The sequence below is a fragment of the Mixophyes fleayi genome, chromosome 1 (assembly GCF_038048845.1).
Source record: "Mixophyes fleayi isolate aMixFle1 chromosome 1, aMixFle1.hap1, whole genome shotgun sequence".
Lineage (NCBI taxonomy): Eukaryota > Metazoa > Chordata > Amphibia > Anura > Limnodynastidae > Mixophyes > Mixophyes fleayi.
In genome coordinates, this window is record NC_134402.1 from 332,085,764 (window position 1) to 332,611,865 (window position 526,102).

At 39.9% G+C, this 526,102-nt stretch overlaps 1 protein-coding gene across 3 annotated transcripts; it reads right to left on the reverse strand.

The window, feature by feature from the left end:
• Positions 1 to 3,229: 3,229 nt before the first annotated feature.
• Positions 3,230 to 482,289, reverse strand: TTC28 (tetratricopeptide repeat domain 28). Of its 3 annotated transcripts, XM_075214609.1 has the most exons (23): positions 481,954 to 482,289; positions 414,254 to 414,532; positions 259,106 to 259,253; positions 242,969 to 243,241; positions 237,060 to 237,190; positions 187,973 to 188,480; positions 127,339 to 128,680; positions 124,559 to 125,082; positions 122,264 to 122,373; positions 118,930 to 119,059; positions 116,251 to 116,469; positions 115,973 to 116,138; positions 84,166 to 84,306; positions 48,936 to 49,080; positions 24,610 to 24,789; positions 23,105 to 23,825; positions 18,521 to 18,645; positions 17,938 to 18,169; positions 16,012 to 16,088; positions 14,445 to 14,468; positions 13,503 to 13,629; positions 12,486 to 12,593; positions 3,230 to 10,037 (listed from the first exon to the last, which is right to left on the reverse strand). In XM_075214609.1, exons 1-23 carry the CDS (start codon positions 481,984 to 481,986, stop codon positions 8,455 to 8,457), a joined length of 7,326 nt encoding a protein of 2,441 aa, XP_075070710.1. In that variant the 5' UTR covers positions 481,987 to 482,289; the 3' UTR covers positions 3,230 to 8,454. The 3 variants fall into 3 exon arrangements, with proteins under 3 accessions (XP_075070710.1, XP_075070718.1, XP_075070727.1); XM_075214617.1 differs by lacking the exon at positions 14,445 to 14,468; XM_075214626.1 differs by lacking the exons at positions 414,254 to 414,532; positions 481,954 to 482,289 and adding an exon at positions 366,146 to 366,824.
• Between the last annotated feature and the right edge of the window lie 43,813 nt (positions 482,290 to 526,102).

The following is a 526,102-nucleotide window of genomic DNA, read 5'->3' on the forward strand; positions in this document are numbered from 1 at the left end:
ATGATCACTAGCACCTCCATCTAGTGTGCAATGGTCCTTATAAGGAGCCCTTCAACCTATAAACATCATGCCTATTGTCTGCTGTGTCTTGTGTCCAACAGAAAAGAGTTTACATTCTAATCCATTCACTGGCTGTTCTGTGTTTTACCCAGCATCTCTGTGTTAATGCTCTGGCCACTACCCAGCATTCATGATCCATAGCAAGTGATCAGGAGGCACCAGTCAGCCCACAGCAAAGAGGGGCTGCAGCAGCTATATCAGCTACCCAGAAGTAAGCGGTTCTAGACACCATTGAAGGACCCTAGTGGTGGCAGTGGTATTTTCCTACAACTATTGCGCAGTTGGCATTCGCAAGTCGGCGAGTGTCTGGTTGCAGGTGACATCAGTAGGAGTAGGAGTGGTCAGTAAGTTAGTTACTGGTGGTAAGAAAGCAACCCAGACAAACTGTGTAACATCCCTTCATTCTTCTCCCCCTTACAGACTGGGTGGCAAAGTAAGGCTGCAAGTCAATATCCAGATTTTTGTTTCAACTTGGTAATGATACTATATGCTGGAGCAGTAGAAAACAAACAGCAGTAGTACTTTCAGCTGAATACAAGCTCAAGCTTGACAAAAAACAATCTGGTTATGTCAACTCTTGTTGGACTTGGGATGGACATGCATGAAACAATCCCTATCCTGGAAGGATGTATAAAGGTGTTACAAGCCGAGAAAATGCACCCATATATGAAACACTGGCATGAAGTACCTCCTCTTCAGGCAATGAAAGACAAAGGCACTATAGTACTGCAATGCTGTCCAAATCAGACTCTGATTATGGATGCATTGACAAAGCCACAATTCAGAAAGCTTCATGATAAATACATGAAAAAGTTGAATGTTGTGGAATAATCTACATACCTTTGAGTTGTTATAGTTTCAGAAGACAGTGATTATTCCACTGTGTGTTAACCCTTACCTGTTCTGGCTTATCTCTCTCTTGTTCTGGCTTCATTGACATTGACAAATAGGTCCTGAAACTTCTTGTGCTGAGTGTAGACGTGAACATCTCAAGCATTGCAATGCCTACGGTCAGCCATGTGTGTGCATATACCCTTGACATCTGGCAGGAAATGTCTCCACTGATAGGATGCAGGCACTATATAAAATCAAAACTGACACTTTGCCAGATTATTGAGCTTTGTTCCCGTGTTCCTATGCTCCTGTGTTCATCACACTGGTCTGTTAGCTGAACTGGCTTCTGGATTGCCATTGAATCCTGCTACTAGTTACCCTTGATTCCTGACATCCAAACTGACCTTGGCCTGGCTGATCATGCTTCTGACTTCTAGACGTAATCTTAAATCAAGATTCCACTGCTGCTATTCCAGCTTCCAGTATTTGAATCCTTCCCACCATTGAATTTTCTGCTAAAACCAGTAATTCCCTTACACACAGGACCTAAAATGTTAATAGTTAAATATAACTCACTAGTCCAGGGAGGAGTAAATGGTTGGTAGACAATGTGAGTTCAAAGTTTTACCTGTGTCCATGTACTTTCTTCTTCATCTTCCTGTATTATGCGTACTTGCTGTTCCTCTGCTAAGATGTATTATACAAAAAAGTAATGCTTTTATGTATTATGTGTACACTGTAAATGAGGACAGATGGCCATACTTTGGGAACATGGACTCACCTGTATTCCGAGAATTTTAACTTACAGGTCTGTATCCTACTAGAATATAGAAGGAACATATGACAGTCAGCCCTATGGTTGTGCTGACAGTCAGACCAAAAGGAAGAGGCAAACCCCTGGCACACCCAACTGAAGAGGAAAACCAGGTACTTCCATTAAATAAGTTCACCACCCCTAAATTGGAGAGCTAAAATACCTAGAATGGCGACACTGAGGTTTTCTATGATCCTCATATTCTCCTGTCTGCACCTTTGTCTACCTCAAATGTACTTGTTATGTTTAAGTTGTATTTTGTGATTTTCATGTTTTTGTGTTTAATTTGTACTTATGGAATTTGTACTTGTATATTTGCTGTTTATAATTGTACTTTGTGTACATGTAATTTGTACTTGTATGATTTGTATGCTGACTTTTCCAACACTATATAATTTGTTTTTGCATGAACACTTTAACATACTTGCAGATGCCACCAGTTGGGGCCCGATAATCTACTGGGTATATTTGGTAGGTACGAGACCCTGCAAAAGCATAATGTGCAGGATATCTATCAAATACATCCTGCTTTTAGATACCTATGACAATTTAGCTAAATGCAATGCAATTAAACGAAAGACAAAAATGCTGAAAACACTACTTATGTAGAGAAGTCTCTGCTGTACAGCATGTTTTTCAATGTTTAAACACTGATTTTGTTGGAGGTACCAATAAATATAAGCTTCATTTTATCGATAATTTACACTTTTATCCTGTGAGTGGTTGTGCAGGTAGGGGCCCCAGTGCACTGCTTTGCCTGGGGGCCCATAATGCTGTTAAGATAGCCCTGGTCCCCAGTGCACTGCTTTGCCAGGGGGTCTATACTGCTGTTAAAATGGCCCTGCTTACTGTACATGGTCTGCATAAGTCCCTCCATCCCCCTTCTGCCCCTCAAGTCATAGGCAGTTGTGTCATTTGTGTTCGGACATGAATTGCATGCAATTACCTTTATTGGCGTAATGTCCGTTTCTGGGCATAGAGCTGTTTGACACAAGATGCGTTACGCAACTGGCCAGATTCTAATCTAAACTCTAATCTAATTTTTGTGTATTCTTGGGAATTCTTTCAAATTACATTTTCTGTCTTTGTGTTCCATTTGATTGTGTTATAAAACTGTTCTATTTTTGCTCATATTTTATAAAGCTCATTAACATTTCCAAAGTTAAGCTGTTTCCCCTGGGAATTTCCTGAACAAGTGTAATAGCAAGAAATGATGTCCATATGTAGGGAATTGTGAAATTGTGATATGTATATATTATATATATATATATATATATATATATATGTATTTATATCAGAGTGTGCACTGTAAATGATAAGAATATTAGCAATCACAGAAGTGGACCACATAACTTATGAGACTGGAGATAGAAAGCTTTTATTCGGGTTATGGAACTCCTTGATGAAAGGTGAAGGTGGAACCTCCCCCACCAATATGAGAATTGTATATTTACCCCTATCTAGAATTCTGATTGGATTGCAAAATTGTCTGTGTTAAAGGTTTAATTATGAATAATAAGATAGCATTTTCTAATTGCTTTATTTGGATCTTGATAATTACTTCATACTGCCAGGTAGGGAAACCGCAGCACCGTAGAAAAAAGACAATTATGGCTTCAACAATGTTTTGCATTGTATCCGGTACATGACACATCATATATAGTTTCATGCTTTAATAAACACAGATCACAAAGAAATAGGCCAAATGCCTGTAGTTTCAATAAAAAATATGAAATATTTTTTACAAGGTAAATTTTTATACTATATAAAAAGTTTAGTGCTGCGTGGGAAAAAAAAACATTGTTTAATTTACAAAATCAAAGTAGATCAGACAGACAGATACAGGGAAAGTTCTGAGAACAACAAGTTGTTAGGGATATCCTGCAGTCTTTTTTTTTTGTTTTCTATGAGTGAACAGTTTTCCTTACCGAAAGTAAAGATCATCTAGACTGTTTTCTCTATCAAACCCACCGATACACAAACACAGATGTATTTCAAGGGCTCAGTTCACAAAACATGCATGCAGCTTTTTTTAAACAAGATTCTATTTACATGTCCTTGAATTCCACTTAAGCATGGAAATATCTGCAAACATTTCTATCGACAGCCCAGTTATTCAAAGGGAATCAAACGTTTTGCATAGGGATATGTGAATACAACAACAGTGTTAAGCTTGTAGCTACAAAGTACAAATACAAAAGTGGTATTGTAAACTGATCAGTGGTTAAAATATTTCAGGGAAGCAGGGTTCTGCTGTTTAGAATTCTGTGATCCTAAGGCAGGGTTAAGCAACCTGTGGTTCTCCAATTGTTGTGGAACTACAAGACTCAGCATGTCTTGCCAAAGTCTTCTGTATTTCCACAATAGCTGCTGGGTCGCAGGCTGCCTACCTCTGTTCTAAGGCTTACACAAAAGGTAATTAGCATATTTTTTAAAGTTTACAACAACTTTTAATGGAAAAAATGAGAATTACCATATAGAATATTTTAACGTTATGAAATATTAATCTTTGAGTGTGTGAAAGGTACAATTTCCAGAATTATTCCAGACACAAGTTCTAGACTGTATTCTATGTTGTGGTGATACTACTGACTACTATAATATAAAGTGCATGATTCAAAGTCTCTAGCCGAAGTAAAAGTAAGACATCCTTTTCCATATCCAACCTGCGATATAATTGCAGATTATTTGTGTGACCATAAATTAAGCTGCATTTTGTAATGCTTGACATGCACAGTTACCGGACAGGGATTATATATTTCAGGAGCACTTAGATTATAACAGCTGTTTGATAATATCAGTGCGGGATTACATCAAACTGTGCTTATACAAAGCATGCTGCAATCAAGCTAACCCTACATCATTGCTAACACCAGTTCATTTAATGTACTAAATTATGATGTTCTGACCTTGTCCTAGATGTCATGTAGTCTGACTGATGCCATTCAATGACACACATTCTGTGACACACACAGATACAATAGCTGCTCCCGTTGCTTTAAATATTTGCTTCATTTAAATAGACAAAAATATTTCACCAAAGTTGTGTCCCTAAAGCTGGATGCACCTACTAAAATCCTGTCTTTCAGTGTAATGGCCGGACGAATTGTATGTGGCCAAATTGGAACCATCTTGTAATTTGACGGGTGCACAACCAGATCACATGGTGCCCAATGGGAGCAGTTAGTTGATGACTGAGCACACACACACACACACACATACACAGAAATTGTTCTCATCAATGGTGGAAGCCCACACACCTACGGCAATTTAATGTCATCATATGTGGCCAACGTTACAGATCAAAATTATACCTGAGAAAATCCCTTTCCTTCCTTCTTTCCACAATGTCACTTTACAGAGTCTAACAAATAGATCTCCTACATGTCTCATTATATTTTCTCTCTGCATTCAACATGAACCTGTCTCCTATATAAATCTTAGCAGTATATTTACTAAGCGGTGTTTCGCACAACCCCCAGATTCTTGACGGTTTGCCAGTATTTTCTTAAAACTAAATTAAATTTTATTAAAGTCAAAATCAGATGGGCTTGGTCTTTAATAAAATTGTAATTTCACAAAATGATGGATGGCCGACCGTTGGAACCGTTGCTTAGTAAATATACCCCATTGTGTGTTGTGGTACATGATGCTGTTTATATTAAATAGTATTTTTTTAATTGTCCCTCAAAAGTATGCAGTTTGAAATGTAGCATGTATTCTGTCTGCATATCTCCACTTTATAAGCTATTTTAATGAGGCCAAATAAGGGACAACAAATCTTTTTTCCCAGCAAGTGGTTTATGCCATGATTAGACACAGTCGCCCTACTTTAATCCATATGAGGTAAGAATTCATGTGTTCTCTTGTTAACCACAATCATATGAAACACACACTTACATTGTAATTACCCCATCACTTCAGTGGCATTAGTGTTTTGATTTGAATTAACATCCAATCAAAAAATGCAAGTGTTAATGGTCTCTGCATTGTTATTTTGCCGTAAAAACTGGTAAACGCTATGCTGATTATCATATCTGCAATTATTAATCATTTGTGATTACAGAGGCAATCATTTGATTCATCTTGACATCAGTCAGAATTAAACATTTGTCTCAATTGTCAGATTTGTTTCATTAATAGAACACTCTTCAGGGTGTTTTGACATGTGTATAAATAAATAGAATACTTTGGTTCACAATAGCTGAATCATACAAAATGCATCTTGTTTATTCCCAGAATGGCACTTGAAATTAATTACTGTTGCTACCTACGGTAACTTAAGATTTCACTCATCAATAACCATGATAAAATGGATGCTCCTAAATTGCACATTTCCAATGCAAACAACTTTAACTTGTTGTATTTACAGTATAATCAAAGGAAGGCTGAATTTGTATTTAAGAAAGATAACATCTATTTTATATTTCAACTTCCAAATAAGACCTTATTTAAGTCAACTTGAAAATGTAAGGGTATAACTACGGGTAGTGGCAAGATAGCGGTTTCTACGCCCCATGTACATCAGCCACAGGAACATGATTATATGTACCCAGTTAGCCTGTACTTTGCAAAAATGCCGATTTCTTATTACACAAGCTCCTTGAACATTGCCGGCTTCTCAGACACTTACCAGCCAATCATGGATATAGCGTGAGCTTTGTAAGCACACTGAAGGGGATTTACGAAAGTGCAAAACATCCGGGTAAGCAAAGCTTTTATTATGCACAAACCTGCCTGTTTATAAATACAGGTATTTGCACACCCACGTTTTGGAAACTGCACCCAGAAAATGAATCTGTGTCTACATTTGCAGGACTGCAGGTCCCACTGAAAATGTGCATGGAGGAAAGAGTGAGAATGTAACTGGCAGTCCATAGGACCACTTCATTCATTTACCCTTTTCTCCTAAAATACTGCTTGGTTTAGTTTAATTTGTCTTAAATGAATCATGACAGTGAAGGGACATTGGACCTGTCTTTATTACATCTGTCACTTTTGTGTTATTTTTACATTGATTTTAATTGCAGCTAGAAATGCGGTTTATAAATTGTGCATGGAAGGTGTCTGAGGGTAAAATTCTCTGATCTCCAAGAACATGTAAAAAAAGTACATTTGCGGGGTGAAAGTCCGTGGCTCCCAACTACAGACAATGTGTCCCTCATAAATACACCCTGTCAACCCCTTCAACCTCTGTTAAATAATTCATCTTGTAAAATGAAATCTTGTTTTGCCTGTGGGTGCATAAATAGCGCATTCATGTGTCTAGCCCACACTCAGTAAAGAATTGCCCGATCAGTCCCATTTTTCACACTAGTCTCAAATGCCAGATCTATGCAAATGGCGTTGGCACTGCTGGTGGCACGGTTTTGCAGTTTTGTAAACCTTTGTGGTAGCGCTGGTCATCATGTGAGGCCCTGGTAGAACTTCCCTGGCTCCTCTTTTTCTCCAGAACAGTCACATTTTATCTTGTTCTTTAAACTTGGTAAAAAAAATAAACACTGATCCCTGTTTTACTGCACTTGATGCACAAATCATTGTGTTGCAATTATAGGCTTAGGAAACTTCATGTTACATGTGATTCACAAAAAGAAGGGCCTAGTCATAGTCAGCCAAACCAGGAAAAGCAGCTGTAATGAGACATATATGTTGTTTTTATGTGATTATATGTGCGATCCAACTGAGCAACCAATGATCCTATGTGAGAGCACGGATAAATGTGCACACTATACATACAATTGGATGAACTGCAATTTATAAATATATTAGGATAGCTAGTGTTACACTAAGTCAGAGGGCCTAAGGGCAAGATGTTTGTGCGGTAGAGCTAGTGATACGCTAAGGAGGCTGCTCTCCTGACCATGCAGTGAGCTGGCACAACCACAGTGGAGTCTTATATGGGCATTCAGATGACTTTAGAAGAGCAGAGTTGGGGCCTCCCTAGTATATGGACCAGCATAGCTGACCACTCCTCACCGCTGCACCGCTCCAGCAGTAGTTTTGCCATTGGCTACTGCCATGCCCTTTATATTTTTTGCCCGTAAGCCACTCTATTTCTGCATCACTGATTTCTGAATATTTACGTGTCAGCCTTTTCAGGCTACGCATTGCTCAATATGCATTCCAAGAATGACACGGGATCTCACCTATAAACTGTGAGCTGTAAAAAAAAGTGAACTATTCTTCCTGCAGGTAGGATCATGTCACAGCACTGGCTTGTGCCATGCTCTAAGTGCCCAGTGGTTAAAGCGCAGACTAAAAATGCTGGTATGTAAATGGCATGCTCAGAAACAGGAGCTAGGTTAAAAAAATTCCTAGCATATAAAATTTGATGGTAGCACCTTTCATAGCCTTAGCTGTGACACATGTACAAAAATACATGCAAGAATAAAGTGATTTTGAAGTTTTCCACGTCTGAAACATTTACAAATAAAATCGCACACAGTACAAACTGCTCACTAGTGATAATAAATAAAATAAATGATTAGATATCATTATAGAAATACAGCCCAATTTTAGAGCCGAGTGTACCTCATTGCCCTTGTACTGTTTCATATACAAACGGATTGGAATTATAATCTTGGTAATTTCTCATTAAAATCTTCTTCCTATGACTGAATGATTGTTATATATCTGTTATAACCACTGCTTCACATGTAATATTTTAGTCTTTCACTTATGAAGGCAATCGGACATAAACAATTTACAAATGGCAATACAGGCTTAAAAGTTGTATAAAAGACATTTTAACACTTTGAAGAAGGAAAAAATCTCCCAGGTGAAAGGAACTTGTACCCATTTCCAGATGACAGTTTTAAACTGCGTATAGAACCAGACATGTTAATAGATGATGCTGACTGAGTTATGTTTGCTACATTTATGTTTTCCACGTGTTTATGACCATTTGGAGGATTTTGCTGTGCGGCTTCAGCATGCTTCTTCTGAACAGACAATTCTTTTAGTTCAAGATTATCCACAGCTTCTTCTTTCTTGCTATGTCGTGGAGACAGGTTCAATAAACTAAGAACGTCTTTCTTTGAAGTCATTGTTCCTGGAGCTCCACGTAATATTTTGATTGGACCTGATGTATGTTGAGGGCCACTTGTCCAGAACATCTTCAGATTATGGATAGCTTTCACCTTTTCATCAATTGCAGCAAGTTTTAATTTATCTATATCCGGGGCATCAGCAGGGCTGGACCGAGCAGATCCAGCAGAAGAGTATGAAAGCGCTGGAGATGAGGTACTTCCTGCTGGAGATTGATGACCTGAGCTTGGAGATATGTCTCGAGGAGATCTTGAAATGTGGGAACTGTAAGGAGAGCTAGGATATTTCAGTTTGAAGTGAGGCGAATCTGAACTTGGAGAAGGTTGGTTACTGTGAGGGTTTGTACCTTCCTTTAGGGATGTTTCAGAGTTCGCTGGGCTATTATAGCCTGAGCTCACCTTCTGAAGAGAAGAGCTTCTAGTTGGAGGCTTTGGTTTCACAGTAATGGGAGAAGGCATTCCTTTCTGAACAGGTTTGCTAAAAGCACTTGTTTCTGATGACCTGAACATAGAACTGCCATTTGGAGTGGAAGCACCATCAGGTGAATGACTTGTATTATTGAAACTGCCACTTCTTTGAAGACGTTCAACGGCAATCAGATGGCTTTGAGTCTCCTCTAAAATTTTCTGCGCAAGCTCTTCAGGATTAAGCTTGGGGTTGCTCTCTTCTTGAGATTTCACTGTACTATCTGTTTCTGTACTAGACTGGTCTGATTCCCCAGTATCAGAGCTTACAAGTTTTCCAACTTTCTGGAAAGGTGAATTTGGACTTGGAATCAGAGCTAGTTTAACTGGTGAATTTGGTGTGCTTATGCTGCCTTTAGAGTTTACAGACACTTTAATTGTTTCCTGAACATTATCTTGTCTGAGGTTAGAATCAAGGGTTTCTGTGTATGATAGAAGGGGTTCATTGCTTATTATAGAAAACCCGTCATATTCTTCCTGTTCTTCTTTCCCTAATGACATCTGGGTTTGTGGGGAAGACTGGCCTCTTGCTGAGCTTCTGAGGGAATAAATATTTTTTGGTCGGTCATGGTCCTGACGCATCTTATGTTCTCCTTCGGCTAAACAATCCGCTTTAGAGACAAAACTCATTGATGATGCAATTGAACTCAAACTGTATACTGAGATAGCATCTGAAGCCATGCCATCTGGACATGTTGGGGAGAACGGATGACCAGGATACCCGTGAGGCATTGGGTTAGAAACAGACTGTGCAGATGCCAGTGATTCAAGTGATGAAGAACTGTCAAGACTAAGGCGTTTTGGAAGCTCAGTAGAATCTTGAAAAAAAATGTATACAAAGAGGTGGTTAGTACTTTAAAATACAGCCCACATGTATGAAAGTCTGTAATATTCTAATGTATAAATGTATGGTAATACATCTGGCATAAATTCACCTATATATATTTATTATTATATTTTAAAGAAATGTTTTTACATTGAAAAGGTTTACAATAACCCCCACTACCATTAACTGTGAAAATCCCACCTCTGGTATCTCCAAGCTCAGCATTTTAGGGTCCTTCACAAATATAGTACCTACATGGGAGGGCCTGATGTGAAATAGGATCCAAGCTGAGCCATACGTGGGCTTTGCCTCTGTCCTATGGTCTAAACATTCAGGACCCAAAAGCAACTGTGACCATGCTGGACCATGGCATTGATGGGCTAAAGTGGAGAGTGATGATGGGAGAAGAATGTGGAGCCAACATATTCCACATTTTTAGGGAACCCTACAGCACAGGAGGTAGGGATCACAGAGGAGGGCATTTCACAGTTCAGATAATATTAAGCAAGGTGGTAGTGGTTGCTTCTTTTTTAAATTCACTCTAAGGGTGGAACTGTCCTTTTGAGTGAATGAGCTCTTTACTATGGAACAAACCTATGATCACCAAAATCTGAACTTGATGTGCAATGAGCTGAGTTATTTAAATTTCTGTGAACTGAAGTGGCAAACAAATAGGAATATGTTTTGTTCACTTTATATAGAGTTGAACAAGGAAGTTGTTTAGTATACTATAGCGCTTTAATTGATTATGTACATATTGCAGAAAATGGTAAAGACTGTGTGATTCAGCCTTCTTCAGAGAAGTTCTGGTTTATCTCCATGACTTTTGCTTAATGTTCACAGGTAACTTTCAGTACTGGGAGTCTCTCAGCAGTTACTACTGCACTGCTGCATCTTGTCAGTCATAACTTCTACTCCCTACAATTTGGTTGAGAAATCTTATTGTCTTATTTATTTATCTAAGGACATATTAAAAGGTAATCTATAACTGTATTTGTTTTGCAGGGCTTTTCTTATGTTCTGGAAAGGTGTTACTAAAGCAGCTCATACATAGTCCACTATGGCCATTTTGCCTGATTGGCTTTGTTTGTGCACAAATTACACAGTTTGGGTTGCGCAAGTGTGCGCTGAGCAGTGTATTGTAGTCAATTTGGTTTGAAGTGCCGAAATTGGCATCAGAATTGCTGAGTGCATGGACAGTTTAAATCCACTCGCAGAGATTACCTTGTACCATACAGACATTGTTTCTTATAATCCCACTGTCTCCTCCAAAAACCACTCCTTACAATCTTAATCATGTATAATAATTCTATCATGGTGTGGTGAGTATGGGCAATGGACCAAAAATTAGTTGGTAAGGTTCAGACAGACACAACCACTCATATTGTTTATAGCATATAAAGAAAGATAACATGAAGCTATAACAAACATATGTGCTAGGCACAGTCAAACATTTTATTGTGGTTGGAGTACCTTTAATTTCATGCAGTACTTCCACATTTAGGGCCTGTAGAGTCGGGGACAAGTCCAACTCATGAGTGCAAAAAGCTCTATAAGCTAAGGATATGTCCCAGTTTGCACTCCGACTGAGACAGATCTCCCCCTTGCACCTCTCTGCGCTTTGAGAGGTGTAACGGGGAAGGTGGTGGGCAAGCCTAGAAATGTAAAGGCGTGTTCATGCACTTTACATGCTATGCTGAGTTGAAAGCAGCTGCAGATAGGTCTCTAGGAGACGTATCTCTTGCGGGTGCTATCTACTGGTGCAACAAACCTTGCTGTGTTAAAAAAAGAAGTAAAAAAATAATTATATTTTAAAAAAAGGTTGTGCACCCCCTCCCAAACCGCTTAATCAACCTTAGTGCTGTTTGGGGGGAAGTTGCACAATTTTTTTCTTTTACATTAATTTATTTATTCATCTATCTGCTTCACAGGACTGCTGTGAGTGATACACTTATGTGTAACATGCACACCGGCCCATAAGGCAGATAAAGAGGTGTGTTTGTGCAATTTGCACAGTATTGTGAGTCGTATGGATCTAAAGAATCGTGTGACTTGGAATACTGTGTAAGTTACGGGATGCAATTTACACTTACGATTTCAGTCTAAATTGCATCCAACTCTAAATCAGGCCCTTAGTGGTTTATAGAAATAGATTTATTACATTTTCATGCACCAAAAACTAGATTCATTGGGGGAGATTCAATTCAGAGTCAGGTGTCTTTTGAATGTCCGCAGAGAAACCACGCGGCGGTGTTATGGTTGTTATGGAGGAAAAATGAGAGGAGCTTCCTACCATAATTGCCTGCAATGTAGGTAGTGTGATGTCCGCACCTCACTACGCCGGCAATTGAATCTCCCCCATAATGTATTGTTAATTTTCCTTATATAAGTTCACGACCGAAAATCACATATACACAACTGTATTTGCAAAATAACATACCAAAGAGAGCTAGGAGTGACTGTAAAGCAAACTGCATTGTCCTTTTGTTGGCTTGTTTGCCAGTTTTCAAGATGACTTCCTCTTGGCCTACTTCACACAGGTCAAAACCTAAAGCAACAGCAAAAAACAAAAAGTTGTTTCTCTATAACATTCCATCCTTTCTGGAGTAACTAATTTGGCAAAACACACTAGAAATTGTAATTTAACACCAGCCGACATAGTACAAACTGCGCAAGACTGACTTAAAGTGTTCTTCGTCATACACAATGCTATATTCAAACCAATGTGCCTTTAAATACACTGCTATGTTATTTACTATATACACTGCTGTCTTTAACTACTCAAACTGATGCTATTGTGTCCACAAACTAACACATACACAACCTAAAGACTTCACTGACACAATTTGCAAACATAAACTGTGATTCCACACCTATGTACAAGCTCTGAACTCAGTAAATTACTTTGTTGGGCTATTTGTATTTTAAAGCAGTAATCCCACATAAAATATATTTTTTCTTTAAAAAGTATGTTAAGTACATTTTAAGTATGCCTCTAATATTAATTTATTTTAGTTGTCCTTCTACAAATCGTTGTCTCCTTTAGAAGTTCTAGAACCTCTCTAGAAGTTACAAAATATGGCTGTCAGTTGCAGAGACACAGGCTCACAGCTCTCAGCATGTTTTGTGAAGAAAGAGGGAAGAGAAGGATGGCGAGGATTTTACATTACAGAGCATACAGCTCAGAGGAGAGTTCTATGTCCGCATCATGTGCCATGTGACTGTGGTTGTCATGGTAGTCCACGACACTGTTCAAAATTATAAATAATTAATATCAGCCTAAAGAAATAAACCAAGAAAATGGCACATACCAATATTCTTGTTATCAGCTGCCACAGTAATTTATGTTAAAAACCACATATCATTTTTTCATGAGATTGGTGCTTTAACTAGCAACACAAAAAAGAGAGGTAGATTAAGTTAATTTTTTGTGGGTTAACTAAAACATTTCATATACCTAAAGCTGCTAAAAATTCATGGCATCCGGGCAACCTCCATAGTTGAACGCTGATAGACACTTGGATTGGTGCTGATGAGAAATCATGTTCTTTGTCTGTCTGCAGCTGAACGAGGACCTGATGAAGCTGAAGCGAAAAAAAGACAACATTTACCATAAAGTAATAGTCAGAGGCACATTATATCACAGATTAAGAAATAAGCATCTTAGAAATCCATATCGCTCTAAAGATGGCTAACAGACCTGAAAGGAGACATTTCCGTGTCACCTTCTTATACCATTATATATGGTACCAGCTGCTTGGCAACAAGCCCGCACTTTGTATATCCCATATTGTATGTGGTACCAGCTGCATGGCAATATAAATGCCCATATATGTATACAAAACAGAAAGAAAGTTGTCAGCGCTTATCCTTTAAACTGCATATCTGTATGTGTCTAGCAAAATGAAAACATGAGGTATTAGTTCATATTTTGATTAAAAGACTTAAGCCTGCATCCCACGTCAAGGGTACCTCATTTTATGCAGGTCCTACACTGACCTATATGCTTTAAACACTATTAAAATGCAGTTAAAATCAGATGCACTCACCTCCCAGGTATAGGGGTTTACATCTAGCAAAGGCTGGCTTGTGAGCCACACCTAAATGTGCCTTAAATAGGCTTGATGGAGAGCTGCTATGACAAAAAGGCAATATTTTGAAACAAAACCAGAGAAAAATAAGCCCGCGCTCAGTCACATTTGGGTGTGGCTCACAAGCCAGCCTTTGCTAGATGTAAACCCCTATACCTGGGAGGTGAGTGCATCTGATTTTAACTGCATTTTAATAGTGCTTACCCTAACCCCAATAATAGGTTTTTCTATCACTATAAAGACAAATTGAATGGGGTAATAGTGGCACATATTGCAAACTGAGTCAATCCAATTCTGTGTGTACTTACCATTCCAACCATATTTTTAACAGCCTTCAGAAGCCAGCAGATTACAAGCAGAAAAATAAAGTTTAGCGCAGGAAAAAGAAAAGAGAAAGAGAGCCTTAAAACTCTAGCAAAAGTTACAGTGCAATATTATCAATCATTTGTGAACATGCTAAGCAAGGTGGTGTTAGCGTCACTATAGACATGCAAAATATGTTTCTGCAGGGAGTACTCATCTTTGACCACTACCAATTCCCCACTCCATACAGTGTAGATATCCCCATGTAAATCGGCATTTGAGAATAGGCAAATATGGCAAAAGGACAAAAGTCCATTATTAGTCTATACTTATACTGACTAAGTGTATTGCTCCAAAGGAAGGCAGAATAAAACCCCATCAAGCAGCTGTCAATTTATACTCACTCTCTGAAAAACAAAATTCCTTCTTGACTCCTTATATGGCAATAGGAATAAATCCCTGGATCAACTATCCCAGTTTCCAGTAACCCACTGCAACCAATCAGCAGTTAGCTTTCATCTAATGCAATGTAAGCAATACAATCAAATGTTTGATTGGTTGCTATAACTTGTGCACACTGTTAGCAACTAGCTCCCAATGGACACATTAATGGAGAACTCAATGTAGTCCCCTATCTCCTTAAAGAGAATCTGTCACCAGCTTCTACATTGGTGTTTTATTTGCTTATTACAAAGTGCCTTGTGTATGTATGTGACTATAAAAAATAGACTTGTTTGCACAGGCTTTGCAGAGGGAAGCGACCTATACATCCGTAGTCCCAAGCGTAGTAGCTCCACAAACACAATGTTTAGAATAGCATGCATGTAAGACCAGCAGTTCAAGCTGTAAATCTGGTCCCAGTAGTTTGTTTATACATTCATAGCATTCTTGAATCACGACTGCTTTTACTTTGGGATCACGCATGCAAGCTCATAGCACAGATCAACTTAAATCAAATGTGATTGATGGCTGTAGACTATTTCAAGCCTATGATGCATAAGTATAGATTGTTTATTTAAACATTTATATTGATCACTCTGCTCTCAACCATGCAGCTTCCCATGCACTAATGATATTGGCTTCAAGGGTGTTAGTATGAGATATAGCGGATTGATAAGTCACATATATATTGCAATATACTATAGATGCCAACAAATATAAAACGGAGAGGGCCTCGTTTAAGGACAGCTAAATGGTGCAAAATTGCACCTGGACAAACCATGTTACAATGCAAAGGGTGTAAATGTAATTTATGTTTTGCCTGCTTTTGCAGGAAGCACACAAGTACTGGGCATCTTTATTTTAACACTGCGATTTAGAGTTGAGCTAGGAGGAGCCCCTCATTCCAACTCATATTTTAAACGTAGCCCTTCCTGCAGCACAACATGGTTTTGCCAAGGTGCAAAATTGCTCCTCCAAGCTGGATTTAGTGTCTGGATGACATATACGAACCCCATTAGACAAACATTATTTTCCTATGATTTGCAATGAAAGCATTTTATTAAGATATTAATTTTCCCATTTGTTGCAAAATTGTATTTAAATAATATGTTTTGCCCGAACCACACTTACCCGATTAATCAGCTGTTCTCCAGTCTCTGAAGCAGTGATGAGTTTACAAAGAGCCTGAAGTGCTGAGTGAGGCAAACCTAAAACAAATAATATATTCCTCTCCATGAATTATCAAACACCATATAAATAATGAAAAACTATTTTATTAAGCTTTTTCAATGCTAAAGTTTACAAATTAATGGTAACTTTGTGGGAGAAAAAAAGCCATCAAACCATGAATTATATATTACATAGCTAACAGGCTGCTACATGGTGGATATGTATGCACTGCATAGTATACAATGTATGTAAACAGAGCTCCTGCCAAACTAGGCATGTGTCTAGGGCAGCAATGTTTAATGGGCAGCCTACAAATTATTTATTTTTCCCCCCACTTTTGGTTTTTACCAACTATCTATATTTCCCAGTAAATAAAACGAAGGTTGAACTGTTGGATTTGGGGCATAAGCATTTCATAAATAAGTGGCTAGACATTCACTAATGCTCTTTTGTATCGTCACCCTTTTATTAGTGCGCACATGTACCCAGATTTAAAGGTAAGAGCGTGGATTTGTAGGCTAAGATGGCAACGTCTGTAATAGTTTGCACATTTCGATGGGAGAAGTGGGGACAATTAGTTGCGTTCCTTACTTTTACCAATAAGACACCTGAGGGAGTCTATTTATCATATTTCTAACATTCAGGCTAGTTATTGGATGCCTCCCAGCCTTTTCATTTCCGGAATCTTGACAACATACACACACTGATGCATCGCAGCCCCCTTAATAAACTCCTTCCATACCACTGATACCTGCCACTTGTACATGCCGCGTTGAAGGACCATTTGTCAGTGTGACATACTGATTGCAACAAAACATCTGATCCGATGGGATAGCCCCATATAAAGTCTGGGGGTCTAGTTAATGCATTTTGTATAACTATTTTCAGTTTTGTGTAGTGTGTTAAATTCTGGAGACTGGAGATATATACTTTAGTTAAATGGATTGTATTACATAAGTATTTTATCAATGAATAATTTTTCAGGAGCCAAAACAGCCATGTGTGCAAGGATAAAACAAACAACCAACTAAATGTCGCAACACAAAATTAGGCGGAAGGGAATCTGGAGGCCGATGACGGATATATTACTGCACTACTACAGTATTCTATCATTTATATTTATCTCATGCCTATTTTATACACTGCAATTGTGAAACATATTTTAAAGGTATTTCAGATTTGGACTATAATTTGGCTAATTCTATGGGGCCCTGTAGCATTGTGGTCCAGGCCCCAAAGCAACACACTGTGGTTTGTCTTTATTCTTATTTTACAGATACTGTATAGAATAAATACAATATGCAGTATATTGTTAATTTGTAATGAATGCATTAGAATACTGAGTATTGTTTATAGATGATGGTGATGGAGCGGCGTTTGATAGTCAATTTTGAGGCACAGTGATCCCTTCAAAATGTCATGATGCATGAAAGCTGCCATGTCTATATTCTTGCTCACATCCCTCAATAAAATATAAATATCCTTGCTCCAAAATAGAGGCTATAACTCTTAACTGTGCCCTTTGTGGAGCTAAAGCTATAACTATTTTAATATTGCACTATTCAAGTTACAGCTCTTGTTAAATAAAATACAGGCAAACTTCCCCTTTAATGAAGGCAGTTTTGCATGACAATGACAACAAATCACAGGCACATCATGGTTCCTGATTCACTTGCGCTGCTCCTAGTAATAATTCCATCTAAGTTTTATACTTCTCTGGTTGTCACTTATTTTTACAATACAGAACCTGGCATTGTCTTACATTGGTTATGCATCCTTAATTAAGATGCAGTAGACTATATCTAGCCATCTGTTTATTCTTTTCTTGAATTCAGATGGTATCCTACTTACAGCTGTGTAAAAGACACACACTATAAATAAAGTTACCTAAGAGAGATTGTATGGTTGTACTGCACTGTTGTAGACGATCGCCAGGGTCAGATGTCGGGAAAAACACCGCTGCAGGAAGGCCGCTGGCCGGGGGGTCAAGCCGGAATCCTACAGCTGTTAACAGTGACTGCCAGCCTTGTATTCCCCCAACTTTATTCTCCACACTCTGTTGGGAAGTGTACATAGAATTGCGTTGTCCATTCTGAATCCTCTGTAGAGACTTTTCAACCTGTAGAACAATAAAAACTCATGGTTTGTTTGTAGAAGGTAATCAATATGTTCAGGGAAGTAGCAGAATGACTATAAAAACTGACAGTTGGCAGTCTGTAAGGATATTAGAAGTCACAAAGCAGGACCAAGAGCTTATATGAACGTCAATGTATGTAGCATAGGTTATGTTATTCCTTGTAATAAACATATTCTCCTAATAATACTGGGATCATCACTAAGCACCTATACAAGTTACTATTTCAGTAATCAGAGGGTTTGTAATAACAAGGTTTTTCCGAAATCGAATTATTTTCCTGTATTAAACCTTACAATATTTAATATATAAAAAGTAGCATGTTAACAATCTTACCAGATGTAATAAAACCCTTAGAGCATCTCTTGCTCGCTCAGGGTTCTGGAGAATCTCAGATAAGGCTTGACCAATCAGTGATGACGGACTGTTGAGTTTCACATCGTTTCCAATGAGCATGAATCCTGCGTAGTAAGTTTAGGCGGACAGTTAAAGATATGAACGCAGCAATGCAAAAAGTCTGTTAAACTTTCTATTTCAGGTGCGGACAAAATAACATAGAAATCAGGAGACAGTCAGTCAAATCTAAGAACCAACAGGATCTTTTAAGGATCCAGGCAACACGTACACGAACTGGGATAAGCAGAAATAAGTGAAGCAAGGTAGGCACCAACATAAGTCTTTTTTAGGTGTGTTGGCTAACTGACTCCTAGGACTTGTCCTGCCTTGTTTGATTATTTTTGAAATTCAAGTGAAGCACAATAATGCACTTCTCTTTCTGTCTATTTATGGGTATACATATGTGTATACGTATATAATAGATATCAGGCCCTGGTCTACTTGCGGACAAACCATGTATCCTAGGGTAAGTAAGGTTTAAGCAACTTTACCAATGTGTGTTTATTTAAATGATCATTTGTATTATGATTCAATAAATCAGGGTAGTAAGGGAACAAAGACAATAAAGGCCTATTGTTATACAAAAGAACCCGCTAATTTGTAATAAATTACCCCCAGTGGAAACACTACAAATATCTGAAATGACGTCATAATAATTAGTATCTGTCCAGGGCTCTTGCTATACCCTTCAGTAAGCATCTGTTTGCTATTACTGATATTTATAGATGCTAATAAACAAAGTCACAGTTTTTAGCTCACTAAATATACCATGTTCAAAACAATATAAGAAAATAAATGATATTTATAAACAAGGAAGTCAGGGCAAAAACTGAAACAATAGTTGTTCTAGAACAATGTACTGATTGGTATTCTATTGGCTGATGGTTGACGGGCACCTGTCACCTACATATATATAATGGAGGCATTCATTTTGTGGAATGAACCAATATGTATGAGACTGCAGTCTATGTATTCACAATAAACTTGTGACATTATTGAGGCACTTCATAACCAAATATTCACAAGGAAATGGTTCCAAGTGAATTGTTAAACTGCATTCTCAAATATATTTGTTCAGCTCAGACGGAAAGTGCACTTTAATTGGCCATTAAAAATAAAGAGTGGAATCATTTGTACCCTTTAAATTTGCAGAATATCACTTTAACACAATATAAAAATAAACACACTTAGGGGTATATTTACTAAACTGCAGGTTTGAAAAAGTGGAGATGTTGCCTATAGCAACCAATCAGATTCTAGCTTTCATTTATTTAATACATTCTACAAAATGACAGCTAGAATCTGATTGGTTGCTATAGGCAACATCTCCACATTTTCAAACCCGCAGTTTAGTAAATATACCTCCTAGTGTGACTTTTTCCTTTTACAAGAGGTAGTATACATCAGTCGTCTTAATTCTCCAACTTGCTGTGGTAATAAATAGCACTAAAAATTTATGTTGGTCAGAGCAATGTGGACCTGAGTACTTTGTTAAACTGGCAACATATAAAGGGATGGAAAAGTGCTGACTTTAGGTCACCCCTTTCTAAAATCTGCTGCATTTTTAGCAGAATAAAATTTATTTTCACTGTAAAGGATATTAAAAGCTACTTGCTGTACCCTAGAGGTCTGCATTTATTGCCCACCAGTGGCAAATTCATTGTTCAGAGTATGAATAATTAAAACTGATCAAAATTAAGCAATCAATTCTCTTCTCCAGTAAAGGCTGTAAAAGCTCACTAGCCAATACGCTTCATACCGTACTACTCATGGGAGATGTGTTTTATAATGCTCGATTACATATTTCTGTGTTATTACCATTAATTAATCATTACAAAATAGAAAGTCTAACTAGTAAACTTGATTTTTTTAATGTTCTTGGTGTGTGATCTTTCATTTAATTTTTAACTTAATAAACTTGTTATACTGAAATATTGATTATAACCTTTTCAGCCTCATTATGTTTCAGTTAACATATGAGAGGCAATAAACAAGAATTTCACAGCTCTAAAGCATACGGATCAATAATTTAATTGTCTGAACTTTCTGGTTTGCTGTACAGTCAGGTTAGTTACTGCGGCATATGGAGAATTGTAACAGTGCTACTGTATCACTTCACACACAATATGCACCACCAGTCTTACTATTTCTGTCCAATTTGTAACATGAGAGGGAGAGGCATTTACTATTATTATTACAAAAGTGCACAAATGCAATAACCTGAATCAACCAATCAGCAATTAGCTTCAGTATAGCACAGAGTAATGTAAATAACTCTATAACTGATACTAAAGGTAACTGCACTTGTGTACCCATGTAAGTAAATCACCCTTAGGGGGAGACTTACTAAAGTGTGGTTTAGTGAAACTGCTGTTTTTTCTGCTATTTTTTGGTAGTTTACAAACCCCCAGATTTACTAAAGGTCAAACTGCTCAAAAAACGCTGTTTTCAAATTGTCACATTAGACAATTCTGATTTTTTTAACTTGGTGAGAATGCAAAGTGTGAAATTTATCAAACTGCGGTTTGACAAATTGTCAGAAAAACTGCCAGAAAAAATAGAGGTGGTTGTGAGAGGTCAGATTGCCTACACAGCATGTTTGAGCTATTTAGCCATTCAATACACAGATCAAGGCGCAATATATTTATTAGTTAGGAGAACGATCTTTATTTATTGATTAAGGGGGCAAATTGATATATAATTATATTACAAATGCAATATTATTTTATAATTATATTATGGGGGCAAAAGTATTATACCCAAAGGGGCAGTTTTATAGAAGAGCCACGGGTGTATGATTGGAATTTACCATCCCATCATCACTTCACTATGCACTTTTACATCATATAGTGGTGGTGGATTTTGTTCCCATTTGCCGTTTAACGTTATTACGCTATGTTTCTCTTTTTGTTTTTTTGGTTTTTTATGTATCCATGTATCCCATATGAGAGTGTGATCAAGAAATGCACAAAGAGTAAGCTCCTCCATGATTAAGGGATCATTCACATGATCAACTTATAGTCAATAACGGAAGCGCAAGTGTATGTACCATTCTGATTTTTATATTGGGGGCAAAAGTATTTGTCAACGGAGGCAGTAATAAATTGTTTATAACGGGAGCAACACTTATTATTTCATGATGTCGGCGCCAGTTACAGTGTACACTTGTGCCAGCATGCACATTGGAATAGATGCTACAGAAAATGACATTAATATCTAAGCAAGTCATTAATATCTACTGTAAGTAAGACAACCAACATTCACGGTGACTTGATATGTGGTCATGTAATATGTAAACAAGTGTATATAAGACGTCAGCTCTCAGATTTACTTTATCAATGGAAACAATGGAATGTTTTATAATCTCCTCTCTCCTCCCACTCATCATGCCAGTTCCTGAGCTTTCCCACATATCTGCCCGCTCTTGGTCATTTTGTGGGGGCGCTGCTCCCTTCCCTCCTCCGTGCTCCAAAATCTTCTGCCACCTCAGGTTTTTGGAGCAGAACGGTGCTTTATGTAAGAAACAATTTCTAACTGTATACTTTAAAAATAGAGCACTGCGTTGGCTCTACACTACTACACAGAGCCCTTAGTTTGGAAGCCTGCACACAGGAGAGGCAGTTATTTTGTGTGTGGAGACAATAATCATGAAATGCAGCCTATCATTTTACTAGGAACCAGTATCTCATAAATATTAGTCACGGTGCGACTTGTCATTGGTCACTAGAATGTCTGCCTCAAATATGTGCAGTCAACAGAGACTAAGGGGTATATTTACTAAACTGCGAGTTTGAAAAAGTGGAGATGTTGCCTATGGCAACCAATGAGATTCTAGCTGTCATTTTGTAGAATGTACTAAATAAATGATAACTAGAATCTGATTGGTTGCTATAGGAAACATCTCCACATTTTTCACCCCCACAGTTTAGTAAATATACCCCTTACTATCTGCTACTGTGGATTTCATAAGGCCTGTAGCAGTTTTGGTATTAGTTTAATGTCACAGCATAGTCTTGTGCAGAGTGTTATCGCAATGTGAATCATTAATACCAACGAAGACCTCACAGCTGCTACATTTTCACCTAATCAAACAGTCTTGCACATTAATGTCCTGCCAGGCATAAATCCTTCTATCTGTCTGAACGGAGATGTTTTCATTCATGAAAAACAGACCAACTCATGGTGAAAAGAACCAATTTCGTCAGCTGAAGAGTACAGATGATGATGTCTGAATAATTACCTAGGTGTGTTAGGGCAATAAGAACAGAACAGGTTTGAGACAAAGAAAGCTTTCGAGTTTTCTAGAGCTGACTGTAAAGCCATACATTCTCAGATCATAATAAGATTCTGTCAAAGATATTCAACTCTTAAGTTTTTCAATGTAACAAGTGACAACAAGTGATGACAATTGAAGATATACTGCAAATGTAATGTCAAGTACTGAGACACTGTTACAAATGATATGGTTAACAGCTGCATCCAATAAAAATGATGTACAATGTGGACACAAAGTAATTATCATACCTGCCCAGTTTGATGGATGCGAGTATTGCTTACTGCTCTGTACTGTTTTCATTGCTTCTGAGAGAGATGCACTGGCTTTCATTCCATTTAGCAGCGACGAGTAAAAAGCATGAACAAACATTTTTGAAGCTGCCACAGGAACAGGCCAGAGAGAAACGAGCACACATTGTGCCCCGGCAGCCAAGAAAGCTCGTGTTAAGCCAATAACGCCATCTGCTGTAACTTTGTTGCTGGATTCCTGGTAAGATCCTAGAACTACTAATTTAACAGGGAGCCGAAGATCCAGGACATCTGCCGCAGTCAAGAGAAATTCTTGGAGGGGCGGACAGTCTGATATGCTTTCAACGTCACTGGCATCGTCTTGCATTTGTAAAGACTCGGGGATGGTATAGGTATTTCCAAAGGTGCTTTTATTTGTTCCAGAGCTATTCTCACTGTTTGGGGTTAGTATTAAAGCTGCAAGTTTCCAGGAGATGTGGGTGGCAAAGTGGACGCATTCAGCTTGTGTCAGTGCGCTCATGACCTTGTCTTTTGTAGCTAAATTGCCAACAAGTGGTTGACATCCCAGCAGTTCAGACACCATGTAGGCTTCTTCTTCTGCTGATGGCATTGGACCCCACAGCCATCTATCCATCACTGATGGTGGAAGTTTAGGGTTTCCTATGACCGCTGCCATCGAGGTAGAACTTGAATATAACAGTGTGTTCTTCCGCAAGTGAGCCTATAAAATAAGTATACACCATTATGGTCATAAACATATTACACAACTAATAAACTTCACTTATTCTCAATATATTAAACAATTTCTACATATTGAGGTCCTTCTATCTGATACTATCACTTACAGCAAGAATGGGCAACATTCCTGTAGATGTGGTACAACTTTCCAATAATTAACAATCAGTCAATGATAAGAGATGTTGTAGAGCAACTACTGTGGTGTTGACAGTATCTCATCCCTGAGTTACTGTAGAAAACTGGTTTAGCTTCAGCACTATTGGCTGAATTCATGAAAATGGGGGCAATACAATACTATAGCCCACAACAATCACACACTTGCTTTTCTTTTGTACACATTTGTAGAAAGATTACAGAATGTAATAAATTGCCATGGGTTACAGCGCCCGTTCACAGTGCACTAGTTTTCCCAATGAATGGACCCTTATAAATGGACTTTTACCGATGTGCTAGAGCACATACATATATTTGACTCAGTGTTTTAGTTCACATGATAAATATTACTTAAATCACTGAGTAACGGATATCAAATTATTATGTATGTGTATATATATATATATATATATATATATATATATATATATATATATAAAATAAATGCAACATATCAAAGCCATACAGTTGTATTTGGCACGTGGAAAGAGTGTGAATATCCCTTCACTTTTATCCTTGAAAGAAAATGATAGTAATCAGGAGAAAGGCATCTAAAGAAACAGACATCTGTACTTTGAAATGAACCGAGGTGAAATAATTTACTTCACTCTTACCTTGGAATTTATGTTCAGAGATCGGATGGAGGGAACAGCAATCAGACTGAAGCGTTCATAAAGATACTCATTTGATGAGCTTCCTTTTAAGAGAGCAAATGGAATGAGGTACAGTTCTCCCTCTAATACCAGCACCAGCTGCCGGTGTCTACCCACAGGGCCACTGGAATGCATAAGTCCCTGAAGAGAAAAGATTTGAAAATATTAGTTGATTTTTTTATCGAACAGATGCTGTTCACATATCATGAAATGGAGTGGTTTGAATATCTGCTAAATTACATTGAAACCTGCCCTTGGGAACATTTTGGGGTAACTAATAAAGTGGAGTCATGGAAAACTGCAGTAAGAATTGTTATTTGTGAATTTAATAACTGTCACTGAGAACTTCTCAAATAAGTTTTTTGCTTTGCTAAAGTTTTCTTTATGCAAGTCCATTTATATTGGCATGTGACATTCATATGAACCATAATGAGGGTGCTCACTCCTTTCATATGACCAATTGTCTTTATTTTCTAGGTGTTAAAGAGTTGTCCCACCAAACTGAATTGTGATCCCTGGAAAAAAACCTTATGTACAATTTATCTACATCAGTATATACTGTGAGCCTATAATGCGTTTATTTCTTGGCTGCTAAGTACGCTGCTAGGTAAGAATACTTTTATAAAAATAAACGCAATATAACTTACCGTTAACTTAATGCATTATTGTACAGATGAAAAATGGGTGTGATGCATTTTGAAACCAATGTAAACGTGACCTTGAAGCCGCGAGGAGGCAGGATGCACCATATATAACAAAGACATAACATGCATAGGGCAGTACAGAAGAAGAATATTTGCCTACATAGAATGCACAGGCGTTAAGCTTTATTTAAAGCATCTGGGAAACAACAATCCTTATTCATGTAGTGTGTTGCATTTGCAAACTATCTCTATCTATGGTAATGTGTATCTTATATCTACAGTAATGTGTTTGATATTTTAAACAAACTGCAAGGTGAGATTCACTAACATATACTGTAATACATAAGCATGGCATGATAGTCTAACACATCATGTTTAGTGCAGTGCTGATGCTTTGCCAAGAATTGTGCATAATTTACTGGGAGCTCCTACTTGTGCTCATTTCGCATCTTGAGCTCACATCAGTGTATGTGCTAGAGAGCGAGATTTAGGGTCAGCCATGCTGACATTAAGCTGCCTCAGGAGACTTCATCAGAAACCTCTTCACTCCATTCTGACAAATTGTTTACAAAAACCAATGATTCCTTTAGGGAAGCGTCCACAGACCAAAGCCCATGGTGAACTTGCTTGCATTCTCCGCAGCTAAATTTACCAGCATTTCCTTTCCCTGCACAGTGTGAGCTGACAAGAAGTATCTTCCTACTACTGGGAAGTGTTCTCCAGAAATATTTTCCTTCTATATTACGTTTGACTTAGTGCTCTCAAAGCATTAGCTCCAGGTAACTTTTAGCAGCTACTGTAAGTCATAGTGACAAGTGACTACCCACAGTTCCAATTTAGTAGAAACCCCTGAGGTTTGGTCTTATGGTTTATAGAAGCCGCATGCAAGAGGAGTGCAAATGAAATAAATATAACATTTGCATTTTCATTCTATTTACAGTCATTAAGTAAAATAGAATCCTGAAAGCAAAGGCTGTACAAATATATTAATATTAATGATGAGGGAGAAAAATACGTGCTCGCTGTGTACAAATTATATAAATTCTATTATAGTGTTACAATATGCATGTGAGCTGATAAAGGAAACATATATATCATTATATGAATGCTATACTGTTTATTACTATATCCTTCTACAAAAAGAAGATACTGATAATGAAGGTACAGTAATATGTATTATCCTTGGAGCATCAGGATTATTGTAACAATTATCCGACTGAATTTTATTGTGCAGGACCTGATTCATTAAGGATCTTAACTTAAGAAACTTCTTATTTCAGTCTCCTGGACAAAACCATGTTACAATGCAAGGGGTGCAAATTAGTATTCTGTTTTGCACATAAGTTACACTGAAATTTAAAGTTGATATTTGTGTGCTACATGAAAAAACAGTCAGTATTTAACTTATGTGCAAAACAGAATACTAATTTGCACCCCTTGCATTGTAACATGGTTTTGTCCAGGAGATTGAAATAAGAAATTTATTAAGTTAAGATCCTTAATGAATCAGGCCCTTGGTGAGGGGAGGGGGCAAACACGGTGCAATGTTGGGTCAGCTTGGTTAAAAACAACCAAATTGGCTGAACAGCACTGGACATGTGTGACTGAGCCAACGCTAGCTGTTCACAGCAGAATTTTACTATGCAAGTTTATTTTTTATATTATTACCAATTTAATCACACAAAATTACAGTGGCTTTCACCAGGATACCGAATAGTTAAAATATCATTATAACTGAATTGCTTCAGTTACTGTATTAATTTAACCTAGTATTGTACATTTTTCTCTAATTTCCACCAAACTTGTAATTTTAGAAAGTTGTCTGCATCCTACATTGTCCTTGTGAATTATTCAACAACTAATTAATTCCTACAAGGGATATTTTGCTGACTGAAGTATGTGAAATTCTAGTCTTCGATGTGTCATTGAGTTCTTTTTGAACATCAACCGTTCTATGCTTGAATCTTTATCATGAGAATATTTTTAAAAGAAGTGTTGTAAGGTTATAACATTTGGGGGGCTTATCTTCATAAAATGTATTTATCATGGTTTCATTAGACAGGCAACCTTGACTAAAAATTAAGATGTAAATAAGAAATGTGTTTCTTAAAATTGAAATTCAATAAGAACACTGTTCAGCAGAGCTTAACAGCCACAATTTCAAGGAGAAATTTCAGAGAGGGAGTGTGATGTCTAGGGTATAGTGAAACAGTAGTGCTTAGTGTCATGGCTAACCAATTATTATTATTATCATTTATTTAGTAGGAGCCACAAAGGTCTGCAGCACCATACAACAGGTAGTAGAATAAAATAAGGACAAAATAAACAATGAACAACATAATGTAGGCAGACACTGATAAGAAGGGGGCATCTTAGCATACAGTAAGACTGTACTCGGGAACGTGGGCAAAACAAATGGACTTGAGACGCAGAAGGAGGTGCAATAGTGACCAGGCAGTAAGTTACCTGTTAAGAGGTGCAGAGGAGGACAGGGTAGGGGAAGGCAGAAATCAAGAGAAAAGAGGGCACTCCCTGTGAAAGCTTACACTCTAGAGGGGTGGGCAGACACAAAAGAGGGTAACACAGTGGATGAAGAGGAAATGTAGTGGGATGAGTTAGTTGGCAGCGTCTGAAGCCCTGGAGTCTAGTGGATAATCTGATTGGATGCGGGAGTGAGTTCCAAAGGTGGGGAGAGGCACAGGTGAAGTCTTGTAGGCGAGAATGAGATGAAGTAATCAATGGGGAGGTGAGGCGGCGCTGTTGTCAATCCGGAGATGTTGGGAGGGAACAAGGATGGCGGTGAAGTTGAAGATGGAGTTGCTGAGGGCTTTATTGGTGAGGTTGAGGAGTTTGAACTAAATTCTGTAGGGGACAAATAGCCAGTGTAACAACTTACAGAAAGTGGAGGCAGAAGCAGAGTGGAGAGAGTGGAAAATAGGTTGTGCAGCGGCATTGAGGATGGAGTGAAGTGGGAAGAGGTGGGAGAGAAGGAGGTCAGAGAGGAGAAGGTTGCAACAGTCTAAGTGAGAGATAAGGAGAGAGCGGATAAGAGTTTTGGTTGCATCTATAGTGAAGAAAGCTGTAATCCTGGAGATGTTGAAGGTGGAAGCAGGATTGGCAGAAGGACTGAATGTGGGGAATGAAGGAGATAAAGGAATCAAAGATTAGGCAGCAGACTTGAGGAACAGAGGTGAGGGTAGTAATGTCAACAAAGAGGGAGATGGCGGTACGGGGACCCTGGAGGGAGGGAGGACAATGAGTACCGTTTTGGACATACTGAGTTTGAGAAAGCATAGGGACATCCAAGACGATATGGCAGATAGACAGCTAGACACACAAGAGCATAGGGGAGAGGAGAGATCAGAGGAGTAAGTAAATTTGGGTATCATTGGCATATGGGTGGTACTGGAGGCTGAAGGAGCTGATAAGTTCACCAAGAGAGGAGTAGTATAGAGAGAAGAGAAGGGAGCAGAGGACAGATTATTGGGGGATAGCGACAGGAAGAGGGAGAGGAGAAGTCATAGGTAGAAACAAAGAAGGAGCAGTTGGAAAGGTAAGAAGTAACCCAGCAGAAAACGGTGTCACAGGGTTGTCCACAGTGTATAAAGAAGCTGAGGGTTTCAAAAGGATGAGCAAGGAGATATTACCTTTAGATTTGTCAAAAAGAATGTCACTTGTGACATTGGTAAGGGCAGTTTCAGTGGATGTTGCAAATAAGAGAGGAGAGAAAGCTGGTGAGGCAGTTGTAGAAAAGTTGCTCAAGAACCTTGGAGGAGGAGAGGAGGAGAGAACTCGGGCACTATTTAGAGAGAGACAGGGTCAAGGGAGGGTCTTTTGAGAATGAGTGAGACAGGAGCATGTTAAAATGAGGAGGGCAAAAATGTTAGAAAAGAGGAACAGGTTGAAGAGGTGGGCAAGTTTGGGACAGGCATCAGGAGAGAGGGAGCAGAGGAGGTGTGAGGGCATATCATCGAGGTGACAGGTGGAGGGCTAAGGAGATGCTGATTTTGCCTCTAGAGATGGGGGAGAAGGAGCACATGGTAAGTAAGCTAGGGGTAAGGGGCATGAAGAGAGATTTCTTGATGGATGTAAACGATTTAGGAGGTGAAATGGGTGTCAAAGTCAATGACGGGGAGGAATGAGGGGCATAAGAGGGCATTGAATTGGGTGAAGACACATTATGGAATCACATTCTCCTCTTTCAACTTTAAAAATCTACTGGGATTGCACAACCAAGATAGTGCAATAATGCCAACTTGTAATTTTCCTATAAACTATATATTTTCAAGTGTGCTTAGCCACAGTCAAGAATGAACTGTCTGTATATACCCAATAACTCCCAAAACTCCACGATATTTGCATTTCATTGTGAAACGGATGCACAACAGAATAAGGACAGGTGGAAGTCTTAAACTCAAGGTGATAGTGACTAAATGGGGTACCTTCCATAGTCCCTCCACCCATTTGAATTTCCTTTGGGAGCACAATTCATATGCAAATATAATTTGTTACGGAAGATTTTGTTACATGAATAATTTTACAAGTTAGGGGAAGGGAGGTTTGTGAATTTTAAATATGGTTGACATCTTGAATTCCAGTCCATCAGATCCCATATACAGTGTTGAAGTAAGTATAATACAAAATAGCAAGATAGAAAAATCTCTGAGCTTTGTCCAAAGGTGGATGAAAAGGAGTATAGGAAATACATTTGTTTGGAATTATTTTTTTTTTAACAAATAAAACATTGCATTCAAAGAGAAGGGGGTCTGTAGTGCATGTTATCAGAGAAAATCATTTATGTACATAGAGCAACAACTTTCTAAAATGAAATAACAATACATTTTTTCTAGTATTTCCTTAAAGTACACTGGTTACCAAAACTGCAAGGAGACAGCGTGTAATTGGCTCCCAGTGAGTAGTGGCTACATTCGCATACATATTGGCTCAGCCCATAAAACTTATGCCCCCACTGGGTATAACATTATTTTACCTTACCTTATTCATTTATTTATGTTATGTCTTTGCTCTATTACTGCTTCTTGGTTTGCTATACAGCTGATTTTGTTTCTCAATCTGGTTTAAACCCCCAGACATAATTTGATCCTGGGACCTCAGCTATATGCAGGGAAGTCTTATGCCTATCAGAAGTACAGTTGAATTGGCAGACGCTGCTTTTCTATGTCTTTGAGAAACCCTAAACATGATCTGTTTATATCCCAAACGAAAAACAATATGACCAGCTCAACAGTTTTAGAGAATTAAAGAAATTACTGTTTGGCAATAAGCTAAACTCAGATGGACTCAGTCAGAGCCTGGGGCACGGTCTCTGCATAATACAGAAATTTATTGTAAGAATTATGTAGAATCCTTGACTTGCATTGTCTTAATTTGTTTTTCTTTGTTTCTTTTATAACCACATGAGACATAAATAATTTTTCAGCTCATATCCTACAGACAAACGTATATGTTTTTTTTTCCTTAGATGTGGTAAGCTTTACAAATAAAGCTCTGTATGCTTGAGGGATGAAAAGCGATTTGATTTAATTTTTGGTGATGTTCCATGTTGTATGCTGTGCGCTTCTTAAAGACACAGTCATTGAAAGTGTTGCTTTGTTTATGACAGCAAAGGACACAGAGCTTTGAGGAGCCACAGCTTAGATATCACCCAAGGCAAAAATAAAATCAAATACTGTTATAATGCCAAGGGTACAATTCCATTTTTAATGTTCAGCGTTAGTGGATTAAAGCTGATAACAATTTCAGTTTAAGTAATATTAACACTAATATTTTATTCTTTTGTACTACAAACAGCCAGAACTTCAAATGTCAGGATGTTTTACATCTTTAATCTAGCTGAATGTAATTGCGTAATTTGAAGATACTGATCTTTTGGCTTCTTTCTTTAAATGTTCGAACAATGAAGAGGAACACTATCTAGTTTTGATCATAACCTCAACTAAAACAAAGACACCATAGGCAAAATACATGCCCATTTTGCAGGGGAGAGCTGGCAAATTTTAGCCCGGGAGCCAAGACTTGACTGAGCAGACTATTAGGAACATTTTAAAGGAGAAAAAATGCAGGTGGCCCAGTGACCCAGCTCATGGTAGCCCACTATGAGACCAGCCAGAGGGGCAGATGCCCCCCAGCCCAGTCACCCTCTGCCATTGTGGCTATAAGGCACTGAAAGTAGTGTGATAATAATTACACTACATGAATGGAAAACTTAATATATGTTATCAGTAAGTAGTATTGTGTAGAACAATCAGTATTACATTATACTTAAAGGGGCAAACGCAGGATTTGTAGAGAGGGGTTTCCACGCCACACCACCAGCGGGCGTGGCCAGCTTGCATGGGGGCGTGGCTACAATGTTAGACAGTGCTTCGCTGCTCACTACCTCTTCCTCTCCCCATGAAATACAAGAGCAATGCTGCATTACTGTTAGGTGCACGCAGCTCTCCTTTTTCGAGAAGAGTCGTGTGAACAGGGTCAGTGACGAACATAGCAGGAGAGTGCGGGGCGGTGACACACAGCAGGGGAGAGAGGGGCGGGGACACACAGCAGAGGAGAGAGGGGCGGGGACACACAGCAGGGGAGAGAGGGGCGGGGACACACAGCAGGGGAGAGAGGGGCGGGGACACACAGCAGGGGAGAGAGGGGCGGGGACACACAGCAGGGGAGAGAGGGGCGGGGACATACAGCAGAGGAGAGAGGGGCGGGGACACACAGCAGAGGAGAGAGGGGCGGGGACACACCGCAGGGGAAAGAGGGGCGGGGACACACAGCAGAGGAGAGGGGCGGGGACACACAGCAGAGGAGAGGGGCGGGGACACACCGGAGGGGAGAGAGGGGCGGGGACACGCAGCAGAGGAGAGAGGGGCGGGGACACACAGCAGAGGAGAGAGGGGCGGGGACACACTGCAGAGGAGAGAGGGGCGGGACACACAGCAGGGGAGAGAGGGGCGGGGACACACAGCAGGGGAGAGAGGGGCGGGGACACACAGCAGAGGAGAGAGGGGCGGGGACACACAGCAGAGGAGAGAGGGGCGGAGACACACAGCAGGGGAGAGAGGGGCGGAGACACACAGCAGGGGAGAGAGGGGCGGAGACACACAGCAGGGGAGAGAGGGGCGGGGACACACAGCAGAGGAGAGAGGGGCGGGGACACACAGCAGGGGAGAAAGAGGCGGGGACACAGCAGAGGAGAGAGGGGCGGGGATACACAGCAGGGGAGAGAGGGGCGGGGACACACAGCAGAGGAGAGAGGGGCGTGGACACACTGCAGAGGAGAGAGAGGCGGGGACACACAGCAGGGGAGAGAGGGGCGGGGACACGCAGCAGGGGAGAGAGGGGCGGGGACACAGCAGAGGAGAGAGGGGCGGGGACACACCGCAGAGGAGAGAGGGGCGGGGACACACCGCAGAGGAGAGAGGGGCGGGGACACACCGCAGAGGAGAGAGGGCTGTGAACAGTACAAACAGAAACAATCTGCACACAAGCTGCAAAGTGGCTGGTCCCAGGCTGGGGGGGATTACAGGCTTTTTTAAACTCCCCCTGGGTTTGCCTATGACTAGTCATCCATTATCAGATTCAACATTCTTAAAGAGGATTAATAAAAAGGAGATTAATTAAAAGGGGATGAAATCTATGTTTAACATTTTGGAAAAAAAAAAGTCTCTTCATATACAAGGTTCTGAATTTTTTCCAGAATAATTGCATCTTTAAATAATTTCGGTAATATTTATCCAATAAATGGGTCAGAGTATTCCAGTAGTAGTTTTTCTTTCCTTGTTTCTATTTCAAATGCAGTTCTAGCTGGTGATGCTGGTGGGGACAGCAGACTGCAGTCACATATGTGACAATGATTGTGACAATAGACTACACCTTATTGACTTTCTTGCAAAAAAACAAATTAATAGTAGTACTAAACAGTATCTGCCTCTCATCTTTGACCTCCTCACCAAGCTGCCTGGTTGCACCAGCTAGTGTTGGAATCTTGCACAGCTGGAAAGCTGTAGATAAGGAAATACAAAATGGAGTTTGAAGTGGGAGGGAGCAAGATGGCCAGTCACAAAGCTGCTACAATGTTAGACAGTGCTTCGCTGCTCACTACCTCTTCCTCTCCCCATGAAATACAAGAGCAATGCTGCATTACTGTTAGGTGCACGCAGCTCTCCTTTTTCGAGAAGAGTCGTGTGAACAGGGTCAGTGACGAACATAGCAGGAGAGTGCGGGGCGGTGACACACAGCAGGGGAGAGAGGGGCGGGGACACACAGCAGAGGAGAGAGGGGCGGGGACACACAGCAGGGGAGAGAGGGGCGGGGACACACAGCAGGGGAGAGAGGGGCGGGGACACGCAGCAGGGGAGAGAGGGGCGGGGACACACAGCAGGGGAGAGAGGGGCGGGGACACACAGCAGGGGAGAGAGGGGCGGGGACATACAGCAGAGGAGAGAGGGGCGGGGACACACAGCAGAGGAGAGAGGGGCGGGGACACACCGCAGGGGAAAGAGGGGCGGGGACACACAGCAGAGGAGAGGGGCGGGGACACACAGCAGAGGAGAGGGGCGGGGACACACCGGAGGGGAGAGAGGGGCGGGGACACGCAGCAGAGGAGAGAGGGGCGGGGACACACAGCAGAGGAGAGAGGGGCGGGGACACACTGCAGAGGAGAGAGGGGCGGGACACACAGCAGGGGAGAGAGGGGCGGGGACACACAGCAGGGGAGAGAGGGGCGGGGACACACAGCAGAGGAGAGAGGGGCGGGGACACACAGCAGAGGAGAGAGGGGCGGAGACACACAGCAGGGGAGAGAGGGGCGGAGACACACAGCAGGGGAGAGAGGGGCGGGGACACACAGCAGAGGAGAGAGGGGCGGGGACACACAGCAGGGGAGAAAGAGGCGGGGACACAGCAGAGGAGAGAGGGGCGGGGATACACAGCAGGGGAGAGAGGGGCGGGGACACACAGCAGAGGAGAGAGGGGCGTGGACACACTGCAGAGGAGAGAGAGGCGGGGACACACAGCAGGGGAGAGAGGGGCGGGGACACGCAGCAGGGGAGAGAGGGGCGGGGACACAGCAGAGGAGAGAGGGGCGGGGACACACCGCAGAGGAGAGAGGGGCGGGGACACACCGCAGAGGAGAGAGGGGCGGGGACACACCGCAGAGGAGAGAGGGCTGTGAACAGTACAAACAGAAACAATCTGCACACAAGCTGCAAAGTGGCTGGTCCCAGGCTGGGGGGGATTACAGGCTTTTTTAAACTCCCCCTGGGTTTGCCTATGACTAGTCATCCATTATCAGATTCAACATTCTTAAAGAGGATTAATAAAAAGGAGATTAATTAAAAGGGGATGAAATCTATGTTTAACATTTTGGAAAAAAAAAAGTCTCTTCATATACAAGGTTCTGAATTTTTTCCAGAATAATTGCATCTTTAAATAATTTCGGTAATATTTATCCAATAAATGGGTCAGAGTATTCCAGTAGTAGTTTTTCTTTCCTTGTTTCTATTTCAAATGCAGTTCTAGCTGGTGATGCTGGTGGGGACAGCAGACTGCAGTCACATATGTGACAATGATTGTGACAATAGACTACACCTTATTGACTTTCTTGCAAAAAAACAAATTAATAGTAGTACTAAACAGTATCTGCCTCTCATCTTTGACCTCCTCACCAAGCTGCCTGGTTGCACCAGCTAGTGTTGGAATCTTGCACAGCTGGAAAGCTGTAGATAAGGAAATACAAAATGGAGTTTGAAGTGGGAGGGAGCAAGATGGCCAGTCACAAAGCTGCATAGCTGTGTCTGTTACCCAGAGCAACCAATAATATATTTATTAATAGTTATTTATATAGCACCTGCATATTACGCAACACTTTACAGAGAATATTTGACCATTCACATCAGTCCATGCTCCAGTGACCTTTGTAATCTATATTGTATACCACACAGACACACTAGGGTTAATTTCATCAGAAGACAATGAACCTACCAGTGTGTCTTTGGAGTGTAGAAGGAAACAGGGAGAACATACAAACTCCACACAGATAGGGCCCTTTTTGGAATCAAACCAATAACCCGAGTGCTGTGAGGTAGCAATGCTAACCAACTGCACCACCAAGTCAAACACAATTAAGCAAGCAATATTATTCCACAGGAAGCCAAGCATTGCTGTATCTTCTAAAATAAAGCTTACCAGTACTATACTGGCAAATATGTATGTTTAGGCCCAGTATATGTAATAGAAGCCACTTGTTTCAATGTGGAATTATCATTTAATGAGAACTTAGGTGAAATGCATAACTCACATAATAGAGTGATGTCATAGGCAGGTTTATATAACTTTACTGCAAATTACGCATTCACGCTTGATTGCATGAAATAACATTACAGCTTTCAGGACATATAGTCCCCTTTTTCAGGCAGGACTACCTGAAGAACTGTCTTGTCTGCTCCATGTGTGTAGATTAAAATAATGCAGTCAGAAAACACGAACAACTGAATGATGTTACTGCTGTTTTCATAGGAAAAAATTATTTTGCAAAAAAAAAAGTATTTGCCTTTGTCAAGTGTTATTCTAGTGAGAGCTGAAAGGAAAAGAGACATTACGCGTGCTGTGCACAAAAGAGAAGATACTTTACTTGCCAAACTGTCTGTTACTCGGTAATAAGACTCGCTTTTAATGCTACCGACCTAATACATCATTTTCAATCAAGTCATAAAGCCGGGTGGAATGAAATAAGGTGTATTCTTCCATAAAGCACTGTGGATCACTCCTCTGAGTACTGCTTTTAGTATCAAGAATAGAAAACTAATTCCAGCATAATATTATACAACTTCAAATGCTTCCCCATAAAGCTGAAATATATTTTAAAAGCTTTCTCATCTCAAGCATATGGTAAAGTAACCTTGTACAAAAAGTGCTGTAAACATATGTAGCTATAATTTAAGTGATATGAATCTGATGTGCAGTATATTTTGTATTTTAAAAAAAAAAGAAAGAAATAAATATTTCAAAGTGACTTCCGAGCTTGTGGTCAATGCAATAAAAGGCAGGCAAGAAACTGTCATGGTAATTTATGATTACTGTAAAGATATACACCGGTGATATTGACGCAGAGGGGTAAAAGGGAAGCTCACCGGATGCACAGTACGTCTTTTAAGCCGGCTAAATGGAGCTACACATGTAGCATTGAGCAGTATGGCAGATTTTGGCCACAAGATTTCAAGACACAATTTATATCTCTACACTTTGAATCATTGTGGGATATTGATCCAGGTGGATATCACAAATATTGGATGTGGGAAGTAATCTGTTTTCTTTCCCTTGTGAAACATAAAAGGTAAAAGTTACACACTAAGGTCTTTTCTTTTCTATATCACAATCAATGCAAACATCTAACCAAGGACAGTTTTAAGCAAACAGTAATAGAGGAATACAACAGAGCTGGTATAGCATACAGCTAATTCATTTTAATGAAATCCATTGATACTGAAAATCCATAGACGCTCCATCAGAAAACAGGCAGAGAAACCTTTGTGGGGGAAAAAATGTTTCCCATTATCTGCCAGCTTACACATTCATGGTTATACTGAAACCATAAAGCAGCGGGAACACGGTACTACTGCAGGACGTGTGTGTGACCCTGGTGGGTGTGAGACATCTTGCAGGCTACTTCATAACCACATGTGAGGCTCTGGGGGGGGGGGGGATTTAATTCTGAGTTAGGTGTCCGCGATGTGTCTCTGGAACAGACCATGGAGACACACTCTGGCCGCGCAGAGCCGTAACTTAGAATTCTAGCGCCTGGGGCGAGAAAGACAAATGCCGCCCCCCTAGCCCTCAATTTTAACCAAATGAACCTAAAATATTCCTAAATTGCGCCCCCCTTCAGCTTTGCACCCTGGGCGGTCGACTCTGTCGCACAGCCCTAGTTCCGGCCCTGCTGTGGCGTACTATTTACTCAAATCTCCATTCATCGTCCCACAGAGATGTAAGGAGCAAATGAGTGGAGGTTCTGTACCATATTAGCCGGCAATGTGCGCACTGCGGTGATGTCCAGTGACACATTGCGGCCAAGTGAATACGCCCCCTAAACATGACATGGCAGAGAAGGGGAAAGCACTGTTTCACCATATAGATCTCTATGACCAGTACTGCATTGTTTTCAAAGCAAATGAGTGGTTAGTACTATAGCAGATATGTACTGGCTAAACACTCTTTAAACTAACATTTTACTAATAAATGCCTTTTCATGCTAATACAAGGGTACTAACAGGTATTTTTCTCTGATATAAGGTTATACAAACATTTTGATGTTTTTCTTAATAGTATGGTCACTTAGATTACACCTGAATTGGGCGATATTTTAGTTTGCCCCAGTCGAACAGCTGATACAGCTGCCCCTCTCATATTAATAAATGAAAGAAAGTGATGGCTATATTAGTTTTGCCTCATGGTGTGGTGCTACTTTCTCTGTCTACAAAAAATATATAAAAATTATAAATAGGGCCCTCCTCCATTAATATAATAAGTTCTAGTGCCAATGTCAAAGATCAAATAAGAAGATCTTATTGTCAGATCTTGTTTAACAAGGTTATAACACATTGAATGTATTTTCACCATGCTTTCTGGTCTATTACTTTTACTAAACAAATATATAACACAATGTGTTGCTTTAAAGTCTTGTTTCCTTTTGATAGCTTAAGAAATGTGAAAGTGTATTTTATCTTCATATAGAATATACTGATATTGAATTTGCTGACAAATGATTTTAGACAGAAGAATGTGGTAGTTAATAATGTATTACATCCCTATGTAACCACATCTACAAAAAGAAGAATAAATGAATGCAAATGATGAAATAAGGGATAAATTAAAGTACTAATTGCTTAAAGTCATCCCTCAAGCCGTACATGCTTATTGTTCTTCCAGCATGGCACAAGAATAGATAATACTTCTGGGGTGAGAACAATGAAAGACTGTTGCTGTGCTGCCCCCTGCTTACTGGATTGTGGAAGTTTTACAGAGTAGCTTATGCTGCTAAGGAGAGATCTCCGAGTGGATTTATAATAAGAGGGTAATAAATCTTGCGTTCGACCTCCTGCTTCCTTAGAACAATCTAGTTCTATTTTCTCTGTCTCGGAAGGAGGTACACGGTGGACTAAGAGGAAAACCACAGATGCTGTATATGTGCCAGTTTATACACTACATATCCTTTGTATATTTTTGCAAGAAAAAGATGTCAGTTTTTAGATTTGTGTTTTGAAGAATCCATGATTAGAAAGAACCTTATTCCCCATTGCAATTAGCATTTTTTTTCCCAATACATTTTATTTGCATTTTCAAATAAAAAAAAAGAAAAACCATAGTATTCAATATATATTTTCCTTTTCAAATAGCGACATATGTCACAGACATATATACATACACATATCCACACACAAATGTCAGATAATCACATAGTGGTGAAAAATAAAAAGTGGTAGACTTAAATTGAGTGAATTAAGTGAAGATCCACTCACTAACAAACATAACTTTGCATACTCAGAATCAAACTCAGAGCATCAGGTAATCATTTGTTCTTCTCCAATACTTGTACTGCATTCTACATACTGCAAACATTTTGGCGTTTCGTTTTGTCTATTTCATACTGTGTGTTCCTTATTGGAAATTGAATATTGGCGGAAGGGGAGGAAGAATGATAGACGGGAAGTAAAGAGATGATGATACATAAACTAAATTACCCAAAACAGTAAGTTGTACAAGTTATGTATAAAGAACCAGAGAAAATGTTTAGTACAAGAAAACAAAAACAAACCATTAATCATCTGAAACTAGACGCCTATATAAGGACCATTTAGTAGATTCAAATACTAGAAGAATGTCATCCTGCTGGGATTTTGGCAACGACTCCACATAAGGATCCCACGTAGAATAGGATTTAAGTACTCCCTTTTCAATGTCTGGAAAAGCTGCACTTCTATCAAAGAAGAGACGTTCTAATAATTCCAGTTGTACATCTTTTAAGAATGGAGGAGAAGTGGAGGTCTAATTGCACAAGATTACTTTTTATGCCACTGTCAAAACTACTGTTAGAATTGGAATAATATTAAAAAGAAGTCAAGCTATCCTTCCAGCTGTCAAAGTTACATAACAGTAATGGAATGGGATCCCTATATAGTGTGATCTTAAAAATAGAGTTCGGGAAAGCTAGTATTTTGTTCCAAAACCAAGATATTTTTCTGCATTTCCAAAAATGATGGTAAAAGGTAGCCAGTGTTTGCTTACATTTTGGGCATAAACCTCTCTCTTCTGGTATGAAATGTTTTCTTTGTGATTGTGATATATAAGCTCTGTGTATCACTGTGATATGTACCTCTTGTAGTTTCGCTGAAGTTAAACATTTCAATATTTTATCTTGATACTTCATCAAAGTATCCAGGTTTGTTACTGAAGGGATATCGCGACTCCAACCTTGTAGTGTGTTATTCCAGAGTCTAGAATTATCACAATACAAGAGGTCCTGGTACAAATATCGGATTCTAAATTTTATGGTCTTGAGAAAATGTAATAAACTTTTCTAACTTGTCAGATTCTGGGTATCTGGTTTTATTGAGGGTCATGGTCATAATAAAATGGCGAACTTGTAGAACTGTTTATTATCTAATGAGTGTTCTGAGAGAATTGTTGTAATGAGTAGTAAGATCCTCCAGTATTGAACACATCTCTAATAGAGGAAATCCCTTTATCCTTCCACTTCAAGAAATTTTTGTTGGTTATTCCAGGTTCAAAAGTGGGATTTTATGCGCGATACTTGTGCCAGAATAAAACGCTATTTGCTATCTGAGGAGGAAGAAGACGTGGGGGTGTGTGTAATAGGGCTGCTAAAGAATAAGGAGCAAAAAGTTTGTTTTCTAGTCTAGATTAACAAAAAAGGACTGTTGTAATAACCAGCCAGAGGCATAACTAAACAAAGCGGATAGTGAGAAGGCCACCACATCCGGGAAGCCAATACCACCTCTCTGTCTATCCAGATATAATTTAAGAAACTTGAAGAACAATTTAGTGCAATGTGCGGTGTCTGCTGCACTTAATCCCATAGTGAGTATTTGTAAAGGATAAGTGAGTTTGGGGAACAATACATTCTTAATGATCGCATTTCTGCCCAACATAGAAAGACTCCAAGGGCTAGATTTACTAAGCTGCAGGTTTGAAAAAGAAGGGATGTTGTCTATAGCAACCAATCAGATTCTAGCTGTCATTTATTTAGTACCTTCTACAAAATAACAGCTAGAATCTGATTGGTTGCTATAGGCAACATCCCCACTTTTTCAAACCCGCAGCTTAGTAAATCTAGCCCCAAGAGTTCAGTTTGTTTGAAATTGCTTTGATTATATGTGGGTAGTTATATTTATACAGGTTTCGAAGTTGAGCAGGCATATATATATATATATATACCTAAATATTTTAATTTATCTATTACTATTTTAAATTTAGACAATGCATCACAAATCTCAAGATCAGATGTATGATTAGTAAGGAATAATGCCTCTGACTTGTCTATATTAACTTTGTAACCAGCGAAGGAACCAAACACACCATATAGACGGTATAGATCATCTAGGATCTGAAACTAATAGTAGTAAATCATCAGCAAATAATGCTACTTTGTTATCTGTTTTGCCAACTTTAATACCCTGATAGCATTTGCTCTTAAGGCAATCGCCAAGAGTTCCAATGCCAGGGCAAACAATAATGGAGACAATGGACACCACTGGTGCGAGAGAAAACCTTTAGTTAAAAGTTGGGTCATCGGTATTGTATATAATGTCTGTATGTTCTTTATGAAAACATCAGGGAACCCAAACCGACGCAACGTTTCAAATAAATGGTCCCATGTGACTAAATCAAAAGCCTTTTCTGTGTCGAGTGATGAGACGATGCTTGGGTCTGAGCCCCCCGATGACAGCAGGTGTTGAATCCCTGCTAGGACTTTTCTCACATTGGTCACAGAATGTCTACCCCAAATGAAACCTGTTTGGTCGGGATGTATTATACTGGGCAGGCGCGGGCTGGGAGAGGCATGGCCGGGGGGCACACAGGCGGCCGCATCTCATGAAAAGGGATGCGGCCGCGTCATTGATGATGCGGCCGCATCCCCTGTCATGTGATGCGGCCGCCTGTGATGTCATCAGATGCGGCCGCGGGGGAAAGTATTGTATTTTGCATCCGGGGGGGCGGCCGGCCGGCCTATCCCCTGGCCCTAATAGTGGCCTGACCGCCCCTGATATTGGGTAATATCAATTTTGGGTAATATCAAATAATTTTGTGAAAATTTTGTAATCAACATTAAGCTAAGGTATGGGGCGATATGAGGGTGGTTTTTCTGAGTCTCGCCCTGGTTTGGGTAATAGTTTTATCAGGGCTGAATTAAAATGAGTGGGCAAGAGATTTCGTTCTACTATCATTAAAAATGTCTCGTGAACCATCAGCGATAGGGCCTTGTAGGATTTTATAAAATTCCCCAGACATACCATCAGGTCTGAGAGATTTCAACATTTTTAGGGATTTAACAACTTGTTGTACTTCAATCAAAGTGAAGGGGGCTGGAAGTGACTCTGCCTGTTGTTCTGTGATCTGAGGTAATGAAATACCCTACCAGATTTTTTGTTTATTAGCGAGGTTTAGGGAATCTTGAGAATAAAGGTCTGATTAAAAATTCCTTAATAATTGTGTGATCCCCTTAAATTTTAGCACAGCAACAGTGGATTGTAATGTTCCTTACACAACAAGACAAAGGCTTCCTCGCACCCTGTATATGATCCTTAATTAGATGCCATGTTAACCAGTGTGCCAACATACATCTCTGGCTGGTCATTGATGTTCCTTGGATCACTACCTGCTTTCTCTGTGTCTGTTTATAGCCATGCTTAGCCAGTTCCTGCTTCCTTGTACAGCATTAATCACCTGTATCTCTACTGGAGAAGTCATCCTATGCATTACATATTAAAAAGACTTCCTGGGGATTTCATTAAGTGCCAGTCTGTGACCCTCTAAACACTGAGCGGAGTATTCCACTATTCTGAAGGGGAAATTCAATTCTATTCTGACTCATGAAAAGATCAGCTACACCTGCAGATAAGCCTAAAAGATATTTTATCTGGTACGCATATTGATATGGTGTTGGTATTCCAGAATATCTCTCCTCCTTTTTATCCTACTGATTCACCCATAGTATCTGAGTGTCTATACCCACTTGGTGATTAAAACTCTGGCTTGTGGTACACCGCTCTGTATTTTTACATACAGTATTATACTATGTGGCGCCCCCTCCCATTTATTTTGTTTTAGATTATTCCAGTCCACCATCTGGTTTTGTGGGAACTTGGCAGCCGCCTGAACATAGGATATCCATTTGCCCAAAAGGACATTATTTGTATTTATTTGTCTTTTCAGAGTTACGCGCTGTATTATCTATTGTTTTTGCTTACTTATAAGATACACTTGCAATATATATGAATTGCACCACTTCCATGAGTTGCCTGATTTCAAGTCGAACACATTCGTTTAGTAAATGACTATATCTGGGCTAAACAACATAGTGGTATGCAAATCATGTTATCGTTCTTTTTCAGAACCATTATGTGAAATATAACTCTATAACTATAACTCTTTCAGTCCCGTAATATTTCACAAAAGGATAACATGTATCTGTTTTGTTATATTCCACCTGATAGGATACTTATCGTTAAATAAAACAAATAGATTGTGACAATCCCCTAAAGTATATGTTCTATATGTGATTGGTGTTTGCGCTCAGACACAATGGCACAGCTAGCAAACTGAGGAAATCATCTCAATGGTTTCAGCTGTTCCTTTTCTGTGCAAGACAGAAAATGAAAATGTGAAGCAGTCTCTCTTGGTCAGTGATGCTGTGACAAATCATTAAAGTGGTTAATGATACAGAAATGGCTGCCAAACCGCTGCTGGAAAACATGGTTTCATCAATGAGTTACAAGACACATGAATGCCAAACACCTCATCCAACACGGCCTGGAGGAATTCATGTTGTACTGGGTATATGGGTAAACAGGTTCTAAAATGAGATTCTTTGATTCCAAAGCATTTGTATAAATCCTTTTCTCGGCTTACATGTTGTAGATGTGTAAATGCAATTTAACATTTCTCGGGTGAGGAAAATAATGCCTTACCCAATGAACTCTCCCTTGTAGTAGATCTATGTAATGTGTTTTGCAGATTGGGCTAGCTGGCACTGTCACTATCCTGAATACAAGCTGAACAAATCTCTTCATGGTCTGAGCCATCTGTTGTAACCAGCAAAATAGCAAAAAAGCCACAAGCAAGCAGACATATAAAATGTAACCTACACAAAATAATAACAAATCTCATGCTCCTTAAGTTTATGGGAAAGCTACCAAATGTTATTTTTCTTTAAACCTGTGGTTATTTATTATCATTTACTACTGTAGCAATGAATAAGGCAGAGCGATGGCAGCCAAATTCTGCATCAACTCTGCATAACACATAACGGAGGAGGAGGGAGTGCAGTATGCTCTCATTCCTTCTTCAGTGCTGTCCTTTGGAGGGTTGGTGGGCCAAAGATGCCGAGCCGTTTCCAATCAAGTGCAGGCCTTCCTATATCTACCAACAGTCCCTATTTTTGCCCGTCAATATGTCTTGGTGTTCAAATGGATGAGAGGAGTCTCAGGGCATCATTGCCTGCAAAAGGCAATAATGTTCTCAGTCTGTTCTTAAGGAGTGCTGGATCTCAGGAGATACCTGCCAAATTGCAGGTGGTATTAAAAAAACTATTAAAAAGCGGACATTCACTTTAAGTATATTATGGGTTTCAACAAGATTCAGGAAGGTTGTGATAACTTTCAGAGCAAGGTGGGGGAGTAAGGGATAGGGTTCCGACACCAGGTGCTGACAGAGTTGTCCGCTTGTGCTCAACTGTCCTGAGTTAGCTCCTTCCCCTACTGTGGAAGAGGGAGACACAGGTTCTGATGTAGAGTGACAATGTACTCGTTTGCATAGTATATCTTGCATGAAATCGTTGTGCACATGTCCAGAAATTGGGCACACGCTTATGCGTCTATACTGACTGATTCTGACACAACTCCTACCTGTTTCTGGAGGCGCGGGACATAGGAGGGAATGGACATTCTAATGTTTGCTGATTAAAATAAAGGCGTATGCTTTGTATCTGCTATAGGCAAGCTGCAATTACTTGTTGTTGCTTATGACTTATCATAAGCCAGACACATATGGTGCTGATGCAGTGGCAGAAGCATATCGAGATAAGTACGCCTCTGCCTGTGGGCGGAATACTCTCATTTACGTGTCCTTTTTTTTTAAAAGCGAGTCACTCCCATTTAGTGGCCAACCCTGCATTGGTCCCACAGTGTTAACAAAGATATACTAGATGATACTTAATACTATCATTGCAAGAAGGAAGAGAATATTGGAAAATTCTACCTCCAGCGGTACATGAAATATATATATATATATATATATATATATATATATATACACACACACATAAAAAAGAAGTCACAGAGGAGTTCTGTGCCCATATAAATGTATGGTTGCTTTCACATAAGGTTTGGACCTCCAATGTAACTTCTAATATCTTCAGAATGCTGCATGCCGGAGCGACCTGGTGCATGGCCTAGTGTGGGCAGTGTAATCTCTGGCTGAGGTAAATTTGATGGAGGAAGAAAAGAATGAAGCAGAGAAGCAATAGGTATTGGTCAAACATAGTACAACTGTGAAGTATGATCTTTTTCACTCTCTGGCATGGATGAGGTAAGCCCTAATATGGCCACTTCTGTAAAACATATAGTTATCTTTGATGACTAGTGGTATCAAAGAGGAAGAAAGACAAACTAGAAGGATATTTTTCAGTGCTGTGTATACATTATTCATACCACTCATATACCATCTAATATTTGTGTAGTGCTAACAGTGGTGGATTATAATAGGACAATTAGGATGGTAGCCAAGGGTCAATGTCTCTGTAGTGCTGAAAGGATGTACTTGCTGGAATTCTGTTCCTGCAAGATATGAAACCTACTTAGAGGCAAAGCACATTCATGGCTGAAGTGGACTGAGAGGCTGACTGTGCCAGAGTGCTGTTATTTTAAAGGGTTTATTTATGGTGTAGATTAGCAGAATAGACCTCCATACTAGATGCTACCTGCTCCTGCGTGATCTATACCGATACTAAGTAAAACAACAATACAGCAACAGTGTATGATATCATTAATATTTATTTATATAGTGCCGGCATAGTCTGCAGTGCTGTACAACTGACGCTGTTGGAGCGTTCGGTGGGAGACACCATTCTAAGAGTACTGCCCAGGGCACAAGATCATTTTAATTTTCTATTTGACTTCTAGTTATTTATTTGAGATTTAACATAGTATTACCTTGGTGCATTTGTAATGTCAGACATTGCCTTTTGGTATGTATGTATTGTAACCTGTGCTGTTTATTTTACATCCCTGCTGGAATCCTGTCCAATGTAGTTGGATTTTAAATATATCATACAGTGGCAGAACTGCAAAGAGTGGCACCCTGTCCCCCTCTGAGCCCCCGCTCCCCCCTTGTCCTGCGAGAGCTGAGGATTCTTCTGAGCCGGCGAATGAACGGACCGCGTATGCTCAGGAGAAGTCCCCCCACTACTCTTTTGACAGCAGAGTGGTGGGGGGATAAAAGTGACATCTCCGGGACCCCCACCGGGACCATCAGAGTAATCTTAATTATATACCAAATCGTTGCCTATGTTAGGCCATAGAATCTAAACAAATATACACCAGAAACAGCACAATAGATGAAACAATATCTGTTCTATTCTTAAAATAACCTTATGTACCTTAACAATTTAATAGACCACACAAAAGAAAACTTTTATATTTATCCAAATGCTTGCAATGTTAGTAAACAGGGTGAGTGACACAGACTGATACAGTGAGTGTGTGAGCAAGCTGTACTTAAAGGTTTGTTACCTCCATTCTAAACATCTGTAATTTAACATTCCACCTCCTGCTGTAAAAGTTACATGTAAAATTCTTTTTGGCACTTTTATATAAAAGTCTTGTCCAGAAGCCAGAAATCACACAGGGAATCATAACTCTAAAAACAGCACAGCCAAGGGGCGGTGTGCATTATATTGAGTCATATTTAAACTATCTAAATAATACTTCACAACTTCATAGTTACAAACAAGGCTGTCACAGGTTAATCTGGCACAGTATAACATAGTAACAAGACAACATGTAGAATATTGTGCACCATTCAGCATGCATAAATATAATACATCTTTGTAAAGTTTAATCGTCCTGCTTAAAGGAAAACTTTGTTTGGGGGTTTATAGGCTGAAAAAGAGAGAGTATTACAAATGTCTCATAAGGGAATGGCATGTACTATTCTGCGGACAAGAGATGCATGGAATAAAATCTGTTACTTTATGCTGGGATAAGTCAGACACAAGATGCAAGGGGGATATATATACTGGAGTTAAAAAGTGGGATTAACATGTACTCTGTGCAAAATGCAGGCATATTTTCTTAACAAAAAGAATGGCTGGAAAACTGTGCAAACTGCCAAAATCAACAAGTGAGGCACTGTAAGTAGTAAAAAAATATATATTCATGGGAGATGGAAACATTTTTGCAAAATGAGAGAATGTGAAATAGAAAAAAAAATACAATGTGCAGCCACAAGCTAAAATTTTGTGGTTGGGTTAATGAGAAGTACAGACTGATAACCAGAAAATGTCATTGAAAACTCTGTATGAAATGGATGACATGTACTCTATATTAGTTTCATATAATGGCTTTGTACAATTTACCTGCAATGTATATTAAAATAAAAATGGAAATCATCATTTCATCATTAAATGGTCACTTTTTAAAAGATAACATTATAAATATTATTTATTATATTTGACAGGTTTTTACCCATTGGTTGAAGTATGCATAATTTAATTGTTTAAGCATAAACTGTCCAAATACGAGTTTATTTAAGGAATGCTTTACATTCTTACAACACTGTTACTATTTCGCTCTAATGAAACTTTTATTCAGAACTATTATTAACTATTTATTATCTTCCTGACAACAATAGTTCAGATGAGGCTCGTCAACCGGAGCGGAGCAGTGCACTGCTGGGCCCCGTAGCAAAATCTAAATAGGGACTTGGGATGCCATTCTCAGCTCCTGCCCCCCCCCCCCCCCCCCCCCCACTATGCTCTCAATATAGCACAGTAGGGAGCCACATCTGAGCATGTGTGGTCCGGCACATGCGTCCAATGTGCCTGCACCGCTCAGAAGAGGTCTCCTCTCTGCCAGGCCCCCCGCAACTCTGGCCCCTGTAGCTGCTGTATCCCCTATCCCCTGAGTGTGAACGGGTTCCCTCTGCTAATTCCTGGGTCTCACCAAAATCTATTGAAAACATAAAAAAAGAGAAAAACTTACATCCCAAAGGAACCAATCTAAGCTCCTTTTGTGATGTTGCCATGGAGACCCGAGCAGACCCGGGAATTTGCCAGGGCAGGAGGCTCTGTTCCCCGGCAATATAACGGGTTCATATACCCGGGATATTGCTGGGGCGGCAGTGTGAAAGTGGTATAAGCGTTTTATCCCGCTCATTCCATTATGGTCAATGAATGCGATTAATTGACTGAAGAACAAGATTAAATTGCAGAATTTCCCAAACAATGGCACTAGTCATGACACACGGTGATAACTGCTTGTGTAGAGGGGTCAACAGGAAACACCCGTGATCATGTACTTTATCCCTTACAGATCACCTTTTACTTATTTTGAAACGGTGCAATCTGTAATTTATAATTGTAAAAGATCACTTAATCATTTACTTACAATGAACTTCTAAGAATCGTGTAATTTAATACTTTTTTTTATTTAAAATCTGTTGTATTGTGTTGTAGTTTGTAGAAATAACTTGGTCTCTATAATCCGTAATCTTTAAACTCGCCTCAGTATTAATGTAATAAACACCATAGTTATAAACAAATGCGATGCAAACTCAGATCCTGTGAATGACTGAGAAACATTGTGACTATTGACAAAATCTATTCCATTTTTTCCACAGACATGAACACATCTTTGTTAAATTCCATTATTTGTAACACATTCTGTATGTGGAGTAACAGACTATTTTATTCCTGATAAATAATTTAGTTGCTTAGCTCCCTCTAGAGTTCATTAAATGCAAAACTGAAATACATCAGGTTTTACAAATAGTCTGAATGTGTGTAATTAATTCAGCTGCAACACAGCATACTAATGAACACACTGCATTCTGTATTTATCATCATAAAGAATATATTAGTTCTTAATAAACCCATAGAATGCATTCTCATGTACATCCAATCCTACATCCTAGCAAGTTCTAAGTCTGCATTGTCATGAATACTGGAGTAGGCTACAAAATGGCTGCCTCACCCATGTGCAAACAATGGCTGCTCTTTAAAATTCTCTCCAAAGAATCGAAATCATTTAAAGTGATATGTCAATTAATATATTGTATTTTTAGACATCTGCAACAGAAAACTGCATTCAAAAACCTTAATCACTTAATTCCCCTTACCCCTTCCATTGGTGCCAGTAGCAAGTCATAGAGGGCCCGTAGAGGTGGCTTGTTAATAGAGCTTTGTTTTCGAGGCAGAGAAGAGGTGTTGTCCTTCACAGGTGACATCGTGTTACTGAATAGGCTTGTCATACTTTGACAACTTCTGCAAAACAAACAGAGAAAGAACAAGAACTTGTGAATATAATCACCTCTGCAAGTTAACTGAATTATATAACCGGGTAATTATATCACTTAAAAATGACATAAAGGATCAAGGGCACCTCATCATCATCATTTATTTATATAGCCCCACTGATTCCGCAGCGCTGTACAGAGAACCCATTCACATCGGTCCCTGCCCCATTGGAGCTTACAGTCTAAATTCCCTAACACACACAGACACACACATACACAGGGAGAGAGACTAGGGTCAATTTTGATAGCAGCCAATTAACCTACTAGTATGTTTTTGGAGTGTGGGAGGAAACCAGAGCACCCAGAGGAAAGACACGCAAACACGGGGAGAACGTACAAACTCCACACAGATAAGGCCATGGTTGGGAATTGAACTCATGACCCCAGCACTGTGAGGCAGAAGTGCTAACCACTTAGCCACTGTGCTGCCCCATATACAAATGTTTAAAGTGCTATATTACAAGTGGTCACAAGTTATGGTTTAAAGTGATATTTTGTCATTAAGTGAATTATGAAAATGAGATTAGTGGTCATAGACCAGGACTTGTCAATATTGTGTCAGGTTGGGGCTCTATGTCCTTTTTAAATACTGTTATAGCAAGTGTCCTTTGGTACCCTATATATATAAAGAAATACCTTTTCGTTCTATCAGTCTGAGGTAATATTTACCTCCCAAAAAACCCAAAGCAGTAGACCACCTCGTTCTGTCTTCAGAAACAAGGGGACTGATTTGAAGGTGATTTAGGGGTTAATAACTAGGGTACTTTCAGTATGCAGAGCAGCCAAGGCAGTGTTTATAGAAAGGCCACGTTCTGATGACAGAATTTGGGCAGGAGGCAGTACGGCAGTAATTGTGAGCACAAAGACAAACATCATTACAACAAGCCCACTTGAAAGAAGAACGAAAAGGAGAGTCTCAATTACTGGACATGATTGTGTCTTTTATGTCACGGTGACATTCTTCTGTCCAACCACTTGGGGGCCAGGAATGACCAAATAGACAAGACCAGTTCTGAGAGCAGTGTCAGCCCTGCAGCTCATGAGGTATAAAATACTGTAATAAACCCTCTTTAGTGCTCCTTTTGTCTCCACACGTCTTGAAGCAAAGTCAATACTTATTTAAATGTTTTTCTCCTAGTGATGTCTATACTCAGGTGTAATGAGGACATTAGCTGCTGCAGTTTAAGACGGTGCTACAAAATACAAATACATTATAAAATAATTACCCTTTAAGTATCCTTCTGAACAGTGTCTGTAATAAAGCTCATAGTCCTCTCTATTTTTTAATTTCCCTCAATGTAATCCTGAATATTTTTTATGGGTGGTTTCAATTATGAACATTATGAGACTCTTTTCCGAATTCTCCTGCTAGCAAGACTGTAAATTTTACAGGAAGACTCCAGCGATTGCCGGTTGCTATGACAATCTGGAGAGGACACGGCAGAACTGCAGTAAAATGAAGAATGATACAGGCATGTTTTCCTATCTTTGCACTTTCAAAAGTTCATTATTGAAATATGGCCTACTATGTTACGCCATTACCTGTATAGTTCGTTGATACAAAGTCAGAGTTAATTATAATTTAACATTTTATTTATTAGCTAATGTCAATCTGGACACCGATAATATTTTTAAGGAGCAAAGATGTACTTGAAGAAGCTGTAAGGATCCATATGGAATGTCCCTATTTAATATTAGCTGAAATAGTCCAGTAGAAGCAATGCATTTTATTGTATGCTAAGCATGCTATCAATATATGTAATCATTATATATCTATCATTTTTGGTGGTTCACTGATAATTTGGACAGCAGCACATTGCACCCAAAAATAAGAAAGTGACATCATGATTTAGTATTTGTGGACTGTAAACATAAATTTTGGGTGCTCTTTGCCCATTTGCCCACTTACTATTTATCAAATATTACAGCTTCAAAAATCAGGTGTTTTTTTTTAAATATTAAAGAATATTGAAAATGAATTTGGCCAGGAAGCAGTGCTGTGTGGTGATGTCTTCACTACTCCAGCGATGCTCACAAAAAAGTGCTATTACCTAGGATTTTCCACAACACGCTTAAACAGATAAATATGGCATGGGTTGTACACCTATGTATAAACAGAGCTGGGAGTGATAGCGATTTTATCATATGCCACAGAGATTTATAGTGGCTGGCATCACACCTTCACCAGGGTATCATAATATAAGTCAAAGTTAATGGTTACCCATCCATCTATATGTAACTGCACTAACTACATTTATCTAGAGTATTACATTATTTACAGCTTCCTAGCAATGCGTTCTTTGTCCTGTCTTTGTTTATACGACAGCTCTTCTTATGTATGTGTTTCATCCCATTTATGTTTCGGGTTTTTTGCATTATGTTCATGTATTTTTCATTATTGGTCCAACAATTTTTAATTTCTGGGTGCTCTTCTTTAATGAATTTCCATCTTTTGCTGTTAATATATCACCTTGCATTAGCACCCATCCATGATGTATAATTCAAAGTTACAGCTGAAATATAAACTTATACACACACATATTATATATATATATATATATATATATATATATATATATATATATATATATATATATATATATATATATATATACACATACATACAGTTTCTAACAAACACATATACACACACCTTCTACTTTCTGGAACTGCCTCCATACCATATAGCCAATACAGCAGGAACAACTTCCTGACATGAGTACCAAAAAAAATTGACATTTATCTTTGCTACAACATGCTTGGCAAATCCTAATCTATAGCTAAGCGACTACTAAAGTCTCCATAATCGTATGCGAATAATTCGCAAACCTCTAATTACTAGTTCGGGTGTTCGTCACCATCATCATCATTGTCATCTGCTACTTTCACCTGCATATAAAACAACATTTTTTCCCTTTTTACTTTCTGAATCCGTATGCAATTGCTTGAACATTATTATTATTATTATTATTATCGTAGATTTGTAAGGCACCACAGCGTTCCTCAGCGCTGCACAATAGGAAAAACAGGACATACATAAAACGACCCTGTTGATTACTGAAAACTGCAAATCACCTATTATTATTATTAGTATTATTATCATAGATTTGTAAGTCGCCACAGTGTTCCGCAGCACCGTACAGTAGGGAAAACTGTACATACATAAAACATGGACATACAAGGTAGGCAAAATAAATGTAGACATGAAAACAAAGGTAATGGAGAACCCTGCTCATTCTAGAGCTTACATTCTAAATGGAAGAGGGCACAACTGAAACAAGAGGAGCAAATGTGGCTTAGAGTGGAGATTGGGACAGATGTGAGGACAGTGGCGGAACTACCTTTGGTGCAACGGGGCCCATAGAGATAATGAGGCCCGCTGCATGGCAGATGCAGAGGGCCGGGGGCCTTAGTTCCCTCCTCCCCGCCTCCCTGACAGGGGCCCACAGCTCACTAGTTCCGCCTCTGTGTGAGGGTACTTTAGTGTGAACAGTATTACTGGGGATAAGGTAAGCTCTAAAAAAAAGATGGGTTTTAGAGAATGTCTAAAGATTTGAAGGCTGTGGGAAAGCCTAATTGAGCATGGTAGGGCATTCCATAAGTGGGGAGCAGCACGGGAGAAGTCTTGAAGGTGGGAGTAAGAGCTGGTTACCAGAGATGAGATAAGAAGCAGGTTAGAGGTAGATCTAGGAGAGCAGGAGGGAGAGTATTCTGATATGAGATTTGAGATGTATGAAGTGGTGGGGTTGTTGAGGGCTTTGTAGGTCAGGGTGATTAATTTGAATTGTATTCTGGAGGAAACATGGAGCCAGTGTAGGGATTTGCAAAGTGGTGCAGCAGATGTGGAGCGGTGAAAGAGGAAGATCTTGCAGCAGTATTTAAGATGAATTGCAGTGTGGATACATGGGTACTGGGAATGCCATGTCCTTACTGTACTTTGCTTACGTTACAAAACCCCTTCCCTCCATTGTCACGTCTCTTCAGGCATAAGGAGTCATAAGTGTAGAAAAGTCGTAGGTCTGAATAGCCGCAGGTGCAGTTCACCGCAGAGACATGCTACGTAAACAGGCCTACGTCTCACTCTGAATGAGGTCCTCTGTGTACCAGTTAAGAGACCTGTAGAGGTCTGTGAGTGGAGCGCACATACTGAAAACAAGTCAAACTGTTATTATCAACTTATGAATGAAAGATAGCAATAATAGTAGTAATATTCACTGCTGCACCAATGATGTTTCTTTCAATTTAGATTACACTTATAAAACTGTATATACAATTTTCTGGCATTCTGTTTTTAGTTAACAACAAATATGACCATCCTGTGTCCTCTCTCCCTAAGTATATGACTAATCTCCAGATAAATATCCTGTGTAATATAATGGCAGAGTGGTGAATACCTTTATAGACAAACATTTAACACAATATTATGACTGGATAGCTTTCTCCGTAAGTGAGGAAAAGACCTATTCTTTTTCTTATCTCAATAAAAAGTGTTCTGGGATAAGTAATGGTTTCTTTTATCTTGCCTTACTGATGCTGATGCAGCATCTTCTTTGTCTCTATAGTCAAGTACACTTTTCTGAAACAACTATTGATTTTCCTGCACAAACCAAGAAGTGGCTAAGTGAGTCTATTTTCCACTTCTCAAAGGTAAACAAAAATGACAACTCAGAAACGATGAATAAAGGAGGGTTTTAAAAAATGTATTCGTATGATACAAACTTTTCAAAAGTTGAAGCTTGGCGAAAATGGACTCAGCTGGATATTTACGCTTTCAGTAAATTGTAGAAAGCATCATCATCACCATTTATTTATATAGCGCCACTGATTCCGCAGCGCTGTACAGAGAACTCATTCACATCAGTCCCTGCCCCATTGGAGCTTGCAGTCTAAATTCCCTAATATACATACAGACAGAGACAGAGAGAGAGATACTAGGGTCAATTTGATAGCAGCCAAATAACCTACCAGTATGTTTTTGGAGTGTGGGAGGAAACCGGAGCACCCGGAGGAAACCCACGCAAGCACGGGGAGAACATACAAACTCCACACAGATAAGGCCATGGTCGGGAATTGAACTCATGACCCCAGTGCTGTGAGGCAGAAGTGCTAACCACTTAGCCACTGTGCTTGCAGGGCTCCCTTACCGTCTGTTTCAGTGGTGTAAGGAGAGCCAGGTTCAGAAGTGCATAAACTTGTGTGAGGGCAACACATAGGGGGGCACACAAAAAAAGTAACAAGTTGTTGCATCTCCCCTCGTATAAGTGTTATAGTCCTCTACAACTCCATTTCATGGTCTTCTCTAACATCTGCCAGTCTAATTTCATCTTGATATCAGAATACAGCCGAGTTTTGTCAGGATAGAAACCCTTATAGTAGTAATATAGGAACTATCGCCTACTATATAGTCTTCCTCTTATTAGCCTGATGTTAGGTTCTCACCTGGAACAGGGCTCAGTAGAAAGAAATGGTTCCCTCAGCCACCTTAGCAACACTTGTATCCGTTGCCAACACACTGTCATTCTGTGGAGATGGTGTTAGGACCATGTTTTCCCCTTGAAAATGTGTTTTGTACTGCTTGGACGGATGGAGTAACATCTGTGCATGAATGGTGACATCTTTCTTCACACTGTGTACTCCTTAGGAAGCAGTACTGTAGTTTACTCTGTGTGGATTGCCTACTCCAATGCATCATCATCATCATCACCATTTATTTATATAGCGCCACTGATTCCGCAGCGCTGTACAGAGAACTCACTCACATCAGTCCCCTTAACACACACACACACACACACAGACTTGGGTCAATTTGTCAGCAGCCAATTAACCTACCAGTATGTTTTTGGAGTGTGGGAGGAAACCGGAGAACCCAGAGGAAAGACACGCAAACACGGGGAGAACATACAAACTCCTCACAGATAAGACCATGGTCGGAAATTGAACTCATGACCCCAGTGCAATATAATCACCTCTGCAAGTTAACTGAATTATATAATCAGGTAATTATATCACTTAAAAATGACACAAATGATCAAGGGCACCGCATCATCATCATCATCATTTATTTATTTATATAGCGTCACTGATTCCGCAGCGCTGTACAGAGAACCCATTCACATCAGTCCCTGCCCCATTGGAGCTTACAGTCTAAATTTCCTAACATACACACACAGACAGACAGACAGAGATTAGGGTCAATTTTGATAGCAGCCAATTTACCTACTAGTATGTTTTTGGAGTGTGAGAGGAAACCGGAGCACCCGGAGGAAACCCACGCAAACACAGGGAGAACATACAAACTCCTCACAGATAAGGCCATGGTCGGAAATTGAACTCATGACCCCAGTGATGTAAGGCAGAAGTGCTAACCACTTAGCCACTGTGCTGCCCAATGCATTATGTCTTCTTCTACTATGTCCATGGCAACCTGGCCTGGCTCTACGCACAAACCTAAAACTCAATTATTATACTGAACGCCACATTTTTCCATTATTACAAAAGATGTATAACGTTTGTATATATTTTTTTTATTTCTCTTTAATTTACCATCCATACACATACTGTTAATTGAGAAAATGTACATGAGTGATTACAACCCGATACTTTCTCTCCTTTAGCTAGTACAAAATAATTTTCTGTACCATCCTCTACCCGTGTGCATAATCTCATATTAAAAGACGCTGTGAGCTGCATATTAATAAAAGAAGCAAAACATTTTGCTGAAATGCATTTCTGCTTTATAGATCACATTTCACCGTTAGTAAATGTTTCTAGAAGTATATAAACTTTATATTAGTATATGATTCTCATGTTTACTGCTTGTACTTGTATATACTTTGTATATCCATAAATGTGTATATCTATACCATATATGAATAAAAAAACATATGCATATAGCAAGATGTATGCTTATATTATATATAAACTATATATGACACTGACCTCTTATCTGAAAAATTATCTTATTGAACATTAAACAAAAGGTAGTAAAAGCAATATATATTTGAGCGCTAGAAATAAACTTGAAGAGTAAAATGGTTCATATACTACTTACATCCCCAGCACTTTTTAATGTCTCACAACCAGACTTTGATGTGCTCTAAAATGCATCTGTAGCACCAGTGGGATAATATCCCATCAATGTAATCAACTTTAAAACCACTATAAAATATATAACCATCCTAATTCCAAGAGTCAAAGGAGGTAGGAAGAAGGTTTATCATAAATTGTAGTAATTACTGTATGGTGCTGAAAGCGTTTTAAATCATGTTATCTTCCAGAAGATGGCACTGCTCAGCTGAATACTGGCCATTAAATAATTAAAGCAAAGCCATCTATTACAGCAGAATTGATACACCTAATCAGTAGAGATTGTTTCATTTTAAAAGAGATGATCACATCATTGTATCCCTGCATTTATCAGTTTGCCTCACCAAGGATGTTCTTTTATTACTATAAATATAGAAGACCAATGTAAATCATCATCTAGCTCTCAAACTGTCTGAGTCTCTGAATAGGGAGGCAGGGGGGGGGGGAATAATCACATGTGGCGTATTTACATGTGTAACTGGTGCACTAATGATGCTGTACAGCTACTGCATGTTAGTAAAAAGTAAATCAGGTCATGTTACATGTGTCCCCTATACAATATGTATAAGGTTAAATTATAATGACTGAAAATTGCATAATGCAGTGCATTTTGTTTGTGTGAATGTGTCTGTTAGACACTGGCAGGGCCACCAAGAGGAATTTCGGCAAAATCTTGGGACTCCTCCCATAGCCGCCGAAGGAGGTGTGACCACACCGGGTTGGTGGCTCCTCCCACTATACAGGCAGGCCAGGTCCCCCAGGTAGGCACGGGCCCAGGTACTTTGTACCAGCTTCCCCCTCTCACAGCGGCCCTGGCCACCAGGTGCATACACTGTTGTATGCCCCTATTCAGTTTTGCTCAGATGATTTGCACATACATCACAACTGTCCCTATTTAGACGGGACATGTCGATTCGTGGACCACAAAGGGCTTAACATGAAAGTGGGTGGAGTTTTAGCCTAATATGACTGTTTGTGGCGGAGTTTATCAGATCAGGGATCACAAACTAAATGATTCTAACTTCTAAATGTTGGGAGGTATGTTTGCATCATAAGCAAAAGTTTGCTTCCTTCACAATAGAAAATATGTTGACACGCTTACACATGGCGATAAACACAGCTATGCCCAAAAATAGGCGCTCAACATCACATGAAAAAGCAAACAAAGCAATGTAAAGATACAGTCAGACCCAGACAGGGAATCTGGTGATTCTGGCATTTACCAGAATTAATGTTATGCCTAAGAGTATGAGTATTGGTTTGGCCTTTGAATCTCTTGTCAAACTGAGATGCTTAGTCTCAATCAACTTTCCAGACCTGCCTATAGAAAATTAAAAAAAATCACATTTTCCTGCCACTCTCCAAGTACAGCACTAATACAGACACAATTGTGAATTGCCCAATCGGTGATGGTGCTTCCTGTGACATCATAAGGTTGAGTAAAATGTTAAAGGTTTCGGTTTTCTTTTACATCAGTGTTTTATAACTCCAGTGTTCACGCACTGCCAACAGCTCATGTCTGGAGGATTTCTATCTGTGGAAATACGCAGGATTACTACTGACCCAGCCAAGTAGACTAAGTTACCTGTGCATGGTTAAAGAAATCCTGAAAACATGAACTGTTGGAGGTGCGAGAGGACTGGAGGTAAGAAACCCTGATTCAGATGAATGGCGTCATTAAATCTAGTCATTGTAGCTTTGGTCATAGATAACCCGACCCTGATGCCACTGAAGAAGAATGTAGTGGGTGGTTTTAATGTTATATGAACCTGCGCGCTGACCTTGCTTCAGGGACGCCAGATCGTGCCATTAATCTAAAAGTAACATGTTCCATCTGTATAAGTACATGCGCTGCTTTGCTGTGTATGCAAATGTTGCTGTTTAGTCCCGATTGTGTACCTTTGGGTTCAAGGCTCCGGTGAATCTCTCAAATGTGCTTTTTAAGAGGCCGACACACAATGCTTCCATAGGAAAACTTAATAAAAAAAATAATGACATTTAAAGGTAACCAAAAAATTAAAGATGTCACTACCAAATGTGTACAGTTATAAAGGACATGGGGTGAGCAAAACAGATGGGCACTATAGCCTATATCATTAGTGATATAGACAGGCAGCACATGTAACACTGTATTCTGCTAGTATTTCTTCCAGATTCCAGTAGCCGTTTAGTCTGGACAGTTTGAAGAAATATCAGTTTAAGAGTCTGATGACTATGCCCTGTAAGCAGTCTCCAAGCTGACATCACTCTCATTCTATTGCTCTCATAAGGATACTCACCTGAAGTCCATTTCACACACACATATCCATATTACTGCAGCCTGTACCCAATAAATCAAGTCTGTCTTGTTTGGAAGCCAATCTTTTTCACCAATGCCATTTATTTAAAAAAACAAACAAAAAAAACACATAATTTACATTTTACTTTAGTAAATATTTAAATGAAATCTTTAGCTGTTTGAAAATATTTTGCAGAGTCTTGAGACACAAGGAAAAAGTTACTCTCAGTAGCGGTAAGGAAAATTGTCATTGATCTGTGTCATGATAAGTCTTAGAGCAGATTTCTTCTAAGATAATACGCATGAAGGGCTGAGAGAGTAATATACTCAGTGGCAAGGTATTTCTCCAGAGTAACATATTGACAAACACTGAGCAGGTTATTTTCTGTAGAGCTGACATCACTTGAGATAGATTCAGCTTACAAAAGTCAAATTTTAAGACTATGTCAGAGTCTGCAATAGCAAAGACACTGTGTGTGCCCCTGCGCAGAACACATTCCATTGTAAATACAGATGAAGCATGTTGTTTTTAGACAAACTGCTTCAACTCAGCATAAGGTCCACCGAGAATGCGACATACCAGGCTTGCGCTTGCTAAAGTGCATCTAGGCCCTACACCAAGTGTATCCATTGTGTTATTAGAACAACTGCAGTAATACACATGGACAGCAGATGGCGCATCACATTACTTGATGATAAGAGATTATTTTTATTATTATTAGCCTATATTTATAGATTATCTTCCAAGTGTTATGGACTCTCCACAAAGCCAGATGATGGTTACATAGACAATACAGTAAAAAAAAAAGAAACAGACACAGATCCACCAAGTTAAATCTTTCAATTACACAGGTCTGCAATGAAAAAGCTTTTTTAACGAATTTATGTGATACTTATAGATTTTTGGCTTCTGAACACGAAAATGACTCCCGATTTTGCATATCACATCATGTTTTTCTGCAAAACGTGTATTTATGAATAAGTAATTTTTTTCATATTCTTTAAAATAATAAATGTATTCTGCCTACATTTATTATAAAACATTGTCTTAAATGAATTCAGTCGGTAGTATAGAACGTTGCAATTCAGTTCTCGCTATAAAACTTTCCCCCGCCCAGTGCCAGATTAAGGTCCACATGGGCCTGGAGCTGAAATTTACAAAGGGCCTTAGCCCCATACTGTCTAAAGCAGGGTTGTCCCAGTGGCCCAGCACGCCTGTAAATGTTGCCCAGAAGGAGTTTTGGTTGTGGCAAGGGGCAGCACTATTAATGGAAAAAAAAAATCCTGCAAAAAAAAGAAAAGAAAATACTTAACTTGCGGTCACGTCAGCTGGTACTCCGGCTCCCTCCGTGCGGTGCTCGCAGTGAATGTCGGGCGTGATGTCATCACGCCCAACATCCATTGCGGAGCGCAGCACAGAGAAGTCACCCGCGCGAGAAGAACAATCAGCAGCACAGAATTGGAGAAAAGAAGAGAAGAGGACAGGGGATTTTTTTTATTATTTCAAGGGACGCTGACCAGTGAATAAAAGTCACCTGGTCCTGGAGCATCATGGACCTTATTTCCCTGCTACATACTTCTACTTGTAATACTAATGGGGCATTATATATTATTCTCTTTGGCCCATTATAAGTTGTTATCCGTTAACTAACATAGTGGTGTAATTAGCAAAACAGGTCACAGTTTGGGGTCACAGTGATGTATATGTCAGGTACCGCAGGCCTGGTCAGGGCACCCTGATATACAATGCCTGGCTTAAATGCACTTTATTGATATTGCATCGAAACAATACAAAAAGTGATTATAGTATAAGAACTAGAGAGGATTTTTTGAACAGGGCGATTGAAAGGTAAGTATAGGGGGGTTTGAAAAAAAAGTGATATATATATATATATATATATATATATATATATATATATATATAAAATCACTTTTTTTCTCATATATATATATATATATATATATGTTAACTATGTTTTCTATGGTTTTTTGGATGATCAGCTATCGTTATTGTTAGTGTATCTTATGTGCGGCCCAAACCAACTCGTTGTCTTCCAATGTGGCCCAGGGAAGCTAAAAGGTTGGACACCCCTGGTCTAAAGGAACATTGCACACACACAACAACTACAACTACAAGGTGAGCTGGCGAAGGTGGAACCAAATACAACAGATTCAACACAGTTTTGCTCATTTTAACCCCTGCCTACCACCACATACACACACACACACACACACACAGTACACATACATTCATAGATTTTTCAAACAGAAGTTTAAAAGCTGTTATTGCACAATGGCAACACATATGCGTCAATACCATTAGCACATTCAGTCTATCTTAAAGAAACATATGAAAATTTGAAAACTGTTTTGGAACTAATTGGATATGTAAGACACAACTGGTTAATATGTGGAGATCTTAGAATGTTATGCATGGTACTTGGCCAGCAACAAGATTACACCAAATTCCCATGTTTTCTCTGTGAATGGAATAGCAGAGCTAAAATTTACATTGGCAAAAAGAAACAATTGGCCAGCTCGAAAAAGTTTAGAAATTGGAAAAAATAATGTCATCAAAATAAAGTTTAGTAGATCCAAATAAAGTTTTACTTCCACCTCTACATATAAAATTAGGACTGATGAAACAATTTGTAAAAGCACTGCCTAAAGATGGAGAAACATATCAAATATCTTTGCACCAAATTCCCTAACATATCCGATGCTAAACTGAAGGAAGGCATATTTACAGGCCCTGACATTAGAAAGTTAATAAAAGATGAACATTTCAGGCGTGTAATGAATATTGTGGAACTTTTGGTGTGGACTATGTTCAAGCAAGTGATTTAAATTTTTTTAGACAATGTCAAGGATCCAAACTACAAAGAAATTGTCAGGGAAATGCTTAATAGTTACAGAAACTTTGGCTGCAATATGAGTTTAAAGGTACATTTTTTGAATTTCCATATTGAGCATTTCCTAAATAATCTCAGAGACTACAGTGAAGAACAGGGTGAACGGTTCCACCAAGACGTTAAAGGTGTAGAAAGACGATACCAAGGTCGTTGGGACGTCAGCATGATATCTGACTACAGCTGGATGATACACAGAGACGACACAGAAAAAATTTATAAGCAAAAAGCGACATAACGAAGTTTGAAGACAAAAAAATTATGGTTTCTTTTTTTGTTTGATTTTATTGTTATTTTATTATGTAATTAAGACAAAAATAGTGATATCATCTACACTTCTTTGTATTTCAAATAAATATATCAAAAACAATTAAACTTCATGTTTTTTCTTAAAAATATATGTAACCCCCTTATAGGCAAATGTGATGTGGTAATTTTTTTTATATACTATTTCTTAATGTACACAGGAGTATAATTAAGAATATAAAAGTATTATTAAAAAGGCTTTCAAAAACTTATATTTCGCAGACCTGCGTTATTAATATCTCAAATTAGCATTAGTACTGTGTAAAAGTTAAAATGTAAAAAGTTGTTCTAGAATTGTTTTTATTTCTGGAACAGTGTATAATACGATAATAATCTATTGTTTATAAATGGTGGCTAAGTGGTTAGCACTTCTGCCTCACAGCGCTGGGGTCATGAGTTCAATTCCCGACCATGGCCTTATCTGTGTGGAGTTTGTATGTTCTCCCCTTGTTTGCGTGGGTTTCCTCCGGGTGCTCCGGTTCCCTCCCACACTCCAAAAACATACTGGTAGGTTAATTGAAAGCTAACAAAATTGACCCTAGTCTCTGTCTGTCTGTGTCTGTCTGTCTGTATGTTAGGGAATTTAGACTGTAAGCTCCAATGGGGCAGGGACTGATGTGAATTAGTTCTCTGTACAGCACTGCGGAACCAGTGGCGCTATATAAATAAATGGTGATGATGATGATGATAATCAAGTGCAATAGAAAATGTATTGTTGTATGGTGGTATTCCAGTCTATTCCAGTGAAACACCCTCTCCCTATTTATCAAAAGGTGATATTGCTGGCAGTGGCCCCCACCAGATAAAATATTCCCGTAGTTTTTCCGATGAAAGTTTTGGGGGGGGGGGGGGGTTAGTTTAAAGCATTTTTTCACATGGTAATAATATTAACATTTTTTCTATTATTTTATCTTAGTTTTTATCAAGTGGGACTGAAATCCCAAATCCAAGCTTTCAGTTCAGTAAACCGACTAGCTCAATGCAGACTGGCCCGGCAGAGCGGTAAGTTAACCGCTTACCACTCCCGGCCAGTACCGCAGAGGCAGCTGAGGATCACTCAGGTTTTAATGGTAGATGATAGCAATAGGAGTTTTACTATCACTGCATGAAGCAGCGATAGAAAATTAACGCTATATTGTTAATAAATGTTAAGTGCATATGGCAGCATTCAACAAAGCGCCAGTAAGTACAGTTTATTGTTTGTACTGGAGAAAGATAGTTCTGTCCAGGAAAAGATCATTGTTAAATAGCTGAAAATATGTTGTATATTCTGAACACTCTGCTACTGCTGCAGTAATCTGACATCCCAGTTAAAATAATCTGCCATGCAATTTCCATTAATCACAATCACATGGAGTGCTTTGGAGGACAATTATTTTTCTGTTGACCTTTACAAGATTAAAATGAAAAGAAAGGTAACAGGAAGACGCTGTGTTCCGTGGGAGTGTCCTGCTAATTTATTATGTTAAAGCAGCAATCCCACATAATTTTTTTCTCCTTTAAATAGCAAGATAAGAACCTGTTTGTTAGCTACCCTCCTGCAAATCATCATCTCCTTTTCAAAAGCTCTCTGGTTGACAAACATAAATGGCTGCCAGACACAGAAACAGCAATACTGCTACACAGACACTGGCTCTCAGCAGGTCATGTGATAGCGGAGGGGTGAAAAGGAAGATGCCACAGTGCAGGCAGAGCCCAGATGTATGGGATCATGGGATTGCTGCTTTAAAGTCAAACTTGTTGGCTTAATCTTCTTTACACAGAAACTGTACATAGAAGAAGATCTTGTAGTGAAATGATATAACTAAAAGAATATAGGGCCTTATGTAGGGTTGAACGCAATTTCCCACAGACAGAAAAAAATACACTTTACACAGGTATGTTGAGCTGGACGAATCTAAGCTGATCGTCGTCTCTATTAGTTTGTAATATACACTAGTGATTGAGCACCCGCAAGTTTCACGTCTCTTGACAGGCACATATGCATCTGAGTCTCAGTCTACATAAGTCACATTTGCTCCAATATGCCTTTACATGCCCCCTCCTTCCTCCAGTTCCGCCTCTTCAATCGTAAGGGGCCGCAAGTTGCCATAATCGCAAGATGCGACTCAGTGCATATGACTGTAACTAGTGCTTTGTGGGTATACACAGAAGATAGTGCATTATAAGCACAAAATGTTATTTGCACCGAACTCTACATGAGACCCATATTTGTCTACAAGTTGGAAATATAAGTGAAGTTTAGATTGTATTCAAGCGGCTACTATGTTTAATTAGTCCTCATAGAGGAAATATCTGGTATAAAGTTGAATGTTTGCATAGCTCTATTAAGAATTCCTAGGATCGTGTTTCTAATTCTGTATGTGCCTGGTCGGAGTGGAAATGCTGAGGTTGTATTAGTGGGTTACATGTGAATACTTCTTGATTTAAGATATTTATTTACATAATCTTTTCTATTACCATGTTTGTGTATGTTTTCCACTGTCTATCTGCAAACAGTAGTTCGTTTTCTGAGCTTCAGGTTTTCCATTGGTTCATTACTTACTTTGGTTAAATGAAAAATATGAAACCAAAATAAATAATGCACCAGCATACACCTAGCCATTACAAAATCAGTAGTTCTCCATATAACCAGGAACTAACAAGGCATACAAATTATCTTCTTTTCCACTTATTTTAGCTTTATTTCTTTGACGATTGTACAGACACAACATGCTGTTATAAAAATGGATACTGGATGCTACAAGACGCCATTCAGAGCAATAATCTCAACTTGTATACAGCTCATTTTATTAGAGTTTTCACATTAAACCAGAATAATGCTTATCTAGGGGTCCAGAGTTCCACCCGATTCTGGCAGGTCCCCCAATGTTTCCTATAATCTAGCTCTGTTTCCTAATCTCCTGTGGTAAGCATGTTGGCCATGGACAACATGTTGGCTGTCTGAAAATAGCAGGTGTCAGCAGGAGAATCCCCCCGATGTTTGCTGTGGTTTGCCGTGATACAGTGATGCTCTCCTTGCTCCTGGAGAGACAGACTTTTTTCATACAGGCACTGTATTATCCATCAGGTTTTCAGATGTGGGTCGAACTAGCCTTCAATGAACGTAGCTTGTAGCTTTCTTCAACTTCTAGTGTGAGAGATTTGAAATAAAGGGTAGTACGTCGCTCTATGGCTCAGGAGACATACATTGAGCTACATCGAACAACACTTCAGAAACATTTAACATAAATGGACTTAATAAGTAATTTAATAAGTACTGTAATTCACATTACCAACCAAGTTCTTTACAGAACATAATGCGTCAGCAGAGTTTAGTTACAACATCAATCCATAACCAGTCTCCTGTTACCAGTTTTGTTCTGATGAAGGTCATATGTTGGATGAACAAATTTGCTGCAATGATCTTATCTTGCCGTTGTAGCAATAAATTAGCATTTACTGTTTTAACAAAAAGAACATGTCATTGAAAAAAATTATAAAATCATGGGGCAATTTTAGTAAAAAGACCTGACTTGTAAATTGACCCTGTGACCTGCAACATGGTTGGTTTGGATAAGAAATGGTCTATGAGCTGATAGATGATGGAGAATAAAAGTGTTAGCACATTGTAGATAAATTCTCTGTATAATATTGAGCTGTGGCAGGAACCAAATTTATTACCCAGAAAGTTGTAAAAGGTTTTTGTTGTCGCCCACTGAAGCAAACAGTTTATTCTGGTAATTGTCTAGCAGACATCCTAACAAATCACTAAACTATCACAAAACCACACAAGGCAAAATAAAGCAAAATATTATTCAATTAAATAATTATGGGGCAATCATTCTGGTTGCTGACTGTTGGAGATCATTTGATTAAATCTTAATAGTGGACTCCCTCCATGTACAACAAAGCAAGCTGGCCATATGTTATACGAGCCAACAAATCTGACAGAGGCCAGTGTCAAGGGACAGTCAGAAGGGAAGAATAGAGATACTTACTGTCACAAATGGACAACTGCACGAAATGTACACACTCACCATATTACACTAATCTAAGCTGTAAGGTCATCTCAATGCACCTTTAGCCTGGAATTTACGCATTATTTTTTAATGAGGCCCATGCAATGTGTACTTATGCCCAGAAAATGGAACACATATTCAGGTAGTGAAGAAATAATACTATTTAAATATAACGTTTTATCTGTCAGACTCCGGAGAAGTAAGATATGTGCAACCATCTGACAGCAGTGTGAAAGTGGTCAGGGGTCAGGGATCGCGACCTCACACCTCCACCACAATCCATCATTAGATTCAAACAAGAAGACCCCCACAACGGTTTCCTCTGCGGAAGGTATGTCTTGTTCATTGTAACCAGTAAATTAGAAATCCTGTGTGGCTGATAAAACACAGTTCAAAATACTTGACGAAAAAAAACTGCAACCTTCACATTTTTAACATAGTTGGTAAATCTTAAGAAAACACACAGTTCGTTCAAGATTATCTTTTTATAAATTCTAATTGTGTTGGTTCAAAAGGAAAAACACTAAACCCTGTGTGGTAATTGCCCGTTCAGCCTGAAAATGGAATAAACCTCCTTCTGGACCCCAACAACTGCAATCAGAAAAATTCCCTGTTCAATCAAGTCCACAATGTTCACTACTCATTAGTTAAAGATTCCACTTCTATAAGAGAAGCACCCAATCCAAGGTAACTTCAGGTAGTGAATTTGCAATAAGAACCTATTCCTATGTTTATGGTGAAACCTTCTTTCTGCTATCTAAAACTGATAACCCATAGTCCCCCTTTGTACACATCCTAGGATGCTTATTGTGCATTATAAATAATTGGAATCCTTATGTTGATACTATCCAGACAATCTTAGATTAGCTAGTCATAGTTGAATAATTTTCAGTATAATACAAGATGAGGATATCTTCACTACATTATGTCTTGGGACATACCTCCCAACTGCCCACAAGTACGGCCAGCAGAACAGTCCCCTCACATCCCGCCTACATTGGGACAATTTGGAGGACTGTTTAATGATTAAGTAGGAGAATTACTACCACAGCCTAGGCGCAGAATCCTATATTTATCTACATTAAATTGCATCTGTCTTTTCGTGGCTATTTGCCATCTTAACTCAATATTTCTGTAACAAGTTACTATCCTGCTCAGTTAATAATTCTACACAGCTTAGTGTCATCAGCACATATGGAAATCATACTTTCTAGGCCCATCTGCAATAAATGAACACTGTAGTTTACAACATTTGTGTTACATATGCACACTGAGTCAGCCATTGTGTGGACAGATCCCATTATCATAAGGAAGCAGCCTATCAGGACTAGCCATGTGTGATTTGTGGGTCAGTGAATTCCATAGCTTGTATATTCAATTATGAAAATTTGAAGGTGCATTCCTAGTAAATTAATAGGTTGTATTTCTTCAGCCCCAAACTGACTACATTCGCTTTATGTAGGTAACTGGTACGCATTATAAATGTTTTATTTCTAAAGAAATAGGCGGTAAGGCATAAAGCCTCCTATATTCTACATATATGACTATATTTCCCTGCATACCGGCATTTATATTTATGGAATGGAATTCAAGTGAACCAAGAGACTGTCAGGAGATGGCACAGATTCTTCACTTACCCATTGAAATAAGCACAGTTCCATCTTTAGTAATAAGAATGCAAGTTGACATAGTGATTGCTCTACAAGGGTAAAATTAGGTTCACCTATAGATTATATGGGGCAGCGCCACCAAATTATCAATAAAAATAACTAAGAGGCAGGTATGTATTGTTTTGTGAACTGTATCTGTTCTGCATGGGAGTAGTACTAGTGTGTGTGTGTGTGTGTGTGTATTAAGCCAGTAAATACTAGGAAATAGCACAGCATATATATATGTGCTTCATGTTTGGAAACTGTCAAAACAAAGGTTATTTTGGAGGATACTTGTGGTACTAGACACAATATGTTATGTATGGAAACCACATGAATTATATTAATATAGGTCCTCGCAAAGGATCAGGACATATTATCTTCAAATCAATTACATTAAATGCAATGCAATGAGGTTTTGAAAGCCAAAGTCATTTATACATTATACTGTCTGTGTATGTATGTTAGGGAATTTAGGGAATTTAGACTGTATGGGGCAGGGATTGATGTGAATGAGTTCTCTGTACAGCGCTGCGGAATCAGTGGCGCTATATAAATAAATGGTGATGATGATGATGATACATTATGATGAGAGCAACATCCATCTATTTCAGACAAAGACAAAGTTGCCTATACCCAATGTATGACCTAAACTTAAATTCTTAATTAAAATTGTTGTTTAGATATAAATGTAATATATTATTTTAGGTTAAATTTGATCACTATGCTTGTAGCCACTTTAAAGAGAAGCAATTAAGGAGAATTTAATAATAAAATGTACCCTCCACTAACTTATATCCAACTGAGCTGCTGACTCTTCATTGTACAACAAATACTGTACTACTTGGAAATCTTGCAATGCTAACACAAGGTAAGCATAAAATCCTGCATTTAAAGAGGAACTAAACCACTGTTCCATTTAACGGATATCTTCTCAGTCCTCACCTTATGCTCTCAATACTCGCCTATAATAATGAGAAGCTTAGAACATCTTAATTGATTAGTTGTTCCTCATAAGTACGTAAGCGTGGTTTACTTCCTACTTTCTCATTTTGCACAGCTATACGTATTCAAATTATAGACATGTTTACCCAATCCTGAAAGCAAACACAATGTAACTTTGCTGTTTTGAACATAGAGCTCAGCAAGCAGCACCTCTTACATGCATAACTGTGACATTAACATTAATATCATTGCACAACTGTATAAAAGCTCTATACATAGCACAAAGGATCAGTTTGGGTGACATACTACAACTTATAATCCATCTACAAAGTTAACAGAGAGGGTTCTCCTTGCACAAGTGTCGGCAGGTCACCAGACATCCAGTAGCTCTCCTCTCTCCTGCCAACCTGGTCCTGTTTCAGAAAGACCACCAATACGCAGCCTGCGGGAGTGTGAAGGGTTCATGTAGTTGGGGGACTGACCAACCCTCATGAACGATGAGCCCCAGTTAAATAAACTTTGGGCAGGGCCGGTGCTGGGAGCTCTGGCGCTCTGCTGCACGGAGTTGGTGCTTGCGCCAAAAAGTCCCTTTTGAACACTACAACATGTGTGGAAGTGGCTTCACTGCACATTCGCTATGTCCCCCTCCCTCCATACCCCCAAGCTTGTTCCGATACCTGCTCTGTTATGAACAGAATTTAAAGTGGTATGTCAGCCGCAGTAAAAAAAAATATTAGCGCAGGAGGGCTGGCAAGGTGCAGTTACAGGGCTTACTGTGTTCTCCTGGACCTGATTTTGGGGATGGGTTTAAATTTTGAATTTCCATCCAAAACTAAATTTTCAGTTTATGGTGGAGTTAGTCTATAAATTGTACAATATTATAGTAAATTGGCTAATCATTACATTTCTTAGCAAGGATTCCTAGCAAAACTACACCTAAAAATAAAGACTTTCTGCTGCGAATGATAGCTTATAACATAAAAGTATACATTTTCACAAACAAATGTTTCTCTTCATGTAGCAAAGCAAAAATGGGAAATGTAAATGACTAGTGTCATCTGCACAGTATTATTATTTTAAGTTTCAGCCTTTCAGGTTTCATTTATTTATACCCGTTCTGCATGATTAACACACTTAAAATGAATACAAGGTTTTCTTATTCTGCAAACTGATTTATAGCAGGACAAGAACAATTCATTTTCTATGGTAAGCCCTTAGCTTGCATCTATATTGTTCTGGAGACATGTCACCCAGTAGCGTCACATGGTTAGGCCATTAAACATTGTATTCGCTGATGCGTCAAGTTGGAAGTCACATTATTAAAAAGTAACCAACAAACACAGATGCAATGTCTCTCTTGTCAGGATTGCTATAACACTGAAGTCTTTGTACCAGTTACTTTAATTAGCTCTGTTTTTAAATGCTACAAAGACCACCAACTGATTAAACAATATTCTGGTGCATATGTCAAACCATTAGGGGAAAATCAAACTTTCAAAGTGATATAAAAAGTGCTCTACAAGGACACATTGTCTTGCCCAATAAACCAAGAAGGGACGTGTTACTAATTAAAAGAACAATCTGTTTTAAAACAACAATTTTTGAAGGCAGAACCAAAAAAAACACCAAAGACACAAACAATAATAATTATCCCCCAAAAAATTCATAACGTTTTTAAAAAAATGGGAAAGTGGCATAACAAAGTATTCAAACAAATAATGCATGTCTCTTGCAGCAAATTATTTACTTTACACGTAAAGACTATGGGGTAAATTTATCAAGCTGGAGATGTTGCCTATAGCAACCAATCAGATTCTAGCTGTCATTTTGTAGAATGTATTAAATAAATAATAACTAGCGTCTGGTTGGTTGCTATAAGCAACATCTCCACTTTTTCAAACCCACAGCTTGATAAAGTTACCCCCATATGTTATCATTCGGCGCACATAAAATGTAATAAGTTCAAACAAGTGCACTTCACAAAAGGAGGATACACCCAGCCAGATGGGGTTGGAAGCTTTGATTGCTTTTGACCAAAATGGTCAGACATACTACTTTTGTAGCTCCACAGTCAATCTATGTGGATGATAAAAATTCAATAATAATTGATTGGACAGGAGGGAAAAGAGGTTGGGTGATGGCCTCACTGGCATCTGTTTGAGTTGATGGAAGTGGTAAGTACCTTACTTTGATACATTGGTATGTTGTATGCATGTGTGTAGCCATATGACTCAGATACAATCTTTTAGACTTTTCGGCATTGTATAGAGCAGTGATGGCTAACCTGTGACACTCTAGGTGTTGTGAAACTACAAACCCCCAGCATGCTTTGTCAGCTATCAGCTAGTTATCTACTGGCAAAGCATGCTGGGACTTGTAGTTTCACAACACCTGGAGTGTCACAGGTTAGCCATCACTGGTATAGAGTGTGGGTAGCTTTAAATCTAAAGATAGATTTAATAAAAAATACAATTTAACAAATTCTAAATATGTAGTTTTACTACTAGTTTGTTATGATGGCCTATTCAGCATAATTTTAGAGGACTTTATTATGCTCTGCACTTTAATTGCCACCCATATAAAATGTCTAACAGATGACCATAAGCAACATGACCAGACGTGATATTAATGAGAAAGTACAGCATTTATTTTATAATACACATACAGCATAGCTACTGTACATGTTTGTAAAAGTAATATTACAGCTTTGAATGTATGTTTAGCTTTTCACATGATTTTCAGAAGCAGAAGTTATTTCTCCCATATTTATGGAAATTTGAGAACCTTGGCCCTGTATTTGAGTAGTAAGTTAAAGACTTTTTGGGGGGACTTGAGTCAAATGGTCAGTTTTGCAAATATATTTTCTGTCCTATCTCTTATCATTTGTTAAATACTAATAGAGGTTATCTAGCACTTCTTTGTACTGCAGCTTTTGCCAATCTTGGGGGACGAGCATATGCCGTATCACAAACCCGACGACACCGGTTTTTAACGGAGTAGTGCTAATTAGTTGAAACTGCTGATGTTCGCACAATGACATAGAGGTGGTGGTCAATTGTAGGAAGAGGACTGTATACACTTGACCCTTGAATTCGGCAAAAGCTGCAGGACTTGTAAGCATTAGATACACTCTATTAGAAAGTGTATCTACCAAATTGTTACATATAGGTAGGACGGCAACGGTAATGTATGTACAGTTAACAGATCCAACTTACTCAGAATACAATGTATGTATTCCAAGTAATGCTAACAGAAGCAATCAAGCAGAATTTAGTCATATAAATACCAATAATGTAAACGACATGTGAAAAATGGGAAGACATTTGTGAAATATGCCTCTTATTCTCCAAAGTCAGATTAGCTTCGCTCTACTGCCCATAGCTTTCCAGAGTCACACATGGCTGGATACCAAGGGACACACATACATCATTGGTCATCCACTGTTGACTGATGACATCTGGCTGTATGGACTGTTTAATTTATGTCTTTAATGCCTTGTTACAAGAATATACGTGTGGTTGGGTTGCACTGACCTGTGCTGTTGAATATGTCTTTGGTTTCTGCATCCACCATTGCCTCAGCCGTTATTACTGCAGCAGTTGTTTTTCTAGAATAGTGCAGTGATTGTCTGGTCCTTTCTTAGAGTATAATAAAAGGCAAATCTATAAATATTATTATTTACCAGTATCCATTGGAGGTGATACCTTTTCAGCCACATCCCTATATTGAGAGCTTTACTGGGTAGTTTGATTATGAAAGCTGTTCCTGTTACTGTATAGTGTTTCTTATAGGCAGATTATGGATCAATATGTTTGCAACATATAAAGCTCAGATAGCTAAGGAAATATGGAAGAACTTCCTACCCTGAAGAGTTTGCCGTCCAATCACATAGAGACATACAGAAACATAAAGTGATAAAAGAGGTGATAGTACAATAAGTGCAGTCGTGTTTGAGCTTTGCAACAATCTAGACGTAGGATTACAGTTTAGCTATGAAGTCATATAATGACAGAGTATGACGTAGGTCAAGAAGGATGACGTTCCAGAGGTGAGGAGCAATCACAAAGAAAGATTTAAGGTTTGTGAGAAAGAGCAGTGGGAGTGGATGGTACAGAAGAGCGTTAATTTGGAGAACAGTGAAGGGGAAGTATTGGGGTATATGGCAGTGGTCGAAGTAGGGGGAGTATATGGTGGTATGCCATACCGCCTCTTCTCCTCCTTCATTTCAAATTCTGTTCACTTACATTTCCATATATTTTCCATACAGCCACGTCTAAATTTCCACTTCAACCACTGTGTATACTGAAGATATGAAGGTATAAGGAATGTTATATAGGAAAGTGAATATTGTGAATTGTAGCATCTAGGTGCTGTTGCTATGGGCCCAGAGGTGAGGGGTCACAGTGAGCAGTAGGCTAGAGCAACAAAGCTGGGCCCTAACCAAGTTTGACTATGGAGCCCAATGATGCACTGTCCCGCCCCTACAGACAGGGTTATAAGAAAAAGAAGCAAAGTAACTGAAATTCAGTAGCTTGAGACTGAATTTACCAACTGTGCTAATATGCAGGGCCATCTTAACAACATTATGGGCCCCCGGGCAAAGCAGTGCATCGGGGGCCCCTAGATATAGATATATAGATGTATACAGATACAGATATAGATATAGATATAGATATAGATATATAGAGATAGAGATAGATAGATGTACTTGCTCAGTGACCCTTGAAGGTTTTTTTGCAGGTATTTTTCTTTTGCAGGATTATTTATTCTCATTAAGAGCCGTGGCTATGGGGCCCCCTTGCCCGTGGGGCCCTCGGGCAGCTGCCCATCATGCCCAATGGAAAAGATGGCCCTGCTAATATGAAGTGAAGAGAAAAAAGGCCACCCCTAAGAAAATGAAATAGTCCACAGGTATAACTATGTCAATGATGCTCTCAAAATGAACAAAGTGACTTATATTTTGAATTTTATACTGCAGATCCTAAAATAGCGACATAAATGACATCAGTGCCTCACAAGAAAAAGTACAAAGAAGGCATGCAGCGCAAGTCAAATAAAAACCTTGTGCTTCAATAAACGAAAAAAAGAAACCGTATTGTGTCTTTCTTCAAATACCCAATAGTTCAGGGTAGGCTGCTGCTCTGTCAGCAAGAATAGATACAAAAAGTTCACTGAACCATAAAGTGACAGCAGTAAATACAATTGTTCATTAGTTGTAATCCATAGGTTGTTAAAGAAAAAAATGCTTTGCTATCAATAGTTATAAACCCGCAGAATTTGAGTTTGCTCATGCTACTAACAAAGACTTGTAATCTTAGTATTGGGGGTATATTTACTAAGCTGCTGGTTTTAAAAAGTGGAGATGTTGCCTATAGCAACCAATTAGATTCTAGTTCTCATTTATTTAGTACATTCTACAAAGTGATAGCTAGAAACTGATTGGTTGCTATAGGCAATATCTCCATTTTTCAAACCCACAGTTTAGTAAATATACCCCTTGGAGTTCTTACTCACTGGTTGTATTACATAAAGTAACTGTATAAATGAAAGTAAATGTAAAATTCTACATTCCCAAAACATGACATACCACTATTTCATTATTTTTGCACCATTTTATGCAACTTATGTGTTGTCAGCCTTGTGAAACCACAAAGGGGAACATGGCCTTATCTGTGTGGAGTTTGTATGTTCTCCCCGTGTTTGCGTGGGTTTCCTCCGGGTTCTCCGGTTTCCTCCCACACTCCAAAAACATACTGCTAGGTTAATTGGCTGCTATCAAAATTGACCCTAGTCTCTGTCTGTGTGTGTGTCTATGTTAGGAAATTTAGACTGTAAGCTCCAATGGGCTGCGGAATTAGTGGCGCTATATAAATAACTGATGATGATGATGATGAAAGGGGACCAAGGACTCAATCTGGCTGGCCCACCAAAGATGGCAGGAGCTCCTAGAGAGATACATGTTATATACAATCTACTAGAGAGTATATATATAAAAACCACTTAGAGATTGGAGAGGTGTTAAATAGACCCTATGGGCCTGATTCATTAAGGACAGCAAAGCAAACATTATGTGCGTCTTCTTTTAAATGCATGTAAAGCGGGTATACGCACATACGTATTAAACAAGGAGCAGATGTAAAGATACATCTGGTAATGAATATGGATCTAGGTCCGCTCTGCTCTACTCGACAGGACACTGTAGGATACATCCAATACATATATGGAATATAATCTCACAAAAGAACACACAGACAAACAAAAACTATTCAATTTATGTCACCTGTTAATAATATAGTCATTAATGACAAAACATTAATAAAATATATATACTATTTTTTTCCCCATGAAATATATTTATTAAGCTGTAATTAATGTCTACTGTACATAAAATATATTTTTACAGTTGCTCCTGATTACAAACACACACACTAGCTTGCATACTCATCACTAGTAATCAGTACTTAGACTAGACCTCTAGCTGGAGCAAGAGATACGGCTGAAAAACATGTACCTTAGAGATGCCTAGACCATGAATCGGATGCTGCTGAGTGTGCTCGAGATTGGCATGTTCTTACTGTACAATCAATATATGTATGCTCCTATTTCTTTCCCTATTCCGCCCATGAAAATGTAGCCTGTAGTAAGGGTCCTTTGCACTCGCAGATGAGTTGGACGTTTCTGCTTCTATGGCGTATGGTTCGGTTATGGGCATGTGCAGAGTACTTGTGTACATTATAGCACACAAATTGCCAGTTACGCTCCTTAATGAATCAGGCCCTATGTATCTATATAACAGTTGGGGAGGATACCCCATTTTGTTTGCGCAAGATATGCATTTCTGTCCTGAACCTGCACATCAAAAATGCTTATGGACAGTTTTGCAAACCGTAGTCTTGAGTCCCCCTTACACTTGGAGGTGTAACTAATGAATTTCCAGATACACCTTTTACGATGATCATCTATAGCAGTATTTAGCTTCTGATTGGCTCTCCAGCCCTTAATTAATTATATAATTGAGTATATTTGGACTACTGCAGAAAAGAAGATTGCCATTGGAGGTATTTGTATTTAATTGCATTTCATATGGAAAATGTGACTTTCAAACTTATTAATAACAATTAAAACACTATTCTCTCTTGTGTATATGACACTTCATTACTTTTTTTTATATTGTGTACAAATACAGTATTGTGACTAGCATTTACTAATAAGATTGTCAAGCCGCATTTATGTGCTATCACTAGGAATAAGCATTCACATTTCAGATGCATATTTAGGGGTTGTTTTTCATAGCCCAAACACTTGGCCACACTTGAATCATAATTGGTCTGTGGATTACAATGAAAAAAAAGCTCCTAGGAATCTCACAATTAGTGCCTGCATTGAATAAACTGGAAAACTTTGTCAGCCATATAAGACTCATTTTAATAAACTTTGGTTTAAATAAAATGAGCACCATTATTATTCTTACTTCTGTTTGGCTCTAGTGTTTATATACACAGGTGGTGGGTCGGATGAGGTCACAGCAGCTCAACTGACTGTCTCAGAATTGTATCTCCATCATATCCCATTCAGACAGTGTCCTAAGCTAATGTTCTATTAAACTTTACATTTTAAAACAGCTCAGTAGAATGTTAGATTAACAGTGAACAAAGAACATATCTGGGATGTTTACAAAACACAGCAGAACTATGCAGCAGATAGTACATAGCTGAGGTGAAGATAATGTGTTTGCTTAGGAATTCCATGTCCAAGCATTTGAAAACCTGTAATACAGAAAACAGGAGAACAGAGATAGAAGCTTTATTAATAGACTGTTCGTGGAAATAAATCTGAACTACCTGTCAAAAAAGAAGAAATTTATGCATTTGGAAATAGTCAGAAAGTAGAAATAGAGCCCACAGTTGATGTAAATCTTGGTTCTTTGGAAATAGCACTGCATTTAAGAAGCAATGCACTTAAAAGTAGGTAACGAGGATAGAAAAATGATAAGCACAACAGTCTGCAAATCCACTTTTCCATTTAAAAGAGAGTAAGTCTTAGCAGCTCCTTGAAAACATATTTTTAAACAATCATATGCATTCAGCTGACTACAAGGTAGCCATCCTTAGCGAGAATATTTATGCTACAGACACAATATGAACTCACGCTAAGAAAATATATCACTTTTTGACAGATGGAATAATCCTATTTCAACAAAAAAAATGTATTACATTTTATAAATGAGTGTCTATATTGCTGCTGGATGGTATTCATAACATTGTTCTTATTTCCCCCAGTGAGTCATCCCCAAATATTGAGGTCAGTGGTGTCCATTAACAACACTAGAAAGCTATGCAGTCCACCACATTTTATTTTGCGCAATGTGCCTCTTTCTCAAGTGTGCCCCATGAATTCATAAACTATGTGATTGACACATTAATATATTATACTACTCATGTCATAAGGGGACATCGTTTACATTGGTTTGTCTGTGCTTAACTTACAAAATGAGTTTAGACCATGCAAAAAGCATCCAAATGAAACAAATGACTGAATACCAGTTACTGCCACTGCCGAGCTGATAATATTATATTATAATATTACTGTAATATTTTGTGGGACTATAGTTGCCCTCAGAACTTGGCGCACCTGTATCTACCCTATGTAGCTCATGACATATTCCCTCTCACAATACAAAATCTCACTGAGCATTTGACATATAACCAAAAGCATTTTAGCTCATATCCTACATTCCATATGTTACTCCCATGATAACCAATTTGCTGATTCTACATTCAACACCATATTCTTGTGCTGATGTGCAATAATAAAGTAAACTATTATGAAACTGACAAAACATATATTTAAAAAAGGGGTGAGGTACCAGTAAAGCATTGTGTGATTCTAAATAACAGTATGACAAGTGAGGCCATAAGCCGAAAACACTTAAAATCATGTGCTTATGTGATCGTCGAGCCATTCGGGGTTAAGATTCTATGCATAGCCAGCCAATAAGAATCCGCTGAGAGGTGTTCTAGTCCTCACTATAAATTATAATCCCAAAGGAGGCTGGGAGATATATTAACTAAACTGCGGGTTTGATAAAGTGGAGATGTTGCCTATAGCAACCAGATTCTAGCTGTCATTTTGTAGAATGTACCAAATAAATGATACCTAGAATCTGATTGGTTGCTATAGGCAACATCTCCCCTTTATCAAACCCGTAGTTTAGTAAATCTAGCCCTGGGTCTCTTGGTTCCTGCTTCTTTAAGATCCCCCCCCCCCCCACCCCACCCTGCTAATCAGATAGGTTCCTGACTGTTTAACCATTTTCCTTTCTTTGTCACAGGGGAGGCGCAGTGAGCGGTGCAGTCGGCGACTAATCAAATGATGCTATTGCTGATTGGCCGCACGTCACTGGCCCTTTCAAAGTAACAAGACTCTTGGTGCTTTTGTGTGGAGGATCCCTTGACCTGCTTTGTGTGGGCACATCAATGATGAGTCCAGGAAGGAAGCAGTCACGCTGACACCAGAATTAGCACTTGCCAATAGTAAAGATTTATTCTTGGCACAGTGGTAAGAGCACTTTTCATGTAGCACACAAATATCAACTTTAAATTTCAGTGTACAAATAAGCTATCAAGTATTTGTGTGCTACATGAAAAAACAGTCAGTATTTAACTTATGTGCAAAACAGAATACTAATTTGCACCCCTTGCATTGTAACATGATTTTGTCCAGGAGACTGAAATAAGAAGTTTCTTAAGTTAAGATCCTTAATGAATCAGGCCTGATATTCAGACCAAAGACTGCTGCGGCTCATACCCATAGTTGCCAACTCTCCTAGTATGTTGGGAAGACACCAATGACATGGTGAGACTATCTGAACCTTGAAGAGAGCTGCCAGTTCCAGACAGGTGTTGGAAGGTGGGCGGAGCCTGCCACAATGATGCAAATTGCGTCATCAAATCTGACAACTGAGTGGGCAGAGGCGCTGTTGCGCAATCAGCACTTTCAACACTTGATGAGGAAAATCTTTTCATTCCTCTCCTCCACAACTCCCAGAAAAGTAGGGAACTATGGATTCATGTGATGTGTAATTTATTAGCATGACTGGGCTGTTGGATTTTTACTAATCTCTAACTGACTAAAATGTGAATTACAGTATTTTTTCCTGATTCATGTGATCTCATAATCCTGCTGCTGGAATATACATTTTTCACTGTCATTTATCTGTTTAACGCTGTATGCAAGAAAACCATTGCTTTGCCTTTTATATTCCATCCAACTCTTACACAATTTGACTTTCTAAATAGGAAGCAGGATATTAATGTGTAATTGCTCAGCGTGTATTAAGTGAAGGTTTTCATAAGGAGAAGAGTGATAACAGCACTTTTCATTTTTTTCTACAAATTAAGTGATTAAATAATTATGTGTGAAATATCTTCATGAAAATGTTCACATAACGATGAAAGAGCCAGAGATAGGAGCGCCGTGCGACACCTGGCTTCCCTCCAGCTAATCTAGTTGTTAGATTCATCAGGAAAATCTGGTCTTCATGGACATAAACAGCAGATGTTTGCCAGATGACGTCCAGATACTGTAATTGAATAAACACGGATACTGATTTATCCTAAGAATTGCAAGCATAATGTTTGCTCCCATATCTGCCCGGCAATGTAGAAACACTGGAACAAAGCTCCGTGTGGACTATTCTCAAACCTCAGCTCACTGTGGTGCAGCTGTGCTAAGAGGGGATTACTGTCTATATCCAAAATGAAAATACAGTACAGAACGTACTTGGATCGTTGATAAATATGGATAAAATCAAGTGTGTGTTCCCATGTCCAAGGTCATTCTCATATTATGCAGTTGAATGTTATAAAGGTTTTAATTTTACAACATATCCACTTCAGAGCAGTTTAGTGTTACTCCTGTACAAAGCAATTAGTTTTGGTCCTTAACCTTATTACACACTAGGAATACCAATTTGCATTCCTCAAGGGGGAAAAGAGTTGGACAGAGACCATCAAGGGAATAATCAACACAAGTCTTCTAGAAGCCCTTACGCTCCCTTGAGCAGGGCCATCTCTCCTCCTGTTTCCTACACTTCTAACTCTACTCTCCAGCTACCTTTCCCCCCACCCCCCTGGGGGTCTCCCCGTCATCCGCGCCCTTCCTCTTTGGCTCCAGCGCTTGCTGGTCTTCCCTCCCCCTCTCTCTAGCTGTGCTTCTGAGCTTACTGAGTTACTGTGCTTACTTTTTACTGTACTGTGCCGTCCCACCTTGTATTGTACTTGTTTGTCCCTGTACGGCGCTACGGACACCTAGTGGCGCCCTATAAATAAAAATTAATAATAATAATAATAATAATAATAGAAGCGAGCAAATAATGTACTGTTATCATTTTCCTTCCTGCATAACTTCTACCAATCAGTCTGTTCCAGCCTTTGCCTCTGTGGATGTGATTGGCTGGGAACTATGCTACACACCTGGTGGATGTGCCTCAAAGAATGTCCATTTTGTATCATAGAACATGATATAGTGGATTTGGTGCTCCAAGTCAGGTTGGTAAGATCCTTGTGGAAGGACATAGGACTATCCATCATCTCCCCAGGCATCACCCATGCCATAGTTCTTTTAGATCCCTTCAAGAGTAAACTCAACTGGATAATGATGGATGAGAAGTGAACAAAGATTTTGAAAAGGCTTTTGAAAGGTAAAGAAATTTATTTTTGGATGGAATTAAGTGAGCTGAAAGAAAATAAAATGTTTTACTTAATTTCACTCTGAAGATTCTGTGACTCAACCAATGTAATGTACTGCAGCCTGAGCTGGTGTACATTAACGTGAACAGGTTTAGATTTTAGTTAAACTGCGGAATATAGCAATCCCCATAGACATCTATGAGGACTGTTTTGCAGTTCGAAGTAAAATTCGGAGTAAAATGCAAAGCAGCAGAGATCTACGTTATCTCCTGCGATGCACTCTTAATAGATGTCAATGTTACTTGAACATCCGTTTTCGGGGGGTTTCATGAACAAAACGATTCATAAATAAGCCCCTTAGTGTTTTCTACTAAAGTCACAAATTGTACTTTTCTATGCACATGGCTTCCCCTTTTCCTATATCTTTGTATAACAATGACACATTACCTGTACAAAGATAAAAAAAAACTGGCTAGAGGAACACAACATGAAGCCACATGCACAACTGATTATTTTTTATATATATATGGAAATACACAACACTAAATCAATAAACTTCAGTTTGATTGATATCAGACACAAGATGAAAAAAAATTACTAGCGACTTCAAAACAGATCTGTCAGCCAAGATTTATCAATGGAGGGATAACTAAAGAAAAAACAATAAAAGGACTGTGTTGAAGTGTAATCCAATGCTACATATAGAAGAAGAAAAAACACTGTAGGCATACTATGCGGAAAAATAAATAAATAACTAAAACCTAAACATAATAACTAAAACCAATAAAGTGCTGCTTAAAAAATACATCTGATAGCAGGGGCAGGCTGGCCTGGGGGGTAGGGGGGCATCTGCCCTCCAGCAGGTACAAAAGATATGCCCCTTACCTGCGTGTTTCTGCAGGCCTGCTTGAGACACATTTGTGTGAACACACCTTTAGTGTACTCAGCTAAGTTTACACGCCGCTTCCCTCTCCTGTCCCATATGCGCACATGTGTACGCCCACTTTCTGGGTATGCACTATGTCACTAAAGATACAATGGTGTGTGAATCTGTTAGTATTCAGCATGGTGATTTTGCTACTTTTCTGATACTAATGGGCTTATTTATTAATTTGAAAAAAGCCGTAAACACTTGTTTTCAGTTGCGATGGGGCTTTTCCATATCTATCATACGCTCTTTGTTGGTGATGGCTTTGCCCGGGTATTGCCGGCAATCGCGTTTGCCATGTCTCTGCTGAGAAAGCTTCACATGGGGAAGCCAATTTCTCTATGATAGTGCTGGTACATGTACCACTGCTGTCCTTTCACTATCGCCATCTCGGGATGGCAATAACAGCAGTAAATAATAGGAAAAATGATTTATCTATTTATTTAAATAAAACATTTTTCCCAATAGGGAACATTTTGAAATTATTATTTTTTTTTAAACATATTTTATTTTTGACAATTTTTTCCAAGTCAAGGCTTCCAGTTCCACTGCACATGTGTGAGCTGGAGTAGTAGGACTGCACAACCAATGAGATCCATCCTATCACAAACAAGCAACACTATGACTGCTGGTTTGGCAAACAGGTATTTATACACCCTCTATTAAAAATCAATCCTCTAAACCAGCCATGAAAATTAATGAACCAACCAGAGTTCACCCACATAGACGCACAGCTGAAAACCTCTGACTCACTGCTAAGCTAACTTGTACTTGAAAAGGTACATAGCACAAATGATAACAGAGAAACCCCAACTATCCTATAAACATTACCGAATTCATATACAAATTAATGAGCCTCACATTCTAGAGGAACAATAGTTAATTAGCTAATTAGTTGCCTTGACGACACAACTCAAGCAGTCTGGTACCCTTTTGAAAAAGAGACGGAAATATTTGGATGATAACTTGTAAGGCAAATTAGATCTGATCATAAAGATAAAGGAGCCCACATATATCTAATACTGTCTACGGAAGTAGTCATTAATTTGTATTTGGTTTATAATGACATTTATGATTATAAACGCAATCAAATGCAAATTTTTATGGAAAGAATATGTTTAGGACTTTAAATAAAATATACCTTATTGGTAATAATATGGTAATAAATGTCATTCTCATTAGACATACAGTTTGAAAACTAGCAATGCTGATTGATATTCTAAACAAACCATCTTTGCTTGTTGATGTCTTCACAGTAAGGAAAGTGTATTTTCATGAACATAAATGTCTGCATTCTGAAAACTACATGCAATGTTGTTCTTTACTGAACCTTCTACACAATATATGATTTCAATGATGAAATGTATTTCATAAAAGTAAAGAATACACCATACTAATTCCTACGTGATTTGCTTTCACCGGTTGCATGCTTGATGTGCTTTAGCCTTTACACAGACAAGGTTTAGGGTCATGGAAGACCATTACTGGTCCTGGTGATAAATGAGGCCACCAGATGCCTATAAAATCAGTGGCATGGTGAACAGAAGTAGAGATAAGTCAATCTCCTAATTCATGTTTTATTGGGATCCAAATGTATAGTGCCCCCAGAAATTAGACAGCCCATGACATTAACACTTGAAAAAGCCCATAACAAAATGCATGCAGGCTTTCATTTATCGTGCAGCCCAAGCAATGTTCTACATGCTCATTACACTCTTGGGTTATATATACACAGAGGTTATCCATGAGTAACAGAAAAGGAGGTTTAAATTAATAAATGAATGTTTCTTTGCATAAATAACATAAATAATATATTAGTGAAATAAAGGAAGAACGTTAATGTGTCTTTTGCTGAGGACAAAGTCATCACTCTGATTTGAAATATTTAAATGTTTATACAAGGTTTATTTAAATGTTTATACATTCTGCTTTAATATTTTGTTTGCTCATTTTTATGCATCGTGACTTTTTTCAAGCACATTGTACCTGAAGAAGCAAATAGTTGAAATGATACACTATGTGATGCATGACCAGGAGCAGACCTGGGGGTATATTTAATAAACTGCAGGTTTGGAAAAGTAGAGATGTTGCCTGTAGCAACCAATCAGATTCTAGTTATCATTTATTTAGTACATTCTACAAAATGACAGCTAGAATCTGATTGGTTGCTATGGGCAACATATCCACTTTTCAAACCCACAATTTAGTAAATATACCCGGTAGACTTTTGTATAGGGGGGTGTGGAGATATTTAGCATAACCACAACCCCTCCATCATTCTGGTTGGCCCCGCCCCAACCTCCTCTTTGATTGGACCTCTCGGTTGCAAATCAAAAGTATGTAAATATCATCCTGAATTGTGTGTTCTGCTATAGAAGGTCATTAAACAATGCCACACACAGCTCTGTAATAGAGGACACTATGGACTCCTGCTTCAATGGGAACACCTTGAAATTATAGGCGTAACTTGACGTTTGTGGGCCCCATAACAAGTTTTGCAAGGGCCCCATGTACCGTCCAGTGGTGAAAATCTCACCTATACACATAGAAGGTGGCCTCCCTTAGCTGTACAGCAGTTACAACCTTTGCACCCATGGTATTTACGCCAAGTTTAAAATATGTACATTGTGTTAATCTCATTATAATATTGTTGCAAAATGTAAACCTTTTTTTGGAATATGTCTACATAATCCACTGAGTCAGTGCATCTACCCCATACTCCATATCTATCCACCCGAGCCACAATGGACAAATTAATTTTTGTGTGCAGTCCTGGGAGAAAAATTCCCCCCATTGTGTTGCCGCCCACCTTGTCTGTATTTATTCTATTTAAGTTGCAATTTTATTAATAGCATAAAACAAGTACCGATCCTGTAGATTCACAAGTAGCCAGGAAAGTATGGTCCCTTACCCATCGTAATGTGAAATATGACAGAGCAGAACAGATTGCTGCTCTATGGATAATTAGATCTGCTCAAAGAAGCCAATTATGTTTCACCGTGAGTTATGTAGGACTCTCATAATAGTTGAGATAAAGAACAATTTCATAATAATAACATTTGCATTTTATAGAGTGTCGTTCCTCTGCAGCTGCAGAAGTGTCTCCACTAATTGACTAGCATTAAAAGTCGTATCAGGGGGATAGAAGGAACAAAGCTGACGGAAATCAGCCACTGAATTACAGTGCACTTTTCACACTGCAGCAATGCCACAAAAATATAATTTACTATTTAATATTAACCCCTTTGCAGCGCCCCCTACCTGTTGAAGGTGTTATTTCTGCTAACCATCCTGAGGAATCCAGTTGGGTCTGTTACAGAAGTAATTTTGTTGTTCAGGTCATCATATTGCTGGTCCATATAATCTCCAGCCTCACTTTCAGTTTCGCTGCTCGCACAAGTCCTAGAGATAAAACAGACATTACATATTAAAACATGCTTCACAGGATTTAATTTGCTTTTTTTTAAAGACACGCTTATAGGAAATAATATCACTCTGAGCAGTAAAGTCAGAAAGATGTTACAAAAATTATAGAGTACCTAATAAACAGACTACAGCTGAGTAAGCTGTGTGTGTGCACAGCACAAGAACACAGCATTATGTGATGCTACTGCAAGTCAGAGCTGTATGTGTAAAATCATACAATAAAATAAAAGGATATTGGGAGTCTGGGATGAAATAGAGTGAATTAGCCAGTAATATATGATGGTCACTGCTCATCTCTAGCTGGATCCAGTTGGAACTCGCACTTATTATGAGTACGAGATTATGTAAAATTTAGAATATTGCAGCAATTATTTAATGCCAGTTTTTGTAACAAGCTTGTGCAGTACTGCATGTATACCTACTGGGGGCACTGTGTACATGATTACTTTGGGTATATGTAGTGCCCTGTACTAGCAGATGTCAAGGCTCCTACATTCTAATTACTCTTATCTACAGCTACACAGGTTTCTCACCTGCTGTGTTTATACGCTCAAGTTTGCAAACCTTCCTTGCTGGATGATTTTCGCACCTTCCAGACAAGTCTTTGCCATCCTGCTATGATCTTCCAGCTTTGCCCACTGTTCCTACACTGTACTGCCTCTATACCGAATTCTGTTTGAGTTCCTCAATCCTGTTTAGTTGCCTAATCTGTTATGCACTTAGTTCATTACCATTTGTTTCCTGGATTATGTCTGTCCTGTGCTTCTGGTCCCAATATCCCTTCCTATCTGCCTTGTCCTGTTTGTCTCGCCGGTCGGCTGTTCTGCCCTGGTTATTATCTCTTCTGGTTTGCCTCTGATGATTCCTTTTTTTTTTTTCTTTCTGTTGTTCATTTGTGCTTCTGGCGTTTTATTATGTTCATTAAAGTGCTTGTGTCCCGTTGTTTACGGCTTTAGTGCTAGCGCACCAAGGGTTTTGGTATTTTGCTGACAATTCATAACTTGGATTGTGATAGTTTTACATTAGATTTGCACTACATACATTAGGCTCTCATAGTTTGGAAACAGAAAACTGGGACATTTCTGTCACTTGAAGCATATCATAAATAAAGACAAACGGGGAGAAAATTGGGCACAACTAGGACCCATAAACTGTGCCACCAATTCCCGTGGCCTCAAACCCAACAGGCCACAACCTGTCCACCACGGTAGATTGGTAGGAGGCTATTGTCATGCCTTGGCATATAACAAAAAAATCCACCTCTTATGTGTGGAATTATGTTTACACAAATCCTGCCAACAGTTGTCTTGCCATTTGTAGCATTGTAAAGCCATGGTCAGTAGAGGTAGGAACCTTAACCATCTAGGAACCTCATCCATGTTATGCTATTTGAGCGAGTTCATGGAAAGCTCTTGAGAAAATCAGAAAATTATGCTAAAATATCTCCCCCCTACCCTGGTACTGCAGGGTAGGGGGGAGATATGCTTGAAGTGTAAGTCATGGATCTTTTCTAAGTGCCACATGCATTTACACTAATATAGATGCCTCAGCAAGGGCACTGGTTCTTAGTGCAATAAATAATGGTTCATCCCACAATATGACTGTATCCACTATGTGTTATTTAGATAATTATATATTCCTACTTCTGTATTTATGTTTGATACTCCTTATTTCATTTAGTTGGCAGACCTTCCCTAAAGCTAATGTTCAAAAACTTCCGATTTAAGGATTTTTAGCTCCAATATCCTAAATAACCCATATGCTAACCCAAGCTCTAGTCCAAATTCTAAATATACCCCAGTAAGTTTACATAGTACCCTGTGTCTTATGTATGACCTAAAAACTACAGAGTCCACAAATGCTTCGTCTCTCAGGAAGAAAGGATGAAACATCTTCTTGCACTATATGCAAATATCATCTGTGGAGGTGGACACATGCTAGCTCCCCGGTGACTGTACAAACAGATCGTTTTATTTTTGCCATGTAGTTGCAATAGGTGTTGTGTGTGTGCCTGTGCGTGTGCCTGTGCGTGTGCATGTGCGTGTGCCTGTGCGTGTGTGTATGTTTTGTTGCCAAGGTTCCAATAACTATATCTGTGCAGCTCTGAGGTTTCAGAAGTTATATGAACACTTTAAATGCAACTGTTGTGGGCAATATAATTAAGAATGAAGACTACATATGATCAAGAGACCATTGTCTCATGAATATAAGTTATAGCACATTCTATTTTGGTGGCAAACATTCCCTAAAACCAATGTTCATTTACCTAGAGGGTGATGCTATAATGCCTACTGTTCCATAACTGCAATATAATCAGGACAGCAATCACTGTTCCCATGGAGCAAGACTCCAGGCTGATGAGACTGGCTCCTCGTGCAGAGAACAACACAATTAAGTAATTATTGCATGAGTTATCTCTGTGGATTTCAACCTGAGAGTCGAGACGTGACGCAAATGTGACAAGTTTCTCATGCCATGTGTATACTTCTTACTGCTGATGTTTCTCAGCGATCTCATAAATGCTTTAAAATGTATGAAGTGTACTAAATTATGCATGTAAACAAAAAATTATCCTACATGCGGCTGCATTATAAATTTCATTGGTGGTACACTGAACTATGATTTGTAACCATTTATGTAACTTAAGCTATGAAGTGCTAGAAAGGAATTCCATTGCACTGATTCTCCAGTTCTAACATAAAATGCTGGTATTATTATCAAAGCTTAGTTTTAACTCTAGCAAAATTCAGACGATACATACATTTAATTATGTTTGTGAATAGATTTAGGCAACATGATTTATTTCTGGGTAATCATATGCGGTCATTGTTCGTACAAGGGAGTCACTCACAATCTTTGAAATCAAATGACCAGGATCTCATTCAATGGACCCCTATGATAGGTGTGACCAGTTCAATTAGTAGTGATTTATAATTAAACGTCTATGTGTGCCCTGGCAACTGAAATATTTAACTCAAATGTTTATTTTTCAAACATTCAGGACTGGGCAGGTGTGTACTTGGGGAGGGGGGGTTCCAGTTGCCCTGAAACCCTCCACTTTGCCACTGCAGATCTACAGATATGTTCCACCCCTTCTACAACCTCTGTCCCCCCCTCTCCTGCACTGTACAGACTAACACATGTGGGACACGCCCATGTCCCAAAGAAGAGCATGCCCCGGAAGGTAAGTGTGCAGAGGGGGGCTATTACTGTGATGGAGGTGGAGGGTGGGTATTAATTTATTGAAGAGGGTGGATGATAAACATTTCATAGTGTGTGGGAAATATTAATTTGCATTCTGGGGAAGATTTATTTGATGATGGGGACTATTTAATTTGATAGTGGGGTCATAGTAGTAACTATTAATTTGAAGGTGGGTTGATGACATGATTTAATTAATGCTGCAGTTGTTTTTTTGGCTATTAATTGAAAAGAGGGCTGTGTTTGGGGAGAAAGAGGGCTATTTATCAAATGAGAATATTTTTTAATTAATGTTGGGTCAGTTATTAAATGTGAATACTAATTATTTAATATTGGGCTTGTTTGGGGGGAAAAATAGATGCATTTATTGAATTTAAGTACTATTAATGCAGTGCGGGGGCTGGTAGGGATAAACAGATATACTAATTAAATGTGAGTGCTGTTAATTTAATGTCAGGCTGTTTTCACGTAGGAAGGGCTAATTTTTAAACGTCGGGGCTTTTGATTTCACATCAGGGCTCTTTGGTGAGGGAGACCTAAATGGTTCACTCGCTGCCAGACTTTCTACATTTAATGTACCTATCCTTTTTTTCCAAACAGGACCCCAACATTTTAGGATCCAGACAAGTAGCAATAGAGCTCAAGACATGGGAAGCAACAGATAGTGGAAACCTCAAGAACAGGCAGGAGAAACCAGTACAGTCTGTCAATTGTCCTGCATGCAATGATAGTTGGTTAGTTAGTTCATCTATCCTAGACGTACTGCACTATACCATATATTCACACTGTACTGCTCGTTAAGGGGAAGCTGTATGCACTACAGTTAGATGCAAGCAGTTTGAACTTGATAAGCAGTACAGTGAAAAGCAGGACATATCTCTTAACTATCTTTGCAGTTGGAACCAAGTCCTACCTAAGCGGGACATTCACACAAAATTGGGACTGCCCTCCCGGAATAAGGACAGTTGGCTACAATTGCCCGTATATTTGAAGGGAATGGGAAGAGTTGGAGAGCACTCTAGAATGGTCTCAAATGACAGTCACACGCACGCCACTCTGGAGGCAAGCCTTGGAAACCCCTTTATTGAAATCCTGCCACTGGTGGGGTACTTTCAAATATCTGTTTTACTGCATTTGGCACCCAAAAAAAAGCAATGGATGGCATGGGTGTCTACGTTTTTCAATGTAAAAACGAATTATGATTGACTGGCAATTACTCAAACAAAATTATGGATTAACTTCTGTGTGTTGTATAAATGCACTGTGCTGATACATTTGCGTCACTAGACAAATGGCATATAATAGAGAAGACACACAAGTGAACTGCCCATTAGCTTATACGGTACATACTAAAATTAAGAATTACAGGTGAAAATGTACCAAATAGGCATACATATGATGCACTTTGTTTTACAGACCCATTTCAGATAGTGGTGGTTGCTTTAGAAGGAATGAGTGCCTAGGGCACTCTTGTTCAGGCCCAGTGTCCAGTTGACCCTCATAAAAGCAAAGGTCAGGATTCACAGAACTGTCTGGAATTCTGGTAGCAGTCCGAAGCTGTGTGTCCAGTGAGACCGACTAAGAATCAGGAGAAGAGAAACAAAGTATCCACCGCAACAGGCAATCACTCACCATGTATGTTATATATAATATATAATTAAATTAAAAAATAACAGCAATCACTTGGGTGGTGCTCCCCTACTATATATAGCTCATAGAAATTAACAAAAGAAAAAGAAAGAAAGCATGGAATGTAAATAGGGGCACTCTTTGAGTGATGGAGTAATATTTAAAAAAAAAAAAAAAAAAACGTTATTGGATATATATTCAAATTAAATTTTAATATATTAATTAATCATTAATAATCATTTTAAAATATATCAAATTAAGTTTTTTTATTTTTAAATATTACTCCATCACTCAAAGAGTGCCCCTATTTACATTCCATGCTTTCTTTCTTTTTCTTTTGTTAATTTCTAAGAATCATGAGAGCCACACTTTTATAAAGGAACATTTAAATACTACAAGACGTGGTAACCAATCACAGCTGCTCACAAGTTACAGTCAAAGCAATTTTGAACCATACACTAGATTCCTGACTTCCCACCCCACGCCCAGCATAGGTACCTCTCTTAAAGCCCATGGAAGTGCTATCTACATAAATAAATAAATAAACAAATATATTTTTCTATTAGGAAATACAAAAGCAATTTTAAGGAATGTTTTCATTCATTTATCTTCTTCCCTAAAGGATCCAGAGAAGTGTGTTCTATTCTATGGAGACCACTGTGTCTAAGGGACAGATTTCTGACCTACAATATTTTGTTTAATACGTCCTTAAACATTTATTACATTTCAAAAAAAAAATCATTCTTATTCTCTGTGCAACATGTTCACATGTTTATGTTAATTACTTTTATTAGTATACCTTTTTTTGTTTTGCATTCCTTTAGACAATTAAACAAGTCATTATGGGCAGCACGGTGGCTAAGTGGTTAGCACTTCTGCCTCACAGCGCTAGGGTCATGAGTTCAATTCCCGACCATGGCCTTATTTGTGTGGAGTTTGTATGTTCTCCCTGTGTTTGCCTGTGTTTCCTCCAGGTGCTCCGGTTTCCTCCCACACTCCAAAAACATACTAGTAGGTTAATTGGTTGCTATCAAAATTGACCCTAGTCTCTCTCTCTCTGTCTGTGTGTAAGTTAGGGAATGTAGACTGTAAGCTCCAATGGGGCAGGGACTGATGTGAATGAGTTCTCTGTATATCGCTGCGCTTATTAGTTAGTGGCACTATATAAATAAATGGTGATGATGATATATGACTACTTTATAAAGAATTACTAACTAGAAGGCAGGGCGGCTCAATCAGTGGACCAAGGAGTATGTGTTCCATTTCTTGTGTATATATAAAGATTTTACCAGCAACATTAAAAAAAATCCAAATCAGCATGCTGATTCATGTGTACACACTATACAAGCTTTACCTTCAGAACTGAGCTTTTCATCTGTCATAACCATTGGCTGAAAAGATCATGATTCTGTAAACTCTATGGAGATCCTCATTGAGAGTGCACACATACTGCTAAATTGGAACAACATAGCTCCATTGTTGAGTGAGATTTTCAAGTCAGTTTGAAAGCCTCAATCAATGATTTCATGTGCTTTGGAACAACAATCGTTCATCATTTTAGTGTACATACTAATGCAATATCGGGCAGAACGGTTCTTTAACGTCCGATTGACCCAATAATCGTCTGAAAACACTGTAGTGTGTACCCAGCCTTAGTGACTGTCATCTAATTAATATAATCTGCAGATTACTGAACAAATCATTGGTTTGATGGGAAACAACTTCCACAATAGGAGACTGTGAAGCCAGCACATGGAAGTCACTGATCTTCAACAGCAAGGGAGTTAAAGATATAAATGAACTAGATACAGATGTATTCTTGTAAATGAAAAAGTTTATGGTGAAAAGAAAGAAAATATTTAGAGCTGTATCACTCATGCTGTCAAATTAGTATTACTATTTACAATGTGTCTAGTACAATTTTGCTTTCTTTTTATTTGTCTCAGTGGACATCCCTGGAAGTACTCAGGCTCAGAGGTAGGGAGCATAACAACCAGATTACTAAATGGGCTGAGAAAACCGAAGTTCAAGAATCCACTCCAAAAAAAATAAATAAAACTAAACCAAATTATTTTAATGTAGTTTTTTCCTATACAAAAATAACGAATAAAACATTTTATTTTAATGAAATGTACTAGAGATTTTGCAAGTACATTTTCATACACGTGAACTCCTATTGTATTCAGTTTGTTGTTATTGATATGCGTGTGAAGTCAAATCTGAGCCATGTGCTTCCATTCAGGCAACTGAAGCAGCCCTGCCAAATACATCAAAAAAGCATAAAAAGGCAAAAAGTGCTTGATAGTGTTTGTGAAATAGCAACTAAATACATATCCAAAATGTAACTCTATAGAAGACAAATATTATACAACCTCATAACTTAAAAATACATTGAAAAAAATCATGCTTATTAATCAGGAGTTTTTCACAGTTATTTGTTTCTCAATAAAAGTGGCTGGCAAAGCATTCTGGGTATTCAGCTGTAAAGAAGTGGTTATTTAGTGGAATACCACTTAAATTGCTCTCTGCAACCATGTCCGTGAACTAGTGCTACCGCTAGGAAACTGAACTCTCAAAGCAAGACAGCTCGAAATATAAATCAAAAGGTCAAATGAATCTTGCAGAATTCTGTAAAGCGGAGTTTCCACCTGATTACCTATAAAAATGAACATTGCTCCTGTATCCTACAAAATACATCAACCCTGAAATAAATCTTGTTAGTAATTGTCACCACTTCCCAAATAGACTGAAATAGAAAAATGTAATCTGACCTATTACTACCTTTCGAGTCCGGCTCAACTGACTGGATGGCTTTGTTCTTGAAAAGCTATGAAATGCACATTTTTGATCGTCTTGGTTTTTTTCACCGCTTCAATTCCCTTTGCAGCTATATACACTTTGCCTTATGTGATAGCGTTGGCAGAACATTAAAATGTTAAACAGAATCTGGGAGTAGGTGTAGATGAAACCATGTCATCTGGTAAACTGTACCGCTAAAAGCAGGCAGACAAACAATTTGATTACAGGTCAGTTGCTACAACAGAAATCGAAAACGAATGGCAATGTTTAATTAATTTGCAGTCTCCACAATACAAAGAAAGGGTCAGCCGAGCATTGCCAGCCACAGCTGAGCATGAAGATTAACTGCATCAAAATGACACATCATTAAAATATCATTTATCCCTGCCAAAAGATAAGGAAGAGTTTATTAAGTGCACGCAACCGACATATGTTAGCCATCAGCATTTATTATTACTACTCAGTAGTGTAAGAGCTGACTGGTGAATTGGTTTTAATCATGTTCACTTTGGAATGGTCAATGATCAATGAAAATGAAAACTACATATACAAGAAATATTATTTGCATATCTACAAGCAGATGCATAAATAAGACAGTTGATGTATTTTCTTAACCAAAATAGGAACATCAGCAGGACCAAGTAAGGAAAGAAACGCATTTTGCATATATTCACTTACATTTATTATGACAACTTGAGGTCTACAATTAATGTAATCATTTGCTCTTGTTTCTGAAATAAGCATGCAAGCCAGTGCTGGGTTTGTGAATTGAACGCATGTAAATTATTTGCAAGCATCAATCACACAGCTGCATATCACAGAAAATACCATTGTTATTTGGACTCAAAAGGGACTTGGGATAGGGAGGTTGACATCTAGCATCTTAAGCATCTGCAGTATTTCCAGAACAGCTCTTAATGTGCCCTAGTGAGTTTCAGTTTTGGACTGGTGAACCAGAAAAGCTTATGTTTATATAGGGAAACTGTATAGAGGAATGGAACTGCAGATAAGATACTAAAGCCTCACAAGCTCATGATTTTCTTAATTGCTATATAAATATTCACAAGTTTCTGAGGCCAAAGAAAAAATCTTCTTATCCACAGACATTCATAAACAAGTATTCTGCATATCATAGTGACACGATTAAATATGTAAATACAAACCAGAGGATAAGCCACACTTAATATTGTTTTACCATATGCTCAAATGATATGGGCACCAGTGAGTGACAGCTCAGAGCTAGGCTTCAGTTCTAATAATGAAAAAATAAAAAAATAAAAAAAGTTTAAAAACATAATTTTTACATATTATTGAATGAGAATAAAGCACTTTTTTAAAATTAATTTGATCTCTGTTCGATAACAGAAGAGATATACTGACACTTGTTAAAGCCTTCACTGCCGCTAGGGTTATTACTGGCGACAATACTGCTTTCACCGGCAGCAACCCTTGTCATATATTGGGAGATGTGATAACAAGCCTTGTGGCCGGTAATAATCCACCTGTTTGGCCGGCAATAGGGCTTTTAACACACTGATAAATATGCCCTATAATGTCATATTTTGTGGTAAATTGCAATGGGCATGCTCAGAAAAGGATTACACGCCAGTAAATGCAAGTACATCCCATTCATCTTTGAATGCAAAGGACACTTCTAGGCAACGATTTCAGGGGCGAAACAGTGGAGGAAGGGGCTGTATGTGCTTAGTCAGTGTACAGTAAGGGCGTGCCAAGGACGAGTGCATGCAGCAGCGTCCAATTCAAGCTTTGGGCAACTCCAAGGTACATGTATTTCTGTCATATCACTTGCACAAGCTACAGATCTGGAGTAAGTGCCAACTGATAGTGATGACAGTCGCATATTTTTTTAATATGTTTTTTCATTAATGACCATATGTCGCGACCACGCTCCCAGCTTCCGTGACTTTGGGTGTTTACTGAATGAGGTAACACGCGATTCCAGCACTCAAGTCTCTCTCTACCTATCACACAGGTTATAGACCTGCTGAATCGCCCCATAATAGCGCTCACACCCCCACACACTTTAAGCTTGCCACCACCTATTGAATACGGGCAATAGGACCCCGATATACTGTCCCACACTGGCACACAAAGCTGTTGGCTATCCACAGGTTAGCAAGTCCCACCCCAGCAATCAAAGGGTTAACTCATCACACCTCCAGACTGGTACACAAATGTAAATGCAAGCACACACTAGGCTTGTTAGTGAAATGTGTTAACAAATCACACAACGGCATTCAAAGGATTAACTTGGTTGAGCTATATTCTTCTTAACAGGCTAATGGCTTTGTTAGAGAATCAATTACGCCACTTATTAAATTAGAGATTTAATATACGAAGGTACAGGGCATTCAGATAAAAAAAAACAATAAATAAACAATTGACATAACATACACAAGCAAAACAGTTTAAAATAAAAGAGATTACATTCAGAGTATAATTTACATGAGTTGTATAATCTGAGCCATGGGAAATTGGCTTGGAAGATGGACATCTTATTAATGTGGATTGATTTTCTCAAAAGACCAACAATTTGCTCCTTCCCAACACAGGTTTTATAAGCAAAATTAAATGAGACGGCCTTCATAGGGGCAGTGTTGATGCTAATAGGGGGGCAGGGATGTCCCATGGGTGTCACTATAGTTTGCTCACAAATATTGAACTTTGGTAACTCTCCACAGATATATCCCAGAGACATAACTCCCCCATCAATAAACCGGTCATAATCTCCCACACATTTAAATACCAAACATGATGGAATTATGACAATGTGACATACCTTTCCCAAAGACATGTGATTATGGCTGTTCCCGGATACCCCCAGCATCTGTCATTCACAACCCTGGCGTGATTTCTGCCCCTCAGTATAGAGTGGAACCCAGATTTCCCAAAATATGAACTATGAAGACATTTTCCTTTGAATTTCATATTTCTATATACCTGTGTAGGCAGCCTTCAAATGCTGACTTTGTCTGCAAGGATGTCAAGCTGTGAGCAGCCCAACAAAATCTATTCAGGTGTCCAAAAAACTAACTTGTGCCAGGATATAGCTCACCGCAGGGGCCTTTGAAGCTTCTAACACTGGGATGTGCAGAGTCACTGAATACACATACAACAGACTTTCTGACTTCACATTTTACACTTTAGTAGCTATAATTTATCAATGGATTCATTTGATATATCATATTTACACCGCAGTTATGACTTAGGCCTTATTCCTCACAATTATGTGATGGGCTAACCCTTATAACTGTAAGTTCTCTATGTTCACGACACCATATTATTAACATGTGACAATAAATTAATACTTTTTGTCCTGAGTTCTGCTGGGACTTTATATTGCACATATGAATTGTGCGTATCCTGCAGTGTGTTGTGTCTGTCTCAATACAGAAAGTGTACCTAGACCCGTATTCACCAAACACATTTCTCCAGATCTGCTTCTAGATGAATATGGAGGTTCATATGCCCAAATGACATACATTTTTGTTTTTAAAAAGAAGAAACACATCAATCTATTGTTGTTTTGAGAAATGACAGCTATTCCATGCATCAGATTACCAAGAAACTGAAGATTTCATACAAAGGTGTCCACTACAGTCTTCTGAGAAAAGGTTAAATTGGATCTAACCAGGACTGAAAAAGAAGCGTCAGGCCCATATGCACAACTGCAAAAGAAGATAAGTATATCAGTCTGCAGTTTGAGATACAGACGCCTTCCAAGTCCTGAGCTGGGAGCTTCCTTAAATAGTACACCCCAAAAACCATGGGCAAGAGTAAAAAGACGACTCCAGGATGCTACTAGCATTATAGGTAGAGTTGCAAATAAAAAGTCATATTTTAAACTGGCAAGTAGGAAAAAAAGGTTCAAATGGGCAAAAGATCATATACATTGATGGAAAATAGTATTATGGATGGATGAGTCTATGTTTAAGGCATTTGGCTTAAAGAGAACATATCAATGAAAGAATGTTAGAGGAGTGCTTGATGGCTTATGTCAAGCATGGCGGAGGAAATGTTATGTTATGGGGCTGTTTTTGGTGCTGCTAAGGTGAGATTTACACAGAGCGTAAGGCAATGGTCAAAGTGGACATTTAGAAGTGGAAGTATGGAAAATGTAAGTGAATGGAATTTGATAGATTTACAATGAAGACTGTAGAAGTGGCAGTATGACATTCCACCATGTACCAGCCCATTTCAACCACTGGTGTAAGAAATAATGATCCAGAAAGGTTACCACTTTTTAACAACATCACGCCATCCCCTGTGATTAGCTTGACTGTTGGAAATTTCAGCATGCAGTGATTCTAAGCATACTTCTAAGCTATGCAAGAAGTATTTGGTGAAGAAACGCGACCGGAGTATTGTCTTTAATGGACTGGCCGTCACAATCCCCAGATCTCAACCCTATTTATCTCTTGTAGGATGAGCTGGACCAAAAAGGTCAGAGAAAAACCAGTCGCACCTCTGGACAGAGCTATAGAAGTTGTGGGTACAAATTTTTCCCTGAATACTTTCAAAAATGGCAAACATCTACAAAGCTGTGATTGCTGCAAATGGAGGATTCTTTGATGAATGTAAAATTTAATTGTGCCATGACAAAAAATAAAGAATTGTATAAATTCTTTTAAAAACCAAGAAATTTTTTAGTGACTCCATATGTTTGCATGCTAGTGTGTGTGTGTGTGTTTCTATGTATATATGTATATATATATATATATATATATAAATATATATATATATATATATATATATATATACACACATATATATATATATATATATATATATATATATATACACACCAAGAAACTTGTACTAAATGGAATATATAAAGTTAACATTTCTGCGAGACAAAAAGATTACTTGGAAGACCAAAATGTTAACATGTCTGACATAACTGGGAGGCTACACAAGAGAAGCAATGTTTACTGTGTTATATGCTATATACTCCTACAGTTTCCGGCTATGAAAGCACTAAAATATGATTGTAACATTGATTACGGTGCACTGTTACCAGCCTAGGATAACTCTGCACCTTCTATTATCTTTTGTATTCATAAACAACTCTGAAGTGTTGATAGTGACACAGAATCAATGTCTCCTGATGTTATCATTTTAAAAAGTGATGTTAATTTAGCAAAACACGATATTATCATGTGAAGATGATTCTACTACAGGAAGTGATGGAGCTATCAGATTAAGTGCACATATTAAAAAACAAGGAAATGGTGATGTTTATTACATAATAGTGAAGATAATAAAATGAAGCTTTGCAGGAGAGCCAATATTAAAGTCGCTGTGTAATTTATGAAGAAAGGGTGAGACTGAGCCGATAGGATAACCAGTCAGTACTGATGTCTCATATTTACTTTGGCACTCAGCATCATATGAGAAAAGCATTAAAATTAAACACACAATTCATAAATTAGTTGATGTATTTGACAGCTAAAGGGACCCGCATCTTTCTGGTTACTAAAATTAAACCACTCTCTCATACTCTGTATGACGCCCTTTAATATTTGTCAAACCTTATGTGGCCAGTCTCATCATACCCAGATGTGTTTAAACAAAGGACCAGCTGTGCATCAAGTGTAGAATGTATAACTGTATTTTAAATGTATTTGTGGCCGTGTCCTTTGTTCCCCACCACCATAGTTATCCCTGGCACTGCAGCAGTGGAAGAGTTAATATCTTGTGCCGCAGCCATGAAATGGTCAATGTCCCAGCCCAGCATGCCTAAATGCAGAAATATAAGACGTATAAAGTTAATGTGTTTAATTTAAAAATATACATTTAAGTAAAATAAACGTCTTCAACTTACCCTGGAGGTCCATTGGGGATTGGAGCTCCTTAGCGGGGTTTAACTTTTGCTCTGGTTTCCGTTTGCAGAGAACATCCCCCCACCTTTCCCTGCCACTGAGAGCTATGTACAAATGTGTGAAAACCTACAGGCTGATTCAGATGCAGAATCTGGGAATCAGCCTGGGCTGGTTGAAGGGTCAGGGGGTTGGATTACCCCCTGCTAACCTATGTGTAAAAACTGTATAAAAAGAAAAGTAGAGCCCCAAGTAACTTGTGTACTCTGGTTTTCCATGTGGGTGTATCATCACTACCACATAGTGATGGTTAACGGTCCTTTTAAGGGACACATATGAGCAATAAATACAACTCTTCCTACAAGATCCTGCACAACGCATATTATCTACTGTATTCTCGTCATAAGAGCTACAGATAATAGTCAATCAGGACCTGATTAAAGATTCAGGCCGCCCTAGGATAATACACTTGTAGTGCCCCCTGGCCTTCCATGCCAGGCTAAACTACGGTAGTTAACAACCAACTCATCTTTCATTTAGAAACCGGCGTCTTTCACCATCCCAACCAATGTTTATGTTCCTGTGTTTGTTAAACTCAGCTCCACTTGGCTTTTTAAAAAGGGTCATGACAATCTTTGCCACCCATTTATTTCTGATTAAAATCAGAACTGTATAGCAGGATGGAGGCATGAATGAGCACTACTGAGGGAGAAGATGTGAAGGTGGAGGGGGTCATCACACTGTGCCTTTCATTCTCCTTGTCTCTCCTACCCGCATATACTCAAACACCTGCCCAAGGATGACTCATTGTATTCAGCCTTTACAATGGGAATAAGTCAAGATTAAAACCTTATTACATTTTTTTTCTTTATTTTCACTTTACTTTGAAGTACAACTGTTCTCTTATATTTTTTAATTAATTTCAGTTTATACCTCTGCCTATCACAATTCTGCTGCCCTAAAAATTTCTCCACCCCCCACCCCTCTTAGAAGTCTAACGCCCTAGGCTGCAGCCTAGTTAGCCTATTAGAAAATCAGGCCCTGGATCTAATAATGTGCCCCCTGACTGTTGTGTGTTGAATCCAACATTCTTAAGTAACTAGCAAAGTGGTGCTAAAGCAACTACATAACACCCAGTAAGCTGTTCTAGATGCCAGTGAAGGATCTTGTTGGTGGCAGCAACTACTCTCCTACAACTGGTGCGCAGTTGGCACTTGCAGTTAGTGAGTGTCTGGTGGTGGAGTAACCCTAGAAGGGAGCATGCTGTAACAGCAGGTCACTGGCAGTAAGGGAACTTCAAGAACAATCATTACAACCATCTATAAACAACAGAAGGAAATAGTGGCAGATTAAGCTCATCCTGTCATACCTTATGTGACTGTTGGGGAGGGCTCTAGGTTGCCGATTCAACTTGTTGCTATGGTACAATAAATAACTTAGTCGCACCACTAATGTTATTTTAAAACTAGGCGTAGCGACTTTTATTTTAAAAGTGCAATTAAAACTATATTTAATGATATATTCATTACAAAGACATATGAGAATGTTGCCATGGTCTTGCAGGAAAGGGCCATGGTATGGACAGACAGTGGACGTGGCCTAAATCCATCCAGTGTTTCAATGAGCAATGTTGGTATGCTAATGGGTGAGGTGCCATCAGTTGGTCCAGGCGTTGGCTAAAATCTTACAGTTCACCCAGTCACTGCACATAAAGAGGATTCTTTGAAACAACAAAAAAAGTTGTTCCATTTTTACCAACTCCTTCCAAAACCATGTTTCGCAGATAAATTTTTTCACTTGGAAACAATCACAATTCATATAGCAAACAAAACAAAATCTTCCATAGGGTTTTGTGACCAGAATATCAGAGCTCAGACAACAACAAAGTCCAAATACAATGTAAATTGATATGGGATGATGACTGCCTCAATATAACGTGTACAGAAGGCCCTGGTATGCTCTCTGGAGCATGGTACAATAATTTAACCTCAATCTTATCACAAGGTTCTGTACTGCTGATAAGAGAAAACTCATATTATATGACTGTCTGAAGGGTTCCTCACTCTCTGATAAGCTGCAGCCCCAGAGGATACTAAAATAATTCTGTTCAATCCAGTGACAATGGACATAAAGAGGGGTGTGTACGCTGTCAGGATTTCTCTGTTTATAGGGAAGGATCCTTGCAGATGGCAGTGACATTAAGACTGACATTTAGGAGGGGTGTGTAAGCACAACGACATGATCAATAACACAATGCAACAACTAGGATATGTCAAAAAGCCGAACTCTGTATGTGGATAACAAAACAATTAAGAATAATTTGCATGATAAAGCTGTTTCTGTATCGGCAAAGAAACATGATATCATTATATCTTCTCACTAAACAGCAAGAAAGCAAATGACAAAACAAAACTGGAGACAAGCAAGCAGAAAGCTGGGATGAATATAGATAGTGTTAGCGGCAAGAGATGAGAGGTGCTGATGGCTCCTTATAGATCAAATGTAAAGACTACAGGTACAAACGTCTACAGATCAACTGCATGTTTTAAAAAAAATAAAAATGAAAAAATACAGATGGAAAACTAAACACACATAGAACAAAGTGCTTTTAATGCCAGAGAAACTTACATTTTACTTTGAATTGATGTCACATCTGCCTGTGCCTGTCTGGTGACACTTCACAAATAGATAAACAGTCTTCTTTTATACACATGTATATAATCCTTAAACCCATAAAATGTTTAACAGCCTAAGAGTGTCTTTTCTGTAGGACTATTCTCTGCTATTAAAATGATGTATTCCCACTAATTTCCCCGAGCACTGGATGTTACAAACAGTAAAAGCAATTGAAAGCCTAATGAAACGTTCCTGATGGTAACAGTAATGCCTGTTTTACACTAAAACTCTGAGTCTTGAATTTAAAGAAAAGAGTGGTGTCAAATGTTACTTGAAATTAAACTAGGACTCTAGAGGGAAGCAAGTACAGAGTAATATCAATATGTGCATTATTTCTACATTATACTTATGCAAGTCTCTACCAAAGGTGGAATGTATTCTGCAGTTAGCTTGGTTAACAATTAATTAAATCAAATTAATGTTACAATATTTGGTCTAGGTTTACATCAATTTTCTCTCAAACATCTAGCAAATAGTGTTCCATCCATTTCATGGATGGACAGAGCAGTAACTTAGAATTCTAGCGCCCTGGGCGAGAAAGACAAATGCCGCTCCCCTAGCCCTCAATTTTAACCGAATTAACCTAAAATATTACTAAATTGCGCCCCCCTTCACCGTTGCGCCCTGGGCGGTCGCCCCTGTCGCACAGCCCTAGTTACGGCCCTGTGGATGGAGTCACTTGAGTTACATTTTGCTGTTCCATCTACTATAGAGAACTGAATATGGCGGAATCAGGGGTGGCCTATGCATTATTCATTAATGTTGGGAGGAATGCCACTAAACCTATTTTGCAGACAAGAAATGGCCCTTGTGAAAGGGTCCTACATGTTCATAGGTGTAGGCTTAGAATCTCAGAATAATGATAACAGATAAACACTGGTTTGTCCATCTAGTTTTGCTAACCCGTGCTGTAGGTAGGTTGCTGATAAGAAGGTATGACAGCAGTCATCAGACTAAAATAGTTCCTTTATAATACACATTGCCATAATAATAGAAAAAGTATGTCAATTATTTTAATCTTCCTACAACATTTACTGGAAACTATATATCCTGATTGAAGCTTGTATTTCAGAAAAAAGATGTTCCCCCTCAGTGTAATTTAATTATTTGTAGTAAACATCAGGAACCTGATTCATTAAGGATCTTAACTTGAGAAACTTCTTATTTCAGTCTCCTGGACAAAACCATGTTACAATGCAAGGGGTGCAAATTTGTATTCTGTTTTGCACATAAGTTAAATACTGACTGTTTTTTCATGTAGCACACAAATATCAACTTTAAATTTCAGTGTACAAATAAGCTATCAAGCATTTGTGTGGTACATGAAAAAACAGTCAGTATTTAACTTATGTGCAAAACAGAATATTAATTTTCACCCCTTGCATTGTAACATGGTTTTGTCCAGGAGACTGAAATAAGAAGTTTCTTAAGTTAAGATCCTTAATGAATCAGGCCCCAGATGACTAAAGGTGCATATGAACCAGAAACCGAGAGCAAGGTCACAATTAAAATGACAGGGCCAATAGCAAAATTTTGAAGGGGCTTCTTAAGCTCTAGTCCAATGTCTAATGGACATCTGCTCACTCACCACCATATTAAAGACACCTGAACTGCACATATCTTTCCTTTCAGAGGCTGCCTGGGTAAAGCAAAAGGTAACCAGACTGACAAGGCCGCTGGAGGCCATGTTTTGCTAGGTCCCCTCTATGCACCTGAGCCCCATAACGGAGGACTTATCTGTTTTGTCTTTAATTATACTCTTGAACAAGAATAATTACCCTAACATATTGTATTAAATTAAAAGGAAGCTTGGACATTTTTCCAAGCTTGGAGCTTGGAACACATAACAGAAAGTGGCAAGAGTCCCTCTAGTCCCCAGAGAAGGAGATAAAAAGCAGGATTTGTGCAAATATGTCAACACTCATTGACTTCCTTTTGTATTATTTATTTGAACTCAGTGAGCAGTAAAATAGTCACAGTGCAGGGGCAGCAGACAGCAAATAACAGGAACTCATCTCCTCTATGGCTCTTGCAAGATGCTAGAAGACAGACGATTTTGGGAGAAAAAAACATCTTTCCCTCCTCCAGTTTGTAATGTACAGAGAAATGTATTTCCTCATGTAACCAGACATGCACTGACTGAATGGGAAAGAGTAAGAAGTAGAAATACAGTGTCATGCACAGGTTTTTATGGTGGGTTAGACTAGGGAGAGTCGTCTGTCTTTACAACGTCCCAAACAATATATGCCGAATCATAAACATTATATCTGTATATACTATACAGAGGTAATGGAGATCGCGCAATGTTACAAATGGCTGCTTGACCAAAGGTTCACCTCTAGGTCAATAGGAAGAGTCAGCAGGGACTCTTTCTATTAAAAGCTTTATTAACACAGCAGCCTCAAACACAAAACTAATAAAATCACAGCAACATGACGCATCACAATAGATGCTTTATCAAGCTTTATCAGTATTCACAAACACTTCAATACATTTAAACATTCGTCACAAAGCAATGATTTCATGTCACCAATACATGAAGGTATATGGAAGGTACTGCAGTTACTTTACTCACAAAGCACTACGTCCAAAGCAAGCACTATCCTTATTACATTTAAAATTACAATAAATAGTCCATAGGTGGCTTTAAGAAATTCCTTAAAGTTACTATTAAAGAAACAGAATATTTCCAGTAAAAAATAAAAGTAATAAACTATTGCTGAAGGGCTTCCAATTTCCTCATCCAAAATGCTTCCTTCATTTCTAGTTTTTGTAATTTGTTACCACCCCTCCTGGAAATGTATATGTCCGCAATAACTCGGAATTGGCTGACAGAATGAATATACTGAGCATTATGCATAGCTGCAGGGGAAGTTGGGACTCTCTATCTAATTGAAGACGTGTGTGATGATATTTGGTCCTTGATTTTACATATTTTTCTGCTATAAACATTTTTATACAGGGTTAAATAATACCATCAACAACAAATAAAATGTGACTGTTAGCTTGTGCAGGGTAACCATTTGTCAGATGGCAAAAGCTCTTTCCTTTCCTTGCACATATAAGTCACTGAAAGGTGCCATATTGGGAAAAACTAGTAACCTTTCTGTAGATTTTCTTGATTGTAATTTGCTCTAACTAACTTAGGGCCTGATTCATTAAGGATCTTAACTGAATAAACTACTTATTTAAGTCTCCTGGACAAAATCATGTTACAATGCAAGGGGTGCAAATTAGCATTCTGTTTTGCACATAAGTTAAATACTGACTGTTTTTTCATGTAGCACACAAATATCAACTTTAAATTTCAGTGTACAAATAAGCTATTGTGTGCTACATGAAAAAATAGTCAGTATTTAACTTATGTGCAAAACAGAATGCTAATTTGCATCCCTTGCATTGTAACATGGTTTTGTCCAGGAGACTTAAATAAGAAGTTTCTTAAGTTAAGATCCTTAATGAATCAGACCCTTATAATTTAAATCAATAAATTTGCCAATGTTTTTTTTTGGCTAGTGGATTACTTGCTGTATTGTATGTACTGATAAATACCTGTCTCTGAAGTCATTTATTAGCCTTCTTTTCTTTCGGTGCTACAAAATAGCTCCTGTCTTTATTTGGATATTTGTTCTTGCACATCACCGATCAACTTCACAGGGTATATACTCTCCAAATTTTCTAGCCATCTCAGTGCACCGTATATATTCCATCTCCAGTGTTGATACAATGCGTTTTACCCTAGTAAGCTGACTTTTGGAAGAGATTGCTTCAAGTGAGGGGGATGAAAACTAGAGTAAAGGAGAAGAGAGTTTCTAGCTGTTTCCTTACATAAGATATCAGTGCGTAACAATTATCCATACCATATATATTTTGGTGAAAGAAAGTTCACGCACTGTTAATGTAACTTTGAAAAAGAAAAAAAAGAACATCAATGATCAAATGTGGCTCTGCTTGTATCTCAAATATCTTGTTGATATATAGTTAGCAGGATATCACACCTGGCTGGTACAAAGCATGAGAAAAGTGAATTTATCTATATATTAATAGCATAAGTATGACTATTATGAGTGACCTATTTCTATGATACTGTTGTCTGAGCAGGGCGCATCGTATACCAAATTAAAGGTCTTGGTCTGTAGATTTGCAGAAAAATATTCACATTGTAATCGGTTGCAACTTTTCAAAGTTATTTCACAAAAAGTTCGTCCACCATTTACAACAATGTATTTCCATTGCTCTCTGGAAAATGTGACAGATGGCAATACATCTGTGCACCTGCTGGTTGCTCTGGAAACTGTAACAGTTAGTGAACTCTCCCTGTGCACCTGCTCGGTGACCTGGAACATGTGACCTGCTGGGTGGTCTAGAAACTGTGACAGTTATTTGCAGCCCTACTGGGTGACCTGGAACATGTGACCTGCTGGGTAGTCTAGAAATTGTGACAGTTATTTGCCGTCACATATATCAGCGCATCTTGCGGGGACCATGCTCACCAATGTAACTTTGATAGAAGAAGTTATACATTTATTGTAGTGGATAAAGAAATTCTTTAGTTTCTTTAATATAGTGATTGATAATATAGTTATTTATTCATTATACTCTGTTGTTAAAATTTCTACATGTAATGTAGTGTATAAAAAAGTTATTGAATTCTACTAATAAAGTAATTTAGTCATTACATTTTCATTTAATTGTTTTAGGTGGTTATTGCCTGGTTTCTCTAGTTGTCCTTTAATATTACAGCATTGTCCATATTGTACATTACTATGGTTTAATTGTATAAAACATATATCTGCATAAAATATATTATTTCCTTGGGGGTGATGGGACCCCTCCCCCCTGGTATCAAGGTGATTCTCTCCCCTACATCCCACGCAGGTGGAATTTTCCTAGGGTACCGGACACTCTTAACTCCCATTGACAATCGGGTTTTACCGATTCAAGCTGTCTGGGAATCTGACCTAAATATCACTATTTCAGAAGAGGTATGGGGGAGAGTCTTCCTAAACATATATAAGATGTCAAAGTGTATTAACCATTCGGAAATGTTGACTAAAATTGTTCACAGGTTATATCTTACTCCAGATAAGCTGCATAAAATCTGGCCATCAGAATCTAAATATTGTTGGAGGAATTGTGGTGAAATTGGTACACTTATGCACATCTTTTGGTCTTGCTCGAAACTTCAACCATTGTGGACCGAAATCTTTCATTTAATCTCTCAGGTCTCCAAAAATAATATCTCTCCTTCCCCAGATATGGCTTTACTTCATCTGTATCCTAAACATCTCCAGCGACACAATCATTATGTCACTGGACATATTCTTATTGCAGCATAAGCTGCAATAGCCCAGAACTGGAAATCACCTCTAATTCCAGCACTCCCTAAAATTATTAACAAGATCCAACATAGCTACAAAATGGAAATCATAGGTTTTAATCTGTCTACAGGGGCTTCCTCCCCGCTTGTTAAGTGGTTTATATGGTTTGAGTACTTTACGAATCACAGCTCAATCTTTGATCCGTGAGTACTGTGGAATGGTTTTTGAGTTAAGTTGGGTACTTGGGCTAGACCCACAGGTACACTTTCTATAACCGGATAGTCTCTTGTCTTGTCTTGTCTCCCCCTTTATCTGTCTGTTTTTCTTGTCTGTTCTCTTTGCCGTCTTCGGCTTATGTATACTGGGTCATAAGATGTGTTGTTGTCTGTACCAATATTTTTCCTCATTTTTATTTACTTGTTTGATTGTTTATCTAAGCAGTGTGGATTGTTCAATATAACTGATCTGCTGTATGTACTTTGCAACCACTGCTATGTTTGTAATATGCTTTTCTAAAAAATTCAATAAAAACCTTTTGAGTTAAAAATATATATATATTATTTCCAAGTAAGTCTACAGTTAGCCCTTGCAACCGAATTTATTGGTGGCCCCTACATACCCCAGTCCAACACCATCAATTGTCCATAAGAGAAACAGCAGCATGTGCTCCTTTTTACGCAACTTTAGAAGCATTTTGTTTTTCTGAAACCTACCTAGGGGAGATTTCAGATATGTGTAATCCCCGCCTCAAAAGTGGGAAAGGCATGCAAAAGACAAAGAGATCAAAAAAAGAATATATAGGTAGCTATATATATATATATATATATATATATATATAGAAAAGACAAAAAAAGAGAAGCGCCACGCATAGTGTATTAAATGACCAACAATTAGTCTTCTCAATGTGGCAAACAAGTGAATTGGCCTCGTACCAAAAGACAAATAATAAACAGCTTATCTGTAATTAGATTCCCGACATCCTATATAGACTCCTTGATGTCCAGTCCTTATGGTTCCAGAAGTTCAGATCACTATGGACTCAGAGCAAAACTATTATGGTGTAGTATGCCAAATAAGGCTACCAACAATTCCTCAAAGCTGGGTACCAACACAAGCTCATAACATTATGATCCATAAAAGTGTTTTATTACAAAGATAAAATCCTTAATATATATAAAATGCGCCCGTACATCATATAAAACAAATATAGGCTTATCTGCAGTCTTTCCTGATGGTAATCACGGATCTCTCAAAACCACCTGGCCGGGGTAGATGTGGTGATCCACGGAAAACAACACACAGAAAACGCCTTATCCCCCTCAACGCGTTTCGTCACTCGACTTTTTCAAGAGGATTCTGGGTATGTAGTATGTACTACATACCCAGAATCCATTTGAAAAAGTCGAGTGACGAAACGCGTTGAGGGGGATAAGGCGTTTTCTGTGTGTTGTTTTCCGTGGATCACCACATCTACCCCGGCCAGGTGGTTTTGAGAGATCCGTGATTACCATCAGGAAAGACTGCAGATAAGCCTATATTTGTTTTATATGATGTACGGGCGCATTTTATATATATTAAGGATTTTATCTTTGTAATAAAACACTTTTATGGATCATAATGTTATGAGCTTGTGTTGGTACCCAGCTTTGAGGAATTGTTGGTAGCCTTATTTGGCATACTACACCATAATAGTTTTGCTCTGAGTCCATAGTGATCTGAACTTCTGGAACCATAAGGACTGGACATCAAGGAGTCTATATAGGATGTCGGGAATCTAATTACAGATAAGCTGTTTATTATTTGTCTTTTGGTACGAGGCCAATTCACTTGTTTGCCACATTGAGAAGACTAATTGTTGGTCATTTAATACACTATGCGTGGCGCTTCTCTTTTTTTGTCTTTTAGAATTATTTGAGCACTTGCAAATGAGTGCTTGTTTTTGAGGAGCTGCCTGTTGCGTAAATTTGTATGTTTTTTATATTTATATGGTGTATGAGGTACACACATATATATGTAAATTATTGTCACACATTTTGGTGTTTTTCTAATACTGCACTAAGCGCCTTTTGCTTATTATCTTTCTATATATATATATATATATATATATATATGTATATATGTATATATATATACACACACACACATATATATATATATATATATGCATTATGTGTACCTATACATTTAAAACTATGATTTCTATTGATGTTTGTGGATTTATAGCATGACATTAGGGAAAGGTACTAAGACCCCCACACCTGGCATCTCTATTTCTGTGAGTAACACTACCATCACTTCTAAACCACTGGCTCACTGTTGAGGATATATATGATTCTGACCTGTTTTTCACTCCCCACATTCAATCACCTTCACCTCAAACATGTCTGCCGCATTTGCCCAAAATTCTGGCTTACAAGGCCTACACAATGGTGAACCTTCCTACATGTCTTCTCTTATCTGTTTACCACCAAATACATGCTCCAATGATTTACAGCTGTCATCCATCATAACACTTCCCACTCCCATCTCAAAGATTTCTTCCACCTTCACTCTGCAAGGCACTACCTTGGACAATCAGACTCCAGCCTTTAAAGCTTTAAGCATGCACTGAAAAACATCTCTTCATGGATGCTATTCACAATTCCTAAATACCTTGGTATTAAATCATTAAGTTTAGTTGTAAATAATCTAAGTACATGTGCTCTCTACTCCCCAGTTCCTGCTTCTCAACGCACTGTATTTCTATGATTGCATAAAAATGGTTCATAGAGCATTATTTTGAACTGTGAACCCATGTGGCTGGCCAATCACTGTCTCCAAGCCCTCTCATACGTGTTTCAGTGTTTGGTACAGGATTTGTCCGTCATTGTATGTTCAATTAATTTTCCTCCTGATTGTACAGCGCTGCAGAATATGTTGGTGCTATACAAATAAAGTAAAGAATAAAATAGTTGTGCGATATTAGCCCAATTTTAGTAGGTTTTTAAGAGCTTCACTCTCATCCTCAGGTAAAGCAGTACTGATATTACAAAGGTTAAAAGAACAATGTACACACAATGTGGCTAAACATAAAATAAGAATGGCCAAGGGCTCCAACAACCAAGGACCAAATCTGTGATTGTACAGATCTGTTTGTTTGGGTTGATACCAATTAGTGTACCAAACTGTGTTTGACTCATCACTGCATACACACATAAATGTCATCCTCAGCTGACCCATTTTCCAGCCAAGCCCACTCACAAACTGATCAGCTGTGTTTTGCTTTTGTTCAGGCACAATTATTGTTTCTCTCCCACATGGTGTGCAACGTCAGGCTAATTCTACATCAAAATCATACAGAATGTCTTGGGTGTCCATTAACAATATATGAATTATTAGTGTAGTGAAAAACATACCTATTGGTGTGTTGCTGGATTCTCATAATGCAAATAGGGTGTTTATTCCCAGCTAGTACCATCACCACATGTAATTTTTCTAAAAATGGTTGATGGGAATGTACAGAACACATTTCACGAGTCTTTGCAGTGAACGGACTCTATGTGAATGGGTATACAAGTCTTATTTAATTCTCAGTAACAAAATAATATAAGCTCACTTTAGGAAAACCATAAATTGAGGTATTTTTACACTGCAAGCACAGCTTGAGCAGCCAGGAACGGACTTATATCTTTGGCACTCGAGAGGCAGTTGATGGTTTTGGCACACATTGATAAGTGTAGTAGTAGACACAGGTTCACAGGAAATCCAGACAGTCTGTTTTTCCTAGCACAATGAGCCAAGACGTTTAGAAGCTTTTTACATACTGAGTAACTGGTGGCGGCACTGTAGGTTGAAGGTAGAAAATTCCTTATGATCACTTCATCAATTGCATTTTTAGGATAAATTATAATGGAAGGTCTAAAATGCACATTGGGGAATGTGTAAACAGGATGAGAGAAATAATAAATGTAGTTATAGAACAGACTCAGTTTTGTGGTGCAAAACCAGGGCTGGATATAAGCAAAGGCAGTGTAAGCCTAGGGCAGGCAGGGCTTTAAGGGCAGTATGTGGGCTCCTACCACCCACCTCCCACTGGCTGCTAGTACAATGTGGGTAAATAGATGCTGGAACAATATGGGGAACTAGCTGTTGATTTGATGTAGGGAACTGACTGCTGGCATAAAGAGGGTAACCTCTGGAACAATGTGTTGGAAGAAAGTAGAGGTACAATGTGAGGAAACTTGCTGCTGGTATAATGTCACAGTGTTGGGTGAGTATCATCATCGTTTATTTATAAGGCACCACAAATTATACAGTGTCGGACAGTCAGTATACAGATACATGAATACAACACTATAACGACATGGATATACATACACGGAGTGTCTCAGTGACTTCAAATTCCCTTATGTATCACAGTAGGCAGCGCATTACTCCAAGTACATTTTATTGTGCTTTCAGTAACAATATGTAACTAAAAAGTATAGCTCAGATTTTGAGCATTTACAGCTAGAAAATTTAAATACCTTTTTTCTAATAGATAGCTGGTTATCAAAAGACGTAAGTTTAATTCTTTTATTATGCCACTCTCGCTTTCTTGCCTAATAGCAACATAAATAGTTGTACATTACAGTCTATGATGGCTATAGGTAGGTCAGATGTAAGCTGGCCACACGCAGGCTGATCCTGTCATGCAGAAGCCAACAGGCCATTTAACGGACATGTCTGATAACGGCCCTCTCATTCATGGGTATTGGGCTTATTTCTGAAAGTGCACAACAATATTGGTGCATATGTGGCTATAATTAGCCTTTTTAGAGGGGTGGGGGGGTTCAGAACAAATAGTCCAGTGGAAAGAAATCAATTAAGCATTAATCTGCTTGTACTACAGTAATAGCATGTAGTACAGTGTATATTGTTCATATCAAGCATAATGCATAGAGTGTGTCTGTTTCGCTTGTTTTGTTTGTAGATTGTTGTGAGATTAGAATATTGTCCCCAGGGCATCATCTTACATGTCGTCTTACTGCTGACTGTAATATATGCCCAGCTCACATCCATCTAGCAAACGCATCGTATGTGAATCTGGCACAGTCTCAACAATATAAAAATGTAAATCAGCAGTACCATGGTTTTGTCTTTTGACAAGCACCAAATGTTCTAGCCTGGGCACTAGGTAAACCTTCTCTTTGATAATGAGGAACATTGTTTATTTTGAACCTAATAGATAGAAAATACAATAAAAGCAGTATAAAAATGTTCAGGAATCGCTAGCAGACAGCGATCCTGCCTACATCTGCGTGAGATGACAGTAAAAGTGCTGGGCTGGTGTCATTAAATATAATAGTGCTTGTGTGCAAAGGGCCTTTGTCAGATATCTCTTTTAGATCCATGTGGATATCTCTTTCCTTGATAAAAATCCCCTGGAGGAACGGCTCAGACAGAAGATGTACCGGCTGTCAGGCTGAAACAGCAAATTATGCAGTTTTTTACTGACTTTCCATGTATGCTGCCTGGTTGCCAGATATATTTTGTTTCTGTTTACATTATAAAAGGCCTCATCCTGCACTTTGCATTGATGCTGTTGACTTGAAACAGGTCACACTGTATTCACAAGTATTAAGAGCTGGAAATGAAGCCACTCTGAGAACTATTAAAGTAAGATGAGATCTCCTCTGTGGCGAGTCAGCACATTGCAAAAGACAGCACCTCTAGTACGTCCCATGACATAAGTGGATCTTCGCTTACTTGGTTAAAGCAGATGCCAATGTTTGATCTGGCAACTGCAAGCAATTATATGATTTTAGAGACAAGGTGGAGAGCAACTAAAATATATGTAATGTACTATGTATATTTGTAGCGCATATAAAGCCAATATATAGGGTCTCACAAAGGGGTCTATGTATTATTGAGCAGAATTGTATCACTGTAAATTGTAGCAATCCTCCTCCATGAAGGCTTTTTACTTGCTCAAGGCTTTGAGGAAACGCTCTGCGCATACGCGGCTAACATCCGCGGATATATATAGTGATCTGGCAGTAGATTCACGCAGAGCCTTTCTTCCCTTCCCTGGACCCCAGACACAAGGTACACTAATGCCATTCTGAGGTTGTGTTAGTTTGCAGTGGAAAGCAAAGCATTTTGCTGCTTAGTAAATTACTCACATTGCAGTCCCCATAGAGGTCTATGGGGACTATGGTAACCAATGAAAAGTAGGTTAACGCAGAAAAAAAAATCACCATTATTCCTTGTGTCAACCCCATGATAAATTAAGAGAAGGCCTGCAATAGACATTCTTGGTTTTGATAAATAGACCCCTTAGACTTAAGAGCAAATCAGCTAAAGGGTGGACATACCATGTGGCGATACAAAGGGGCAAACACATTTTTTGTGCACGCAGAGTAAATACAGCCTGCTTTTACATAAAGCACAAAAGTACTGTGAGTCAGAGATCCATACCTCCCAACATTTATGATTTTCAAATTAGGACTCTGCCATGGTCCCTGAAAAGGGAGCCACGTGAACGAGCCACTGTAGGGACGTGGTCACAAAGGGCATGGTCATGCTCTTGAGGACTTCTGAAGCACTGGGCTGTCCCCTAAATCACCCATCAACTGCTGTGAAACCCATAATGTTTTCAAATAAATGCACACTGAGAAAAAGACATTTCCCTAAAGAACGTGATATGTACAATTTACATTAAAATACGTTATCATTAGAATGTGTGGTTAAGGCCTTAATGCGGGAGACCTTCTTCTTGAATGACAACATGTAGGATGGTGACAATGAAATGCCACCAGCAAGTAACAAAACCATAGGTGGTGCATGAAGAAAATGGGGCAATTTATCAAACATTTGGAGAGTAACAGAATCTGACAGAATATGAGAAACAAAGTTATAAGCAATACAAAACGGTGGAGAGGTTTGCATCCAGGCCCTGGCATTACTGTACTTAAATGTGTTCTCATATGTCACAAATTGCTTTTCCTCTAACTGTTATGACATACGGCATCAAGAGCACAGAAATATTCTGTGTTAATGAATGAAGAAGCTGCTGCAGATTTATTTGCTGTCACACACACAATAGGTTGTGTAAACACTGGAAGGTAGGAGGCTCCATACATCATTCTGCATAGATGAGCCCCAGTGAGATTAGACTATTGTGTCTAAAACATACAGAACATTCTTCATGAAACAGTAACTACAATTCCCACTTTCTGTCCCTGCACCACGGCCCAACACTGTACCGTGAATTACACTTTCTCAAGCATCCGAATTAGATGAGTATATGGCTTCTGTGTGGGAGTGTGCCTCTGGCAGCTGTAATAGGAATACATGTTATGGAATATTGGTTGTGCTCTCTGTATGTAGGATCCAGGGGCCTGATTCGTTAAGGATCTTAAATGAAGAGGACCATGTTACATTGCAAGGGGTGCAAATGAGTGTTCTGTTTTGCACATAAGTTAAATACTGCCTGTTTTTACATGTAGCACACAAATATCAACTTTAAATTTCAGTGTGCAAATAAGCTATCAAGTATTTGTGTGCTACATGAAAATACAGGCAGTATTTAACTTATGTGCAAAACAGAACACTCATTTGCACCCCTTGCAATGTAACATGGTTTTGTCCAGGAGACTGAAATAAGAATCCTCTTCATTTAAGATCCTTAATGAATCAGGCCCCAGGTCTAATGGTACCCGGCCAATGTGATGGAAGCTCACAATATGTATGGGACACACAGACTGCTGCAATATGTCTAAGGGGCACTCCAGCTGGTGCATTATGAGTGAGGAACTAGTGAAAGGGTATGGTGAGCATCGCATCCTATATCAAGTTAATTGCAAGTATCATTACTAATAAATAAATATGTATAATCAACATACATGCTTATTCCTTATTGTAATTGCTACAGGAGCTTGTATATAATAGTGCGGTGTGGGTACAGACGGATGCAACACTGGTGAGGATACAGCATACTTTCCAACTCTCCTGGAAAGTCTAGAAGACTCACGAAATTCGGGTCAGTCTCCCAGACTCCAGGGAGAGCTGGCATTTCTCCCACATCCCGCAATTCCCTTGTTAAAATGACGCGATTCACAGAGAATCGCGTCATTTTGGCCCCGTCCCCCGCGACAAAACGGGGCCAAAATGATGCGATTCGATGTGCCCAGCCCTCTAGTCACACCCCTCTCCCGGACGTCGCCTACTGGAAGTAGGCAAGTATGGGATACAGACTGGTACAAAAGTACTGTGGGGCCCCAGCCTGGGGCAATAGTGTGATGGAGTCTCATACTGATATAGTAGTGTAGTGGAGGTACAGAGTGTCATATTTGCCAATTGTCCCTAATTTCCAGGGACAGACCCAAGTGTTAAAGATTCATTCCTGGAAATGTCCCATTTTTCAGTATATAATAAAATGTGGCTGTCACTGAATGCTATATCATCATCATCAACAATTATTTATATAGTGCCAGCAAATTCCCTAGCGCTTTACAATTGGGAAGAAACATAGTAATAAAACAAGACTGGGTATTACAGAGACACAGAGAGGTACGAGGGCTATATGCTATATGCAATTCTTACAAGCTATTATTATTCTCTGGGCTTTATATGTTGCAATTTATTGAAGAGAAGTATACAAAATGCAATAAAAGTATATTATAGTCAAACATGATTGTGACTGTAGTACTCCAAGGTCCTCTGAGCAGTACCACATGTGACCTGCTTAGATGCATCTGCGCTGTATCACTGGTAGGTATCAAATGTTGGCACCTATGGACTGCTATAGTGTGGTGGGGGAACAAAATGGTATAATTGTGTTGTAGATGCAGAGTATAATATATTTGAATATAGTTGACTATCTTTATGCTTTGTCCCTAACTTGATTGTCCATTTACAGTGCCTTTAGCTTGTAAATCAGTGAGGGTCAACGCGAAACAGCATGTGTGGTCCTCCAGCTTTCAAAGGGGCCACAGAGAGGAAGGAGGGAGAGCACAGTACAATCCCTCCTCCTCCCGGTATGCCGCGTGACCTCCCTGCACTGTGCAAAGGAGGTCATGTGATGTGGAAGTCAGCTGCCCCCATTCTGTTAAGATCCGGCGCACCCAGCCGGGGAGCTGAAGGCAAAGGCTCGGTGGGCCGCTGCCCATCGCTGCTGTAAATCCTATTTGAGCACTTGACAGAGTCATTTTGTTTAACAGTGGTTGCTGTATGATGGATGTCTGACAAAGAAGCAGTGATATAATGAGGATATAAGTTATTCAGAGCAGAAAACCAATCTGCAATCTGTATTCACAGAACAATACACCCAGATTATTGCAATGGGATAAAGAGGTGGAGACAGTGCATTTTCAAAAAAGTTCCCTGCTGTATAGAAGGGCACACAGCCATTCCACCCCACATATGCACTTGAATTTTGCATCAACTCAGAGCTGGCAGTCTTCCAGTCTTATACTATACTTTTTATGGGACCCATTTTGTGCCTCCATGTTTCCACATTTCTAAACACACTAAATGTAATACAAACACTTCACACATGCAATAAAGACAGTCCCAATGTCCCCTCACTCTCATAATTAAGTTACGTCATAAATGAGGCTAAACCAAGCAGTAATTTAGGAGAAGAACGTTTTATTGTTAAGGTACTACAGTGATAGGAGGTTGGACTGTGAATGTGCCGTTTATGCACCTTTGGAGATGTGTCTCCCTCTCCACACTTGTAGTTTGTGGAACCATCTCCTGAAAGCCCAAATTTGTGCAACAAGTGTATTTCGTAAACGAGGGCCACAGTCAGCAATAGTTTGGTGAGGACACAAGTTGTGATAGGTGCAAAACCTTGTGTGATAATATGCTGGAGGCAAAGGCTTGGGTAATATGTTCTTTATATAGGCTTTGTAATATATAATAACAGAGATGTCATTGTTGTTTATTATTGGTTAAGTATGATGTGCCATGTTTGTATGCTGAACTACCATAGCCACACCTGCTAATTTGCACACCCCACCCCTAACCATTTTATACGCAGCTCATACACTTTATGTAAAAAAAAAAAAATCCCTGCAGCCTAATTTTTGGCGCTTACACTTTGGAGACATTTGTTTAGTCCTTATATATGATATAACAGAACAAAGTTAAGCAATGAAGACAGTGACATGTACTTGATGAAAAGACTAGAAAGTACAGTATATAGCATACCTTGTGTAGTAAGAATCCACCCCCAAGGTCTCCCGGACATTTGCAATGTACTGCTCTAGTACTGAACTATTTAACCCTTGAAAACTCATGCTTCCAGCTTCGGTGAAATCACTGGCATTTTCCAATGACGTATCTCCCAAATAGTGTTCATGAAACTTTAAGATCCCTGCAAATAAAAAAGATGTAAAAAATACAAAATGCTACAACAATAAAAATATCTGCATGATTTTGGTAACAATATCATTTTTTCTTAAGGTATAAAATAACTGCAGTCTTACCTGAACCAGGAGCAAGTAACCAGCTGTACAGGTATCCAGCAGCTAATGAGTAGTAGAGTACCAGTCCTCTTTGACTGTTTATAGTCTCAAGAATTTGATCAATTGTCACAGGCGAGTAGGGGTCAGATTCTTGCTGTCCAGTTTGCCGTTCTACAAGGAGATCGGCAAAAGCCCTCGTTCTTCCTCTTTCTGCAACTGCTAAAGCTTCATCATGATGTCCTGTAATTTATGCACAAACATAACTATATTAAGAACACAGGAGATGATTTGTTACATCAATTTTTTTAGAAGATATAAAATTATGTCAGCTTTGTAAACATAATGTCCATGGATTTTGTCAAAGTTGAAATGCAAGGAAATCACAGGTCCAAGGTCTCAAGATTCAGACATTATTGCTATTAGGAATCTTCCCTATGAAGAATATACACACTTTGCTCTTTTAGCACTAAATACCCCAGTCCCTTTTTTGAGACGTGTGTCTATCTATAGGGATAAACAATATTCATTGACTGTGAGAATTGTCTGTCTGGCTCCTTACATAATAGCATCCATTCCAGGTATTAAAATGCATTTTAGTGCTTTGTGGTGTTTGTTGCTGTGTTTATTAAATGTTCTCACTTTTATTATTTGTATCAGAAAGTCTGCTGCGGTGCATCTATTTATGTTATGTACAAATTGTCACTGTTCTTCTGCCCATTATAAATGCTGATAGGAGATGTCTATATATCAGTTGCTTAGCTTAATAATGTATCTAATATTAGTGCTTATACATAATTAATATCTCCAATCACAAAGTAAATATTTAAACATAATCATATATGTATATAAAAATGTGTGCAAGTAGATCCATATATCTTGCACAGATCTAATTACGCTTATGAGCATTTTCTGATTGAGTCTATTATCCCAGGTAGTGGTAGTTATTGGTAGTAAGTATTTGTCAAAATGTAGCGTGCCATCCGCTTTGTAACATCATTACACACTAAAGTTTAGTGCAAGGTGAAGAACTAAATCACCCACATAGCAGAGAGGGTTCTTACAGCGCTGGTACAGCTCAGTAATCTTATGTTGGAATGGAATAACCATTAGAAAGGATGACCCATCACTAGAAGGAAGGAAGAAAGTTGCCTTTCTTCGGTCCATATAGTCTAAAAGGGTCGCTGTACTAGGACAATGGAACATGGTAAGTTATGAAGACTAAGGAAAATGCTATTGGTAATTTTAAAAAAAAAAAGTATATAAGCATTTAAACTTAATCCAGCTGTCTGTCCCATTCATTTCCTGACAGCTTATCTACTCTGCACAGTATGAAAAAGTCCATATTCTATTTGCAGACTTGCCGTTTTCTACATAACAATTGTTCATTATAGTCTGGTGGACTTGCACCATGTGGTCTGACATGCTCTGGAAAGAGCTTACATAATTGCTGTGTGTTTCCTCACAAAAGTACGTAATGGACTTAAGTCTTTGAGAATAGGCAGATCAAAGGTCTGGAATTTTTGACACTGTTAAGTAATCGTAGTCAACCATGGCAAAAGATATTAACATTCAGATGCTGTATGTCTTTATATATCTATATATATTATGACAAAGGAGTGGTCTGCCACAGGCAAAAAGAGGAGTTAGGTATTTAGCTGGCAATCTGCAGAGAAAGGCTGCAAACAGAGTTAGACATTTGTACAGTAGTGCACGTAAGTTAAAGAGATACAGGAGGAGGACATATGTGTGACAAAATAATAGTAAAGAGTCTGATGTAATTTACATTTTGAAGTGGTTTAAATTGTTTACCCTCCTCCCACAGTCCTAACTTGTTGGCCAGATGACACTCCCACCTTGCCTTGAAAAAGGAGTTCTCTGCAGGTGCTCTGTTTGTTTGCAGACACACCCTGTCAGCTGGCTGCTAGCTGCGGAAACTTCAAATTGAAGTTAAGTCAGACTCTTAACTATTATGCTGTCGCACATATGTTCTCCACCTGTATCTCTTCAACTTAGGTGCACTACTGTACATATGTGTATCTCTGTTTGCAGCCTTTCTCTGCAGATTGCAAGCTAAATACCTAACTCCTCTTTTAGAAGTCTGTGGCAAACCAGCCCCTTTGTAACAATATATACAGTGGTCAAAGTGGAAATTTAGAAGTGGTGGTATGTAAATTAGAATTGAAATAAGGAAAATGTAAGTGAATTGTATTTGATAGTTTTACAATGAAGACAGTAGGAGAAGTGGCAATATGGCATTCCACTGTATACATTCCACAATGACCACTGACTAGAGAGATAGATAGATAGATAGATAGATAGATAGATAGAAAGATAGATAATATATGTGTGCAGTTGTCTATACATGCACACACATATATATGATGAATCTTGTTTGTTCCAGAAGTGCTCATTACTTTAGTTATTCACTTGTTTTCCATCTGTCTAATGCCAGTGACTTATATATACAAAGATGTAGAAACAGCTGTATTCTAGCAGTTTAACAAGAAAAATAGCCCCTTCCAGTGTGATTTAGGGACAGGTTAGAACAACACTTTCTTCCCGTTGCTGTTAACAGTATCTACTGCAGATAAATCCTTATTTGATGATTAAAGACAGCGATGTGTTATGTGGATGGCAGGTCCACTTTAAGTGTCATGACAATAGCCCTTCTCTGTGACCAAAGGATGCAGCTATTCTTACCTAGACTGATGAGCACGCGCTGCAGAGCCTGGTATGACGATGTTTGCAGATCAAAGAGCGAGAGCTTATAATCAGTGCTGAGCTGGGCTTCGTGTCTTATTGTTTCAAATAACGCTGAAGCTCTGTAAAGCTGAAACCAGAGAAAACACTTTGCTCATTAAATATCTGACAACCTGTCTTGTAATGTAAGCTTCCTAAAGGGATTGCTGCTATTTTGGTCATTTCATACCATTGTAATTAAATTGGAATTATGCGAGCCACGCTAAAGAAAGAGCAGATGCTGTGGTGTATTTATTTACAGTAAGCAGTATGTTTTCATTTTATGTATATTGATTATGCTACATTTCTGAAACATGAACCCACTGCAGCAACAAAATGCAGGAATGTTAAAGGGAAATTATGCTCTATTTATAGCTGGATTCTTTCCACTACATGTTTATAAAAAGTTTCAGTAGGAAATTTGGGCATGTTACAAAGAAACCTATATTTCAGGCATTTATACATGTTAGTGAGTAATGCTATATTGTTTGCTATTTTACAATAACATGAAATATTATCCAAAGACAGTAACCAAATCGTACATCCAAATATTGGGCCTGATTCATTAAGGATCTTAACTTGAGAAACTTCTTATTTCAGTCTCCTGGACAAAACCATGTTACAACGCAAGGGGTGCAAATTAGTATTCTGTTTTGCACATAAGTTTAAAACTGACTGTTTTTTCATGTAGCACACAAATATCAACTTTAAATTTCAGTGTACAAATAAGCTATCAATTATTTGTGTGTTACATGAAAAAACATTCAGTATTTAACTTATGTGCAAAACAGAATTCTAATTTGCACCCCTTGCATTGTAACATGGTTTTGTCCATTAGACTGAAATAAGAAGTTTCTCAAGTTAAGATCCTTAATGAATCAGGCCCATTGTGACAAACAGTTGACATTCGTACATCCAAATATTGTGACAAACAGTTGACATTAATGAACAATAAGTTTTGAAAATGGAAATCTTTTAGATGGAAATGGGGATCATTTACAAAGCAAATAAATGTCACCTACAAAGCTGATGTTGTCCCTGCTGTGATGTATGTGACTGCTTTTGTATAGGTCACAGTATTTTATTTCCAATGTTTTGTACTGGAAGATGGGGCAAATCACAACATAACCATCTGGTCAAAATTATAAGCTACCTATTTGCCTAAATCCCTAAAACAAGTCTGAAGTCCCTTTATGATCACAAATGAATGCCCTTAATGTACAATGACTACACCCATTCCTCTCCCCACTCCACCCATGAAATCGTAGGCTGCCATAAGGGTCCTTTGCACTTGAAAAAGAACTGGATGTTGCTCACTGGCGTATTGTCCGGTTCTGGGTATGTGCAGTGCGATTGTACGCAAAATACAGCATGTATCTGCATTTGCGTTTTTTAATGAATCAGGTCCCAAATGTGCAAACAGGTTTTACAGCCCACAAGGTGCAATGAGTGCACAAAACTGTCTGAGATGCCAGGAAAATGTGCTGCGTGGTCTAAATTGTACAAATATAGGTGCAACAGCGCTAAACGACACATTGGTTTGTACTTTATTGCCCAGTTGTAGTGATCCACATTGCTTTTTAAATAAAAGTACCTTTTTCAGTGCAATGTCCCTTTATTAATGAATAAGAGCATGGGAAATAATAATAATAATAATAATAATAATAATAATAAAAATGTATAATGTCAGTACAATAAAACATTATCCAGTATTGTCACCAGTTTGGGCTTGTGGTGTTTCCCTTTTAATATTGAACATTTTTTTCTCTATCAAGCTGACTGTGCGCCATGTTTAATAATACTGGTTACATGTGTGCATACTGTGATGCGCTGTATTAATATGAATAGAATGGATTATTTATTGTTTTAATTTTTTATTGCTTTGTGAGATTTAATAAGTTAAGGATCTCTAATTACAAGTGAGGGCTCGCCATATAACAAAAATATAATTGTGTACAAGAAAAATAAATAAAGCCAAGCATTTAGATGTGAAGAAGTGTTTAGTTTGGATCCCCAAATGAATGATTTAATATGAGAGATATTTCATCATTTAGGCAAAGCTTTGTTTTAAACAGACCCATCAGATGGGAAACAAAGGCACAAGTATGTGCTTGGATGTAATACATGTGTAATGGACACATAGGAGGGAATTCAGTTGCCTGTGTGATGTGCCGTAGAGTTCCTCCGTAGTGACCATGAAGGCATTACGCGATAAAGTAACCTCACTGCTGTTTCTTTACACCCTACAGAGATGCGCAGAAAAACAGTGTTCAGGTAGCCTAATATGAGCACAGATGTGAGCGCAACACAGATATGTGCGCAACCATATCTGTTATGTATGGCGGCTCATCGCAGTGAATTGCATTCTCCATATGGTCTATTTTATCTTTAATCAACAAAATTTGGCTGTTTGGACAGCACCGCTGAAAAAAGTGGCTGTCCCGGCAAAGCGTTATCCCCACATGTGTTCTGCTGCTAGTCTAACTCAGCAGAGAAAGACCTTGATAAATTGACTGATGTCACCATCCACAATCTATGGGGATGGTGGTATTCAGGGATAACTGGATTAACGCCGGAGAGATCTGTGATTTCTCCAGGATTAGCTATTTGATAAATTGAAAGCAAAATTACTGCCAAAAAAGTAGCCGTTTTCAGCGGTATTAAGACTTAAAAGCCATTGATAACTAGGCTCCTATATTTGCCTGGCTTGAACTTCATAGCACCTACATTGTCCATTAATATGGCACTACTGATTTGTAGACAAAACCATCCATGAGCCCAGAAAACATGTCAGCTATCAGTGGAGAGGGGTCTCCAACATAAAAATCATAATAAGCAAATAATGACATACATTAAAAAATCTGCACTTATTATACAGTGGTTATTGCAGGTTAGGTTTTTATGATAGTATAATTTGTGCTATGAAGTCACGTCTCTGTCCAATGTCAGGCAACCTCAGAAAGTGCTGAGTATATTCAAAACTTTCCAGCTTGGACAATCATTGGATGTGATGGCTGAAACTGTGGGGGTCTTAGACATACTACCCCAGTGGTTGTAATGATTCTGCATAGGGTGGATAAGGGTAAAAATATATATTGTTCTGGGCGTTATTCTTGAAGGGAAGAGTAAATGAATGGAGCACAAATAGAGATTAACATTCAAACTGCTGTTATTTCAATGTGTTTGTACAAAATATATGTACACTGTTTTTTAGGCATGTGCGTTTAAACAGTGAAATAATATCCATATTCCTCTCTAACATATCTAGTATTTTGTGTGTGATACAAGCACTGACCTGGTGTTGAGCTTCTTCCAAGTTTCCACTTGCCCAAAGCGAAAGTCCAAGGCGGTGTCTAATTTTTGCTTCATCCTCTCTGCGGGCCAGCTGTTCTGCTAACCTCAAGCCTTTGTACAAGACAAACAAGCAGAATGTAAGATAATGCACAAATGACCATTTCCCTCATTGACACATAACAGAGGGCTCCCAGAGAGATCATCTTTCACTTGTAACATAGAGCCAACTTTTCATGTTTACTTAAATGCTGTGGTCAAAAGTGAGCTGAAAATACTCAAACTACATAATTATTCCAAATACGTTAATTATACAATGTTCAGTGGAGTTTAAAGCAGAACCAGGACCATCATAGCATATCAATGTTAATTAAATCATATTAGGATGTAAGCACAGCTTACCATTATTATTAGCTTTTAGTTATAGGGAGCCACAAAGTTCTGTAGCGACATGCATGGAGGTCGTACAAACAAAGTAGACATAAAAAAAATTAAAGTTCCCAAAAATGTACACAGCACAAATAGAACGGAAAATTGTAGGTAACAAATACAAGAAGTAATACAAGAAGGGTAACATAAATCAAGTCATATAACAAGGAGTAATTCCCGGGCAGTTACAAGGATGGCAAGGGTAACCGAAGGTGATAAGGGTGGGTAAGAAGCAAGTGGGGAAGAAGGGAAGAGAGGAAACAAGAGGAAGGAGAGCCCTGCTCGTGACATTGTGTAATTTAAAGGATTATTGCTCAGACTTTTTGGGATTTTTTTTTCCAAAAGTGATTTCTTTTAATAATAGATATAACATCTATAATAAATTGAAGTTTTTGCACTTTTCATTTTTAAAACAAGTGGATGACACTTTGTCAGTGTTTTTTAATTATGTTTCAACGGAACATTGGTGCTGTACCACAGTGTTCTGCAAGAATAAACAGATGTAGTAAGGCTCTCTAATCTTGAGCTGGTTGGTTGAGTATAAAGTGTGTTAGCTGATTGGTATTTTCTTCAGTTGAATGCATGGAGTTGTGGGTAATTTGGACAAAAGCAGAAATGCAATTTAATCTAGTAGTAAGCTTTAGTCACTTGATACTAGAAACCAGTGAATCTGCAGTGATGGGGCTCTGAATTTGTTGGATTTGCCATAGCCAGGTGGCAGTCCTGAAGTACTGGTATAAATGGCTTACAAATCATTACAAATCCCCTGGAGAACAATCCAGGGTTTTGTTTATGATGCTTTTAAAGCACTACCACTGCAAACAAAATGCCAATATACACTACCTAAAACAATTAAAGTAACAATTTTTAGTACCCTTCTTGGTATGTCTGCAACCATCCACTATATATAGAACAATATAAAAATATACAACATCTCATTTTTATATCAGATGAACTATTCACACACAAATATACAAAGTATAAAGAACTAGAAGGCCTATCTGACGATTGTTGGTCACCGAGGAAGAGTTTCAGGGAACAGTCTGCAGAGACACATCACTTTGGAGTTTATACTAAAATCTCTGCCCATTTTCCCTCAGGTCCCATTGACATGCGAGGGAAAATGGGCAGATAATTCTGCACTGTATTAACTGGCAAGGTGCACAGGTGGACAGCGAGGCTCCACCTCGTGTCTAATTGAATCTACCCTAAAGTATCCTAGTCAAGAGTCTGTTCCTTTACATCAATTTGTAAAGAAAGGGATGTCAACTTTTATTCTGCTGGGCTAGCCACAAATATGTGGCTCCTAGTACAGCATTGTGTACAGCTGGCAACATTGGGACTGTGAGTAAATCAAGTGAGCAATTCATGGTACAGCAATCTAAGGTGTCCCTGGGAGTGTGCAGACAATATTTAACATGTGCATCTAACACAGGCCTATGACACAGCAGATCAGTGTCAAGAAGGGCAAATGTGCCCTGTAGGCCAAACTTACTTATGTTCCCTCACCCAGCACTGCAGAGCTCCATTGCACTAACCTCTGTCATCTACTGTGTAAAAGAATTAAACTTATTCTATACCAACATTTTAAATGGGCATCATTTTTAATGCTGTCCCAACACACCTGGCCCTGCACTCATGGTATTACAATATAAATAAACAAGAGGACAACCTTCTCCCGCTGTAGCTGTGACACCCTAAGAAAGCCTCATCCTACTATCTGTGCCAACTCTCAACTGTAAAACAAAAGCTGATGGGGGGGGCAAACACCCTCCAATCATTTATGTCAGTGCTAATCTTGGTGTCACATCATTATATTGATGATGAAAAACAGTCTGGGGCAACATTTCCAACAATGACTTTAACTTACCTTCTTGTAAGTACATTACTGCTTGTGAGTAGTTCTGTAAAGCATGGTGAGTTCTTCCTAAGCTACTGTAAGCTATCGTCTTTGCCACCAGGTCATTCATTTCTGCTGCAATGCTAAGGTGCTGCTCCTGGTAAACCACAGCTCGCTCAAAGTTATCCAGAGATTCATAGGTTAGTCCCAGATTTCCATAGGCTCGAGCTTGGCAAGACGGATTGTTAGTTTCTTCTGCTATCTGCAAGTCCAGTTGATGGTACTCTAATGCTGTGTCAAATTCTCCCATCTGCTGATACACTCCACCAAGACCACAGGCCGCATCACTCTCCAGTATCTGGTCTTTCATTTCTCTGGCAATATTTAGTTGACGTTCTAGACAGGATATCGCTTGCTCATAATTTCCCAGCTGACTGTGCAAATTACCCAGTTCTCCATATGCCTGGGCTTTGTTTGATGTTTCACCAAGTTCATGAGCAACCACAAGTCTCTTTTCAAAGCATACAAGTGACTGTTGTAAATTTCCCATGGACCTAGATTAAAAAAAAAGAAAACAAAACAAAGAAAAGTGTTTATAGTTTCAATATGATACAGATGACCTAATTTCCCATAATTAACATATTGATTTTACTGCTTATTTTTAATGTTTTAAAGATCTATATTGATAAGCTATCATATTGCTTCAAATACACAATCAGTTAATATTGAAGACAGTGTATATTAATCTTCTCTATTCATTGCCCAAACAGTATTACAAAATAAAAAAAAGAATCACACATATAGAGTACTTATATAGATGCTACATACACAAAAATGTGCCACTGTGCCATGGACCATGTATAACATTTTAAGAGCTATAGCGAAGGTACAATGAATGATGCAGGCTTACTGAATTTATTTAAAATCATTACCTGTATGAAAACAATGTTACCATTTCAAATACCTAATATACACAAATTCGGTTAAGGCTGTGTGAGTCCTGACCAGATGTCTTTATACACAGACACACACGCAGACACACACACACACACAGACACACACACAGACACTAACATATTTGATTTTAAATTTTCTCTGCTGATGTTTCACTTCAATGTCTGCACAGCATTTACACTGTGTAAAATGCCAATGCAGTAACTTCCAGGCAACTGCGCATGGAAAGAAAATCTGTAGCAGAGGGTGTCTGGCATATCCTGACTCCCATGCGGCAGTGTGACAGAGAGGGAGCACATCATTAAATATAGGGTACAGGAGATAGCAGACTAGTGGTGGGCAATGGACAGTGTTAGTGTATCACGTGTGTTTGTTCTGCACAGCAGTAATTTTCCCTTTGTTGGCTATTTTCCTGTCCAGCATGTACTAGAAGGTCATTTTAATTTTGATATTTTCAAAAAGTTTAGAGTTAATGGGAATACAAGAGATAACTAGCGAGGCCACAACCTCTTCGATATAGGAGTATGCACACAGGACACCACTCCACATTTACAGATACACGCTATATGTACTCGTTAAATGATAGGAAATGTTTCTTCAAAGAGCTGTGTTACCCTGATCTTTATTTCACAAGTAAGATTTACAAGATAGATAAGATTTACAAGATAGAAAAGAAAAATGACCATGCTCGGCCTCATCAACATCTTTAAGGGGACCAGCTGCATGGTATAATAAATGTACTTTATGAATACAAAACAACAAGTTATTATTAGTGCTAGTGCAATACAAATCTCAATACATCTAGCACAATATAAATATGAAGTATGGGTTCACATCTGTTCTTTATAAATTCATATAGTACATTTAAATTGTCACCCAGCTGACAACCTTACAAATGTAGATGAGACCAAGCGCATGCATACTTTATCTCTATTTTGCTTGCAAATAATGCCTAATGTTGCCCTGGCTTCTGCCCGGACAGCCTATAAATGGTTAAGTGTTGTTTAAAAGCCAACCTTCTTGTCACATTTTAGCCTCCTGAGTAGTAAGGTGTGTTCACATGATTTAAACTGCAGTTCAGAGATATCTGAAGCATAGATCTGCCATTGAGTTATGAGCGTAAAAGGTCTATTTACTAAGCTGGAAGGAGCCAAAAATCAGGAGAAAACAGATGTTTTCTCCAGATAATGGCCATGGCAGCTCTTCTTTTCATTTATCATGGGGTTAAAGCAGGAGAAATTAGAGATCTCTCCTGCCTTAACCCTGGTCACTGCTCTACCCATAGACTTCTATGGGGACTGCAAAGTGACCCAACTTAAGAGCCCTTAAAAACTAATACCATTTCAATCAAGTCCTATGGACTCCATTGCTGCAGGAGAAGACACCACTAATCCGTCGTTGGGTTCTGTCACTATGGGCATGCGCGACCTTAGCCCAGCATGCACAATAACCACTCGGGTGTCAGATCCTCCAATCGTCGGCAGCGTTAGTTTAATTTTTCTTAGGAGTTTAGAGTTAGTTTGGAAGGTGGGATTGGTCAGGGTTCACCAATGAGCCCCGACGAGGTATAACCATGCGGAAGTACATTTTGTATCACTGCAGTATGCAACAATACAAAATTATACTTACTGCCGCCCATTTTCCACCAATGATAAATAGACCCCTAAATGTTTCAAAATGTGAACCAATGCATTATTATTTGTATTGTGCTACATATATTCAGATTTGTACTGGCAAGGCCAGACACCAACAATAAAGATTTACTAGAGCCAATGTTAATTTGCAAGTGTGATTACTGCAGCATTACTACTGAACAACACAGAACAAATACTATTCATTTAACAATGCTTTCTCACCTGTGTCCATTTCCAAGTCCCCTATATGCTTTGGATTGATCTTGTAGGCGATTTAGGCTCTGAGCTACAGATAAATACTGCTCATAATATTTTATTGCTTCTTCATAATCTCCAAGTGCATCATAACAGTCCCCCAAGTTTCCATATGCGCGGCCTCTGTCCAGTATGGAGTCATTTCCGCTTAACTGCTGCAACATCGCTAACTGTTGTTCAAAATAGCCAATGGCCTCCTCCATGACATTCATGTTCATTTTGGTGATTCCCATATTGCCATATACCTGAGCTTCTATTGCAGGGTCTTTAAGCTTTTGCCCCAGCTCAAGTTGTTCCTCGTAGCACTTAAAGGCCATGGTGTACTTCTCAAGGGACATATATACTGCAGCAAGGTGCCCGTGAGCTCTACATTCTCCAGGTAACTCATTTAATTCTTGAAAGACCTCAAGCTCTTGTGTATGATATCCCAAAGCTTTGTCATATTTTTGTATCATCCTGTAAGCACTACCTAAAGCAGCATAAGCGCTAGCCTCTAGCCGTCTGTCTTTGACTTGATGGGCTAAACTGAGTTGCTGCTCGTAAAACTTTATTGCACCATTTATATCTTTCTTAGCAACAAAAATATCACCAAGGTTCCCAAGAGCACGGAACTTTGCTTGAGAATTATTCAAAGACTGTGCCAAAGACAAAAGGTATTTCTGGCAATCTTCTGCTTTATTATAGTTCATTAATGCCTTAAACGCAAGGCCCAAGTTACAGTATGCCTTGGCCTGGCTTAGTTTGTCGTGGAGATCCTTTGCTAACGCCAGATCCTGTTCATAGTATTTGACAGCTTCCTGGTAATTCCCTAGGCAATAATGGGCATAACCAAGATTGTGGCACACTTTGCCTTCTCCTTCCATGTCCTGCAGCTCAGGCGATAGTCTCAAATACTGTTCATAGAAGGGTACAGCCTGCATGTATTCACCCCGAGAGCAATGGAAATTCCCAAGATTGCCTAGAGCTCGAGCTTCACTTTGAATATCTCTTAGTTCTCGAGCAATATTAAGATGGTTTTGGTAGTGCTGCAAAGCTCTGTCATGAGCACCTAAAGCCTGGTATGCCACCGCTAAATTCCCATGAGTGGACGCTTGAGAGGCTCGGTCGTTGACCTCCATCGATATCTGAAGTTCTTGTCGATGGTATTTGACAGCTTGGTCAAACATCCCAAGGGCATTATATGCATTTCCCATGTTGCCGTACGCCCTACCCTGGGCTGCATAATCATTTAATTCCTGGGCGATTGAAAGGTGAGTTTTATGTAATTTTAGTGCAGTATCAAATTCTCCTTTCATCTGATGAATTATTCCTGCAATGCAAAGTAACAAAACATTATTAACTTAGCATATTTAATTACAAGAGAAATCATTTGTGACATCGTTTTTATATGCAAGAAAAATGTGTAAATGATTCTTTTATGGCTCCCCTGAAACACATTCTGAAAGAACCATTTGTCTTACTCTGACCTGCTTTGTCTAGATGTTTACATTTTTTTCTACATTTCAATTCAATATATTTCATATTTGCACATTTTATTTATTCAACATGCTCATGACCTGCACAGTACTGTCTCTGCTATGGGAACGGCTGCAATAATGCATTTATCTGCCCTAAAAAATTAAAAGTCTGTTATAACAGGTTTACATTAGAATACCTTTATTATTAATGAAAATGGATAATTGTCAGCTTTAAATCAATGTTATTCATATTTGGCCAGCACGGTGGCTCAGTGGTTAGCATATCTGCGTCACAGCACTAGGCTCATGAGTTTGATTGACAACAAGGGCATGTCTGTTCTCCCCATGTTTACGTGGGTTTCCTTCAGGTGCTCTGGTTTCCTCCCAAACTCCAAAAACATACTGGTAGGTTAACTGGCTGCTGACAAAATGAACACTAGTCTGGCTCTGTGTGCAGAATTAGGGAATTTAGACTGTAAGCTCCAATGGGGCAGGGACTGATGTGAATGTCAAATATTCTCTGTACAGCGCTGCAGAATTGTTGGTGCTCTATAAATAAATGGCGATGATGATATACAAGAATGATATTTGGGTCACTATAATTCATACATTCTGCAGAGTTCACAGATAACAACGCATATTAACATAAACTAGTTTAAGCAAGCATTAATTCCAGCTATGCAGAGGGACTTTCTCCATTGGCACGTTCAGCAGACGTTGAGACCTTGTTGCCGTTTTCTCATGTCCTGATCAGACAGCTTGCGGTAACAAGATATTTGGGTAGCCCACTACTTACGCTTGCCTACTACTAAGTCACTTACATTGTTAGGCTGACTGTATAACCTTACTACACTGTTTAGACCCATTGCACAAGCTCATCAAAAACACATATTTATCCTAATTCCAGTGTTATAAATATGCGAATATCCATGATGAACATGTGAATGTGTTAATGTACATATTTAAAGTGATACACGCATTTTTTTAAACTATTAAGGCAAGTGCCTGAATCCTAATTTTAGGGGGATGCTAGGTTAAACACCAACGTTTTACATTACATTGTCAGCTACCTGTGTACCATTTACAATGTGCATATTTATTTCTTATTTAGTACCTATTGCTAGTGTACAGTACACTACCAAGAAAACAGTCTACTGCCCAAGACCTACTGTGTCTATTCCAAATGGGTATAGTGATAACATGATAACACTATTACTTATTGTATCCTCGTGAGTAATCACTTAACACAATGGTCTTTATTTCTGTCATATATCAAAGAAACTAAACAATAGTGTTTGTATGTGGTAATCATACCAACATCATTGTTACCTATTATTTATCATGTCTTTAATAACTGCTCATTTTTCTCATATGAAAAAAGACAATTGCAGATTTAAATGTATAATTAAATTTGTTAATTAGTTAACAGTTGTTCTCATCACTGAATTATTTAGATTTTTTTCAGCCAAAACCTGAAAATGTGGACTTTCTCTGCATCCTAGTTTAGTCAGCATATTGCTCTGCTATTAATGCCTTTATAGTGTCTCAGTACCTGTGATCATTTAATATGCAGTGTGTAAGGTAAGATGTAAGAATATCACATTATGTTTTAAAGGATTTGAACTTCATTTTGATTAGAGATAATCCATCCACTCACATGGGAAATATGTAATTAGAAATAAATTAAAAACACTTAAAAGAAATATAGATAAGTAGGAACACTAATTATACTATGTTAATTAATCTTCCCTAGTATTTCACTGAATTTCATGAATTTTTGTTACAAATGTTCTTAGGAAGTTAACGATGTTTGGAAGTCTTAACAATTCTCAACAGTCTTGTGTAGTATTTATTTATATGCTCAAATATGCAACATTTGGTATACTGCTATTGTGAAACGACTGGCGTACCATCATAACTGTTTTATTATATAACATTTATTAAACACGCATGCTTTTCGCATGTAACGCATACATTGCTGGTGCAACGTAATACAGGCTCCATTTAGCAGTTCATTGCAATAGAAAAACTGTCATTGGCAAAATGCTGTGAGTTTGGTTTGTCTAATGTGGGTGAGCTTTTACACAGCCAATAAAACGTATGGAAATATGTAATGACTGATCATGCTATAATCAGATACAACACAACCTCATCTGATTTTGAAATCAGTGTAAAACATATTTTAGAGACCTCTATACAATGCAGAGATCAATCTAATGACCGCTATACAATACTATGATTTCTGGTGATTTCTATACAATACAGAAAGCATCCTAGTCATCAATATGCAAGACAGTGACCCTCTTAGTGACCGATAGACAGGGCCGGATTAACCCTAGGGCTAACTGGGCTACAGCCCAGGGGCCTTGGGCATCCAGGGGGCCCTTGAAAGTGCTCAGCAGCAGTATTGATTTGGCAGGGGCACCCCTGGTGCGATCAATGCTGCTGAGCACTTTCACTACGGTCCTTCCCCGGCGCGCTGTAGTCTCCTTACTGAGGAGATCTCGTGAGTCTCACTCTCACGAGATCTCCTCAGTAAAGAGCTTACAGCGCGCTGGGGAATGACTGCAATGCCAGCAGAAGAAGGTAAGTAGGTATGTGCCTTGGGGGCGGCTCGGTTCACCGGGGGGTGGGGGGGGGGGCGGCTCGGCTCTCTGGGGGGCGGGGGGTTGGTGGTTGGCTCGGATCACGTGCGGGTGGGGGACCCTCATGGAGGAGTGGAGGCCCCCTTAGCCCAGGGGCCTCCATTCCCTTAATCCGGCCCTGCCGATAGACAATACAAAGGGCATTTTACTTACTAGAAATGCTTAAAAATTTCTTACTAATTCAAAATTTCACTGGTTCGATGGCAACAAACATGTTCGCAGTACATTCACAAATTCACACTTATTCAAATTTATAGTTCAAAACTCGCAACTCTGTTTTGCTGTTTGTGTTCAAACTTAGCGGTTTGCATTAAAATTAGTGTCTTACAAAATTTTTTATTTTTAAACACTGCTTAAAAATAGGTGTTTTTTTAAAGAAAAAAATACTTAAAATGTTTTCCATTGTGTCTCAAATGTGCTGTTCACTGTTCACAATTAAAGCTTGTAAACAAGTATATTCTCCATCATGTTTGAACTGGATCACCCATGCGCGAACCAGCTTGAATATGGTCACGACAGGCTTGATCATGGTGGAACCAGCTCAAATCTCAAATTTAGCTCCATTTTTTAAATGATCAAAAAAAAAATGCCAGTGAATTTTTCAATTTCTGAACCAATTTGGTTAACCGGAGTAAGAAAGGACACACAATCACTATTAATGACTGATATCAAACACAGAATGGAGTCTAATAACTGATATTCAATACCATCCTTGCCTACTCTTACAGAATGTGCAGGAGGCTCCTGAATTCAGGGGCGGATCTAGGCAACTTTAGGGGCGGGGGGGGGGGATTTAGGCCGCGCCCCCTTTCTAATTTCTAAAGCTGCTCATGGCTGCACAGTATGTGCAGGTCCGTTCAGCATTGGCAGTGTGCTGTCCCGCTGCTCTGATTGTGTTTAAAACACAATCAGAGCAGCTGGGCAGCATACTGTCAATGCTGAACGGACCTGCACAGTGTGCAGCCGTCAGCAGCAAGCCCTGCTAGGGGGGGCGATCGCCCCGATCGCCCCCCCCCCCCCTGGATCCGCCACTGCCTGAATTTCAGGGAGTCCTGCCAGACACCTGGAAGAGCAGGTGCTCTCTCGGATCCTGGTCACAGGTGGGGCTTAATGATACTATTCACGACCAAGGGCGGAGCTACGAGGACGCAATGGCATCCCACACTTGCCAGCTGACCTCACCTAGGGGCAGGGCCGGATTAACCCGAGGTCTAACAGGGGCCTTGGGCATCCAGGAGGCATTTGAAAGTGCTCAGCAGCATTATTGATCGGTTGGGGGCGGGGGTGCCCCCGGCCCGATCAATGCTGCTGAGCACTTTCACTGCGGTCCTTCCCCGGCGCGCTGTAGTCTCCTTACTGAGGAGATCTCATGAGCCTGACTCTCACGAGATCTCCTCAGTAAGGAGCGTACAGTGCGCTGGGGAAGGACTGCAAAGCCAGGAGAAGCAGGTAAGTGCCTTGGGGGCAGGGGGCGGCTCGGCTCTCAGGGAGGGGGCCTCACTGTGGGGGGAGGGCTCACGGGGAAATGGAGGCCCCCTTAGACAAGGGGCCTCCATTCCCTTAATCCGACCCTGCCTAGGGGAGACAGCAAAGGTTGTCAATTATGTTCAATACAGGGAGCATTCTAGTAACATATAAACCAGTGGTTCCCAAACTGTGCGCCATGGCTCCCTGGGGTGCCAAGGTAGGGGACTACTTGGCAACTATTTTGGCTTAGGGGTGCCTTGAAAAAATTATGGAGACCCTAAGGGTGCCTCGAACTGAGAAAGCTTGGGATCCACTGATATAAACAATATTTAGTGTTGGTATGCAATAATAGTGATTGGTATGCAATGCAAAGAGAATTCTAATGACCTCCCTACACTGACTGGTGAATGGCAGGCACTATCCATCAGAGTGTTGGACCGGCCATTATTGGAAAGGAGAGATTAGCCTGCAATAGTCATTATAATGTGGCAATTCAATTCACTAAGAATGACTGGGACAAGAGACAAATCACACAATCGTTCAAAACCAACACAGGGCAGCTCCAGCAGAAGTGCAACAAATTGCTAGTGGTGATACATTTTGTTTTCTACATGCTGTTCAGGAAAGGGTCATATTTGCTCTTTACAATGTTGTCTGCACACGTCAGAATCCAGAGTTTTCATAAATGTCACCCAGCATAAGCAACTACACATCCTTTGCTCTTCTTTCATTTTTACTTTACAGAGCCAATGGATCAATTTGTCTTTTAGATTGTGTGACAGTTTCTATAGATTTTTAAACAAAGAATTAAACAAAATAAAAAAAAGGGTTATGATGGCAATAATATCCTTGAAGGAATTGACTGGTATTGTTTATGACTTGAAGCTGCCATATTCTCTCCTGCTGGCAGATATATAAATACTGCAATCATCACACAATAAGACTAGCTCCAGAAAACGGCAATGAAGAATTTCTTGATCAATAAACCATCTATCGAAGAAGCTGCTTTGAATATCACACAATTACCTTTTGTTTCCAATTAGAGAGTGGACATCTTCTCTGTGCTATATATAGTAAGTCTCCACTTAGTGTACCTAACCCTCCTCTACATTCAGGTTTATTGTTTTCCCTTTGTGCTGGATTGTAAATACTTCTCTTCAGATAAAAGATCTTTTTTTACTGCTCACTATGCTGTTCCAGTGCAAGTTTCATGTCACTTAAATTGGCTATTAAAAGCATTCATTAGCTATTAAAGCTGCAGTAACCCCCTTCGCTAAGCTTGAAGATTAATTGCGGCGATCTGACCTTAACTGTGACCATCACCTCTACATTTTACAGACAAACCTTTGAAACAATAACAAGAAACAAAATGGCTGCTGTTGCAAGTCAATACATCTCTGCAAAGCTATGATTCTTCTCTGATTAAATTAGAACACAGCCAAGGAAATCCAATATATTTATATTGAATTCAGCTTTGGTTTCTGAATTACAAAGATACCTATCTTTTTTTTTTCTGTCCATAAAATTCTAATCATGTATTTGTGTATAAAGAGAACCTTTTTTTTTACATTATGTACAGATAAATATTTATATTTTCAGAAGTCTACTAGGAACTCAGTATTATTTAAACTCTTGCAGATATTTAAATATTTATATAGCTTAATATCAATTTATCAATTATGTGTCTCTTTTATATATAATTAGCCTATTTGTGAAAGCATTTTGTGCAGCAACTTCAATCAGCTGCTCTAGTGTTCAGGGGTAGGTCATATGCAAACACACAAAAATATGAAAAGCATTTATTTTTGTTCTTACAGGGAGTAAACATAAACATGCTATATTTGCCTACTCTCCTGGAATGTTTGGGAGACTTCCTTATTTTGGGCAGTTCTCTCACCCCCAGGACAGCTGACCTTTCTGCCAAATCCTGTCCATTTCCTCCTGAAGTGGGTGGGACGCCAGCCTCAATACGATTGGTAGCGAATTGCATTATTTTGGCCCTGCCCCTGCAGCACAATGACGCAATTGCAGTGCGATGAGTGGGACCAAAATGATGCGTTTTGACGTGCCACGCCCCCCTGTACATGTCATTTGCCCAGAGGGGCAAGTTACAAAGTTGTCAAGTGTGAAACATGCGTTGTTTGATATGTTTTAGCAGTGACTGAACTCCTCTATTTTGTTCTTCCTTGGCAGTCAGACAACTTTGTTTATACTGAAAAAAGTTGTTTCTCGCTGCTGTATTTCTGTGGCAGCCCATCTCATATCCTATGCTATTGTGTGTGGTCCAAGTGAGCTGGTATACGGTGGTATGCCATACCGCCACTTCATCTACTACCTTTATTGTAACAATATCAAGTTCCATTCACTTAAATTTTTTAAATAAAAACAAGATAATGAATGACATACAAATAATAAATGCAATATAGTTATAAAAACAAATGGGATGAAATTACAGAGAATAAAATTATGTATATAAATCTTTATGCTTGGGGCAGACAGAATGAGATGGACAGTCCATTAATTAGATTGAGACCCCAATAGCTGACTATCCATTTATGAATTGTCCGAAAATAATCCGAAAGTTTTGACCTTCCATAACTTTTCTCAGACATATCCCAGAGACATAACTCTCCCATCAATAAACCAGTCATAACCTCCCGCACATTTACATGTCAAATAAGATAGAATTACAACAATACGCCTAGTGGTTACTTTGTTTTTACCCTGCCTTATTAGACAGTCTCCTCTAAAAAGAAAATGGCATACAGGATCAAAGGTAATGCATGGCTGTGATCTGCATATGTTGTTTTCTAGTGAGTTTCTAGAAAGACTGTCTCAGCTTGACCTAATTACCTGGGCTCACTTACCAGATGTTTTTTAAAAAAAACTTTTAAATGAGGGGAAGTCATGTACATTTCAATGATCAGTTTAATATTTATTTGGGGACCTGACATCTAATATTTACTTTAGGCCCTTACCGTGACAACTCTCAACAGGTTTTTATTTAAGAGTGTAAATATTGACATACCGATAATTTCAGCATGGGTGTTGTATTTTGCAGTACATTAATATAGATCGCTGTAAACGAGGGGGTTGGCGATAGTGATCATTGCGGAGGTAGATGGGTGAAAGTGATTTCCTATTGGTCACAATCCTCCTAGGCTGCATACACAGCGCCAGCTTGTACTGAAGCTGCATGCAAACTCCCAAGGAAGGGGGCATGTGATTACACAGCTATAGGCTGCATGTGCAACCTAGGCTGGACCCCAAGAAAGGATTACTCAGCGTCATGGTTATGGTGCAGAGAGACAGGCAGAGCCCTCCCCATCTCAAAAGCAGACTCATAGGGGCATATTCAATTAGCTTTTCTTTCCGCGATGACACGGCTGCGTGTGTAAAGTGACATTACAGTACCGCAACATCATGGATTTCCCTTTGCAACCCTATGGGGTACACGCAGAAATCTGCGATGTTGCCGTATCGGGACTCGTGCAGCCGCGTGTAATCGCGGACAGAAAAACAAATTGAATATGCCCCATTGAGTGTTTTAGGTGCCCCCCTAACAATTTGTGCCCTAATGGTATAGCCATGGGATGGAACTTGAGTGAAGCTGTTTGGTCTTTTATTATACCTATATCTAATCCTTAGTTTCCATTAAAAAACAGTTATTACTGTATGAGCTATCAGAACTATCAGTATTTTAAAATAATATATTTAAATATACTTTTGAGATGGTTTGCTAAACATTAATATGCTGACATATAAACTGCACATCCACTGGACAGCGTACAACTACAATCCATTGTATTTACTGTTGGCTTTGCCGTATCCAAGATTTCTTTGGCCCAGTTTTTTGGTTAGCTTCGCACTTCCTCTGTTTCAACACACTGCCCATTGTCAAATGAGACCTGATATGGCAGTGGCTTAAGTTCTTTCATAAAAGGAAAGCATACATCACAAAAACAAAAAAAAAGATACTTACGGAAAACATCAGCACTCTTTCCATTAATTATTTGATATTTGCATGTACAACACAAAAGCACATTGTTAAATTGCAATGCGCTAATGAACAGCAGATACTCACTAACAATTTCGGAGAATCTAAATAAGAACCAGTTATCACAGACACGCGTGGAACATCTAATGAGAATAGCTCTCAGTGCATAGCCTGCAGCCAAGTACACCAGCTGTTTATTAAAACTTCTGCTGCTTTAATGCATTCCCCAATACATATCTCCCAGCATTTCAAAATTGGCCCTGCCCCTAAAGCATCACAATTAAGCACAATCTTGCCTCCTTTCTGGCAGGCCATTGCCTCCTCTAAGCCCTGAAAATATGGACGGCCCTGCCAAAAATGGAAGGGGGAGGAGGGGATGTGGCAGTGTGCCAACACAGACAAAGCCATTTATCTCAACATATTTTTCATTCTAACAAATAGCTTCTTTATTACTTGTACACAGGATATTTAAAAAATAATACCTGTACAGAGGCAAACAAAAGGATTTTTAAAGGGGGGTTTCCTCCCCCCCCCCCAAAAAAAATAGAGAGAGCGAGAGAGCTGCTGCGCATGCGGCCGCGCATGAGCAGCAGCTCCATTTTGGCGATGCTGTACCGTACAGCAGCCGCGGCGCTGTCAAAGAAGCGTCCGCGGCAGTGCTGTATTGTAGTACAATACACAATACAGCCCCGCTTTGGACACTTCTGTGACAGCGCCGTGGCTGCTGTACAGTGCTGCTGTGAAGGGGCAATGTTTAGTGCCTGTTCGTTCGCGGAGGGGAGGGGTTTCTGGAGATCCGGAAACCCCCCCTGCGTGTGCCCCTGCTGTAGAAAGCATGGATAAAACCTTGTACTTTGAGTGTAATTGACGTGTTATAGATCTTCCTGCAGCACAGTGTACTATGTACTTAGTAAGCATTGCCATAGAGATACATTATATTGTACCAAATGTTAACAGGCAAAGGCAAAGCTGAAAATGAAGCAAAGTAAACATTTGTCAGAAACTGTGTGTGTATAAAAGTCTATCTGTTTCTGTAATAAAGTAGTTGAACGCACCCTATTAACGTTTATGAGCCCTTAATGGGCCCACCTTATGTAGACCAAATTCATGCACCTAACAACATGTAAAGTGAATTTTTATTAAAACTGCAATTAAAGCTAAAATAATTCCACATATTTTGCAGGATACAATTATTTTTAATATCACATACTCTTCCCATACACTGTGGTATCACTGTTGCTATTAATGAACAACTTCTCCAGAGAACAAAGCTTCTCTTTCCCAAGAACAAAAGCGATATTATAATGTCCACAGGCCATGCAAATTTTCTCTACGACAAACTAAAAATATACAAAGGACATATAAATTATGCATCTCCCAACAATGATTTAATTAGCTGTGTTTTAATTAACAGGTAGAGCCTTACTACATACACAATGGAAAACATATCCAGGGTGTGAAAAGGCCTGGGTTTGCCTTTTAAATAACACACATACCTCTACGATGCTAATATTTCTACGATGCTAATATTTTAGGTATTAGAAACGCAATATTATTCATAAGAAAGCATCAGTATTTGAAACTTTGCAGAAATAAGTGCTCCTATCTGATAGTAGGCCACGTCGTATTGTTTACTGACCACATCCTAGTGTAGCAAGCCACACCTATTTCAGCCACAGAAATCATTACTGTTTCAAGAAAAACAGGACTAGTGGAGGCATGCACTGCAACATAGCCCCAAACCTCCCATCGTTTTATAAACATGGCTGTGTTCTGAGCTGGCGCTGCCGTAGGCATTGTGAGTTAATATCCCCTTCATTAGTAATCAAGCCCCCAACGTATGCACTCCACATGCTTGTGTCCGTAAGTCCAACACACCCTTTTCCATTTTTTATGTGAGAATGTAAGTGGTTGGTAAATAACAAGCAGTAAAGTAAATACATGGGAAAAAGTAAATGATATTAACATGAAACCTTGTAATATCTGTGGTCCCCTGAACAGTGCTGCCTTACACATGTGGCTAGATGACCTATACTATAAATACAGACTTGCTCATGCTCAGCCATCACTCATATCCAGTAATGAGGCTATGCCATAATGCCTAGAGTCCAAATGATCTCATTAAAACTGTATTTCATTGTGTCTATAGTGTCTGAAAATCAATTTGGGGAAATGCTGGACCTATGCCAGATTCGGCCATTGGTTTCAAAACACTGGACTGTGACCAGGATCATACATCTGCTTTGCCTTTTGAAATATACAGATGAAAAACTATGATCCAAACGTATAAATGTTTAGATATTAGGAATGTTTGTGTTTGCAGTCTATGTTGGTAGTAAAAGTCATAGGTATATTCTATTACATTTTACAGCCTATTTGTCAGCATTCTAACTTGCTTCTTGCACATGATCTTAGTATGATAAAACACATCATTTTCCTACTCTTATTGATGCCTAAAATCCTAACCAGAAAATAAACTGATACTTTAGAATGTAAGTAATAATCTGCTTTTATGAACAGTTACTGCTGTAGTTTTTGTACGTCTAAAAAACTGTTTTGAATGAAGCATTTAAACAAGACTGCACAGATGGAAAATTAAATCATCTGCCTGTTTGAACAAATCAATGAAGATTATCAGTGTTCAGGAGTATGTGGCTCATGAAAAAGAGGTCGATTATACAGCTGGCAAGAAACCTCAGTGGCAAATTCTTCAGTCATGCAAATTTCGGAACTCTCAATTTAAAAGAGAATTTATTTATCTCCACATTTTAAAATACTTTTCCATATAGAGCTTTGTTATTCCAAATACATTTCTAGAAGTGATACATTTTTTTTATTTTTTTTTACAAATGTAAATCTTTATTATTCTACTTTAGATGCAAGCATTTGAAATATATGACTACAAAAAGATTATAGCTGTGGTGTCTGGCCAGACGCTCTATCTAAGTCAGTGATCGGCAAACAAACGCGTTGGGCAATGTATGGTGCGGCCCCCTAACCTTCTACAGGACCTCACATAACTCTTAATCTCAGTAATAAGTTAAAACAAAACATTTAGGCAAATAAAGAGACGCCTATCCGTTACAACATATCCACATGCATTTTAGAAGCTATAACAAACACATTTGACAATAAACCAGAACGGAGCTGGGAGCCGCAGGTGAAGGCTCCGAGGGCTGCATGTTGCCCATCACTGAGCTTGGGACTTAGAGGCTTAAACTGTAGATAAGGATTACTGTGGATGGAAGAGAAGTGTTAGACCTGTACATTGGGGTAAAACACAAAGGTCAACAGATTTGGAGAGAAAACAATTACATGAAATCTTTAGTGCCTTTTTAACTCATTTGACTCAGTATAAGTCCTCATAGCAACTAGTATTATATTTGTGTGTTGTACTAGCACATTTAACACTAGCTCTATGCATATTACCAGGTCTAAAATGGGGTACTTGCGATGTCACCAACATTCAGGTGCATTGTAGCAGTGTTGCATTTTTTTAAATGCTGCCTGCTCTATTCACTTGCACTTACCAAAATTAATGTATTGGGAAGCCTAGGTGACCAATACAACCACCTTCTCACCATAAGTAAAACTGCTATTAGCGACTAATCGCATTTGCATTTGACATTCCCTTTCACTGCCATTTGTACCTGTGTTTTTTAACACAAAGACCCGTGGGTACGAGGCCAAAAGCTTACGACCATGGGTCTGTCTGCATTATTATTATTATTTTTTATTTAAAGGGTGCCACTAGCTATCCGTAGCGCCGTACAGGGACAGACAGAAACACGATACAGGGTGAGACAGCACGGTACAGTTAACAAAAAGCACAGTAACTCCGAAGCTCAATGTACAGCTAGATGAGAGGTGAGAGCCCCAAGCGGGGTAGAGAGAGGGGAAGAAGGGCAGGAGGACCTCGTGGAAGAGACAAGGAGCTGAAGAGCAGAGTTAAGGTGGTGGAGAACAGAAGGAGAAGAGGCCCAGCTCGAAGGAGCGTACAATCTAAGGGGAGGGTAGGACGGACAGAGACGCAATGGTAGGAAGAGGGAATGGGGAGAACAGAGGCAGAGACGGAGAGGGGGGAAGAGGAGAATGAACAGGAGGGAGGGCAGGAGTGGTAGGGGGGTAGGGGGAGACTACGAGGAGGTCAATTAGGTGGGGGACTGGAGGGCTTTAAGGAAGAGGTAGGTTTTTAAGGCCCGTTTGAAACTAGACAGGTTGGGGGAAGTTCTGATGGAGCGGGGGAGCTAGTTCCAGTGGAGGGGGGCAGCGCGGGAGAAGTCTTGGATGCGAGCATGGGAGGAGGTAACCAGAGGGGAAGAGAGGCGGCAGTCGTTAGCCGAGCGCAAAGGGCGGGATGGAGCGTGAATGGAGATTAGGTTGGAGATGTAGGGAGCAGTGGAGTTGGAGAGGGCCTTGAAAGTAAGAGTGAGGAGCTTGAACACGATTCTGCAGGGGATGGGGAGCCAGAGGAGGGATTGATAGAGGGGGGAGACAGAAGAGGAGCGGCGAGAAAAGAAAATGAACCGAGCGGCAGAATTGAGTACGGAGCGAAGGGGAGCGAGATGAGAGCGGGGGAGGCCAGTAAGGAGGAGGTTACAGTAGTCCAAGCGGGAGATAATAAGAGAGAGGACAAGAGCTTTAGTGGCATCTTGGGAGAGGAAGGGCCGAATGCGTGCGATGTTGCGCAGCTGGAAGCGGCAGGATTTAGCGAGAGAGAGAATATGAGGGGCAAAGGAGAGAGAGGAGTCAAGGGTGACACCGAGGCAGCGAAGTTGAGGAACAGGGGAAATAGAGGAGTTGAGAACGGTGATAGAAAGGTTGGAAGGGGAGGGGGAATGAGCAGGGGGAAAGTCAATAAGTTCGGTTTTAGCGAGATTAAGTTTGAGGAATCTAGAGGACATCCAGGAGGAGATGGCGGAGAGGCAGGCGGACATCCTGGAGAGGAGGGAGAGAGAGAGATCGGGAGAGGAAAGGTAGAGTTGGGTGTCATCCGCATAAAGGTGGTACTTGAGACCAAAGGAGCTGATGAGTTCACCCAGGGAAGAGGTGTAAAGAGAGAACAGAGCCTTGGGGGACCCCTACTGGAAGGGAGGAGGGGGGGAGATAGATCCAGAGGTGGAGACGGAGAAGGTACGGTAAGCAAGGTAAGAGGTGAACCAGGACAGGGCGGAGCCGGAGAGGCCAAAGGATTGAAGGGTGTGGAGCAAGAGTGGGTGGGAGATCCAAGAGAATGAGAAGGGAGAAGTGGCCCCTAGCTTTAGCAGAGAGGAGATCGTTGGTGACTATGGTCAGGGCAGTTTTTTAGTGGAGTGGAGGGGGCAGAAGTCGGATTGGAGAGGATTGAGGAGGGAGTGATCAGAGAGGTAGGTGGAGAGGCGGCTGCAGTTGAGCCTCTCAAGTATTTTGGAGGCAAAGGGGAGAAGAGAGATGGGGCGATAGTTGGAGAGAGAGGTGGGGTCAAGTTGAGGTTTCTTAAGAATAGGTGATACAAGAGCGTGTTTGAAGGAGGAGGGGAAGATGCCGGTGGAGAGGGAGAGGTTGAAGAGGTGGGCGAGGTGGGAGCAGGTGGCGGGGGAAAGGGAGCGAAGAAGGTGGGAGGGGATGGGGTCCAGGGGACAGGAAGATGGGGGAGAGGATGAAATGAGAGAGTGGACTTCTTCTCCCGTAGTGGGGCGGAAGGAGAAGAGGGAGTGGTGGCTAGAAGGAGAGGGAGGGAGGGGAGGAGGAGATTTCGAGTCGGATGGCCTCGATTTTAGAGGCGAAGAAGGAGGCAAAGTCAGTGGCGGTCAGGGAGGAGGGGAGAGGAGGGGCGGGGGGACAGGAGGGTGTTGAAGGTAGCGAAGAGGCGGCGGGGGTTGGAATACTGGGAGGAGATAAGGGATTTAAAGAATTGTTTGGCGAGAGAGAGAGCGGAGCTATAGGAAGAGTGGATGAACTTGAAGTGGAGAAAATCAGCCAGGGAGCGGGATTTTCTCTAGTGTCGTTCAGCCGTACGGGAGCATTTTTGGAGGAAGCGGGTGAATTTGGAGTGCCAAGGTTGGGGTTTGGAGCAACGGGGTTTGACAGAGTGGGCCGGGGCGATGCCATCAAGAGCAGAGGTGAGGGTGACCGCCAGGTTGGGGCAGGCCTGGAGGAAAGGGGAGAAAGGAGAGTGTCAAGAGTAGAGGACAGAGTAGCAGGATCGAGAGAGTCAAGGTTGCGCCTGGAGTGGGCGTGGGGAGGGGAGCGGGAGAGGAGGAGAGAGAGAAAGAGAGAAGGTGGTGGTTGGATAGAGGAATGGGAGAGATGGAGAAGTCAGAGAGAATACAGAGGAAGGAGAAGACTAGGTCGAGGGAGTGACCAAGGTAGTGGGTAGAGGAGGAGGTCGATTGTGTGAGGCCAAGGAAGGAGGAGTGGGTGAGCAATTTAATGGACGCAGGGTCAGTGGGGTTGTCGATAGGGAAGTTAAAGTCGCCGAGGATGATGGAAGGGAGGTCAGAGGAGAGGTAGTGAGGAAGCCAGGCGGCAAAGTTGTCGATGAAGAGGGAGGTGGGACCAGGGGGGCTGTAGATGACAGTGACACGGAGGTGGATGGGGTAGAAGAGACGGATAGAGTGGGCTTCAAAAGAGGAGAAGGAAAGGGAGGGTTCAGGGGGGATGACATGAAAAGTACAGGCGGGGGAGAGAAGAGGAAGCCCACACCACCGCCTGGACGGGCTCCGGGTCTGGCGGAGTGGGTGAAGGAGAGGCCGCCATAGGAGAGGGCGGCGGGGGAGGCAGTATATTTTGTATTTTATATTTTTATATATTCTGCATCATATTTTGATTAAAATATATCTAAATTATATATTTATAGTAAATAGAATGTAAGTATATAGAGACCTAACTCTTCATTAGGATGACTTGTCTATAGGCTTGACTCAAATTATGCCACAATATGATGGTATTATTGATGTATTCATGTCACAGTGCATTATAGAAGTTTATGGTAACTAACACCACACATTCTTTATCTATTCCTCGCAATCTCCAATCTATAGAAAGATACAGCTTTCCTCAGTGGTGGAATACCATTTATAACCCCAAGTAGCAAAATCATTTATCATATATCCCCTCCCCCTCTGTCCCGCCTTCCCTCTCCGCTTCTGACTTCGCCACTTTCTTCTCTTGCAAAATTGAGGCCATCAGACTGAACATCTCCTCCTCCCCTTCTCCCGCCACCCTCATCACTTCACCTCCCCCCATCAACCAACTCTGGTGCTCCTTCAGCCCTACAACCGGTGAAGAAGTTCGCTCCCTTATTCTTTCCTCTCCACCCTCTACCTGCCCTCTCGATCCCATCCCCTCCCACCTCCTTCGCTCTCTCTCTCCAACGGCCTTCTCTTACCTAGCACACCTTTTCAACCTATCACTCTCCTCTGGTGTAGTACCCTCCTCTTTTAAACACTCTCTTATCTCTCCTATCCTCAAAAAACCCAATCTTGACCCCACCTCTCTTGCTAATTATCGCCCTTTCTCTCTTCTCCCCTATGCCTCCAAATTACTTGAGCGGATTGTCTGCAGCCGCCTAACCAGGCACCTCGTGAACAATTCCCTACTTGACCCTCTCCAATCTGGCTACCGCGCCCTCCATTCTACCGAAACTGCCCTGGCCAAGGTTACTAATGATCTCCTATCAGCCAAATCCAAGGGTCACTTCTCCATACTCATCCTCCTTGAACTCTCTGCAGCCTTTGACACCGTGGACCACCCCTCCTGCTGCAAACTCCTCTCTCTCTCTGCCTCTCTGGTTCTGTCCATGCTTGGTTCGCCTCATACCTCGCTAATCGCTCCTTCTCTGTATCCACGTCTGGTTCTTCCTCCTCCCCCTACCCTCTCCCCGTAGGAGTCCCGCAGGGCTCTGTTCTTGGCCCTCTACTCTTTTCGCTCTACACTTCCTCCCTTGGTGCTCTCATCTCCTCCTTCGGTCTTCAGTATGACCTTTATGCTGACGACATTCAACTCTATATCTCCTCTCCTGATCGTTCCTCCACCCTCCTCGCTCGGGTATCCGACTGCCTCTCCACCATCTCCTCCTGGATGTCCGAGCGCATTCTCAAAATCAATATCTCTAAAACTGAACTCATTGTCTTTCCTCCGCCCAGACACCCATCCCACGATGACCTTTCTATTGTCGTCAACAACACCACCATCTCCTCTGTCACCCAACTTCGCTGCCTGGGTGTCACCCTCGACTCCTCTCTCTCTTTTGCCCCCCACATTCATTCCCTTGCCCAAGCCTGTCGCTTCCAACTGAGCAACATCGCCGGCATCCGTCCTTTTCTCTCTCAGGATGCCACCAAAACTATCATCCACGCACTCATCATCTCCCGCCATGATTATTGTAACCTCCTCCTCACTGGCCTCCCCCACTCCCGTCTCTCCCCCCTCCGCTCTTTACTCAATGCGGCCGCAAGACTCATCTTCCTCTCACGCCGCTTCTCCTCTGCCTCCCCTCTCTGCCTTGCCTTACACTGGCTCCCCTTCCCCTACAGAATGCTTTTCAAACTCCTCACCACCACTTACAAGGCTCTCTCCAACTCTACTGCCCCTTATATCTCTAACCTCCTCTCCATTCACACTCCTGCCCACTCCCTGCGCTTGGCCAACGACCGCTGCCTCTCCTTCACCCTTATCACCTCTTCCCACTCCAGAATCCAAGACTTTTCCCGTGCAGTCCCCCTTCTCTGGAACGACCTCCCTCGTTCCATCCGTCTCTCTCCTACTCTGTGCTCTTTCAAACGTGCACTCAAAACTCAAAGCCTACCAACCATCTACTTAACCCCCATCTCCTCCCTTTGCTCGTCCTCCCTTCTCTCCTCTTGCCTCCTCTTGTGCCTGGTCTGTTTACCCTCCCTTAGGATGTAAGCTCGTATGAGTAGAGCCCCCTCTCCTTGTGTCTCCATACCAGTTCTTCCGCTCCGTTTTTACTGCATATGACTAGCTGGAGTTTCTGAAGTATTGGTACTTTTTGTTCATTGTTGTGTATGGTTTCACCCTGTATAGTCTACTGTTAGTATTGTGTGCGGCGCTGCGGATACCTTTTGGCGCCTAACAAATAAATGATAATAATAATAATAATACAGGGACTTATGGGAAGTAGGTGCAAATGGTTGATGTAAAGGTAATTTAATGGGCTATCTGAGATTAATCTATAGAAGTATAAAAAAGCTTTGGTGGTAATTTTGCCCCATAAAGGTTGAACCCTAATTTGTCTGGACTGGTTGCACTGTGGATAGTTCTGCCTGACCCTTTCACTTCATAATAACAAACAATTGCCTGCCCATAACATACAATAAACAGCACACAGACTGCGAAGACCACTGTTATTGGACAATGGTAAAATGGATCTTTTGGAACTCATATCTGGTAAGCTGGTATTCTGAGCAGGCAACACTCCAAGTCTGCACAGAGGGAAATTTGTATCTAAGGCATCATACCTAAAAACATTACCATAACCAGCTTAAAATAACCATAAACAGCTACAAATGATATTCAGAGAGAAACAGAAAAATACATACATTGCAATTATCTACACCAGAGCTGCTCAAACCCAGTCCTAAAGAGCTACCAACAGGTCATGTTGTCAGGATTTCTCTCGGTAGAAACAGGTGAGATCGTTACTGACCCAGAAAAATAGATTAACGCACCTGTGCATAATTAAATAAATCCTGAAAACATGAACTGATGGTAGCTCTTCAGGACTCAGTTTGAGCTCCTCTATTCTTAAAATTGCAACAGCAAAGCATTAGTTCTGTGTGTAGAGATACCTTGAGCAGCAAAATAATTTAATATTTGCTGATCTTGCTGTTCACTAAATATTGGAACATTCATCCAATTATATACCTTGCTGCAAAGACTATGTAAATGCCTTATAACAAAAGAATCACTAAAAATATGTTGTTTAATCTTCTCTTAAATCTGTAAAAAATATGTCAAGAGATTGCGGCTTTTGATTGGTCTGGCCACTCATCACCCCTCCTCCGCTGCTGTTTTTTAGTGCGGAATGGCTGCATGGAGTAACACCCAGAGGCCCAACTAGGGTGAGGTAACATTTTACAGTAGGTGGTGCTGCAGTTTAAAGATCCTATAAAGTTTTCTATTCTACAAAGCCTCATTTGCATGCAATAAATATATTACATTACCAAGAATATCTGAATATACACAGTTGAAACTATGACCATATCCTAAAGCAATTGCACATATTTTTTTTATGTAGCCCCTTCTAAATGTTAGACCATAACTAACTTTCCAAATAACACGACCCTGTGGCCTCTGTGAAACACATGAAAAATGTTATATATCTTTGGGTCACTAAGGGTTCAATTATTAAATGTTAGGCACCTGCGCAAAAGGGCAGTTTTATGAAGGGCCAATTTGTTTGGTTTATAACACTAACATTTTAGTCTCAGGAGAGCAGCCATTTTACTTGCGATGATAAAGGTCAGCCATCTAAAGTCTGACATTGCTGCTGTAAATAATCCCTAAAGTAAAATCTCTTAACTAACGCTTAAAATGCAGACAAACACACTTTTAGTGGATAAAACTAGAGATGGGCGGGTCCGGTTCTCCGAGAACCGAACCCACCCGAACTTTGGGTATCCGAGTACCGAGCTGAGCAGCTCGGTACTCTCCCGCCCATTCCGAATCCAAATCGAGGCCGAACGTCATTGTGACGTCGTCGGATCTCGGGACTCGGTTCTCGCGATACTTCAACTTTATAAATACACGCCTCCACAGCAATCCATCGCCATTTGACAGAGGGAGAGAGCAGGGTGTAGTCATAGGCTAATTAGAGCAGGGACAGAGAATACCATATTGTTCTTGCAATTGCTCTAACCAAAATCGCTAGTGCAGAGAGGAGGATAGAGGTTTATTATTTTTTCTTCATATTTGGCACTCCCCAGCGCTTTTGGGGTGTCCCCCATAATTGTGCATTAATATTTCTGGCTGTCAAAAGTCATATCTGTCAGCAGTATCTACTAAATAATTTGTAGCACACCTCAGTGTTTTTGGGGTGTCCTCCCTAATTGTGCATTAATATTTCTGGCTGTCAAAAGTCATATCTGTCAGCAGTATCTACTCAATAATTTTTAGCACTCCTCAGTGTTTTTGGGGTGTCCTCCCTAATTGTGCATTAATATTTCTGGCTGTCAAAAGTCATATCTGTCAGCAGTATCTACTCAATAATTTTTAGCACTCCTCAGTGTTTTTGGGGTGTCCTCCCTAATTGTGCATTAATATTTCTGGCTGTCAAAAGTCATATCTGTCAGCAGTATCTACTCAATAATTTTTAGCACTCCTCAGTGTTTTTGGGGTGTCCTCCCTAATTGTGCATTAATATTTCTGGCTGTCAAAAGTCATATCTGTCAGCAGTATCTACTCAATAATTTTTAGCACTCCTCAGTGTTTTTGGGGTGTCCTCCCTAATTGTGCATTAATATTTCTGGCTGTCAAAAGTCATATCTGTCAGCAGTATCTACTCAATAATTTTTAGCACTCCTCAGTGTTTTTGGGGTGTCCTCCCTAATTGTGCATTAATATTTCTGGCTGTCAAAAGTCATATCTGTCAGCAGTATCTACTCAATAATTTTTAGCACTCCTCAGTGTTTTTGGGGTGTCCTCCCTAATTGTGCATTAATATTTCTGGCTGTCAAAAGTCATATCTGTCAGCAGTATCTACTCAATAATTTTTAGCACTCCTCAGTGGTTTGCGCTCAGAATGGATTCAAAGCAGTCCACATATGATCTAAATGAGCAACCAGGTTCTGTCACCAGTCCTGATGTTAGTGTTCCCAGTACGTCATCTGGCCAAGGCGATGTCAAACAACAGAGTGTTTTCAAATTAGTGCAAAAAACAAAAACCAAAACAAAATTTACTGTATTGAAGCGAAAAAGAAGTGTAACTGAGCAAAAGTTAAGTGACGATAAAAAAAAAATTGCAAGCATGCCATTCTACACACGCAGTGGCAAAGAGAGAATGAGGCCTTCACCTTTGGCTATTAGTGGCAGATCCCAAAAAGTTACCCAGGCTACAATTGGTGCACAACTACTGTTACGCGTCAAAGCTGAGCTGCAAGATACCAGTGAGGCATTACAGGAGAATATTTGCTCTGATTCACAAATGACAACAATCCCTGTGGAGAGTCCATCCAACAGTGGGATGTCTAATCGTGAGCATTCTGCTGATGTGTGCCTTAATAGCCCGAGTGTAGCCGGTGATACCCAAATTGAGGATGCCACTTTGGAATTAGAAGAGGATGAGGGGGAGATTTGTGTAGGCGACGAGGGCGCTAATGAGGATGTTGATGAGGATGAGGTTGTTTGTGTAAGTCCTGCACCAGTGGCAGCAGTTCTGGCACGTGACAAGAAAAAGGCCATTGTCATGCCTGGGCATAAAACAAAAAAATCCACTTCTTATGTGTGGAATTATTTCTACCCAAATCCAGACAACAATTGTATAGCCATTTGTAGTGTATGTGAAGCCACAGTCAGTCGAGGGAGGGACCTTAACCATCTTGGAACCTCGTCTATGTTACGCCATTTAACGAGAGTTCATGGCAAAGTGTTGGGAAAAGCTGAAAGTTCTTCCCAAAAGAATACAAGCACTCCCTCATCAGCTAAGACCCTCCGCTCACCGACATACCGACGGCTACAAAATACACCCACCACACCATCCTCATCAATATCCTCAGTAGCGCTCGGAGTTAGCCCGGCATCCCACTTAAGGCTGGATGACTCCGGCACTATTATTGATTCCTCTGAAGAAAGCGTTAGTCCTGCTGCTGCTGTTGCTGCTGCTGGGGGTGAATCGTCATCCCAGAGGCAGGTGAATAAAATGAGCAGTCCTACATTTCAGCAATTAACTGTGAAACAATCATTTGCGAGGGGAAGCAAATATGACAGCAGTCACCCAGTCGCCAAGCGAATCACAGACGCCATGGCTGCAATGTTAGTGTTAGATCTGCGTCCAATCTCCACAATAAACGCAGCTGGTTTTTCACAGTTAATTGAGGTTTTGTGTCCGCGTTACAGAATTCCATCGCGACACCATTTCTCCCGTAAAGCTATTCCACAACTATACCAAAAAGTGTGTAAAAATGTAGAGATTGCGCTGAAAAATGCCATTCTGCCCACTGTTCACTTAACCACAGATATGTGGACAAGTGGAAGTGGCCAAACCAAAGACTATATGACTGTGACAGCCCACTGGGTTGGTCATTCACCTTCACCAGCAGGAACAGCAGCAGCATGTACACCACTACGTAACATTTGTCACAGGCAGGCCACTCTTTGTATCACCGGCTTCACTAACAGGCATACGGCTGACAATTTGTTACGCAAACTGAGAGATGTGATTGATGCATGGCTTATACCACTCGGACTCTCCCCAGGGTATGTCATTTCAGATAACGCCAACAATATAGTGCGAGCATTACAGCTGGGTGATTTCCAACATATTCCCTGTTTTGCTCACACCATCAACTTGGTGGTGCAGAGCTTCCTACGAAATAACCGTGAGGTGCAGGAGATGCTTTCGGTGGCCCGTAAAATTTCAGGCCATTTCAGGCATTCAGCCACAGCATGTAGGAGATTACAGCAGCTCCAAGAGCAGTTTAACTTGCCCTGCCACCAACTTAAGCAAGAGGTGGTAACTCGGTGGAATTCCACCCTGTACATGCTTCAGAGGATGGAGGAACAGCGCAAAGCCATCCAAGCATATTGCACAAGTCATGACATTGGGAAAGGAGGGGGGATGTATTTCACTCTTGCACAGTGGGGAATCCTTTCAGTGCTGTGCAAGGTGCTGAAACCATTTGAAGTTGTGACATGTGAGGTCAGTGCAGACTCTGCTAGTTTGAGCCAAGTCATTCCTTTAATTAGACTATTGGAAAAGCAGCTTGAGAAAATGAAGGAGGAGCTGAAAGCAAGCAATTCAGCAAAGTATGTTGGCCTTGTCGATCAAGTACTTAATTCGCTTCACAATGATCCTCGAGTTATTAAGATCTTGAACTCGGATCAGTACGTTTTGGCCACTGTGCTTGATCCAAGGTTTAAAACCTACATTGAGTCTTTACTTGTAAATGAGCGAGATGTGAACTTTTGCAAGGAGCTATTGCTCAGCAAGTTGGCCGCTGAACTGGGCCTCGGCTTGACGACGTGTCCTCCTTCACTTTCTCAAGCTGTTGCTCGTAAAAAATTAAATTTCCAAAAAAGAAGCAGGGAAGACACAGGGGGCAGACGAGAACAATTTAACATCTGGGCTGGTTTGAAGGATTTTTCAAAAAAATGTGTCACTTTGCCCATAAGTCCATCCAATATGAGTATAAACATGCAAAGGATGGTGGAGGATTACTTTCAAGAGGTAGTTGATATGGAAATGTCAGACAGTCCCTTTCCTTACTGGGAAGAAAAGCAGGCCATTTGGAAACCCATGTACAAACTTGCTTTGCAATACCTAAGCTGCCCACCCTCCAGTGTGTACTCTGAACGAGTGTTCAGCACAGCAGGGAACTTAGTCAGTGATCGCCGTAGAAGGTTACTTCCCAAAAATGTGGAGAAAATGATGTTTATAAAAATGAACTACATCTTCCACGAGGAAGGCCTTCACCATCCAAGACATCCAAGCACTGACTGTTCTCTAATGGCGGATTCAAGCGGCGATGAATTGATAGTCTGTGATGATGACGTACACACTGATGAGGGTGAGGATGAAGCTGAAGATGATGCCGATAACATCTTTTTAAAACTTTCTATGTAAGTGTAGGGTGCAATCTACCCCCAAAGAGGAAAGGGACTTGTGGCATTTCCATATCACATACCATCTTGAAAGGCTGCTGTTAGGGCAATTTATCCTTAAGGGTAGGGTGTCATAGACAGAGTGACCCTAAACTGGCTTTGTCCATTTTTCATAATATTGTACAGTCTATAATGGCTGAATTTTTTAGTATTTTATACAAGTGGAGGGGGGCCTAGAGAGACAGAAACCAAACTGGCTTTCTCCATGTCAATTAATATTGTACAGTCTATAATGGCTGAATTTTTTGGTATTTTATACAAGTGGAGGGGGGCCTAGAGAGACAGAGTGACCCCAAACTGTCTTTCTCCATGTCAATTAATATTGTACAGTCTATAATGGCTGAATTTTTTAGTATTTTATACAAGTGGAGGGGGGCCTAGAGAGACAGAAACCAAACTGGCTTTCTCCATGTCAATTAATATTGTACAGTCTATAATGGCTGAATTTTTTGGTATTTTATACAAGTGGAGGGGGGCCTAGAGAGACAGAGTGACCCCAAACTGTCTTTCTCCATGTCAATTAATATTGTACAGTCTATAATGGCTGAATTTTTTAGTATTTTATACAAGTGGAGGGGGGCCTAGAGAGACAGAAACCAAACTGGCTTTCTCCATGTCAATTAATATTGTACAGTCTATAATGGCTGAATTTTTTGCTATTTTATACAAGTGGAGGGGGGCCTTGAGAGACAGAAACCAAACTGGCTTTTTCCATTTCTTTACATATTTAACTATAAGTGTAGGGTGTAATATACATTCAAAGACGATGGCTGCATTGCCAATATGCATAGATGGAGAGGAAGACAATCTGTTTTGTGTGCAGAATAGGCCTACCAACGAAGAATTAAACTGTTTTTTTGGATGATTTATTACCTCAACAATTAGATTACTTGTCTCTAAAACAGTTGGAGCACTAAATTGGGTTAATTTAGGCCCAAAAACATGGATTTTCCCAAAAAATAGCAAAACAAAACCAAACAAAACCAAAACCAAAACCAAAACACGCAATGGCGGTTTTGCAAAACCAAAACCAAAACCAAAACACGACGGTAATCCAGATCCAAAACCGAATCCAAAACCAAAACACGGGGGTCAGTGACCATCTCTAGATAAAACAGAAAACACCCATTGAGGTGGAACTAAACACAACAAATAAAGTCATGTGATGAGCTTCTAAGACACTCTGTCCATGCCTCTGTATGGGGTAAATTATACATTAGTTGCTCATAATCCCTCTAAAAGTGTGTAGACTTAAAATAACTTTTAAGGATGGTTTCTTCTTTTAAAACAAATGTTTGTGAAAATTAATAATTTTTAGGTGATTTACAAGTGGACAACAAATATAATAAGTTGCATTTATCATCTGCCCAGAGCATTTGTTAAAACTACTATATTGTAAAAGTGTTTACCATAGTTATCTATTGATTACTATAAAACTAACGTTAAAGCTATGGATGTAACTAGCTAAACGCACTGCAGGGCGAAGCACCGCTAACAGTTGTAATAGCACCTGTGATCATGTACGTTTTGTAGAAATATGTAAATTATTATCTGAGGAACAGGGGCCTGATTCATTAAGGATCTTAACTTAAGAAACTTCTTATTTCAGTCTCCTGGACAAAACCATGTTACAATGCAAGGGGTGCAAATTAGCATTCTGTTTTGCACATAAGTTAAATACTGACTGTTTTTTCATGTAGCACACAAATACTTGATAGCTTATTTGTACACTGAAATTTAAAGTTGATATTTGTGTGCTACATGAAAAAACAGTAAGTATTTAATTTATGTGCAAAACAGAATACTAATTTGCACTCCTTGCATTGTAACATGGTTTTGTCCAGGAGACGGAAATAAGAAGTTTCTCAAGATCCTTAATGAATCAGGCCCCAGATCTGTTAGGACATCTAAACAAAAAAGTGTTTCTGCTACTACTCACTCTTCAGCAATATTGTTTTATGTTTAATTTCTCTTTAAACGTAACGCAAGACTCAGAGTGGATAACTTAGAAGACCACTGCACAGCAGAATTAGTGCTGTCCCTTGTCGACAGTCTGCTCAACTGCTGCTCAAATTGCTCTACACAAATAGCTATTTTCTTACAACCTGTCTTGCTCAAGGGATTCAAATTGGTTAATCAACCCAGCTCTTGGATTTCACCTGCACACTATTTTAATTGCTGCCTCTGCAAACCTAGCATGCCCCCCCCCCCCCCATTCCCTAACCTCTCCCATCTGCAATAAACTGAACCGCAATCTCCAGTTGCTCCTTCACGATGAGAGAAAAAAGAGATTGCCTTCTTTGTTCACAAATCTTTATTCAGGTGCACAAATGGCACAACATTAACTTAGCAATAATAATCACAGCAGTTCAAATGAGTGACTTAATACATCAGCTTTTGTAGAATTTCTTTTTCAGTCAAAAATCTAATTTATGTTCCAATGTTCAATTACTGCATCATCATGAGCAGCGATGCTGTAAATGATGGCAACAGTTAATGGTGCACAGGAGCAATTCCTTGGCCATCACACCATTGCCTTTTTCTTTCTACCTCATCACAAATATTTTCATTTCTTAGCTTATCTTTCATTAATCCTCCAGAATTTATACACTTGTTTTCTGCTTGGGAAAATTAATAAAAAAATAATGTTTCTTTGCAATACTACTTTTTAAAGCAGGCGATATTGGTCATACCTTTGCAGTGTAAGGCAGTTATTTTTCAATCTTTCCTTTTTAGAATGATTAAATTTGCATAACCCTAATATCATGCTTGCCAAACGTTCACAATACAATTGTTTTCCATGAACAATAAGAAAAATATGTAGACAAATTAAAAATTGATTTGCTATTGTTTTGCACACATATTTGTGAAAATGTAATTTCAGGGACTCATCAAAACTAGAATTATTTAAGATAAAGTTGTGCTAGTTCCTTAAGGACACAGATGGTGAATATAGCTTAAGCTGACCTCACATTAGTGATGTATATATCACTATCGGGAAGGTTTTATCTATACTCATGCAGCTTGTGGCTAATTGTATAAATGCTTGTATGTACAAACAAAGTCTCCTTTCCTAGATCACTATTTATTTGGTACATTTAAATTATTTTCAGCATCCAGTGAACACAACACTGGACAACAGATCTCAGGTGGATGTCCAACAATCCGGAGTACATAAGCTAGCAAATCCATCTGCTCGACTCGAGGATCAAGTGTGTCCAAATTTCGGGCCAATTTTTTATTCTGTAATGTTGGAAGGTATGTAATCATCTTTTGTTAGATGAACAGATGTTTAGGTGGCTTTGTACTGTAGGTGCCTTGTACGAGTACTTGTCAACCAAACAGAGGCCTTTAACCAATGTCTGCCATCCAAAGCGGCACTTGTACCCTGCCTCCCCCACTTGGTCACTGGGCACTTCCTGGAGGAGTGAGTGCGGTGACTGACCAGGTGAGAGTCTACGGGGAAGGAAAGGAAGAATACTTCCACTCATTACTCCTCTCATGCTGTCAGTCACCACACTACAGTCACCCTAAGTGGGGAGGGGCATGTTGCGTGGCTAGAGCCGAGGTGCTGCCTAAGGCAAGGTTCTCATTTCGCCTCATGGAAGGAATGACCCTGCATACAACCCAAAATATTTTCTTATGTTACCTTCAGGGACCTTTCTAATCATCATAATAATCAGTGAATATGGGGGAAACCCCATTGAAAACAATTGTTTACAATTTATTCTGAAGGCGGAACAGAGTGGGCACAATTAGTGAGAATCCTTTATTACCTGATGAAAAGTATATAGTAGATTTTACTAGTGCTGAGAATTACAACATGGTTTTAGTTCTTTTGTTGTTTCACGTTGAACAATGAGCATATATATGCGTTTTCTAAATAAAGAGCACGTTTTCCTCATCTCATGTTCCTTCCCTGGACTTAATTGATTCTTCATTTCATATTCAGCAAGGTGATATAAAGCCCTGACAATGAGGCTGTTGCAGTGGAGAACCAGGGTGGAGGATGCAGTTTTCTATGAGATTTAGCACACAAAGAGCAGTATCTCTCACTGCAGGGAGCACTAACACTCTCCGCTGTTCTTTTCAATATAAGGTTTCACTTCATCTTGTATTGTTGAGCTATAAAAAAAACCTTTACAAAAGAATTTATTTCAGCATCTCAACATTGGATAAAAGTGGCTGACTTATTACACAGAATCAAATCTCGCTGATGACACTTTGCAAATAAATATTTTTACTAATATTTACATATGTCACTATATACTCACAAATATAGGTTCAACCAACAAATTGCTGCCTCCAATCTGAGTAGGTGATAAGCACATTTAGACAAAGCAGGAGAACACATTTTTATTCTATTAAATATAAAAAGGCATACATTAATCAGAAAGGCTTAGGGCCTGATTCATTAAGGATCTTAGATTGAAAAACTTCTTATTTCAGTCTTCTGGACAAAACCATGTTACAATGCAAGGGGTGAAAACTAGTATTCTGTTTTGCACATAAGTTAAATACTGACTGTTTTTTCTTGTAGCACACAAATACTTGATAGCTTATTTGTACACTGAAATTTTAAAGTTGATATTTGTGTGCTACATGAAAAAACAGTTAGTATTTAACGTATGTGCAAAACAGAAAACTAGTTTGCATCCCTTGCATTGTAACATGGTTTTGTCCAGGAGACTGAAATAAGAAATTTCTCAAGTTAAGATTCTTAATGAATCAGGCCCTTAGTTATTAATGTATTAATAAGATGTGTACTTAGTTAACTTCTAGATGGAACCACAACAGGCTTTGAAATTACATAACTATCCTCAAGACTGTCAACTAGATTGTGTTCTGATTGCCCATAATAACTTTTGATACCCTCATTTGATCTCAAATAATGAATGATTTATTTGTTACAAAGTGCTAAACACCTAAGCACTATATTTCCTTTTGAAACAGCAATTGATGTAAGGATAAGATCCCCTTTGAAGTACATCTATCGGCAGCTGGAAGATAAAAGACTGAATGCTACAAAGTAGCTAAAGGGATCTGGAGATACTATGCTAATGATTGATATTCTTCATTTCCAAAACCCTTCGCACAGCATCATCGAGGGAAGCTCTGTTGCAATGGGGACCACTTGCTGCTTTCCCTGAAACTCTACAGATTACAGTTACATGGAAGCCGACAATGATTATATCTTGACTATCTTCAGTTTGTCACTTTGTCACATGTGGTACAAGCTGGTTCAAAAACAGAAGAGAAAACATATCCACAACTGGGATAGACATATTGAGTTCATGTCCTGGAGGTTTAGCTTAATAAATCACTTTCCAGTCCACATTTCATATAAAACATGAAGAGAAATAAGATATTCAGAAAGGAGAAATATAACTTATAGTGTCTTGTAACAGTCACAAACCTGTACGTAAAAGTTTACATACTTTGCCTGACGAACCTAGAAGTTGATCCATTATATGATTTTAAAATCTTGACAATGTACCAATTAAGTCTGTGATGTGTCTCCCAGCCAATTGCATTGAATAAAGGTGGCAAGTTTTTAATTTAGAGTGTGGTCCAACCCTTTAAGAGTCTTTCAGTAGTCTCATGAATTACAAGTCTGACCTCTTTAGGAGAAAAAAAAAAGATTCTGATTATCTCCTAAATTGTTGGGAGGTATGTATCTATGCCCCTTCTAAACCTTTTGTGCAGAGACCACCCCACAGCAGCACAGCTGGGCAGTCGAGCACGCAGGCGCACTCTTGTTGAAAAAGACTTTGATGCAGTCTTGCAGTGGTCAGTGACAGCCACACATTCAGAATTAAATACAGTATATGCTTTTAAATCAGAAAATTTAAATAAATAGCATTGAAAAAATCAAACTTATTTTTTGGAGACACAGCCTTTGTTCAAAATAACTGTAATGATCCACTTCCAAAAGCCATGGGTGAGCTTACTGCACCTCTCTACTGGCAGTTTGCTCCACTCTTCTTGTGTAAACTGCTTTAGCTCTCCCAGATTTGAATATGCCTTCACCCAACTGTTGTTTTCAGATATCTCCACATCACCTATGTTCTGTGGGATTTAGATCTGGGGGTATGAAAAAGTGGAGATGTTGCCTATTGGTTGCCTATAGCAGCCAATCAGATTCCATTTATCATTTTGCAGAATGTACTAAATAAATGATAGCTAGAATCTGATTGGTTGCTATAGGCAACATCTCCACTTTTTCAAACCCGCAGTTTAGTAAATATAACCCCTGGACTCATTGCTGCCCATTTCAGAACAGAGCAGCATCTTGTCCTGAATCATTTCTGGGTGCTTTTTGAAGTGTGTTTTGGGTCATTGTCCTGCTGGAAGACCATGATCTTCGATTCAGATTTTTCCAGATTTCTGGTTCAACATTGAGCTCCAAGATGACCTGGTAATCTCCAGATTTCATGAGGCCATGCACATGTTCAAGATAACCAGTGCCAGATGCAGCACGGCAACCCCAGAACATTACTGATGTTTTGACTGTAGGAAGGTGTTCTTTTCATTTTGCTTTCTATAAAAATGGGGATTATGTGCTTTACCAAGAAGCCATCATTTGGAATCATCTGTCCACGGGACACGTTACAAAAGGAATTTGGCATGTTCAGGTGTGTTTTGGCAAACTCCAGTTGGGCTTTCTTATGTCTCTCTGCCACTAGTGGAGCCTCCTGGCCATCCTATCATATAACTCTCCTTTTTTGGTGTCTGAAGGTCAGTTTGAGTGTGTTTGGCAGATGATCGAGGTGCTTTCTCTACCATTCGAACAATCCTGCGCTGCAATATTCGATCAAGCTTTCTCTTGCCTTGGGCCTTAAACGTCATAATAACATTACGTACAGTGGTAACGGGGGCATGAAAGTCTCTGGAGATTGATTTGTAGCTTTCAGATTATCAATGCTTGGCTACAATCTTCTGCCTGACCTCCTCAGACATCTCTCTGGCTTTCTTTCTTCATGCTCATTGCAGTGCACACAGTGACACAAAACAGGAGAATTAGCTATTTTTACAGGCACCTGCTACTTACCATCATAATCATCATCTACTTAGATAGCGCCACTAATTCCGCAGTGCTGTACAGAGAACTCACTCACACAGGTGAGTTCAGTTCCAAAGTGAATTAGAATTACAAGCTTGAAATCTAATTATTTCCAACTACTTCTAAAAGGTGCCAATAATTTTGGCTATTTAAGGAGTTCTGTAGGAATAAGCCGCAACTTATTACATTTTCTGCCTTTTGTGTTTATTCCAGTGCAAACCAAAGAGATACATATGTGGGGCCTGATTCATTAAGGATCTTAACTTGAGAAACTTCTTATTTCAGTCTCCTGGACAAAACCATGTTACAATGCAAGGGGTGCAAATTAGTATTCTGTTTTGCACATAAGTTAAATACTGCCTGTTTTTTCATGTAGCACACAAATATCAACTTTAAATTTCAGTGTACAAATAAGCTATCAAGTATTTGTGTGCTACATGATAAAACAGGCAGTATTTAGCTACTGTGCAAAACAGAATACTAATTTGCACCCCTTGCATTGTAACATGGTTTTATCCAGGATACTGAAATAAGAAGTTTCTCAAGTTAAAATCCTTAATGAATCAGGCCCGTGGTTACCAAATATATTTACTCGAAGAAATGGGGCATTATTAGAAAATCTGCAAGGGTACTAATATTGCATACTTGCCGACTTTTAGTTTTTTAATTACGGAAGATCCCCGAGGGGGGGTGTGTCGGGGATCACGATCACATAATTTTGGCCCCACCCCCATCAAAAAATGTTCATTTTGTCGTGGGAGGGTGGGGGCCAAAATTACGCAATTCCCTGCAAATTGCATAGTGGGGGCTTATATCCTGCCCACTTCCTGGTGAAGTGAGTTGGATGCAGGAGAATTGTCTGCAATACTGTATGCTACCATTTAAGAAATATCAAATCCACTGCAGTAGAGGATGAAAGCTTGCTGTAAACAGAAACATTTGTTCTATATATGAAATTATTATGAAACATGGGGCTGGATTTAAAGTTGGACGTAAGTTCATTTGTGTACAATTTGTTGCACTGCTCATGCGCACAACATGCCTCTGTATTTTCAGTTGCACGTACCTTGGACTTGTAGCCCGTAGCGCTCAGAGAGGTGGGTCAGGGCGTTCACGAATAAATGTGGGAGTGGAGAAAAAGACAAACATGACCCTTAGAGATGCATCTACTTTTGACTTAGATGTATCTTAAAGATTGGTATTTTAGGAGGAGTATCTTTGCACACCCCATAGGTCTGCTTTAAGTTTCATGACTTGATGATTGACATGTCTTTACATTAGAATTAACTAATAAGATATGTGTGACTGAAATTACTTGTATGTTGCATTGTTTTGCATCTTTCAACTTCCATTTTTCCAATAAAACTGCTTCTATTATTTTCCTCCACATTTAATTACTTTTTGTTTTAATTTACATATAATGGGAAAAGCACCACATGTGGACTAACCCAAATCACTCTCAGAACATATTGTATAAATGACACTGGTGTCATATTCTTGGGAAAAGGCACAATATGCCTTACGCTGCAAAAAATATGCTTAAAACACTTTCTTCTTGCTATTAACTCACAGAAAGGTATTCATGCTAAGTAATATATACTTTATTATTAGTTTAGAAATATATCTGATAACAATCTGAGAAGCTAATGGACGGGGGTATCATCTTTATCTTTGTTTGAGAATAGTTTGCGTAAGATGACTTTCTTCAGTAAATTTCCAACATCACTCAGTGATCATGAACATGATTCATAAGCAGAATCTGACTATTAAAATGCGACTGTCAACAATTTTCGCTGTTAAAAGTCTACTCAGTGCCCTTGATGAAGGTCTGAGGCTGGATCAGGTTAATATGCGTGACTAAGCTTACAACGGATTTCCACACGGTACAGAAAAAGTTTATACCTGTAATGTAAAAGTTGTTAGAGCTCTTTAATTAACTCTAAATATATTAAATGGACAACAAAATGCTAACAAGAGAAGTTCTAGAATAGAATATGGGCTAATTAGACAATACTAAACCACTCAGTGTTTCTCAGCGCTCTTTTTGCAATAGGTTTATGTAAACATGTTAAAAGCAGACACTCAAACATATAAAATCTGATAATAGAAAGCGTATTGCTGAAGTAAATAGTTTGTCTTCTGGGAGACTAAATAAATACCAGTGTACAGAGTCAATAAGCTCTAGGGTTAAGAAATCAGACAGGCATACCACAATGCAAATATGTATTTTCAGATGGCAGGCAAGGCTTGCTAATGTGAGCATGGTTTGAACATCCAGTGAAATTTGTGGGGGAAAAATGCAATTCCAAAGAACTATAATAAAATACAACAAACTATTTGCCCAACACACAAAAGCAGCCTCATATGACCAATATACATTGAACCTTTATGTGATCAACAGCCAATGCAGTCTCATCACATGATCAGTATACAAATCAAAACCCCTTATAACTACAACAGAATCATCTGAAGGCCAGTCATGCATTTACACACATGTTGATATAGCGTGTGTGTCCTCATATTGATGTAGCGTGTGTGTTCTCATGTTGATATAGCGTGTGTCCCCATGTTGATATAGCGTGTGTGTCCCCATGTTGATATAGCGTGTATGTCCATGTTGATATAGTGTGTGTGTGTCCCCATGTTGATATAGCATGTGTGTGTGTCATGTTGATATAGCGTGTGTGTGTGTCCATGTTGATATAGCGTGTGTGTGTGGCCCCACGTTGATGTAGCGTGTCTTTGGCCATGTTCATATAGTTTGCATGTGTGTGTTTGGCCATGTTCATATAGTGTGTGTGTGTGTGTGTGCAAGCAGTATTTTAATATAATATGTGAGGGAAGGGAGGATCTTAATATAGTGTGGGAGGTAGGCTATTTAATGGTGGAGTGTAGGTGGGGGCTAATTATTTAAGGTGAGGTGAAGGAACTTTTAATTTAATAATGGGGTGGTCTAGGGCTATCAATTGAAAATGAGGCTGATTTTGGGGAGGAGGGCTATTTATTAAATGTGAATATGAATTATTTATTGCCGGGGTGGTTGTGGAAAGTGGCTATATTTATTAAACTTTAATGCTATTTAATTTATTGCTCGGACTGTTTGGAGGGAGGGAAATATGTTTTGAGTAAAATGAATTTAATGTTGGGGCTGGTTGGAGGGAAATAGGTCTACTTATTAAATGTGAATATTATTATTGTGGGGACTGGAGGGAGGCCTAATTATTAAACGTGAGTGCTATTGTTTTAACAGCGGGGCTGGATGGAGTTTTCTAAATCTCATGTACCCATTTTTTTTCAAAATAGGGCATCCAATATTCCAGGATCAAGACAAGAAGGAACTGAGCTAAAGAAACCAGCTGCTACAAGTGGTGAAAGTGACCAAGACCGGTAGGAGAGAGCAGGACAGTCTGCCAACTGTCCTGAATCTGGTGGGGCAGTCCTGAATTTGGGTGACTGTCTCACTTAGATAGGATTTGGTCTGACTGCAAGGACAGTATGTTGTCCCGCTTCACAACGTACTGCTTGTGAAGGCAGAGCTGTGTGCTTCTAACAGTGTCTAAAATGATAACCATGTTACATAATAGGGGCCCTGCTGTCTTAAATACCCTGGGCCCCCTGAGCATTAATTCACCTCTGGTTAAGGGAAGGGCACTGATAGATGCTCCCAGTTAGGACACAGACTGCAGAGCAAGCCGAGGAGCTCTAAGTATCACAAGATTTGGTAATCTCATGAGACAAAGAGCTTCCCTGCTCACTCTACAGGAAGATCCCACCCTTATGGATGTCAGCAGCACCAAAAGCATAGATAAGTACAGTGGGCTGGGAGTGTCATAATGTGAGTGGGGGGGGGCGTGATAAATGTAATGTTTTATTATAATGTATGTATCAATGCCCCATGTTGGCCACACCCACAGCACAATGTGATCCCTCCCTTTGTGGCGGCACATAGTTTCTTTCCTGCTGGAACTGAGGTGGACCTGTGTACTTTAACTGCCAGGGCTGATTTTTAGTCCCAGTCCGGCCCTGCATTCCACAGTACTCGGTTCCCCCCAGGACTTAGACTCCGGTAGTAGCAATTGTTGATCTAGCACCTGACTGGTGGAGAGGACAGAGCACAGTATGAGGTAATGAACAACCAGAATATATTACCAAAACTCTGAGCCAGAAAGGCAAGAGTTAATGTGGAGTAGTCTGCCATTTGACTGATGAAGTGGACAGCATACGGCAGAAGGTAGTGATCAACCAGCCTGTAAATAGCAGAACTTACAGACAGAGATCAAAAGTAGAGAAGACAGTGGAATCCTTTAAACAAGCAGTGGTTAGGGCAGGTAGAAAAATGAGAGCAAATCCGTTAAACAAAGCCAAGAGTCAAGAGTGGAGAAAACAGCATTTCCTATAAACAATCGGGTCAAATACTGATAGCAGAACAGGTCAGGATACATGGCACACTAGGTTAAGCAGGAACTATCACCAGCATTGGTATGCTGCCAGGAAGGGGTTTATAAAGGCAGCAGCACCAATGAGAACAGGATAATTAGCTGTGGAAGATGATTGCACACCTGAAGCTGCCAGACTGAGAGCTGAAAGAAGCTTATAACTATTTGTCTAGCAACCTGCTGAATCTGTGAACTGCAGGAATGATCCTACACATAGTAGTAGCAGTGACTGCACAGATGAATAAAACATACAAGAGAACTTAACAGTTTGGCTGCTCAACCACCTACACCTTACATTTTATTAAACCGTTCCCTCCCATAGCCAGAGCCCCGGGGGGCGCTCCATGCAGCTGACTTTGCTCGGCTCCTTGGTTCTCCTCAATGTCCCGGATAAAACACCTGTGCTCTGTGACACTGCAGAGAGGAAGGGAAGTTGTGAATGAAAGAATCAATCAGAAGCCACAATCGAGATACTATATTACAGAAAAGGCAAATTACCGGACAAAACTGCTGCATTGGGGTTACGGCTAGGGGAAGGGGCAGCACAGTAAAATGCATCAATTAGGTGGTAGTGCATCTTGTAGTAGTCCATGACATATATGGTAATACCAGACATATCAATGCAACATGAAACCTTAAGTATTAATGAAAAGAAATAGGATATTAATTTAGATTCATGTAATATCTCTTTTAATATATCAAGCAATAAGTGCTGGGATTTAGTTCCTACATTATAAGCATTTTTCTGGGGAGGATTTTTTGTTTGTGTGACTGACCTTTCCCCGTTATCAAAGAGTTCAGAATCAGAATAGAAAGACTTTTAATTATGTGTCTTCCAAAGGTCTATCATGCTGATTTATTCATATTACCAGAAAGAGAACCAGCCAGAAACCTTTTTTTTGTAGGTCGATTGTATTTTAAGAGCCTTCTGTTCAGTTTACTGCATCCTAAGGCAGTTGGGTAGTTTTCTCAGCTTATGACATTATAAATCTTATTTATGTCATGCATTTTGGTTCTGTATAATAGCAGAGGTAATGTTTAATGCTTTCATTCTCCTTGCCTTTTCTTGTTTTTTACATTCCACCCATCTCCTACAGCTATAACTACTGTAGCAGCAGGAGATACTTTTCAGTAGCAAAAATTATTTGCAGTGGATGAACAAAATATATGTTTGCTATATGACAATATACGGTATCGTTATACCACTCTTATTATATTGCTTTTCAATTACTGGAAAAGCATTTTTCAGTTTGTTCTGTAACTCCTGTGGTGCTGCAGATTATAAAGGAATAATTTGACTTAATGAAGTGAATATGGAGAAAATGCAAATTACTATGAACAGAAAGCTAACAAATACAACAAATCCTGCACGATACCAGGTAATTGCATTTGCTGAATACCCTCAGAAATATGTAAAGTGATTCAAAGTTTGAGGTTTCATTTAGTTAAAAATTGTAGCAAGTGCACAAAATTAACACCATGCTCATTTAATACATTCCAAGTTATAAGACCAAAAACTTGTGTGAGAATTTCTACAAGCGGAGGGCAGAACAATCCTGACATCATATGTGCGAGAGGTCAGAGAGACAAGTACAAGGAGGGCTGGCCAAATAAAAATGGATTTGGGGAATGTGTGAATGGGACTTCAGGAAAAGAGCATTGTTAGCTGACTATGTCGAATGGTTGTGCTGTAAATAGGAAATATTGGAGATGATTTATGGGCTCAAATCACTTAGCTGTTAATAGGTAGGTTTTCACTTTTCAAGATTCCAGTTTCATTGAATACAATTTTAACATGTCACAAAAAGATAGAGCATGTGACAGGTCTGCCATAACATGACAATAGCTGAGAACCACAACCATGGTGCCAACCTTAATTTTAGTTGAGACCCTTCCCCCAAAGTAGCTGTGCTACTCTTGAGTGAGAAAACACCAGTGGTACCCTTACTACATGTGGCACTGGTGAAAAAAAATCATGTCTTCCAAACTGAGGTTCCCAGCACCACCAGAGAGAATTTTGCATTGTGCTTAGTCAATTTTGAGCTTTATAAAATAACTCCAGGAACTCCTTATATAAATTCATCAACACACATACGAACTGCTATGATTGTCTGAATCCAATGTTGAGGTAAACAAGTAGCTTCATAAAGTTTACATAAAAGTTACTGTATTCCTGCTCATTTACTTTGGTCTGGTAAAATTAGCTTAATCTTTAATAACTGGAAACCAATGCTAGTTAGCTGCTTTGCAGCAATATTTGCTTTATATAATAGACATCGCAATAATAGAGTAACTTGAACAGGTTATTTTCTTAATTGAGGATGCACTCCCCATTTCCTGAGTGCTGTCCTCTATGGAGATTTTTTTGGTAATAGTTACTTTTGTTTTGTAAGCTTTTGCTATTGCAGCTCCCATCGTGCATTATTATAATTATTCATACTTGCCAACTCTCCCAGAATGTCCGGGAGACTCCCGAAATCCGGGTTGGTATCCCGGACTCCCGGGAGAGCAGGCAATTCTCCCGATTCCCGGCAGGCTCTGCAAATGAAAAGGAGGGGGCGGGGCTTAGTGGTGCCATGTACGCGTCAAGAGGCCGCAATTCTTCAAGCCCCGCCTCCACACACCCACCTACCTCCCAGGACACAAGTTGCCAATGTTGGCAACTATGTAATTATTATTATGCATTTATCTGTACAAATGTAAGTAGTCAAACACGGAATATTTCCAGAGACCATCTCCTTATGGCAATCTGAGGCAACGGTTACGTGTGTACTCTAATCCTTAAAATGATTGTCCCTTTAAGTGAAGGAAGATGAAATGGTAATGTAGTGGGAATAACTTGCAACATATGAGTTTTTAGCATATGTTTGTCAGAGTGAATAAACCTTTGGTATTGCTTGAATGAAGCAGCAAATTGATGCACCCTACGAGGAGTTGCATATGGAAACAATTAATGGCATACTGTTAACAAATTACCACCGGCCAGATTAACAGGCTTCACTCACCCAGAAAATAAAATAATAAAGACTTTTGTCAAAGATGTCCCACTGTATGTGCGGTTGTAAAAGTACACCTGGTTTATTAGATACATTGACTAATTTATGAATCCATTTGTACCAGAAGTCTCAATGATCTCGTAACTAGAAGTATGTCACTACTGTTCTTAAATAGATGTAATATTAAAAGTTCTAAAGGTAAAAATAATTTTTCACACAATGATTTACTATGGGCAACCCACACTTATAACATCCACCACTTCTGACAGTTTGACAGCTTCTACTGCAATGTTTTCTGGATTCATCTGCTTCAGAGCCCATAAACATGTAACCAGTGTAGCACTGTAACTAGATTATTCCATTTATTGAGGCCTCTAGTAAATACATCTTGCAAAGGAATATTACAACCTGCATCACAGCTGTCGCTCTCCTGAGTGCATGAAGCCAATGCTCTGAGTCTACTGATGACGTTTCATCCAGAACTTAGTTTATCTCAAGAGACAGAAGGGGGAATTATGCAAAGGTTTATTAAACTGACTAATAAGACATTTGCTTTCATTGACTAATTGTAGTAGTTCGTTCTTAACTAATGGGCCGGAACCCAAACCTGGATCTCCACAAGAGATGAGCAATATTTTTAAATGCCTTAAACAAAATATCCTTCTCATTCCAGCACACAGAATTTGTGCAACCAGCATTAAACAGGAAGTAAATATGTGTGCAATAAAATTACCGACTAAGAACAAGGACAGAAGAGAACCCTTATTTTAACATTAGTTATTATTTATTTTTTATAATTCTTTAATTAGGTTGGTCAAGAGAATTACAAGTACAAACATGAGTGCAATTGAGCAATAGAAACCAAAAAGAGCACACAAAAGGTAAAGTATAACCAGGTCAAACCTAAAAAAGCATAACATAAGCATCAACAGTGCACCAAAATATGAAAGGCTAAGGAGAATTTAGGAGTGGAATGGGTAAAAGGTATTGAGGAGGTGGGGGTAGAGGTATAGGACTAGCATGGAGTGGGAATGGTGTTGTAACAACTCACAGAAATGAAATTAGGAGGAAGTCACAAAGAGTCTTACCACAGGGATTCATCTCACCACACATTGGCCAAGATGGGAGCAATCAAGGGGCAGATGAGAAGGAAGAAGGAGACCTGCCCTATGTGAACAGCCACAGAGCCCATACTTGAGTAAACGCATGGCCTCTATTGTGGAGCTAATAAGTTCATTCTTCCAAGGCTGCTAAATGTCAAATTAGTTTTGCAAGTTCCAAGATTGATGGTCAGGACAAGTTCTCCTAGTTTTTGGTTAATACTAGACACTTAGCTGCTGCTAGGAGATGTGGACAGCTAGCTTCCTATAGAAGTTATTGTCATCTGGATGGGGGGGGTAGCAAACTAATAATACCCAAGGATCCTCTGCTACCGGACCCTCAAAGAGGCTTTTAAGAAGTCTGTAAACTTTATCACAAAGGGGAGTTTTCTCTTACAATTTTTGAGGAAAGAGAAAGAAGGATTGAAGAGGAAAGAGGGGTAAGGGTATTGGCATGTAGACAGAGAGGAAAATTATATCAGTGGAAGGAGGAGAACTGATGATCCTTCATTGCAAAGCAATTGTGTGTTTTAATGGTATCATTTTATAGCTTCCAGAGTTCCCAAATTTTGGCACACATCAGAGTCCGACTTTTACTTTTCAAACTAGCTCTCCGGAATGCTCCCTCTAATATTTCCTCAGCTCCATTCACAGAACCTCGTGCCATAATAATACTTTGTCCAACAGAAGGCGCATGACCCTTTAAGAGCTCTGAACCTGTGATCATGTGTTCTGACCTGAGACCCGCCATATTTACCAGCTCAGCTATTTAACCCTGCTCAGTGCACAGGCCTGTGCCAGAATATTAGGCTCCAAACCTTTACTCCAGCATTCCAGTACTTCTTGTGGCTAATCCCTGTGAATTCTGACCTGGACTGTTCCTCACCTCTCTTCTGCCTGTTGTTTGGTACTGTTTATGCTCCTGATTGTTGCTCACCTGCCTTGTTCTGAATCTCCTTCTGTTTGCTGATTTGGCACCCTGCAGTCCGTTTGTGAACCAGTCCCGGCTACATTGCCCAGTCTCTTGTTACAGTTTGATACCAGCTTGTCACACCTGGAGACAACGCAAAGGGCCACGACCTGCGAACCTACCTGTAGCACAGCCCAAACATCCATGCGTGGGTCCCTGGCAAACACCTGGGATTCATTAGACTCCGCGCCTCTGTTACTGCCAGCAGTAATCCAGGTTGGCGAAAGTGAATCCATGTTACCTGCTAGAATCGTGACATTTGTATTATTATATTTTTCAATATTATGTTTATTAATGATCTTTTTAGTACTAATATACTTAATTAGTACACAAAAGAAAGGTAATTACAAAGAATGTTAATATTTAACTACTGAACTATTTGGCTGCACAGTTGATGCACAGACATAATATAGGTCTTGTAAAAATGTTACAATCCCTTTGCAGTGGATTTGTAATACCCAATTCCTAATGGTTTGCTTTTGGTGACGGTGCTAAACGGTATCCCGATGTTTGGGATACCGACAACCACTAATCCTACAAAAAAAAACAGAATAGTTAAAAAAAAAACGGCATGATGACAATATACACTTTCCTTCACAGCGACGGCGTGGATTTCCGAAGACTCTGCTATGCAACGCTTGGCAATTCCGAAGATGCTGCATGCCCGCGCTGGATTGTGACCTCACCATACACATTTAAAGAGGTATGCTAATCATACCGTTAGGATTAGGGTACGGGTTAGAGTGCGGCCCGAACATCCGATACTTACCTGACGCCACAATCCAGCGCCGGCATGCTGCATCTTCGGAATTAGCGGGTGTCGCATAGCAGAGTCTTCGGAAATCCACGCCGTCGCTATGAAGGTAAGTGTATATGTTGTTTTTTTTAACTGCTCGGTTTTTTTGTAGGATTAGTGGTTGTCAGTATCCCAAGCATCGGGATACTGTACCCCACCTGTACTGTAGTATCCATGGTCCGTCAGTAAATTCAATTATAAGGTCCTACTGTAGGGTCATAATAAAGTGTTATGTACCATATTTATTTTATTCTGGAAAAACATTTAAATATACAGAAACAAAGTTGTTCAATGTGGTGTTCAAATATCAGTGTAGCATAACCATTGCATAGATATATATGAAAAGATATACAATTAGTGCCTAGTATACCCACTGATAATTCTTATCCCTTACACAAGAGATAAGTTGCACAACTTTTTTTTAACATATATATTTTAGGGGTGAACACAAATATTACACTATAGATGTTACTATTAATAATGCATCTGTATTGTCTGTATACACAAGGCCACAGGTGCCAATCAGTTTATTTGGGCAGGTTTGTGTGTCGTAGTTGTAGGTCATATGTGTTTCCATATTTTTTTACATGTGAATAGCCTAAAAGTAAACAGAAATTAAGGATATGCAATGTAGACTATATCAACTGCATATTAATTAAAACATTAACATAGTTGGTGTCTAATTTTTACATTATGCCCATTTCATATTTAACAACATTTTAACACAGGTGTGCCACAATAAGATTAATTACATGACAGTCGTGTCACAACATGAAAAAGGTTGGTAAAAATCGCACTGGGTATTAAATGCTGCAGAAACTGCATCTCCAGCTTTCTTGCAATAAACATTATTGATACAAAGAATCAAAGTCACCATTTTATTCAGGTAAATTGAGCATGGGTGTGGTGGATTGTAGTCTACAGGTTTAACCGTAGGGCAGTGACCAGTGGATGTGAAGATTGCACTTGCTGTCACCTATACTGTCACTGCACCACCCCACAGTCATCAGGATCTGTAAGCGCTAAGCGCTCATAGGCGTACTTGTACAACAACGCATTTCTTTATGGCACCTTCACGTGGGTTTTGGCATCATAAGCACCAATAAACAATTACTTAGACTTGAATAACCCCAAAAATTGAAATAGCATGTGTAGGCACCAGAAAACTGCATAGTAAGATGCCGGGGTTGTAGTGAGAACTTAGTGCAACAGGTGTAGGTGGAATATCAGTGCAACAAGGTAGTTTGTGTCTCCATGCAACAAGTGCTGGCAGTTGGGAGAGTCTCTGTGTAACATGGTGGCTTGCAGCAGTGCAGGTGTGGAGTTCCTTTGCAGCAGATGGTAGCAGTTTGGGGGCACTGTGCAAGAGATGGTTGGCAGTTAGTAGTCTCTATTCAACAGGGGGTGGCACTGTGCAACACATTGCTGGCAGTTGGGAGGGTTCTGTGCACAGGTGCTGGCAGTTTGGGAGGTAATCTGAGATACCACCAACCGCCAGTCACTGCAAAAGCTGAATAGCAGTTGGTGGTATCTCTACAATATGTTGTTTGCAATGAGTGAGATATATTTCTGCAATATTCTATTTGCAGTGGGGTGGGGTGTACTTCTCAGTAGTATGTATTTTTTTCAATAAGTGGTTTGCAACTGGGTTAGGGATATTTCTCTGTAATATGTGGTATGCAAAGTGGGGGATCTCTGCAGTGTGCTGTGTACTATGGGGCATATATTTCTATGTAGTTTGAGTTGGGAGGTATTTCTCTGTAATATATGGTTTGGATGATGGCAGTAGTAATATTCTCTGCAGTATGTGACCTGCAATGGGGATAGACGAATTTCTCTGCAGTATGTTGTTTACAATGTGGGTGCATTTTTAGCAATATGTGGTTTGCCGAAGAAGTATTTCTCTGCAGTGCATGGCTGGCAATAATTATGTATCCCTAGGCTGTATATCTGGTGATGATGATCTGTTTGCTAGATGGTAGAAGGCACATGTGATATTAGGTCTGTAAGATTCAAAGTCTCAGGATCCATATCCCCAATAAAATCAATGACACAATGACTTTCCTGATTTGGGGCTTTAGGCTCAATAAATAAGCTGGTTGAACTTTATACACAGACTGTACAAAAAGTAGATCACAAATGATATAAATCTGGGCACCACTGGTATATAGCTTATTAAATTGGACAGGAAAATAATTTTGCTAGTAGGTTTTAATGAGTGTCTTTGTAATTTGTTTCCAATAAATGTTTTCTGTACATAAGTAGCCAAAATACATGTTCATTGTAACCCCCCTTTCCTTCCATGACATCTGGTTCCCTCTGCCAGCAGCAAAAGATGTTTCCCAGCTGTTTGGCTGACTGCAATGATCAAGGTCACCTCCTGACCTCTTTACCTTCTCTGCTATCTTACTGCATTGCCTCCTCTCCTGTTTACTTTCCTCCCTGTCTCCTGCAAACAGTGATTTACTAACTTATTGCTCTACTAGGCTGCTAAGAGCACAGCAATTCCCTTTCACTCATCTTTCCAACATAGAGGTAAGAAGAATCATCCCAGCAATGTTAAAGGGCAAGTATCCATTAAGAAAATATTTGACTTATAATGATACTAAGTGTGGTTACATGATAAGAATACATCTCATGATGTTTTCTATAAAGGAATCAGAAGTGTTCTGTTCCATATTGTATTGATTATAAGGACGAGAAGAAGTGGTTTAAAAGAAAAATAAAATAAAAAGCACAAATTATTATAACTGAAGCCCACCCCAGTTTCTAAACAAGAACATGACAGTTTGTGTAACACTTGCCAGTTACAAATGAATAATTCTGTAAAAAAACAAACAAAACTGTAATATGGGAATAAAACAGAACAACATACTGTATGGATTCTGGATTCTACTTGCTGGCATTAAGATTCCACACCAATACAGTGAACATCCAGAAGAATGTGATACAGGGCGCTGTTTAGGAGAAGAGCGGCGTAATATTTAATTATTACATACAATAATAGCTCCCAACATTTAGAATCCTGAAAGTGGGACAAAAAAAGACCCGTCCCATTGTGTACGGATTCCAACCACAAATTGCCACATTATGGCAAAACTCCACTCACTTTCCCATTAAGACCCACCCCTGTTGCGGCCCAAGAATGAGGATGTCTCGCCAAAATTGGGATAGTTTTGAGGTATGTACAATGCAGCTCTGCACAAAAAATGGGGCATAGCTGATTCCTCCATATTTGCCTTAGTACTTAAGACCCTTAAACGTAGTGGTTTCTGCTATAGAGGAGTTCTGCTACCATATAAAGCACAAGGCCATAGGACAAGTGATTGCAGTGAAGTGGTGGAGCACAAATACTGTCCTGATTTGCTTTGGAGCAACATTAGGTGATATAGTATAATTCTGATTTCTTGTAAATGATAACTGAGAAGTCTCGTGTGTTCACTATAGACACTCCTTCATAAAATAAAAGTCATCAAACTTAATGGGGCTCTAATCTGTACACAACTGGTGCCTCACTGAGAACTATCACAGCCCACTACTTATCTGCATTGCTTTAGAATTAAAACAGCTGTCAGACCTGTCTTTTCAAACCATTAATACTATAATAGCTTTCAAACATAACTCTTAAAACATCCTTTGGAATACTGTCATAAACCAACACACGTTTTAATGATAAATCTTCCACTGTGTGTTGTGGGTTATTTTAAATGGTAGAACATGTCAGCACCTAACAATTAGAACCATTTGTGATATCTACAAGCACAGAAACATACCCGTTATCTGTCTGTTTTTCATTACTGCCAAAACGTTAACTTCTTTTGAAGGCACTGATGCTGAGAGCTTGCACTCAATGTTTTACATGACACCATAATAACTACACTACAGACAATACCGGGGTATGGGAGCTATATAAAATGCATAAGCAGTAGATGTACGTTTCAGGTTGGAGACTATAGGGGATGTACAGACTGACGCTGTACATTTCAGACTCTGTGTCCTCATTGCTCTATTAATGCGAAATGAGATCCCTTAGCTCTCTGCAGATACAGCAGCTGCAGCTATGACAATATTATTACAACACTGGACCATTCTTGCCAACTCTCCCGGGAGAGCAGGACATTCTCTCCCCCTTCTGCCGACTTCCTAGTGAAGCGGGCATGGTGGGAGCCTCCATGATACAAATAATAGCGATTTGCGTAATTTTTGCCCCTGCGGTAAAACGACTCTTTTGCATTGTTGCATCGCAGGGCCAAAATGAAGCGATACGCCGTGCCCCGTCCCCTTTTGTTCCCACACTTCACCTCTCCTCAGTGATCTCTCGGAGGGAAGGTATAAAAAGTTGGTAAGTATGCACAAAGAGGACAAAGGGGCCTATTCACACTGCTTTTGTGATACCTGGAAACTGCTGGGCACTACGACCCTGTGGAGCAGGATTGTGTCAAAGTGTGATACAGGAGAGACACTATGACCCAGGGAAAACCCAGGTTGCTGAAAAGTTCCCAGGTTTTCCCATGTTTTTGAGACTGAAACTGTTGAGAGGAGGAGCCTCAGAGAGAGAGAGAGTGAGCACTAAGGAGACATTGTGAAAGGAGAAATGTTTTACTGGATGCTATTGTGAGGAATAGTGAGGACAGAGTTGCTGCTGGCAGTCACACTACTACAGAGAGGTGAGGTGTGTTGCCAGCCAGAACACTCTAGGTGCAAAGACAAGAGTTGACACCAGTTAGTCAGATTGGAACTGAAAACTATCTACACAACAGGAAACAGGTCTGTGTAATCAAACTGACTGTGTAGTCTCACTCACTTCACAGTATAACTTACATTTTAAGAGCTGTGAGCTAGAGTTACAGGTAGAGATTGGTAGAATGGTAGAGATTACTCTGCATATATAAATTTGTTTATGGATTGCCATACTGCTTATCTGGTGAGGTTAAATGTAATACAGTCATAAGCGGTGATGCTCAGCTCCCTGGCACTACTGTCTGGTAGCGGTAAGGCTGATCTTCAAGCCAATGTGGGAACCTATTCATGCAGGCGCAGTGGGCTTCCAGTTTTAATACAAAACATATATCATTTAAAACATGTAAAAATTAGGCTTTATTTAACTAATGAAGCATTTTTCTGGTGTACAGAATCTACTATTACCTTCCTAAGTAACGATAGCAGGACAACATTGCTGTCCACGGTAAATGGGTTGTTCAATGCTTTCCTAATGCAATCGCCTTGTTAAATAAGCAATAAGAAATGAGTGTGATGCTCAGGTATAATTTAAACTCAATAAAACATTATAGGACCTCTTCTGCTATTCTGACATGATTGCATGTTTGACACCTTTGGTAGCCAAGCTTCTTAAGACAATGACGTTATTAGCTATGACTTGCTGCTGTTACGTCATGATCACTGCGAATCTGCAGATGTATGCTGTTTACTCAGACAGTCAGATCCAGCCAAAGAACTATGTGGTTTGGAGCCAAATCCCTGGAAAACATTGCTGTTCCAGAGCTGGGACCAACATTGTTTCCATCAGTTCTGAAAATCCTTCCCAGGATGTTTTGCCTCTGTAAACTGTCCAAAATATTGCTAAGGAACAGTGCATCCAGTACTCTAAAATGGCATTGTGACAGTGGGATTAATATCTTATATATTAGGTGATGTTCCTTGCATCAAAATGATGTAGGCACATCGTAATGCATTATGGCACACACATTTATAAGAAACCTGCAGAAAAAAATCTCCAAGACCAAATATAAATGCACTGTGTTAAATGTTTTATTCAAGGCTATTCTAATAGCAAAATGGTAGTATACCAAAAAGTCTTTACACTTTGCAAAAAAACATTTGGATACCATATGATGTGTGACACAATTCATCCAAGTCCTTAAAGAGACATGCATACCACTCTACAAACTGTAAGTACATGTAGGATTAGCATTTTCTTAGACTCTTAGTGGTTCCCTGTCTGCTGTGGGCAGTTAATAATGCCTGCTTCTAGGCAACAAGGGGTCTGTGGCCAGCAGCCCCAAAAGGACACATCAAGGTATAGTACAGGACAGTGTGTTTGGCTGTGGCTGTCTCCAATCTATTAAAAAACAATAATAATATATGTGTATATATATATATATATATATATATATACATATATACATATATATATATATATATATATATATATATATATATATAATAAAACACCCCATCAAGCTCAAATTTACAGAGCAGTGCCTCAATCATAGTAACTGTTCGAGGGGAAAAAGGAATCTCAATGGAGCATTACATTTCTGTTAGGCCATTTAATTACTGCACCTGACGTTTTTAAAGCACGCACAAAACATGCCGACGAACGTTAAAAAAAATCCAATCCACTCAAATCAATACATCCAAACCCATTTGCACGCGCACTTGAGCCTATATGCAGATGAGACATGTTTTTTGGACGCTAGTTTTTTTTAAGAAGTCTATTCATCTCTATAGGAAAACATTATGCACATATCCAATAAGAGTTTACACACGCGGTACTGGCAATTTCAAACAATTAATGTCTAATAATGTGTGATCCAAGGAGTCCCAGCCAATCGCATTGTGGTTATAACTTGTGATTGGCTGAGCAGCATAGAAAGAGTCCTGGGGGTATATTTACTAAACTACGGGTTTGAAAAAGTGGAGATGTTGCCGATAGTTACCAATCAGATTTTAGTTATCATTTGTTTAGTATATTTTACAAAATGACAGCTAGAATCTGATTGGTTGCTATAGGCAACACCTCCACTATTTCAAACCCACAGTTTAGTAAATATACCCCCTGGTCATTATTATTTTTATTTTTCTTCCCAGTGGTTTAGAAGATCATGCTTGGATTAAAGGAAACTTAGATTTAGTATTGTGGGTGAATGTTGTACTTTTATAAAATTTCCATGTACATAATAATGTACAGATTTAAAAGGTCACAATATAACATAATACATTGGAATTACTAAGAAATTATTTCTGTTTTCTATTATATCATTATTTATTTTTTTATCTAGTCTCACTTTATATAAACAATGCAAGTTATTGGTAATCTGTCAAAGTTAATTGACATTAATTGTTTTTTGGTTAATTGCTATGCATAATGTCAGTTTGGTATTTGAAATTCAAACTTCAATTGAAACAGATCTTAATAAACCTGATTACACTTCCAAGAATCTAAATGGCAACTGTCCATATACTAATCCCTCTTTGAAATGAAACAAGATTGACAACACTGCAAGATAGCAGTTTTGAAGGCATTTTAGGAAAGGTTTACTGCAAATGTATGCCAATATAAATATGTATAATATGAACGTTCATGGGTGCAAAGATATGTATATGATACAGAAGTATCCTGTTAAATATATCCTTATATTTTGTGAGCAGAGACATCACTTGTGTCAAACGACTCAATATGAAAATGATCAACTATGGAATGCATAACAGTCATTGGACAAATAAAAAATTATTTCAAATTAAAAATTGTGTGTATTATAAGAAATAATATAACCCCTGCCATAAAAAAACAAAAATAACCTTGGAGTTCCGTCACCCGTATAAAATAACTCAACCTGCGGCCTTGCGCTTTTATATGGTCATGGAACACTTAATTGATTTCTAATATATTTTTTATTGTATTATTTTACACTAGTAAAATAACTTTATTATGAAAAATTTTGCACAAATTTAAATTGTGTTTTGAAAAGCCCTGTTATTTTCTGTGACTGTGGTTTTCTGTGATTGGTAATCAGTTGTGTGTTGCTGTTGTGTATTTTTGACAACATATGAGCAGGTTTTGGCCTGCAAATTTGGTTAATTTTATGGTTAAAATTAACGAAATTTGCAGGCACTGCAAGCTGCAATCATTTGTGGACCGGACCAGCCACTGTCCAGAGCACTGGACAGTGGCTGGTCCACAAATGATTGCTCTGAACAATCAAAATCTGTGAAAATCAGATTAGATTTAATCTGGCCAGTTATAAAGCAAGACTGGCCAATGACCAACACCGAAGCATGTGTGGGGTCATAAACAGACTGGGAGTAGAAAGGAGCCTATATTGGATAGTGCTAGTTGATTGGTGTGTGCCAAACAGATGGAGAGGACCACACTGTTCCTTAATTGCACACACATGTCAATGTGGTCAACGCCCAAAAGGATTTCTGCCTTTCTAATTAAATCCAATCAGATTGGTTTATATTGCTCAAGGTGGTTCTGCTGGAAGCCACGCATGTGCAAATTGCAGGACTTTGGGATTTTAAATTGTATTCCTTTCAATTGTAATAAATATATAACAAGCATCCTATATAATATGGAGTCGTCTTTAACACTGACAAAAAAATAATTATGTAGAGAAGGAGATGTGTCCCCAATACTGCCCTTTTGATAAACAAGAATATTTTGTCATATGGGCCAATTAAACATATATCAGTGGCTTCAGACAAAGCCAATTATTAGACATTTTGCAAATCCCCTCCATACAGTCTAACAAGGTAGAACAGTATTATACATGCCAGATCATTTGAAGCCATCTGCTTTCCAAAGTTTGACAGCATGGGGCTTCTGGTTGAAATCCAGAAATCTATGCTGCACGTGTGTGAAAATTTGCAACATGCATCTAGTCTACAGCCTTCAGAAACATAGAGCAATATTATATCTCCCCTTAGACTACTTCAACAGCTGCACTATGTTTTTTCGTATTCTCAATTCTACTACACAACAGAGACTGGATTTTAAGTACTATTCCAACAAATCCACTGAAAAATGTATTAGACTCTTGCTGTTTTCACAGAAAAGTTTCCTTCCACAAATAAAGTGAATTTAACAGAACTACACAACTCAATGTAACATAGTATTAATTCTAAAATTATATCATTGCATGGTGTGTATTCAATAATGTCAGTCATTCATTTTCCTATTTTATATAGATGAAATGCCTTGGAATGGAATGAGCAAGTAGCAGGATTTAATATATAGGCATAAAAAAGGGAGGCCATGCTATGGCCTTTATCACGCCTCGAGGACACAAAGAGTAACCTTCTATAACTAAACTGAAAACATAATTTACATGCAGTATATGTAAGTAGAAAGTGTACTACAGCTTCAAAAACTATGAAAACAACTGGACTACATCACCCGCACCAGAACTTGAAAAACATAAAATATAATATAAATATACATAGCCCCTCCTCCCCTCCCATGCTTCAGCATATTGGTATAACTGCCATGTGGGTGATTATTTCACAGACATGAGATTCTGTAGCAGACATGAGATATTAGTAGAGAGTAGGAGGACGTTTTAATCTTGGTTAAGAACCAGGATTGCCCTGTGTCCAAGTTTTTTAAAGGTACTCTCATTTTTCCAACCCACAACCTTAAACTCAAAATATATTTTTTTTAAATGTATTAGCTCACATTAACTGGGCAAGTGAGGACAGGCTCCTTTAACTGATTCACCAAATTTGGCAATTAAAGGACAGTATGAGGTGATATTTATGGACTGACCAAGGTTCAGGTTTCTTAGGTGTCCTGTTTTTTTCAATTCAAAATGACGGTGACTCTAGTCCATACTTGCCAACATTCCTGACGGCCTCCGGAAGATCCCGGGGGCAGGTGGGCGTGTGGGGGCGGGACCTGACGAATCACATCATTTAGCCCCCGTCCCCTAAACGTGCATCTTTAATTTAGGCTATTGCAGCAGGGGACGGGGCTACGATGGCACATGAATTGTGTCACTAAGCCCCACCCCCACCCACTTCACTAACGAAGTGGGTAGGGTCCGGGAGTTAGCCCTGCTCTTCCGGGAGTCCAGGAGGACTCCCAGAAATTTGCAAGTCTCCCGGACATTCTGAGACATTAGGCAACATTATGCTCTATTCTGACAACTTCACCCATGCGTGTATTGTCAATAAGACTTAATGATTCTTAAATAAGTATGTTTGCCTAAGAATATTTAAAAACATGTTTTCCATATTTTATTAAGGGGAAAATTCATATATGCTTATGCTAGAAAACAAAATTCATATATGCTTACTAATGCATACAATTTGGTTAGTAAGGTATGTATTGTTTTGCTGCAAAGGTTTAAAAAGTGGTGGCGACCAACTACTCATCTGTCATCCGTTTCTCTACATAAAATCTATGCACGTGCAACGGCAAATAGATAAAGGACAGAACTATATTCTTACATGGACCAGGGCTGATGGAAATATGTTCAAAAGTGAGATTGCCCTTTGGCAAAATATCAACCACTGGAGTTTATTACTACATAACTCAATATTGCTTTATTGCAGTTTGTATTGGCTTTCTAAGCTATTTTTAGCACAGCTATAACTGCATATGCAGCAACACATCCATGCTTCTGTAAGTCACAAATATGCAATGGTTTACCAAACTGATTTGCATGGCGTCCATCAGCTCACCAGCCACACTGAATCACTGACCACAGTTGAAGCATTTCCTGTAATTCTGCTTATTCTAAATTATTAATTAATGAGCAAACATCATAGAAATATTTAAATATAAAAGTAGGGGACAGATTTAATATAAGCACAGTTGTCCTGTAGCTAAGTGCAGCAGCGACTGAGAAAAAGCATTTTCCCTATAGCAGACATAACAAAGTTGTTTCTTTTTTTTTCAACAAATAATAAATGTACTGAGTGACGGGGAGAAGTCAAGTTACATGACTCTCATATGCATAGAATAGATCTGCCAATGTTCTATGTTACTATGTGAATGGGTAGATGTGATCACGAGATCGTTGACAAATAACCCTGACGCGTCCTATATATGTGGTAAGGTCACCCTTATTGAACTGCATGGTAAATGCGTATTAAATACATATGATCTAGTCCTTACCAGACTAAATCTTCTATTACTGTCAGGTGGGTAATTTCTGCACCCAGCATATAACTGCACCAGGAGTCTATCAACTCCTTATGTCTGCATGTTGCAGGCAGTCTAAACATCAAATTCCTGTCACAATACAGTGGATATGCTCTATAGACAAAGAACATAAGTGCAATTTGTCAACCTTGGATAACTAAAATATACACAACACGTCTAGAAGAAACAATGGTATTTGAAACAAGCTACAGAAAGAAATACTTTTTTTCCGAGCAAGGTACACTCTTCTAAGGTGTCCTCTTTTCTCCATATTCAAGTTACCCCATACTTGCCAACTCTACCGGAATGTCCGGGAGACTCCGGAAATTCGGGTCCGTCTAACAGACTCCCGGGAGAGCAGGCAAGTCTCCCGCATCCTGCAACTGCCTAGCCTAAATGACAGGATTTGCGGTGAATCGCTGCATTTTGCCCCGCCCCAACGCAACATTTTCGTTGCAAGGGGCCAAAATGCTGCGTTTGGCCGCACCCCGCCCCCTCCCGCCCTCTAGTCACGCCCCTCTCCCGGACTACACCTGCCGAAAGTAGGCAAGTATGAGTTACCCAAAGAACTATAAATGATTAGTGTTCAACACAGATGGACAGCATGATTGTCTTGGGTGTCACCTAGCTGCCTTTTTTGAAAGATGTGTTTTTGCACTATTAATAAATCTAAAACTAAATAGAAACATACATCCCTGTGGTGCACGCATGAGAAAATGTGCAAGCCACGCTACACGGAAGCATGGCTTCACCACATTGGGAGCGTGCCACTTCCCCCCGGTGGTGTACCAGTGCCCTGAAGAGCCGAGCTGACCCAAGCCCCCTACCCTTCCCCTAAAAATGCAGTGCAGTAGCGGTACACATCTCCCAACTATTGATAGGTAAGTCAAAATGACTGCATGATTTCTTTTGAACACTGTTAAGGTGTGTAAAAGTAATCTAATGAAGACTGCCTAATACCGTATCCAATGACAAATTGGCAAACTGATGAGGTGTTAGGATTCACCACAATTGTCTTACTCACTTTGCTGTATGTCAAAAACCATATTTTTAAGGGCTTATTTAACTAAAACATGACCTCTCAGTGACCCTAAGAACAAGGAGTGATCTAGAGAAGCCATGAAATAGTAACACAAATAATATCCTCTTCCAGTGCACACTGCTCAGTCTGTCAGCTGAAAACAGCTAAGGTGCTATTGGGGTCATTAACTAGAGAATGATATTCCTCTATTAAGTATTCATATTTTGTGATGGTTGTATACCCAAGTGAGTTTGATGATGAAGGCATTTGCATTTTGATCAATAAAAACACTTTTAGTTTAAAACTAGGTGAAGCTTCCAATTACAGCTACTGAATTTTTTTGCTGTGAGAGAAACATTACATAAAAAGCCCTTTTTTCCAGACTGCAAGTTTTAAGCGCTTTAACCATTTGGTACCAAAAGACTAACCATGGACGTCTTATAGGTCGATGAGTTCCCCATCACTAGAGATTAGTAACATTTTCAAAACTGTTCCGTGGAATATTTGCCTCAACCAGATTTTGGAGGTGGCATTTTGCATGTTTCTCTAGTGGAATTTGGCCCTAAGTGCCGAATTGCACCATAATTTTTGTTCCACTTGAAATTCTCCCTTATTATACCCCAAACTCACAAAAGAGCAGAATGAACTGACATATCATTTACAAATGCAGAGTCAAAGTTGAATAATTGGGTAAAGTTATTCTAAATTAATAAATATAGATTGTAATAGATTCCTTGCGAATGCAATTAGTATTCAACGTTATACCAGGGTAAACACGCAATTGCACAGGTAAACAGCGCAAAAAGACTTACATTCGCACCTACACTTGTAAATAGTTCACATTTAATAAAGTTCCAACTTACATTCTTTTATTATTAAGAATTAGAGATTATTTATACAAAGATAAATTTACATAAAAGGTATTTATGGTTTAGGTCCTAAAAAATGTATGGTGTTTGGTCTTATATTAATCCACATTTTACCAGCAGGAATCCAGTGTCATTGGAGAAGCAATCACACATAGTGGTCGCTAGTTATGATTAGTATTGGATTCATACTCAAAAATACTTTGTTAATGGGTTAGCTCAAACCAGAGTTTCAGCGGTTCCCTCAGGCAAGACCCCTAGGCAGCTGCTGGAATGATTTGCCCCTACCTTTGGAAAGGCATCATTTGAACTGACCTATGACCTACATTATACTGGACTGACTTGACCCCTGGGCCAATGAAGAAAGATCCTAGTGTTATCTTTGTGTACATTGTGACATCATTACTGTTTTTTCAATCCAAACTGCATATAAACAGGCTCCGACCCAGCAACAGTCTCTCTTTACCTACACAGACTTTAGAATTGATGACTGTTCCTGGATCCAGGGCGCCTGCGTAATGTATCGGTTATAGTTTATTGTATTTTGTTATACTTTGCTATTAAATCTCTTGTGCGTTGGAACCACATTAATCACATCAGACAATCTTTACTGGTGACAATAGTAATGGACGTAACAGCAGTATGGAATGCTAATTCACAGAATGGTGATCCAAAAGTGGAATTCTATCATCAAAACTTTGCACCTGCTAAACCACCAAATTTGATTAATGCAAAATTCTTCAGCAATTTCATTCATCTCAGCCCTGTCACTATTCCAGTAGCTGCCTATTTATAATACTTGCTTATATTGATATATTTGTGTATTTTATATAGTCTAGCAGTAATATGTAAATAAATATTTATTGCTCATATTTGTATATTGTCATACATTATAGGGTTGATGCAGAGTTTGACTCAAAATGGGAGTAACTTACACTCATTTTAGGTGCTCTTTTATTAAAAAGTATTTCCGCCCAAATGCAGAGGCGGAGGCATCAAGATGCCCCCCCCTCTGCATCAGTAGTCACCATCATCAACCCGTATTTGGACCTGCCCTATAGTCTCCCAACCGATGTATATGCGTGTTCCTGCAGCTTAGCATGAGCACATTTGCAAGAACATTCCTTTAGTTTACTCAGCCTGCATTTTCACACCCCTTCCCTCTCTGTCCCGCCTCTCCATGCCCAGGTGGGCGTAAGTGCCAAAATATACTTAGGAGCATACAGGTGCTTCCACTTTCTGGGCATGCTCTGAGCGAATTCACGCAAAATGCGCTACGCACACTGGCGTACGTCCCACTCTGCATCAGTCCCACTTATATATTTTTGTAATCTAGCAGAACTATTTACATAAATACCCGTTGCCCATATTTGTATATATTATGTGCATATTTTTATATTTTTATTCCATATGTGTATTTAAATATCTTATCTATTGTAATGGCAAAACACACCCTAGAATGAATGCTAAAGACCAGGCTACTTGTGTGCTCTATTTCCCATAGAGCTAAAAGTTGCCCCAGGACTTCAGCACATAGTTTTAGGCGGTTGTCAATCTTGTTCTATGCAGACCTAAAGAAAAAGACAGAGACTAGGTCAGGACCAGCTAAAATATAATGTACAGGGATTTCAGGTAGGGGAAAAAGTCATTAAAACTTATACTAAGGTCTGGGGGATAGAGGTTTGGAGGTCAGAGCAGTGAACAAGCAAGCAAAACCAAGGTGTGGGTTAGCATCAAAACCTTAGAAGATCACAATGCTGTAAAACTTAATAACTTCTGTGATGGATGACACATTAAAGTGTAGGGGGAATGCTCCTCCCATGTCTCATCAGCTCTGCAGTTTTCTGAGCATCATTAGTTCCATATAACAACAAAGAATTGTTACCCATAGTTGTCTACTCTGCCGGAATGTCCGGGAGACTCCCGAATTTTTGGGAGTTCTCCCGGAATCCCGAATCCAGCCGTCGCCGGTGTTTAAGATGGTGGGGAGCGGGGCTAAACACGGTGTGGTGGCCCCGCCCCTACTGTGATTGGCCAAAATTGTCTAGGCTTGACAGGGGCGGAGCCTAACAGCGCACCACACGTGGCTACGCCCCCCTCGACGGACTTCCCTCCCGGAAAGCTGCCTTCAAAAGTAGGCAAGTATGTTGTTACCCCTTCATTTCAAAATGTGCCCACAGGAGCCAATGAGCGCTATCAATGCTAGCGCAGGTCTAACTGAAAAAGCGCTAGAGTTCAAACTGCCCATCTGACACCATCTTAAGATTGGGCTTAAATCTACCACCAGCCTTGACTTCATTACCACCATCAACTTTCCTTAGTGCCATAAAATACATATACACTGTAGCGTACAAGAGCAATTAAGAAAATAATGAAAATCACTGCACTAAATGAATGTAATAAAGAATGTCTGATATTCATTGAACACACATTATGAAACACAAACACATTACAATTCACAGCTCTTCATAAACCCCCACTGGAATTCTATGGAGCCAAATACTCTGATCTAAGCGAGCTTTACGGAAAAACAAAGACTGATATTAATAAAAAATCTCTGTGCTACGAATATTCCTAGACACGTCTATTATTACATTTCATAAATACCACAGTGCATCATTTGATCAATAGCATGTGGCGAAACCAACTAATATGTAGCACACTTGAATTCAATTTAACAGCAGTCTCATTTGTAACATGTTTACTAAACAAATGCATAAAAATAGATGGTGAATAGGAGATTTCTATATCATTGCAGATATTCCAAACTCATCCAATTGTGCAAATATTATAATGAAATCTCTGATTTTATTACTGTCAGCAAAACATATTATAAATGCTGACAATATGTTGGTTCATCATAGTGTGTTTGTTGCAGATTTAATGGTCCAAAATGTGTCTTACGCTCAATATTTATTAATAGTTATTTATATAGTGCATACATATTACAGAGCACTATAAAGAGAGAATATTTAATCATTCACATCAGGCCATGTCCAAATGCAGTTTACAATATATATTCCCTACCCAGGTCCTCCAAGAGGAACTTTGGGCCCCAGTACAGTGACTTCTTGGGGCCCCTTCCATAGATACTCAGAATAGATCTTGTGTGCTGCCCCCTAGTGGCACCAAGCCACAAACATAGGTGTAGCCACACCAGGTTGGTGGCTCCTCCCACTACACACAGTCCCAGCCTCAGTACTTTGTACCGACCTCTCTTCCCTCTTGGAGTTCCTGATCATGAGGGCAAAGAGTCTTGGCTGGATGATCACTGGGACTTCACTCACTCATAATTTGTTAGAAAAGCTATTAGGTGAGGACAAACAGGGGTACCATCTGGGTAGCATTGAATTTACTTTTTTCTGCAAGAGGATGAGCACAATGTAAATGCACATGGTCATTGCACATCCTGTATATATAATTATATACACACAAACTGGTAAAATAGAGACTAGTTGTCACGAGCCGCGGTGGTATTCACAGATGCCGCTGCTCGCTTCCTGCTCCTTCTGGCGTCCCGGCCATCACCATGACGACCGGGACGTCACTTCCGGGATTCGGGCCGACCGTTGCCAGGGCATCGGCCGGACGCCGAAAGGAATCTTTATGCGCTCCGGCAGGCTGTGTAGCCGGGCGCATGCTCTGTAGTTTCCGCAGCCTGTGGGCTGATTAAGCAGGGCATATTATTCATTAACCTACACCTGAGTGTAGGTCCAGGAGCAAGCTCTGATTTGTTTAGCAGTATAGCAGGCAATTAGCCTGCAAATGTGCACTCAAGCCCTGATTGGTCTGCCTGTGTATTTAAGGCAGTGAGGTCTGTAGCCTCACTGCCGGTTATAGCTTCCTGTTACCAGTTTGCTGACCTGCTCTGCCCTTTGTCCCTGTACTGTGGATACTCTGCTGGATTGCCTGTGTATGACCTCTTGCCTGATTTGGACTCTGCCTGTTGTTTCCTGTGACCCTGACCCTTTTGGCTTGTACCTTGGACTCTGCTACCTAGCCCGTGACCCCGACCTCTGGTGTGTTTACCGATTACCCTGTTTGCTCATGACCCTTGACCTTGGCTATTGTTTTGACTACCCGCTGCTTTCTACCAGTCTCCTGGCCCGCCGCTGTGGTCCTATATTACCAACCCACACTACACCTGGAGCTAAGTCCTGGGGGCATCCGAGTACCGGTGAGCGCATCTAGCACTAAGGGAAAGGCGGCTGCTAAAGGTGAAACCTCCAACATTTAGTTCTGCGGGTTGGTGATCAGGGCCAGCAGCCTAACACTAGTTAGCAATGTTTCATGTGTGGTGATACTGGTTAGTAAGTCATGTGCACATTGATTTAGAGGGCAGTCCCTACAGATTTATGGTGTTCTCACTATAATTAGGGGTGCACAGTAAACTGAACGTGATAATGCTGTGATGTAGGTTCAATTTTAGATCATCCAACAATTGAGACTAGCAGCTACATTAAAAATAGGATAAATTAGATATGTTAGAGAGAGATAGATATTTTTAGTTATTTAACTTTATGTTAGAGTGGAATATAAAGATTTTCCAATGGAATATCCTTGAGTTTTATAGAATGTACTAAATAAATGACAGCTATATTCTGATTGGTTGCTATAGGCAACATCTCCACTTTTTCAAACCCGTAGCTTGATAAATATACCCCTTGGACAATACATATTTGTTTGCACCACATTTTGTTCTTTCAAAATAAAGAAAAAGTAAAAAAACAAATTGGAACACAGTTTATTAGTTGTTAGTACACAATCAGTTTACAAAAAAGTCATCATGGTGACTCTACTAAGCAGCCTAGAAACCATGTTTTGGGTCCCAACCAATAAATATAATACTTCTGATTTACATATTACAAAATATTTATTCTCAGTACAAGCCTTTTAAAAGTTGGTGCAATAAAAAACAGGCTATGAGAATTTAGTAGGAGACTATAGGTCATAAAAATCCTTGGGTGGCATTAGCCTGCTCACTCCTTACCAGTAGGACAACCATAGCTTTTATCATAGCTTTTATTTATCAGAAAAAAATAAATAGAAGATATTTCATTACACTAAACCCTTCTTAGGTAAATCATTCTGTCAACAACTTGTTCTTAAATTGCCACATTTTACCTAGTTTGGCCCATTTTATTTAGTCATTCTTAAGTATTGTAGTCAACATGTTATGTCCTGTACTTGCAACTAATCATATATGAAACATATGTAGAAATGCATCTGAGATTGCAACTGAAACAACTGTTTGAAGTCCCGTTTTTTATATCGTTCTGGTTCAACTTGTTTTGTTGCTTTCTCTAGGGTGTGTAATTAAAACACACAGGCTTCAGAGTCACAAGATCTCTTTGGGGATTGTAATTTTTTTTTGTTTTTGCATCAGCAATTTTTATATATATTTTGTCTGTAATTACTATTACATGTAATTACTACTGTATTTGAGGGATGTGCTGGTCACACATGTTGTTGGAGATGCTCATACACTCAGGTGAGTCCAGACTCTATGTAAGACAGTATGAATGTAAATTAATTATAAAAACTTGACTTACTTGGAAAATACTAAGCATAAAATTATGACGTAAGCCTATTTTATATATATATATATATATATATATATATATATATATATATATATGGCTTTATACTGTTCAACGGGATAAAAAATTCAGCTAAAAGGTACTAGTAGAAAACTGAAGTAATCCTGTAGTTAAAAAGAATCTGTGCACTTACAAAATTTGTTTTGATTATACTACTGCTGCTGATGTGCATAAAATCCAAAAATATTTTCTTGAATTTCGAGTGGCAGACAGGCCATTCACCATGAACATAGGGAAGGGTTCTTTACTGTAAGGGTAGTGATGACTGATTCACTAACATAATATAAACATAGATTGGATGTTTTTCTTACAATAAATAGGATATGTAGCTATAGATGGAAATTATATGGGGTAATTGACCCAGTTAATTTATCCAATTAAAGGATCTGTGCTTTTTTTTCAACCTTACGATGTCAATATATAATTCTGTGAAACATGGAAAACATTACAGTAAAAGTAATACCTCCAATGACACTTACCCAAGTTTGAAGAAGCTCTGCCCTCTGCTGCCCGGTCTTTGAGACTTTCCGCAATGCATAGCTGCTGTTCGTGATACTGTTTCGCCCTCTCCAAATCTTGCATACACCGTGCGGCATGCCCTAAACCTGCATAGGCTCGCATCTCAATAGACTTTTCTATTAATTCCTGTGCAAGTTCTAGGACATGGTTGTGGTAGGACATTGCCTTATCAAAGTTTCTTCTGTAATGAAAGGCACTGCCAAGGTTACTGTACGCTCGGGCTTCTTCCCGCTTGTTTCCAAGATCCTTTGCAATCTTTAAATGTTGTTCATGGCAATGAACGGCATTTTCAAAGTCCCCCATTGCAATGTAGACTGCTCCCATATTCCCCAGTTCTCGTGCTTCAGACAGTTCATCTTTGGATTGTTTAGCCAGGAGAACACACTGCTTGTGGCTTGCCAGTGCATTGGGGTAGTCGCCAATTGCAGTGTAGACGTGGCCCAAACTGCTTAAGGCAGATGACGCTGCCTGTAGAGATAAGAAGGTTAAATTTAGTCAAAGTATTACAAGTTAAGTGCAATACTAATAAATAAATATATATATGTGTGTGTGTGTGTGTGTGTGTGTGTGTGTGTGTGTGTGTGTGTGTGTGTGTGTGTGTGTGTGTGTGTGTGTAAAACATCCATTCAAATAAACAGATGGAGAAACACACCAATAAAAATGGAACATATTTACTAATTGAATTATGCTACAATAATATGTATAACATGCTGCATCACTACTTAGCTTTCTGTACTTATTCTAACTGCGGAACTACTTCATGTGCTGTGCCTTATCCAATCAACTTACAAGCAACAGCCCGGTGGCTCAGTGGTTAGCACTTCTGCCTCACAGCCCTGGGGTCATGAGTTCAATTCCCAACCATGGCAAACCAGTATCTTGCCTAGGGCCCTATGAGGTCTAAATCCGGCTCTGCTTAGGAGGAGCCTTCTATATAGCCCATGAGCCATCTGCCATCAACGGGATGCCAAACAAATAGAGCATGGGTTGTATTTGGCATACATATGAACTGCAAGACATATTATCATAGGCAATGTTTTAATGTACAGCAAATGATATAACTATAACTAATTAAAAAGCTGTGTTATGCGTTTCCTGAAATTAAGCATTTATGTCCTTAAAGTACTGAAATGTAAAGTCTGCAACACATTCCTGAATGCAGAGGAAATGTTATCCATTATTGCTGCCACCCTAAAATTGGTTGACTTGCCTGTTCGGTAAGGAATTTAATCTGTAAGATACTGCAAAAAATGCCCATAAAAAAGATGAATTCTAGAATGAGAAGATGTCTCATATGAAAGCTTGCGGAGAGAAGATGATCACTCATGAGCTTGATTATTATTATTATTAATACATGTATAATATTTCTTCCAGAAATATGTTTTATTATACTCCTAATCCGTGGCCCTGTGAAGAGCTTATCTTGCCTTTTTCATGGTGAACAATAAAAATTAAGGACTTAAATTAAACTGTAGTAGATGAAATTATGCATTTTATGTAGAAGCAATGAAGATGTCTCAAGAAAATGAAAGAGAAATTATTATTTCACATAATATTTTAAATAAATGAGATAAAGGCCCATTTGATATAATCTGCCGGACCTCAGTAGTATATACTAGAGCATAACTAGCTATAATTTGCCCTCATGTATCGAAAAGTCTCACCTTGTCTTTAATGTGTATACTAATATATATATATATATATATATATATATATATATATATATATATATATACACACAAATCCATATTAGTGAATGGCATATGATAGTTTTGCATTGAAGCAGTATACCATATATATATGTATATATATATATATATATATATATATATATATATATATATATATACACATGTATATATACATAAAACATTAGTTAATCACTATAGAAATCTATCTCCAACTTGCCCTGTCACCACAAAGATTTATTTCAGGGGCTGACACTGTTAGGAAGTCTTCACTTCTGTGACTTATCCCTAAGTGCATTCACAACCTAATATAGTCTCTGTAAATCAGTATTCTATGTACATTTAATGCTATAAAAAACAAGACAACAAAGATATAAACATTATTAGATTAATATGACAAATAGTCACATTTCTTACTGGATAAAAATGGTAATAAATTTACATATATAAATATAAATGCAAAACAGCTTATTTAAAATAAAACACTGAAGCCACACTTGCATACACTTTCATAATCTGCTAGAAGGTTACAAAGTTTGGATAATTCACAACTAATTTATTGACCTGTTTTCCAACAATTCTACTAATGGGTCCTAAAAATATATCATAACTCTCTTTTCCTGGAATATAGCAGAGATATGGCATTAATTCCCCCAAACATAGTATGATTTTTCTGCACATATATATATATGAAACATGATTGCGTTTTATGGATTCCTAAAAGGGATAGAATATCACTATAGGATCCTTAAGGAACACATGTAATGTTGTTACTTTCAGGTCTTCTCAAAAATAAATTATGGAAAGTGTTGTTTTGATCCACCTAAGGATTATACACTGAATTTGGCCATAGAAATTTTAGCCAAACATTCAGGGTCATTTGGTATGTTTAAGAGGGAAATACAAAAAAAGGGTGGATTGTTCCTCTGTGATAACTAGGGATAAGCGGGCTCGGATATCTGAAATCCGAGCCCACCCGAACCTTGCCGATCCGAGACGGATCCGAGACAGATCCGGATATTCCCACCAATTGCAAAACTGAAAGCGAGGCTCCGAGTCATAATCCCGTTGTCGGATCTCGCGATACTTGGATTCTATAAATTCCCTGCTGGCCGCCGCCATCTTCACTCAGGCATTGATCAGGGTAGAGGGAGGTTGTGTTAGGTGGTCCTCTGCCCTGCTATATCCTGTGCTGTGCTGTGCTCAGTCCAGTGGTGCTGTGTCCTGTGCTCTGTCCTTCTGAGTTCAGTGGTGCTGCTGGGTCCTGTGCTGTGTCCTGTTCAGTCCAGTGGTGCTGTGTCCTGTGCTCTGTCCTTCTGAGTTCAGTGGTGCTGCTGGGTCCTGTGCTGTGTCCTGTTCAGTCCAGTGGTGCTGTGTCCTGTGCTCTATCCTTCTAAGGGAATTGTTATTTTCCCATTATTCCCAAGTTATAAAAATTTTTAAAAAAAGTTATAAAAAAAAATAATTATAAAAAAAAGAAATTAAAAAAAAATATACAAAAACAATCCTGCAGTATAAGTCCATTGGTACTGCAATATTACAAAGTTCACTGATTCTGCAGTATAAGTCCAGTGGTACTGCAATATTACAAAGTTCACTGATTCAGCAGTATAAGTCCAGTGGTACTCTCCTGTGCCGCATATAATTTTTAAAGGCTTTGCCGAGTGTGTGTGGCTTAGGGGTACGCTCTCTTGTGCTACATATAATGGAAAACAAAAATTTGGAGGATAAAGCTGCGAGGAAAAAGCTCAGTTTTCCTAAAAGACCCGCTGGCGGGGATGCTGATAACATCTGGTCCGGACTGAAGGACCTGCCAATCATTGCAGACATGTCTACTGTTGCTGCATTGGATGCTGTCACAATAGAAAAAAATGGTGGAGGATTATTTTGCTGACACCATCCAAGTAGACATGTCAGACAGTCCATATTGTTACTGGCAGGAAAAAAAGGCAGTTTGGAAGCCCCTGTACAAACTGGCTCTATTTTACCTGAGTTGTTCCCCCTCCACCTGGTCAGTGAGCGGCAAAGGAGGTTGCTTCCTCATAACGTTGAAAAAATGATGTTTATAAAAATGAATAATCAATTCCTCAATGAAGTACAGCACTGCCCTCCAGATAGTACAGAGGGACCTGTGGTTGTGGAGTCCAGCGGGGACGAATTGATAATGTGTGAGGAGGAGGAAGTACACACTGTAGGGGGAGAGGAATCAGAGGTTGAGGATGAGGACGACATCTTGCCTCAGTAGAGCCTGTTTTGGACTAAAAACAATATTGTGAGGTGTGAGGTGTTCAGAATAGACTGGGAATTAGTGGAAATGATTGTTATTGAATGTTATTGAGGTTAATAATAGCGTAGGAGTGAAAATAAACCCAAAAACTTGATTTTAACACTTTTTATGTTTTTTTCAAAATAAATCCGAATCCAAAACCTTTAAATCCGAATCAAAACCTTTCGTCAGGTGTTTTGCGAAACAAATCCAAACCCAAAACCTCAAGGAAATCCGAATCCAAAACACAAAACACGAGACACCAAAAGTGGCCGGTGCACATCCCTAGTGATAACAGGGCATCTCCAAGAAATAGTCAAAAAAAAGGTGACAGAAAGAAGGCCTCTGAAGTAGGTCTGTTGCTTCATCAATATACATTAACCCCTTGTTTGTTTGCTTAGACAAAGTGATTTGTTGGACAACAGCGTGACTAAAACACTTTGGCAGGACAGGTCATGATAATGATGCTGAATATGTTATAACCATGACAAACAGTTGGACATAGGGCCACACATTTCTTTGTAGCTTCCTACTTGCCTCCATTCTCGGCATAACTCACAGGGCCCCATAGAAAAGTTTGGCTCTTCTGCTCAATACCCAGTTCTGGTTTAAATTCCTCTGTGACAATTAATACACATTGCAGACCTGTTTGGACTGATAGTAATCATAATACCTGCTCAGAGGAGCATGGAAATATATCAGTGGGCATACCCTGACCGCTGGGGCCCCTTAGCAGCTACATGGGTTGCTCTGGCAGTAGCTCTTCCACTGGGTCATTGCCTCCAACACTCATCTCCTGAAATAATATGTGCTGGACATTCTGATGTCTAATAAAGTGGGAACATCTTAGACATGTAAGAGATGAAGACTGAATTAAATAAGGTGCTAAGACCCAATTCTAATTTGAAAAAACAAATTAAGGAGATTGGCTTAACAACCCCTCACCATAATACTGATGATGTCATTGGCTACAAGTTATTCTGTCACCACCCACTTCAAAACTGATATACTCTGTGCTACTATGAAAACGAGCAGGAAGAGAACACTGTGTACGATATGATGCTAAGACTGTAGTGAAACAGTTCTTAAAAGATGGGGGGAACAACGCTATCCCTCTGGTCAGCCATATTGATAACACATGGTTGTTCCTCACAAGCAGCAACAGGAATATCCATCCCCCTTAATCAAAGCAAGTAAGGAGTGTTCAGGAAAACTACCATGTTTACTATATTTTTGCTACTAAATGCTCTTTCATATAGTTACCGTTTGTATGTCATCTATAAATTCCATTTAAAATTCTAGAAGCATAATGGAACAATAATATGCCCAGTATAGCAATCTTGTATATTTCCCCTTGTGTGAAGAAGACACATGGCAGAGGTCCTTAGTAGTTCGGAGGTGTGATAAATTATACCACACTGCACAAAAGACTAGGCACCATTTTCATGTATAAATCTGAGTGTGCTCTGTTGTTTTGGAAAGTAAAAGATTAATAAACAAACAATATTTCTTTTTCAAGAAGGAGTAGTAACAGATTAGCTATAAAAAACAATTTATAGCTAATTAGATGCGGAAGTTGGCAAGATACACTACCTTTACCAGCGTCTGAAATTGAAAAACTACACTAGGTTTCCCTGAGGCAATTTAATTACAACATAAAAGCTGACAAATTGTAATGACTTACAGCGCTGTAAAATCAATATTATTTTTGCTTATTTTGGGGTAAAGTGATAGGCTTCTATTTAAATTAAATTATGGCTGAATAATTTCCAACCTAGCTGAGAGGCTCACAAATACCTCTTAACTTACAAGTGGGGAAAACGCTGGTTAGGCTTTTGGATTTTCAATTTCATTTCACAGCATTCAGACCTACAGAGACCCAAACGTATTTACAAATGTCCTCTCAAATGATAAAGTGTTCTATTTGTCAAAATCAACCCACTATTTCAATCATTCCACCATAGGAAATGGATTCTAGAAGGATAAAAAAGCTACTTACAAAAGCACCTATTTGAGACTATAGATGTCCTTCCTTACACAATGTACTTTTGGGACACAGGTCATGTTTAATGGTGTTTAATGCGTTGTAAATGGGCTATAACCTTATTTTTATGTTGTTGGCTTGGTATCTATATATTTACATATATGATTTATTATTGATTTTATTAGCATTGGGTCCCCACACTAATCCTAGGAGAACGACAGAGAAGATTATAAGATTTGTTTTGGTGACCTTGAGCAACTCCACCGTCCCAGACTATAGACAAACACTGGAGAAATGGCCAAACATGCAAATATGAACGATTACCTCTGAAATAAACAATATTTACTTTGCGGTTTATTGTGACTCAAATAATAAGATATAATGCACCATTTGCTAATAGCTCCATGTCCCAAACTGAGAATGTTGAGAGCCTAGAATTAACCTATGCATCAGGAATTCTGAAATTTACTGGAAGTTATCAATTACAGACATTACTATGGGGCCTACTTACTAATTTTTGGGTTTGTCCCCCCGATAATTTTCAATCCTATTTGCAGCTTATCGCTCAGATTTATCGGAGCTATTTATAATTATTTTCCCGCCAGGACAGCGCTTCTAACAACGCCTGCCTCAGCGAAGGACTTTCACGCCCATTGAGATCTTCAGCCGTAGCGAGGAAAGACATCACTATCATGTTTGGCTGCCTTACATTTACTGCGCATGCACAGCCGACATGTCGCGCAGGTTCAAACTACAGAGAAATTACAGTCTGCAGCGGTCATACAAGTTCAGTTGCGCATAACGCCATCTGAAGTTGGGGACAGCGATACTAAGCACTAAGCTACTGAGCGCCAGAGAAATCTATAATATCTCTGGCATTATTGATAAGATAAATTACCCTGATATCTAAAGTTGCCATAATCATGTGGAAACAGCTGTTTCCACATGACCTTCGATAAATATCTGCTTAATAAATAGAAGTAACTGAAATTCAAACCTACTTGAAAAGTTTTAGAATAATTGTATGTAACTGCATTAAGATTTTATAAATAAGAAACTTGAGCTCAGCAAATGAATGTCCTTTGGTATTGCACACAATTTGCAAGTAACATTACTTACTAGCATGTTGTATCATATAATATACTATCTAAAGCTATACTGTAATAGTCCTTTTTTTCTCCCTAATAGCCTGTATTTTTTAATCATTCAATGGAGGGGTGAACTGGATCATTATATGTATGTCTGAATTAGTGAAACAGCAAATGTTTTATGATCTGAAGATTCACTCAAGAACAATAATATTTGGACATATGTAGCTAGCTTAAGGCCTAGACACATATTTTTTTAGTATACAGAAGTAGTTACTAGTCTTTCAGAGGCCATTACCAGAAATACTGACAACAAGAAAGGTTCAAGTAGGTCAAGCAGAGCACAAGCACATACAATGCACATTAAACCCATCATGTGAGTCATTTTACCTCATACTTGCCAACTTATGGCAAGTATGATCTGGCAGCTGCTGAGGGAAGGTGGGCGTGCAGGGGGTGGGGCTCCGAAAATCGCATCATTATGTCACGGGGGTGGGGCCCAAATGCCACGATTCCCGGTGAATCGCAGCATTTTGGACCTAATTCTGCCCACTTCACTAGGAAGTGGGCAGATGCGGGAGATTTCAGGTTACTCTCCCAGGAGTCCGTGAGACTCACCCGAAATGCGGGAGTCTCCCGGACTTTCTGGGAGAGTTGGCAAGTATGTTTTACCTCACTTATGAGCTGATCAGAAAACATGACTCACTTGCGACTAGCCACTTCCTGCTAGAATGACATGAAGGGGCGGGCGGATCACTGCTTCCGCTGCAGACCCTGTTACCTTACAGTCACTGAGCCAGACACATTTGGATGGGGGCCATGGCAGATTAGTGTATGCAAATAGAAAATGGGGTCATGGCAGATTATTGTATGTGAATAGAAAGTGTTTATTGTGATTTATGCATGTTAGTGCACTTGTCATACTCTGCCCACCACTGCATACCTAGGCGCTTTTGAAATTGTATGAGCAGGGATAATTCCTTTACACCTCTATTCAGATTTTATGCATTAAGGGATTCCAGGAGTTGGGGGGACATCCCAAAATTCATGAACCTCCCAGAAATTCTGTGAGAGTAGGCAAGTATGAAGTAAATAGGTTAGAAACAATATATACTGAATAACATAAAGTGTAGAAAAGACGTAAAAACATGCAAGGGCACAATGGTGGCTCAGTAGTTAGCAGCAATTAGCAGTAGTCACTGCAATGGGGTTATGAGTTTGATTCCAGGGACTTATCTGTGTGGAGTTTGTATCTGTGTGGAGTTTGTATCTTCTCCCCGTGTTTGCATGGGAATGGGGCAGAGGCTGATGTGAATGGCAAATATTCTCTGTACAGCGCTGTATATTCGGTGGCACTATAAAAATGGTGATGATGATGATGATGATGAGTCAGCCCGCTGCCTCTGCCCTGACATAGGTGGACTTTCTTCAAAGGATGGAGGGATTTAAGCTCCAAAACTGAAGTTTACTCACTGCATTTTTATTACATTAAAGTCACAGTCTCACATGTACAAAACATGATCAAGCCAAACATTACAATATTGGGCACCCTTATTTCAAGCACCAACAGCCTAAACCGTATCTGGAGATCCCATATAACACACGCACCTGCACCTACACGGAACCCCAGCAACAAGCTGCTGCTCTGACACCAGCCTTGAAATCACCTCTTTACTGCACTTGAGCTTAATGACAGTAAACAAAATTAAAATGATTAAAAAAAAGGCAACTATTCCTAAATGAAGCTCATATTTGTTAAAAAAATATAGTAATTTATTGATAGAATACAGTTCCCTGGGAAGACTAGACTGGATTAGTGAATATCACTTCTATAAAAAGAAATGGGGTTATGGATCTAGAACACACGTATTAACGGATTTCTGTGTCTTCAAGCACAAAATGGGAAGTATACAGCATGAAATTATTTATAACCTACGATTGTCTAAGTCACATACATTATGTACTTTTCATTTATATTCCTTCTGTATACTGGTAGAGAGATCAAACTTTAATGTAATGTATTGCATAGCAGCCATGCTGTCAAAACGTTCACAATTTAGTTGAAATATTAACTTTATATTACATAACAAATAAAAGCAACTTACTTTTAAAACCGAAGCAGAATGTTAATTTAGAAATGAATATAATTTTAATGGCACAACAATAGATTTGACATTTTGAATCTCACATAGATGTACTTATTATTATTATTTTTTTCTAAATAGCAAGTAGGTACCTTATAAACATTTTTCTAAACTGTCCTCCTACAAATTATTATATTCTTTTCAAACACTCTCTGGTTGGCAAAGAAAAATGTCTGTCAGAGACAGACACAGTCAGCTTCCCAATTAAGGCTGGGTACACACTACAGGTTTGTCAGCCAATCATCGGGCCAAGCACCCGATAAACCATCATCATCATCATCACCATTTATTTATATAGCGCCACTGATTCCGCAACGCAGTACAGAGAACTCATTCACATCAGTCCCTGCCCCAATGGGGCTTACAGTCTAAATTCCCTAACATACACACACAGACCGAGAGAGACTAGGGTCAATTTTTAATAGCAGTCAATTAACCTACAAGTATGTTTTTGGAGTGTGGGAAGAAACCGGAGCACCAGGAGGAAACCCATGCAAACACGGGGAGAACATACAAACTCGACACAGATAAGGCCATGGTCAGGAATTGAACTCATGATCCCAGCGCTGTGAGGCAGAAGTGTTAACCACTACGCTCTGTGCTGCCAGAGAAACGACCATTTGTCCTGACATCGCATTAGTATGTATATTTGCATGATAAGAAACAGTTGTATCAAAGTTTCTGATCGGTGTTTTAATTTAACCGCCTTCCGATCCTCCACTGTGTATGCACATATACGACTGTCGGCCAAGAGAGAGCATAGGAACCAATCTGTGTTGTTAAATGTAGAGCGTGTTGTAGGTGGAATAATTTGTCCGTTTGTTCTGAGACAGAATATTTCATTTCAGAGTCACAGAAGCTAACGAAATTTATAATGACATTGTAGAAAAGTCAAAGTTTATTATGTGTGTAAATCAGTGTGACAGGAATGAACAACTACATTGCTCTTGGACCAGATCTGAAGGTAAATCATGTATAGTGTGTACACATGAATTGACAGACTGATTGGAAATTCAGTTGTTTGTAAAATCGCTAGAGATAACAAATTGGTTGAAAGCTTTTGTAGTGTGTACCCAGCCTAAGTTTGTGTTTTTGGATAATAACAGTAACCAGCAGATTTTATAGAATTGAGATCACACGGGACCTGTGGTAACGGACAAACTGAAAAGGTGTTAGAGGTCTAGTAATGGGCAAATAAGAGAAATAATTTCTAATTTGCAAGTATTCAAATGGTCTTGCTGCCCGGAACTCACGTTTTTATTCAAGTTTTGCCATTACCATCCATTACCATCTTGGTACCTTTATTAGACCAGGGCAAGAAATGTGATATGAACTGACCAAGAGGAAACTTGAAGTTATTGCACAGCAGGTAAGAAAAGAGGGAAGGGATGTAGTTTTGAAGTAAAGTTTGCAGTGGTCCCATATTTAGCAAGGAAAATTCATAACAGGGTGCAAGGTCGACACAGAAGACCTCCTTCTGACTGGGACCCCTCATAACCATAGCCAGAAAGGAGACCACACGTAAGGAGGCCTCTAAGACTATCCACCAAGGGGCATGGTTGGTCGCTAACCAGACTATTGCTTGACTTAGATGGGACACCAATTTATAAAGATGAACATTCTAGATACCTCTCCCCCTGTTTGTAGTGCCATGTCTCAAGATACTTAAGCTAATTTTGGGGGGATTGCTCTTCCATATAAATTGGGGCAAACCACTCTATGTAACCGAGTTAATAGGTAGTACATTTTCTGCCACCTGAACAGATCCAATGTTATAGATTTGATGATATGGTTAGTTTTCTTCATGCTATATTTTCTACATATAACTGATATAGTACTTCCTTCCTTTTCCCTGAAGCAGGTACCAAATAATTTTAGAGTTGGTCTATAGACTTCTTTGATTAATATATTCTGGTTGAATAAATTCCAGCATGATTGGATTTTTTTTGGAAGACATAAGCTATTAGAGGCCAACTATATAAAGAATACAAAACAACTACTCTACTTAAAAGAGTAAAAGAGTAAATGGTGCTTTGTGGTTTACTTTGTTTTCTTTTTGCATTTCTTTTTGTAATCCAGTAACACTTGGGGGTAAATTTATCAAAATGCGCGTTTAAAGAGTGGAGATGTTGCCTATAGCAATCAATCAGATTCTAGTTATAATTTATTGAGTACATTCTTCACAATGACAGCTAGAATCTGATTGGTTGCTATAGGCAACATCTCCACATTTTTAAACCCGCAGTTTAATAAATGTATCCCTTGGTATTGTATAAATTCAATACACAGATGAGCAAAAATACAGATCCATGTTTAAAAAAAAAAATCGGATGTTTAAAAAAATATATGAAAACTAAACCATGAATAATGCATATGAACATTAAACAACTAAAACAAAATGAATAATTAAAAACAATGTCTCTATTTTTTTTCCACTTTGGGCATTAGGTAAAGAATCTACCCATACACCTTTAAAATATATTGCATTCATAAGGAAATAGCTCTAATATAATTTTCGCCTTTCATAATGTTCTTAAGTTATGCTGTTCTGCATTTAATATAGCAGATATCCCATTCCTATTTCTATTTTTAAAGCATATTTTCATTAAATCTAGAGTCACATACAAGAGGTGTACATCATGTATGTCAGCTGGACATCCACATGTTACTATCAAATGACTCTTCAAACCGATGTCCTAAATACATCATCTGATGCATGGACTATCCATACATATGTGCATTTCTATAATATAGTGATTATTAGAGCAAAAAATCTGGGAAAACATGCAAAAAAATATCCAAATGAGTCTGTCAGAAACTGCTAAGAGCATATATTTCAGCTCCAGTTGGTTTGTATTTTAGTGGAAAAATTATGCCATAATAATCAGTGCAACCAAATGAATAATTCATTGCAACAATTTGGTTAACCTCTGTGTCAACAGAGACAGCAATTAAACATGGAAAGTGTAAAGACGAGAGATGGAAACATGTAGCTTTAAATAGAATATAGTGGCCTAAATGAATTGTAATTATTACAATGCAACATTTAAATTTATCCATCAACTATTTTAACAAATCATGTTCATTAAATGTTTCAACAACAAACAGCCTGGGCCACCTTACATGAATAGCTAAGGAAAGACATGTAAACATTAATCTACTCAAATAAAAATACACATATGAAAAGACAAAATATTATACACAGAATTTAGCCCAAAAAACAAGCAGGTTTCTTTGTGTGTGTCAAAAAATAATCATTGTGACTGGATCACTTAGAAATAAGTTATAGTATAAATTTATATCAAGTATTTCATGTATATAATTGCAAATGTACTGAATTTTGCATTAGAAATGTATTGATTTCTGATGCAGTAAGTATATGTTAGACGAAATTTGTTTCTGCAACTGTCTGAAGAAAGGAAATCCCATGCCAAATAAGCCGTTTTCATCTGGGAGTGACAACCACTTTTTTAGCCTGTATACACAGCAGGGGGGCCGATACATTTTATCCCTTCTTGTTAAAAAGATAAACTACATAAATAATGCAACCATCAAGTAATTTAAGAAATCACAGAATGATGTGAAGTTTATTAAATTCAAGATTAGAGAATATATTACATCCTGATGCTAAATTTCTGATGCAATATTTCAGACTTTGTGGTGCCACAAAGGAACTGGGCTGGATTACCCCCTGCCAACATGTGTGTCAAAAACAGTTGATAAGAGCTGTATGTTTTATTTTCCATCTGTACTTCTGGATGATCACTAGTACTTACAACTAGTGTGTAATTGTCCTTGTAAGGACCCCTTGAGCAAATAAATAACATTGCTTGAATATTCTGCCTGACGCCTATTGGTTGCTGTATCCTGTGACCAACAGATAAGAGCTTACACTCTAATCCTTTTCCCTGACTATCCTGTTTTGAACCCAGCATCTCTGTGTCAATGATCTGCCCGCTACCCAGCTGTTCTGATCCATAGTAAGCGGTCAGAATGTACCAACCAACAGCAAAGTGGCGCTGTACCAGCTACCCCAGAATTAAGCGGTTCTAGGCACCCTGCAAAGGAGCCTAGTAGTGGCAGCAAGATTTTCCTACAACTATTGCGTAGTTGGCATTTGCAATCGGCGAGTGTCTGGTGACAAGGTGACACCAGTAGGAGTAGTCAGTAACAGTCGGTTACTGACGGTGAGAAAGAGACCCAGATAAACTTTGCAGAAAAACATCCCGTCATTCTTCTTCCCCCGATGGACTGGATGGTGAAGTAAGCTCATCCGGTCACAATCATGGAGTAGGTTATACTGAATACTGTAAATTGTGAAATTTTTAGAATATTAGTGTGTGTTTGTCTAGTGCTAGGCTTATCTGTGTACCATGACAGTCAGTGAGTGGTAACCAGGGTTTGAGTGTTAGCAAATACACGGACAGCATTCTTCCAAACAGAGCCCAGAGTCTAGGTGGGGCCTGAAAAATATATTTAGCTTGTAAACATAGTTATTTCCTTCTCTTTCTTTCCTTCCCTACTTCACTTGATGTTGCTTCTAATTTACACTTTCAGATACATTGTGACAGTAAACAAATTTTATTACTAAAAAGTAGTAAAAAAATATTTCTAATAGATATCAACCCCGGCAATCACATATACAGACAATCAGTGAACATTCACATATACAGCCAATCAGTGAGCAGTCACATATACGACCAATCAGTGAACAATCACATATACAGCCAATCAGTGAGCAGTCACATATACAGCCAATCAGTGAGCAGTCACATATACAACCAATAAGTGAGCAGTCACACATAGAGCCAATCAGTGAACAGTCACATATAGACCTAATCTAACTGTCTATCATAGTGGCAGGTACTATGCTATACATAGCATGCACATAGGGCCATGCTGTAGCATGTATTTGCCATGTAGCATGTATCACGATGGTTTGTTGTACAACTTCATATGTAAAATGTTGATAGGAGTTTGCTGAATCACCACTCACAATGTAAGTTGCCTCACATTTATTTTCGCCCTTGGGACCATTTTTTCTAAAACTAAGCATGAATAGACACAAAAAGACTACACTGACAAACTAAGCAGCTGCGAGACTCCACATTCTGAGTAGAAGGTAAATATCATATTCCTTAATATTCTGACGTTAAGCCAGGATCCTCCATAAAACAACAATGAACAAAATAACAGTTAAAGTGGGAGCCCTGATCGCTTATCTCCGTGTTCCGACTGAACAAGTGGCCACGTAAAGGCGTGATATGATTTAGACAATAAATAAAGCATTGCAGTGATATTATAGGTTCCACTTATTACTTGGCTGGCAGACATTTTTACACATGCCATTGGCAGGTAATAATTCCTGAACCTCTAAAGGTGACCTTCTGTTTCAGAAAGACTTCCAAAGAGAATGATAAGGGATGAAACCAAGATATATGTCGTCACAACAGTCAGTATTTTCCAAATGTAACAAAAGAGAACCAGTTATTATTGTTCTATTACATATAAGGATGGCATCCGTTTTATGAACATGTTCTGGTAAATGAATATACAGAAGACCTAGGTTATTCTCCTTGATAGTTAACAATAGCTAATTTTCTCATTGTTTTCAATTATCAATGTACCAGGAATCAAAAATAACTCTCACTAAACAACAACAATATTTTTTCTAATTACTGAAATAAAAATAACGTTAGCTGTAAGTACGAATGAGTTATGCCCAAAAAGAGACCACAGTTAATAAACAGGATTGACACAGTAAGATTTTAAGTGCCTGGGAGACCAACATAGTCTTCTGAAAATTAAATAGCATGCAATGTGTTATGAAAAGTAAAATCCTACTTAAATTGAGGATTATGTAGAAAGCAAGATGGGGCATGCCAGCCTAAGCCAATGCATGCAAGTTAGGAAAACACACCATTCAAACTAGCAATGGAAATGTGCTTTGGATAAAAAAAAATACGGATTTTGCAAAATATATTATCTGCTACTTATACATTTTCTTGGCAGCAACGTCTCTTTGTAATTTATTATCAGTAAGAAATACACTGGAAAACATTTTTCGGATTCATTTAGCCACAGATGTAATTCCCACATAACACCACACTAATTTAAAACAAAATAGTGAAATAAAGATTTTACAAATTATTAGCGTGGAATACACTTATGCCATTTCGAAGCTTAAGAAGGACCTAATAGTCCCACATTTTTAATTTAGGAGTTACTAACCTCACAGATCACAGATTATAATATCATCATCATCATTTATTTATATAACACCACTAATTCCGCAGCGCTGTACAGAGAACTCACTCACATCAGTCTCTGCCCCATTGGAGCTTACAGTCTAAATTTCCTAACACACACACACAGAGACAGACAGACAGGCACACACTAGGGGCAATTTGTTAGCAGCCAATTAACCTACCAGTATGTTTTTGAAGTGTGGGAGGAAACCCATGCAAACATGGGGAGAACATACAAACTCCTCACAGATAAGGCCATGGTCGGGAATTAAACTCATGACCCCAGTGCTGTAAGGCAAAAGTGCTAACCACTTAGCCACTGTGCTGCCCATCATATCAAAAGATTTGTGATATAATGCTCTAAATACTTATCAGATAGATAAAAGCAAATTTTTGTAAATTTTTCTTTTTTTTCTCCAAAACTAGAGGTGTGAATCCTCATTATATTAAAATTGCTGAAATTGTAATTCAACAAGAGGCACCAAGATGGTTGAACAGATAGAAAGTACTGGGGTCCTGGCCTGGCTGTTCACCACTAATCTGGTGTGAACCCCCCCCCCCCCCACCTTGGTGGCTATGGAAGGGGCCCCATGAAATTGCTATACCAGGGCCGAAATTCCTCTTGGTGGCCCTGCGTCAGCTGGTATTAATAAGATTCCCTTATTTCCCAAAAGTACCAGAATAGTCCACATTACAACACTGGAATGGGCATTTTGCACGTTGACACCTGTTTATTAATCTGTGGTGATACCACAGATTTTCTACTTCCGCTTATCACAGTGTACATGTACCTTGCGGCCCTTGTTAAATCGGCTTGCCCATTCCATTCATTGGCATGCTTCCATGTGCCTGGAATACAGTACCTTAAAATTATTATTTAATTGATACTATGCGGTTAGTAGTCAAAAAAACTATGGTACTATTTAAGACCATATAAATACTTTACAATGTACTTCATAAACTGTCCTAGGGCTGTGTACTATACATGCCATAGTTATGTGTATGTTATAGACATGATATGGATATATGAAATTGGATTTGGCAATTCACATAAATTAAGTGTTGTCCTATTTCTCATTCTAGTAATTTTTTTTTGTATTTGGAATCCTTTACCATACCTCCCAACATTGTTCCAGAGGTAACTAGCACTTCTTTATTGTTGGGTGTCTCACATCCCAAAAGGTTGTACCCAATACATCTGAGGTGCTAGACCAACCCCAACCTGTCCTAAAAACACCCTTAAATTGGGTCATGCCCAGAGACCTCTGGGTTCCATGCATCTGGTAGACGTACTCTCCAACTTCTTTGGACAAACATGCTGATTCTCCAGGATGGCAAACAGACCCCATGTAAATCAGGACAGTTGGGAGGTATGGTATCACTACGCACACTAAGAAAATCAAGCTCTACCAATAAAGTAGTAGGTTTTGCAGCAAGAAAATTTACATTTTCTAAGTTCCCAGATTTGTGTGTCAACGTAAAAATGACTCATTATAGGCATAGCCAGCACTCTATTTTCCTGTTCTAATTGCCTCAAATCTATATAATAGGGAAAAAGTAGGAAATTACTAGTATGCTTGATGCTTAACTTGCACCCACAAACTTCTCAGCTCTCAATGTAGCTGTCACTTCTGCCTACTCTTAGTGTTGGACTTGGCTGGAGCTCTTAGAAACCAAAAATAACAAACAAAAAAACAAGTGTTAAATGGCTAACATGAAGTACAGATAGTTTAAGATCTTTTTCTAAATAATGTCTTTTGTCATAAAGGTAGGTCTAAAATTATAGCTACCATGCAAACCAAAAATGGTGTGGGACTGGTAAAAAATGTGAACAAACACAGAGATAGTCTTATAATGCATATTTCTTCTGCTGGCTAGCAATTGATTGCCTAGGAAAAATCAATCCCTACATACCATCCAAGAAGTGAACAATTGTACATGGTTCAGTACAAACATGGAATACAATATTTGTTAACAACATAACACGGTAAAGGAATTGCATAAAGTAAAATAAAAATCACCAAACCGCTCTCCCAGATGCTGCTTAAGTTGGTAGAGCAGGGTGAATCGCATCACTGTGCAGCAGGGGGCAGGATCACGATGATACAAATCACATTGTCACACCCCCCCCCGTTCTTATCCCTTGGACTCCCCCACAGAATTTCCAGGAGACGAGATCCAAAAGGTAGCCAAGTACCCTTCCTCCCTATACCGTACAAATCTGCAGAATATAGATGTTATTTTACAGATACAGGGACTGTCGCATTTTCAGAATCACAAATGTTTTCCGTCAAATGTGCATAACCTTGACTCTCTTTCCTGTGCAATCTATATTTATTTTACATCCAGATATGTTTGCCTCAACTTAAAAGAAAAATGCCACGGGAATCAAAAGACTTTTTAAAGGCATTTAAGCTTGACATATTTATATGGGTCTAGTTATCCTGTAAACACTGTACATCCTATACATGCAGATCAATGAGTTATTTGCAATGCTAGAGCAGGTCTTGTACTTTCATTATTTTCCAATTTTAGAAACAAAGGAAATGACAAATCCAACATTTCCTACAAGCTTGAAATTCATTTTACATTAGGAGCCTGTGTTTGCTATGCATTCTATAATTAAATGAATATACAGCAGCTAGTACTTCTACTAGACCTCCTCCGTACTTGCCAACATTTCCCTCTGGCTCACATCCCATGGAAGTGAATGTAAAATATAAAGAATAAACATTGTGCTTGGTGACTGGAACAATGGTGATAGCAGATGACTTTTATTCCAGGCCTTACTACATATTTCTTGGTTCATTATTTTAATTTGTGCAAATAAGTGGAATACAATTTCAAAACAGAAACGTACTGTAACCCTGCTTTTGAGTACCAAAAAAAACAGTAACACAATTATACATTCATTATCGTCATCATTTATTTATATAGCGCCACTAATTCCGCAGAGCTGTACAGAGAACTCATTCACATCAGTCCCTGCCCCATTGGGGCTTACAGTCTAAATTCCATAACATACACACACAGAGACAGACAGACACACAAACTAGGGTCAATTTGTTAGCAGCCAATTAACCTACCAGTATGTTTTTGGAGTGTGGGAGGAAACCGGAGCACCCGGAGGAAACCCACGCAAACACGGGGAGAACATACAAACTCCTCACAGATAAGGCCATGGTTGGGAATTGAACTCATGACCCCAGTGCTGTAAGGCAGAAGTGCTAACCACTACGCCACCGTGCTGCCCGTTCCCATTATTCCCCTTTATACATTCCCATTATTCCCCTTAATTTTCAGAGAAAAAATAAGTGTATTCGAACTTGTAGGTTTCTACTGGCAGTGACCAGGACAGTAGCCAGGAACATGGCAAATTTGGCAATCTCCACATATATTTATTATTCTAGTATCAGTTATAGTTCCACCATCTCTGGTAAATTAATCACATGCATCATTTTTTAAGAAGATGGTGTAGCCTTCCTTAGTGGTCCATGGTGGTATGTCCAAGCCCATCTGGGATAATGGTTGGGCAGATTGAGGTACAGCCTCAAGTACCCTGAAGGCCATGCACTTGCACCATGAGTCAGAGACAGTTGATATTTGAGTTTGGGTTTCTAGTAGCCAAGTTATGACTTTTAGGCTGGAGACCCGAATTTAAAGTTGGCCACACACACTGATATTGCAGTCGATACCGGCAATTGACAAAATACATCATTCTCCGTATGATGAATTCAGAAGTTGACTGCAGCACAGACAGGCTGAGAGCCGTCATCTTCTGGCATTAGCATCCCGAACTTAATACTGGAACTTGAGCCGAGACTCAAGCAGCCTGATATCATTATTACATACATCATTTTGATATTTATCTCTCACTCGGTTTGAACTGTGCTTTCTCTGTCTTTATATAGTGACATTACCAGTGACAAACCAGTAGTTCTCCAGTCTCTGCTGTATACTTGCACTGAATCATTCCTGGAAACTAATTACTCATTGTAATCAAGGTAATTTGCTTGATTTTTATCTGCCCCTGACTTTAGTCTATTCTCAACTATCCTTAACTGTTACCTGTCCTTGGCTTGTGATTTGTTACTCTGCTTGTTTGCTGTCTGCAGCCTGCTGCTAAGTATTTTTTTGGTGCCCTTATGAGGTACTTGGTGAAAACCTTGAGATCCAGTACACTCTGTGTACTAAATAGACAGTGCCAATTACCAGGGGCACCAAGAATATACTTCCTCATGCAGATCCTTAAAATTGTCTGACTTGGCTACCCATATCTCTGACTTGGCTACCCATATGTTTGGCCAAACTGATTGTTGTTGACTTGACTCCACCTTAAGAAATGCTTAACCTGAGTTTGCGCAACCAACTCCTAAAATGTATCTTGTATTTAGCCATAAAACAAAAATATATGTAAAAGATCCCATATCCTGACTCGAATAAGGATGAAAAAGATATTTTATATTTTATGTAACATTGTTATCTATCTCATTGAAAGCTAATCACCTTTATTATATCAGTCATTATAGGCTAACCGCAATTCCTCCCTCATGTTAAACATTCTATTTCAAATAGTTTCTGTTTAAGTATGTTCACAATATGTTACAGATATAATTGTGAATGTTATTATTACTACCACTTATTTAAAGCATTTTGGGCCTGATTCATTAAGGATCTTAACTTGAGAAACTTCTTATTTTCAGTGTCATTGACAAAACCATGTTACAATGCAAGGGGTGCAAATTAGTATTTTGTTTTGCACATAAGTTAAATACTGACTGTTTTGTCATGTAGCACACAAATACTTGATAGCTTATTTGTACACTGAAATTTAAAGTTGATATTTGTGTGCTACATGAAAAAGCAGTCAGTATTTAACTTATGTGCAAAACAGAAAACTAATTTGCACCCCTTGCATTGAACATTGTTTTGTCCAAGAGACTTAAATAAGAAGTTTCTCAAGTTAAGATTCTTAATAAATCAGGCCCCTTGTATTTTAAGTTTAGTGGTCCTAAAAAACTGTTGGAGTGGTCAAGGCACTGGAGACCAAATATTCTAACTCAGCTTTATAGCTTAGCAAATACATTAGATGCAGTCATGGGCAACCTGATAAATTTTGGGAAACTCATACATGTCCTTCAATAACTTGTACATTTTTTTTTTTTAACTGTGTGTCATGCTGTACCACAGGAACTTGTCACACAATGTGTATATGGACTGTGACATATCAGTGCTTAAACACACAGTCTGACAGTTGCGATAGTCAATGTCAATGGTATTGCTTAACCATATCTCCCACAAGTGTATATTGCTGCTATATTATTAAGATATCATGACCTGGGCTGTAGAAAGAGTACAGGGGGGCTTTTATGCACATCAGGAAACAAGAGAATATAAAGTGCTTGGTGACATTTTATTGCTTCCAAGTGGTTCCTAAAGCAATTAATTTTGCCATACCTCATTTTCTCCTTGTTTTGTCATTATCTCACTGATACAACTTCTGGGACTGGATTGTACGACTGTCAACACAAGGGACCTCTGTGATCCTGACAAATTTACCTTTATTCTTGCAAGTTAATGAAAAAAATACATCAAAATGAGCCTCTGGTGTATCGGCTGGTCTATAAGAAAGCGGCTTACACTAGACAGGATTACACCTTAAAATCAATTATTTAAAAAACAAAACAAAGCAAACTGAAGCTATGTGAAATTCAGAATAGGAAAAAAAAAAATCACAAAACTCTTAACACATTTATTCTGTCATCCCGTTTCTGAATATTAACCCTGTAATGAAGAAGTGGGGGGTAATGCAGCAATATTTAGAGGTGTACATTGCTTATTTTAATCCCATCAGAGTCTGTGATACATTTGTGGTAGTAAGGTGGCCTAAGAGTATACTTCCAGTATAAATGTGTGGTCCGTTAATAGGAGCACCAAACATGCTAAAATATTGTTAGTTAGTTTAGGGTTAATGTTGGCAGTGTATAGATTAGTGGAGTATTTTGGCATGACCCTGGAACTGGAAGTATATAGAAGGTGTGTGGGTTGGCTCAGAGCAGATGTGTCTATTCTCTGGGTTAGGAATGCACCACACTATTTTCTAGAATTTGGTGGTAAGATTGTTGTCTTTCTCCCTCCCTGTCTTCTCTGTTTGGTTATTTTTTGATCATTTTTAAATTTGTACTAATAAAAATGTAAATTAAAATAAAAAAATACAAAAGCAAAATTATTTCTCCTTAAATAGAATTTCTGGGTTTCAGATTCACAGTTTGACTCAAGGGCTCTACATGCTAGTGGGATTGACAAGGGTATAAGAGGGACGGACTTTAGTAAGACCCCACACTCACATTGTTTACTAGTTAAGGCTTTCATATTTTGCTTTCAGTAAGGTTATTGTTTTTTGAGTGTTTGTGATTGTTACAGTTGCCTCTTGTTGGTCTGGATTGGAAATCTCACTTAGGCTGGGTACACACTACAGTATTTTTAGCAGAGTATTGGGTCAATCAAACGATAAACGACCATTTGGCCTGATATTGCATTAGTGTGTACACTCCAGCGATGAACGAGGATCATTACAAAGCACAGATCATCTTTTGATCTGATTGTTCATCAGAACTTTAAATATCATTCAGCTATGGAACAATGTCCTTCCAATTCTGCAGTGTGTATGCACTCATGATCAGGATCTCCATAGAGTTTACAGAGTTATGATCTTTTCAGCCAATGGTTACGACAGTTAAAGAGCTCAGATCTGAGGGTAAATCTTTTAAAACATGAATAGTGTGTACACATGAATCAACATGCTGCTGATCGGGACTTTTTTTTCAGTTGTTGGTAAAATCGGTGTAGATTACACATTCGTTGGAAAATTCTGTAGTGTGTACCTAGCCTTAGAGATAAGTCATTTGGGTGAAAGATGAACAATGGCATTACTGGGAACTATCTAATCAAGCTGACTATGAAATACTTTACAAAGTACAAATCTTTTAAGAGAAAGAAGACTAGACCATTGTCCTCTACTTATAATATGTTTCAATTAAACATATAGTGGCATATTCAATTGTTGGGTTTCCCCGCGGCGTTAAAAGTATAATACTAAGCCGGATTTCAGCTCGCAGCTCCCTGAGCTGCGAGCTGAAATCCAGCGTGAAAAGTACTGTAATAACGGTATTTACACTCTTGCACGGAGACAGTGCTGGCGTTATCATTAAGCAAACCTTTGCCTAGGGCACCAATAGCTAGGAGCCACCTAAAACACATAATATCACTCACACAGTGATTTTAATGCCCCTGCAGCACCCCCACGCAGAGTGCAGGCCGATGACATGTAGGAGAAGCAGCCTTTAGGCTTCTGCTCTTCCATGTCAGTGTAATCACTGGGAGTGTTGTGCTTGGCTATGATGTCACAACCATGCACCACACTCCCAGTCTGAGAAGCTGAAGATGTCACTTCCTTGGTTGGGGCTGCCCCATAATCTCTTTCCCTTTCTCCCAAACACCATTCATTGCCAAGTGTACTAGTGCATGCGGCACCCTTACACAGGTGAATGAGACATCCTCCAAAATTTCCCTCTTGTGGGACAAAGCTGTCCTGATTGGGATGGCTGACAGAGCCCAGATATCAGGACTGTTCCGCCTAAATCAGGACAGCTGGAGGCATGCAATAGCAGAGAAATACAAAACAATTAAAAATAAACATGGATTTTGGAACTTTTGGGAACAATGTACCCCAAATCCCACACACCCCCACTATAGAAGTTATACTATGTTTGTTAAACAAATTAGATTCTACATAATGATGTGTCAGTAAAAAAAATGGTTCTCAGTACTTTTATTTTTTAAACAGTTAAGAAAAATAACTATTTACAAGAGTTGACAATGGCAATCACTTTAGCAATGTGTTGCATTGCTTTGAGCACTGGACCTGTATCTACTAGCAAATGGCTCACTAGTAACATAAAGAAGGAATTGTATTCTGTATAGAAGAACACACATATATTTCTGTAAAGACACATTAGCTGTGCCAGAGCTGCAAGATTCAAGATGTGGAGAAAACACTGAGATATTTTAATGGAGACAGCATGTTTCCCTCAGTGAATAATCACTTGTAGTTCTTGCACATAGTTGAAAGAGGCAGCTCACCCCAACTTTCCATTTATCAAGCTGACATTTTGCCACCAACTTCCAAATTGTCTGTGTTTAAAACATTGTCTCGTTCCTCAAATCACTTACTGTCTTCTTAAGTTAGGATTAACATTAGTTATGGATCAATTACTCTATCATCTCAGTATTGGATGTTAAACTCTATTGTATAAAAGCATATGGGTGTATTAAAGTTTTATGGTATCACACATTGTTTAGCCGTTTGGAAAATCCCCATCTTAAGTCTTTTTTTGTGGTATGACTGCAGATGCACGAGGTTGCTAAAGAAAATGTATTATGTCTAGAATAGTACTTCCAGACATACTGCTACTTTGATGGGCATTTAATAAGGAAGCTGCAATGCTAGCCAAATAACAATCTACTTATCTATTTATCTTTATTACAGTGGACCTTTTGTATTAAAAATGAATACATTGTGTACCGATTTTTTTTCTTAAATTGCTTCATATCTGGACCAAAAAAATGGTTCATGCGACAAACATCAGTATACTTCAAATACAAATACAGTGTTTCATTTAAAAAAAAATGGAGTTATCTGAATCTTCCCCTGATGTTTTCTTCCATTTTCCTTTACTTTACTTTTGCAAATGACACCCAGTATTTTTCAATGTCATACCGTTTACATTAAGGCAGCAGTCCCAGGGGGAAAAAGTATGGTGTGTTTTTTAAAAAAATATGAATCATTGTGGCAATAAGAAGAATGTGGGTATTTAATATGTTTCCTTGGTTTGTTTCTTCAAGCTGCTATAAATGTGTTATAATAAAACCATGGCAACCACAGTCATGTGACGCATGATGTAGTGAGCAGAGAGGTTTTGGAACTTAACTCTGAGCTCTGGGTACTGTAAAATCCTCCCCTACCCCCCTTCTTCCTCTGTCTTCTCAATATATGCTTAGACATATGAGCCTGTGTATGTGTAACTGGCAGCTATATTGTTTGCAAATTCCACAGAGATTTTGAAAAGGAGAATATGAATGGTAGAAAGGGAGCTGAGAAAAATTGCTATAAGATGCATGCTTAAATGGAACTTAACTTGCTACTTAATGAAAAAGAAACCAAACCTTCTACGTGCTGATTTACGTTTGTGCCTATACAAAACATAGATACATGGGAATGACAGAGCCATCTTAATGCATGGGCACGCTGGGCAGTTGCCCAAGGGCCCTACCAGCATATGGGGCCCCATAAGCTTGCCAACTTTTCAGTATATTATTGCAGGAAATTTATTTAGAAACTTCAAACCCTTTATATTAAAATGTTTAGGTGTACTAACCACCTCAGTATCAGCTGTTAGTGGTTGTATAGGTAGGGCCCAGTGCACTGCTTTGCCCAGGGGCCTATAATGCTGTTAAGACAGCCCTAGGGAATGAGCTATGCTTTCACATTCTAATAATTCTCCTATCTCTTTGTAGTACACACTCTTTGCCCTGACTTGGACCAGAACAAATGCTGGTAGGTATGCATATGTATATTTGGTATAAAAAAAATTATATTTTTGCTTTAAAGAGGTACAGCCAAAACAGCAAAAGACACCAAAGACACAATAAAACCGTACAAAGCTGCTATCCAACACAAACATATGTGCTATACTCTCTGCACTCATAAGGCATCATAATATTCTTACTCTGGCAAATAGGAAACGTCTATGTGAAGCTGCAGTACTTGACATCTAATGCCTTCCATGTGTTAACATAAAATGCACATGATAGAGGAAAAGCATCTCTCCTATCAGGTTAAGGGGAAAATAATTCTCCTATATGAGCACAATCTGGGCTGGTCTCCCAGAACACGCGGGAGACTAATGGGATCTAACAGCTCACAACTTTCCAGAAATTATTTTATACCTCTTTAGTAAGATAGCTGATGCTAGCTATGTAGTATAGAATTCTCCCGTCTGCATATCTTTAAATCATTAATTTTCCCTCTTGGCTGCAGCCTGCAGAAAGGATAAATTAATTAAAAAAGAGGCCAAGGAGAAAAGTCTCAGCTTCTCTCACTTCATTGCTGGTTGGGTGTTGACAACACTGAGTTCTCCTGCTGCAGTCATAGGCTGACATCACTTGGAGGAAAAATCGCGGTAGGGATTTACAACTGAAAAAGTAGAGTTGTGCATTAAACTTCTCCCATCTTACATAGTGGAGTGCATGACATACATAGAAATACATAGAAGAGTCTCTCTGAGGCTCCCTTCAGGCCATCTACAACAAGTTACGCAAACTGCTGAGCTTTATTAGGAAAAGTGAGGATGCTGGGGGCAAGTCAATTACAAGTGCAAACATCTCTGTTAAATAGAGATGAATGATATTTCATACTTGCCAACTCTCCCGGAATGTCCGGGAGACTCCCGAAATCCGGGTCGCTCTCACGGACCCCCGGGAGAGCTGGCAAATCTTCCACACCCCGCTACTGCCACCACTAAATGACGCGATTTGCGGTGAATCGCGTCATTTTGCCCCCAAGACCTCCCGCGTGACAAAACGGCATTTACGCAGCGGGAGGTGGGGCCAAAATGACGTGTTTGGCCGTGCCCCGCCCCCTCCAGTCACACCCCTCTCCCGGAAAGAGCTTCATGAAAGTAGGTAAGCATGTGATATGTATATTACAATGTGTCATAAGAACTCACTGCTATGGCACAGCATGTTAAAAAAGCAAATGTCCAATGTCATCCATTGAATTTAGAACTGTATACCAAAAAAACAAATACATCCCTGTCCGGTGTTTTTTTACAGTTGTATAAGACTGTTAATCTAGCTACTGAGCCATCTCTTACTGATGCATTGTATTTATAAGCTAGTATTTTCCTTTAAATCAGTAAAATCCACTCTCTCGTAGGTGTCATGTGCAGAACTGTATAATTTACAAATATTATTTCTCATCCTCCATATAAAACAGGTTACTCAGTGACACAGCGCCAAGAAAGCAGAGCTTCAAGTAATTGAAATTTACCCTCCATAGCTAGGCACTGCAGTGTAAATGATCTATAGTATTGATCATCATATTTAACCAATTAAGAGGAAATTTACCATTTCTTTCAGTGAGAGGGTCTATCTCCTGTCCAGTTAATGTGAATACGCAGAGAAACAGGCAATTATTTTTCACAGCAGGTTCTATCTGAAGACCTTAGTGACGGTCAAAGAGATAACCCAAAGTGATTTTAGACATCTGTCATGTACCTTAACATCCATTAGCTGTCAACATGTCACTGAGAGCCTGTTTTTGAATGCAATGAGTCTCTTAGAAGAGACCTTTACATGTAAATATGAAAGGCCCTTGTCATTCGGAATTAGTGTGCTGTACCTGGCTCTCTTAATTGCCATCAGCATCATACATTACTGCTCAAGTGACCAAAACAACTACGTGCGTTATTCCACAGAGACAAACAAAAGTGTAAACAGAATGAGCACATTGTAAATTCATAGCTAGATTTGTTTTTAGTGCTAGTATATTTTATAGATCTGTACAACAGAGGTTTATATCATGTGACTCAGGCAGATGCTGTCTTATACAGAAGCTAAGAGCGTCCTACTTACAGGTTCTTGCAATCTCATCCATCCATGCCATTTCATCCCATATTACCATTTACCTGATTTTCATTCACCTCCATTTCTTGCACATATTTTATCTGGCTCCCCTGTTTACCATGTTAAACCTGATAGGAGTCCCAACAGATCCTGTATTGTGGAAAAGCCACATAAGCCTGAGTCCATGGTAGCATGTTTTACATGTCATTGTTTATATTTTTATTTTGGATATTAATAATTTGCTCTTTGTTCTTTTTACCATTTAAAGTATGTTGAAGTACTGTTTTATTACTTACATTTACTTATTTTTTAAAGGATACTGTCTAAAGTTGAGCCATGGAGAGCTATGATGATGAAAATGTTAGGCATGCAGGGCTTCGCTAAAAAGTGGCCTAGGATGGGAGAAATTATAAATCCAAGAGGCATGGGAGGATATTATAGATTTCTTTGTATTCCTATTACAGAAATAACATGTCTGTACAAACGGTGGTTGCCAATAACCTAGTATTTCCTGCTTCTGCACAGTCTTGGAACAGCTACCATGCCAGACCCTTTAAGGTGCACAATGGAATATTGCACAATACTACCACAGCTGACCATAGGTGTCCTAGGAAACTGCCTAGGTTTGCCTAACGGTAGAGCTGTCCCTGATTACCTGCTGCTTATAGTCCAAGAGCATGGCAATAGCCACTGTGAAAAATGAAGGTGACGGCACTGTTATTGTTTCATTAAACATAAGCAGGGCTCAGGTGCCGGAGCATCTTCAAAGCGCTCTGCTCAACCGGCAGCAAATGGAGTGCTAACTAACATAAGCATAGGGATCATTGATATCTAACTTAGAAAGATTTAAAAAAAAATCACAATGGATTATGAGCAGTGAGAAGTGGTGCGTGCTGCGTTCAAGGTCTGCCATGGTTTCTAAAATTCCTGTGTGCTCTTAAGGTCTGTTTACTATAGAATTATCCCTATTCATAGGTCAGTTAGCATTTAGTTCACTGGCAGCAAGACAATGCTTTTGTATGTGAGCCCTTAGGCTGGGTACACACTACAGGTTTATCACCTGATTATCGTGCCAATCACACAATAAATGACTGTTAGGTCCGATATTACATGAGTGTGTACGCTCCAAAGATCATGTTTTATCGCTCCAAAACACATCACATTTTTTGATTTGATTTTATAACCGGGCTAAATATCTCTATAAATGATGTTGGGCAAATTCTGCAGTGTGTATGCACTCACAACCAGCTGACAGATGAAGAGCACAGATCTGAAGGTAAATCTTGTAAAACATATATAGTGTATACACATGACTCTGCATGCTGATCAGGACTTTCAGTATTTGGTAAAATCGTTAACAATATCGCATAGGGACATTTTTTAAATATTCATAACCCACAATGTAATTAATTTTGTCACATTTAAGAATGAACTGGCAAAGTATACATCATACTCATCACTGACATAGTCCCATCCCCCCCTGCCTGATGCAGTGACTCTGGTCATCCCGCCAGCAGTACTTGTCCCTTGGACCTCTACTCAAGATCTCCCAGAAGGGAGCTCCGAAAAGAATGCAAGTACAGTATGCATAAGAGAACACGTGCACATTTTAATAGTATTATTATTATTATAATTGTTATTTGTTTTTCACATTTTGTACAATTAATTAAAGAGACAAAGGGGTCTATTTATGAGATGTTGCATATTGCTCACATTAATTATTATTCATTAACGTGGCAATTTATTAAAATTTATAATCCTGGACAGTGGCTCCAATATAATAATATAATATAATCTTCTCAGTAATGGAGGCAAGATACATTCATCTAACTCATCCATTACTTACTTAACATTTCTAAATGTTCTGATTTGGTTTTAACATAATACATGCAAAACAGATGGACCATATTGGATCACTTCCCCACAATTGTAAGTCAAATGCTTTAACTATAAATGTAATGATTAAAAGCACCAATGAACACGTTTTACATCATCTCTCTACCAGCACTTTATCTCTCCCTCACAGCTGACATTCCCCTCCTCCTTTGGCATCTGTCACGGTATCATGCTGTGCCTTGCTTCACAGATCTGGCTATTCCTCATGCTTAATGCTCTGCTCCTGCCTATTAGGGTTACAGAGATGCTTTCAACAGCAAAAGCTACTGGCACGTATTATAGGTTGAAGCGATGGAAGGATAACTCATATAGACGGCATGGACTAAAGATTCGTGATTGCAGCATTTAAAGTGTCTGTTGAATCAAGCACTCTCTTAAGTACCAGCTGAGGACCTCACGGTTTCCATTTTCAGGACTGCAGGAGGTCTACTATGCCAGACACAACCACTCCCAAAATAACCTGTTAGAGTGGTTCCCCCACTATATCTTCACTGATCACAAAACATTTACACTGAGCAGAGTAAGGGGTCTATTTACTAAAATGCAGAGATCAGGCTGATTTTCTATGGCAGCTTGTAGCAGAGATATAAAGTCACTTATTGCTGCAATCAATGAAATATCGCCAGGGCAGCTGCCTACACGATACCGGTACAGATCGGTAAGGGTTAACTTAACACTTTGTCACGCCTGTCTCGGGGGATCTGCGCAGGCGTGACCTTGCAAGCCTCAATAGCCAGCCTTATTCTCTGGACTTTAAAACATAGTATTTATTGAGCTGAAACATTGATAAAGTAAATAAATGGCATAGTAACCAAGTGGGGGAAAAAACATACCATGATGGGGACATTAGTCACAAAAGTCAACCTAGACCGTACCATACACGACGTACTGACCTGCTCAATGCCCTTCGAAACTCTAAAATGTTGGCAGCTACTTGTATGAAACATTTTCTGAGGTTCGTTTCCACTTCTCTTCAACCTGTCACCGTGGTAGTGACTGAGCACTTTCATTGCACATTTCTGTGTTTCCATGTGACACTAGCTTTAGAGCTATATAAAACATAAATGGCATTCAAATAAACAGTACATTTTGCCAAAGGTTTAAATTGAAGAGGCGGGCGACTGAAATGGGACTTTTGTTGCATAGTGGTTTTCACTTGTGTAAAACACCCAATACAAGATCCCCCATGCAAAGTGCTTTGCTTGTACATAGGATATTCATAGATGTACCAGGACCATGCGGAATGGGGCATGCACCAACCCTTAAACATATTGGCAGGTGACCTTCTAAAGATGGCCAGAGCATAAGCTAAAGACAGAGATGTGATGTAAATGTATAAATATATAACAACCACAAACAACAAGTCCAGAATGGATAAAAGAAATCTTGCAGGACTGAAGTTGATTATAATATACTAGAACACCAAAGTGCCACCCAAGATAACAAGTTTATGTTCATACTGTAATTAACCAATCCCATGAACCACAGGATTTAAAGCCTGTAATATATACTGTGCACATGTGCACTCCAGGGTATAAATTAATAGCTAATAAACAGCAACCCGACACATTTTATAACAGAAACTGGTGAGATGAAACGTACAAAAAGACATTATCTCTCTCATTTCCGCAGAAAGAACTGAGTATGTAAGAATCTGCAAGGTTTTACATATGTAAGATAAGCAAGAATACTAGACTCCTAATTCAAGGGATTGTTCTAGTAAACAAACCCAACTAATTCTAATGATGATGGACAAAAGATCGGTAACAAACAACATTCCCTTTAACGCCTGAAACGCATAAGAGGATTCTATTTTCGACTAACAGAAATTTCAGCAGTGATTAGTCAGGCGTGGTCATAAGGGTCATTTTTATTTAGGAGAAGTTATGCAAAAATAGAGACTGTGGCTTTATTTGGGGTGTGTATGTATGTTTCTTAATATCCTTTCACATACCTGTACTGGAGAGAACACAGCATTTAGCAATAACTATATTCTCCTCCACATCAAAAGACCATTGTTCTCTTACACAGCAAATGACCTAACCAGCCAATAGCTGTAATTTTCCAACCAAGTACATGACTATCATAAAAACACAAATGCCAAACATATATTGCTGGAAAATACTTCTCTATTCTAGAGGTTCATTGCATAAAGATACCCCCACCATGTTGCCAGCCATACATTGCATAAAAAAATCCCATAAATAATTATATGTTGCATAGATACCCCCGATATCCAAGAGACAATCCCCAACTGCTAGCCATAAGCCGTATAGATAGCCCCATATCCAGGCTTACTGTAGTGAAAAAATGCACTGTCAGTCATATATTGTAGGAAGATACCTGAGACACTTACACAAGAAGCAGGTCATTTTCAGATCCTCCTGGCACTCCAATAGCGGCACATCCTCAGGGACCCTATACATCACAGTCAAGTGATATGGAGGGTCTGTGAGGAATTGCCTCTATTGGAGTCATTCAGGTAACTAGGGTTGTGCGACAGGGGCGACCGCCCAGGGCGCAACGCTGAAGGGGGGGCGCAATTTAGGAATACTTTAGGTTAATTTGGTTAAAATTGAGGGCTAGGGGGGCGGCATTTGTCTTTCTCGCCCCAGGCGCTACAATTCTAAGTTACGGCTCTGCATTCAGGCCTATATGCAATTAGCTCTGTAGCTACAATTCAATTGACAGCAAGTGTGCACTTCACCTCCACTGTCAGTAGATAGAAGCCATCGAGCACATCCTTTGGATCTGTACACTGGGGCCAGAACATTGCATGTCCAACCTTAGAAGGGATAATGGTAACTAGCTATTGTAATATAATTAAACATTTATAACTGTAACAATGTTATGCATATGTTAGTCTGCCCATTGTGGGGATTCAGCTCTGCTGAAATTGCTGTCACTAGGAGAGATTTAATATCAGAGCTGACTGAGCAGCACAAGAGACTCGCAAGTACTGTTGTGACGGCACCACAGCTGCCTACAGACACTCCCTTGACATGGACATGGGGGGATTTGCTGTACAAAGAGGGAGGAGTTAGGCCAGGGCTTTGATCAACCAATAGGCTGATCAAGCTGCAGCCTAGGGCGCTGGAGCCTGGGGGGGGGGGGGGGGGGGACGCAGTGTCGCTGAGATTATTTTTTTTTTTACTGTAATTTCTTTTAATTATGGCAGCGACACGGCCTGGTCTGAAGGGAGCGGCCCGACTGTCACTATTACATGACAGGCAGCCTAGCAGAAATTGCTGCTAGCTGCCTGTCAGTGCTGCCGCAGGTCTCACCCTGGTCGCGTGAGGTCAGGACCTCCACATCTCACATGACCAGAGTAAGAAGCACCCGTGGCCACACTGACAGGTAGCAATCGCTGCCAGGCTGCCTGTCTTGAATAGCGCTGAAGAGAAGACTGCTGCGCCAGAACAACAGGTAAGTCCTAATGTCTGGGGGGAATGGGGGGACAGAGGGGCTGTGCAGATGAGAACACAAAAGTAGGCAGGTGACCATGCTAATGGGGCAGGGGAAGAGGCTAAAAGGGGGCAGGAGACGAGGCTAAAGGGAGCAGGTGATAATTCTAAAAGCGGGCAGGTGACAATGCTAAAGCGGGCAGGTGACGAGGCTAAAGGGGGCAGATGACAATGCTTAAAGGGGGCATGTGACAATGCTAAAGGGGGCAAATGACAATGCTAAAAGGGAGCAGGTGAAGAGGCTAAAAGGGGCAGGTGCCAATGCTAAAATGGGGCAGGTGACAAGGCTAAAGGGGGCAGGTGCCAATGCTAAAGGGGGCAGGTGACGAGGCTAAAGGGTGCAGGTGCCAATGCTAAAGGGGGCAGGTGACGAGGCTAAAGGGGCAGGTGAAAAGGCTAAAGGGGGCAGATGACAATGCTTAAGGGGGTCAGGTGACAATGCTAAAATGGGGCAGGTGACAATGCTAAAAGGGGGCAGGTGAAGAGGCTGAACAGGGATGATGCAGTGGTTGAGGGGATATTTAGAAAAATAGAGCAGCTTTGGGGGGGTATGATCTTTGTATTGTGTGGCGGTTATGAGGATGCTCTCTGTGGTTCTAGGGTCATTAGAATGCTAAATGTTAGTCAGGTGGAGCTGATAGAGGTTTGTATTTGATTATAGCTCTTTGACAACAATTTTCATAAATTTTATTGCCTACATATACCTGTGCTATGGGGTAGTTTTATCTGGCCATAATGGATTGCTGTGTTTACAGAAGGCAGCTAGAAGACAACAAAGTTGCAAGAACAGGGAGGAGAGAAGAGCGAGAACTGCTAAGAGGGAATGCACAATCTGTTCAATTTGTCTAAATTTGAATGCTGGCGAATACTCCTGAATATTGATATTCATGAGTATTCCTATACGCTTATATTGGGGGAGGGGCATGCTATGGCTGTAGTAGCCTAGGGCAGCTGAAACCCTTAATCGGGTGCTGAGTTAGGCATACTCTCTATGTATAGACAACTCCACAGTGCCACATCTCTAGTATTTGTCCCAAACTGGCTGTTTGTTTTGTCAGGTAGCATGACATTGTCAACATATGGGTGTTAGGACACATAATTACAAGATTATGAGACCCATTTACCCACACATGGTGGTAGGGCTAGTTTCCAATCGTTACTTATCACAGCAATAGAAACCCAGCTATTGCCATGACTTATCAATAAATTATACGGGTCTGGAGTGGTAAGAACTAACTGCGCTAAGTCAATCTTGGGGGATATGCTCCACTTCTCAAATGCACAGCGAATCTGAAAGTCCAGACTTGGGCTATCCATTTGTGGCTAGATCACTTATAAATAACTTAATCTATAAATATATTTAAATTATTAGCGCAGTGTGCCAATTTATATAATTGCAAATGTACTGATTTTGATACTGTGCTATATTTGTGTATTGGGAATGTACTGATTTCTGATGCAGTAGCCATGATGGAGGAAATGTGTTTGTGTAAGAAAGGAGGAAAGGAAATCCTAAAGTAAGTTAATTTATTCTTTTCATCACAGAAGTGACAAACACCTGCTTTGGCCTGAATGCCCGACACGGGATAGTTACCTGTTAGCCTGTCTTGTTAGAGAGACAGGAAACCTCTTAACAATGTAGATAACAAACTTGAGGACATCAAGTTGATGTGAAAGTTAAAATGTGTTAGATTATATCCTGATGTTAAATTATCTAATGTGATATCAGACGTTTCTGTGCCTGGTCGGATCAAGGGGCTGGGCTACCCCCTGACAACATGTGTATAAAAGGATCCCCGTTTTACCATGTAAGGTATAATTTTTAATCTGACTTCTGGATGATCACTAGTAACTGGTCTGGTATGTGAAAGTTCTTGTCAGGACTCTTGAGCAATACACCATCACTGCTTGAAGATTCTGCCTGTGACTATTACCTGCTGTATCCTGTGACCAACAAATAAGAGCTTACACTCTAATCCATTCCCCGGCTGTCCTGTGTTGAGCCCAGAATCTCTAAGTCAATGCTCTGCCCACTACCCAGGAGCACTGATCCATAGTAAGCCTTCAGGAGGTACCAGCCAGTCCACAACAAAGAGGCATTACAGCAGCTATACCAGCTATCCCAGAAGTACACGGTTCTGGATGCTGCAAAGGAGTCCAGCTGAAGTCTCTTACAACTATTGTGCAGTAAGTCCATCTGGTGAAACAATTCCACTAATACATTTTGTAAAAAAAAAATTAAAAAAATAATATACATACTTAAAATAGATAAAAATATTAAAAAAAAGTAAACGATTGGAAACTGAAAAAATGCTTCCTTCAAATAGTAAAGATTTTTTTATTTTTTTTTGCTATCTTCATTGTGAGTTGGTGATAATAGAACAAGTATCGCCCCAATACTTGTACCACTACAATCCTTGCTAAATAGGATTTGCGTTGGAAAACTATTGCTGGTGAAACCCGGCGAGCCTCATCTCCGGCGGGAGTTAACTTCCTATTGCCGGCGGTAACCCCCTTGATAGATAGGGTGAAGCACTGTCTCTGGCGAAAACATCCTATTTAACCAAGAGGAAAAAATATTTAGTTAATCCTTAGTTATTTCCAGATAAATAAATTGAGGCGTAACCTTCTGGAAACTGGTTTTACACAAATCAATGGTTAAACCACAACATCCGTCAAATATCAATCGGAACAACACGTGGCAGCTTTGAATTTCAGAGCAATAAAATGAAACCTAGTGGAAGAGAGTCATGGAGGTGCCAGCCCTGGGGTATTTAATAAACAATCCCTGCAAGTGATTCCATGATTAACATATAAATCAGAATAGAATCCTAGAATTCCTTTATGACCATTTCCTGATATAATTCAGTAGAGTGACATATTAATATTAGATTATAACAATCACTATAGCATCACTTTCTTTTCACATTCATATTCTTTTTCTGACACCAAATAAAACAAACTCTAATTACATTTTGAAATATACAGTATATGTTTGTGTCTTCAAGCTAATTCCCAGGGACATATAGCCACCTGTAGTTGCTAACCTATGAAACAGTAGCATAGGAATTGAGTGTGTATTATTTTATTCATTTCGGTGATGCTCCATCCAATTTTTAATCTGTACTTTTGCTCTGGGGATATTCATGTAGAGAATTTAAAATGCCCATTTGTATTTACACATATTGTATCCACATGTCAGTGGAAGCTGGCAGAGATGAAAGCACATCAAACATTATTTTAGATAACAAGGAAATGAGGATACAGTTTATCATGATATCCCAATAATGTATATCTTTGATTTTTTTGTCTGCCGGTCAAACAAAATTGTTTTGATACACAATCCTTTTGAAGAGAAACTTAAATTACAAATCTGATTCCAGTTTATAGCATTGTTTACATAATAAGCATCTTGGAACAGGGTCTTTTGTCAGAATACTTATTTTAAGTCTGGTTTATAAACTACTGTTTTGTACTCTTTCATGCACTATTTCCATACCTGTATCCGCTTGTGGCACTAGATTAGCTTGTATCCATCTCTCCCTCTTCCTCATATCTACCTATCGCTCTCTTTCACATATCTATCTATAGACAGCAGGGGCGGGCTGGCCCGGGGGGCAGCGCCCCCCCCCCCCTCTCCCCCCCCCAGGCCGCTCAGTCATACCACTATTAGGGCCGGGGGTAGGCTGGCCGGTTGGCCGGCCGCCCCCCCGGATGCTTTATACCACATTTTCACCGCGGCCGCATCTGATGACATGAGATGCGGCCACGTCAGCGCACAGGCGGCCGCGTCACGTGACAGGCCTGTGTGCCCCCCGGGCTTCCCTCTCCCAGCCCGCGCCTGATAGACAGCATACTTAAAAATTAGGTTTTCCCAATAGATTTGCCAGCTCTATCGGGTGTTAAGGTGATCACCCCAAAATTCGCAGGATTCTCAGGAACATTCTATTGTCACACCTACTTTTTTTATCTCTAAAGTTCCCCTACCAGTCTTACCTTTCATAATGTGCCCCTTTAGGGACAGATGTATATATAGGTCTCTACGAACTAACTGATAATGGTTTCCATAACTTTACTTCGCCCCTAAATTTATAACATCATTTACACTGTGTATTATTAAGTTCTAGTGTGTGTAGCTCTCTATGGGAAGCTGTGATCTCTTTCTTATAATAAAAGTTTTGGAATAAATGTTACGGTGGCTTAGTGGTTAGCATTTCTGCCTCATAGAACTGGGGTCATGAGTTTGATTCCCGGCAATGGCCTTATCTGTGTGATGCTTGTATGTTCTCCTCGTGTTTGCATTGGTCTCCTCCCACACACCAAAAAACAAACTGGTGGGTTAATTGGATGCTGACAAAGCTAACACTAGTGGTTGTGTGTTAGGGAATTTAGACTGTAAGCTCCAATGGGGCAGGGATTGATGTGAGTGAGTTCTCTGTACAGCGCTGCAGGCCATTTTTAATGTTGGGAGGTATTATTATTATTATTATTGTTTATATAGCGCTGTCATACTATGCAGAGCTGTACAGAGAATATTGAATCATTCAAGTCAGTTTCTGTCCCATTGGAGTTTACAGTCTATATTGCATACAACACAAACACACTCGGGTCCATTTTGTCAGAAGCCAATTAGCCTACCGATATGTTTTTGGAGTGTGGGAGGAAAGCCACAAAAAACACAGAATGTTAGTAAAAGGTTGCTATTTCTATGTGTTTTGGAGACTAGAAACTTTCACAGCTCTCAGACATATTGTATTGAATTTCATTATCTTAAAAAGTTAAATGACTACATTCATTTCAAATACATTGTGCAACGTCCAGTATTGTAAGAGGTTTCCTACAATACTGGGATGTAAATGTTCATGTTGCTACTTTTCGTGTTCCCATAAGTCCTCTCGCTGTTTGTACATCCTTGGATATGAGAGACGACCCAGGAGACAGTAAAGTATTTCTGCGTGGTATCTCCAAGCCAAGAATTCAAATGCCACGTCAGTTAGTATTTGAGTACTTGATCACCAGAGGCACGATAAAAAAAAACATATTCAATCACTTAACTTTGTATTTCTATTTTTAAATCCATATGGTATTCCTATCCACTACGCTGTGATGTTATGCATTCCATTTGAAGTATTTATTTGTGACATTTTGTGAGAATGTTAGTAAAAAGTGGGAATTTATACATGTCTTAGTGCCAAATGTTCATAGCTGAGGTCTGGAACAGCTGCTCTTGTGCATTCTATAACCTTTACGTATAGCACATTGTTATACTGTGTACAACATAGGCCCACTCTTGCCAATATGCAGATGGAAGCATTGCTACTAGTAGCCGTACATACTAGGCAGTATTTCATAGTTATATGATACAATAATTATAAATCCATATATGTATATGGATGAGCAGAAAGTGACAAGAGACAAGGCAAAAGGTTTGTTTATAGACTCAACAGAACACCGGCATTACCCAACACTAGACACAATTACGCAAAATATTGGAGGTTCATCATCATCATTTATTTATATAGCGCCACTAATTCAGTAGCGCTGTACAGAGAACTCACATCAGTCCCTGCCCCATTGGAGCTTACAGTCGAAAATTCCTTAGCACACACACACAGACTAGGGTCAATTTGTTAGCAGCCAATTAACCTACTAGTATGTTTTTGGAGTGTGGGAGGAAACCAGAGAACCTGGAGGAAACCCACGCAAACACAACGAGAACATGCAAACTCCACACAGATAAGGTCATGGTCGGGAATTGAACTTATGACCCCAGTGCTGTGAGGTAGAAGTGCTAACCACTAAGCCACCGTGCCGTGTCTTTAAAGGGCAACTCCATCTAGTTTAAATGTCAGTATAAACCTACCAAGTATCAGAACCACAGGAGTCTTGTGTGGGACCCCTGCCACGTGTGAGATACTGCAAGATCAGTGGTGGAAGTGGGCTGTTATTTGGTGGTATGCTATACCTAGCACCTCTCCTACTGAATTCATTGTAAAACTATCAAATTCCATTCACTTCCATTTTCCATACCACCACTTCTAAATGTCCACTTTCACCACTGCACAGGATGTTAGGAATATAAACGACAATCACCAACTTATTGTTAAAATATTTCACAAACCAAACCACTGCTGTGCCCGTGTCCTTTCCATTCTGCTGTATTTTATTGTCCCTACACAATGAATTAAAGACAAGCTCTTCAGAAAATCTTTCATGCCATTTACTGACATAAAAGGTTCATAAAACCTAAAGTCATTCAAGCAAACAATTCAAGGTGACACTTTTTTTTTTCATCACAAGAGATATTGTCCAAATAAAAACATCACAGTATATAGAACCATATAGAAACAAAGTATCTGCATCACTGGATTTGGTGTTTTATTACTAAAATGTATCTTTCTGTATATGGAAGATATAAAACGGTTTGTTATATTTGAGTATATGACTAGCATAATTGCTCTTTATAAACAGTTATCTTATACAACAAAATAAAGACCGTTGCATTGAATAGGTCTGCCTTTTGTATGCACTAAATAAACAGGCTCTATCCTCTTGGGTCCAATTAGATATTTTAAAGTGTTACATACGGCAAGTAATACACATCTAGATATATTCGTATCAACTCATAAAGTATGGCATAGGGAAAAGTATTAGAGTTGCTAACATTTATTTAGCATTTATTTCTGAAATGTAGATGTCAGGGATGATCACCAGCTTGTAAGTGATTGATTCTTGTTCTTCAGTTCTAAACCAAACTTAACAAGGAGTGTGTGTGAGCAGACAGATCTCCATGCATTGCCTCTGATCATGTTTCAGCTTCAGTGGACAGTGTTTTCATTATTTCTTCATCCTGTCATCTATCCTACATGTGATAATATCCTGAGAATGTATTATAATGTATGGTTTTCTATGATCATTTTCTTTTCGCTTTGTTGATTTAATTAAAAGCGCTAAGATAGATAACATGTTGAATCTGACAGTCTTGTCTCCTACACAGCTTTCCATCAAATTTGAAATGATTAGAGGATTCTGTGAGTTGATGGGAACTCCATCCCCTTACATTGCTTCCCAGTTGTCAGCCATAGACCACAACATACAGAGATAGAAAGAACATTTATTTTATTTTATAGTAGACAGTCCTGTGTTCAGACTAGCAGGCATAAAATTGGCTTAGTATCGTGCCACTGAATCAGGGATGGATAGGACTCGGTGTTCACAGAGTTATCATGGTTGGCAGACAGCCCCATAAAGTCATGGGGCCGTTTGATCCATTTTTTGTATTCTCTCTCTCCTCCAACAAAAAAAATAGATTTGGAGGGCTTTATTGTAGCTGCCCCGGCCTACAAGGTTCCACCCCTACATCAATATGCTCCCTGATGGGTGGTTGCTCCTCAACTAGACAACTTTTTGTATGGGCTGCACCACAAATCAAGGATCCATTCTACCCCTTTCCTTCATTCTGTCTTCACAGCTCCCCTCCCCTCCACACATGTAGCTGGTGTAGAGACCGTTCGGGAGGCAGACAGAGGAGGCTGCCTCTGATACCGTACAAATAGGGTTGGGGATAGGGAAAATGTATATATTAATGTAATGCGGAAACATACATGTTATGTGGGAGTTATTAAATTAATATGGTGGCTTTGTATTTAATGTGGAAGCTGTTAGTGTAACGTGGGGGCAATATGTATATTAGAGGGGATATTAATGCAATGCATGTCTACATATTACATGTGGGTGCTCATAATTTAATGTTGGGGATCATTCTGGAAAATAAGCCTTTTTATGAAATGTCAATGCTATTTAATTGTGATGGTGGCTTGGGGGGAAAGGAGCTAACTCCCATTGTCCTATAGATTGTAAGCTTGCGAGCAGGGTTCTCTTACCTCTATGTCTATATGTATTACCCAGTATTGTCTTATTAATGTTTGTTCCCAATTGTAAAGCGCTACGGAATTTGCTGGCGCTATATAAATAAATGTTGATGATGATGATGAGGCCTAGAAATTAAATATGAATGTTAATAATTTAAAGTCGGGACTGATTTTGGGTGGAAAGGTCTTATGGTACTAATTTAATGTTGGGCCTTGTTGAGTGGAAAAGACCTATTTATTAAATGTGAATGTTATTTATTCAATTTCAAGGCCAGTTAGAAAATTAGTCCTATTTATGAAATGTGGAGAAAAACTTAAAGCTAGTGATTGCAGCTTCTGATTGGTCCTCCTGCTCACAACCCTCTGGTTTTTCGTCTGGGGCTGTAAGAGGAATGGAGGACCTCTGAAAGAAACGGCATCAGGGAGTAACCCCGGGCTCTGGCTGGGGGAGGGTGGGCAGCTGCACTATCTCTTTTTATTAGATGTTAGTAAAGCTTTGTGTAACCAGCAGCTTTAACAGATAGTGAAAACTGTAAGAACAGATAGTGGGCAGATAATCTCTTTCCTATGATCATTATCGGTTATTTATATGGCGCCACTAATTCTGAAATGCTGTACAGAGAACTCATTCACATCAGTCCCTGCCCCATTGTAGCTTAAATTCCCTAACATACACACACACACAGAGACTAGGGTCAATTTTGATAGCAGCCAGTTAACCTACTATTATGTTTTTGGAGTGTGGGAGGACACCAGAGCACCCGGAGGAACCCACGCAAACACAGGGAGAACAAAAAAACTCCTCACAGATAAGGCCATGGTCGGGAATTGAACTCATGACCCCAGTGCTGTGAGACTGAAGTGCTAACCACTAAGCCACCGTGCTGCCCTATCCTGATTAGTTGCCAGAATGTAGAATTGTGTAGGGTTAAAAGTGGGGTTAGCAAGGATTAAGTAGATAGAAAATTGGGGTTAACAAGGATTAAGTAGGAATTGCCTAGCATGGAGCTAGATGTGGATAAGGTGTAGGCTATGTAATCTAGGCTTGGCCCTGAAGAATACCTAGCTGCATCCATAACCTTGATCCCTCTTATTTTCCGTGACAGTAGGGGAGAGTTGGTGTTTGGGTTTATTGACATATTTGTGGCTGGTATGTGCTGGTAAAGACTGATAAATATATAAGTACAAGGATATCTGTGAACATGTGTGTAAAATAATAAAGATGTGGCCTGACCTTCAGCCACAATTTGGTGTCATGTGTGTTTATGAGATCTGGTAATTTAGTGGGTGTTAGCTAGTGGTAGCAGGTTCTTACATCCTGGAAACCCACTCTCTATATTGTCTGCTATAAGAGAAAGAGACTCAAAATTTGCACTTGTTTTATTATGGTAGAACATTCAAAAAACACATTAACATGTTCCGCACCACACACACATTTTACTATCTTACACAGGAAACCCAATATCTTATAGTCTACTATTACTATTGTTATCAATTTAGTACAAAGTGCATAATTATTTTGTTAAAATATAACTTTTGCTAACATTAGGTTGTTCAGATAACAATACTGAGATTAAGATAAAAGTTGTAATATATGTATAGAAAAAAAGGAGGAAACCCACGCAAACACAGGGAGAACATACAAACTCCTCACAGTTAAGGCCATGGTCGAGAATTGAACTCATGACCCCAGCGCTGTACGGCAGAAGTGCTAACCACTTAGCCACCGTGCTGCCCTACTCCAAATGATTATACCTACTATCATAATTTCGCTGTTATTATTTTGCCTGTGTACCAGTCAGTAAAAGGGAGCTTTGCATACTTCATGTTTAGCATAGTCCTTTCTAGATTGTACACAGTGTGCTTGATTCAGAGTGCAAAACAAGCGTAAACAGCATGTTTCAGCTGTATCAGCGACTATGTTCCAGTGTGAATCCGTACACAATTGCTCGAACATGCCCTTATTGTACGTTGGCTACGTATAAACACCCCTTCCTTCCCCTGTCACTCCTCTTTCCGGCGCAATGAGTTGTAATTGCCAAAAAGTCGCAGGTCCGAACTACCGCAGTATGTTCACTTTCTGAGGATGCGCAATGTGAAAGAACGCAAATATATTGTATGCAAATGGACATACATCTTACACTAAATCTAGCCCGGTGTTTCATTGCGAGGATAGTGAATCACAAAAATGTAGCACTCAGTATTTGTCGTTCTTTCCCGATAAAATTTTGTAATATATATTACAATATGCAATAAATTGACACGAACGAAGAGAACATTTTATCTTGACAATTTATAATCCATGTGTCTCTCCCACAAAAATATTTTTTTTCTCAATGATTTGGACATTGGAGATTTCTGAGCTTTTAATAAGCAAATAAAACATATGGAAAGAGACAGCAGATCATGGGAATATTATTCTGAATCTTTGAAAGTGTTGACATATTGCACTATTAGTTTTGCTTTTTTTTTCTGCTAAGCCTGGACGTGCTGACGATAATGCAGTGAAGCCTCAAATAGGTATTTGTAGCTTAGTGCCTGGGAAACAAAGATTTATGAAATAGAATCTGCCATTGGCTCTTTCTATTATTCTGTGAAAGTCATTATGTCTCATTGTATTGCTGGGGAATCTTTCATATTTTCTGCTGTACTCCTAGCTTTCCTTCAAAAGACAGCACCTTTTTATTGACAAAGCAGCAGATTTTACCCAGTCTGTTAGATCCATGTGTTTGTGTGTGTGAAAGGATGGCTTGTTTAATCTACCTGAAACAGAGCATTTTATAGCATTTCGTTCAGCAGGTTCTCATTCTTCATAAGTCAAGTGGGCATTGTTTTGTGAATGCTCAGTAAGGATGAGGCAGAAACACCACAAAACAAGCAAAAAACTAACAATTCTGGTTATCCAACACTGTAAAGAACACAGCAAAAAATGTAGTCCATTAATATATAAGCATTGACTCGATATTTCCCCTAAAATGGTCTGCGTCTGACATTTTCATCTATCTTCTCAGTGCATCTTATTATACCTTATAGGCTCATGCGTAAAGGTGCTTTTTATGTGCCCATGATACTACATACTGCCTAATCTATACTCCTCATTTGCCCAACGCAGCATAACCAGGACCATTGAACCCTATAAAGATCGAATTGACAGTAAACACGAGTGAATGCTGAATGATCCATGGATGAAGCATGTCCTATATTCTTGCGTCCATGGTCCATGCAGTGTTTATTGAACGCTCGTCTATACGGTTGAGGTGTTCTTCACAGGGATCAATTACACCTAGTTGAAGTGCTGCCTATAGCAGAGCATGCCACAGGAGCATGAAATGCCCTAATAAATACTGGATAATATATAAAACTGTAATTACATCATTTAAATTTTAATTTCAATATATTTAAATACCTCTCCCAAAGGGCTTTATTATATATGGATATTGCAGACCTGTTTTTGGACTACTGCCACGGTGTTCTATGGTTACAGTGTGATGTAGTGTTGTTGGTTTTTTTTGCATTACACAATATTTGTTTATTTGTTTTGGCTACAATATGTTGTATCATATATCACATCATCAAGGTGTGTTTTCCTCATTGCTGTTGGAAAAACAAATAAAACATATGAGGAACACATTTACAAAGCTCATTGGATGAGACCCCTAAATCACTTTGGTCTTGCAAGAGTATGGCTATATGGTACAGCACACTATAAGGTCCAAGCGTACTCTCTGTTCTTTGGAAATGCATCCACAGAGGCTAAGGGCTGATTCATTAAGGAAAATCATGCTAAAGGTAATTAGCATACACCTGCCAGTAATGAAAGTGATTGTGATTAACCCCAAATAGAGATCCGCTGTTTCTGTGGGATTTCCTAGCTATTTTTGGTTGCATCCAATTGGAATAGTCATGGGGGTAAATGTATGAACCTCCGATTTTTTTCAACTCGCCACTTTTTTTCAAACTTGCCTTTATAAGCCATCGCCGCTTTAAATTTTTCCTGCAAAGTGGCCGATTTCCGGCGAGTTGAATAAATCGGAAGTTTATACGTTTACCCCCATGGTCTGCAATAAGTGGAGAAAATGTGGCACAGCAGGGACATTGCCAAGATCAGGACGTGGTATTTGGTGGTATTTCTCTCTACAGCCAATCTCATATTCATTGAACCAGAGAACATAGACAGAGCAGGGTGGTTTCTTAAGATAAACTATCCAGTTTTAGTTTTGCCAGGAATAAGGTTTAACATTGTACCATAAATATTTGTCAAAGGTAGTGGAAAGAGTAAGTATTCATTTGAATGTGACAATTAAGCCAGTTGAGCAGCTATCTTATTACTTTAGTATAAAAAAAACCAATAAGTAAAATGGAATTCACATCAGTCAGAAGCGCTAGAAGCATGAAGAAAATGCATGTGTTACATAAATCTCTGGTAGGTATGCCAATGACAACAATATTATATACCTAGGACGGCTTGTGGTCTAAATGATGTCACCAGAATCACACAACTAATTTCCTATGGCCGTTTCCAAAAAGGATATCCAAAAGTTTCAGATTTCAAGTAAGTGGGATATCTGTTTGTTGTCAATAACATCTAATTATTTGTCCAGGTGTCAAATAATATTATTTTTTTAAGATATTTGAGACTATGCGCTTAAGCCTCTTAGAGCATAAAACTGGTTTGTTAATGGCAATACTAGTAAAAAATGTAGGGCCAGATTTAGAGTTGCTTTAAAGGGAATGTGTGCAAAGTACATGAGTTTTCGTCCAAATTTGAGGCAATTGCATGTGCACAACTTGTGTCCGTATTTAGGGCTTTCCCTATCTTGAATTTGCACTTGGAGTTGTGGATCAGGGTTAAAGTACAAGTGCAGAATGGTAAAGGGTTTGCAGGAGCAAGTTACTTATGTCCCTTTGAGATGTGCCTTATTTTGAGTTACACAGATCTTGACGTACTTTAGCTACAAGCAGTAAATTGTGCACCTACCAAGGTGTAAGGTTTTGAGTTGATGATTATGATTGTCTCATCTTTGCTCCTGTTGCATTTATATATTAGATTTAAGGCTCCTTGTATCTTAAGATGTGAAGATGCATCTTTGTTAATACGCAACTTCATATTCAATTCTCAATCAACCCCATAATGTCTATGTTGTATTCCTAGACCCCATTTCCTAGCCTGTCATAAAATTAATTTACATGGAGTTAAGAACATTGGCTTGTAGAGTGCACATTACGAAGGGCCTGTATGAACTAATGACGGTAATATAATTAATGGATTCAATTTAGATAGAAGTGATAGTTCTCTTAGTTAGTTTCTCATATTATAAGTTTCCTTTGTTCTTCACTTACTATGCAGTTATAAATCATGTTTGCTTTATCACTCTACTGATGCATGACTGAAAGTGAACTAATTAAGAATAGGGCCACAGTACAAACCCATCATTTTTAATTATATACAGTAGAATCAAAGTCTAATAAAGGTCAGTAAATAGACAAGAGTGCTTCTTGCAAAGACAAGAAATTTGTAAAGAAGAAAAAAGCAAAGTGTATCATACTTTACTATGCTTCCAGAATGTCTGGAAGAGTCACAGATTTCAGGGAGCTGTCCCGGACTCCCAGAAGAGCAGGTACCATCCCGGACACTGCCCACTTTCCTAGTGAAATGGGCAGAGATGTGGCTTGTTGACATAATTGGCATCATAGTGGCCCAACCCCACTGCATGATGCCGCAAATTGGGTATAGCACAGTGGGGGAGGTACCACGTGATATAAATCACATCACCACAGCCCCCACACTTGCCACTTGACCTACTCTATGACATTTCCCAGAGGGGTGGAATATAAAGTTGACAAGTATAAGCTGGATATATGAACCTTGTTTCATATGGAGTTTGCAATCACTTTGGCAGGAGCCTCATATCACTATTCTGTTGTGTTGGGAGACCTTGCTCCTTTTTTTTATCTCTAAGGTCTCTATTTATCAAACTGAGAACAGCCCTAGCTCCAGCGAAAATTTGTGTTTTCACCAGAGATAGGGCTTCCAGTTCCACTGTGCATGAGTGACCAGGTTGGGACACCACTAACTTTATATACCCTGCCCCCTTCTTACGCACCTGGGTAATGTTATGAGGTGTGCATAAATAGAGGGGGAAGAATGAAGAATAACATGAGCAAGTTGCTGTGCATAGCTAAGGTAAACAAGAAAACAAATTTCTTGGTGTACTTCCACTTCCAAAAATGATACACTCAGAAAACAGGATGAAGAATGATAACAAAAAGGCACACAAGGACCCTAGTCAAACACACGATAAAAGGGGGTAACAACCATTTCTAGAACTGAATAGTCAGAACTGCCTGGTATAGTTTAAAAGAAAACATTGTTATGTAATAAAGTCCTTGAGCACACGCCAGTCTCCAGAAGGGTCAGGCAGGATTATCTAACACTACATGTAGACGATGGATGGTGATGTAAACTTGTGTGAAACAAAATGTATATTCAGGAATAGTTTACCTCATGAAATGATAACAAGCTGCAAATGTTTCCAGCTTCTAGGGCTGCTTATGATTTGCAGCATATATCAAGCAGAAAAATAGATGATGTTATGAGCATCCCATATCACTTTACTCATACTGAAATAATAAAATAGGTTATTTATTCCCAGGGTCTAATTGAGTTGACTGCTTGTGATATAATTATGACTAATAGTCCTGAATTATAGTAAAGGTTTCAGGATATATGAATTTATGAAATTAAACATTATCATAGCTGCATTTCTGTTTGGGATCTAGCCTCCAACAATACAGTATTTCCGACATATTTTATTACAGAGGTCATACACGCCCCTTTTAGTAAATGTCAATTTACAGAGAGGGGGATTCCGTTTTCCACCCATTTTGATGCCAAATTATTGATCCTGAACTGAGACTTATAGAATAAGTCCATCTATGTGGAGGTTTTTTTAGTTGTTAAATGTGCAAATAGACCTTACTGCTTACCTCCCAAGTCTCCAAAATCTGAACAGTCCAAACCAATGTTTCGGGTGAATTAACTTTTATTTTGCAGTGCGTCTCTATTACTAAGTTATAAAAGCGGCAGACTTGTTCTGTAGACCGAAATGAACTGAAACCTATGAAAATAGCTCACCCACTTCTGCATTGGAGACAAATTTGATTGTGACACCAAGTGCTGAGTTAGACTGTGCAGTGCCAGAATATCATACCGTTGTATAACGGACTACTTCAAACACTGGTTCTTAGTGATTACATCGCTTTAGAATTTATTATTCATTATAAGCAATAAGAAACCCCATCATAAGCAATAGATATGCATTGTTAATATGGAAATTAAAAGTCAACACAGAGAGAAAACATATGACTTGTAGGTATATGTGGGCTAGTCTTCTGCCTGTTCTGTATTTGCGGAGTATAAGTATATATCTAGGCATCCTTTCAGGCTACCATTCTTACAGTGTCTGGTTTGGTTTTTTTCTTCATGAGGACACACAGCATATACTAACGGCATGAGAGCTTACTGGCTATGATAATAGTACAATTTATCTTAAATATTATATGACATGGTAGATAAGAGACAAATTGTTTTAAAAAAACAAGACTGTTATATAGAAAACTACTTTTGCATACTTGCCAACGTTCTAAATTCATTTCCAGGGACATTTTGGGACTCATTTAGAGCTGGACACACCCATGTACTTACAGTTAGTGTAAGTTACATGTATAGGTTGAGTTTGGCACATCTCATGCAAACAGCAGCATTTGCGTTAGATGTTCAAGTGTGTATACTTACAACCCACAATTGGGTAGAGTCATGGCTTAGTAGTAAATGCTCTATCTGTACACAATCTAACAATGCAATGAAGTTCATATGCTCAAGAGAGAATACTGTATTGACAGATATAAATAAATGCAAAAGTCATATTTTTCAAACAATATGTAATTAAATATAAACATATCCATATCTGTTGTTTACCCTTCAAATGAGAATCTTCTTTCCTATAGTATGCCAAATGGAAATAGCAATTAAGTAATGCAAATAAACATCTGCGACTTGATATAATATAGCTGCAATGCTAATAAGTTAAGTACCATCAGCCCTTGGGGTCAATACACAATCAGCCAATAAGAAGCGGCTAGAAAGTGCATCATTGCATATTGTTGCACCAGCCCTTGAGTTATCACAACAGATTCGCCTCCAAAAGATGTATCTGCGGATGTGTCCATGTCTAATTGCAATTACGTGAACATGCCCTTAGTGTACTCAAGACTACACTAGTCATCTCCTGTTCTGCCTCTTCAGGCATAACATTAGTCATTGAAACGAAACCTCTAGATATGGATGTGTGCACAGTATGGAAATGCATGTCTTATGCTCAAAAAATTGATGTACGTCCAAATCTAATTGAGCCCCATTGTGTCTAAGCACGTCATGGTCAGTATGTGTATAAGGACCTTGGTATGCTTAATGAATGTTTATATTATGTAATTATATGCATTATGAATACTCCACATTATTAAATATCATTTTATAAAGAGCAGAGGATAAAAACAGATAACGAGAATTACATTCAATGTAAATAATCTTAATGTACAGTTGATCAATACTGATAAATAGGGACATTTTCAGGAACAAATATTGGAATCCCGAGACTGTTGGGATCCATGCTTAAGCAATGTATGGTTCAGTGTGCTTACACTGTCCTCTTACCTCTCTCTCCTTTAGTTTCATGGCAAGAACTAGCTGATGTCTGTGGTTTGTAAGTGCCTCCCGAAAGTTTCCTTTGGAAAAGAATGCAGATCCCAGATTCCCATAGGCTCGGCATTCTCCCGTCTGGTCACCTACATCAGATTAATACAACAATGTTATACAAAAGATATCACCATGGTATAGAAAACGCTTCAATATATAAAAACAATCATCCACGTAGCATTCAGTCTATGTGGACACTAAGACCGTGGATGATTTGTGCAAGGAAAAAAATAAATGTATTTTTCATTACAGAGCAGTATAAATAGAATTTACACCATACGGCTATGTTTGTAATACAGCAGCTGCCTATACTTACTGCATAGCACTGAAAAAGATGATGACATAACTATAACAATGTAACAGGTGGATGAAGTTTGTACAGCTTAATTTTAAAACAACTATTGTGACATAATAGTAATAGTGAATTTCTATGCAACTAAAATATTCTCTTTTCATAAATGCATATTTGTTAACTTATTTAAGGGAAATATCACATTTATTTTAAAATGTAAAAAACTACTGATAAGATTAATTAATAACTCATTATACAGCTGTTTGCAAAAGCTTTGGCACCGCTTGTTAAAATACATGATGTTCCCCGATTCTCTAAGTGGAAAGAAGTTATCACAACCTCTGCAGGGTATAAACCTAAACATGACATATTTCTGCACATCATAATGTACGATTATTAATAAAAAAAAAAGAGGCCCTGGAAACTATTTAAAAATCTTGGCAATGAATATAATAATATACCTCCCTGACTGTCCGGATTACGTGGAACAGTCCCAATTGCCCAAAATTTTGGACTTTTGCCCCAACTACTGGGACTGTCTGTTGTGTCAACATTCACCACCGCACATAGGAGCCAGCACTGTCGGTGCTGTGGGTCTACCGCACATAGGAGCCAGCACTGTCGGTGCTGTGGGTCCACCGCACATAGGAGCCAGCACTGTCGGTGCTGTGGGTCCACCGCACATAGGAGCCAGCACTGTCGGTGCTGTGGGTCCACCGCACATAGGAGCCAGCACTGTCGGTGCTGTGGGTCCACCGCACATAGGAGCCAGCACTGTCGGTGCTGTGGGTCCACCGCACATAGGAGCCAGCACTGTCGGTGCTGTGGGTCCACCGCACATAGGAGCCAGCACTGTCGGTGCTGTGGGTCCACCGCACATAGGAGCCAGCACTGTCGGTGCTGTGGGTCCACCGCACATAGGAGCCAGCACTGTCGGTGCTGTGGGTCCTCGAGCATCCACAGTAGTTGTGCTGCCGCCACTCTCCATGTCTATGCATTGGCATTTTTCAGTCATATGGGAGGGGGATTAAGATGATCACCACCAATAATTTTAAAAAGTTGTCTCTTCTGAGCCCACACCCCTACTAAACGGCCGCGCCCCCTCTCTGTGCTGCCAATTCCCCAATGTTAAATGTAAGAAAATACACATAGCATCCTACAAAACCTCTAGGCAATGTAAACACAAAGAAAAGGGGTGCATTGGGTTGAAAAAACTACTTTAATGAAATGTGTAGATTATAAGTCAGCTGTGCCATGCAAGCTATGATGATGCTGGTAAATAAATTGATCCCTGATATGATCCCTCTTTATTTTGAACTCTCTGTTGCTTTTTTGTTGTGCAAATGTGGAAATACATTGCTCAAGATTGCCATGTAACGGACATTGTTCATTTTTAGTCTAACTATATCACCTTCCAGAAATATAGGCCCATCCGTGTTGTCATAGGCAACAATAACATTCTTATGTGGCAGGTGCAAAGGGAATTAACTATTGTTATTTTTACAGGCAAATAGGTGACATTGTCTTTTAAGACAAATGATTCTGTTTATGAAGCAAGGAAAATCCCTCTGTGGTGAAAATAGGTGTGTTCCTTGGTGATTGGGCTTCTCCCAATATACTGAAAGTGTAAGCTGTCACCTCTTCCCATCAGCCAGTGCATCCCGCAGATGTACCCACAAATCCTTATACCTAGCCTGTCAATTTGGGTGCATTTGCACTTTTGTAAATTAGTCTTAATGCAACAACAAATCTACATTGTCTGGACTGAATAGAATCTATAGGAAATAATAGCCAATCATTATTACATGCAGGGCCGGATTTACCGCTAGGCAACCTAGGCACCTGCCTAGGGCCTAGCGGCTCTGGGGGGGCACAGCTTGGGGGGACAGGAGTAATTAAAAAAAAAATGGAAAAAAAAAAATCGGCCCCTCCCCCGAGTCGCGTGCGGGGGGGGGGGGTGTCTCAGTGATAGAGAGAGGAGGAGAGGCTGCCGGGACCTGACGAGCGATCACGTGACTCTTTCTTTTTTTTTTTTTTTACATCTGGACTGACGGAGGAGGAGCAGCGCGCAATAGAAAGGTAAGTAAAACAAGGGACAGAAGTGGTGATGGTGAAGGGGCACAGAAGTGGTGATGGTGAAGGGGCACAGAAGTGGTGATGGTGAAGGGGCACAGAAGTGGTGATGGTCACAGAGGTGGTGAAGGGCACAGAGATGGTGATTGGCACAGAAGTGGTGATGGTGATTGGCACAGAAGTGGTGATGGTGAAGGGCACAGAGGTGGTGAAGGGCACAGAGATGGTGATTGGCACAGAAGTGGTGATGGTGATTGGCACAGAAGTGGTGATGGTGAAGGGCACAGAGGTGGTGATGGTGAAGGGCACAGAGATGGTGATTGGCACAGAAGTGGTGATGGTGATTGGCACAGAAGTGGTGATGGGCACAGAGGTGGCGATGGTGAAGGGCACAGAGGTGGTGATGGTGAAGGGGCACAGAATTGGTGATGGTGATTGGCACAGAGGTGGTGATGGTGAAGGGCACAGAGGTGGTGATGGTGATTGGCACAGAGGTGGTGATGGTGAAGGGCACAGAGGTGGTGATGGTGATTGGCACAGAGGTGGTGATGGTGAAGGGCACAGAGGTGGTGATGGTGAAGGGCACAGAGGTGGTGATGGTGAAGAGGCACAGAGGTGGTGATGGTGAAGAGGCACAGAGGTGGTGATGGTGATTGGCACAGAAGTGGTGATGGTGAAGGGCACAGAGGTGGTGATGGTGAAGAGGCACAGAGGTGGTGATGGTGATTGGCACAGAAGTGGTGATGGTGAAGGGCACAGAGGTGGTGATGGTGAAGAGGCACAGAGGTGGTGATGGTGACTGGCACAGAAGTGGTGATGGTGAAGGGCACAGAGGTGGTAATGGGCACAGAGGTGGTGATGGTGATTGGCACAGTGGTGGTGATGGTGATTGGCACAGAGGTGGTGATGGTGATGGGCACAGAGGTGATGGTGAAAGGGCACATGTGATATTGTGAAGGGGCAAAAGTGACAATGAAGGGGCACAGTGTGATGATAGAGGGACAAAAGTGACAAGAGCACATACTTGGATTTATGCGTATTATTTTTGCAAACAACTTAAGTAAGTATTTCTGCCCTGACTTCAATATTTATTATGTTGTTTTGACCCAACTACTTAAAAAAACGGGACTGCTTGGTAATTATTTAGGGGTGCCTTTTTCTGCAGCAGGGTGGCCTTGCTCTTTTCACATGTTAGGTACGCCCCCAAAGATGCAAGCCACGCCCTCACCTCCTTTGGCGGCGTGCCGCCGCTGCGCGGTGGCACATGCTTTCATATCTACTTAACTATAGGGGTATATGGTAGGCATGCGGCGGCACATGCTTTCACTTCTACGTAACTATAGGGGTATATGGTAGGCTGCAAAAATATAGTGCTATGGATTGTTGCAGGGAGGGGGCCCAAAAACAGTATCCTGCCTAGGGCCCTATGAGGTCTAAATCCGGCTCTGATTACATGAACCACTCAGTAATGAGATTTCCAGAAGATAAATGATCTCTGTTTAGTTACCTTCTCCTTCCCTTTCACTTACACGTTTCGGGCAAATATGCTTTCAAAATCATGTAAGGTAGTTACAGTTACACAATAAATGACTGGAGACATTACAATCAACCACATGTAATTGTTGGTGTCCTATATTGAGGTGTGTACATAGCATGCATCATGATACATTTAGATTGTGTACACCACTAGTGAAGCTACATTGTCTTACATAATTAGTGGGGCTTACAAGATGGTTTCTTACAAACACAGTAACAGCAGCGGCCATCTTGATCACATTATAACACAAGATGAGATGGAGAGCTAAGGACCACACTGACAAAATACAGTCGCAACCTTCCCATTTCCTCTACAAATCTAGTCAGCCATTCTGTAAATTTACGCTGATACAAATCATTCCATCCCACATTTTTTTTTTATTTTTAATTTAAATTATTCAAACCTTTTGAAAACTGAAAAATACAAGAAAATTCTACAATTATGCTGATGTGTCTTAGATTTTATCTAAGGAAAACCAAGCTAGGAGCTTTCCCAGTCACTCACGCTGGTTTTAGCATGAGCGGTTTTATAGACTTCAGACGTGTCTCTCTGACAGACGCCAGCACTAACCCATTAAATTGCCATTTAATGGCTACAAACAGCCAAATTGCAGTGACTTGGGTCACTGGAGGTTGACATCTACGCCATGCAAGTTTGTAATACATGGCTTGTAAAAGCTATTTACATACCCACACAGCAGAAAGGTGGGATGAACGAGTTCACTAAATGGTGGTAAAAGTCTACCTGTAAATGAAAAATGTGATCCTATGAAAGGGCAAGGCTGTGATTTAATGATGTTGGTGGATACAGGAAAAAAAGCTTATCTGTTGTAAACTCATTACATTGCTCCCCATCTTACCTTGTCTATGAGATGAATAATGGCATTGTAAAAATGACTATATTGTATCTGGAATTATTATCAGGGCATCATTTGTGCAGGAACACAGTTTTGTTTGCCTATTTTGGCATCAGTCTTTAATGCTTAGTTATATTGCTTTTTATCTACATAACTGGTTTAAGGTAAAATGTAACACAGCGACTTGGGGCACCAGTCATTAGGTGAAGCCTCAACTACTTCCTTTTCTCAAGTCCCTCCACTACCTCTCTCATACCATTCAGCTTGTCCCTGGTACTCTACCTACCAGAATTTGCAAGACACCACAGCAACCAATTACACACTTCCTTTCACTAAACAGCTAAGAGATCATTGCTGATTGGTGGCTGGGGATCAGTGCCAATGATGCACTTAAATGTAATGTTAGTGAATGAGCCACACTATCTGCACAGAGTCAGTGGAAAATAGATGTTAAGGGTTAAAATAATCTTGATATAAAGATCTGAGACCAAGATAAATACAAGTTTTGAGTCTGACCATAATAATTCTCAGGTATTCTCAGGCACACCTACATAAAATATTTTTAAACCATTAATGGGGAGATTTTGTTCAGAAAATAAAATTACCATAGATGCATTTCTAATTCATCCCCAAACTCTCTAATCTATTGCAAATAAATTTATTGTCAAGTCAGGTGATTTTGGGTGATTTTACTCTGCCGAGCATAATCACATTAATGATGGATTAATTTTTTGGGAGGTTTGAAAAAGTTGAGATTTACATGGCAATTTGCCCATGGTAAATTAGGTGAATTGCAAATCATATAACTCACTAAAATATTAATTAAAAAAATTGAACTTTGATAGATCTACTCCGAAATGCGCAGTAACCTGAGAATTATAATAATAATAATTTGGTTACAAAAGAAAATGCAACTATTTGTTTCAGATGGTTTAAACATGGTTTACAATCCGTGTTACTAGTTTAAATTGCTGACAACATTCAGATCATTTTAATATGATTATCTGCTAGAAAACTTGTGCCCTTCCAGCTTTTGTGAACTAATATTACCAGCATTATATGAGGATCACAGGTTGCCAAAGCTCAAAGCCGCAATATTATGGTCATACCTAGAGTCTTTGCTACGTCCAAATCCTGTTGCATATATCCAGTACTTTTTTCTGTGTTCCCAAGAGACCAATAAGCACTGCTCAGGGCAGAGAACACAGAGCCCCTCAGTTTTAGACTGCAAGTCCCAATTTTCAGAGCAGCTTCTAATACAACCACTGAGGCACCATGATGTCCGGATGTCAGAAGTTCTTGACCGATCACCGACACCACCACAAAGGGGCTCTTGTCCAGTTTCATCTTCTGAAGCTGCTGATAAGTAGGTTCCAAAGATTCTAATAGAAGAGAAGAAGCCAAGAAAAACATAATGAAATACAACAAAACATATAAATAAAATAAATAACAAATTAGGACATAGGATTTCAGTAACGTTATATGAGAAAAGATTATTTGGAGCAGCCTACAATAAATTGAGAAAAAAACAACAACACATTTTTGTCACTAAATGTACAATTGAAAAAATCCTATAAACAGATGTAAGTAATATAACTATTCATACACAGTGAATTTTGGCAGTCCTGCTTGCAGAGCTCAAGTAAGGCCCCAAGGGGCCCTAAGCAAGATACTGGTTTGGACCACCTTCTGTTTGCAAAAAAAACCCAGATTAGAGCCATCTGGCCTCAACTGTACCCACAGAACCTTAGACGGGAGCCTAGGCTGTAACAGGGTATTACCTGAGTAGCTATACACCCTACGGGACCGCACTGGGAGGCAGATGCCCTCCTGCCCAACCAGCCCTTGACTACAATGTTGGACAAATTAGGTCAAATAAGCCATGCTGGTCAACATAATCAGTAATGGCTTCCTTTATATTACAGATATCCAGACTGCATATTTACTTCATGGAACTGTGTGTAGGTGTGTATATGCTTGTGTTTGTGTCCAAGCAAACATACATCATGTGCATGACAAGTTACATGTCTAGGTATTTAGTTACAGAAAAGTAAATTCCTCAAGGATCAAGAAGTCTCTTTCTCTGTTACGGTCCTTCCTTGGACCTCTTCCTCCTTTCTTTACCTTACGTCTATGGACTTCTTTTGAACAAACTAATGGAATTTTGGGGAATTGGAATACCGCTGTAAGAAAGCCAACATCAAGCGCTGTAACGTTCAAGCTTGCCTTTGTCTGGACCATATGTGGACACCCTAGGTGAATCATGTTATTATAGTGATTTTAATATAAGCGCCAAAATGATCTGTTAATGACTCTTACACATAGTTTTATTCTACCCCTCTGTAAAGGCCATGAGTCCACTCTTCATTATATCTTCCATTGTCCGTACCCTAACCACTCTACCAAACACTGTCTCTTATAATGTCATGACCCATCACTTCTCACTAGGTCATGCCGAAAGCATTGTATTGTGAGAGAATTATCACACATGTTGACATTAGGGTTTTGGAGGAAGATAAAGGTATTGTGGGAAGAGAAAAAAACACTGGTAACTCTACTAAATGGTGAGTGTTGTAATTGTATACACGTATCAATTTAGATTGTTTAGATTATTTGTTACTCATGCTGCCTCTTGAAGGAATTACAATGCATCATATCAAGTGTGTTTCCCAGGGCGCAAAATTGAAATTTCCTGTAATACATTTTTTTCTGCCACCAGATGGTACCAGAATTGGACTGTGCATGATGAACAAAAGGTACACAATACAAGGGTACTGTGCTTTGTGAGTCTAATTACTATGCATCCCACCTTAAATGTATGAATCGCCAGCATTTTGATCTTAACAACAACATGCTTCAGGTCTCTCTGGTATAGAGGAAACCAACACAGGCTGTCCAGAACTGGGGCAGACGAGGATTTGGGTTTAGGACGCACAGTGCCAGGTTTTTTTTTACATTATTTATGCTTTTATTTATGTATTACACAGTACACTGCATATGGGAAAAGTATATAACCAGATCCAATATCTGCCAGCTCTGGCCTGGTATGAAAAATCATTCCTTTTGCATAGTTAAAACGGCCATGTGCCCTCCTCCACACATTAAGGAATGCCTCTAAAATGTGCTCCTTTATCTCATTACAATCATCTTGTTCCACAAAACAAAATCTCGGTTCCCGAATGCTCTGTGAAAACAGGAAACGCCATTACATCTCTTTCCATCTGACTGTGTAAACCTCTGTTTCTCTGCGAGTGCAGTCATTTGCTCTGCAAATATAAATGTTGCATTGAGTGCTTGGGCATAGTGACAGTTGTGGAACTACAAGTATCAGCATGTCCGTGGCTGTCAAAGTGTGCTGAAACTTGTGAAATTACATTCACCAGCCTGCCATGGTAGCCAGGAAAATGTTGTTCCATAATAGGATCTGCAGGTCTGCCACCAGAAACTGCAGGATCCAGTACAAATGTAACAGGCAGGGCCCCCTCCTTTCTTCTTTCACAGCACCCCCATTTTGAAATTAACCTCGTCCCCACATTCTCTCCAGCCACCCCTCATCCTGATTATAACCCCTGCAACATCTTACTGCTTCTCCTCTTAATGGCTTATTTTGGCTCCTCTCCATTGTGATGTCATTAGTTCCATCAGCCACGCTGCAGGGAGTTGGGCGTCTCTCTGCCTGGTCACAGTTCTCTGTCCAGGAGCTGGTCACCCCTCTCTCTCAGGAAGATGCACACCTGGGGGGCTGGGACAGAAGCAAATGGTGGCAACCATGCTGCACCGCCATATCTTGGGCGTTTAGGTGGACATGCTGTATATAAACGGGTTCGCGGCTGGATACCTTGATTCAGAGTGGCGGCCTCCCACTCCCATCTCTCACATCTCAGGAGCCCAACACATACCTCAATTCACTGCGGAGATCCCCTCCAGCTAATCAGATGCAACCAGCTCTTATTGGCTGAGCATATATTGACCCCTACATTCATTCTGGTCTTGGCTCCAATGGGAGCAAGTTGCATTTGTCTTATTATTAGGCTTATAATAAAAAGATAAATGAGGGGTTTGTGTTTTTTTTTGTTTTTTTTAAATTTAAATAAGATTTCTTATTATGGAGTCTGTGTGTATCTTTTATAGTATATACTATTATTAAACTTCATCTTCCAGCAAGCCATTGATGCATGCCCAAGTAGTCAATGGCTGTCACACCTTTCTTGGACTTGTAATTCCATTAACCCTGCAACCACCATCCCAGGGAAGTCAGGAAGAGCTCCAGCGCTGGTTTTGCAGTCGGACAACATACTTGTTGTACCCTTGCTTTAGCACTGACACTGCTTATCCATTAGGGGGGTGGGACAATGGCATTTTTATTTATTTATATATCTTTCTTTTTTTAACACTTAAGATACGGCAGGCATCATTATCAAGTTGATTATAACGACTGCTGCATGATTACTACAGCCACATGTATATACTAGAGATGTTCCCTGACCCCCGTGTTTTGGTTTTGGTTTAGGATCTGGATTAACTTCGTGTTTTAGTTTTGGCAAAACCAGCCTTGTGTGTTTTGGCTTTGGTTTGGATCCCGATTTACTAAAATCCCTAATTTTTTTTGCTAAAATCACATAATTTGGCTCTTTTTTTATCCCTACATTATTATTAACCTGAATAACATTAATTTCCAATCATTTCCAGTCAATTTTTGTCAAGTGACAAGAACACTGCTACCCCTCCTGTTTCTGTATGAGCAACGGCACTGGAGAGTGACAAGAACACTGCTACCCCTGTTTCTGTGTGAGCAATGGCACTGAGCAATGTCTCTGGAGAATGGAGAGTGACAAGAACACTACTAACTCTGTTTCTGTGTGAGCAATGGCACTGAGCAATGTCTCTGGAGAATGGAGAGTGACAAGAACACTACTAACTCTGTTTCTGTGTGAGCAATGACGCTGGATCTCCTGGGGAGGGAGGTACTTATGGACTCCAAAACCTGCGAGATCCGACAACGCAACAATGACATTTTGCCTCGATTCAGATCCGAGGATGCGCAAAAGTAATGAGTTGTCTCGCGAGCCTACTCGGATCATCTTATGCTCGGTTTTTAGAAAACTGAGCCTGAGCATCTCTAGTATATACTATATGCCAGAGTGTATCTTTGCTGCGGCTGCAACTAAGGGTGGGTCCCATAGTAGGCTATCTTGGGATGGGTAACTGGACTACCTGCATGTTTTTTTCCTTTAAAATGTTCCTAATAGGCTGCTGAGCCGAACCTTGCCTCCCGGGCTAAAATTTACCAGCCCTCCCCGGGAGAAGTCACACTGCATGAGCTGCCCAATGGCTTCAAATTCGCCCAGTGTTAGAAGACAGTTTGACATATGCTACATATGTACAAATATAAACAGGATACAAATAGGGTCGGTGTTTTGTTCCAATCCTAACCTGAAGTGTTAGTGTTTTTTGATACTTAGCTCACAAAAAAAGAAAGAAAAGATATTCCATCCCACTACAGATAAAAGCTATATTACGCAAACATAAATCAGTCACCCTTAAAAATGTCTGAAAGTATTATCTTAGCTGACATTATCTTAGCTTGCCTCCCCAGTTTTGAAGATCTATTACTCTTTTCTTTGCTGTGCCCCAGAGACAGCTGCAGTATCACTCATTAGCTGTTTATGTTGTCTATAGTTCATATGGCAATACCTGACTGCTCTGCAAGGCACTCATAGAGGCATAATGGACTTGCAAATATGGTGGTTCCAAGTAAATATAACAGAGACACAAACAGTAACATTTTTGAAACATTAATAACAGAGCATTACTGTATATTTACAGACCACATAAATATTGTTTCTATAAGATATTGAGCTCAAAATTCATACATTGGTGATCCTACCTCTGTGCTCATTTAACGACCTTGTACTGTACTCTTCTGTTCCGTACGCATTATCTGTAGATATCCCAGTGTTCTATGCTATACTGTTTGACAACATTGCAGTCTTTCAAAGCTAATACAAGATATTCACAGGATATTGCCTGTTACACAATTTCACACAAGACAACTACCCCCGGACCAACATTGTTGTGTGACAGGATCATTTAGCTTATGAGTCACCCTACCTTTGCAGTCTGGCTGGGCCAAGATGCAAAATGTATACTTAACCTCATGTGTCAATCTCCCATTGTCCCATAGATTGTAAGCTTGCGAGCAGGGCCTTCTCACCTCTTTGTCTGTTTTACCCAGTTTGTTTATTAGTTTATTACGTTTGTCCCCAATTGTAAAGCGCTACGGAATATGTTGGCGCTATATAAATAAATGATGATGATGATGATGATGATATACATTCAGCCCTGACTACTACCACTCAATACCAGGACAGCTAATGTTATATTTTGGTGTATTACTGTATGTAACCTGCTAGTAACATTATATATATTATTTGTTAAATAATGCTTTAGGGAGCAAAGTCATTGAAAGGCAAAGCACACCCTACGGGCAAGATGAGGATAGTTTGTAATGTGGCAATCAGCCTGTTTTAAGGGTTGCATTCCAATAAGCTGTTATAACTGGCACAGATGGTTACAGACTCCTTTGCTCCTTGAAAATAACTACAAATTTGTCCTCAAAGACCCTTAACAGTACTTGGTTTCTAAGAAATTTCTAGGCTTGATGACAAAATCCAACAGTCAGCATTGTCATTAATTATACTTCTTTACCTGCACACAAGCAGAGTTTTCATTAAAAGATCACTTGGTAGAGATCCTTATAGATTGGAAGAAATAAGGTAAGCACATAACTAACTTATGTGACTGACAACAAAACTCAATTGTTCTAGAATTAGTATGACTGCAATGGACATATGATGCATTTGAAGAAGCATACATCTTATGTCTCAAATTCCAGAACATACACATTTACTTGTACTGCATGTCAATAGGGTTCATAAATAACTGAAGACAATCAAACCTTAAAAGACAGCTGTACCTTAAGAGACATGCTTTTTTTTTTTTTTTTTAAAAAGGGAAGCTCTCCCCTCCCTATATCTGTATATACGGTGGTTAATCCCCTGGCATTACATTCATTTTACACTAAAGGATTACTAAAGAAATGGAGCCTCCACAAAGGAGGACTCAAAGAGCAGAGCTGAGCAAAGTATGCTCCCCCAACCAGGCCCATCTCCCACACTTAATGCTATCGCTATATTTTAACAACATAAGGAGATTTAAAAGTCCAAATACCAGTAGTTACGATATCAGATGTCAAAACCAACCACCTGACACGGCAAAGACACCTTAAATTGCCTCAGACACTTATAATCCCTTCTGAAGTAAAATTTTTACAATGCGGAACATATGCAGTAAAGTCCATATAAAGTTGTGTGATATGCAGGGGTGAAAAAAGTTTGGATAAGGCAGGTACAGAGTTCATGTAAAAAAAAATACCTAGTTGTAGGTTCAATCTAAAGTGATATAGTAGCAAGAGCACATTATTAAATACACAATAGTAAATCACTACAATGATCTATGAACCTGTCACTATGTTAACTTCAGATGTGAAGGAGGTAAAGGGTCAAATGAAATACAATGTTAATGCTATTCCAAGTTTCTTAGCATGCAATGCACTGCAAGATATATCAATGTGTATCTGTCCCTTGGGTAGTTGGAACAAGACAATGTTCTGCAGACCTTAGGAGAGGTGAGTAAAGCAATAACTCTCATAAATTATATATGTACAGATTCGTATTAACTCTGAAGACATATATCAATATATCTTCTAGAACATGTGTATCTTTCCTATTTGCTTACATGAAAAAGAAACTTTCTCAAACAAATACATAGACCATATTTCTTACTCTAGGTAAGTGTAGTACACAACCTATAAAATCACATAAACATACACCAGTACCAGAGATACTATAGCAATGGAGCCAAATACAGTAGCCAAATCAATAATTTGCTGAACAACTAAGCAACGCATTTAAAATGTTGCAGCACAGTGGCCTAGTGGTTAGCACTTCTGCCTCACAGCACTGGGGTCATGAGTTCAATTCCCGACCATGGCCTTATCTGTGTGGAGTTTGTATGTTCTTCCTGTGTTTGAGTGGGTTTCCTCCGGGTGCTCCAGTGTCCTCACACACTCCAAAAACATACTGGTAGGTTAATTGGCTGCTATCAAAATTGACCCTAGTCTCTCCCTCTCTGTCTGTCTCTCTCCCTCTCTGTCTGTCTGTATGTGAGTGTGTGTCTATATTAGGGAATTTAGACTGTAAGCTCCAATGGGACAGGGACTGATGTGAATGAGTTCTCTGTACAGCGCTGCGGAATTAGTGGCGCTATATAAATAAATGATGATGATGATGAAAATGTCTCGGCGTGAGTGTGACAACTAGTCTTGTACTACACAAACATATATATAGCAGGCCATAATCTGGGCCGGATATATCTTTGATCTTAAGTCCCTTTACTGTATTTTGCCTGAAATTGGTATGCGCATACTCAGAAAAGGACTTTACCCCAGTGAATGCAATTGTAACCAAATCAAGTCCAAACGCAAATCCAAACTTCTGACTGCCTGCGACTTGAAGGGCGGAACAGGCATCTCTTAGGTACGTGATTTTTTTCATTTGCACCAGCTACAGGGCAGGTGAAAGTGCCGAATGATAGTGATGACTGGCGTGTATGCACGGCAGAACATGTGTTTGTAAGCAAGGGAAACTGTAAAAATACATTTTAAGTACAGTAGGCATTAATAACATCCTGATTTATGTATTTCATGTAAAACAATGTACATATATTTTTAGTAATGATTATATTATTATTATTAATTTTTATTTATAAGGCGCCACAAGGCGTCCGCAGCGACGTACAGAGACAAACAATTTACAATACAATGGGAGACAGCACAGTACAGTAAACAGTAAGCACAGCAACTCGGTAAGCTCAATGCACAGCTAGAGAGGGCGGGAAAGGGGGAGGGAGGATCCGCAAACGACGGGGCCCAAGAAGGAGGGCGCGGAAGACAAGGAGACCCCCAGGGGGAAGGAGGGAGCGAGAGTGAACGTGGGGAGGAGGACCCTCGAGGAGGAGGGCTAAGTAGCTGGAGAGCAGAGTTAGAAGTGGTGGAAACAGGAGGAGAGATGGCCCTGCTCAGAGGAGCGTACAATCTAAGGGGAGGGGTGGACAGACAGAGAGACGCAGGGGAGAGAGGGAGAGTAGGGGGACGGAGGTAGAAGATAAGGTAGGAAGTTAAGTGGGAGACAGAAAGGCTTTAAGAAAAAGGTGGGTTTTTAGGGCCCGTTTGAAACTGGACAGATTAGGGGAAGTTCTGATGGAGGGAGGGAGCTTGTTCCAGTGGAGGGGGGCAGCGCGGGCGAAGTCTTGGATACGCGCGGGGGAGGAGGTTATAAGGGGGGAAGAGAGGCGACGGTCAGAGGCAGAACGGAGAGGGCGGGATGGAGCATGAATAGAGAGGAGGGTGGAGATGTAGGGCGCAGTGGAGTTGGCGAGGGCCTTGTAGGTGAGTGTGAGGAGCTTAAAGAGGATTCTGAAGGGGGAATGGGAGCCAGTGAAGGGCTAGGTAGAGGGGGAGACAGAAGAGGAGCGGCGAGAAAGGAAAATAAGCCTAGCGGCAGCATTAAGAACAGATCGAAGGGGATCGAGATGAGAGTGGGGGAGGCCAATGAGGAGGAGGTTGCAGTAGTCCAGGCAGGAGATGATCAGAGAGTGGATAAGGCATTTGGTGGCATCTTACGAGAGGAATGGCCGGATGCGAGCGATGTTACGCAGCTGGAAGCGGCAGGATTTAGCAAGAGAGAGGATGTGGGGGCCAAAGGAGAGAAAGGAGTCGAGGATGACACCAAGGCAGCGAAGTTGGGGGACAGGGGAGATAGAGGTGTTGTCGACAGTGATGGAGAGGTCAGAAGGGGATGAGGTATGAGAGGGAGGAAAAACTATGAGCTCAGTTTTGGCAAGGTTAAGTTTGAGGAATCGAGAGGACATCCAGGAGGAGATGGCAGAGAGGCAGGTGGACATCCTAGAGAGGAGGGAGGGAGAGAGATCAGGAGAGGAGAGGTATAGTTGAGTGTCGTCATCGTAAAGCTGGTAGCTGAAGCCGAAGGAGCTGAGTTCACCCAGGGATGAGGTGTATAGAGAGAAGAGTAAGGGTCCCAGAACAGAGCCCTGAGGGACCCCGACTGGAAGGGTGGACGGGGGGGGGGGAGAGAGACTCAGAGGTGGTGACAGGGAAGGATCGGTGAGTAAGGTAAGAGGTGAACCAGGACAGGACTGGGCCGGAGAGGCCGAAAGACTGGAGGGTGTGAAGGAGGAGGGGGTGGTCAACGGTGTCAAAGGCTGCAGAGAGGTCAAGGAGGATGAGAAGGGAGAAGTGGCCCCTGGCTTTAGCAGAGAGGAGGTCATTGGTGACTTTAGCCAGGGCAGTTTCAGTGGAGTGGAGGGGGCGGAAACCAGACTGGAGAGGATCAAGGAGGGAGTATTCAGAAAGGTAGGAGGTGAGACGGCTGCAGACGAGCCTCTCGAGAATTTTGGAGGCAAAAGGGAGAAGAGATATGGGGCGATAGTTCGAGAGAGAAATGGGGTCAAGATTAGGTTTCATTATAGGATTATAGGATTATATTCATTATAATTATAGGATTAAAAGTTGTAAATTAATGTTAGAATTTTTTGTTTGCATATGTTCTGATAGGACTTTATAATGCACATATGCATGTGCTTATTCTGCAGTCTGTTCTGTCTGCATGCGGCAAGTAACACCTACCTCCCAACATGTCAGTCCTCGGCAACGAGACAGGAGGCGTAGGCATGCCCACAAAAGTCTTCCTAGCACTGTAATGCACTAGGCTAACCATTAGACATCTCCCTTCACCCCAACGTTCCCACCCACAAGAGAGCAGGACAGAGCCCTAATATCGGGACTGTCCCACTGAAATCGGTACCATTGGGAGGTATGAGTAACATGTAGCCAGTGCGTATTTTTGCCCATATTGAATGAAAATATTTCCTGAGATCCACTTGTGTTAGAATACGGGCGTACATGTGTGCAAGTTACGTCCAACTTTTTTAAGCGTGCAAGTTACGTCCAACATGTGTGCACGTTACGTCCAACTTTTTTAAGAGCAAGTTGTGTTCACATTGCATTCAAAGATGAATCAGGTCCTCTATTGATAATCATAGGGAGATTTTCAAACTGATTCATCTCCAGATCAATATATAATTGAATTCAGTTTAGGTCCTGATTTTCCTTTATTATTATGACCTTGAAGGCATTAAGCTGCTGCTATTCCAGTTTATGCTTTAGGATTTATTGCTCTAATATACTTTACAAGTGATTAACAGTGTACAGCAGGTTCTGTTTTCACTTGCCTTTATTATGAGAACAATTCGTGGCAAGAACTGTCTCAGGATGAACCCTTGAGATTTCTGTCTTATAACACTTGCCTTTCCATTCCTTTTTATGTTTTATTTTCAAATGAGCCTGAGTCCATACCTTGAAAAGTAATAGTTATTAAAAAAGAAAAAAAAGAAAAAGAAAAGAAGAATAACTGCGTGCGGATGCTTGTTGTTACCAATGTACAATGTTTGTTGAGCTCAATCAGAAAATATCAGCTGTGCGAATTAGAGATATATTGAGAAAAAGTATATTACTTTGTAATGTGTCCGAGTTGTGAAGAAGGCCCAGCGCTGCAGACGGACTCACCTGGACTTTTGAGAGCAGGTAGGAATCTTTTGATTCGCTTTGGTCCAATCAGTGGTGTGGCTGGATCCCTTATAAATAACTTATGCTATAAATTTCTCTAAAGGAAATGGCGCAGGGCGCTTATTTATATCATTGCAGTGTATTGATTTTACTATATCGTGTGGCACTTTGTATAGGAAATGCATTAATTTCTGAGGTTTTGACTTCCGATGCAATAAGCATTTGTTGAGGAAGTCTGTTGTGTAGCTTCGAGAGGAAGTACTCATGAAGGCAAAATAAGTCTATTTATGTGTGTAACCAACATGTTCTTTTTAATCTAAATGCACCACAGGAGGTTGTTACTGGTGTTCCTGAATGGCCTTTTGTCCAGTGTGTTAGAACCTGCCTGAACATTGTAAACAGCACGTGATGTAGGATATCACAGATAAGTGTAAAGTTTGCTTAGTATAAATTGCATTTAAATCCATGTTTTGGGAAACATAATGCATCCTGCTACTAAAAATAACTCAGACATCTTGGGGCCAGCAAAGAGTTCAGGGGGCTGGCTTACCCCCTGCTAGGCTGTGTCCAAAACTGTATAAAACAGCAAAGGTTTGTTCTGAAATGTATTATTATTGTACCATCTATACTTCTGGAAACATCGCTAGTACCACAGACTGACGTGTGAACTGTCCTTGTTAGGACTACTTGAGCTAATAAACCAACTTTTGCATCAAGAACCTGCTTTGACGACTAATTACCCTGTTAAATTCCTGTGACCAACAGATAAGACCCAAATCTAATCCGTTCTCCGGTTGTTCTGAGGTGGACCCAGCATTCCAGTACCAAAGCTTTGCCCGCTACCTGCAGCTCTGGCCAGTGTGATAGGCCAGGTAGGATCCATCCACAGCAACCCTGATCTGAAGGCAAGAGGTCAGGGGTACCAGCCCAGGTGCAAGAGGGTACTCTGGCAGTGACAGTTACCCAGAAGGAACACGGTTCTGGATGCCGTTAAGGAGTCCAGTGGTGGCAGCATTGTAAGCCCCTCCTACTACGGCAAGGGCGCAATTGGGATAAAGAAAGGGAACGGTGGCAAAGTAAGCCCAGACGGTTCCCAGCAACAACAGACAGGATGGCATAGGCGGTCCATCCTGTCACAAGTGGTCACTGTGGAAAGCCAACTGAAGCTCGTTGAAGCCATTTTGAATTTCTGTGTCCCGTAGCAAGCTAATTGGAGCTTTCCACGTCATGGCCCTGCCCCCTCACAACGGCTTATATTTAGCCATTACAAGCGGGATAGGGATCTGTCCACGGAGAGACACCAGAGAGAAGCTCCGGAAACAAAAATAAGAAGACAGCGACAGACAGCTGGAGCTGCAGCGGCGTTGGAATCAAGACAGAAGACAGAATATCTGCATTGAGGACTGAAGCGACCGGGGAGGCAAGCAAGAAAACTCCAGGATCAAGAAAGAAGATGGCACTGATCCTCAGAAGACAGCAGGGAAAGGCAAAGAGCCCATAATCACGGCTCCTCCCTACTAATATTGAAAGCTGCCAGAGACAGGTAAGGGGCAGCACTTTCACAGGCACACATATCTTTATTCACATTTGGGCACAAGGCCCCTGGGAACATGTTAGGGCTGTAGGCCTATAGAGCAGTTAGTTGGGCACAAGGCCCGTGGCTCTTAGCGTCCCTTAGGATATACTAATTTTTTTGATCGCAGTTGTTTAGGCTAAAGCCTGGGGCCACAGTGAAATCAGGGCAAGGCAATTTACTAGTCAGGCCCCTATTAAAGGTTGATTGAGGTGAGTAAACCTTGATAATTGTTTTTCACTGCTTGCCTGCATTATATTGTTTTGACTGCACCGTATTTTATTACATTGTGATTGCATTGCATTGTGTACCAATTATTCTGCGGGGTTTCAGGTTCAGTTAGAGTAGTACACTACGACTAGTTGTGCTATAGTGACTGTATAGTTGTTGTTAGGTTTATTGTGCTTTGTTTTGACAAATGTGGGTGGTACAATCTACTGGTATTAGTAGTTAGCTGATTGTCGATGGATTTCTTCTGCGTGTTTTATTGGCTGGTGTAGCAGTATAGAAGAACTATGATCAAGGATAGTGGCTGCGATCCCAGGTAATAAGGACCTGTGTTGCAAAGCTTCCATCTTGCCCTCTCACCCATGAAAGTGAGGTGTCAGTGTGGGATACATTTCTGTGGTGGACACCTGTAGAATCCCATGCCCAGGCTAGAGCAACCGGGACAGTAGCAAAGGTGCCTTAACCCAGCTAAATGTTGCGAACACGCTCAACCACACTAGCCCAGATTTCCATGTGTGTTTCAATTTGCAGGTGAACAGATCCTGCCTTGGTGTTCCCATGCAGGTTAGCGTGTCCAGGAAGATAGTTACTGAACTGTCAGGTATAATAATTATAAGTAACAAATGTCTTGTGTGAATCAGGCTACTTTAAACACAATTGTTATAATTGGATTTCAGATGAACTTGCTTCAAACTTATCTCTCAAATCAACATGTTAAATAGTACTAGAGAAGTATAGCTGTGAGTTTCCACAAATGACTCAAAAATAACATTTCTAAATATAAACCTTCAAATTGACTAAGCAGTAGCAAACACTGCACTTTTTATTCCCCGAAGTGGTCAAGAAATTTAAAGGACCACTAAACCCCAAAGTTGGAATTTTCAGATAGAAAACATGAAGGTAAAATGTTCAGTTAACTGATATACTACTGCAGCTAAACTTGTGGCTGGAACCACCTTTCTCCACATGGAATTAAAAAGAAATAACTTATTCTATAAATGTATTTTTCGTATTGGTGCTGCCTACCTGATATTATTGTATATGTATATTTTTTGTCCCAGGTATTGTTGTGAGAGAGACTTTTTGGGTGACTTGACGAAAACAGAAAATCCCATGTTAATTACGCATTTGGTCTGAGACCAATGTTACTTTTGTCAGCAGGAGGTCATCCTCCTTTGTATCCTATGTGTCTGTGTTAGGGAAATGACAGATTACTGTAAATTGTTTTAAATTCAATTTAAAAAAATGCATTGTTTCCTGTAGCTAGTTTCCTGGAATCATTTTGTGTGAGAGATGTAAAAATGAAATTTCCCAGTCCAGAGTTAGTTGGGCCAATGTGAAGAGGGGGCTGGACTACCTACTCTGCCTTCCTATGTGTATAAACGCTATAAAAAGAGGCAGCAGAGCCCGGGTAGAGTAGGTAAACATTGTACTTGGAAGAGTCATTAGTACCACAGACTGTATGTAAGAGAAATACAAACCATTCTGCTTTCAAGACCCTTAATGTTGCCTATTGCCTGCTGTATTACTGCTACTTACAAATAAGGGGTAAACTCTAATCCGTTCCCCAATTGTGTTGAAGCCAGCACTCCTGGTCCAAAATAAGCGGTGTGTAGGAACAAGGGCACGATCACCACCAAGAAGTGTTGCAGCAGCCATATACGACACCCAGAAGTAAGCGGTTCCAGGTCTTGGTAAATGAGCCTGGTGATGGCAGTGTCTACTCTCAACTAGAGCGCAGTTGACATTTGCATTCTGTCTGGTGGCCAAGTAACACAAGTAGGAGAGGTTAATAATGGCACGCTACTGATGGGAAGAGGGAACCCAAGACAAGTGGTAAAACCCATAAATAAACTGTTAAGAGAGAAAAGACCAGGTGGCAGAGTAAGCCCATCTGGTCACAGTTCATAACTGGTGGCAGAAGTGGGATAAATGACAGGGTGTCAAAGTAAGCCCCCACCTGTCACAAAAGTATTACCTCCAGACTCCATTACAGGCAGCAGATGATCCTCCCACATCTTTAGAGCAGTGTCCTAATCAATAGTCTTTGACTTCAATCATTTTAGTTACTGTGACATCCCTGGCCCTGCACCTAAATCAACCAGAAACACATCGGTAAAACTATTCCAGAGTTCAAAGAAACATCTACATGTCGTTCAGCTTGGTCATGTCCCTACTTGCTTCCAGTGAATGGCACATTGTTACAGCCCCACCAGTGCTACATGGGTGACGTACTATACATCATTACATTTCCAACAATTGCCAGACTGCAATCATTTGTAACCCGATGCACATATACCCTGGCAGACATGATAAATGGTAAATAAAAATTAGGATGAGGTGAACATGGAAACAAAATAAATAAATGAACAAAAAATGTCAAAGTTGATTAAGTATAAAAAGTTAATGCAGGCACAAATCAACTGTTTGCATTCTGATGAGCTGTCATAGCAAACTCGGTCTCAAAGATTTATGAGAATCCAAAGCATTTAGGCCTGAGAACTGAAATCCATTAAATGTCCAAAGAATTAAACACTCAAGACGAGGAGTCTAGTTATCTATAAATGCCAAATATAAAATGCATTGTATTGAGCCTCTCCTTACAATATATGACCTGCGAGCTACATAGAATGTGCTTGGAATAATACAGATGACATTTCTGTACATATTTCCCACTCCATGCATGGTGGGAATAGACAGGCATCAGTTATCGGCAGCTGAATCGTACGTCCAACTTGCAACTGTTTCAGTCTTACTAGGTCTCATCAGCGCAAGAGATGGGTCAATGACATCTGAGATGTAGGGTATGTAGAGTACTCAGGGCAGTCAGTAAGATTATAGTTAAAAGTTTTCTTAGAGCAGAAATAGTCACATGCTGTATGTCACATGCTTTTAAGCTAATTGTTAGAGAATGAAGATTTCATTCTATCTCTCGGAATTGTGGTTTAAGATAAATCACTGCTTAGTCACCCTTGTGGCACACTATGCATACTGAATTGCCGTTTTAATAGCACAGATACAGTCAGAGATGCAGTGCCATAAATCCAACTTGCAGACAGCTATTTCTATCTTATTTGATCTCATGGCCCATTGGCTTCTTTCGTTTAGGGTTTGGAGACTTCCCAACTGCCTTTCTTTTATCTTGGTTCAACTGGAAAAAAAAATGTTACTTTTCTCACTTTTGCTTTTGGTATGAAAAAAAATGTGTGAAATGATAGTTCTGAAAGCAGAGTACAAAAGCTGGTGGAATTATTCGATAACCACATTTCATAAATGAACAGCATACCTCATAAATAAGAACTACAGTCACCTTAGAAATACTTTGTGAAGCACCTAAAACGAGTGTAATGATTCTGTTTATTGTAGAATTTTAAACCGGGTAAATACCTTTTCACAAGAGGTTTCTACTGATCACCACAGCCCCTGCAACATCTTTACAGATTTAAAACATGTACTAGGCAGCAAGGTCTGGGTTGTGTACAGCTACACTACGCTTTGAGACCGGCCTATCACCAGAGAAGTCACAGCACGTGGTCTACAGCACTCAGTAGAAAAACTACATTTGCCTGCATGCCTAGTAGCTGGAGTTGCTCCCAGCACTGAAACATTCAGGAGAATGGGCATTGACCACTGTTTGTTTGAATCAGATAATCAGTTTATTATTATTATTATTATTCCTGTAGGTGTGTTATGACATGAAATAGGTTGAGAACTCTATCAGTGACAGCCATTAATACTCACCTCTCATAGGCGATTTCATTGCTGCTTCCACCATGCCAAGCAATAGTTGTAAACTCTTGGGGTCCTGAGCCAACCCGGACGCAAATGCTGCCAGGGCATCTGCATGGCGACCAAGATACTGAAGGGCAACACCCTGTCTGAAGTATGCCTAGGGAAGAACAGATACAGTACAGATTTTATCAGTGGTGAAGGTACAACAATCACTTTAATATACATACACACAATGATATATATAATATACAATAACATATATTTATATCAGCTGTACATTATATACTGATTTATTGCTTATTATATACAAATGTTATTATAACATGTATAAACTCCTGCTTAGAATCTGAGATTTCATCAGTGTAAATTGGGAACACATGGAATAATGTACAGTCTACTGATTGACAATGCTTATAAGTAAAGCTTAATAAGTAATAAACAGAGTTTAGTAATGCAATCATTCTAATGGTCTAATCTAAAACAATAATACTCTTGCCACATTTGTGGAGCAAATTAAATAAAATGTGTGTGTGTGTATATATATATATATATATATATATATATATATATATATATATATATATATATATATATTCTGTATTGAGAACACACTATACTATAACTCCTGCAACAGATTGTAAGGAGAACCTTTTCTAGACATGCATTACTATTATGTTAGGTTTAGACACATACATTGTTTTGCCTAATTGTACAATATAATAAAATATAAGAGTGCTTGAGGAACAGTTTTGAGATTTATCAGAAAATTACAGCGACTTTTCCTGCTTTACTAATATTAAGTTGGCTCCTGGTGTGACCACAGGCTTCAGCCTCGAGCTAGCTAAAATTATAATAATATCACATACTTTAATATCACATATAAAATTACATTAAATCTAGAACTTATCACTATTCTATTATCAGTTTAGATATGCCTTATCCACCCATTGCACAAGAGCTACGAAAATGCTTAATCAACAAAATATCATGATGCGATTCACTTAAAAAGGAAACTGATCCTTATTTGCTGTAAATGTACACTAAAAAAACATTTAGTAAACTTAATGCCATATCACTCAGAGTAGCACAAAAAGTATGTTGTCCAAAACATCTCTCGCGATATACATAAATGATTTCTCCCCATAATGTTTATCCATTTGGTGAACTAGATGTGCAATATCTGACCATATCTTGACTTTTTCTTATAAGGTCAACTAAACATATATCTTGTTAAAGTCCCACAATTCGGCCCTATTGTCACCTAATACGAATATAATATATACATAGACAGATACCCCACTTAAATTTCCCATTTATCAGTCCCACCTTCAATCTATAAATGTACATACATTCAGCCAGATTCCAGGTCAGTTACTATATTTTTATCTTATCAGGAACCTTACCGTCACCTACACAGAACAGCTTTGTTATCAAAAGAACAGTGGCAGATTCATTTGACACTATCGCCCTTTCATGGAATTGTATTGAGTGACATCAAAAAAGTCTCCCAGTCCTTAATTACTCTGTCCTTTAAGATTTATTTAATATCTTCTATACTGCCAAAGTTAAACCATTGTGCTCATTTTCTGCCATGTCGAAATGATACGTTTAATACTGTCTGTCTGTCTCTCTGCCAGCACACACTCTTTGATCAAAAATCTATTCACCGTACAGTAAGGACATGTAGAACACACCAGTACAATAAACAAGAAGTAAAATAACTGGAATGATGCCCAGGGTAATACTTTATTTATTCATCTAATTTGTCACTTTGCAATCAATGTGAATAAAGCTTAGATTTTCCATCTTTTATTTAAAATAAAATATAATATAATATAAAATAAGGTAAAATAATGGACAAATAAATACCAACATGTAGGATAGAAATGGTTATCAATCTCAGCCCTAAGGGGACCCTAAAGCGCCAGTCTGCCAATTATCTTCACTGTCTGGTCCACTTATACTCCAGCATGTAAGCTGAGACTATCCTGCTTAATAGTGTGGTGTGAGCCATTACATATTGCTTATGAACAACAATATAAATAGCCGGATGCACCCGTTTTAAATCACATAAATGGAAAACATACCAAACATAATGCAGAAACTCCTGCATATACTTGCCCTGGAAAGTACACAAAGAGAGGGAGAGACAGGGTCATATATAGAGGTCACATTGCCTTAGGCATTTCTAGTAAATATACCCTAAATTAGTACCGGCACCCAACATTTAAAAATGGATAAAAAACAATCAAACAGTAATGGAGATGGAATATGACAATGTCTGAATACAATTTCCAGGAATACTTAGCTACTGTGCGGGAGCATCCAATCAGGGCAACAGTCTTACAAACATAACAAGATATTAAACCAACATGACATGAATAGTGAATATGATCATAATACAATTGGCATTTTAAATAGTCACATCAATAAACGTCACATAACTCCCAATGAGAAATTGTGAGACTATAGATAATATGCTATTCTAGTGTATATTCAGTGCTGCAATACAATGACAATCTATCTGAACTAAATACATCTTTATCAGCAGAACAGGGGGTACAATGTGTTCCTACTCACATATATTAGAAGTCCACAAGGATTCCATGAGCATTTAAAACGCACAAGGTCAAGTGGTTTTATACATGCCATAGAAATCAAAGCTGATTTCTCAACTCAGTACTAACTAATAGTACAGGATTGTTATTCCTTATAAAACATATGTTCTAATGAACACTTAAGTGACGTCATTAGAACTATTATTTATAGAGATATTATTTACAGGAGTTTATACATATATGAACATTAATTTTGTATTCTAAATCTATATGTTTCAAGCAATAAAATGCATTTTTATGTCCAAAAAAGGGCACAAAAGTGACCTGCTTTATATGGTATGAATGGGACCCTAAAACGCTAAGGCCGCCGACAATGCAAGTGAGGTGGCACGTAGCAGATGCCATTAAGTAAATTGCCTCGTCCAAGCTGTGTTGTGGAACGGGGGATTTATTCAGCATCCAAAGGGCATTCTATTGGCTGCCATCTTGGCTGTTAGTAACAACAACAAGTGTTTCTTTTCCATGGAAGATAGAGCTAGTGGAGGAGATTGTTATCACATCTGATACCCTGAGGGCTCCAGTGTAACGTATGAACCAGAGTGTATTATGGTGCAAACATTCAGCAATTATGACTTACTAATTGTACTCTGCACAATGCTTCCATTATCCTTAGCTTTATGCATTTGTCCAAACATAATCCAAACCATATCTGACATATGATATAGCATTTGTTACAATAGAAATCGTACAGCTTAAAGACATGACATAACTCTATTGATACTCAGACTGAGAAGCTCTGCACCACTGTTGTATTGATCCTTCATCTCATTCAGCTAAAGACGGAGATTAGAGGAATCAACCTAATAATGTAGACAAGTTATCCTATAATGACTCATACTGCAAACAATAATTTCCTGATTGCTTTTGTATTTGTAAAGGATTTGGAAAACCCTGACTGCAGGGCTAATACCCTACACTGGGACAACCTCTTATTCCAGGCACTGCACGCTGCTTCGGAGTCCCTTGGCTGCATCTCTAAATTTGCAGCTGCGGTTAGAGGTTTCCTAATACTATGAGGTTGCTCCCCTTAAAATTAACTTTATGTTATTATACTGTGTGGTGATAACTGGCTAAAAAAATAGGACCCCCTGCCTAGTTCATCCATATTTCAGCACTATACTTACTTGCTATGAGGTAACCGCCCCAGTTGGATCAACTGTTATCGGAGCAGCCTGTTTACCAACCATATTCGGCTAAACCATGGGCATACTAACAAATATGGATTTGGCTGGATTGGGTGGTAAGCTAGCTATTACATAAGAGCCCAATGGTGACAATGAATATGGGCAAAAATCACTATGTTAAATTGGAAAATCTTCTAATACTTTATCCAACATGTGGGGGGATTCAAAAATTGTTATTGAATTTACCGCACTAACGATAATGGTGCGCACACCGCGTTGTTCTAAAGAGCAACGAAGGGAATTGAATTCCCCCCATGGAGTTTCAAGCTCTCAATTATTTTATTAGCTAAGTAGAATGGGGAAAAAAATTAGATGACTTGTCTTTAAATAGGAAAGGCAATCAATTGCGGGACACAAAAGTGTTCAAATCTATACTAAAGAGATATCTTGCAACATTCACTTTTGCCAGGATGTTATGTCTTTATTAATAGTGTCCAGTGTACAGTTCCAAGTTAATTAACACATATTATTAAACATTCTTCTCCATTACAAAACATCGAAGTTTAAAGTGACCTGTTAATACAGCGAGAACTTCATGCCTATTAAATATAAAAGACAGCTTCTACTATAGTAGATATCTGTTATCATTATCTTACCCTGTTTTTCAAGAAACCAGCACCATGTTCTTAAACAAAACAAAAAAAACCCAGGACATTAGTTAAAATCAGGGGTGACAAGGCAAATTTGTGAACATAAATATCTAATTTGCTTTCCATTAGCAAATGGTGATTGAAGGGCAACTTCTAATTAATTGGACAGAATTTGAATTTATTCCATTAACTGCCATTACTATTGTAGAGCTCCGCAGCCAGCCAAGCAACAGCCGTGAGAAATCAGGCAAATACATTAAATTTGTCCTGCTTTGTAATATAAACAAAGAGAACAGAATTTGCTATGGCTAAACAGATGGACGCAAATTAAATATTGCAGCTAATGAAAAGTGATGTGCTGTTTCACCTTTGACACACGTGGTGGCATTTGCCATATTGAACTGTCATGGTGCAACATCAAACTAATGATATCCTATTGCACGCCATAGGCAAATAAGCTGTTATTTGCCGTTTGCAGTAAAGTATTTCATCCGCTTGCAGCAAAGTCCAAGTTCTAGGATGGAAGGGCGGAATGATCTAAGGAGACATTTACAAGTCAGTGAGATAAAGACAAAACTGACCCTTTTTGTTCTGCTTTCAGATGTCAGTGGCTAAAACAAAGAATAAATTAGGTGTCTTTCTATGAAGACTCAAGGGGTAGTCAGCAGAACACTACATCAGTTAATAAAAAATAACTTTATCAGAACATTATCATCCTAGTTTCAATAAAAACCTCTACAAATGTGTAGTCTTAAAGTTATTTGCAAAAATTTGAATAAATTCACAAATAACTTGATGTTATGAATGCTAGATTTTAATAATGAGGTTATATCAAAGGCACAAGTTTTAATAGGTCACAAGTAGTGTAGTATCTATAGTGGGTGCAAGGAGTGCAGTACACACGGACCCATGACACAATGGGGCCCCGAGCTGCTCACGCTGTACACAGAGCTGTGTCCTGCAGGGCCACAATTCATTTTTCCCCTCCCTTCAGCCAACACATCAGGGTGGCTTTGTGTTCCAGACCCCGCATAATGTTCTGCAGACTATTCTTCCTTCTGCATGGTTTTTATTGGATATATGCAGTGGCATTCCAATAATTTGCAGGACTCGCAATAGTGGCCAGGCACATAGAGCCAGGATACCTGACCTGTGAACCCAAATGATGTCTTTTTCAAACCTGCCACCACCACTATCACCCCACTGATGGACCTTTTCATTGTTGCAGGTGGGGCAGCAGGCAATATATGCAATTCATTGTTCGCTTAGAGTGTTTTTATGATAACAATGACTCTCATAGCACTATGTGACCAGAGCTGAATGAAGGTAGGGGTGGGGTATCTCTGTGCTGCAATGCAAGGTTTCTGTCCTGGGGAGATTCTGTGCATTGTGGGGTCTGTACAAGGAGGGAACTGCAAGGGGTGGACTAGAACAAACGTCTCTGAAAGGAGGGATTTCTGTGAAATGCGTTAGTGACTGTGCAATGGCGAGATAGAGATAACATAGGGATATCTGTCATTCCCTTTATTTAGGTTAGTGGGGCCATGCCTCCAATATCGCACTCAGGGAGGGACCCACACACTAATCTTGCACAGACCCCTCTGGACATAACAACAAGACAAGGGAGAAGCAGCCTCACAACAGGTGAGTTATATTGAGCAATACACCTACGCATCTAAATAGAACACTGACATAGAAAACAATCAGATTAATTGAAGCATTAGAAGAGATGATGGTCTTTCATCAGTAAAGCAGAGCTGCTAGATTTATTTGATTAATTGGTGAATGTAAAGCCTTTCTATAAACAACTTATGATAGTAAATGTATTAAGGGTAGTTAGTAGTTATGCCCGAAATATTTTTTTTTACCCCTTGACAGGCTAAAAGTTGTTCTTTAAACTCTTTTATATATTGCACTATGTCATTTATTTATTTATTTAATTAATTAATCATTTGCTTTTTTTAAAATGTTCCATAGATTGTACAGTACGACCATGAAGGGATCGCATTAGTACACAACATTCTACAATTATAGCAACACATGGCAGTGTAGTTGTACACCTACTAACACACCTCCTAACTTCCTGCGAGTGGCCTAAATCTGGACAGCTGGGAGGTGCACAGCTGCTGAAGATTTTACAGTATCATTCTGTACAACTGCTATGAAGGTTTATGGCTTATACATAATATATAAGGAACCAAGGGCTGGAGATCAATATAATCATTTATTGAGGTTTTGGATCAATTATTTAGGAGCTCTAAATTAATCTTGGTTAAATAGTGAGGATAAATATTAAGTCTTCTATATATATATATATTTTTATAGCTTGGTAATATCATTTTATTGCCCTTCCATTTATATATAAATGCTGTTTCTCTACACGTGTTCTAATAGAGTTCCTTTGATACTAACTTTGTATGTAGTATTCCATGGAGTACCATTGGAGACTTCATAGAAAGACACCTACATTCAGGTTTGAACTGTTTGATCCCATGCATGAATTTGGTAAGCTCACACCCATATTTAAATACTATCAGTAGTTGAAGGAATTATTACACCTATGTTCTTCTGCCAGATGGGCAGTACCTCATTTGTTTCCCACTGATGTAGGGGAGCCAATAGTTGCTGTAAACTTTGTCAATTGTTAAAATTCATGTATATTCTCTATAATGAAACATGATGGTGATTGACAGTTCTGATAAGTGTTTCAACAACGGAGATTCCGTGTTTCTTATCAACTCCATTAATATGACCTCCAAACCTGTATCTACTATGAAAACGTTGATCACATCTGAGCCACTAATCTTGTTTTTTATAAGGTATTCATGAGCCTACTAAACAAAATATCAATATAGGTATTCTACTTTTTCATTCATTGATATAGCACTGCTGGGACCCCAAGGACTATGTAAATCTCACATAATCCCAGTCAGCTATCAAAGTTTTATTGGGTTCCTCCTTGAAAGGGGTGAAAAACAGTCAACAAGATGTCTGTTCCAGAACTGCTATAATCAAGGCCAATATCTGGCCTGTAACAGCTGGGGGTTTCCACATTTTAACTTGGAGCACACCAAGTGGCTGCCTAAACATCTCCATGTGGGACCGGTAAGACACCTAAGGGGGAGCACACTACAGAAGATCCCAGAGGGAAGGGAAAGACAAAATATCATTTCACTTGGTAAATTTTTGTTAACTGCATGGAAGTTGGCCTGTCATACAAGAAAAAAAAGCTACAAAAGGTTAAAACATCACATAAAGATTTATAAAAATGTATTTAATGGACTGTGTGTTAAACATATGAAAAATCGAAATAATAATTTCTGATTATCTTGACATTTCTTTCAGCTACAATGAGAAAATCCATTTTTCCTGTAAACTGTTAGAAAGTGAAATCTGATTGTCTTCCTCACTTCAAAGAATGCTAATGGCTGTAGAGAGAAACTTCCAGTGAAGTAGAAAAATTAACCGGTAACTAACTAAAGAGTAACAGGTTCATGTTAAAGTATAAATCCACTTTTGTCAAAAAATAATAAATATTATAATAATATATATTATAATAAAATATATTTTAGAAAGATTAGACTGTAAGGGATATCTCTAAACTTGCCTGCCTCCACCACAGACGGTACCTAGAGAAGATCTAATAGCACATATACCAAGCTCTTATTATTTGGATATCTGGTACGGGAATTTGCACACATGTGGAATATAATCATTGTATTTTACATTTAATGCACTGTTACGTTTAATGCACTAATGTCTGACGCCCCTACTTTTTTGTGTTTTGTTCAATAGGGCGACACTTGCAGATAGGTGCCGAGTGTTGGGAGTTGCCATCCTGTATACTGAGTATAAATGAAATGCTTTTGACTATCACTTTCTGCACATTTCTGCACTTTGAAGCACCTTTGAGCTTAAACTTTTTGGGGGGATATATATATATATATATATATATATATATATATATATATATACAACCCTCAAAGCGAAGGGAAAAAAAGAGTACTAGCGCACACTGCCGCTAGCTGGGCAGTTCATTTATTGATCCGAGTGAGAGAACAGGAATATGGAAAGGATGTTCACAAAAATATGGCAGTGTTATATGAGCAACGTATCACAGAAAGGCTACACAATACAGTACTCTTTCTTTCATTTCTTCTTTACACCATTCAGTATCAATATGGTATTTCATGGTCTAGCTCTTGCTTAAATGCTTTCGGGATGCCCCTGGTATGAAGATTTATGCTGGCAACCATAGATGTCAAAACATTGGTTGCTTCTCAATACACGTCATGGGAACAACACAAACAGCTCCGGAATTTTGATTGTCTGCTTCAAAGTCACAGTCAAGGACACAGCCTGTGACGTATTAGTGTTTAAATCCTCACTGAAACCACAGTTATGCGAGGAAACATTTTTCTTCTAAAAAGAGCAGCGGCAGCCAGCCTGTGGGGTTGATTATAAAAGATGCCGTCACCGAGCACGCTGTAATCTGATCATGGTCTACTCTCAAAAACAAATAACAAACCCGTGAATCTGCGTCATTCTGTGCTGTAATATGCAACCACTACGGTTTAAATAGATCAATGGGTAAACCTAAAAATAAACACTATTTTTTTCTATCCTGTATGTTTTCTATTTGTGCCTTGAGGGCAGAATTTGGAGCCACCAAAGCCTATTACACTTTCAAAAGATAAGCTTGTGGGTGCGTTCACATGTTTGTGTTCTGTATTAAAGGAAAGCCTGAGAGTAATTGAATATTTATCATACAGTGACCAAAATGGCTACATCAAAGGATTTTGCTGATGCTTCAGAACCGTTAAAAGTGTATGTTGTACTGCAGTGCCTTACATTTATATGATCCATGCAAGACTCCTATTCAATGTCTTGTGTTATTATAACCTTCCCTCTGTCACATGTATAAAATCTATTATCCACAATGTGACAAAATATACATCTCATATAAAATATTACTATTGTATGTTCCAAAGGTTCTTACTTTTACTTATATGTGTATTAAGAATGTCAGACGGTACAAACTAAGTACATTAAATAATAAACCAATATCACCCAGGTTAATGGCACAGGTTTCAGCCTGCGCTGAATATACCCCTTGCACCCCAGTCGCTGTGTTGAGAGTTGTAATGTTATTTGTTTACTGTATTGTACTGCTATACAATGTACTTTCTTGTAGCTTTTCCTCTGTAATAATAATAATAATAATAATAATAATAATAATAATAATTTAAAATAGATGAGCATGAATAATGGGTTGACCTAATTTAAAGAACACAATGAGCCTGAGTCATTTAAGAGAGTAAGGCAAAAAAAGGAGTGAATGTTCTCTGGGACAAACCTTGTTACAATGCAAGGGGTGCAAATTAGTTTATTATTTTGTACAAAAGTTAAGTACAGACTGTCTTTTCATCTAGCACACAAATACTTGATAGCTTTATTATTAAACTGAAAATATAAAGCTGATCTAGGACATGCCCTATCTAAACTATAAATCTGTCCCCACATTTTATATTTACCTCCCCCTTCAATGTTACATGGTTTTTGCTCAGGTGCAAAGTTACTCCCTTTTTTAAAAAAAACTCTTTATTTAAAGAGGAAACAACAGGAAGAATACAAGAAGAATACAGTTACTCCTTTTTTTATACTTTGCTCTCCTTAATGACTCAGGCCCTATGTGTTCTCCTTTTGGGCCCACAATAAACAGCAGATGTCCAAAGATAATGGTGACCAATCTATAGCCGCAATATATTATTATAAAGCAAATGCAATAAATTAATTGTGTACAGATTATATATTGTAATTTGCCGGTTTTATGAAATTGGTCTGCAATATTCTGCCTTTTCTTAGCACCAAGCAGACAATGGGCAATGGGATTATTGTCAATGCATAGAGCAGCGGTTCCCAAAGTGTGCGCCAGGGGCCAAAAAAAAACAACAACATACCAATCCGGCGGCGCCCGGGACCCAGCATTCTCCTCCCTCCTCGCTTCTCACTGAATGTCGGGCGTGATGACGTCACGCCCGACATTCAGTGAGAAGTGGCAGGAGAGAGGAAGATGCTGGGTCCCGGGTGCCGCCGTATTGGTAAAAAGATATAAGAGAATACAGAAGAAATAGAAGAAAGAAGGCCAAGTATGGTAAGTAAAGAAACGGAGGGAGGGGAAGGTGAAAGGAAACAGTAATGGAGGGGCAAAAGAATGAAGGAGGGGGCAGAGTGAGGATGAAGAGGTGCAGACAGTGTGTGGATGAAGAGGGGCAGACAGTGTGGATGAAGAGGGGCAGACAGTGTGGATGAAGAGGGGCAGACAGTGTGGATGAAGAGGGGCAGACTGTGAGGATGAAGAGGGGATGAAGAGGGGCAGACTGTGAGGATGAAGAGGGGATGAAGAGGGGCAGACTGTGAGGATGAAGAGGGGCAGACAGTGAGGATGAAGAGGGGCAGACAGTGTGTGTGAATGAAGAGGGGCACAGTGTGTGTGGATGAAGAGGGGAAGACATTATGTGGATGAAGAGGGGAAGACAGTATGTGGATGAGGAGGGGAAGACAGTGAGGATGAAGAGGGGCAGACAGTGAGGATGAAGAGGGGCAGACAGTGAGGATGAAGAGGGGCAGACAGTGTGAAGACGAAGAGGGGCAGACAGTGTGAGGACGAAGAGGGGTAGACAGTGTGAGGACGAAGAGGGGTAGACAGTGTGAGGACGAAGAGGGGCAGACAGTGTGTGTGGATGAAGAGGAGCAGACAGTGTGTGTGGATGAAGAGGGGCACAGAGTGTGTGGTTAAGGGGCACAGTGTAAAGGTGAAGGGGTATAGTGTGATGATTTTTTTACATGTTGCTGTTTTATTTAGTTTGATCTTATTCCTCTTAATATTAGCTGTAAATGATTCTTTGACAGAAATTTAATTGAAAAAAATATAAAAAAAATATTCTTTTCCCTTGAATTTATGTATATTATTTATGCAAACAACTTACTAAGTATTTCTGTCCTGACCTAAATACTTATTACATTATTTTGACCCAACTACTAAAACAGGACTGCTCAGTAATTATTTTGGAGGGGTGCCTTGAAAAAATTATGGAGACTCTAAGGGTGCCGCAAACTGAAAAAGTTTGGGAACCACTGGCCTAGATTGACAGTATGAGTGACTGGATGGATGTAAATCAGTGCAAGAGGCAACCTATACTGTGGCTCCTTTCTGCTTTATTGTCAGACTGCTGATATGTTACTACAGATAAGTGTCTTAAATTAGATTTATTTTACTTACTACTGAAATTAAAGGTTATATGAGACTCCACTGATGGTTAGAGAGCTGCCCATGTGGCCCCTGAAGGTTGCTGATCATTGGTGTAAGTGGATGTAAATATACTGTGGAAGTCACATGATGGATGACAATATATTGGGGTTATCACAGTACGGAGAAAATGCATTGAATGGGTGTAATTACAATCAATCAATTGAACATATCAATAACAATAAACTGGAAATATTGCTGGATAGATTAAAATACACTAAGGATATCAATGGATGAATAAAATATATACTGAGTATACATCCAGGTGTTATAGAATATTTATTAAACACATTTCTATATTGAGACAATAAAACTGGATAGACAACATTACAGTTATACAGTGGATAAAAAATGTTTTGGAAACATAATTACCCCATTAGTAATAGTACATCTTTATGTCAACTACCACCGCAGACAAAAATAACTGCTGAAACTAATGAAAAAGGTTTGGCAGGTGAGAACCCAAGTAAATTAACTCCATTAATTTACATAAATGTAAAATAATAAATATTTTTCTTTAGAATAGAACGGTTAGCTACTGTGCTTGGTTTGAACTAGTTGTAGTAGAACAGATTGTGTTAAATTCTATGTAGTACATTTCATGCCTGATGAATACATCACCATTAAATAAAACGTGTACACAAAAATAAACATTATCCCATTTACTTGTGCACGTAAAAGTTGTATAAAAAACAGAGATAACAAAACAAATGCTATTTTCAAATATATATATGTCAACCAATTAGGTCTTAAGTGTCCACCCCCTTCCCAATTTCCACTTCAACTCTTTTAAAGTTTTAACCTGGTATAGCCAGGCCAAAAAACTTCTTGCTGTGGGATTTATGGAATGCGGACAGGGAGATGAGAAATGTGATTACAAGGAAAATGAATTCATTTTAATTCAAAACACGTGCAACATGTCTATAAATATCTTGCTCTTTCTGTGTTGGTTACAGTGTTTTCGCTCAGATCCTGTTTTTTTACCGAAACCCCTTTCAAGAAAAAAAAAAATATTGAAACTAACTTTGTGTTAAAGCGTAGGTATAAATGTCTATGTGCATATGGGCAAATAAAAAATAAGTATTAAGAATGTTCTATATGTGAATCCCCCGTCACATAACTGTTTATACTTCTGTAAACTTGCTTTACTCTAGTCTCCTGCATAAATACCAAAATAGGAAATCCAGTTTCTGCTTGATGCATTCTTAATGAGACCAAGAAATTTGAGTCTCTTTCCTTTCAACTGTGCTGGATGTCCCATATTTGGCAACAAAGGCACAAAGCGTATAATGGAAAAAGTACTGTACAGATCACTTTCTTATAAAAAAAACTTCCCCAACCAAAAACCTAGAGCAATTCAATGAAAATAAACAGCCTCTTGGTAAATAATGGGCTAATGTTTCAGGAGTTAGAACTGTATAATTTCAAGTAGATGAAGGCATATAAATTTATTTGTATCATCAGCATTTATTTATATTGCACTAGAAGATTCCGTAGCGCTTTACAATTGGGACAAACAGTAGTAAAACAATACTGGGTAATACATACAGATAGAGAGGTAAGAGGGCCCTGCTCGCAAGCTTACAATCTATGGGACAAAGGTTTGATACAGAAGGGTAAGTGCTACATCATACTGAATATTTGTCCAGCTGGAATGCAAAGGTTACAAAGTATTTAGTGGGCTCTATGCTCAGTCACACAACTATGTTGGCCAGAGGGTTGTTGTCTTGTGTTAGCTGTGTAGAGGGTGGTTATAGGGTAACCTAGGGAGATTAAGAGGGTGGCTGATGAATATTATTAGCTTGCCTGAAGAGGTGGGTTTTCAGAGAACACTTGAAAGTTTGCAGACCAGAGGAAAGTCTTATTGTGCAAGGAAGGGAATATCACAGAATGGGTGCAGCACGAAAAAAGTCCTGTAACCAAGAATGGTAGGATGTGATGAGAGTGGATGAGAGACTCAGATCTTGTGCAGAACGGAGGTGTCAAGTTGGGAGATATTTTGAGACAAGTGAGGAGATGTATGTTGGTGCAATTTTGTAAATGGCCTTGTATGTTAGTAGAAGAATTTTACATTGGATTCGTTGAAAAACATGCAACCAATGTACAGACTGAAATAGTGGCTCAGCAGAGAAAGAACGATTTGCAGCTAGCTGCTGCATTCAAAATAGATTGTAGGGGTTTGAGTCTGATTTTGAGAAGACCAGAAAGGAAGGAATTGCAATAATCAATGTGGGAGATGATGACTGCATGAATTAAAGTTTTAAATTAACAAATGTAATAATCAAAAGAGACATGTTCCACCCTTAAAGGCATTAAAACCCTACTGTTCTGTGCAACCTTGCCCAATATACTTTACCGAATGCCGATTTACCTGCATTGCACCTGTGCTCCATTTTCCTCAGTGGAGATGCCCCAACTGGCCATTGCTCAATTCTCTAACCAATTTGGCAAACTGATTGAACAGTTTGGTTTAAAAAAAAATGTTAAAATACTTTTATATTAATTAAAAATATTATTTTGATCATCTTTTAAAAAAGTAGAAACACTAATAATAACACAAACCATGAACACAAACCAGCAATCAGCCAACACTAACGGCAAATTCTGAACTGCGTTTTAGAATCCGAGGGCATAGATAATTGTATAGTGAACATGGCCAGGGTCATCCAACATGTGCAATTAGATTGCATTTCGAACCGGTTCAAAATTTTCAAGCATCTCTACTCTTCACCTGGTCCTGAATAGTGCAGAAATGCACAGTAGAAACACCTCAGATTGGAATTTACAGTTACAAGATGTAACCATGTTCCATCCTGTGCAGCACAGAACATTCATGAGAATGTGTTGTGCTCCGTATAGGTGTATTACAAGTCCATTTTGAGGTGTTTAAAGTGCATTTCTGCTTTGTTCCACATCTGGTGAATAGATTAAAGTTCAAAACGGGGAATCAACCATTTAACTTTCCTTGTCATTGTAGTGTTAATATAAATAAGCTGTCCTCATGCCCTTCCAACATTCCACTATCAAAAATCTGTACAAGAAAGACAGCTCCTGATCTATTCAGGTCACTAACCGACATTTCTGGTCACACACTCCAATATGGCTGTGACCAGTCCTCAAAGCTAGCATGCCACACCTTTTTCTTTAACACCACACTTTAAAAAAATATATATATATATGGACAATCAAAGCAACCACTGCCATTATCATAGAGTTTTCTTTGACAGCAGTTCAGTCAGCAAAGGTTGATTGTGACTTGTCAGTACACATTACTCATTTATTGCTTTCCATTGTGCTATAATGTGTTTTGTTGTTTTTTTTCCTTTTTTTATATTTAGCTCAACTTTAGAACACTTCATCACATCTTCTGGCTCCAACACATCTCCCCTTTGCTCGTTTAGCTCACTAATCAGTAATCAATTAACACAGACACATTAGTCTTAAATGCAGGAGTCACAGTGAGTGACCCTTTCGCATAGGCCTCAGTGCATTTTGGTCTCCAGAAAAATGTCTCCCTACCAATTTAACTCAGTAATAGAGACACATTGTAAGATCAAAGTTAATTCACCTGAAACTGATGTCTTGGGGAAAGGACTATTTAATGAACTACTCAGTAGAGGGAAACATTAAAAAGGAGTTCTCCTGTTTAATGTTTCTACATTCTCAGCATATGACACAAACAGGTTTGGTCCTACAGTAAACATTTTAGTACTTTGGTGATAGAGAAAGATTTCAAGATGCAATGGGGAGGGGGAATCATACCTGGATATATGGCACAAATTAGTGGCATGGAGATCCTCAGTCTATTACTTTGATGACCCTTTTTTGCGTGTACCATTTAGAACAAAGGTGTCTATCGGGAAGTTCTGAACTGTGCACCACTGTGGCCGCAATTCAGTGGCATCAGACAGAAAAGGTGTCACGACTGTCAGAAGACATCAAATAAAGCTTCCATAACATATGGATAGGCATCCGCTTTGGGCAAAGCAGACATAAATCAAGGACATGATATGTCATGGCATAAAGCACATTGGTCCTAGGATGGATTGCACGTTTCATGGCCTGAATCACTAGACAACTATTACTGCAAATCACCCTGCTGACATTTATCTTGTTTAATATTTACTGACAAGTCAACTCCATCTGCCTAAACTTTCTCCCGTACTTTACAGAGACCCTGCACACAGCTGCTTCCTTCTCAGACTGTGATGTCAACTTCTGACTGGAGCATTTTGGAACTAAAATGCTATTTGACTATTCGTTCTGCTATGTTCTCATAAATAATAAATAAAGCTGAATCCAAAGATCCACACAATAATTTGGTACTAATAGGATTTCAATTACTGCAATAAATATTTACAAAAAGCCTTACAGATGGGTCACAAAACTTTTTTTCCTCAGCTCTCAATATAAATAATCCTCAGGATTTCAGAATAGACTATTATGCTAGAACATACTTGTTTATAATCATTAGATTTCTTTTTCCAGTAACATTCTAAATTGGGCCTTAGTTTTACACCTGTTATTTTAAAGCAATGTTTACTGTCACAGATTACAAGTTTGGATATTTAGCACATAGATGAAATCTAGAAATTACCTCAGATACAATCTACAAATAACTTTCGAGATACAACCTACAGATAACACAAGATCATCCAAAAATCGCTTGTACAGAACTGTAAGATCTCAGAATACAGATTAACATATGCATAGTGATTTCATTAGGCTCCTCCCTCTGGAAACTGCCATCAGGTAATTAATGGATTTAATTAATGGAGCTCTATTCCCGCTTCCTTGCACCAGTACCTGCAGCTGTGACAGATGGTTATTTCCCATATCTATGCAGCTAGTGTACCATTCGTACTGAATAGAGGATTTCCCACAATACAAAACAATTGGGCAGCTTCTTTTCAAACGACGGTTCCTTTGGCTTGTAAAGAGAATAAACACTATAGACAGTGCTGTGTCATTTAACATCTATTCACACATAGTTACCAGGTATGTGGATGATCATGGGCTCTAGAGAACACAAAAAGATACACACTAAACCCAGATTAGATCAATTCACATGAATGGAGGTCATCTACTTTTGGCAACAATTAGGCCCTAATGGGGTAAAGAGTTAAATGGATTATATAAAATTATAGCTTTTCTCATTGTATTTATTAGTACTAGCTGACTGGAGGGTAAAATGTATCAAATTAGTTAATGAGCTCTAGTTGTTTTTACTTCTGGGGTTTAATGGATCAATAGTGGCCAATTATCATTATCTTCCAGGTACAGTGCCAGGTTTTAAATATTTGTCCCTGGATTTTATGTCCCTGGAAAAGTCCCTATTTTTCACTAAATGAACCTACTGCACAATAAAATTCAATTTTTCCATGTATTCCTAACATTTATTAAAGAAGAATATTTAAAGTGCAAAAAGCATGTTATGAGCAAACAAATAAAATGCAATAAATGTGCCGGAGGTTGTCATACTCTTGGGTTAGTCAGGACAGTATTATGGGTGACGGGATTAGGTGTACCGGAGCAGCAGCAAAGTGTCTCTTCAAGCTATTTTTAAAATATTTGCAACTGTCACCTAACTCTTATTTTACTATTAGGTCTTACAAGACAAAGATACAGTACTGTCCTGCTGTAGTCACAGACTACAGTGTAGCAGTGGCCACCTGTGACTCTAAGGAGCAATGAGTGTATTTCAGCAGCCTGAATGAATTTAAGGGGCAGAAGAGTTTCACTTCATGGCAAGCTAAATATACATTAACTAGCATACATGTATAAGCTGTTTTATTCAGAGTCACAGTATTAAGACAATCTGTGAATCCAGAAAGAATACAGCATATGATTGTTACTGCTTGGTGATAATATCATGCTCAAATTTACTGCTCAACAATCCCTACTTTGGCCTGGATTCCAGGACTCCGAGAGCGGCGTCTTTGTGACAATGTGGTTGAGATTAGGTTGGGCCTGCCTGTGGCTTTGGTCAGATCTTGGCATGGTTTAGAAAGACCATGGAAGGGTCCTATTTTGCCTTTTAAATTGTTGGGACAAATAACTGCTTTTTCCTATAGCAACTGTGAGGAACACAGCTTAACAATGTAATATGGAAGGGCATACCAAGGAGAATGTGAAGAAAGAAAGGGAAAGCATTAAATTGTGTTTAATACAATTTCAGGCATTGATCTCCAAATTACAGAAAATTAGAAGTAAAAGATCCTATACCTGTACCTGTGCATTAGGGGTAAAAATCCTACACCTGTACCTGTGCATTAGGGGTATAAGATCCTATACCTGTACCTGTGCATTAGGGGTAAAAGATCCTACACCTGTACCTGTGGGGTAAAAGATCCTATACCTGTACCTGTGCATTAGGGGTAAAAGATCCTACACCTGTACCTGTGCATTAGGGGTAAAAGATCCTATACCTGTACCTGTGCATTAGGGGTAAAAGATCCTATACCTGTACCTGTGCATTAGGGGTAAAAGATCCTACACCTGTACCTGTGCATTAGGGGTAAAAGATCCTATACCTGTACCTGTGCATTAGGGGTAAAAATCCTACACCTGTACCTGTGCATTAGGGGTATAAGATCCTATACCTGTACCTGTGCATTAGGGGTAAAAGATCCTACACCTGTACCTGTGGGGTAAAAGATCCTATACCTGTACCTGTGCATTAGGGGTAAAAGATCCTACACCTGTACCTGTGCATTAGGGGTAAAAGATCCTATACCTGTACCTGTGCATTAGGGGTAAAAGATCCTATACCTGTACCTGTGCATTAGGGGTAAAAGATCCTACACCTGTACCTGTGCATTAGGGTTAAAAGATCCTATACCTGTACCTGTGCATTAGGGGTAAAAATCCTACACCTGTACCTGTGCATTAGGGGTATAAGATCCTATACCTGTACCTGTGCATTAGGGGTAAAAGATCCTACACCTGCACCTGTGGGGTAAAAGATCCTATACCTGTACCTGTGCATTAGGGGTAAAAGATCCTACACCTGTACCTGTGCATTAGGGGTAAAAGATCCTATACCTGTACCTGTGCATTAGGGGTAAAAGATCCTATACCTGTACCTGTGCATTAGGGGTAAAAGATCCTACACCTGTACCTGTGCATTAGGGGTAAAAGATCCTATACCTGTACCTGTGCATTAGGGGTAAAAATCCTACACCTGTACCTGTGCATTAGGGGTAAAAGATCCTATACCTGTACCTGTGCATTAGGGGTAAAAGATCCTACACCTGTACCTGTGCATTAGGGGTAAAAGATCCTACACCTGTACCTGTGCATTAGGGGTAAAAGATCCTATACCTGTACCTGTGCATTAGGGGTAAAAGATCCTATACCTGTACCTGTGCATTAGGGGTAAAAGATCCTACACCTGTACCTGTGCATTAGGGGTAAAAGATCCTATACCTGTACCTGTGCATTAGGGGTAAAAATCCTACACCTGTACCTGTGCATTAGGGGTAAAAGATCCTATACCTGTACCTGTGCATTAGGGGTAATATATCCTATACCCGTACCTGTGCATTAGGTGTAATATATCCTATACCTGTACCTGTGCATTAGAGGTAAAAGATCCTATACCTGTACCTGTGCATTAGGGGTAATATATCCTATACCCGTACCTGTGCATTAGGGGTAAAAGATCCTATACCTGTACCTGTGCATTAGGGGTAATATATTCGATACCCGTACCTGTGCATTAGGGGTAAAAGATCCTATACCTGTACCTGTGCATTAGGGGTAAAAATCCTACACCTGTACCTGTGCATTAGGGGTAAAAGATCCTATACCTGTACCTGTGCATTAGGGGTAATATATCCTATACCCGTACCTGTGCATTAGGTGTAATATATCCTATACCTGTACCTGTGCATTAGAGGTAAAAGATCCTATACCTGTACCTGTGCATTAGGGGTAATATATCCTATACCCGTACCTGTGCATTAGGGGTAAAAGATCCTATACCTGTACCTGTGCATTAGGGGTAATATATCCGATACCCGTACCTGTGCAATAGGGGTAAAAGATCCTATACCTGTACCTGTGCATTAGGGGTAATATATCCGATACCCGTACCTGTGCAATAGGGGTAAAAGATCCTATACCTGTAGCTGTGCATTAGGGGTATAAGATCCTATACCTGTACCTGTGCATTAGGGGTAAAAGATCCTATTCCTGTACCTGTGCATTACGGGTAAAAGATCCTAAACCTGTGCATTAGGGGTAAAAGATCCTATTCCTGTACCTGTGCATTACGGGTAAAAGATCCTAAACCTGTGCATTAGGGGTAAAAGATCATATTCCTGTACCTGTGCATTACGGGTAAAAGATCATATACCTGTACATGTGTTAGCTAGTTTCATAAGTTCCAACAAAAGGATTGGCTCTTCCTTAATCACATTCTTAGGAATGTCATGAAAAACATGGCTGCAAATATTTTACACATTATTCTTAATGCTTTGCTATTTTGTAGTTTCTAAGATCTCCCTTTGAGCTTATGTTTTACATAATTTATGATTCTTCCCAGCTGACTGTGAACCTATGTAAATCAAAGCATTTACATGCCAAATAACATGCATTTCATACATTCTTTCTTAAGCAAACATTTTTCTTCGCTAAACCTCTGTGTACAACCAGGGTACATTCTATACAGGTTCCACAAAGCATGCTGTCATACTATGTATGTGTTTGATGCTATAGAAATAACCAGAGTTACCATATTCTATCCTAGCATTTAACCTAGAGAATGTCAAGATTTGAACATTAATTTCATTCTTATATCCAGATAGATTTTTATTGAAATAGAATTTAGGGTACTTGTTAATTGTATGGGAGCCACTGTAACTCGCCAGTGGAATGCTGCTTCCTCTTGAAACACTGTCTGGCTCAGGTCAAGGAATAAATTACCACAAGACTTAAAAAGTGTCCGGGTGGCAAGTGTGGGAGGGAGCCTGGTTTTGTTACTGCGGGCCCTCCGCCTGCATTGCAATGTGCTCATTTGCTGCTTTGTGTAATGGGGAGTGGGGCTATGGTGATGTGTCGCCACCATATCCCCCCCTTGCCCCCTTTAATAGTGAAGTGTCTGGGATCCAGGAGAGAGGCCTGCTCTCCCAGGAGTCCGGGAGACTCCCCAAAAAGGCAAATATGCTTAAAAGCAGTTGTCGGTTTCTTAGCTACAGTCGGAACCTTCTAAGGGAACTTGGGCATGAAGTGGTGCTGGTGAGTTATAGTCGTCACAGTAGCTGTTTACAAATCTCCCACTGCCTGGATGACATGATGATTTGTTATTCACTGACTTCCATCAAGCAGCAAGAGATATGAAACATCGGTTCAAGTGGAAGCAGCATTGGTGACTTACACTAATTTGGTTTACAATAGAAATAATAACAACAATGATAGTATTGTAATTATTAACCTTCGGATGCAATGTTATTATGAAGCTAATGCATAAAAACCTCTTGATAGAATGCAATGAATCAACACATTCCCCAGCACGGAACAGCCAAAGAAACTAAATGCCGTAAATAAATGCACACATTGTCCCAAGACAAACAAGCACATGATAATTAGTGAGATTCCATTTTGCCTATCATATATATATATATATATATATATATACATATTCTATAATATATACATTACCAATCCTTACCCAGCCAATAATAGTCCCGGCCTGGGATCCCCTCTATTCAGCAAAGTTTTTGGACTATATATAGCTAGGTTCTTGGCTTAGAGCCATTGTGTCAGTTCTTGCCTGCAAATAGAACAGCCAACCAGTGTTAAAGGTGATCGGCTATAAGTAAGGATTGCTATATGCAGGAAAAAGGGGAGGGCAGGCATATATTATCCTGGGCCGCAAGAGTTGACTATTGTTAGACTCAGAAAGGCACTGTAGACTCTAGATGTACTGAAAACCACTAGCTGGTGTTTATGCCACTGAACAAGGAGGTGCCGAGTCTAACGTGCCCCTGGTGTTCACCAGGGACCCCCGCAAGGAGGATTGGGCTTAGCTGTGATACGCAGGTTGCGGACCTCCAAGATAGTTACAAGTGTAGTGATATAGAATATTCAGAAAGGTCCAGGTCAAACCAATCAGGAGACAGTACCAAAGGGAGATCCACAAAGAAGTCAGGCATGCCAAGGTCACAATGATGAGGAGAAGAGCGCAATCCAAGACAATGATCGACAAGCCGAGGTCACCACAGAAGGTAATAAGGGGCACAATCCAGAAGAGTAGTCAAAGGAATCTGGGTCAAACCAAAAGGAACAAGAACATGCAAATAACATACAAATAATGCTGGAGACAGGAGACCTGATACTCTGACCCTCTAATGGGGCCAGAGCAAAGTTTAAATAAAGGCTGAAGGAGTGTGATAGGAGGAAGAAGCGGTTAGTCAGACGCGCTGACCGCCAAAGCCTGAAAGCGTCCTGTTGCCTAGCAATGGTGCGCACTACTGCGCATGTGCCCGATGGTGTGAGGACAGCCTGGAACGCTGCGCCCCTGTCCGGAACTCCCTGCTCCATGGGAGAACAGCGGGGACGGCGTCTGACAACTATTAGAAACATGTTAAAGGGAAAATAATGCAGGTGGCCCAGCCCAAGGTTACCCACTATGAGATCAGCCTGCCCCTGATAGGAAATGTACTATTATTTGGTAAGGAGTGAATAAGCAAAATTCACATTTTAAAGTGCTAAAGCCAGTCCCTTAAAATAATAAGCCAATAGTTGGTTTCCAACCAAAGGTGTATATAAAAAAAGTCAATTTACGGGAAAAGATATGCTGCAGCCCCCTGTAAACAGGGAAATCCCTGCAAAAACATCTTATTCGGTCATTGAATAACTTTAAGCTTGTATCGTAAAAGTAAATCTTATTTTTGCATGTCTGTTCATAAGTACATTCATGCACAGAGCTTGTATTCAGCAAGGAATGCCCCAATGTGCCCACTTACTCCCACCAGAATAGGTAAAGTCTGTACCCCACAGACACCACCATTTTACATGCTTGTGGCAAAAAGTTTGTTTGTGTCGGGGTGGGGGGCATAAGCAAACAATATAGATATTGTGGATCTTTGCAAATTGCCTCTAGTTACCTGTGTGTATAACATGACCATACAATCTCTGACAACAATACACAAGAATTGCAGGAGTGTATTTGACCTTTAGTGTGGTCATCACCCAATCACACAGCTGTACCCCAATGGAGCCAGCCTTTCGGACGTAGTGGTTTGGGTACTCGGTGCTGAGCACAAGCTGCCAGATCTGTCTGTTTATGGACAACATTAGCTTTAGTCATAAGCCGACCTCTAACTTCAGTCCATAACCCTTCCTTAAACGCCAACTTTACACCTAAACTTTAACATGCTCATCATCATCTATTTATATAGCACCACTAATTACGCACCACTTTATAGAGAACTCATTCACATCAGTCCATGCCCCTTTGGAGCTTACAATCTAAATCCCCTAACATACACACACACAGACTGAGAGAGACTAAGGGCAATTTAATAGCAGCCAATTAAACTACCAGTATGTTTTTGGAGGGTGGGAGGAAACCAGAGCACCCGGAGGAAACCCACGCAAACACTAGGAGAACATACAAACTCCACACAGATAAGGCCATGATTAGGAATCAAACTCATGATCCCAGTGCTGTGAGGCAGAAGTGCTATCCACTAAGCCACCGTGCTGCCCAAACACTGTAACATGCTCAAAACACTGTACCATTATAACCCCCAAAAATGCACCTAAATCTTTTCAGCAATAAGTCAGCCTACGGTTTATCCAAAAACAACATGGGAAAACAGACACGTCCTTGCAGATGACATGGATAAAATCCAATGAGAAGATTGATAACAAAGAAATTCAGGGTGTAGGGACTCACAAATAAGTGAACAGTGCAATATCCCTGTTCACAAAGCTTCAGAGTAAATGATTAAATAAATAATTCAGGCAGATGTTTCAAATACATTCTGCGCATTTAAATGAAGTGACTAATACATCTAGCACAGGATGTGGGACATATTACATCCAGACTCAGCGCTAACAAATTGCTTGAATAAGTGACCCTCATAATATATTAATTATTTTAGGCAAATACTGCTTCCAAATACATGATTAAGACTATCTACACAGAAAAAGATGGAATTAATAGGCAATGTTTGCAACTTAAAACCCCCAAAAAGGGAAACGATTCCAATGAGTGCTTAGAAGCACATCTCATCCAACCAAAGTGATTACATATTTACCATTACAAATATTGCACTGGACTATGCAAGATCTCATTATAGTGGATGTCTAGAATGCAATTTGAATATGTTGTGATATTGCATATAGATTGTAAGCGTGTCTGTTTTTCTTGTTTTATTGTCAGTTTTGTTCCCAATCAATGTAAAGCACCGCGGAATATACTGAGGGCTAATAATAATAATAATCATAATAATAATAGTAATAATGAAAAACAGCTGGTAAATGATATCTAACTTGTGTGTGTAACATGACTATAAGAAGAGTGTGATCACTGTGTGCTATACTGCAAATGTCCAAAAAATGTAACAGTGACCCCGTAAAACAAAAGAGGGGCTCAGGGGCGCACGCGAGAGAGCTGCTGCACAGGCGCAGCATGCGCAGCAGCTCAGTTACGGCAGCACTGTACTATACACAGCCGCGGCTGCTGTATAGTACAGTGCCGCTATGTGGGGCACTTCGTTAGTGGAGGGGAGGGGTTTCTGGAGACCCAGAAACCCCCCCTGCGTGCACCCCTGGGGCTTCATTAGACATATAACATTGGACTATACAAACTCTATATATATGGGATGTTTATTGTCTAGACTGCAAATTGATTATGTTGTAGTTGCAATGTCACAAACTCACACTTTAATATCACCTTTTGTAAACCCCATGACTGACATGATTTACTAAAAGTACTTGTACAAGGGTTGGCAGACACTTGGTTGATTTATCAGTAGAAAGATAACCTTTGCAGATCATTATCACTAACACCCTGTGAGCACACCCTGTGAGCAAAGTGCAGCTGGGTACATTTAGGCTATGTGATAACTGGTTCATGCTTTAAATTAACACTGTTTTCAATGTTAATTACCTTAAAATTGTAATTATTAACTATATTACTGTTAAAACATACAATGAAACATTTAAAATAATGAATAGGAAATTGGGACATGTACAAATGAATGAAGATTCAAATGTTATAAATAATCAATGTATTGGTCCACAAAAGGAGAGAATCATGGAAGCCCAATTGAAACAGCATGACGACCAAATCGTCCACATGTTATGGGGCAAATCTGCTAAACAATGTGCACTCCCTATTGCTACATTCAGTGAAGTGGAAATTTAGAAGTGTCATTAAGTACAATAAGACGCAGCAGTATAAAAAATGTAAGTGAATTGAATTTAATAGTTTTACAATACAAAGGCAGTGGGAGAAGTGGTGGTATGGCATAATTGCCAACTTGCTGAAGTTGGCTTCCGGGGGAGGTGGGCGTAATGGGGGCGGGGCTCCAAAATTTGCACAATTTTGGCCACGGCCCGTGATGTAATGACGCAACCGCGTCATTTGACAGTAGGGGACTGGGCCAAACGCCGCGATTCCCAGTCAATTGTGGCATTTTGGACCTAATTCTGCCCACTTTAGGAAGTGGGCAGAATTCTGCTAGATGCGGGAGATAGCCACACTCTCCTGGGAATACATGAGACTCTCGCAAAATGCGGGAGTCTCCCGGACATTCTGGGAGAGTGGGCAAGTATGTGGAATAGCATATCACCATATACCAGCTCATTTTAAACACTGGCTACATTTAGAACATTATTCAGATATGTACCACCCTCCATCTCAGATTGTGTTTAATGAAAGCAAACTTGTGTATTTGCACTTGTACAAGATGCATTCCCATTTGATACATAAAGTACTGTGAAACAGGATGATCGAGAATTATTTTCAATAAATAACTTTCCCCTAACATTTCATGTACTGCATTGTCTTCATAATTTGTGCATGCATTATGCCCCTTTCTGAAAATACAAATATATTATCTCTCTTGTCTTGTATTTAGGATGTGACAGTCAGACGCATTGTGTGTAAGTCAGTAGGACTCGAGCAGTTTACACTTTGCAGCTTGATAGTGTGAATCTGCTGTGTACGTGTGATTCAATGTCGCAGTAATGTTAGGAGTCTCAAAGGAGTTGCTTATTACAAAACCTACAAACTCATGCATTCGTGAGCAAGCAATAGATACTGAACACATGTGAACACAACATTCTGCTAGAGCTGTGTATTACCAGGATCTGCAGAAGCTATTTATGAGCCACTCATTGGTGCAATGTGTATATCCGCTGGCAGCAGCGAGATCTATATTGCTATTATCTTGATCTTTTATTTATAAGACAACATTTTTTTGCTTGCAGGGATGAAAACAAGATATAAAAATAAACAGATGTAACAACAAATCCATATTAGGATATTATAACAAGAAAATCTAATTTATATATGATGCAAGAGACAAAAAGGACTTTGTTTATAGTGGTTTAAACAAAGAGCTTTAATGCAGTAATGCAACGTGATTTTAACTATATTTTCTGCACCATCCTAGTCTTAAAGGTATCAAACTGTAAAAATAGATTTTAATTTCAACCTACAGCTGCAAAATGTAAACTGGACTGATGTCTTTTGTAAAGAGGTTTTGTTTTTTTTTACAGATTTTAATCTTAAATGGTTAATGCACACTAGACCCAAATTATTATATACTGTGTATATACTGTGTTAACACGGGGAGCAGAAAGGCAGTATTAGATTTATCAGGTATTTTCTTTGTTCAGTTTTTTCATGGCTTCGTTTTATGCACAAGCCACTTGAAACGTCATTTAAATGCCAAGTCAGTTTGCATACAGTATGTGAGCATCATTGTGATTATGTCTTCCCCATGTGCATAGGCTTTGGGCAAGTACTTAAACTGGGATTTGTTCTCCATTATAGTACTGCACTAATGCACTCCTCATTAACACCACAATGTGTATATACACAGAGACCACATCTTCAAGCAGATTCACATACTCCATCGTTCCAGTCTATTTGCAGTCCTGATGTTGATTGTTCATTAATGTTGCAATAAAACTGTGTCTTATTTCAATATATCCAAAACGAGCAAAATAATGCATTTAAAGAATGTGTAGAATTTAATTAGCAAAAAATGAAAGCTTTTACACTAAAGTAATTTGCATTGAAATAAACAGAAAGATGGCTCTGTGCCCAAAAGTAGTGGCCTTATAAAATAACCAGTTTTGAGCCCTTGAAAATGCTAAAATGAATGGGCAAAAATACAACTATATATCACATTTCATGTATTTGTTAAATAGTAGAAATGCTTTCTGTATGTTGACCATGCAGGATTAGTGAAGCATTTACAGCAGTGATGGGCGACAGGTAGCCCTAGGACACATGTAGCCCTCCGAGCCTTCACCTGCGGCCCCAGCTCCTTTCGGCTTTATTGTCAAATTTATTTCTTACAGCTTGTAGCACTTGTTTAAAATACCTGATGACATGTTATTACAAATAGGTGTCTCTCTCTTTCAAGGTACTGTTGTAACTTATTACTGAGATTAAGGGTAATGTGAGTCCCTATTGAAGGTTAGAGGGATTCCCAATGCGGCCATTAAAGTGTATCAGGTTACCTATCACTGATTTACAGAGTAGTACTAAAGATTGCCTACGGTGCTGCTTTGGTTTATCTCACCTTGGGGTACATTTATCAGGCCTTCTAAAAAGGACAATGGATAGCCCATAGCAACCAAGTAGATTTTAGCTAGCATTTTCTAGAATGCACTAGATAAATGTTAGCTAGAATCTGATTGGTTGCTATAGGCAACACCTCCACTTATTCTTTTTAGAAGGCTTTATAAATCTACCCCCTTGTCTTATCACTTAGAGATTCACTCCCACATAGGAAGGGGGCATAATAACTCCACCCACTCCCCAAAGCTGGGGAAAAGTGCTACATGGATCAGTGTGGTTAGCATTGCAGCTACGCATGAAAAGTGGGCTGTGTGATGTTTTGGATTGGACCAAAGGGAAGAATCAATAGAGGAAATCTGTTGCCTTTGTATAGTGGTCAACAAAATGTTCCCCGCTTCAGGATATAAGCAGCTTTAGCTTGCTCTGATTTCTCAATTTACAAGACATTAATTTCCGAGAACTGTTGTGCAAAGTTTTACTGAATAGTCAAGATGAAGCCTCCCCGCTGCTCTGAGAAGGTGCTAAATGATGCGTTTGCCTCTTTAAGCTCTCCTTCTAATATAGCATAGGATCCTGCTGGATCTATGTACAACAGTTTGACGCTACATTCTATTGGCAAGTCTATGACTTAAAGGTAAAACCTGATGGTGCTGGTAAATGCATGCATCTCTCACGATTGTCACACACTCATGAAATGAAACACGCACACATGTTACAAGGAATCCATGTGGACCCAAACCTACAAAAAAGGCACCTTCACCCCAATTTGTGTCCACTTATTCCCAGCCCATGCTGTATTTTCTCAGACCATAATAATTTGTGCACATGGGTGTGTTTGCATATATGTGCCATCCCAATATACTTTCAAGGGAATAAACCGCTTGTAACACTAAATTTATACTTTTGCTTCTGGTCCCTATAACTGCATCAAGTCTTGTACAAAATACAATTGGAATCCGTATACTCAGAAGGACTCGATGGCTTAATGTTGGAGTAAATTTCTTGGGTTACACTAATTGTCTGCAAAGATCTTTGGGAAGAATCTTAGAAAAGAGTATTTCTTCCTATCTTTGCCCAATTTCCCTTAAACGAAGGAATATAAAAAACAATATTTATTTAAATAAAACTAAAATCAATCTAAAATTTGCTTGAAAGCAAATACAAAACATAAAAACTGGTCTGGTAGATATGGGGCTAATTAAAAAATAAAGTAGGTTACATAAAGTAAACATAAATGCAACAATTGCTAAAACTATATATACTACATTCACTACATTTCCACTCTCCAAATGTGTATTCATTTTATAAAATACAAATAATGTGCAGCAATATATTCCTTCGGTGATCAAAACCTCGGCAAGAAATGAAATATGTTTATAAATTTGTAGATACAGTGTATAATAAATATATGCAATGTTGTCCAAAAATAAAAGGAAATATGCATGAATCCAAGAACCGAAGGGTCAGAAGGGCTTATGTGTTATGTGTTTTATGTACTTTTTTTTAGTGTCTACTTAACTTTCTATCTATATAGGGCACAGGCGATCCAACTTTACCCAAGTTTAGGCAGAAGCATTGATTCCATGGTTTGAAATAAAGTAACGCCATTCAAATGGACTAAGCCCTCAACTGCTTCATGGCTTCTTGACACAGTATGACAATGATCCTTATGATTTCTATATTATGTAGAGACACACAAGAAGAAATATTTTATCTCAGTATGGAACATTGCAATTGTTGGTATTTGTCTTTAATGCTATGTCATGTATTCCATTTTCCTATTATTCATCAAAAAACAGCTCAAGATCTGAAGAACATAAAGCATCTAATTAAAGTATTTAAAGTCCTGCTGTTAGTCACATAGAGAGTGAGCAGGTAATTAGAGCATGTGTGATAAATCTGTACAAATATCACACAGTGAAGTCTCTGTCCAAATCTACATAACTGCTGATGTGACATAGTGAGAACAGATAGTTACTGTTACTAGGGAAGGTACAGCACAGAGAGGTGAAACCACAGCCAGTCTTTAAATGTCTTAGGCAATATGGTTGAGCTAGTAACATTTATAAGTGAATACAATAGCCTTTGTAGACCCTGTTATCTTAAAATAAATAATTTCATACTACATAACAAATTAGCATTAATTCTAACCTGTAGCGTGAAATTAGATATAATAAAGTTAAATAGAAAACTGTTTTATTTCTAAAAACATGCAGAATACAAAATACACATTTTGGGCCTCATGCATGCTCAGACGTATGTCCCTTTGTGTGCCATATGCTCAGAGATTGGAGCTTACACCAATGAAGACAGTTGCATGAAATTCATGTCCGAACGCAAATGACACTTACAACTGTCTACGACTTGATGGGCGAAACTGTGGTGGGAAGGGGTGGATGAATGTAAGCAATGTACAATAAGGGTATACCAAGTGCTTTCTGTATGCAAGTAAGAAATAAGGATATATAAGTGCATTGTATGCACGGTACGCATTAAGAACATACTGATTTATGTATTTAATGTAAAAAAAACTATTGTAAAGGACATATTTTTTATGAATGATTATAATATTATGAGTTGGTAATTTATTTTATAGAAATTTTTTTTGGGGCAGGAAGGCGACTATATCTTACACATCTTCATGTGTGCATCATGCACTGTGTCCTGTCTGTTAAGATATTCAGCAAATGATTCAAGAGAGAATAGAGGTAATATTACCAAAATATACCCACTGAAACTGATATATTTTTTATATTGTGTTAAAGCATAGTTACAATTATGTTAGGGTTTGATTTTACCTTCCTTTGGATCAACATAGCTAGTAGTTAATAGTTGATGGACTGATGGTTTATCATGTGAAGTCTCACATACAACCCTCCCTAAAATATAGGGGTATAATTATAGTGTTTCTGCACACTTTCTGCATGGAAAGTGCCCATTTCTGTCATTCACCTGTACACAAGGCAAGTTACAGCATACTTTGCAAACATTGATGATGTTCCTAGTGGCTTTTCGGGCTCGGCAAATTAAAGCGTCAAAGTCAATTACTGAGATATACGTCGTCAATCAACCTACTTAGAAAACATCAATGTGCATTTAATGCTGCTTTATTGACCACTTTTTGTGGACAAATTATGCCTGCTATGACTAGACATCATCCAGACTATGGATGGTGGAAACTACTTTCATTGAAGGCTTGGAGAAAGAGCTGTCATTGAACTGAATAGAGAAACCTTCAAGGCAGAGTAGGAAAGATTTTTCATTCTTGTGTTGAAAACAAATATTTTTAAAAAATAAGCAGTGTGCCCCCATATCAATTTTATCACCAGCCCCAGGGCTTGCCACCCAGAGCTGATTCTTACTATAACTGGAATCCATGAACATGGGGTCCTCCTGTTATAGTGAGAGTAGTCCAGGACTTGCCATCAAGAGCTGATTCTTACTATAACTGGAATCCATGAACACAGGGTCCTCCTGTTATGGTGAGAGTAGTCCAGGACTTGCCATGCAGAGCTGATTCTTACTATAACTGGAATCCATGAACATGGGGTTCTCCTGTTATAGTGAGAGCGGTCCCAGGACTTGCCATCCAGAGCTGATTCTTACTATAACTGGAATCCATGAACACGGGGTCCTCCTCTTATTGTGAGAGTAGTCCAGGACTTGCCATGCAGAGCTGATTCTTACTATAAATGGAATCCATGAACACAGGGTCCTCCTCTTATTGTGAGAGTAGTCCAGGACTTGCCATGCAGAGCTGATTCTTACTATAACTGGAATCCATGAACACGGGGTCCTCCTGTTATAGTGAGAGTAGTCCAGGGCTTGCCATGCAGAGCTGATTCTTACTATAACTGGAATCCATGAACAAGGGTCCTTCTGTTATAGTGAGAGCAGTCCAGGGCTTGCCATCCAGAGCTGATTCTTACTATAACTGGAATCCATGAACACGGGGTTCTCCTGTTATAGTGAGAGTAGTCCAGGACTTGCCATCCAGAGCTGATTCTTACTATAAATGGAATCCATGAACACAGGGTCCTCCTCTTATTGTGAGAGTAGTCCAGGACTTGCCATCCAGAGCTGATTCTTACTATAACTGGAATCCATGAACACGGGGTTCTCCTGTTATAGTGAGAGTAGTCCAGGACTTGCCATGCAGAGCTGATTCTTACTATAACTGGAATCCATGAACACGGGGTCCTCCTCTTATTGTGAGAGTAGTCCAGGACTTGCCATGCAGAGCTGATTCTTACTATAAATGGAATCCATGAACACAGGGTTCTCCTGTTATAGTGAGAGTAGTCCAGGACTTGCCATCCAGAGCGGATTCTTACTATAAATGGAATCCATGAACACAGGGTTCTCCTGTTATAGTGAGAGTAGTCCAGGACTTGCCATCCAGAGCTGATTCTTACTATAACTGGAATCCATGAACACGGGGTCCTCCTGTTATAGTGAGAGTAGTCCCAGGACTTGCCATGCAGAGCTCATTCTTACTATAACTGGAATCCATGAACACGGGGTCCTCCTGTTATAGTGAGAGTAGTCCAGGGCTTGCCATGCAGAGCTGATTCTTACTATAACTGGAATCCATGAACACAGGGTCCTCCTGTTATAGTGAGAGTAGTCCAGGACTTGCCATCCAGAGCGGATTCTTACTATAAATGGAATCCATGAACACAGGGTTCTCCTGTTATAGTGAGAGTAGTCCAGGACTTGCCATCCAGAGCTGATTCTTACTATAACTGGAATCCATAAACACGGGGTCCTTCTGTTATAGTGAGAGTAGTCCAGGGCTTGCCATGCAGAGCTGATTCTTACTATAACTGGAATCCATGAACACGGGGTCCTCCTGTTATAGTGAGAGTAGTCCAGGGCTTGCCATGCAGAGCTGATTCTTACTATAACTGGAATCCATGAACACAGGGTCCTCCTGTTATAGTGAGAGCAGTCCAGGGCTTGCCATCCAGAGCTGATTCTTACTATAACTGGAATCCATGAACACGGGGTTCTCCTGTTATAGTGAGAGCAGTCCAGGGCTTGCCATCCAGAGCTGATTCTTACTATAACTGGAATCCATGAACACGGGGTTCTCCTGTTATAGTGAGAGTAGTCCAGGACTTGCCATCCAGAGCTGATTCTTACTATAAATGGAATCCATGAACACAGGGTGCTCCTCTTATTGTGAGAGTAGTCCAGGACTTGCCATCCAGAGCTGATTCTTACTATAACTGGAATCCATGAACACAGGGTTCTCCTGTTATAGTGAGAGTAGTCCCAGGACTTGCCATCCAGAGCTGATTCTTACTATAACTGGAATCCATGAACACGGGGTTCTCCTGTTATAGTGAGAGTAGTCCCAGGACTTGCCATGCAGAGCTCATTCTTACTATAACTGGAATCCATGAACACAGGGTTCTCCTGTTATAGTGAGAGTAGTCCCAGGACTTGCCATGCAGAGCTCATTCTTACTATAACTGGAATCCATGAACACAGGGTTCTCCTGTTATAGTGAGAGTAGTCCCAGGACTTGCCATGCAGAGCTGATTCTTACTATAACTGGAATCCATGAATACAGGGTTCTCCTGTTATAGTGAGAGTAGTCCCAGGACTTGCCATCCAGAGCTGATTCTTACTATAACTGGAATCCATGAATACGGGGTTCTCCTGTTATAGTGAGAATAGTCCAGGGCTTGCCATACAGAGCTGATTCTTACTATAAATGGAATTCATGAACACAGGGTCCTCCTCTTACTGTGAGAGTAGTCCCAGCTGACTAGCACTAGTTATGGATAGAACACATCTTAGTCCAGGCTGTTCTTTTAAACTGTATTTACTGTACTCAGTAAAATGACCCCACATACTCCCATCGTCATTAGCTTCACTGCAAACCAATCCTAAGTTTCAGTATTGCACTACTTTACATCATATGAACTGACTATGCAGGATTATGTGGAGGAGTTTTAGACTATTTTTTTCAATAGTGCAAATGGGGTATTATTATAATAAAGGGCAAATTAAATGAAAATGCCACTTTTAATATACTCCAAAATCATTTAGTTTTGCTAAGTTTACTTTTTTATTATTGAGAGATTTGACATAGGAGGACCCTTTTAACACATGAAATTAACTATATTATGTGCTTTGAAAAAAATATCGGACAGAATCAAAGCAAACATAAAAAAAGCATTACCTACACATTAACATTAGCAGGATAGGGGAGATCCTGTACAAAAATCGCAGAATGAAGTTCAAAACTGAATAACCCGACTACATTGTTAATGAGTGGCATGTCTCTTTCAGGCATAAGTCAAAAGTGTAATAATATATCCTTCATCCACATCATGAGATATATCATGTCTAGCCCACACCAGAGATTCAAGTATCAGCTGGTTATTACCAGGTGTCTTAGAGTACTCATAAGAGTATCAATGATTGGATAGGAATAAAGATATTTTACAAAAACAAAACCAAGCTTTAAGTGTAAATGTCATTAACGCAGTAACTCTATGTAGGAAAAGCTGCACTGCACAAGGTTCTTCAATTCCTGTAACAATGAAAGCACCACCTCTAGGACCATAGCTGTATTTGTACAGTGAAGAACAAGCTACCACCTTAGGGCAGGGTCACACTGATGATTTTTCATCTGCAATTTTCCACAACAAAACATTGCTGACATTATTTGTATTGACGATTTATGAGCAGTTTTTCTACAGCTGAAAAGCGCTGATAAAAACTTTGTAGTCTAAATATTTTTGGGGAGATTGTCAAGCTCGATAGGCAGAGGAAATAAAGAAGCTATAAAACACTGATTAACAAGACTGCATACACCAGGGGCAGAGAACTACAATCCCAGGCCCCATCGAAAAAAATTGGGAGGGGGACCAGGGGTTTGTTCACCACCACACTCAGGTTCTTAGATGACTGTGGGTGCGGTAATGGCTGAACTACCCCTGTTGACAGGTGTGCGGTGGCTACAGACTCCTGCTCAAACTCTGGTCCTCCAGCCACAGCAACAGTGGTTGTTCCACCGCTGTCATACACTCTGTATTCCAGGCTATTATCAAATACTAACGATTTCAATAAAGCTGCATTTTCACTCAGCTATCTAGCTGTCAGCATTAACTGCCAGCAGATTGGTAGAAAAAAATTGGTGTTTGAACTCCTTGTCTAGATAACTATCTAGCCTTTTGCACATTCAGCTTTTTAACTGCAAACAAGTCTGAGCATAGGGATCAATGGTCACGTTATTTTCAGCATTTCATCAGCCCCTTTATCTATCTGAATACTCTTTGGGACGCTTCACCAATAAATCTTAAAGAATGCCTCCAGCCTGCCTTACTCCTGTTCAACTCTATGTTCGTATCCTATAGACTGCACAACAGCTGGGAACTACTGAGGCCAATACATTAATAAAAAGGTGAATTAGGCAGAATCAGAGTGTGCTAACAGGAGGGGATACAGTTGTGTTACATTATGCTGGGCAAGCAGCCAGAAACATGCCAGGGGGCTGCTGGGCGCAGCTATGGGCAGAGTGCCAGAAACACATGAGATGAACATGGTTACATAGAAAGTAAAAGCTTGAGCCTGCACGTGTCTTCACCAATGGATTTTATTTGTATTGACTGTTCTCTAAATGCATCAGGTTTCTCATGACAAGTTTGGGGTTATTGAAAAATTTACAAATTGCTTCTTATTTCCCATGACTAAGGCAATCTGGGACCACTCAAATAAATACACCATGAAGACTGGTCTGTAATTTAGCATGTATAATAATGCCCCATATAGAGAAACAACCAATTTACTGTTTCAATGTGACCAACATCATACGTCCAATACATCATTTATAAAAAAAAATACAACTCAATATCTTAAAAAATAATCCTTATTGGATAAGGTAACGTAAGCAAGCTTTGAAAGACAGCTGTCATCTGGGGGTTACATAGAGCATTGTTCTTTTACATAACCATTGTTTTACTATTCCTTTTCATTTCAAATAAAACTATGATCAAATATATTTCAGGTTGTATAAAATGTAATATGATTGTTATTTATTTAGCTTAATTTTTATCATATTTAATTACATTATATTGTGATGTTTCTACATTTTAGCAGTGGCAACTGAAAATTTATATGTGTTATATAAAGTCCTATCAGAACGCATGGGAAAAAACTGTTAATACCATAATCATTAATAAAAATATATATTTTTTAAAAAAGTTTTTCTGTTTTTTTTTTTTACATGAAATACATAAATCAGGATATTCTTAATGTGTATTGTACATAAAATTCATTTTTATTCTTACTTGCAAACACATGTTCTGGCATCCATATGTGTCAGTCATCACTATCACTAGGCACTTACACCTGCCCTGTAGTTGGGGCAAGTGATACCGTTAAAAAATACATACCTCAGAGATTACCAGAACTTGAATCAAATAATTATGTGTGTGCTTGTCCACGGCACGCCCTTACTGTACAATGCCTACGTACGTCCGTCTCTTCCCTCCCCTGTTCACTCTCCAAGTCCTAGGCAATTGGAAGTGTCATCTGCTTTTGAATTTAAATTGCATAAAATTGTGTTCACTGGCGTAAAGTCCATTTGTGACCTTGCGCAGAGCAATTTTAAGCAAGATACGGCACACAAAAGGACTTACATCCCAAGATGAATCAGGCCCATATTGTTTCCTAATTAGGCATATTTTAAGTTTAATTATCTTATAATATATGTATAACAAAGTATCACTTGGCATACATCAATTTTTAAATATTTACATATTTCTTTACATAAAACTCACTAATGCACAGAAAGTGAAAGCTATTGTTTTGGGAGCAGAGCTAGAAAAAAGCCAATGTTCTCTAGCATCAGTTTTGTTTAAATATTTTAGATAGCAGTTATTTTGATTGATCAGATCATTCTGCTTTGTCGCCTGTTTCAGCAGTGGCATTACTTTTCCTATTCCTGCCATGCTCACGTTGGCCCTGAGTCATTACGGAGAGTTGTGCAAAAAAAGGGGTAACTTTGCACATTGGCAAAACCATGTTGTATTCGAGTAAATTTGTAGACAGATTTATACTTGGGGTAGGGTTTGTCCTAGATCAACTTTAAATGTCAGTGTAAACATAAAGCAATGTATGCTACATGAAAAAACAGCCAGTATTTTCCTTACATGCAAAATAACAAAATAATTTGCACCCGTTGCATTGTAACATGCTTTTGTCCAAGAGCAAATGTACTCTTTTTTTTGCCTTGCTCTCCTTAATGACTCAGGCCCGTTATGTTTAAGAACATTAAAAATACTAGTCTATGTTGTCTAACACCAACTACTCTCAACACAGGTCTTCAACGAAAAAGCTTCACATGCCCAGGGTCAACATGTTCTCCATACATTTTCACTGAGCATAATTGCCTACTTTTTGGACCTCCCATCCAAGGTCCAAGGCACAAGAGCGTGGTGGTGGGGGGCGGGCGGGATTGAGTGAGGATGCGATTTGCACTACCATTTCCACAACTCAATTTGCCCAATTCAGACTAAAATGAAGTGGAATTTGGGAACGTAGCCTCCCATTTTGAGAGGATTTCCCAAAATTCACTCTCAGACATTCCAGGAGTGTAGGCAAGTATGTAGTGAGTCACCTGTACTTATCTGTAAATAATAATTAAAATGAATAATTTAATTTATACAGAGTTTTTCTCCCAATAGGACTCAAATGACTATGGCATAATTGACTTAATTTAAATATAATCATTTGAATTTGAACTTATTGCTAAAGTAATGACTGACAAGAATAATACTTTTACAGTAAAAATTATTTTTATACAAAAGTGTGGGATATATAAAAGCAGTGAAGTGATGTCATCTTAAAGTTTAGGCATTGAATACTGACTGCCTGTGAACATGTGTTACACACCAATCACATCAAAAGATCCTGTTTCATTTCTAGCGAGAAGGTCTTCTACAGAACAGTTTATAATCTCTGGACTTAGGCACTTTCAACTACAACAATATCAATAACTCATTAAGTTCCTTGGTGGAGAAACAAATGTGTGAGACTTAGAAAAGGCCATTGCATCATTGTAAAAACAGATAACATCATTGCTGATGGAAGTGCATTTTATACCACACTGTATTAGACAGTGTGTTAGCTGTATCACAGAACAGACGTGTCCATCCCCCAGTCTGCATTAAGGAAGACCCATTGATCTATTTAATTTGCTTTCAAAGCAATGCAGTACAAATCAGCCACCAGGAGAATATGATCTATCAGTGCTCCCAGATACAGCCAGGCAATGCTCTGCTTCCTGAGCATCACAAGACAGAGCGCTACAGAATTTAATGGGAAACTAGTTATATTTAAAAACAATATGGACAACTAATAAAAATGTTCTTTATTGAGAACAGTATTAAGCACCTTGACTTGTGGTTCAGGGACATTTTCTCTGTATCCTAAATTAAGAAACACTAATCAGTTGTTCTTTATCTGCAAGAATGGGAAATCTTAGGCTACGTCTGTAAGACTCAGGGATTTTAGGCAAATCTGATCATTAGCACTAGGAGTCTTGCCCAGGATTTCACCAGGTGACTATGCTTACCAGAGGGGCGGAGTTTGCACAGCGGTCCTCTGGCAGCAGGGTGAATAGTGGAACGTATATAACAGCAGATGGAGAGAGGATGCCAATGGAAATGATGATAGTCAGTGACTTGCAGCTATACTGGTAAATGAGTCAGCGACTTGCAGCTATATTGGTAGATGAGTCAGCGACTTGCATCTATAGTGGAAAGACAGGTTTGAACCACGGAGACCAGGTTGGACGTGAGCAGGTGAAGGAGGGTAACAGGAGAGTCAGTGGTCTGCGTACAGCAAGTTGTACCACTGCTATGGTGAGAAGACTTGTCCAGGTGCAGGTAGGTAGCGGGGAAGTCAGTGGTCTGCATACAGCAACTTGTACCACTGCTATGGTGAGAAGACTTGTCCAGGTGCAGGTAGGTAGCGGGGAAGTCAGTGGTCTGCGTACAGCAAGTTGTACCACTGCTATGGTGAGGAGTAGTTCAGGTGCGGATGAGTGGAGGCATGCAAAGAGTCAATAACGGTATGAAGACACGGAGAGCACAGGGGAACTTGCTCCAAACAGATATGCAGCGATTACAGCTAATAGTCTATAACGGTATGTATACCGCTGCTGAGTAGAGAGGCTTGCACAGAGTGGATATGCGGGATAGTAACTGATAGTCAATCACAAGTATGCATATCACTGCTGAGTAGAGAAGCTTGTTCCAAACAGATATGCAGCGTAACAACAAAATAGTCTATAGCGGGTATGGATACCGCTGCTGAGTAGAGAGTCTTGTCCTAAGCGGATATGCAAGGTAACATTTGATAGTCATTAACAAGTAAGCATACCGCTGATGAGTAGAGAAGCTTATCCACAAGAATATGCAGGCACAGCAGGGACGCTGAACGGCTGTAGCGGGTATGGGAACCACAGGTGAGCAGAGCAGGTAATCAGAAGTCAGCTGAGGACACGAGCAGGATACAGGAGTCTGTAGCGGGTATGAGAACCGCTGATGAGCAGAGCAGGTAATCCAGAAGCCAGCTGAGGACACGAGTAGGATACAGGAATCAGTAGCGGGTATGGAAACCACCGATGAGTAGCACAGGTAATCAGCAGGAAGCTGAAGACACTAGTAGTACACAGGAGATACCTTCAGAGACTCACAGGGAATGAGACTCAAGATCAGGCAACGAGGTAATGAGCACAGGTGCCTTAAATAGGGAGAGGTGCCTGATCCACCAATGAGATTAAAAGCAAAGGTCATAAGTTCTTGGATGCTGCGCATTCGCAGTGCATCAAGATGGCGGGCGGCCGCGGCTCAGGACAGGCGCCGGCAGGAAGGCTAGGGAACCATGCACCAGCGCAGAGGCACTCACGGTCCGGTGAGTGACACCCAGGATGGGGGAAGGGACTTGTAATGACCAAATCTACCCCATTCTGGAACCTAGAGACTCAAGGGCTCTCCCGCTAGATAGAGGGGAGGTACCATCGGATAACCAGACTTCTACACCACAAAAAGCAATAAGAAATCCAGAGAAGGGGATTATAATGCCCAGATATCCCTGATCTTGGCTTCAACAAGCACAGGGTACCCTAATTTGAGAATGTCTAGTTTTGAAAATGGTATGCCTTGTTGGCCTACCTATATTGTTCCTACACATTGTGGGCCTCATTTAGAGTCGGACGCAAAGTACTTTTTAGGCACATCCAACAAAAAAACCACTATCACGCATGTGCAGAAAACACCAAATCCGCCTGCATCTTGGACACAATTAACACTTGCGACTCACTACGAGAGAATGGGAGGAACGCGGAATTGTGAAGGCGTGACCATGTAAATACATCCTAGTCGCAGTGAGGCGCAGACGCAACACACGTCAAAACAGGGCTAAAGCTGTGCGGCAGGAATTAGGTGGCGCAAGCATTAGCTAGCTGCAGGAACTGCTCGCAGCTCGAAAGGGTATTACGAGTGGGACGCAACTGGGGTTGCTTGCCACTCGTAATACCCAACCAAGTTGCAGCACACTCCTACACTTCTTAAACGGACTTTGCATCCGACTCTAAATGAGGTGCTTTATGTATTACATTCAAGATCGTGAAAAATAGAAAGAATATGCATTATCGTATTGAAGCGCAGATTTTATTATGAAAAGCTAGGTGTAGAATCCTCCTTTATGTTATTTTGGAAAGCTGAATTGATGCCAAAGCAAGAACCACAAAACATTTACTGGTGGTGTTATAAAAAAAAAAAAAAATCACAAATTCGCTCTTTCTTGCAATAAATAAACTAATGGTATTTTTTTGAAAATGCAAAGTCTAATGGAAAAAACATTTGTGGGTGCTGCACAAAAAAAGCTGATAATGATGTTGGAACACAGTGATTTAAATACAGTGTTATTGAGTGAGCCCTAATGTGTATAAAATGTTGATACGTATAATAATTGTAACACTTTTTAATTGCTATTACAGCCCCCCCCCCTCCCCTCTATTTTTCTTCAATATGATTAGAGCACATAAATACATTAAATATAAACACATATCTTTTGATGTGTCTCAGTCTGAAAGTTCCTTTATGTGCACATTTAAAGGGGAAGGTGTAATATGTAGATAGTCAACAAATTAAAAATTGATTTCCAGATTTACATCAATGCAAATTTATTGCTCTTTGTTGGTGTAATTGCCATCTGTTTTTTTTTCTCCCTTGTTGAATGACGTTCTTGATATCATCCCCACTGAGCATTTCATCTAAGAGTTTCTATTCCCTAAACAGATGAAATGTGAAAAGGTCCCCTCATTAATCTGTAATCTCCAAGGAGTGGAACTCTACATTTAAATATCTTCCTATGTATCTTCACTTATGTGAATCTTCAAATGTCAGCTAAATAAAATATCCCAGGCTGTAACTTCAAAATGATGGAAATAGTTGATCACATGGTTTATTAACAAGGCAACATTTCTCATTTCACAAGAGGATCACTTCAAAGCAAACTCAGAACACTTTCACAACAGTGTTCTAAAATGTCATCAAATAATTACATATAAATATGGATCTACGAAACATTGTGGACAAACACTACAGTGGTCAGGCAAATAAACATAGTGCAAGATCTTTTCACTATTTGCATTGTTGATCAACTACCCTGCCTGCCAGCATAAAAACCTTCTTATTGGTTGTGTGTCCCCCTCTGTAACTCATCCTTCTGGATGAGATACTACTGTAATCATTATCATCATCATCACCATTTATTTATATAGCGCCACTGATTCCACAGTGCTGTACAGATAACTCATTCACATCAGTCCCTGTCGCTTTGGAGCTTACAGTCTAAATTCTCTAACATACACACACACACACACACACACACATTAGAGAGAGATTAGGGTCAATTTTTTTGATAGCAGCCAATTAACCTACTAGTATGTTTTTGGAGTGTGGGAGGAAACCGGAGCACCCGGAGGAAATCCATGCAAACACAGGGAGAACATACAAACTCCACACAGATAAGGACATGGTTGGGAATTGAACTCATGACCCCAGCGCTGTGAGGCAGAAGTGCTAACCACTAAACCACCGTGCTGCCCTATCATTATATTGGGTATGCCACATCCTGGCCACGCTTGGACCATTTGCTGAGACTTGTCTTCAATGTACAATGTCGCTGAACGCCTTTAATTTAAAAAAAATAAAAATAATTTTAAAAAAAATAAATTAAAGCCTATGCCTTTTATACCAACACTGGTACACAATGCACATTTATGCAGGCTTGGTACAAGTGTACCGGTAAAAAATTATATGTCATGCCGCCGCTTCTCCTACTGCCTTCATTGTAAAACTACCAAATTCCATTCACCTATATTTTCCATACCACCACTTTTAAATTACCACTTTGACCACTGTCCACATCACTAAAGGCTGCTCCAGCTTTTCCTGAAGTTTCCTTCCTACAATATGCTGTAAGACTTGTGATATCACATTTCAACCTTTTCAAAACTTGACTTTTCTTCCAAATGTATTGGCAGTCTCTGCACTGTAAGCATGCACATCTTCCACTAACATTAAACCATGTCCAGCTCTGCACGCACAGTTTAATGAGGTGCTTTAAGTTTATATTTTCCTGAAACTGACATTTTTTAACATCATAAGACTAGAGAGAAATGAATGGAAAGGGATTCCATGTAACTGCAGGTGTCCTACAATTAATCATGTTGTCTAAGAAATATACTTGTGCCTTCTAGGTAATAGTACCTGTTGTCAGCAGATAAGTTACCTTTAAGGCTCCTTTATATGCATCTCAAAGCATTTACAGGATCTTTCATCTCAATGCAAATAAATTATAATACACTCACAATATCATCGTAATTACTGCTGAATGTTAATTGTGCTTCCTTCAATATAACAAACCTGTATTTTTCACTATAGGTGCTATGAAAAATATAGCAACTCATGTCAAAAATGTTTGGAAAATGGCTATTATTACTAAAAGCAATAATGTTCATTTTTACAAGCTCTTTATAATTACCATATGTATAAGACTTCTACTTTTCATTTGTCAATGACAGAACTTCAATTTTCCAAGTGAACAATTGATCCCAAAGGAACAGTAACTGAGATACCCAGCTATTGTAGAATTGTATCCCTTGTTCCAAGTTAATGGTTAGGGAACAATCAGAGTTGCATTCATTTATGTCTATTAATGGTAAGCCAGGAACTGAGGGTTCTTGTCTAGTTAATATTTTAAACGATCTGTCTATATCTTACTTTGCACTTTATCCTATCAATAATAAAACTGTACATGAGAAGCGTTCACAAAGGTAACCTGCAGGTTACACAAAAAAACCAGCATAGTTTTTCCTGGCACGCTACGGTGCCAGGACTATGGTGGCTTAGTGGTTAGCACTTCTGCTTCACAGCGCTGGGTCATGAGTTCAATTCCGGTCCATGGCCTTATCTGTGAGGAGTTTGTATGTTCTCCCCGTGTTTGCGTGGGTTTGCTCCGGGTGCTCTGATTTCCTCCCACACTTGAAAAACATACTGGTAGGTTAATTGGCTGCTATCAAAATTGACCCTAGTCTGTCTCTCTCTCTCTGTATATTAAGGAATTTAGACTGTAAGCTCCAATGGGACAGGGACTGTTGTGAATGAGTTCTCTGTACAGCGCTGCGGAATCCGTGGCGCTATATAAATAAATGGTGATGATGATCATGATGATTTTCAAAATAAAAAACTAGGATGTCCTTATCATAAAACATTTACTCGATCTAACCAAGTAACAGACTTGATTTTTCCAGATGGTGATGACCAGCCCTTACAGTGCGGGGTTCTTAATGGAGGACAGTGCGATTAAATAGAGCAGATAGCATCCAAAACGTCACTGATGAGCTGCCGCTCCTGACCGCAGGCACTAACTTAGGTGGGTATGGGTTCCTAACAGGTTTTATCCACATACCCTTTTAAAGGTTTTACTAACATGATGAACGTGATGGTTATAATTCTTCGTAATAGCATGATTTGTATGTCAGTGGGTAGGGATCTTTACTCCTTCCTTGGAAATAAATTAACAATGAGCATCCAAATGGTAGTCAGTCCCACAAGAACAGTAAATCGGTGCCATCTACTTATTTCGGACTGACACAAACAGGGCTTCACAGCATCTTTCACAAAACTACCAACTGGAGCAAGTTGTAAATCTATTTGTGCTATATTTTAAATGTTCACGATTTATTCTTTCTACTCTCAAGCACCTATTCTAACCATTCCAAAGCAACAATTGCACCCTGCTCTAGAATATATTTATTGCCCCGACAAGCTGCAATTCATTACTTTAAAAGTCCCTTTGCTGAGGAGTCAGTAGGGCCCATGGGAGGCAGCTTGAAAGCCTTACCTCTACTCTTATATCCCAAACCAGCTGTCAGTCAGCTGAGGCCATGCTCCAGCTACAATAAAACTAGTGGAGCCCATCATCCTCCACCACGGAACAAAGTGCATTGGTTTTGAAAAGCTTCAATAGCAACTACTTATTCAGCCACTTATGTTAAAATGTCAAAGTACCTAAGGATAAACCATCACGAAAGTCTCTGGAAAAGCTGTCTGATATCATTTAAAGCTTCACTTGCTCTAATTTCCGTTAAGGACCATACAAACAATATATATTTTTCGTATCATTTTAACTCATCTCTAATTATAATTCCTATGATAAATATAATTAGAAAACTTTTGTCTCAGAGGCATCGTAAAAAGACTGCAAATGCCCACACTGGCAGTAAAATAAAAGGTCTCGCAAAAGATAAAAAGCCGCACTTGTCTCCAGAGAAGGTAATTCGTGTTACCATTTATATATTGGTACAATTACATTGAATATGAATAAATATAAAAACTCCTAACCATGAATATGTCAGACACATTTAAAATGAGTCATGCAGCAGAGAGCCTAAACATATTTATATAGGTATGCATGTTATGTATGGTCTATGTAACTGTCTGGGATTCTCTCTTACTTACAGTTCTAATTCTTATGAGAAACACCTGTCATGTTACCTGATCTGTCTGTTTGTCTATATGTACTCAATTATATCGCTGTGCCTGAAAGCATTCCACGGTACGGTATGATGTATATCAGAAACAGACCATGAAAACTACAACCAACTGGTGACTTTGTCATACAGCCATTTTCAATTTCACCCACAGCTCAAACATGTTCACTGAGTCAAAGACAAAAAAAATTACCTTAATCCCAATATTGAAATGTTCAAACAGGGCATCACGGTGGCTTAGTGGTTAGCACTTCTGCCTCACAGTACTGAGTTCATGAGTTTGATTCCCAACCATGGCCTTATCTGTGTGGAGTTTGTATGTTCTCCCCGTGTTTGTGTGGATTCCTCCGGGTGCTTCATTTTCCCCCCACACTCCAAAAACTTACTGGTAGGTTAATTGGCTGCTATCAAATCGACCCTAGTCTGTGTGTATCTGTATGTTAGGGAAATTAAACAAAGCTCCAATGGGGCAGGGACTGATGTGAGCGAGTTCTCTGTACAAGAATTAGTGGTGCTAAATATATATAAGCTGATGATGATGAAATATGATCCAGAAAAAGTAAAATACATTGTTCAATGTTACCCTTAAATTCCACTGTAACTCTGTTGAAGGGTAAAATAATATCCCCCCTACATTACAGACAGATCAAGCTCCTCCCACATCTGTAGGACAACACCCCATAGCATCTCATGGACAAAAAACTGATTCTGGATTAATGTCACTATGATATCACTCAGTGCAATTCTACAGAGGAAGTCTGCCCAGATGTCATACATTGTCTACTTGTTTGGCCAGAGAAGTTATTCCCTCGTAACATAGCAGACTGCAACAAAGGAGGAAATATATATTATCAGTAGTACTATATTATTCAGTTCTCTAATGCACAGCCTTAGCTATATATCAATGTTAAACAGTGGCTTTTCTTACTCTTTACGATATGTCTATACTTATATGCACATAATTCATAACATGTTTAGGTGAAATTAAAGGTAAATCACTAGATCCAATTCTAAATACAGTACAGACAGCTTGGTAATATAGTCCACAATTACGATGCAGCAACACATGGTAGATCAGACATGGCATTTTTCCTAATAAAGTATTGTAATATTCATTACTGGCCACTCTCTAAGGAGAGTTGCTTTCACGGTCTTGCCCTCCATGCATTCATAACCTGTAAATAGACAGAAGGCTGTTGTGTACAACACCTCCCATTACAATGTGGATAGCTTCTAACGCTTGACTACCCATCCTCCCGTTAGAGGAAATGAAAAGAAAGGCAATCGAAGGGTAGCAGTTTAATGATTTGTGCTCTATCATTGATACCTTGCTGCATTTTAATTGTTAAGTGAATCCAGTAAAACATCTGTTCCTCCCCTTCCCGCACTAAAGCTAGAAAGTCTTAATTTCAGTTGACTTTATGTACCAGCTATTTTTAGAAGAAGGCACACATTTAGGATAGAAAAATGTCACTTGCACAATTTTTGCAAAGCTTTATAATGCAAATGATTACAAGACAGTTCATGTCTTTAAAGGTTCATGCCATGGTGATGTCATGGTGGACTGATTAAAGGTTACAAAATATATTTTATAATAATCGTTGTTCATATTTTTTGAACTTGCAAATATGTGTATATATATATATATATATATATATATATATATAACACAAATAGATACAAATGGCGCTATGACACTGCACCAGTAGATATTAGTCCAATGTCTTGAAATAAGTCCTTCTTATATGACACTTCCCCTGTGCGGGCGGCTGCCAATCCCCTGTACCAAGCGGTGTAGCAGGAATAGATCTAGAAATAAAATAAGAGGAGGCGCACAATAGTGTAGTATGGCGAGTTAATTTGGCCAGGTGAGAAAATTCAAAGAAGGAACCAAACCACCAGGAATGGATAAGACAGAGCTTCCCACCATGTGGATATCAACAGTGTCTAGGGTAAATGTGATTAGTTCATACAATGAAGATATCACACAGAACCAGATAACAGTCAGGATAATGTATATATATACAGGTCACACCAATGAAGGTATATGCGTACCAGAAGCCAGAGAATATATGGCTTATCTGTAGAATTTTCCAATGGACTGTGAGGGTAGAATCAATCTTCAGCCAACCTTGATTATCCAATAGGTTACCTCAATACACGAAAGGACACAGATGTAGTATCCAAAAAAGTTCAAGTTTTATTAAAAAAGTAGTAACTTACACATCCAGAAGCAGATGACAAGCCTATCTGATCAGCGATGGTAGTGTAGCAGCAAATACTCAACGCGTTTCGTCTGTAAAATATATATGAATGATACTGTGTATTATCTATCTATCTATATATATATATATTTAAATAATCCAAGTTATATATATTGTGTGATACTATATATATATATATCTATCTCTATATATATCTATCTATCTATCTATATATATATATATATATATATATATTTATATATATAATTTGTGTATGTTGTGTGATACTGTATATTATTTGCTACATTGCATATGGAGTACAGTCTATTGCAGCAAGTGGCATGCCACATCACACGTTTTTAATGAAACCTGATAAACCAAGCTGTATACAACTAAAATAATAGAGATGTCTCACAATATATCTTATAGTTAATCGCAGCTTGTGGAACACCATATATTATTATATGATAAATATTACTCCATCGCACACATATTACAGAACATGAATGATGATGTAATTTAATCCCTGTACTATGTTAATTGACCAATTAAAAATCCATTCACAATTTGCTAATTTAGAAACATATCACCACTACTTGCACAGTTCTATATTCAAAGGGTAATTTTATCTAAAAATGAAACACATATACTGAATCCATATAACCTGCTAGATATTTTGTATTTCTGCTGTACTTGTATGGTCAATCTGTTCTATATTCCTAAATCATCACACAAATTACTAAATAATCACATCTAAAGAACACTAGGGTTAATCTAATAGGAACGGCAAATTGCATGCAGGTTATGAACACTGGAAAAAAAACCTGAGCATGATATATTTATAATTTCCTTAATAATGCTATTCTAGCGTTTACACAGTTCCCCATGAATCACTCTGATAAATGTATGTCGCAATCATAATAGTTTCTCATGGTGTTTTTAAATCTAAAAAAGTCCTAATATGCAAATGTATGGTTTACTCAGCCACCAAGATAATAAATATATCCTTAACTTAAAGGCTTCTCATATATGAATGGAATTTTGGCCTATTATTACAACTTTTATTAAATGCTGCTTCTATCTTTAAATAGACAACAAAACAGGACATAAGTAGAAATCAATATAGGGCTAGATTTACTAAACTGCGGGTTTTAAAAAGTGGAGATGTTGCCTATAGCAACAAATCAGATTCTAGCTGTCATTTTGTAGAAAGTACTAAATAAATGATAACTAGAATCTGATTGGTTGCTATAGGCAACGTCTCCACTTTTTAAAACCCACAGTTTAGTAAATATACCATATAGTCTCTGACTACCCTGATTATGATCTCAACAGTCCAGCATCTTCCAAAAGTATAGCAAAAAGCAAAATCAACCTTTTTTGGGGAATGACCGCAATATGTTTAATGTAAAACAAATGCCTCATGTTAAAGGCTATCAACAGAACATGGAGCTATACACCATATTGTACAATAGAGTAAGACTGCTGTGATACCACTGCATTAAAGCTGTACTGCCACCTACTAAAGGTGATAGTGCTCCCTCCCCCAGTAGTAGACACCATTTTTCCTGCTGCTCCGTTGGTTCAGAACCAACATATAAATTAAGTTAGCCACCTTTAGAGGGGACGTGTGAGCGGGAGGACCATTCATCTCTCTTTGGGATGTATGAGAGAGATTGTGACTTTTAAATGAAGGACCCTAAGAGAAAGGCTTTGAGGAACCTTTAACTAGGCAGTAATGCATCTTTAAAGTGGGTAACCAGCATTATGGATGTGGTTTCATCTACCTATATCGAATGGGAAGCTTTGTTTCAACAAAGCAGCTGTGGAAAGTGAGGGTAAGGCTGAATATTAATACATTATATTACTTTTGTGAACAAACCGAATACTTTTAATTTATTCAAATTTATCAATTATCAATAACTATTTATCAATTGTATCTTATGTGGCAAGAGCCCGCTACTGCAGAAGCACACGCGAACAACTTCTTCCTTTTTATGTAGTTGTATTGTCAGGATGGTAAATGTTTTGACACCGTATACTTGCACAGCAATCATGGAGACCCTAAACGCTAGCTATACATAGACCAGCTCTCTCTCAGGACCAGCCAGCTTTCCCAGCATTGGTCCCAGTGAACAAATGGCACAAACAAGCTTTTATACATGATACTCCTCCCCCAGCCTTAGCTTGATGGACAGGTGACACACCCACCTTCTCTTTAAGAGAAAACGCCCATCATTGGCTCTGTTTCAGCTAACAGACACACCCTGTCTGTTTGCTGAGAGGAAGCAGCTTTTAAATCATGTAAGTTAACCATCTTTAAACTACACATAAGTCTTTACTTGGTTTAACCTGAACTAGGTGCATAACTGCGCCAATGTCTTACTCTGCTTGTATGTTTTCAGATAAATGCCTCCCTTTGTTACACTTATGTTATTTTGTACTAGTAACAAACAACACAGTAAACATATCTTAATCTGATGTAACAATAGAAATCATTGGCCTCTATGGTAAAAGCGGTATATTATGACACTTTTTCAAGCACAGGAAGGACCAAAATAGTACAGTCAATGCCTCATTTACAGTTAGCTACAAAGCAAAAAAGGTGCAAATCTGCACCTTACAAAACCATGGTGCACTGCAGGAGGGGGCATGTCCTAGCACCACTTTAAACTTCAATGTAAAAACAAAGCTGGCCGGTATTTGTGTGCTACATGAAAAAACAGCCAGTATTTTCCCTGCATGCAAAGAGATATGCATTTGCATCCCTTGCATTGCAGCATGGTCCTTCCAGGAGCAAATCTGCTTCTTTTGTTGCTCTAAATGAGGACCTCCGTGTTGAAACCCTGTCCTGCACTTGAAAGAGTGTCAGTGTATACTGGCATTGTGTTTAACATATTAGTTATCTCTTCACTACAATGATCAATAAGGTCCATTAAAGCTGCATTCACCAAAATCCAGCTGAAACCCTAGCCTGTACTTAGCCAAAAGCAAGGGCCAATCTGGACTTTTCATTTAAGAGGTAGACGGTTTACCAGAACCCTCCCCCCTTACTAGTGTAAAAATCAGACCCCAAACCTGTGGGGACGACCCAAATGAATTACTTACCTCTTCTGCTGACCCTTACTGTGTATCGTCATACTGTACAGGCCATGTGACAGCATCCTGCCCTGTGATTGGTGGCTAGTTCACAAGTCTAGTAACTGTGCGGCCAAACACAACATGGCTACGCCTGGAGGCGTCAGATGATGCCAGCCTCTCAGACACCAGTGTGAGGTCACAGGAAGCAAGTTGCTTCAAAGCAAAAAAACAAACAACAAAGTCTGAATTTTTTTACAATTCAGAAGAAACATTTCTAGAGGAAGATTCAATTCGGGACAAGGTGTCTCCAGACTGTCCAGAGAGACACATTGTGCTGATGTTATGGCAGGATTCTCCACTCATTTTTTCTTGTGCCCCGTAGAAGTTCGCAGAGAAATGAACGGAGATTCTTACCGTAATGGCTGGCAATGTGCGCAATTGGACATTGTAGTGATGTACGCGCCACTTCGCCAGCAATTGAATCTCCCCCATAGTCTAGACACTATAATATCCTTACAACCCCCCCTCCCCCAAAATAATTGATTTAACATTGTCGCTCTGACAAATCAAGATACTTAGGCAGTGGCGCACACAGGGGGGTGGTTTCTGAGTCTCTATAAACCCCCCCCCCCCTGCGCTAACTAAGTTGCCACTGTCCTATACAGCAGCCACGGCGCTGACAAAGAAGCGTCCGCGGCGGTGCTGTATTGTAATCAGCACCGCCGCAGACGCTTCTTAGACAGCGCCGTGGCTGCTGTTTAGGACAGCGCTGGCGAAACGGAGCCGCAGCAGCTCTCTCTCTGTGTTTTTTTTTTTTGGGTCGTCGGGGAGAAACCCCCCCTTCCCCCCCGACAATCCTCCGTGCGCCCCTGTTAGGGTTTGGTTAGATGATCACGTAGATAAATCCAGTAAATGTCCAATGAGCGCAGGAATTTTTGGAATACATCACAAGCAAAAGACCAAATGTGATTTTATGACAAATCCATATGCATGGCTGTTGTCCAAGGAATGTATGGATTTCTTAAAGGCCAGGGCTGAGCTGGGTCTGTATTTACAATGTTCTTAAAATTGCAACTTAAAAGTTTGGTTACTCATATCAGTCCTAACATGGTTAAATAAGGTGATATACTGCAAGCTGTATGTTAACTAGACACATCTCTATTGTTTGTCTAGATACGTTTCTGTTACCAACACATCCCCTATGCTTTAGCAATATGTCCTGCTGGTATATTTAACAATGAAATATTAGGCTTATTCCAGCTACTCAGCAATACCTCATTTCTGGAATCAACTTTTATATAAGCTGCCCTGGGTCATATAATTACCTTCAAAAATTGTTCCTCACCACTGATGCGATTTACAACTTATAACGTACAAAACACAGATGCTCTTATTAGGCAGTAAATATTATGTTATTGGGTAGAATGAAACCGCCCTGTAATACAAGGTCATATTTATGAACTTTATTCATTATTTTCATCTTAACAATGGCAAAAAAAAGATATACTTTATATTTAAATGAATGCAAATATGTTGTTCTGTTAATATGAGATTAATGATTGGAAAGTGTTTCTAACGCTAATGAAATGATAGTCTTAGTCTGGCGAAAGCCATTAAACTCATTCAGAAGTGCAATGTAATTACTACAGCCGCACAAAGTTGGAACATCAAATAGAGACTCAGAGGGGAATTGTTCAGTACATGCAACATACCTGATCTAAAGTCTGTATAGTACAATGTTAGATTTAAATACCAGGCACAGGCTGATTTGCAGAACACAGTGATGCTTCTGCAGAGAAACAAATGATAAATAGACTCTTTCTAACTTATTTTTAATAATTGCCCTTTTGGCATTACAAATTTTGTAATGTGTCCAAATAAACAATCAACATATATCTGAGAACTGTGCAGGTCGATATCCTGGTTTGCAAAGTGAGCAATTTATATTAAAACAGATTTGTGAAAGATTAATGATCCCATAAATCATATCTCTTTTCTTGGAGAATGGTTGCTGAAATTCAAAAAGACTCTTTCAAGCTTCTCATTTGCTTGATGTCTAAATTTGTGAAAAATACCTAAGCTATACATTACTATCATATTTAAAGGGGAAGTGCCAAGTTTTACAAATTTGTTTTCTATGGTCCTTGTTTATTAAGCGAAACATCTTGTGATGCAGCACAAAATCTTCATTTACCTCGACTTGTGGTGATGCGCCTCCAATGGATGGATTTGGGCAGAGTGCTAATTATCAAGTAGGCAAAATTGTGCACCTAGCTATGTGGAGCAGGGCAAAACCCAGTTAAAACTTGTTAATAGTACTGGTATATCACTAATAAAAAGGAATATGATTTTTTTTGTACTAAACCAAGTAAAAGATTTCCGGATTTCTTTCCTATCAATAAACTTGTGAGACAGAAGCTCATATATGGGAATAAAACAATATAAGACTGTCGCAAGTGAATAGTTAAAGGGACTGTCCATTTAAATACAAAAGACCACTGTCCACAATGACTCCTTTAGTGGATTTTAAAAATATGTTTAGAACCAAGAAGCTGCTGCACGGCCATTCTTTGACTGGTTGAAGCCCTTGTCTGGGCTGCTCCTTGCAGGATTATAATATTCTGTAGATAAAGCAAGTATACATTTCTGTTTATTTAATACAGTATGCATGTATAATATACATATACAAGCAATATGAAAATTTGGTGAAAGACAGATGTGAACCCTTCGTCCCCCCCCCCCCCCCCCCCCCGGGAAGGTCCTGCACTTCACCCTGGAACGGGAGAGGGATGGGCAGAGAGGTTTTAGATCAGTTTACTAGTGAGTCATCTAATCGCAATATAATGTGAGGTTTCCACACAAGCTCCGTTAACCAATCCAGGATGGGACATCAGTTCAGCAGTACTAAGCAAAATCAGGTGACTGAATGTAAAATGATATAAATATTTATAGAATATTTTCTTTTAATTTAACCATGCTGTTTTTTATATGGAAAGGAAACAGGGTTAGTTCTACTATCTAGATTAAAATGTCCTATTACTATATACTATGAGTTTATCCATATTTATCCAAGAAATTACAAAAACAGTTTGCAGAGGAAGCACTGTCTTGATGCTACGTCCAGTAATGAGTATATCATTTGAATAAACTTCTGGCACCTGGGAATAATCTGCTAGTTCATTAGTACTATAGGTATATATTCAGTTAGCAACTCTCAAAATCTGGAAGTGTAATACACCACTCCTGAAGGCCTTGGTCACGTGTGTAGGGCCAAATTATACATTTTCGGGCATCCACCAGTCTGCCAATGACCACAAATGTTGCTTATTAGAATCATCCCACCAACTATTTACTTCTGCCCAATCAAAATCCTAGCAATCACTTTCAGATTTTGAATGGGTACACACAAGTTGCACTGTGCTGTGGATAGCAGCTTTGTTTAAATGACAAATGTATTGTTGTTATTTTGAACTAGAGCCAAAATATTTTTTTTTTAAATTACCTGTTTAGGGAAATTAGCTACAATTTCTCACCTCTCATCAATGCAAAAGGAAAACCTCCAGTAGATAAGAGCTATAAACTGACTGGGCCTGATTCATTAAGGAAAGTAAGGCAAATATTGAGTAAGTTTTCTCCTGGACAAAACCATGTTACAATGCAAGGGGTGCAAATTAGTTTATTATCTTGCACATAAGGAAAACACTAACTATTTTTTCATGTAAGACGTAAATAGCTTTATTTTTAAAATAAAAATAAAAAAAGAACAGAAGAGCGCTGGTTGAGGTGAATTAAAATTGATTATCACTTATAAACTGAACTACACATTTATTGTTATAAAACAATTAAAATAATTTAAAATAACCAGATATATATAGCAACACAATAGATCAATCACAATGTTGGCCAGTGACAGCAGCAGAAGTAATAGTAAAAAAAAGTTGGTAATTAGCTCATATTATTGGGCCATTCATATGAAAACAAATAGTAAATCCCACAAGTATCCAGAATCCTTCTGATATTTGATGATGATTTAGTTATTGTATATCCAGACTATAGGGATAATTCTTTTGTTTGAACAAATAACGTTATCCAAGAGAAGTTCCATATAAGGAATAGGTCCAACACATATTGAGACCAATTATGCAATTCACTTCATTCGGTGATTAAACTGCAAGCCTTAGAAAATAAACATATAGTAGAGCTGTACCTGACCTATCTACCTGTGAGCTGGATATTTCAGCTGACATGTATCAAGTCAGTTTGAAAATATGGTATTGTATCCTTGCATCTCATCCCTTCCCTATTAACACCAAGGCAGCCAAGAAACAGAGTTGCTTTTAGCCATAAGGCTGCAGACAAAAAGAAATACCAAATCTATCTATCTACACACACAAAAATAAAAGTATATATATATATATATATATATATATATATATATATATATATATATATATAGTATATAACAGAATAAAGAACTTTCACATATGGAGCGTTAGCTCTATGTACAAACAAGACAAGAAACAAGCTACTTACAATCACATTTATAAGAGAAGAGCATTTACTGTCTCTGAAATATTCCTACTGTAAAATACCATCTGATCAGGAAGTCTCCATGACTTATCTCATCCACATTTCCATTCCCTCATTGTCCTTCTGCATTATCATAACCTTCTCATTTCCCACCTGCACCCTGCTTCCCTCTGCTGAACAATTGTAATCCAGTGCCTGTTACTATCCTGCACTCTGTCATAGAAAATTACAAATGAAAAAAAAGGTTATTGTCCATTATAATCTTGTTACGAGCAGCTCAACATATGAAGCTTCCAGGGATTTCTATGTAGGAAGATTTGTGGGGGTAAAATCCAATGCAAACAACATGCTTTCAAATGTAAATCGCTGCTCCCACTTTACCAAAAAGCACATTTTAGATGAAACATGAGCTATCTGTATCAGCATAATGCTTTATATCAGGCACCATATCTCCTTATTACTTATTTTATAACCATTAAGCCTGTATAATTGGGGTGTGGAGAATATTGCAGAACCGTACACCATGTACACTTCCTAATTTAGTTCACAAAGATGCAGGTCAGTATTCATTTTATGACACACCCCTTTATATCCTCATTTTTAAATCCTTCTTTTAAGCTCAGAAATGAGATCACATAAAAGGTTTGTGATCAGAGACGCTCTGTGCCATAAACCAACGGCCTTACTACTTGCTAATGGCTTTTCCTCACCTGCCCTTAATCCATACTTGAAAACTCTCCCGGAATGTTCAGGAGACTCCCGAAATTCGGGTCAATCTCCCGGGAGAGCTGGCAAATCTCCCGCATCCCGCTGCAGTCACCACTAAATGACACGATTTGCGGCGAATCGCTGCATTTTGGCCCCGCCCCTGCGACAAAACGTAATTCCCGCCGTGGGGGAGGGGCCAAAATGGCACCATTTGCCCCGCCCCATCCCGCCCTCCAGTCACGCCCATCTCCCGGAAACAGATTAGAGAAAGTAGGTAAGTATGCCTTAATCTTTGCTTTGGCCAACAGCTATCACAAGACTCAAATCGCACAATACACAATAACCCCACTACAGAGACTATAGGAGGAAGCCATTGATGTTCATGTCTTTGTGTGCGATAAGCTCACCAAACAACAGTTATTATTTAGTTCTTTTTCTTTCTGGTATATGTAAGATTTCTTCTATTTTACAGTTATTTGAATACTAGTACACAGCCAATATATTTAATTACAACATGAATTAATAAAAACATAACACACATTCTCAATGCATAAGGTCACTTGTATACATTTTTGCCAATGATTGTATAAGCTAAGACATAGTAAAAATGAACAGCCAATAACGTGTCTGATGTTGTATAAAAAAGTGAACTATGTAAGGTAAAACCAGCTGCGTGTTTTCCAAGACTTCTGTCTTGTTATTACAATTTAATACAGAGATTGCAATGTACAGAATAAAAGACAAGTCAAAACTAGAGTTAAATATATGTGCATGACAAATAGTAAGTGCTTTTTCTCTTCCTTTGTGGCATCAGCAAAAATGTTTCTGGTGTGTTTCATTATTACAAAGTACCAGAAACCCCCCCAGCTCAGATGGATGTTAGTGAATAAACTGTCTCAGAATTGGAATAGGATTAATTCTCTCAGAGCATAATGAAGCATATCAAATTATACTTCTGATCTAGCTGTTCTTGCTCAGTGATACTCTGGATATAATGATCCATAATAACAATATTGCTGGGTTCAGATTAGAGATGCTCAGGCTCAGTTCCCCGAGAACCGAACACACCCGAATTTAGCAGATTAGAGTACCGAGCTGAGCCACGGGATTCAGCGCCATTCACAGAGGGACACAGAAGGGATAGCACAGTTCTTGGCAGTCTCTAGTGCAGTCGGGCAGCGTCATAAGTAGAAAACAAAGATAAAGGGAAGCAGAGTTCTTCAAAGTCTCCAGTGACATTCAAGAGAGCTCCATTGCTCAATTGCTAATTGTCATTGCTGAATTAGAAATAATAGGTCTGGCAGGCTTAGTCTTCTAAATCTGCAGTCACATTGTACTGTGTTATATAGCTAGCACGCAAACAGGAGAGCTCCATTGCTAATTGTCATTGCTGAAATAGAAATAATTGGGCTGGCAGTGTTGGTCTAAATCCGCAGTTACATTTTACTGTACCATAGCTCACTCAGAAACAGGAGAGGTGGCAGGGTTCAGTGCTGAAGCTGACATTTTAATATGGCTGTCAGTGTTCTTAAAAGTCTCCAGTGACATTCTACTGTGCCATAGCTCATACAGAAACAGGAGGGGTGGCATTGTACTTGTCACTCTCCAGTCTCAGTCATGATGATACTAATCCCTCTACCTCATGTGCTAAAGCCTATGTTCAAGTGCATAGTGGTTTTAAGTCAGGGAAACAAAAATGTAAATAAAAAGCTTGTACCTTTTTAAAGATAAAAACATCTCCCTAATAATGGTGAAAGTTTACTGTAGAAAAACATAAAATTGCCAACATGCCATTCTACACAAAATATTACCAAGCATACCAGCATCAGCTAGCTCCCTTCTCTCAGCTAGATCTCCTGCAGTCTACCCTGTCATCATATTCACCCTCATCAGTGTGTACATCATCCTCAAACAATACTAATTCATCCCTACTGGATTCCACCATCACAGAAGTCTGTGTTCTTTGATGTAATTGCCGGTAATGGCCTTCCTCATGGAATTTGTAGTTCATTTTATGGAAGAGCTGTCACGATTTTTGGGCAATTATTTTAGACCAGACCAAATGTCAAAATGTTGTGCAGACTCATCTGCATCACCACTGGGTGTCTTGGGAAAGCTAAGTTTTTTCCTAGCAGCAATTTCCAGAGAAACTGAAGGAGGAGACATCAATGTGTGCCACTTGAGCTGTCAGCTTGCTGACCAGGAGCTCATTGCATCTCTTGAGATCTGCATCAGTTAGAAAGAAAGAGAAGACATAGCTCTTAAACCTAGGATCAAGCACAGTTGCCAAAATGTAATGATCCGATTTCAAGATGTTGATAACTCTTGGATCCTGCGAAGCGAATAAAGTACTTAATCTACAAGTCCAACATATTTAGCAGAATTGCTTTGTTTCATTTCCTCCTTCAATTTCTCTTGCTGCTTTTCAAAAATTCTAATTAGGGTAATCGCTTGACTCAAGCTAACAGTGTCTGCACTCTCTTCACAGGTGAATAGTTTGAGTGGTTTCAGCACCTTGCAAAACACGGAAAGTATTCTCTACTGCACTGGACTAAAGAACTTTCCCCCTAAGTTCTATTCTTTTTGCAGCTGCTGCATTCTCCTACATGCTGTTGCAGAATCCCGAAAATGACCCTATATATTTCAGGACACAAACAGCATCTTCTGCATGTCATTGTCATTTTTAAAAAGTTCTGTACCACCACGTTGATTGTGTGAGCAAAACAGTGAATGTGATGGAATTCCCCCCTCTGTAATGCTCTAACAATATTAGTACGTGGTGATATCAGAAATCACAGATGTTCAGGAGAGTCCAAGCAGGATAAGCCATGTTGCAATGACATTCCTTAGTTTCTAAAACAGGTTGTCAGCAGTATTACCTCTGACCTGCGCCTTGTCTCTGATAAATAACTCTCACACCCGCCTTCAAGACTTCTTCCGTGCTGCTCCCCACTTATGGAATTCCCTACCACGCTCAATCAGACTTTCCCACAGCCTTTAAATCTTTAGATGCTCTTTGACAACCCATCTCTTTTTTAGAGGTGACCTTATCCTCGATAACACTATTCACACTAATGTACCCTCACAACTATCCCAATCTCCACTCTAAACCACACTCACTCTGCTTGTTTCAGCTGTACCCTCTTCCCTTTAGAATGTAAGCTCTCTAATGAGCAGGGTCCTCAATACCCTTTGTTTTCATGTCTCCATTCATTTTGTCTGCCTTGTTTGTTCCTGTTTTACGTATGTCTTGTTTTATGTATGTCCTTGTCTTCCCTACTGTATGGCGCTGTTGAGCACTGCGGTGCCTTACAAATCTACGATAATAATAATAATAATAATAATATGCCTCTTAGTGAAGCAGATGATACACAGAGTAGCCTGCCTCTGCAAAATGTGACGTTCTTGTGTACATGCTGCTGCTGTCACTGCTGGTGAAGGCGAATCACCAACCCAGTGGGCTGTCACAATCACATAATCTTTAGTTTGCCCAGTTCCGCTTGTCCACACATCTGTGGTTAAGTGTACAGTGGGTAGAATGACATTTTGTAGCCCAATAATTAAACTTTTACGAACCTTCTGGTAGAGGTGAGGAAGAGCTTTTCTAGTAAAATGGTGTTGTGATGGAATTTGGTAACGAGGACACAAGACTTCAAGTAACTGTCTAAAACCAGCTGCATTAATAGTGGATATTGGGCGCAGATCTAATACTAGCAAAGTCGCCATGGCGACTGTGTTCCACTTTGTGACTGGGTGACAGTTTTCACACTTGCTTCCTCTTGCAAAGGATTGTATAACAGTGAATTGTTGTAAACTACTAGTAGTCTTCTACTTGGTCTGCTTTTGGGTTGAAGATCCACCCCCAGCAGCAGCAGTGGGACTAACCTCAAGGATTCTTCTGAGGAGTCCTGGATAGGGGAGGAGTCATCTCGCCTTAGAAACTTGGATGCAGGACTAACTCCGATCACTTGTGAGGATATTGATAATGAAGGTGTTGGGGGTGTAGATTGCAGGTGCTGGGATCTAGCTGAGAGAAGGGAGGTAGCTGATGCTGGACTGCTTGTCGTTATTTTTTAGTTTAAGTTTCTGATTTTCACAAAAGTTTTCCATGAACTCGCTTCAAATGGCGTAAATTGGATGAGGATCCTAGATGGTTAAGGTTCCTACCTCTACTGACTGTGGCTTTACAATGCTACAAATGGCTAGACAACTGTTGTCAGGATTTGTGTAAAAATAATTCCACACATAACAGGTGGATTTTTTGGTCTTATGCCCAGGCATGACAATCACTAACTGCATCACTGACTGACTGCAGTTCTTATCACTGACAAGAGCTGCTGCAGTCTTTGTTTGAAAGTGTATGAAAATAATATTGTGACCTGTGAAGTGGTCAAAATTGACTGCAAATGACTTGAAATTAGTGTTATTGAGGTTAATAATTTAGGGGGGGGAAAGAGTAAATTTATGTGATTTTAGCAAAAGAAAATAGGGATTTTAGAACAAAATAGGGATCCAAACCCAAAACACGCAAGGGCGGATTTGCCAAAACACGAAGTTAATCCAGATCCAAAACCAATACCAAAACCAGAACACAGGGGGTTAGTGAACATCTCTAGTTCAGACAGATCACTTGGAAACACCCTTGTGGTCACTGTATACAGTTATATTCCTAATATCTACAGTCATTAGTATGGAGGTTACTGATGCAGGGGTTGTAAATGCCCCAATACAACAACAGAATGTGCAGCCAAGTAATATGTTTAAATAAAGAGAAATGTAACTAAACATAATTTCCTTCATACATTTTACGGCGGTGCACATTTTCAGGTACTACGATACCTCAACATCTCTGATTTCTCCTTGCACCTCAAAATCTGCAATGTTATATCCACTTTGCTAGAGAAAGTCCAATGTTCAGTGGTTAAATGCAGTAACTCAATAACAATGACACTTGTTGGTGAACTAGGATTAAATCAGCTCATATGTGATTTTTTTTTTTCTCCCTTTTGTCCTAGGCAGAAAAATTATATTTTAAGCTAACTTGGCCTCACATAATGCTGTATACAATTGTAGACACTATGGGCCTGATTCATTAAGGAAAGTAAAGCAAAAAAAAGTAACTTTGCACCTGGGCAAAACCATGTTGAATTGGAGGGGGGGGGGTATATTTAAAATGTGATGGCAGATTTATAGCTGGGTTAGGTTCCTAGATCAATATTAAATTTCAGGGTAAAATCAAGTATTTGTGTGCTACATGAAAAAGCAGCCAGTGTTTTCCTTCTGTGCAAAATAATAAATTGATTTGCATTGTAACATAGTTTGCCCAGGAGAAAACTTATTCATTTTTTTGCCATACTTTCCTTAATAAATCAGGCCCTATATAAATAATAATAACATAATCAAGCTAATAGAGATCAAGCAATTTGAATGATCCACTTTGCATTCTTATAAGTAAATAACTGCAAGATGGTAATTTATATTTTACATTTTATTAATAATAATTATTATTATTATTATTATTATTATTATTAATAATAATAATAATAATATATTAATAAGTTGCGCAACTTAAAATCCCAAACATTCTTTTCATCAATATTTAAGAGAATACGTTTCTAATTACCAGCAGACAATAACTGCATTATATCATGGCTTGTGCACCGTTTCTTTATGCCCATAAAGGCTATTATACGAGAAAGCAAAAGTTGCTGAAATTCATATTTTCTCCTTTGTACCATTGACATGCCGCTGTACTTTAATAAATGACCAGCAGCACATCCAGGCTATTCATATGCCGGGTCTTACTAAATGCTTGATGTGTCTGTGGTTCTCAATGTCTTACTTAAGTAATCCCAGGAGCTCAAGGTTGAAAGAACCACACAAATAAAACAACTGTTTTACAACAATAATGAAACAAAATAGATATTGCCTCTCAGTGATTGCTTGGAAGCTGCACTTAAGAGACGAGATATATGCCACAATTTTTTATATCCTTCTGCAGAACAAAGGGCTGGGAGACCGGCATGCCTTTGCTACTAGTGAAAAATGGCACATGTCTTACAGACCAACAGGAGCCATAAAAAACCTATTATGGCTTCAAATATTTATCTCACAATTTTGTTCCTTACAGCACCAACATATTCATTCCCCCAAATAAATGGAAACGTTGCAAACCAACTTTTCGGGTTGACAGTTTTAACTCTTTTTTTCCTGTCCATGTGCCTTAATTCAGTAATGTATAACATAATAAGCAAGTCACTGGAAAGAGTTGCTGGGGGAAGGTTGCTGCAGTAGCTATAGAGGATAAATTGAACTAATAACAATGATGTTTACGTGTTACAAGCAAGGCTATTCCTCCCTTAGGCAGCAGCATCCTAGGAGCGGCAGAGATGAAGTTCTCACCTTGCCTCCTGGTCTCCAACATGCCTTTCTCCCCCCTTCCCCCAGCGCTACAGTCACTGGCTATTCCCCTGCAAGTGATTGCGGGAGCACAGGCTGACACTAGGCTCTTGTACTCATTCCTGCAGTCACTGTAATGTGCTAAATTACAGTGTGCGTAGTAGGGACAAGTGAGGCAGTATTCTTCCCAGCATGCCCCACTCCTCTTACCTTGTCAGTCACCAAGCTGGTCCTGCATTCCGGTGAACAGAGCAGCAGAGAGAGTCATTACTGCATCCGGGAAATGGGCTGTATCAATGAACACACTTTGCTTCCTATCAATGACCTCAAATTATTTTCAAACAGTTTACTACTTCAATAGAAAAGGTATAGAAATAAGAAATATACTGTAGTTTTATTATATTGATGTTATTTATTATTTAATGTGTAAAAGTCTTTATTATACAGATGGAACAATACTAATTGAGACAGATGTCACTATCAGGTGCCTCCTAAAGTGAGAGACATAAGGACACAGGTGCTCAACTGGTTCGTCATCTCCACGTTCCGCACACAATATATAATACAGTGTTGTGTGTTTCCACTAATGGCACGTTAATCATTTACCCGTGAAGCATAATATTTATTGAAGGTAACAATCCCATAGTACAGGAAAGTCCTTGAACACAACAACAGTAACACCTCTTCACGTTCCATAACTGTAAAGGGACAGACACTAATATAGATATAACCCATGTTTAGAGTGGCTGGAGAATCTTCTCTTGTCTGAGATCTCTGAAAAGTCGTTATATAGGTATCCTGGGTCAGGTGCATGGATTCCACAAAACTAAACAAACGGAAATTAAGATTGTGATTTACTCATAAGGATTTTGAGTTAGGGGCAAATCAAGGAAAAGGAGCAACTTTGCACCTGCACAAACCATGTTACAATACAAGGGGTAAAAAATGTACTTATTTTTTTGCACGCAAGGAAAATACTGGCTGTTTTTTCATGTAGCACTAAATTACTTGATAGCTTTATTTTTACACTGAAATTAAAGTTGATCTATGACATGCCGTATCCCAACTATAAATCTGTCCCTACATTTTAAACTTACCTCCTCCTCTAATGTAACATGGTTTTGCCAAGGTGTAAATTTGCTCCTGTTTTTGCTTTGCTCCTAACTCAAAATCAGGCCCAAGGTGTCTATCTGAAGTAATAATAGTTTATTTAAAAATATTCAGGTGGCAGACACTGTATGGCAAATAATCTACCTTGACTGCAAATAATCACAATTTTCCCACCCAAAATTTTAATCTCAATATTCAGAAGTAGATATAAAACAAGTTAAATATTTCAAAATATTCGATCTGCCTACAGCCTGGACTGCCTAAGCCCATACGTAGAAGATAAAGTATTTTCCGTCCTATCCTACCCTCTTTTTGTACCTGTGGGTAACTTCCCCTTGTCCACTTGGATGAACAGAGGCATGAGGCCAATTACCCACTGGTGTTAAAAATCATGTTTTTACTAGGGATGTGCACCGGCGACTTTTGAGGTCTCGTGTTTTGTGTTTTGGATCCGGATTTTCGTTATTTTTGGGGTTCGGATTTGTCTCGCAAAACACTTGACGAAAGGTCTCGGTTCGGATTTAAGGTTTTGGATTCGGATTTTTTTGAAAAAAACATAAAAAGTTTAAAAATCAAGTTTTTGGGCTTATTTTCACTCCTACGCTATTATTAACCTCAATAACATTCAATAACAAGCATTTCCACTAATTTACAGTGTATTCTGAACACCTCACAATATAGTTATTAGTCCAAAACGTTGCAACAAGGTATCTTTCTGGACTGCGTAGAGGAGTGGGTCACCACAATATATATTAAAAACCCTGAACTTTTATGATTCGCACCAATAAATGTACCTGGACTGCGTAGAGGAGTGGGTCACCACAATATATATTAAAAACCCTGAACTTTTATGAATCGCACCAATAAATGTACCTGGACTGCGTAGAGGAGTGGGTCACCACAATATATATTAAAAACCCTGAACTTTTATGAATCGCACCAATAAATGTACCTGGACTGCGTAGAGGAGTGGGTCACCACAATATATTAAAAACCCTGAACTTTTATGAATCGCACCAATAAATGTACCTGGACTGCCTAGAGGAGTGGGTCACCACAATATATATTAAAAACCCTGAACTTTTATGAATCGCACCAATAAATGTACCTGGACTGCGTAGAGGAGTGGGTGACCACAATATATATTAAAAACCCTGAACTTTTATGAATCGCACCAATAAATGTACCTGGACTGCGTAGAGGAGTGGGTCACCACAATATATTAAAAACCCTGAACTTTTATGAATCGCACCAATAAATGTACCTGGACTGCGTAGAGGAGTGGGTCACCACAATATATATTAAAAACCCTGAACTTTTATGATTCGCACCAATAAATGTACCTGGACTGCCTAGAGGAGTGGGTCACCACAATATATATTAAAAACCCTGAACTTTTATGAATCGCACCAATAAATGTACCTGGACTGCGTAGAGGAGTGGGTCACCACAATATATTAAAAACCCTGAACTTTTATGAATCGCACCAATAAATGTACCTGGACTGCGTAGAGGAGTGGGTCACCACAATATATATTAAAAACCCTGAACTTTTATGATTCGCACCAATAAATGTACCTGGACTGCCTAGAGGAGTGGGTCACCACAATATATATTAAAAACCCTGAACTTTTATGAATCGCACCAATAAATGTACCTGGACTGCGTAGAGGAGTGGGTCACCACAATATATATTAAAAACCCTGAACTTTTATGATTCGCACCAATAAATGTACCTGGACTGCCTAGAGGAGTGGGTCACCACAATATATATTAAAAACCCTGAACTTTTATGAATCGCACCAATAAATGTACCTGGACTGCGTAGAGGAGTGGGTCACCACAATATATTAAAAACCCTGAACTTTTATGAATCGCACCAATAAATGTACCTGGACTGCGTAGAGGAGTGGGTCACCACAATATATATTAAAAACCCTGAACTTTTATGAATCGCACCAATAAATGTACCTGGACTGCGTAGAGGAGTGGGTCACCACAATATATATAATAAGAAAACCATCAACTTGTTTGATTCGCACCAATAAATGTACCTGGACTGCGTAGAGGAGTGGGTCACCACAATATATTAAAAACCTGAACTTTTATGAATCGCACCAATAAATGTACCTGGACTGCCTAGAGGAGTGGGCACTGGGCACCACAATAAAATATATAAAAAACCTTCAACAGGTCTGCATTACACTACACATACGGCTGCTCCTCCATCCTCTCCATCATATACATGTTGGAGTTTTAGCGTGTGACAACCTCTTGTTTTTGATAATGTCAGTGCATTTTGAATATTTTTCAATTTGCCCCACACCACTGAATGTACTTTATCTATGATACGCATCTATCTATCTTGACTGCGTAGTGTGGTGGCCCCGGTACACAATTTGGTACCGAGGCCACAATATAATTAAAAAACCCTCCACGTGTCAGAATTCCACCAAACAAGTATCTGGACTGCGTAGTGGGGTGGCCCCGGTACCCAATTTGATACCGGGGCCACAATAAAATAAATACACCCTCCACGTGTCAGAATTCCACCAAACAAGTATCTGGACTGCGTAGTGGGGTGGCCCCGGTACCCAATTTGATACCGGGGCCACAATAAAATAAATACACCCTCCACGTGTCAGAATTCCACCAAACAAGTATCTGGACTGCGTAGTGGGGTGGCCCCGGTACCCAATTTGATACCGGGGCCACAATACCTCCTCCAAACATGGTACAGACAATTCGTCATTGAGATCCCATCAAGTATGTTAAAGACAGACAGGGTCCAAGTGTTATTGGTTGACTTTGTAAACCAAAAAACTGTCCCTGTTGCACATAGTCGTGCAATGAAGACTGACTTTTTCATTTAAAGGCACCATCTTTCAAGTGTAGTGTTTGTAAGTCTAAGTCATATTATACTTTTGGTAAAATTGGTTTATTTTGTTCCTCTTTATGGTAACTACTAATAGAATTAAAGTATTAAATAGAAGCGGCAGTTCCTCTTTATGGTAATTAGTAATAGAATTAAAGTATTAAATAGAATTAAAGTATGAAATAGAATTAAAGTATTAAATAGAATTAAAGTATGAAATAGAATTAAAGTATGAAATAGAGTGGTATAGAGTTGTAGTGTGGTATAGATAGAGTGGTCCCCACAATATAATAATAAAACCCTCAACTGGTCTGAATTCCACCAAACAAGTATCTGGACTGCGTAGTGTGGTGGCCCCGGTACACAATTTGGTACCGAGGCCACAATATAATTAAAAAATTGGGCATCAACTGTCACCGTTGTTTAATATCTGATACACCTAAATATGGACTGCACAGTGGAGTGGCCCCGGTAGTAAATTTGGTGCCGGGGCCACAATACCTCCTCCAACTTCCAAGTGTAGTGTTTATAAAGACAGACAGCATCGAAGTGTTATTAGTTGGCTTTCTTAACCCTAAAATTGTCCCTGTTGCAAATATTCGTGCAATGGACAGTTACTTTTTTATTGAAAGACTCAAGCTTTCAGGTGTAGTGTTTATAAAATATAAACAACAATACAGTAGTTTTAGAGCACGTCAATACCTCTTGTTTTAAATTATGACACGGCATTTTACTTTTGGTTTAATTTCTTGAATTTTTTAAAATTTGGTTTTACTTTTTGAACATGGCAAACGACTGTTGATTGGTCATATAATGCAAAAAAAAAATTCTAAGATGGAATTGTCCTTGGGCCCTCACACCCACCCTTATGTTGTTGAAATAGGACATGCACACTTTAACAAACCAATCATTTCAGCGACAGGGCCTACCAAACAACTTTGGCTGAAATGATTGGTTTGTTTGGGCCCCCACACCAAAAAAGCTATTCATCTCTCCCTGTACAGACTAAACAGGCTCTACTGAGGCAAGATGTCGTCCTCATCCTCAACCTCTGATTCCTCTCCCCCTACAGTGTGTACTTCCTCCTCATCACACATTATCAATTCGTCCCCGCTGGACTCCACAACCACAGGTCCCTCTGTAGTATCTGGAGGGCAGTGCTGTACTTCATTGAGGAATTGATTATTCATTTTTATAAACATCATTTTTTCAACGTTGTGAGGAAGCAACCTCCTTCGCCGCTCACTGACCAGGTTCCCCGCTGCACTAAAAACTCTTTCCGAGTACACACTGGAGGGGGGACAACTCAGGTAAAATAGAGCCAGTTTGTACAGGGGCTTCCAAACTGCCTTTTTTTCCTGCCAGTAACAATATGGACTGTCTGACATGTCTACTTGGATGGTGTCAGCAAAGTAATCATCCACAATTTTTTCTATTGTGACAGCATCCAATGCAGCGAGAGTAGACATGTCTGCAATGGTTGGCAGGTCCTTCAGTCCGGACCAGATGTTATCAGCATCCCCGCCAGTGCCTCTTTTGGGAAAACTGAGCTTTTTCCTCGCAGCCATAGATGTGGAAGAAAATGAGGGTGGAGCTGTTGGCATGTCACGGTCCTCTTCAGAGGACAATCTCCTGACCAGCAGGTCTTTGCACCGCTGTAGACTTGTGTCCGCCGGAAACAGAGACACAACATACGCTTTAAACCGAGGATCGAGCACGGTGGCCAGAATGTATTCCTCTGACTTTAAAAGAGTGACCACCCTCGGATCCTGGCAAAGCGTACGAAGGGCTACATCCACAAGAGCTACATGCTTGGTGTAATCGCAATGGCTTACCAGCTCCTCCCTCACTTTCTCCAGCTGCTTCTGCAACAGCCTGATCAGGGGAATGACCTGACTCAAGCTGGCAGTGTCGGAACTGACTTCTCGTGTGGCAAGTTCAAATGGCTGCAGAACCTTGCACAACACGGAAATCAGTCTCCACTGCGCTTGACTGAGGCGCATCCCCACTCCTTTGCCTATGTCGTAGGTGGCTGTGTAGGCCTGAATGGCCTTTTGCTGCTCCTCCATCCTCTGCAGCATATAGAGGGTGGAGTTCCAGCGCGTCACAACCTCTTGTTTGAGGTGATGGCAGGGCAGGTTCATGCTTTTTTGATGTGCCTCTAGTCTGCGGTAGGCACTGGCTGAATGCCGAAAGTGTCCAGCAATTTTGCGCGCCACCGCAAGCATCTCCTGCACACCCCTGTCACTCTTGAGGTAATGCTGCACCACCAAATTAATGGTGTGGGCAAAACATGGGACGTGCTGGAAATTGCCCATATTTAATGCCCGCACAATGTTACTGGCATTGTCGGACACCACAAATCCCCATGAGAGTCTAAGTGGGGTAAGCCACTGGGAGATAATTTCCCTCATTTTCTCTAATATGTTGTCAGCGTTGTGCCTCTTATTAAAGCCTGTAATACACAATGTTGCCTGCCTTTGCATGAGCAGCCATTTTGTAGATGCTGCTACTGATGCAGCTGTTGCTGTTGCTGCGGAAGGGGATGCATCTACCCAGTGGGCTGTCACAGTCATATAGTCCTTCGTTTGCCCAGAACCACTTGTCCACATGTCCGTGGTTAAGTGGACAGTGGGTACAACCGCATTTTTAAGAGCACTGAGGACACTTGATCGTACTTCTCTGTACATTTTTGGTATCGCCTGCCTAGTGAAGTGGAATCTCGAGGGGATTTGGTACCGGGGACACAATACCTCCATCAACCCTCTAAATCCCACTCCACTGATGGCGGACACCGGGCGCACGTCTAACACCAACATTGCAGTTACAGCCGCAGTTATACGCTTTGCAATAGGGTGACTACTATCGTATTTTGTGGTCATGGCAAACGACTGTTGGACGGTCAATTGTTTTGTGAAAGACTTAGCGGTCTTACGACTTCCCCTCTGGGAAGATGACCGACTAACAGCAGCAACAGCAGCAGTGGCAGTAGTAGGCGTACCGCTGCAGGATTCCTCGGATGAATCCCGTATTGAGGAGGACTCAGTCTGGCTGCTGACTTGGGCTGCAGGACTGAATCTGATGGAGATTGTGGAGGAAGTTGACGAGGAGGGTGTTGCTGGTGTGTATCCAACTGGACCACGGGATTTAGGTGTCCCTGTACCGATGAGGGTCCTAGCCCCAGTTCCTGAACTAACCACTGAACTATGAAGGTTATTCAGGTGACGTATAAGGGAGGATGTTCCTAGGTGGGCAAGATCCTTACCCCTGCTTATTTGAGCTTTACATTAGCTACATATGGCCATTTATTGGTTGTCTGGATTTGGATAAAAATAACTCCAGACCGAAGAGGTGCATTTTTTGGTCTTCTGACCAGGCATGACGATGGGCTTTTTCATCCCATGGACATCAGCTGTTTCCCCCCCTGGTGCCTCATTTACAATAACCACATCACCATCCTCATCATCAAGTTCCTCCACAGCGCCAGCTACATCATCAATAGCCTCCTCCCGAGCCACCTCTTCCCGTACAGTGATGGGAAGGTCAGGCTTGACAACCACCAACATCCTTGGACTCGCCTTGTGGATTTGTGATAATTTCTCTTTAGAAGGCAGAGTTGTTTGCTGTTTTGTTGCTGACAGCATAACTCTCTTCAATTTTTTGTAGGGGGGGGAGGAGGAGGAGGGCTAAGATCCGTGGGTGAAGCTGAACCACTAGTCATGAACACGGGCCAGGGCCTAAGCCGTTCCTTGCCACTCCGTGTCGTAAATGGCATATTGGCAACTTTACGTTTCTCCTCAGATGATTTTAAGTTTCTCTTTTTGCTACTTTTTCTTAACTTGGGCTTTTTGGATTTTACATGCCCGGTACTACGAGATTGGGCATCGGGCTTGGAAGACGACGTTGATGGCATTTCATCGTCTATGTCATGACTAGTGGCAGCAGCTTCAGCATTAGGAGGAAGTGGGTCTTGATCTTTCCCTACTTTATCCTCCAAATTTTTGGTCTCCATTATATGTAGCACAAGATACTGCAGAATGTGTGAACTTGGTAATATTGCAGTACCAATGGACTTATACTGCTGGATTGGTTTTGCAAATTTGGTTATAATTATTATATTTTTTTTTTTTTTTTAATTTTTTATTTTTTTTTACTTTTTTTTTATTTTTTAAAAACTTGGGAATAATGGGGAAATAACTATGCCCTTAGAAGCACAGAGCACAGGACACAGCACCACTGGACTGAACAGGACACGGCACAGGACCCAGCAGCACTACGGAACTCAGCAGGACAGAGCACAGGACACAGCACCACTGGACTGATACTGCAGAATGTGTGAACTTTGTAATATTGCAGTACCAATGGACTTATACTGCTGGATTGGTTTTGCAAATTTGGTTATAATTATTATATATTTTTTTTATTTTTTAAATTTTTTATTTTTTTTTACTTTTTTTTTATTTTTTAAAAACTTGGGAATAATGGGGAAATAACTATGCCCTTAGAAGCACAGAGCACAGGACACAGCACCACTGGACTGAACAGGACACGGCACAGGACCCAGCAGCACTACGGAACTCAGCAGGACAGAGCACAGGACACAGCACCACTGGACTGATACTGCAGAATGTGTAAACTTTGTAATATTGCAGTACCACTGGACTTTTACTGCTGAATGTGTGAACTTGGTAATATTGCAGTACCAATGGGCTTATACTGCAGGATTGGTTGTGCAAATTTTGTGGTAATTAAAAAAAATTAAAGTAGTTTTTGGTATTTTTTAAAAAAACTTTTTTTTATTTTTTTAAACACAGGGGAATATTGGGGAAATAACTATGCCCTTAGAAGCACAGAGCACAGGACACAGCACCACTGGACTGAACAGGACACAGCACAGGACCCAGCAGCACCACTGACCTCAGAAGGACAGAGCACAGCACACAGCACCACTGGACTGATACTGCAGAACACAGCACAGCACAGCACAGCACAGCACAGAACTAAACAGCACAGCACAGAACTAAACAGCACAGCACGAGATCTACCAGGACAGAGGACCACCTAACACACCCTCCCTCTACCCTGATCAATGCCCGAGTGAAGATGGCGGCGACTAGCGGGGAATTTATAGGATCCGAGTATCGCGAGATCCGACAACGGGATTATGAGTCAGAGCCTCAGTTTCACATTTGAATTTGGCGCCAATACCCGGATCTGTCTCGGATCCGACTCGGATCCGCAACGTTCGGGTGGGCTCGGATTTCATAAATCCGAGTGCGCTCATCCCTAGTTTTTACTAGTAGAACAATGTGCGAATGGAACCTATTGACTCTCATTACCACATACCTACCTACTTGCACTTGGTAGCGTTTGTTGGTGAGGGAGAATCTTTTGCGTGCTATCTTCTCTATTTACTATTATTCACTGCAAGTAAAGACAAGAGAGGCTATGTCCACCATTGACTCCTCCCCCAACCACAAGCACTGGTTATTCAATGTATGTCAAACGTGATCTTGCTCAACACCAGTGGGTAGCATCCTAAGGCATAGAGTAATTACCATATGCTAATTTTGACTTTTATTATGATAATACAATGGTTAGGAAAGGCCACTCAAGGCTTATGAAATTTAAACATAAAATTAATATTGCTACAAGGTCCAAGGCAAGTTGGGTGTTTTTGCTTTTTGTTTTAAAGTGTTGCAAATTATTCTCTTATGAACAAATTTATTATTGAAGCTACAATACATATATTACAATATATGTCTGTTTTGCATGGTTCTTAAATGATATGAACAAAAGTATCTCCAAATTGCTGTTAACATCCTAATCTCCTCTGATTAGTAGAATTAGTGAACTTCAAAGATTACTAGCATTAAATATAATCTGTGACAAATGTCTTTGAGGTTTGCCTGTAAACCTGGTCTATAGTCAGCTGCACTGTAAACAATGGGTCTTTGACATTCTGGAATAATGCAGACGTGCGGTGCAGTGCTAGCACACATTTGAGCATGTCACTATTCCGTTTTTTTATGGTTCATCTGCATAGACGCTTTGCATAGCAAATGTTACGTCTTAGTATTTCCTACATTCACATTTGAACCACCAAATCATACTGTTTGACTTGTATGCTTTAACTGGTGACAATACGGGAACACAATTTATAGTGTCACAATACGGCACAGTGAATAAATGACCCCCAACCTTCAACTTGGTGTAAAAACCTCAGGGGCGCGCGCAGAATTGTTATGCGCGCGCATGCACAGCAGCTGTTTCGGCAGCACTGTACTACACAGCAGCCGCGGCGCTGTCAAAGAAGCGTCCACGGCGGTGCTGTATACAATACAGCACCGCCGCGGACACTTCTTTGACAGCGCTGCGGCTGCTGTATATTACAGTGCCGCTATGTGGGGCACTTCGTTAGCGGAGGGGAGGGGTTTCTGGAGACCCAAAAACCCCCCCTGCGTGCGCCCTTGAACCTGACTGTGTAAAAAGGATCTTTGGGCTCTCACTAAATTGGCAATTTGGCTTCACCCTTTGACACTCATTAAAATATCTCATGCAACTTTTGCAATCAGGTGTGTCATTCATACTTTCCCGGAATGGGAGGGTGACTCATGATTTTCATTCTTGCAAAATGGGCAGGGCCGCGATGTCAAGATTCTCTGAGAATCGCGTCATCATGGACTCAGCAACCGCAATGACGCAGCAGAGGGTGGTTCATGATGATGCCAATCTCGTCCCAGAAGGAGAAACAAAATGTGGCCCTTTCACGAATGGTGTCCCATTGCAGTGATAATCTTTGTATGGCACTATAACAAACAGGCTTCACAAAGCAGAAGCAAATGTCTTTTCCAGGGCATCCCCGCAAATGAATTTCCCCATATTACCATATTGCAGAGCTGCGAAAACTCCCTACTGCAAAAGCTTAACTAGCTACTAAAAAGCAGAACATTGCTGTTGCGTATACATAGATTAGTTCTGACCATTGTAAGAAAAACTGTTTCCAAGTCAGCAAAGAGAGTGATTGCAGAACAGATGTACATCAGCACGGATTGTCCATTTATCATGTTTACGTTCACATTTTAATGTGTTTTCATTTTACAGGGTGTTTGAACAGGGCCAGTGCACATTACAATGAATGGACATGTTGGCAACTCAAACTAGAATATTTACTAAAGCAGAGGTTGTTGTGATCTTTTGAAGGAAACAAAATGAAGTGAGCTGTCTGTGCTCCTTCTTTTCCAACATTTTACAAGGATACCAGGTTATATTTCAATTTACAATCCACTGAAACAGAGCATAAGTCTTCTGTAGCACAGAGAGATTTATTTCTGCTGTATTTGCCCTCAGGTGACGCGAGTAGAGCTTATTAAATGCAGAGAATTATCTCTATTTGCATGTTTACATTTCTGCATATGAATGGAAGTTGCTATAGGGACTGCCTCATAAGTGAGGTAAGGCTAACAATTGCCCATACACCAAATATTGCTATATAGATGAATGATGACATCAGTGCAGTGTGTGTGTGTGTGTGTGTGTGTGTGTGTGGTGGTGGTGGTGGTGGTGGGTGGGGTGTTCATCAAGCTTTCCTGTTATTGATTAAACAAATGTTGCTTATGAAATGATGTCCTAATAACAGCCATAGCACAAGGCCATAAGGGCTGCCTTTGTAATAAGGTCATTGTGACTCCTTTGTACTTGTCTTGGACTATAGGGGCTGTTGCAGAGTAGTTTATGCAAATTTGTGTCGCTTATTTTGCATGATATCGCTATGTGCATACTCAGAGAGTGGGTGCACGCATATGCACCTATGCAGGCTTGCACCTACACCCGCCTGCATCTTGAAAGGTGGTATAGGGTAAGGAAGGGGTGTTGAAACGTTGTCCGAGTACAATAAAACAGCTCATGCAGACCTGCAAAAACACGCATATACACCTGTTAGGAAGCATATCTTTTGCACCTGCTATAGGGCAGATGCCAATACGTGCTGACAGGCACATATACTGCTGATGCGGAAGCGGACACATCTTGAGATGTGTACAGCTCTGTATTTGGGCGGAAATAGGTTATTATCCGTGCTCTTCTATTTTAGAGTAATTTACTCCCATTTTGCATCCAAGTCTGCATCAGCCAAATAATGAGTAAGTGAGGGCTACGTTATAATCCCATAAAAGAAGCATGTTGTCAACCACTGACCAAGTATCATCACTGTTAGGGAATAACGGATGTACAGCAATCATGTGCAATAAGGCGTCTTTCAGCACATACTGTACCTATGTTATACTCACAAACAAAAGTGGAAGTGATACAATGAAGTTTGTGAACAACTGTTTACTTGGTCATCTAACTTCAGCTAAATCCCCGGATTGTCTTATAGGACACTAAAGGCAGAATGTTATAAATGAAAAAAAAAAAATGCCATTGAAGATGTGATAAAAAAAAGATGGTGCAGAAAGTGACATATAATGGAAATGATTCCACCAGCAGTGAACAGCTATGCTGCAAACACCAGGATATGTGGGAGATTTGTATACAATGACATGTTCATAGTATCAGCAGATTAGTGCAGTTTAGAACAGACAGCAGCACAGACAAGATAAAGTTAAACCTGTGGAATGAGGTACACAATAAAATGATTGTTTCAAGAGAAAAGGCACACTTCATCATCAGTTATTTATATAGCGCCACTAATTCCGCAGCGCTGTACAGAGAACTCATTCACATCAGTCCCTGCCCCATTGGAGCTTACAGTCTAAATTCCCAACACACACACACACACACACACACACAGGGAGAGAGAGAGACTAGGGTCAATTTTGATAGCAGCCAATTAACCTACTAGCATGTTTTGGAGTGTGGGAGGAAAGCAGAGCACCCGGGGGAAACAAAGAAACTCCACACAGATAAGGCCATGGTTGGGAATCAAACTCATGATTGTGTGAGGCAGAAGTGCCAACCACTAGGCCACTTCTTCGGCATTCCTTGTATTCCTCAATGTAAACTATTTATGAGCTTTAATCGATATATGTTTGAATGATGTTTAACAGTAAATGTCTTTTCAGTCAAAGAAGGCCTCATCTTAATGCAGCAAAACTAAAAGGGCATTATCGCTTGGCAAGAATACTCCATCTAAGAAAATATTTGGCTTCTTTTTCCACTATGAGAGCATTCTGAAATCCAATTCACAAGGTCAAGAGTCTGGATGCCATACGATATTATCTGCTATCTGAAAACTTGCCACAATCAACTTGAATAGACGCTAATCAGAGAAGAGGAAGACATTTATACCTGGCATTGAACAACAGAAAAATAACCACATTAACCCTTTCAGTCATCTCTGTGCTCCCAGATAAAATATAATTAGCTCTAAAATATTACATGTACTTTTTATAAATAAAAAGGCTATTTTTTTCCCCCCAAAGTAAATTATTTTTCAGTAAGTATTTTATTATATTCAGAACTCCCAATGTGTAAGACATCTAGAACTGTGTGTTCTAATTGTAAAACCATGGGTGGAATAGTTTTCATTCATTGTACTCTTTGTCCCTAGTAATGAAGCCGGCACCAGTCTTTACTGTCTACAGTCTTCATTGTTGGATTTAGGTCTTGTTCTATGTAGACAGAAATATCAAACATACAGGATCATTTGCTATGTTTTAATGAAATCTGGCCTGCAAGCATGTAGCTAAAATGTCAGTGTGTCCCACCTAATGGAAAAACTGAGCATCAGTGATCTAGATGAGGCTCCACATACAGTATGTAAGTAGTATTGACTTCTTTACTCAGGTCAAAGGGTGTCTTATCCTTTTAAACAAATACCTATAATTGGATTGTTTGGCCTAAAAGCAGAGACCATCTGGGATCATATACACTTGTCTTCTATCAGCATCTTATCAATTTCATACCTGAAAACAAGACATCTGAGCATGTACCAGGAGAAACCCTATGACTATATAAATGAGCCAGCTGTTCTACTCTGTAATGGTAAGCCCGCATTTACCCTATGGATTCCAGCAGGAATAGCCAAAGGCAACAGACCATAAATAAACACACCAGAGATTACACAACACAGCAGGAGAGATCTGATTGTCTTGTATTGACATCCATAGAAGAGGCAACACATTACTCATCAAAACAGAAGGAAACATAACCAGGAGGTTGTAGACTGTGGAATATTTAACTATTTAGCACAGAAACAAATAGGTTATTATCTTGGCTAAACACAGCGTTTACCATGTTGTGTTACTTAAAGAGCACAAAAAGGAAGTCTGACCACGATACATTGATTTAGCTGGAATTACACTTATTCTTCTGTCTACATTATCGAACATGATAGTTAGTTCTACAATGTAAGTGCTACCAACATTTGTTCATGTCAGGTCTCATTATGCCAATGTTCTTTATCAATACTTTGCTCCAGCCAATTTACACCTGCTGTCTCACCAGGGACCCCATTTAACCTTTCTAAGCTCTCAACAGAAGAGCTTTTGAAGCTGCATTAAGTAGAGAGACCTCCCTTTCGAAGTCTTCCTGGCAGACATTCAAGCTGTCGCTACCCTGTAAATGACCTCCTCTCTCACAAAATCCTAAATCCTTGCAGCACCACAATGTGAATTTAGGAGTGTAGAATTATAGCAAGACACCATTTGGTGTTTTTCAGGACTGAAGCTGATCGTACGATATGCAATTATGTAGCAATCTATTCAGACACAAGGAATAGACAGCAACTCCCGTGATGAAATCTATTCAGCACATAAAGCAATCCTTACAAAGCCATGCCGCTTGGATCGTTAATATAATGCCTTCAATTACAGAAGTATTTATAAAGGAGAGAAATGATGTTTTGTAAGGCAACAGCCTGCAGTTTTACGGGCAAAGAAAACACATTTTTATGCAGTCACACTGTACTATAATTAAGACTGAATTAAAAAGTGAGTATATGAAATGCTTGGTTTGTGTTCTTTCATATGCTAAACAAATTATAGAAAACCATAGTGTCTTATATTTTTGGGACAATAAAAATAATTATTTTGGCAAACTTTCTTCTATACTTAATAAAATGAATCAATAGGCCCCACGCATTCTTTATTTTCTACATAACGACTCAACATGCTAATTGAAAATAATTTTGCACACCTTAAATGAGTTTATTGGTTTAATGTATGACCATTCTGACTGTCATACACGCATACATTAAAACATCTACAGAACATGAAAGACACATAACTCTGTTTCTCCATTTCAGTATCCCCCACAAAACGCAGGGCTGGCCCTTGGCAGTGTTGCCCCCCTTCCTGTCGGGGCTGCGCTGTCCCCAACCTATTTCTTACCAGTTCGAAGAACTGCACATGCACACAAATATCTCGCTCTGTCTCTGTTGCAGAGACACAGCAGTGAGTGACAGGGAGGGATCATGTGATCCCTCCACACATGCGCTGTCCAACTCTGCTCTTTTTCATTTATGATAATGTAATCATGACAAGTTTCCGAAAAAAACTATTTTTCGGAACTTGTTAGATTGCGAGAGGGAGCAGTCACCATACTATCGAATGGTGACTGCTCCCAAAAATAAAGCAGAATGTAAAGCAGCAGATATCCACGATATCTGCTGTGATGTACCTTTCAGAAATATGCGGGACACACAGAGGGCCATGGATTGTACGGTAAGTGCACGATTTGTTAAATATGCCCCCATGAGTGGAGTGGGGGACTAGCGACATGTTCTCTTCTTGGGAGTGTGACGTAAGCATGAGACATCAGCTCAGTGTGGTACTGCCAGCCCATTACTAACATGGAGGAGCATCTGTCGCCCCTTCATATCACAGGACAGTGTATAATGAGAACTAGCGACGGTGACAATAAAGTCACTGAATGGGTGATATTATCACCTAGGCTCGTCTAGTGGTAGCGGCCCTGCAAGAATGTGTTCATTATCCAGGCACAAATCAACATTATATATTAGCAGCCCTGAGAATGCTTAGATGTCTGCTGAAGAACGGCTGAACACTTCAGTTCTATGGCGAAACTGAACTCAAACTAAGTGCAAAACTGCCTTGGATTGATTGAGTTAATCAATAAATGTGTGTGTGACTGGAATGGGCAGGGATATTTCAGCCTCTGTGTGAAAGCACCTGAAGTCTTTTGGCTAAACTAATGAATGTAAATGTGTAGAAGACTGAATAACTGTGAGTGACTGTATTTGTTCTTGTAAAGCGTAAATGATAATGGATTTTACTAAGCTTGCAGAACAAGATCACTGCCCCTTAGGCTGTCATTCTCTATAATATGTACTAGTTTCTATGTCTATCTGTTAACTGCTGCAGCAATAACAGTGCAATGCCACAGCACAGGGACGTGAAATGATGACTTTGCAGACCAAGACAATGCTCAGATACAAGGTGTAAAATCTGTAGCATAGAGGGATCTCTGACTACCTGAACTAGCTATAGCTTGCCCCAAATCAGTGGTAGATTATCGTGAGGATTGAAGGGCTGAGTATACAGGTCTAGCGAACGCCAGACATGCCTTGCTGTGCCAGAGAGCAGTTATCTTTTTATTTTTATATTGTTCAGTTACTTGCCTTTATTCAGTTATCTGATTATCAAACATACAACTCCTCAGAGCACAATTATTGACTCAGGCTTTGAAGGTCCATCATCAGTGCCTCACAACTCCTGGATCTTTTTACCATGTTACTGAACCCTGGCACTGAATGTCCATCTCACAGCAGATACAAGCCCTATAGAGAAGTAACCTTGTATGTTACACAGACTCATGGGGGTCACTTAATTCTGTCTCTCCTCCATCCTATTTTTGACAGGTGAATGGGGGAAATACGGAAACCTCTATGGAGAACAATGAATTTTGTGTGAGTTTCTGTAATTCCTCCATTCTTCTGTCCAGTGCACGCGGTGATATTACCAAACTGGGTAATGCAACAGGTATGGGGGAAAGTAGTCCATGTCCTATGTTTCTCTGTCCCACTTCATTCATTGGTTTTGGAAAGACAGCATTGTTCCCTGCAGTGGCATCTGTACACAGAGATTAATTATCCTTATCAATGATATCTATAGGAGCTTCTGTCTCTGCTCCATTCATCTGTCAACAGAGGAGAGGCGTAATTACGCAAGAGCCCTGTGCACATAATAAGACGCAACAGTCCTGTCCGCGTAATAAGATGCAACAGTCCTGTGCGCGTAATAAGATGCAACAGCCCTGTGTGCGCAATAAGATGCAACATGCCTGTGCATGTAATAAGACAGAACACGCCTGTGCACGTAATAAGATGCAACAGCCCTGTGCATGTAATAAGATGCAACACGCCCGTGCACGTAATAAGACGCAACAGCCCTGTGCATGTCATAAGACGCAACACGCCCGTGCACGTAATAAGGCGCAACACGCCCGTGCACGTAATAAGACGCAACAGCCCTGTGCACGTAATAAGACGCAACACGCCCGTGCACGTAATAAGACGCAACAGCCCTGTGCATGTAATAAGACGCAACACGCCCGTGCACGTAATAAGACGCAACAGCCCTGTGCATGTAATAAGACGCAACAGCCCTGTGCATGTAATAAGATGCAACAGCCCTGTGCGCGTAATAAGACTAATGTCAAGTTCAACCTTTTTCTAAATGCTTCAAATTTAGGTGCAAAAGTAATCAGCAATCAGACTCATAAATCATAGCTCCAGATACTATATCTTGTAAGAAAGGCACCCAACCCAATCAATGAAACTACCATCACAACTGCCCTTGGTTGGAATAAAAAAAAACACAATAACCCTTACAGAACAATAAATTATATATAGTGAGCGCTCAATTGTCCCTATTGGAATAAGATGTGTGTTAAAAGGGTATATTTAGTGCTCAATTGTTCTATTGGAATAAGGTGAGATAGTAAAATGAGCTAAAGGATATAAGTGGATTTAGAGTCAGTTAATGAATGAATTGGTGAACATAAATGGATAAAAATTACATGCATTTAATAAATAAAACCAATAAAATGTACCTAACAAGATAGCAGCTGCAAATCGATAAAACACAATGCACAGAGTGCCAAATATGTCATTGACCAATTAATAAATAAATATGGATCCTGTAGGTTAAAATCCAAATTATGCCGAGATGAGGTTGCCCAGGACCTCAATAGTAGGAAAAAAAGAGAAAGTGGATGGTAAGTCCGATATGTTAATAGTCTATGACAAACCTTGATATCCTGAGTGTCCAAAAATGATTTCATAGTTTGAACCTATCATTTTTATTTAGGTTTTTAAATTAGCGCTCTTTTCCACCCTAGGCTTATACTGGAGTCAATAAGTTTTCCCAGTTTTATGTAGTAAAATTAGGTGCCTCGGCTTATATTCGGGTCGACTTATACTCGAGTATATACGGTAATCTCGATCTCACTCTTGTGGATTACCGCTCTTAGCGCCTGTAGCGCTGTTATCTCAACGGACTCCAAGGTTACTTTGGCCAAATCAGGAGACGTCAATTAGGATACTGTTGGACTATTCCATCCCGTTTTTGGACACTCAGGATATCAAGGTTTGTCATAGACTATTAACATATCAGACTTACCATCCACTTTCTCTTTTTTTCCTACTATTGAGGTCCTGGGCAACCTCATCTCAGCATAACTTGGAATTTAACCTATAGGATCCATATTTATTTATTAATTGGTCAGTGACATATTTGGCACTCTATGCATTGTGTTTTATCGATTTGCAGCTGCTATCTTGTTATGTACATTTTATTGGTTTTATTTATTAAATGCATGTAATTTTTATCCATTTATGTTCACCAATTCATTCATTAACTGACTCTAAATCCACTTATATCCTTTAGCTTATTTTACTATCTCACCTTATTCCAATAGAACAATTGAACACTAAATATACCCTTTTAACACACATCTTATTCCAATATGGACAATTGAGCGCTCACTATATATAATTTATTGACTGTATTAGGGTAAGGATATCCCCCTTTAGTGAAGCTGCTCTTGCTCTTAAGAAGAGTAGAGCGCAACCTATCTATCTTTATTGACCTTACAGAACAATGTCCCTTTCTATGCTGATGGTGACATCATCTTTCTTCCAGTTCTAGTCTCCTTGTGACTTGCACAGTCCTGGGCAACAACATATTTTTAGACAAATATCTGTATAAACTTTGACTGTATTTATACATATTAATCAGGCCACGTCTAAAGCACCTTTTTTCAAAGAATACAACTAGTCTTTATAAGCTATTCATTTCAGGCTTGTTTGTTTTTACTATGAGCAGTACTACTGTATTCAGAAACATTCTTTAACCTACAGTCAAGATGCAGTCTAATTATTAACTTCTACAGTGACAAACTTCCTAATTTTTATGCATTACAGAATTTTATTTATTTTTGTTTACGATATTCATAAAGCCTTCTTGATATTATCCTGGTTTGTATCTCATTTAATATATACTATAAGTATCATCAATGATATTATGGAATAGTTGCCTTACATAGTAAATTTCATCTGCCACTTCCTGCCATATTTCCTATTTAGTAAACATCACTCCCCAGCAAATTACGTCCCTGCTCTGTGACTTTAAGCCTATATCAGTGAAGGACAACACGCACTTCAAGGGTCACATGTGCAAACCTCCAACCTTCAAAAGGGCTGCACATTACACTTAATTTCAATAATAAAAGCAAACAGCCCCAAAATGACCTCCTCAACCCCATGTCACTCATCCCAAAATGTCCGCACATGCCCCTTAAACCTAAAAGGTCCCATAGCCCACAGGGGAAGAAAGGAAACCACATGGTGCAGAATACACTGCACTCCCTCCTCCTTCTCTCCTAATGTACTGCGCTACCCCCCATGTGTTGTGCAGAAGAGGTAACGTGATGCAGATCCAGCTGCTCCCATTCAGTCTTATTTTCTGCTTCACAGCATAAAGAAGAAGATAAGTCAGCCTGTTGCCCAACACCACTCTACATAGTTAAAGCTTATGTGAAAATATAGAAATCTAGTCCATCTCCCAAGCTACGTTCCAGTTATAACCATAATAGCCTGCAGCCAGTTATCTTTCCATGGTCATTGGTTTATCCTTAGTCATAGTATTCTAATCTTAGGTTCCCATGGTTATATGGAACAGTGTCAAACTGTTTTGTAAAAATTCAATTATATAATAGATATGGCATTGCCAATATACAGTTTGCCACATCTTTCCTCATAAAAACTAATTTAATTTAATTGGTTTGGCAGAAATGATCCTTCATAAAACCCTGCCAACACAATGTCAGCAGTTTACTGTCTATAATATAATATTAATGGTATACCGTAGAATTACTTTACACACACAGTTTCAGGTTGACTGATCTATAATTTTTGTAGCTGTAATTTTGCTCCCTTTTAAAACATTGGTATCACATCAGCTCTTTACCAGATCTGTGATACTTAGTAAAATAATAACTACAGGTCTATCTAGTAGTGAAATTAGTTCCCTGAGCACCATAGGTGAATGCCATCTGGGCCATGTGCTTGATCAATGTGCGATAAATGTTTGATTGTGTGCTAAGGTCATTGCAGTGCCCCAAAAGATATTTGTCTTTGTTGGAAACAGAAGGATAGAATACACATAAGAGGCCTGCTTCCTCTTTACCTAATTAATCTCACCAGGTTATCTTTTAGTGACTGATCAGACATTGTAGAATTAGGTTTGAAGGCTTTAACAATCAGTTTGTCAGGTTCCATGTTTAGCAGACTGATTGACTTATATTTAATTAGTTGCATCTCAGGTTCTTTTAAGCTTCAAAACTTAAATGTTGTCTTTTTACTGGATTACATCGAATAGCTTTCTTATTTATCCACATTTGTTTCTCTATATTCCAGAAACCTTTTTTGTTGTAAGCCATATACATAAAACTGTACCTATTTCTGAACAAGTCTAAAATAGATGATGATGATGACGATGATGACGATGATAGTCTTTGTGCATTTATTTGAGAGGGTACAATATCAGTCTACAAACTTTAACCTTCTCTTTTAGCTGATTACATTTTAGCTTTTCTAACATTACCATTTTTAATGCTGCCAAATGTTTTTATGAATTTACGGTGTAAATGTTTAACTCTAAGTCGCAATGCCTCTATTTGGTTCTTCTACCACAGATGCCCATCCATACTCCAGATCAAGAGATAAATCCCTCCATCCTACAACAATTTCTGAGCTGTTCATTAATTAAAATACTTAACGGCTGATAACCTTTCCTTACATTATACTCTTACCATTTTAACCATAACCATAATAAAAACACGGACAACTTAAATGTGGGGAAAGTAACAAGGGATTTATTGCCAGTTATGGTGGTGGAGAAAGAGAGCAGTCCAAGTCGACATCTGCCAGGCCAACCAGGATGCCCCAAGCCTTCCAGGGGGCATCTGCAAACGGGGGACAACCACATACCCCAAGGCACACATATCTACCTCAACGGGACCACCGCCCCGGCACTATAGAACCCTCTCCTTTTCTAACGGAAGCAACCACAAGTCAACCAGGTCGGGAAGTACTTGGACCGAGACTTATAGCCTATTCCGTTTGAAAACAGGTGGGTTAAGCGTGCCCGATACCATCATGTGCCCTTACCACTGGCCGTCGACTGTACTGCGATTTCCGGCCACTGCTACTCAAAGATAACCACCACCACCAAACTGTACCGGTTCAGGATCACACTGCAAATGACCATCTTTGTCGTTCCATAGGGAGGGAGGGTGGGGAACGTCCAGCAGCATAAGAGAGTGATTCTTCTCCGCCCATTCCAGATATAACCTCCGTAACTCCTCCCCATGACTCATCTGGACGTCATGAGCAGACAACACAAATTCACCCCCAGAGTACCAATACAGTCTAATACAGCATTAGCTTTTAATATCCCTCGGGCTTAGATACAGCCCTCTGTTCTTAGTACCAAAGCATTAGCACGTGTCAATTGCGTATTTACACAAATATTATCTTGATGATCCCTGTCTTGAATTTACAGTCTAATTTCCCTGAAATAATATAAGTATCCTGCTTTTGACATCTCCGGAACAAGTACATAGACCCTGTAAGTGCCAGTGAGCAATAAACTGCTTTCCATTATATCTAAGCAGAGTTGCCCATTGTTTAGATTTAAATTTTGGCCTTTCATATGAGCAACTTCTTCAAATCTTTTTCTACGCCGTAAACCATTAAATTGTTGTTCTAGAAGCACAGAATGCACACTTGGTGGCAATAACAATCATGTTAGGCATCACTGTATTCATCTGACCATGAAAAGATCTGTACACTGAGGTTAAGATATTGTGTGCTTGGATCTGTTTACTTTGTCAGCCATTTTTTTCTTTGTGTGTTAATCTGAGTCAAGGAGCCTGACCAAAGTCATGCTAAGACTGTCAGTAGAATGAAGGCCAACAGAGCTTTGATATTATGTGGGGAATGTGTATTGAAGACACTTATGAAGTAAAATAATAAATATTTTATACTATGTAGGATTAGCATTAAAATCCTGAACTATCATGGACTTTGCATATCAAGCAGATTTCACTTTTAATGGTGCTTCACTCTAAAGGAGTAATATTTACCAATGTATCCAAAAAAATATCAAATTAAAATAAGATATATTGCCAATAACTTGTTTAGGCTCAGAGATGCTAAGCTTATATCCACTACTTTAGTTTAATATGCAGAAGATCAATATATTTACAGTGAACAGTAAAAGTGTAATTTGTGAAACAATCACTGACAAACAGCGTCCAATTAACAGTGGAAGAAAGACAAGTAACAAGTACATCTATTTCCTTTATAGTACAACAAAACTTAGTTACCCTTTAAAATGTACATCGTTATGAAGCCGATCATTTGTACTATATCACTGCTAAAGAAATTCAGAGAAAAGCAAAGTATTCTAAAAAAAAAAAAGGAAACAAAGGGGCATTTATCAAGTGAACATTCTAACTAGCTTTGTAGTTCACAAACAGGAAAAAACACAGACAGAAAAACAGTCTGGACTCAGGGCCTGGGAAGTCGGAATTTGATAATCTTGGAGAAAAGTCTTGGATGATGATGACTGGAGCGCCATTCTTCACACTGCCAGATAGCCCCCCTCCTGTACCAGGTTTAGGCAAGTGCAGTTATACCTATTACACAGAGTCTATTACTCCCCACACAGACTGCACCAGATTGGTGTCAGAGCTGACTCTGAGTGCCCAAAGTGCGGAAGAACCCCTGCTAACTTCTGGCACCTCCTCTGGGATTGTTGTGGTTGGGTACTTCTGGTCAGATACGAGATATAAGCATTAAAACTCCTTTGTTATTTCCTAAGACTTGTACGGTCTCGTAGTGGATCTGCTGCTCAGCAGAAGAGCGACCAGGTATGTCACCAACCTCCTTGGTGACATATCTGGCAGTTTTGCTGCCTGGGTGGTTTTGGGGAATGAGGCTGTGGCACATGAGCGGTTCGCCTACCAATCCAGAAACACTATGTCTAAGTACTATAAAGTCTGGTTTCGCTCAGTGAAGTCTAGGTATGCTGTGAGATCCCTGATGGCAGATTTTCACCCATCTTGAATGCCTTCCACCCCTTATCCGTATAAACCTACACATTTGGGTATATGCATCTGCTGGATGACTGGATACTAAGGTCAGGGTTTGCAGTGCTCGGTGGGGGTGGGACGGGAAGCTATATCTGTTTGGGCCAAACGTTACATTGGACATTCACTTGAACTGTGTGTTGCTTATATGCTTAACGTTTATCATCATCATCATCACCATTTATTTATATAGCGCCACTAATTCTGCAGCGCTGTACAGAGAACTTACATCAGTCCCTGCCCCATTAAAGCTTACAGTCTAAATTACCTAACATACACAGACACAGACTCCGGTCAATTTGATAGAAGCCGATTAACCTACCAGTATGTTTTTGGAGTGTGGGAGGAAACCGGAACACTCGGAGGAAACCCACGCAAACACGGGGAGAACATACAAACTCCACACAGATAAGGACATGGTCAGGAATTGAACTCATGAGCCCAGTGCTGTGAGGCAGAAGTGCTAACCCCTGAGCCACCGTGCTGCACACAGCACGGATTTTCTTGCAGGCATATATACTCAAAAGAACTGAAAATGTGTGCGAAGCTACTTTTATTAAGTTGTAATTGTATTGTCTGAAACCTTGAATAAAAATATTTCATTTTTTTAAAAAAAAAAAAAGTGAAGAAAACCTTTAAATACAGTGGCAGAGCCAATGCTACATTAAGTACAGAAAAGGACAGTTTTGTGCAATTCTAAAAGCAATTCTGGCTACATCTCTTCATTTTCTTTCCAATTCCTTACTCATGATTACACATCCTAGTCTTGGGAAGCACAGAGGTTAGTACTGCTGCCCTGCAGCACTAGAACCTTGGGTTTAATTTCAACCAGGGCGCCATTTATATGTTCTCAACATATGTGTATGAGTTTCCTGTGGGGTTTCCAGTTTCCTATCATGGTTCAAAGACATACTGGTAGGTTATGTGGCTTCTGACTGGTGAACGTTGGCATGTGCAGCTGTAGTACAGAAATTAAAATTGTAAACTACTCTAGGACAGGGACTATTGTTTTTGTATAAAACACCACTACATATTGTGTAGTGGTGTTTTACACCACTACACCATATGTTGGTGCTATATAAATAATTGTATGAAGATAGAAAGCATGCTGATATGTAACATGATTGTCCTTCCCATACAGCCTGACAATGCACATTCTGGTAGCGCCATAAAGAATGCACTCCCGCAGTTTGCACAATTTCTAAACAAGACCCGTGTCTGGACTGTTAATGACAGGAATTCATAGACACAGTTAATTGCACAATGCAAAAAAGCACAAAACCACTGCAGCCAAACTGAGCAGAGAGATTGACAAGAATTATAGCGTATTAACAGGTGCTGTCAGGAACTGTTATTCATAATGACTGCAACAATGAGAGAGAAATGGCAACAGCTCTGTTTAATCACTACTTTCAATAATGGATAACTACCACCTGCTGTGTGTTGTGACAAGTCTCCGGCTGAGTGTACGCACTCCATGACTTTTACGCAATCTGCATTGTATATGCTGGCGCTAAGAAACAATAAAGAACACTGACACATTTCTGGAATAAAAGGAAATCTCAAAAGCACTGCAGTTTCTTTAATGTGTAACATTGCCAAACATTGGAGATTTCAATTTCCTGACAGAAGAATACCTTGTTGATTTAAACAAGGATTTTTTTTTCTCAAAAAGGCTTTTATTCTATGAAAGCTATATTCTACAAGACCAGAGCTATTGGTTTTCATGTAAATACACAGGAAAATTCCCTTAATGTGATGTGGGGCTATGTGACAAAACACGCATTAAATGACATACAAGTTCATGGAAGGATAATTTACCTCAGAAACATGATATAACCACATGTGTAGCAGACAAGGCAAAACTGTCTACAGGCGAGTCACACTGAGGGTCTTTCTTTAGTTTTTATCATAGTGATAGTGGCAGAGGGGCACTTTCTTTACTTCTCGCATAACAGTCACAGGGAACCAGAGTATATTAATGTATAGTTGATGAAATAATTTCCAAAATATTTTTTATTAAAGCAGCTATTAGAGTAGTGGTGGGCAACAGGCAACCCTTGTGTCCTTCTCAATAACTTCCTTTTGTTGTTTGTTTTCCTACTAATTTTCATATTACAGAGTGAGCATAGTACATCTGGGGGTAAATGTATCAAGCTGGCGGGTTTGAAAACTGGAGATGTTGCCTATAGCAACCAATCAGATTCTAGCTATCATTTTGCAGAATGTACTAAATGGATGATAGCTAGAATCTGATTGGTTTTTAAAACCAGCCATAAAACGCTCAGCTTGATACATTTACCCCTTGCTGTGTATGTAGCAGGCTTCTAACCAGCTTGCTTAGCAACCATAAGTTAACCCATTGTCTAAAGCTTCTCCCCAAAGGTAATATGCAGCCACCTGGTGAGACCAGGGGTCACTTGTGAGACCCCTGAAAACATACCGTCTACTAGTCTAGACTGTTTATCCAGTCATGGAAACTGATAGTTCTACTTATTAGGCTATACACAGCATTCAGCAAATGATTGTGACCACTTTAAAACGAGTATGTTGCATAATTCAATTCAGACAATTTTTATACTAAAATAGGTCAGCTTTTAGAAAAAATTTCAAACATATATACTAAATATATAGTTTGATGAATATCACAAATAAGTCCTATTCTTTTGTGAAAGTTTGTAGGAAAAATAGTTTTCATTTTCATGAGAGACGCTGAAGGAGGGGAGGGGGACAGAGAGAGAGAGACACTGAAGGAGGGGAGGAGGGACACACAGAGAGACGCTGAAGGAAGGGAGGGGGGGACACAGAGAGACGCTGAAGGAGGGGAGGGGGGCACACAGAGAGAGACGCTGAAGGAGGGGAGGGGGGCACAGTGTGTGAGCTGGCAAAGAGGGGGACACAGTGTGTGAGCTGGCAAAGAGAGAGACAGTGTGTGAGCTCATGAAGGGGCACAATGTGATGGTAAAGGGGTCTAAATACATCTTACGTCATTTTGACCCAACTACTGAAAAAACGGGACTACCCGGTAATTATTTTGGCTTAGGGGTGCCTTGGAAAAATTAAGGTGACCCTAAGGGTGCCTTGAACTGAGAAAATTTGGGAACCACTGTTCTAAAGCAAGAAAACATGAATACATGTGTGCCCAACTTAAATAAAATGCTTATAACTTCCAATTAAAAAAAGAAGTTGAATAGTATAATGGATGAAAGCTTCATAAAGAGGTGCATCTGCATCAGTTTGATCACCTTGCTAAGGGCTTCTACAATCTAAATGAGACAGTGGCACTGCCTCTGGCACATGCAGCCCTGTCATCACTTCCGTAATCAAATGAGTTGACAGGCTGCTACCTCTCACTAGACCAGCACACTGTGAAGATTCCAATCATTTGATTGCATACCTCTCAACTTTTTACTTCTGGAGGAACACACCTGCCAACTGTCCTGAATTAGGACAAAAGTTCAGATACGGAAGATGATAGGACAGTCCTCTCAAATCGGGACTGTCCCGCCTAAGCTGGGGCAGTCGGGAAATATGTGATTGGTTACAGGTCGTTCCATCCCCACCCACTTTAAAACAGAGGGCATCTTGGTCAAGAAGGAGATGAAGATGAAGACAGAATACAATAAGGTGCCCAAACCAATGGATGAAGTGGAAATTTTAGAAGTGGCAGTATGGAAATTAAGGAGTGTGGTATGGTTATTAAGGAGTGCGGTATGGAAAATCTAATGGGAATATAAGTGAATGGAATATGATAGATTTACAATGAAGGCAGTAGGGAAAGTGGCGGCATGGCATAGCAACGCATACACTTCAACTACTGGCCCAAACCCTACACAAATGCACATTAATGTATTTATTAACATTTTATTTGCGTTACTTTAGCATAAGATAACACTGTACTAAAAAGGAACTTACTTTAGAAACAAATTTAACTTTTGTATGGTTAAGTAAAAGTAAAACAATCCTTTAAGTAAAAGTATCCTTTGTATCCTAGTTATTGTTTTGTAAGCCAGGCAATTATTATGCCCCCCATGGAAATATTAAAATAAGTTGTATGTTTTACACAGATGCTATCTTTTTATCATATGATCGTACGTATATATTTAAATGATGAATTTGTTTATTTTTTTTCTCATTGCATGTATCCTGGGCAAAATAATATTTCTATTATAATTACAATAAATGTTTTTATTATTACTGGTTTGACAGAAAAATATTATAGTCTGATTTATTAATGTTTATTAAATTCAATAGAAGTAGGTATTTCAATAAAGGTAAAATATTATTTCCAAGCAAAAAGCAGAACATACAACACAAACAACAGAGGATAAATGACTTAAAGAAAAAGTAAATCAACATTTCAGCTCTATTGTCACCCTTGATGTGGGCATTATTTAACGGGAATAAAAAACAGTATGTTAAAATGAATGCAGAAGGATGTAAAAGGAGTGCCATATATTAAGAAATATCATATTTGTCATTAAACATCTTGAAATCAATAGTCTAAAACATGCACTTCACCTAGCACTGTTACATTAATTCATTGCACATGCTGTGGGTACAGATTACCTTTTCTAAAAACGCCGGCAGTTTTCAAATAAATTACCCTAATGTCAAAACATCTGGGAGACAAAGCCGTTATTTCTCATGTGAGCAGTGAATTACATGATATTTGTCGGCTCCCCTCTCAATCACATCACATAGCCCTGGAGGGATATGTCAAAGCAACACCAAGAAAAAAAATATATATTTTAATACATAATGTAGGTATGAAAGCGGCACAATTACATGTAAGGAGCTTGGCCTTCTTGTGCTGATGTAATCTTACATTATATTATTTGAACCGGTATAATAGTATGCTTACTCGTAATGACCTCCAGGCCAAAGAGACTCGGCTGAGAAATTCCTTCGCTTCAATATAAACATCTGGTATTAGAAGATGAAATCTATCCTCTTTTTCTTTTTTAATTGTGGAATATTCTGCAATTATGCAGAATATATATAACATAATGCATGCGTAAAACACAGCGCCTTTATACATTCTGCATAATTGCAATAATTTAACAACTACTGTTCTACCATGCACACAGGGTTTTAGCAAGAAACCCTTGAGGTGAATACTTCTTAGGAATTGTGCACCTGGTGCAAAATACACCCATAATTGCAACACGGTGGCTAAGTGGTTAGCACTTCTGCCTTACAGCGGTGGAGTCATGAGTTCAATTCTCGACCATGGCCTTATCTGTGAGGAGTTTGTATGTTCTCCCTGTGTTTGCGTGAGTTTCCTCCGGGTGCTCTGGTTTCCTCCCACACGCCAAAAACATACTGGTAGGTTAATTGGCTACTAACAAATTGACCCTAGTCTGTGTGTCTGCCTGTGTGTGTCTGTTAGGGAATTTAGACTGTAAGCTCCAATGGGTCAGGGACTGATATGAGTGAGATCTCTGTACAGCGCTGCGGAATTAGTGACGCTATATAAATAAATGGTAATAATAATAATAAGTGCTTTCTAGATATACTGCATAGCTTTGGGTAACACAGCTAAGCTGTTGTTATGTTGTCACAGCAATCATCATTCAGAATATTTGTAGCCACCAACAAAAAACGAGTAGTCTCAATAACAAAATACACCAATTCTTTGGTTGATTGGTCAATAATAAAGACTTCTTCCATTGGGTGCCAGCAGTGTTTATTTGGCTCCTAACAGCATCCACCTGGTATTTAATAGGTCTTTGTGGTGCTGAAGCTGTGTTCTACGATTAGGCCTCATCTGCTACGACAGTAAGGACAAGTGTTTCTCCTTCTTACAGCAAGTGGTAAGTGTCCCTTTTCAGCCATATGAATTGTGGGATATATGTTACAGAGAATGCAGAACACATATAGTATGAAGCACATTTTTGTATTGCAGGATAAATGGAGACACTTAAATACTTACTCATGCAGAGATACACAGACCCCAACGTGAATACAAGCAGTGGCTGCGTGTGCTATAGCCTGTTAGTCAATCCAGCAGGAAGTGTAATCTTACTGTTACTGACTGCAATATGTATTTTACTATTGTAGTCTGAGCTTTGAAGTTCTCTCTCTGGCTGCCAACTATAGCCTATGATCATCTACACCAATGTATCCAACACGGTGTCATTTTACAAAACTTTCTGGTATAATTGTAGAGCTCCTGATGCCCATAAAAAGTGTTAAAAATCTGCACTTCTCATTTTCACCCCGACACACTTACATAGTGACCAAGTGAGAGTGCGATACTATTACACACTCACTAACATCCACACACCACATAGACTCCAGGGAACAGACGTGTGCTATGAATGAAAAGAACGTGTCGTACACAGTCTACTGTCAGATTCATTAAGTATGGCGAAGCAGTATATAAAAATGTGTGAGTCAGGAAGTCTTTCAGCCGACACCAAGTAAAAGAATTAAGGCAAAGTAAAAGTAATAACGCAACCTGTGCACCTCTTGTAGACTCCTGTATACAGGAAACAGTCTGCAGTTAGTGGAAATGTTTATATAAAGTATATTCACATTTGAGTCACGTAAAGTAAAATATTCTACTTATCTTCAGACAGAAATAAGATGCTTTCTTAACCAGGAGAAAATATACTACAGCAACTAAAGCTGGACATCTGTGAAATGAACACTTTTATGATAAATTGTAGCGATGAGTAGGGCTGCGGCGGAACGTCACAAAAATCGAATTTCATGATGGAACAGGCCGTTTTGCAGAGTTCTGGCCATACAGTCTTCTGCAGAATGACATTCCTTTACTGTAGTTGTGAAAGCACAGCCTACAAATATGTCTAGGTCAACAATGGAGTCAATTAATTGTGCTCTATAGCGTGGTTGGGGTAGAAGAAAGGATTTCCGCATGGAACCAATTTCTGATGGAGAAACGCGCTCATTTCTACGCCTAGATGCAGAATGAAGCGAACATTCCACAGAATAGTTTTCAAAAACCTGTAGTAAATTGAGGTTTAAGAAGGAATAGGTCACTTTCTTCAACTAAAATAAATTGCAAGCAAGAAACCAACATCCCTTTAACTAAGTTTGACTATTAAGAAATGAAACTCACTACATAATATATGAAGCTGTAGTCAGTGTGAACTGTTATAGATGAAGAAAAAGATGGAGGTTGACTGAACCCATCACAACAGGTAGTTTTGGTAAATAGAACAGGGTGCCCAGCCTCTTGTGACATAAGATCCACCGTTTGTACAGACTGTGTTTGTTACTTTACCATAAATTCTATATTCCTCAGAAGACCAGGGAATTCACATATAAAATAGTAGAAACTCCTCTTCTTTGCTTTCCCCAATTAAAAAAAAATAAAAATATGCTCCCTGCTTTTGCATGTATCACACAAATACTGGGCAGCTAAATGTTAACATTGTGATGTAGAGTTGAGGACCACTAAGTCGGTGCAAGAAGGCTATCCTTTTAAACAGTGAGAACATGTAGAAAATGCAAAGAGGAAACTCTTTTAACTGGAGTGAAGGAGAAGCCTCAACACATTTTGCAGTATAACAGATGCAAGTTGAAAAAGAGGCAGCTGAAATGAGTAATTTTAAGGTAAGGAGAAGAACATTATGGGTAATGTAGTGAATGAGGATGATCCATTTCAACAGTTAACCTGAAAAATTCATTTACATTTATTTTCACTCAATTAAATCTACAATGATGCTTATCTGATTTTAAAATATCCTAATATATTTCTACACAATAAAGCTTTGCAAATAGCTGTTGTACTTGCTTTAAATGTGCAAAGTAGCCATGTACAAGTTACAAAGTAAAGGCTGAGCAGACTGGCTATCATAGAATGAAGCCTTTGTCTAATAAACGGAAACCACAATCACTAGCAATAACAATTAAGTCTGTAAAAAGCAGATTAATTTTCTGGCAAAAAATCATAATTACGAGCAATTATCTGGGGCTAATGGGAAACTGCACAAGTGTAATTACTAAGGTTTGCATCTCATTATTTGTAAAACCCTGTGCATGCAAATTATTTTGTGTATCAATAAGACAGTGGACCTTATTTATAACTCACAAAACGGCCAAGGTGCAGCACTTAGCCATTACGAAATCATCTTTGATAACATCACACACCTCAGTTTGCGCTGGTACACCTAGAAATATATCCTAGTGCATAGGTGTGTGGAGCAAGATGGCGGCGTTTGCAGAGGAGCAAATATTTGCACAGGATGATGAGAGGAGTTGGATAGAGGTACGACCTTCCTTGCAATCTATGGAATAGGTGTACTGGTGCGCCAATTTTTGTAGTGCAAAAACGTGATTACATTTTAAAGAGCAAGATTAATGAAATTAGATAATGTAGTGGGGATGGTGCATTGTAGGAAAAGTGGGAAGTTTCAGCCACTCCCCAAGTCTACTGTTCCAGTGTCACCTTCTACTCTCCTTTATTCCTCACATTTAGACAATTTCCATGTCATGCCTTTTCTACTGGTGCAATATTTGCAGACTTTGCTTCTTCACACAAAAAGTGCACCTGCTCCATACACTATAATTTCCCACCTTGACTACTGAAACCACCTTCTGGCTGGCCAGCTAATGACAAGGCTATTTTCATTTGAAAATAATCTGAAAGTAAGCAGAACCAGAACGGGAGACGTGTTCTGAGTGTTTGGAAGTTAATTATAGTATCTTTCACGGCAGAGTTAAGCGCGGCAGGAGTGCCCCGCTCTTACTAGGATGCTCTGCCAGCACATCTGCATCAAAAAATTTTGATTTCTGGCTCCAGTACTGTAAGTCCTGGCTCTAAATAGAGCAGATATATTGGAACAAGCACAAGGATATAAAGGATCGGCACATGTGCTGTGAAGGGTTTCATGGTGCTTGTACCGTGATGGGCAGGGGGTGCTAGAGAGCGCACCAATGGTCCTCTTTCTCTGTGATTTAGGTGATAAGGGCTGCAACATTTTGTGTAGATTTAAGCACATACACACGTACGGTGAATAAGAAGTTTAGATTCCTATGTAAGATTACATTTTCCACTTCTAGACCCTTATAACTATATAGCAGTATTGCACACAATGGTGTTGTTTGTGAAAATCAACATCATTTCAAATACTACAGTATTATAAGTTTTCTTGTTTCTTCACATATATTGTTGGAATAAATAACATCAATCACAATTTGAAGAAGATTCAGAACATTATGAAAGATGGAAAATTACTATTTAATACAATTGGACTTATGAGTGAACATAAGATGAAGACACCACAGACATTGCTGTAGGGTGACGAACAGATAAGTATTACAACCTTTTACTAGTCTAACTAGGTGGAGGAACCTGTGTTACTAGAGCACACACAGTGACCCCCACTATAGCTAGGTGTATTAGTAAATCTGTAACCCTCGCCTATAAATCCCGCTGATGTAGCCCATAATAATTATCCTGTTTTGCTGTAATCCAGTGACTATTTAATGCCTTCCTCCCTCATATCCTTATACCATGCCCGACTGCAAGACCTCTCCTGGTCAGCTCTCCATCTTTTGAAATCTCTAGCGCAGCTTGTGAAAATCTTACCATCCTTCAAAATATTTTAACAGTCCCAAAGATACATGTCTCCAAAGAAGCTTATTCACTCCCCCAAAATAATTACTATAGAACTCAGTACAAAATGAATCCTTATGTCAGGGATCCTTATGTAGGTAATATGCCTCACAGCACTGGGGTCATGAGTTTGATTCCCGACCATGGCCTTGTCTGTGTAGAGTTTGTATGTTCTCCCCGTGTTTGCGTGGGTTTCCTCCGGGTGCTCCGGTTTCCTCCCACACGCCAAAAACATACTAGTAGGTTAAGTGGCTGCTATCAAATTGACCCTAGTCTCTCTCTCTGTCTGGTTGTCTGTGTGTATGTTAGGGGATTTAGACTGTAAGCTCCAAGGGTACAGGGACTGATGTGAGTGATTTCTCTGTACAGCGCTGCGGAATTAGTGGCGCTATATAAATAAATAAATGACGATGATGATGATATCAAATTACCTTCCCCGGACAGACCCGGTTATAGTGATCACTGCACAAAGGGCTTAAATAGGGAGAAGCAGGTTTTCTTTGGATTTAGGGCTCCTCCTTACTTAACAGATAACCCCCTAAGGCTAGGTACACGCTGGAGGTTTTTCAGCCGATCACCCGATAGACGTTCGCTCGGTCACATAACCCCTTAGTCTGTATAATCACACGATGAACGACAACCGCTGAGCGATCATGAATCGCCCAAGCGATCGGACCTTCAGTCGTTCGTAAAATCATTGTAGATAACACGTCAGTCGGAAATTCTTCAGTGTGTACCTAGCCTAAGTCTTCTCTGCACTTCCTCCACTTACTTTGTGCAAACAAGACCAATATCTTAGATAACCATACCATATAAATGGACCCACTACAACAGTTATTTGACCTTGCATTTTGACTATTTACTTGTTTTGCAATAAGTATCTATGTCACTAAGATTAAACAAGTGCATGTAATATAAAATGTATGTTATCACATTCAAAAATATAGATGTATGTAAAATTTCCCAAATCATATATGCCATGATAAAACATGAGTAGCTTGATAATGCACATCTCCTGGCTAAGTAACTAATGTTTTGTTATTAGTCATTTTAAATGTGAAAAATATTCATTACTTTCTTGTGTGAATAGAAAAATCTCATATATACTGCATTTTGTCCTGCCTAGCTCCAGTATACTGTAGTAAGATGGCACACACAAGAATGTGTATACAAAAGACCTACTGTGCAATCAAATTATAATATGCCCAAACATCGGTGTCGGTTTTGAAAAAAATGTAATACGCTTGAACAGTGTTTGGGAGAAACAGCAAAGTCTGATAATATCTCACCACAAAAAAGGCACAGTTTGAAATGAACCATTTACAGTATATTAAAATCTCACGCTCCTCACACATTTCCCCCTGTGACAGGCAAGTCAATAAATGACTCTGCAATAGCAATCTGTGGGACTGCAAAGACACACAACATAGCCTAGGTTGGTGCACAATGGGAAACCATGAAGCAATTACTTGGTGTAAATAGTCATAAAACTGTGGAGCTGCTATTCTGATCTAGAATCAATTCTACTGCTACCCAAAAGAACAAAGGCTGAAATATCTTGCAATGCATGAAACAGTATTCACAATATGTGCTTCTTTCTCTCGTTGTATAATAAATTAATGTCAATAAAATATATTTTAGAATACTCCAAAAGGTTGAATATTGATTATAAACAGAAATGCCGAGAGCTATTGAGGACCGGCCCAGGCTGCGCACACAGCTTCATTAAACGCAGGTGTTCCTCGCACAGCCTAGAAGGAGCTGGTTCCTGTGGACCAATAGAAAGCTATTAGTCCACTCAGACACTTTGCTCCGCCCACAATACAACGCGGATGGTGCTGGGGTTCCAAGCGTCTCCATCATTATACCCACTGCTGGGCCTTCCCTCCTCCATCGATCTCAGTGCCCCTGGTTATAAATGGTATCAACCATATGAGATTTGTTACATTTTACAAAACCCACCTCATCTGTCATCTTAAACTAAAATAGCTGCAGTCTCACAGAGCGACTTTCTGACAGCAATGAAGAGGAAAGCAGTGGCCCGTCGGCTGAGAGGCAGACAGAGGATCCTGCCTGGCCTGTGCCCGCCTGTCTCTGCTGACAGGCACATGTATATAGTGTATGTATATGTGTGCACATGTATAAACAATGTAAATGGGTGTATTGACTATGTTTCCCAATGCCTTTAGAGACACATCGTTAAACCTGACCATTGACTTGTTTAATTTTATTGCTTTGAGGAAAAACAGATATAAATGCACAAAAGACTAACGCATGCTGCAGGTATGTGCTTATAAAAGTACTCAATGTGATACACTTTTATCAATCTATTGTTATGGTAGAGTGCGCCTTAAAGTACGACAAAAAGGACATGCCATGTTCTAAAATAGTAACTTCGATATTAAAATTATAGACTGTAAAGGTGTTTATGAAGGAAAAAGTGGATGACGGTATGAATTTCATTAAATGCGTGACCAGCTTTGCTAACAAATGTATAATTTGTGACACAATGTGCACAGAAACGGTTATGTGTAATTTTTGTTACTATCTGTTCCTATTCTCTGGCCTTTAAGCATACCTTCCAACAGGTACTGTCCCGCCATCCCGATCGGGACATTTTTATCCAGCGGGTTGGAAATTTTAGAGATATGTGTTGTTCCGGTGCTACAAATGGTATTCGGAGGGGAGTATGGAGCAGCCCATTGGTGTGCCCACGGCCCCCTCATAACATGGCCACGCCTTTGCCCCGCTGCCAGAGAGACAAATGTTGGGACAAGTGTTTTACCAGTTAATATTTGTTTTAAAAAACAGTATTTACAATATTAAAAAAATTATGTTATAATTGTGATACTGAATATGTCATGGTCGTTATAGCATACCAACAAAGGCAAATACACAATACACTTAATGCATCTAACCAACGGCAAAGTTTCCCTGTAAATAATATTGAAATGTTGGCTGAACACCATACTTGCCTATTCTACCGGTTTACACCTCTGCTGCTTGTAAAGCGGGTCGGATGGGTCCTGATGATGTAATCAGAGTCATCAAGACCTCGCCACTGTTGCGGTTCGCCATACATCGCCACCAATACTCTTCCCCCCTGCATTAGCCCTTTGGGCCAAGAAGTGGGGTTGGGAAGTAAACAAGTATGCTGACCACACATCATGAGCACAGACTAAATAAAATCTAAATGCAATTCACACCCTCTTGTTGGGATTAACATTTTGTTTCACCCTAGACCATCTTTTTGTCTGTACTGTCTTTGCCTCCTGTAGCTCAGCATGGTTCCAAAACCCAGTGTGTTCCAGGGAGCTGTCGCTGAATCTCTGCTATAATAGATCTGGGACTATGTGCTCTTTACACAAATCCAAACCTGGTTACCCCAGCTGTAGAGTAATACATGAAAACTGACTGGGGCCCTTACTCTGGTCCCCTTAGACCTTCCGGAGATACCTTTATATGAAATAAGATTATCCATCTAATCAGCCTGCTTCTATGACGTATATATAACCTATACCATGAAATTATTTTCATAACACAGGAGTGCATGACATTATTTGACTTACAACATACAGCATTACAGGAATTTCTCTGATAACTCTGCACAGATCCTATATCCGATAAAGAGCTTGCGAGAGTGGATCGGGGGCAAGTTATATAAAATAATATGACCTTTTTCGTTTAAAGGTCGCAGTCTCCTCAAATACTATTCCCAGAGCAATTCCTCAAGTGACATCACTGTGACCTTAACACACATATCCCAAGGGTATGATCAAAGAGGTGTTAGGAATAAAGAGGATGTTATTAGACCCAGAGCAAGTTACCTGTACAAGCACATTCCAGACAATATTACTGACATAAACAGTTTTCTTGGCTCACTATAAAGCCCACTCTCCCAGCTTGATACATAGGTAAAGATGTGCTGGCTGCTTTTCTTGATATCCCGGTGGGTAAACAAGACTATGGGGAGAATCCAATTGGCAGCGTTACTGTAGAAAGTAACACGGCCTGTGCATTATTACCGATATTACGGTACTAGTGCGCATAACTACTGTTAATACAGTCATTTCAATGCTGGCTTTTTGCCCGCGGTCCCCTGAGCCACAAGCAGAATATTTCCGTATTAACGGTAACAGGTTTCCGCCGCGGTATTCTGGGGAGGGGGGGGGGGGGGGACTGAATTCTCCCCTATCCGTTTGTTTTATTTTGCTGATAAAATAAGCAGAATACGTTTTTTCATGGATCCTCTTCATCAATATGTCTAAAGAATCTGTTTTGATGAGAAAACGCCACAGAATAATGTAGGAAAAGTAACAAAGTAACCATTGTAGGGTAGGTCTTCTAACCTTTAGCAATGCGTGCATGCAACATCTTATGCCCGTAAATACACCCCTTCTATTAAAGTTTAAATCTAACGTTTATGTGGGAGCCAGAGGCATGTAAATCAATAGCCTAACACTCGATTATAGCTTTACTGTTTACCCTATATAAATATATGTACATTAAGGATATTAATGCCTGAGATTAACTAGGTTCAGTTTGATAAAAATAAATTCAGAGAATATTTTGTAGGCAACTGTCACACCAGAAGATCTGCATTATGGACGTAGATTGAATCTCAGTGCAAAAAGTGGTTACATTTGTATCCCACTATGCCCTAATTGGTGCTTTGTTTTAGTTAAAAGAGATCAAAATAGGATAGAAAATGCTGTGTAGATCAGTCCCAATCCTAAGAGCTTATTCAGACAAGCACTGCTTTATATTCCCTCTCCATTTCCGTTTGATTTTGAAATGAGATGGCTAAATACATATAAAATGAGTAGATATATATGTAATAGATTGATAGATAGATAAATAGATAAATAGAATGTGTATATATATATATATATATATATACACATTCTATTTATCTATCTATCAATCTATCACATATATATCTACTCATTTTATATGTATTTAGCCATCTCATTTCAAAATCAAACGGAAATGGAGAGGGAATATAAAGCAGTGCTTGTCTGAATAAGCTCTTAGGATTGGGACTGATCTACACAGCATTTTCTATCCTATTTTGATCTCTTTTAACTAAAACAAAGCACCAATTAGGGCATAGTGGGATACAAATGTGACCACTCTCATATATATATATATAAATATATATATATATATATATATATATGAGACAGATAGATAGATAGATAGATAGATAGATAGATAGATAGATATAAAATATATATATATATATGAGACAGATAGATAGATAGAATGTGGATAGATAGATATGAGATGGAGAGATAGAGATAGAGAGATACTTGTAATGTGGATAGATATATATGCAGTAGATAATAGATAGATAGATAGATACATATAATGTGGATAGACATATATGCAATAGATATATATAATGAGGTGGATAGATACATATAATGTAGATAAACATGTATGAAATAGATAGATAGATAATGAGATGGATAGATACATATAATGTAGATAAATATGTATGAAATAAATAGATAGATAGATAGATAGATAGATAGATAGATAGATAGATAGATAGATAGAGATAAATAGATAGATAGATAGATAGATTATATGGATGGATCGATAGATAATGAAATGGACACATATAATGTGGATAGCTATATATGCGATAGATAGACATACAGACAGATAGAGAGATAGATAGACAGATAGATAGATAGATAATGAGATGGATACATATAATGTAGATAAATATGTATGTGATAGATAGATAGATAGATAGATAGATAGATAGATAGATAGATAGATAGAATGTGGATAAATATGTATGTGATAGATAGATAGATATAGATAGATAGATAGATTGATAATGAAATGGATGCATATAATGTGGATAGCTATATATGCAATAGATAGGCATACAGACAGAGAGAAAGATAGATAGATAGATAGATAGATAGATAGATAGATAGATAATTAGATGGATAGATACATATAATGTGGATAAATATGTATGTGATAGATAGATAGATAGATAGATTGATAATGAGATGGATACATATAATGTGGATAGCTATATATGCGATAGATAGGCAGACAGACAGATAGAGAGATAGGCAGATATGAAAATGGGTTGTGTATACATATAGTAAAAGACTGAGAGTGAAGAAGTCAGCATCTGCAGAAGACACAAAGTACAATCAGTCTTTATAGCCAGATGTGTTTTTTATTTTTTTTATTTGCAAGTGTGGAATTCAAAGCTCTGACCCCTGATTATCACATTGCTGCTATGGACTCTGGTGGAGGCAGTATGTGAATTTCCCCCTAAGCACCCTTTTCTAATGGTGCTGCAGCTCAACCAGGGTTTGTAGTTTCTATGTCAACCATTGCTCCCCAGTGATTACATAATCGCAATATTAGTACAGAGGCCTGGACAGAAAAGGAGGAGCTCTACTTGATTGCTGTCAGTGTCGATCTCTTCTAGAAAACCTGCAAAGAAGGCATGTGCTAGCCCAGCATAATAAGTACACCATATAACATTCCTTTTCCTCTCAAGGATTTCACTCAATCTGTGCTTGTATTAGAAAAACATTTATTCTCTTCCGATATTTTTTTTTTCAATTCTCAGTTGTACGTCTTAATAAAAGTGTTAGCTTTATAAAATGACCTGTTAAATAATCTTTTAATGAATAAAAATTGAAACACAGATAAGAAAGGAAATGACACACTATTATTTAGCAAATGCATTTCAAACATTCTCTAGAAAGTCATTGGTAGACTGTAACCTCAGCCCTTCTGCAGCAGTAATAACACAGACACGTGGCACATTGGTATGATGAATATACATGGACCACAGGTCCCAGGAAGTAACAGAATAAAGCAGGGAAACACACAAGGCCTGAATGAAAGATGTAGTTGTGAAAGGGGAGTCTCGACCACACTAGTTATCTAGAAGAGAATGGAGATGTGCTAAGAAAGGAATATATTACTCTGCAGAAAGGGGTGGTTGGCAAAATGAATAACTCCGTTCTTATACTTTATAGATTAGCTAGTAATGGGGTTCTAGCCCGTGTCAGAGGTTTGCAGAAATGTATATCATCATACTGGCTGTGAGAATGGAATAAGAGATTTATGGGATCACTAGATTATGATGCTTAACTTTGAAAAGGACAAAATCATTTTTTGAAGTGTGTTTTTTAAATAAATATGAGTTGAAGTGAAATATATATTTATTTTTTTAAAAAAAACAATCTGGTATTAAAAAAATATTATTTTGAAGATTGGTTGGTCACAAATATTCTGGGGGCAATCATAAAATGAATATCATTAAGTAAATCAAATATTGTTGGTAAATGAGGAATAAAGGACAAGTCTATTACTTTTAGTGCAGTTAGTTTTTGCTATGACTTTTAAAAATGGCCAACTGATGTCTGCAGAAATCACATAACACATCACCTAATGAGCTAACCTGCCATGCTCTGTATTCATTTGGGATGTTCTTTATTCCCATAAAATATACATACAATAACCCCAAACAGCAACTCACTGCAGAATTCAGTAACAGAATCTAGTCATTAACTATTCCTACTTCAATTTACCAAAACATGTTGTATCAACGGTTGTCTGCAAGATAAATTGTGTTGCTTCAAGAACACACTTTTAAATCTTTTTTAAGTGTTATTTTTTTTTTTTACAATTAATAGAATTTACAATGATGGTATTATTAAAATACAGCACATTGCATCTTAATCGTTATGCACAAAGGTGTCTTAACAGAACACAAAGAACAACAGGGGTCTGGATGATCACATAGGATACATTGCTATCTATAAATAAGCACATATACAGTTTACACATGAACATAGATGGATAAAAGCAGCGCACGTCTTGCTATCTTACTGGACCACTCAGGGCTCTTTCCCATGCAATGTATATGTCTTGTTGGGCTCAGAATGAAGAATTTATGGAATTTATGCCACACACACTTCCATAAAATTCCATAAATTCTTCATTCTGAGCCCAACAAGAAATATACATTCATCATCATCTATTTATATACCGTCACTAATTCCACATCAGTCCCTGCCCCATAGGAGCTTACAATCTAAATTCCTTAACACACACAGTCAGACAGACAGAGACAGACTAGGGTCAATTTGATAGCAGCCAATTAACTTTATTTTGCATTTCGGAACTAAGACACAGCCACACCCCCTTCTAAAAGAGGCATGGTTACCTCACCCAGGGGCATGTCCAGTGCTTCTGGAGCGCTATACGGCCCCATCAATCCTCGCATATACTGAAGACACCTGTGTACTACCGCTGGCACCCATTCACCCCTGCTGTGTTCAAAATGTCAGTGAGCGGGACATACACTTCAGCCGTCAACAGTACAGTCATCTAGTAGGACTGCCCCACCTAAGTCGGGACAGTTGAGTGGTATGACCAGATAAGGAAGATACTGTCTACTGTACTCCAGAAATTTCCCCAGAGAAATGTGAATACATGGAGGGAGTAGTTGCCCATGTGGTAAATAAAGTTGATAGCACTCCTCTTATTGCTAATTTGTCAAAGCTTTCAAAGGCTCATGTGTGTGGCCCCTAACTGCTGTCATATAAATTTATTTTAACTTCATATTTACATTTCTCATTATGTCCCACCAAATATGTCCAACAATGAAAAGCAAGAAAACGATTTACATCCTATTGTGTAAACCACAATCAAACACACCAGTCCCATTCCTTATTTATCCCATCCCTTCTGTGAGATTTCTAATGCCGGTATCTGTGCTATAATGTAATGAAACTCTCTCCTTGGCCAACACAGCACAGCCCGCTTTACTCTCCTTCATTAATATTGTGTAATATGCATATTCACATGATGGACCACAATTAACACAAATCATATATATAGTTTACCCAACTTATATTTTATGAACATCTAAAAAATTTTTAAAAATGTAAAGTTTTTGTACCATGCATACATGGGTGGGTAACTACCTTGCAGGTTTGTTGTTGTCTTTTTCTTCACCTCACCCGTGCATGGCCTATAAACAGGGACAAAGCTTCAGCTCTTTAGATCCTCTGTAAACGGTTCCATACAGAAAGCTATCAGTTTTAATAAAGTACAAGTCTTTATTCCATTTGATGTGTGATTCTTGGAAACATGAAGACACATAGACCTACATTGTTATACCCTGCCTCTGTGACATGAATACGTATGTATCAATCACGGAGACTCATGAGACACACTACAGAAAGATATAGTGTGTAACCTGCAGATAGATGCAGTCCTTACTGAGTTGAATTATTGTTTTTCTTATGAGAATCCCTGAAACTAATTTAAACCAATGGATTTCATCATCTGCACAAACTGAACCACAAGACAACACAAACACTATGCAATCCACTAGGAAAAAGTAATGCAGGATGATATGTAAACATACATGAACTGATTAAGTATATCATAACAGTGGTATATTATAACAAATAGAGTTATGTAGCCCAGACTCAGAGCTCCCCAATCCATCCCCAGAGGATTCCTGTTGAGGAAATCCACAAGGGGCCAGAGTGGTACAAACTTAACCTATGTGACTAAAGCTGGCCCTCATGCATCAGTTGTGCCAGCAATATCTGCAAATTGCACAATATCGCAGGTCTCACAACGAGTACAATAAGAATGATCCAATTAGGATAGTTTGGATTGTTATTGAACATCTGCATAAATGAGGTTGTAAGATGACTGCTATTGGCTCATGACCGCACTAACAGGCCTGAATATGTTCCAGACTTGAGCTCACCACTTGGCCTGAAGGCTAAAAGTTCAGAATCGTCACACAGATGAGGCTTTAGATGCAGGGTTGTGAGTGTTGAGTGGGCGGCTTTGTCCTGAGCTTAAATCAAGGAAACCGTTGGATTTACCCACCATGTTTGTCAGAGGATACCTGTTACTCTACAGGAGAGCTATCAGATAAACTCCCACCCTAGTTTCTGTCTGCTCCTGTGTGATATAGCAGTGGCTGATGAGGCAGACAGCACAATTAACAATAAGTGTAGAAGGATGAAAGGGCCTATTGCTGAGTACCACCCGGAGCCTGAGATGATCCTAATCTGCCGTGGTGTCCTGGCATAGTTTAAATGACACTGCACAGGACAAGCTTCTCTATCATACAATAAAAATAGAAGATTAACCATTCCTCTGTCGGCAGAATCCAATCCTATCGCTAATCTGATGTTGTACTATGTATATCTCAATTCACATGTGTATTCAGTCCTCTAAATTGTTCCTTCAAAATGAAAACCTTAACGCCCAATAGGAAATGTAAGATATACTAGAATAAGGCCAGCTTCATAGACACGCCGGAGACGACAGGCAAGCACAGGTGAGAAGGACAGGTACCATAATCTCCCCTCTAGACTAGAACTTCTGAAGAATGTTTATAGTATTTTCATTTCTCGTCCTGTCATTGGTCCCTATTTGCAGGCAAGTGGAAATGATATACCTTTTCAAAACAAGTCACATATATAATACACACATATGGAATATGTATATTTTCATAAAAGAAAAAGGTGGGATCCCCATAATAAAAATCATGTGCTTACCCCCTGAGACACTGTTCTAAACTATACACCCCCCAACAACATACATTGCCGCTCTGTATAAACGTAATAACATGTTCGCCCATAAAGATATTCATGTGTTGCTCAACTTACATTAACATCCAACGTTCAACACAGGGTGAATTATTATTTTGCACTGCAAATAGCCAGTTTTGCTGTGTATTTATAATTATACATCTAACGTCAACTCCTATATAAAATATTATCTATAAGACAAGGCGATTGCAGCTGACATGTTATTACATTAATGGGCTTCTCAATATGAAACCTCCCATACAAGGGTAACAGCAGTGTTACACTGAAAAGCAGCAACATGTTACATATCATGTCTCAATAAAACCTCTGCATCAGTGGAATTTCTTTCTCTTTATTCTGCCGGAGTCCCTAATTACCAGAAAAGCTGGCAAAAAAGCGTCATGGCTGTAAGACGTTTCCTAACCCTTGCACAAAAGCGCTGCTAATTAATATTATTTTTCCTAGCAGATTTTCCAGAAGAGAGTGAACCGGCCTCTCGAGGTCAGGGGCTTTATTGAAAAATGCTGCTATGCATTACACTTCAAGACAGTAGTCCTACGAGCCAAGGGCTATTTCATCGTTTATAGCCTATACTTGTGGTCAGCCTGGATATACTATATCTTTCCACTGCAGACACAAATCAAAAGATCATTTCTGAAACCCAGTGCCACTGATTGGTTTTGCATCACTCACATAATAGTCTGTTTAAAACTATCATAACACAGCATACACTTAACAAAGTAAGCATCTTTCAAGCAGACATTTAACCTTTTTTCCAGCGCTGGTATGTAAGCCAAAAGTGTTAGTCATGCTACTATTTGCTTTAGATCTATTAAGAAAACATATGTTCCATTGTTACATCTGCAGCAAGCCCCCCCAGTGGGCCCCGGCAGAGACTCTCCAAGAAAAAGACACATTAACTGCTTCAGCTCTCGCTAATGGCACCCCTTAAAAGAGTTAATAAACACTTCAACACTGGGACACCATGTGTTGTACATATGTATACTATTGTGTACATTAAGCTCCATAGTCAGGGTACGTAACTGCTATTAATTCACAAAAAAAAGTTAATATCTCCCAGAATATCCAAAAGTAATCTAGCTGAAGAATTGAGACAGAGAAATCTCTCTTTTGTATCATAGTTAGCCTGAGGATTAATGCACTGCACAGCCCCAATGAGAAAGGTCTCTATACATTAAAGATGGCATGGTTGGCTCACAAGCAGGCATAGGATTCTTGCAGAGATGTGTAAGCAAATAACAGGTTCTGCTACGATTTCCTGTGCAGCTAAGGGAAGGGGGATAGTGTCCCTGCTGTAAAATGACCACACTGCATTGAGTAATGATACTGATTTTCTCTCTCTCCCAAAGTTTTCTCTTCTGTAATTTACAGTAAAACAAAATAACTTGGTGCCAGCAAGAATTACACGTAATCCAGCACTGATTAGGTCTTCTTAGTGTGAGATCCCTTTTGTAGGAGCAGCAGTTGGACGCCCCTTCTCAACCTCTGAGCATTATATGGATTAAACTGGTATTACGCTGAAAATTTCACAAGCGCAGATTTCAACTGCCCTGCCAACAGGCACATTACGGGGAGAGAGATGAGAAATGTAAAAAAGTTAACTGAGGGGCTGTTCCACACAGCACGGCTCTGCAATGGAATGGCTAGCAGTGACTATGGGACAAGCATCTACAGCTACCAGAGACACTACTAATAAACAGATAGAAATGAATACAGTCTTTGCGCTTTGGAGCAACTTACCTTCTTCCGGGGCTGCCATTTCATCATATTTGTACGTAAAAAGGTTGAGCATCAAGATACGTGAGAGATACTTGTAGATGTGGGAATTGTACAGTTGCTGATAGTCATGCTTCCTGCCTCTTTAAATATGCTGCATATTTACTTTCTGGAACTAAATCACACAAAAAAACAAAAAACAAAGCACAGGAAAAGGGACTTTGATTCCAGGTTCGTTCAACCAAATTTCCCCGAAAAGAGGGATAAAAAAGCCTCTTCGCACAATCAGTGATTTGGAGTAGAAGATGTCTGAGTGAGATGGAACAGCCAATGTTTCATTGTGTTAAGAAAATACAAAACAAAATGTATCAAAAATGGATTTCTTAAATCCAGAGTCAGGCAATTGTCTTTTGTCATAAATGCTCACATCTGCAATCCAAGATCTAGGACTGTCCTGTACCCTCACGCTGCACAGCATAGATCTGATTTTGTCATGTTCCAAGACCACTCCGCTTTCTCCCCTTTAATATTCAATATACTCTGAGAGCTTTGCAGTTGTAGGCGAAGGTTCGCAGCCGTCACCCTGCATCTTTCCCCACCAAAAAAAAGTACATTCCAAAGCTCCAGTTCCAGAAGAGAGGAAAAAGAAAAAATCTGGCTCCGCTGGTTGTCTTCAAATAGTACAATGTGTGCAGGAAAGGTTCTGCGTGAACAATTCACGCGTCTTAGAAAAAAAAAAAAACAGAAACAAAAACAAACCCACCAAAAGACACGGAATTTTACTTGGGAAATGCTGGAAGGAAATCCTGCAACAGCAACAAAATGTACTCCTCTACACTAATGACTTCCTTCCCTTCTAGTATATGCAGAGCCTGCACTGTTCTGTTCAAGACATTGCAGCAGCCTGCGGGGTCTTACTGCTAGTCAGATTAACTGCTAGATACAAATATATGTTTTCACACTGTGCAAAGTCTAGTGACCTGTGATAGGAAGTATTTCATGTCAAGCAAATAAACGTGACCAAAACAAGTCTTCCAATAGCACAAAAACATAAATAAGATTTTACTTCTTAAAGTCCATAGCATTGTTAAACAAATGCATCATTCCATTTTCTGTTTGATGCAATAATCAAAATGAAGACTTATTTTTCATACAATGCAACATTTACCTCTATGGCATCTATCACATCTAAAAGAGTGCAGGAGGTGGCAAATTAATATGGTATTTTTTGACACTATATAAAGACAATTTCACTCTTCCTCTCAGTAATGAATGCTTGGATAGCAATAAGTATACACTACTGATGGGAGAATGGACATTAGGAGGATCGATAAGGCTAGGGTCAAGTAGAGACTGCCCTGACTGTGTAACAAAATAAGCATACAGTATATTCATTCATAGGGGGCTTATTTATTATCTACCACTTTTTTCCACGATCATTTTCATTCGTCATCACAATGAAAGAATGTGAGCATCTATTAAAAGTGTTCTGCCAGGACAGCAGTTATGATAAACGGCTGTAACCTCAAATACACATTTTAACTATGTTCTATGTCTTTCTATGGTCACTATAGTGACTGGAGGGGACAGCAGGTAAGTTGTGAGGGACCTAAAGATCCCTCTACCGCAATGTTCTCCCCATAGGCTTCAATCGCCAACACCATTTGGCACAAGTTCCTAAAAAATTGTATTGAACTTGTTAAATGGTGCAAAATAGCAGTCCCCTCCCCATAGAAATATATGGGAACTGCTATTGTGTTTGAAGAGTCATGAACAGCAGCCAGATATCTCTGCCCTAGTCATAAATTAACACAATACTTAAATATGCGGATATCCCCTGAAAACTGCTGTCTTCAATGGATTTTAATGAAAAATTTGATTGATAAATAGGCCCCAATAAACGTAGTGAAACAAATAAAAAATACTTTTCAAATTTGTTTGAAATTGACAGCTACAGAACAAGCAATAAAATGATAAATGCACATGGCCAAACAAAGTGGTAGGTGATCTCAAACCATCCACAGAGCCACAATTTAATGCATGCACATTCTCAGACAACAGTAATACTGTTGTGCCCCTGTGCTAATTTCTCAAAGTTGTTGTTTAAACCACAGTTAAATTGCAAAATAGCAACGGGTTTGAAAAGGTAGGCATCAGGATAATTGTCCCCAGTGCCTGCGTTTCTCTGCTGTTCACACACTTGCCACTGTAAAACAGAGGTCAGACAGGAACGCTGGGAAATTGTGCTTAGTTTCACTGACTCACAAATGACATAACCCACAACTGCCCTGATATTGTTGAGATTCCCGGTTTGAGACCCGTAAAAAAAACGATGGGGCTTAAAATGAAAGTAGGTGGAGCTTGATCAGAATGTGTGGGGCTTATTTTGGCCCACCCTCAGGATTCTAAATGTTGGGAGGTATGCAAATTACACTACTGAGCATTTGAATGGTAGAGATGTGCAACCAATGGATTAATGATCAAGAAGACTGCAAAACTGTCAAAGCGCTTTGCCTAAATCCTACCAAAACGGTCAACTGAACAAGCCCTTAGCGTTATCAGAACAGTCATATAAACACAGCCAAATATAATACACGTCTTCTTTATCTATACCATTACTATTGGAAAAGCTCCATTGGGTATTAGTATAACCTCTAGTATTACCTATATATGGATGGCACTCTATAAATAAGTGTGAAGAAGAAGAATAAATAATATTTGTCTCACTGAATGTAGATAAAAAAAAAAGAAGAAGTAATGATTGGACCATCTACTCTGGCAAGTGACACAAAAGCACAGATACTGTGTGAGTATAAAATATTTACTATGATACAAGAACCCCTGGTAAGCAATCATTTTCTGTTTGAATGACTGCTTTCACTGTGGATGAATTATAGCAAACACCGCTGTGTTTTCATGTCCAAACACAATCTTTATCACCCTTGCCAACTTACCAGTCTCACAATGAATAACAAGAAACATCAAATATTGAAAAATGATAGATTCTTTCAACACCATTTTTTATATTTGTAAAACATAGAACAGGAATTTCTCATAGAAAATTTCTATTTTATTTATGATAAACACAGAAGACATGTTCACCTTGTTTTTAATTAATATTTTAGAACAAATTTCCTATTTGCTGTTATGTTTCCTGTCTGTTATATATTTATACTAGTAAAACTGACCTTGTTATTGCCCAGAATCAATGCCACACACTTAGCCATTGTCAGGATAATGGCGATTTTAATTTAGATTTTCAGAAAGCCACAGAAAGGTGTGTTCTCGTACTTCTTTCCTCCATAAATAGGAGTAATTTGTGCAGATATGGGTGTGATTTAGGTGGAAATGCCCAACATCACATCATTTTGTTTTTAATTGGCAATGTGAGTAGGTGGTATGACACTGCACTGACACTGCATAAGCCAGGTAACAGTTGCTAATTCACTTTACCCTGCCACATAGTGGACATATGTCAGTGGTTCATCCCATTTGCTGTGCTGGCTGTAGCTCTCACTGTAGAGACAGGCTGGATGAACAGTGGAGAACTGGAGATACGGCACACTGAGGAGCTGAAGTGTGTGTGGGAGGTTGGGAGGGGAAGAGAGTGGACAGTTTGTAGTAGACATGAAAGCTAGCAAGCGGAGTAGGTGGGAGGGGGGATCAAGAAGAATGGGCAGTGAAAAGTGCCAGAGTCGCTGGCTATATAAATAATGGATAACAAATAAGGAGAATTGTGCTTCTCTCTGGTGTGGTTGTAGATGCTGTATATGTTGTGACTGGCTGCATGTCAGTATTTTGAGGATATAGGAGGACTGTGTCCACAACCAATGCTGTCTCTATGACATAATATGTCTTTTGACTTTTAAACTATTTTTTTAGTATGCTTAGAATCTTGGGAATTGTTAATACACTGTAACTCATTCTTCCTCCCTTCTATGCCAGCTGTTGTAGATAGATGATAGTACAACACTCATCATCTCTACTTCACAAACAGCTACAATTACTTGACTGAACCATTTCACGCTCATTTTCACTGAGACATTTGCATAGGAGAAATAATATTCCAAATATCACCGCTTTCCTCCACAAGAAGAACCAGAAGGATACAATGCCTGGGACCCATGAAATTCAATAGATACCCAACCCAATCTGTACCTTTAATGGCCATTTTCCTGGTTGACAGCTGGGAGAAGTTTGGTTGAGCAGCTGTCATGGCCATAAAGCGATGTGCACATGAAAACTAATGTGATTAAAATGTTAAAAATTGACAGATCAGACACATGAATGAAACATGTCCTTTGTCCCATCATGGCCCTGAGTTATTTATTTGTCATATAGCATACAGATATTAAGGCATGGACTGCACTGTCAGACAGAACATGTGTTGTGCACACTCAGGGCACATTAAGGGCCACATTGATTAAAATGTCCCAGATTGAGGCGATAAGTCTTTTTTTTTTTTATATATATATTTTGTAGCAATAAATCATCTATTGCAGCAATTTAACATTTCTCTGACACAGCTGAGCAGTGCTGAGCATCCCCGGCAATATTGGCACGGAGCAGTAAGAGTTACTGCCTACCCCTTAATGCTTCGCTGGGTCATTGTCTCCAAATTCGCACAACTCTTACATTATGCTATATGCAAGGAGATATTGCCAGTAGGTGGGTACTATTTCCCATAGCCATACACATTTTATGATGAAGCAAGTCAAATATTGGTGGGAAAGTATCCCAGGTACCCATTTCACACTGCTAAATACCCAATTCTCTAATAGATTATTTTATGTCTAATGTTAAATTACATACTACTATTGTTATCATTGCAAGATAATTATCTGCTCTATGCCATTGAATATTCAGGCCCTTAGATCAGACTTGTTAAACTGGTGTCTTATAGGTTTGTGTCACCCACTTACTAATACTATGCTACATTACCTATTCTATGGATATCTTACATTGTTTACCAGTTGGGTTAGCAGTAACATTGTTTTCCTGGGATTTTATTTCAAAATTACAGGTGAAAAGGTAGTGGATTCCACTAAATCAGAGATGGGCAAACTCGTCTTTTTCGAAGGCCACGTCTGCGGCTCTTCAGCTATCCAAGGGTCCGCACAGAGGGAGGAGTGAGAGCACACTGCACTCCCTCCTCCTCCGTTAAGCAGTGTGACGCTTTACGCAGATGAGGTCATGTGACACGATAGTAGGCTGCGCCCGGGCTGTCTTATTCTCTGCTTTAACCCCGTAGCCCTTCTGTTGCCCACCACTGCACTAAATCATTTTTACTAATACAAACATTGAAAACATACATTTAGGGCAGGGGTCAGGGAACTTTTTTACCTTTTACCCCAAAATATATTTAGATACGCCGACAGTACCCCCTTGATTTGAAAGGAAGGAAATCATATATTATTAATTATTGGAATTCCATACTTTTGTTTCCCCCTCTCTTACTTCCCTCACCCTATGTGCCTCCATAGTTTTGTTCTCCCTTCTCTTACTTCCCTCACATTATGTGCCTCCATAGTTTTATTCCCCTTTCTCTTACTTCCCTCACCCTATGTGCCTCCATAGTTTTATTCCCCCTTCTCTTACTTCCCTCACCCTATGTGCCTCCATAGTTTTGTTCCCCTTTCTCTTACTTCCCTCACCCTATGTGCCTCCATAGTTTTGTTCCCCTTTCTCTTACTTCCCTCACCCTATGTGCCTCCATAGTTTTGTTCTCCCTTCTCTTACTTCCCTCACATTATGTGCCTCCATAGTTTTGTTCCCCTTTCTCTTACTTCCTTCACCCTATGTGCCTCCATAGTTCTATTCCCCCTTCTCTTACTTCCCTCACCCTATGTGCCTCCATAGTTTTGTTCTCCCTTCTCTTACTTCCCTCACCCTATGTGCCTCCATAGTTTTGTTCCCCTTTCTCTTACTTCCTTCACCCTATGTGCCTCCATAGTTCTATTCCCCCTTCTCTTACTTCCCTCACCCTATGTGCCTCCATAGTTTTGTTCCCCTTTCTCTTACTTCCCTCACCCTATGTGCCTCCATAGTTTTGTTCTCCTTTCTCTTACTTCCTTCACCCTATGTGCCTCCATAGTTTTGTTCCCCCCTCTCTTACTTCCCTCACCCTATGTGCCTCCATAGTTTTGTTCCCCTTTCTCTTACTTCCCTCACCTTAAGTGCCTCCATAGTTTTGTTCCCCTTTCTCTTACTTCCCTCACCCTATGTGCCTCCATAGTTTTGTTCCTCCTTCTCTTACTTCCCTCACCTTGTGTGCCTCCATAGTTTTGTTCCCCCCTCTCTTACTTCCCTCACCCTATGTGCCTCCATAGTTTTGTTCCCCTTTCTCTTACTTCCCTCACCCTATGTGCCTCCATAGTTTTGTTTCTCCCTCTCTTCCCTCACCCTATGCGCCTCCATAGTTTTGTTCCTCCTTCTCTTACTTCCCTCACCCTATGTGCCTCCATAGTTTTGTTCCCCTTTCTCTTACTTCCCTCACCCTATGTGCCTACATAGTTTTGTTTCTCCCTCTCTTCCCTCACCCTATGCGCCTCCATAGTTTTGTTCCCCCCTCTCTTACTTCCCTCACCCTATGTGTCTCTGTTATTTTACTTACTTGTCTATTGACTTTCTCTCTTCTTTTTTCTTCTTCTCTGTTTTTCCTGTCTTGTTTTCTTCTGCCGCTGCTCCTCACTGAGAATGACGTGGGGCGTGATGACATCACGCCCGACATTCAGTGGGAGAGAGGAGTAGAGGAGACTGCTGGGAGCCACCGCACGGTCCTGTGATTGAAAAATAAAATCACATGACCGCCGGCGGTGTGTCTCGGCAACATTACCCCCAGGAAATTCATTTTTACCCCATTTGGGGTAATTTACCCCGGTTCCCCGACCACTGATTTAGGGTGTATGAAACATTTTTAAAAGAAAAAATGATTTGTTTGAAATGTTGAAAAGTTTTTTCTCATCTTATTGGATACCATTGCTCAATTAGGATTTTGATGTCATTCACCACTTTCCCATTATTAGATGGGCTGCAACAATTACCAAAGTCAATCTGTTAAAATGCGGATGATCAAGTAGTTTCCCATTATTATACTCCAGTGAAGACACTGTTCAATGTATTTAAGCATACACAATTTAAGCATACATAATAGCCAAATGTGGAGTTTGACAATGTCTAACAAGTGTCTAAAAAGGGAAGACTCGAATTAACTATATGTCTCGAAACAATCTATCAATCCATTTATTGCATAAGAGTTGTGTTAGAATTATTAACAAAAAAAAAATGAATTAGGTTTATATGAAAATATATTTTTAGATGTGTTCCTCTCTGATTCTTTAATTACCCACACTGTTTACATATCTTTATTACAATGCTGATGTCTAAATGTGAATTTTTAGACACTTGATCCACTAATTGTATACATTTACATAACAATATGCACAATGTTAATTAACATGATGAATTGTCTTTTTACATATTATGGGGTTCTGAGGATAACTTGTAAAACCAGAAAATGTTATATTCAGTTTAATTGTAAATGCCATCGAAGCTGATTTAAGGACTCATGAGAATTCAGCTAATTGCAATGGAAACGCGTTTTAAATAAAAAATATGACTGGTTTATAGACATAAGGATAATTTGCATGTCTCTAGTTGCCATACAACATATACAGTTATATATGTCCGTGAAACAATGTTACATTTTTCAGTAGTAACAGTACCTATCGTTTCAAATCTAGTCTAGTCTCTGATTTCATTAAGGAATACAAAAGGGTCATATTTCTATATAAAATAATGTTATCTTATGTTTTAAATCACACTTTTTCCTTCTTGTTTTAAAGATTTGTCTTGAAAGTCATTGGAGGACTAAAACTTTTACACTTCGGCACCAACATATCTATATTCTCTTATTCATAGTGTGCAGTATATTTTGCTGCAGTCGTTTGAGTACCACACAAGATAGTTGGCACTAGGCAACTCTGTATTAAAAAGCTGGCCTCAGTATGATACGGTATGCTGACACCACCAAATAAACCCATCTGTGATCAATTTGGCCATATATATATAAAAGTTATCTGGGTATTTGACCAAGCAGGCTGACAAAATTCTCATATTTGTTACCAGCTTAAATCACATATACAAACATATCCAGATCACATATTTTATCAAAAGTAGCACAGAATAAAATAAAACACTTTGTATAAATCTCTAGTTACATCTGCACTTAAAGACAGCTAACACACTGTACAGTTTCACAGACAAGTGCAGGATTTTGACAGGGAGTATCTCAACTTTCACAAAAGTATTCATATTCTACAGTATGTATATACACCCATTACACAACATTAAAACCAGCTGCCTAATATTGTGTAGCTTCCGCTCATGTCTCCAAAACAGCTCAGACCCATCGAAGCATGGACTACATAATACCTCTGAAGGTGACTGGTGGTATCTGGCACCAAGATGTAAGCAGCAGATCCTTTAAGTCCTGTAACTTGCCAAGTGGGGCCTCCATGGCTCGGACTTGGCTTTCCAGCACATCCCACAAATGCTCGATCGGATTGAAATCTGGGGAATTTTGAGGCCAAGTCAACACCTTGAACTGTTTGTCATGTTCCTCAAACTATTCTTGCAGTGTGTCAGGCGCATTATCCTCCTGAAACAGGACACTTCCATCAGGGAAGAATGTAGCCATGAAGGGGTGTACTTGGTCTGCAACAATGTTTAGGTAGTTGGTAGATGTCAAAGTAACATCCACATAAATGCCAGGACCCAAGGTTTATCAAATAAATATTGTCCATAGCATCACACTGCCTCCACTGGCTTGCATTCTTCCCATAGTGCATCCTGGTGCCATCTCTTCTCCAGGTAAATGACGTACATGCACATGGCTGTCCACATGATGTAAAAGAAAACGTGATTCATCAGACCAGGCTACATTTCCATTGCTTCATGGTCCAGTCCTGGCACTCACATGTACTCTGTAGGTGCTATCGACGATAACAAGAGTCAGCATGGGCAGCTACGCAGCAAGCTGCGATGCACTGTGTGTTCTGATACTTTTCTATCATAGCCTGCATTAACTTTTTCAGTAATTTGTACTACAGTAGCTCTTCGCTGCCCACATGCTTCAATTAACCTTGGTCGCCCATGACTCTGTTGCCAGTTCATTGGTTGTCCTTCCTTGGACCACTTTTGGTAGGTACTAACCACTGCATACCGGGTACACGCTACAAGACCTGCCGTTTTGGAGATGCTCTGACCCAGTCGTCTAGCCAACACAATTTGGCCCTTGTCAAAGTCACTCAGATCCGTACGCTTGCCCATTTTTCCTGCTTCCAACACATCAACTTCAAGAACTGACTGTTCACTTGCTGTCTAATATATCCCACCCCTTGACAGGTGCCATTGTGATGAGATAATCAATGTTATTCACTTCACTTGTCAGTGGTTTCAATGTTGTGGCTGCTCGGTGTACATCTATAAATACTACATACATTTTATATTGCACAGTGTATATACCTTCTGCTCTGAAAAAGTCTAAAAATATGTTCTGTCCTTAGTCAGTGCAAATGCTTGCCCCTTGTTATAAGTGGTCATATAACAGCTCATATTTTATTCAGAGGAGGATTGCAGTGACCTGTAATCCCACCATACACTTGCCTATGAGTTTGCAATCTCTATATTCCTTTGTTAATCTGTGAGTGTAAAATATTTTACCACCTTATAAATAATTTATACTGTAAATGCAAAATTCATTTGTGACTATTTTTAATTATTTCAAAGTTAATTGTCTACAGCCTCTGTATACATTGACTCTGCAAAAGCTCCAGGAAATGTAGAATTCTCCAGAATTAAATATACATGTTTTACACTCCCGGACTGGTATAACTGTAAATGATGCAAGAATAATGCAGTGATACAGCCTGATGTTGCTAGTGTCTGAGACAGTCACTACACTGAAATGTGATGCACGAGGCTCTAATTAAAGTACTTCCTGATTGCCAAGTTTGGTGGGAAAAAAAAGATTCAAATAAGATCCTGGACCATGAAGATTACGCCAGAATTCTACCACTCAGCATCTTAGGCTGACAATCAAAATAAGGCCATTAAAATAATAACAAAAGAAAAGACACATAAAGTAGACAGCTCCCGACCTTTGGCTCATAGGCCTGACCTTTTAGAGGTTTTGATTTAATCTAGAAATCAGTCACACATGAGGCTTCATTTACAGTTTCAGTGGAGCACAGGACGCATTACACAAACATTGTGACACCATAATGGTGTGAACAAATACAATAGCAGTTTCAATTAACAAGTCATAGGAGAAGATACGGGATACATGCAATCTACCAGTTATATGGCTAGGACTTGCTTCTGTATTGTATCATGCTAGACTATAGTATTTTTATCTAGTCACACCCTATCCACAGAGGTCAAACTGAAGAACTGTGACAAGCACATGCATCATCACCTATTGTTGTCTTGCTTGTCTGTTACTATAATTTATTTCCTTATAAAACTCATATGACATCAATCATTTATAAAGCAAAGATTTTAGAATGTGACATCCATCTGTCTGTTCTCTTTGGCATAACTGTTACATGATTAAGAAGATCCAATCCCTGTTCTTCTTTCTGTGGCTGTGTGGAACATATTGGAAGATTACTTCTGGTACCCACTGTGCTTCAAAAAGCATGTCCTTAACACTTCTGTGTTCAAGTATGGTAATTTGATGCAAATAAAAGAGATACAATAAATGTCTACAAGGAGCAATTTAATAAGAGGGGAAAATACTTCCAACCAAAAATAAAGTAAGTACATGTTACTGATGGTCAGACGGCAATACATTTATTTATGTTGTCTACTCTACAAAGCAAAACTTCTATGTGGTCATTGTAAAACTACCAATAAATGCAGCTATATTGCTGGGCAATGTATCCACGCACATGTTTTCTTTAGTTTCCATTGATTTAATAAAGTCATCTTGTCATTTGTGGCAATATGCTATTGTCATGTAACTGGTCTCCCCTTCCCCCGATTCATTAAGAGTTGCAGGTGCACAATTTGGTAATTGAGATTGTGCCTCCGGCTGAAGACATTGGGATCAATCTTCTATCTTGGGACCTTAGATAAAAAAAACCTTGACAACCTCAAGATTCCTTAGGCTAGAATTTGTACTATGAATGATATATCTGTTTTTAGGAGCACTGAACTAGGATCCAAATAGACAGATTTTGACACACTGTTGGTGGAGGCACCACTTTGACTTGCAAGTGGTTATTATTATTTTCTCACACTTAGGAGGTCATCTTAATAGCAACTGGGTATGTTCCTAGACAACTGATCGCTAGTTAGACACAGAGGTATAGGGATCTCTATTCCTCCTACCCCACACGTCACAATGTGCCCCCAGTGACGGACAGAACACTCCAGTGACGCGGTCACCGCTATTACCTGCAAGAAACAGTTGATTTGGGTTTGGAAAGTCATAAATTATCAAAGCCACAGCACCCCCAGCAACAAAGACTGTTTGCATGATCTGGCATAGGCTGAGCTGTCTATAACAGTAGCCTGTAGAATTGCTTGTTATCACATGCTTTATCAGTTACAAGATAATAAATGCCCCCTAAAAGTGTGAATCAGGACCAGGCCGATTTAATTGCAATATAAGTGAACACATATTGCCTATCTAAAATGGGTAGGGTGTTGGATTGTCCCTGCCATCCTGTGTTTACAAACTGCATAACGGGGCAGCAAAGCCCCATATAAAGGCGTGTACCTCTTTTAATATCTACTACTGAACAAAAACATTCTTCCTAAAGACCCTGATCTAGTCCTGCAAGAAGCTTATATTACTGAAATCCTGTGACCTATAAATAAGAACTACCTCTCTAGTCCACCCCCTGAGTGTCCTGTGTTGAACCCAGCATACAGAGCTAATGGTCTGCCTGTTAACCTGCACTCCTCCTCCCTAGATAGGATGGCTGAATAACCAAAGACTGTCACACCCATAAAAAAGGAAACTAAAGAAAATGAGTGAATATAATAGTAAAATAATGCCATTTACGTTCCGAAAAAGCAAATCAATATAATATTTACTTGGCACAGATCCCAGGCAGCAAAAGAGTTAAAAAGAAAGATGACCATTGACATTAGATCATAATAGATCCATGCAAAAGTAGTTACAAATGCAAGTATCTCTCATGGGAATAATGTACTTCCTATTGTAAAATGTTAGAAGCCACTGAGGAATTCTATAACCATATAAAAGCATAAGGCCACGGGACGTGGAACTTCTCATTATACCGTAGGGGGTACACAAGTGTTAATTCCAAACAATGTAAGTTGCTTGTATAAGTTGAGCCTCATAACCAGGGATGCCTTGTTCTCACTGACAGGTATGCATTCCATCAACAAACCCCCCTTAAAGTGAGTTACATGTATATATCTATACACATATGGGTATATATATATATATATATATATATATATATATATATATATATATATATAGAGCTATATATCCATCTCTCTCTCTCTCTTTCTATATATATATATATATATATATATATATATACATACACACATACACGGATATATACACTTTAAATGTCACATCCTTTAATTTAGGTTCAAAATGATTAAAATGATCAAAATGTTTATCTATTTTTTTCTTTTTTCGATTGTTCTGCATTGTACTTGTTGAACATGTCTTGCTTATTTATTATGTCTGTAAAAGTTGTCAATCTAAGTAGAAAAACAAAATTACTGCAACAATGTGTTAGAAAAGTTAAAAATATAGGGAAAAGGCTACATGCAAATCACAAGACATGACACCATTGCAGTGACATAGCCCACCCACTACCACAAATTGCCCCATGATGGTGCATTTGCAATATGTTTATTTTTCCCTACCTAAAAGATGATGAGAAGACCAAAAAACTCTCATAATTTCAATTAACTTTAAATAATCACAATTGATTACATGGTATTTGAACAGAAATGATGTTTCTACACAACGCGGGTAAAATTAGAACACTGTATATGGATCCATTTACCGAAATGATGTAAAAATGTATACAGTGTTCCCCGTTCCACAGCAGCTGCCCTAGCATCTGTTGTCCAGGTGGATGATGCTGTAGAGCTTATGTCACACAGGAGAAACAGATCATTTCACTACATGCAATAATAAGTACCAGCTTCATTTCATTCTTCCACACAGCTCATGCGTCACTGATAGTTACATATAAAACACTCCATTCTTCTTCTGTAGAAGGGGAACATGGACATAATACACAGGCAGATCATTGGTTAAATCCATGCCATCACACTACTTGATAACAGAAATGACTTTGTGTGATATTCATGAATGTTGCTTGCGGATATTTCCTACAGATGTTATTCAATGGATTCTACCAGAGAGACCGCGCAAGTTTTAGAACATTACCACACTCGGTGATCTTACACTGCTGTTACAACTTTTCCCATGGTCCCTTACAGTCTATAACCTCTTACATATGGAGCCTAGAAAATGAATAGTAAACATATGAAGTATGTCCTCATCCTATACATATTCATGTAAAGCATACTGACTAATTAACAGTTAGGTGGGGTGCTTTTTACTATCGTAATGAAGAATTTGCTTCTTCCTTCCACATTCACCATCTTTGCTGTACTTTGTCTGGTAACAAACTAAAAAACAACCTCTGGCAGCTCACTGTCAAGTGTCCAATGCCACTATCACCAAATCTTTAGTTACCTTTGTCTTGTGCAGTGGAGTAACTTTTGTCTAGTCACTGCAATGCTCAGTAAATATTTTAAAAAACATTAACATTGACCTAGGAAAGCATAAAAATATCACAAAGTCATTCTATCGCTTCACCAAAAGATGCACTGAAATGAGCATTCATGAGGCAATCTCAATGACCTCTGACATGACCTGGCCATGACCTGAACTAGGACTGAGACTCTAGATTATTTGTTGATGGGGTCATAAGTAGGTACTGACCAGTGTGATAAAAAAATGGAAACATTAGGCATTCCTTTGACTGATGTAAAACATCTGTAATATGAAAAGAGAATTAGGAAGTATAATAGACACAAATATATTCAGGGCCCCCATCAATATTGGCACAATAATGTGACCAGACGTTTTCTCGGGCAATAAAGGTCAATCCATGCTTCCTTCTGTTAGAACTACAGCAACTTATCAGAAATGTTAATTTGGGCCTATTGAGTCTGAACCATGTGAAATAAGGTTTTGTACTGGAAAAAAGGGGACGTTGCAAGGGAAATCAGGACACAGGGGAGCACTAGGCATAGTAAGTGCCCTGTGTATCACAATGGTAACTTCAATGGAGTATAACAATGGTATACACTCATTGGCGGAAATTCACCCAAATACTGTTCATGCCAGTTATCAGCCAAATTGGACTATAGAGAAAACTAATTTGGAATGGTTTAATATAATATATACAAGTTTAGTTGTTAAAAGACAGAGACATTATTTATTCACAGAAAAAGCAGTAAATGTCATGAAATAGAGGGTTACTATGTGGGTAACCAGAGTTTAGTAACAGACTGCCTATATGAAGCCTTGTCTTTCTAGTGGTCATGGAAGGTGTCTACTTACTTCTTCTTGTGGCAAACAGACCCTTCCGAGTAGGCAGCCTATCATAATACGCTTGTCCTGCACCACTGGTATATTCAGCCTAATCTGCCTTCAGCCACCTAGCAGACGCAGCATACACACTATTTCTAACAGGAACCACTGATCTCTGTGAAATGTATAAATGACATTCACAGTGACTCTGGTTATAGCATTACCAAAAGAAAATACAGTAAGTAGCTTCCATGGCCATACCCCAAAGTCTTGCTTTTGCCGTGAGTGAAATGGACGCATCTCATTGGATTGGTGAAGTGGTACCGGTTGAACTGGGGCATGGCTAAGTGTCTGTAATTTTCATTTTGTAAAGTTGGAAGATATACACAATCTGTCCAATTCAGTATAACTTTGTGTGCTTCTCCATAGGGATCAGTGGTTCTTACTCCAAATTATGCGTATAGCGCATTCACCATGATGCTGAGTGTAGCTTGGGCCATGGGTGCATAAAAATAATCATTTGCTTGCAGTGAAAAACAACTGGGAGCTAGTAGCAAGTTAAATGTAAGACTGAAAGCAGGAGTTAATGGGGTTCAGAAATGTGAAGTGTCAGGAGCTCTGGGCAGCAAGTACGTTACAGGTGAGTACTTTAAGATTGTGTATGACATGTGTACGTAAATGTATGAACTGTAGGCAACAAATTTTGGGAAAAAACATGCATTTATATATCTGTTACACTCATTGTTTCATAAATGAAAGTTAATGTTCATATATGAAGGTTGATGTCACAATGTTGATTTTCCTTATATTTACACAATACAGTCCTACAAAAATATGATAGTGTTTTAATCATGTCCCAATGGCTGTATAAGAAACACAGCCTGTTCTGGATTTCGATACTCCTACAAAGGTCTAATACTCAGCTGGAGTTAACCCATGATAAGAGCCTGGAAATGTGATATTGTTATTGTTTCAAAGTATTCTCCTCATTAAATTAACCCTTCCTCTACTAGTATTTTAAGACTTGCATTTACATTTATTTGTATTTTGCATTCTTGGCATTTGTTGAACTGAACAAATGCAGGGAATCCAATACAAGAATCCTACCAAAGTACTAGTGGGGATCAGAGGAAGTTCATGTTAATTACATTTCATTTCAACATATTATACAGTACAAAAAATGTTTCATAGTTCTTTAATGTTGTATTTTACAAAAAGTGCCCCCATGTGACGAGAGTCCCCAGCAGTTATGACTGTAGTCCATCATCATGAAATATGATGAGTTCAACAAGAGGTGGTTTGCCAGCCATTGCCATTGATTGCCATTAAATAACACAGGTTAGGAAAAAAACAACATTTCATATAGTCCTTACTTAATATGCATCACCTGACTGCAACACTGGGCCCCACTTTACACTTACAGATAACTTATTTCTCAGTACATTTTGAATTATTCAGCAATCATTGAGCCACAATGTTATTTAAAAATGTTGTATCAGAAATCTTTACAAATATCAATCCAAGGTGTTCTATGCTTCCCGATGTACTAATACGTTCTTCTGGATGTGAAGCAGCATATCACAGTCGAGTGATTGAATTTCAAATAGCACTTTGGAGCTGACAATGTATATGGGTAGAGATCTAGGCAGCCAATGGTTTCCATGGCAGGTTTCGTCTTAGCAGTTAAAACATCTACATAATTGTACAGCTACATGGCAAATCCACAGAGTGACTTATTTACACTCAATCAAACTGATGAATTTAATGTAAAATTGATTACGAACCAGACCAGTCTTGTGTAGTTTATTCCATATCACTGCCTTTCACACAATAAAACATAGAAATAACACATATATACATTTTACCAGGAAAGCTATTATGTGTAACAAATTAACTTCTGTTCATTTAAATATGTACAAGTAAAGTTATGCCCAAAGATGCTATTTGTTTTAAATTTTAACTATCTAACTACAACCAGCAAAAAAATATTATTTATTTAGTTATTTATTTTGATATGTATACACATATCAACTTTTTCCAGATCACAGTATAATGGGGCATAAACATGACATACAAGTAAAAACTTACACAAATGTGAATAATTCCTGTTAATGGGAGTTTATAATCTAAAATGTTAATTGGGAAAAACAGATTGGAGATATTTTACTAGCACACTGCAAATGTTCAGTAGCCAATATCAGCCAAACAGCAATTAACTTTGATCAATGTATTGCTAGCTTATGGATATGTGTCATGTTTTTAAGGGCAGTTTGTAAAGCTTCAAGGGCAAAAGTCTTGGCTATAATACAAAACCAGCTATATCTGGTGCACATGTTGATTTTGAAAATTAAAATAATAATAATAGTATCCCTATTCCTAAAACTTTACAAAAGAACAGCTTTAGGTAAACTCTAAAGTTCAGAACATGAAGTGGTAAAACTAAAATGCAGAACAATAAAGTAAAAAAAAGAATGGACCATCTATAGTCAGATTTTAAAAAAGAGGTGATTTATAAACAGCACCAGTTGTAGATACATACTGTACCTCCCAACATTTCAAGAAAAAAAATAGGATAAAATCATCACACTCTTGATCTCTCCAAGTACAACCACATTAGAAATGGCCTTGGCCACAAACCAATGTCACAGTCCCCCTATCAGAGTACTATCCCCTAAGAACCTGGACAGTTGTACATTACCTTACCGGTACTGTGTTTGTTCCCAATTGTAAGAGCTACGGAATTTGCTGGCAGTATTTAAATAAATGTTGATGATGATGTTCCCAAGACGTGGATGGAAGGGTTAACATTTTCTGGAAAAAGTGTCTTTTTCCTTTACTGCTAATTTATATTTAGTGATCATAGATTTTTGCAAAAATATTTATATTTCTCCGTTTAAATGTGATTACTATCATAGTTTACACTGAATGTTTAAAAGTGCTGACAGTTGACTTTCTGCATATATTTTATTTTTCAGATGGATACTCTAGTGTCACAAACTGCAGCTCTCTGATTTATGCAGGCTCTTTCCCTAGGCTGCATTAACCACTTCTAAGGCACCCTATCAAATAGCCACTTCATCTGCAAGTCTGAGCTTGTCTAAGGAAGGGCCAAGTAAGTTTCAGCGTGGGTTTTTATATCATTAACAAATATGTCAGCCTCCTTGGCATGTAAGTTTGTCTTTCTCTTTCTAGGGTTCTGAGCAACTGGAGATACATTAGTTCTGCAATGCTTGAGGTTTGCTGACAACTGATACAAGTATTGCATGTACAAGAACTTTTTATAGTGTTGATGAGTTGCGAAATATCATTTGGAGTACACAAGAACACTCCCTTAAACAGTTACAGATGTGGAGCTGGTCATGACTCTCAGACTATGTACAACTAAACAACAGAATAAAATGTAGATTTCACCATCAAAGGTATGTGGTAAATGGTTATATAGTGAAAATATAATTCACCATCGGAACATTATGTCCATATAAAAGGTTTAATTTTTAAAGCCTATATGAAACAACAAATTAATTCATATTACTATCATTGGATGATATATAAACAATAGAAGCACTGGGACCATATGCTGAATTCAGATCAAGGGTGCTATCTGTCATATGTGGAGTTTGATTCATGTTCAAAGGTAACAGCTCTATGTATGCACAGAAACAGACCTTACGCCAATGAACACAATTGCATGCAATTCATGTCTGATGCAAATGACACTTATGACTGTCTACGTCTTGAGAGGCAGAAGGGGGAGGGAAGGGGCGATGAACGTAGGCCATATACAGTAAGGACGGGCTGATGCTTTTTTAAAAATCCATATTTTTATTAATGATTATTCTGCTAAGAGTTGTTCATTGATTTTATATATATTTTTTTATATGTTCTGATGTAGCCTGTTAGTAGGGTTGGCGGATCATGGTAAGTGGGATAAACAAGGTGGGGGCACCATGCCTGAGAAGCGTTCAATCTACCTTCCTTGCTTTTCCACCAGCTTAGGTGCTGCATCTGGCGTCGCCCCCCCCATGCTCCACAGATAGGAGCCAGAAGACTGAAGATAAGAAGCCAGAAGAGGAAGAGAAGACAGAAGAAAAGAAGGTCATAGAAATGTAAGTAAAAAGTAGAGGTGGACAGTGTCATAAATGGGCAACAGTGTGATGAAAGGGGCAGATTGATAAAGGTGGCACAGTGTTATCAAGGGGCACAGTGTAATAAAGGAGAAACAGAGTGATAAAGGGGAAACAGTGTTACGATGAAAGGGCACAGTGTGATGAAGTGGACACAGTCAGATGAAGGAGGAAGCACAGCGTGAAGAAGGGTACACAGTGTGATGAAGGGTACACAGTGTGATGAAGGAGGGCATAATGTGATGAGGGGGGCACAGTGTGATGAAGGAGCGCACAATCTGATTCAGCGGTAAAAGTGTAAAGAAGGAAGGTGCACAGTGTGATGAAGGGGGGTACAGTGTGTTGAAGGGGGAACAGTGTGGTGAAGGAGGGAAACAGTGTGATGAAGGAGGGGCACAGTGTGATGAAGGAGGGGCACAGTGTGATGAAGGAGGGCACAGTGTGATGAAGTGGACACAGTCAGATGAAGGAGGAAGCACAGCGTGAAGAAGGGTACACAGTGTGATGAAGGGTACACAGTGTGATGAAGGAGGGCATACTGTGATGAGGGGGGCACAGTGTGATGAAGGAGGGCACAATCTGATTCAGCAGTAAAAGTGTAAAGAAGGAAGGTGCACAGTGTGATGAAGGGGGGTACAGTGTGTTGAAGGGGGAACAGTGTGGTGAAGGAGGGAAAAAGTGTGATGAAGAAGGTGCACAGTGTGATGAAGAAGGGGGAACAGAGTGATGGAGAGGGCACAGTGTGAAGAAGGAGGGGGCACAGTGTGATGAAAGGGGCACAGTGTGATGAAGCGGTAACAGTGTGATGATGGAGGGGCACAGTGTGAATAGGGGGGTACAGTGTGATTTAGGGGCAAAAGTGTGATGATGGTGGGGGCACAGTGTGATGAGAAGGGTACAGTGTGATAAAGGGGCAAAAGTGTGATGAAGGAGGCCACAGTGTAATGAAGGAGAGGGTACAGTCTAATGGAGGGAACACGGTGTGATGAAGGGGGGCCCATTGTGATAAAGGGGGTGCAATTTGATGAAGCGGTAATAACGTCATGAAGGAGGGGGCACAGTGTGATGAAAGGGGTACAGTGTGATAAAGGCAAAAGTGTGATGAAGGGGCAAAAGTATGATAAAGGAGAGGGCACAGTGTAATGAAGGAGGGGATAAAATGTGATGGAGGGTGCACAGTGTGATGAAGGAGGGGATACAATGTGATGACGGGGGAACAGTGTGAGGAAGGAGTACTCAGCAGAAAATGGTTTCATTAATCCACTGGCAGATAGCGATTAATGCTGAGAGTGTTACCGCTACCTTGACACAAATACCAACCTGATATAATTTGACACCAGCAAGTTATTAAAAACCTAATTAACCTATATATTAAAAAGGATGGTCATCATAACAAATCAATACATAAATTGTGTAACTGTCTGTTTCAGCTTAGAATACTTACATCACTATTCTCCCATTTTTAATCAAACCTTTATTACACCCTATTTATTCGGATATATAAATAGAATACTACTAGCCATCAGGCGCGGGCTGGCAAGATGCAGCCCGGGGGGCGCACAGGCAGCCGCGTCACATGAAACGTGATGCGGCCGCGTCATCAATGCCGGTAATAATTAAGTTATAGTGCAGCCGGGTGGGTGGGGGTTGGGGGGGAGGGGGAGCTGGGCGGCCGGCCCTAACAATGGATAAACTGAGCGGCCCAGGGGACCGATGTCCCCCTGCCCCCCGGGCCAGCCCGCCCCTGCTAGCCATATACTGCACATGAAATGGTGTCCTTATCACCCCAAACACAAACTACAAACTACCAACAACATTTGCATATGAATTGTGTGCACTTTAGAACTGCACTTGCACCTAGTAAAAGGTGTGAGCTGGAGGAGCAAGCAGAAGCCGCAATCAAGATTTTAGTTCAAGATAGATGCTTTAAACATCTATTTAATATGTCTTTGGTTGAGGAATAAATGCCAGTGAAATTGGTACAGCAGTTGATCATCCTCTGCTGAGGTGACATAACTTCATGCGATGTCATTCTGTTGGGCCAATTCATAGGGCCTGATTCATTAAGAAAAGTTAAGCTAAAGTAAGCAAATAAGGCAAAACCATGTAGCATTGGAGGGGGAGGGAAATTTAAAATGTGATGCCAGGTTTATATTTGGGGTAGGGCATGTCCTAGATCAACTTTAAATTTCAGTGTACAAATAACCTATCAAGTATATGTGTGCTACATGAAAAAACAGACAATATTTTCCTTATGTGCAAAATAATAAACTCATTTGCACCACTTGCTTTGCAACATGGTTTTGTCCAGAAAACTTCAGTCTGTAAAATTCTATTCTCTGCTTGATGTATCAGCCCTGAAGAACAACAGTTTATCTGGGTTGACATAAAAACTTTCAAACTGGCTGACAAACTTTTTCCACAATTTTGCCCTTGTAAATACTACCTGCACTTTAGATCAGGTTAGAAAGCGAATCGTCCAGGAGGTGTAATATTTAAAATATTTTTACTTAACTAGATATTACGATTTCTAAAAATCTGGAAGCAAAAATAACGTCAATTTCTCTGCAATTGTTGAGACTTCCTGATTGTTGATATTTACTCTGTACTTATTTCATTCTTCTTATTATATCTGATTTGTTTGTACTTTAATTGTTTGATGATTGTATGACCTCGAATAAAATATAAAATTTGGAGGCAGAAAAGGAATGTTGTTTCTTTTATTAGTGTGATATTATGTGCCTAGGAGACTTAAATAAGAAGTTTCTTAAGTTAAGATCCTTTATGAATCAGGCCCTAAATATCTATGTTGTGAATGCAGGGTGCAGTAAAAGGAAACAATCTACTTAAACTTTAATCTGAAGCGCTGGATTAGCCGCCAATGCCTGAAAACTTCAATAAATAGGATGAATGGTTTCTTATGGGCTTGTTTCCACCATTGTGCTCTGAAATATTAAATACTGCTTTAAACCATCATGACCCATTTCTCATGTTAAAGCACACTAGCAGTACAATAGTGTGTATGTTTGCATGGAAAATACATGGAAAAAGAGTAAAAAGAAACATAACTAAATACATCTAAAGTGCATTTTAGTTTTCATGTAGTTTTACCAATTTTCCCAGATATGTGTTAACAAGCCCAGAAAAAATAATATCACAGTGAAAAACTCATAATTTACATTACATTTAACAAACAATATGTTTTGCAAAACCCATAAATGTATGAATTATGTTTATTTAAATTTCCCAAGCAGGTCCATTTGGGAAGCCAGGAGCCAATATTTGCCCAGAATAATCCTCTAGTATCAGGCCAGTAGTGTTGTTTGCCTTTAGCAACCTTGTTTCCTTTAGAGCTGGATGTACTCATTGGTTCTCATTTGCATCAGTAAGTGCAAAGTCAGGCACTGGTCAGGGCAGGAGGCAATCAAGAGAGCAGAAGACATCCAAACAAAGGTCAGGGAAGGTGGCTATCTAGAGAGTAGTCAGTGTGGAAGCAAAAGCCAGGGGCATGTGCAATCCATAGAGTGGTCAGCATCCAGGCAAAGGTCAGGGCAGGCAGTAATCCAGAGAATCAGAACCAGGCAGAAATCACTATAACCAGGAGGCTGGAATCAAATTCTGGCAACAAACAAACTCACACAGGCTTGGCACATTGCACTTATAACAAGCATCGGAGCAGTAGAATCAAATCAGCAACTGAGCAGCTGGTGAAAGGGGATAAATCTTGCTGGGGGAACACATATCTGTCCGGTACTCCTATTACAATTATTGTACTTTAATATTAATGGGGCAGCTATTGTTAAATAGTTTCTATATGGTGAATATGATTTTTGTTTTTGACTTGTTACTATTTGGGATTGTTTTCGCTAATAACAGCCATGCAGACGCTTCTGCTTTTGTAACGGTTTGCCGACAGTTCCATAAATATTGTTGATGGACAGTCCTAGCACTTTAGAACGATACAACAGCAATATGAACAAGAGCTGAGACATTGGTTCATCACTGGTAACCTTTGGCTGGTAGGTTAATATTCTGTAGTGCTTTTAAGTGCATTTAAAAACAGAGAGATTAGATACAAGAAAAGGCATTTGTGACAATGAAACAATCCTGAATTTGTATCCACATATACAATACAATAAAAAAAAAGCACTGATCAAAGCCTTGTTACTATATTCATAAAACAGGTAATAGTTTAGTACTACTCTTGAGCAGGTACTGTTAGCACTGCATGCTGGCTGGAGAACATAAACACAAGTATTAGCTAGGTCATCATCCTCTCAGCAGCACATTTTGATGAATCACAGGACACCAGTCAGTTTAGACATCAATAGCTGAGACATTTAACTAAGTAACAAGATTAACACTAATCCTGCTTTAACCTATTTGAGCACTTCATAGGGCAACAGAACATTCACAATTAACAAAAATCCACCTGGAACACAATGATAATCCCAACTGTGTGACTACTTTTTCCTTTATCTCTAACCCTGATTACTTGTCATAGTAGATGATTATTCATGCATTGTATTACATGTTTTTCCCCATTATTTAATAGTAACAACATGTTTGATTTTTAATGGAAATCTTATGTAGTTTCATGCATTTACCCTGTTCCATACATAATGACCATTGTCACCAGCATGCAATGCTTCTCTGCTGCACTTTGCTTTATTTCTTTCTGCATGTAACCCACACTAAATCAATTAATTAATGATGAAAAATGCTTTTCACATAAATGAATTCTGGCATGGTTACTTCAATAGGGGTGAAACACCTCACTGGGTAATATGAAAGTTGTAAATGTAATGTACAACATGAAAATCATGTGAATAAAACCAGGCAGCATTCCAGTTAGGAAAAGTGGGACACATTAGGTCACGCCCCTAATCATTCCAAATCACACTCGAAGCCAAAGCATGGCCCATTTCTTAGAGGCCACGCTTCTTTATGCAATATGAAGGAGCATGGCAAAGAAGGCTTAAGGGGTACATTTGTTAAGCTGCAGGTTTGAAAAAATGGAGATGTTGCCTATAGCAACCAATCAGATTCTAGCTGCCATTTTGTAGAATATACTGAATAAATGAAAGCGAGAATCTGATTGGTTGCTATAGGCAACATCTCCACCTTTTTCAAACCCGCAGCTTGATAAATGTACCCCCTAATGTGAATGCAGTATAAAAGAGGGCTCTGGGACCTTCCATTTTACTTTAATACAAAGGTAAGTCAAGGTGCTTTATTTTGCTACTGCCTGAGACAGTAACCACAAAGAACAGAACACAGTTGTGGATGGATGTTGTAGAAAGTTTTCCACTGTTTTACTGTATTAGGATGTGGAACCCAGTGGCATTTTTTTTTTTATAAAACACATTACTAAAAGCTACAGTAAACTGATATAGAACAGTATAGCAGTTTGCTATTTTTGAGGTCCTATACAAATGACTGTTTATAAGTGTGTTTCCCTATTCAAGTTAGAATATGATTCTGAGATTGTCATTCTTGTTTTTCTGATGTTGTGTACATATGTGGCGTTAAAGCTGCACTACCACTTAATAAAATATTTTACAAAGGCTTCACCCCTAACTGAAGTCTCGGGGGCTGTTCTCCGCACCCGTCTGCCACCACTTAAAATTGATGAACAAAATTAATTTGCCAGGAAACCGTCTGCATGCAGCCCCTGGATCTCTCGCTAGGGAAAAGAACACTTTTTTTTATGTAGGTGGTAGTGCAGCTTTAAGATATAATATACATTATTTAGAGTTTGTTTTCAGTGGACTTTTCTTTATCTGACAGTAATTTATCATAGACTTCGAACCTTATATTTCTTTACACATACATCACATATGTGCTTGGCAGGGGAATTATTACATCATAAAGCAGTACTCCCACTAATACCCATACCTCAGAAAATGGCAGAATACTTGCTTGGCTTTTCCACCCAATAACTTATCTCAGACATATTCTGTGCAACACAAAGAGTTCATAGCTAATGCATTAAAGTTTCTTTAACTAATGCACATCTACACTACCTTATATAATTTTTCTTATTTGTTGACCTGACCCCCTGATATAGACAACTCTTCTATTAAATAAGACAAGGACCTAACTGACCTAAACACTTTCACTTTATGTTAATATATGTGATTTAGCGGTCTATTTAACAATGGTCAAGCGCTGCCTCAGCACCCCTCATGGGTGTCGGAGACGGGCGCCTTGTTTTTCTCACTCACTAAGCAACGGGACGTACTTCCGGGTCTTTTGACAGCGCAGAGCACGGGACGCCGCCTCTCACAGCTTGTCAGCGGTCAGCTGCGTTCGCCGGAAACCTCAGGCTCCAATCAGGTAGCACCTTCCTGTATTTAAACCTCTCTCTGGCGCCATTAGGGTGCCAGAGTATTGGTTCACCCTGCTCCAACGTTACTGTTTGTTATTGCTTCTTGGTTCCTGATTTAGCTAGTCTAGACTTTCCCTGTGGATTCCGTTTGGTACTGTACTGCTTATTCTAGTTTTGACTCCTGGCCCGTTCCTGACAACTCTACTGATCATCTACGCTGTACTGCGCTACCGTTAGTTCTGATCCGGACTGTCCGACCACTCTTCTCTCATCGCTGCACTGGTGACTATCTGGGAGAACTGCGACCTGCGCACCTCACACAGCCTAGTCCATACCTCCTTGCGGGGGTTCCTGGTGAACACCGGGGGTGCGTTAGACTCCGCGCCTCCCTGTTTAGTTGTGATAATACCAGTCAGTGATAATTCCTGTTTTAACAACGTGACAACAATATTATTATTATTATTTATTTATTTTTCAAAACATTTTTATTGAAGAAGTTCAGATATCAATCATACAATATAGTTCGTTTCATACAGAAAAAGAAGCATTCAATTGTAAATACAATCAACACACATGTACATAGATATTGTTACATTTTTTTATAGGTTCTACCCGAGGAGGTTTGACATTACCTCGCTACATATAATCTAAGATATATATATCTGATATTAGTCTACTATAGGACTGCAGCATGAAGTAGGGCATTGCCATAATAAGACGACACTTGTGAAGAGAACAAATATTTCACCCCTCCTCAACGAGAGGAGCATTCGTATCATTGCAATTTACCCACTCCCAACCCTTCATCAGGGTGCGGAGGGACCAGAAGGAGAGGACAGGCCCGCCCCCTCATCTCATACAAGAATTGGAGGGTCTCGAAGAAGTACCCTTGTTTCATACCACAGTGTCTGGTGAAAGCATTCATAGAGTTGGTTTCGTAGCTGGGAGGGTAGGATATCAATGTAACTTTCCCAAGTCTCAAAAAATTTGCGAGTTAGGGTATTCTTCTGGAGAGAAGCCTCCAGCCAGTCCATTCTCAGTTATTATTATTATTAACCTTTATTTATAGAGCGCCACATGAGGTCCGCAGCACTGTACAGAGCACAAATGACAAGACAGTAAATAGTATAACAGTACAACAGCGTAAACAAATAATTCTATAAGTCTCCACACAGCTACTGGGGTGCAAAGGTATATTTAGTGCAGCCTGAAACGTGTGGCCAATAGCGTGGGTGCAACTTATAGGTTTAGAGCCACTGAAAGAGATGCAGAGACAATGGAGGGGTGCGGTCAATGGGCAAAAGTTCTGAGTACAGGAGGGAATTTACCGTATATAAGAAGATATTTAACAATATCAGATATTGCAGCTACAGAAAATCTCTCTCCTGAATTTATCATTACATTTTCGGTGGGTCAGCTCCAAGGCAATAGTGGCTCTTCACCAGCCAGATCTGCACATGTGTGAGCTGACATGAGCATACACACCTGGACTTTGGCTTCCAGTTCAACTTTCATTAAAAAAAAAAAAAGTGAAATAAATATCTTACAAAAAAATTAATTTAATCGGAGCATCCTGATTCAAAGTAAGGCTTTATTTAAATAAATAAAAACTTTTTTCGCTGGAGGCCGATAGCCAGTAATAGTCTTCACCAGTCTGGGGGCATGGCTATATAGGTTAGAAGCCATAAATCGGGCTTTACCAGAGAAAGGGCTGCCGAGAGGGGGGCAGGTACTAATTTCCCGGGCCTGCGCATACCAGGGGACCCGACCCGGGCCCTCACTGCCCACATTTTTTTTTTAATTTGTAGCTTTTAAACCTAATTTCTTTTTTGCTGCTTTTTTAGTTAGTTAGTGTGATGGTGCTCTGCCCCTTCATTAGTGGGGGGGAGTGGGTACTTAAAAGAACAAAACATATACTCACGCTATCGCGACACTGGCATCACTCCTACTTCCTCTCTACTCTGTTCACACTGAATGTCGGGAGTGACGTCAACAAGTCACACCCGACATTCAGTAAGGAGCGGCGCAGAGAGGACCCAGAGAGAAGCAAGGAGAGAAGACAGAAGAAAAGAAAAGAGATGAAAGAAGCTAATACAAAGGTAAGTAAAAGAACAGAGGCAAAGGGAGAAAAGCAGAAAGGCACAGAGTGAGGAAAAAGTGGCAGAAAAAGGCACAGTGTGATCAAAAAGAGGGGGAGAAAGGCACAGTGTGATGAAAACTGGGGGGGGGGGGTGAGAAAGGCACAGTGTAAGGAAAAAAGGGAGGGGGCAGCAGCATGGCAGTGATGAAGGGGGGGAGCAGCATGGTACAGTGATGATGGGGGGGAGCAGCATGGCACAGTGATGAAGGGGGGGAGCAGCATGGCACAGTGATGAAGGAGAGGGGGGCAGCAAGGCACAGTGATGAAGGAGGGGGGGCAAGATGGCACAGTGTGATGAAGGGGGGGAGAAGCATGGCACAGTGATGGAGGAGAGGAAGGGGGCAGGATGGCGCAGTGATGAAGAAGGGGGAGCAGGATGGCACAGTGATGAAGGAGAGGGGGGCAGGATGGCACAGTGATGAAGGAGGGGGGGGCAAGATGGCACAGTGTGATGAAGGGGGGGAGAAGCATGGCACAGTGATGGAGGAGAGGAAGGGGGCAGGATGGCACAGTGATGAAGAAGGGGGAGCAGGATGGCACAGTGATGAAGGAGAGTGGGGCAGGATGGCACAGTCATGAAGAAGGGGGAGTAGGATGGCACAGTGATGAAGGAGAGGGGGGCAGGATGGCACAGTGTGATGAAGGAGAGGGGGGAGCAGCATCGCACAGTGTGATGAAGGGGGGCCAGGCAAAGTTGGAAAAGCAGCATGGAGGGCGCAGTGTGATCATAAGGGGGTACAACGCGGTGATGAAGGGGCACAATAATGTGTGTTTGATGGCACAGGGGGATTGTGATAGTGTGTGTGTGTGTGTGTGTGTGTGTGTGTGTGTGTGTGTGTGTGTGTGTGTGTGTGATGGCACAGGGGGCTTGTGGCAATGTAGTGTGAGGTAGGTGGTGGCTGATTAATAGGTGCAATTTTGTTTGTGGGGTGATGGTGGGGCAATTTAATAGTAGTATTAATTTAAGATGGGGTGGTTTGAGGACTATTATTGAATGTGGGGGTGAGTTTGGGGAGAATAAGGTCTCTTTATTAAATGTGACTATGAATTATTTAATGGCAGTGATCCCAATTTTTGGTGACTGTTCAATGGTGTACACAACAATGCAGGTTTTTTTTCTGTAGCAGGGTATTCTAGTGTTTCTCACCTGATAGCCACGCCCAATGATGCATAGCCATGTCCCTAATTGTATGTACACACCCACTAGTACTCTTGTTGGTTTGTTCATACACTTAAAATTTCAACAATAAGGGGGGCCCCATGAAGTTGTTATACCGGGGCCCTGAATTGCTCTTGGCGGCCCTGCCCATTACACAGACCATACTGCACAGACCTCAGTAATATTTGTCAACTCCCAATACACAATCCCACTACCGTTTGCACTGACTTTTATACATTGACTTACGCACAGATCCAACTGCTACTTACAGCATGAACGTCTACCATGGGTATAACCAAGTCATGCATCTAGTCCAGTGGCTGAACCCTCCCCAGATCAATGGTGTACTGACTGTTACTGGTGCATTACTCTGTAGTCACGACACCTCACTGCTACCTGATGCAGCCAGAATGTGGGGTAAGATGGAAGTGGCTGGGAAGGAGGGTAACAGCACTGTTGCCCCATTACTTACCTGCACCTAAATCTAAAAACTGCTCCCCCATTACTGACCTGCACACAGATGTGATGCCCGAAGAGGGCAACAGGGAGTTATCAGTTTAGGGGGAACGCGGCTCAAAGGGTGAGAGGAGGGGAGGCGTGGTAGTGAGGGTGCAATATTTTGGACACTCCCATTGTGCCATTTCTCCCATTGTACTATCAGTCCTTGCTACAGTACTATTCTCATTAAACACACTCGTAGTCAATGCATCAATTTACTTCCCATGTGGTGTCATTTACAAACAAATATTACTGTTTAGATGCTGCAATGCAGAAGGGCAAAAGCTCACTTGAGTTTGATTTTCCACATTGTTTAAAAAAGGCAATTCTGTATTCTGAAGGAAAATCAAAATAATTTTTCAACTCCATTTGAATTATATTTTGTGGTTATCTTTTAAGGTACTTAATTGTTTTTGCTTTTGCTCCACTTCTGTGCCCAGCAACAGTTATTTACTTTGAAATACTTTGCCTTGTGTGCAGGCAAGTAAAAAGGGAAACATTCATTGGGAAAACAATTCTATACTACCTAGAATTCTTCAGTCCCGGCAATGATGTAGCAGACAGTTATCCATAAACATGACAGCTTAGTTTATAAACTGACATACTGAGGATAATACATGTAAAAGAATACAGCAGTTTCAACAAAATAACTGGAAACAGAACAGTGGCCTAGTGGTTAGCGCTTCTGCCTCACAGCTCTGGGGTCATGAGTTAGATTCCCTACCATGGTCTTATTTGTGTGGAGTTTGTATGTTCTCGTTGCGTGGGTTTCCTCCGGGTGCTCTGGTTTCCTCCCACACTCCAAAGACATACTGGTAGGTTAATTGGCTGCTATCAAAATTGACCCTAGTCTTTCTGTCTGTCTCTCTATGCCTGTCTCTCTATGCCTATCTGTGTGTGTGTACGTTAGGGAATTTAGACTGTAAGCTCCAATGGGGCAGGGACAGATGTGAATGAGTTCTCTGTACAGTGCTGCGGAATTAGTGGCACTATATAAATAACTGATGATGATGATAAAAGGGTATACTAAAATATTATCTTTAATAAAGCTAATATTTGCACATGAAATGTATTTTTTAAAAGTACTGCAACCACCAGAATAATCTTTTGTACCTCTCTCCTGTGACCAGGGGAGGACTGGCAAATTTTAGCCCGGAGGGCAAGAAGCGACTCAGCAGACTATTTTAAAGGGAAAAAAAAAAAAACAGGTGGCCCAGTGACCCAGCCAAAGTTAGTCCAACAAGGGACCCCCACTGCCCTGCAGCCCAGCCTGCTCCTACCTGTGACATCAATACCAAACTGCCTGTAGCTTAGTTGCATCAACTACTGTTTAAATCCTATACAAAGCTAACAGCTGCAGAGACTGTAACACCTAATGGAGTTTGAAGTGGGAGGGGGCAGATCAGACCGCCAAGGCAGCATTGAACTGCCTGTTACCCAGAGTAACTAAACTAAATATTATTATTTCAATGGATGCCAGACATTGCTGGATCTTCTAAAACAACGTTCACTTGTAAAATGTTGCATTGGGAAATATGTATGTTTGGGCTTAATATATATAATGGAAGCCAATTGTTTGAAAATGTTGAAAATTAAATATTCTTTAATTTGTTCAAGATGAACCTTTCAATTTGTCATAGATCAAAATCTCAATCACCCCACCTCTAGCCTAGGTGTCTGTGCACCATTGCCTCAAAATAATCCCTAAAGTGAATATGTAATTTGGAAACATACATTATTAATTAGTGTTAAGGTTTAAATAAGGTGCAAAAATAAGCTTAATGTTCAAAATGATAGTATATAAAAGGTTCCATTGAATTATGGATGCATGTTCCTGTACATTGACAAAATATATTTTGTATTTTATATGCCATGGTTAACTTGCTAAAGGCAAAGGCATTTTCTTTGATAGCTCACATGAATGTTGCTTTCCTCAAAGGATGAATGTCACTTCAACGATACTATTTCAAGAATCTTTGGAAAGGATCTGGAAACCGTTTCTATCTTTTGACTTTTCCACAGAGCTCTCTTCTGTTAATTTTTCTTAACATCTCCTTATTCATGGATAAGCAATGTTAAATCATAACTGTTAATCAGCCTGGGAGTATTAGTATAAATGCCCAATGGAGCATAGACGCAGCTTAAAGTATTTTGTTCAGACTATGCTCTAATGAACATTCACCCCGTGTTGTCCCGAGTGGCTGTGAGAATGGTCCTTTAGATCCTCATAGGGATTAAAGATCCTGTATTTTGTCTACTTGAGCTTCAGTCTGTTCTGGTCAACAGACATTAGAAGGAATGAAGCAGTATGGGGTCCATTCCACATGTGGTGATTGGATTCTAGGTAGTACCGAGAAGTGGTAAAGCCTACAGGAAGCTGTAACTAAACATGTTGATTAACAGAGCTTTACTATGACAATATAAGACAATATAAGACAATATAAGATCTCACCTATCATGTAAGTTTGTGGTTGGTGCATATTGTGACATGCCATCAGGTTGTGAGATACGGATCTATGGGTAGGTAGATTGTGTGTTCTGTTTATGATGGGAAGCGCTAGTAGGTTAAGCCTAGTACATCCCAAACACCCTTAGTGCATACCCACTTTATTTAAGTAAACAGAACTTTTGCAATCACTTAATATCACTCAAAAAGAGATTTTAATATTGTTATCTTAATTGACACAGAGACCCTGTAGCATAGGCAAACCAAGGGGGGTTTTCTGGTGCCTGGAACCCCCCCTCAAAGCCTGGGGCACTGTATAATTGGTGTGGCTGGACCGTGCTCCCGCTTCACACGGCTCTGCTTGAAAAGGGAGAGCTGCGTGCACCTAACAGTAGTGCATGCAGCATTGCCCATGTATATTATGGGGATAGGAAGAGTTGGAGAGCAGCCAAGCACTGTCTAATATTATAGCTACGCCCCCATGCATGTTGGTCACGCCCACTGGTGGCGTGGTGTGGAAACCCCCCTCTACAAATCCTGCGTTTGCCCCTGTGTAGGATATTAGCAATAATGATAATACTGTGATGTGTGTGTTTCATCACATTTATTTAAATCACATCAATTATAAATACTGAATATATCACAATGTTGATTGCAGCGCACAAGTACCTCTCAATTTACTTTTGATTGACATATTGTAGAGCAGGCATACCTCTATACCCGATCTGCTCACCTGTTGAGCTTCACGTCCAATAACCAACCCCAAGGGCAGATTTTCTGCATTTCTGAAGCACTTATTGCCTCTTGGAAAGTTGAAGCATTTGTTTAAGTTTGTGTTTGTTGTTACCTCATCTGGAAAAGCTTAATAAACTTAAATTACAAAAAAATGCAACACCAGACTTTTCAAGGCTAAACAAGCTCTTTATCATCTGGATTTCTTGGCATGCTGGTGATAGAAGTCCACCCTAGAAATCAGCAGATACAGATGTTCCAGAAGATGGTGATGATGCGCTCTGCTTACACTATACCAAATAAAAGGTCAACATGCGAACATATATCTGGCCAGGTTAAATACAGCATTTCAAGTGTAGGTAGGCATTCCTCTCTCGTATAAAAAAGAAACTATTGGGCCTCAAAGTTACTGCACAAATCCTTATATGGACATGATCCTTTCGTGTGGTTCGATGCCACAATGCTATACATATTCTAACAATAATAATACTTGGTTCAGATACAATAAATTGCAACATAAATGGCATGACTTTTATTAAATGATCAACTTATTTGCTTCAACAGATCCTAATGTTACTAAACAACCAGTGTAGGGGAAGAAATATGTACAAATGCTTGCACTTCACATGCCAGCTGGCAATAATATTTCCCAGTACACTGGAGAGAAGAAGAAAAAGCAAAAGTTGCCATGGAAACTAAATTGATGCATTTGTACAGACAGGCTAATAAAGCTGTGGTGGGACTCTTAGATATGAAAAAGAAACTTCCACTATAAAAATCAATCATGAAAAAATAAATAAGGTCCACCAAAAGGTAAAAAAAAAAAAATGTTGAAGAACAGTCTGTTGCTAAAGCATACTGATGTGCAGCCTGCCTGATGAGGGATTAGACCAAACGTGTGGCATTGGAAGCAGCAGTTGTGGCTTATACACTATAGATCCGATTCATCAAGGGACGTAAACAGCGATTTTGTGTGTAAAATCCGCAAAATCACTCTGCACATGCCCAGAAGCGGAACATAAAATCAGGGGGACCAAACGCTTTTTGTCCCCCTGATTTTGCTATAACCAGCACTAGGTTGCCAGGGTCTATTTTTAAAATGAATTTATATATTTATTAAAACTCTGCTATTGTGCTGGTGGGAGCTGATATCCTGCAGTGTCCTGTGTAGTAGAGCCGAGCAGAGTCAACATACACCTGCAGTCAAAAACGTATCTTGAGATCCGTTCCTTGTCGACTACTTGTGAGAGCCTATTTGCATGGGGGTTTACTACTTCCTGCAGATACGCTCCTTAATGACTCAGACCCATAGTATCCTAGTGACAGCCATACAATACACAGTGCATTCTAATGACTGCCATATATTACACATAGTATTCTTGTGACCATTATTCAATACACATAGCATTCTTATGAGAGCCATACAATACACATAGCATCCTAATAACTATCATACAATACACATAGCATTCTTGTTAGAGCCATACAATACATATAGCAGCCTAACAACTATCATACAATACACATAGTACAGAGTATCCTAGTGACTGCCATACAATACAAACTGCATTTTAATGACCACCATATAATACACATAGTATTCTTGTGACCACTATACAATACACATGGCATTCTTGTGACAGCCATACATACACATAACATTCTTGTGACCGCCATACAGTACAAAGAACATTCCAGTGACCACAGCATTGTGACTGCCATACAATACAGAGATCATCCTAGTGTCCGCTAAATAGAACAAAGAGCATTTTCTTGACCACCACACCTTCACCCCTTCACCATTATAATCAAACCAAATCATCATAATTAACCCTCTTATTCCCTCAATTATATTCCTCCCTCCACTCCAACTCATCTAATGAACCAATTTTTTTCTCCACTTTGTTGTTGAAACACAGCGCAAGTACAGTGTGGAGGAATGAGGATCCCGCCGCAGCATGTGAGAAGGGGGAGCCGTCAGAAAGGAAGTAGGGGCCGCGCACTGTAGCTATAAGCTTTTCATTATACACCTCTCTTCTCTTGGGGAACTAATTTGCTTATTTGGCCTCAAATACCACCTCTATGCAGATGACACCCAAAAATCTTCCCCTGACCTCTCTCCTTCTGTACTATCTTGTGTAACCAACTGTCTTTCTGCTATCTCTACATGGATGTCCCAACACTACCTAAAACTCAACATATCCAAAACAGCTTATTATCTTCACCACCTGCCCTCAGATCTCCCTCACTGTCAATAACACCACAATTTCCTCAGTCTCCCAAGCCCGCTGCCTTGGTGTCACACTTGACTCCACTCTTTGGTTTATTTCTCACATCCAGACTGCATTCCAGTCCTGTTGACTACACATTAAAAACATTGCCAGAATACGCCCTTTACTTACTCAACATACTACCAAAACTCTTATCCAAACTCTCATCATCTCCTGTCTTGACTATTACAAACTCCTGCTATCTGGAATTCCACACACCAATATATTCACACGTCATCAATCCATCCTAAATGCTGCTGCAAGGCTGAACTTCCTCTCTCACGGCTCTACATCTGCTGCACCACTTTGCAAATTCCTACACTGGCTCCCTGGGTCCTCCAGAATCAAATTCAAATTACTCACCCTTTCCTACAAAGCCCTCAACAACACTACCCCTACATACATCTCAAATCTTATGTCAAAATACTCTCCCTCTTGTCCTCTTAGATCTATCTCTGACCTTCGCCTTGTCTCACCTCTGGTAACCACCTCTCACTGCCACCTATAAGACTTCTTCCGTGCTGCTCCCCACTTATGGAATTCCCTACCATGCTCAATCAGACTTTCCAACAGCCTTCAAACCTTTAGAAGCTCTTTGAAACCCCATCTCTTTTTTAGAGGTGCCCTTATCCCTGATAACACTATTCACACTAATGCACCCTCACAACTGTCCAAATCTCCACTCTGAACACTTAGAACTCCCTCTTCCATTTAGAATGTAAGCCCTCTAATAAGCAGGATTCTCCATACCCTTCGTGTTCATGTCTGTATTTATTTTGTCTACCTTGCATGTCCCTGTTTTATGTATATACTGTTTCCCCTACTGTACAGCGCTGCGGAGCACTGTGGCGCCTTACAAATCTAAGATAATAATAATAATAATACATGACCCCTACAATTAGAAGAGGTTAATGTAATGACAAGCTTTTTAAAAAAACATTAAAATACTTTAGCCAGGTGGCCGCGGGCCGCCAAATTCTGATACTACCCGCCATGTGAAAAATAAATACTGTTTTTTAACAAACACAATCGAAAGTAAAATATAAATTAAGCGGCCTCTTGAGGCCATCAGCCTACTGTACAGTAAACATTCATAATTTACTAATAAATGTATTTCATGGGGAAAAAAACACAGTTTTTTTTAATGTTTTATCATTAATGGCTATATTTTTAACAGGTGACATTAGTTGAATAGCTTTTGTTTTGTGCATTCTTTTGTGATTTTTTTAATCCACATATGTATTGAACATATTTTGCAGTGTCTTGTTTAGTAGAGCAGAGCAGACCTACACCCATATTCACTAATTTACCACACGCATCTTCAGATCCGCTCTCTGTTGAATTCGGGTATATGTATTCCGATTTACGTGTGTTTTAAAACAAATGTACATTGCGCTCAGTATGCGTGCCTTAATGAATCACATGCCCAAAAGCAGGGCCGGACTGGGACTAAAAATCAGCCCTGGCATTTAAAGCACACAGGCCCACCTCTGTTGAAAAAAATGTGTGCGACAGTGCAGTGGCGGTGCCGCCAAGGGCATAGCTACATTACGTTGGGGGTGTGGTCAAAATGGTGCGTTGATACATACATTATAATAAAACATTACATTTATCAGACCCTCCCCATCCACATTACACCACCCCCCCAGATACATTATGACACCCCCAGCCCACTGTACTTATCTATGCTTCTGATGCTGCTGACATTCCTGTAGAGTGAGCAGGGAAGCTCTTAGTTTCACGAGATTAATAAATCTCATGAGACTTAGAGCTCCTCGGCTTGCTCTGCAGGCTGTGTCCTGGGCGGAACTGGGAGCACAAATTCCTCCTGCTGACCAGAACTGGATTAAGGCTCGGGGGCCCCGGCACTTAAGTCATAGGGGCTGTCCTGGTCTCTCCTACCTGTCTTGTCATGGTCACCACTTGTGGCTGCTGGTGTCTTTAGATCAGTTGCTGCTTGTCTGGATCCTGGAATGTTGGTGGCCCTATTAGGAGAAAAAGTACATGAGTACATGAAATTTAGCCCTGGTGTTAAATCAATATAGCATCCGCGTTTTAAAATTAGGCCTCACTGCAGCCACTCATTAAAATACTAGTATTCACATTTGATAAATAAATCTATTTCCCTCCAACTAGCCCTGACATTAAATAGCATTCCCATTTAATAAATAAAAATACTTTCCTCTCTCCAAACAACCTCAGCAAGAAATTAAATAGCATTTATGTTTAATAAACATATCCATTTCCTACAACCACCCCAGGCATTAAATAACTCATAATCACATTTAATAAATAGACCTCATTTTCCACACACAGCCCCACATTCAATTAATAGCTCCCAAACCACCCCAGCATTAAATTAAAAATCCAATCACCCCATCTTAAATTGATAGGCCCCACTATTAAATTGCCCCTCCATCCCCCCACAAATTGAATAGCACCCAATAATTAGCCCCTACCTGCAATTCACCATTAGATTAACCAGCCTACCTCCCACATTATATTAAGACCCCCCCATCTACACATTATAGTCATACGCCGCCCCCCCCCCCCCCCCCCACACACACACACACATTATGGTCATACACCGACCCCCCCCTACACACACACACATTATGGTCATACACCGGCCCCCACACACACACACATTATGGTCATACGCCGGCCCCCACACACATACAATAGTCATACCCTGTCACACACAAAACATACTATAGTTACACTGTCACACACGTACACACTATAATCATACCCTGTCACACACACATACTTTACATACCCTGTCACACACACATACTTTACATACCCTGGCACCCACATACTTTACATAATCTGGTACCCACATACTTTACATACCCTGGCACCCACATACTTTACATACCCTGGCACCCACATACTTTACATACCCTGGCACCCACATACTTTACATACCCTGGCACCCACATACTTTACATACCCTGGCACCCACATACTTTACATACCCTGGCACCCACATACTTTACATACCCTGGCACCCACATACTTTACATACCCTGGTATCCACATACTTTACATAATCTGGCACCCACATACTTTACATACCCTGGCACCCACATATTTTACATACCCTGGCACCCACATATTTTACATACCTTGGCACCCACATACTTTACATACCTTGGCACCCACATACTTTACATACCCTGGCACCCACATACTTTACATACCCTGGCACCCACATACTTTACATACCCTGGCACCCACATACTTTACATACCCTGGCACCCACATACTTTACATACACTGGCACCCACATACTTTACATACCCTGGCACCCACATACTTTACATAATCTGGCACCCACATACTTTACATACCTTGGCACCCACATACTTTACATACCCTGGCACCCACATACTCTACATACCCTGGCACCCACATACTTTACATACCCTGGCACATAAACTACCCCCCCTCCTTCCTTACCTTGTGCGCTCCACGGCGCGCTGTGCAGTCTCTCCTATCACATGGGACGGCACCTATCACGTGGTGCGCGTCCCATGTGACATCGCCAGATCCATTCATAGAAGAGGAGGGGAGAAGAGGACGCGCGGCCACCAGGAAGTAAGTGTACAGCCGGCCCCATTTCTCAGTGCACAGACTGTTATGCAGGAATTCCGGCATGACAGTCTGTGCACTGAGCGATGGGGCCGGCCAGCTAGCAACCGGCCCATCTGGCCATCGGCCCTTCTGGCATTTGCCAGAAGTGCCAGATGGCCAGTCCGGCCCTGCCCAAAAGAATGTGGACACCACAACATAACATCCATATGTACTTAGTGAACATTTCATTGCAAAACCATTGCTGCTATATCAGCCTCCACTCTTCTGGGAAGGTTTTCCACTAGATTCTGGAACATAGATTTATGCATGTGCATCCATTCAGCCACAAGAGCATTAGTGAGCTTGGGCATGTTGGACAATAAGGCCTGGTTTGCAATCAGTGTTCCAATTCACGCCAAAGGTATTTGATGGGTTTGAGGTCAGGACTCTGTGCAGGCCAGTTAAGCTATTCCATAATATACTGAAAACAGGGTACAGGCTCAATCTCACATATAAATAAAAACATAGTCTTGTGAACTATATGCAAATAATGTTCATTATAGACCAGATATTACTCTTCCAGTATAGTACAGTCACTTGTCCTTGTAAGGCAATCCCCCACCGGTATTTCCTATCAGTAAGGGCCAGGAGAAAAGGCAGCACAACATGATTTTAATGCACCAGAACTACACTAAAAGTGCCCAATCCCCCATTTCAGATACCTACAGTCTCAGGGGCACCTTCATTTGAAAGAGGGGCGCTTCCTCTTTCAAACAATGAGATATTATTGTCTGGTGAACATGTGTGATAACCAGACAATAAACCCTACATTACAGAAATTATTAATAAGTCCAGGGATAGAGTAGGATCACCTCATCCTGGTTTCAATAAAAGCAGGTATCCCCATTTTATGTCACAGGTTGCCTATTTTTTAAAATTGGCTACCAAATATTATTATTGCTGCACATATTATACTATAGATTTCATTCAAGACAGTCCAAACTAGTATTATCATTTTTAAGTTCAGATTTTACTATGAAAACCTATGTGTAGAATCCTGCATTTTGCTGTTTTGGAAAGGTGGATTGATGCCAAAGCAAGAATTATTTTTGGTGGTGTTTCGATAATAAATATGGTCATTTGCTGTTAGTTCATAAAAACAACAACACTTTTTTGGCCATTTTGCGTAGATTATTTTTTAGCCTATTTAACAAGATGTACCTCTGCAATCCTCCGGCTATTGCCATCTCACTACACCCTTCATAATAATCTCAGTGTAAGTTAGCGTAGAAGCTGGTGAAGCAATTAAACTACAGCTGCTCAATAAGAGGGTCAAGTTAAATTACTGCACACAAACATGTTTGTATCTAACAGAAGTAACACAGTTAGAGGAGAGTGGTTGTAGGAAAAAACAAAATAATACCTGAACATTCAACTTTATGGAAAATGTAAGTGAATGGAATTTGAAGTATTTACAATGAAGGCATTAAGAGAAATGGTGTTATGACATACCATCGTGTAGCAGCTCACTTCGACCAATAAGATATATATATATTGTGGCCCGACACCCTTCTGCAGATGAACAACTTCTTGCAGAAACAGTGCTTTATTGTTCCATCACAATACCCTTTACGTCAGGATGACACCAGGCGTGACACTATCACTGGCTAGACAAAAACCTCCTGTGTACACACTGGTCACTGCATGGCATCGATCACCCCTCTCACATGCACAATTATTATTATTATATTTTATTTATAAGGCGCTACAAAGGTTTCACAACGCCGTTCATGACATATACAGAAAGCAGTGATCCATAACACATAACAAAATACAAAGGCCAAACATACAGAATGAATAAAAATACAGATAACATGGTAATGCAGATCAAATTATATGAGTGACAGTGAGTGAGAGTGATGGCATTAATCAGCTGGAAGTAGGCCTAAGCTTAAGATAACAGGGCTAGGGAATCAGACCAAGAGGTACAGAGGGTGATGGAATATTAGAAGGAGAACACAAGGAAAGAGGGCCCTGCTCGTGAGAGCTTACATCTTAAAGGAAAGGGGGATGACACAAATAAGTCGGTACTTACTGACTAGGGGAATGGGGGAGAAAGCCGAGACAAGGCAGGAGAAAGGCTGATAGACTTGAATAAAGAAATGAGTCTTAAGGGCACACGTAAAACCGTTGAGAGTAGAGGCTAATGTGATGGAGCCTTGGAGGCAGGAGTGGTCAGAGAAGTCATTGAAGTGAAGGCACTGGTCACTGGCAGAGCGGAGGGGGCGTAAGGAGTGTAGGTAGAGATGAGGTTGGAGATGTACAGGGGGGGGGGGGGAGATTGATTGAGAGCAATACTGTAGGCTATGGGGAGAAAGTAGGGGCTGGGGGAGGGGCACAGCAGAGATAGAGCGCCGGAGAGAAAAATGAGGCTGGCAGCAGCATTGAGGATAGACCTAAGAGGGGCAAGGTCAGGTAAGCCAGACAGAAGAAGGTTACAGTAGTCATGGCCAGAGATTACAAGAGAGTCAATAAGAGTTTTGGTGGCTTCTGTGGTGAGAAAGGGCCGTATCTTGGATATATTCCAGAGGTGAAAATAGCAGGATTTTGATACGGACAGAATGTGAGGTTTGAAGGAGAGGGAGGAGTCGAGGATGACCCCAAGGCATCGGATTTGAGGTACAGAAAGGAGGGTAGTATTATTAACAAAAATAGAGAGGGGGCGTAGGAGAGCCCTGGAAGGGGGTGAGATGATTAAATGGCCGAGAGACAGCAAGAGGCACGAAAGACAGCAGGAGACATGAGACATAAGGGAAGGTGAGAGATCAGGGGATGAAAGATATATTTGGTTATCATAAGCATAGAGGTGGTACTGGAGGCCAAAGGAGTGGGATGAAGGCACCAAGGGGGGAGGTGTAGAGAGAGAAGAGCAGAGGGTCAAGAACAGAACCTTGGAGAACTCCGACAAGCAGAAGAAGAGGGAGGATGTGGAATCATGTCTACAGACTGAAAAGGAGCGGTTGGTGAGGTAAGAGGAAAACCAATACAGTCTTTTATTCTCCACCCAAACATTATAAACCAATCACAGACAACAAATCAATAACACCCATATGGTACACCTGTGTGTATGTGTGTTATGGGAAACACTGTGTGGGAATTAGCCCTATCTGCAGCCTGTACCTGCAGACTCTTGGGATCTCCCCTGTCCCTATACAGGAGAGGTGTGGCAAAATAAGCCTCATTTTATATATATATATATATATATATATATATATATATATATATACACATACCTAATTTAGATGTATGTAAAAAGCTTCTATTAAAGGCTTTCATATTTAATGCTCTCTTTTGCCTTTCTTGGTTCTTTATACTTTGGAAATGGTATTTCATTTTTTGGGAAAAGAGCAGATAGCATTATCATTATTTTAAAACTGCAAATTGTTGTTTTGTATTGTAGCTATATTTGACACCTGAATATTTCAGGGGTGTTTACTCCTCTGATACCTCTCTTGCATTTGTAGTATGATTATGATGACATTTATAGAATTTTTACAAATAGTAATGAACAATGCAAACATATATTTAGACACCAGAGGGTGCTATGCTACAGTAAGAGAAATAGAAAAGAAAGCAGTAACTTAAACATATACAGTAGACTTCATATAGAGTAATTTAGCGATTAATAATTCTAGTTAAATACTAATTCAAAGGCACAAATAATGTTGTGTTGATATGAAAAGAACTTTAAATTGTATGCTCAAAAAAGCTGGAAAATTGGCCACTGAGAGTAGTTAAAAATATTTGAAGACAATTTCTAGGAAGACTTTGCTGCTGGTAAGGTGATTTTAGGTATCACATGCTTCGTGCTTGCTCTGCAAATTTCCCATGCTTGACATGACCCTGGGCATAATCATAAAACACGTATGATCTATTGTTTTAATACTCACCTTCACTAAATATAAACAGTATACTGAACAAGAGCACATAGGGGAAAGAGCACACTGAGCAAAATAAATTGTATAGCGTAGTTTGCACTTATTAAAAAAAAACAAGGACATACAATTGCAGAGACATGTCTTTATACCATGCAAGGTCCCTAGAATTCTCAGTGAAATGAGACATCGAACTCTCTGTAGTAACAAATGCAAACATGGGAACACACAAAATCCATTATGATGCATTATTGATATGAATATCTTTTTTTAGATTATAAAACGTACAATTTTCACCCACAATTTCCCTTCAGCTTATAATGACAGGTTTAACAGAAATACAAAATCCACTAAGCTATGACATGGGACATTAAGGCTGTTTCTTGTTTGATAACAAAGCAAAGAAAGAAAGAAAACTTAAACATATAAACAAATAAAATTGCAAGGGCTGACTTTTAGGGGGGTATTCAATTGTCCGCGGGTTCGAGCGCGGAAAAACTATTACCGTTTATACGGTAATCTCTCGCTGGATTTCAGCTCGCAGCTCCCTGAGCTGCGAGCTGAAATCCAGCGAGTAAATTACCGTATTAACGGTTTTTCGGCAATCCCGCGGACAATTGAATATGCCCCTTAAAAGCTAATATTGATGCATTAATGGGTTTATAACATGCCATGCTGTACTTGTCATCATAGGCCAGGAGACAAACTGAAAACAATGGGGAGTTTTAAGCAAAAAAAAATGGGGCATGGTTGATAGTGAGCTGACCACTTACCACCCTTTTGGTCAGGAAGGACCCACTGTTTAGAGTTTGTGGTCTGGGATCAGTCAGGGAGTACCTGAACATTTTCTAAAAGTGTCAGCTCTTGAACTAAATCTTAGAGCTTAGTTACCTATGTACGGGAGACTCCCGAAATTGTGGAAGCTCTCCGGGACACCTGGGAGAGCAAAGCAACCTCCCAAATCCTGCCCGCTTCGTTCGTGAAGTGGGTGCGGCTAATCACATCATCATGGCCCCGACCCCCTGCTACAATAGGCCGGAAATTAAATTGTATAGCAGGGGTGGGGCCTAATGGGGCTATGAGAGTGGCCACGCCCCCAAGACATGGCCAGCTTTGGAGATCTCCCAGAAGGGTGATCTTCAAAATTGGTATGTATGTCTTAGAGGTGGCAGAACTGGATGTTTAATATTCAGTATGAGATATCATTGGGGGGATTTCGGTCATTTTTAGACAGACTAGATGATATTGTTTTGATTAACTCTGTCACCTCCACATGTCCTGTATGTCCAGATGTGTCTTGGAACGAAAGGGCGCTTTCTAGAGACATGTGCATGCTCTTGAATGCCGAATAACTGGCATTTTATGATTTTTATTTTTTTTTAAAAAGACAGTATATGTATTCTTGTATAAAAGTGCTATTTATTACCTGCTGTACCTGCAGCACCTCCACAATTATATGTAATAAGCTTTAGAAATGTGCTCTCTTCACCATTAGTTCAAAAATGGTTTTGGGACACTTGACCCCAATGTATTCGATAATTATTGAGTTAAAAAAAAATCTTAACGGTTGAGATAGCAAAGAATCAGGTTCACAAATCTAAATGATTTGAGGGGCATGGAACAGACTATAAGAGCCAGTCTCAAATGATGTGTACTACACACATATAAAATATTGCTGCATGACATATATATAAGTGAACATTTTAGTTTCAGTTTTGTGGCTTAGTGGTCCTTTAATAAATTATGGTAAATAAATACAAATGGTCACATTATATGACTTTAGTCTCTTGAATTTACTGCAAGATATCCCCAATAATGTAGAATATCAAAACAAATCTGACCCATACTTGTCAACTTTGGATATCTCCCCTCATAACACATACATTGTACCCAAGTTTAGAACACATTACAGCCAAGCAGTGTTAAGAGGAAATTGGCTAAGACACTTAAAAGTTGTATTGATCCAGAGAAAGGCAGAGAACAATGATCTGTAAAACATTTGTCAGTTACACCTAATAATATTTAAGAACGCTTTCATGACTTCAATAATGGCTGTCAGACTTCTCCCTGACTGAACTCTGATCTAATATGCAGTTCCTGAAGGTTTGTCGAATGCACATTCACTCTGTGACTCTTTCATTCCACCATATCCCAAAGGTGCACTATTGGATTCAGATCTTATGACTGTGGCGGTCATTGGAGTATACTAAAGTAACTGTCATGTCCGTGGAACCAGCTTTACAATATATATCCTGCTGGAAGTTGCCATTAGAAGATGGGTAGACTGTGGCCTTAAAGGGATTCACATAGTCAACAACAACATTTAGGTAGGTTGTGGCATTTAAACAATACTCAGTTGGTATTAAGGGGCCTAATGTGTGCCAAGAAAACATTCCCCACATCATTACAAAACCACCAGTCTGCACTGTTGACACAACACAGGATGGATCGATGTATTCAAATTGTTTATGTCAAATTCTGAATGTTGTGTGTGAAAATCCCAGGAAAGCAGCCGTTTCAGATACTTAAACCACCCTGTTTGGCACTAACAATCATTCCACGGACACTTAGATCACATATTTTCCCAATTTTGGTGTTTGGTTTGCATTCACAAGCTGGTGTACCTAACAAAGTGGCCAGTGAGTTTAGAAGGCTAGTACAGCTATACACATATTACAGCTTTATTTAGGATACTTGCATATGCTAATCTTATCACAGTATTGTAAATTGAAGATTTTATGACTAGAATTTATTTTAGCTGGGTATACTTGATGAGTTATAACAATGAATTGACTGTGTCATTTCTCTAGTATTGTGCCTATCAGTGCTATAGACAGACTTGGCAGTTTAGTGCTGTTGAACATTTATGTAATGTAATGATATCTCTTTAACATCTGGCACTTAGTTCAGGCTCCGATTATTTTGAAATTAAAAACCAGGACATCCTTGTGAACTAAAGTTAGCTGAGGCCATAAAATACACCCTATAATTCCTTTACAGCAGCAATGCCACATAGTTTTTTTTAAGCATGCATATTTTTTCTCCACTGTCCTGCTACAAATCATTGTCTCCTTTTCAAAATCCCTGGAGGAAACTAAAGTATGGCTGCCAGTCACACACACAAACTCAGTCTCTCTGCATGTCATGGGTGAGAAGGAGTAGGAGGACTTTACAGTGCAGAAAGAGCTCTGGGGGGTATTCCAGAGCCTTGTGACTGTGGTTGTCTTGGAAGTCTAGGTGACACTGGGAAGTCTGCAGAATTATAAATCATTAACGGCAGCCTGAAGAAACAAACTAAGGAAAAATGTTTACCGTGCTTATTATAGCCTGCCACAGTAATTTATGTTAAAGCCGAAGTCCCATGAACAAGATCCCAAATAAGGAAAAACACTTATATATTCCAAATTGTCCTGTTAATTTAGATTCATCAGGATTTCTAAATTGTGAAAAAATAAGAATTTGGTTTGGGAAAATAGGGACTGTCCTGGGAAAATCAGGACACAAGGAGCTCTGCACTTAAAATGTATTTGTTTTTCTTACTCTCTTTTAGATGTGGCTATCGATCCTCTCGAGGGGCAGTAATTGAAAGCTTCACAACGATCAGATGGACTTCTTTATAATAGTGAACAACTGTCTAGTCATAATGGAGGAGACCATAGGTGGAGGTTTATCAATACTTATTGTGGCAATGTTGTCCCCACAAGAGTATAGATCCACCGCATAAACATCCCTTGCCCCCAACTCCCTCGAAGCCAAGCATTCTCTTGCAGTGAACAAAATAAAGAATATATAGGAACGGCGCTCCACAACAGTATTTATGGCAGAGACTAAATTTCTCAAAATGTGAGTCCCTATGTAGGAGTTTTTGCCAGAGTGGAGATCGTTCTATTGCAAACGTTTGAGTTGATACAAGGAGTGAATAATAAAGAAACACCGCATAAGTTGGCTTGTCATTTTCCAATCCTAAAGTTGATCAGGTTCATCACATGCAAGCAGTGCTGATTAGAAGAAATTCACTACAAAAGAATTTATTCCCCACAACACGTGTATCCACCTTCTTGTGAGTGCACACCCCCGAGGGGGGGTTGTCTTATTTGGGTGGTGGATCATACACTGATTGTTCTTTTGGGTGCTGCATGCTAAATAGACACTTGTATTTTGTATTACATTATGTGTTGCAGCAGTCTGCACTATTATTTTATTCATTGTCTTTTCATGAATTCTGGACTCATCTAGAGTATCGTTTCGGGCAGAGAAGATTACTGATAATTCCTGAATGCTCATATCGGACATGTTGTGTGTCTTGTGGTACAGAGAATTTAATTAAGAAGATATTATACCAACTGGACTTTATATTTAATGAGGACTCATATCAAAAACTCCTACATAGGGACTCACATTTTGAGAAATTTAGTCTCTGCCATAAATACTGTTGTGGAGCGCTGTTCCTATAAATTCTTTATTTTGTTCATAGCGAGTTTTCTTGCTCTGGTGGATTGGAGCAATTTGTATAGTTGGCCGCTAGACACATATCCATTGTTGTTGCGCTGTATATCACTGTGTTTTCATTTTTCATTTTCTTGCAGTGTCCAACACTTCGCAGTACTCAACACCAGAAGTGAGAACACAAAGCACAAGGCAGAACAACATATCTTATGTGAAATGCGGTCCTCTACCTATCTTAATATACCATCTGTGTCTGCACAGTTTATTCAATGCAGAATTCACAGATGATTATTTACCATAACCATCTATAAAGGACCATTGAGGGTAATAAGAAAAAGTGTCTAAGATTAAAACATGGTGAAATATAAAACAAGATACAAGTAAATAACACATATTAAAGCAGCAATCACACATAGAAGTTTTTTTCTTTAAAAAGCAAGTTTATTACCTTTTAACATGCATCTGATAGTCATTGTTCTTAGATATCCTTCTATAGATCATTATCTCCTTTTCATTACCTCTCTTTAAGGAAAAATAATGGTTGACACTGGATCACAGCTCTCAGCATGTCATGAGATGGCAGAAGCGGAAGATATTACAGTGAAAACAGAGCTTAGAGGGGTGTCCTAAAGCCTCTCTGCTCACTAAACCATGTGCCATGTGACTGTTGTTGCCATGGTAGTCACATAACACTGTGGAAAATTCTAAATTATCAATCGTTAATAGCAGTCTGAAGATCAAACCAAGAGAAAAGCGTTACTACTAAGCTCCTTATAGCCTACCATATTTATTTATTTGAAAAAAACACACCTAATTTTTTTATGGATTGCAGCTTTAAGAACGGCTATTGCTTTATGGCGTTTTATTATTTGAATACATATACATTGCCCTCTCTTTATAACACCCCCTTTATAACATCACCTTCACCTTTCACCAAGTATAGTCTCTGCACAAAAATGAAAGAACTCCTTTATAAGACACCATCTTTCTAATGCCTCACTTGCTACAATAACAGTTTTTAGTGATACAAAGAGGGAGAATTGCTCTAATAAAACAATAACACGTTCACATTTAAGAAGATGCAAAATATTAATAAAATAAACTGGTAAAACTATGTAACATCTGTTAAACTTACTACATTGTATTATCATCAAATTCTGATTAAAACTGTGACTCCACATAAGACTAAGGGCTAGATTTACTAAACTGCGGGTTTGAAAAAGTGGAGATGTTGCCTATAGCAACCAATCAGATTCTAGCTGTCATTTTGTAGAGTGCACTAAATAAATGACAGCTAGAATCTGATTGGTTACTATAGGCAACATCTCCATTTTTTCAAACCCGCAGTTTAGTAAATCTAGCCCTAAATCTGGGTAGACACTGATGCCATTACTGTGCAAATGTCACCATAAATAACCATTTGGTCAGATATTGCAAGAGTGTGTACACTCCCACGATCATGTTTTATCATACCAAAATACATTGCATCTGTTGATTTGGTTGTATAAACTTCCTAAAGCTCATGATCAACGATGGAACGATGTCGGGCAAATGTGGAAGTGTGCATGCGCTCACAGCTAGCCGTGTAGACAGATATCTGTAGAGTGTACAGAGCCACAATCTTTCAGCAGATGGTTAAAAGTGAAGAAGATCATAGATCTGAAGGTAAATTGTGTAGGTGTGTACGCATTAATCTGCATGTTTATTGGGACTTTCAGTCACTGGTAAAATCATTACAGAAATCAAATCTGAAGTAAAATGTATTAGGGTGTGCTCAGCTTAAGGTAAATTATTTAAAACATGAAAATAAATACATGTCTGAATTATAACAGTTATGTCTGAAATATTAAACAAAAAATTGTACCTTTGGCCATTTTGGATTTAGAAGTCGGGCTTTGATAGCATCATCCAAAGCCTTCTCATACAGCATAGTTTTAAGGTAGGCTGCCGATCTGTTACTGTACAGAATGCAATTCTGGGGATCAACCTGCAACGTTTCACTGTACAGTCTAATAGCCAGTTGAAAGTCTCCATTCTTACATGCCTCGTTGCTCTGACGAACTTTCTCAATAAATTCTTCTTTGCTGAGAAATGGGTTTTCCACCACTTTTCCTCCGAAGGCTTTTGCAGCAATAGTTGATGACTGTAGTAATAAATGAACAAAAATGTAATTAACTATTATACAAATAATAAGATGATGCAAATATCAACCTATACACTAAAACGACACAATTTGGGTAAATAAGCCTTTTTTTATACATGTTTAATGTCATTACTATAGCCAAAGACACAATAGAAATAATCATGCCAAGCCCATACCTCTATTAATATACCTATTTGCAATTCATTGAAGGATATAAAGTTTACGTGACTGTTGCTATACTGAGCTAGTTGTTCATGGTGTATGATATTTTCTCCCTCGCTACTCTGAAGAGATCTGTCAATTTTCAGATAAATAATTTTTTTAGTAAATGCAACAAATAAATTCATTTTTTCTTGCACTCCCTCCACCCGAAAGCATTCACAGGAAAACAGTGCAAGCCATGTGCAGATGCTCTGACTTGACTTGCAAAATGTATTGGGAGATGTCTCCACAAACTGGAAGTGTGTCTAAGTTTGTGGGGAGACAGAAACATCCTTATAGGCACACTGTGCAAATGAGTAAATGTCACATTAAAGTCCAACCTACTATCACTTTCATAACTCACAACATTAAAAGTTGGAAAATCTGGACAGTGAGAATAAGGGACTTGGTAACGCCCTGCTGGGCGTGTGGTTATGTCACGTTGGGGCAATGCCACGAACATTGTTGGTCTGCTTAGAAGTTTCCTAGACAGTGGGCTGGTATGTGTTTGAAATGTTAATTTAGTTACATTGGGCAAAGTGCACCTAGAAATGTGCTGCTCTGCTGGAGTGGTGACTGGGAGGTGTATCTTTCCAACATAAAAATGAATCCTGTCCACCCCTTTATCTAATTTCATTAATCTCTCTATGCACGATGAAGTTAAAATTTTGCACTGTTCTGCAAAAGTGGGCACACCAGCTTAACTTAGCAATGAATGCCTTTACTACACTCACCTCCTCCCAATAGCCGGTGCAAACTTCTGCTTCAAACCCTTGTATCTGCGTAAAATGAACATACAGAGGATTTTGAGTGAATTGACCTCTAGAGGGTACTGCAATTCTATGTTCTCTCCAGAATGGAAGAAGCATAGAAAAACATTTTTTTACACTTTCATAGTGCAAAAGAGAAAACGCCCAAAAATTTATTTACCTAAAAAGTGAGTGGTTCTCTTTATCAATGCCAAGAAAAACTTTCTCTTGAAGAAAACATTTTAATAATTGTAACATTTTGACATTAACAGGAATAAATCCTTGTATACTCATGAACATCACTAATAACAGAGTTATATAAGGTAGATGATCTTAGATTAGCCAAGCATTTTGGATAATGAATAATGTCAAAGATTATTTCCCTGCCCTATTGGGTTTATAATCTATTTTTGACTGTAATTTAAAATTTTAGCGCCTGGGGCAAGAAGTAAAAATGCTGCCCCACAGTCAAATTACTCTAAAATATTCATAATCCTGCACACCTCTTCAGGGTGGGTGCTTCTCTTGCACAGCCCTAGTTACGGCCCTGACTGAGACCCAGAAAGCCACACAACAGTGGGATTATGAACTGAACTTCTAGCACACCAGGGTCATTCAGAGTCCGGAATCACTGCACTGATGACTAATTCTAAGGGCATTGTCTGGGTGATTGTCACTGACAATTCTGGGTGCATTGTCAGTGCTACTAGCGTTCAGAGATGGGTCGCAGTATTTTATAATCATTGAGGCATTAGTGTTCTTTTTCTAGTTTTACTGAAACTCAATGATAAAGCAACACCTGTCTCAAAGCGTAATAACATTGTTGTTCAAATGAGACAAATTTTCGTAAACTATCCTCAGAACAGCAGTTGTCCCAGTGCATGAAAAATAGAAATTCAACCCCAAAAAAATATAAAAAAAATATGAATACACTTAACATGTAACACCTATTATACGGAACACCTCTCATTTTTTTCTAGCCTCAAAGAAGAAACAACTTAAAATAATAATTTTGGGGGAATAATACCAGTGTGTAAAACTTGGCCATGTGAAATGCCAACCTTCTACTCCACATGTCACATTCCCTACAATCACATTCCCTACAATCACATTCTCTACAATCACATTCCCTACAATCGTCCTATCACAAAGCAGTAGAAAGTACACATGAAACTGTTGCAACATTTAAAGTGAAAATAATGTGCTTTTGGTAATTCCAAAAAGTAGAGTATAGGTGTGCAAGTAGCTTCATTTGTGAGAGTAGAAATGTTTTGTGGCTCGCATTATTTGTATTGTTTGTCATTGACCTTTAGTATCTGTACCATTCAAGTGTATAATTGAAAGAAACAAATACCTGTCATATTCATATGCTGGAACCTGTGCACAAATATATCAAAGTAAAGTCTATAGAACTTCTCAGAGCCTCTAAGGCAATGGTCAGGGAACTGGGGCAAATTACCCCAAATGGGGTAAAAATGAAATTCCTGGGGGTAATGCTGCCGATTCACATGCTGTCATTTGGATTGTAGACCCCTTTAAATGTGGAATTGCTGTTGTACCAGAAGAGCCTCAAGGGTTGGCAAAGATTTCTTGAGCTTTGATGCAATAATGTAGCACGTATTGCATTTGAAAACAAAGCAGATTTGTCATATTTTTGGATGTCAGCAGCTGCTAAGGCATTCAAAATTGCACATGAAGAGGCAGTCAAACAGTTGCTGCCTTTTGCAACAACCTACCTTTGCGAACAAGGATTTCCCACTCTAACGAACATAAAAACAAAGCAGAGAAATTTATTTGACGCTGAAGACTGTATCCAAATTGCTCTGACATCAAAATGCCCCAATATTGATGCTCTCGTATCAAAAATGAAGCAATATCATTTCTCCAAAACCTGAAGTTTTGAAGTTGAAGCTTTCAAAGAAATTTTGAATAGATTCAATAAAATTTTGAATTTTAATAATTAATAATATATGATTTGCTTCCTTTCAAATCAAGGGGGTAACGTCAGCGTATCGAAATATATTTTGGGGTAAACGGTAAAAAGTTCCCTGACCCCTGCTCTAAGGGTAGCATCTAGCCAGGGAGCACCTAGACTTCCTTCAGCCTGATAGGCTGGTCCCAGTTGACCCCACCCCCTGATCGCAATGTTGGTGATTTAAAAGGTATGTTTGCTGCTAGGTGGGCGATTTCCCCAATGCCCCCCCCCCCCAACCCTGGATCCGCTACTGTGTCTAGCCTGCACACTGCCAATACATACCCAACCAGGTTGTGACCACGCCCACCATAGTGACGTGGCCATCTTGATGTGGTTACGCCCCCTGTCTCACCGCCGCCTACCTAAATGTTATGAAGTATTCCCATAGGACAACTCTCTCCTACACCAGAATGATACTGTACAGCATGTTTTCAAACAGGATTCACATGAAAACAAAGTATTAGTAAAACAAACAGTAATATTGTAGTGTAGTATACAGATACAAAGAGACAAGTCAAATTTGTTTATGTACAGATAAATTCAGGTCTGTGGTTTCAAAACAATGCAATCTGCACAGATTATTTATTTTTGTATCTCAGGGCAAAAATAAATAAATCTTTCTGGGAGAAAATTTACTGTTAATGCAGAGCTATCTTTTACTTTTTTACTTTTTGTCTCTGTTAATTTTTTTTATCCAAATTTTGAATAGCCTTTACTAAATAATTTTCATAAACACGGGGTGACAGATATTAAAATAGAGGAAGTTCTTAGGTAAATGTAGAAAACTACATATTGTATTGTTTGTTTAAACATATTTATTAATTACAGGCATATTGGATTCAATATAGGTGAAAAAGCATCATGTAACCTAGACAACCCAACCATAATTGGAACTCTATCGAGTGACGTTACCTCATTCATTGTCATAATCTCACGGTGGTGCTATAAAGATTGTGAACCCTCAAGAAATTTTGAATTTCTGCATAAATGTGACCTTATGTCACTCACCGGACTGTGAGTGCTTCTTCCCGGACATTTAGGAACCGTGGTCGTCCTCCATCCTGAGGGACTGCGCATGCGCAGCCCTTTCCTTACCTCCAGTGTATGTTCCTTTAACTAAATTGGCAGATCAGGCAACCTCCCTATATTAAGCACCTGTGGTCATCACCACGTTGCCTGATCTTGGAGTCTCATTCCCCATGAGTCTCTGAAGGTGTTCCTGTGTTTCCTTGTTTATTCAGCCCTGCTGATTCCTGTGGTTTCCAAACCACTTCTACCTCTGTGGTTTCCAAACCACTTCTGCTACTGTGGTTCCCATACCACTTCTACCATCTACTGTATCATCGTGACTGTGAGCTGATTCCTATCCGCTGCCTCCGTGCACTACAGTCTTCTAACCACTTCTACTCTACCATTTATTATTGGGACTGTTAGCTGATGCCTATCCGCTGCCTCCGTGCACTACAGTCTTCAACCTGCAACTCGTCTGTGTTTCATCATCGTGACTGCTAGCTGATTCCTATCCGCTGCCTCCGTGCACTACAGTCTTCAACCTGCAACTCGTCTGTGTTTCATCATCGTGACTGCTAGCTGATTCCTATCCGCTGCCTCCGTGCACTACAGTCTTCAACCTGCAACCCGTCTGTGTTTCATCGTGACTGTTTGGCTGATTCCTATCCGCTGCCTCTGTGCGCTTCAGTCTTCAGTCCTTGTCAACGCTCCCGTGTTTCCTTGAGTCTGCCTCCACTATTGCTACCCGCTATTCTCCGTGATCAACAGTGCCTGTTCAACTCTGCTCTCCCGTGTCCCATCGTTACTGCACCTGCTGGTTGCTATTGGCTACCTCCGTGTTCCCGCAGAGACCCGCTGCTGCTACTCCTCAGCACTACTCATCCATCTACTGCTGATCCGCTCTCCACGCTTTCCTGTGTTCCCTGCTGGTCTACCTACCCGTGCGCTGCACCTACTAGACCACCGCTTCACCCATCCAGGGACTTCGCATCCTGCCGGCCTCCTGCCGTTCAGGTATCTCTGCACTCCTGTCTGACTGCCTCCTGAACCACGGTATGCATACTTCTCATTGACTGTGCTGTGTATTGCATACCTTGCTGGACTGTGTTGGTTCTCCTCTGGAGTGTGCTATCCGCTGAGTCTATTGCCATCATTGACTGTGTTATCTTATGCTGGACTACTTCAAGAGACTTTCTATATTGGCAGTATTGTTCAGTCATCTATACATTTATATTGTGCATATCACTGTGGTTCAAAGTCAAGGTGTCCGTGTATATCTTGTGTTGCAGTCTCTCCCCGTGCACCTCCTCACATATATATTCAGTGGTACAACTTGCTGAAGGCAGACCACTGATCCCTGTTTCCTGTATCACCTGTTCCAGTATCCTCTCACATAGCAGTGGTACAACTTGCTATCGCAGACCACTGACTACCCGGATACCTCCACTTGGATTCCACTCCTTCACTCAGACAGCGGTACAACTTGCTATCTGCAGACCGCTGACTCTCATCACCCCCTCGTTTCTGTTGGACATTCCTCCTCACTATAGCAGTGGTACAACTTGCTACCGCAGACCACTGACTACCTTCACGTGTCCTTTGTCCATACAGTTCCTCGTGTATTACTACCTCCATATTGCCAGTGCTGCTAGTCATAGACTTTCCTGAGCATCTCATCACCTGCTATTTCCTGTTCCGTGATCACCCTGCTACCAGAGTACCATATTACCACCTATACTGCTCTGGTAAGCCTATCACCTGGTGATCCCTGGGTAAAGACTCCTAGTGCCCGTGACAGTAAGATCAGGCCATGACAGACCCAGATACGGAACCTACTGCTAAAGAGATGCTGCAGCATCTGGTCAGTCGTGTGGAGCAACAGGATGCTCGCCAACAGCTGTTACTTCAATGTTACCAATCGTTAACCTCCCAAGGAACATCTGGACAGACTGTTACAGCTAGTATTGAAGCTCCTGTGCTTTCCTCCGTTTCCCCAGTGCCATCCCAGGTGTCTACAGCTCCTACGCTTCACCTGCCTACTCCGTCAAAATATGACGGGGACCCCAAAACTTGTAGAGGTTTCCTTAACCAATGTTCAGTCCATTTTGAACTCCAACCTCAAAATTTTTCTACCCATCGTTCCAGAGTGGCCTATCTTATCTCATTGTTTTCTGGACAAGCCCTGGCTTGGGCCTCCCCTCTGTGGGAAAGAAACGATCCAATTCTACAAGATAGTGCCAAATTCATTTCCACGTTCCGAAGTGTGTTCGATGAACCAGGTCGTGTGACCTCCGCTGCTTCCAGCATTCTTCGTTTGCGACAAGGCTCCCATACAGTAGGACAGTATGTCATTCAATTTAGGATCTTAGCCTCTGAACTTCAGTGGAACACTGAAGCATTAGTTGCCGCCTTCTGGCAGGGGCTCTCCGATAAAATTAAAGATGCACTGACTACCCAAGAGCTTCCTTCGTCACTAGAAGATTTGATCTCTCTTTGCCATCGTGTAGACATGAGATTTCGTGAAAGAGAATCTGAGAAAACAACTTCTGCTAAAGCACCTCTTCGTTTAAACCCTCAATTTCGTCCAGTTTCACCTTCTGTGATTCCCATGGAGATAGGACGTTCCAAATTATCTTTAGAAGAGAGGAAACGAAGAGTAAAGAATAGACTCTGTATCTATTGTGCTGATTCCACACATATGCTCAGTTCTTGCCCTAAGAAATCGGGAAATGCCAGGCCCTAACTAGTTCTGGAGAGGTGAAGTTAGGGTCCCTGGAGTCCTCTCCATTGTCTATGAAATCTAAAGTCTGCGCTTTCGATGTTACGATTTCCTTTGCTACTAAATCCTTTGAGTCACAGGCATTGATTGATTCCGGAGCAGCAGGAAATTTCATTTCTAAATCACTAGTGAATCAATGGTCCCTACCAGTGATCACTTTAAAAACACCCATTACTGTGACGGCTATAGATGGATCACGTCTCATCAATGGTCTCATCACCCAGAGTACGTCTCCAGTAACCCTTCAGATTGGTGTACTACACCATGAAGAAATTTCGTTTTTAATTCTTCCTGTTACGACAAGTCCGATTGTCTTAGGCCTTCCATGGCTTCAATGTCACTCTCCCCAGATTGACTGGCGCACCCCTCAAGTTACGTCTTGGGGGCCTGAATGTCACCATCGTTGTCTCTCTCAAGTTATTCCTCTTAAAGTACAGCAATCTTCCATCTCATCTTCCTCCCCGGGACTCCCTCCTCAGTATGCTTCATTTGCCGATGTGTTTGATAAAGCTCAGTCTGAACGTCTTCCTCCTCATCGTTCTTGGGATTGTCCGATCGACCTTCTACCTGGCAAGACTCCTCCCAGGGGTCGGGTCTATCCTCTCTCGTTACCTGAAACTCAAGCCACATCTGAGTACATACGGGAGAATCTCCAGCGTGGGTTCATTCGACCTTCCACCTCTCCCGCTGGAGCTGGGTTCTTCTTCGTCAAAAAGAAGGATGGATCATTACGCCCTTGTATAGATTTTCGTGGACTCAACGCCATTACTATCAAGAATCGGTATCCCATTCCGCTGATCACTGAGCTATTTGATCGCATCAAGGGAGCTCGGATATTTACTAAGTTGGATCTTCGTGGTGCCTACAATTTAATTAGAATCCGTTCCGGTGACGAATGGAAGACCGCGTTTAACACCAGAGATGGGCATTACGAATATTTAGTAATGCCCTTCGGGCTGTGTAATGCCCCCGCGGTTTTCCAGGGTTTCATCAATGAGATCTTTCGGGACTTATTATATGTATGTGTCGTTGTCTACCTGGACGACATATTGATCTTCTCACAGGACCTGCCTTCTCATCACCAACATGTGGCAGAGGTCCTCTCCAGACTACGGAAAAACTCATTGTTCTGTAAATTGGAAAAATGTTCATTCGAGTTACCCCAGATTCCATTCTTGGGGTATATAGTTTCCGGAGTTGGCCTGAAGATGGATCCAGACAAAGTAAATGCTGTACTACATTGGCCTCAGCCAACTACTCTTCGTGCCATCCAGCGTTTTTTAGGTTTTGCCAATTACTATAGACGCTTCATTCAAGACTTCTCATCCATTGCATCTCCCATTGTGGCCTTAACTCGGAAAGGGGCTAATACTAAGCAATGGTCATCTGAGGCTCTCCAAGCCTTTCAAATCCTCAAAGAGTCCTTCTCGTCTGCTCCCATTCTGCGACAACCTGATGTGACACTCCCCTTCTTCCTAGAAGTAGATGCCTCTAATGTGGGCTTAGGAGCTATTCTCTCCCAACGCTCGGAGCAACAAAAATTACATCCTTGTGCCTTCTACTCTCGGGGTCTTCTGCCCGCAGAGAAAAACTATACTATCGGGGACAAGGAGTTGCTGGCCATCAAAGCTGCATTAGAGGAATGGAGATACTTGTTGGAAGGAGCTCGCCATCCGGTGACGATCTTCACGGATCATAAGAACTTGTCATATTTGCAATCTGCTCAATGCTTGAACCCTCGTCAAGCAAGATGGTCTCTTTTCTTTTCCCGTTTTGAATTAATTATAACCTTCAAACCAGCTGCTAAGAACAAGAAAGCTGACGCTCTATCTCGAGCTTTTGTGACGTCCTCTGATGTAGAAGAGGTTCCCAACCATGCTATTCTAGACCCCAAATGTATTTCTCTGGCTGCTTCATCCACCAAAATGCTACCATTTGGGAAGACCCTCGTGCCTCCTACTCTGAGGAGGAAAATCCTTTCGTGGTTCCATGCCTCTCGTTTTTCTGGACACGCCGGTGAACATAAGACCTTTGAGATTCTCTCTCGTAGTTACTGGTGGCCTTCAATGAGGAGAGACGTCAAAGAGTTTATTGCTTCCTGTGATTTATGTTCTCAGTTCAAATCCTCCCGCAGAACTCCAGCAGGGTTGCTGCGACCACTACCCATTCCGTCCAAGCCTTGGACCCATATTAGTATGGATTTCGTTACTGATTTGCCACCAAGTAAGAATCACAATACTATTTGGGTAGTGGTAGACAGATTTTCGAAGATGGCTCATTTCGTCCCTCTGTCCGGTTTACCTTCCTCGTCTACTCTGGCTGAACATTTCATTAAAGAAATCTTCCGCATCCATGGATGTCCGTCTGAGATTGTGTCAGATAGAGGAGTACAATTCGTTTCCAGATTCTGGCGGGCCCTTTGTAAAACCTTGGGCATACGATTAGCACTCTCATCGTCTTACCATCCGCAATCTAACGGACAAACGGAACGAGTCAATCAAGATCTTGAGACTTTTATTAGGATGTTCTCTTCAGCCAACCAAGACAACTGGGTAGAATTGCTCCCTTGGGCTGAATTCGCCCATAACAACATGTACCATGAGTCATCATCCAAAACTCCATTCTTTGTGGTCTACGGTCACCATCCGTCTTTTCCGGAATTTCCTGCCCTCCCGCCCACCCAAGTTCCTGCTGTGGAGACTGCTTGTCAGACCTTCAAAAATATCTGGTCTCAGGTCAAAACCTGTTTAAAGAAGACATCTAACAAATATAAGTCTTTCGCAGATAAGAAGAGGCGGGCTATTCCACCACTAAAAATTGGAGATCGTGTCTGGTTATCTACCAAAAATATTCGTTTGAAGGTTCCATCTATGAAATTCGCCCCTCGTTTTATTGGTCCATATAGGATCATTCAAGTTATCAATCCAGTATGTGTTAAACTTCTTCTTCCTAAGAATCTTCGGATCTCCAATGCCTTCCATGTGTCCTTGCTCAAACCTCTCATCATCAACCGTTTCTCGACTCCTTCCTCAGCACCGCAGCCAGTTCAAGTTCATCAGGAGGAGGATTTCGAGATTACTGAGGTATTGGATGCAAAAATTTCGCGAGGAGTCCTCCGTTTCCTCGTTCATTGGAAGGGCTTTGGTCCTGAGGAGCGTTCATGGATCAAAGCTGAAGATCTTAATGCTCCTGCCCTTCTGAAGAAGTTTTATTCCAAAAATCCGGACAAGCCCGGTTCCAGGCGTTCTGTGCCCACCTTTAAAAGGGGGGGTACTGTCACTCACCGGACTGTGAGTGCTTCTTCCCGGACATTTAGGAACCGTGGTCGTCCTCCATCCTGAGGGACTGCGCATGCGCAGCCCTTTCCTTACCTCCAGTGTATGTTCCTTTAACTAAATTGGCAGATCAGGCAACCTCCCTATATTAAGCACCTGTGGTCATCACCACGTTGCCTGATCTTGGAGTCTCATTCCCCATGAGTCTCTGAAGGTGTTCCTGTGTTTCCTTGTTTATTCAGCCCTGCTGATTCCTGTGGTTTCCAAACCACTTCTACCTCTGTGGTTTCCAAACCACTTCTGCTACTGTGGTTCCCATACCACTTCTACCATCTACTGTATCATCGTGACTGTGAGCTGATTCCTATCCGCTGCCTCCGTGCACTACAGTCTTCTAACCACTTCTACTCTACCATTTATTATTGGGACTGTTAGCTGATGCCTATCCGCTGCCTCCGTGCACTACAGTCTTCAACCTGCAACTCGTCTGTGTTTCATCATCGTGACTGCTAGCTGATTCCTATCCGCTGCCTCCGTGCACTACAGTCTTCAACCTGCAACTCGTCTGTGTTTCATCATCGTGACTGCTAGCTGATTCCTATCCGCTGCCTCCGTGCACTACAGTCTTCAACCTGCAACCCGTCTGTGTTTCATCGTGACTGTTTGGCTGATTCCTATCCGCTGCCTCTGTGCGCTTCAGTCTTCAGTCCTTGTCAACGCTCCCGTGTTTCCTTGAGTCTGCCTCCACTATTGCTACCCGCTATTCTCCGTGATCAACAGTGCCTGTTCAACTCTGCTCTCCCGTGTCCCATCGTTACTGCACCTGCTGGTTGCTATTGGCTACCTCCGTGTTCCCGCAGAGACCCGCTGCTGCTACTCCTCAGCACTACTCATCCATCTACTGCTGATCCGCTCTCCACGCTTTCCTGTGTTCCCTGCTGGTCTACCTACCCGTGCGCTGCACCTACTAGACCACCGCTTCACCCATCCAGGGACTTCGCATCCTGCCGGCCTCCTGCCGTTCAGGTATCTCTGCACTCCTGTCTGACTGCCTCCTGAACCACGGTATGCATACTTCTCATTGACTGTGCTGTGTATTGCATACCTTGCTGGACTGTGTTGGTTCTCCTCTGGAGTGTGCTATCCGCTGAGTCTATTGCCATCATTGACTGTGTTATCTTATGCTGGACTACTTCAAGAGACTTTCTATATTGGCAGTATTGTTCAGTCATCTATACATTTATATTGTGCATATCACTGTGGTTCAAAGTCAAGGTGTCCGTGTATATCTTGTGTTGCAGTCTCTCCCCGTGCACCTCCTCACATATATATTCAGTGGTACAACTTGCTGAAGGCAGACCACTGATCCCTGTTTCCTGTATCACCTGTTCCAGTATCCTCTCACATAGCAGTGGTACAACTTGCTATCGCAGACCACTGACTACCCGGATACCTCCACTTGGATTCCACTCCTTCACTCAGACAGCGGTACAACTTGCTATCTGCAGACCGCTGACTCTCATCACCCCCTCGTTTCTGTTGGACATTCCTCCTCACTATAGCAGTGGTACAACTTGCTACCGCAGACCACTGACTACCTTCACGTGTCCTTTGTCCATACAGTTCCTCGTGTATTACTACCTCCATCTTGCCAGTGCTGCTAGTCATAGACTTTCCTGAGCATCTCATCACCTGCTATTTCCTGTTCCGTGATCACCCTGCTACCAGAGTACCATATTACCACCTATACTGCTCTGGTAAGCCTATCACCTGGTGATCCCTGGGTAAAGACTCCTAGTGCCCGTGACACCTTAATTGTGTTCAAATCTTCATCTGCCATAAATATAGCTAAAGAGAACTCAAAAAGTCAAGTAACACACAAAATTAAATACCTTTACATTAACTTATTGATCAAAATAACCCAACATCAAATTTCTTTGTTGGAAATAGTATGTTAATATTTAGGGCTATGAGTTCAGTTAATGGTAATCAGGTGTGATTTTAGTTGGCCCTACCCTATTTAAAAAAACATAAACCTGAGTCTTCACTACCAGTCTGGTCTTGCCAACACAGGTTTGTGAAAGTATGCCAAGCCTCGATCAAAGAAGATTTCTGAGGACTTCAGAAACAGAATTGTCGATGTTCACTATGCAGGAAAAGGTTACACAATGATTTCTAAAGACTTTGAGCAGATAGTGTACAAGTGGAGAAAATTCATCACCCTTGTTACTCTCCCCAGGAGTGGTTGGCCAACAAAAATCACTCCTAAAGCAAGGCATATAATACTATAATATAGCAGCTTACAAGAACCCCAAGATAATATAAAAGAATCTGCTGGCTTCTCTTTCACTGGCTAATGTAGGTATTTATGAGTACACCATCAGGCAAACACTGAATAAAAATAGTGTGCGTGGAAGGATAGCAAGGAGGAAGCCACTACTCTCCAAAAAGAAAATTCCTGCATGCTTAAAGCTTGCTAAAGACCATCTGGGCGAGCCAAATGGCAGAATGTTTTGTGTACAGAGGAGTCTAAAATAGACCTTTTTGGCATAAATGAGAAACATTATGTTTGGAGAAAACCAAACACTGCGTTCCAACATGAGAACCTCATCACACATTAACGTTCTACAGTGGTAATCCAGTTTGTCTACAATACAGTACCCAGCAATTAGCTCTACTTTGACCCACTGGAACAAACTGCGAGACCAAAAACTTATTTCCTCAAAAGTCTCTTCTTTGTCCCCACTGTTTTCCAACCCGGCCTTCCCCCAGGAATTCAAGTAGTCTTCAGACTCTGGTCACAAGCGGAAATTGCAAGTGCCGGCCAGCTGGTTGGCACATCTGGCCTGCATGACCGAAGTTATCCAAGCCAAAAGGAGCATAACTGGTTCTGAGTTTCTGAGTGTGGCTGGATCACTTATAAATAACTCATAAATAACTTGTATAATAATTGTATAAATATATTTAAATTATTAGTGCAGTGCGATAATTTATATAATTGCAAATGTACTGATTTTGATAGTGCATTATCTTTGTGTATTAGAAATGTACCGATTCCTGATGCAATAGGCGTGTGTGTGAAGGAAATGTGGTTTTGCAGCTGTCTGAACAAAGAACCCCATGTTAATCTTATGTTACTTAGACCTTTTCATCTCAGTAGCCAACAGGTCTATTGAGCCTGAAAGCCCAGGAAGGGGGTAGTTACCTGTATCCTGCCTCATTAAAAAAAAAAACTACATGAATAATGCTAACAGCAAGTTTTAGGAAATCACAGATTTATGTGAATTTTGTAAGTTAAATTGATTTAACTCCACATCTAGAGAAATATCACATTCTGATGTTAAATCATCTGATGACGTATAAGATGTTTTGGGGCCTGGTTGGATCAGGGGGCTGTGCTACCGACTAACTACATGTCTGTCAGAATCTATATAAAAGGGAGCTCTCTTTCACTATGTAATGTACCATTTTCCATCTGACTTCTGGATGATTACCGAAAACTGGTGTGTAAAAGTCAGGACTCTTGAGCAATAAACCATCACTGCTTTAAGATTCTGGCTGTGACTATTACCTGCTGTATCCTGTGACCAAAACATAAGACCCGTTCCCCGGTTGTCCTGTGTTGAATCCAGCATCTCTGTGTCAACGCTCTGCCCGCTACCCAGCAGCCCTGATCCATAGTAAGCAGTCAGGAGGTATCAGCCAGTCCACAGCAAAAAGGCATTACAGCAGCTATACCAGAAGAAGGTGGTTCTGCACGCTGCAAAGCAGTCCCAGTGGTGAAAGCCAAAATCTCCTACAACTAGTGCGCAGGTGGCATTCGCAGTCGGCGAGTGTCTGGTGGACACCAGTAGGAGTGGTCAGTAAAAGTCAGTTACTTGCGGTGTGAAGGAAACAAAGATAAGCCGTGCAGGAAGAACATTCCTCTGTTCCTCCTTCCCCTTACCGACCAGATGGCAAAGTAAGTCCATCCAGCCACAGAGCTGTCACGGCTAAGGATATTATTGGATCCCCAACCTCTACATAGGTGGTAAAGCAGAGGGTGGTGGAGACAGAACACGCTGGGATAAGTTCAGATGAGAGTCACAATGAAGAAATACACAGACGATGGAGTAGTGTTGCAACTTTAGTATATTGTTCAATGGTGCAACAGCAATAATAAGTATTGAACAACTCAGCTATGCTGAGTACACAGAAACTCATAAATAAAATAATCACAGCAGTACTTCAGGTGGTAACCATAGGCAACAGCATGCAAACAAATAATACAGTTTAACGCTGAGATGATGATGATCCAGAACACTTGACACCTTGTAACACCAATATCAATAGAGAAGAATCACTGACAGAGCTTGAAAGTCCGATGAAGATAATATAGAGATTTGGCTGATCCAGATGAAATGTGATTCACTTGAGCAGGTAGTTGCAGGTAATATAATGGTTCTTTATCAGCGGAACAACAGATGTATATAGTCCAAGTACTAGAGACATGCAAAGGAATGTTGCTAGAAGTACAGCGTGACAATAGGAATCCAATACACGGAGAAACATAGGTTCATCACTTGATGGAATAGCAGCTGATATCGCACGGAACTTGATTATCAGAGCGGCTCCTAGCTCAGCAATAATACTTAATAATAGTCCAGCAATACTAACAGCAGAATGACAATAATAGCCGTGCCGGACCAGAACCACAGATGACCAGAACTTGATTGTAGTTCAATAAGAATTACAGACTGCCGAGCAGAGAGGTAATAGAGCCAATCAGTATGCAATTTGTAATAGGCAACTCACGGAACAGTTCAATGTGCAGATAAAATTCAAGTAATGATTGTAGCTAGAGATGAACCATGAACTGGTTATTCAGCGGAGCCAGGTAGAGATCAGCGATGACAGGCGATCTCGGCAACCAATAACATCCAGAAGACACTCAGAGGACAAGGTATACAGCCAGAACCCACGGCAGGGTAAGTAACATGAAGATCAGGCAATGAGTCCCTGATCACAAGAGGTTGAAATAGTCTTCAGTAACCAATAAGCTTCAGAAGGAGGTTCCAATTAGGAAAATAGAAAACAGCCATGAAAAGGTAGAGACTCTGAAACAGGAGACAAGCACCAGCATAGTTCCTTAAAGGGCAAGTCACACAGCAGCACCTAGTTATGGGAGCCGTGTGTGACAAGAGCTATACCCAGTTGAAACTTTTTCTATATACGGATAAACTCTATAAAGTTTTAGGTAGAAAACTCAATCAATTTGTGACCATGTGTGCAACCTCGGCCTGGTCCACACATACATTATCTTGTATTTATAAGCTTCTAATAGAAAATCGGTTCAACACAACGCCTACATTCACAAACGACTGGGAGAGAGACCTGGGAGACTTAATCATAGAAAATAGCTAGAACAAAGTAGATAGCTCAGGTTAGCTCCCCCAGTGTAGCTGTTATTGAGACATATACTCCTATCACTATGGTACAGGTGTCCCAGCCTTCTTGCCAAAATGTGTCCTGGAACTCCTAACACTTGTTGAAGATGTAGCCTCGCTATTGGGACACCCCTATACATGTGGTGGCACTGCTCAAAACTCCAACCATTTTGGGAAAGAGTGATCTCTATTTCCCAAAAAATTATGCAGTGACAATCCAGACACTCGCAGCTGCTGGCTGCTAAACCTGATCAACTTACCGACGGCCCGATACAAGAAACCCCTATTGAAACACTTAAACAATGCTGTGAAAGCAGTAATTCCAACCCACTGGAGATCCACCAATGAGTTTGAAATAAATTGTACAGTAACCAAAGTACTGAGTGTCACAATCTATTGGTCAAGATAGGACCCATAGGACCTGCTTAGTTTAGTGCCACCTACAGGGAGCTACAGAGTCTAACAGGACAAAATGTATAAACCAGTGACCCCCGCAAGGAAGTATGGGCTTAGCGGCTTTTGTCCCGCAGGTCATAGTTCTCCAAGTATACACTAAGTAAGGCCCAGTGAAGAGTATAGGATAGAAGAGGCTGCAATGGGTAGAGTAGTGAACAGCAGGTAGGAGTACACGGGAGACAAGGTATACTGGATTGCAGGATGACAGCTCCAGGAGAGAAATGATGATCTGCAGTTGTGGTACACAGAGGTCTAGGTGATGCTTGGGAGCACTGTAACTGGAGCAACAATGTGTAGTGGTCTGCAGCAAGGATGCACAGAGGTCCAGGAATGCTGGGCAGCAAGGAGACTGGATCAGCTTAGGTGTAAAGGGAGCTAGGAGTAGACACATCCACACAGGTAGAGAGACTCAAAGAACTGGCAGACAATGAATGACCCAGGTGCTTTATACAGTCTGACCATTAGAGGACACTAACCAATAGGGAGATATGACATACTTTAAAAAATGGTTCTGTGCATGCACAGACCTGATTCCAAAATGGCTTTGGGCAGGGACAGCAGTGGCGTTTTCTTGGCACCGAATAGCAGGGGGGGGGCACAGGCAGGTTAACCAGGGCCCGACCAAGTGACTGGCAGGTCTGGAATGTGATACCGAGGTGCCTAGGTGCCCAGCAGTGTTACTTACAGGATGATCCATTCTTTGTATTATTACATATCTATAACCAACATTCACTGATTTCGATACATTTTTTGTATTATTACATATCTATAACCAACATTCACTGATTTCCATCCATTCTTTGTATTATTACATATCTATAACCAACATTCACTGATTTCCATCCATTCTTTGTATTAGTACATATCTATAACCAACATTCACTGATTTCTTTACTCTTAGCACCCTACCTGGATTCTTGATTTCATTTGTATGACTTTTTAGCTGTGACTAACTTGTACAAGATACCATGGAGATAAAATGATATGCGCACAGATGAGACTAAGGAGAGTATATGACAGAAAACTGGTATAACGATCATTTGATTGCATTACAATTCAAACCACCCAAATATTCTTTCATCTTTATTTGCTACAATAAACTACCCTCCCCCAGTCCTAGGGGTGCCTTGCACAAGATACACCGTCCTGCAATTGCCTGCAGTTTCCTGATATTGCAGAGCTTATAGCTGGCATTTGAATGTAAACTCCTGAAGATGCCTAGTGTCTGCTGATTGGACAAGCGATGTTACCAGCAACATCTGCAGCAGTTTACTTTCACATTCCAGGCTGTGAGCCTTAGAGCAACAAGGGAGTAGAGGAGTTTCTCCAGAACCACAGAGATCCTATGCATTGGATTTGCTAGTTGGAGAAAGGAGAATTATAGTAGAAAAAAAAAACATTTGGTTTCTTCTTTAACTTAATTTACTAGAGTGTTAAAGTGAAGTGCTCCATGAGCCTTTTATTTAAATGTTATAATTAAATCTTTTTGTTAGAGGTTGTATCCTTATCTAAACGTTGTAGGTTAGATACAATTAACGTAGCTTGGGATGGTAGTTTCACTCATTCCCAAATCTCCCCCACATCATTGATCATAAAGTGTATTGCTAGGATGTGTCTTGAGTCGTATATAACAACATGATAACTACTAACTTAAACAGGGCTTGTGTTTCTTGGGTTTTGAGCCATTACTTTTATCTCTTGAATTCTCTCTTCACATGATTTAATAAGTGCGTTCTCATTTTTTATTTGATCTTACCACATAGTATTTCAGCAACACGTGTAACTTGTAGTTTGTAAAAATGTATGATTGTATGCACCACAAACACTCAGATGGTAAAAGGAGAACAATGTGCACACGAGACAGCAACACTAATAGTTAATTTCTAGCTTTACAGCTTGTTTTTTGCAAACTTGGGCACCAAATTAAATGCAATGCTTTCATTAGGAAACAGGCAGAATACCAAAGGTGTATGTCATCACTGGTTAGACAAAACTACTACTTAACTTTAAATATAACCCAAAATAGTATGCTTTTTTCTGAGAGTAAGCAAAACAAGACATTCAGACATGGCAAATTCTCATCGGAATGTAGAATAAGCATGAAGATTTAAAAAAAAAAATCGGTAAACACTTATATTGTCATTATGTCTCCAAATAATATGACACAGCGCTGAATTAATTTCTACTAAATATACAAACTAGAACATTATACTTACTCACAAGCTGATACACCAAATTTTTATTTCATAACGTGTGTATATGTAAAATAACATAATCTTCACTACGTCCTGTACGATCGCCCCCAGAATGTTTTTTTAATCTTACACCTACCTACTGATGATGAAGTACTTATCAAGCACTTCTGTCTTCAATGATATGGATTTCAACCATTCATTTGTTATCATTTGTCTCCTACATCCCTAATACACTGTACATATAATTATTATTATTATTTATTTATATGGCACCAGTCAGTGGTTGAAGTGGAAATGTAGAAGTGCCAGTATAGAAAATGTAAGTAAATTGCGTTGAATAGATTTACAATGAAAGCGGTAGGAGAAGTGGCGGTATGGCATACCACCGCATACCAACCAACCTCGACCGCTGGCGCCAATGATATTACACAGAGCTCTACAGAGAATGCGTAGTCATTCACATCAGTCATAAGGCCAATTCTTTCACCATGTAAAATAATGTCATTTATTTAATATTTACAAGGATTACTATGCCTGTACCTCCTCAAGCCCTTGCTATTTTACGGCTGCTTGCCCCCTTTCAATTCTTACTATTTCTCTGGTCCATCCATTGCACTCTGGCAATATTTTGTTGTTTAATGTTGGCAATAAAACATCAGCCTTAGTGCCAGAATCAGGACTCTAAGGGGTATATTTACTAAACTGTGGGTTTGAAAAAGTGGAGATGTTGCCTATAGCAACCAACCAGATTCCAGCTGTCATTTTCTACAATGCACTAAATAAATGATAAGTAGAATCTGGTTGCTATAGGCAACATCTCTACTTTTCAAACCTGCTGGAAACTCGCAGCTTCATAAATTTACCCCTAAATCTCAGTGTTGCTTATACAATATAACAAATATTTTGCCTAACTGAAAAAAAAATCAGAGACGTTACTTAGACCCAATTACCATTGACAGGATAAATTAGAGCGATTTGAGCCTTTCCAGGAACTATTTTTTATGCCACCATTTTTCTGGTGTAAATATGTTGTACTGCACATGCAAAACAAAATTTTGCTGTATCCAGATTTGTGCATATCTTAGACTTGAGGTGCCTTAGGCTGAGTATACACTATGCAAAATTTCTCCTCATGCAATATCCTTAACAATTTTTCCAACGACTGAAAAAATAGTCCTGATCAGCATGCCGATTCATGTGTACCCTCTAAACACATTTTACCTTCAGATCTGTACTCTTCATCTGCCGTAACCATAGGCTGAAAAGATTGTGACTCAGCACACTCCATAGAGATCTATGGATACTGCTCGTTGTGAGTGCATACATACTGCAGGATTGGAACGGCATTGTTTCATCGTTGAACGAGATTTTTAGTTCAGTTTAAAAATCAAATTAAAGCATATAATGTGCTTTGGAACGATAATCGTTCATCATTGCTGTATATACACTAATGTGATATCGGGCCTGTGACAGGATGGACCACCTATGCCACCCTGTCTGTTGTTGCTGGGTACCGGCTGGGCTTACTTTGTCACCGTTCCCTTTTGTTATCCCAAATAAGCCCGCTTGATGTAGTAGGAGGGGCTTACAAAGGCTGCCACCACTGGACTCCCTACCGGCATCCAGAACCGGGTTTCTTCTGGGCAACTGACACTGCTAGCGTATCTTGTTGCTGGTGTACCTGGGCTTGTAGTTTCCCTTTACATGCAGCGGCGCTTTAAATTTAATCGCCGAAGACGCTGAACACGCCGGAGTTGAAGAATCCGAACATTAATACATTTACCCCCTAATCTCTTACTATGGATAAGGGAAGCTGTGGATGGAACCCCCCTGGCCTATCACACTGACCAAGGCTGCTGGGTAGCAGAGCAGTGGTACCGGAAAGCTTGGGTCCAAACCTCAGAGACATCCGGAGAACGGATTAGATTTAGGGTCTAATCTGCAGGTCACAGCAATACAGCAATACTGAAGATGTTTTCAAGCAGGCCTTTGAAGCAAGTGATGTTTATTTGCTCTCACACTGGTTGGAGGTACCAGTGATCAGGTCAGATGAAAATCAAAAGAACAAGTTTCCAATACGAGCTAGTGCCTAGGCTATTTTTAGCATCAGGATATAAGCTGTTTACACAAACATGGATTTACATGCATTGCAAAGCCAATAATATTTACACTTTGCTATGAAATTCTTAAAAACCTTGCTGTGATATCCTGCGTCTTATTTCAGAGGCAAGATACATACTAGCAAGTCAAAAGGTCTAACTGACATGAATACCTTCTTCAGACAGTCGCCGAATACACATTCCCACATAACAACACAACCCAAACAAACCAATTCCCCACATCACAATACACCAAAGGCTTTGTAAACAAAGGCTCATTGTATCATTTATATACATCACACATAATGCATTTCCTCTAGAAAGGCTAAACAGAAAAAAACAAATTTTCTACCCTGGTCTCAGAAATAACGATTTCCTATCTCAAAATATACACAATATCAAAAATAAGTGCATGTGCAATTATATAAAGAAGCGCCCTGCGCTATTTCCTTTAAATAAATTCATACCATAAGTTATTTATGAGTGATCCAGTTACTGGGCCTAACACTCGTTTATCGTGTGATTGGCCTGATAATCGGCTGAAAACTCTGTAGTGTGCAACCAGCCTTACACCTTTTAAGAACTGGGATGAAGAAGCATTAATTGAGTACAGTAAGATCATGTTTATGTAAGTGTAGCACGGAGATGGGAATTAATGAGATTTGGATGTATTAAGGATATGCTTCTTAGGAGGAGGCCTGGTGTATAGATATGTGACGACGACACCCGCAGCTCTATCAACTTCTGATTGGCTACTTGTGTTTGGACCCCTCCAGCTGATAGTACTTCATTAGCGTTGGAGCTATATTATATGAAGTTGTGTCTTTCTATTAGGAACGATAGTTACAGAAAATCTGGCTACAAAAACTTCTCTCACTATGGAACATTTTGCCACCAGTAATCTCTAACTTTTCTTTCCCTAAAGATTTCCAATGACTTGTAGTAGGTTGCTAGAAGTTGATGAGCAACCTACAACAATCTGGGCACATATACATAACTAAATTCTAATTCTGTTTATTAACTAACTCGGCTCCATCCATAAATAAGGTATTTTGCCATCTTCTGGATCAACCAGTTGAAGAAGAATCTGAATCTATTTCTTCTCAATCTCTAATAATAAAGGCTCAGATACCGATGTATTTCCAGATTTAAATTCATAATCCCTTTTTAATAGCAAATCTCTGTAGCCAAGTAACCAAAACAGCTTAAAAATCAATAAGCAGTTAATTAAAACGAAAATAGTTTTCTACTGCTTCGATACCTCAAGGTGGATAATATGCATTTATTGTGTTTATGACTCAATGCAATAATTTTGGCACACATTGCATTTACTTTATATCTTCCATCTGCACCTATTGCTCATTTCCTTATTCTAGAAATATAACTATTAACTCATACACAAAACCTACAACTAATTAACTAAAATTGTGGATAGATTGATAATATGTATGGTGGTGAATACGAATAAAGCAGACGCACAAATGATGGTAAAAGAGGTATCTAAAGGTAAATTCTCATAGGTGTCTTACCATTGGCTGGCAGTACACTAGCTGAGCATTGATGAACATTTTGGCAACAAAGGAAGTAAACATATTTTGGGCAAATCACTGTCACGCCTTGTACTTCTTATGGAAATGTTAACGGACAGATGTTAAGCTGCACAGGAGTATGCACCCTAGCGCCTCACATGCAGCGATGCAATTAAAGAGACCACCCATCTCTACAATAAATCTACTGTCAGTACACACTTACCATTGTACTAATACAGGACGCACCTTGATGTACTAAACTAATATTGGTCCATTCAGCTTGTAAAACAGTGTTGGTGCCGAATGGACCATAGCAATCAATGCAATCTTCATGATCAGAACAATTGTCAAGATGCTGAGATATACCTGATGTGTACTATAAGTTATTATCTGCATGATGTTATCTGGGACAAACCTTGGATTTCTAGAGGGGGTGCCAAATGCTTGATTTTGGAATAAAACAAAACAAACTTGCTCCAATATGCCTGCAACATGAACTTTTTTAGGCATGTGTCAGATTTTTACAATGACGACAATTACAACCAATGCCAACATTTTGCTAAAAAGAAAACTGGTTGCAACATTCTATAATGAATTTTGATATTAAAAGAGTAAAAAAAAAAACAACTAAACAAGACTAATAATTTGTTATGTATTTTACACTGTACTATTACTTTACTTGCACATCCCCAGTAGTTGAAGTCAACATTTCGAAGTGGCGGTATACAAAATGTAATGGGAATGTAGGTGAATTGAATTTGACAGTTTTACAACGAAGGCAGTAGGAGAAGTGGCGGTATGCCATACCATCGTATACACCCACACTTAGATCACTGAACATACCTCTACATACATAGTGCAGACAAGAACTGAGCTCAAATAGGAGCAGATTCCCAGACGATATGGTACAAGCAGAATTAGGGCTACTTTGGTGGGGTGGTTTCCCACCTGTGTGTTAGCTGATAACCTGAAGGTTATATGCACATCATCCCTATACTTCCCACAATGTTCCACCATGAGACCTAAGTCTCTCCAGCTGTCACCTGACTACTTCAGAGCCAATCAGTGCCAGAGCTGTCATGTGAGACTATTCCAATCAGAAGTCACACACATTGCTTTCAACTACATTATGTAATGTGTAGTTTGGTCTGTCCCTGTCTAATAAACAACTGATGTTTCAGTTGGGGGAGAAGTGTAGACAGGAGCCAATTTAACCCAGGGAAAATAAATATGCAGTACATCAATCTATGATCATTCTATGATAGGCTCCGTGGTTTGTGGGTAACAAAAGGGTGTAAACTCAACCAAGAAACCATTGAGCAGCTTTGAGTAAATGTTGACCTGCCTTCCCAAATAAAAACAATATTGATAACACTAAGGGCACATGACCTTTGGTGACTAAAGGCCCAGGGTGGCCTTTAGAGGTCCACCTGTTATACACCTCCCAAATGTATTCATGTCATCATTGAGGTGTAAATGTGAAAGTCTAGTTTTTGGAAGTCAAATGGCGTGTGGTCCGCCCAAAAGGGTTATGGGCTAGTATGCACTGATCTGACTTTGTTTGGCCTATTTTGTCCTTATTTTCCAATCAGGAATTTTGTATGATCAAAGTGCCTACATGGGTCACTCACTGAATGCCATAACTTACAGCGATTCTGATTGTCACACAACAATCCAGAATTCCAATGGCCAAAAGGAGCACTGGCTGTCAATAAAAGAGTGAGGACTCATGGGACTAGACATGGTTGGCTCAGATGGGGTATGTGGCCTAATGTGTCCTGATTTGTCATCTCCCCTAGTGATCAGTGTGAATAATCATGAATTATTCTGCTGTGAGACAAGCAAAGATGCAATGAAATTGCATGTTTATCTAGTTTTGCAGTGGAAAAGGCCATTTCACAGGGTTGTGAAGCTTCTAAGATACAATCTGTCATTACTGTTTTTGCGTAGCCAAACCATGGAATGGACTTTTGCATTGTTTTTGTAAATTATCATTTAGCAAAATTTATAGTTTATCAATAGAAATGAAAAAAAGAAGGTCAATTCATAGTGTTGTGATTGGGAAAGGACTGGGAACACTTTGGGCTAAATTCCACCATCGAAATGTTTGAAATTTCACAGCCAAGTGCATAACAAGCAAATATTTTGTGTTTTGAAAATGTAATTTATCTTTAATTATGCTGCATCGGCAGTATGAACATGTTTATAATTGTACATAGCTGTAGTACAGTCAATCATGTCATATTATTATTATCATTTATTTATATAGTGCCAATCATATTATACAGTGTTGTACAAAAAATATGTAGTCATTCACATCAGTCCCTGCCCCATTGGAGCTTACAGTCTAAATTCCCTCTCACACACACACACTATAAGGTCCATTTTGTCAGAAGCCTATTATCAGCCACGAAGCAGAAGACCACGTAAAATCACAGAGCAGGGTCAACGACTGCTAAGGCGCATAATGGTATGGGGCTGTTTTCCAGAGTTCGGACTAGGCCCCTTATCCCCAGTAAAGGGCAATCTTAAAGCTGCAGCATATCACTTTGTTACAATGCTATGCTACCAACTTGGTGGAAACAGTTTGGGGAATGTTTTTTTCTAATCCAACATGACTGTGCCCCAGTGCACAAACCAAGGACTACACAGTCATGGCTTAATAAATTCAGTTTGGAAGAAATTGGCTGGCCCGCACAAAGCCCTCACCTCAACCCCATCAAACATCTTTGAGATGAACTGGAACGGAATTGCGAGCAAGGACCTCTCATCCAACATCAGTGCTTGACCTCATAAATGCTCTATAGAATGAATGGGCACAAACTTCCACTGAAACACTCCCAACATCTTGTGGAAAGCCTTACAAGAAGAGTGGAAGCTGTTATCGCTGCAAAAGAAGGACCAACTCTATATTAAAATATTTGTATTTAAATACAATGTCATTATAGTACCCAATAGTGTATATAGTGAAAAGCAAGCCAAACAAATGCTGCTGCACCCAGGTTTGCTGAACCACTTTGGACTGATTGTAGCGCTCACCTTTCCTTCTCCGGACAAGCGTTTATCCAGATGCCCCAAACAATCTGAAAGGGGGGGATTCATCAGAGAAAATGACTTTACCCCAGTCCTCAACAGTCCAATCCCTGTACCTTTGGCAGAATATCAGTCTGTCCATGATGATTTTCCTGGAGAGAAGTGGCTTCTTTGATGGCCATCCTCCAAAAGTCTCCGCCTCACTGTGCGTGCAGATGTACTCACACCTCCCTCCTGCCATTCCCGAGCAAGCTTTGCACTGGTGGTCCTGCAGCTGAATCAACTGTAGGAGACCGTCCTGGCGGTTGCTGGACATTCTTGGGCACCCTGAATCCTTCTTCACAACTATTGAAGCTCTCTCTTTGACGTTCTTGATGATCCGATAAATGGTTGATTTAGGTGCAATGATACTAGCAGCAATATCCTTACCTATGAAGCCCTTTTTGTGCAAAACAATGATGACTGCACATGTTTCCTTGCAGTTAACCATGGTTAACAGAGGAAGAACAATGATTTAAAGCAACACAACCTTTAAAAGCTTCCAGTCTATTATTTTAACCCAATCAGCATGACAGAGTGATCTCCAGCCTTGTCCTCGTCAACATTCTCACCTGTGTTAACGAGAGAATCACTGACTGATGTCAGCTGGTCCTTTTGTGGCAGGGCTGAAATGCAGTGGAAATGTTGTTTTGGGGTTAAAGTTCATTGTCATGGCAAAGAGGGACTTTAAATCTTTAACTTTGAAATTATTTGCAATTCATCTGATCACTCTTCATGACATTCTGGAGTATATGGAAATTGCCATCATAAAAACAGACTTTGTGAGAAAAAAATTTTTTGTGCCATTCTCAAAACTTTTGCCCATGACTGTACAACTCCATGCAATCCTGCTGCTAGCTAGACACACAGTCTCCTCACTAGTCACCGGCCACTGGCTGGCGTCAATTGCCCCGCCCACAGCACAAGTCCAGATATTTAAGCTTCTTCCCACGCACTAGCTAGCTGAACCCTTAATTAATCACACCCATGTGTGCCACCTGTGATTCTGTGTGCGGAGACTCAACCCTGTCTGCAGCATGGGGGGGGGGGGGAGAGAGAGACAGAGAGGGAGAGAGAGAATTTCCATTGGCTGTGCATTCCCACCTTCAGGAAGGTACAGGGTACAGTACTACATGAATCACACGAAACACAAAGGTCTGCAAACAGAGAAAAAATACCACATGGTGTTTGGAGACACCATGTCAGTTTGTATTTCCAGATGAAAGTTTATGTTATGCAAACATTTTCTAACATCTCCTCAAAGAAATAAAGTCTTATCTGTGCAAATAGATTACACAGAGATATAATCATACATAAAGTATGTTAGTAATCTGTATCTTAGGAACGAAGGTTTAATGTGTTTTGATTCCACTGAGATGTTTCTAAATAGATATTTAAGTGTATCAGCAAATCTTAGGGTAATTACTTTACACTCAGCGGATAATGGCATACATACCAAGTCAATAGTAGATATGAAGCTTACAATTTCCTATCTCTTAAATGGATTAGATATGTGTTGTTAAACTTCCTACAAAGCAATTGTTCTGATGGAAGCCTGTAATGCACAGCACTGATTGCCTTATTTTGCAGGTAGAAAAGTAATCTGCTGACTAACATTATCTTTCTTCATAGATTAGATACAGATTGACGGAATAGACCTAAAAGGCTATTGTCCTCTGTTATCATTTATCTTCCATACAGAAACATTACCTGCAGTACCAATAGGGTTACTGATATAAAGTGCAGTATGCATAAGAAAAAAATTTGACCAGCACTCACTTCGAAAGTTCTGATAAGCTTCTGAAATTTTATGTATATATTTTAGCTCGACTAGAAAAAAACTTTATTCATTTTATGTTTACTTCTTAAAATAAGGGTTTATTTATTCAAATAAAAAAACATCCCACCTCCCTACACACACACACACACACACACACACACATTACAAATGTATAAAATGAACAGAATGATGCAATAAAAAAATCAATACATTTAGTAAAAGTTTTAAAAAAAAAAAACACATAATACATAAAACATACTTCATTGACTTTGGCTGATCATGATTTCAAACTTCAAGCATTTAAATTCGCTGTTTTATACAAATTAAGATGTTATGTAAATCACAGGAGATATTATCTTATTAAGCCTGAGCAAAACAATTGTTTCATTTTTCAAATTAAAACCTCCTCTATGATACATACGTCCTTTTTCTAGTACATTTATATTTAAGATAAAAACAAAGTCACATAGAAAAAGAATGTTGTTACTGCTCTTTATTGGATATGTGAGTGTGTCTCCCAACCATTCCATTATAATGACTTTGTGGTTCTAGTGTCAGTGAAGAAGAGTTGTAGATTTGCCAAACGCATGGAAATCTTTGCATGCTTTTACTGTTTGCTCTAATCAGATCTACAATGAGAGCCTTCCTTAAAATATATGAAAATAACATATAATTCTAGTGGACTGAATGATCACTGTCAAGGCTGTCACAAGGCAGTATTACTTTCCTGATTTGTGGTGTCCTGTACTGTACTCCCAGCTGTGTCCATCCAGATTTACTATATCTTCTTCGATTCTAGTGGATGAATATAGTATCATAAACTATTCATACAGAAAGCATTCAATATTGGGCCCCACTGATGCGGTACAGTAGATGGAAAAGCAAGGATTGATGGCTAGAGGAATGCTACAAAGATTTTTATCATGTGTTGGAATGCTATGGAAGAACAAGTATTAAAGTAAAAAATGAATAGGTCTTAGATTATAAATTTTACTGATTAATTTGACTAAATTAGCCCTTCTGAGTTTTTCTTCTAAATATCTGCAGACAGATCACTTATCAATAATACCACTATATCTAGTATGAAGACGTCATAGATTTATCTCATGACATACTGCTGGCTTGAGTGTCACCTTTGTCTTAAATAAGTCATGAAAGTAAAGAGGACATCTGAACGGTTTTAATTATTTAATGTGCTGCTTTTGTATTGTTAATATATTTCGATTACATTGAAATCTGGTCATCTATGCGCTTTCACCTATAAAGTGTGTGCAGATAGTTCTGATGTTAAGATTGACCAATATCTGATTACTGCCATCTCTGAATGCCATGTTGAGCTGGATTTCTGATAAGGTCACACAGACTAGGGCAGGGTTTCCAGTCCTTAGGAAGCTCTAACAGTGCATGTTTTCCATATCTCCTTCCTGGAGCACAGGTGTATCTAGTACTGACTGACACATACCACGTACCACAGATATTATAACCTACGCTGTTAGGGCTTCCTGAGAACTGGATTTGAGAAACACTGCACTAAGTAATGCTCCTACCCATGGAAATGTGTATAAAATAGGTGTATGACATCACAAAAGGGGAAGAAAGGGGATAGTGTGTTTGCATCTTCATCGTTCCCCCTTAGCATTCTCAGAATCTGTTGAATAGCATTAGCCTGTGCCAATTCAAGTACAAAAAATGATTTGGTTTAATTATGTTGCTCTAGATGGATACTAAGTGGGCTACATATTACATTTTCTTTCCCTCAGGCTGATACATTTTTTTTAGACACAGTATGAATGAAGAGTATCATAAAGAGAAATATATTGGGGCATATTTAACAAATCACGGTAGTGCACTATTGTGCACTTACCGTGGAATTAAAGTCCCGATGTGCCCTCCGCAAATTTATTAAAGGTGCATCGCAGCACTCCTGATCGTTTTTGCGAGCAGTCACCATTCAACAGAATGGTGACTGCTCTGGCCGCAATCTAACAAGTCCCGGAAATTTTTTTTTTTTTCGGGAACTTGTCTTGATAATGTACGCCATCATCCGAATTGAAGACATCCACTTCTGTCAGCTCTGCTACGAAGAGCAGAGCTGGACAGCGCATGTGTGGAGGGATCACATGATCCCTCCCTGTCACTCAGCGCGCTCACTCTGCAACGATAGTTGCAGAGACAGAGTGGGGACTTAGTGCGCATGTGCAGTTGAAGGAAGAAGAGGAACGAAGAGGAGATCCCGAGACAGCGCATCCCGAAGAGGGGGGTAAGTGTGATTTTTTCTATCACAGAAACAGCAGTTTTTCGGAACTGCTGTTTCTGTGTTCCCTTTTTAATAAATGTAAGAAATAGTTCAATCCTTATCCTTGCGATAAGGATTGATAACTATTTCTCACTTTTGCCGATTAATGATAAATGTGCCCCATTATCACTTCAGACTGTGCCTCAGACATTTGCTTTCCTTGTGTTCTGCAGAACTGGTTTTTGTGTTAGTCATGCTATATGCAAACCATAAAGCTACTGGGAAAATACAAGCCACGGCAAGGCTGTGACACATTAGGGACCATTAACATTTTTTCCACCTCCTCCATCAAAAAATTGACTGGAAGCTTAACCAAAGCACTATCTGTGTATGGGATTTCATGAAACATATCACCTCAGTTGCTTGAGGCAGCCATGTCAGGCTATTATTCAGGAAAATGTTTCTCTACCCAGAGTATAAGAGAGCAGCACTGTAAAGCACAATAATGTTTTACACTGTAAGGCCCTGTACACACAAGTGTTACAAAACATCTGCCATTATTTACTATATGATGATAAGCCTTAAAAAGGCTTTTTTTTGTTTCACTGAATGTACTAAAGCAGTGGTGTCCAACCTTTTAGCTTCCCTGGGCCACATTAAAAGACAACGAGTTGGTTTGGGCCGCACATAAGATACAATAACGATAGCTGATCATCCAAAAAACCATAGAAAACATAGTTAACATATATATATATGAGAAAAAAAAGTGATTATATATATATATAATCACTATTTTTTCAAATCCCCCTATACTTACCTTTCAATCGCCCTGTTCAAAATATACTCTCTAGTTATTATACTATAATCACTTTTTGTATTGTTTTGATGCAATATCAATGAAGTGCATTTAAGACAGGCATTGTATATCAGGGTGCCCTGACCAGGCCTGCGGTACCTGACATATACATCACTGTGACCCCAAATGGTGACCTGTTTTGCTAATTACACGCACCACTATGTTAGTTAACGGATAACAACTTATAATGGGCCAAAGAGAATAATATATAATGCCCCATTAGTATTACAAGTAGAAGTATGTAGCAGGGAGATAAGGTCCATGATGCTCCAGGACCAGGTGACTTTTATTCACTGGTCAGCGTCCCTTGAAATAATAAAAAAAATCCCCCTTTAATTACCTTTTAATCGGTTTGTTCTCCTGTCCTCTTCTTTTCTCCAATTCTGTGCTGCTGATTGTTCTTCTTGCACGGGTGACTCCTCTGTGCTGCGCTCCGCAATGGATGTTGGGCGTGATAACATCACGCCCGACATTCACTGCGAGCACCGCACGGAGGAGGAGACAAGGGAGGGAGCCGGAGTACCAGCTGACGTGACCGCAAGGTAAGTATTTTCTTTTCTTTTTTTTGCAGGATTTTTTTTTTCCATTAACAGTGCTGCCCCCTTGCCACAACCAAAACTCCTTCTGGGCCACATTTACAGGCGTGCTGGGCCGCATGTGGCCCGCGGGCTGCAGGTTGGACAACCATGTACTAAAGGGTTCCATGGTTTTACAAACAATAACCAAATGTTGTCTCCAAAAATCCACAGTGATTGACATTGTCTAAACCATTCGTTCGCCTGACGACACAGAGATCAGCTGGTAAATTGCTGTACAAAATGCGATCAAGTATGAATGCAAAATACAACATATATACATCTAATGTGACAATAGCCACCACAGTGCCATCCTGTACAATGGCAATGCAATTAGCCACACTTGTGAAATTACAAACTGACCACATTTTCATGTTTGCCAATAATCACAGAAGTTTTCAAATAAGCTTTTTGCAGCGTTTACATGGACTCTTCCCACCTACTCCTATTCTGCAAGTTTAACCTTTATGTGGGACGGTGGGTATTTGTCAGAAGTTTCGCCGTGGTGGTAAGCAAGTGGCGAATGTAAATGCTAGGACAGACACTTTTCTGCAACGCTGGCCGGTGAGATAACTGTCATAAATTTCAGTGGCGATAAAAATAATATTTTTTGATCGCTGAAATGGGGGAGACTTTCATGTGTGGGCAGCACGGTGGCTAAGTGGTTAGTACTTCTGTCTCACAGCGCTGGGGTCATGAGTTCAATTCCCGACCATGGCCTTATCTGTGTGGAGTTTGTATGTTCTCCCTGTGGTTGCGTGAGTTTCCTCCGGGTGCTCTGGTTTCCTCACACACTCCCAAAAAAAAAACATACTAGTAGGTTAATTGGCTGCTATCAAAATTGACCCTAGTCTCTCTCTCTCTGTCTGTGTGTGTGTATGTTAGGGAATTTAGATTATAAGCTCCAATGGGGCAGGGACTGATGTGAATGAGTTCTCTGTACAGCGCTGCGGAATCAGTGGCGCTATATAAATAAATGATGATGATGAGTAGACCCAGAAAATGACAAAACTTTTACTTTGTCCTTTAACAGAGAGTTCAAAGCTGGTTCTTAAGACTCCCTGTAGTGTAGTAAATACCAAGCTCTAACGCTTAGGAATGCTGCAGGCAACATCGAAATTGACTTGAAGTTGAAGTTTGTCAGAAAGAGTGCGTGTTCAGGTCCATTCATTACACCACTTGAATGACTATCAGCATAAAAAAGCGTTTAGCAGGTTTTAAGAATGCGTATTCAATGCTTTATTTCAACGCCATATGTATGAGCCCTTAGGGGTTGCCTCCCGCGTTCAACACTACATTATGCTACAGAAAGGATTTCAAAACAAACTTTCAACACTCTGTTAAAGCGAGGACACAGTCCAAGGATTTGTCTTCGCCTTTAACAGGTGCTGTTTTCCATTGCCCATGTATACAGGGCCATAAAGGGACACTATCATCAACATTGTTTCGTTGGAATGTATGCTTAAATATAAACTTTAGACATACATTTGATAGTCATTTTCATAAAAATCTAGAGAATAAAAACCATACTTGCCAACTCTCCCAGGAATGTCTGTGAGACTCCTGGAATCTGAAGAGAGCAGTCAATTCTCCCACATTCTGCCCACTGGTAGCCTCAATGATGCGATTCGTGGTGAATAGTATAATTTATTCATAAATATAGATTTCTATGCCGGAGGGGGTCAAATGATGCAATTGACCATCCCCCGCCCTCTTCTGCCCTCCCACACACCCCATGTCCAGCACCTCCCAGTAGACTCCACAACGGGATGTTGGCAGGTATGATAAAAGCCGTCCCTTCACAGTCCCGCTTACTATGACTTTGGGACTAGTGCCTTCATTACTTTTTTTATGAAAATACTACTCGTCCCAGCCTCATTTATGCGTTAATTGAATCAAGAGAGACATTTTGAAATGTGTCCCTATCATACAAGTAAATGTTTTTATTACATTTGTAGAAATATGCCTATACCCCTTTACTTCATTTTAACATCTTGTCTCACATTTCAGCTTATAATGAGGTGATGAGTGCACTTAGCTTGCATTTTATTGCCCTCATTCCACCCAGGTCTTCCTATTAGAACATGCAAAATTCTGCGCCACCCACATATGTTATTTTGAGGCACTGATTGCCTGAGCATCTCAAAACTATTTGTACTTAAAAGACTCTTAGGGCTAGATTTACTAAGCTGCGGGTTTGAAAAAGTGGGGATGTTGCCTATAGCAACCAATCAGATTCTAGCTATCATTTTGTAGAAGGTACTAAAGAAATGAAAGCTAGAATCTGATTGGTTGTTATAAGCAACATCCCCACTTTTTCAAACCCGCAGCTTAGTAAATATACCCCTTAGTGTCCTGTGATTTGAAGAATAAACCACACAAAAAGAGAAATTATAAGTATGGCTGAGACCTTGTGAAATGTAGGTCATGCAGGTCATTTGACAGGATTTTTGTACATACGTGCAGTAAAAATATAAATAAAAACCCTATATGTGTGCAAAGAAAATAAATTCCATATGAATTTAAATAGCTCATATTCTTCCAAGGCCAAAGGTCTGATGAAACTTCCCATCTTCGTCTATCTTTCAATAGCATCTCAAGGCCAGCTGCCCCGGGGACCTTTTCTACATAAAATGAGCGAAAGAAGATTTACTATTCCTCACAGCAGAAAATCTTCATTATGAACAGGTCTTGATAAATAGAACCTGTATAGCCAGGGTTCCAAAGACTTAAAAAAAAAACTTCATATTTTTTTGTAAGTAAAGTTATTTTTTTTATTTCTTAACCTTTTTTAAAAAACATTACTCTGCCCAAGTCCAGACTTCCAATTTCAGTGCGCATGCGCAAGCAGGTAAGTCAGCTCAGGCATGCTCCAAGGAACTCTGCACTGACCTGACGAGTCTCCTTACTCCTAGTGTGTATAGCTCAGCTGCCTTGGCAACCTTTTTAATGAGACGTTAGACGAAAGAGGATTTCTATGACTGTGATTAAAGTGGAAAAATAATTTCATTAATGAAGGGTCTTGATAAACAGATCCACTGATGCAACCGTGACAAACATGAGACACACAAGAGAGAAAAAGAGGGTTAGGACATAGGGGAGCATATGAGGAAGTAGAGAGGAAATAAGGGAGGACACAGCAGAGTAAACAATGGAGAGACCCCACCATGCTGGGAAAGGTGAAAACACCCTTAAAATGGAAGGCATTTAGGAGACTGGGCATTTCTTTGCATGAAGTTTGATTGAGTTTTTCTGGGGTGGGGAAGTAGTATCGCCACAGTTCTGTATGTTCACATCTAAGCATGTACAATTTTTAAAAATGCAACGATACTCTGTGCATATGGGCAAACGTCTCACTCTGAATCAGGCCCTGGGTCTCCTCACATTTCCTAGTGAAGAAGGAACAAGAAAAATCACCATAATACTGATGCTTTTTATAACCAGGGATCAGATGGGCAATGTTGCAGGTAGTACCAACTTGTGTCCTTGGATAAAATAAAGCAATGGCTGATTATCCTTCAGAAAATTCTGTCAGGAAATCAGAGCTCACTAAATAAAAAGAAGCAGATTTACATTTATTATTATACAACTAGAGCACAAAATGCTTGTACCTGTTACTTTACTCAAAGTTTCTGGCTGATTCTGTGTTGGTAATAAGAGCAGCATTGATTTATACTGGCTGAAGCATTACATGCTGTTGAAATGGGCCGTAGTTTATGGTGGACAATTGAAACTTAATTGTTTTATTATAGTATTTACCATTAGGTGAACCTAGGCGGTTGGCTAGGGCGCCAATGGTTAGGAGGCATCTAAAGCACTGAATAAGTGACATAATGTTACTCATCCAGTTTTTAATACTTCTGTGGGACCCCCACACTGTACACTTGCCTCTATCATATAATTTAAGCAGCCACGGGGGGGGGGGGGGGTTTGCATAGCCACACCGCTCATTCACTCTGATTGGTTAGTCCTGGTTGGCCCTGCCCCTTTTCCCTGATGATTGCTGCTTGGGGGAGGCCTTTGGGATCCGACAATGGTTCCAGTCATGCACCACACTCCCAGTCTGAGGAGCACAGGATACCACTCCCATCTTCCACTTGCTAAGGTAAGAAGCAGCGGTGGTGAAGGCACAGCATCCAATGGGAGTGGAGGGAGCGACACCCAAGCAAGTCGATTATAGTGTAAATGATATTAGAACTAGAAAAAAATTCACAGACAGATAAGTAATGAAAACAACTGGTGCTTCTATAGTAGGCGTGATATGATCTCTGAAATGGGCATCATTTCGACGAGAATCCCGAAGAAAGGCCCCAGATCTAGTTAATGTTTGAACATAGTTATATAGTACCCAATGTATTAGTTTATGAACATGCTAACGCACGTATTGTTGGTTCAAATTAAATTGAGTTAACACAATTAATTTATATAATATTATTAGTTGCATTAAATTATAAATATTATTACTATTTAGTGCAAAGATGTCTATTTGAGGTATTGAAGAAATGTATTCTTCATTGAACAGGTCAGCTTGTTGGCAGTTTGTGATTGGCAGTACACTGATTGTGCCTTCCATTATCTGAATAGCCACAGATACTGCTCTACCTGACTATGCACCATTTACATTTAGAGTTGCATTTATTGTGAGCATTAAAGTGACTGACTTAACACTCACCCCCAGAGGTGAGCAAAATGTTCAAAACTGTTCTGCAAACATTCTACATTTGATTACGAAATTTTGCATATTTCGCCAGTGGAATTTAGCTTAAACTGGTGCTAGCTTAGCTGCACTGCACCCCAGTGACACCCAATCTTATTTTTTTTTTAAAGTTTTTATATTTGAGAGGTCAAATAACAAACAAAACCGATATGCAACGCCAACAAGAGAACAGAAAAAAAACACATCACATAAAACATTATATAAAATCAACAGAATATCGTAAAGAATCAGTGCAACGAGGTGAGATTGCGTGTATAATAATTGACCATAGATTTTTTAAGATGTAAAGGAGAGAGCGAAATGCCGCGACAGAGACAGGCATGACGCAGGAAGAAAAGAGAAGGGAGACTAGTACAGAGCAGAAAAGGAAAAGAGAGAAAAAAGGAAAAGAGAGAAAAAAGAAAAAGAAAAAAAGGGGTTCACGAAAAGAGGACGGATACATGTAGGTGTAGAGTCAAGTGAAAGGGGAATAAGCCTGAAAAAACGAGAGCCATGGGCTCCATACCTTAGTGAACGATCTTGATGTCCTATTGATGATGCTGGTCATGTATTCCAGGCGCTGAACCTGCCAAACTCTATTAATAACGGCCTGACGCGAAGGTGGAGACTGCTGCCTCCAGTCTGCTGCAATTTGGCAGGTAGCTGCCGATAAGATGTGCCTAGCTAGCTTGTTCTGATGTCGAGTCGCCGTGGGCGCTCCCAAGGGCAAGAGAAAAAATTTTAGGCTCTAATGGTATCGTTACCTGGGGTATCGATTGAATCAGGTGTTTAATCTCAGCCCAGAAGTTTGATAATTTGGGACAAGTCCACCATATATGGATAAAGTTACCCTCATGGGAGCACCCGCGCCAACAGCGATCAGAAGAGTCTGGAAGAATTTTATGAATCCGGGAGGGAACGTAGTACCAACGGTACAATACCTTATAAACATTCTCTTTTATTTTAACGCAGATTGAGCTGGAGGCAGCACTCTCATATATCTCCGACTATTCCTTGCTCAAAAGAACTTCACCAATATCACATTCCCAGGCCAGTTCATGCGAGACTCTAAGGTCTGAGGAAGGTGGGGCGCGTTCATAGTATAACGTTGAAATAAGGCCTTTCGTAGAGGACTGACGGAGACAGAGATGTTCAAATGTAGTAAGGGGGCGGGAGGAGAGGCGAGTTTTGGCAGTGTGGTGAAAATGGCGGAGCTGGAGGAATTGGTAGAATAATTTAGTGGGAATATTTATTCGCGATTAGATGTCAGAAAACGAGGGGAACACAGTCGTAGAGGTGAGATCGTTTAAGAAACGGACCCCTTGTGAGGTCCACGAAGAGAATGCCTTAGGAATAAGGCCTGGAGCAAAATCTGAGGAGTTAAACAAAGAAATTAGGGGAGAGGGATGGGGGGAGAGGCCAAATTTCTGAGAGCATGAGTCCTAGACCGTCAGGGAATGTGTAATGACCGGATAAAGTGAGACACGTTTTGGTCGACGAGCCCATGGGAGCCATAGGAGAGTAGATAGGGAAAGCATACCCAGACTCTCAGCCTCAATCTCGACCCAGACCCTGGAGGGAGTTAAACTACACCACAGAACGCATTGAGCAAGCTGAGCGGAGAGGTAGCAGCATCAAAAATCAGGGATTCCCAGACCCCCTCCCCGCGGGGCTCTCTGTAAAAGCTTGAAACGGACTCGGGGGCGCTTACCCGCCCAGATGAATTTAGATACATGGAAATGGAGAAACTTGAAAACGTAGGGGGGGACCCGGATGGGGAGGGTTTGAAAAAGGTAAAGGAGTCTAGGGAGTATGTTCATCTTGACCGCATTAATACGACCTATACAGGAGATGTATATCTGCGACCACGAAACAAGATCCGACTTAATTTGAGCAAAAATGCGAGGGAAGTTGGCCTGAAAAAGCTGGTGAAGTTGCTTAGTCAAGTATACCCCAAGGTACTTGAGTTTTTGAGGGCGCCAGTTAAATGGGAAAGAACTTTCTAAAGACACCTTATCTGCTGAGATAACATAAAAGTCTAAGGTGTCAATGTATCAATCTGAGAGTTTATCGGCGGGTTTGTAAAACCAATCAGATTCTAGCTATCATTTATTTAGTACATTCTACAAAATGACAGCTTGAATCTGATTGGTTGCTATAGGCAACATCTCCACTTTTCAAACCCGCCGGAAAACTCTCAGTTTGATACATTTACCCCTAAGACTTCTGTCTTGTCAGTGTTAACTTTATATCCCGAGAAGTGGCCATAGAGATTTAATTTGTCTACAAGATAAGGAACGAAAAGATTTGGGTTAGCAATAGTTAACAAGACGTCATCCGCATATAGTGCTATCTTATGAGAAGAACTACCCACCGGGATGCCAAATATCTGCTGGTTAGCCCGGATTCTAGCTGCTAATGGCTCTATGATAAGGGCAAAAATGAGCGGAGAGAGGGGGCAGCCCTGCCGTGTGTCATTGGCAACACCCAATCTTATTTATAAACTATAAATTCCTCAAAATATAATTTACAAATACAGTGCAGACTGCAGGATGGCAAAACAAAAGCAGAACTTGAATACCTTCTATAAAATGGCCAGTTCTGCCGTGATATTCAATTCACGCAAAATTTCATCTTCTTTCAAATCTCTATCATGTACCCCTCTGCTTCCTGGCAGTGACAACCTCTCACAACCAGCTGTAGTATCTGGTCCCTTCTTGATCCTCCTGAACTTTCAGGCAACTGTTTAATGAAATCCTTTACTGGGTGAGGCCAGCACTCCGTGGGCTCCACGTGGATGGATCTAGAATGTGTTTTACTATTTTGAGAATGCAACGTAACAACACTATTTTAAGCCTTTCTTTTTTCACCACCAGAAAAATATTAACCCAATCCATAAGTGAAAATAATACTTGGGATGCTCTATAAATATTGTCCTGCAATCAATCCATTATTAAATTAATCAGCACGAAGAACTGTCTCTCTCTGTAATGCACTATATATGTGACTGATATACAATATATAGTGCATTACAGTGACCTGTATACAATACAGAGTATTTTAGTAACATTTATATAATACAGAAACCATTCTAATGACCTGCCCACAATACAGGCAGCCTTCTAGCGACTAATTTATAAAACACATAGCACTTTAGTGGCCATTTATAATACACTGAGCCAGTGGTCAAAGTGAAAATTTAGAAGTAGCACTATGAAAATTTAGAAGTGACGGTATGAAAAATGTAATGGGAATGTAAGTGAATAGAATTTGATAGTTTTACAATGAAGGCAGTAGGAAAAATGGCTGTATGGCATACCACTGTATACACCCCCACTTCGACCACTGCACTGAGAAGTCTAGAGACCTCTATACAATAGCAGACAGCATTTTGTTGATCTCTATACAATACAGAATATAGGAGCCACCTACTGAGTATGACAGAAGCTTGTTATAAGCAGTAACTGTGTGGCCTCACATTAAATGGTCTTGTGTAAAAATACAATCAGTGTGTCTGAGGACCATCCTCTGCTTGTCTCTTGGCCATGAGGTGTGGTCGCAGACACACAACAGGAAAAGTGAAAATTGTTCTGGCCCTACTGCCTAGCCAGCTACTGGTCCCAAAATACTAATATTGTTAAGGGATGGTCTTTTGTAAAACATATTTTGAAAATTCTTAAATGCCCTTGAGGCCTGGTCCTGAGTACAGGCCGCTGCATAAGTGCGGCGGCCATCTTGAATTGCACTCCGGCGCCGGGGCGTTAAATCACCCGCGTGAAATGTTAATGAAAATGTTTGCTTTTTAATAAATAAAAATGTATTTTAAATGTGCGCTGCAGCGCTGGGTGAGTAGCACCCCGCACTGCAGCAAGGAAAGGGTTAAAAGGGTATTCTAAATAGAAATAAATGTAAAATGTTTAGTGTGTCGGTGCTGCAGCGACGGTAGTTAACCGGCGTGCAGCATCAGAGAGGTTAACTCCCGGTGCTAGGCACCGGGAGTGTAACAATCTATTTTTTAAATGTATATGTGTATAAAGTGTATGTATATGTGTAAAATAAAGAAAAAGAGTTCTCACACTGTGCTGGGGCTGCAGAGGCAGACCTGCATCCCCTTCACCCCCCAGCAGCCAGCTTCAGTAGCTGCTGGAGGGACTTCCACACTAGCCTCCTGCAATCAAACACTTCCGGGAGGTGAAGTGCCTCCTGGGAGTCCCAGAAAGCTAAGTCCCTAGTTCATACTTGCCAACTCTCCCGGAATGTCCGGGAGACTTCCAAAATTTGGGTTGGTCTCACGGGCTCCCGGGAGAGCTGGCAAGTCTCCCGCATCCCACAATTGCGGGGCTAAAATGACGCGATTCGCTGTGAATCGCGTCATTTTGGCCCCATCCCTAAGACAAAACGACATATTTGTCGCTCTGGGCGGGGACTAAATGACGTGTTTGGCCGCGCCCCGCCCCTCCCACCCTCTAGACACGCCCCACTCCCGGATACAACTTGCCAAAATTAGGCAAGTATGCCCAAGTTGGAGCTCAAAAATCTTCAACTAGCAAAAGGGCAGGGATTGCTGCCCCGGGATCTGGCTGCTCTCCCCTAGTACTGTTTTTTGGCCAGGGAGCAGGGTCCCTGGAAGTAACTTTGGGCGGGAGATTTAAAAGATAAATCTCTCGCCCCAGACAGAGAGGCACCAGGGGATGAGAGTGGGCTGTGCCCCCCTCTCCCTGGCAGCTCATGGATAGGGGGGAAGTATACTCCCCCCCTGCCACTAGCAGCAATGTTAAAGGTGTAAAACCTCTCTGGGTTGATTCACGTACAAGCTGCATTAATCAACCCAGGTTGGTTAAAGGGACAGGAGGACGGATTACCTCCTGCTAAGACTAGTCTCCAAATGTGTATAAAAAGACACTGTTTTGTATTAAAAGTTGTTTTTCTTGTCTCTAACCTGATCACTGGTATCTTTAACGAGTGAAGAGCAAATAAACATCACTTGCTTCAAAGACCTGCTTGGAAACTTCTCTATGCTGATTCCTGTGACCAACAGATTAGACTCAACTCTAATCCGTTCCCGGCTGTCTGGAGGTTTGGACCCCACATCCGGTACCACCCACTGCTCTGCCCGCTACCCAGCAGCTCTGGCCAGTGTGATAGGCCAAGGGGGATCCATCCACAGCAACCTTGTTCCATAGGAAGAGGTCAGGGGTACCAGCCCAGGTACATCAGTAACAGGGTACACCCACAGCATCAGTTACCCAGAAGAAACTGATGCTGTGGATTCCGGTAAGGAGTCCAGTGGTTGAAGCCCCTCCTACTGCAGCAGTAGAGCGCACTTGGGATAACGCAAGGAAACGGTGGCAAAGTAAGCCCAGCCGGTTCCCAACAGCAACAGACAGGGTGGCATAGGCTGTCCATCCTGTCACAGCCCTGTATAAAAGTCATATACTTTTACATCTTTAATATCTGTACAGTACTAGTTACAGTATTTCATATACAATGTCTCAGGCAAAACCACAAAACATTTAAAATACTTATGGCTGTGTATTTATTTTAAAAACAGAGAACGTGTGGAGAAACAGAGTATGACTTAACCTGCAGGAGCCACTCTGGCTGTTTTATTTATTTATACAAAACGACGAGAGAGACTAGCCGCACACAATAGGGTCCCACCAAAATACCCTCTATATACATGCAAATATCAAAAAAAGATATAGCAATACGGCGCGTAACTATTGTGCATAGAGAGTAATAATAATACCAATACTGATCTTCAAAGACAAAAATAAAACATATAAATGGTAAATACACACTGTAGATAATCTCAAAAAGTTTTAAAAGTCTGATCTCCAATCTTCAAATGTCCATATGTATAGTCACAACAGCCGACATTAGGAAGTGTATACATATATCCTCAAAAATAAGGAGAGAAAACAACACAATAGTGCAGGGTTTCCCAAACCCAGTCCTCAGGGCTCCCCAACAGTGCAGGTTTTCCATATCTCCTTGCTGGAGCACAGGTGTATTCATTACTGACTGACACATTGTAACAGATGCACAGGTGGTCCTAATTATGTCACATGTGATCCAGAAAACCTGCACTGTTGGGGAGCCCTGAGGACTGAGTTTGGGAATCCCTGCAATAGTGTAATATGTTCAAGATTATATATACACCCAGTGCGTATAACACTTGCACACTTCCAATACTGGAATTGGTGAACGATGACACAGTCCTCAAACCAATAGATATATGAAATAGAAGATGTGAGGATGGAGGAAAAATTAAGGTGTATAAACCAAATGATGAGACTCCTTGCACCTACTCACTTCTCTCAATCTGCTTTTCTATTTCCAGCAATTTTTTCTCCCTCCATATTAATATTTACCCTTTATTACTTTTTTCCACGCTAGTTTGCACCGATCACAATCACCAGCCTACATAAGCAGAAACAAGCCTTTCATCCCACAAATCATCCTTACATGTTCTCCTTCTTGCCCCTGCTCCTTCACATGGCTGCTGGTGATATCTCACCCAACCATGGGCCCTGTGCAATCCACACTATCTGGTTGTGCTCCTCATTCCATCACAAAATTTTCAATCCACCTCCTACTTCCAATTTCTCCAACCTTATTCACTAACGGCCATCCCCTTTTCCTGTGCACTTTGGAATGTGAGATCTGTTTGTAACAAACTCACAACCACCCATGATCTATTAATTTCAAAATCCCTATTTGCTATTACAGAAAACTGTCTTACCTCCTCTGACACTACATCTCCTCTTGGAGACTCTCCCTCAGCCACTCTCCCAGACCCGGAAATAGTTAAGGTGTTGGAGTATTCAATCTACTTTCTTCATACTGCACCTTCCGAGTCATAATAATAATACCGCAAGAACCTTTCATTGTCTTCCACACTATACTACAATTCTCTCCTCTCTACCTTCAGCCTGTTGTCATTTATTCCCATGTTCATTTTCCCAATTACTTGACAATATTGCTGCCTGGCTCACTTTTTTCCTATGCTTTGACCTGACCACTCTCGTACTAGGTGATTTCAACATTCCCATTGACAAATCCACTGTCTCTGCAGCCACTACGCTTTTTTTCACTTACATCCTTTCACCCACTGTGATGGACACTCCTATTACCTTGTCTTCTCTTGCTTCTGCTCAATATTTAGTTTCTCCAACTTGGCCTTTTCATTCTTTAATCACAACCTCTTTTCCTTCCGCTTCACTTTACCTGATGCTAACCACCATGCACCCAAATCCACATGCACACAGGGACACATAAATGCCATCAACAGGATCCAGTTCTAATTTTTACTAAAGCAATGGCTCTCTATTATGACTACTCTGTCCTACCCTGATCAAGCTGCCTCTTTCTACAACAAAACACTACTACAACCATAGACAATGCAGCTGCAATCACCACATATAATTTCCAATGTGTGCATACCAACCAGACCGGCCACCTGCAAAAATGCTTGCAATGGAGGAAATCTCGCTCCAAAGACGGCTTAAATATAAATTCATCCTTTCATATTACAACACTGCCCTTCTACTTGCCAAGCAAACCTTCTACCCCCTGATGCCTGTTTGCTATCATCGACTCACTTCTCTGCACACCTTCATCTTCTCCACTTCCTCCATTACAGCCCCTGATTTTGCCACCTGCTTCAAAGACAAAGTCAACTTCAATCAACAAGAAATTTCCTCATGCCAAATCCCACACACCACAGTTTTCCTTTTAGTGCACATCCCAATGTACCCTCAGTTCATTTTCACCACTAACTGAGCAGAAAGTTGTTGTGCTCATCTCATTCTACAACCTGCCCCCTTGACACTATTCCCTCCAAACTTCACCACTCCCTGCTCATGTCTTCAACCTGCCTCTCTCCACTGGCACATTTCCATCCTCCTTTAATCACATGCTCATTTTACCAGTCCTAAAGAAACCTCTAATTTCGGTCTCTCTCCAACTATTTCTTTCATCCCCTTTGCCTCCAAACTACTTGGGCGACTTGTGTATAACCATCTATCTCACTTTCTCTCCTCTAACTCCATTCTAGACTCTCTGAAATCTGACTACGGGCCCCAACGTTCCACTGAAACTTCACTCATAAGAGCGATCGGTGAACAATTTGCAGCAAAAACCATGGGACACTTGTCCATATTCATCAATCACCAACATCCCCTGCACACCCTTCTCTCCATTCTCCTTAGTGACACAGTCCTTTCCTGGTTCTCATCCTACCTATTGAATAACTCCCTTTAGTGTTTCTATCTCTGGCACATACTCCCCTCCACTATCTGCTGGGAGTCTCACAGGCTCTGTTCTTGGCCCTCTGTTTTTCTCAAACTTCTAGTGGGGAACTAACTTGCTCATTCAGCCACCAGTACCACCTGTATGCTTACAACATCCAGATCTACCTCTCCTCCCATGACCTCTCCCCTTCTGTATAATCTTGTGCAACAAACTGTCTTTCTGCTATCTTCACCTCTACACAAATCTTACTCACCGTTAGTCTCCGACACCCTGTCTTGGTTCCACACTTGACTTTGCCTTCTGATTTATTTCTCACATCTATTCTGTCTACCAGACATATTACCTACACCTTCAAAATATTGCTAGAGTACACTGTTTTCTAACCTAAAATGCTAACAAAACTCTTATCCATTCTCTTGTTGTTTCAGGTCTATCCACTTCCAATTAGAATGTACCATGTCTCATGAGCAGGGTCCTTCCTACCCTTTGTTTTCATGTCTGCATTTTGTCCTCCCTGTTTGTTTCTGTTTTATCTATGTCCTGTTCTCTATACTGTCCAGCACTGTGTAGTAAAGAAGGCGCTTTACAAATCAATAATAATAATAATTAGAATAATAATAATAATACAACTAGATACTTGTTGTTATTTGGGTGAATGACAAATGATGAAATCATCATGTCATCCCTCAAAAAGCCACCCTTTAAATGGTAAAGAGGAATAAAGATCTCACAACAAGATTTCTCTATAGAACTGTGCAGGAGAACTGCGCTTAGTGCATCCTCATCTCTATTCTGAATTAGTCTATGTACATGAGAACACTCTACTTCATATAAATGGTCTTCCAGATTGGTGGCACTCTAGGGAAATAAAGACTGTTGCAACTGCCAGCAATATCCCCCTGCATGTGAGCAAAGAAGAATAATTGAGGCATAATTCCAGTGCAGGGCAGTTACCTTATTCCCTAGCCACATATGCTTGAACAGTTGAGGTTAATGAGGTGCACATTGCAAGTCACTAATGAAATTGGTAGAACAAAACACCTTTAGTGTATTTTCTCTTTTCCTTTTATTACAAAACAACAATCTTAAAAGCATTTTCTTTTCACCAACACCAGTTTGTTAGCTTTCACTTAACCTGCTTTCAAATTACACTGATATAATAATACGCTCTGTTTAATATGTTTACCCAGTCCATTGGTTCATTAAGGTGAATGACAAATATCACTTTTTATTTATATATTATTAGCAAAAAAATAAATACATTGATTGCCCAGTATGGTCACATTATACAGACCACAACACACAGCATCCATTACCATCTAATAGACCCTATACTGTTTTAAACTGACCACAGTGCACTTTGCACAGACCAATGGAGGACCCACGCTCTGTTGACATTTCATGATATGTCACTGTACACAAATTCATACTCACCAACACTTCCTGTCTCCCTTCCGGGAGATCCCAGTGGGGAGGTCAGGTGGCAAGGTGGCAAGTGTGCAAGGGCGGCAACCTAGCCCGCCCCATGTCACAAGACACTGTAATGCGTAGCAGATGGGGCTTAATGACAAAATCACTTAACTTCCCACCTCCGCCTAGGATTCGGTAGAGTGACTGCACTCCCAGGAGTCAGGGAAGACTCAACGAAATTTGAGAGCCTCTCTGACATTCCAGGAGAGTAGATAAATATAATGTACTTTGCACAGACCCTATTACCACTTGAAGAGATCACATTGCACAAACACCATTGCCCATACCTTATTGCCCTTTTCTTAGACCCCATTGTACATAACTTATTGCAGACTGCATAATCCACATTGACCTTTGCACAGACACCATTCTCATGTGCCCAGACCCGATTGCACTTTGCAAATACCTCATTTCAGTCCCCAATACTTTCTGAAGAGACAGCATTGCTTAAAACCAATCAGTCGGGCCTCATGGTTATCTTATCAGACCTCATTAACAGATGGCATTGACCTTTTATCAGGCCTGCTTCACAGACCACTCTGCGCTTTGCATAAACACCGCTGCACAGACTCATCACACTTCGAAAAAACCTACTGCTCTTCTCAAAGCTTCTCACTTCCCCAGCTTCTCAGGTCTTATCTAAGAATGGGTAGTTAAATTAACTGAGTTCAGACCTTTGTCTATGAGTAATGATTTATTTTCTTATGGCATACATGATCCCCACAGGAGTATATTTGAATTCCTCCCTCTAAACCCGGACTCTACAGGAGTTGGCTAGGCTCTATTTCAGTAGTCTGGTCCCGGCACTGGCTCCCAATTCCGTCTCCATGAGCAGTACTCCTAGTGAGCCATCTAATGGGCACACAAACAGTGCTTAACCTAAGGGGCCTTACATTTAGTATACTGGGCATAGCACAGAGCACAGTGCTGTGAAATAATGTACAATTAGCATAAGTGGTATAGCAAAGTGCAATATGTCAGTATTATAACCATCAATATGTATTATGTCAAGTAGCAACCCCAGAAAAATGTTACATTTTCAGCTACATGCTAGTAACATGCTCAATAATATGCCATATAATCTGTCAAATAAAGTGCCCAATAATATAATATAATATAATGTCACAGTAATGTGCTTACCAAGATGCCAAATAATGCTTTCTGTAGTATGCTTGGTAAAGGCTCTGTAATATCATTTGTAATGTGTACAGAAAGAGGTCTGGTAATGTGCCCTGCAAGATGCCCAGTATTGTGTCTGGCAAAATGCCAGACACATACGGGGGAATTCAATTGGCTGTGTAAGTAACGTGGCTGCGCACTATTGCCAATACTACGGTAATAGTGCGGCGTAATTACCGTTAATATGGTAACTTCAATGCTGGCTTTTTGCTCACGGTTCCCTGAGCTGTGAACCAAAAGCAGGGTTAAATTACTGTATTAATGGTAATAGGTTTAGCGCAGATTGTAAGTTTGCGAGCAGGGCCCTCTTACCTCTTTGTCTGTATTATCCAGTATTGTTTATTTATTTATTTTTTACAATTGTAGAGCGCTACGGAATTTGTTGGTGCTATATAAATAAATGTTGCTGATGATGATGATCACTAATGTGATATCACAGGACATCTTGGTATTCAAAACTGTGGACATCTTTCTGCAACACAGGTCAGATAAGGGGCCCAATACTGTAGGACTGCTCTAACATTAATCTCCAAGCCAATCCAATTCATGCAGAACCTTCATAGTAATCTTTGAATATTATTTACATTATTAAAATCGTTCAACTGTTCTGTCCCAGTTTCTTTTTCTAAATTACACATGCAGTTGAGCAATAAAAAACAGTGGAAACCAAATGAATATACCAACTGAACATCTAAATGAATGAAATAGAATTAACCTGATCATGTAAATATCTGCTAGGGTTTCACAGAACACAAGGCTTTGGAAATAATGTAATTATTAATGTAGGATTTCAATGCCTATTTTGGTTATGTTTTACATTATTTTGTTCCTCTAAATGATCCTTTTTATGTTTTTGTTTCTTTTTTTATGCTATTTGAACTCATGTCAATAATTAGACATTTCAGTAATGTGATGCTTATATTAACGATAGCTTCTAGAACAAAAAACTGTACACTAAAATACAGTGATAACATTACCAAATTTTAGTAAATCTTACCCAAATGAACACATCTCTAGGGTGTAAAGTTGCTTATTAAAAATACCTGTCCATTTCATCATCTTCATTGTTTATTTATATGGTGCAGATTCCGTAGTGCCGGAGAGTCATCTTACAGATATGACAAATATGAGTACAATAAAACTAATGAGAGATACAGGTGACAACAGTAACATGAATACAATTAATCATACTAATAACGTCATATGTCTTCTATGCCTTGTAAGTAAGGGTGAGTAGATTCATTTTTGCGTGAATAGGAAGTCAGCGATGGTATTTACATGTACTTATAGAGAGGGGCAGTGGATAACGAGCAGCGGGAAAAGAAGATTTCTAGCAGCAGCATTCAGGGTGGATTGAAGAGGGGTATTGCAGGTCTGAGGGAGGCCAGTGAGTCGACTACAGTAACTAAGGCAGGAAAAAATAAACAAATGGACATTGGTTTTAAGTACTTCTTGAGTGAGGAAAAGGTCTATTTTGATCACGTTGCAGCGGTGGAGGCGGCAGGACTGGATGTGAAGGGTAAAGCTAAGGGCAAAGTCAAGGATGGCACCTAGGCAGTGCACATGGAGGACAGTGTAAAGGGTGATGTTTATGACTATGAGGGAGATGCAGGGAGGGGAGGTGATGTTAGCAGTAGGGATGTGCACCGGCGACTTTTGAGGTCTCGTGTTTTGGATCCGGATTTTCGTTATTTTTGGGGTTCGGATTTGTCTCGCAAAACACTTGACGAAAGGTCTCGGTTCGGATTTAAGGTTTTGGATTCGGATTTTTTTTGAAAAAAACATAAAAAGTTTAAAAATCAAGTTTTTGGGCTTATTTTCACTCCTAGGCTATTATTAACCTCAATAACAATCAATAACAAGCATTTCCACTAATTTACAGTGTATTCTGAACACCTCACAATATAGTTATTAGTCCAAAACGTTGCAACAAGGTATCTTTCTGGACTGCGTAGAGGAGTGGGTCACCACAATATATATTAAAAACCCTGAACTTTTATGATTCGCACCAATAAATGTACCTGGACTGCGTAGAGGAGTGGGTCACCACAATATATATTAAAAACCCTGAACTTTTATGAATCGCACCAATAAATGTACCTGGACTGCGTAGAGGAGTGGGTCACCACAATATATATTAAAAACCCTGAACTTTTATGATTCGCACCAATAAATGTACCTGGACAGCCTAGAGGAGTGGGTCACCACAATATATATTAAAAACCCTGAACTTTTATGAATCGCACCAATAAATGTACCTGGACTGCGTAGAGGAGTGGGTCACCACAATATATATAATAAGAAAACCATCAACTTGTTTGATTCGCACCAATAAATGTACCTGGACTGCGTAGAGGAGTGGGTCACCACAATATATTAAAAACCCTGAACTTTTATGAATCGCACCAATAAATGTACCTGGACTGCGTAGAGGAGTGGGTCACCACAATATATTAAAAACCCTGAACTTTTATGAATCGCACCAATAAATGTACCTGGACTGCGTAGAGGAGTGGGTCACCACAATATATATAATAAGAAAACCATCAACTTGTTTGATTCGCACCAATAAATGTACCTGGACTGCGTAGAGGAGTGGGTCACCACAATATATTAAAAACCCTGAACTTTTATGAATCGCACCAATAAATGTACCTGGACTGCGTAGAGGAGTGGGTCACCACAATATATTAAAAACCCTGAACTTTTATGAATCGCACCAATAAATGTACCTGGACTGCGTAGAGGAGTGGGTCACCACAATATATTAAAAACCCTGAACTTTTATGAATCGCACCAATAAATGTACCTGGACTGCGTAGAGGAGTGGGTCACCACAATATATTAAAAACCCTGAACTTTTATGAATCGCACCAATAAATGTACCTGGACTGCGTAGAGGAGTGGGTCACCACAATATATATAATAAGAAAACCATCAACTTGTTTGATTCGCACCAATAAATGTACCTGGACTGCGTAGAGGAGTGGGTCACCACAATATATATAATAAGAAAACCATCAACTTGTTTGATTCGCACCAATAAATGTACCTGGACTGCGTAGAGGAGTGGGTCACCACAATATATTAAAAACCCTGAACTTTTATGAATCGCACCAATAAATGTACCTGGACTGCGTAGAGGAGTGGGTCACCACAATATATTAAAAACCCTGAACTTTTATGAATCGCACCAATAAATGTACCTGGACTGCGTAGAGGAGTGGGTCACCACAATATATTAAAAACCCTGAACTTTTATGAATCACACCAATAAATGTACCTGGACTGCGTAGAGGAGTGGGTCACCACAATATATTAAAAACCCTGAACTTTTATGAATCGCACCAATAAATGTACCTGGACTGCGTAGAGGAGTGGGTCACCACAATATATATAATAAGAAAACCATCAACTTGTTTGATTCGCACCAATAAATGTACCTGGACTGCGTAGAGGAGTGGGTCACCACAATATATATAATAAGAAAACCATCAACTTGTTTGATTCGCACCAATAAATGTACCTGGACTGCGTAGAGGAGTGGGTCACCACAATATATTAAAAACCCTGAACTTTTATGAATCACACCAATAAATGTACCTGGACTGCCTAGAGGAGTGGGCACTGGGCACCACAATAAAATATATAAAAAACCTTCAACAGGTCTGCATTACACTACACATACGGCTGCTCCTCCATCCTCTCCATCATATACATGTTGGAGTTTTAGCGTGTGACAACCTCTTGTTTTTGATAATGTCAGTGCATTTTGAATATTTTTCAATTTGCCCCACACCACTGAATGTACTTTATCTATGATACGCATCTATCTATCTTGACTGCGTAGTGTGGTGGCCCCGGTACACAATTTGGTACCGAGGCCACAATATAATTAAAAAACCCTCCACGTGTCAGAATTCCACCAAACAAGTATCTGGACTGCGTAGTGGGGTGGCCCCGGTACCCAATTTGATACCGGGGCCACAATAAAATAAATACACCCTCCACGTGTCAGAATTCCACCAAACAAGTATCTGGACTGCGTAGTGTGGTGGCCCCGGTACACAATTTGGTACCGAGGCCACAATATAATTAAAAAATTGGGCATCAACTGTCACCGTTGTTTAATATCTGATACACCTAAATATGGACTGCACAGTGGAGTGGCCCCGGTAGTAAATTTGGTGCCGGGGCCACAATACCTCCTCCAACTTCCAAGTGTAGTGTTTATAAAGACAGACAGCGTCGAAGTGTTATTAGTTGACTTTCTTAACCCTAAAATTGTCCCTGTTGCAAATATTCGTGCAATGGACAGTTACTTTTTTATTGAAAGACTCAAGCTTTCAAGTGTAGTGTTTATAAAATATAAACAACAATACAGTAGTTTTAGAGCACGTCAATACCTCTTGTTTTAAATTATGACAGGGCATTTTACTTTTGGTTTAATTTCTTGAATTTGTTTAAATTTGGTTTTACTTTTTGAACATGGCAAACGACTGTTGATTGGTCATATAATGCAAAAAAAAAAGTTCCAAGATGGAATTGTCCTTGGGCCCTCACACCCACCCTTATGTTGTTGAAATAGGACATGCACACTTTAACAAACCAATCATTTCAGCGACAGGGCCTACCAAACAACTTTGGCTGAAATGATTGGTTTGTTTGGGCCCCCACACCAAAAAAGCTATTCATCTCTCCCTGTACAGACTAAACAGGCTCTACTGAGGCAAGATGTCGTCCTCATCCTCAACCTCTGATTCCTCTCCCCCTACAGTGTGTACTTCCTCCTCATCACACATTATCAATTTGTCCCCGCTGGACTCCACAACCACAGGTCCCTCTGTAGTATCTGGAGGGCAGTGCTGTACTTCATTGAGGAATTGATTATTCATTTTTATAAACATCATTTTTTTAACGTTATGAGGAAGCAACCTCCTTCGCCGCTCACTGACCAGGTTCCCCGCTGCACTAAAAACTCTTTCCGAGTACACACTGGAGGGGGGACAACTCAGGTAAAATAGAGCCAGTTTGTACAGGGGCTTCCAAACTGCCTTTTTTTCCTGCCAGTAACAATATGGACTGTCTGACATGTCTACTTGGATGGTGTCAGCAAAGTAATCATCCACAATTTTTTCTATTGTGACAGCATCCAATGCAGCGAGAGTAGACATGTCTGCAATGGTTGGCAGGTCCTTCAGTCCGGACCAGATGTTATCAGCATCCCCGCCAGTGCCTCTTTTGGGAAAACTGAGCTTTTTCCTCGCAGCCATAGATGTGGAAGAAAATGAGGGTGGAGCTGTTGGCATGTCACGGTCCTCTTCAGAGGACAATCTCCTGACCAGCAGGTCTTTGCACCGCTGTAGACTTGTGTCCGCCGGAAACAGAGACACAACATACGCTTTAAACCGAGGATCGAGCACGGTGGCCAGAATGTATTCCTCTGACTTTAAAAGAGTGACCACCCTCGGATCCTGGCAAAGCGTACGAAGGGCTACATCCACAAGAGCTACATGCTTGGTGTAATCGCAATGGCTTACCAGCTCCTCCCTCACTTTCTCCAGCTGCTTCTGCAACAGCCTGATCAGGGGAATGACCTGACTCAAGCTGGCAGTGTCGGAACTGACTTCTCGTGTGGCAAGTTCAAATGGCTGCAGAACCTTGCACAACACGGAAATCAGTCTCCACTGCGCTTGACTGAGGCGCATCCCTACTCCTTTGCCTATGTCGTAGGTGGCTGTGTAGGCCTGAATGGCCTTTTGCTGCTCCTCCATCCTCTGCAGCATATAGAGGGTGGAGTTCCAGCGCGTCACAACCTCTTGTTTGAGGTGATGGCAGGGCAGGTTCATGCTTTTTTGATGTGCCTCTAGTCTGCGGTAGGCACTGGCTGAATGCCGAAAGTGTCCAGCAATTTTGCGCGCCACCGCAAGCATCTCCTGCACACCCCTGTCACTCTTGAGGTAATGCTGCACCACCAAATTAATGGTGTGGGCAAAACATGGGATGTGCTGGAAATTGCCCATATTTAATGCCCGCACAATGTTACTGGCATTGTCTGACACCACAAATCCCCATGAGAGTCTAAGTGGGGTAAGCCACTGGGAGATAATTTCCCTCATTTTCTCTAATATGTTGTCAGCGTTGTGCCTCTTATTAAAGCCTGTAATACACAATGTTGCCTGCCTTTGCACGAGCCGCCATTTTGTAGTTGCTGCTACTGATGCAGCTGTTGCTGCGGAAGGGGATGCATCTACCCAGTGGGCTGTCACAGTCATATAGTCCTTCGTTTGCCCAGAACCACTTGTCCACATGTCCGTGGTTAAGTGGACAGTGGGTACAACCGCATTTTTAAGAGCACTGAGGACACTTGATCGTACTTCTCTGTACATTTTTGGTATCGCCTGCCTAGTGAAGTGGAATCTCGACGGGATTTGGTACCGGGGACACAATACCTCCATCAACCCTCTAAATCCCACTCCACTGATGGCGGACACCGGGCACACGTCTAACACCAACATTGCAGTTACAGCCGCAGTTATACGCTTTGCAATAGGGTGACTACTATCGTATTTTGTGGTCATGGCAAACGACTGTTGGACGGTCAATTGTTTTGTGAAAGACTTAGCGGTCTTACGACTTCCCCTCTGGGAAGATGACCGACTAACAGCAGCAACAGCAGCAGTGGCAGTAGTAGGCGTACCGCTGCAGGATTCCTCGGATGAATCCCGTATTGAGGAGGACTCAGTCTGGCTGCTGACTTGGGCTGCAGGACTGAATCTGATGGAGATTGTGGAGGAAGTTGACGAGGAGGGTGTTGCTGGTGTGTATCCAACTGGACCACGGGATTTAGGTGTCCCTGTACCGATGAGGGTCCTAGCCCCAGTTCCTGAACTAACCACTGAACTATGAAGGTTATTCAGGTGACGTATAAGGGAGGATGTTCCTAGGTGGGCAAGATCCTTACCCCTGCTTATTTGAGCTTTACATAAGCTACATATGGCCATACATTGGTTGTCTGGATTTGGATAAAAATAACTCCAGACCGAAGAGGTGCATTTTTTGGTCTTCTGACCAGGCATGACGATGGGCTTTTTCATCCCATGGACATCAGCTGTTTCCCCCCCTGGTGCCTCATTTACAATAACCACATCACCATCCTCATCATCAAGTTCCTCCACAGCGCCAGCTACATCATCAATAGCCTCCTCCCGAGCCACCTCTTCCCGTACAGTGATGGGAAGGTCAGGCTTGACAACCACCAACATCCTTGGACTCGCCTTGTGGATTTGTGATAATTTCTCTTTAGAAGGCAGAGTTGTTTGCTGTTTTGTTGCTGACAGCATAACTCTCTTCAATTTTTTGTAGGGGGGGGGAGGAGGAGGAGGGCTAAGATCCGTGGGTGAAGCTGAACCACTAGTCATGAACACGGGCCAGGGCCTAAGCCGTTCCTTGCCACTCCGTGTCGTAAATGGCATATTGGCAACTTTACGTTTCTCCTCAGATGATTTAAAGTTTCTCTTTTTGCTACTTTTTCTTAACTTGGGCTTTTTGGATTTTACATGCCCGGTACTACGAGATTGGGCATCGGGCTTGGAAGACGACGTTGATGGCATTTCATCGTCTATGTCATGACTAGTGGCAGCAGCTTCAGCATTAGGAGGAAGTGGGTCTTGATCTTTCCCTACTTTATCCTCCAAATTTTTGGTCTCCATTATATGTAGCACAAGATACTGCAGAATGTGTGAACTTGGTAATATTGCAGTACCAATGGACTTATACTGCTGTATTGGTTTTGCAAATTTGGTTATAATTATTATATATTTTTCTTTTTTTAAATTTTTTATTTTTTTTTACTTTTTTTTTATTTTTAAAAAACTTGGGAATAATGGGGAAATAACTATGCCCTTAGAAGCACAGAGCACAGGACACAGCACCACTGGACTGAACAGGACATGGCACAGGACCCAGCAGCACTACGGAACTCAGCAGGACAGAGCACAGGACACAGCACCACTGGACTGATACTGCAGAATGTGTGAACTTTGTAATATTGCAGTACCAATGGACTTATACTGCTGGATTGGTTTTGCAAATTTGGTTATAATTATTATATATTTTTTTATTTTTTTTAAATTTTTATTTTTTTTTACTTTTTTTTTATTTTTTAAAAACTTGGGAATAATGGGGAAATAACTATGCCCTTAGAAGCACAGAGCACAGGACACAGCACCACTGGACTGAACAGGACACGGCACAGGACCCAGCAGCACTACGGAACTCAGCAGGACAGAGCACAGGACACAGCAGCACCACTGGACTGATACTGCAGAATGTGTGAACTTTGTAATATTGCAGTACCAATGGACTTATACTGCTGGATTGGTTTTGCAAATTTGGTTATAATTATATATATTTTTTTTTTAATTTTTAATTGTAATTTTTTTTTTACTTTTTTTTTATTTTTTAAAAACTTGGGAATAATGGGGAAATAACTATGCCCTTAGAAGCACAGAGCACAGGACACAGCACCACTGGACTGAACAGGACACGGCACAGGACCCAGCAGCACTACGGAACTCAGCAGGACAGAGCACAGGACATAGCACCACTGGACTGATACTGCAGAATGTGTAAACTTTGTAATATTGCAGTACCACTGGACTTTTACTGCTGAATGTGTGAACTTGGTAATATTGCAGTACCAATGGGCTTATACTGCAGGATTGGTTGTGCAAATTTTGTGGTAATTAAAAAAAATTAAAGTAGTTTTTGGTATTTTTTTAAAAAACTTTTTTTTATTTTTTTAAACACAGGGGAATATTGGGGAAATAACTATGCCCTTAGAAGCACAGAGCACAGGACACAGCACCACTGGACTGAACAGGACACAGCACAGGACCCAGCAGCACCACTGACCTCAGAAGGACAGAGCACAGCACACAGCACCACTGGACTGATACTGCAGAACACAGCACAGCACAGCACAGCACAGAACTAAACAGCACAGCACAGAACTAAACAGCACAGCACGAGATCTACCAGGACAGAGGACCACCTAACACACCCTCCCTCTACCCTGATCAATGCCCGAGTGAAGATGGCGGCGACTAGCGGGGAATTTATAGGATCCGAGTATCGCGAGATCCGACAACGGGATTATGAGTCAGAGCCTCAGTTTCAGATTTGAATTTGGCGCCAATACCCGAATCTGTCTCGGATCCGACTCGGATCCGCAACGTTCGGGTGGGCTCGGATTTCATAAATCCGAGTGCGCTCATCCCTAGTTAGCAGTAGAAAAGACGAAAAGCTCCAATATGGACATGTTAAGTTTGAGGAACCTTTGGTTCATCTAGCTGGAGATGACCAAGAGGTACTTGGACATTCTGAATAGGATGGAGTGGAAAGATAGGTTTTCATGTCATCAGCATAGAGGTGGTAGAAACATACTGGTATGTTAATTGGGGCAGTGTCTGTCTATCTGTGTGTGTGTGTGTGTGTGTGTGTGTGTGTGTGTCTGTGTGTGTGTGTGTGTGCGCGTGTGTGTGTGTTAGTGAATTTAGACTGTAAGCTCCAATGGGGCAGGGACTGATGTGAGTGAGTTCTCTGTACAGCGCTGCGGAATTAGTGGCACTATATAAATAAAATGATGATGATGATAATAATGAGGGCAAAGGAATGGATGAGTTCACAGAGAGAGTAGGTATAGATAGGAAGATCAGGAAAGCCTTCCTATAAGTTTATTAAATAGGACTCTCCATTGCATGCTATACATACTAGTTGTAACAGATAATATTCATTTAAATATATATAGCTTTAAATTAGAGATGCTCGGGTTCGGTTTTCTGAAAACCAAACCCACCCAAACTAAGGGGATCCGAGTAGGCTCGCGAGCCGGCTCGGTACTTTTGCGCATCCTCGGATCTGAATCGTGGAAAAACGTCATTGTTGTGTTGTTGGATATCGCAGGTTTTGGATTCCACAAGTACCCCCCCTCCCCAGGAGATCCAGCGCCATTGCTCACACAGGGGTGTTCTTGTCACTCTCCAGTCTCCACTGCCGTTGCTCATACAGAAACAGGAGGGGTAGCAGTGTTCTTGCCACTTGACAAAAATTGACTGGAAATGATGGGAAATTAATGTTATTGAGGTTAATAATAATGTAGGGATAAAAAAAAAGCCAAATTATGTGATTTTAGCCCAAAAAAATTGGGATTTTAGAAAAAAATAGTGATCCAAAACCAAAGCCAAAACACGCAAGGGCGGTTTTGCCAAAACCAAAACCAAAACACGAAGTTAATCCAGATCCAAAATCAAAACAAAAACACGGAGGTCAGTGAACATCTCTACTTTAAATATGTCCATTAAATTATTCACACAGTCATTGCTTGTACTTATAAAACAGCATGTTTGATGAAAGTGTGAAAAGGCTCTAGGACTTTATATTTATAGCGACTTCCCAATTAGACAGGACAAAGCAACCCTGCCAGAATTCTATGCCGGTACTTGTAACTAAGTGCTGGGTTCACAAACAACCCTATGATGAAAATAGACACTACTGAAAGAAGAGCCTCTAATGCTGCCCACCCGCTTCTGCTTCAGTATGTGTGACCCATGACTGAGCCCCCACTTCACATGCTAGAGTGGGACAAGGGATGCTGAATAACAGGCTTGCCTGGACGGAAAGGACATGGTGATAAGGGGATTTGCATGCACATATAAATACAGACATGAAAGCAAAAGCAATCTGACAGTAATCAAAGCCAGCACTAATGGATAAAGAGCCGGAACTTAATGACGTGGAAACAATACAGTGAAACAATAACAAGACACAGGCAAACATCAAAAGAAAATGCCAAAAAAGTACAATCATCTCTTCATTTAGAAATAACAAGGTTAATTAAAGCTAAGTATTTAAAGTTACATATATGAAGCACAAAAATATAATGCACTGCTCAATCTCACTCTGATTGCAGTTTTTGTAAAAACATAATCTCAGCCGCCATCACAAACAGCTAAAATCACAATACACAAGACTTGCCCAGATGGTACTATTTACTAACATAGGTACAACTATGCAAAGTACAGTAATCCATAGCCCCTTAAGTTCATTAGTCTAACTTGCACTAGAGTCATCAAGGCTAACTGCAGACTGGTTCCAATGAGTTACTGCAGTGTGCACGTTCGCATTACGGCATTTAATTACCCCCAGTGGGTAAAGCATAACCACTGTTCTTGTACCTGCCACAACTAACTTCCACGTTGAAGCACCTAACCAATGATTTGGAGATACTGCATCCTTGTATATTCATCCTTCGCTGATCCTATTTCTCAGGATTTTGTATAACATAACAATGTGACAGGAATAAATGCTGCCAGAACTTCTTTTGACACAGCCCAATGCTGTAATTTATCAGGCTTTGCCATCCCAAACAACCATGATGCCTGTCACTGAAGTACTTCAAAAGGGTGTTGCAGGGACTGTACCTGGATTTATGGGTATCAGATGAGCAATTATATGCATATATAATGAAGGATAATACAGATGGAGAGTAACTACAATACAGCATTATATGAGACCCACAAGTTGGCAGTGCAGCGGTGGCCTCAGTGATAATTGGCACTGGCAACGTCTAAGTAAGTATGAAGGGTGTGTACATATTTTCAGCTTCAATTCTGATGATACATTCAGAAAATATTACAATGACATTTCTGTAATTCTAACCCTTTATCTGCACTTCACACCTGCTGTGTTGCCAATCCATTTTTAATGCATCAGAGGAAAGTTCAATATGAAGGTGCCCAGGGGAGAGAACCTTTAAAGTTGGACCATGTCCTGACATTAACAACCACTTGATGTATTTTACAGGAGACAATGGGTAGAGTTTGCTGGATGGTCACAGTGAAACATACAACATACCATATCTGCAAATACCACCAGGTGTAATCCTTTTAGGTAAGAAGCAAATGAAATTGAAGAGGGAATGTTACATTGAGAACAATGCAGCTTCATTATTTATTTCACAATAATACAAAAATATTAAGTACAGAAAGAAAGTAAGTACCAATTATGTCCTCCTTAAAGCTAAAATATAAAGTAAATAATAAATAAATCATTTTGATAATAGTGCCCCTTTAATTCCATCAATGCGATGACCATGTGAAGCACATTTAGGGCCCGATTCATTAAGGCATGAAAAACGAACATATATTGCGTTTTATTAAAGACATACGTAAATCAGGCATGTGAACAGCCGTAATCAGCTAGGAGCGTACCTGATGAAACGTCTGTTGTTGAATACAGGTCTAGGTACGCTCTGCTCTGACATACAATACACCGCTGGATACATCCGATACATATGTGAAAAATGAAGTTCCAAAAGAACGCACAAAAAAAAATATATAACAGTAATGATTGTCAACTGTAAATAAATAGATATTAATGACAAAAGGCATTTTTTCCAATTTTATTTTCACTCTAAAACATTTATCATTATGCTATTAATCACTGTACATAAAAAAAAAACAATTTTACAGTTGCTCCTGATTGCAAACACATGTTCTAGCATGTATACACAGCTGTCATCACTAGTAATCGGCACTTATACCTGACATGTAGCTAGTGCAAGTGATACAGCAAAAAAAAAAAACAGTTTTGGATGCAATATGGTACGCAAATCCTAGTCACCAAAGGTTACATATATGAGGTCATTTTTATAAAACAAAAGACACAGGACTGTCTTATTTTCCACATTCATAGACAAAAAAATATATTTTTTTCAAATAGGAAAAATCGCCCATCTGGATATAGCTTTACTATTTCGGAAAAAACAGTATGTGGCAGTATATTGATTAACTGACCGAATACTTTTAACCATGTCTACAGCTAATAAACATGATTCAACCTCAAATAATTTGTGTTCTGCTCAACTTGTGCTAAGTAAAGCGCAAATGTAACTTGAAATAAGGTTGAAACATATTCTCACAGATAAACTGATACTACAGAAAGATGCCTATAAGCTGGAAAATGGCCCAATATCACAGTGAATGTCGGCAAAACCAGTAAGATTATTATCATGTGGCGCTAAATGCAGCCATGAAGATGACCACTGTTGACCTGTGTGAGGCCATCTTCCAACCACACTTTCAGGCTGCAATGAAGCCAGAAGTGATGCAGATTATCAGGTGAACGGAGCGATCTTGTCTGATTTGGCCACGTGCATGCGTGGCCAAACTCAGCGATAAGATGCTGGAACGGTCCATGTTTTTGCCAGCTTTAACAACTAATGAAAGTACAACCCCTATGACCAAACACAAGGTGTAAAATTTACAGTAATTATCTGTATAAATTCAAACATCAGAGCACTAGAAAGACATATAGTAGTCACATGCGTTATTGATACATTTTCCAGTGCAAAAGTAGAGTTGGCCATACGTCTGTTATTTGTGTAACATTACATGCATTATCTTACTGCAAATGTGTACAAAAAATGTATGTATAAGTCCTTATTCAGCTTTTGACACATCTTACACTCCAACTCCTTAAAACTGGAGAGGTCAAAAGGGGGAGGAAAGGGGCGGGCAAGCGTTGACCTAGTACAGTGAGGGTGCTGGAGGGTTCACGTAATAGCAACTAAAGTAGACCTAGACAGGGGTGTAGGAATTGGAGGGGGATGGGGCAGAAGGGGCAGTTTCCCAAATGATTTTTTTTTGGGAGGGCAAACACTGTGCCCCCCCCCCCCATGATCTTTTACACAAAAGCCTTCATGCTACTTTCTAAAGTCATTGTATCTGTTCTAAACTTGTGAAACTTTTTTAAATTTTAGGTTGTCTTAGTATAACTACCAAATGTTCTTTAATGTAGATTGCCTTAGTGTAGATTTAATACAGATTGATTTGTTTATTTAAAAAACTCTAAGGGCTAGATTTACTAAGCGGCGGGTTTGAAAAAGTGGGGATGTTGCCTATAGCAACCAATCAGATTCTAGCTTTCATTTATTAAGTACCTTCTACAAAACGATAGCTAGAATCTGATTGGTTGCTATAGTCAACATTCCCACTTTTTCAAACCCGCAGCTTAGTAAATCTAGCCCTAAGTGTTTCGTTCATAAACATTTAATAAATAACCTGTACTGATGATGAACAACTAACTATTTACTACTTTACTTTACTTTAGCCCTGAATTCTGTGTGGTACGTTCAGTAACAAACATAGCGATTTAACTTTATAGCACATACCATAACCAGTGAGGCAGTGACTATAGACTTAAAAATACTCCCAATCAAATGACATTAGGCTGTCAACGAAATCTGAATAAAACCTAGGTAAATGACTATGGAAAATGTAAATTTTTAAGATGGACAATTGTATTTATCTATCTTTCAACAACTATTTTATTAATTGGTAATTAATATTAATAATAATAATATTTGTTAAATGATGTATAAATACATTTTTGGTCAACCCCTGAAACTATGACAAAAATTAACATGGGACTGTGAGTCTTTGTATATCTACAGACTGTTATAACTGTCATAAAACGAGATACCAAATGCAAGAATATGGCGTCCCAAGTCCTATAGTAGTCTTTGGCCTTTTGTTACTACGCCACTGGACATCGACACAGATACACCTGTCTGGGGGCGTATCTCTTGAGGGTTGGTGCAATGAGACGCGAAGATGACAATCAGCAGCTCCTAGCTAGCTGCTCCTAATTGGCTGACTGTGAATTAACCTTTCTAGATGATAGTACTTTAATTATCATTTTGCATTTGGATTGCGATAGGAAAGAATAATTACATATCATTAGTAAAAGGGAAGACAACAGATGCTTGTATTTAATTGAATTTTATGTGGTAAATGCAGCATTTTCTATGGTGTATATAACACTTCATTATATTGTTATATTGTGTATAAATATGGAAATGTGACTGGCACATTTATTACTAAGACTATCAAGACACAAGTCTGCGCTTTCTCTTCGCTATCCTGGGGGGTGTAAATATACACACTTGTTACTCCTGACGTACACCTGGGCTAGTGGTAGTGACGTACAGCTGGACACCTCTTGGGATGCGTCACACTAAACATATGCATGTACATGTCTTTTTCTTGTGTGAATATTTTCCTGTGTACATTTGGGGTACAAATAAGTCCCACTGTACACATTATTTATAATGAGGTTTAATGTGCTTTGTTATGGTTCTCATGTATTAAAGAATGCATAAAAACCAGTAGAAAAGCACATAAAGTTATACGACCGTTAATGCCTCCATTCCAGAGCATGATGAAAGAGAGCAGACCATGGAGACGCGTAGCTTAAACTATCCAAATAAATGAACTCTATGCTGGTGGGGAACGGCCTGTTTTGTCCACTGTTCTTTTGTCACCATCTATCTGTAAGTGCATTTTAAGTTGGTAATATGTTTTCCAATAAACTCCTTGATCTATGTATGGGTTGCTTATTAGTTACAGAATATAAATATGCTCAACTACACCAATGTGTTGTCCAAATCAGTGGCTGAACTACCATCGGTGCAATAGGTACAGTACACCGGGGCCCATGGAGATAATGTGGCCCGCTGCACAGGGAACTAGCGAGCTGTGAGTCCCGATACCCTGCTCTCTGCTTCCCTGCAGTGGGGCCCACAGCTCCCTAGTTACGCCTCTGGTCCAAATTGTGGGTAGCGTGGTAGAAAGACCTCCCTAATTTTAGAAACCCAATGAGAATGCTAGACCACACAGAGAAAATTCTGAAAAAGCCCTTCGGCCAGGCTTCAAGAGGCACATCTAAAAACAGTAAACAGAGCTAATGAGTAAGAGACAAGAGGCAAACTTAATATACAATTTGCGGAAATGTACCTAAATAGTAAAATATTGTAGTAATATTATATATATATATTTTTTTTTTCAATTATATTTCTTTCAAAGAACAATTTACAGCACTCGTACAATAAGGAATAATCAAACAAAATAAAACAACAATATGTAAAATAAATGTGCTTGGTTATTAAAGAATGTTGTAAAAAAACAACAACTTATTTATTGATGGGATGTGTGTGCATGTTGTGCACTACACAACTGTTCAAACCTTGGAATCAGCTTGGACACAGCTTATTTCCTGTTCCACACTGATTTTTGAACGGTCCTTGTTTGCTATTACAGCAACAGACGAAAACCGAGCTCCATACAGATATGTTGTCGCAAATGGAATGAAGTGGAATAAAGATCTGTTGTGCCTTAACACACTGGGCCCTTTTATCAAACTGTGCACTATTATCACACTGTCCCCTCATCGCACTGTTCCCCTCATCGCCCTGTCCCCCTCATCGCACTGTCCCCCTCATCGCACTGTCCCCCTCATCACACTGTCCCCCTCATCACACTGTCCCCCTCATCACACTGTCCCCCTCATCACACTGTCCCCCTCATCACACTGTCCCCCTCATCACACTGTCTGTGTGTTTTATTGAGGCATAAAGTACAAGAGTATACCGTAGCTAGGAAGCGAATTAAAGTAGGGTCTTATTTCGAACTTAGATTACTGCATTAAATGTATATTTTCTCATGGCATACATGTGCTATGTGCATACATTTTGCCTCAAATTGTGCAACTGCCCTGAGGCTTTCACTGGAACAAGATTTCTGGGGAGCAACAAGGCTGCATTGATGCAGAATTATGCACAGCTAGCGCGAAGTAGTTGGGCACACATAGTGCAGTATGGAGAAGGCACAGTGCAAAAACAAGATTTCATAATCAAATAAAGGGGGTGAAAGAGTGATTTTTTTTTAGACATGTTCAATGCTGTGTTAATGTGTGTTTGGTTATTTGCCTCAGGTATTGAAGTTTGCACCAGCTCTGAAAATGTATGAAGAAGTGAAAGCAGTATTTATAACAATGAGGGGTGAGTGCATGTAGAAGGCTGTCAGCTCCCACCTCCCAATCCGCAGCGGCAGGTCACTGTCCCTACCAGCTATTGGGGTGCGTGGGAAGGAGGGGGGGGGGGGAGGATGAGGGGGATGGTCTGGAGACGCTGCGCCAGTGAGCTCGGCTGGGAGGACACAAGCTGATAGAACAACACCAGTCAGTGAGGAGGGGGAGGGACTGCAGGGACAGAGTTTCCCATTCGACTGGAGGCGGCAGTGTGCTAGAGGGACACCGTGGAGTTACCCCTCTGCCAGTCAGCGCTATGGCACTACTGTGAAAACTCCGCCAGCACCCCAGGTATCCACGGTGCTCAGATTGGGAACCACTACTCTAAAGTAAGGACTCAAAAAGTCCCTGGTATGAAAGCATCCTCTAGTTGTTAGTAGTCTCTTATAACCCTTTGCCCTTACCCCTCTAAACAGACCCCCACATAACTGTTCACAAATCATACTGACTAGATGGCAAATAGATTGGAAAATTCCCTCTCTCCCGTCATCTCCATTCCCCCTTCCACCCTTTCTTGTTTTTTACCTGTTATTTGCCCCTGTTTCAGCCACTTACAGCATGGCAAAAGGTACAGTTGTAAACATTAATATCCTTCCATATTAACAAGACAAGGCACCATAAATTCACAAGTCCTCGGTGGGAGAATTATCTTATTTCTGTCGGAGGTCTATTATAATACTATAATGTAAATGTTTGTACCAAGTTAATAGACACATTGGGTCTCATTGGACACACAACGGAAATTTCATCCAAAAAAAGACATATTTTACATAGGTATGTTGAGCCGGATGTATCTAAGCTGATTGTCATTATTATCGGTTTGTAACTTAGTCTAGTGACCGAGCACTCGCAGGTTTCCCTTCTCCTGGCAGACGTATATCCGTATGAGTTTCAGTCTACATAAGTCACATATGCTTCAACGCCCCTTACATGCCCCCTCCGTCCTCCATTCTACCTCTCCAATTGTAAAGGGGCAGCAAGAGACCATAACCACAACACTCAGGCTACATATGGCCTTAACCGTAAGCAGTGCTTTGTGGGCATGCACAGGGGTAAATAAGTATATTATATGTAGGAAACACTATTTGCATCCAACTATACATGTTATTATGATGCCTTAAGTAATACGTACAACTTTATATTCCTTTTTACGCATTTAATGTTTCTTGTGTATGTACAATTAAAAAAAAAAATGAAAACAAATATATATTTGTCACTCGAAATAAAGGTGACACCGATGTCCCTTACTTTGGGAATCAAATGAAACATGAAATGAGAAGAAATATGGGAGAAACTGAAATTCTAAATGAATGATTTTGGAACATAAATGCTGTAGTAGGCCAGGCTTAGTGGTAACATTCTCAGTTGGCGAGACAACATGAGTTTTGAATTGGCACTTTATCAGTGGCACAGATGGACCAGTGTGGTAATACACCTGTTTATGTCTGGACCTGCAATTGTACATATACAGATAAATGGCTGTGTAAGTTTTCCACTTTGAAAATGACTAATACTCTTAAGTAGTATTATAAAATTACTTTATAAAGCATAGATGTATTTCACAGCTGTGTAGTAAAAACTGTTGACTAAACAATATAACAAATTGAATGACCCAAATGTAATTATACCCCTGCAATAGTGCAATAGTAAACATCTAAAATATTTGATGTTTGCACCTGAACCAACAGCTAGAAGATGCATACTGTTTATACCTTCCTTTACACATGTCTAGTGCTGTTGTCATTGGTGGATTAGGGTTTAGTACCACTAATAATTATCTTTTTCTACTTAAATGTGGCAGAAAATCAGGTTTTTATCCTCTTTAAGAAGTCCATTATTGAATTATTATTCAGTTATGTACTCCATATTATTTGATTCAACATATAAAAAGCACTAAGGGGTAAATTTATCAAGCTGCGGGTTTGAAAAAATGGAGATGTTGCCTATACAAACCAATCAGATTCTAGTTATCATTTATTTAGTACATTCTACAAAATGATCGCTAGCATCTGATTGGTTGCTATAGGCAACATCTCCACTTTTCAAACTTGCAGTTTGATAAATTTACCCCTAATGAGGGAATTCAATTGGCCGTGTTATTGGTAAAAGTAACGCGGCCTGCGCATTATTACCGTTATTACGGTAATAATGCCCTTAATCACCGCTATTAAGATAATTTCTATGCCGGCTTTTTGCTCGCAGCTCAAAGCCTGGTTAAAATTATCGTAATAACGGTAATGGTTTTAACGCCGCGCTAATTCGGAGGGAATTGAATTCCACCCCTACAAAGTAGTTCAGTCAACACAAAATAAAGGGTAAATGTGTGACATAAGTTAAATAAATCATGCAGCACTAACAATCATGCACCATTATAATAAAAAAAAATCAGCATTTAATGTGTGTTATTAAAAAACAATTTAAGCACATGTAAACGGATGTGAAAAATAAAAATCAAAGTATCAAATACATATTTACGGTTTTATGCGAGTATCACTTGCGTTGTGTAGCTGTGTGTTTTTTTAACCCTTCTTGTTCCATTTCAGTGCCACTAACGCACATCAGTGCAGTGGAAATCTTCATCTCAATACGAGCACATTGTGAATGTAATGAGTTGCTGTTGAGCAAAATATGTTTCCACATGCATTTGACTTCAACAGATAATTTCTTATTTTGCCACAGACGCATGTTTAAGGAAAGCAGATTGAACCAATCTGAAAGTTCATCTAAATCCATATAAAAAAAAATTACAATGGGCTTTATATACATTTTTATTTGCGTTTTAACATGCGTTTAAAAAGTCACTGTAATGCTAGAGTATACGTAGCCTAAAGGCCGATGTTACCTCTCCATCCTGTCTCTAAAACCCATATTTTTTGTTCATAAATAGTCTGTCAATCTACTCTTTGTTTCATTCATACAGCCTATGCCCTTTCTCAGGGACCCCCTTGCTCCCTGTGCTTCCTAGTTAACATGCTGTTCATTCCTCACCACCTAAACACCCGGCCTCATACTAATGAGACTCCTCCACCACTGTACTCATATATATATATATATTATATATAGATATATATATATATATATATATCTATATAGTATATAGATATATATATAATTATACACACATATATATTATATATATATATATATATATATATATATATATATATATATATATATATATCTTTTCATTCACACTACCAACTTCAATTACTGTCTGAAATAATTTGTCAGAATGTGAAATATTAAATACATAATAAGTCTGAATGTCAGCTATGTTCCCTCCAGTGTTATCATGCTCTTTCCTATTACTAGCACTTTGGAGTTCAAAAACTGCGGTCACTGGTAACGTTTTATTATATCTCTGACGGCCCATTCACCTTCTATGATAACCTCTAAGTCCTCAGCATCCCTTGACATTGCCCTTGAGAGTGCAGTAACAGGTCTCAGGACATTGCCAGACAGGAACGAGGCAAAAGTTAGCTTCTTATTCACTGCTTACTCGTGCTCCAGCTTCTTATTCAAGAAACTTTATTTTTAAAGGATTAAATCAAGTTGCATCACTGATTTCACATTAGATAAACACTACAGGGTGTCTCTTACACAAATTGCAATAGTATTCAGCATGGCCCAGCAAGCTTTAGGGCATGAAATCAGATGGCAAAGTGGGCACAGATAGCATTTTGAACATTTTAATGTGAATTTAGACTGTAAGTTCCAATGGGGCAGAGACTGATGTGATTTCTCTGTACAGCGCTGCGGAATAAGTGGCGCTATATAAATAGCTGATGATGGTGATGATGATGATGTAGTTTTTGAGTTGGGATTGTAGTAAAATTGGGTGTTATGATAATGTAAATTTTCATTCCTATTGGTCCTTTTACCCAAATTCTTTGATGATGTATATAGTCTTTTTAATTTTTGACAAAGTGATGAGACATTTTTTGGGGTGAAATTTTTTAATAAATACATTAACCCTTGCAGTACTGCAGCTACTTATTCAAAATGATAAAATATGGTGACTTTGCCACCTGATTTCATGCCCAAATCCTTGTTGGGCCAAGCTAAATACTACTGTCATTTGTCTAAGGTAGTGGGACACCCTTTAGTGTTAATCTAATGTGACCCAACTTGACTTAATCCTTTAAAAATAAAGTTTTGTGAATAAGATGCTGGAGTAGGAGTAAGAAGTGAATAAGAAGCCTCCTCAGGCAGGAGGTGTTTTGTGATCTCCCTCCCGGCAGCGAGTTGAGATGTATAAAAATGCTTCAATGTTTCTTACAGCTAAACTTTTACTACCTAAACCCACAACGTGGAACCCTCCTCCCCCACTTGAGTGCTTACAGGCCACAAGGGTTTACCCCTCTGGCATTCTACACTATAGGATCCAAAGATAAGTATCCACAACTGGATATCAGAACAGTTTTACATGCAGCGTTGAAAGTTGTATTGTTCCAAGTGAAGAGGTGGGGGGACACTGCATTCTGTGTGCACAAAGGTGTATAGTACACACACACAAAGTACCACATCTTCTTCGGGTGCTGTGCCCAGGCCCATTCAATGCCAACCTGGTCAACAACACACCTATTAGAACAACACTCTAGTTAGCAAGATGCACTGCAGGGGACAGCATTACAGGGGTTAATTACAAAGTCAACAAAGAAGTTTAGTACATCCTACCCTTTCTTTCCTTTTTACAGCCTGTTGCTCCATTGTTCCTCACACAGTAGTTCCAGTGGCGATAATAAAGCCCATGGTAATCTGCTGGATGCAGTGGTCACACAGTCCTCCTGCGCAGCTCTCTAGCACACTGTTACAAGTAACGGTTTCCCACAGAGCATTTCCCAGGAAAAGTTCGCCATATTTTCACATCCTTTTCTCGTAGCCAAGTCTCCCCCCTTATCCAAGGAGGAGGAGGAGGAGGAGTGAAGGCGGAAAGAGGTTTCAGTTTTCCCTGCAAAGTCAAACAATGAGCTCAGCCCTGTTGGAGTTTGGTTACGCTCTGCATTGAGCAAAGGAACCAAGGCAACAGGCGAGCTGCAAAGTGTAAGACTGTAAGGAGCTCACTGCCGGCCACTGCAACTGACACTGCAAAGTGTAAGACTGTGCACTGCAAGGAGCTCACTGCCGGCCACTGCAACTGACACGGCTGCAAAGTGTAAGACTCTGCACTGCAAGGAGCTCACTGCCGGCCACTGCAACTGACACGGCTGCAAAGTGTAAGACTGTGCACTGCAAGGAGCTCACTGCCGGCCACTGCAACTGCCACAGCTGGTAGTAACTCACTGGAGTCACTGTCCTACTAGTTCTGGCTTCCTTTTAATGACATAATAAAGAGATAAGTCCAAATGTTTCTTTTCTGTTTTATATATTTATTTATTTTTTACTACTTTTTTTATTTTCAAAAGTTTTACTCATCTTTAATTTCCAAAATATTTAATGTAATTATTACTTTAAACAGAACGAAATTGACTGATTTCACTGTGTACTTTTCACATGATTTATTAAATATGGGATGATATTTTGATAAGCGTTTTCCAATAGAGGTGCCGTGCATGTAATGTAATATTTGAAAATTAATTTATCATCATGCTGATAGAATGTAAACCAGGGTGCGGATATTGAAGGTTTGTAAAAATGTTTTTAAAAATGAAATTGATTGGGTCATACCTATTCAGTAGCACTGTGACTAGGGCTCATTCACATAGATGCTTTGTACCTGAGTAACATCTGATACTTATAGGGGAAACAGATCGCTTTCTCTCAGGTCCCATTTTTAAACTTTTACAAACCACACCATGTAATTATAATTATGAAAATATTTATTTTGTTTCGCAAACAATGGTATAATTGTAACAATATATGTACTAAATATATTATATATGTTTGCAATGATTGATGCATAAAATATTGGGACCAACTATATACCCTTCTTTCCTTAAATGTAATCTGCTTACATTTACTTATTGTAACACTTACTTTACCCCTTAGGCTAGGTACACACTACAGAAAATTTCCCGAAAAGTCCCGAACAGTATGCTGACTCATGCGTACATAATTACACGATTTACCTTCAAATCAGTGCTCTTCTTGTGTCATAACCGACTGCTGAAAAGATTATGGGATAGATTTACTAAACTGTGGATTTGGAAAAGTGGAGATGTTGCCTATAGCGACCAATCAGACCCTACCTTTCATTTATTTAGTGCATTCTAGAAAATGACAGCTAGAATCTGATTGGTTGCTATAGGCAACATCTCCACTTTTTCAAACCCGCAGTTTAGTAAATATACCTCATGACTGCACACTCTAAAGAGATCTATGGACATTGCTGGTCTTAAGTGCTTACACACTGCAGAATTTGTCCAACATTGTTACATTGTTTATAGAGATTTTTAGTCCATTTCTAAAAAGAAATCAAATGATACGATGTGCTTTGGCACGATAAAACATGATCGTGGGAGCGTACACACTAATGCAATATCTGACCAAACTGCCGTTTGTCGTGTCATTGACACGATAATCGGGTGAAGACATGTAGTGTGTACCCAGCCTTAGACATTTCATTTATCACCCTTAAAATATTAAATATTGCCCATAGAACCTATCTGGACATTTCCCAGTAGGCTGCTGGGCCACGTAATGTCTTTTTTTGTGAGCGGGGATTTAAAGAAAATAAAAAAATATTTATTTACTTGTGCAGGCTCTGGGACATCCACAAGCATCCTATATTATTCTGAGGCTGGATTTAGGTTTGTCGGGTTGCACATACCCCAGGTTCCCCCTCTGTCAGTGGGCCCTCCGGACCACGTGCCAGGTACCGTCCCATGTATGCAGAGCTGCATGAGAGGTCATCTGCATCTCTCACACGGCAAATGTAACAAGGCAAGTGTGAGGGAAGGAAGGGAAGGGGTGTTAATATAGTGTGTGAGTGTGATTGGGGGGATTCTTAATATAACGTGTGAGGAATGGAAAGGGGGGGTCTTAATATAATGTGTGAGGGATGGATAGGGAGGTCTTAATATAATGTGTGAGGGATGGATAGGGAGGTCTTAATATAATGTGTGAGGGATGGATAGGGAGGTCTTAATATAAAGTGTGAGGGATGGAAAGGGGGTCTTAATATAATGTGTGAGGGATGAAAGGTGGGGCTCCTAATATAATGTGTAAAGGAAGTAAGTGGTATAGTTCCGGAACTACCATTGGTGCAGCACTTTCCTTCTTAGCACAACAGGAAGAAAATCACCATGCAGTGTGTTCTTCAATGGGTGTAACTGGATGTAACACAACAACCCTAGAAAGGACTCAATGGTCCAATAAACAGAAAAAACAGAACATAGCGTAATATGACAATGAAAAAGTCCTATTCAAAGTGACTTCCACCACCATATTATTATTATTATTATTATTAATATTTATTTATAAGGCGCCACAAGGCATCCGCAGCGCCGTACAGAGACAAACAAAATTACAATACAATGGGAGACAGCACAGTACAGTAAACAGTAAGCACAGCAACTCGGTAAGCTCAATGCACAGCTAGAGAGGGCGGGAAAGGGGGAGGGAGGATCCGCAAACGACGGGGCCCAAGAAGGAGGGCGCGGAAGACAAGGAGACCCCCAGGGGGAAGGAGGGAGCGAGAGTGAACGTGGGGAGGAGGACCCTCGAGGAGGAGGGCTAAGTAGCTGGAGAGCAGAGTTAGAAGTGGTGGAAACAGGAGGAGAGATGGCCCTGCTCAGAGGAGCGTACAATCTAAGGGGAGGGGTGGACAGACAGAGAGACGCAGGGGAGAGAGGGAGAGTAGGGGGACTGAGGCAGAAGATAAGGTAGGAAGTTAAGTGGGAGACAGAAAGGCTTTAAGAAAAAGGTGGGTTTTTAGGGCCCGTTTGAAACTGGACAGATTAGGGGAAGTTCTGATGGAGGGAGGGAGCTTGTTCCAGTGGAGGGGGGCAGCGCGGGCGAAGTCTTGGATACGCGCGTGGGAGGAGGTTATAAGGGGGGAAGAGAGGCGACGGTCAGAGGCAGAACGGAGAGGGCGGGATGGAGCATGAATAGAGAGGAGGGTGGAGATGTAGGGCGCAGTGGAGTTGGCGAGGGCCTTGTAGGTGAGTGTGAGGAGCTTAAAGAGGATTCTGAAGGGGAATGGGAGCCAGTGAAGGGCTAGGTAGAGGGGGGAGACAAAAGAGGAGCAGCGAGAGAGGAAAATAAGCCTAGCTGCAGCGTTAAGGACGGATCGAAGGGGATCGAGATGAGAGTAGGGGAGGCCAGTGAGGAGATATAGGATATTGTCTTCAATCTTCCACAATGGATACCCAGTGTGTAAAATGTTAACCCAGTAATCCAAAAGGAACCCCTTGTGGATGTATCCTTACTCAACACAAGAGGCATAAACGCATCCTCAACACAACATTCTGATCATTATTCAATGTGGCATGTTGATCCTCACTCCAATAAGTACTCCATATATGCAGAGAAATGACAATAAAAAAAGGAAGGAGATCTAGTGTATTACCAGGATAAAAAGGTTTTAGTATCCACACTATATCAGAAAAGTAATATGCAGGACCCGTACCAAAAGACAAAGGAAACAACTGCATTCAAAGTACATAACCAATGATGGTATGAAACAGCGAATTTATCACTACCGTTTTCTCCGTTCAGTCGTCGGATCACACAATCCCCCAACGCGTTTCTTCCCAAACCGAGGTTCTTTATCAAGGCTTCTTGAGGGGTTCCTTTTGGATTACTGGGTCAACCTTTTACACACTGGGTATCCATGGTGGAAAATTGAAGACAATATCCTATATGGTGATGGAAGTCATTTTGAATAGGACTTTTTCATTGTCATATTACGCTATGTTATGTTTTTTTTCTGTTTATTGGACCATTAAGTCCTTTCTAGGGTTGTTGTGTTAAATCCAGTTATACCCATTGAAGAACACACTGCATTGTGATTTTCTTCCTGTTTTGCTAAGAAGGAAGCGAAAGTGTATGTATGAACCTTTTGTATGCATATTTATATTTGAATATTGGTGGATGTTCTATCATCATATACAGCTGCATACCTTAGTGGAGCGCCCTAACAGAATTTTATTTATTTGTATTCATACAGCCATTGTAAACACAAGCACAAATACACACTGGCAAAACAAAAAAAATAATGAATTTATGGAAGGGAACACACACGCACACGCACACACACACATATATGTTAAAATAGTATTACAAGCTGCAAGCTATATAAATTATAGTAAATTTGTTTCACCAAGTTTTTACACACTTGATATACTTTTATAAATAAAAACATAAATAATATATATGTCATTCCCTTTATTTTTGCTGTCCAGATGTCATTGTCCCTCTACACAGTACTTGAACAGCACAAAAAAAACCCTAAGAAAGTGTAGGTGGTGAAAGTCCACTGGTCATCATGAAAAGTCTGTGGGTAAATGAAGGGGAAATTAGCATAGGTGACAAACAGGGAACAGTTTGTGACAATGGAGATGTGAAAGGGTCGAACACCACTGTCAAAAGGTCCAATGCACTAATCCAAGGGTCAGCGTCTAAATGTAAATCATAGTCAAATCTCCTTGAATTAGTAATTTGTGAAGGTCCCCCACAAGTATCCACCCATTATTTGCTTTATTGTGTGATTTAGTTTCTCCAGTTAACTAATCAGTTTACTGCAGTCATGTTGAACACAAGCTATATTCAGAGCTAATCTGACTGGACAGAATAAAGTTATTGTAAACTAATGTAATCCAAATGTTCACCCTATTAGAGAATGCATACATCTTTGGCGCACATTCATTTGTTTTCCTATCACACAGTTACAACTCTATGCCTTATATTCACTGGCCTGTTAAAGAGATGAGCACCAGCTTTTCAAGGAGATATATGAAAGACAAGTGTACTTCACAACACTAAGGGAACCCTGCAGGGTCAAACACCAAACTAGTTCACAGGCTACAGATGCTTTAAAAGACAATGTAAGCAACAAATAATAATTATAGTAAGCCACATTCAAATATATTATAAAGGGATTCATCTGACACTCGCCAGAGACCGAGGGAACTATAAGATTTTATTCATGAATTACATATTTATAATAAAAAATTATGGACATACTGTACTAACCAGGCCAAAGTAACTATGGTAGAAATCCAGGAAACTTGTATTTCTTCCATTTATTTCCTGGTTTTCCTATATAATACACTTAAAATAAAATTAATTAATTAAATAATTAGACTTTCTAATGATTACGCTAAAAATCCAAACATGCATGGCACAGTAGCTAAACTCCTTTGCTTTCATTAGAGAGACTGTTGCAGGTGCTTACAGAATAAGACCAAATATATGTCATTATACCACCCCAAGAAAAGGATAAAATAAAGCAATAAATAAGAAGGAAATTACATACATATATAAAGTGATACACATTAAAAACAAAATGTAATCACAGTGCTTCAACTCTTTATATCAATACGTCTAAATGACTTGTAATAAAATATTTTGCTTTTAGACAAATATTAAATATAAAATAAATATTTATTTTTCTGTGACCTTACCATTAATTTTAATTGGAAATAAATAAGGATTGATTATTTAAACTATTAACTGTTAATTGGGTTCAGTGTACCACACTTTCTTTCTTTTCTTAGGACTATATGCGTACAAAATTGTGTTAGATCCTACCATCTTGCTGATACACTTAAATGCTCCTCAATATTTTTCACAAGGTATATCTCTCGCCCTATAGACAGATCTTAGTGGGGCTTTCCACATTTCATTAGAAGCCTAGAGAGGGATAATCTGTGCTGCGCCACCAGAGGGGTGTGCTTAGTACTGCCTGAGTGTGTGAAAATATCTGCACAACCCTTACTTCGCTGCTGTGTCTGGTGGAGGGGGGTGCAAAGGACTGCTAATAGTCATACTACTATTACATCCACAGTAGCTGTGGAGGGAACTGTGGGGATAAAGAACATCATAAATTGCCAACATGCCCCACTGACCTCTTTACATGCCTTTTACATGCTCATCAGACCTCCCCGACATGCCATAAGACCTCCCCACATGCCAATGACATCCCAACATGCCATCAGATCTTCCCACATGCCTCTTACATGTCCATCAGCCTCCCTACATGCCATCACACCTTTCAACATGCCATCAAATCACCCCACATCTCTTTATTATGCCCATCAGTCCTCTCCACATGCCATACAATTTCCCCAGATGTCCCTTTTTATGTCCATCAAATCTCTCCACATGCCATCAAATGTCTACATGTGAGGAGGTCTCCTCACATGCCCATTATTTACCCATCGGCCTCCTCACATGTCATCAGTCCTCTCCACATGCCATCAGATTTCACCAAATGCCCCTTACAGATCTCTCACACCTCCCCAATGTAGTTTTGTGTATGTACTCATTCATACAAGCAGAACATGGAGACCAGGAGCTGTTCTATGCCTGCTGTAAAATACTTTTGACTAAACTGAAGAACAAACATAAGTAACACATTTTACAGCAGGCTGCAAAACAGCACACTAAAAGAACACAGTGGTTAAACATGGTTTTGGAGTCATGAACAGCAATGTGGATCTGGGAGAGCCAGATCACAGTATCTAACCTCCCCATATAAATAAATGCTCCTGCTGCCCGCCCCTACAAGTCCAGTTTTGTGGTGCATGTTTTAACTGCAGAGGGTAATGGCGGTCCTCATGTATGACCAGTGAACTTGGGGCAGGAGCATTTACAGTGTCTTGTGGACTCTACCGTATCGGAGATCACTCCTTCATTATCATTGGTCTGAAATGATTTTGCTACTCTGGAAAAGTCATCCAAACAATTCTCTGTTTCTTCCGGTGCAGTCATTGACACCAAAGCTTCTGTAGCTGCAAGCGCAAGTAATCCGTTATGCTCCCATAGTTGATCAAGTGTTGGTGCCACAGTACACCAGGCTTGATTTCCACTATGTATGACAATGACCCTTTACACTGTGTAATCTTTGCGATTACCCACTTCTGCTCTCCACGATAGTTACATGCCCACACAGACTGTCCTCAGGGCCGGATTAAGGGAATGGAGGCCCCTGGGCTAAGGGGGCCTCCATTCCCCCGTGAGGGCCCCCCCCGTGATCCGAGCTGCCTGCGCCCCCCCCCCCACCGGCACTTACCTCCTTCTCCGGTGCGCTGTATGCTCTTTACTGAGGAGATCTCGTGAGAGACTCACGAGATCTCCTCAGTAAGGAGACTACAGCACGCCCCCACCCTCGACCGATCAATACTGCTGCTGAGCACTTTCAAGGGCCCCCTGGATGCCATAGGCCCCTGGGCTGTAGCCCAGTTAGCCCTATGGTTAATCCGGCCCTGACTGTCCTATAGATAAAGTCTGAGTTTTGGTGCCGCCAGAAACTTGAGACTGCTTCATTTAATGGTCACAAATCAATCTGTGAATAACTGGCTTGATCAAATCCAGCCTAGTCCCGAAGTTCCTACCCAGGAACAACATAGCTGGGGTTTAAATGATTGTAGCATGAACAGCAATCCTATATGCAAAAACTCTGCCCATATTGTTCAAGTCGCTGTAACACCAGCTTCAGATTTTGAAGGTGTTCTGTGTCAGACGAGCCTGTCACAATAAGGCCATGCAGATAGCAATGGGTACCAGGGACCCCCTGTAGCACTTGGTCCATGGCTCATTGCCAAAGGGCAGGGGCAGATGCGATATCTAACACCAAATTATTGTACCTGTAAAGTCCTTTGTGTGTATTAATGGGAAGGAACACCTTCCAATCATCCATTATTTGCAGGTATATATCAGCTAGATCAGTCTTACTAAACTTTTGTCCTCCTGCCAGATTCGCAAATATTTCTTCAATTCTTCATAGTGGATAATGATCTGTATGTAATACTGGATTTATGGTGACCCAGCACAGCTGTACTACGCCAATCTTTCTTTACAATTGGGACTACTGAAGTCGCCCAAGGTCTCCAACCCTCCTTGGATAAGATTTTCTCACCTTCCAGCTTGTCCAACTCCAGCTCCACATTTTGCTGGATAGCGTAAGGTTCTGGGCAAACTTTATGGAACCTGGGACCAGCTCCATCCATTAGCGCTAGCTTCCCTTTTACGCGCTGCAAAGTCCCAATGACTGAAAAAAACCTGCAGCTTGGTCAAGGACTGTCATAAAGGACAAAGGCGGGCCACGTGTGATACTCAGGCTTTTGATGGCCGACCAGTCTAATTGTATTTTTCGCAGCCTTTCACGACCCGACCATGCCGGGTTGCTTTTCCTTACGACGTATTGGTCCAGGGTCTCCTGCTGGTCATAATACTGCATGAGTACAGACAACACTCACACATGGAATTACTTTCGCTCGTTTTAACAGCAGTGAAGTTTTGTCTAATTTGACAATTTTTTTTTTGTAAAATCTATTTTTATTGAAAATGGTGCAGCATATACATATGCGAAAAGCAGTATAAATACAATTGAGTAATATTTTTAGCCATCTGTTAATTAACAACATATAGATAACAAACAGCCCCTGTAAGATGGTTCATTAGCTTGCGTTTTGACATTTAACATCAGGTTTCACGAACAGAGCTGTAATTCATACAAATAAACTTTTCTGGATAGGAGATAAGAGAAGGGTGAAGACAGGGAGAGGAGAGGTGGGACGTTAGGGGGGTAGGACTTGGACTTTATTTATTTAATTGGGTGTACAATGTGGTTTCCTTAAACTCCATCCATTCAAACCATAGTAGGTAGAATACCCTATATTTATCGCCTGAGGAGTAAATCAGGTCGCCCAGAGACATGTAGAAGTCTAAATGTTCAAACCAGTCTTTGATAGAGGGGGCTGCTGGAGAATTCCAGTGGACCGGTATCACGGCCTTTGCTGTGTTGCTGAGGTATTTCACAGTAGACTTTTTATATTGGGAAATGGGCACTTTGTTATTGTTTAGTAGCCAATAGTATACAATTTGGTAAAGCGGTACCCACTATTGCATTGGAAAGGAGTATAACTGTGTCCCAGAAGGGCCTGAGAGATGAGCATGCCCACCAGATATGTAGCGAAGTGTCCGGCACCAATTGGCATCTCCAACAAAGATCTGGAGTACCCAGAAACATTTTAGCTAGGAAGCTGGGACACCAGTACCATCCAAATAACACTTTATATTGTGTTTCGACCACTCGCAAACATATTGAACTGGCTAGGGTGCATTGGAATATGTCGCTTCAGTCTTATTCAGATATAACAGTTCCCAGCTCACCTTTCCAGTTGCTGGTGAATTTCAGTAATTCGTGGAAGGAATGTTCAATTAGTATGCTATAAATGGCGGATAAGGTATGTTTTGGTTGCTAAGGAGTTGTACATAAGGATTCAAATTGTGTGAGTGTCCGCACTACCATCTTGTGGAGATGGTGCCCGCCGAGATGCCTCCAGTTCCTGTGCCCAGCAAGAGGGTGAAGAAAGAAGAGAAATCTTACTTACCGCTCCAGCGATCCAGCGGTGAGTATACATCCTTCTTCTTTGCAGGTTCTGGCAGCGGAGGAAGGATGAGCCAATCAGGGCTCATCTTCCCCTGCTGGCCAATCAGCGGCCGGATACGCGAGCCAATCGCGGCTCGCGGCCGGCCATTCAAAAGATTGGCACCGACGTGAGCCAATCAGCACTCGCGCCGGCTGATGACGTCACGCCGGCGACTATATAAGTCGCCAGGTGGCGCCATTTTGCAGAAGGAGTCCGGCGGCGGAGGGAGAAGGACGTCGTGGGACGTCCGGAGTGGAAGAAGACCAGCAGCGGAGATCGTCGGCGGGGAGCCCTTGTAAGGGCTGAGAGTGCCCCCGCCTCCAGAGAAGACAGAAGACCCGCGCCGAACGGGAGAAGAGGCGCCGCCGGCTGGAGGGTCTGGAAGACCCGGAGAAAGAAGAGGAAGATGGCGTGGCAAGCTGAGATTCCTGCGCAGAGCAGGTAAGTTGACTCAGCGTTAATTCGGGCACTAGGCCCGTGGCCACGGTCGGGCACAGGGCCCGTGGGGACGTAATATTAGGGGCACAAGGCCCAGGAACCTGGGCACTAGGCCCCTATGAGTTAGTGGGCCAGTAGGCCATAATACTTTTGATAAGGGGGACAAGCCCCTGTTAGTTAGGCAGGGGGCGCGAGAGCCCCAGGTACAAGGGCACAAGGCCCTTAGGTAGTTAGTAGCCTAAAAGCCATAGGAAGGCCACAGGGCCTGGTTAGGGGCTGATTGCCCATAGTCTTTTACGGGCACAAAGCCCTCAGTTAGTCAGGGAGGCCACAGGCCTCAGTAGGCAGGGGCTAGTGCCCCGAGGTAGCAGGGCACAAGGCCCTAGTTAGTGGGCTCAGAGCCCTGAGTTAGAGAGGGGGCTGAGGCCCATTAATCAGAGCACAAGGCTCTGTGTGCACTGGGCAAGAGGCCCATGGTGTGAAGGGCAGACGGCCCTGGTGGTGGTGTGGTAGAGGCGTGAGAGCCTCGTGAGTGTAGGCGCGGTCCTGTGTGAGGTGAGCACACGGAGTTCGGGGGTACAGTAGAGCGGAGGCTCCTGTGGTGCTGTAGCAACCAGCTGGTTGGCTAGCAGCGGTGTGCTCAGGTGAGTAGCATACAAAGTACTGTATACTGCATTTATTTTGTCTGTGCGGCGAGTATTGTTTGTATTGTGGTATTTTGGGGTGTGCTACATAACTGTGTCCAGGGGCAAGACGTCAGGCCCCCATTAAAGGTAGGCTCTTGTTCCTGTGTTTTTCTGTGCTAACCCGTGCTGTGGGGGACAAGTGTAGTTACCAGCGTACACATAGTCAGGGGAGAACACACGTAGTTTTCCCATCCCTTAGGTCCCCGGGGTCACACCGGTTCCCAGAGGGGGTGGCCAAGTGAGTTGGTGGCAGTGCAGCACACCTTAAGGCAGTTCCAGGGGCGGCCCGTGGTTCTGGTTGAGGGTCCCCAAGGCCGGTTCCGTGCAGGTGGACCTGTGGCTCCGGACATAAGGACACGTGTGAGATACCCGAGCACAGGCAGTCGGGCGGTTCAGTTTCGATCGGCTGTTCCGTGCGGCAGTCGGCCCGCGGGTTAGTGGGCTGTTCCACTGAGCCTGAGCCGGGCTTGAAGCAACCGGTCCTTAGGGTCTGTGGGTGACCCCATAGCAAGAAGGCAGCTTCTTGGTACGACCTGGGTGAGGGGGTTAGGAACCACCCTCCGGTTTAGTCTGTGAACACCGGCTGGTGTTCCCCGTAGTGGTAAGTGAGCAGTTCCGTTAGTGCACCACACCTAGTTAGTTATAGTTGTTTGACTTAGTTGCGTTGCCGACCATTAGAGTGTTGTTAGGGTCGGGTCGCTGTTGTAGTCAGTTTAAGTTTGTGGGTGCCATCTTAGTCTCACTGAGAGCGTAGAGGGAGGCTGTGTGTTCCTTGTCATCCGCAGGTGTCGGGGAGGTGCAGGAGAACCGGATCGGAAGTGGGAGTGTCCCGGTGAGTATCACGCTCGATTCCCCCTTTCGGTTAGGCCCTCACCGGCAGGTGTGTGAGGTACTTGAGGCGGGATTAGTCCTGGAACTAGTCCTGGTCTTAAGTGCCTGTAGTTCCCCGCGTCTTGGCAAGAGCAAAGTGAGGAGGCGGCAAGTGAGCTTGGACTGACCGTGTCCTCGTTCTTTGCCGTATTCTCGGACAGCCCTTACCTGGTAGGCACGGCCGTAATCTTTGTCTCTTTCTTAGAGGGACGTGGTTGGAGGTGACAAGGGTTGCGGCTGCGGATCTGCTGGGATCGGATCGCAGTTGGGATATCGGAGGCGGACTGGAGGTGACCATCGTTTACAAGGTAAGTTCTTTTGTGTTGCGTCTGTCCCTGTTTCCCCGCAGGGGGCGTTACAATCTCACGGATCCTTTGGGAGCCTATGAAGTGTTTCAAATGCAGGTGTCTACATATATCTGTATTGGGTAATTCCCATTTCAACTGCAAATCAGCAAAAGGTAGGACACCTGATGCATCCACCAGCTGACTGGTACGAGTGACCCCTGCCTGTATCCATCGATGGAAAGCCTGTTTTGTGAGGCCGGGAGGAAAAGTCTGGGTTGTCGAAGAGTGGGGTCAAGGGTGAGTATTTTGTTGAGATGTGTGGGATATTTCGTAGCTTAGACCATTTTGTCAGGGTAGGAGAAATTGTTGGGTTCTTGATGCTGAGGAATGATGATTGCCAAGGAGTGAAGTTAATCTGTGTTCATACTGTATGCACCTTAATCCAAACCCATTGTTTATCTGATCCCCCAGCATCATAATAAGTAGAAAAATGCAGCAGTTGTAAGCCACCTGCATGTTTGCGTCTGTAGAGGATGTCATGTTTGAAGCGGGGTCTCCTACCTCTCTAAACAAAATGTTGTATAGAACTGTGTAATTCATTAAACCATGAGACGGGGATGTGGACCGGGAGTGTATGTAGCAGATAAAGGACTCTAGGGATAGGTTCATTTTAATTATATTGACTCTACCTAACAGGGTAAAGTCCTTCAGGAGCCAGTCTCTCAGTTTGTTTCGAATGGCGGTAGTGATTGGTAAGAATTTATCTGCATAGATCTTTGAGACATCTTTGTTTATAATCACCCCTAAATATTTGAGTTGGGTAGGATGCCAGACGAAAGGGTAAGCTGGCTTCAAACCTTCAACTACCGCCAACGGCGTTGTAATATTAAGGGCCACGGATTTTTAATAATTAACTGTAAAGTTGGAGAGTTCTCCAAACATGTGTAATTCAGACATTAGATTCGATATTGAAATTACAGGGTTTGTGAGGACAGCAAGGAGATCATCTGCAAAAAGAGCAACTTTAAAATCTTTGTCACCCAGCTTCAAGCCAGAGATATCCGGGTTCAGTCTAATGGACCATGCCAAAATCTCCATACACTGGATGAAAATCATTGGGAACAAAGGACAGCCCTGTCTGGTAATGTTAATGGGTTCTGACAGATCTCCATTAATCTGTATCCTAGCAGTTAGGTGGGAGTATAAAATTTGAATCCATGCCAGGCTCAAAGGACCCAAGCCCAAATAATGGAGCATGCCCATCATGAAATCCCAGGCTACCTAATTGAACGCTTTTTCCACGTCAGTGGATAACAGGACAGTCGGAGTATTAGTGGATGTTGCACACTGAATTATCTCTTTTATTTTTGTGGTGTTATCTCGCATTTCTCTTGGCATGGAACAAAACCTACCTGGTCTGAGTGAATTATCTGGGGTAATAATGATTTCAGCCTATTAGATTTAAATTTGATATATAATTTTAAATTCACATTTAACAATGATATTGGTCTGTAGCTAGAGCATAAGGCTGGGTCTTTTTGTTCTTTAGGCAATACTGTAATATGTGCTATCAGGGAATGGCATGAAAAGTGGGATTGCGCGGATATTGAGTTGAAGGCCTGAAGCATAAGTGGCATTAATTGTCTTCTAAAGGTTTTGTAATATGATACTGTAAAACCATCGGGGCCTGGAGGTGTCGTCTTAATTGCTTCCTCTAGTTCCCCAGAAGAGAAGGGGGCCTCCAACATTTGTATATTGTCTGCATCTAGTGTGGGAAAGTCAATCCTGTTGATATAGTTGGCTATACGTTCCTGTTTAAATGAACGTGCTGCTGGGCGCGAATCGCTATTGAGGTTATAGAGTTTTGATAATAATAAGTGTGGAATGCTGCGGCTATATCAGACGAGGTGGCACATAATTTCCCAGTATCTGATTTGATACACGGTACGTACAATTGTGCTCTTTCAGCCCTCAGAGCCCGTGCCAAGAGTTTACCAGGTTTATCTCCCAACTGATAAAACTTATTACAGCATTTACAGTAATACAACTTTATTTTATCAGACATCAATTTATTCAATCTCCTTCTAGTTTCAGCCAGCTCAGCTGGAGTGTTTGTCTCCTGTAAGGCTTTATGTCTCAACTAAATGGATCTAATTTTCTTAAGGAGGGTGTCTCGGTAAGCGATTTTTTGCTTTTTTATAAGCGTGCCAGAAGCGGCAACAGAAGTATAGAAACCAAGTGTCTTTATTTGCACAAGGATTCAGTTTGTGGAATATGCAGATATCGGGTAGCAGAATGAATAGGTATACTCCAATACATAAATATGAACAGGTGTGAAGAATGGCAGGAATAGTCCACAGAAGCAACAGATTCCAAGCAATGACAAATACAGTTTAAATGCAGGAACAAGTAGATTGAGTTACCCAATTGCCAGGAGGCACGAGATATCAGACTAAGGAGGCAGGGATCAAGATTCCAGATTAACTCCAACAGGCAAGGTGTAAAGTTCAGGGTCAGAAAAGCAGCACCTCTGGTGGAATTGAGGTACTGCTGCCACATACAAATTATAGGCCGACCATAGAGAGATCAGGAGTGTCATTCGATTGAACATACTCATCTATTTTCATCTCAATTTGGGCTTTGTTACAGTCGTCTTGAATTAAGAGCTCATTTAGTCTCCATGTATACAGTCTGCAGCCCGAGTAGTGAGAGTGACATGTAAACTGTGACATGATCGGACCACGTGGTCTGATCTATCTTGACTTCTTTTAGCAGGGTTAAGTGAGTGTGGTGTAAAAAGAAGTAGTCCAGTTGTGAATAAATGTTATGGGGGTTTGAGAAGAAAGTGTAATCCCGTTCCACAGGATGTCTAAGCCTCCATGTATCGACCAGCTGGTGTTCGTGCAAGATGCGTCTCACCTTGCAATGGGCTTTCCCAGAATATCTGGCTGCCCCAGAGGAAGCGTCGATAGCAGCGTGGAGAATTCAGTTGAGGTCACCGCCTAAAATTACTGTTATAGACCCAGGAAAGGACAGTGTCCTGAAGACCTAATAAATATTGTGTTTGAGAAATATTTAGCAGTGATCAAAACTTTGACTATTGTAGTGAGTGTAGTCTCTGTGGAGAATTGGGAATGAAAGCCTGACTGAAGAGGGTCCCATAGGTTGGTGAGGTGAGGAAAGGAAGTGTGTTAGTGTGGGCAAGCCTCTCAAGAAGCTTGGAGAGCATGGTCGTTGATGGAAGTAATGGTAATCTGAGAGTGTGCTTGGGTCAGAATTATTTTTTGCAGAATAGGAGTAATAACCACATGCTTGAATAATGATGAAAATATATCAGTGGAAAGCTTACAGAAGTTAATTATGGCTAGAATAAGCACAGGAGACTGTGATCAACTGATTTGTGAGAGGAACGTGTCAAGTGGACAGGTGTTAAGGCATGAGAAGAAGTAGGGAGAAAGATTTTAGCTAGAGATGGTGGTTGGAGCTGCTGGTGTGGGTAGGGTTTAGAAGAATTTAAATGCATTAAAGATGCATTTGGGGTTAGAAACCTGAGCGGAGATAAGAGATTTGCTTGGCAGTGTCCGGAGCATTTTTTATAGAAGTGGCAGGTAGAGGAATATTTGAGGAAGTCATCAGAAGTACAAGATCTTTGCCACAGTCATTCAACTTTGCAGGTTTTGGAAGGTATAATATTTCTTTAGTGTGTCATGGCTGAGATTGTGGTGGGTGCTGAGACCAAAAAATAGCTGGAGTCACTTGATCACGGACTGTTGCTAGGATTTGGTTAAGATGTGGTACTATCAGATCAGGAGAGGAGAATGTCCAAATTAGGGAGGGAAGTTGCTGCAGAGACATAGAAAGTTGTTGAAAATTAATGAAACTAACATTCTGCAGATATGAGGAGATTTTTTACAGTTAGAATGCTAAGGGATATATTTATTAAATTGGGGGTTTGAAAAAGTGGAGATGTTGCCTATAGCAACTAATCAGAATCTAGCTTTCATTTACTTAGTGCATTCTACAAAATGACAGCTGCTATAGGCAACATCTCCACTTTTTCAAACCCGCAGTTTAGTAAACATACCGCTAAGAGGTAAATGTGGTGAAGGATAGTTTTCAGGTGAAAGGATGATGACCTGAGAGAGGGAAATGTTAAAGAAAACAGAAGTGAGGAAGCTTGAAACAGTAGCTTGGAGGCACTCTGAAAATGTGGATAATCAGTTATAATGTTGAAATCACACAAGATGTTGGTGGGGATATAAGAGGATAGAAATGTATTGTTCAATTGTGATTTTCCTTCACTTTGGAAGTTATCACTTAGGAAGGGAATTACAATTGCATCTGCTCTTAACAATTACATTCATTGTGCTTATATAGTATTAGCTTATTTACGAAAGAAACGATGTGCCAGCAGATTGCTCAGCTAATCAAAACAATACAAGTGCTGAGAGTTAAGCTGGCTACGCCCTACAGAAATTTTTTTACGAAGCGATATAGTTAACGATTTTACCTATGACTGAAAAAAAAAAGTCCAGATCAGCATGCTGATTTATGTGTACACGCTAAACACATTTTACAAGATTTGCCTTCAGATCTATGCTCATCTGTCATCACCATTGGCTGAAAAGATTGTGATTCTGTGCACACATAATAGAGATCTATGGACACTGCCAGTTCGGTTTAAAATTCAAATCAAACAATACAGTGTGCTTTGGAACGATAATTGTTCTTTGTGACCGGATGGGCTTACTTCTCCACCCTGTCTGTAGGGGGGAAGAAAGAACGTAGGGATGTCCTTTCTGCACAGTTGTTACGTCTCACTGGAGACAACTACCAACCGGTATTGGCACTGGCCTTCCCTGGGCGCGGAGTCTAATGGATCCTCCGGTCTTCTCCAAGAACCACCGCAAAGCGGGATGGTTTTAGCTGCCGGAGGCCCGCAGGTCGCGGCCCCTAGGTTAGCCCAACGGCGTGGTAGAGAGATAGTAGTAGGGTGAACGGTTCTGGGAACACAGTAAAAGGCCTCGTCTAGCTGTATATTAAACAGCTTAACTATAAGAAGTAGGAAGCCAGACGTACCTTGCTGTCTAGTAGAGAGGCACGAGGAGACAAACACGAGAGGAGTCAGGAACTGTAGCTGGTTCAGTACACAGAAGGTCAGCCAGTGCGTGTTGCCAGGGATTCAGCAGATGCAGAGTTATATAGACAAGCGGGGTCGGTACACAGAAGGTCAGACATTTCGTGTTGCCAGGGATTCAGCAGATGCAGAGTTAAATAGACAAGCTGGGTTGGTACATACAAGGTCAGCCAGTGCGTGTTGCCAGGGATTCAGCAGATGCAGGGTTAATCAGACAAGCCAGGTCGGTACACAGAGGGTCAGCCATTTTGTGTTGCCAGGGATTCAGCAGATGCAGAGTTAAATAGACAAGCCGGGTCGGTACACAGAAAGTCAGCCAGTATTCACAGGGAGACGTGCACAGGGAAAGCACAGGGATCAGGAGCAGCCAGACACTAAGTAAACTTGTTGCTCTGACACAGGAGAGTGTCAGAGTGAAGACTAAATAGTGGGAAAGTTTGAATTCCCCACCTCTCAGGTCACGTGATCAGACGGAGCTAACAACAGTTTATCTTGGTTTCCTTCTCACTCTGAGTAACCGACTGTTACTGACCACTTCTACTGGTGTCACCTTGCCACACTAGTTGTAGGAGAATTCAGCTGCCACTACTGGACTCCTTGCAGCATCCAGAACCGCGTACTTCTGAGGTAGTTGGTATAGCTGCTGTAATGCCTCTTTGCTGTGGGCTGAACAGCCGGGGAACAAATTAGAGTTTAAGCTCTTATCTTTTGGTCACAGGATACAGCAGGTAATAGTCGCAAGCAGAATCTTCAAGCAGTGATGGTTTATTGCTCAAGAGTCATGACAAGGACTTTTACACACCAGTTTGTGGTACTGGTGATCATCCAGAAGTCAGATGAAAAATGATACATTACTTGGTCAAACTTGGTCCTTTTATACACATTCTGACACACATGTAAGCAGGGTGTAACACCGCCCTTTGATCCCAGATGGCTTGCAAAGGCTGAGATATTGCATCAGATATTTAGTATCAGGATGCAATATGTTCTTCAAACTTGGATCTAAATGCAATACAAAGTTAACAAAATTTACACCAATCAGTTATTTCCTAAACTTGCTGGTTGCATTATTTATGTAGTTCGGCTATCTTGCATTTAACACAACTTAACTTTCAATACTCACAGCAATCTGTGATATCCTAAATTGCTTGTATGTTTAGTCTACATTGTTCAGACAGGTTCTAAGATACAGAAAGAAAACCTATACAGGACCGAAAGGCAACGACCTCCTGCTGTGTTGGTCACTTCACAGGAAAAGACTTAATAAGCATGATTAGTCTGCCTTCAGAAGTCACAAAGCAAATTTCCTCCAACATTTTCCTATTGTATCAGAAATCTGTACTTTCCTAATACAATCATATAACACAGTATCAAAAATCAGTACATTTGCAATGACATACAGAGGAGCACTGCACCCCTAATTAAAATAAATATCTACAATAAGTTACTTCTACGTGATCCAGCCACATTCATTGTTGGAAAGTACACACTAATGGTCGATATCGGGGCGAACAGTCGTTTATCGTGTGAATTGCTCGATAATTGACTGAAAAACCTGTAGTGTACAGTATATAGTCATGAAATTGGAATCATTGATCAAACCTTTAACACATGTAATAATAATTACTGATAAGTTGTACAATACAGATCACAGTCAGATGTGGTTCAAGCAGAAGTTGTAATTATAAATACAGCACATACCTTGGGATGAAACATAGTAAAAGTGGTTAGATCCAAATCAAGGAAGGGAAATTAACAGTATATGACATAACTGTGATTCTCCTTCACTTTAGTAGTTATCACTTAGGAAGTTATTTCTTAGGAAAGAAAGCACAATTGCATTGGTTATCTTGTTACCCACAGTGACTGATTGTAGGCTGTCCCTTTGGCTGAAAACGGTAAGTGTCTTTTTCTCTGGATAGGGGTACCAACATGTCCCACCTTGTTGTGAACAAAACACCAGTGGTTGTCTCCGAAAACTACATTTGCCCCCACCATCCCAGATACGAAAGGAGAAATGCCAGTGGATTGGCAGCTGGGGACGGTGGTATTCCCCCTCTTCTCCCCCTTTTCCAAGACTGCCTGGTACAAAGGCTCCTATTTTAGCAGTCCAATTAGTGAATATCTGTCAGCCAGGTCTCTGAACCTCTGCTGATGTGTCTCATGCGGCAGCAGAGCACTTTTGATAATCCTAGTCCTGTTTTGGGTAAAGGTGTCAAAATGCTTCTAAGGCATTACCTTTTTTAGCCCACTGATACAGGGCAGTTGGTACGGTCTAAACCTACCTTTAATAAAACTGGCGTTTGAAATCCCGCCCGGCAAAATCACAGAAAATTGTCGTTTTAAAAAAATTGATGTTTGATAAAAAATGCCCCAGGTCTGTCTAAAAATGACTAAAATGACTAATGCCTCGCCTCCCTGAAAACGTCACACTTTAGCACAAAATATTGTCACAAATAAGATGTAGTTCAAGAGTTTTGGTTATTGATTTATCCCAAAATGCAACAACACTGCTCCTTTATACATCTCAAACCAGTGGCGGATCCAGGGGGGGGCGATCGCCCCCCCTAGCAGGGGCTTGCTGCCGGCGGCTGCACACTGTGCAGGTCCGTTCGGCAGTGATAATATGCTGCCCGGCTGCTCTGATTGTGTTTTAAACACAATCAGAGCAGCGGGACAGCACATTATCACTGCCGAACGGATCTGCACATACTGTGCAGCCGCCGGCAGCCTTAGAAGTTAGAAAGGGGGCGGGGCTTAAATCGCCCCCCCCCCCTATATCGCCCGGGGTAGAAAAAAATTCTAGATCCGCCCCCGTCTCCAACTTTATTTCAAAATATTCTCTCTCACACCCTCTTAGATCTACCTCTGACCTGCACCTCACCTCATCTCTGATCTCCCACTCCCGCTAACAGACTTCTCTTGTGCTACCCATTTATGGAATTCCCTACCATGCACATTCAGAGACTCCCCCTCCTTTAAATCTTTAAATTGTCTCTGAAAACCCACTCATTTACTGGAGCTTACCCTACTCCCACCTCTGCTACTCTCACTGGTACATTCTTGCTGCTGTCCTAATCTCCACTCTGAGTTGCACTCGCTCATCTTGTTTCAGCTGTGGCCCTTTTCCCACTAAATTGTATCTCTCTAATGAGCAGGGCCCTCCATTCCCTTTGTTTTCACATCTGCATTTATTTTGTCTACCTTGTCTGTCCCTATTTTATGTATGCTCTGTTTTTCACACTGTTCAGCCTTGCTGAGTGAGCACTGTGGTGCCTTAAAAATCAACAAAAATAATACGCATTGAAATTAATCAGCATGTATGTACCCAGTATGTAGGTCTCCCCTCGGAGCCCGCAGTTATATGTTTTCTAGTTCAGTTTGAACGTGATAAATCTCTGTGTCACTGAAATCATATATATCCCATCTCCTGCCTCAAACCCTTCAGGAGTAACAACACATTTAGCCCTACATCAGGTAAATAGACTAAATCCATTTATATCATTACTTACCCAGACATCTTGAGCATCACTTTAACCCACAGGGAATATTAAATCCATAACATGTTCTGTGAGGACAGCTAATGTATCCATTTTTAATCAAATAGTTCCACATGGAAGTACTATACAATAAAGTCTGGACTCTTTCCATCTATCTTTCCAATGTATTGGAAGAGGCAAAATAAATGTGCTACCTATAATATATTGTAAGTATTGTTCTCATTTTATACATAACCTCAGCTGTTTTATCTCTCTATTTTCTCTCTGTTTCTTTCTTTTTCTCTCTTTTTCTGTTAATGGTTTGACAGAAACATGTTCAAAATATCTTGATTTACAAAATCCTTATATGTACATTTATTTTCTTATGATATTGGACTTGGCTTGGTGGGACTTTAATGATTGTACTATTTGTTTTAGCATTTTTACTACCAGTACTATTGTTTAAATACCGTATATAGATAAATGTAAAGGTTGCTTTGCTTTTTAAACAGAGAAAAAAAGTAAAAGCTTACAATAGCATAACACTCACAACATATGAAACTGAAAATAAAACATCGATCAACATATAGTCAAGGGAATAACAAACAAACAATGTTAAAGGGGCATAACTAACAGATAGGGACTGTGCAATCAGGAGTCCAAAATCTGTTGGAAGGTATAAGCTATCCCTGACACAAGGAAACTAGGTTTTAATAAAGATGGTATATCTTATTAATACGAACATGAGAATTCATGTGACATCCACCTAGAAACATGTGGCAGATTAAATTCATTGTGGCCACTCTTTAATACCATTTATACAGTACAAACTAAGCGTTACTTTCACTAAAAAAAAATCACCCGCATAGCTGTTCAGGGACACAATTTTTTACTAATTGGATCTGCCCCCATGTGTTGTAAGAATATGGTCAATTAAACCACTGATGATGTAATAATTTTCAAAAAAGGTCTGGGCTGGGCCCCTACTTCATCATTGGTTCGCAGGTTTTAGGTATGAGATCTAATATCCAGAATGCTTGGGGTTTAGGGTTCTCTACATAAAGGATTTTCATATAATATGGAGCATCACAAGTAATATATACTAAATTACCAATGTTTCCCAATACATGCCCTGGCATGCCTCTCATTATTTAAAATGTAAAGCCATGTATATGCATTGCAGGACTTGTACTATATAAGTATCACATGTTTCAGATTAAAACAGATTACACATAGAAAGTGTTCAAATGCAATGCCGGCATGCTTCCTATAACAATGTGCAGTCATGTTTTCTCTATAATTTTATTTAGAATGTTTTAATTTAATTGTACAATGTTTACTTGGACAGCCAGCAAGTCCCAAACGAGCAGTTCCTCAGGCATGCGGATTTGGACACATCCATATGTTGAGGAATTGCAGTTTCTCTGGTGCTGGAGATGAGGCAGTAAGTATATATTGATCCTTCTGCTGTATAATAGCAAAAGACGTGTCTTGCACGAATTGTTTGTGTTCAATTACTAAATAATATTTTCCCTTTGGAAACATCAAAGTCAATAAAAGGAGAGACAATCATCCTCACTGAGCACAGACAACAGTAGCAGCTGCATCATGCAGAACTGAACGTCCAGTATTGCCTGTTGCCTGGTCTTTTCAATCCATCTTCTCAGAGTTTGGGAGCTCAAAGAGTAGCCAGCCTGTGAAGGGATGGGCTTATTATGCCACCCACTGCACCATACTTTCAGGAAGTAGTGTTCACTGACTGCAGTGGCGGATCCAGGGTCGCCCCCCCTAGCAGGGGCTTGCTGCCGGCAGCTGCACATTATGTGCAGGTCCATTCAGCAGTGACAGGCAGGGACAGTGTGCTGCCCGGCCGCTCTGATTGTGTTTTAAACACAATCAGAGCATCTGGGCAGCACACTGTCCCTACCTGTCACTGCTGAACGGACCTGCACATAGTATGCAGCCGCTGGCAGACTCAGATGTCAAAAAGCCCCCCCCCCCCCCCCCTACATCGCCCCGGGTAGAAGTATTTTCTAGATCCGCCCCTGACTGACTGAGAGTGTTAATTGCAAACCAATGTAGGGCCATCAGTCGTAGAAGTGTAATCTCTGCCACCACCAGCCAACTACCCTGGCTGGCACCTGGAACTGCTCATGCTTCTTGGGATATATGTAGCTGCTGTAGTATCTTTTGCTGGATGCTCTGGCTCTATCCACCCTGGCAGCTTACTGTGGGTCAGGACTTCAGGGTATTTGTCACAACACAGATTCAGGAATGCTGGACTCGAAGCAGGACAACAGGCTCATTAGTTAGTTCTAATCTACTGGTCAAGGGTACACAGTAGTGCAGTGACAGTGTAATCACAGGAACAAGCAGCATCTAACAGTAATTGTGTTTATTGGTTCAGTTAGCTCTTACAAGAGCTGTCCCCACTGCATACACATAGAACAAAAATTTTGCATTTTACATGGGCTAGTGTAGTAGCCCTCCTTTAATATAATTTGTTACACAGGTTTGGATGTAGGTAGATGAGCTTAAAGACCTCTTAATCAATGCAGGCTGACCCCCTTACCTGTCCATAAGGGTCATCTTAAACATTTTACATTAACTACGCCTGTTCATATGCAGCCAGCAGGTAGGGAACGTGGCCCCAACTTGTCACTGGCACCACTTAGTCTTGGATGGATGTAATCTAGGGTTTTATGAGCAGATTCTAGCAGTGCCTGTGACCCAAATTAGATGTCAAGAGATTGGAAGCTAGTTCCTGGGAATGATGCGCAGCAACATTAGCAGCTGGAGCTCACAGAGCCAACACCCCAGAAGGGGCCAGTTTATCCTTGCACACAATAATGTAGATCCAGTGTCCTCAAGCCCTGAGTCATTAAGGTGAGTAAAGCATAAAAAAGGATTAATTTTGTACCTCGGCAAAACCATGTTGCATTGGAGGCAGATGTAAATTTAAAATGTGGGGACAGATTTATAGTTGCGGTAGGGCATGTCCTAGATCAACTTTAAATTTTAGTGTAAAAATAAAGCTAGCAAGTATTTGTGTGCTACATGAAAATACAGCTAGTATTTAACTTATGTGTAAAATAATAAACTAATTTGTACCCCTTTCATTGTAACATGGTTTGTCCCGGAGAACATTTTTTCCTTTTTTTTGCCTTACTTTCCTTAATGACTCAGAAATTAGTGGACATAAAACAGCATCTGAAACAACAGCATAAAAGAATAATCGCAGAAGCAGGTTATTATGATATCTGTATTCTGTCTGAACACCTACTTAGCATTAAACATTTTTCAGGTCATTAATCTTCTATTGTCCCCAATCTATCCACCACATATACCCACATACCTTATCCAATTCCTTTATGCCTACCCCACCATGTTCAATGACACCTGTAGGTCAGCTAGTGTAGCCAGGCTAATGGTGGTTTATAGTAATTGTCGAAACCCAAAACCCTGAGCTGGTGATTACAGATCAAAGAAATCAAACTGATAATTTAGAAAATACATTTAGCACAGAAATAATTTTCTGAGCTTGGATAAATAGATGTAGTTATAATGTTGGAAAAAGAGAATGTCAATATATCATAAGAAAAATTACTACAAATCACCCTAAAAATGGCTATTGACAAAAACCTAAAAATCATTCAAAGCCAAATGGAATAACTAAATTCATAATATCCATTATTGGTGTTACGGGCCATCTTCATCCCCTTGGCTGATCGATATCAAATGTTATGCTCCTTTAGGATCTAGTGAAGATTTGATTGAAAAGGCCTGTTAAAAGAGCTGTCATTTTATTCAGACCTCAGTAAACAATGGTGGCTATCTCCATCTTTTTTGTCAAAACTCTGCTCTGGCAGGAGAAATGGATGGGCAAATAGAACCATTAATTAGATTGTCCTCTTTATATTCCTGAATAGCCTTGCTCTCAGATTTTGGATAAGGAAGAATCCTTTGCTTTAGGGGGCATGTTATCAGTTAACTGATCAATAGAACAGTCATTAGTGATATACTTTGGGGAACAATGGCAGCAACACAAATAAGTTAATTTAAACAATTTTGAAGACAATATAAGCTCAATTTGGTGATTTCGCCCAACCGACATTCAATGAGAGGGTAATGTTGGCATAGGAAGACTCAGTGCTAACTGACATTAGTGATATATTTCCAACATGTAGACCACCTATGGTCACACAAATCTCAGGAGTTCCAAAAGAAAACACATCATCCTTTGGTGTAGGTTTATTTTGCCAAGGTCTGTTATCCAAGCTTAAACCTGAAAATAATTATTAATAGGCACAAATGGATTAGCTAAAATTTTAGCAAACTTAAGATAAACGAGGTTTCCTGCAGAACCACAGGAAAGCAATGCAATGCTAAGACATTAACAGCATTTTAGAGAAAGTTCTGGATTGCCTAGACAGGTTTTTCAGGGCCTATCAAGATGGTGATGTTTCCCAGTTGCAGAAGAGCAGAGTGGGGCCCTTTATAGTGAAAGGACCAGCATCACAGAGCCCCCATCAACACACAGCCTACTCTGATGGTAATTCTGCCACTGGCAGGAGCATTACATTGAGATTCAGTAGCTCTGTGTGATACTTCTCAACAGACCTTCTACACTGTAGAGTAGTCTCTGTGCTGATAGATATGTTAGATAATCTTACAGAAGTCCCAAGGCATCAAAGAATGAATACATGAAAGTTCAGCCTCTGGAAAAGCAAACAAAAGACCTAAGTCTGAGCATCTCCTTAAGAAATAATTATTTCCAACCCCAAAGACCCCAGGTTAAATAACGATTTGCAACTGTCTCTCCAATTTAAAGTTTGACAGTCCCCAGAGAGTCTGTCAGGAAGGTTCAGTTTAGGCTCATGAGTAGAAGCCACCTGGGTTTTAACATGATAAACAACACTTTCTTGGGCTGGCTCTTGGGACAGGGATTGGAATAGTCTGCAAGAATCTGAGCTGGACTGCGCTCCATGCTCTAACTGTATAGGGCTGTATAACAGTCACTAGTGACACCTGTAGATCATCTTCTAAAGGGCATTCATGACCATTTCCCAATAGAACTTAGTGTGTTCACCAGTACTTGGTTACTCCCAGATCTTGCACAAGTAGCTATTGTTTGTAACCAGCATAATTACAACCAGTAACCAACAAAAGACTGAAACATACACAAATGGACAAAACAGAACAAATTCAGGAAGCAAAACATTGGAGGTCAAAACAGGTGTTAAGATCAGGTAACAATAATCAGGAATAAAGCAAAAGTCAGCAACAGTAATCCAATAAGTCAATAGCACCCTGTTAAGGAAGCAAAATCTTTAATGTATTTCTGGAGCATGTATAGTCTAAAAGTTTATAGGCGTTGTCACCAATGTGACTGTTTGTGTGCGTCGGTGCAAGACTTGGCGTGGAGCATAAGAAGCCTGGAATGGGTCATGGAATCTGCTAAGATGCCAGATGCCTAAACCTGCACCATACTCACATCAATATCACAGACATACCAAAACAACATATGGTAGTCTATACGTTTAGTTCTGTGGACTCTAACTGAATTTTGACTTAAAGTTTGCAAATCGTTGCGAACTTTGAGATAATGTGATTAGTACTGCAAATGAAAAACCTAAAGTAAATTGCCATTCCTGGTGCCAGAACTGGTTTTGAGGTTGGAAGATGCAATGATAAATAATACTATGAAATAGAAAGCAGCCAGGATTGGGAATCTTGGGAAGAGATGCAGGAAAATCGGAGCAAACTGTTGGGACACACACGGGAATAAAAGGCTGGATCAAGCTGTAGATAAGAACAACAATTTGTACATAGGAGCAAACAAACAATGACCAGCCATGAATAGAGCAAGGGCAGTTAATCAGGTGAGGTATGAGATTAACCCTTCATAGGTATAACGTCCACAAAGTCCACAGGTAAGGTATGCAAAGTGCAAAACAGCAATCCCTCTGGTGGACCAGAGGACCTGCATTCCACACATGTTCAAGACACAGTCGTAACCATGGCCGCCAAAACGGGGGGGAGTGGGTACTAATTACCTGGGCCCGGGCATGTCAGGGAGCCCGGGCCAACGTTTTGGTTTTTTTTCAAAACTTTTTTTTTTTCATTTTGCGGTGGGGGGGGGGGGGCTCGGTTGTTGGTGGGGGGAGCAGGGTAGTTAGAAAAAAAACAAAAACCATACTCACGTGATCGCGGCGCTGGCGCCCCTCCTCTCTGCTGCTCTGTGCTCCATTCAGACTGTCTGAAAGCTGGGTGTGACATCATCATGTCACGTCCAGCATTCAGTCAGTCTGGAGCAATGGAGCACAGAGCAGCAGAGAGGACCAAGAGAGAAGAAAAGGAAAAGGTAAGTAAAGGGAGGAAAACGAGGAAGGGGCCTGTCATAGAGGGGTTAAAAAAGCGAGGGGGGGGCCTGTCATAGAGGGGTTAAAAAAGTGAGGGGGGGGGGGGCCTGTCATAGAGGGGTTAAAAAATGAGGGGGGGGCTGTCATAGTGGGGTTAAAAAACAAGGGGGGAGGCTGTCATAGAGGGGTTAAAAAACAAGGGGGGGCCTGTCATAGAGGGGTTTAAAAAGCGAGGGGGAGGCCTGTCATAGAGGGGTTATAAAAACGAGGGGGGGCCTGTCATAGAGGGGTTTAAAAAGCGAGGGGGAGGCCTGTCATAGAGGGGTTATAAAAACGAGGGGGGGCCTGTCATAGAGGGGTTTAAAAAGCGAGGGGGAGGCCTGTCATAGAGGGGTTATAAAAACAAGGGGGGGGCCTGTCATAGAGGGGTTTAAAAAGCGAGGGGGAGGCCTGTCATAGAGGGGTTATAAAAACGAGGGGGGGGACCTGTCATAGAGGGGTTAAAAAATGAGGTGGAGGTCTGTCATAGATGGGTTAAAAAAGAGCCTATTGATTTTGATGTGATAGCCACGCCCCCAAATGCATGACCACACATCCGATTTTTTTTTTTACCATACTCGACTATAAAGGGGGTCCCATTAATTTGTTGTATCGGGGCCCTGAATTCCTCTTGGCAGCCCTGGTCGTAACACACTACCATACTTCACAGTTTGTATGCTGTTCTTTGTGATGAGCTGTAGTGTCTTTAGGTAAAAGTTCAACCTCATCAGACCATAAGACATTTTTCCTCATGTTTTTTTTCAAAATTTAGATGGGCTTGAATATTCTTTTTTGTGAGAAATGTCTTCCATCTTGCCACCCTACCTCATAGGCAAAACATGCAGAATATGGGATGTTGCTGTCACATTTAAGGAGGGACAAGTGCCTGACAGAAATTCCTGCAGCTCCTTTAATGTTATCTTTGGTTTCTTTGTAGCCTCCTTGATGAACTTTCTCCATGTCCTGTCATCAACTCTGGAGGGACGTCCTGATTAGGGCCGATGCTAGCATGTCTGGCGTCCCCCTGCAAAAAATAAATTTGCGCCCTCCTCTTTTACAAATTATTTGTTCATTCACTAATGCTTTTATTCTTTTAATACAAATCATATTATAAACTTTCATAAAGAGAGTAGCACAAATAAGTACATTAAACAGTGTACATTAATTGTTATATGAATAATCTAAATGAAGAATATGTATCCTTTGCAATAAAATGTTAAATTTTTAGAAAATTAATCTGGTGAGTGGTATAGAAGAGAAAAAAATGCCCCCTTCATCACACTGTGACCTCCTTCGTCACACTCTTCCCCCTCCTTCTTTATTCAACTGTGCCTCCCACCATTTTCACACTCTTCCTCCACCTGCATTTACACACCCGCCCTGCATTTTCACAGTTTCTCTCCTCCCTTGATTTTCAGTGCCCCCCTTGATTTTCACAGTTTCTCTCACACCTCTATTTTCACAATTTCTTTCTGTTTTTATTTACCTTTCTATGGTCTTTTCCTCTTCTTCTCTTCCTCTTCTGTCTTCTCCTCTTCGGCGCCCTCCTCTTTGCGGCTACTCACTGACAGTGTCGGGGTGTGATGACTTCAATCCCCAACACTATCAGTGAGCAGGGAGCACAGAAGACACCGCAACAAGTGATTTTTTCTTCTTTATTTTTCTGTAACAGGGCTGGTGGACAGCGGGCATGGCAGGCGGAGGAAGCGCTTCTCCGGCATGTTACAATGCAAGGGGTGAAAATTAGTTTTCTGTTTTGCACATAAGTTAAATACTGAACTGTTTTTTCATGTAGCACATAAATACTTGATAGCTTATTTGTACACTGAAATTTAAAGTTGATATTTGTGTACTACAGGAAAAAACAGTCAGTATTTAACTTATGTGCAAAACAGAATACTAATTTTCACCCCTTGCATTGTAACATGGTTTTGTCCAGGAGACTTAAATAAGAAAGTTCTTAATTTAAGTTCCTTAATGAATCAGGCCCAAGGTCTTTACAGCAAAGTACTTTTGGATGATTTTTTTCCCACTAAATTTTAGTAGGTAAATGGTTGATGTTTCTGGCGTTGCTTTACCATAGTAACCATGAGACTAGGCTGTTGTGGTAGCAAATGCGCAGATCACTACAGCGGTTTCATTTTTTGTATGAGCGGCTATTGTGTATGTCTGATGCAGCACATTGCTGAGGCAAATTGCGGGTTGCAAACGGCGCATGCTGTGCCCTCACAGCAGTTGGCCAATAAATGTATAATAATAATTAATTAAATCTGTTCTGTTTGGCTATACTTCCACAACAATGTATTCATACTTCCCTATAAACCTGATTCTGCAATTCCACATACTGTGCCAGACTATACAAGGAATGCAAAGTCAACACATTTTGCATTTTTATAAATCGGATGGAAATTGTATGCCCGTACGCCCGTATTCAAGTACAAGAGAGGATCTCAAGAAATATTTCCATTTGAATACGGGTATAAGTGATACTTGCTGTATGCAAACAGACATACACAGGATACACACAACACATATGTACAATGTAAAGTCCCATCAGAACAAATGGAAAAAAATATTAAATACATTAACAACTCTTAATACTATAATAAATAAAAATATAAACATTTTTTGTTCATTTTTTTTTAAAAAAACAAACAAACATATATCAGGAAGTTCTTAATGCCTACTGTACATAAAATGCATTCTTACAGTTGCTCTTAATTGCAAACACATGTTCTGGCGTGCATATGTGTCCGTCATCACTATCAATTGGCCCTTACACCTGTGTTGTAGATGGTGGAAGTGATACGGCTAGAGATGTCCAGAGCTTGAATCGGACGAATGTGCGTGCTCTCAACCTTGGCACTCCCTTACTGTACATTGGCTACGTGCATACGCCCCTTCCCTACCCTGTTCTGCCCTTCAAATCGTAGGCCTCTGGAAGTGTCATTTGTGCTTGAACATGAATTGCATGCACTTGCGTTCATTGGCATAAAGTCCGTTTCTGACCATGCGCAGAGCAATTTCATGCAAAATACAGCACGCAAAGGGACTTACGTGCGAAGATGAATCAGGTACACTATGTTTTAGAGGAAATATGTTTTTAACAGTCCAGGGGGTATATGTATCAAGCTGTGAGTTTTCCGGCGGGTTTGAAAGGGGAGATGTTGCCTATAGCAACCAATCAGATTCTAGCTGTCATTTTGAAGAACATACTAAATAAATGATAACTAGAATCTAATTGGTTTTTCAAACCCGCCGGAAAACTCTCAGCTTGATACATATACCCCCAGGTGTCACAGTGTGTATGTATCTTCCCCCCAAAGTGCTTTGTACACAATACTGCATTGGAGGTCTAAGGTAAGTTAATGAACTCAGTGTAAACGTACATTGAGAGTTTTATTAAACCAAGAAGAAGAAAATAAACATATATACAAAAGCTACTTGCCGTGTTTGTTTTCCTTTCTTTGAAACAATCAATTATCTATAGAACTATGTATTTTATTTTAAACATAAAAGTGTGGTTATATGATAATTCCTCATTCGGTATATATATATTAGTACCTCCATACACACATTTATTTGAAGCTAAATAGCTTGGAATGTCCATTTATACTTCAGATCTGGTTTTCCCTATTCATTTTTCCTTTAAAATAACTATACAAACTGTACTAGTGTAAGTAAGCTTCACAGACCTGCAGAAAACAGACTGCCTAATTTGTAAACTGTCTGATCTCGCCATCTGCTGGTTATTGCATGTCAAAACAAGAGCGTGTTTACAAGAAGTACAAATGTCAATTCTAATATCTAATTATATTCTATCATGAAAAAACATGCATTCTAGTACCATTCTGTGAGTTAAAATACATATTATACATAATTTTCATTTACTGTATTGTTTATTATATGTAGTGCCCTATTAAATGGATACTTGTTTAATATAAACACGTTATATATAGAGACAGTCCTTGAATCATCATCATCTATTTATTTATATAGCACCACTAATTCCGCAGCGCTGTACAGAGAACTCACTCACATCAGTCCCTGCCCCATTGAAGCTTACAGTCTAAATTCTCTAACATATACACACGCAGACCGAGAGAGAATAAGCGCAATTTAATAGCAGCCAATTAACCTACCAGAATGTTTTTGGTGTGTGGGAGGAAACTGGAGCATCAGGAGGAAACCCACACAAACACAGGCAGAACATACAAAGTCCACACAGATAAGGCCATGATCGGGAATTGAACTCCTGACCCCAGTGCTGTGAGGTAGAAGTGCTAACCACTAAGCCACCATGCTGCCGATGGTATGATATGGGAGTAATGCATAAATAAAACAAATAGGGCATAATTTAGAGTTGGACATATTTGCGCACATGTACGCAGGAAAAGATGCACATAATGTTGAGTCAGACACATCTCTGCATCTAGATAAAAAATAGTAGCATTTGCCAAAAGTATGTCAGGCGTACGTATGTCCAACACTTGCTAAAGCATACTCTCGGTGTACGCCTAACTCCAACTATAGCGTACATATGTGGAAGGCCGCGTGTTTTCAGTAACAACCACTCACAGTAAATACACTTTTCTCCCTTGTGTATATGAAACTTCATGACACTATATTATATAAGAAAAAGGCTTTAATACATTGCCTTAGGTCTTACTTATACACAGTGACCATAAATATATATTACTTCAAACCAAATTTTAATTAGGTTTACACAGTGCCCTAATTCTGTAATATTGCTTACTCGTTTCATAATAATTTACTGTACTTACACTATTCTGTGTTGTATATCTAACACTCCCTGACATTAGTTTATCAATGTTATAATGTCATTTAATTATTAAAAAGTAATGTAATACATGTAAAATAATATAATCAGATTTGTAATGAAACTCAAATCTGTATTAATATAAAATGAAAATATGTTTAAAGCAACAATATATGTGACCAACACCTAGAAAATAAATTTAAAAAAGTGTCCTCCAGTAGCACCTCCAAATGTTGGGCTATGCACCCAAATGCATATTGTGTGGCTTCACTGATGGATGCCCCTTCAATGCTGCATGTACTAGAGACAGTTGCTCGCAGCAATGAAGGCTTGTTTTTAGGGGAGGAAAAAGAGGCTGGATCAGGTCCAGCATTTCTGAAGCCCTAGACAACCGCCATACCCCAGTGTGACATATCCACCTTCATGTGCTCACCGTCCCTATTAAGGGTATCATAAACTTAGAAGGTATGATACCCTTAAATGTATGTGAATCATCTACCCTTTATTGTCAAACCATTGACATCTAAGCTCATATTACAGCAAGTTAAATCACGTTGTAACATTTCAGTATTTCAGGAGACTGCTCCAGTTCTTATTAGTCTCTGGGGTTTCCATCCAGCAGAGGAACACTGTGAGAACTTTGGATTTTGTACCTCTGGGAGAACACACCGGAAGATGTATGGATGTGATGCAAAAGAGAGCTTGTCCCACTGGAATACAACGGAATACACACTGTAGGCAAAATGCTGAAGGTACAGTGTGGGGGTTTGGTAACATGCAACATAGTACGCAGAGTTTGTAGACACTCCCTGGGCAGTGCATAGCAAGTACTGGGGTACACATATATGCTAGCGCTGCTTAAACAACGCATAGTGTGCAATAAACAAAAGGATACAACGGAAAATATTCCAGTGACCCTGTAGTACAGAGCGAGACAGCAAGAATAGCAGAGTACACACACACAGATGACAATAACTAGCAGGCAGGATTGGCGCAACCAAATACACTGTCACAGAGATTAAAACCAGTGATCCCTGCACTGACCAGGTTCTTATAGTAGCTGGTTGACTGGTGATTCCCTGCATGTGTCATCAGTGCTGGAGGTTAGTGGTAACACCTGAGAGAGGTGTTATATCATCTCTACCCTGAGGTTGAACCCAGCTGGTTTCTCTTAAGGATTCTAATTGGGATCGCCAGCAATAAGTGGACTGCTGTGTGTTATAGGCAGGCCAGTGATGTCTAAGACTGCTGGTACTGTCAAACACCCAGTGATTACACAACCAGTATTCTTTATGTAGTAGTCCATATGCCCCAGTTTTCTCTTCAAAGCTGTATTTGACAAGTAAAAACCAGGAACCATTTTAAACCGTTTAAAACAGTTCATAGAGAATGCACTAAAACCAGAGACTGTCTGTATTAGCTTAGATCCAGTGTGGAAGGTGGACAGAAGACTACCTGCCTCCAAAGCTCAGATAATGTAGGGGCTACTTATTAATGTGATGAAGCCTAGTCCCACATCATGTAGCTTCTACATTATGCTGTTTCATTGCCACAGAACAAGGCATTACTGGCCAGCATTGCCTTGGTTGTGTTAAAGTCTCTCAGTGTCGTCAACTCCTCCAGCAAGGTCATTATTGGCCAGTAATGCCTTTATTTACATAATTGAGTTACTTGGCTCTAATTAAATTTTTTTAGTTAGAAAATAACCTTACCTCATTATTTGATGTCCAATATAACAAACATAGAGGGTCTTTTTTATCAATACTCTTCTATCACCCAATTTAACAAAATGTTGCTGGTGCTCATCTCCCTGGCAATATTGGCTGGTAGTGGTAAGAGGACTCTTACTGTTGCCAGTCTGGGGTCGATCTGTGCATGCGTTGGCTTGCTAGCTCATACATGTGCATTGGAACTGGAAGTCCGAACCTGAGCTGACTCCTGACTAAAAAACTAAAATAAAACATAAGCGGTATCAGAACAGTTCTCTCACAGGCAAATATCGGGCTTTGCCCTCACAGAGATTATACAGCCTCAGTCGGGGGAGCTGAGAGAGGGATGGGGGGTTACAAATTACCGGGGTCCGGCCTGCTTGGGGAGCCTCGGCCCCACAGTCAGGTAATAATTTTTTTAAAAGGGGGTGACTTATGTTGTGTCTGGGGTGAGACTTATGCTGTGTCTGGGAGGGACTAATGCTATGTCTGGGGGGGGGGGGATTTATGCTGTGTCTAGGGGAGACTAATTCAGTGTCTGGGGGGGACTAATGTAGTGTCTGGGGGGGGGCTTATGCTGTGCCTGGGGTGGGACTAATGCTATGTCTGGGGGGGACTTATGCTGTGTCTGGGGGGGCTTAATTTATGCTGTGTCTGGGGGGAAGTTATGCTGTGTCTGGGGGACAGGGCCGGATTAACCCGAGGTCTAACTGGGCTACAGTCCAGGGGCCTTGGGCATCCAGGGGGCCCTTGAAAGTGCTCAGCAGCATTATTGATCGGTGCGGGGGCGTGGGCACCCCCGGCCCGGTCACTGCTGCTGAGCCTGTCACTGTAGTCCTTCCCAGGCGCTCAGTAATCTTCTTACTGAGGAGATCTCGTGAGAGTGAGACTATGAGTCTCACTCTCACGAGATCTCCTCAGTAAGGAGCTTACAGCGCGCCGCAGAAGGACTACAGTGACAGGAGAAGGAGGTAAGAGCCTGTGGGGGTGTCGGATGGCTCACAGGGGGGTGGCTCGGCTCAAAGGGGGGGCCTCAGGGGGAATGGAGGCCCCCTTAGCCCAGGGGCCTCCATTCCCTTAATCCGGCCCTGCTGGGGGATTATAATTTGGCTGTGGGGGTGGTGTGTTAAATGTTTTATTGTAATGTATGTATTATATACTGCATGCAAAAAATTAAGAGGGGCTCAAAAACCTTTAAAAAAAAAAAAATATATACATAAAATTTAATTTTCCCTTATCATTATTGAGTTTATGTTTAAGTGTTTTTGAGTGCCTCTTAGTTTTTATTGTATATTTATCTTTTTATGAGGTTGCAGAGCCCCTAGAGGCAGCAATTTCTCTTATACAGTTACACTTGTGTTTCATTATCTGACCATTTCCAAATATATAGATATCTCTGATTATTTTTAGCACACATATTTTGTTTTCTATATAATTATATGATGCGTGATCTGTGTTGCGTACTGTGTTCACCAATTATTTGCCATATTTCATGTACATTTTCCAAACAGGTCCCAACATTCCAGGATCCATACTAGAATCCAGTACTAGGTTGTGAAAGCTGCAATAACAGGTAGGTGAGAGCAACACCATTTTAATACATAATGGAGGGAATTCAATTGCCGGTGACGTTGAGTGCGGACATCGCGCCACACACATTTCCTGCAATTACGGTGCTAACAGTGCTGTCAATAAACTCTAAGACTGCAGCGAGCTGCCTGGTTGCTCTGTCGATTAGTAACAGCACAAACACACGGCAGTTCTTAGCACATTTAGGAAGCATTGCCACACATCAGAGGCAGAAAAGAAAAGTGGTGCAAGATGGAATTGTCCTTTGGTCTTCCCACCCACCCTTTGGACATAAATAGTTGGATTGACATAATATGATTGATGGACAGCAGAGGAGAGGAGGTTATAAAGTCGACAATATAATGACATTGACAATATTATGATGACATCAATTTCAATGTAGACAGTATTTATTAGGTTGACAATTCAAATGTATACAGTATTATCTCTACCTCTATCCTCTCTCCTTATCTCTAGACCTGTCCCTATCCATAGACATGTCCTTATCCCTATCCTTACAACTGTCCCTATCCCTACCCATGTCCCTAGACCTGTCCTTAACTTTATCCCTAGCCCTATAATAATAATGTCCATATTTGAATAGTCTACCTAATCATACTGTCCACCATGTGAATTGGCGACCTAATAATGCTGTTGAGACCTGAATTGTTGACTGTTACACAAGCTGATAGACCAAGCCCAAAATGTCAAACAGTGCAAGATGGAATTGTTAAACCTAAAAAGGTTTAACAAACTCATGCAGAAACAGGAGGGGTAGCAGCTACAGTTTAACAAACCAATAAACTCTAAGGGGCATATTCAATTAGCTTTTGGATTCGCGGTAACGCGCCGGAACAGCCGCGAAACGTAATACACAGTATCGCAATAACGTGGATTTTCGTTCGCAGCCCATAGGGTTGCGAACGAAAATCCGCATTAATGCGGTACCGTAATACCCGCAAGAACGCGCACTTTTCGCGGCAACGCGCGTTACCGCGAATCAAAAAGCTAATTGAATATGCCCCTAAGACTGTTGGCTTTTTGTGGTTCCTCCATCCTCTGAAGCATATAAAAGGTGGAATTCCACCTCTTGCTTCAGTTGATGGCAGGGCAAATTAAATTGTTCTTATAGCTGCTGCAATCTAATTGACAGAGCAACGGCACAAACATACGGCAGTTCACAGCACATCTAGGAAACAATGTCACTCAGCAGTGGCAGTAAAGAAAAGTGTTGCAAGATGGAATTGTCCTTTTTCTAACAGATTGTCAGCTGTATGCCTCTTAATGAAGCCGGTCATACACAGAATAGCCAGCCTCTGAAAAATGTGACATAGTTGGGTACATGCTGCTGCTGTTCCTGCTGGTGAAGACGAATCACCAACCCAGTAGGCTGTCACAGTCATATAATCTTTAGTTTGCCCAGTTCCGCTTGTCCACATATCTGTGGTTAAGTGTACAGTGGGTAGTAGCCCAATAATTATATTTTTACGAACCTTCTGGTAGAAGTAAGAAATAGCTTATGTAGTAAAATGGTGTTGTGATGGAATTTGGTAACGGGGACACAAGACCTCAATTAACTGTCTAAAACCAGCTGCATTAATAGTGGAAACTGGGCGCAGAACTGATACTAACATCGTCGCCAGGCGTCTGTGATCCACTTTGTGACTGGGTGATGATGAAAAATACATAAATAATCTATTATTTATGTTTCATTTTATAAAAAAATGAACAGATTCAGCCACAATTGAAGTAGATAGGTGACTAGGAACAAGCACTCCCTCCCCCATTGCAAATATATGGCTTGTGAATATTTGTAAAACTAGTCTTCATTTGGTCAGTAATTAGCATATGAATGCTGTGATTGGTTCCTGTGAAAGGTAGTCTCCGCCAACAAGTAGGGTTTACACATGATTCATAAAAAGCTCTGTTTCTTGAAGCTTTGTGCCCAGACTGATCAGACATGCTGCCATTTGCTCCTAGGTGAACATGCAGGGAAGGGAGTAACCTCATGCCCTACAAAGATATACACTTACACACATACAATTACTTATATATTTATATTACAGGCAAATAGTGTAACATATGGCACCAAAATCTATAATTTGTGTAAAATATTGTTACGCTGCTTACAATTTTATAATACAATACAACGGTCACTCACCAGACTGTGAGTGCTTCTTCCCGTATGTTTAGGAACCGTGGCCGTCCACCATCCTGAGGGTCTGCGCATGTGCAGCCCTTTCAAACCTTCAGTATCTGTTCCTTTTAGTTAATTGGCTGATCAGGCAACACTCCCTATTTAAAGCACCTGCTGTCTATACCTCGTTGCCTGATCTTGGAGTCTCATTCCCCATGAGCCTCTGAAGGTGTTCCTGTGTTTCATCGTGTATTCAGCCCAGCTGATTCCTGTGGTTTCCAGACCACTTCTACTCTCCTGTGGTTTTAAGACCACTTCTACTCTCCCGTGTTTCATCGAGACTGCACCAGCTGATTCCTATCCACTGCCTCCATGCACTACAGTTATCAGCTCACTTCAACTCTCCCGTGTTTCATCGTGACTGCTCTAGCCGATTCCTATCCGCTGCCTCCGTGCACTACAGTTACCAGTTCACTTCAACTCTCCCGTGTTTCATCGAGACTGCACCAGCTGATTCCTATCCGCTGTCTCCGTGTTCAACAGTTCCAGCTTACCTCAACTGTCTCGTGTTTCATCGTGACTGCACCTGCTGATTCCTATCCGCTACCTCTGTGTATCTGCAGTGTCCTGCTTATCACTACTCTCCAGTACTCCTCGTGTCTGCAGCCAGCTGATCCGCTCTCCGTGCTTCTACAGTGTTCCTGCCTGTGTCAACCTGCCTGTCTGCATTGGATCAACGCTCCGCTGCTGTCTTCTCTGCCTTACCACTTCTACTCTTCAGTGATTTCCAGGCGACCAGTCCTATATACTACTGCTTCCTGAGTATTGTTTCCATCGTTGCTGGTCTACCTACTTATGCGCTGCACCTACTTGGATTCCGCTTCCATTTCCCTGGGACTTCGCATCCTGCCGGCCTCCTGCCGCTCGGGTATCCCTGCACTCCTTTCTGACAGCCTGCTCTTCTGAACCACGGTATGCATACTTATCATTGACTGTGCTCGTGTATTGCATACCTTGCTGGACTGAGTTGTTCTTCTCTGGAGTTGCCTATCCACTGAGACTGAGACTATTGCCATCATTTGACTGTGTTACCTTGTAATCTGGATAGTTCCTGTGACTTTGTATATTTGTGCAGTGCTGCTCAGTTATTATTACTTTGTGCATATCATCGTGGGATCAAGTTCAGTGTGCCCGTGTATAATCTGCATTACATTTATCTCCCCGTGCTCCTCCTCACATACATATATTTCAGTGGTACAACTTGCTAGAGGCAGACCACTGATTCCTGTTCCCTGTGTCACCTGTTTCCAGTATCCTTCCACATAGCAGTGGTACAACTTGCTAACGCAGACCACTGACTTTCCGGATACCTCCACCTGGATTCCATTCCTTCACCTAGACAGCGGTACAACTTGCTAAACGCAGACCGCTGACTCTCATCACCTCCTCGTTATGTCTGGACATTCCTCCTCACTATAGCAGTGGTACAACTTGCTATCCGCAGACCACTGACTACCCTCACGTTTCCTTTGTCCATTCAGTTCCTCGTGTACTATTACCTATATATTACCAGTGCTGCTAGTCATAGACTTTCCACGAGCATTCTCTACCATCTGCTGTCTCCTGTTCCGTGATCACCCCGCTACCAGAGTACCATATTACCACCTATATTGCTCTGGTAAGTCCATCACCTGGTGATCCCTGGGTAAAGACTCCTAGTGCCCGTAACAACAACTTACTTTAAACTATATTTTGTGCGTAGTCTTTCTTGAAGATATGAGCATAAGCTATTATATGAATATTGGTCTGTGGATTTAAGGAAATATAAGAATTATATTTCTTAGGTTAATTTAAAGGTACCTTTGCGAGGAGTTGGTTGACAGTAATAATCATATATAACAGTATTAAATGGTCATACATACATTTGCCAGAATATTAAGGAGATTAAAACCCATCAAAGGAGGAAATCCTTTTACAGGTGACAGCTTTCATACTTGCTTCCTTTGGCCAAGGATTGTTTAACAGTCTATTGTTGTAAACTACCAGCTGTCACGTGGCTTCTCCAGCAATCGCTGCGGCTCTCTCTCTGTCCGCATCTCGCATCCTGCCCGTCCAGTTTCCTGGACTCTTGATTACTGCTGGTGGCCTTGACCTTTTTGCCTGTACTTCTCCTCACTGCCTGCTATTGCCCTTGGACCTTGGCTTCTTCCTGACTATGTTGTTCTTCTGTCCTCATCCTCTAAACCACGCTGCGGTACATTCATAAGCTTGTACTATGCTGAGTTTAAGACTTGGGTGCATCTGAGTACCTGTGAGCACAACGAGCTCTATGGGAAAGGCGGCTGCTATAGGTGAAGACCTTTATATCCTGTTATACAAGCTTATGATAGTAGACGTTAGCCTACAACTAGTAGTCTTCTTCTTGGTCTGCTTCTGGAATGAAAATCCACCCCCAGCAGCAGCGGGACTGACACTCAAGAATTCTTCAGAGGAATCCTGGATAGTGGAGGAGTCATCTAGCCTTAGCAACTTGGATGCAGGACTAACTCCTATCAATAGTGAGGATATTGATGGGGAAGGTGTTATGGGTGTAGATTGCAGGTGTCGAGATCTAGCTGAGAGAAGGGAGCTAGCTGATGATGGACTGCTTGTTGTTATTTTTTAGCATCCGTTTCTGATTTTCCCAAAAGCTTCCCATGAACTCTCTTCAAATTGCATAACATGGATGAGGTTCCTAGATGGTTAAGGTCCCTACCTCTACTGAATGTGGCTTTACAAACGCTACAAATGGATAGACAACTGTTGTTATGATTTGGGTAAAATAATTCCACACATAAGAGGTGGATTTTTTGGTCTTATGCCCAGGCATGACAATGGCCTTCTTATTATCACTGGCAAAAACTGCTTCCACTGGTGCGGGACTAACACAAACCACATCTTCATTAGCGCAGTCGTCAGCTACACAAATATCCCCCTCATCCTGTTGCAAATCCAAAGTGGCATCCTCAATTTGTGTATCACTGGCTACTCTTATCTTCATCATTGTACTGTTTTATGAAATGTAAATTTGCATTTTTTGTTTTTATATTGCGGTCCATCCACCATTAATATTGATAAAGGCTTTTTCCTTTATACATCCAGATATACTATCATTTATTAAGTCATAGCGCAGAATATTCTATTTGTATCCACTGGCTACTCTTAGGCTGCTCATCCACACATTTGCAGAAATGCTGAAAGGAGGCTTCTTTATGAGTACTGTATCAGAAAGATCAGGCTTACACATAGCACATAGATTCTCCTCAGAGATTTGTGTCATTTCTGAATCTGAACATACAGTTTCTTCTACTGCCTTACTCTTTTTTTCCAGCTCGGATTTTACATTTAAAAGTATTTGGGCACCTCTTTTTGAGTCAGAATGACAAGGTCTTTCATCGTCATGACTGACCTTACAAGAAGATGCCTCACTGACATTTGCAGTACTAGCATTCATACAGAAAGGCGAAGGCCTGATTCTTTCCTTGCCACTGCATGTGTAGAATGGCATGCTGGCAATTTTATGTTTCTCTGCATTTAACTTTGCCTTGATTACAGGTATTTTTTTCTTTACCAAGCTAAAAGTTTTTTTTACATTTTTGTTTCCCTGACTTAAAACCACTATGCACTTGAACATAGGCTTTAGCAGATGATGTAGACTGATGTGAATGAGTTGTCTGTACATCGCTGCGGAATCAGTGGCACTATATAAATAAATGGTGATGATGATGATGTAGAGGGATTAGTATCATCATGACTGGTGCCATCAGCTACTTGGTACTCCTGGTCTTCTGTGGACTGATGTGAATCCATATCGATGGCACAGAGCAATGTGACTGGAGAGTGATAAGAACACTGCTACCCCTGTTTCTGTGTGACCAATGTCACTGAGACTGTAGAGTGACAAGAGCAATGTGACTGGAGACTGGAGAGTGACAAGAACACTGCTACCCCTGTTTCTGTGTGACCAATGGCATTGGGACTGGAGAGTAACAAGAACAATGTGACTGGAGACTGGAGAGTGACAAGAATACTGCTACCCCTGTTTCTGTGTGACCAATGGCACTAGGACTGGAGAGTAACAAGAACAATGTGACTGGAGACTTTTTAAGATCACTGCCACCCCTTTTGTTTCTGTTTCAGCAATGACACTGAGCAATGGCACTGACACTGTAGACTGCCAAGAACCCTGCCACCTCTCCTGTTTCAGTGTGAGCTATAGCACAGTACAATGTCACTGGAGATTGTCAAGAACACTGCTACCCCTCCTCTTTCTGTTTGAGCAATGACGCTGGCAAACTGCACTGGAGATTGCCAAGAACGCTGCTACCTCTTCTGCATCTGTCTGTGAAATGGCGCTGGATCTCTGTGTAGGGCGATACTTATGGAATTCAAAACTCATGGGATCCAACAACGCAACAGTGATGTTTTGCCTCGTTTTCAGTTCCGATGGTGCGCGAATGTATTGAGCCGGCTCGGCTCAGTACTCGGATCTGCGATTTTCCGGTGGGCTCCCTTTTCAGAAAACCGAGCCTGAGCATCTCTATTAAAAACTACACATATATGTGCCACTAGCTAGCACAGAACATGTGTATGTAAGTAAGTTAGATTAGAAGAAGTTCACATTAGAAGCATCTTGATTTATGTATGTAATGTAAAAATAAAAATAAAAAAAACAATATTTATATTAATTATTAGTTATACATTTATTTTGTTTTATAATATAATATTTTTTGTATGCTTTCTGATGTGACCTTATATTGCATATACGCTTGTGCATATACTGCAGTGCCGTTTAGGCAGTGCATACTTACAACCAGATTGAAACCGAAAGGGATCTTGAGATCAGCTTTGATTTAAATGTGGTCAGAACAATGCTCAAGTTCTGGAGTTATATTTGCTAAACTGTGGGTTTGAGAAAGTGAAGATGTTGCCTATAGCAACCAATCAGATTCTAGTTATCATTTTGTAGAATGTACTAAATAAATGATAACTAGAATATGATTGGTTGCTATAGGCAACATCTCCACTTTTTCAAACCCGCAGTTTGGTAAATATACACCCTCGTCTCTTGAATGAATCAGGCCTATTATGTGATATTATATAAAATAACCACTAATAGGGCGCTCTAAAATCCAAAATGCTGCCAAAATCCTATTCACAAGGTATATATCTGATAGTAGCAATAATAATACAAAACATAGGACATTCAGCGCATACAGGATCCCATAGGAGACAAACAGATAAAAAATATGTGTGCAATTCACAGTCCAAGGGCTAGATTTACTATCAGGCGTGAAGCCGCCATGCATCGCAGCGGTTTTCCGGCGGGTTTGCATTGCAAACAGCCGGATTTACTAATGGGCGCATATCAGCTTCAATTTGAAGCCGCCGGCGATGTCACGGCGGGATGTAATGCTCAAAGCCGCCGGCGGCTTTGAATAGAACATGGCGCTTTTGCTTTAAATGACGGCGCTTTTGTGTAAAGGCGGTTTTTTTGAAAATTACACCTGTCTCCTGGCCTGTTACTATTGGCTATTTTCAAACTCAGGAGATTTGACATCACAAGCCCTATATAAACCACTGGCCTGACACTTTTTTCTCTGATAGGGTTTTGAGGAGTTTTGAGAGAGGAGTTAGTTGGTTTGTGCTTTGTGAGAGTTGGTGAGAGTTGGAGTTTGGTGGATTGGTGGAGCGATATCTGATTGAAGTGTGAGTAGTCCTGTGGTATTTTTCTGTTTTGTACATTTATTTTCTCTTTTATTTTCTGTCTTGTATTTTTTGTATTTGACTTGTCCTCTGTCTGTGTTACTTGTGTGTGCCTGTGTGGAGAGTGTGTCTGTATTTAGTGTAGTTTGTCCTTTGTGTTTGTAAGTCTTTCTGTGTTTTCTGTGTTTGGCATTTATTTGTCATTATGTCCAGAGATAGGAGGGGAGAACAGGCTGAGGAGAGGGAGATGGAGGTTGAGGGGTCAGAGGAGGGAGAGGGAGAGGTTGAGGAGACAGGTCAGGGCAGGAAGACCAAGACAGGGAGGAATGTGCGCTTCTCACATGATGAGAATTGTGTGTTGGTGCACAATATCATTCCCTGCTACGAGGTCATCCTAGGCAACCTGGCAGCCCGGACTCCTCTAAGGCGGCGTCACCAATTGTGGGGGCGTGTCTGTGATGCCTTGAACGCAGTGGGCCCACTAAAGAGGACAGTGGCGCACTGCCGCAAGCAGTTTTCGGATATAAAAAGGAGGCTGAAAGAGAAGATGGCCCAGGAAAAGAGGGCAACCAGGCGCACGGGTGGTGGCCCCCCTCTTCGTATTGAGTACACAACGTACGAGGAGGAGCTGCGACAGATAATGCCGGCAGAGATTGTCGAGGGGATAAACGTCCAAGACACGGATTCGCCCTCTTTTGGACAAGTAGTTGGTGAGTTATTTGCATATTTTACTCTAACAGTATTTATATTTTTTTTCTCTTTTTAAAACTGCTTTTCTCTTTGCAAACGTTTTTTCTTAATTTTTTTTTTTTTTTTTTGTTTTTCAAAGTGTATTTTTGCCTCTAATAGTTTGTAAAGGTTTTTTTTTCTCATAGAAAAAAAAAAAAAAAAATTGCAAACACATTTGTGCAATAAACAGTATATTTGGAAATTGTTTTTTTCTGGAAATACATTGTATGCTTTTTCTAATACATCCAGAATCGCCAGGACCGCAGTTCAGTCCCAGTGCCAGACCTACACCTCCACCTTCAGCGAGGGATTCGCGCACAGA

Excerpts from the sequence above, each read along its gene's own strand:
- TTC28 (XM_075214609.1), bottom strand. The coding sequence starts at position 481,986 with ATGGAGCAACAGGCTGTAAAAAGGAAAGAAAGG. Across the intron at positions 116,470-118,929 it reads GCGCGTGCTCATCAGTCTAG|GACATCATGATGAAGCTTTA; the intron begins GTAAGAATAGCT and ends CATAAATTACAG. Across the intron at positions 13,630-14,444 it reads TTAAAAATATGGTTGGAATG|CTTCATCAGGTCCTCGTTCA; the intron begins GTAAGTACACAC and ends TTTTCGCTTCAG.